This window comes from Erythrolamprus reginae, chromosome 7 (genome assembly GCF_031021105.1).
Source record: "Erythrolamprus reginae isolate rEryReg1 chromosome 7, rEryReg1.hap1, whole genome shotgun sequence".
NCBI classification, from domain to species: domain Eukaryota; kingdom Metazoa; phylum Chordata; class Lepidosauria; order Squamata; family Dipsadidae; genus Erythrolamprus; species Erythrolamprus reginae.
Genome location: NC_091956.1, coordinates 51,945,953 through 52,423,625, shown reverse-complemented (window position 1 = coordinate 52,423,625; position 477,673 = coordinate 51,945,953). Strand labels below are relative to the sequence as shown.

Here is a 477,673-nt window from a genome sequence, read left to right as displayed (position 1 = left end):
ACCTTTTAAGTTGCATTACTAGAATAAATGAACTTTTGCATGATATTCTAATTTTTCAAATTTTACCTGTAGTATGCTGAAAAGTGGAACTGAAAAAAATGCTATATTGTCTGAGAAAAAAACCTGAAAACCTGATTATAATCTTTATAAACAATAATCTTTTGTGATTATTTTTCTGCAGCAATAATTCTCTTGTGTATATATTCATCTCTTATTACAGTCAACAATCCCAGAATTACATGGTCTCTTTCCTCCAATATTTTTGATGGGTCCAGTGTTTGAGGTTAAGTGAAGTAGTTATTGTCTTCAAAAGATAGGCAAGTTAAAATAATTTTAAAAATATGTTTCAGTGATCTTGTTTAGTTTGAGAAAATGTTTTTTAAATTATTAAATAAAAATGTTACATTTTAATTGGATATTGGTAAAAATAAAGTTTTTGTAGCATCATAATGTTTTTCCCATCCAGGTTCATGGACTCTTAAATCACTCCATGCCCCACCCCCCAGTTCAAGGTATCTTCTAATCTTTGTTTTTTCTCATCTTTCCCATCTGTTCATAATTCGTTTGAGCTATTGATGTCTCTAAATTGCAGCTATTTTTTTTTTACATCAGTAGTGGTTGGAATTAAAGCTAAGCCCTTCATTTTCAGTTTTTCTCTTTTTGCATTTGAAAAAAAAAATTTACTTGTCAAGATTTTAGTTTTGCAAGGATCACAGTACAATGCCTATATTTTAATATTTTTTGTTGAAACTAGACTAAATTAATTTAAGAAATGAGGTGGCAAGAACTTTTGAATAAGCATTGAAAGGTAATGGTGGTAATATATATATTTGCTCAAGGCCATTGGAGCTGTGAGTTCCGCCACCTGTTTACTTGATCCGTGTCCCTCCTGGTTGGTTTCGGCCAGCAGGGAGGTGACACGGAGCTGGGCCCAGGAGATTACCAACGCTTCCTTGGGGAGGGGAGTTTTTCCATCACTCTATAAAGAAGCGCTTGTGCGCCCCCTCCTCAAGAAGCCCTCCCTGGACCCAGCCGTACTTAACAACTATCGTCCAGTCTCCAACCTTCCCTTTATGGGGAAGGTTGTCGAGAAGGTGGTGGCACTCCAGCTCCAGCGGTCCTTGGAAGAAGCCGATTATCTAGGTCCCCAGCAGTCGGGTTTCAGGGCCGGTTACAGCACGGAAACCGCTTTGGTCGCGTTGATGGATGATCTCTGGCGGGCCCGGGACAGGGGTTTATCCTCTGTCCTGGTGCTCCTTGACCTCTCAGCGGCTTTCGATACCATCGACCATGGTATCCTTCTGCACCGGCTGGAGGGGTTGGGAGTGGGAGGCACTGTCCTTCAGTGGTTCTCCTCCTACCTCTCTGGCCGGTCGCAGTCGGTGTTAGTGGGGGGCCAGAGGTCGACTCCTAGGTTTCTCCCTTGTGGGGTGCCTCAGGGGTCGGTCCTCTCCCCCCTGCTATTCAACATCTACATGAAACTGCTGGGCGAGATCATCCAAGGACATGGGGTGAGGTATCATCAATATGCGGATGATACCCAGCTTTACATCTCCACCCCATGCCCAGTCAACGAAGCGGTGGAAGTGATGTGCCGGTGCCTGGAGGCTGTTGGGGCCTGGATGGGTGTCAACAGACTCAAGCTCAACCCGGATAAGACGGAGTGGCTGTGGGTTCTGCCTCCCAAGGACAATCCCATCTGTCCGTCCATCACCCTGGGGGGGGAATTATTGACCCCCTCAGAGAGGGTCCGCAACTTGGGCGTCCTCCTCGATCCACAGCTCACATTAGAACAACATCTCTCAGCTGTGGCGAGGGGGGCGTTTGCCCAGGTTCGCCTGGTGCACCAGTTGCGGCCCTATCTGGACCGGGACTCATTGCTCACAGTCACTCATGCCCTCATCACCTCGAGGTTCGACTACTGTAATGCTCTCTACATGGGGCTACCTTTGAAAAGTGTTCGGAAACTTCAGATCGTGCAAAATGCAGCTGCGAGAGCAGTCATGGGCCTACCTAGGTATGCCCATGTTTCACCATCACTCCGCAGTCTGCATTGGTTGCCGATCAATTTCCGGTCACAATTCAAAGTGTTGGTTATGACCTTTAAAGCCCTTCATGGCATCGGACCAGAATATCTCCGAGACCGCCTCCTGCCGCACGAATCCCAGCGACCGATTAGGTCCCACAGAGTGGGCCTTCTCCGGGTCCCGTCAACTAAACAATGTCGGTTGGCGGGCCCCAGGGGAAGAGCCTTCTCTGTGGTGGCCCCGGCCCTCTGGAACCAACTCCCCCCGGAGATTAGAACTGCCCCTACTCTTCCTGCCTTCCGTAAACTCCTTAAAACCCACCTTTGCCGTCAGGCATGGGGGAACTGAAACATCTCCCCCTGGGCACGTTTAATTTATGCATGGTATGTCTGTGTGTGTGACTGTTAGCATATGGGGTTTTTTAAATATTTAAATATTTTAAATTCGCCTGATTGCTTATGATTTGTTTTTACATGTTGTGAGCCGCCCCGAGTCTTCGGAGAGGGGCGGCATACAAATCTAAGTAATAAATAAATAAATAAATAAATAAATAAATATCAAGAATAGTCCTAAAAATGCGAGTTCCAGGTATGTGTGTGAATGATGAGGCAGCAGCCATCTCGATCACCGGAACATAGAAACTTTAATAAAACCACTTAGCTTTCGTTAGCGTGCTGCTAACTTCGTCAGAGTATTAAAATGCCATGGGAGACAATCACCTTTATAAAGCATTATTCAGTCTGCTCATTGCCCGCGTCATAGGGCCACACTCTTCCATCCCCTCTGCGGCAAGCCTAATTGTGGGCTTGCTCATGCTGGCTAAAGGGGGATCTACTGCTTTTACTCGTGTCTGTTGCCTCTTTCCCTCCCCAAGGGAGGAGGTGGAGTTATGAGGCAATACTTCGGAGGTGTTTGGTATTACTTCCCCCCCCCATTATCGTTGTTACTTTCTATAGTGGTACATGTCTGCTCTTGCAATTTTTTTGCCCATGCCCTCGTGTTAGGTCTGCACTGTTCTAATCCCCCCTTGTCCCCTGTGTTGGAACTGCATTGTGCCCCTCCCCCTCTACCTCCATGTTGCTCCAGTATGTTCCCTTGCTTCCCGTTGGGGGTTGCTCTACCCTCATTTAGCTGGTTTCTATGCCCAGCCTGGGGAATTCTGTTAGGGGCTTTATCCAATCCTAATGACCTATCCCCTTTAAGTCGTTGCTGGTGCCTTAAAGCCTGGTATGCCGATGGCATATCAATATGTCTATTTAAAGAATTTTCATTAGAGAACCAGGCTTCTTTTAGGAGGCGACCTCCCTTGGTTTCATCTCGCGCCAGAATCTCAGTTCCCTGGAAATCGAAGCCATGATCCTGCTCCTCCATGTGTATCCAAATCTGGGAACGCTGTTCATGACGTCGGACCGCCAATTTGTGTTCGTGTATACGAGTTCTCAATCTTTTTGCCGTTTCCCCCACATAGTGGTGTGCACAATTATTGCAGTTTATACGGTAAATTACCGAGGAGGACTCCTCCTTCACTAAGGTTTCCTTCGGGCGCATTATTGATTTTCTCAAAGTTTGATCTGGCTTATGCGCTACTTTGACCCCGTGGGGTGCCAGTATGCGTGCGGCTGTTTCGGATACCCCTTGTATGTATGGGAGTACCCTCCACGCTGATGTTTCATTTGCGCTTTCAGTAGGTTGCCGGAGTCTGGGTGTGACGCACCGTTGGATAAAATCTCTCGAGTAGCCATGACGTATACAAATTTGATAAAGATACGCTCGTTCTTTTTGTTTGGCTGCCCGTGTGCTACAGTGAGTTTTTATCCTGTTCAATAATGTCCGTATACAACTGACTTTATGTGCGTTGGGGTGATTGCTTTCGTTGTGTAACATGCGGTCCGTGTTGGCATTTTAATACTCTGACGAAGTTAGCAGCACGCTAACGAAAGCTAAGTGGTTTTATTAAAGTTTCTATGTTCCGGTGATCGAGATGGCTGCTGCCTCATCATTCACATATATATATATATATATATGTCACATGTTTTTTGCTGAATTTGAAAATTAAATTAAAATTATATATACAGTAGAACCTCGACATACGAGCTGCTCCACATGCGAGTATTCCGAGATACGAGCCGCAACGAGAGCCAAATTTCTGTTCGACACCCGAGCTCAAATTCGGGATACGAGCCGAACTTCCGCTCTAGTTGGCTTCCGGTTTTCTCGGTGCGAAAAAAAGTCTCGTCTCGGTCGTGTCGGTGTTTAGAGCGAGTACTGTATAGACTTTTGTGCAGGGCTCCCAAAAAAGTGTCCAGTAGTGCAAAGGCCACTGAGAAGAAGAAGAAGATGATGATATCCATAGAAGCGAAGCAGGAGTCTTCGGAGAGGGGCGGCATACAAATCCAAATAATAAATAAATAAATAAATAAATAAATAAATAAATAAATAAATAATTTGCACGATAAAGGGACTCGTGTTATTGAACTTGTGAGGATGTTCAAACGCAGTACGTCCACCATTTGTACAATCCTGAAGCAGAAGGACATCCTTAAAGGTGTTAAAGCAGCAAAAGGTGCGACAATAGTTTCCCAACTTAGGACGTCTGTTCATGAAGAGATGGAGAGGTTATTGTTAATTTGGATAAAAGAAAAGGAGCTGGCCGGAGATACAATAACAGAGGCGATCATCAGTGAGAACACTCGTGCGATATTCTCCGACGTAAAGAAAAATGAACCATCCTCATCGGGAGATCCAGATGAGTTCAAGGCAAGTCATGGGTGGTTTGACAGGTTCAGAAAAAGAAGTGGCATTCACTCAGTAGTTAGGCATGGGGAGGCAGCGAGTGCAGACATCAAGGCAGCGGAGGAGTTTGTTATGCGTTTTGCTAGCCTGGTTGAAAAAGAAGGCTATGTCTCTCAACAGATATTTAACTGTGATGAGACTGGGCTGTTTTGGAAGAAAATGCCCCGTAGGACTTTCATTACTGCCGAGGAAAAGCGCATGCCAGGACATAAGCCCATGAAGGACCGTGTGCAAACGCGTCAGGTGACTGTAAAGTAAAGCCACTTCTCGTGTACCATTCTGAGAATCCTCGTGCGTTCAAGACGCACAAAATCCTAAAGGAAAAACTCCATGTCATGTGGCGCTCCAATGCAAGGGCATGGGTAACAAGGCAGTTCTTTGTGGACTAGGTAAATCTTGTTTTTGGTCCTACAGTGAAGAAATATCTTTTGACTAATAACCTTCCCCTACATGCCTTACTGCTGCTCGACAATGCTCCAGGCCACCCACCCGCTCTTCAAGAGGACATCCTTCAAGAATTTCAGTTTGTAAAGGTTTTCTTCCTCCCGCCCAACACAACTTCAATCCTGCAACCAATGGATCAGCAGGTCATAGCTAACTTCAAGAGGCTGTACACGAAGCATCTATTCCGCCGATGTTTTGACGTAACAGAGAACACCAACTTGACACTGCGTGAGTTTTGGAAGGATCATTTTAATATCGTTTCTTGCCTTAGCATCATTGACCTTGCCTGGCAAGAAGTGTCAAGGCGAAACTTGAACTCGGCGTGAAAGAAGTTGTGGCCTGCTGCTGTTGCACCAAGGGACTCTGCTGAGCCCGAGGACGAGACCGAGGACGTCACCGAGACTGACACCCCGTTGGAGGAGATTGTGTCACTCGGTAAGTGTATGGGTCTGGAGGTAGACGAGGGTGACATCAATGAGCTTGTCAAAGAGCATGAAGAAACGCTCTCTACAGAGGACCTGAAGGCGCTCCATGAGATGCAACAGACGGAGATGACCCAAGAGATGAGCAGCAGTGAGGAAGAGGTACAGGAACCACAGGAAGTCATTCCTACCAGTGAAATAAAAGCGATGCTAGCGCAGTGGGAGAATGTTGTTAGTTTCATCGAAAAAAATCACCCAGAGAAAGTAGCCACGAGTCGTTCAGCAGCACTTTTCAATGACACCTCATTGACTCACTTTCGCAACATTTTGAAAAGCAGGCAAAAGCAGATGTCATTGGATAAATTTCTTATGAAAAGAGCTGCTCCAAGTGAAAGTGCAGCCAAAAAGGCAAAAACAGATGATTAGGCTACTGTGTACATATGTAAATTTAAAAGTTTAAGAAAGTTTACAAGTTAAGTGTAAGAAACTTTATTATTCATTTATATGTACATGTACATTTCTTCATTAAAAACATGTCTTTCTGCATAATGTAGACTAACTTTGTGAGTTTTTTGAGGGCTGGAACCAATTAAAATTATTTACATTAATTCCTATGGGGAAAAGTCGTTCGAGATACGAGTTGATCGACTTACGAGCCCAGGTCCGGAACGAATTAAACTCGTATGTCGAGGTTCTATTGTATATATATATATTATACAATATATATATATTGTCCAATACACAATACACATTGAAGAGAATAGATATGTAGTAATATATATAAAGAAAAGGATAGAAGAAAAGATATAAAAATATAGGAGAAGATATATGAAAGGAAGAAAAGATAAATGAGATAAGGAGAGACAATTGGACAGGGGAAAATGTTGGGGGTTAGGAGTTGACACTACTGAGTCCGATAATTAGTTCCACGCTTCGACAACTCAATTGCTGAAGTCATATTTTTTACAGTCAAGTTTGGAGCGGTTAATATTAAGTTTGAATCTGTTGCGTGCTCTTGTATTGTTGCGACTGAAGCTGAAGTAAACATTTACAGGTAGAACGTTGCAGCATATGATCTTGTGGGCAATACCTAGGCATCGTAGTTCTAAGCTTTGTAGACCTAGGGTTGTTAGTCTGCTTTCATAGGGTATTCTGTTTCGAGTGCAGGGCTCTTTAGGTGAAGTACAGTAGTACCTCATGATACGAACTTAATTGGTGCAAGGAGGAGGTTCGTAAGACGAAAGGTTCGTAAGACGAAACATTGTTTCCCATAGGAAACAATGTAAAGTCAATTAATCTGTGCAACTAAAAAAACCCCGCAAAAAAAACGGCTTTCGGCGACTGCTGGGAAGCCGCGCGGCTGTTTTAAAAGGTGACAGCCGGCCTGGGGGACTTCCCAGCACCCCCCCAAACCCGGGTTTGGGTTCGGGGGTGCTGGGAAGCCCCCCAGGCCGACTGCGACCTTTTAAAAGAGCCGCGCTGCTTCCCATCTGTCTCCTGAAGCCGAACGGCAAAGCCAAACTTCCGCGTTCAGCTTCAGGAGACAGCTGCAAAGCGGCGCTGGTGTTTTAAAACGTCGCAGCCGGCCTGGGGGGCTTGCCAGCACCCCCCCGAACCCAAACCTGGAAGTTCGGCAAACGTTCGGGGTTCGGGAGGGTGCTGGCAAGCCCCCCAGGCCGGCTGCGACCTTTTAAAACACCCGTGCCGCTTCCCAGCTGTCTCCTGAAGCCGAACGCTAAAGCCGAACTTCTGCGTTCGGCTTTGGGAGACAGCTGCGAAGCAGCGTGGGTGTTTTAAAAGGTCGCAGCCGGCCTGGGGGGCTTCCCAGCAACCTCCCGAACCGAACCCGGGGTTCAGCAAAATTTTGCCTCTTCTTACGAACTTTGTTCAAGTTACGAACCGGCGTTCGGGAGGCTTCTGGGAAGCCCCGCCGCCCGGCTGTTACCTTTTAAAACAGCCGCGCGGCTTCCCAGCAGTCTCCGAACGCCGGTTCGTAACTCGAAAAAAGTTCGTAAGAAGAGGCAAATTTTTTCTGAACCCCGGGTTCGTATCACGAGTTGTTCGTAAGACGAGGGGTTCGTATCTTGAGGTACCACTGTATCTTTGGACATTTTCAAAGGTGTTGATGTCCAAGATGTGGTATGGGTTCCAGACAGATGAACTGTATTCAAGGATAGGTCTGGCAAGTTTTGTAGGCTCTGGTGAGTAGTGTGAGATTGCCGGAGCAGAAGCTGCGTAGGATATATATATATATATATATATGTCACATGTTTAAGCTGAATTTGTGATATATATATATATATATATATATATATATATATATATATATATATATATATATATATATATTTTCGTAGATTCTCAAGGGGACAGGTATGACGGTCTTGGTATATTCGGGTTTCTTCCCGTGTAGGATTTGGAAATTTCTGGCGACGTTGTTATATTGTGTTAACTGTTCCCTTTATTTTTTGAGCAGTATATATATATATATATACAGTATATATATTGCTGAGGACAGTATTTCTTACACTGAGGACAAGTTGACATACTTTGAAGACAGATACTACCTAATTCCAAATCTTTTTGTTATCTGACTCTAAATCATGCCACTTATTTATTGTATTTATATGGCCGCACATCTCACAAGAGTGTGACTATCAACTTTACTCAACAAGATTTATTGTTAAATCAAGTGATATTCATCATTATTTCATTTTATTCTGTTAGGAAATTTCTCCTTATTTCTAGCTTGGTACTCTCCTTCATAAGTTCCATCCATTTGTTCCTCTTCTGCCTTCATTTTCTTCATTTTTAAATTTTCCTTTATTTAGATCAGGGTTTTTTTTAGAGGAATGCAAGACACCCCTGGGGTTACCCCAAGACTCTCTCGGGTCCACAGGATTAAAATATTGCCATACTGAAGATACTGTATTTACAAAAATTTTAAAATAATTTCACTCTTTTCATTATTTTATTTGTTAAAATTATCATTTCAATAACAACCCCATTAGTATCTAATTGGTTTAGTATTGTTAATTTTATGTCATTCAATAAATATTGTACAAATGTGGTTTTAATTTTTAATATGGTAAATATTTATAAATATTTATAAATAAAACCCATACCACAAAAGCACTTAAGATGTTCCGTAAACATTAAAAAGTGGGAAGATGTCCTAAGAACAAGAAATTTAAGAAATACTGATTTAGATTACTGTTGACTCATATGAACATTAGATTGCTCATTTGTACATTTACAAGGATAGTTGGCATCATGCTTGATTCTTGACTGAAGCTATTCCAATGTAGGTTTTTAATATACTGGGTGGCTCCCCAGAATGCAGAAACATTAGCATTATAACATCAGCTAAAATGTCTCACCCCCACGTTACTCAGCTCTTCCAAACAAAGCAAAAAAGCAAATACTGACAAAACCTTTTTATTGGCATCTGGAAATAAATTTATAACTAAAATGTACATACATATCTACTCCAATTTGACAAATCCAAAGAGATTGTAAGCGATAACATGATCCCATGGATTAAAAAAAATTGGTTATTCCATTCAATTAGATTAGATTTAAACTTAAGAGATGAGTTACCAAAATACTTTCAACATGTAAATTGTCCCACCAGAGGCAATAATATCTTAGACCATTGCTACCGACCTTACCAGACCTTACCAAGAGGAGAGGAGCCGGGCTTGATCCGCTGAGCCTGGCTGGCCCGGAAGATCGTAGCGCGCGTTGGCTGCAGCGGCGGCGACATTGCTGCCGGCTTGGCTTCGCTCGCTGGCCGCTGAGGAGCCGAAGATTGGGGGGCGGCGCGGTGAGCGAGCGAGCGAAGCCAAGCTGGCAGCAATGTCGCCGCCGCTGCAGCCAACGCGCGCTACGATCTTCCGGGCCAGCCAGGCTCAGCGGATCAAGCCCGGCTCCTCTCGGCCCAGCATCCCGGGCCAAGCGGCTGCCTTCCGTGACTGAGCCTGGCTGGCCCGGAAGATCGTAGCGCGCGTTGGCTGCAGCGGCGGCGACATTGCTGCCGGCTTGGCTTCGCTCGCTCGCTCGCCGCTGAGGAGCCGAAGATTGGGGGCGGCGCAGCTCTTTTAAAACATCGCCGCCGACATGGGGGGCTTGCTAGCACCCCCCCAAACCCGGGTTGGGGGTTCGGGGGGTGCTAGCGAGCCCCCCATGTCGGCGGCGATGTTTTAAAAGAGCCGCGCCGCCCCCCAATCTTTGGCTCCTCGCTAGCGCTGCGGAAGTTTAAAACACCATCTGCACATGCGCAGATGGTGTTTTTACTTCCGCAGCGCTACTTCGCGAAAACCCGCTCGTTGCGGGGGGTCCTGGAATGGAACCCTCGCAACGAGCGGGGGATCACTGTATTAACAAGGGAGATCAGACAAGCAAAAAGGAACTACTCTAAAAAGCTAAAGAATCAGTTTCTCAACAAATGAAACAGCAAACATGTAGAAAACTCAAAAACATCACCGGTTACAGCAAACCACCTTCCCAAGCTGAAGGAGATCAGCAACTGGCAGATGACCTGAATGTGTTCTACTGCAGGTTTGAAAAGAAACCACAACCACCTATCTGCACAACTTCCATCCCAGACACAACACCAACAGCCAAATCTTCTACAACTGAACCCATTCCATTGGGTTTACAACCCCTAGTGATCATAGAAAAGGAAATGAAAGATCTATTTCACAGACAGAAGCCTGGAAAAGCACAGGCCCAGACAAGATAACTCATTCTTGCTTAAAAGTCTGTGCTGACCAATTGGCCCCCATCTTCACCCAAATCTTCAACAAATCGCTAGAGTTGTGCTATGTTCCTTCCTGCTTCAAACGCTCTACTATCATCCTAGTGCCAAAGAAGCCCTCCATCAAGGAACTGAATGACTACAGACCAGTTGCTCTAACATCTGTAGTTATGAAAACCTTTGAAAGGCTAGTGATGCTCCACTTGAAAACCATCGCGGATCCACTGTTAGACCCTCTGCAATTTGCATACTGAGCAAATAGATCGACAGATGATGCTGTTAATATGGCTCTACACTACATCCTTCAACATCTTGAATCTCCAATGACCTATGCTAGGGTCCTCTTTGTAGACTTCAGTTCAGCATTCAACACCATCGTACCGGATATTCTCTTAACCAAACTAAATCAGCTAGCGGTACCTGAACATACTTGTAAGTGAATCACAAGCTTCCTAACAGACAGGAAGCAGCAGGTGAAGCTAGGAAAAATCACATCAGATACATGTACAATTAGCACAGCCCCCCCCCACAAGGCTGTGTACTCTCACCACTTCTCTTCTCTCTATACACTAATGACTGCATCTCAAATGATCCATCTGTTAAACTACTGAAGTTTGCAGATGATACAACAGTGATCGGACTCATTCGAGACAATGATGAATCCGCATACAGACAAGAGGTTGAACAACTATCCTTGCGGTGTGACCAGAACAACCTAGAACTGAACACACTCAAAACCGTAGAAATGGTTGTAGACTTTAGGAGAAACCCTTCCATCCTTCCACCTCTCACAATACTAGACAACATAGTATCAACAGTAGAGACCTTCAAATTTCTAGGTTCTATCATATCTCAAGACCTAAATGGTCACCTAACAACGTCCAACAAATAATGTTCTTTCTGCGCCAACTCAGGAAGCTCAAACTTCCCGAGGAGCTGCTGATACAGTTCAACAGAGGAATCATTGAGTCTGTCATCTGCACCTCTATAACTGTCTGGTTTGGTGCTGCAATCCAACCAGACTGACACAGACTTCAGAGGATAATCAGAACTGCAGAAAAAACAATTGCTGCCAACCTGCCTTCCATTGACGACCTGTATACTGCACGAGTCAAAAAGAGGGCTGTGAAAATATTTACTGACCCCTTGCATCCTGGACAAACTGTTTCAACTCCTACTCTCAAATCGTCGCTACAGAGCACTGCACACCAAGACTAGACACAAATAATTCCCTCAACACTGTCACTTTTTACTAAATCTGCACTTCTATTTCTACTAGTTTTTTTTCTCATAATTCCTATCATCCTTTTCCTCTCACTTAGGACTGTATGACTGTAACTTGTTGCTTGTATCTTAAGATTTTTATTAATATTGTTTCTTCATTGCTTATTTGACCCCTATGACAATCATTAAGTGTTGTACCACATGATTCTTGACAAATGTATCTTTTTCTTTTATTTATTTATTTATTGGATTTGTATGCCGCCCCTCTCCAGAGACTCGGGGCGGCTAACAGCAACATGAAACAGCATATAACAATAATCCAATACTAAAAACAGTTAAAAACCCATTATTATAAAAAACCAATCATACATACAGACATACCATGCATAAAATTGTAAAGGCCTAGGGGGAAAGAGTATCTCAATTCCCCTATGCCTGGCAGCAGAGGTGGGTTTTAAGCAGCTTACGAAAGGCAAGGAGGGTGGGGGCAGTTCTGATCTCTGGGGCGAGTTGGTTCCAGAGGGCCAGGGCCACCACAGAGAAGGCTCTTCCTCTGGGTCCTGCCAAGTGACATTGTTTAGTTGACGGGACCCGGAGAAGACCCACTCTGTGGGACCTAACTGGTCGCTGGGATTCGTGCAGCAGAAGGCGGTCCCTGAGATAATCTGGTCCGGTGCCATGAAGGGTTTTATAGGTCATAACCAACACTTTGAATTGTGACCGGAAACTGATCGGCAACCAATGCAGACTGCGGAGTGTTGGTGTAATATGGGCATATTTGGGAAAGCCCATGATTGCTCTCGCAACTGCACCAAAACAAATTCCTTGTGTGTCCAATCACACTTGACCAATAAAATTCTATTCTATTCTAGATGTCTGGGAAAAGCTATGATCTAAAAACTATAAACCGACTATATCAGTATCCTATAAAGAGAATTTATACAAAATGTATTATTGTTGGCACCTAGCCCCCACCAGACTCGCAAAAATATACTCCAACGTGAACCCAAGATGCTGGAAATGCAAACAGGGACATGGCACAAATTATCATATATGGTGGCCGTGCCCAGTGGCAAGAGAATGTTGGAATATGATAAAAGTATGGATACAAGAAATAACAGACTCCAAAATTGAATTCAAACCAGAAACATATTTATTAGGGATTATCAGAGGACAATGGACAAAAGAAATGTACATCTCATAATGCACATTTTGACCGCTGCTAGAATAGTCTTCCCACAATAATGGAAAGCTGAATGCCCCCACCCCGGAGAATACGATATGACAAAACTGATATTACAGTTACCAAACCGTGAAGAAAGAAAGTATTATATGGTGTGGGAAAAATTCTACAATTGGTTAGAAATTAGAAAGAATAAGTAAACTTTCAAATTATTGTTAATGTAATTATTGTATAAAATAACATGGAACTACATGATGACTTTAGACAGATATCATATAAATATATACTGTGTATTGTGTGTGTGTGTGTGCATATATATATATACAGTATACAGTATATAAAATTTAAAAAGCAGCATTTCAGAAGAATGTTACATTTAAAATAGTTTTTTTTTAAAAAAGGGAATGCAAAAAAAGGGTAGAGCTAGGTACCCTAATTACCCTTTTTTATATTATAGCCTTTCACTGAAGATAGACAGCTTGATTGTACCTGTGCCTCAGGTCTCGACACATCCTGCAACATCCTGCCATCACTTTGAGAAGATAAATAAAAAAGAGACACAACACAAATAAAATGGAAAAACCCACTAGATCTCAATTCACTTTCTCAATAGCCTTTTAAAAACTAGGCATATACTGTATTTATGCTTACATACAAATCACAAGTTTGCTCATACCTAATAACATTTCTGAAAATCACCATTCTACTATGCCTAATGAAATCTCATCAGCTGTTTAAAAATTAATGACACATTAACTTCAAATATCATTGCTTATTCTTCTTCATTTTCCGATTTCTTAAAACTCTTCCTTTGTATTAGTAAATTCTTCCAAGATCTTTGTTTTCTCCTTTAATGTTAATCTGACATGCCACTGATGTCCGAGTACTGAACAGAGCAAATATTACGAACAGACCTTTTGACCTTACAATTCTTTTTAAATGGCAAGGAAAGGGAGGCAAAACATAGGCAAGGTAAGGAGGTTGTATTTCAATAATGGATAATGCCCAAGGCTTGAACAAAAAGATGATTTTTCTCAGAGAGGATTAGAAGAGTTTTTAAATGGACTTCTTAGTATTAAGGGCCTCAACAGTGGAGTGCTATTTTCTCTAAGACAGCTTTTGTTGCCCTTCTTTTGAACCTTTTAAAAGCAACTGGCTGAATAGTGCTACGGTAGAAGGAAATACCTTGTATGGTATTCAATTGGCTATTTAAATATTAATTTAAACATATTTAACATTTAAAAATTAAAGATGGACCATTTCCATGTTTTTGTCCACATGCATTTTTAATGAAGTCCACCAAACTCAACAAAAAATCCAAGCTGTTTTTTTAGCATAAGGATGATTGCTCATATGAATTATATCATTGTATGTTAGTATTGATAATATATTTATTTACTTATTTATGCAATTGTAAAGCATCATCCAATGATCTCAGTTATAACTGCTTAGTGTAACTAGATTTTTAGGATCTTACTCTTTAATATTTAGATGGCATTTTGGGTATGAAAATGTTTTTCATTTAATGTCCTAGCAGTTGTCTATAGACCTGGAATTTATAGTACAGTGATCCCTCGATTTGCGCGTTCTCGATTAGCGCGAAACGCTGCAACGCGGTTTTTCAAAAAATATTAATTAAAAAATAAGTCCGCGTTTTTTTTTCCTACACCACGGTTTTTCCCGCCCGATGACGTCATACTGATTGCTGATTGGCCAAAATCAGCAAAAGGAGGGAGGGTTGCCATTGCCATTGCCGCCAGCGCTGCCCCAAGAAAGCCGGTGAGAGGAAGGAAGGAGGGAAGGAGGGAGGGAGAGAAGGGAAGGAGGGAAGGAGGGAGGGTTGCCATTGCCATTGCCGCCAGCGCTGCCCTGTGGGTAGCGGCGAGGAGCCCGGAAAAATCACCATTGCATTGCCAGCCTCCGAACTTGCGTCGCTCCACCTTCTGCGCATGTGCGGCCATGGAACAAAGGGCGCGCATGCGCAGATGGTGTTTTTACTTCCGCATCCAGTATAACGCGGAAATCGGTTAGCGCGGGAGGTCTTGGAACGTAACCCCCGCGCTAACCGAGGGATCACTGTATTTCTTATCTGTATATTACAAAAAAAAGGGGGGGGGGCAAATACCATCAATTTATTTAAGATGACACAGAAAATTCATTATTCTGAACTATGAAATATTCCAGTTCACACAGCCATTTGGATATACAGTACTATATCACTTTGGAGAAGGAGAAATGTCATGAGACCAGAAACTAAAGCTTAAATTAATTTATTAAACAATATAAAATCATTCACAAAACAGGTATTTACATTATTTAATATGAATATTAAGAACACCATCTTATATCAACCTTGATAGGATGAATTTCTCTTATCTGATATTGCATGTTGAAAAAACTGATAAAGAAATGAGTACTGATTAGGCAAAAGCTTTAAGATCGAATGCTGTTGGATATTTATGTACCATACAAACCTTTTGCATAAAATGAACTGCAATTCATATTTAGCAGCCCAGGGTTGTACACTTTTTTGAAACATTCCATGGTACACTTGCTATAAATTATTTTTTTAAAATATTGACAACTGCAGCCTACTCCAAAAAATCTGCAATGGCAATGTCTTTATGGGACAGTTCCATAGGGAAGATCAGCATTATATACAACTAAGTGGCTTTGCAACAATATTTAATGACAACATATATAATTTTTTCCTTCCTATGGCAAGCTTTATTGTATCTTTTCTAAAGTACCATAAGCTTCTCAGTATTTTACAGAGTAATTTTTTTATACTAATTCATATAACTGTGTCTTCCTAACTATGGAAGAGAAAATGTGTCAAAAACAGTTTCATATAGAGCCAACCAGAATTAACTGAATCTCTCAAATGTAGAAAATAACCATATGGAATGATTTAACCCAACAACTCATCTTATGAAAATCCAGAACTCACTAAGAAGGAAGAAAGTGTATAAATACTGTTATTTATTTCAAATATATGAAATATATTACCATACCTTTTGGACTATAAGATGCAACAGACTATAAGATACACCTTATACAGGAGGAAAACAGGAAAAAAATAGTTTTGGCCTCATGTCATGTTTTCGCCCTACTCAGCCCCCAGAAGTAATCTGCAGTGTCCCCATGTCCTGTTTTTGCCAAAAATGGGCCCATTTTGGCCTGCAGAGTGCTTCTGGGGGTTGGGGAGGGTGAAAACGCCATGCACAGAGGGTTCGAGCCCCCAAAAACAGGATGTGTGGAGCACTGTAGAGTGCTTTTGGGAGCTGAGGAAGGTAAAAACGGAGGGGTTTGGGAGCCCCAAAATGAGCCCATTTTGGGTGAAAAGAGGCGGTGTGGAGCACTGCAGAGTGTTTCTGGGAAGCCGGGGAGGGCGAAAATGCAATGCATAGAGGGTTCAGGAGGCCAAAACACACCTATATTTGGTCTATGAGACACACTGAAATTTTCACCCACTTTTGGGAGGGGGCAGAGTGCTTCTTATACTCCAAAAAATACAGCAGCATAAAAATGTCAATGCTAAAGTATTTGTGATAGTAGGGCAATCAGTAACTACAACAAAAGCAATCGACTTGTATTTTTTTAGCCAACATTTCAAAAAAAAATTAAAGTAATTTCACCCATGTTGTCTAAATATTGCATTTACTTAATTTCAGGAAAGTCAATCATAAGGAAAACTCTTGTTTTAAATAATATCACAGTATTTTTAATATATTCAATTATTATAGTCAAGTCCACAAGATATTTAGTTCATTCCACATTTTTATCAATCTAAATATAAAGCAATTTTATTTGTAGCTGATGACAAGCAAAAGTTTGGAAAAAAAGCTACTATAAATTCTGCAAAACTGTTTTCTTTGTGCATGAATCTTCAATTACGCAGCAGCAATAGATGCATCATCCAGTTGACGGCCCTGTGGCTTCAGATAAATAAAGAGAGCATTATTTCAGATATATGTTATCCCACATTTACATAGGGCTTTACACAGTTACACAATATCTATACTGTATTAATTTCACATTATTTTGGGATCAATATGCAGTATGACACTTAAAGATTCAGCAGTGATCCCTAATGTTTCATTGAAAGTATTGTAACAGCAAGTGAAGCCTATTAAAATTGTTACACTCAATAATTCTTAATTAGACTAAGATGACAAAGTAATTATGAAATTATAATCTCCTGACAGAAAGGCATAGAAAACGGCAAGTTGTTATACTTAACAAATGGCAAGTTGTTCCACTTAATCTACATCTACCATTTTTGGAAATGAACAACTCTTACAGCAAAAAACATTTACTATGTAATCAGAAAAATTACAATACTGTACAGCACAAGGAAGATTTTAAGCATTTGAATTTTTTTAAACTTAGGAAAAATATACTCATAAACGTATTTCTCTTACATCTTAGCTAGCAGCAAATGTAAATGACTAATTTAAAAGGCATTCTGACTGTCAGAATTCTTGAGAAATACTTGTCCTTTCTGTTTATACCATGATCAAGTAGCCTACAAAGCTATCACAATAAAGGGTGGATTAAGTTGTAATTCACAAAAAGCACATCACATTTTTTCCAAAGATTTCATTTACTTTGCCCAGACAGGTTTCTTCCTACTTATTTTGATAATCCCTGCTACGCAAAAAAAAAGGGGAGGGGAGAAAAAAAAAGCCCTTCACTAATGTCTTGGTAGCTAAATAATTGTATTATCACATGCACAGTTCTTAGTACTATTACTGCTGCAATGTGACATTACAATATTTCCAATACCTATTATTTGCATTTATGACTATGGCCATTCATAATCCAAAGTTTATTTTACACAATAGCTAGTTTATCATAATGCTTTCCTAGAAGTCTAGAAGCATTAAATACAGCTAAAAAGTCTGAGTAATTCGTAGTTAAATTAGAGATTCCATTCTTATACTGTATTTTATTATTTTCAGTAGAAGTTGCACCTATTTCAGAAATCCATTGTAGCATTCCATTGAAAATCATTTTCAAATAAGTTACTATCTTTATGAACAAACCACATGTTGAAAGAATGCTAAATACTGTCACTTTGCTACCACTATTTGTTACCTTGACGAAGATGTGAGTTGGTATAAATTTCCTAAGCAGTTGGTTAGTAAACTGTGGAAATCGTAGCAGATTGATGCTGAGAGATGGCAGCTGGTGATATCCAGCCATAAGAGGATAGAAGTTGTATAATATTTCTTGTTCAGTGCCAGGAAGGATTCTCAGTTTTATCTGAAAGTACATACCACAATAAGTTCCTTAATTACATGTAAACTAACTGATAAAAGTTTTTTTTTTGCTGTATGAAACTTTTTCCAATTTGAAGTTCTCAACCTTTCTACTAATCTGCAGCATTATCTTTGTAATGTCATAGGCCAATATCATTTCAATGTTGTTTCACTTACACCTTGTAATTTGATTCAGCAATAGTACAGATTAATAATAATAATAATAATAATAATAATAATAATAATAATAATAATATATTAGATTTGTATGCCGCCCCTCTCCCTGGACTCCATGATTCAGTGGAAGTCACTTTCACTGCATTCAATTTATGTTTAAAACTTCATTTCCTACCCTACATTTAAAAAGGTAAGCAGAATGCAAGTTTCTTCTGTAACACAATCATGTTAGCTGCATAATTTCTCTTAGGTGACTTATAGTTAATTAACAGAATTAAATGAAGATTTTTTAATCCAGAAGCATCATGATCCATACCTGCTTCAGACCAGAAAACATGAAGGACTCACTAGGTTCCACTGTTACTTCTACATCTTGCACTAAATTAGTTTTATTCTGCAGATGAAATTTTACAGGTAAGGATTCTCTGACTCGACCAAATGATGGCAAATCTTGGAAAGAAAGCACAACGTGAGTTTCAATAAACGTGATTTCTTATTTCTGTTTTAGCTCCACAGGAACAAATGAATACTATTTAGGATTACATATTCATAGACTAAAAGATTACAAGTTTTAAACGTTATGACTAGAAGAGAGACTGAGAAAAACATAATTCTCTTTTCAAACACTCGGTACTGAAAAGTGCTGTGAGGAAAATTCCAGTGTTAATCATGTGTCAATCATCATTATGAGAAAGTGATTAAAACAATGGTACTGAGCTAGCCAATGGAATGTTTTCTTTTTATATACTGAAAAGGCAGTAGCAAATCAATGGAAAAAAGTTGCCTCCTGGACTTAATTCACCACCTGTCAAACCACAAATACTTTAAGCCTTTCCCATATCACAGTAACAGTAGCGATGCTTAAAATATGAGCATAACAACAAAACAGGGACCTGTATGTGAAAAAAGCTCACCAAAAAGAATAACTAAGCCAAACAAAAGCAACTTTATCTTTGGAGATAACAGTAAAGTAGCAGTAAAAAGAGTTTTCTGTTTGTATTATTAAAACCAGTTGCAGATTTTGGGTCACATATTTTTCTTAGACCAATCCATTAAACTAAACTTTTACTCTCTGAAGGACAGTGCAAAAGTACAACATTAAAAACTTATTCAATGGGTAATCTCACCACAGTGATAGTACGGACTGTAAGAAGAATTCAATGAATAAATTGCAAAACTTTCTACTCTGGTACACTGTAGCTACTAGTTTGAGGAAGTAAATAGGGAGAATGTGCTACTTTCTGCTAATTGTTTCTCTTTTCTTATATTTAAAAAAAGGAAATTTTGAGAATTCAAAGCCTTAAACAAAAATTATATGATGATCCTGAGAAATGATTTATTTCCAAATGTTCTTGATTTTCTCCCAAATACCTTACCCTAGCTATAATAAACTTTTCAAAAGTTCTATAAGTCAACCTATGAGGTAATTGTCATGTATCAATAACTCATTAATATTACCTGCATTAACATGGAGCGGGATAGTTTCAGTGATCACATGCGGCAGTGTGATCAAAGTATTAACAACAGGTATGTTCTCCACAGCTGTACTCCTTGAAAAAATATTATTTTTTTAAATTTTTAATTATTGTAATAACTACAAAAATATCAGCAAATAAACAATTTAAAATAGGAAAATTATAAGAAATCCAAATTTGAAATATGAGGATGAAACACAAAAAGACATTCAGTCAAACAACTGAATTCTATAAATTTATTTCTAGTAATCAGAGAAATGGTGAATTAATAAAATATGAACGCATAACAGTACTGGAACAAAACAAAGTGGGGTTCTCTCATTTATCAGTTTATCCAACAGAAGCTTTCTTGATAGGCTAAAGGCACCAGTTCTTGACTTGAACTTAGTAAAATGTACAGAAAGGGCATATAGTTAAATATGGGTGAAATAAAGAACAGATACTTTAAAAATAATTTGTTTTGTGAATGAAACTCTTAATAGAAAATTATCTGTATATTTTTGTGGGATTCTTCAGGCCCATTTATCATCAGCCCAATGAAGCATTTTCACAGAATACAAATTAAGTCTGGTTTATAATATTATAGGCTGCAAAGCCCTATAGCCACTGCAGAGTCCACAGAACAAAGTGTCTGGGGTATTGGAGAAAGTCAGGTCAATTCATACTGAGACAGAAAGATTCATGGTCACATAGTTCTACAATCATGTGTTTGGCACAGAAAGTTTCACAGGAGAGCTAGCAAGCCAGAAAAAAACCAACAAAACAGTCCAATCCATGCTATGCATACCAGTGGCCTTCAGGCATCAATATATCAAGAGGCCATAAAGATGAGGAAATCAGTCAAAATTCTGCTTTGAGTAACTCTACTCTTCAGCATTACTATTATGGAAACTGTTTTTATTTTATTCCTAATGTTTTAGTTCTCCAAAACACATTGCTAGAGAAAGCCCTCATCTTTTGGAAGTGCTTAGTACACTTTGAAAGCATATGCTTGGTGCTATTCCAAAGTGGATGCACAGAGGTTTACTCATTCAAAGAAATGGGTATTATTTGGAACATAACCAGGTGGCAAGAAATAATTTACTGCAACCATCTATCTGTTTTTATTTTCTAAAAAAGCTTATACATTTTAGTTAGAGCACATAGCCATTATTAAAGGTATAAACAGTACTGGTTCTTTGTTTTGTAGCATTCCAGTTTAAAAAGTTAAGTTAGACTGGGAGCTTGGCAAAAGAGGTGGAAATCTCAGGCTAATTCAAAATAAGGGTCAAATATCATGGTCTGCTTGACAGTATGCTTTGAATAACTGGAGACAGAGATATTTACTACCCTGAAGGTAGATTTTGAAGCAAAAGTTGAGTTCAAAAGACTAAAAATTGGGAGTTCTAGGAGACCTCAAATAAATGCTGAGCCGGCAAAAATGACATTTTGTGCCAAATTCCAGAAGCTGTAAATGTAGCAGTTTCAGTAGTATTGGAGATACTTGGAGAACCTGCACACCTTGTAAGGTTTCATAAACTGGCAAAACCCCACATACCTAGTCCTCTTACTTTTTACATGGTTCAGGCTCAAACTTTGCAAAAAAAAAAAAAACCCTGAAAAATGAATTTACAGCAATCTTCAGGCTGCTGTAGTTTCAAAACTACTTGACCTTTCAGGTTGATTTTTCGCAGATGTACTAAGTACACAGCTGCAATGAGGACTTCCAATTTGCAGTACTTTCCTTCAAGTTGTTGAAAAAATATAAGAGTTCAAATTTGGTACTTGCTGCCAAAAATCAACCTGAAAGGCCAAGTAGTTTTGAAACTACAGCAGCCTGAAGATTGCTGTAAATTCATTTTTCAGGTTTTTTTTGCAAAGTTTGAGCCTGAACCATGTAAAAGGTAAGAGGACTGGGTACGTGGAGTTTTTCCAGTTTATAAAGCCTTACAAGGTGTGCAGGTTCTCCAAATATCTCCAACATAATACTAAAACTGCCGCGTTTACAGCTTCTGGAAGTTGGCCCAAAATGTCATTTTTGCCGACTCAGCATTTTGCAACCCTTTATTTGAGGTCTCCCAGAACTCCCAATTTTTAGTCTTTTGAACTAAATTTTTGCACAGCATAGTTTTATATCATAAAGAAACTATATGCCAAATTTCATCAAAATCTGAGATGGTAAGGCGAGGACCACTGGTCCACTTCACACGTTGTTGTTTTTTTAAAAAACAATAATCTTGGCTAAAAAAAGGCCAGGTGCCCACATGTTTTTTGTGTTTTGCCTCTGTGGGACTCATTAGGTCCCACAGAGTTGGCCTTCACCAGGTCCCGTCAACTAGACAATGTCATTTGGCGGAAACTAGGGGAAGAGCCTTCTCTGTGGGGGCCCCAGCTCTCTGGAATCAGCTCTCCCCAGAAATTTATACTGCCCCCACCCTCCTCGCCTTCCGTAAAAGCTTGGGGCCCTTAGACCCTTACCCCCTGGACGACAAGTGTAATATGGTTTGTGATGTGAATGGGAATGAATGATTTTAAATGTTTCTAGAGTTTTAAAGTTTTTCTAGTAAAATTAATTGGATTTTTACATTTGTACATTGTATATTATTTGTTATGTTATGAGCCGCCCCAAGTCCTCAGAGAGGGGCGGCATACAAATCTAATAAATAAATAAATAAATAAATAAATAATGACATACAGGAATGTTTAAATTGTAATGCTAATTCCTTTAAAATACAGTGATCCCCTGCTCGTTGCGAGGGTTCCGTTCCAGGACCCCCCGCAACGAGCGGGATTTCGCGAAGTAGCGCTGCGGAAGTAAAAACACCATCTGCGCATGTGCAGATGGTGTTTTTACTTCCGCAGCGCTAGCGAGGAGCCGAAGATTTGGGGCGGCGCGTGTGTTTTAAAATGTCCCCCGCCGACATGGGGGGCTCGCTAGCACCCCCCCGAACCCCCAACCCGGGTTTGGGGGGGGTGCTAGCGAGCCCCCTATGTCGGCGGGGACGTTTTAAAACACACGCGCCGCTTTCCAATGAGTCCCGAAGACAAACGGGGAAGTTTGACGTTTGTCTTCGGGACTCATTGGAAAGCGGCGCGTGTGTTTTAAAACGTCCCCGCCGACATGGGGGGCTCGCTAGCACCACCCCGAACCCCCAACCCGGGTTTGGGGGTGTGCTAGCGAGCCCCCCATGTCGGCGGGGACGTTTTAAAACACCCGCGCGACTTTCCAATGAGTCCCGAAGACAAACGCGTTGTCTTCGGGACTCATTGGAAAGTCGCACGGGTGTTTTAAAACGTCCCCGCCGACATGGGGGACTCGCTAGCACACCCCCAAACCCCCAACCCGGGTTTGGGGGTGTGCTAGCGAGCCCCCCATGTCGGCGGGGACGTTTTAAAACAGCCGCGCTGCCCCCAATCTTCGGCTCCTCGCTAGCGGGCAGGCAGGCGGCTCCTCGCTAGCGGGCAGGCAGGCGAGAGCTAGCGCCAGCGAGCGGCTTGTCCGTGCTCGCTCTCGCCGCTTTGGAGCTGAGTCCTGAAGCGAATTCGCTTCAGGACTCAGCTCCAAAGCGGCGAGAATGAACGGTGTGGGCGGGCGAAGGGCGGGCGGCAGCGAGGAGTTTGCGTGGGCGGTGGGGAAACTCCTTGCTGATGCCCGCTGCTCGCCCTCCCGCCAGCAAGAGGGGGAAGACCCAGGGAAGCCGCCCAGCAGCTGATCTGCCGGGTGCCATCTACGCATGCGTGCCCATAGAAAAAAGGGCACGCATGCGTAGATGGTGTTTTGACTTCTGGGTTGAAAAATCGCGAATTACCCTGTTCGCAATGGTCGGGGACGCAATAACCGGGGGATCACTGTAGAATGTTAATCCACTAGGAGAACAATGCATAGGTATACTTGTAAAAGTAAGTAAGCAGCAGCTACCTTTTCCAGGAGATTACATAACATCCAGTAGCAACTCCACCTTGGGCAGCTGTAACTGGTGGACAACGAAGGCAAAAGCATTCACTAGCACTTTCACCTGTCTGTAAAACAACTAAAAGAAAAGTCAGGTTAAGTCTAAAAAGTTGAAAAAATAATAAATGTTAGGTAAATCCGAAAGTCTATTAATGGATTATACATTATGTACACACAAAGCAAATATAGCAAGAAGAATGAGAATAAAAACATGCAGACAGAAGCACAATTTTGTTTTGTTTCTTCTCTTGTGGGAAAAATGGAGGAAGCTTTATATAAAAGAATGAAATGATGCAGTTACTAAGTAACACAGGTTACTTAGGCTCTCCAGTTCATCTAATTGAATCTAAACTGTCTCTGATAGAGGAAATGAGAAAAATATTATTGAGAACCTGTTTACTACATGAGCCAAAAAGAATGCTATGAAAATATTTACAGACTCCTCGCATCCTGGACATAAATTGTTTCAACTCCTACCCTCAAAACAACATTATAGATCACTGCACACCACAACTACTAGACACAAGAACAGTTTTCCCCCGAACACCATCCCTCTACTAAAACAGTATTTCTCTCAACACTGTCTGCACTACTGACATGAGTCTTAATTGATTAGCCCTTGGGCCATATCAAAGTGCAAAGTTTCAGAAACAGGTTAATAAAATTTGATTTAAAAAAATTAAAATGGAATTTGATAAAATACAATTTAAAATGAAATTTAATAAAATACAACAATTTAAGATATAGATAAAATATGATAAAATATATTTCTGTGTCACACTGCAATCTACCCCAATCAGTCCTACGTATGAAGATCTCAACCGAATCATTTTGTTTAAATAATGTGTTGTGTTAAATGTTATTTTCAGGTTCTGGCTGCATATAAGGTAAGTTTTGATATGGGGATCCCAATAGGTCATTTATTTGGTATATAGACCAAGGTATCCATATGCAAGCAACAAATAGGATGAGAGCCAGGTTTTGTACCTCTGCCGTCCCACAAATGCAGAGACGCTCATTGTCGGGTATAGAATGGAATCTCCCATATCTGACCATTGTATCAAGCTGTTCGAATCTTGCTCACATAAAATCTCTCTAAGATCTTTTGGCAATTGCAGCTTCAACTAGCTGTCTATTTGAAAAGTATGTTTGTATTTATTCAGCCATTTCAAATTGCCCACCTTACTAAGGATAGCTATATCATTTTGTGCTTCTATCCTTAATTCTTTGGGCAGCTCTTTTTTTTTTAGTTGTTCTCCTGTTACGCAAGAGACAGGAAGGCCACAACTTCTTACAAAATTTGTTAGTTTGGTGATCCAGGAGATTTGTGATTGTAATTTTACTTGCTCTAGTAGACGTAACTTGGTGAGTCTACCAGTCTCCATTTAATTGACTTTGCATCAGAGGTTGTATGCTCTAATTTTGGATAGTACATGAATTGTATAAATTTCCAATTCAGCTCTAACTGCTAAAGCAGATGTTCCTGTATCTACACCCAAAATACATCTCAAATGCTGTGACTGTGTTTGTTCTGGGACTGTGGCTGAGTATAGACACCAAACGTCTGCTCCATACAAAAGCATATGGATAATCTTAGCTTTATAAACTTTAATTAATGGGGCAAGGGATCCTGAGTAAATATGGTTCTTTAGTTTAAGCAGTAAATTCAAACGGGCTTTGCTCTAAATGTACTCCATTGATGACGACAAATCCAAGATTCAGTACTGGAAAAAGTTATGCCTAAATATACAAAGGTGTTAACTGTTCAATTGGCTCACCATCTAATTGCCATCTATATCTCTAATGGGTTTTTCCAAACACCGTTATTTTTTATTTAGATAAAGAATTCTATTCTATTCTACTCTATCCTATATAAACTGTTCAGAAGTTTTTGTACTTAAATTTTGGGCCAGAATTTTTATCTTTGATATATTTTATACCAGGTTGTAGAGAAAGATTCTTAGAATTCCAGAAAAAAACAAAATAGTGACTGTAATCTTAACCTGTTTAAAATGTACCTCATACAAGGTTTATATAACTTAAATGATGAAATGAAAGAAAAGTGATAACTTCACTATACAGTATGTACTTTTCCAACGATCAGTAATTTTTGCCATTCCAGAAGCAGATTATCTAAAAATAAACCATTGTGTCTCACCATTTACTACACAGGACTCTAGTTGGTCCACTGGAACCACTGAAGAAGCAAGCTGCAACTGGCTGGTTACAATGGTAAGGGCCCAGGGTGAAGCACTTAGAATGTCTGTCATCAGTAAAAATGGTATGTCGGTGAAGACTTTATCTAAATTCTCAAACTGTCAAGAGGACAAACAGTGTTATTCTATTGTTCATAGTGCTTATGAGGCTATGCTTTATTTTAGTATTTCTCTACATACCTTAGTTGAGACAAATTTAACAGCTACATCAAAAGGGAATACTGTCTCTATAGTAACAGTCTCATCCTGCATTTTAAAAAAAGACAAAATTATTTTCTTTTTCGGACAGATTGTCATCTGATAACAAATGTTTTTAAAAATGTCTTTAATACTGTTATTACCCTCCCCATAAAAAGACTAGAAGTAGCAATAACATCCAGCGTGCCCCTCCTACAAAGCAAAGCACAATTAGAAGGTTTCAAAATGTTTAATGGGTCCTACTTATGCTGAGCATCATCCCCCAAAAGCACATGAGTATGTAAATATATTATAAATATTATATGCTTTCAATCATACCTTATTTATTTAACTAGAAGCATTTATAAAAGCCCTAGAGTTCACAGACATTTAATAGTGTGTGTGTGTTTGTGTGTGTGTGTGTGAATGAATGAATGAATGAATGAATGAATGAATGAATAAATTATCATTAAAATGCCAATTCAATATTATTGAAACCTTAATTTCCAACGATGTTTATGTGATAATCAACTGCAAACTGGTGGTCTTGAACAACACTTAACTTGGGTTTCCCAACATACCCTGTGACACTTGCAAAGAATTTCTTTTCCTTCAATGACTGCATTCACCAGGTAAGAAACATACACAAGAAACATCCTCGTACCAACTGTTCCACAATGAATATATATAATTTTTTCCAACTGTAAAACAAACAAACAAACAGACTAGTTATAAAATAAAAGGTCAAAATTTTAAAAGACTGCTCTATTTAAAAATATTTACTGCTAATAATTTTTTTTTAAAATCCATGGATTCTGGGTGCAAGTTAATCAACCTTTTTCTTCTAATTTGCTTCTAATGTTACTATGAAAAAGGGCAGATTATTATTTGTTATTTGAATAAATCTTTGAAGCGAACATTCTAAAATAAATTTCTATTTTAATAGCTTGTTTATTCACAGGTTTTCATCCTAAGAACAATATTCAGAATTAACGCTGTTCATTTTAGAAGAATTCTAACACTAAACAATTTTTGTAGTGGAATTACTGTCTCCAAAATAGATCTAAATATGTCATACTGATAACATAGCATACTACCTTTTCACCTGGTTTCAAGTCTCCCAGAGGGATATCAGGAAGCAAGGCAGGATAGGAATCATCACACATTTCTGTTCCATTCAGAGTTACATGTGTTTTTTGAGTCAAATTTGCATCTTGGCCTAGGAGAAAACAATGTGTATTTATTTAAAACAATAAATCAGATTTAGGAATATCTAGAGGTTATAGCATTCTAATATATGATGATATTAATATCATTATTATAACTTTTCCAAAGATTAAACTCCACAATTCCTTTTTCTATTGCAATGGAAAGTATATATGTACCGCATTTTTGGAGTATAAGAGACACCTTTTTCCTCCCTAAAAGAGAGTGAAAATTTGGGTGCATTTTATACTTCAAATGTAGCTTTTTCGAAGCTTTCCCCCCAGCCCTAAATAGGTGCTAACAATCTTCCCGGCTTCCTACTCCCTCCGAAGAAGGTTTTTTCTAGCCCTAAGTCTTTACAGACTTGTTGTCATTCCTACTCTCTGTGAAAAAGGCCTTTTCAGCCCTAATCAGGGGATAAAATAATGTGCTGAAGCTGAACAGACTAAGGACGCTAGCCAGATGAAACCTGGTAGGTAGATTTCCCCATTCACCCCCCCCCCCCAAAGTAAGGTGCATTTTATACTCCAGTGTGTCTTATACTCCAAAAGGTATGGTATATACAGTGGTACCTCTACTTAAGAATGCCTCTACTTAAGAACTTTTCTAGATAAGAACAGATTGTTCAAGGTTTTTTTGCCTCTTCTTAAGAACCATTTTCTAGTTAAGAACCCGAGCCCAGAAAAATTTCCCAGGAAATTTGAGAGCGGCACGAAGGCCAGGCAGGTTTCCTGCCATTCCCCTTTTAATCCCAGCCATCTCGGGCTTTTCTGGGCTGTGAGAGGAGCCTTTCTGTGGCGCTTAAGGAGGCTTTGGCAGTCCAGAGCGAATGGAGTATTTTCCTTTGTCTGGGCGCTTGGAGAGGGAATAAAGCTCTGCCAGCGCCCAGAGAAAAGAAACACTCCCTTCGCTCTAGGCAGTTACTGTCCTCCTACTCTTCTTCACCTCCTCCTCCCACCCAAATTCCGAGCTTTTATTTCTTTCCTAATGCGTTTGCACGTATTATTTGCTTTCACATTGATTCCTATGGGAAAAATTGCTTCTACTTACAAACTTTTCTACTTAAGAACCTGGTCATGGAACGAATTAAGTTCTCAAGTAGAGGTACCACTGTATTTACATGTATTTGTGTCTTTTGCTTGTAAATACTTATTAAAAGAAAGACTAATGCATTTATAAAGATAATGCAGATTTTAAGTTTAGCATAAATGTAATATATTTTAATATTTATTAATTTATTAATATGAATTATAGCCAGTAAACAAATGAAATGTATGCAATTTTTAAGAATTTCAGATGCATATTTGTGCTCCTTTTACACAAAACAAAGTTTTAACCTATTTTAAATGACATATTTTGCAAGATTTCAGGCAATTACCATTATGTTTGAAGCAAGTTCAGTGAAAGAATAGGCAAATCAAAATATAATATAATCTACACAGTTAAATGTTGCAATGTTCTAAAACATGGGGGAATCTGCCACCTGGAATCTCTTTCCTCCACGATCCTAGCTTTTCAGACAAAATGCTTTCATTTAAAAGGTTCTCAAAACAGTTCCCTGTGCTGGTTTGGGAATCAGGTTCTGACCAAGGTAGCAAAGGCACAGGGACTGGCTGGGAAGCCCAATAGCATGTTTATGAAATGGGAGGTCCAAGAGGACTGATTGGGCCTTGCTGTGAGAAAGCCCGGCTTTCAACACACTTTTCTGGGATGCTTTTTGGCGTTTCATAGAGCTCTTAAGACCTACCTCTGCTGGCGGGCATGGGGGCCGTGAGTGATGAGATTGCCTCCAGCCAATACTATCTATGATGGAAGTGGATTAATGCAAATGACTGTATATGGGGTCTTTAATACTTTTTAGAAATTTGTATAATTCTTTTATAGTAATTTAGATTTCTTTATATATTGTTGTATTTATAATGTTGTACGCCGCCCTGAGTCGCCTCCAAAAGGGTAGCATAAAAATCTAATCAACAAACAAACAAATAAATAAATCATGTTCCATGTGGAATGAGGATCCTTGATGCCCGGAACCACCCAAAAATGCAACGCATGGAGTGGGTGGGTGGAGCCACATTCGGAGTATGAGACGCACCCAGATTCTCGCCCTCTTCTGGGGGGGGGGGAGTGCATCTTATACTACAAAAAATATGGTATTGACTTGCCCTATTAATAAAAGAGAAGAGAGGGGTTTAAACTTCTCCACAGTGAAAAGTTCATTGAGAACTGTGACTGAGCCAGTAATATCATGTTACATAATGAATACCTGGTTTTAAGCCTGCTGTGAGCTTTACATCTTTGGCAATTGTCTTCTCATGTGACTCGATTGTCACAGTCAAACAATACATTTCATTCATTAGGGCAGGAGGTTCATGACTAAGCTGGACAGAAATGTTAGGCACTCTAGAAATGATCCTTGAATAAAAACAAGAAACAAGTCATCTGCTTGCTTAGTTTTATCTTCTTCCTTAGCTGAGCTGTTGTTCTACAAGCCTGTGCATGTGTACTAACAGCAATTCTCTAGGCATGGCAAGTAACTTCAAACTATTGCATGTATTTTTCAAATTCTTTCTGTTTTTACTCTCTTCTATGTTTTTACAGTACAAACAAGCTTACATGGTACTCCTGTAACTATTAGAAGCTATTTTAAGGGCCACAAGATGCTTTAATTTAAGCAAAATCATGTCTTAACTATATTGGTAAAAATGGTTGTAAAACCAGATCCAGTCATGTGATAATTCCCCACATCGTTTAGCAACATAAATTCTGGTCCTAAATGTGATAAGTTGAGGACAAGTTGTATTGAAAACATTTCTAGATACCTTTCATCATATAGAAGCATTCCAGAGCTTCTTACAATACAGAGAATAAATTATCTTGAACAACATCATTAAGAGTGCGAAAGCCCTACAGAACATATTAGCAAACTGTTGTCACGGAACCTGGAAATCCTAACTTACAAAGTCATAATCCTCTTAGACAGTGGAATATTTTCTGTCTCCGATATTGCTTTGCAATTTCTGATTAACTTTTTCTTGAAAGGTGGAACAGTGAAAACAACTACTTGTTTTATTCTATTCTCAAACCTCAAACATTCATAGAATTATTTATCTTCATGTAACCCATTCATACTTACATAGTGCTTGCCTGAATTGTAACGCTATCCCAGTGAACCTCATTATCCAGAAGTTTGGGTCGTCTTTTGAAGGAACGCGCTGCCAGCACTGCTTCTCGAGAAGCAGCAGCATCACCCCCTCCTCCATGCCAGTTCAAGACCACACACCTGCCACTTTCACTACCCAGAATTAAGTCCACTGAGGTAATCTGAAAAGAAAAAAAGATTATATTTGGGTTGCCCATCCTTCAGTTCATTTAAAGTGTTATAATACAGAGTAAATTACTGTTTTTAGTATGAGCTGTATGCATTTATAAACGAGTCCTAGCTATGACTTATTTGTTTCTAGCAGAATCCTACCAAAATATATCAATTCTCTGAAATCCTGAGCTCAGGCTGTCCTTTTACAAAGAAGCATTTGTCTATTTTATGCTCTTACTGTAATTTGTGCACACTATTACATGTATATTCAAGAGCCAACTTATTTCAGTTGGATCTTCCTGCTTTTATTTAGATTTTTAAAATAGTTTATTAAAATAAGTAAATAAACTAAAAAAGAAACATTAAAACTTAATAACATACACATGAATAAATTGGATTAAGGAATATCTAGAGGTTATAGCATTCTAATAAATGCTGATATTCATCTCATTATTATAACTTTTCCAAAGATTAAACTCCACAGTTCCTTTTTCCATTGCAATTCCATAAAGTTGTCCTGAACTATATACTGGTGTGTGGTGGTCCTGGCTCCAGTTCTTATCCTCTTTTTTGCAGAAAAGGCACTCTACTGTATTAGCTGATTACTATTAATACATTCCTGAACTACAATCAACATCATTAATATTTTTATAACAAACTGAAGAACACACCTCAATTTTTTTCCCCACGTCTTCTGTTTTTGCCACAAATTTAAAAGTGAACTTTTTTGTTTTACCAGGGATAAGACACAATGTTCCCTGTCTAGATGGTTCCAGGATGTCACATTTTGAATAGTTTTCTTCCAGCACACAATACTGATTATATTCCTATGGTAAGAGAAAAATAGGCAGAAGTAGACAATGCAAAAATAAGTAAGATTTACCTGAATTACTATGATAATCTGCTATACTATTTAGAACTAAAAGATATACCATGTAGTTCAGATAATAGTCTTTCAAACATTTATTTATATACCATTAATATTTTTAAAGAAATTTAAGGGCATATCTTTTGAAGTAATTAAATGTAAACATTTACAATATGTTTAGGGCTGTCCAATTTGGCTTGGAAATTATACACGGAAGATTATTTAGGAAGAACTTCTCTCAAAGAACTCTCAATTAGATTTCTAAATAAAGAAGTACTGCAAATGATATACAGGTTTGCACGAAATACATGTATACCTGTATGCTATACATTTCATTTCATTCATTTCAAATAGATTAAGCATTTTACTTTTATCAATCTACGTAGCTTCAAATATGTTTGAGATAAACTATTTTCCTTATGGCTGTGCTAGGTGGTAACATATGGAGTTTTGGCCTCCTATATTTGAAATTAAGAAGACAGTATAGGACAGACTGAATAAAATGTACATTTTGTTCACTTTACAAGTTATTACTATATATATATATGATAAAATAAAATACATTCTAAGGCTGTGGAACAAAAAAATAGAAAAGTATGAGACTGTTAAAACTACACTGTTAGCACAGACTAAAACTAGACTGTTAGCACTAAGGTGAGAAGAAAATAAAAAGCAGGCTAATTACAACCAGAAAAAATAATCCCAGCTATCTGTGAGACTTTCAGATGAATAGGTGAACCCTTTGGTCTTCCTTTTTAAGTAAGGCTCTTCAATCAATATACAGCGCTCTGGATCAATTCTGAGTTTTTTATTCACTGCAAATGCTTTTTTGAAAGCCCACAGCTACAGAGGGCTTTTCTGAAGGCCTCTGATGGCGAAACAGAGGCCAGGGGAAATGCGTGCAAACATCCACAGAAGTGGGCTGCAGAAGGCGAGGCAGGTGTCGGGGTGTGCAAGGCCTGGTAAGTAGGGCAGCTCTACCCCTACCCTCCTCTTCAGCTTAATTTTTACCTATGTGCCTCGCCCCATCCCCTATACTCCGGGGTGGACAGGGTCTTAATTTTGTGGGTAGGGCTTAATTTGAGCACATGTGTTCAAAAACATGGCAGGGCTTTTGAGAGTAGGTCTTATTTTAGGGGAAACACGGTACATACTGTGACAATTATCCCATCCCATTAAGCACATAGGAGTCATAAATCATATTTCAAAAACATGATTACTGATTACCTGATTACTGAAATTGACACGCAACTTAGAAAATTGGAGAGGATGCAGGCAGTCAGCTTTCAAATATACATCAAACTGAATTGGTATGTCAACATGAAAACTTGGAGCAAGAAATTTAGCTTTACACTGCACTAGATTTTGAAACAAAACAAAATCAGAGGAGAAGCATGTTACCAAAAGCAATGAAATATTTTATATTTAGCAACAATATTTAACAATTTGGGATAATTTTCTATCTTGTACAAATAGTTCCTGACTTACAATCGCAATTGAGACCCAAATTTATTTTGCTCAACAGGGCTGTTATTAGCACCCCATTTCACAAATTTTTCTGCCACAACTTTTAAGGAAATCACTGCAGTTAAGTGAATCATGTGGTCATTAAGCAAATCTGGCTTTCCCCATCAATATTGCTTGTTGAAAGTCAGCTGGGAAGGATGCAAGTGATGATCATGACCTTGTCATAAACACATGCCGTTGGCCAATTGCCTGAATTTTGATCACATGACCATGGAGATGCTGCAAAGGTTTTAAGTGGGAAAACTGGTCACAAGTCTGTTTTTTCAGTGCCTTTTTAAGTTTGAAAGGTTGCTAAATGAATGATTGTATGTTGAAGACTACCTGTATTGGATGAAGGTTGGCGGAACTTTTACATTCAGACATAAAGCAGAAAGAGGTGATTTTAAACCTAGTAGACCCTCTGCTGAAAGCACTTTCTAAATATAAACCATTTTTTCCTCATACTGAGCTTGTTACTACAGCTATCTATTTCCATTACCTCATCTGCATACACCTGCACAGCTAGTCTGCTGCCTAGAATATTGAAGAATATTGTATTTAAATGGTTTAGAAAATTTTAATTTGAACATATTGCTGCATAAAAGGGTCACTAATTATGTGCAAGAATTTTACAAACAATGGTAAGATTATCCACACTGTAATTTAGCAGGAAATTAAAAACAAGTGTGGAAATTTGGGTATAATTTTGTTTCTAGATCAATGCTCCATATCAAAGGAATTCCTTATAAATGTATATGCTTTGGAATAGAAATATTTACAGAGCAATCTAGGATGCACTTTATAAAGCTGTTAAGAGATGCATGAGCGGGCCTTAGTAATGAATGACTACTAGTACACATAAGATATTGTAGCAGAAATTATATTTTGTTTGGATTAAAAGTTATACATCATATTTCATGTTTTTACAATGCAAACTGCTTGGAATTGTTTTTGCTGTATATAAAATATAGTAAATCAGCAATAAAAAATATTTTGACTTTTAATAAATCATTCCTCTATAATATATTAATACAATTCAGGTATTTAAATACATATATACTATTCTTTGAGTTCTCATTTTGTATCTAATATGGACCATTTCCTAAGAAAAGGGAATATGGAAGTATTTATGGATTTAGAATATATCCTGCTGTTTTTCCTTCTACCTTTATACCACTATAAAGGAGCACACAAGTGCTCCTTTTTTGTTATAAAAGGTTTCAATACATACCAAAAGGAACAAAATCTTCTACTTCTATTGTAAATATATTGTTGCCTGCCAGGGATATTCTATCAGCCCACAATTTCTGTGCAGTTTTTACAGAAGCAGCATCGCAGTCAGATTCAGGATCTGGATTCTCATTCTAAATTCAAAACAAGATTATTTAAATTGATCAAATCTATGCATAGAACTGGTAAACTCTGCAGATTATTTCACAGAAATTTGGTTTTTTCTACTGACCATAAGAACTTTGATCAGATTCTTTTCTATTCGAGATTTCTGATCTTCTTTCAAAGTAGATGCTTCAATAAAACACATTAAAATTAATAAATAACATCGATATGTTATCTTTAAAATAGTCCTATAAATGTTTGGAAGAGGAATTATATCCAATATGTTGTCTATGTTGTAAAAAACTAACCAATGGTTATGAGGAAATCACACAATCATATAGTAGATAAAAATACAAACAGTAACTATATTTGGATGAATTCAGAAGCTGTATCGGTAATTAATCATTAGATGGAAATATTCACCAAATTTCTTTTCAGGCTTCAAAACTTTGGAGAGCATTTAAAGAATAAATTGTGTCCCTCGTGGAAAAACATAAAGCACGAAATGGTTTGGTTTTTATTACAGAAGGCATCTTTACATTTGGACAACAAAATTTACAATAAATTTATTGGGAGTTCAAGGAATAAAAGCATAAAGAGAAAGTATGCCTTATTGCTCCTTATTCACATTTTTCTGGGCTCATCCATCCTTTACTATAAAATAATATCTTCTAGTATAACAATTTCAAATACCTGTCAAGCTGCTCACACTTGCTGAAAAAAACTCTCACATTGAAAATAGAATTAAAATACCTTCCTTACCTCTGCCTAGCAGCTCTAATGAGTATTTAATATAATCTTTTATTTGAGCCATTAGATAGGAACATTTAAGAGCAGTAGACAGTATAGAAGTCAGGAGAGTCCACCATCCTTCACTGCGGTAATCACACAAAACATAATCAAGGAGCCTAAAACACAGAATATTTAAATAACTTAATATATGTGATACTTTCTATAAAGTGAAGAGTCAGCCTAAAATAGTAGTTAAAGCATTGGGCTAAAAACTAAGGGACTGTGAGTTCTAGTTGTGCCTTAGGCACAAAAACTGGGGAATCCTGGCCAGTCGTTGCCTCTCAGTCCAGGATGCCACTTCACTATTAGACTACTGCAACATCTCTGTGAAGGACTTCCTTTAAAGGTGTTTCAGAATTGCAGTTAATTGGACATCTTGCTTCAGTCCATGTTTCTGTTAGCAAGGAATTTGGTCAGTTAACAAGGAATTTCAGGATCAATTTCAAAGTGGTGGCTTATAAAGTCCTATGGAGTACAGAGATTTCCTTCAACTATTTAAATTATCAACTAGAATTGGCCCAAACTGTGAGTTGATTTTTGGGAGTGGGAATGTTTAGGGTTCCCAACCCATGTGATATTAAAAGACAATCCTTTTCAGTGGTAGACCCACCATTATGAACATTTTTGTGGCCCGAACTTACCGTATTTTTCGGTGTATAAGACCAGCTTTTTGACACAAAAAAGTGTGTCAAAAACTGGGTGCATCTTATACACCGAACGTTGCATGAGGTGGGGGGAGTTGGGCGGCAGTCAGAAGTGGCGGCAGCAGCCTTTCTCGGCTGAAGGCTGGCGGCTCAGCCCCGGGGATGGGTGGAGCGTTCGGAGGAGAGGGCTCCAGTTTTGGAGTTCACGAGCTTCCCTTTCTGCGAAGCCAAAAAGGGCGGCGGTCAGCAGCTGCCACCTCTCCCAACCCCTGCCACAGCTTGCTCACCCAAGCCGCTTTTTCAGCCTTTCAGAGGAGAGGGTGAAATCTTAGGAATTTGCGAGCTTCCCTCCCCACGAAGCCGAAAAGGGCGTCGGTCAGCAGCGGCAGTCTTTCTCAGGTGGAAATTGCAGGCTACACCGAATGTTGCATTCAATGGGGGGACTTGGGTGGCAGTCAGCAGCGGTGGTGGTCAGCAGCGAGCGGCCGGTCTCCATCTGAGAAAGGTTGCTGTCGCTGCCACTGCTAACCACCACCCAAGTCCCCCCACCCAATGTAACGTTCAGTGTATGTAGCCTGGGATTTCCACCTGAGAAAGGCTGCCGCTGCTGACTGCCGCCCTTTTCGGTTTCATGGGGAGGAAAGCTTGCAAATTCCGAAGCTGGCGCCCTCTCCTCCAAAACTTGCTCGCTCACTCGCTCACGTGCCAGAGCAGCCTCGGCCTCGCGGCTTTCTCAGTCTCCAGCCCCACCGCCCGCCTTTCTGTCTTGCCTCCTCCTCCTGCCCTTTTCACAAAAGCTTTCCACGGAAAGGTAGCCAACAGGAAAAGTCTGGCAGGTCCTGGGTGACTGCCCTTTCCCTTAGCCACCCTAGCAACCAAGTTTCCCACTCAGTCCCCATGGGGAGGGAAAGCTGCTTGGATCCCCCGAAGGAGAAAGTGCAGAGCAGAGGCTCGGACAGTTTATACGCCGGGGACGTGATGTGCGGTACGGGAACTTTTTATCTCTGAGGGAAAGCGAAAGAGAGAGTCTCAAAAGGTGTTGGGGGAGGCAGGCTGTGAAGAGCATTGGATACTGTCAATAATAGCCAAGCGAGCTTTTGGAGGATGGCTGTTTAGGTGGCCCTTAAAGCAATGGAAGTTTTTACACTTCGGTTATATTTTTGGCACCTCACGACTGAGAGAGAGAGAAACAAAGGAAGAGGGGCAAAATGGAATAAAAAAGTCTTGAAAATGAGGTTTTGTTTTTACACTTCAAGCCCACGGGGACACACACACATAGGGAGAAAGAGTTGGAAGGGACTCTGTACTGTAGGTCATCTGGTCCAGAGGTCTCCAACGTTGGCCACTTTATGACTTGTGGACTTCAACTCCCAGCAAAGGTGGCTGAGAAACTCTGGGAGTTGTAGTCCACAACTCTTAAAAGTGGCCAAGGTTGGAGATCCCTGCTCTAGAAACACTCCTTTTAAGGAATATTTCAGGTTTATCATCATTACCATATATTTCCATGCACTTCAATTGTGAAAATTGGAGTAGTCAAGAGAGGGGTCTTTGAAAACCTCATGGTATAGTAGTAATATTAAGGCAACCTCAGCAGGGAACTGTAATTGTAAATGATTCTATCACTAGCCATTTCTGTGACTAAAGGAACAACTAACAAAATGAATTGTCCTCCTTGGTTTATTTTGTTTGTTTGAGTTGAGGTTAGGAGTGCAGGGTCTTCAAACCTGGCATGTTTAAGGCTTGTGGACTTCAATTCTCATTTATGAGCTAGCATGACTGGTGGAGGAATTCTGGGAGTTGAAGTCCACAAGTCTTGAAACTGTCAGGTTTGAAGTTTGTAAAAAGTGTATATGGTTTTAAAAAGTATACATGGTTGTAAAAAGTATTCTGCTACACTGGTATTTTATTAAACAATATAATACTACACCATTTGGTTCAGAATACTTTTTTCCTTGTGTTCCTCCTCTAAAATCTAGGTACGTCTAATACACCGGTGCGTCTTATACACCGAAATATACAATATTTTATAAAAGGCTCTTATGTTGGCCAGCCTGTGAATGCTAGTGGTTATATCAGGCTATCTTCAAGTTTTTGGTTTTTTTAAAGGTTTGTTTTCTCTGAGCTAATTGTTTTTATTATTTTAGAATTTTGTGGACTATCGGAAATGAGGAAATTTTAGAGGTTTATATTATTTTGTTGTAGATTATTTTACAATCTTTGTATTCCAAATAGTTTTCAACAAAACAATTACAAAGTTCAAACATTCTCATAATCCCAAATTCTGTGGCAGTGTAATATATTTGTGTAATAAATAATTACATCTACCCAATGACTTGATGGTGATAAGAGTTAGCTTAATATATATGATGGGTCTACCACTTTATAACAACTATCTGGTATTGTTAGAATTAGGGTCGGTACTGCCATGAATCCTGAAAAAGGAAAGCTGCAAAACAGTTATCCTATATAAATGGTCCTACTTTAGAAAAAGACAAATATTGAGGATCAGGGATACACTATATATACCATGAGAGCTTGCATTTTTAAAAATAATTTGGTTCACAAATTATATACAGTATTTCACCATATTGATGAGGCAGAAAAATGTAATTCTCAAAGATTCTAGGTATATTAAAGTACAATGTTCCCTCAATTTTCACGGGGGATGCGTTCCGAGACCGCCCGCGAAAGTAGAATTTCTGTGAAGTAGAGATGCGGAAGTAAATACACCATTTTTGGCTATGAACAGTATCACAATCCTTCCCTTAACACTTTAAACCCCTAAATTACAATTTCCCATTCCCTTAGCAACCATTTAGATTATTACTCACCATGTTTATTTATTAAAGTTTATTAAAAAAAATATTTATTAAAGGTGGACGAAAGTTTGGCGATGACATATGATGTCATCGGGTGGGAAAAAACGTGGTATAGGGAAAAAAGGTGAAGTATTTTTTAATTAATATTTTTGAAAAACCGTGGTATAGACTTTCCGCGAAGTTTGAACCCGGGAAAATCGAGGGAACACTGTATTCAAAACTATGCCATATTACATTTATAAAGTCTCACTTACTTCAAAGCTTTGGTGTAATCTTTAGCATAATAATATTCTTCACCCATCTGAACCACTGAAAAGAAAATGAGATTATTCCCAGTACTTTAACTCATGTAAACATCTTTTAAAGATGTGTTTGAAAATGAAACTTACTCAAATGACTTTTCATTCTTGGACACTTGTATCTCTTGAATTGTGTAACTGCATTACTCAGCAAGGTGATTATTAGCTCCTAACAAATAAAAAATTCTGGTAGTTATATTTAGACTTACAAAAACTAGAAACTAGAAACAGAAATCTAACTTACAGAATGGAGAACTTTCTCCTCTTTCAGTTGCAGTGCCAAGATTCCCGCTTTCTCCTTTTCAGGATCATTAAGATCAAAACCTGCATATGACAAAGAAAAATCCATTTTAATGGGTTTTGCTCCAAGAGAGGTACATTATTATGACAACTGTAAAGCACATGCTTGGTTCCAAGCCAGGAGTAGATAGATTCTAAACACTTCTGTAACTTAGGAGAAAGAATGTTTGGAATTCTACCATATTCTACCATATTCTTTTGCTAAGACTGATCTAAAAGATCCCTGAACGAATTAAATGTATCTGGGATATATTCAAAGACCTCCTGCAAGAAAACAATATTAATAACACCTCACCCCAAAACATAATTGTTTCTTAGCAACAGATAATTTACTGAGGCAATGTTCACTTGATTTATGCTACTTTGCAGATTGCAAATAGGAATGCAGCTCTTGTGTCACTTGGCATTTATTCCATTTTTAAAAATCTTGACATTCTGTTATAAGTAACATTTAAGACCAGAGGCTGAAACTAATATCTCCAAATCTCTACATATGCAAAAAAGTAAACAAATATTTTTTCCATGGACTTTAATTCATTTCAATATGCAGATCTATTTTCTTTACTAACATCAGTGTAAAGAGTATTAATAATACAAAGTGGGTAGGACAATATATTAAACCAAATTTTTGCAATATTTCCTGGATTGTGGGGAAAAATATTTTAGCTGTTATCCCTATTTTTATTTATTTATTAATTCGACTTCTATGCTGTCCAATCCTGAAAGACTCAGGGCGGCTATTTTAGAACCTACACCACACATTTCCCAGATGTTTCCCATTTCAAAACTATGCAAAACCATGATAGTAATATTTCAGGCATCTCAATCAGAGGGATCAGAAGCAGCCATCAATGGCCTTGGAGTTTTAAATTGCCCATCCCAGATGTAATGAAACTTGAAATTTGCCATGAAGCACGCTTATAGCCTCTAGTAAGTATTTCATCTGACTGTAAAATATTAGTTCAAATTTTAAACAATGTTAAATTATGTCTACTGAGGAAGTAGTGCTTAAAAAAACTACTTCCAGGAAACTGTTTTTAAATAGTGTCTACTGGAAAAGATTAGCTAAGTCCTATAATGCTGTTGCAGTAAGTTGTTAAATATTTAGGAAATAGATATTAGGGGTTTCTGATATATTTATTATGCACGCTGGGTTTCATGCCCAGCCCTACAAAACTAATTCATTCATTCAAAAAAACACGAACAAGAGCTGAGCTGAACAAGGAAGCATAGAATTTGGTTACTATCTCTGATCAGTTTATAAGAGCTACAAATTTCTCTTCAGACTTTCTGGGATAAATGTTTATTAAGTTATTTATTTTTTAATAAAAGTAATAAAAAGTATTTACTTATTTAAGTAATAAAAATATATTTACTTAATATTCCCTGCCTCCATGGTCTTTGTCCATAGAAGTCAAGCGTTCCAGTTGGTGTTTCCAATGGATCCGGATTTGGATATATCACAGAAGACTGTAAATACAGCAATTTTTTTCTTTACATTTGATTTTTAATGTGTGATCAAAGCAATAATGAAATAACAAGTCAAGGAAAAAGAACTCTTAAAATGAATTCATAGATTAGAAGAATAAGCCTGCACCAGCATAGTATTTCATACACAATGCAAAAATATCAATTGAATCATAAGATATTAAACTAAATCCAAGTACTGTATATACACTCTTCAACTAACTAAATTTGAATGATATTGATAATAAATATTTGAACATAGGAACTACAATTGATAAGGAGAAAAGTATGGATTTTGCCTGGCAATCTGAACAGCTATACTAAATTCCTCTTTCTTAGCAAACACTCAGTAAAAATACTGTACTCATTACTGTATAGTCATTCTATTATTTAATGTAGCATGGCTTATAATTAAAATTTACACATGGGTCTGTAGTTCAAATCTTTCATTTAGTAAAACAGTGGATTGGGACATTAAAACATTAAATTTAGTATATCCAAAATTTAATTTTCATTTACTATACTTCAGCTTCCACATTCAAGAATTACATTGAACATGGCAAATGCTTACAACTCAGGTAAGATAGATGATTCCTTTTGCACATACAGATTAGTTATTAGTGTCAACTTGGGAAGGAGAGTCATTTGATATAAATGTGTAAAGTATTCTTTATCTGAAATTCATTCAGGTGACTTAGTGTATTCCCAGCATCAAGTTAGGACCTTATCTAATTAGTGTAATGTGCACATAATCCATGACTAAATTTGATATTTAAATAAGCTGCATAACAAAAGTCATTGCATGAATGCCTTGTACACAAAAAAATGAACATATATCAGTTCTTTACACAATACTGTAATAGAGCACATTTCAATGACTTAAAAAAAAACCTCTTTTGCATACAAATACAAAATACTATCATTCTTTGGTATGTCAATTTGCCAGAATACTAGCTTGCCAGAAAGTAAACAAAGGCTTACTAAAAGACATGATACAGAAAAATGTATCTTACCACAGAGTTTCATGAGCTGTAATATAATCTATGACTCACCTCATGATCGCAAAGAACATTTGCCAATTGCTTCCGTTCTTGTGCATAATATGCTGCCTGCTGATAATAGAAACCTGGGTTTTGTGTTTGAATAGCTGTCAACCCTAGCTTAATAGCTTCATCAAATAGATCTCCAAAAGCCTGAAATCTGTTAAGAAACCACAAACATAAACTTTAATATTTTACCAAAAGTTGAACTGAAAATAAAAGTAGTGGCAACAGGCAATTCATGAACATGTAAGGTCCTAAAAATCTAAATTTAAAGAAGCACCCTAAATTTTCCAACTTTCATGATTATATTTAAAAAAATCAAAACAATGTGTTATATATGTCACCAAATGTAAAAATGAGGATTGATTTACACATTTTTTAATATTGCTTCCCTAGGCTTCTTTGCAAGGTTATAGTCATAATACATCAGCTATTAATGACAATTTTAAAAAGAAAACTTATTAGAATTAATAAGTTTTTATCCAACTCTATGGAAGCAATTGCCTCCAGATATTTGCATTCCTCCCACTTTACTGGCCTTCCATAAAGCAATCAAGACCTGGCTCTTTCAGTAGGCCTGGAATTGTTGAGTCAATGGAATCCTAGATTACTAGGTATGTGACTGAGAGTATGCAAGTTGGCTGGCTTTATTAATGCTTATATGGTTACTATACAGTTTTTATATTGTTTTTATATATTGTCTTATATTGTTTTTATGCACTGTTTTTTATTCCTTGGAAGCTGCTGAGAGTCCTCTGGAAGTTGGGTGGCACACAAAAACGACTAATAAATAAATCATGGTGATTGCTAATTGCACTAGAGATTCACAAGGTTCACTAGGTGACTTTCTCAGCCAAGGTTATTTATATATTTATATTATTTACACACACACACAGTTTCCCCCCAAATAAAACATACCCTGATAATAAGCTCAAGCAGGCTTTTGAGTGCTTGGCAATAAGACCAAGCACTTATTTCAAGGTTCAGAAATAGAAGATAGGATCTTATTTTTGGGAAAATACAGTACCGTATATACATATGCATATATACATAAACACACACACATACATATGTATATACATACACACAATATATGTATGCATGCTTGTGTGTGTGTGTGTGTGTGTGTGTAAATCCCATCTTTATTAAGTTTACAAATAACTCAAAGGATCAAACATATGCAACACATCTTCCTCCTCCTAGACCAAACTGGCTGTCATCTCACAGACTGTCACTGTGAGAATAAAATTATAGGAGACATCTTCCTCCACCCCTGCATACCCTGAGTTCAGAAAAATTAGGATATAAAGTCAACAAATAAGACATTATTTCATTATTTCAAACTTAATTCTGAGTATGACAGTTTTCAGTTGATACTACATTAGTATCAACTGAAAACTATCTGACTCAGAATTAGATCATTTTTCAACTACCAAAGTAATTAATTAGCCAAGCATATTAGTAAAAATAATTTTAAAACATACTGTTTTGACATCCAGGCAGCATGCTCAAAAGTCAACTCCACACTTCCTATTTTTTTCTTGCATAGATCTATATGTTTCCTAAACTGTTCAATTGCATCCAGTGGTGTATTATGCTGAAAACACAGACGACAGATCTAAAAAGATGAGAAATTAGAATACTTTATAAAAGATTAGAAATTCAATCAAAGATTGAGTCCTTCAGGATTGGGCGGCAGAGAAATCAAATGAATGAATGAATGAATGAATGAATGAATGAATGAATGAATGAATGAGTGAGTGAGTGAGTGAGTGAGTGAGTGAGTGAGTGCATGCATACATACATACATGCATAAACAAACAAACAAACAAACAAACAAACAAACAAATAAATTCGGTATAATGAAATTGAATATTCATGTAGCAAAAAGCCATACCACTTTTATGTTTTTACATTAATCTTTCTATATCCAATCCTTAATATCTTCATTTCTTAAGTGTGCTTGGGTTATACAAATAATCAAACTGAAAAGGCTAATAATTAGGAATAGAATGGATTCCAATCATTCCCAAATAATCTAGATGTTTAATCCCAAAATACCAATAACAATGCTCAAAAATCTATCATTCAGAAGAGATCGTCTCAGATTTCTCTTATTTGAGCCACTTTAAGTAAAGTCTCTCCACAAAGCTTTTTATCTTGAAGGCCAATCCTTCTCTTTTTCTACTGCTAGGAAGAACAGAACAGGCATCAAATGTCTTCCAGAATGTTCTGAACCCAAACCACAGCAAAGAATGGTGTATCTATCAGATTGTCTACCCCTTTGATACAGTATATGATAAAAAGCAAGTGTTTAGCAGAATCATGGCTTTTGCCTTGCTTTTCTGCACTTACTCTCTCCTCACCCAGTTTCAATCTAGTCAACAGATTATCCTAAGGTGCACATTGCTCTCAAATAATTACTTAAGGAACTCTATTGCACTACCAAAAAGATAAATGTAAACAAAAAAAACCATGATATATCATTTTTTTAAAAAGTAAGACAGGATGAATTATAAGTGATTTCCCAATAAAACTATTAAAACTTCAGATCTGAAGACAGAAAGGCAATTTAGAACATGTGAGGGCTCCCATACAATTCATGGAAGACACAGATATTCTGAAGAGTTCTCCACATGCTCTGAATCATCTTTGTGATTTTGAATTTTAAAATGCTGCAGAAGAGTTGAACTTATGGCTGAATCTTTGCAGTTTCCACATCAACTAATTATATCAACATTTTGATATTCAACTTTTTCTTAAATCAAAGTAGCAACACTTAAAATTCTCCCTTTTAAAGTTCCATTGGCAGTGAATTTGAAGAAATGCATATTGCAGTTAAAGTGGACAATTTGAATCCTACGTGTGGAACTTGGGAACCTTGACTGGTCATTCTTTATCTACAAGCTCCTGAATTACCCTCTCCGATGTCTATGGAGATTCTCAGTCATCTAGGTAAAAATCCACATTCTGGACAGAGATGATCTCTAGTTTGAAAGAGGAGTAAAAGAGGCCTTCTATGTTAAAATTAAAGAGTATTCTCTCAATAGATGGGGAGGAATATCACCTCTCTCCTGTTTACAACATAGTCATTTCAGCAGTTCCAAGATGATTCCAGATCAATTTGCACTCTGATTTAGATGACCCTCAGGGCACAGATAAACCCCCATGTGGCCTCAATGGCTCTACGCCAGTGATGGCGAACCTATGGCAAGGGTGCCACAGGTGGCATGCAGAGCCATTGCCCTAGCTCAGCTCCAATATGCATGTGTGTGCTGGCCATCTGATTTTTGGTTTGCACAGAAGCTCTGGGAGGGTGTTTTTTGTTTCCAGAGAGCCTTGGGGGTGGGGGTGGCTGTTTTTAACACACACACACCCCGCTCCAGGAAAATCTTTGGAGCCTAGGAAGGGTGAAACACAAGGCTACTGGGCCCAGCAGAAATTGGGAAACAGGCTATTTCTGGCCTCCAGAGGGACTCTGGGGGGCAGGAAAGTTGTTTTCGCCTTCCCCAAGCATTCGTTTATGGGTATGAGCACTTGCGTATGCGCAATAGCATGCACTCACATTCTTTCGGCACCCGAGGAAAAAAAGGTTTGCAATCACTAAAGACCAAATAACAGCAAATGAATCCTTCCACCTTCCACTCCCCATTCAGTCAGAACTGAAGAAACTTCTTGGATAAGAAGCAAAATGTGTTCCTCAAGGAAAAAACAAAGTCTAGCTGATGTTTGAAAAAGCACTTTTGAGATATTCTCTCCAATGTGTACACATTTACCATCCAATTGCTTTATAAACTAAAAGTATCAGGATTGTAACAGACAGTGTAATCCCCTTACTTAGAAATTGCACTGGCACCTTCCTGTCACTCAACTGACTGATTTTCTGAGAATTACTGACACATGGTCAGCAATACATCGCCTATTACCACATTCCAACACCAAGAAGGATAAAAATATTCTTCTCATACACGTTATCATAGATATCATCTACAGTACAGGTAAAAATAATACATAGTTGTTACCTTATAATTTATAAATCCTGCCATAGTCTTGATTTCCAGCATGTTTGTTTCATGAGCTCTCAATTCATGTACAAGATTAAAGGCAGTTTTGTAGTTTCTAAACATAAAATAGTATTCATTTGAATACAAAATTCCATTAAACCAGTGTTTTTCAACCAGTGTGCCGCGGGACATGGTCAAGTGTGCCGCGAAGCTCAGAGAGAGAAAGAGAGAGAGAGAGAAAGAAAGAGAGAGAAAGAGAGAGAGAGAAAGAAAGAAAGAGAAAGAGAGAGAGAGAAAGAGAACAAGAGAGAGAGAAAGAAAGCAAGAGAGAAAGCAAGAGAACAAGAGAAAGAAAGCAAGAGAGAGAAAGAGAGGGAGGGAAGGAAGGAGAGAGAGAGAAAGACATAGAGGGAGGGAGGGAGGGAGAGAGAAAGAGAGCAAAAAAGAGAGGAAGGAAGGAAGAGAAAGAAAGGGGGTGGAGAGAGAAATAAAGAGGAAGGAAGGGAGAGAAAGAAAGAGGGAGAGAGAAATAGAGCGAAAGGGAGGAAGAGAATTTTTTTGTCCAAACTCCCCCCCCCCCCCCGTCCCACTCAATGTGCCCCAGGGTTTCGTAAATGTAAAAAATGTGCCGCGGCTCAAAAAAGGTTGAAAATCACTGCATTAAACAATCCCAAAATTTAAATGACAAACATGGTAACCTTCAGTCAACAATTTTTCCAAAAAAGCACTTCTTCACATCTTTCAAGTACTTCCACCATTTAATTGTTGCCATCAAATTGGTGTCAACTCTTAGGCACATTTTTTCTAGGATGAATCCCACTGCCTTTTGATTTATTTAAGAGATTAATCCAGATGGGTTGCACCAGATCATCATGCTGAAATTAATCAATATTGTTGATATTATACCATAAGGCAGTTACTATCTTTGAGTGAAGTACATGTGGTATGTATTTAATCCTAGAAAATAAGAAGTGATTTAACAACTAGTGATTTAACACATACAAAATCTTTCTACTCTTCTACCACCCATTCTCTGCCTTTCATGAACAGAGACCTTCACTTATTACTTCAATATTTGAATAAACATACTTACTTTAGAGCATTTAATGTGTCTTGCTTCAACTCACTGAAGAATGCTATTTTGAACTGGTGTCTAACAAACAAAAGCTGAAACATAACCAATTGGCAACATTTTAAACTATGTTATTTTTAACTATAAACTTTCTCATCTAGGCAACATTAAGTGTGGCTCAGTATCTCTTCATATTTAGCTAAATAGTAAGCCTGATGCATTTACAATGGATTGCAATTAATTTTGTTCACTGGCTTAAGTTTTATTTTTGCTGCTAGATTGCACTTTGTATTTTGCTTGTATAGGGTTTCTAAAATTTGCATTAGGATGTTTTATCATTATTTTTTACACTCTGTAGGCAATTTTAGTAAAACATCAGGATATAAATATTTTTTCCAAACTGCTTTTCATTTCTTCTTTATCTTTTTCTGATGCACAGATATACATATGCAAACACAAGCCATTCCTTCTTCCATTTTTCAATATAATGAAACATTAATTTTCTAATCAAAGTAACAGTAAAAGTAGTATTACTTATTAACAGAAATTAATAATGTGATGTGCCGGTGCCTGGAGGCTGTTGGGGTCTGGATGGGTGTCAACAGACTCAAACTCAAGCCTGATAAGACGGAGTGGCTGTGGGTTTTGCCTCCCAAGGACAATTCCATCTGTCCGTCCATTACCCTGGGGGGGGGGGACATTGACCCCCTCAGAGAGTGTCCGCAACTTGGGTGTCCTCCTCGATCCACAGCTCACATTGGAGAAACATCTTTCAGCTGTGGCGAGGGGGGCGTTTGCCCAGGTTTGCCTGGTGCACCAGTTGCGGCCCTATTTTGACCGGAAGTCACTGCTCACAGTCACTCATGCCCTCATCACCTCGAGGCTCAACTACTGTAACGCTCTCTACATGGGGCTACCTCTGAAAAGTGTTCGGAAACTTCAGATCGTGCAGAATGCAGCTGTGAGAGCAATCATGGGCTTTCCCAAGTATGCCCATGTTTCACCAACACTCCGCAGTCTGCATTGGTTGCCGATCAGTTTCCGGTCACAATTCAAAGTGTTGGTTATGACCTATAAAGCCCTTCATGGCATCGGACCAGAATATCTCCGGGACCGCCTTCTACCGCACGAATCCCAGCAACCAGTTAGGTCCCACAGAGTCGGTCATCTTCGGGTCCCGTCAACTAAACAATGTCGTCTGGTGGGACCCAGGAGAAAAGCCTTCTCTGTGGTGGCCCCGACCCTCTGGAACCAGCTCCCCCTGGAGATCAGAATTGCCCCCACCCTCCTTGCCTTTCGTAAGCTCCTCATAACCCACCTCTGTCGTCAGGCATGGGGGAACTGAACTACCCTTTTCCCCCTAGGCCTATATAATTTATGCATGGTATGTTTGTGTGTATGTTTGGTTTTAATAAGGTTTTTTTAATTATTTTAAACATTAGATTTGTTACATGCTGTTTATTACTGTTGTTAGCCGCCCCGAGTCTATGGAGAGGGGCGGCATACAAATCTAATAAATAAATAAATTATAAACAACAGCACTGAAACATCACAAGAATGTTGGTGAATAAACTTTATTTTAATTGTGGTTTATCTACTGGAATCTGAATAAAGAAAACATTCTATAGTTAACTGTAATACTAATATTACCTTTTAATAATGTTATACAGTTGTATTCTTTGTGTTCTTACTTCTAATTTTTCATCTATAGTAGTTTACTTTATCAGTAATCTTAATAATACCTGATGTGTTGTTTTGTTCAAATATTCTTTATGAGATTTTACTCTTCGTATTTCTGTGTAGTAATAGGTCTGAGCATGTTCATAGAAAGCATTTTCTAACCTATGAAAAAAATTACATTTTTTTAGAAACAAAAACAAGATACATATTTCAGAATATACATAAAATTATACAGACTGATAATATTTCTAAGAAAGCATTCAAGTTATATTTATATTTTGCACTAAACTCCTAACAATTTAAAGGATTGTAAAAGAATGATATATGTTAACCACCTTTAAACAGTTACTATTTACTTAATGGAAATAATCTCGCCTGTCTTTCTCAACTATTGCATACCTTATTTGGTGAGGATAACTACTTATTCCCACCACTTAATAATTTTCAGAAATATTTAAAACTTCATTAAAAAGTTTTCAGAAGTCCAAAAAGGAAATGATAAAGAGTGGCAAATTACCACAACAAAATATAATAGCAAAATTATATACTTACCTAGGAATTAATTTAGAAAATGACTGTTTTAATCTGATATTTAATAGACTATAAAGCATATACCTAATGAACTTGTCTATGAAGGGAGAGATTACTAAACAATTGCATCACTACCAATTATAGTTCATAAAATCATATACCAAAATGTCCTACCTGTTAAAGACTACTTCACCTTCAACCGCAACAACACACGAGCACGAAATCGATTTAAACTAAATGTCAACCGCTCCAAACTTGACTGCAAAAAATACGACTTCAGCAACAGAGTAATCAACGCCTGGAATGCACTACTTGATTCTGTGGTTTCTACTCCTGTCCTAACCCCAAAAGTTTTAACCTTAGACTATCTACAATTGACCTCTCCCCCTTTCTAAGAGGTCTGTAAGGGGCGTGCATAAGCACACCATTGTGTCTACCGTCCCTGTCCTATTGTCTTCTTTTGTTACTTTTTATCATTGCTTATCTAATGTTTAATTTGTACAAATTATCACCTTATAATTGTTGACAAATAAATAAAATAAAATAAAAAAATAAAAATAAAAAAATCTTGAAACCGCTGGATTGGTGTATTTGTTAGCACTGTAGAACAGTCCAGGGAACTTTAACAGATAGAACTGTTAAATAATTTATATAAATAAATTAAATAATATACACATATATTTTCAAATACTTTATATTTCTGGGGGCCCTAGCAACTATCTACAGACAGCCCAGATCAAAATATTACTGTCTCAATTGTATTTTTAATTTGAAAAATAAATAAATTTGGGGGAAAAGTGATTTTAAATTGTGAAAGGCATTGTTATCCCAATTACATTACAGTAAATCATACCAGTATACTTTTGAGGATATCAACAAAGACTTCTGCTTCTCAAGAAGTAATACAGAAAAGACAATATTTTGCATTATCTGCTTACCTTATAATGTAACCTACAAGATGATCAGTGTGTGGCAAAACAAATAGGGACTTTCCAGAGAGGTCACACGCATTACATAAAGCTGCTGCCCTTTCTGAAGCAATAACATCTTCTCCTAGAGCAAATACAGACAAGAAAGACCACCAAATTGTGACCCATCTTACTTAGGGCAGATCACAAGTCTAGTCACAAGTAAAGCTGGACTTGTCTTGTAATCCACTGGCCTTTAGAATAATAGCCAGCTGTTTGATTTTTATTTTACTCCTCCCCTTTCAAACCCATAACAACTTCCAAACACAAGATTCAGTATGGAGTTGTATAGCCAAATGCTATCAGTACTGATGATACCTTATCATGAGATACTCAGCAAGATCAGGGAGGGATCAGCCATGTGGTAATCCAGACTGGATGCCTAAAACTTGATCTCTCCTCCCACTCTCTGACTGCAATCCCCCACCACCACTAGAATCAAAAATTCTGCTCCTCTGAACACAGCTGTAACCAATAAAGGTGAATATCTGTAGCTCAGGGTTGAAATTTCCTTAATGCTCTCTCAGCTTGGTTAAAAGAACATAAAAGAACAAAAGGTGCAAAATCAGAATGGTTGTTTATGGTTTATTGGATAGATATGTATAGATAGACAGACAGACAGACAGACAGACAGACAGACAGACAGATATATGGTATATGTATGAATGTTTATATGGAAATTATGAAAAACAAAATTCTGGGGGGAAAATCATAAGTGGAAGATGAATACTGGATTCCAACCTAAACTGTTTCCAATTGTTTTGACTACTCATATTTCTGCTCACTAAACAAAAATAACATTCCACAATTTTTTAGATTACCATGTTTCAGTCTCATAACTCTAGTTAAATTGTATTTTACCTGGAGGTAAGGGAGTTTTCTTCTGAATTAAAACTACAGCAACTTTTGTGTTTCGGCCCTGCAAACTCTGCCTGAAAAAAAATAAGATATCAAGCTAACCAAAGATTATAAAGACTTAACAACTAAAATGTATTTGTTCTCTCAGATGGGCAATAACAAATATACAAATATACAAATTTTATAACTTCACACTCAAAAATTTGTGTTTTATTTGCCATTTAGATTCTAAAAAGAAACTGTAGTGTAAGACTTTTTACTTGACTGGTACTTTAAAAAGCTTTTGTTTTAAAGAAGCATTCCAAAAGATAACAGCTTCTATACTAAAACTAGAATAAAAATGTGAATTACATCTCTTCAATATTACTGTAAAACAGTATTTTATAGAATACATAAAATAATACCTGACAATTTCAACTCTAGTAGCACACTCTGATTGTTTTTCTTTCCACTGTGGCTCATCCCAGTCTAGCTCATAAAATACCACAACAAGAGCAGGAACCAAATTCAGATGCTTATTCATCCAACCTGTTTTCAGGATACCCTTTGGAATGTACCATTCATATGACAATCTCTGAAAAGTTGAAAAATGGTATCATCACTACTACAGACAGGTGGAATATTTTTGCTACATTCAAGTAAATGTATTTATTTAATTTATTCGATTTTTATGCCGCCCTTCTCCTTAGACTCAAGGCGGCTTACAACATGTTAGCAATAGCACTTTTTAACAGAGCTAGGCTATTGCCCCCACAATCCAGGTACTCATTTTACCCACCTCGGAAGGATGGAAGGCTGAGTCAACCTTGAGCCGGTGATGAGATTTGAACCGCTGACCTTCAGATCTGCAAGTCAGCTTCAGTGGCTTGCAGTACAGCACTCTACCTGCTGCGCCACCCCGGCTCAGTTAAATGTTGACCCCCTGGTGATTGCCTGGACTAATGTTTATATTTTTCTTGGGAAAATTTCAAAAGTCATTGGCCCTTGCTTTCTTCTTTGAGCTAAGAGACAATGACTGGTGTATAGCTGACTTCATGCTGAAGGCAGGACAAGAACCTATAGTCTCCCAGTTTACACTGAGCTAATTCTCTTTTTCTTCCCTTATGATTTAAATCATAGCGTGCATATATACGGTATGAGCTTTGCTAAATTTATTCCTAATGAAGCCAGTTTAAAATTATGTTACATTATTTCTTCAGCTTGATTTACTATAGCTGCACATCAACAATATGTTTTCTTTAGGTCATAATCAGAGGAAGTTTCTAGCCTCTTTAAGGTGTTTGTTTCACTTTTAACTATACAGTAGTTCTACATTTTCTTTCGAAATAATTATTTTACCAATGTTAATTGTAAAATAATCCTGGAAAAGGATTAATACTTAAAAACAGAGTTTATACACTTGAATCTCAGTAAAATAAATTTACGTTAAGATATAATTTTTAACTCTTACTGTAAGATTTAGAGTAATTAATACCTTTACTCTGCATTTGGGATACTCATGATCACCGGGAAGTACTTTAAAAGAAATTGGTACTCTGTCTGCTCTCCTATTTGCACAAAATGCATCCCAGACAGCTCGGTGAACAGCATTATATACAACATCCAAACCAGTGAGTGTAACAAAGGCCATTGGTCGGCAACATAGTTCCACTGGAAAATCCCACTGTGAAGGGCTCATATTGACGGTACTCTGAAACTTTAAGCAGAGAAATATTCAAAATAATTTGATTTATAAATATTGTAATATGTAGAATATTTAAAGTTCTTATTCTCTAAACTTGTGACAAGCAGATATAAATTCAGATGTTTCTCTATAGCAAGGTATAAAGTTTGAGAGTATGAGACTGAAGAATTCTAGATTATATTAGACATTCCACTGCAGTACTGTGTGCCTTAAAATGGTTTTGTCTGTAGCTAAATTGAACCATATAGGAAAAAATTCAATCTTAGTCTATAGCTTAGTTTATAGGTCATCCTGATGTTATCTGGAGGGCCTTCAAAAAAATTAATCACCTATAAACTTTAAAGACATTCCAATAAATGTATTAATGAGTCCTACTTATTCACATCAAATATAGCTACATTTATAATTTCCATAACATTTCCATAAAAATTGTCAGTAATTTTTCAAGATTTGGAAAACCATGGTCAGAAAATAAAATCAATAAACCTTCTAAGGCAGAAAAAAAGGCAGGCTATTTTCAGTTTGATCACGAAACCCTATTTCTATTCTTTTGATTTATTTGGTTTCATTTTACATGAATACAGTACATTGTTTCGCATTCATTTATTGCACAATAATGGCAGTCATGCAGGATGAAGGCGATTCAATACAGGCTAAAGAGAGGCGGTTTACATATCATATAAAGTAAGAATATATATATTTTTCTACTGCATGAAGGCCTACACTTGTGATTCACAAATTACAATTGACGGTTTAGGATATTTTGCAACCCCGGCAAATAGTGGTTTATTTTATTCCTCAGGAAGAAATAATTTAGGGAATTAAATTAAGCTTGTTACGAGCATGCTCAAAACCAGTCCAATGCATTTAATGTCTTCCGTCATCTCTGATTAAAGTGCCATTTATTTTAATAAGTATCCCACTTTGATATTAAAATATTCTAGTCTCCATTTCACGTTCCGCGTTAAGAGAGGCACCCCTATGAAACCGAAATGCTTTCCGAAAAACAATGACAGGACGCCTTGTGTACAATTTGAATCTATTTCTCAGCCGCCGCCGCCGCGGCCCCTTGTCCGTTTGCCTAAGAGAAACTGCTCCGTTGCGACCCCCTTCTCAGTTCCGCTGCCTCGCACCTGCACTACGACCTCCCCGGGTTATGGAAGGAGCACCTCGCCGTCAGCCTTCGGTGACACTATCCATACGCCAAGCGGGGGCAGATGGAAAAGGGGAAGAACATTTGGAACAGAAACCCGAGGCCTGCCTGAGGAAACACCTAGCAAGCGAATTGAGATTGATAGCCATCAATGACCAATAAGCACTGCGGCTCCTGAGCGCCTGGCGCCAACTATTGGAACGCGCCGGGAGATGGGCAGAGCTAAAGTGCCGCCAAGCGGCAAATGAAAATAAGAAGAAACAAAAGAGGCGGACCCGAATGAGCTTTGCTCCCGCCTAGGGTAAAGAACGTGCGAATCAGAAGGCACGGTGAAAAGAGGCGGCCAATAGTCAACCGGGGTGAATGGAGCGAGGGAGATCACACTGTCCAATCACCGCTAAAGGGTGACTTGACTGACTCCCTCCCCCTGACTCCCTTTCCGCCTTGTCATTTTTGGCGCCTGCGCAATGACGACCATCTTCTGTATTGATCTTGGCGTGCGCGATTCCCTCTCGGACTGACGATTCTGTGGAATTTTTTTTCCCAGGAGGCCGCCGAAAGGGGAAGACAGAGCGAAAGGAGGTCGGGGGCGGGTCTCCTTTCCCGGTGTCGCGCCATGACGGCGAACGAGGACCAGGAGGTGAGGGAGACGAAGGGGTGGAATAGACTGGCAGGGTCCGGGAATGGAAGGAGCAAAAGCGCCCTGGGTTACTTGAAGACCGCCCTTGAAGGGGCGTGGCTAATAAAGGACCGCCTCTTCCTGGGTCTCGGTATGGGAGATGCTGGGGAGGGATACGACAAATGACTCCAACCTTGGCCATTTTAAGACTTGTGGACTTCAACTCCCAGAATCCCTCAAGCAGCTTTGGATAGGATAGGACATACCATGTAGTGGGAAGAAAGTGGAGCATTTGCCTGTGTTGCAAATAAGCGCTAGTACCACGGGGGGGGGGGGGGGGGAGCTTTGAAGACGGCGTAACCGCAATGTTTTGACAGGGTCATGACACCACCCGTTGATTCGAAACCCTGGTGAGCCTCGGTAGAATTCGGATTAAACCAGTGTTTTTCAAATTTGGCAATTTTAATTTTATTTTATTTTATTTATTTATTTTGTCCAATACACAATAATACACAATGAAGGTTATAGAGGATATACAGTAGTAGAGAAGAAATACGAGATATAGGCGAGACTATAGGACAGGGGACGGAAGGCACTCTAGTGCGCTTATGTACGCCCCGACTAACCTCTTAGGAATCTGGAGAGGTCAACTGTGGACAGTCTAAGGGTAAAATGTTGGGGGTTAGGGGATGATACTACAGAGTCCGGTAATGAGTTCCACACTTCGACAACCCGATTACTAAAGTCATATTTTTACAGTTGGAGCGGTTAATATTAAGCTTGAATCTTTTGTGGGCTCTTGTGTTGTTGTGGTTGAAGCTGAAGTAGCCGTTGACAGGCAGGACATTGCAGCATATGATCTTGTGGGCAATACTTAGATCATGTTTAAGGCGTCGTAGTTCTGAGCTTTCAAGACCCAGGAAGTCTAGTTTCGTAAGGTACAGTAATACCTCGTCTTACGAACTTAATTGGTTCCGGGAGGAGGTTCGTAAGGCGAAAAGTTCGTAAGATGAAACAATGTTTCCCATAGGAAACAATGTAAAATCAATTAATACGTGCAAGCAAAAAAAACCACACAAAAATGGCGCTCCATTGGGCGCTGCCGCCCGGCTGTCACCTTTTGAAACAGCTGGGCGCTTCTCAGCGTTCTCCCGAATGCCAAACCCGGAAGTTCAGCAAAAGTTCGGGTTCAGGAGGCCGCCGAGAAGTCCCGCTGCCTGGCTGTCGCCTTTTGAAACAGCTAGGGGGCTTCTCGGTGTTCGGGAGAACGCTGAGAAGCGCCCGGCTGTTTCAAAAGGCGAAGCCGGGCGGCGGGGCTTCTCGGCGCCCTTATGAACCCGAACACCGAATCTGAACTTTTGCCGAACTTCCGGGTTCGGCGTTTGGGCGGTGGGTTTGTAAGGCGAAAAAAGTTTGTAAGAAGAGACAAAAAATTTCTGAACCCCGGGTTCGTATCTTGAAAAGTTTGTATGACGAGGGGTTCGTATCACGAGGTACTACTGTATTATGTTTCGAGTGGAGGAATGAAGGGCTCTTCTTGTGAAGTATCTTTGAACATTTTCAAGGGTGTTAATGTCTGAGATGCAATATGGGTTCCAAATAGATGAGCTGTATTCAAGGATGGGTCTGGCAAAAGTTTTGTAAGTTCTGGTAAGTAGTGTGAGATTTCCAGAGCAGAAGCTACATAGGACTTGGCACTTAGATCTTTAGTTATTAGTATTCCGAGGTCCTTGACCAAGTGGGGATTATCTGTGATAATTTGTTTATTAAGTTTGTATTTGAAGTTCTGACTCTTTTTGCTGATGTGAAGGACAGAGCATTTGCTGGTGGAGATTTGGCGTTGCCATGTGTTGGACCAGTCAGAAACTGAGTCTAGGTCTTTTTGTAGAGTAGTTGTGTTATCAGTGGTGTTGAAGAGTTTTACATCGTCTGCAAAAAGAACAAAGTTGTTTGTAATGATAATCTGGCTGGAGAATCATGGGAGTTGAAGTCTACCCGTCTTAAAAGTTGCCAGGTTTGGAAAAAGAAAACAAAACACTGGTCTAAATGGACCCTTTCTACTCCATTGTTGTACTATAAGGATGGCTCCATAAAAACCTAGATGGTGCATTTGTGATGCGTGAATGTAGCTAAGATAATTTTTCTTTAGGAAATCTAGAGGTTTCTACAGTTCTATACACAATGTTTTTATAGATATACAGTATTTTCTTTTTTCCTTTTTGTACATATAATTTTATTAATTTTTTGACCATTGAAACCAATACAAATTTTGAAAGAGGGAGTTATTTAAAAAAGAGTTTATAAATATATTTTATTTTTATGCATAGAATAGAATAGAATTCTTTATTGGCCAAGTGTGATTTGAGTGATCTCAGTGTACATAAAAGAAAATATACATTTGTCAAGAAATACCGTACAACACTTATTGATTGTCATAGGGGTCAAATAAGCAATGAGAAACTATTAAGCTTAACTATTAAAAATAAGCAATGAGATATATTTTCATGCATCACAAAAAGCAATTTCTGGTTGAATTTCAGACTTTTTAAACCCATGCTACTGATTATGCTTTATGGCTGATGACATCCACCATTGAAAATGTGTATTGGCGGATCAATATCCCTTTAAATTTATATGTAACATATATGTACCTATCTATCTATCTATCTATCTATCTATCATCTATCTATTTATTTATTTATTTATAATTTTTACTAAGCTTATATGCTATTGTGCTCATGCCTGGCTGAGAGGTTTATAGACCTCCCAGCACAGTTTGAGATTAAAATTAAACATAAAAATATAAACTGTTTGCTTGTGTTTTTCCCCTAGATGGAGTTAGAAGCATTACGTTCTATTTATGAAGGTGATGAATGTTTTAGGGAACTCAGTCCTATTTCATTTCAATATAGGGTGAGTTTTTAGAAATCGTATTAATTCACATCAGCCTATATTAATCTCTTAAACTTTAGGTTCTGTCTGTTTTGATCAAAGCAGTCCTCACTAAACAATGGTGATTGGGACTTGAATTTCCATTGCTAAGCAACATGGTCATAAAGCATGAAGCCTCATGAGCACAACATTTAAATTGAAAATTCCAGCATTTCTGGTTGCGAGTAAATGGATTCATCAATGTTGAGTGCAATGCCAGTTTGCAACCTCCTGCCATTTTGACTTTGCTTGTAGGAAGCTGGTAACAAAGGTACAGGTTCTTAAATGGAAAAGTTTGTAAGTAGAAGCAATTTTTCCCATAGGAATCAATGTAAAGGAAAATAATGCGTGCAAACCCATTATGAAAGAAATAAAAGCTTGGAATTTGGGTGGGATGAGGAAGAAGAAGAGGAGGATTCTGGTGAAGTCATATTTTTATTTGTAATGCTCATGTAACATTATTTGAAAATTCCTTCTAAAATTGACATTGAATGTAAAAATGAAATATCTATTTTAGTATTTTTGTTGATTAAAGCTTGAATTGACTGGATTCCTGCATAGACATAACTTACATGTTTTTTTTATAGATAGGTGAAAGTGGAGACCCCAAAGCCTTTCTTATAGAAATATCATGGCCAGAAACATACCCACAAACTGCTCCCGTGATATCAATGGATGCATTCTTCAACAATGCCATGTAAGTGATCCCGAGTTTGCGGAGAGGGGCGGCATATAAATCCAATAAATCTAATCTAATCTTCTTGAGATGTTCAAGAAAGTCTTTCTAGAAGTAACTTTTTAATCTCTTCTTTGTCATCTGCCCTAGATCCTCAGCGATAAAACAAAGTATTTTGGATAAATTAATAGAAGAGGTTGAAGTTAACCTGGGAACCTCAATGACATACACAATATTTGAATATGCTAAAGATAATAAAGAGATTTTCATGGAAAATCAACCAGTTAATACCGTGGTGAGTTTATATTTTCTAATGTTGACCTATTTTAACATATGAAAATGTTTTTCTGTGCAACCTATCAGTTTCTTGATATTGATCTGTTACTATAAGATTGAACTCAATTCCTAGCAATGTTTGACATTCCTATATTAATCCAGTATCCCAGAAGCAGTGGTTTAAGTTATTATGTATTATAGCATACATTTTTTTTAAAACTGACAACAGAAAAGTTTAAGCACAGATGTAATCAGTTTTCATCCCATTTAATGCAAATATTAAGTATAGAATTAATAAATTTCAGAGAATTCTTAATAAATAATACATTTCATTTATTTAGACAGCATTAAATAACTGCATCTCAACTGGACATTCTGATGCAGCACCACCAACTAAGAAAAAGGAGAAAAAAGAACAATTGTCCAAAACGCAAAAGCGGAAGTTAGCTGACAAAACAGGTTTGTATAAATTGCTCCTAATATAGTTTAACTTTCTTTTAATTAAAAAAACAAGTATGGCATAGAACAGTTTTGGTGAACCTTTTCGGCATTGAGTGACGAAACAAGAGCACATGCATGCACTGGAGAAGCACCAGAAACTAGAAGAGCAGTGCCAGGGCGCACATGCACCTGGTCTTCTGGTTTCTGGCGCGCATGCGTGAAAATCAGAAGCTAAGCTTTCTAGCATGTGCATGTGTGTCAGGAAGCTACTCTTTACATTTCTGGTGTTCCAATGAAGAACCCAGAAGAGCAACAGGTGATGGCAGGCGTACCTGGAGAGATGGCTTTGTGTGCCACTTCCAGCACATGTGCCATAGGTTCGCCATCACAGACATAGAATATATGTTTTCTATATAGAATATAACAAATATAGCTTTTCCCTATATTTATGCTGAACGTATATGCAAAATAGGTATTTCTAAGTAATATTTGTTCAGAATAGTAATGAATCCTGTTCTTTTGTGGAATTTATGTTGCTGAACCAGAACTACTAGCATGACCAATAATCAGGAATATTGACAGTTAAAATTCTGAAATATCTGGAGAGTGATATGTTCCGTTTATTTATTTATTAGATTTGTATGCCGCCCCTCTCCGAAGACTCGGAGCGGCTCACAACAATAAAGCATAATACAAATCCAATTATTAAAACAGTTTAAACCCCATAATGTAAAAACAATCAAACATCCCAAACATACCATGCATAAAACGGACCGGCCCAGGGGAATCAATTTCCCAATGCCTGACGGCAGAGGTGGGTTTTAAGAAGTTTGCGAAAGGCAAGGAGGGTGGGGGCAGTCCTGATCTCCGGGGGGGAGTTGATTCCAGAGGGTCGGGGCCGCCACAGAGAAGGCTCTTCCCCTGGGCCCCGCCAGACAACATTGTTTCGTCGATGGGACCCGGAGAAGGCCAACTCTGTGGGACCTAACCGGTTGCTGGGATTTGCGCGGCAGAAGGCGGTCCCGGAGATATTCTGGTCCGATGCCATGAAGGGCTCATCACTGCCAAGCATTGCCCAGTTATTCATAAGAGTTTGCGATGAGCCAGTGCATGCTACTTTAAGATTAACCACAAATTATGATGTAAATTAATACCTTAATTTTAAAACAGATGTTTGAATTCAAATTGCAAAAATACATACATACATATACATATATATATATTTGGTTAGATCACAAAGGAGAACTTCCTCGAGGATGGAATTGGGTTGACGTAATTAAGGTAAGAATGTTGAAAATTAACAGTATTAAAATGGTAATTTGGGGGGCGATTTTAGCAGTATCTAATATTTTTTTCTTTTTTCTTTTTTTAACCATTTTGGATATGAATGATAATGGGATTTTCCTCGTGTTTTTATAAAGCATGTAAGTATTTCAATCTTCTTGAACCATTTTGAACCATATTTTTAATTCTAAGCATTGATACCTGTATGGGTTTTTCCCCCCCTTGATCAGTGTTTCAGGAATTTTGTACTGCATCCTAAAGGACAATGTGTAGATATTTAAGCACTAACAATCTATATCATTCTGTAGAAGAGTGCTACAACTGTTTTCAACTAAATCTGAGGTAAATCTCATACAGTATGCAAGAATGAAATTAAAGTACGGTATTATAACAGCTTTATGATTTTTATAAATGGGTTGTTAAAACCAAATAATTGTAGTACAGTATAAGGAAGGTTGTATGCAAAATAGGCAGCCACAATTTCTTTTTATATTTATATCAGCTACTGGTTCAAATCAGCCAAAAATATTGAGAGCAAAACCAAAGATTTTCAGCAAATTCTCCAACTCCCTAAAAAGCACATAAAGGGGCCCAACTGTAATCAGTTGTTGTCTCTCAGAAGTCACATTGTATCCTTCAAAGTTCAAACACTAATTTAAAAAAGGAGGAAGGGATTAGTTCCAAGCAGCCATGTTGCCTTTGGAATCCATTGAAAAGAGTATCCAGAAGAGTGTCTTAAGCATTTTTTTTAAAAAAATATGTTTGCATGCATTAGGATTTTAAAAGTTTCATACAGATACCATTGTTCAGCAACCTCTCTTTCAAAAAACCTTTTAAAGTTACAATAGAGTTGAATGAGAGAGCTTAACAACTGTTCTTCATAGTTGTGACTATAGTAACTTCCCTATGATCATGTAATGGCAATTTGGGCAGTTGGCAACTAGCTTGCAATTAAAAGAGTCACAACATCCCATGATTATGTGATTGCCATTTGTAAACCTCATTGTTTGCTTTCAACAAGCAAAATAAACAGGTAAGCTGACAGGAAATCGCAAATGGGGCAGTGGTGGGATTCAAAAACTTTTACTACTGGTTCGGTGGGCATGGCTTGGTGGGCGTGGTGTGGCTTGGTGGGCATGGCAGGGGAAAGGATACTGTAAAATCTCAATTCCCTCTGTATTCAAGGGGAAGATTATTGCAAATTCCCTATTTCCTCCCAATCAGCTGGGACTCGAGAGGCAGAGAATAGATGGGGGCCAGTCAGAGGTGGTATTTACCGGTTCTCTGATCCACTCAAAATTTCCGCTACCGGTACTCCAGAACTGCTCAGAACCTGATGAATCCCATCTCTGAAATGGGGGTCATGTGACTAGGGGACACTGCAACCCTGCAGGATTTCGCCTAATGATTTCTGCTGAAATTGGTACAATTGCCATTTAAATCAGAGTAGTCACGTGACATTTTGCTATATGAGAGCATGAAGTTGTAACTCCCAATTACCATTTTTAAGTGAAGACTACCTTACCAATCCAACAAGCATATTCTAATTTATCACATGTTGCCTAGTCTCTTTAAGTCCTTCAATTGAAGCCATATCGCCTCTAGCCAATTATGCCCATTTTGGCAGTAAACACATATTTGGCAGTAAACTCCATCGAGGATTTTTCTGATAAGCTTATTGTTTGCATCTTAAAAGCATTTACCCCAAAAAATGTTAATACCTTTTTATGAATGTATGGTGTTTAGTACAAATAAAAGAAATAAATAGTTTAATAATATATAAAAACTAGTAACACTATTTTTCATCTAAAAAGATCCATCTTGTTCTTTAAGATATATTACAATGTATTACAGTGATCCCCCGATCATTGCGAGGGTTCCGTTCCAGGACCCCTAGCAATGATCGGGTTTTCGCGAAGTAGCGCTGCGGAAGTAAAAACACCATCTGCGCATGCGCAGATGGTGTTTTTACTTCCGCAGCGCTAGCGAGGAGCCGAAGATTGGGGTTCCTGGGAAGGGGACTCAGCTGGGAAGCGGCGCTGGGGTTTCCCCACCGCCCACGCAAACTCCTCGCTGCCGCTTGCCCGCCCTTCGCCCGCCCACGCCGCTCGCTCGCACCGCTTCCCAGCTGAGTCCTGAAGCCAATTCGCTTCAGGACTCAGCTGGGAAGCGGCGCGAGCGAACGGCGTGGGCGGGCGAAGGGCGGGCGAGCCGCGGGCGGGCAGGCAGGCGGCGGACAAGCCGCTCGCTCGCGCCGCTTCCCAGCTGAGTCCTGAAGCCAATTCGCTTCAGGACTCAGCTGGGAAGCGGTGCGAGCGAACGGCGTGGGCGGGCGAAGGGCGGGTGAGCGGCAGCGATGAGTTTGCGTGGGCGGTGGGGAAACTCCTCGCTGATGCCCGCCGCTCGCCCTCCCGCCTGCAAGAGGGGGAAGACCCAGGGAAGCCGCCCAGCAGCTGATCTGCCCGGCGCCATCTACGCATGCGTGCCCATAGAAAAAAAGGGCGCGCATGCGCAGATGGTGTTTTGACTTCTGGGTTGAAAAATCGCGATTTAGCCCGTTCGCAATGATCGGGATCGTGATACTCCAATTCAACTGCTGATCTAGAACATAAAGGTGTTCACTAGGAATAAATGACATTGTTGACACTGTAACTTGTATATTAACAATTTTGCAAACTTATACTATGTAGGACACAATTCAGTAGAATAATACTATGATGAAAATAGCAACAGTTGTGTGTTCTTAGTATAAATGCATCTAAGAACAAAAAAAGAACTGCTACAAAACATATGATATTTTCCCCCCAATACTTATCTAATATATCTTTCTGTTAATATTTTGGCTCTTTTTTTAAACGTCAAGAATGAAAACCTAGTCTGTAAAGAAAAAATATATTTTACAAACTTCAATGCTCTTTATTGTCACATAAAAATGAAAAAAAATTTTTTTGTCTTTTTACAGCTGAGCAAAACGGGCTCCAAGGATGATGAATAGGAGGACTCTGATATAGGAAAACCTTAGCTGAATCCACATTGTAACAAAAATTGATTTTTTTCCACAAGTTTTATAAATAACAGATCTAAACTTTTAAATGTGTTAAAATGTACCCATCAAGAGCAACATTTTTCTGGCTTTATGATTTTTGTCTGAACTCATGTTTTCCTTTATAGGAAATACTGTATGTCAAAGGCAGTGTTGATGTACTTTGTCACAACACTGACTGTAACGATATGTAATTTTAACATATATTGTTACTCATGTACTAAACCACAGAAATCTTTGGGGGGGTAAATGAAATTAAAATAGCTAATTTTAGAACACTTAAAATGGTCTAAAAATTCTAGATCTCTTAATCTTTATATTTGTATTTGAATCCCATGGTTGATTCATATATATTTACTTAAGTATCATTTCAGATACTATTCATAGCATTCAGCCTTTATTAGAAGGCTGAAAATTTTTATTGTAGTTGATGTTATGAAAAATATGCACCAGCTTAAATTACATTTAAAAAAGAATGTATAACCCAATTCAAGTGGGCTTATATGTATTCCAGTGTGAAATATAAAGCAAAACAAGGCCATTAGTTACAAAAAACAATGAGTAACAACAGTGATTTCTATTTTCATGACAATTTTGCTGCTACTACATTGCATAATATTGACGTTCCAACACTGGTGTGTTCATTTTATGGCAATTAGCCCATACCAAAGAGCGACTCCCCATTTTTTAATTGAAAAGTGTATATTTGGTGTTCTCTAGATCAGTGTTTCCCAACCTTGGCAACTTGAAGATATCTGGACTTCAACTCCCAGAATTCCCCAGCCAGCATTTGCTGGCTGGGGAATTCTGGGAGTTGAAGTCCAGATATCTTCAAGTTGCCAAGGTTGGGAAACACTGCTCTAGATAATACCAGTCAGTAAAAAGAGAAATAATATTCCTTTGGCATAGCTGCTAATATATGAAGAAAACAAACCGTTACAAAAGTGGAGCCTACAGATAGGAAAAAAGAAATGATCTGAACGCATAAGACAGCAATACTGTTCCATTTTTCTGCCTGTTGCTGAACTTCCACAGCCAGTTTCCCTTAGCACGTGGGCCATGCTATTTTTGGCTGCTGGTAATTACTTAGAGGTCTTACATTCTCACTATGAAATAAACTCCATTATACACAGTTCAATTTATATCTGTGTAGGATTACACTATATGAAGGATTTCATACAATGCATATGATAAAATAATTACTGGCATTGCTATTGAAAATGCCATTTCTTGTAATTATATTTGTTTTTGCAAAAAATAATGGAATACAGGTTTCAGGTGCTGCCCCACTTTATTTCAGTTTCAATTTTTTCCTTGGAAAAATACATATTGTCATTAATTTTCAGCCCAATTAATAGCTAAGGTGATACTTTAATGGATCAGATATCTTGTATTTGAGGCTTCTCTTTTATTAGGTCAATAGTGATAATGAATAAGATGCCTTAATACATTTTTTTAAAAATTGGGAGGGATTAAATAAATTTCTATTTATCTTTGTTGTGTTTTTATTTATGTTTGGGCTCTTTCTGCAGACATTGGACATGTGCATTAAAATAGTCTAAATGAAGTGTTCAGTTTTTGTTAAATTAAATGGAATTGAAATACATACGTTTGAGTTGGCAGAATTATGTATCTGAGCCATGTTAAATATTGCTACCAAATAAAATATGGTAACTACTTTTAAAACATCTCAATATAAAAAGGGTTATTTATATACTAATAAATGAATACCTCTAAACAGTCTGACTGACTAAAAAACAATATTTTAAGATTTGTTGATGAAAGAGTAACAGAGGGAAGTGTGTAAAAATTCATACAAAGCAAAATACTACTATAGCTACTAAATTCAAGCTTCCTTTAAAAATAAAGGTTTTGAAGGGAAAAAGGAAGATTTTAAAATTTCCAGACATTGGGTGTTAGAAAATACTAATGGAAAAGTAGAGAACAGCAAAAACGTGGCCCGGTATGAAATGCGACAAGAGAGGGAACATCACAAGGATGACTTGATGTCAAGAGAGACCTAAGTTACCCTGTGTTTGAAGCAAAATAAAGTGGCAGGAAAGAGTGATGAAGGAAGAGGGATGTATGCAAGGAAATGCAACATATCACTATTTGTAGAAACACAGATGTCTATAAAACATCAAGGCAAAGAATTATTATTATTATTTATTGGATTGGTATGCCGCCCCTCTCCGCAGACTCGGGGCGACTAACAACAATGATAAAAAACCAACATGTAACAATCCAATTTAATAAAACAACTAAAAACCCTTATTATAAAAAACCAAACATACACACAAACATACCATACATAACTTGTAATGGCCTAGGGGAAGGAATATCCTAACTCCCCCATGCCTGGCGACAAAGGTGGGTCTTGAGTAATTTGCGAAAGACAAGGAGGGTGGAGGCTGTTCTAATCTCTGGGGGGAGTTGATTCCAGAGGGCCGGGGCTGCCACAGAGAAGGCTCTTCCCCTGGGGCCCGCTAAACGACATTGTTTGGTCGATGGGACCGGGAGAAGGCCAACTCTGTGGGACCTTATCGGCCGCTGGGATTCGTGCGGTAGAAGGCGGTTCCGGATGTATTCTGGCCCAATGCCATGAAGGGCTTTAAAGGTCATTATCAACACTTTGAATTGTGACAGGAAACCGATCGGCAGCCAGTGCAGGCCGCGGAGTGTTGCAGAAACGTGGGCGAATCTAAGAAGCCCCACGATGGCTCTCGCGGCCGCATTCTGCACGATCTGAAGTTTCCGAACACTTTTCAGAGGTAGCCCCATGTAGAGAGCATTACAGTAGCCGAGCCTTGAGATGATGAGGGCATGAGTGACTGTGAGCAATGACTCCCTGTCCAAATAGGGCCGCAACTGGTGCACCAGGCGAACCTGGGCAAACGCCCTCCTCGCCACAGCCGAAAGATGATGTTCCAATGTCAGCTGTGGATCGAGGAGGACGCCAAAGTTGCGGACCCTCTCTGAGGGGGTCAATAGTTCTCCTCCCAGGGTAATGGACGGACAGATGGAATTGTCAGGTTTGGTATTTTTCCATAGGGTGTTAAGGTATTTCAGAACAGCTTTTTGTACAGTTTTAACTACTACATATTTATGACACACACTTTTTTTTGGGGGGGGGGAGTTAATCCGTACTTTCAGAAAAGTTTAATTTTGTGGGAAAGCTAGTTATTTACAGTTTTGTTTGTCATACTTAGTAAAGAAGAGCTACACAAATTTTGGCAGAATATATGTATAAAAATGTGGTTTGTATGAAATGAATGCATTGTAGAAAAACTACCGTAATATATTTGCACCTCTGATGAATCAGTATATTTTTCTGAAGAAGGATTTTTTTTCTCATCTCTGAGAGTACACAATTGCAAGGCTTCCCAAAATACTGTCCTTTTATTCAGTCTCTTGTTGCTTGTTTCTATGGGACAGAAATCTAGTTACCTTGACAATTTATTTGAATAGACGAGTTATGAGGGAAAAGCAATTGGAATACAGTACCCCTATCTCTCCGCTGATGTTTAACATGCAAACCAGATCTTCTGGTGAAAAGAGAATATTTAAAAGGTAGGCTATCTGTACTCATACTGTAAACTCTTTTAAACTGTGTATTATGATTAGTACAGTTTAAAATCTGTAAAAGTAAAATGATTTTGTTAAGTCTTAAAGCAATTAAAAAGTTATTAATATCACTTATATATTAAATTATTAAAATTAATTAGTAAAATACCTATCTGTGAACATAATCTAAGTACCTAGAACCATTTTGATTGTCTAAATGGATTAAGTGTATTATTCAATCCAATAAATAACTTACCTACAGTGGTGTTTCTCAACCTTGGCAACTTGAAGATATCTGGACTTCAACTTCCAGAATTCCCCAGCCAGCGAATGCTGGCTGGGGAATTCTGGGAGTTGAAGTCCAAATATCTTCAAGTTGCCAAGGTTGGGAAACACTGACCTACAGTAACCATTTTACTTAAACAGCCACCTAACAAATTTCAGACAAGATAGAAATTTTATTTTTCTTTTCTCATCAAATTTTATGCTAATATTTGTATTTTAAGTTTTAAAGAGGGATTACAACATTGTATCCATTCTAGTTATTAAGGCAGAGAATCATACTGATATGCTAAAGCCATGATCCTGGGTTCCTGAATAATGTTCACATACAAGATTTGATTTGTGATTCTACTTCTAGTTTCTTTTAAACTTGGACTAGGGCTAATGTCAATAGATCTTCAAAAGACTGAAACTTGAATTGCAACTCAAACAAGGTATGCCACTGAACGTTGCTATGAGTCTATGCTGCCTGGGAAACACCCATTTCCATAAACCAAGACCAGAAGGATAAATAGAAGAGGGCATACAGTATTCCCAAGACTTCTGTTTTTTGGAGATTTTATAAAAACAATACTTCTAAAGAAGTAATTTGGAATAAATGAAGCATAGAGACCCGCTGATAAGAAATGTAGCTATTTGACACTAAAGGTAATCCTGGTGATCTGTCTTTGATTGCCAGCTACTTATTTAAGTGATCTTGGAAGAAAATATTTAGATATATATTTATATTATAGGTAACTGATTCTAAGGTCTGGAAAAAGAAAAAATATCTGGAAAAACCAAAGAAACAATAAAATATAACCTTAAATTAGCTCATTCAGCCATGTTGTCAACTACTAGAAAACAAACTTTGCTTCAGAAGTCCTTACATTCAGTAAGTACATTTTCAAAGATGAAAAATTAATTTTAACTTTTCTATTTATGTTAGTTTATGTTTCATATAATTATTTCAAACCAGTAGAAGTAACAATGAAACAAATGTAACAATGATTTCAAATACTGTATATGGTTTAATAGAACATTTATTAGGTGAACCTAGAGCTTCACAATAAAATCAAAGAGTTACTATTGTTATTCTTCATACTTTTTAATACAAATGCTAAATTATACATAGTTTTGAAACACAAATGTAGAATATGACAATAGCAAAGAGCAAGGAGAAATGTACTATTAAGGAGCACATTTTACAACACAAAAAATAAAATAAAAAGGGAGCTCAACATGTATAAAGCCAATATTAAGCATTTCCATAAATCAAGAAATGCTTTATTCAGTCCTGGATAAATGTTAAAAAATATTCCCAAGTAAACCTAATAGATTCACTCCCTTGCACAGTGGGTCTACAAATAATTATAAAGTTTCACATTTATAAATGAAATGTATAGTACCTTACTATTTTACATCACAATTGTTTAAAACAAAATCTCAAATATAGAAGTCTATTGTGTATCAATCAAATTGACTCCATATCTGTATAGCTGTAAAAAAAACCCTGTAACTTTGGTCTTGTAGTTTTAAAAAAAACATTTTACCTTGGAGATAAATAAAAAATATTTTTTAATTTTTTTTTTAAATAACAGTGCTTGCTAGTAATTATACCCTGTTTATCCCAAAATAAGACATCCCCTAACAATAAACCCAATCAGGCTCTTGAGATCATAGCAATAAGCCCAAGTGTTTATTTCAGGATTAAAAAAAATATAAGGCAGGGTCTTATTTTGGGGAAAACACAGTACTAACTATAGAAATGAAGGATAGAAGACACCAATATTTGTCTAGATTTCAGCAATGAACATTTATTTTTTCCTTATTCAAATAAATAGATTGTTGCAGTACTATATTGGAGCCCAGTAAGCTTTATTGATCTTTTCTATAGGATGATAAAGAAATAGTTGCTTTACCTCTAATTCATAAGCAACCAATGGAAAATGTGACAAATGTATGTATATTTCAATACTAATGCATTATTTACTTCAATAAAACGAGGTTTACCCCTTATAAAATAGGCTTAGGGAACAAGACCTAAATGTACATCCTAAAAATCAAATTGAACATGAATTGAAATCAGAAATAAATATATAGTGTTTTTTACTTGAACAGGAACAAAATTTGAATCATCTGGCAATTTTTGCTGAATTAAAGCCAGAAAAGAAACTGGTTGAATGGAGGTTAGGTTATAATTAGGAATAAAATATGGTATCTGACAATTCAAAAAAAGCAAAATTCACCAGGCAAGCTGCAGTGAGCAGCCCCTCCCCTCCATAAATCTGGCTGTGATGTCAACAAAGAGCCAATCACTTGCAGATACAGCCAGACATCTCTACTGCCAAGATCTTAATATGTCCAGGAGGAGGCCTCTGTAGTGCAAAGAGGCAAATATTCTTACCCATAATTGGTACTTTGAAATACTTGTAATATGATGTACTGATCAACGCTGCTCCCTGTTACTCACAAGGTGAGTTCTGCACTTTATCTGAATTACTTGAATGAGCTATGACAGTGATGGCGAAACTTTTTTCCTCGGGGGCCAAAAGCATGTGAGTGTGCACTATCATGCATGCGCGAGTGCCACACTCATAATTCAATGCCCAGGGAGGGTGAAAATGGCCTCCCCTGCCACCCCAGAAGACCTCTAGAGGCCAGAAATGGCCTGTTTCTGGTAGGCCTGTTTTTCGCCCTCTCCAGGCTCCAGAGGCTTCCTTCTTCATTTTCACGCCTTTTAATTTTAAGCCATATTTGCTTATTCACCTTTTTTTACTCTTATCATTCTCTCTCTCCCCCCCCCCCATTTTGTCATAATGAAATGACCTATAAAAAGCAATACTTATTTGTATAATTTTCTTAAACTACCATTATGGTTCTTGTATTAATCTTCATTATTTTATCGACATTATTCCATGTCATTTAATTTTTCAAGTCTCAACATAAATTTTCCAAATATACCTAAATATACCGATTTCATTTATAGCATAGTAAACAATTACAGAAATTTTTCATTTAAACTATTTCCCTTTGTCTCTAATTTTTAGATGTCCATTTTTAAAACTGATGATTAACTGTATTCAATCAAAAAATGAATCTATTACCATTATCAATTTATCCTTCTAATTTATAATATAATTCTATATAAACAAGACAGAAAACTCTTCACTCTTAATAAAATAATTAAATTGATTATATACGGTATATAAAATTCTAAACAGTTAACATTCTTATCACAATTAAGTCAAAGATATTAATTATAATAAAGAGAAGAACAATAGGAATAAAAAAGGAAAATGTATTTCTATAACATTCCAACACCCCACCCATTTCCTTTTAATTTCTCAACCATTTACTTTTTGTATTACTGTATATTGTCTTCATCTCCATTTCCATATTTTCTTCTAGTTCTTTTCAAGCACTTTCTTTTTATATATATATAATATATATATATATATATTATCTCCATCCCCATTTCCATATTCCATTTTTTCTTTTACCTTTAAAACAAAAACTTCTCTTTTCCCATGCTCTTTTTCCTAAATCTCTTTTCTATATAAATCTAGCTTTTCCCAAACTTTTTATAACATTATACTTCTCAAACTCATCATCATCATTAATCTGAACATGATCATTTTTAATATCATTCTTTTATCACTGCAAACCCCAGTGGAAATTATAAGTGTCAATATATTCATCAACATAATCAGTAATCAATATTTCATTATCAATATTCTTTCCTAATTCATCATTATTTTCATTTACATCGGTCTTCTTTTCTTCTACTGTTATCTCCTCCATTTTTTCATTCTTTTCTTTCTCACATACTTTAATTCCAAAAGATCTTCTGAGATTGTTAAGAAGTTCTTTAAAAACATCAATAATCTTTTCATGATCAATTTCCTCCATAACTTTAAAATCACAGTTCTCGGATCAAAAATAGAAAAATCTTTTATTTTGGCAGAATCAGGCCAATTTTAACTTTCATTCAGAGGTGTCACCAGTCCTTGTAATCACTTGTCTCCAAGCCTCAGGTCACCAGTCACTAGGTTTTCCCAATCAGTCCAGCTACTAACAAATTGTATTCCACAGCCTTTTGTAATTTTCTTGTTAATAGTTTAGTCCAAATCCTTCTATCCCTTGTTATTTTTAGTATCTATTCAGATTTATTCTTATCCAGTACAGTACAGTTATTTTCTTCCAAACAATAACAAATTTGAATCTGTTTTTGAAAATCCTCCGCTTTCTAGTTCTCAAATCTTTCAAGGACAGCAGCTGGGCAGGTATCCATAAAAATCTTAAACATAGCAATAATTCCTCCAACTACCAGATGGTATCCTCTTTTTTCCCTCCAGCTCTGCCTTTCCTGTTTAATTTTTCCATATTGTTATTAGTGTGATTATATTACGTCAAATCCAATTTTCAAGTTCCTCCCAAAAAAATTTCATCCAGATTTCTTATGCCACCTCTGATCTTTTAAGGCACAGTTCAAAATATTTAATAACTGGGTTTTAGATGCACATCCCTTTACTCTTGCTACTCTCTTGTATCCACATGCTAGAACATCTGTTCCTTAATTTCCGGTCCTTTTGTTTTCCTTAGACAAGTGCTTCTCAAATTGTGGGCAGGGCCCCCCCTTGGGAGGCACAGAGCAATGCTGGTGGAAGACGTAACCATGGGGAATGTGCTTTTTTGTTGCCATAGGGAGTAGGGGTTTTTTGCACTGAATAATAGCATACAGCACACAGCACAGAGCAAGAGACACAAAGTGCAGATTAAAACCCTTAAGAGATACCATGCAAAACTATTTAACAGGGATGAAAAGAAAGGAGGAGAGAGACGGAGATAATGAGACAAACGTAAGTCTCCCAAAAGCTAAGATCAGGAAACATGATGAAGCATATGTAGCTCTTGGTTCACTGTGATTATGGTATGTTTACTATGTCTAAAAATGTTGACAGCGGAAAGCATGAAGGCAAATAAATTAAGGCGTCACTCTTAAACACATCACAACCACGCTGCTTGAGTTTTTTCAGCGAAAATGTGTAGAATATTGCAAGCAGTCATCCCGGTATGGAGTTGGAAGGATGTGAAATGTTTTATTCTCCTGGAGGGGGGAGGGGGGTGTAACAGAAAATAATTGAGAAGCACTGCCCTAGACTATTACAATGTTTCTTTTAACTTTTCTTTTGGCAAAAACACTTACCCACCTCTGTTTCTTCACATCTCCAGCCTATATCGTTAGTTTTTCCTTCCTAGATGTTTCCAATCTCATAATATAACTCCTTTTGAAAGTGACCGCCGCAGCTAGGGACGACTTGAAAGTCGTCGCCCATCGCCGCCGGCTGAGGAGTTTTTGCCTGCTCCCTGGGGGGTTTTGCTACATCTCCCAGCCCACTGGCAGGTGCTCTTCTTTTTTGTCACCCCTATAGGGTGGTTCCAACCTGGTCTCCAAAAGGTGTGGGTACCGGAATTCCCCTGCAGAGTGAGGGGAATTGCTTCGTGGCGCTGCGGCGTTGGTCACACCCTCACTCAATGTTTGTCTTTCCTGTTGCCGCTGAAATTGCAAAGAGTAGAAACAAATAAGGGTAGGGGGGAATCAAAAAGGAGTCTATGTATAGTTGCTTCTTGATTTATGACTAAACGTGGGACCAGAATTTGGGACCAGAATTTGGGACCAGAATTTCTATTGCTAAGCAAGGCTAAGCACAATCATACCCAATTTTATGACTTTTTTGTTATGATTGTTAAGTGGATAACTGCAGTTGTTAAGTGAATCACATGTAAATCACATGATCCTTAAGTGAATCTGGCTTCTTCCATTGGTTTTGCTTGTCAGAAGCCGGTTGGGTAGGTCACAATTGGTGATCACATGATTTGGGGATGCTGTAACCATCATAAATACATGCCAGTTGCCAAGTGCATGAATTTGGATAATGTAACTATGAGTATACTGCAAAGTTCATAAGTGTGAGGATTGATTGTAAGTCACTTTTTCAGTGCCATTGTAACTTTGAATGGTAGCTAAACTAAGGGTTGTGACTTGGGGAATATCTATATGTTATAAGAAAATCCACAGGTTTCCAGGAGAGGTTGGAAAACTATGTCAGCAATTTTTATTTTGCACCTATTGACATAAATATGAGAACAGCAGAAAGCAGAATAGGTTTCCCCCCCCCCCCTATCTTTTATTCTTATTAGTGGTAGCCCGGCACAGCTTTGAGCTTTTTTGAAGGCTCCCAACATCAAAGTTCCTTAACCATCACAGAATTGAGATAAAAATGATGTGTATGTGCAGTTTAGTTTCCAGGGTATTCAAAATCTAAGGTAATTGAATTATACCAGTTTGCAATATCACAATGATTTATTTCATCAAGAAAATTGCCAGAATTCATATACAGGTTGTCCTCGACTTACAACTGTTCATTTACTGACTATTCAAACTTACAATGGCACTGAAAAAAGTGACTTATGACTGTTTTTCATACTTACCTTACAGCATCCCTATGGTTACTTGATCAACATCCAGACACTTGGCAACTTACTCACATTTATGAGTCTCCATGTCCCAGGGTCATGTGATCCCCTTTTGTGACTTTCTGACAAGTAAAGTCAATGCAATCAGGATTCACTTAACAGCCATGTCGCTAGCTTAACAATTGTAGTGATTCATTTAACAAATGTGGCAAGAAAGGTCATAAAATGGGGCAAAATTAACTTAACAAATATATCACTTGACAACAGAAATTTTGAGCTCAATTCTGGTTGTAAGTTAAGCATTACCTGTATAATAAAGGAGTTGCATAATACAAAAACAATGTATTATAAGAATACAGTGATACCTCTACTTACGAACTTAATTCGTTCCTTGACCAGGTTCGTAAGTAGAAAAGTTCATAAGAAGAAGCAATATTTCCCAAAGGAATCAATGTAAAAGCAAATAATGCATGCAAACCCATTAGGAAAATCCAAAACATTAAGGCTTAAAAAAAAAAAAAGCGGCGGGCGGACAAAGTGGAGGCAAACGGAATGGGGACAAAGATGAGGCGAGGAAGCAGCGGGTTTCAGCTAGGCTGAAACAAGAGGAGAAACAGCCGGGTGGGGGAACTCGAGAGGAGGAGGGGGGGGAAGAGGGAGCGAGAGGGAGATGGGGCAGGTGGGGGTGGGAGTGGGGGTTGAAAGGAAACAAACAAGAACCACGCGCGCGTGCTCCCTACTCACACACATGCACCCTCCGTGCACTTGCACGTTTGCTCTCTCTCGCTCTCTCACACATGCACCCTCTCTCCCTTCCTCCCAAATCGGCGTCTTCTCTCCTGCGCTCGACTTTGCTTTCCTCTTTTGCTGTGGGCTGCAAAAGAGGGAGAAGGTTATTCGCTTTTTAATGTGTCCACTTCCTTCCTTTTTGTGCTCTCCATCCTCCCCTCCTTTTCCAACCCAGCCACTTTCCCCACCCCGCAATTCCTACTTTCACATGCACACCAATCCCGATGAATAGAGAGCTCAAGATACACATACACATTGCCCTTGCTATTTATTATTAAATCCCACTGTTCTTTCCCCTCTCTTTCTCTCTTTCCCCCCTTCCTCCCACTTTCTAGGGCACTTCATCCTCCCTCCCATGTCCACCCCCCTTGCCTCTTCCTCCTGCCGTCTTTTTTTCTTGCTCTCTCTGGCTGGGGGCTTCTAAAGTCTGGAAAGAGAGACTTCATGCTGGTTGCCCCCCCCCCCTTTAGCTGGCTCGCTGGCTCGCTGGCTCGCCCTGATCCTCCCTCCTCCTCCATCTCCCTTTATTGCCCCATGTGTTGTGTGGGGAAGTAGATTTGCTAAAGAGATCCACTTGGGACAGCAGGAGGGAAAGGAGGAGGAGGAGAGCCAGAGTAGCCCACAGCTGCGGAGGAAAAGGAAGAACCCTCACCTCTTTCCTTTCCTCCTCCTCCTTTTTCTCCATGACCGCAACTGACAGGAAAAAAGAAAAGAGGAGAAGGGGAAGCAGCCAACAGCAAAAAATGAGAGCAAAGTCTCCTCTTTTCTTTCCTCTTCCTCTTCTTCCTCCATGGCTGCGGGCTACTTTGGCTCTCCTCCTCCTCCTTACCCTGCTGCCATCTCAAGTGGATCTCTTTAGCAAATCTGCTTCTCTTTCTGGCTGGGGCCTTCTAAAGCCTGGAGAGAGTTCATGCTGGCTGCCCATCCCTTTAGCTGGATGGATGGATGGATGGATGGATTTCCCTCCCACCCCTGATCCTCCCTCCTCCTCTGTCTCCCTTTATTGCCCCATATGTTGTGGGGAGAAGCAGATTTGCTAAAGAGATCCACTTGGGATGGCAGCAGGGAAAGGAGGAGGCTCGTGCGTGCCAGCCGGGCTACTGCTCCTCCCCCCCAAGCTCCCAACACACAGCCGGAGAAGGCTCGTTTCTCTCTCTCGCTCACTCTTTTGCTCGCTACAAAGACACCGTGGGGAGAAACTCCCTGTCCTTGTAGTCCTCAGGAGAGCAAGCGAGAGAGACGAGCCTTCTGTCCTTGTAGCCGGCAGGAGAGTGAGCGAGTGAGAGAGACGAGCTTTCTCCAGCAGTGCCTCAGGAGGACAAGGACACCTCCGCCGGCTGGGAAGCTTGTCTTGTCCAGCACCCAACCCTAGTGGCGGCCACTTCTCCCTGTGGTGTCCGTATCCTCCCGAGGCATGGCAGGAGAAGGCTCGTCTCTCTTGGTCACTCACTTGCTCTCCTGCCGGTTCCAAGGACAGAGAGGTGCAGCATCAAGACTTTCTCCCCGCGGTGCCCAAGTCCTTCAGTGGGAAGAAACTCCTCACACCACACCTCCCTGTCCTTGTAACTGGCAGGAGAGAGACGAGCCTTCTCTGGCTGCACCTCAGGAGGGCAAGGACACTTCCACTGGCTGGGAAGCTTGTCCTGTCCAGCACCCAGCCCTCCTGGCGGCCACGTCTCCCTGAGGTGTCTGTGTCATCCTGAGGAAGAGGAATTGGTCCCGAATCCTCGTACGCGCTGCAGCAGGGCAGCTCTGCCCGGTTAGGCTACTGCTCCTTCCCCCGGAGCTCCCAACCTGCGGCCATAGAAGGTTCGTTTCTCTCTCTCTCTTGCTCTCCTGCCCGCTAAAAGGACACTGCAGCTCGTCTCTCCCTCGCTCACTTGCTCTCCTGCCAGCTACAAGGACAGAGAGGTGCGGCATCAGGACTTTCTCCCCACGGTGTCCTTGTAGTGGGCAGGATAGCGAGTGAGTGAGAGAAATAAGCCTTCTACGGCCCCGTGAAGGAAGAGGAGTTGGTCCAGAATGCTCATGCGCACTGCAGCAGGGCAGCTCTGCCCAGCCAGGCTACTGCTGTTTCTTCCATTCCAGAGCTTGGATCAACTGTGGAGAAGGCTGTTTTCATTGCGAGAGGACAGTCCCATGGGAGGTTCACTGTTTCTTCCCTGCCAGCGCTTGGATCAACTGCGGGGGAAATGTACAGAGTAGAGCCGAGAGGAGGGTAGGGGAAGTGCTGGCATGGAAGAAACAGTGACCCTTCCCTGGGACCGTCCTCTCGCAATGGAAACAGCCTTCCCCGCAGTTGATCCAAGTGCTGGCCGGGAAGAAATGGGTCCTGCCTGCTTCTTAACTGACTGAACGAGGAAAAAGTGGGGTGGAAGGGATGGCGTGAAGGCTGTTTTCATTGTGGGAGGACGGTCCTGTGGAAGGGTTGCTGTTTCTTCTCCGCCAGCACTTGGATCAACTGTGGGGAAAATATACAGAGTCGAGCCAAGAGGAGGGTAGGGAAAGTGCTGGCATGGAAGAAACAGCCCCCCTTCGTTACGTTTTCAGGCCACCCAACTCGCATTTCTTACTCCCCCCACCCTTTCCTTACGTTTCCAGGCATCCTGCTGTCACTTCTTCCTCTACACGCACCCTTTCCCTGCCTCTCCAAGTACTCGCTAGCCTTGCTTTATCTACCCGCCACCCCGGGGCGGCTGCGGAGAACTCCTCAGATACGCCGTTTTCTAGCAGATGGGATGGGGGAAGAGGAGACCCCGCACGGGAAAGCCTAGCTCCAGTTCCCTTTCGATCATCAGAGCCTGCAAATTTAAAAGCACTCGTTTTGGCCACTGCTTGCAGCAGCAGCAGCCGGGAGAGAAGCGAGGGTTCGTAAGATGAAAATAATCCGTGAGAAGAGGCAAAAAAATCCTGAACGCCCGGTTTGTATCTCAAAAAGTTCGTATGTAGAGGCGTTCGTAAGTAGAGGTACTACTCTACTAATATCTGTACCATCAGCTACATCAGGCACCAATTATTTAGCTGATTAGCTTTCAGCCTTGACAATAGCCAGCTGAGATCTCTAATCCTTTGCAATTACCTTCAGATAATGATTGTTTTCATCTCCACAAGTACTTATCTAATGTGCCCGTTTGGGAACTGAGAGAACATAATTCTACATTAAACATATTTGCCTTTATTTTTAGCCTTCCAGCAACTTGAATCTCCAAAAATGCACTAGTGATATGCTCCAGGAAATGTTTTTATCACCACATATTTCAAAGTCACAGAAACATGTATACAAAGATATGTGCTCAAAATGGACTAAGGTGAGTTACTGTCTGACTTTCGTAATAAAGACGTAGGACAATACACACCATCTTAATGAACAGTTAAAGAATAGTCCAAGGCAGACGCATAAAAGTGATAAAAATAGTTAAATAAGAAACATTAACACGCTTCTTTTAAAAATAGAATCAATAATTCTTGCTATGAAATATAGAATGCTATGTGGAGCATAGCAGTAAAATATTGTGTATCTGCTGATTTTATTATTGGGGGGAGAGTGTTAAAGGTGTTAATGGGATGTTGAATTATATACCAATGCTTTGGCATCTGACTCTTATAAGGAGTGATGGCTATATGGAAGGCATCTAAAAGAACTGAGAAACTTGAAAAGTTATGTTATTGATATTAAGGAATGGCTTTTGAAATTTTGTTATTTATTCATCTTGGAAAGCTGTCTCTAATCAAAGAATTAAACAATGTACGCTAATGTTTATAAGACATGGGCAACTTTGGCTCCCCACTCTCATAATTCTTGAGCATTACATAGGATGGATGTGATTGATGTGAATTGTGTTTCAAAACATCCGGCATAGACCACCTGGATCATTGGGTTAATTGTAGTTACTGTTAGTAGAAAGAAAGGAAGTACCCGAATAGGATTACCGTGGAAGTCCTTAATGGCCGTGCCCATGGGCTCAAGTTGAGCTACAGTCATGGAAGGCATATACAGTTTTAATTTATGCCACGGCATAAAGGAATATTTTGATCCAGTGTCCAGTTCAATTTGGCAAGGTCTATGGTTGAGAAGCAAGGGCACCACAAGCTTTGTGGTGGCCGGGCTGGAACTGGCAGCTATGCCAGGGTTCGGTTTACCTCGGTTCCAGTCATGGGAGAAATTTCCTGAGGCGTGGCGGTTCCCTCTGGTCGGCTGGTGCGGTAGGCGGTTGTCTCTCGGCGGTGGTGGCGGTGGCTGTTGTCGCTAGGATGGTGAAGTCATGGGAAGATCGTCAGGGAGGCGAGCTCGACAGGCTTCCGCGATGTGCCCTCTTCAGTTGCAGCGGTGGCAGAAGACATCTTGGAAGGGGCAGCGGGAACGGGGATGATTGCCTCGGCAACCAGCGCAGTAGAAGGCGGCGAATTGCGATCTGGCAGGTCTTGGTGGAGGGGATCTGATCTGGCAACAGTAGTCATCATAGGAGTCAGTTGCGGTGTCGTGGGCATCGGCAGGAACGGAGATCTGAGAAGAGGCTTCTGCAATGTGGAAGACGGTGGCATGCTTGTTGTTGCTCTTTAGCTCCACAGCCACGGCTTGGGCAATTTCAAAAGTTTGTGCGGCTTTAATGACATCCTGTAGCGAGGATTCCTCTTCAGAGAGGAACTTGGTCCGGATCGTAATGTTACGCATGCCAAAGATTAAGGCATCAGTGAGACGAGCCTCTGGATTATCGAATTGGCATTTAGAGAGAACAGTTCTGAGGCGAGTCGCAAACTGATTGATCATTTCCCCCTCTGCTTGTGACATCTGGGAGAATTGATGGCGAAAAACTCTAGCTGGCTTCGTAGGTTTGAAGTGAGCGGCTAGCTTGGACGAGAGAGCGTCCCAGGAAACTGAGTTCGCCGGTTCAGGGTCAGTGAGGGTTTCTGCCAGCTCAAAAATCTGTGTGCCAGTAATTGAGGAAAAGAGCACACTTGCGGCTGCTGTCGGCATCTTTCATGCTGGCCGCTTCCAAAAATATTTCAAACTTCGCCATGTAGGCTGTCCAGGTCATTCTTTCTGGGTCGAAGAATTCAGGTGGCTGGACTACCGACGGAGTAGCCATGATAGCACACGGAAGGTCGGTCTCCTCGTCGCCAATGTAATAACTCTCAAAGCAAGGTTGAATCAAGCAAGGTTTATTTGCTAACAGGACAAGGAAGTCAATTCAGTCAAGAAGCAATGGAGTATTGAGAGCTCTATTCAATGACAGTTCTCCTATTTATACAATCTAGCCCAGCAACAGGCAGTTTTACAAAGATACATTTTAAGCACCAAAAGAAGGAAACCAATCAACATGCAATAAACAAATCTGAACTTTTGACTTTTACCCTGTCTGGGTAGGTCACCCAGGCAAATATCTAACAGGTTCTAACTTACCTCGCCGCCATTTCGCTTTCTCCCACGTGGGTGCATGCATGTACAGTGTCAAAAACCAAGCTGCATTTGTGCAGAAGCAAAATAGTGGTGCCTATAATGCCACTGGGAGACCCATTTCAGGGTCATGGCCAGTCAGCGATTGTTCCCAGTTCAGCGAATGGGGGAAATTCCTGCTACTGGTTCTATAGAACTGGTCCGAACCAGGAGCAACCCACCTCTGCTGTGGCCCCAATATGTCCCTTTGCTGTAATAAGGCTTTAAAAGAGAAAACTATTTCCTAAAAAAATGAAAATAAATTAGTCTTTTAATGGAGCAAAATAACTGATAACCTCTTTTCAGTAGTCACTGAGTTATCACTATGCCCTTGTTATAAGTTAGTTATAAACCAAGTAAAATAGTATTTTTATAAGATAATTAGCAAACAGATTAATAATGCCCTTTTAAAATATTAAATATATTAAATTTCTTCTAGAAACAAAGAAGCCACTGGAACATTTCATATGTAAACATAACTGAAGAAACAGACATGAAAGTGAAGAAGCACTTAAAGGTAGGTAATCATTTTTTTCCTTTAAATATTTGGAAAAACCTGGAAAGCAAGTATTTTTCTAATGTCTGTCTTGGTTCCTTCCAGCATCAAATGTATTTTCGTTTTTCTAAAAGACTGAATCGCCCTTTAAGCAGTAAAAAGCAATTTTACAATACAGAGAAATTCATCATGAAGGTAAGAGAAATTATTCCATAAATCCTATTTCTCTAATATAGTTTTGGGAAGTGTTGTGCCATTAAATAACAGACAGATAAATTGATAAACATATGGCTTAACTGTATATTATCCCACTCTTCAATGAGCATAATTTTAAAATAATTTGTTCATATGGAAGAATAAAGATTTTATAAATTTGCTAACCATGGAACCTGTTGCTGTTGAATTGGTATTTTTCAAAATATTTGATCACAAACTCCAACTTGGTTTCAAAGGAGTGGAATCAATTTCTTTGTTATGAGAGTGCATCTATATATTAGTAAAACTCTGATTGGGTTTATCTGTTTCTCTGTACCTCAAATTAGCCCAAATGATGTGTTATACTGCAGCAACCTTTGAATGAAGGTGCTTAAAATTTGTTAAATTAAAGAATTTGTAAAACAACAATAGCAACAACAAACAGAAAACAGATTTTATTTTGCTAGATATCTTTATTTGTTATCGCAAACTCTGGAAAAAATTAAGTAAAACTGAAGTGAGATTTAACCTTTTTACCTACATTTTTACTTAAGGATAATTTTTATTCAAATTTATACTAATTGCAAAACTATATATTACTAGAATTAAAATCTGTTTTAGTCTTTTTAAGTCTCTAATATCCTACCTCCACTGAAGGAAAGGGTTACTTGAGGAACTGTCCTCATTACAAAAATCTATGCTTATTTGTAGATAATGTAATAATTTATGTACCTAATTACAAAACTCTTATTTCTCTTTAGCGGGAAGGAGACAGTAGAGGTCAGTTCAAAAGTTACCATGCAGCTGCGAATATTTGTTCAGCAGAGTCCCTGGTTAGAGACAAAATCTCTGAACTCACTGAAAATTCCAAATACAAGACAAAAACACAAAAACCAACGCAAAAGTACAAAGAGCTCCCCCAAAGACAAACAAGTGGTGACTATGTTCATTTGGAAGAAAAAGACACAAGCCAGGAAAAGAAATTCAACAGAAAAATAATGTATTTATCCAGAGGCTCAGGGTCTCTGCAGTTCTCAGACATAAACAGATCAGAAGAGAATGAAGCAAAAAAGGCTGTTCACAAGGATTACTCTTTTTCGACTACATCTCATCTGAAAACCCAGACAGAAGAAACAAAACCCCGTAGTATTTTCCTAATGGAAACCCTGGATGCCACAAATGATGTAATCTGTTGTTCGAAGAGCCCAGCAGACACAAAAACAAGCAGGGATGTAGTGAGGGGACAAATCCATTTGCCCTGTTTAACCAGAAAGAAAAAGTTTATGATCTATATCTGCGGTGGTTATCAAGGTACTTTCAGATAACTTGAAGTTTTATAGAAGACCAAAATCTAATCTAAATAAGAAAGAATATTCCTTGAGGTTTAAATAGTTTTTAAAATGATTATTATTCAAAAAATTAGGAAGCCAAGTAATGGCATTCTTGTATTATCTGAAAGATGAATATATCTGTAATTCTATATTTTTGTTCATTTGCTACATTTTTTTTATAAATGAAAAGTTTTACAGCTATACGACCTAGTATTGATAGTTGTAAATTTCCCCACTTTTTAAGATCAGCTTTTATTTGCTGTAATTTCTTGTAATTATTTCCTTTTATTGAGGAACATCTATTTGTTAAATTAATGCCCAGCTTTTATTTTTTTTAACAATTTGTAATCCCAGTTCTCTTACTAAGTAAACTAAAATAATTACAAGAGATTCCCTTTCTAATTCAAGGGCATTCTTTTTTATAAAGAATTCTTGTGACAATTCAAAGTTAAAAGGGCACTTAAGAGATTTATGACTATTTTTCACACTTAATGAGCATTTCAGCAGACTGATCAATATTCCGGTGCTTGACAGCTGGCATGTATTTATGACTGTTGCAGTGTCCCAGGGTCATGTCATCGCCTTTTGCAACCTTTTGACTAGCAAAGTCAACGGAGAGGTCAGATCCATTTAACAACTGTGTTACTAACTTAACTGCAGTGATTAACCTAGCTGTGGCAAGAAAGGTCATAAAATAGAACAAAATACACTTAGAAACTGTGTTGCTCAGTAATGGAAATTTTGGGATCAATTGTGGTCATAACTTGAGGTCCACTTATATTACAATTAGATTGGAGATACTTAATATAAATGCAACTCTGCCAATTCTTTTTTTTAAAGTTTTAGATGTTGCATAAGGTTGCTTTAAATCAAGATAACACTGTATAGCAATTTTGCTTTGTTATTTTAATTAGATTCAGAAGTAGAACGAAATGCATTAATGGAGAAATCCTTCCCATGGCTATACAACTACTGTAAAAAGAGAGGTTACAACTTCCATGTATTTGATCTAAGGTGGGGAGTAAAAGATGGTATTACTAATGATCATCATATGGCTTCTCTACATTCAAGGACATTAAAGAAATGCCAGAAATTGGGATTCCAAACCTTTATTGTAAGTTGAATAGAATTCACAATACATTACTTATCTGATGTTTTTTATTGCACAATCGTATATGTTTTAGTGATGTTTTTTTGCTCTGATTAGTGATGACTTCACTCATCATGCTAATAAATTATCATGGTTTCTTAAATAAGCAACAACTGGCTGAATTTACACTTCAAACCAGGTCCTAGTTTGGACTTAGTGTGACATGTGGATCCAATACATAATAGTATCTTGTAAGCCAGTGGTTTTCAACTTGTGGCATGTGGACCTGTGGAGGAGCGTGATGTTGTCACAGGGGAACTATGAAGAAATGTTATGATTTAAATCTTGAGTAAAGTCTTGGAGGTCCATGGCCACAAAATTTACTTTAAAGAGGGCCTGTGGTGAAAAAAAGGTTGAGAATCACTGTTGTAGGTCACCATGGCTAATCAAGGAGAGAACAACCTAAAACTATGGAGAAATTTCCAGACAATTAGAATTAGTTGACTATTAGTCAATCCAATCAGTGGATTGATTTACCTCCAGAAGTTGTGGGTACTCCAGTACTGGAGATTTTTAAGAAGAGATTTCACAACCATTTGTTTGAAATGGTATAGGGTTTCCTACTTCAGCAAGAGGTTGGACAAGAAGACCTTGACCTCCAAAGTTCTTTCCAACTCTGTTCTTCTGTTAATCTAGCCCCATGACTCGTTTTCAATATTCCATAGTTGAAATCCGCCACATATGAATCCAACTGATGAAATGTTTTGCTCTTAATTTCTGTTATAGATCTGCTAGATGAAAGAAAAAGCAGAATTCATCCATGTACCAAAATTAATTGGATCATCTTCATAACATTTGCTTCCTTAGATTGCTTAATTTCCAATTGCACAACATATGAATTATATTTGAATGCAATCAGTGTCAAGAAGATAATAATTTGTTTGCTAAAAATCATTTTAAAATTATTTTTCATGCTGCATTTCAGGTTTTTATTGGCCAGAAGTATGAGGATCTCTCTCTTCCAGAAATAATAGGCAAGGAAATTTTTGAGTTAATTAAAGCCAAAGTGATGCGTAGGAAGCTGAATATCAAAACATCAAAGTACATACCACCTGCTGATTTGAAAGATGAAATCAAAGTAGAGAGAAATGAAAGTCAAGGTGAAATTGTTCAGGATTTCCTGGGTCCCGATACAACAGAAGAGTTTGAAGCTGAGATAAGAAGCCAAAAAGAACATGAAGTGATTAATTCAAATGAATTGGATCTGCTTAATACTTCTCTACTCACCCAAAAGTCTGTAGCTGAATATGAGAAAGAACTTCAGCTTTTGAATCAATGGTACAAGTTGGATGAAAACTGCATCCCTGCAGTTTACAAGCTTCAACCTATTTGGTAGGTTGGGTTTTGATTTTTTAATTGGCTGATGACATTGGTTATTCCAATAAATTATTTTTGCAGGAACCTCAAGAAGATCGGTTTAATACCACTGACTATGTTATCTTGTGGATTGCCTACAAGATTTATTTTATGATAATTTCCAGTCAGCCATCAAAGGGGAACAGAATTTCAGCCCAGTAACACTTTGAGATACTGCAGGGCATGACACTCTTCCCTATAGTAAGGCTGTGTGTTCCTTTGAAAAGATGTTTCATGTATGTGTTTCATGTTGCTCTGCTTAGACCTCGACTTACTGAAGCAAGCTGCATCAAGGCAAGAACATCAAATGCATATGACAGTGAGGCAGGTAGTTGAAGCAAAGCAGCTCACTCTTTAATTTCAATTGTATAACATGCTAAACTATACGCCATCACTTAGAAACGTATTAAATATAGACGCTAAACCAAAGTTAAGTAAACTAAACTTTCCAACACTGTTATTCTATCTTGAAATATTTAGTGTTTCTTAATCTGAGTTTTATCAACACCAAACTTGCTATTTTTCTTATGTCTTCATTAATAATGTTACTTGATTCAGTGTATCTGGAATATTTGCATGACTTTTTGGTAAATTACATTTGTTTCTAGCCCTATTGTTTCTAAAAGATTAAAGTTAAAACTAGGAGAACTCAAGCCTGTGAGTACAAATTCAAGTAAGAGTTCCCCCATCTTTCTCCAAATTATATCTATTCTATTTCTGAAAAAAGTAAAAAATTAGTGACCTCCCAATGTCCAGATGTATCTGGAGGAGACTTCTGCCTTATTTAGTCAATTTTTCAGCTCTGTAGGACAGTTTTGGTCATTTTGCTGCATGACCAACACTAAATATCAGATAGGAGTGAGGAAAATTTGTCTACCTTTTGTTGTGGTTGGATCACAGCCAGCTCCTTTAATCACAGATTTTGAAGAGGAGAAACTGGGTCCGTCTGAGCATCATGGGCCCGTGGGGCTATCAGAGGAATTGGATAGCGAGGGTGAGGAAGGGATGGAGATTGAGGGTCCTGCAGAGAATATAGAACACCCAGTTGCGTCTGATGAGGAGGGAGATATTGTGAATCTATTCTAGATTATTATTATTACTATTATTTATTAGATTTGTATGCCGCCCCTCTCCGAAGACTCAGGGCAGCTTACAACAGTAATAAAAAACAGTATAGCAATGGAACAAATCTAATAATAAAAATTATATAAAAACCCCAACAATTAAAAACCATACAGCACATACATACCAAACATAAAATATAAGAAAGCCTGGGGGAGATGTCTTAGTTCCCCCATGCCTGGCAATATAGGTGGGTCTTGAGTAACTTGCAAAAGACAAGGAGGGTGGGGGCCGTTCTAATCTCCGGGGGGAGTTGATTCCAGAGGGCCGGGGCTGCCACAGAGAAGGCTCTTCCCCTGGGGCCCGCCAAACGACATTGTTTGGTCAACGGGACCTGGAGAAGACCAACTCTGTGGGACCTTATCGGCCGCTGGGATTCATGCGGTAGAAGGTTGGTTCCGGAGGTATTCTGGTCCAATGCCATGAAGGGCTTTAAAGGTCATTACCAACACTTTGAACCGTGACCGGAAACCGGTCGGCAGCCAGTGCAGGCCACCGAGTGATGTAGAAACGTGGGCGAATGTAGGAAGCCCCACGATGGCTCTCGCAGCCACATTCTGCACAATCTGAAGTTTCCGAACACTTTTCAAAGGTAGCCCCATGTAGAAAGCGTTGCAGTAATCAAACCTCGAGGTGATAAGGGCATGACGACTGTGAGCAATGACTCCCTGTCCAAATAGGGCCGCAACTGATGCACCAGGCGAACCTGGGCAAACGCCCTCCTTGCCACAGCCGAAAGATGGTGTTCCAATGTTAGCTGTGGATTGAGGAGGATGCCCAAGTTGCGAACCCTCTCTGAAGGGGTCAATAATTCCCCCCCCCCAGGGTAATGGACGGACAGATGGAATTGTCCTTCTGTGAGAAGAATGTGTGGGAGACAAGAGCAGTTACACAGACGTAGAGGGAGGCCTTGAATACTGCTGTGCGCAGTGTGTAATCACAGAGTGTTTAAAAGGGGAGGAAACTGGGAGGTTCCCTTTGCAGGAAATCAACATTTATACCTACAAGAGGGAAAGAGCAAGTTCAGAGTTTTCCCCCTCTCAAATATTGCTACAGTCTTGAAAAAATATAGTTTTGAGAAGTCTGGGAATATTTCTGCTTCAGCCAAGCTACAGGTGCTTTAAGTGACAACTCTTGTTTTGGAACATTCCTTATCAGTTTTGCTGCTCGCTTTGAATTTTGGCAGTCCATGATATTCTTTGCTTTAATTTGTGGTTTTCAACAAGTTTGCTTATACAATAGACTATTATACTTCCCATCTCTGTGTCTGAGTATTAATTGGGATTTAATTGCTGACTGGTTGTCGAGTGAGACAGAACACCTTTTAACTTAGTTTTTGAGCTTTTTTGTACCTATAACCACAGTACTGTATCTCTAAGTTTTCTGACTGGGATTAGGTTTTGAGAGTACTGTATTATTTTTTGGTGTCTGATTCTCCCTGTCACCAGAAGATGGTGCTCAGGGATTATTATTTCAGAGTTAGGTCACCCATGGATGGTTTCAAACAGGCTTCTCTTTTGTGCTCTATGTGGTGTGACATAACATGAAACTGCAGGAAGAGGTCAAACACAGTTTTTCGGTGGGATTTTCAATATGCTGATAGCCAGCTAAATGATCACCACCATTTAACCCCAAGAAAGCAAGTGTGCTTTTAAACATTGGCTTAAGTTCAGCAATGTGCTGGGTGGAAAGTATGTTAAAATCAGATACTGACATGACAGAAGATGCAGGATTTTTTCATTTAAAATTTGACTCATGGTTTGTATTTTATCCTATTCTGAGTGGAGCTGCATTCCCTTGAACAGATCTGCAGTTTGGGGGCATAGTTCCCTCTAAGCTGAGCAGTGAGCAATCACTCACTTAAAAATCATCATCAACTCAGAGTTTTCCAAACCTGCCCAGAAGCCGAGAGGGAAAGAGTGAGAGGGAAGGAGAGAGAGAGGAAGAGAGAGAAACAGATAGAAAAAAGAGAGGAAGGAAAAGAGAAAGAAAAAGAATGGGAGTAAGGAAGAGAGAAAGAAAATCAAAATCTAGTTTGAAACTAGCTCAACTATTTAAGTGGCATTTTGATATTGATAGAGTTGCCCTATTATGAGCTCACTGTTATAGCCACACAGTACAGTATTTTATTTTGAAATTTTCTCTGAGGCAAAACAGGGTGTGTTTTTTATTTGTTTGTTTGTTTGTTTGTTTGTTTATTTATTTATTTATTTATTTATTTATTTATTTATTTATTTATTTATTTATTATTTCTGTGCTGCCCAGTCCCAAAGGGACTGCCGCTCAGACACTATACTTTTCCGCCCACCCCCCCAAAAAATTAGAGGGAACACTGTTTGGGGGTGCTCTTCGAGGAACTTCAGGTATAACCAAATCCATAGGTAGCAGCTTGGATAGGAAGTACTTTTAAACATTTATGTGTGCCATTTGGAGCCATTTTTTGTAGGTCAGTTTTTGCAATAATTATCCATATTTGTTATACCTGTTTTTATCAATTTTATGTGATGAAAACTGAAAGGTGTATGAAAGTTGCGACTGATGCAGAATGCAACAGGTAGGTTAGTAACTGATGTCCACATTAAAAGATCTGTACTAATGTTTTCCACGTGCAATGTAAGATGTTACCTGTAAAGTTTTGAAACTCCAAGTGCCATAGACCCTAACTATTTGAAGAATGTCCTCTCCTGTTATGAAACTAACAAAACATTAAGATTTGTAAAGACTCTCACAAGGTTTCTTATGGTTCAGAGTCCTATCTAATGGATTTTCAAAGCTAATGGTTGTATCATTATGATATTTCAAAATGAGCTTTCTTTTATCTTTTAAAATTTATACTAGCTTCTTTTCCTCTATTTCCCACTTTGGGTGTTCAGGCGAAAGCAATCAAGCAAGCATGTATTGCTTTGGGAGGCAATCCTAGATCTAGAATAACACAATTGCCCTATATGATCCCATATTTCTTTTATCCATAACACATTTTAAAGAAAATTCTCTAGTACTTGCTTTCACTTATCACTACAGTGAGTGTATATTATATTAAAATGAAAACAGTGGTTTTTTAACCTAAGCACATGATTAGGGCATCAGGCCCAAAAGGGGCTGCACAAAGTTGAGAAAGGAAAAAAACCCAATGAAGATTTGTTAAAAAAAAAAAAAAGAGATAAAACTAGTAGGGGGCACCAAGATTTGTCAGTGCTTAGGGCACCAGTAAGCCTTAATCCACCACTGGATGAGAAGAATGTTTTACTAATTTGAAAGTGGTTTCTCATACTTCGTACATTTTATGTTGTCTGCCCAGCACAGTGTACAGAGATATCTTCAGTAAAGATCCAAGTCGCAGACAGCAAGCTAAAAGCAAATGGCTGGAGACTTTGCAGAAACTGCATAAGATACTTCAGGAATATGCTACAATTGTTCTTGGTCAAGAAGATGCAGCACTGTTTCTTAGAACAAGTGAGAAGGTTATCCAGTGGTGGGATTCAATTTTTTTTAACAACCGGTTCTGTGGGTATGGAATATTTGGAGGGGGGGTGGCTTGGAGGTCATGTGAACAGGTGGGCATGGTTAGCTGATCATGTGACTGGGTGAGTGTGGCTATGTCCCCAGCATAGGGACTGCTCAGAGGATTGGAAAAAAAAGAATTATGACCAGTTCTTGCACTTACAACTTTCCTCACATTTATACCTGATGCAGCATTAACAACCGTGTCACTTATTTCATAACTGCAGTGCTTCTTTTCACCATGGTGTCAATATAGGATGCAAAATGTAAAATGTGAGGACATTTGTAAATGCAAGGACCGGTCAAAAATCACTTTGTCAGCCCTCTGAGTAGTCCCTATGTGCATGGCCAGGTGGTCATGTGACTGGGTGAGTATGGCCAATTCGACATCGCTCATGTTGAGAGACAGTTCTCCTCACCTGGCCTCTCGTGACCATGGGGATGCTGAAATGGTCATAAGTGTGAAAAATTGTCATAAGTCAATTTTTTCAGTGCCATTGTAACTTTGAATGGTCACTAAATGAACTGTTGTAAGTCAAGGATTACCGCTATAAAAATACATAAAGCTTCTTTGCTTGCAAAATGCTGCCCTAAATACTAATAATTAGATTAGAAATACCTGCAAGCTGAAGTTACAAATTAGGCAAGGTGCCAGAGCACCTTGAGGAATTAAAATAGTTAAATTGCAATGATAACTATCAGCAGCCAACTCTTGCTCAGAAAGTTAAACCCTTTAGCAGAGGGGTCATTTAAGCTCTCCAGAAAGAGCACACCCAAGAGAAGCAATCCTTAGATCCATTTGCACTACTTAAAGATACTGGCCGGTCTCACTCACCTCATAAGAAAATCATCCAGATTTAATGAAAGATCACATGCCCCCCAGAAAGGCTGTAAAAAAATTTAGTGCCAAGCTTCATCCTGCCTCATGGAAGTACACTCCAAAAGGTGCCAAGAACCACTAAATCAGTGAAGGAAGACTCCCTCCCCAGATAAAAAAAGCACTTGAGATAGAATGAAGCAAAGGAGCAATCACAGTAGCTATTGCTTGTTAAATCAGTTACCAGAACAAATAGACACAGGAACTAGCCAGATTTCTGAAGCTGCTTCTTTTTAGGAACAGAGATTAACATTTTTCCTTCCCAAAAAATGAGTAGGGAAAATTATCCCGGATTAAACATCACGAAGCACAGAATTAAATTTCACCAAAAGTCAGACTTTCAGACCAAAAGTCAGAAAGGGTATGTAAACTCATGTTTGAATGTCAATCTTTCTAGCTAGCCAAGAAGCCTTGCTGAATGTCATTAATCATGGTTCCTTGTCATTAAATGTTTCTTTCCGGCAGCTCTGTGCTGGAAGAACTCCAACAGAGGAATATAGTGTAAAATAACCCCCTCTAAAAAGGTCAAGCAAAAAAAGAGAGAAAAAACACATCCAGAGACAGTAAACCTAGGCCAGTGCTACTGCACATGCACAGAGGGCCATTTGTGCAACATGACAGGTGCGTGCGCAAGTGAAGCAATCCCACATGTGCAAAATGCACACTTCTGTCGTGATACGCACAGGTAGGGAAGGTAAGTGGAATGCACCCCTGGTTTAGGTGTACAGTGTTCCCTCAATTTCCGCGGGGGATGCGTTCCGAGACTGCCCGCGAAAGTCGAATTTCCGCGAAGTAGAGATGCGGAAGTAAATACACCATTTTTGCCTATGGACAGTATCACAAGCCATCCCTTAACACTTTAAACCCCTAAATTACCATTTCCCATTCTCTTAACAACCATTGACTCACCATTATTACTGGTACTCACCATTGAATAAGATACTTAATGATCCTGATATTTATAAACATAATTATTTATTAACAATTTTTTTTTGTTATTTATTTGCAAAAATTATTAGTTTGGCAATGACATATGATGTCATCGGGTGGGAAAAAAATGTGGTATAGGAAAAAAACCGCAAAGTATTTTTTAATTAATATTTTTTGAAAAACCGTGGTATAGGCTATTCGCGAAGTTCGAACCCGTGAAAATCGAGGGAACACTGTATTGCCAAGAATGAAATAAGGGTTAATGGAGAGGCAGTTTCTGTAAGCAGGGCAGTAAAGATTAGGCTATAGAAACAGCACCAAAATGTTGTAAATCCTTTCAAGATTAACCTTATAAAGTGTGTGTGTGGGGGGGGAGATTTCTTCTAACAACTGGTTATCTGAACTCCTTGGAAAATTAACAACTGGTTCTAGAGAACCTGTTAGAACTGGTAGAATCCCACATCTGGGCTATCCAAACTTCAATCCATATGGTATTTTGTTATATTTGTTCCAGGAGATATAATATTGAATTGATTTCTTTATGTTTTCCAAGCTCTGCAGCAGGAAGTGGATCAAGGATTCAGAGTTCAAGGAACACGTGAAGATCACTGTCACTGCTTCAAAAGAAATATAACTGACGTACAATGTAATCTGTCAGATCCCCAGGCATCTAAATATATTGACATCCACCCACTAAAACTAGAAGTGAACAAAACTGTTAATGAAGAACATCAAAAATTTGTGAAAAGCGTTTATTCTAGGGTAGGATTATCAAACAGGCATAAATTGTCATGTTCTGTACAAGCAAGGATAAATGTAAAAGTACCCTAATTTTCAGATGGAAATATTTAAAAATCCATTGTTGATGTGTTATGGAATCTGAAAGTTGTAATGCATCTTATTATAGTATTGTAAAGGTTGTTGAGGTCTGTGGCTAGGCAGTGCAGCTGTTTGAGAAAAGGTATTGAATATGCTGAAAATATTGATCTCCTGATCAGCTACAGACCATAATATTAACGGAAATCTGAAGAATTAAATTTATCACTTTATTTGTTTAGCATTTATTCACCATTATATACTATGGCTGCTTTTCAATCAAACAGCATAAGAAGCTTTGGATCTCTCTCTTGCTTGCTCCCTCTCTCTCTCTCTGTGAATCTTCTTGCAAATGCTTTGCTTCATATAGAAGTTAACAGATTTTTCTTTACAGCTTCGTCATACAAATATTTACAAGAAGAATATTAGCTGGGGAAAAGGTGGCATCAATCCCAACAAGAACAGGTCCCATGCCTACTACCTAGAATGCCTTTGCAATGACTTTCAGAAAATTGTTGTTAATAATTTCAACAGGTTAGCTTCATATCTGTTTTTTTAAAAGAATTGTGGACTATGAAAGCATAACTTATTCCTAAAATTAGGGTTCAGTCAACTGGTTATCTATACTTACTCCTAGAAATAGAACAATATTTATTTATTTATTATTTTTTATTAATTTGATTTCTATGCCGTCCAATCCCAATGGGACTCAACAAAATACATTGTTGTTGCCTTTCTATGCTCAGATTCATTGCCTACGACAAATTACAAATTAAATTCCATTGCCTATAATTATAAATGACTTCTAATTAATGGAAAATCCTGACCAACTCATTTTCTGTGAGTCTGTTCTAAGTTTATGTAAGTTTGGATTCAACCCATAAGATATGAAAAGATAAATGGTGATGCACTGAAAGTAACAGTGATATTCAATAAACTGATGTGAAAAAGTAATATTTTTGGGAAAAAATGTGGTTGCTATTATCAATTGAATATTTTGAAGTTTGTGCTGTACATATAAATGTCTCTTTACTTATATTAAACCATCCTTTACCTTTGTGAAAATGGTAATTTCAAATAAATACTGCACAAGGGACCAAATCTTATATCCAATACCAATACTGAAACAGATGGCATACAAATCTAATAAATAAATAAATAAATAAACAAACAAACAAACAAACAAATAAAATGACCTAGGTCCAGAATATATCTGAATTCAAATGGAATTGGGAATCTCTTAAAGCAAAACAAGTTTGGATGCTTTATTCAACATGCCCTTCTGTATAATTTCATGCTTTTACAGACAGTATAACATACAAATTATTTTTCTCTATTTCCATTTGACCAGAATCATCAGTTCAGAAGGAATGCCAGAAAGACTATGTACTAAAAGAAAGCAAGAATTTAACATTCTTAATGATGAAGAGATTCTGGAACACATTCAGCATTATCAGGCCTTGTAAGTTTTGTAGGGTTTTATTGCTTATCAGAAATAAAGGGAATATACTAAATGAGTATGTAATACATGAGTTGTAATATATGAATACATCTTTATTAGCTTCTTGTACTGTGGGTGATTGAAGCAAGCTGGATTCAACGCATTAGTTGAACACCGTACAGCCCATTCTCCCCCCCCCCCCAGTACTGTGTTGCATACATTATATCACAATACAATAATGAAAGATCAGTGTAATCTGGGAATTTTTTTTGTAAGGAGCTGTAAAATCAGACAGGTAAAAAGTGTGTTGTGTTAGTTGCCTATTCGTTTTAGTCTATTCTACTTTTAGACTATTAAAGTCAGTTTTTAGCACATAGCCTATTTTCTTCCTAAAAACTGACTTTAAACATACCACGGCAAACATTTCTTTGAGTATTTACTCTAATTTGCAAACAGTCCTTCCACCTGAATTGCTAAGCATTTTGTTGCTTCAGCACAGACAGGGAGCTGCATGAGTGGGATTGAAAATTATTGTTTTCAGTCACACAAGAAGTGCTAATCAGCATGTAGCCAAGGTCACAACAGCTTTGTTAGTTAGTGCAGATCATATTTAAGTGGACTCTGCTTTACTCAGTCAAATTTTCTGGTGTACATTGCACAATGAACACAGACTGTATTATTAAATGTGGTTAATTCATTTATGGTTCCTTATGTTGTGCCCACAACCCGCACTTGAAAAACCTTGAGGATTTTAAATTAAAAGGAGTAAGAGGTGCAGAGAGTGAAGTACTTGTTACATTATGCCCATAAACCAGACCCATATTAACCATTCTAATATAGATATTGCCTTTAGTTTTTTTAATTATGCAGACTTTAAAAACACTAAGGAAATAACAAATTTTGCTTACACTATTTCTAATTGGAGCATGTCCCAGGGGTTGCAGAGATTGGATGGCTGGTTTCCCATGTTAGCAAGCCACTAAAGGTTTATTGGTGCATTGCAATATTTAGGTTTGGTTTAGTATTAATCTACATTAGCCCCAAATTACATTGTCTTCTCCAAACTACATGCTGGCTTTCTATTTCACTTGGCTGCTCCCTCCTTGGGGCTGCGGTGGCAAGCGGTAGTTTTCTCCAAGCATTTCTTAGCACTTCCTGGGACTTTTTACTTACAGCTTCTCCTAAGAAAGGAGAGCCCTGCAGGTTACCAATTTTAAAAATTACAACTTTCATCTATGCTATGACATTACAAAAATATGCTTTTCCACTGCAAATAGGATTAAACGTATAAAAGGAAGAGAAATCTTCTTGAGCAAACTGAAGAATCAGGTTACATCTTTAAACAGAAAAGTAACTGTTGTTTGTGGTGTGGCAGGATCAGGAAAAAGTGGGATCATTGCAGAAGTAGCTTCTTTGGCTTCAAACTGGATTTCTCGGTAAGAAGAATTATTTGCACTCCTTGCTGGCAGCGATATTAAGAATTGTAAGTCCTTGGAAATATAGGTACTGTAGCTTGAAAATTAATCTTCAAAAAAAGTCAACGTAGAATTTGGAGAAATTCTTAACAGATCTTATTGCTATCAGGCATGCTAATTTCTTATCAACAAGCTTGATTTGGATCCCAAAATCCTCGGAATTATGTAAAATAACTTTATAATGAAAAATGAAAAACATATTTTCTAATAATTTGCATATTTTATGCTTAATTCAGTTCAATAATCACAAGGGGGTTTTTTAGATATTTAAAAATAATCCTATATATACCCTAGTACCGGTATAGCTATTTTATTTATTGAATTGGAAGAGGCCACCATAAGCATAAGATCTTGAAGAAATTCTATTAAATAAATAAAATATAGTTCTTAAAATGTAACAGGGATTAATGAAGCACAAAATATTATTTCTAGAAGATTCTGAAATAAAAGATAATTCAAGCAATAAAAGCTTAGATGTTTTGGGGTTTTTTTTTTTAATGCAAAGTGGTTTTTCATTTTTTTTAAAAATCTGAATGAATTCACTCAGACTGAAAAAAGAGCTCCCACTGGAAAAATAATTTGGAGCAATAACATGATGTTGCCCAGAATTTCCCTATTTTACCTTATTTTGTGGAATGGGTTATATTATAGAAAGGGTCTAGGACTTTTTACATTTTGTTGGAATGAGGGAGAAGGTGGTGGGGTTGTTCATAGTGGAAGGAAACAGAACGGAACAGTTTGGGAAGCAAGAGGAGAAAGTTGGAGATTCATCCTTTAGAAGTTCACACTACCTTAAACACAAAGCAGAAACAAGCGCAAAAGGGATGACTCTCCCATTTTTCCCTCTCACTGGAATGAGGGAGAAGGTGGTGGGGTTGTTCAGAGTGGAGGCAACCAGAACGGAACGGTTTGGCAAGGGTTGGAAAGTAGTGGACACAAAGGGATGAATCTCCAACTTTCCCCCATTGCTGGAATGAAAAAAACTTTCCGTGCAAACTAGTGGACATAGAACACAAAAGGGATGAATCTCCAACTTTTCCCACTCGCTGGAATGAGGGAGAAGGTGGTGGGCTACCCCTTCCCATTTCTTCTCCTAAAAAGCACACACACACACACAGAGCAGGGGGTGAGAGAGGGAGGGAGGGAGGCTACCCCTCCCATTCCTTCTCCTATAAAGCACAAGGAATGAAGAACGGGGTGGGATTCCTAAGGAGGGGATGTAATTTTCTTTTAGAATCACTGAACCAGAAAAGATTATATGAAGTAGGTATTTTTTTGATAAAGACAGGGAAACTGCACTCATTTGTTATTTCAATTTCTGCTTTACTTCTAATCAAATTGAAATATTAAAAACCCCGCTACTTCCAGACAGAATGCAGAGTGGAAGGTAATGAGAAGGAACAAATCTTCTGATTGGCTGAAAGTGTCCCCTGCGTCCAAAAGGCCAGGGTGAAAGTGCTTTTGAGCCCGTTCAGCGAAAGGGCCAGGGAGAAAAGACAGCACCGAATGGCTGGGGGGCGGAAGGCAAACCACGAAAAAGTCCCATTCCATTATCGAAAGCCAATCTTTCAAGTAATCTGACCCAAACCAAAAAGGCTTCAAAGGTTCAAGGTGGCAATTTAAAGAGCCTTTTCCAGTGGGGGAGTTTATTTGTTTATTTCTTCTTTTTTGACCCAGGAATCTCAGAATTGTGCTTCGATTTATTGGTATAACTGGAGAAAGCAAAAATGTCCGATGGCTGCTTCTGAGTCTTTGCTACCAAATAGCTGACATTTATAATGTTTCTGTTACTTTATCTGAGGTATTATTTCATTCTTCCTTGCTTGGATCAAGCACCAATGCATTTTTATTATACCTTCATGTTTTTTTCACATAAAGTAGTAGGAAACAAATACAAACCTTGGGACTGAGATGGATCAGTGCTCCCTGTGAGTTCTATGGCAGATGGATACCTTGAGTAGAACAAAATCCAGAAAAGCTATGCATCCTTTTTGGGGGGCAAAAATTGATGGAAAAGTGCATTTACATCTATTTTTTCTAGGAATGTTTTAAAATTTCCCACCATCATCTGCAGCCATAAGGTTTTCTGATGGTCTCCCATCCACACCTTTGACAGGCCTGACCCTGATGTATTTTCCTAAAAAAAGCTTAATACAGATAATTCTCAAAATTTATAGTACAGTACCATCATCATTCTTAAGATACATTCAACCCCTAACATTTTTCTTTGAAAATGTTTGACTTTTCATCCAAGAAACTTCAGAACTGAAAGAGAATTGAAGAAGCTTCTCAGATGAAAAATGAAACCTTTTTAAAGAAAAAAACCAATAAGGCCCAGTTGCCTTCTAGGGGAAAAAGGGCCCTTTGAATAGCCCTCATGTGTTCCAAAGTATCTCATCTGAGTAATTTTTAAAGCATGCAGACAGAGCCCTACTAAATAGCCACCATAGCCTGACCTACAGCACAGAAGTCATCTAATCATATTTTGTGTTTCTCAAAAAAGGATTTTGAGGGACTGGTAGAAGAATTTTCCTCTCTGCTGGAATTTGCTACACAAGACAAGCCACTCCTAATCTGCCTGGATAGTATAGATGAATTATCAGAGGAATATGGTGCTGACCTTTCTTGGATACCACCTGAATTACCAAAGAATGTGTATTTTATTGTTGCCGCTTGCTCAGAATCAGATACTTCATGTATAAGAAAACTGGAGGTAAAATGAAGTTCCTGAATGAATTGTTTTTCATTCCATATTTTCTCAGATAGTTGGAATTCCAAGAAAGCTTAATAATGCCAGCCACCTTTGAAGCCAAAGCATCTGGCAACATAATAATTTTGATTCCTTATAACGGGTTCCCAACCCCCGGACCGCTGTTATAAGGAATCAAAATTATTACGTTGGTGGTTGCTTTTGCTTCAAAGGTGACCACTACCAGGTTGAGGCCAATTTGGAAGCAGGCTACTTGAGCAGTGGGCTGGCACCTACTGTATGTGCACCTACCAGCCCACCACATGTGTAAATTGAGCTGCATTAGCACTGACCCACCACACATGCAGCAGGTTTCCCCACTCCCACTCCTCCAGCTGTGCCACCAAGCTGCAAAGGTTGAGGACTGTTGCCTTATAATACAGTCATAAATTTTGTGGATCAGAATAGGATTCACAAAAATGTCCACCAATCACCCTATCATCAAGTCAAAATAAGGTACATTTTCAGAACTTAAATTGATTCACTTATTGAAAAGAAAAGTTTAAATTTTGTAAATTGCTATTTAAAAATATCTAAAGAGTGGCAGAATACTATTTTTGTTCTTTCAGGTTTTCAGGAAAAGTTATGTACCAGTCTTATCACCAACATTCTATCAACCAGTGCTGATAGACATTATGGAGATATACTATGGAGATATATAATACTACAACACATTTCCCTACCTATTTGTCATGTTTTAATGTTCCTTAGACAAAATGATAATAGACCAATGATTTTGTTGTGCCTGTTGGCATACAAATCTAATTTTTAATGTAAATTGGAAAAAAACAAAGCATTGTTCATTGTAGTTTTAAGCTGAGACCTCAGTTTTAAGTTTGCATCCATATGCAAAGATGAAAATGAAAATGAAAATGAGCATTTTGTGAATGAAACAGGACTTTTTTCTTTTAAATTAATATTTACAACAAAGTGTGTGTTCAGGGTAAAGAAGGGTCCTACAGGAAAGCTTCTCATGTCTTATCTCCTTTTTGATCTTTTGATATTGCTATTTTGATCTTTGGTCAGTCTCTTAGTACTAGGTAGACTTGTGAAACAGTGTTACAAAATTGACCTCAGGAAGACAAAATAGCTGCTCCTGTTCCTCTATACAGTTTAATGTAAATCTACTTTGCAGCTGTGCATACATGTGTACTAAACATGCACAATTTCAGCTGAGTTTTGCGTTTATATCGTAAACCTAAAAATCAGACCTGTGATTACTGGATTAAGTGACAGAAAAATCTCACTGTAATGTAAAATGTCCTTTGTTCTAATATTTGATTATATTGTCTTGCATTTGATTAGCAAAAGTGATCCTGTTGTTCTTGTGATTGACAATAGTGCAAAAACTCATGTATGTTTATTTTATTTAGAAAATAACCTTGAAAGAACAATTTTTTCAAATACCTCCTTTAACGTTTGAAGAAATCAATGAAATTATCACCTGCTGGCTCGAAAAGGATCATCGAAGACTCACTCAATATCAGTTCAATCACTTAATGGAAGCATGTAAAGCCTGTCCATTGCCACTTTACCTATATTGTGCTTATAAGGAATCCTGTTTATGGACATCTTTCAGCCCAAACACAGAGGTGTATCTCCCTCAAAGTATACCTGACATGTATTCTTGGAGGCTGAGCAGAATGGAAAGATCTCATGGAGAACAAATTATACAAAGAATGGTGGCTTATTTGACACTTTCAAGAAATGGCATCACTCAGGAAGAATTGCTCAATCTCATGTCAATGGATTGTGTGGTCATTCAAGAAATAAATAAATTCCAAAAAGGTTCAGTGTCAGCATTTCCACTAGTGTTATGGCTGAAATTTTTAGATGATTTTGGAGATGATCTGAGAGAGCAAAGAACTGATAACACATATGTTTTTACTTGGGCTCATATATCTTTAAAGCATGTGTGCATACAAAGATACTTGAAATCACAAGATTCCCAAATATCGCTACATGCTATCTTTGCTGACTATTACCTGGGTAGAAGCTCACAAGAGTTCAGGAAGTGCAGTGAACCATCAATATTTCAGCCTCTGGCCTGGACTCTGAAAAAAGGATCCAAGACCAGCTACAACTTCAATGTCCGTAAAATCTTTGGAGCTCCTTATCATCTCATCAGATCAAAAAATATTCCTGTTCTGATTAAAGAATGTCTCTTTAATTATGAATTTCTTTTGTACAAATCCTGGGCCTCATCAATTGTCAGTGTTGAAGAAGATCTAGGAGCAGCTATTAAAGCTGACAGGTCAGTTCACAAAAGTAAAATAGAATTCTGTATTAACCCAATTATAATGAAGTAGCTCATTGTTCCCTACTTACTACATCATCATGAAATGGGTTTGTAACTCCATTAGGCAGTTCTAGAAGGTATTAACTATGGAGTCTGGAATAGTCTGCATTGAAATATGTTTTATAGATTCACTATACATCAAAATGACATTCAGATAAAGCCTAGCTGGAGAACTTGTTGACATTTATTTTATCAGGTTTGTATGCCATCTTCTCAAAGAACTCTAGTCAGTTGTTTTTGAACTCCCCTAAGTTTTGATCAGTCTGCTGGCTAATAACGAAGGGAAAAAATAGTAGAACAACTCACTAAATATCATGTTTCCTACGATTACTAAGAGTATTTGAACATTCTAATATTTGTCACACAACTATCTTGTGTTCCTATTTTGCTCATCATTTTGTCATGCAATGAATGACAAATTCTGTATAACAACCATGTAAGACATTTGCTATGAGGGCAAAGAAATCAAAACTGCATGTTGACCATTTTTTTCTCTTGCTCCCTCAACAGGAGTATACCTGACTTAGCTATATTAAGTGAGACTCTCAAATTGTCCAAGAGGGTTTTAATAAAAGATCCATGCCAGATGGCTTCACAGCTCATAGGACGTCTTCATCAGATTGTTGCAGCTGATATACCAGTAGCACCAGGTAGAGCAAATAATGAGCCTCTGATTTTTATAGAAAAATTCCGATTCTACATTTTTTTATGGTGTTTTGGTTTTTAATCTGTAAATGCCACTACTGGGATATAGACAGCAAAGGCAGAACGAAACTATACTATTAGTACCTGGAGAATTAATTCCATAAAACAAGCTACCAGCAAACATCGAAACGAGTGCACAAGGGAAATTTAATAGAGTAATTCACCAAATAAGCAAGACCTAAATTTAGGTTTATATTAGAAAACATAGTTTAAATATATAACAAACAATTGGATAGGCGGAGTGAAGCCTATCTAGGAATTTGAAAATAACTATTTAGTCATTTCCAAAGGATAGCAAGGATTCGAAGCAATGCAGTTCTTTAGCTTTAATTAAAAGAATTTCTGATTATTGATTTGGATGATTGAAATGTTTTTTGGAGTATCAAAATGGATCCCTACTATGAAAGACCCATTTCTCTTTAGCATTGTGAGCTCTGTTAGTTAATAGTTTCCCAAGGCTATTCGTTTGGGGGGGAATAGTTCATTTGAATTTTTTGGGAAATTAGTCATTAGTTATTTTTAAATAAATGTTTCAACAATGTCCAAGTCAATCTTGTATTACAAAATTGTACTACAAAATTCTGTATGGAGGTTTTTAATTATAGAAAGTAAATGATTAATAATTACACTTTGAAAGTTGTATCTCTTTCTGAAAGAAAAAGTACAGAGGTTCTATATCTGAAAAAGTTATTTTTTAAGAATTAGAAACAGCAATGTATCATGTAATATTTACTGTACAAGATGTATATTACTGTATAATTATTAATACATATTTTTCCATGTTGATTCAGGTGATCCAAAAAGATACCTTTATCTGCCAGTTCTTTTATCCCAGTGTCAGAAATCTTCTATTCCTGTTCTTATACCTTCAACCTCTTGCCTTATAGCTCCTGGTGGACTTCTCTATGATCTTTTGAAAGGTGACAATATTATCTTTTCAGAAATGATTTAATCCCTAATTCATGAAGAATTTTACATAGGCTGATTTCCATAAGATTTGGCCAATACCATATAAATCTATGTGACTTGCAATTTGATTCAGAAAAATCAACTTTACTATTATGTAGGTGTGCTGAACAATCTGCCAATTTCATGATTGGTTGGTTATTAAAATCACAATTTTTTTTTCTTTTAAACTTTAACTTGCTGGCGCTGAAAGCAAATAGTTGGACAAGCAGCAAAATAATTAACCATTTTTTATTTATAAACATAATCACTGTTATCACAAAATGTGTATACCCAAAAGAAAGATAAATCTTTAATTCGTTTTTGGCTTAGCACTGATGCTATTCATTCTACCTCTGACACGTGTTATTGATTTCATGCTTTAACAATACTGCATAATACCATGTTTCACAATGCTGCACTCTCTGATAACACCAGGTGTTACTGTGTAGTAACAGCCCACAGATTATAATTTTATGTATGACAACCAGGCACAAAGAAACAACTCTCACTATTCTTTGTAAGGATATGAATCAATTCTTGCATTGCATTGAACAATGCAGTACAATCAGTAATAGAATTTCAGTTGTGGGGAAAAAAATCTTTCCTCTAGTTATAAAGGAGGCACCAATACAGTATTGTATTTTTATAAGACAAGAGAAGGCCTTATTTTCAGAGCTGTTTAAGGATTTACTGTGGAGTTACTAATTGCTTCTTTCCACTAATTGATTTTAATCAGTTTTATTGCTCTTGGGGTTTGAGCAGAGCACTTCTAAATATAAATCAATTGGCTGCAATCTTTGATGCTGTACAAGAGGGATTCTGAATTTCTTTACTACAGGTTTTGTGGCAAGGAACCCATGCTTGGAGCAGTTTTGGAACTTATTAAGAAGGAGGACAACTCCTCAGCCCCAGCCATGTGTTTTTAACTCCGGTCTGCTTGGAGTGAAAAGTTATTGCAATAGTTCAGGCTTTAAAACACATGGCAGGGGCCGAGGAGCGGTCCTCAACAAACTCCAAAACTGCTCCACGCATCGGTTCTTCATGGGCATTGGCATGCCTTTCCCTCTATCACTAGCCGTGGGAGGAAGATCATGAGCCCAGTGGGAATGGTGGGAGGCCCAGAGGATGGGGCGGAAGGGTAGTGCAACCGTGACTTAGCTGTAGGATAATGCTCTAATCCATCTTGCCATCAAGACAGAAATAAGAATCGAGAGATGTTTGTATTGAGTTTTGTTTGCTGCTGATTGTTGCAATATTTTTGTGTTCAGATCTTTGTTGTCTTCCAGGACTCTTTAAAAAAAATCCTGGAAAGGAAATTGTGTAGATCAAGGAAGCCAAATTTCTCTTTGACTTGGTGACTTGACTTGGAGAGGGGCTGGAACATCTCTTGTTTGCAGGGAAGAGGGCAGAGGGAGGGGGAAGAAACCCAAACCAGAATTTATAATTTCAGGAAATTCTAATCTTGGAAGCTGAAAATAAGTTTTATCCCTATAATCATAGGTTTATTTCTTATATTTGGCCATACTTTGGGAAAGACTGATGTAGGAGATGGTGAGTTGATTACACAGAGCAGTGAAGGGCTAACAAAATGTTTACTACCACACTGTAGGCATGGCTTATGCAGGATGCCCTGCATAAGCTTTCATATTTTAGTGAAAATTGGGTGCTCTGGGTTGGAGCTCCATTTTCGCTACCCCACAGCAGCCCACCCCTGACCCAGAGGCTTTATACACTTTGTTGAGGAATTATATATTCAATTGGTGCCAATATCTGACATTATTATGGCATTTGAAAAATGTAGCATACCAGTATCCTCCAGAAAATAACATCCTGTAGGTCAAGTACATGGATTTATTAATTGATCTAAAAATATTTCTGATTTTTCTGAAGTATTAAATATTTCTATTTTTGATATTCTATAACAGTGATGGTGAACCTTTTTTCCCTTGGGTGCCGAAAGAACATGGGTGTGTGCTATCACAAATGCACAAGTGCCCACACTCATAGTTCAATACCTGGGGAGGATGAAAACAGCTTCTCTGCACACACACACACCGGGAGGCCCTCTGGAGGCTGTTTCCCAACTTCTGATGGGCCCAATAGACTCACGTTTTGCCCTCCCCAGGCCCCAAAGGCTTCCCTGGAGATGGGGGAGGGCAAAAATGTCCCCCTCATCCCCTCCAGAGGTACTCCAAAAATGCCCTCCCAGAGCCTCTGTCTGAGCCAAAAATCAGCCGGCTAGCTCACACATGCACGTTGGATCTGAGCTAGAGCAACAACTCCGCGTGCCATCTGTAGCACCCATGCCATAGGTTTGCCATCGCTGCTCTATAACGCCTGATATTAATGAGCAGAAATATCTGAAGAAGTAGCCTAGTAGTCCTTCACAAGAAAAGTATTAATTTTCACTTTTTCATAATTTTACTATCATACCAGGAAAAGTAAAACTAATTTTAACAATCAAAATTTGATTTTGTTAGCATCACTGTTCAGAAGGAAAAGCCAAAAGGTGTAATTTGGTTGAGAGTTGGGTAAACACATTAAATATGAAAAAGCTCCTCACATATCAAGATGTTAAGATATCTAAAGATAGAATAGAAATTAGTGATTAAATACATGGCATGCAGCTATAATAATGTGGCTTTAAAAAGCTATTAATTTCTCTGCAAAGAATGGTCAATAGGCTGATTTTATTGAAATTAATCTTCTACCTGTGAACAAATTCAAAAATTGTGCTATCATGAATCTCTAGGTCATTTGGACAAAATTACAGCAATAGGAGAAACCCAGAAAGATCTTGTAGCTGCAACAGTTTCCAGGGATGGTATTTTGAAAATGTGGGATTTGACTCTTGGCAAAGCAGTCTTGACTCTACGTGAAATTGGGACAAATATTAGTGCTATCACGGTATGTTTGGACAACAGGCTGGTGGCTGTGCCTGACAAAACCACCATTAAAATTTGGGATCTTTCCTTGCAAAAAGTGGTGTACAGTTCTGATGAGTTTTTGGATACACCAATACTAACATCTTCAATGAACGGACAACTTCTGCTGGCTTTTTTTAGCGGGAACTACAAAATTCAGGTGAGTTACTTGTTTAGAAACTCAAAAGCCTATATGCTCTGGTTAGACTTAGCTGTAAATATTTTTTTGTCCTTTGTTCAGTTGATATGCATAATTGTAAAGGAACCACAAACAGATGATATTGTTAGCATTGCTTCTCAGAGAAAGGAGCCAAAATTTATAATTTAGTTAAGAGAGTTGTGCAAACACATTAAATATCGAAAAAGCTCATATCAATATACTTTGACAGTTTCCCAGGAATATTGGGGAAATAACACAGTAGACAGAAACCAGCTTTATCTGAATGTGTTGTATAAAGAAAATAAAATCAACTAATTTCAATAGGTATTAAGTATTTCTTTTTTGTGGATGTAGATAATTAGATTTAGATAAATTATTTGGTATAGATTCTGAAACAATATGTTTTAAAAAATCATGCTTAACTAAAAAGGTTCTTATGCAGGTGGCCCTGCTTATTTTCAAGGTTGCATTCCAACCAAGCTACTGGGTTAAGACTACTATAAATATATATATTTTTCTGTTCAATTGGTTCTGATTCTTGGAGACTATATGGACAAGTCCTTGCAATTTTTTTAAAATAAGGTTTTTCAAAAGAGGTTTTCCTTTACCGCCTTCTTAGAGCTGAGAGAAAACCACCCAACTGGCATTGTGCCAAGGCAGGACTAGAATTCAGATCTCAGATTCTAGCCTAATGCAATGCAAAATATATCTTATATGTGTGTAAAAGTCTGCAAATGTATAAAATGCATAAAAAACCTCTATAAATACATATTTACCCCTGGTTAGAGGAATTGGTCTATATTTTCAAACTGTAGATAATGAGACCCTAGAATAGATAATAAGGCTTTCCTGCATAACTAAATGTTTCCTTTTAATTTTTCCTGTTATATTCTGCAATGCAGATTTTAAAAAGAAAAGGGAAAATATGGAGATTTAAGTTGATATGAAATAGCTGGCAGCTGGTTGACTATTTACTTTCATTTCCAAATGTTTTAGGTTTTTGATCTTGCTCATTCATGCCAACTGCTCCATGAAGTCTACCTTTACTCTGAAGAAGCTCCTATGCACAAGAGTCATTCTCTACTAGTATCAAAGAACTCAGTAAAAGATTATGTTCTGTGTGCGTATAGGTTAGTGTAACTTAACGTCATGCCAATAAATTATTAAAATTCTCTACATAAAAATAAGCTATGGGTTCAGGAATTCTTGGTTTGCAGAATTTAGTAGATTCCATAAAGAAAGGCCTTATAGTTTTGGCAAATTTAGCTTGACAATTGTTCAGACACTGCTTTGTAATGGAAGATTTTCTCTATTTCTTCCTGTAATAATAAAGGTGGGATAAAAATAAACAAGTAAATATCAGAACTGAATGCTGAATTCTGAATTACAGGATATAGAATACTCTCCTTTATCAGGAATTTCAGTTTAAATAATAAAGGATTGTCATTTAGGGAGGCAGAATTGCATAGCCCTATCAGAAATGGTATAATATGTACTGAAACTGGAAATAATTCAAGGCAAATGAACTTTCCAGACAATCAAGGAAATATAGCTATGAACAAGAGATATATGAAGTGCCAAATATTTGAGGGCGGGGGCATATCAGTTATTTGCTTGGTTTTATGACTTGTGAGACTTCAGTAGGGGATTATATGGCATGAAGGAATTGCAGAAAAGTGCCAAAGTGGCCTGGCTCATTGATTTAGATCTTGTTTTGTATCTTTTCTTATTGGTGGCTTTTTAAAAAGAATTGATTTTGCAATACGATGGCTTCCATCTGTATTTTTCCCTCTTCTTTTTCCAGAAGTGCAAGCGAAGCAATGGTTTTCAGTGGCAAAAAGGGAGAAGTTATTGCTAAACTGAAAAGCCAGGAACCAATGGCTGCAGCTGAGGGGGTGGCTATCACTAAAGATTATTTTCTTGTGATCTTCAGGTAGTAGTGTCTCCTAGCTGGCTCTCTTTTTGTCACTTAGTCACTTTCACACATTCCTCAGTCAGCAGAAAACTATATCAGCTCCAGATCTGCGGTCCACATTAACATCTAGACCCAGACTCTGTTACTTGTTTCAGGGCACTGAAAGCTCCTAGCCTCCCTCCTAGGTGACAAAGCCTAACAAAATTTATACACCTCATGGCTACCATTGAACACTGTCAGAATAATAAAAATACTCTTTATCATTTAAGACAATATAAGGCTACCTCACTCATGGGCGAGGAACAAGATAAAAACAAATTAAGGGGGCATCTATTTGACATACAGGGCATGTGAAGCCAATGCTATTTGCCTAAATCCAAATTTGATTCCCACATTGGACTAAGAGATAAAATAAATTGTTTGGTTGTGACATACGTTTTGTGAATATAGTCAATTATGGCTTATTTAATAAAACAGGACTAAACAAATTGTGCCCAATCACAAGTTGTAGATTATGCCATTACATCATGCCAGAACCATACCAGATTCAATTTTTATGTAATGGAACTAGTTTTAAACACATTTGTTATGTTTTTCATAATAGAATAGAATAGAATAGAATAGAATTTTTATTGGCCAAGTGTGATTGGACACACAAGGAATTTGTCTTGGTGCATATGCTCTCAACGTACATAAAATAAAATATACATTTGTCAAGAATTATGTGGTACAACAATAAAGCTAGATGCTCATATTTTTCCTTGTTAACATGTAGTATTATTTTATTATATAACTCTTCTTAGATATATTCAGGTGTATCTATTAGTATATCTCATCTAAAGACAATTATCTTGTTATAGGTGTCCTTACATACGAAAGCAAGAAATTGTACTTATAGAGCTCTACAATGTCCATACTTTTGCTTATGCTCATAGTCTGAAGGGATGCTGCAATGATTATATTCACACTTTTGCTGTAAATCATTTGGGATCTCATCTTGTGGCATTCAGTCCTATTCCAAATACTGGTACTACTGAGATTGTATCATGGAACTTGGAATCTGAAGATCACAAACACTTGGCTATATTTCCTTCAGTCCTTGGTGGTGGTAAGTATTTTTTCTATGAATTTCAAACATTTTTGTAGAAAAAGTGTGTAATAGTAACCCAGAAGTAAGAGTATTTCCCCATTCATTCAGTAAATAAACAAGAATGTCAAAATATAGGGATGCCTGGCCTTATTTAAACCTGCATTTGTTTTCACAAATTGACTAGCATGGGTGGAGAGAGCTATAAAAAAAATCTACAAATCAGTAAAAATAAAGTATGGCCAGCTTAAAGTCATTATGAACATAAGGAATAAAACACCTGTAATGCTCACAGCTGATAAAACTTGATAATTTTTCAGAATTTATACCTCAAGAGAATCAGAACTAGCTAGTGCTAGTTTTAAATCCAAGTCTAGCACTCATTCAAAAAATACTAAACACATATTTAATAAAAGAGCTAATGCTGTTTGAAAAGAGCATTAACCCTACATGTTTAAGGAGGGAGTGCCCAATACTTGAAGGGTAGAGGGCAAATCCATAGCAGCCTTAAGAAGCCCATAGGAGTTGATCTGACCAAAGGTCCTGACATTAAATATTCAGTGAGCCACGCAGATGATTCATATGGCAAGACTTCTTCTAACAGAAGAACTAATGGCCCAGGGATAATGCAGTGGCATTCATGGGGAAATGTTCTTTAAAATGGTTATCAGGACATCTTTATGCCAAGGTTTCTAGAATGTTAAGACCAACCCTACAGTCCATCTCATCAGATGCCATTTTTAATTAGTAGTATCTTAAAGATTGTTAGGAGAGTTTAAAAAGTGAAAATATCATTAAAACGTGGCATAAGAATAGTCAGTGGGATCATGGGTAACAGTGCTTTATACAAACAAAATCATTTATAATTTAAATTGGAAGTATTGAACTAGAATCAGGGGAGGAAGAATTTTCCTTGCCTTCATAATTGTCCTCTAGACTTTTTCAGTTTTGTCTACTATGATCCACCATGCAGTTACCAATGTTACTGAAAGATCTATAATAGATTACAAATAATCTAGTTTGTTCCATAGCTAGGGAATATATTGCCTAAGTGACAGATGAAATTTGGCATTTAGTTTATTTGTATTGTTTTATACATTTTCACCTTTTTTCTTACTATGCAACTAATTGTAGTAGTTGCGTAGTAACTACTTTTTCTTCCAAATACAGGTGAAACTCAAAAAATTAGAATAACGTGCAAACGTTCATCTCCGAGTCTCCGGAGAGGGGCGGCATACAAACCTAATAAATAATAATAATTTATTTCAGTAATGCAACTTAAAAGGTGAAACAGGAGAGTGACTCAGCAAGGCAAGATTGTTCAATCTGTGATTTGTCATAGTTGTGATGATTATGGGGTACAACTCATGAAAACCGCAAATCCTCCATCTCAGAAAATTAGAATATTACATGCGATCAATAAAGCAAGGATTGTACATAGAACAATATCAGACTTCTGAAAAGTATAAGCAGGCACATGTATTCAGTACTTGGTTTGGGACCCTTTTGCAGCAATTACTGCCTCAATGCAGCGTGGCATGGAAGTTATCAACCTGTGGCACTGCTGAGGTGTTATGGAAGACCAAGATGCTTCAATAGTGGCCTTTAGTTCTTCTGCATTGTCTCTCATTTTTCTCTTGGCTTTTGCACAATATTCTAATTTTCAAGTTTCACCTGTATATATTCATTCTTTTCATAGCCTTGTATTTTTAAAAACTTCAGCAGAATTCTTTAAAATGTCTATGTGCCTACATTACACATGCAAGAATAGCCAACAATCTAAATTTTGCCTAATCATTGCCACATTATGAATTTCATATATAAACACAGAGAGAGGGGGGAGGGAGGGAGGGAGAGGGACAGAGAGAAAGAGAGATTAGATTATTTTCTTCAATAAATAAATGAATAAGTTTATTTAGTTAAGGACTTAGGCAGAGAACAGTTCACATTTTGGATCATATTTATATAGAAATACTGAAAATTAAAAGGGCAGAAGCACTTTTATAACTTCATTAGCCAAAGCACTGCCCTTTCAGACCTTGCCAGATACCCCCAGTTTATGGCTTAGGACAAAGTTATTCTAAATGCCAATGCTTAGCCTTTTTAATGGTATTTTCATAAATGTCTTACTTAGACCAACTCGAGTTTTAACTGATATTTTTAAATGATCACACAAGCATTAATGAATGTTGAGATTTATTGAACAATGGCCAAAATGATCTTTTCTAATTATCATAATTAATGTATTTGTAGGTATATGCTCCGACCTTCGATATTGTTTAGCATTCTGTGATGGCGATAATTACCTTCGATCCTGGAACTTGGCTTCCAAGATCAATGACCCGTCCTTGACTGTCACTGCAAGCAACACAAAGAAAACAAATGGTATTCAGGATATTGTGACAATGAAAAACTACCCCAGGTAACCAAAATAGGCAGAATAGGAGGGAAGTTTATGTTAGAAGTAAATTATGTGTACCACTTTGAGACCTGGAATATATTTTTCACCAATTCTAAAGGCAGGACAGAAAGTTGAAACAGCCTGTTCCCAACGTAGCATTTCTACTTCCTTGTATTTATAAGAAAAGCAAGATTGTGGAAAAACCAAAGGCTACAAAAGTTTCTGTAAGACTGAGAAAAAAATAGAAATTGGACTTCCATAATATTTATGCATTTATACTCATTGCTTCATTTCTCAATATTTATGCATTTCAATTCATTGCTTTATTTATTTATTTTACTTACTTATAAAATTTATAGGGCATCCAATTTACTTCAACGTAATCCTTATTACTGGAGGACTAGTTTTATATTTAATTAGGGTAATTTTATTTTATGCTGTGCTAAACAAGTCTGGAATAACAGCTCAAGGCTCTTAATGGGAACCTGTGAAATAGATAAGCACAGAATTAAAAACATTGGAAGCATTTGACAAAATGCCTTTTCATATCAGAATTGAAGATAAGTATGGCATTACAGGCGAGGCATTGTATTTCAGGATTAGATGCTCATACCTCTGAATACATTCCTGGCAGTTGTCACAAAAAATAGAACCAATCTGAACCAAATTAACCTTCTGCCATTTTTTTTTGTAGAACATACGCCTTAGAGTTTACTGTATTAAATCAACAACTTACATATAGAAATACCTTTTCATTTTAACATTCAGTTTACCTGAACAGAACATCAGGCTTTTTTCAATTCGTGTAACTTTAATCTGCATCATCTTGATTTCAGTAACAGATACATTGGATATTGGAGGGTTGTTGGGTTTTTTTGCTTGATTTGCTTTTCATCAGATGAGTGTTGTTTTGAATTTGTAACTGCCTTCCTTGCTATTCACTATCATATAGATCTTTGGTTGTGAGGCCAAAATGAGGGGAAATCCCCATGTAAGCTCTTGAGCTTTTGGGGGAAAGATGGGACGTAAATACAAGGTGAAGCTCATGATAAGGGAAGCAGTTGGGCATACAATTGATCACTCAATTGTACATATTGCAATTCTTAATCCTAATTCCGTAGCTCAAAACAACCAACTATCCTATTTCCACATAAAATCATGTTTTTAAAAAAATCTTAATGCAGTAAAATATAATGGTAAAGAATAGTATTTTACAAGCAAATATATGGCAAATTACAAGAAACATTTTTCTTGCCATTTTTTCAATAACAGAGAAATAACCATTTTGACATTTTTGCAATATAGTAATAACAACAACAACAGCAATAATAATAATAATAATAATAATAATAATAATAATAATAATAATAATAATACTGTATTTATATTAATCTATCTTTCCAAAGGTATGCTGTGTGCCGAAACACAAGTCCGGGAATCATAGCAGTATGGAATATTGTAAAATCCAAATGTAAACATAACGCTGTGCGGGTGGAAAGAGGGCTGGTAGAGAACACAGATATTGTACTGGCGAGAGACATGAAACTTTATATACTTACAGGCAAGGGAATAGCCTCCTTTGCAGATCCTCCAAGATCAGTTTTCCAGGTACCAAACACATTTTTTTTTCTCTATAAATACTGATTCTTTGCTTTTCAGCTGATTTCATTAATGGTGAATTTATTGTGAAAAAGATGAGTCTGATAAAAAAATGATTTTGTAGTGAATGAGGAGAACCTTATCCAAACTTTTGAGAAATTAAAGGGTTTAAATATCTTTGAAGGAATTAATGGAATTAAGTCTAAAATTTGTCAGTTAAATCTAGAAAATATGGGTAACCATCAATTCATCTACAGTGATCCCTCGATTTTCGCGATCTCGATTATTGCGAAACGCTATACCATGGTTTTTCAAAAAATATTAATTAAAAAATACTCCACGGTTTTTTTGCTATACCGTGGTTTTTCCCACCCGATGACATCACTCTCTTCCTTCCTTTCTCATCTTTCTTTCTCTCTCTCTCTTTCTCTATCTTGCTTCTTCCTCTCTCACACTCTCTTCCTCCCTCTCTCATCTCTTTCTTTCCTTCTCTCTCTTTCTCTATCTCTCCCCCTCTTGCTCTCGAGTGGCGGGCGGTGGGCGGGCGGGCAGCAGCAAGGAGCCGAAGACCGGGGTTTCCCCTTTGCGTGGGCAGCGGGGAAGACCCAGGGAAGGTTTCTTCGGCCGCCCAGCAGCTGATCTGCTCGGCAGCGCTGCTGCAGGAGGACCCGTGTCCGAAAGCCGGTGAGAGGGGTGGATCGGGCGAGCGGGCGAGCGGCGGGCGGGCGGGCGGTAGTGGCGAGGGTGCCGGACGCGCTGGGGGGGCGGGGGCAGCCGACATTCAAAGCAATCTTTGTCGGCTTCCGCACTTTCATCGCTCCCCGGCTCCACCATCTGCGCATGCGCGGCCATGGAAAAAGGGCGCGCATGCGCAGATGGTGTTTTTACTTCCGCACCACTATACTGCGGAAAATCGATTATCGCGAGAGGTCTTGGAACGTAACCCTCGCGATAATCGAGGGATCACTGTATTCCTGAATAGAGTGCCATAAAGTTATTTTACAGGGGAAAATAGTGGATAGAAGTACACTAAAATGGTAGATATATGTGTGAAATTAGGGATTGTCTAATTTTTAAGATGTGTGTAGCGGGAGGGATTGTCAGGGAGGGGCCTAAGACCACCCAGTACAGTATTAGAAAACCAGGAACATTTAGGTTCCTAGATATGCATGTATTACAACTTGGTAACTTTTTCTCTGTACCAAGCAGAAATAATATTTTATGCAATTCCAGACGCTGTTCATTTATGATCTCCTGAAAAAGAAGTACATAAAAAAGCAGAGTGGGCTTTACATAATTCCTTGTCCAAATAACGAATACAAGATGCTTGAAGGAGGCCTTCTACTTGGTCTTTCTGAGAATAGGTACCATTTTACAACTACATATTTGTATTACAAGTAGTCCATATTTAGTGACCCTAAGTGAGGCCAGCAACTGAGTCATTAAGCAAAGCAGTTACTAATTGAAATTGAAATTGTGCTTATGATCTGGAAAGAAATTGCTTAATGTGGAAAAAATTGCTTTATTTACACCATCTATCACTATCAATAGTTTAGAATACAGTAGTTATAAGTTTCAAACCTTAATCAATTAATCTTTTTATAAAATTGTACTTTTTTGTAAATTGTAAAATTAGTGAAGTCAATACAACCTGACAAAATCATAAGGCTCAAGTCTATTAAAATAAAAAATATCAACATGAAGAGGTAATTCTTGTAATAACATTTGGGTTAATTTTAGTAGATAATTTTAGCAGAAATTTGTAAACCTAAGCATTATTTTATTTTTCATTTTTTTATTTTTAGATTAAATTTATCTCCTATGCTTTATTACAAATTAAATGTTTACTGTATATTAATAGAATTGCTAATAAAAAATAATACACTTTTGGTTGTTTTGTCTGATTCTTGTTGTATTTTCAGAGACCATTTTGTTACTTGGAACTTGGAGACAGGACTTATTAAGGATCGATTAAGACCAGAATACAAAGAAAATTTTGCTTTGCAATCTACTGAACCCACTCTCCATTCCTCATCCAAAGAAAACATGAAGAGACCTAAAGGAATTTTGTATAAAGAAAAAACAGGTTTCAAATATTTAATTCTACTTGAAGGCTAAATTGTCAAACTAATTCTATGCAGTAATCAGTAACAATTGAAACATAAAACCATTCCTTGGTAAATTGGAGAAACTACACAGAACCCATGATGTCAGGCTGATTATTTTTGTTTTTGCATTGTGGCCTGCATTTATTTATTTATTTATTTATTTCATTTGATTTATATGCCGCCCCTCTCCGAAGAATCATTACCACAGTATTGTATTATGTCTATTTAACCATGTAATGTGGTCGTAAAATATTATCCTTCTCACCTTTTCTACTGGCACCTTACAATTATATTACAGTACTTTGTTTGTATGTACAGACAGCTTATGTACCAGAGACAAATTTCTTGTGTGTCCAATTTTTTCTGTTCTGTTCTGTTGTTATTCTCTCCTCTCCACTGGTGGCAGTGCAAATCTCTGAGGGGAGCTGATTCCAGAGTGCCAGCGCCCTCACAGAGAAGGCTCTTCCCCTAGGCCCTGCCAAGCGACATTGTCTAGTTGACAGGACCTGGAGAAGGCCGACTCTGTGGGACCTAACCGGTCACTGGGACTCATGTGGCAAAAAGCGGTCCCACAAGTAATCTGGCCCGATGTCATGTAGGGCTTTATAGATCATTACCAACACTTTGAATTGTGTCCGCAAACCAATCGGCAGCCAATGCAGTCCGTGGAGTGTAGGAGAAACATAGGTGTACCTGGGAAGGCCCATGACCACTCACACGTCTGCCTTTTGCACAATTTGTAGTTTCGGAACACTTTTCAAAGGTAGCCCCATGTAGAGAGCACTGCAGTAATCGAACCTTGAAGTGATAAAGGCATGAGTGACTGTGAGTACAGACTCCTTGTCCAAATATTGTTCTTCTCAGTCATCTGAGATGTGTCTCCTTTCAAGATGGTTCCCGTCCGAAGACCTCCTAAAAGTGGTTTGTCAGTCTGAATTTTCATGGAGCTCATCAGAGCCCGCTATTTTCCAGCCAGTCTTGCCGCAGTGCTTCTAGTTTCTCAACTCCATTTCTGCCGGCAATAGAATCCTCCAGATTTATGGGGGGGGGGGGGGGGTTGGGGGGGGGGGACTTCTTTCTCTAGGAAAGGGATGTAAGGGAGCTCAAATGACTTTGGGATGCTGCAAATAGCCATAAATGCAGGTCATTTGCTGAATGTTTGAAATGCAGTCATGTGACCATCAGTGGATTAACCATTAGAAATTTAGTTTTGGGTGTAAGTACATTTTGGGAGGTCCATTGTAATTCTGAATAATTGCTAAGTGACCAAGTGTAAGTCTAGGACTATCTGTATACACTAACTCTGCTTTGGCTGTGTAAATGTTTAGTTTTAATCATCTCTAATGCTGATTTTTCTATTTTTAAATGTGTTTTTACATATGTATTATTTTTCAAACATACATTTTTATGACTATTGTACACCATCCAGAGACACTACTCATGACACAGGTAGCTATATAAAATTGAAAAATAATTAAATATAAATATTACATCTAGAAAAATGCAGTAATGCATTTTACCAACCAAACTCAAATCCAAATCAAGCCCTCATAAATTTATTGAGATGCTAGGTCTACTTCTGATTTAGATGCAGGTGTGCAGCAAAGGAGCATTTACTATATCTGAGTGCTCTTTCATTCGTTTCAAAAAACAGTATGGCAGAAGGATGTCAAATTGCTGTAGTAATTGCCCTGCTTGTAAAAAAAGTTACACCAAAGAATCGTATTTGGAAGGCTAAATGGTATTTAGTAGTAGTAAACAGACACTCTCACACATGTTCAGTAGCAGATTTCAAAAATTAAGGAAATTTTTCAAATAGATATCAGTAGTAGATACAGTTTCATGGAAAAAACCCGAAACTAGCACTATGGATCCTGGCTTAATCATCCATTTATGGAAGGCAACATTAATCTTAAACCCCAACCCTGTTGATTTTTTGCAAAACTTTAAAATCCAGGCCTGGGATTCAGAATGTGTTAAGGGTACCATTACTTGGTTTTCTTATTAATTAATTAATCGTCATAGCTGCTGTTTGTATTTATTTCGTGAATATTTTTATTGCTTTAATTTTTAATTGTTTTACAATTTTAGAATTGTAAGCTGCTCAGTCAGTTGGTTGAGTTGAGAGGCTATAGAAATTAATTATTTATCCATCCAAACCATATTAAGAGTAATTTGTAAGCTATCTTACAACTAGCTTACTGAAGAGTATAACTAGAATTCAATTTTTGTTTTAATGCAGTAGCCCCCAATATTTTGGGCATAAGAGACTGATGGTTTTTCCATGGACTATGAGGCAGCAAGTTTTGCACACTGCCTGAATCCCATACATACACCACGGATGGGGCTTCGTTAATTTCTGCAGTCTGGCAAAGTCAGTCTTAACTGACCGTAGACTGGTCCATAATCCAGGGTATGGGGAGCCTTGATTTAATGGATACAATCATGTCTTTGCAGAAATCTGAAACTACACTGCTCAAAAAAAATAAAAGGTACATTTAAAAAACACAATAATCAAAAGTAAATCCAACTTCTGTGAAATCAAACTGTCCACTTAGGAAGCAACACTGATTGACAATCAATTTCACATGCTGTTGTGCACATTCAACTTTGTACAGAACAAAGTATTCAATTAGAATATTTCATTCATTCAATCTAGGATGTGTTATTTGAGTGTTCCCATTATATTACATGTGGCCAAAAGTACTGGTACCCCACCTTTTCCCAAAGAATCCCAATTTGCTATAAAATAAGTTGAAACTGACATAAATAGCACCCATTATTCTTTATTCCTCTAATATTTCAGAATATACCCGTTTGAGACAATAACGGCAGTCGAGCATTTTCTGTAGCTCTAAATAAGAGTTATACACTTTTCAATTGGCAACTGCTCCAGTTGTCTCAGGTTTGATGGATTTCTTCCTCCAACTTTATGTTTCAGAGAGAACTATAGTATTGGCTCCTTCTATAAGGGAAGGATATTGTTTTGGCAGAGTAATGGTGCAGTGATTAGAATGCAGTATTGCAGGCTAACTCTGCATTCCATTGCCAGGAGTTTGATCCTGACTGGCTCAAGGTTGACTCAGCTCCCATCCTTCCAAGGTCAGTAAAATGAGGACCCAGATTGTGGGGGCAATATGTTGACTGCTTACTGCTTAGATAATGTTGTAAAAACATTATGAAATGGCATATACAGTAAGTCTAAGTGCTATTGCCATTTTTAACTTGATATTGCCTTTTAAAGGGTTTTTAAAAATATTTCCTCAGTCTAACCTACAATATTACTTTTTCCTAGAAGTCTCTAAATATCAACCAAAGCCCAATATTGCTTAATGTTTGACTCTCCTGAGACAAAACAGTTGTTAAAGTCCTTTAACACCACTATTAAAAAATCACAAAAATTACTTGTATTTAATGTGTAATACCATAGTATTTTTTAATATATGCCTTTCTCAGTATTATGGCATCCCTGGGAAAAACGAAATGAAACCCTTACTGGAAAGAAAAGGAAAAAAGAAAAGGCATTAAAATTGGAGGTGGAGATATTACAAAAACTAGCTAAAGAAAAGAGCAATACTATTGATCAGTTCCTCCTGAGTGGAGATGAGAAGGTGAGTTGTACTTACCAAATCACCATTTATACATATTTATACATACTTATTTAAACGTTAACATGCTTAGTATGCTACATGTATTCAATTGTTCTATAAATATGTTAAGAGATAACTCACTTGACATTGTAACTTTTCAAAAGTTAACTAATGCAGACTTTTCAATGCTGGTATCTTCCTGCTGTGTGTGGCACAGATGACAGTATGATGTCTTACACATGATACCAAAGTGCCATTTATCATATATCTCTTTTTTTAAATTTGTACTTTGCCTTTATGCTTAAACAAGCAAGCAAGACAACTAACATTAAAAATAAGAATTAAAAGTATAAAATTAAATTATTAACAGAACAGAAATGAACTACAGTGATCCCTCGATTATCGCGAGGGTTCCGTTCCAAGACCTCTCGCGATAATAGATTTTTCGTGATGTAGTGGTGCGGAAGTAAAAACACCATCTGCGCATGCACACCCTTTTTCCATGGCCGCGCATGCGCAGATGGTGGAGCGACGAAAGTTCGGAGGCTGGCAATGGTTGTTTTCCATGCCGGCCACCCCCCCCAGCGCCTCCGGGCTCCTCGCCGCTACCCCCCACCCACCTGATTCGCCCCTCTCACCGGCTTTCTTGGGGCACGAGTCCTCCTTCAGCAGCGCTTGTGGCAACGGCTTCTCGGCTTTTAGAATGCCCGCCTCCTTCCTTCCCTCCCTCCTTCCTTCCCTCCTTCCTTCCCTTCTCTCCTTCCCTCCCTCCTTCCCTCCCTCCGCACGTATTTTTAATTTATTATTTTTTTAAAAATCGCGATATAGCGTTTCGCGAAGATCGAGATCGCGAAAATCGAGGGATCACTGTATTGCACATTTTATAAATGCAAGTAAAGTGTGACCCAAATATGTTTTAAGAATACAGATAGTCCTTAGATTACAACCATTTGTCCAGGGACCATTTGAAGTTACAGCAGTGCTAAACGGGGGAAGTATGTCCAGTCTTCAAAGTTGCAGTCATTGCAGCATTCCCAGTCATGGTCACATGATCATTATTTGGATGCTTGGCAACCAGCATGAAATTATGAGAGTTGCAGCATCCTGCAGTCATGTGACTGCCATTTGTAAGTTTCTCTGTTGGCTTTCCATAAGCAAAGTTAATGGGATAGTCAGCAGGAGGTTGCAAGTCCCCTAAGACTTTGAGGAGCACCCATGTGGCACGAGAATGCCAGAGCATTCGGCCACTTGCCCAGAGACAATAGAATGCGCCTACCTGTTATTCCTAGTACCCATCCATGGCTCCTGCCCGCTTGTACTGTATAGTCCCAACTTGCCTGCCTGTAGCTTGTGATCACTGGCCTGTTTGCCTATGATTGTTTCAAGGGCATAAACAAGTGCTTGTGGATTATTGCTTCTTCATACATCATGGTCATGTGAGGTTCACATTTGATGGCAATGAGGATTGCTGGGATTGCTGTTGCTAAGCAATGGTCACATAACATCATGCTTTATGACTGCATCGCTTAGTGATTAAAATTCCAGTCCCAATTTCGCAAACAAAGCAGTTGTTTAACATGGGCTACCTGTATACTTAGTATTTAAAGATCCTTTAGCACAGTGGTTCTCAATCTTTTTAATGCCGCGACCCTTAATACAGTTCCTCATGTTGTGGTGACCCCCAGTCATAAGTCTAGCACTAATTCTCCCAACAGAGCTTCAAGCTGATTGGCAGGTAAGTCAGAGGGACACCCCCACTGTAAACGACTGATTGGTCAGATTGTAAACATATTTTCCAGAGTGCCAGAATAGAAGCTTTAGTTCCTAACACCATGGGAGATTTGTCTTTTTCCATGGTCTTAGGCGACCCCTGTGAAATGGTCGTTCGACCCCCAAAGGGGTCCTGACCCCCAGGTTGAGAACCCCTGTTTTAGCATAACAGTCTTAACTGCTACCTTTTGCACCAATTGCTACTTCTGGATGTTTTTCTGTGCAGCCCAACATAGAGCACTTGCAATAATTCTTTGGAGTTTAGTTTAGTTTGTTTTAAAATGGAACAATATAAAAACCACTCATTGTTGTAGCTATATAAATTTACTAAATATAAAAAAATAAATAAAATGTATTTTCATATAGGTCGTGCTGATATATAAAGGAACCCTGTGTGAATAGAATACTGTGCACAAGTGTTAGGCAATTGTGCAAAAATAGTGTAAATTAAGAATGCTTTTAGAAATCAAAGTGTTAATAGTTTATCTTTATCAATTAACAAAATGGAAAGTAGATGAACAGAAGAGAAATCCAATTCAAATCAATATTTGGTGCAGCCACACTCTGCCTTTAAAACAGCATCAATTCTTCTTCTCTGGCAATATTAATCTACTAACCAGAGCATACAAAACATTTGTTAGACCAATTCTTGAATACAGATCACCTGTCTGGAACCCGCACTGCATATCAGATATCAATAGAAATTGAGAGTCCAAAAATATTTCACAAGAAAAGTTCTCCACTCCTCTGCTCACTACAGAATATCTTATTCCACCAGACTTGAAATGATGTGCTTAGATAGTCTAGAACTTCACTGCTTTTGACCAGACCCAAATGTAGTTCGTAAAATCATTTACCACAATGTCCTGTCGATGATTTCTTCAGCTTCAATTGCAAAAATACAAGAATACACAATCGATTCAAACTTAATGTAAACTGCTCCAAAATCGACTGCAGAAAATATGACTTCAGCAACAGAATGATCAATGCCCAAAATGCACTATCTGACCCTGAGGTTTCTTCCTCAAATCCCAAACACTTTAGCCTTAGACTATCTACAATCGACCTCACCCCATTCCTAAGAGGTCTGTAAGGGGCGTGTATAAAAGCATAATTGTGCCTACCATCCCTGTCCTACTGTACTGGTGCCTAATTTATCTGTACCTACTTTGCTAATGTTTATGTTTAAACCAATACGTACTATCTTGTACATGCTTGACAAATAAATAAGTTAAATAAACAAATTCTTACACTTGCACAAAGTGAAGGATTCTGCAGGATTTAAGTTAGGTGTATAATTAACCAATTATATCAAGCAGGTGCTAATGATCATCAATTTCATATGTAGGCTGAAACAGCCATTAACTGAAACAGAAACAGCTGTGTAGGAGGCTCAAAACTGGGTAAGGAATAGCCAAACTCTGCCACTCAGGTTGTGGAAGAAAATTTCATGTCACAGATCATACACCATGAGCACACGAACAAGACAAAAGGCAGTTATACTGCATCTCCCAGGCAAAGATTTCAAACCGGACTGGGTTTTCAGGATGTGTTGTTTAAGCTCTTTTGAAGAAGCACAAAGAAATGGGCAACATTGAGGACTGTAGACACAGTGGTCAGCCAAGTAAACTTAATTAGCAGATGAAATGATATACCATGCTTATTTCCTTTTAATATCTGAAAATGCCCAACAGCGCAATCAGCACAGAACTGGCAGAAAACAGTTGGATGCAGGTACATCCATCTATTGCTCAGAGGTCTGGCCAGAAGTGTTCTTTATGGAAGAATTGCAGCCAAAATTCCATAGCTCCAATGTGGAAACAAGGTTAAGTACTCAACTTAGCCTTAGGGAGGGCCTGGGGTGCAGAAAAATGGCAGTGATCAGGATGAGTCAAAAGTTGAAATAACTGGCTATAGTAGGAAGCAGTTTGTTCATCAGAGGGATGGAGAGCAGTAGATAATGAATGGCTGCTGGTAACAATGAAACATGGTGTTCTTTGTATTTGAGCCTGCATTTCTGCAAATAGAGTTGAAGATTTGGTCAGGATCAATAATGTCCTCAATCCTGAGAAATTCAGGAAGATACTTATCCATGCCATACTATCAGAGAGGTGTGTGTTAGGCCTGAAATGTATTCTGCAACAGGAGAATGACCACAAACATACAGCCAATGTCATTAAGAAATATCTTCAGCATCAAGAAGAGATGGTTTGGCCGTCACAAATCCCTAAACTCAGCACTGAGTCTGTCTGAGATTACATGAAGAAGCAGAAGGATTTGAGGCAGCTTACATCCACAGAAGATCTGTGGTTACTTCTCCATAGATATTAAGAACAATCTTGAAATTTGGTTAAGATTCTTCAAAAACTATGTGCAAATGTACCTAGAACAATTTATGCTGTTTTGTAAAGGATGACCACACTAAATATTGATTTGATTTGGAGTTCTCTTCTGTTCATTTACTTTCCATTTTGTTAACTGATTTTAAAAATTATTAACACCTCTATTAAGAAAAAATAAGAATTCTTAATTTACAGCATTTTTGCACAACTGCCTAATACTTTTGCACAGTACTATATATTGTCAAAGTTTAGTGCTTCTATAATTTATTTCATAAACAAAGCAATCCTATTACACTGTGAAAAATAATTGCTCCCTACTTCTTGTCTTTGCAGTGGAACCATGTTGCTTAATTTATTTTTGCCAGATGTTAAATATGTTTGTTTTTAACATAATTGCCTTTTCCCCCCCAGATAGCTGTGTGTTCCTACTATGCACATCATCTGTCAGTGTTCAGCTTGGAAACCATGTCCTATCGCCACACACTTGAAAGCAAAGAATCAATGCTTTTTTTATATAATGCTACTTTAACATATACTGGGCATTATCTAGTGCTTTCCAATTACAACGAGGAGGAAAAAATCAGCTATGTAACACTATGGAATTTAATCACAGGAAAGGTATAATTTCTGCAATACTGGGCAACAACAAAATTTTGTTGTATCGTGGTTTCCAAATCAAAAGACGATAAACAATCTAACTCTCTGCAAATAGTTTGTGAACTAACATGCTTTATCGCCCCCCCTCACATTTCCATTAGTTGGTTTAACTAATTTTGGAATGTTTGAATTGGGTTATTCTATCACCAAACTATTCCTTCTATAATCCAAATTACCCAGATCTATTATAATACACCATTTTAGCAAAGAGTTGCAAAAACACCTTTTTATATGTTCAAGAACAGGAGCTAAATATTTCAAGACTTTATTTTGCATTCTGAGGCACATGGAAATGGTAAAATAGGTAGCATAGTCTTAATGTCGCAGATGACAGAAATATTTTATTCCTTAAAAATCTCAAACCTTCCCAAGAGGGTCCTGGCCCTGCCCAGTTTTGAAGTGTGGCTCTTGACATTTGGGCATTTTACTTCAGCCATTATTCCTTCATTCCTTGCCTTTCCACAATACAGCCAAGTTCTGGAAGAATAAGGATGAACAGGAAACATTACCTGCAATTATACACTTGCTAACCTATATATCTATAGTTTGTAAGTAAAGTTACCCATAACCAATTTACTCAATTCATTTTTCTCCATTATAAAAATATAGGTTAGAAAAAGATTAAAAAATGAGCCTAATGTCTGCTGTACAGCCATTACTGCAGATGGCAGTAGGATCATTTTTGGAGTGATGGTGGATAACCTGTAAGTAAATACCAAAATTCATAGTTATTACTAGAAAGAATTGTAGTGTGCCCAACAAATTGCTTGATTGCATTCCACAAAGATACAGAAGCAACATAAGAATAGATATTCCTCAATTTGTAGCCACAAAATTTATATTTGTTACGTGAGTTTTGCCCCATTTTATAACTTTCCTTGCCACATTTGTGAAGTGAATCACTCCAGTTCCTAAAGGTCATAAAAAGGGATCACATGACTCTAGGATACTACAACCATCATAAATATGAGTCAGTTGTCAAGCTTCTGAATGTAAATCACATGACCATGGGGATGCTGCAATGGTCATATGTGTGAAAAATGATCATAAAGTCACTTTTGGCAGTACCACTGCAACTTCAAATGGTCACTAAATGATCTGTTCTAAGTCAAGAACTACTTGCACACATATATAGGCAATCTTCAGCTTAGGACAATTCAGCCCAACATTTCTGTTGCCAAGTGAGGCAGTTAAGTGAGTTTTGTCCTATTTTACAATCTTCCCTGCAATAGTTATTAGCAACACAACTGTTAAATCAATCTGACTTTCCCATCAAATTTACTTGTCAGGAGTTCATAAAAGAGGATCACATGCTCTCAAGAGGCTGCAACTGTCATAAATATGAACCAGTTGCCAAGCATCAGACTTGTACTATTTATTGATTGATTGATTAGACTTCTATGCCGTCCTTCTCAACCGACTCAGGACACCACGGGGATCCTGCAAAAATTTTAAGTGTGAAATGTCACAAGTCCCTTTTTCTAGTAAGGTTGAACAATCACTAAATGAATAGTTGTAGGTCAAGGACTATCTGTATCTGGAGGCATTTATGTGGAATATTAATATTATACAATATTTTATAACAATTCAAGAGAAAGTTGGATATTTTTATTACATACAGAAAATAGCAAAGATTTCTTGAATTCATTTTGAAGATTCCTGGCTAGTCTGCAAATACCACAGCTTTAAGCTTTGTAGAAATGAGTTAATAATATTTAGTGAGATATTCTTGCATTTAGGTACACAGGCATTTATTCATAATAATCAGATACAACTTGAGGTAGCTTTGAGAGGTTATATATCCCAAATGGAGCCGGGGTGGTGCAGCAGGTAGAGTGTTGTACTGCAGGCCACTGAAGCTGACTGTAGATCTGTAGGTCAACGGTTCCAATCTCATCACCTGCTCAAGGTTGACTCAGCCTTCCATCCTTCCGAGGTGGGTAAAATGAGGACCTGGATTGTGGGAGCATTATGCTGGCTCTGTTAAAAAGTGCTATTGCTAACATGTTGTAAGCCGCCCTGAGTCTAAGGCATGAAAATCGAATGAATGGATGAATGAATGAATAAATAAATGCAACTTCCCTCCCCGCAAATATAAAAAAACTAATGTATAACAGACTTTTTTTTCAAACTTCCAGGAATGTTAAAAGTTATTAATTATTAAACTTAGTATACCACCAAAAAGAATATAACAGGCATTATTTTTAATGTAAATGTGCAAAATGGATACAATTATATAATTAAGATGTACTGCTTTTACTAAAACCATAAGTTATTTAAATAGCCCAGTATAAATAAATTCAAACAGTGGAGTGATTTGAAGTTTTGCCAAAGTTAATTATAGCAAAAGCACTTAAATTTATATACTGCTTCATAGTGCTTTATTGCACTCTAAGTGGTCAGCATATGGCACCCAATAATCTGGATCCTCTTTTTACCAGCCTTGGGAGGATGAAAGGATGGGTCAATATCTAACAAAATATGATGCTATATACAAAATAATTATTAAACAAGTTGTTTCTCGGATTACAATATGCTATTTTCTGATTTCCTTTTTACAATATAGTAGGTAAAGTTGAACTAAATGCTAAGTTTGTTAATTTTATCTGTATTATCAATTCTAAATAATGTCCAAACTAATACATTTTTCTTGTGGTTTTGTAGGATTAAAATTTGGGATCCATTTAAGCATAAACACAAATTAATGCAAGGTTATGAAGGCCTTGATCTGACTGTGAATAGCAAATTGCACATATTAGATGGAACAAAAGCAATTCTACTTGCAGGTTTGTTCATAATTTCTTTTATAGATTAAAAAACTGGGTTCGAAGACCTTTGTTCTTTTGATTTTTAATATTATAAGATGTTATTTATAATTGATTCCAGTGAAAACACCAAACTTAATATGCTATTGTTATTCTGATCCTAAACATCCACATAATTTACAGAATAAATTTCTGTTTGCCATATACAGTAGCATTTTACAAGTAGTTAGAATGCATACTATTATTTTCTGGTATACCTATACCTGGAATATATAATTAATGCATTATATATTATACAAACTGGAAAAATTGGGCTGATTTGGGGGGACCTTGGTGGGTTTCAAAGAGTGAAATTAATGACATAATGGCATTTTATTCATTTAATGCTGAAAATTCTGGCATCACAAATAAAGATGCATGCAACTCATAGACTGCAAGTTGTATGCCCCTATCCTCAATCATGGATGTGTTTTCCCCTAAAATTTTGTCTTAATAGAATAGGCTTTTATGGTTCAGCTTGCTGTTTAAATACAGCCCAACTGTGCTTTATTAATAAATTCTAAATAAAATACTGTTTAGCACTATGTCTATGGTGTTTAAAGAAACAAAAGATGATTACATGGTGCTACATGTGTCAGCAACTCTTTAATTCAATGGATTTTTCCTGAAAAAATAATTAAAGCTGTGTAAGCCTAGGAAAGGTAATTGCAAATTGTGTGACATAAGCCTTCCCATGTGTTCTGAATTAGCCTCTTCCCCTTGTATACATCACCTCAGTATTCAGATGCAATTCAGACATTATGCAATTTAATATCCATTAATTTTGGCTTTACGATGGCTATACAATGCTATTGTTTTGCAAAGTTTAATCCAAGCCAAACAGATATCACAAGAAGTTTGCATAACATTATATTTGCATAATAAAGAAACACAAACTTCAGTAAAACTGTTAGTGAATGGAATATAAAAACAGATTTAAAAATACTTTTTGATACGTTTATGTACCTATGTATAAATTATAGTTACAAATCTGAACTTACTAACCAGGATACTTCTAAAGAATAAAAGTGGCAGACATAACTATAGCAGTACCAAAAAATAACCAAAACTGTCTTATTCCTTTATTAATTTCAGAATTTTATATTCTATTCTATTTACCATCAATAAATTATACCATTTTTAAAAATCTTCCTGCTATGGATTAACCAACACAAGAAAGTTGTTACTAATATGAAGGAAATTTCCAAGCCAAACTAAAAGTAGTAACCATGCATTTCTCTCTCCCACTTTAGGTGAGGTCAGCTTCTGGGATTTGGAAAGTGGCACAGTTATATCCATCTTTACATTTGATAGCAAAATCTCTTGCATGAAAGTTGCCTGTGACAAAAAGACAGTTCTTTTAGGCTTGAGCAACAGCTCTACTCTTATTACTTTGAAAATGATGAGCATAAACGCTATTGAAAATTCAACAGGACAAGATTTGTTTGGAGAGGACTCATCAAGCAGTGAAGAAGAACAGGAAAATATTTAAAAGAGAATTTGAACAAAATAAAATTGAGCATAAACAAATCGAAATTGACATAGTTTAAAAATCATTTTTGTTTTAAAAGCAATTGCACATATTTTTAAAAAGACAATTAGCGATTTGCACATAACATAAAAAGACAATACTAATTATCCTGTAAATTAATTATCCCTTCTCCCCAATAATTATCCACAAGTTTATGGAGGAGAAAGATACAGCTGAAAATAATGTAGAAAAATAAACTGAAGAAAACGAAACTTTGCTGCACCAGCTTTGCCTTTCTTTTAGCCCCATACAGTATTGTAAAAAATTATGCAAAATGAGAACCTTTCAGTCTCCATTCCCCTGTAAAAAATGAGTCAACAAACTAAAGGAAAATTCCCATGATAGAAGAAGCTCTTCACTGAAAGAAATGCAAGGATTACTTTAATAAATCATAAATATAAGAATTACTGAACTCATTATCATTAAGTGTTGTACCTTATGATTCTTAACTAATGTATCTTTTCTTTTATGTACATTGAGCGCATGTGTACCAAAACAATTGTGTGTCCAATCACACTTGGTCAATAAAAAATCAATTCAATTCAATTCAATGAAATGATTCATGAAATTCTTAGAAATCACAGATGCATCCAAAAGTATTGCTACTCCTTACTTTTTCTCCAAGAATCCCATGAAGTAAATTGAAACTGACTAAAGTAAATGCCATTCACCAAGAGAGTTCAAGCAATGGACACGTTGATGTATGATTTAACAGATTCTTGTAATTACTAAAAACAAGGGTATCAATAGGTTTGGCCAGCAGCAAGCAGAGAGGGTCTAAAGAATCACTGGCTTTATAAGGAAACATAGACATGTATTCTCTCTGCAAGAGGAAAAGGTGCCAGTTATTTTTGATTATACTATTTGATTATACTATTACTATTAGCCCATTTGTAAGGCAACTTCCCTTTTTAGACATGTTAAATATTGCTCATTAATATTCTTTTGGTTATATTGAAACATGCACAGATATGTTTTAAGTATTGTGTGATGCAACAGAATATATGCTACCCTGTTTCCCCGATAGTAAGACACCCCCGATTGTAAGACGTATTGGGGGTTTCAGGGGGGTCAGCTAATATAAGCCGTATGTCTTACTTTCGGGGAAACACGGGGGTATTGCCGGGGGGGGAGCCCGATGACGTCGCTTCCAAGCTCCCCACGCGCCCCTCGCCTTCGCCTCGCCGTGGCGCCACCGCCTCTTCCCCGGCTTGGCAAAGCGAAGGACGGCGCTGGTCCGAAGCAAGCCGAGCAGGCGGCGGCTTGCAGCGAAGGCGCTCGTCCCAGCAACCGAGTCCTGCCGAGGCTCGGCTGCAAGCGGCCAGCGAGGCCGACCGGCTCCGAGGCGAGCGGCCGGAGCTGTGCCCTCCTTCGCCCGCCTCCTTTCCGGCAGGCAGGTGGGGCTGCCCAACTGTGCAGAGCGGCTCCTCCCCTCCAGACACACGCTTCCCCGACACGCGTCTGCGGCTCCACGCGTGCACGCCGCTTGAAGCCCTGAGGTTGAACTTGGAAAAGGGCTCACGAGGCTCCTGTCCCGCGGCTGCCCTTCTGGACTCTGGGGAGATGCCTTCGGGAACGTGACCCTTTCAATTTTTTTCCAATGTAAGACATACCCCAAAAGTAAGACGTAGTGGGGCTTTTGGGGGTAAAAAGAAAGTAAGACACTGTCTTACTTTCGGGGAAACACGGTATGTAGACTGCAATTTCTGATTGTTCTTACCTTTAATGTTTTATAACCTACATGGTTAAATTTGGAGGATTAGAAGGAAATAACACTTCACATCAGCACTCTTTTCATTCTGATGTATAAGACCATTGCAGGCTGTCAATAAGATTTATAAACCTTGAAATGAGTGTACATCTAACGTAATAACAAGGGTATAACGAAAACTTCAATATTCATACAAAATGCTAGTTTCACTAGCGTTTTAACAATATATTGTTGTTCAATATGTCATCTTACACAGAATATAATACCATAATATAATCCATATTACCACATATCCTATCCTATCTAGAATTTTACTTTTCAATCCCATTCCAAGCTAGACACATCCTACAGTATGCTTAATTATATTTTAGATGCCAAAGAGAACTTATGGAAAAATCCTAACAATCTGTTTATACAAATTAGAAATATACCTTCTGTATACAGAGGTTCTTTGGATTCCAGCTTATGAATGCATGATAGGAAAAACTGGGGGGAAATTCAGATACAATTTTACAACCAGTATTTTTTATTCATAAATCATAGCATGCAAAATATTAATCTAAGTTGCTGATACATTCTGGTGGCACATTTCTAATTTCCATGTGCCTATGCTTGTAAATTTTGAACCAAGGAGATTGTCATATTATATCAAGCCACATTTTAAAAAATCAAAACATAGCAATAATACAGTTTTCAAAATAGGACGCTTTATAATTTTTACTAATTGTAATTGACTAAGAATCAGTTTTTCTCAAAAGTAGAGACACAAGTATTGTGGCTGCTCTTATCAGAAATTAATGCACATCATTCTCTGGGTACATAAGACTGTAAATACTCTTTTTTATGGTAAGTATGTTGTAGTGCACATATTAGTCAATTAAAGTTAACATTCTTCCAAATTTTACACACAATCATAAAATTACTGTGTGATTTCTTTCCTTGGATCATCCAGAAAAGCAAGAAGTAGCAACTACAGAAGCATTTATTAATTTAGAATTTCCTTTTATCTGCCCATTACAGAACTATGTTGGGGAGGGCAAATATTGAAATTAAAAATATTATAGCTATATTATGAATGTGCAATTAGTGTCCCCCTAACAAGGTAAGACATGATATTTATAGAAGAAGGTAATGCCATTTATCCATGACATACCTTGTCAATTTAGTGATACAATTCATTCATGAGACACAATTTTAGATTCAGCATGTATATGACGGTCATATGAAATAACCCAATCCTTATATAGTACAACAATTTCTAGTTAAATGGCTGAATATTTATGGTCCACATGATGCAGCTGTGCTGCTATGCTGTTAAAATAACCATTTTTGAATATTTAAATTTAAATTTTTTGAAGTATCCAAGTTTTTCTTTTCAAACTTCATTCAAATGTTATATCACACCATAGGAACAATAATTCAATACTGGAACTTTTTGTTGGCCTGCTTATCTTTTTACTTTACTTTATGTGGAGTTTGTAATGTCTAATAAATAAAACGAAGTACTCTATAATCTTCTAGAGAAAAATAAAATTAGTATCTGGGAAAATCTATGGCATTAAGTTAGGCAGTCAGATGACTACAGCTGTACATCATCAATTTCATAAGTGTTCCATTAAAGAAATAGTTAGTTTGGAGATACTTTGTTATTGATTGTGTCAAATACATGCCATAGTTCTTAATGTAAAATATTTCATTAAGAGTTGCTATATTTCAGATGTTTGTTTTCACTATGCCTATAGGAATACTCTTCTAGAGAATAACAATTTTTTCTATGAATTCTCTTTGCTCAGCCCTTAGAGCCTGTAAAGCAAAATAAAATAAGATCAGTCATACTTACTTCACAAACTGATCTTATAGTGTTTATGTATTCTTTGTATATCTAAATTTTGAAACATGATTGCATACTTTTTTTTTTAACATTGAAGGAATTATGGACAAGATGCCACAAAACTGAAGAGCATAGTGAAAAGAATAAATAGTTCAGTTTAGGACAGCAATTAATGCTGATTGCAACTCTTTCAGTATTAGTTTAATATACATTCTTTAAACAGATTTATAAACTCACCACAAAATTAATATAAAATAAGTTAATGACATATAGAAAGATCACATGGAAGACACGAAGAAAAATTGGCTTTATATTTTTAAAGGCTTAAAATTTAAAGTTTGGCAATAGGTTCAAATATTATCTTTAGAATTCTGAAGACTGAAAGCATCATAGAACTAACATGTTCTCAGCAAAATGTGCTATACTCAACTAAATTTACAACCACAACAATTGTAACAAATCAGTTTTAACATGATTATCTTCTAAGTCTTTCTTCTTCACACATCACCATAATTCCACAATTAAAAAGAGCGAGGAATCTGGAATTCCTAAATTCCTTCTGTGCTACTCCCATGTGACCCTGTTTGAAAATTTTGGTAATTTAGTGCAGAATATTCAAAAGCAGAAAGAAGTATTAACATTTGTGAACATTTGAATAGTATTTGTACATCTTAAAAATTATTGCATAGTTTTATGCATTATTCTAAAATACTAATTTGCTTATTAAATAGTTTTATAGAAACTACACAGCTGCCTGTGCACTAGAGCATTTACTACCTTGATCTTCTATCCTTTTTTGATTTGTCTGTACATTTATCCATAGTCTTCTCATTGTCTCCTCTGCACTTTGGGCAATACCATTTTCCCTTTGGTTTATAAGTGAGTCCGACACATGAAAAATGAAACCACTCAATGGGACACAGATCATTGTCACAGCCTATCATTTCTCCATAAGACACTTGGTCACAGAGACAGTAAGTTGGCTCATTAGGGTCCACTGCAAATTCTACTGGTGAAGCTTCCCTTTCTTGTTTAGCTTTAGAGCGTTTTTTCTTTTTAGCAGATTTGGATCTTTTTTCTTTAGGTGGCTGGTCATCATACTCATCAATTCCATTGGCTATATGGCATATATCCCGGCTTTCACTAGTACGTTGTCGACGGGGTCTTCGTGAAGATCTTTCTGGTTGACATGGATCCTGTTTTGACTTTTCAATAGGTTTTTCAGTATCTGACAGATCTTGAAAGCACTGAGAGTGGGATTCTATCTGCCGGGCTCTGTTCTCCACTAATTCAAGCATCTGAGTAACTATTTGGATTTTTTCGTCTCCAAGTTCTTGACTGTTGATCAAAGCCCGCTGAAGATACTGCTGCAAACGCTTTTTCTGTGCAGGATCATCTTCTGCTTTGTATTTTTCATACACCTCATCAATTTCCTTCAAAGCTTCTGTTGAAAAGCATCACAAGAGTATCATAAGTTCAAAGTCCCTAAATCATTGTTTTCTATTTTCTGAATATTATGTATAAAATGCAAATTGTAGTAATAAGCCAGGGGTAGCTCCATAGTGCCTGACAAGATCAGCAAACTGCTATTCTACTTCTGGCAGCTGATGTCTCTCTATGGAGTGGTGAGGCACTTTAAATTGCTTTTGAGCCAATGAACCCGTATGCTCCTTTATTACTAACTCAGTCTACTTTGCTCATTTCACTTGTTAACTGAACTGAATATGGGCAAGGAGTCATGTCACGTTCTTTTGGGACACCCCTCTTCAGATGCAAGATTATGCTTCATAAGGCTTAATGTTTCTAGCTACTGCTTTGCATTGCAGAAAATTACTCAAGGGGCCACATGCTGTCCATAGACTGCACGTTTGAGACCATAATTTTACAAAATAATAAGCCTTCAGGATTTAAAAAAAGTCATGACAGTGCATTTTTAACATATAGCACCAAAACCAAAATTAAAGAATATAAACATTCCATGCTGGAATATCAATGGCTGCAGATCTTAAAACCATTTCATTTAAAATTGTTTCAGTCAATTAATGTATTCATTAAAAGATCCTATTTTGAATTTACTGGACACCCTAAAGAACATATCAAATAAGATTTCTCTTCTGGCAATATTTTAAAAAAATCATTCATAAAATTAGATCCTGTCAATTACTATGCTATTAAAGTATGTCCTGAAATTTTCGAATTAGACTATTTTTTGAGAAATAATGATTATCATGGGTTTGAACTATTCCTAAAAGAATTACTTAGCGCAATTGTAGTTATTTTTGGACACGACTTCGCAACTAACAAAAAAAAAAAGATTTAAGATATATGTGACTTACTAATTTTTGAAAAGGCAATTTTACCAACTAATAAAAATGATGAATTAAATTTTTTGTGGCAGAGATTTTATGACTTTTTTTTATGTTAGTCAATCTTATTTTCCCTAATAGATTTAGAAATATTTTACATTTAATCAATAGGTGAAGTATATCACCACTTTCTGTCCTTTTTTTTTGTTTTTGCAGTTTTCCATATTTTTCCTGCAATTTTGTATTTTGAAATTCTATTTATTTCTTTTCAAAGAAACAAAAGAAAAAATCTCATATATATTTATTGAATGTATTTGCTAGCAAAGCAGAACCTAATCTATATAATATTTGAGCAATTATTCTATTATCTCCAATATAAAGTGAATTGCAGCATCTCTTAGAAGGAAAATAGGAACAAAAGCTTTCACATGGTAGTTATATGCCAAAAATTACCTTATTCAAGATCAAAAAAGTAAAATAATATTTAATACATTAAGCAAAACCAAAATGCCATTTATATGTTTATTTATTTTATTTATATCTAACTTTTTTTTAAGGAACTGAAGATGCATGACACCACACCTTCAATTTCCCACAATAGCAACCCTGTAGGCTGAGTGTAGGCTAGTGCCAATTCAAAACCATCGGAAAATTATATCCAACTCTACAAAAAAGTTTATAATGACAATCCTCAATATTCAATAAACAAATAATTCTCTCAACACTGTCAAACTATGTACAGTGGTACCTCTACTTAAGAACTTAATTTGTTCCGTGACCAGGTTCTTAAGTAGAAACATTCTTAAGTAGAAGCAATTTTTCCCATAGGAATCAATGTAAAAGCAAATAATGCATGCAAACCCATTAGGAAAAAAATAAAAGCTCAGAATTTGGGTGGGAGGAGGAGGAGGAAGAAGAGGGGAAGGAGAGTCGCTGCCGAAGGAAGAAGGTGAGGGGAGGGGAAACAAAAAAATCCAAAACTTTAAGAGTTTTTTTAGAAAAAGAGGGACTCTGAGGTAGCGAGGAAGAGCACGCACCTCCAATAGACCCGGCGTGAGGCTACCTCCCATACACTGGCTGCTGCTGCTGCTACCTGCTGCCTCTTCCTTCTCATGCTGAAGGGATCCCCTCTCTACTAGTTTTTTTTCATCATTGCTATCACCCATCTCTTCCTACTTATGACTGTAACTTGTTGATTGTACCCTTAAGATTTTTATTAATATTGATTGTTTCCTGATTGCTTATTTGACCCCTATGACAAACGTTAAGCATTGTACCTCATGATTCTTGACAAATGTATATTTTGTTTTATGTACACAGAGAACATATGTACCTAAGACTAATTCCTTGTGTGTCCAATCACACTTGGACAATAAATAATTCTTTCTATTCTTCTAGTCTAAATGCTGCTGAACACAGTAAGACTCTTCCATAAATTGACCTGTTGTGTGCTTTTCTCCCAAAGAAATTCTCTCTTCAAAAAAAAAGATCAATACCTTCCTTTCACTAGACCAGTGGTGGCAAACCTATGGCACGGCCGTTACCTAGCTCAGCTCCAATGTGCATGTGCATGCTGGCCAGATGATTTTCGGCTTGCCCGGAGGTTCTGGGAGGGCATTTTTGGACTCCAGAGAGTCTTTGGGGGGGGGGGGCATTTTTGCCCTCTCCAGGCTCCAAAGAAGCCTCTGGAGCCTGGGGAGAGCGAAAAACGGGCCTATCAGGCTCACCAGAGGTTGGGAAATGAGCTATTTCAGACCTCCAGAGGGCGGCAGGGGAGGCCATTTTTGCATTCTCCAGACATTGAATTATGGATGTAGGCTTTCGCACATGCGCGGTAGCACAATCACACACATTTTGGGCACCTGAGGAAAAAAAGATTTGCCATCACTGCACTATATTGACCCGCACTTCCGGTTATCAGGGCGAAATGTCCCATAATCAATAAGTTTAAATGTGGAGGAGTCCCCTTTCCCAATAGAAAAAAAAATGTACTAGCTTTTCTGTCACTAATGATGGACTAATGAAGAGCATTATATTATATTAAAAATGTGTACTTGGGTCTATTTATACAATCGGGCATTATATTTGAATCATTCCCCTTTAAACATTATTTAAGTAACATTATTTTTCATGCATTCTAGGGCGGTCTTAAAGCAGGGGTCTGCAACCTTGGTGGCTTTAAGACTTGTGGACTTCAATTCCCAGAATCCTTCAGCCAGCAAAGCTGGCTGAGGGATTCTGGGAGTTGAAGTCCGCAAGTCTTAAAGCCACCAAGGTTGGAGACCCCTGGTCTGAAGGACTGGATAGACTTGTACTACTCTGAGGCAAGTTAAAAAAACAACAGAAAACCACATAGCAGCAAGTGACTTGAGAAACGTCTCTCAAGATTGGCACACAAACGATTAGCCAAAAAGGGGTGGGGTGGGGGGAGAGTCGCCTCTCTTACTCTCGTACAATTGCCGAAACAGCGTTTAGCTTTTTCCCTAGTTCCGAAACACAACAGCCCACGGAGGGAAAACCTTACCGAAACGAGGCATATTTATCACGCATTTGTCACATCCGGAGCATCCTCCTCCTCCTCCTCCCAAACAAGGCGACATGCCTACCTTCGTCGCCGCCTCATTTCGCGGAGGACCGTGACAGGGGCGAGCGCGGCAAAGCAAGGCGGCTGTCAGCGCCCAGACGCCGGAGAGGGAGCGACAGACCCCGGCCCACCACCCAACCTCGCGCTCTCTCGGGGCCTAAAAACGGCACCTCTTCGGGACGGCTTCTCTCCCAAGCGCCCGCCCGCCTTGCCCTCTCATAGGATGGGGCGTGAGGGCAAAAGAAGGGTGGCCATTTTCTCTGCCCCCGGCCCGGAGTCGGGGATGGGGATCGCCCCTCCTCTTCAGGAGGACTGAGCTGAGGGGAGGAGGGAGAGAGAGACTCCATAATCAGTTGCCAGCGCCCGTCATCGGCGCAACCCCCGCTCCGCGCCCCCCCCCCCGCTGCTCTCGCGCCTCTCTTTGCTCACCGCGGCAGCGCGTGTCCATCTCGCGCAGCAGCGAGGCCAACCTCTGCATGTCCATCGGCAACGACTCGATGCACTCCAGGTAGTCCTGCACGTAGCGCGTCAATAGCTTCTCCGACGCCCCTCCTCCGCACGGGAAGCTGGCGATGCCCATGGCCCCGCCGGCGGCGGCAGGGGCAGCAGACCCAGCAGCTCCCCCGGCCATCGGCCCAGACCCCGCCCCCCCGGGCTGTTGCCCCGGCGACCCCAACATCGTTACCGCCGGACCTGACACCCCCTTCCCTCTTCGTTCAGCCCGCTCGGGTCGCTCCAGGGCAAGGGAGGGAGGAAAGGGGGGGCAGCGAGGGAGACTCTCAGGTGGCTGCGTCTTTAATCGGCCGAAGGGGAGGGGGGCGGGCTGAGAGAAATGCTCTCCTGCCTCACTTGGAACTCCCCGCCTCTTTTTTCCTTCCTCGCACCCCCTTCGATCCGCAGAGTACGCATGCGCAAGGCCCTGTCCTTATAAGGCTCGGCCGGTTCACATTCTCCCGCCTTCTCCTTACGGCCTATGCCATTGGCCCAGCAGAGCGGGACGTCAGAAGACAAACGGGGGCGGGAGGGAAAGGCGGGATTTCATTTAAAGAGACCGTGTCAGGGAAGGGAAAGAAGGCTCAGAATAGTACAGTACAGTATAAGATATGGGGAAAATTTTATAATTGGCTAAAGCAGGGGTAGGCAAAGTTGGTTCTTCTATGACATGTAGACTTCAACTCCCAGAGTTCCTGAGCTAGCATGATTGGCTCAGGAATTCTGGGAGTTGAAGTACACGAGTCAGAGAAGAGCCAACTAAAGAGCCAATAAAAGAAATTACATAGAAAAATAATCCAAGAAATTAAATAAAATTCAAATATAAATATGCAAATATGTAAAAATGCAAAAGATAAGGCAAAAATGCAAAATTCTCCAATTGAAATTCTGAATGAGCAGGGAATGTAAATTCCCCAAATTTATGTTTTATGTTTTCCCCCCTTTGTTTGTCATTGTTTGTGTATGTATAAAATAATAAAAATAAACAAAATAAAGAGACCGTGTCAGAATTAGATTCCGCCGGCTCGCAAAAGGAAACATGCTATCTCTCCGCTTTAGACCGCTCCCACTCTTTCCTCCAGTTTCCTCCACTCGGGGGAGATGAGGCGTGATAAAACCGTAAGAACGAAGCATATTGTCGAGCACGTGCTGATCTTTTTCACCCCTCCCCCCCTTTTTTTAATAACCGGGCATGGAAACAGGAAGAGGCGGGGGAAGAGTGGCGGGTGACCGAATTCAAGAAAAGCAAATGTTAACTTCCAGGCGGGGTTTTCACGACACGCCAGCCGCATCGAGTCCCAGCGTCACTCTGGGATCTGCGGTGAACGTCTGAAACGAACGAGAGTGTACAAACGAGCATAAAGTCGCGTCATCTACTTCAGAAAGAACCTCAAACTCCTCCTCTGAGGGCAAAGAGTTAGGCCCTCTCGTCCTGTGCCCCTCACAGATCCCGGCTTTAGTTTTAGGTGGCGCGAAGTCATTAATTCGAAAAATGACACACACACACCAAAAAAAAAAGGTCGAGCGACGCTGCTTTTAGGGCTCGGAAAGAGAAAACTAGCGAATTGCCGGTTTTTCTGTGGGGTTTTTCTCTATAATTAGCTTCCCAGGAAGAGTAAAGTAAGCAGTTTGGTCGCGAGGTCCCTCCCTGCATTGTTACATTTAACAATGTTTTTTTTCTGGCCTGACTGGAGAAGGTAGCCGGGAGGAAAAAAAACAGGAATTCCATGTTACACAGTAAACTTTCTAGAGCAATATTCAGAAGCCTGCCAAAGACTCCTTCGGACTCTGGAGGAAAGCGTGACAGAGATATTATTTGCGCTAAATTCTTGTAACTTTATATCCCTTGTCAGCGCGTTTGGGAGATGAGACATAGGTGAACCTGCTCTTACAGACTTATGTTTTAATACTCCGTCATTCGGAGAAACATCTCCCAAACGCGCTGACAAGGAAATATTGTTCATCATGTAAACATGCAACAGCCTTGTCAAAAGCTCCCAAAACAAGGACAAAACTCTTGCGTCGACTAATCGTAGAAAATTGCAACCGTAACGGTTCTACAATGATTCTACACAAATCTGCGTGGTTGCAATGCAAAAGTCGCCATTAAGGCTTCTTAAATGCAGCGGCCAATTTTAAAAAGAAAGCGTCCTAAGAATGAGCCCCGTTTTGTTAGTGCGACCGCCCCTCCATGAGAAAGGAGCACATGCGCACTACCTGCGTAACTATGGAGCTGACGAGAGCCCCTCCCGCACTCACCCGCTCGGCCCTGAGGGCTTCTTAGCGGAAGAAGCGTGAGCTTGCGAGAGGGTATATAGCGGGCGAAAGCACGCGGCACTCTCTGCCCGGAGTCCGGGGACTTTCCCCTAGGCGGCGAGAAAGCCGAGAGGAACAAGTCCTCCGCAAGTAGCCTAGAGAGCAGGTCTTCAGAACGCTGATGTGAGGGTGTTCCTCTTTTCCGCCTTATAAAACTCTTTAGACCGTTTATCTTGTTGGTTAGAGTGAACAAAATGAAAATGCGAAATTAAAATATATTTTCTGCTTATTTGATTTCTTGAAATACAGGCTATTTCTTAAATGATAATCTTTTGTGAGGGAGAACACAGTGGAACAATTCTTACTAGAAAACCTCAGAATCTCGTCTTTACATTTGCCTGCATATATTATGCAAATATTCATGTCTCCTCTTCCCATAGCTTGAGTCGAACCATGACGTGCATGGGATTGGTTGTAGAATGTGATTTCTGAGTAATTAACCAGCTAGAAGGGTTGTTTGAAGGTTTGTGGGTAGAAAAGAATAAATGTGAAAAGTAAATCAGTGTTTCCCAACCTTGGCAACTTGAAGATATTTGGACTTCAACTCCCAGAATTCCCCAGCCAGCGAATGCTGGCTGGGGAATTCTGGGAGTTGAAGTCTAAATATCTTCAAGTTGCCAAGGTTGGGAAACACTGAAGTATATGATGTTAAAACAAATTTAAACAAATGAAAAAGGTAAAAAAAACAAAATAGCAGGAAAACACAAATAGGGTGCCTTCCATTAACATCCATATCATCATCAAACAGGATCACGGGTTCCCCAAAGCTAGATGACAAAGCCTTATTTTGAAGGCCTCCCTGAACCCCCACAGGGTTGGGGCCAGTCTCATCTCAGGCAGAGTTAGTACACCAAGATTAATGAGAAACAAGCATTTCTCCTTGATCAATACATATTTTAATTCCTCCGCTCCTCTGTTCGCACCTGTGCTTCCACCGCACTTGAAATTTTGGGCTTAGATAGCCTAGAACAGTGATGGCGAACCTATGGCATGGGTGCCAGAGGTGGCACGCGGAGCCATATCTGCTGGCATGCGAGCCGTTGCCCTAGCTCAGCTCCAACATGTATGTGTGTGCCAGCCAGCTGATATTTAGCTCACCCGGAAGTTCTAGGTGGGCATTTTTTGCTTCCAGAGAGCCTCCAGGGGAATGGGGAAGAGTGTTTTTCCCTTCCCCCAGCTCCAGGGAAGCCTTTGGAGCCTGGGGAGGGTGAAATATAAGCCTACTGGGCCCACCAGAAGTTGGGAAACAGGCTGTTTCTGGCCTCCAGAGGGCCTCGGGGGAAGGGGAGCAGGGAAAGTTTTTTTTTGCCTTTCCCAGGCATTGAATTATGGGTGTGGGCACTCGCGCATGTGCAATAGCACATGTGCACGCTCTTTCAGCACCCGAGGAAAAAAGGTTTGCCATCACTGGCCTAGAACCATGATGGCAAACCTATGGCACACAAAACTATATCGGAGGGCACGTGAGAGGTTGGGAAAGGCCGTTTCACCCTCCGGACACTTCAAGAAAGCTTCCCTGAAGCCCCGGAGTGCAAAAAACCCACCAAAGGGGAAAACTGGATGTTCAGAAAATGCACTTCTGGTTTGCCCTTTGTGTTGTTTTTTGCACTATGGAGGGCTCCGGGAAGCTTCCTGAAGCCCCGGAGTGCAGAAAACAGCCCAATGAACAAACTGGAAGTGTGTTTTCCAAACTTTTGTTTTCCGAACTTCCATTTTTCTGAACTTCCGGTTTGCCCATTGAGCTGTTTTTTCATGTTCAAACTTCAGTCTGTGCACATGCCTGGGAATGTAAGGGAATTGTGCACATGTGCTGGGACAGCACGGGGGTTGCGCATGCATGGGGGTACAGAAGGGATGTGGGCATATGCATGCATGCTAACACACCCCCACACACCCTTTTGGCACACAAACCAAAAAAGGTTCGCCATCACTGGCCTAGAACTTTGTTGCCTTCAATCTGACCTAAATGTAGTTCATAAAATCATCTACCACAATGTCCTACCTGTCAATGATTTCTTCAGCTTCAACCACAACAATACATGAGCAGACAATCGATTCAAACTTAGTATAAACTGCTCCAAACTCGACTGCAGAGCATAGAACTGCAGCAACAGTGATCAATGCCTGGAATCCACTACCTGACTCTGTGGTTTCCTCCCAAAACCTGAAACACTTTAACCTTAGATCAGCAACGGGTTCCTTTTTGTCCTTACCAGGGAGCTGCATGCGCATTGCAATGTTTCATGCATTCGTCCACTTACTACGCTCGCGTACACGAGTCCTCTCATGAGATTTTGCTTCTGTATATGCCATTGTGACTACTGTCCCTGTCCTACTGTCCTATTGCCTAATTTACCTGTACCTACTTTGCTAATATTTATGTTTATACCAATACCTGACAAATAAATAAACAAACAAACAAATAAAATTAGAAATGGGAATTTTATTCAGATAATAAGATAGATTGTTACATTTTATCTTCATAAATGTTTTAATTCACTAGATTTTTAAACTAAAAGTGGGCACTTATCATCTATATGTGGAATGTCAATTTAATTATCAAATCATTATACACCATTGAAAAGTTATGATATCTCTTTAGCGTAGCCTTAGAACCAGAAAACCCAATATAATTGTAATATCTACAGGTAGTCCTCTACTTAAAATTAATTTAGTTCCTACCTGAGCGGGCTATTGCTTTTCCCTACTTTAAGCCTAAATTTTGCAACAAGAAGCTCATGATCTGAGCCATAGTCAGCTCCTGGTCCTGTTTTTACTGATTGTATAGCACTTCCCAATCTTTGGCTGCAGAGCAAATAGACAATCTGAGTTCTGTGTTGACAATCTGGTGATATCTATGTGTAGAGTTGTCTCTTGCATTGTTGGAGGAGTATTTGCTATGGCCTTTGTATTCTCTTGACAAAATTGCCCTGCTTCATTTTATACTCCAAGCTTAAACTTGTCTGTTATTCTGGTTATCCTTTGGCTTCCTACTTTAGCATTCCAATACCTCATATTATAAGGACATCATTTTTTTGGGAATGGGGGTATTAATTCTAAGTGGTGTAGGGCTTCATAGAACTGGTCAACGTCAGCGTCTTCAGAATTAGTGGTTGGGGCATAGATTTGGACTACTGTGATGTTGAATGGATTTCCTTGGATTTGAACTGAGATCATTCTATCATTTTGGGAATAGTATCCCAATACTGCTTTTCCTATTCTTTTATTGACTATGAAGGCTATTCCATTTCTTCTGAGGAATTCTTGCCTGCGGTAGTATACCTGATGGTCATCTGAATTAAATTCACCCATTCCTGTCCATTTTAGTTCGCTGATTCACCAAGGCAAGTTCTGCATTTGGCAGACTAATGACCAATGTGTGGAACCGACGTGGAATAAGCCTTGCTACAAAGCTCAAAGTCTCCCAAGCAGTAGTGCTAACTACCTATTGTATGCCAGTGACACATGGACTGTATACAGGAGACATGCTAGGCAATTGAACCATTTCCACATTGTTTATTTGTTTGTTTGTTTTATTTGACTTCTATGCTGCCCAATCCCTGTTCTGCCGGCGTGTCCCAACAGCCCGCAATTACAGGGTAATTAGTCCAGGAAGACACACATCACACGATAGAAGGAAAACCCAAAAGTCTTTATCAACAGAAAAACAGAAACAGCTCCCTTTTTAAATGTCAAAGGGATTTTCTGGTACACACAAGGCACAGGTTAAATGCAATCCAATTTCTCACCCAATAACTGGGAAATTAAGTCCAATTCTAAAGTCCAGAAAGTCCACACAGAATCTTGAACAGCAAAAACCACGATCTTGATGAAACTATGAATCAGATAAACTGCCATGAGGCTAAACCAGCACTAATTACAGCAGTCCCACCCAACCACAGGTGGCCTCACTCATCTCCTGTAATAATCCTTCAGTTGTTCTCTCCTATGCATCACTCTACACATGTGTGGATGTGTCATAAATTCTTGTTCAGAATCCAGGGATGATAAGGATGATTGATCTCCTCCTGGGCTGTCTGCCAAACTCCCTTCTTCCAAGACACCCCCACCTTCTTCTTCTTCCGAGGAAACTTCACTCCCTGACTCTGTCGGCAATAAAACAGGCCTATGACCAATGTTCCCTCTAATTTTTTTCCGGTGTGGGCGGAAAAGTATAGTGTCTGAGCGACAGTCCCTTTGGGACTGGGCGGCATAGAAAAATAAATAAATAAATAAGAAAAAAGTTCCCTTTTTTAATTAAAAGAAATTAATAATAAAACAAAACCAAAATCTATTACAGTGGAACCCCGACATAAGAGCTGCTCTACTTAAGAGCAACTCGAGATAAGAGCTGGGAGGGGAGAGATATTTTTGTTCTACTTACAAGCCCAAATTCGAGATACAAGCGCCAAGGAGCTGTCTCCTGAAGCCAAACGCTAACTTCCGCGTTCGGCTTCAGGAGACAGCTGCGAAGCGGCGCGCGTGTTTTAAAAGGTTGCAGCCGGCCTGGGGGGCTCGGGGGGGTGCTTGCAGCTTTCTTTCTTGCTCTTTTTCTTTCTCTCTTTTACCTTCCCTTCCTCTATTTCTTCTTTTCTTTCTCCTTCCCACCTTCTTCCCTCCCTCCCTCCCTTCACTCATTCCTCTCTTACTCTCCCCTTTCATAAGTTTCCTTGCTTCCTTCCTCTGTTCCTGTCCCTTCCCCCTTTCTTGCTTCCTTCCTCTGTTCCTGTCCCTTCCCCCTTTCTTTCTTTCTTTCTTTCTTGCTTTTTCTTTCTCTCTTTTACCTTCCCTTCCTCTATTTCTTCTTTTCTTTCTCCTTCCCACCTTCTTCCCTCCCTCCCTCCCTTCACTCATTCCTCTCTTACTCTCCCCTTTCATAAGTTTCCTTGCTTCCTTCCTCTGTTCCTGTCCCTTCCCTCTTTCCTTCCTTCCTTCCCACCCTCCGTCCATTCATTCACCCATTCCTCTCTTGATCGCTTAAAGCCGGTCCCTGGTGCAAAAAGGGTTGGGGACCTCTGTCCTACAGGATTGGGTGGCAGAGAAGTTGAACATATGTAAATTTAAAAGTTTAAGAAAGTTTACAAGTTAAGTGAAAGAAACTTCATTATTCATTTATATGTACATGTACATTTCTTCATTAAAAACATGTCTTTCTGCATAATTTAGACTAACTTTGTGAGTTTTTTGAGGGCTGGAACCAATTAAAATTATTTACATTAATTCCTATGGGGAAAAGTCGTTCGAGATAAGAGCTGCTCGACTTAAGAGCCCAGGTCCGGAACGAATTAAACTCGTATCTCGAGGTACCACTGTACTATTATTATCTTCTCTTTTTCCATCCCTGTCTTCTCCCCCCTTGTGTGTGTGTGTGTGTGTGTGTGTGTGTGTGAACTCTTGAACCATTTCCAATTAGAGGTGAGCTATTGGAAATGGTTCAAGAGTTCACACACTCTCTCTCTCTCACACACACACACACACACACACACAAACGGCTGGGGTTTGTTTTCTGTTATTTTTTGGGTGCTTTTTACCATATGCTTTAAATCAAGAGTAATTTCTCTCTCTTTCTCTCTCCCCCTCTTGCTCTCTCTCTCTCTCTCTTTCTCTCTTGCTTTCTTTCTCTCACACTTTCTTTCTATCTCTCTTGCTTGCTTTCTCTTCTCTCTCTTGCTAGCTCTCTCCCCCCTTTCATCTCTCTCTTTCTCTCTCACTCTTTCTTTCTATCTCTCTTGCTTTCTTTCTCTTCTCTCTCTTGCTAGCTCTCTCCCCCCTTTCATCTCTCTCTTTCTCTCTCACTCTTTCTTTCTATCTCTCTTGCTGGAAGTCTGGGATGAAAGCGCTCCCAGCGAAGGGGCTGCGAGAGGGGCGGGGTGGGCATTCCCGAAGCCCATGGAGAAAGTACTCTCTCGCAGACCCCTGGCTGGCAGCGCTTTCGTCTTGCAGCCGCCGCCACCACGGGAGAAGTCACGTGCCAAGGCAGGAGGCAGCAGAGGAGGAGAGGGGGTGGATCGGGTGAGCGGGGGGCAGGACCGAGAAGCCAGGGGCGCGAGGGGGCCGGAGGCACGGTGGGGAGGCAGGGGCGGCCGCGGCTCCCTTTCATTTTACTGCCGGCGCCTCCCCGCCCTCCCTGCGGGCTGGCAGGGGGATGGGGAGTGCGCGCCCGTGGAAAAGGGCACGCGCGGGAGTATTTGGGGGGGTGCGCCTGCTCACGGGCGCAGCTTACGGGGAATGGTGCCTATGACATGTTGATGTTTCCCCTGCATCCACCTCCACATTCCTTGAGGCAGGAGCTCGGCCAGAGCCAACCACAACAATCCCAAAGGACTCAGGGCAGCTTACAACAACATAAAAATACAATTTACAATAAAAAAGTCAAATATAAATATTAAAACGATAACCCCAGTTTAAAAACCCACGAATCAAACAATCCATTCAACACATGCATATCATTCAATACAATTTGGCCATGAAAGATGTAAAATTCATGACCCTCAGGCCTGCCAGCAAAGCTAGATCTTCATAGCCTTTTGGAAGGGCAGCAGGACGGGAGCAGTATGAACATCGGGGGGGGGGAGGAGCTAGTTCCATAGACCCGGGGCGGCCACATGACCTGCCTCCATAGAATTCTGAGGATTGGGTGGCAGCATCTGGTACCAGACACAGAAGTCCTCTCCAGAGCAGGCCTGCCATCAATTCCCACCTTGCTGATGAAAGCCCAGACATGCTGGGCAGGGCATGTAGCTAGCATGCCAGACCATCACACCTCTAAACAGGTCGTCTATGATGAGCTGTCTAAAGGAAAGTGATTGCACAGGGGACAAAGGAAGCGATACAAAGACATGTTGAAAGCCTCCTTCAAGTCCCTGGGAAACCCTGGCGCTAGATCAATCAACATGGTGCATGCTGATTCATCAAGGCTACCAGACATCTGAAGACAGAAGAACAACCATAGCAGAAGAGAAGCGAGCACTCCACAAAGCCAGAGCTGCAAATGCTGCAACAAGGGTGCCCACATGTCTGCCCAACATGCGGCAGACCATTTTGTGCCCATCTAGGCCTTACCAACCACCTTGCGGACACATTGTGGACAGCCTACAACCTGTTAGATGTCAGGGTCCTCTTCAAACATGATAGACGAACATAATCAGTTCGCTGATTCCTAAGATGTCGATGATCAGTCTTGTCATCTCGTTTGAGCACGTCCAGCTTGTCTTGATTGATGGATCTTATCATTCTGAGAATAGATCTTTACAGCATGAAACTTTCCTTTCACTACCAGATACATCCACAGCTGAGTGTCCTTTCAGCTTTGGCCCAGTTGCTTCACTCTTTCTGGTGCTACTAGTATTAGCCCTCTGCTATTTCCTAGTAGCATATTGGACACCTTCTGACCTGAGAGGCTACTCATCCAGCATCATCTAGTGTTGCCTTTTGGTACCATCCAGGTGGTTTTCATGGCAGATACTTGAGTGGGTTGCCATTTCCTTCTCCAGTGGATCACGTTTCATCAGAGCTTTCTGCTATGACCGTCTTGGGTGGCCCTGCACAGCATAGCTTATAGCTTCACTGGGCTATGCAAACCTCCTCGCCATAAGGCATGAATCATGAAGGGGATATATTGATTATATGGATAGCCTGGTTGGAAGTCTTTTTTAAAAAAAATTTCTTTCCATAAAAAAAGAGAAAAATATACAAAAGCACACCCATCCACTATAATTATACAGTGATCCCTCGATTTTCGCGGTCTCGATCTTCGCAAAACGGCTATACCACGGTTTTTCAAAAAATAATAAGTTAAAAATAGTCCGCGGTTTTTTTTCTACACCACGGTTTTTCCCGCCCGATGACGTCATACGTCATCACCAAAACTAACGTCTGCCATTGCTGATTGGCCGAAATCTCGGCCAATCAGCTTTGCCATCGCAAAAAGTTTGCCCGGCAACGCTGATGCACCAAAATCTCAGCCAATCAGCATTGTCATTGCAAAAATTTCGTCCGACTGCTGATGGACAGAAATCTCGGCCAATCAGTGTTGTTTGGCCAGCGTGCTTTGGAACTTTTGGAACTTGTTAAGACTTGTTGGAAGATGGCTCCTAAACGTTGCACGCGGAGCGCAGGCGGCGACGCTAAAAAGAGCAGGAAGATGCTGACAATTAAGGAGAAAATTGAACTTTTGGACATGCTGAAAGAGGGACGCTCTTATGCAGATGTTGGTCGGCATTATGGGATCAACGAATCGAGTATGCGATATTTTCTGAAGGACGAAAAGAAGATAAGGCAAACTTCTCTGATAACATTCAACAAGGCTGCAAAAAGAATGGTGACGCCTAGAAACAAACGCCTTATGAAGATGGAAGCTGCTTTGTCCGTGTGGGTACAAGACTGCCGTAAAAAGAGCATTGCTTTAGATACCAACACCATACGGACAAAGGCACAGCAACTCTACACCCGTCTTGCAAACACAGAAGGAGGCGATGCAGATGAGGGAAACGCAGGTGAGGGCTGGGTTTTTTTATTCTGTCATTATTTAAGTGCTTTTACCATACAGTACTGTATGCTTTCATTCAAGAGTCACTTCTCTCTCCCTTTCCTGTCATTCTCTGCAGATGAAGGTGCTGGTGAAGGTGCTGATGACTCTGAAGACCCCCAGCCATCAACATCTTCTGCTTCTTCGGCCCCATACACATTCAAAGCAAGCAAAGGGTGGTTCGAGAAATTTCAACGGCGCTATGGCCTGAAGAGTGTGTCATTGCACGGAGAAGCTGCCTCAGCAGATGCAGGTGCAGCCAAAAAGTACGTCCAGGGCATGTTTAAAGATCTAATTGCAGAAGGGGGCTACCTTCCAGAACAGGTGTTCAACATGGACGAAACAGGCCTGTTCTGGAAGAGGATGCCTTCACGGACTTTCTTGATGCAAGATGAAGCCAAAGCCCCTGGCTTTAAGGCCCAGAAAGATCGGGTAACTTTGATCATGTGTGGGAATGCAGCAGGCTTTTTGATGAAGCCAGGGCTAATTTATAAGTCACGAAATCCAAGAGCCCTCAAGAACAGAAATAAGAATGCATTGCCAGTGTACTGGATGCATAATCCTAAAGCATGGATTACAAAACCCCTCACGCGGGACTGGTTTCATCAGTGCTTCATCCCACAGGTGAAGGATTATTTGGCTGGCAAAGGACTCAATTTCAAAGTGCTTCTCCTAATGGACAATGCTGGAGGCCATGATGACCTGGCACATGAGCATGCTGGGGTCCAAGTCGAATTCTTGCCACCAAACACCACATCGCTTATCCAGCCGATGGATCAAGGTGTTATCCGCGCATTTAAGGCACTGTACACGCGCAATTCCCTTGCAAGCCTCGTGGAAGCAATGGACACTGATGAAAGCTTCACATTGAAGGGCTACTGGCGTCAGTACACGATCGCATCGTGTCTGAAGAACATTCAGAATGCCTTAATGGATATGAAGTCACAGACAATGAATGCCTGCTGGAAGAAATTGTGGCCAGAAGTGGTGCATGATTACAAGGGATTTGCTCCCGAAGAAATTCAACATGCTGCAGTCCAGAAATCTGTGAAGCTGACACAGGCACTGGGTGGAGAAGGCTTCATTGACATGACACCAGATGAAGTCCATGGGTTGCTTGATGAGCATGGCCTACCACTGACAGACAAAGATCTGGACGAGCTGACCAGGTCAGCGAGTGAAGAAGAGGAGGAAGAGGAAGCTGAACAAGCTGAGGAAGAAGATGTTGGCCTAACGCTTGAACGGCTTGCAGAACTGAACAGAGCTGCTGCACATCTCCAACGCATGGTGGAACTTTGGGATCCCAACATGACTCGCTCTATACACTTTAAGGCCTCCCTTGACAACACCTTTGCACCATACAGAGCCATGTTAGCCCAGAAAAAGAAACTTCACCAACAACTGCGCATAACTATGTTTGTCACGAAAACCAAGAGGTCTGTCACACCATCACCTGCAGCGTCCATTGTAGAAATGGTGATAGAAGAAGATCCCGAGTTATCCTAGTTATGCTAACCCCCCCCAAAAAATGTAAATAAATATTGTTATCATTTATTATCAGGATGACTAAGTGTCTTATTCAATGTGTACAGGTACAGGTAGAGGTACTGTAATGGGAAGGGGAAATGGTAATTAAGGGGATGGGAAATGGTACTTTATGGGTTAAAAGTGTTGGGACTGAGTGGCATACAGAAGAATGAATGAATGACTGAGTGAATGAAATTCAAACACAGGTGGGAGGGAAGGAAGAAAGGATGGAAGGAAGGAGGGAGGGAAGGAAGAAAGGATGGAAGGAAGGAGGGAGGGAAGGAAGGAGGGAAGGAAGGAGGGAAGGAGGGAGGGAAGGAAGGAGGGAAGGAGGGAGGGAAGGAAGGAGGGAAGGAAGGAGGGAGGGAAGGAGGGAAGGAAGGAGGGAGGGAAGGAAGGAGGGAGGGAAGGAGGGAAGGAAGGAAGGAAGGAAGGAGGGAAGAAAGGAGGGAGGGAGGGAAGGAAGGAGGCGGGCATTCTAAAAGCCGAGAAGCCGTTGCCGCCAGCGCTGCTGCAGGAGGACTCGTGCCCCAAGAAAGCTGGTGAGAGGGGCAAATCGGGTGGGCGGGGGGTAGCGGTGAGGAGGCCGGAGGCGCTGGGTGGGTGGCCGACATTAAAAGCAATCATTGCCAGCCTTTCGTCGCTCCCCGCCTCCCCGCCTCCAACTTCAAGCCCTTGCGCGGCCATGGAAAAAGGGCGCGCATGCGCAGATGGTGTTTTTACTTCCGCGCCGCTACATCGCGGAAAATCGATTTTCGCGGGAGGTCTTGGAACGTAACCCCCGCGAAAATCGAGGGATCACTGTAATAGCAAAAAATAAAATAAAACATCCTAAGCCGGTGTAATTCATTTAAATAAACCATGTTTACATACATACAGTTTTTTTAAAAAATGGCAAGAAAATGATAAAAAAACCCACTTCCAACCAAACTTAGCATTATTGATAATGGCTGAAATATGTAAAGTGCTGCCACCTACCTTTAGGATATTGTAAAAACAATGGATTTTTTTAGGAATCAATGGAAATTAAGGTCATTTGGCTCTCTTGGAGGCAATGACAGCTACAAGCTACAAAGTGACTCCATAGACACAATGGAAAAGAGCATATAGCAAAAATAGAAATAGGATTTATTCTTTAAAATCATGTTGATATTCATTTAAATTCAACATTAGTATAACTTTTAGTAAAGGGAATTGAATTACACGTTTAAATCCAAAATTTCATTTTCCTTATTTGTGCTTTCAGATCATATAAGATAAATGCCAATACTTTCCTGCCATTATAATTTCAATTATGCAATACAGTGGTACCTCGAGATACGAGTTTAATTTGTTCCGGACCTGGGCTCTTAAGTCGAGCAGCTCTTATCTCGAACGACTTTTCCCCATAGGAATTAATGTAAATAATTTTAATTGGTTCCAGCCCTCAAAAAACTCACAAAGTTAGTCTAAATTATGCAGAAAGACATGTTTTTAATGAAGAAATGTACATGTACATATAAATGAATAATGAAGTTTCTTTCACTTAACTTGTAAACTTTCTTAAACTTTTAAATTTACATATGTTCAACTTCTCTGCCACCCAATCCTGTAGGACAGAGGTCCCCAACCCTTTTTGCACCAGGGACCGGCTTTAAGCGATCAAGAGAGGAATGGGTGAATGAATGGACGGAGGGTGGGAAGGAAGGAAGGAAAGAGGGAAGGGACAGGAACAGAGGAAGGAAGCAAGGAAACTTATGAAAGGGGAGAGTAAGAGAGGAATGAGTGAAGGGAGGGAGGGAGGGAAGAAGGTGGGAAGGAGAAAGAAAAGAAGAAATAGAGGAAGGGAAGGTAAAAGAGAGAAAGAAAAAGAGCAAGCAAGCAAGCAAGCAAGCAAGCAAGAAAGAAAGAAAGAAAGAAAGAAAGAAAGAAAGAAAGAAAGGGGGAACGGACAGGAACAGAGGAAGGAAGCAAGGAAACTTATGAAAGGGGAGAGTAAGAGAGGAATGAGTGAAGGGAGGGAGGGAGGGAAGAAGGTGGGAAGGAGAAAGAAAAGAAGAAATAGAGGAAGGGAAGGTAAAAGAGAGAAAGAAAAAGAGCAAGAAAGAAAGCTGCAAGCACCCCCCCCGAGCCCCCCAGGCTGGCTGCAACCTTTTAAAACACGCGCGCCGCTTCGCAGCTGTCTCCTGAAGCCGAACGCGGAAGTTAGCGTTTGGCTTCAGGAGACAGCTCCTTGGCGCTTGTATCTCGAATTTGGGCTTGTAAGTAGAACAAAAATATCTCTCCCCTCCCAGCTCTTATCTCGAGTTGCTCTTAAGTAGAGCAGCTCTTATGTCGGGGTTCCACTGTACATTTAAAAAAAAAGCCCCAACATACAAGCTTCAACCGAAAAACAAAAATCAAAAATAAATGCAGAGGCCCATGCAGCTCCTTTGAGTTTTCACTGAGCACCACCAAGTTCTACATATGAAGAGTTTTGGAAAGAATGCCTAGCTCATAAAAGCGTTTCTGGACGAGGATCTTCTCAATTTAGAAATTAGGCAAGGCAAGGCAAGAAAAGTATTTCCAACTTGTTTGAGAACAAATGGTTTTCAATTTGGTTTTCAGTTTCATCTGATCTCATTACTAAAAGAATTCCTTACCCAATCATAGATGCTATGCCTGTAAGCCACTAGAAGATTACCTCTATTCCATTGAAGAAACCCAAATTGCTCTGATCCATACATGTCCATCCTTCTTTACAAACCACAATTGCTCAATTTGCACAACACATAAAGCCAAAAGGAAGCAAATAATGTTAAGATTTAACTCAATATATGAAGCCAGGCATAGGGGTCTTAAAATATAATGTACTATCATCTACTACTTTTACCCATTTATTTATTTATTTGATGAGTTTTCAGCTAGCATACTTGTCAAAAAATCTCTTAACATAAGGAAACATTTCATTAAAAATTACAGTTCCAGGACTATTCCTTGCATTCATTAACAACCTATTTTTATATTTTTTGTAAACAATTGGAACAAAATATACATTTGCAGCAAAACATAGGTACAATCTGAAGTGCTTTTCACTAAATGAACTATTTTCTTTTCTTTCTACTCCGATTCAATGTTATATCTGATTTCTGGGTAATGCACCTACATAAGCACTTCATGCAGACACCAAAGGCAGTATTATAGCAGAGATCTTCAAACTTGGCAAGTACTAGTTTCTTGTCATCATTCCTATCACCCATTTCCTCCCAGGTATGACTGTATGACTGTAACTTGTTGCTTGTATCCTTAAGATTTTTATTGATTGTTTCTTCATTGCTTATTCATTGCCTATGATAACCATTAAGTATTGTACCTCATGATTCTTGACAAATGTATATATTTTAATGTACATTGGGAGCACATGCACCAACGACAAATTCCTTGTGTGTCCAATCACACTTGGCCAATAAAGAATTCTATTCTATTAAGACTTATGGACTTCAACTCCCAGAATTCTTCAGCCAACATAGCTGTCTGGAGAATTCTGGAGGTTGAAGTCCACAAGTCTTAAAGTTGCCAAGTTTGGGGACCCCTGATTTGTAGCATAACATTCTCCAATGTTTGTCTATGTCATTAAATTGGTTAGCTTGAACAGAGAAATAGGTACTGATCTGATGTGAAGCACTAGGCTTCCTGGACTGAAATCATCCCCATCTTAGTTGAACACATGTCAGATTGATATACAGGTTTTTTAGCAGAAAAAAACCAACACAATTTGGAGCAAATATTATCTCTACCTAGTTTATGAGCCCATAAATATTAAAATTCCTTAGATTTTTGTTTAAATCTGAACAGGAGCCAAACAATAGCAAATGTCTTTATTTAAAATAGTTTACAATGGATGCAACTTTTTTTAAATAATCACAATCTCTTTTCTAGTATTCCTACACAATACTCATTTTAATTTGATTTGAAGAGACTGTTAAACACTGCTTTGGATTATGAAGTTAAGCAAAGTTCATGGAAGGATTTTCCTATCCTTCTCTAAACCTTTCCAAAGGATCACGAATCCTTCTCAACAATGTGGATGTCCAGAAAGTTTACTGACAACAAGAAATTGCCAAAATGGAATCTTAACATTAAATCTTAATAGAGAAGAATATTCCAGCCCCCCCCCCTTGTTTTGGCACATAACTACCATCCTCTGCTCATTTTTACTGCTTCTGAAACACCCACCCAAATTCTCTGGAAAGGTTTCCAGGGCCACATGAAAGGACAAGCCAAATTTGCTCCTAGAGGTCAGATGAATTGCATTATATTAGCAGTTCAAGCAATATTTTGCTGTAATTTCTACTTGTGTTTCATTTAAAACATAAAATGATAATGTACTATTTTTGTCAACATTTACTTTATAGCCTGGCCCCACTAATGGCCAACTTATACCTTAGATTACTTTAAGAAAAATCTCAATGTTAGGGAAAACTACTGGTTGAAGTCTTATTTGTTTTTGTCAAAAGATATTTGCTAAGATTTGGGAGTTGGTTCACAACTGAGAAACTCTGTTACTTAAATCAAATATCTGAAAATCAGCAAATCAATGACTAAAACTCAGAGAAGCCATAATTCAATTCATAATTTTAATATTTAAAGTATTAAACTTTAAACTGAATTAAAAGAATGGTAGCACAGGTCATACAGAGGATCCCTAGTCATTGCAAAAATACATTCCTAAAACCAATTCTTAGTGCTAACTACTTTTACAACATGTCAAATTATATCAACAGCTTCTAACTGGATGAGGAGACAAAAATAAGCTCTGATAAATGCTTGTGAATTACTGAATCACAGCCTGGGTTAGTAAGATTGCTCTATTTCTTCAGTAGCTGTTGAACAATGAAAGTGGTATTTTATTTTAATTTATAAGATATGCTTGAAATATAATGACCCTATTATAAGCCAACATTGCAGAAAGAGCACAATATAGAGCTCTCTTTAGAAAAAAAGCCCTGCCAGACATGTGTAACTATGAAAAAATAGCACTGCAAATTTTTCACTCTTGCACTATTAATTAGTGCAACAAGTTTTATCTGTTAAATCCTAGAAAACATATTTGAAAATACACACTGATATAAGATTAGAATGCAGGTGTTTTAATAAAACTAGCACCGCATTATTTGTTAAACTTGTTAATTTACAGCACAAGATTTAAGTTTTTAAAAGCAAATATCAAAGTTATAAAAAAAGGGTTGAGATCATTAAAAGTGCTCAGTCAAAACAGTACATTACATAAAATGCAAGAATCCCCCCTAAATTATTAGACATAAAAATTGGCTTAGTATAGAAAGTTATGTTTATTTGGAAAAGTGAATTAGATTTTTCACAAATTTGGATATTAATTCGCTTTGAGGAACCTTAGTAAAATAAGAAAATTGAAGATTTAATGACAATTTGTAACTTTGATATTAAAGGACCAGCATATATTTCTTTGAATTAAAATTTAAATACCACTAATTAAAATCCAAATCAATAGTTTGCTTTTTAAATAGGCATGTGAACAGTATGAACAACACATAAAGCAGGTGATTAAGTATTCCTATTTTAAAATAATATTTTACCATCTAGGTACAATGGTTGTTGTTTGCGTATTTTGTTAACGGGTTATAAAGAATCAGGGTTCAAAAATGAGCATTACTGTTACCAAATTGTAAGTGTTACAAAATGAGACTGCATTGACCAGCAAACTGTACCTTGATTAATTAAAAAATATAAGAGTTCAATAGACTATTTAGCAAATAAAACAGCACAGTAGTGTGCTAAATTTTAAGGCATATCTCTGCACACTTTACATCTTTAAAGAATTATTTACATTTGCTACTGAGTGAAAAGAACAATAATGGTATTTATTCTGCAAAACAGAACCAAGAAATAAAAAATATCTGGGACTCTACTGTACAAAGGTAACTCAGTTAATTGTGATAAAACATCATTTGCTAGTATAGGCTGTAACAGATTCACTGTTATGCAGTATTTCTTGAGGATTTCGTAGAGCAGGAGGTAAAGTTAATGGTTTGGATTCTTCATCAAGAAGCACCAAATCTTCAATTTCTCTTCCTTTGTATTTCCTTTTACATAATTTCACAATCACTTTCTTCTTGAGAAATAGTTTCAGTGCTTCCCTTGAAGCAACTGCTTTGGCATTTTCCTTACTTTTCCCGCAGCCAGTACCCAAATATACAGATTTGCATCTCAGTTCACAAACTATATTTTCCTGAGAGCTTTTATTTTGAGGTAAATCTGTAAGCTCTTTCAGTGGAACAAATTCAATGTCTAATGTTGCCTTTACAGACTGAATGGATGAGTTTAAGAGTTCTACATGGTTGACACTTAAACTAAATCCTCCAGCAGCAACTAACTTCCAAGCAACAGCTTTGTAGAGTCTATTGAAAAATGGTTGCCTTTCTTTTGCATCTTCATGCGTCAACAATTTGCAGGGCACTTTGACAGGAGCTACACTTGTCTGTGAACTACTTTTTGAAGCAGCTAATACTGTATTATTTTCCAAGCCAACTTTCTTTTCAGCTTCTAATACTTTTTCAGATTTGTGCTTATTAGCTGGTGTAGATTCATAATTAGCAGGTTTGCTTTCTATTCTTTCTCCAGTTAAAGAGGCTGCAGGAGCAATCTTCTGAGCCACAGTTGAAGCTGCTGCAGGCTCTACATTGGGGGTCAATTTTGAAGCTGAAGCAGATGTTGTCTTCTGAGGTATGGTTGAAGATGTTGTAGGCTCTACCTTTTCGGTCAAGGCTGGAGTTGCTGTAGGCAAGGACTGAGTCTTCTCTGGGGGTTTTGATATATCTTTTTCTAAGTTTTTTAGAGATTCCTTATCTGTTTCCACTTTCAGCTCTGCCTTTGTGGACTTTTCATTATTAACTGGAATCGGTTTGTCAGCACCAACAGCTTGCTTCTTGCAAGGACCTTCTGGAAAGCATAAACAAATTATGTATGTAATTCTGAGTAAATACAAGTATCCTTATTTCCATAAAACACTACTACAAGAACAAACCCAAAGTATCTACTTACTTTTACCTTAACCGTAAGTCTAATGAATTAAATTTAGCAAAAGTTTATATTAATACAAAAGATAAACAACCTCTCCCATAAATTTATAATTTGGATCAAAAAAGCTGGAGCATTTTCATTTTAGGTTTTTTTTTGGGGGGGGGGGTATAAAAAGGCAAACTGAACTATGAATTGTAACTATTTAATGTTAGTTAACACCATTAACTTACAAAAAAAAACCACTTTACAAACTTTAAAAGTTTTAATTATCACAACAGTAATTAAATAATTTATGAAGTATTAACAATTTTAACAAATAAAGTAACATGTATTAGGTTAAATATATTCCTATGATTATTTGCCAGCTATGATCTGCTAACCATTGCTACTGGATATGCCTCGTTTCACCTTGGCAACCAGTTCATCTCTCAGAGTGTGGGTTGGAGCATTGGTCACTGTAATGCCTACAGCCATATCCATCACCTTTTCCATCACTTGCGGAGAATATCTAAGCAGGAAAAGATAGAAATTAGCACTTTGAGGATTCTATATTCATGACATTTAGAGCATCAATGGCTTCTAAAGCATAAGCATTGGGTCGGTGCATGTTAAACTATTTAGTTAAGCTATTTAAAACATCATTCTGTTTAGAATTTTGAGGTGATGTACAATTATTAAATTTAATATAAAGCACAATAAATGAAAGCTCAAAGCCTTGATTTAAAAAAAAACATCAAGTCTAAATACTTGTAATAAAGTATTACTAGTAATAAAGCATTCTGGTAGCCCTCAATTTACCTCCACAATTGAGCCCAATAATCCATTTTATAATTTTTGTTGTCACAGTTTAATGAATCCCTGCAGCTGATAAGTTAGTAACCCAGTTGTTAAGTGAATGTGGCTTCCCCATTGACTTTGACTGTTCGCAAAAGGAGATCACATAACCTTGGGACACAGCAACAGTCATAAATATGAGCCAGTTGCCAGCATCTGAATTTTGATCACATAATCATGAGGATACTGCATAGGTTGTAACTGTGAAATAAGGTCATAAGTCACATTTTTCAATTTTGAAGTCACTAAATTAACTGTTGGATGTCATTAGGCTCACCCCAAGAGATTACATTGGAGGTATTAGACAAGCTACTACAAGGATTTCTATTCGAATGTTGATACATCTATTATGTGAACAGAAAACATGTATGATGATTTATGAAAAGTAACACCAACAGACTGAAAGCAAGAACCAAGATATTTAAGTGAAAAGAAAAATGCAATCCTCAAGTCAGTGGGGATAAAGTTTAACTGTAATAAGTATAACAGCAATATTTTTCCTTCAATCCTCTAAATCTGGGTATAGAAGAAAAATAGTAAACAGCAAATTTATTTGGGAAAATTATCCAAGAATTACAATGTATTATAACCATATTCTGCAGAGATCAGTTATACCAAATAAAGACACTGTGCTTTATCATAGCACCAGCTGCAAAAATTAAAAGATAGAAGACCACTTAGGATTTCCACACTTGCCACTGTGACCTTTTTAGGTAAGAAAAAGCAGAATAAAAAGTGTCCATTTTGCAATTTTTCAAATCTTGCAAATGTGGGAGACTTCAAAGCAACCTTCCAATCCCACCCGTGTCCTCCCTAAAGAACAAATCTCATACGGTGACATCATCTCTGCAAGTATTTATTTATTTTATTTATTTATTGGATTTGTATGCCGCCCCTCTCTGCAGACTCGGGGCGGCTAACAACAGCAATAAAACATCATATAATAATAATCCAATACTAAAACAGTTAAAAACCCTTATTATAAAACCAAACATACTTACAGACATACCATGCATAAAATTGTAAAGGCCTAGGGGGAAAGCATATCTCAATTCCCCCATGCCTGGCAGCAGAGGTGGGTTTTAAGCAGTTTACGAAAGGCAAGGAGGGTGGGGGCAATTCTAATCTCTGGGATAAGTTGGTTCCAGAGGGCCGGGGTCGCCACAGAGAAGGCTCTTCCCCTGTTTAGTTGATGGGACCCGGAGAAGACCCACTCTGTGGGACCTTACTGGTCGCTGGGATTCGTGCAGCAGAAGGCGGTCCCTGAGATAATTTGGTCTGGTGCCATGAAGGGCTTTATAGGTCATAACCAACACTTTGAATTGCGACCAGAAACTGATCAGCAACCAATGCAGACTGCGGAGTGTTGGTGTAACATGGGCATATTTGGAAAAGCCCATGATAGCTCTCGCAGCTGCATTCTGCACGATCTGAAGTTTCCGAACGCTTTTCAAAGGTAGCCCCATGTAGAGAGCGTAAAGTAAAGATAGCTATGGAAGCAGAGATGGGCTGCTAAGGTGGAACAGTGATGTGTGCTCGTCCTCGTGGCTTTGAGAGCTAGCGGAGTCCAGTGCAATTCTGCTACTGCACCTGGGCAGGTAGTGAAATCACACGCAGACACGCAGGTGTGTCAGAGGCAAACCTACATCTCTGTGTGTGGTGTTGTTACCTGCCCAGGTGCAGTAGCAGAATTGCGTTGGACTCCGCTAGCACGCAGAGCCACAGGGGTGAACACATGTCACTGTTCCACCTTAGCAGCCCACCTCTGTATGGAAGCATTTGTATTTGGCTAGAAAAGACAGAACTACATTTAAAGCAGAGAGCCAGTTCTATCAGTTATGACAACAGGCTAGAAATTAGAGGAGACTGTGAGCTCTAGTTCCGCCTTCCCCGTGAAAGCTGGCTGGGTGACCTTGGGCCGCTCTCTCTCTCTCTCTCCCCAGTCAAACCTTATATATATTTGCCAGCCTATAGCTGACACATCTCCCCACTTTCATTATCTTCCTATTCTCCTATTTTCAACCCCCTCTTTCTCCCCTCATCTTTTTCTTTTTTTCTTTCTATACCTGATATCATTGTTTTGTTTCCCTTTTTAATGTAAATACGCTGCTCAAAAAATAAAGGGAACACTCAAATAACACATCTTAGATCTGAATGAATGAAATACTCTCATTAAATACTTTGTTCCAAACAAAGTTGAATGTGCTGACAAAATGAAATTGATTGTCAATCAGTTTTGCTTCCTAAGTGGACAGTTTGATTTCACAGAGGTTGGATTTACTTGGAATTATATTCTGTTGTTTAAGTGTCCCCTTTATTTTTTTGAGCAGTATATTTAATAAAGATTTTTTAAAATAAAAATAAAAAAAGATTGTGGCGAAAATAAAAGGAGGAGCATTTCGTATGTTCACCACCTTGAGTTCACTGAAGATGGGACTACAATATTTTTTTTAAAAATCCTTAAAAATACTGTATATCAATCTTCTTCCCGCCCTACTTTTAACTGTACTAGAATACTGTACACCATTTCTTGAAAGCGCCTAAAATGTGTAATTCTTCCATCAAAAATACTGCCGCCAACCAACTTACCGACAACCCAGGAAGACGTGGTTGGCCCACACCCTGGAGAACGAGACCAGGCGGCGGACCTCCTCGCGGTCATCGTCGCCGCCGCCGTCCTTCGGGCTCACAGACAGAGCCTCCGCATTGCGAATCAAGAAGTCCCGCCGGTACTGCCAGTGCTGCTCGGGCTCACACTCGTCGCGCAACTTTTCCACCCAGTCCACGCCGGCGTCGCTGGCCTCCCCCGCTTTCTCCTCCCCTTGGCTAGAGGCCGCGGCGGGCCCCGCGACCGGGGCGGCTTCCCCCTCGGCCATGGGCCGCAGGGAAGTCTCGGCTCTTTAACAACCGGCAGCTGGCCGCCCGCTCTCCGACGCAGGAGTGCTTATTCCCGGCCTAAGGTCACTGCGACGCGAAGGATCTCGCTTCCCGTTGAAACCGGCGATAGCGAAAGATCACTCAACACCTCCCCCCCGCCTCCGGAGGTGATCAAATCAGAAGCTGCCTAATTATCATAGTCCAGTTCCGGCTACCTATTTATGACTTGACTTCCGCGCGACTCGCCGCTTCCTGTTTATTAAACTTCCTGCCCTTCCTTCCCGTCGTTCCTCCCGACTCGATGTTCCTTTTCGAGGGACCCGAGAGTAGGAAGTGGTTACTTCTTTGGCGGCTTTCCTCTACGGCAGGGGTCCTCAAACTTGGCAACTTTAAGACTTGTGGACTTCAACTCCCAGAATTCTCCAGCCAGCTATGGCTAAAGCTATGCTAGCTGGAGAATTCTGGGAGTTGAAGTCCACAAGTCTTAAAGTTGCCAAGTCTGAAGACCTCTGCTCTACGGATTGACTGTGGCTCTCTTGAGCTGTAAGGCGGGAGGATCAATTAAATAATTGAAGTCTCTTCGGGTCCGCGAGTCGTTTGGGTTCCTCTTCAGTGCCCTTTGCTGGAAGTCTGTTTGATTAAAAGGGTTTCTTTGTGATCCCGCGTCGTCTTGGTGCCAAGAGTGACCCTTTACTGAAATAACAAGAATGCTTTTTCTTTCTTTACAGACATGAGCGAAGAAAACCTAAGAAAATTTTTGAGATACTTACACACAATAATGGGCTGCTGCCCCCGCGGAGTGAGGGGAGACGCAGTGGGGGTAATAAGTTTATGCACTACTTATTGAATGCTTAATAGTTTTTTTTAATGTCCTTCTCTAGTAACTTAGTATGATCCTTAATTACTTTTAAAATAGGAAATAATTAAATAGTATTTTAAACCTATAAACGCTTTAATAATTTTAATCATTATCTAGAACTGAACTTTTATACCAATTAAAGAAAATTGAGCTACTTGCCTAATCTGTTATCATACTGAACCTTGTGGGTTTAGTACAAAACCTTAAAATGTTATTGAGCTGCTCAACAAATAATGCTGTCTATCCTTTGTCCTTTTTGTGGCTGTTCAAATACGTAATGTGACTTAATCAACTGAAAAAGAGTCCAAGCACCTATTTGAAAATTTATCTAGGTGGTAAGCCACTTCCAACCAGTCATATGACTTTTAAGCCACCCTGGTCACATGATTGTCAAGCCACTTTTACCTGGTCACATGGCCGGTAATCCACTCCCACCCAATCACATGACCAGGCCGCACCCCCAAAACAAGCCGCACCCACAGTGTGGCAGTAAAAATGTTGGCAGCCCATCACTGCTTACACAGGAGCAGCTAAAGATAAGGGTGATTTGGGAGGGGAAACTATGAAAATAGTTATCTCTTCTGAATTCAAGTAGAGACTGGGAAGATCCTTTAATATAAATAACACATTTGGAAGGAAATGCAGTTGTTGTTCTAAATATACTTTTCCAACTTTCCCACTCAAGCTACAACACAATGACTATTTCCAAGATAATCTTATTTATAATTCAAGCATTTCTGACATTTTTTTTTAAGGTTTCTATGCCAGACTATTCACAAGATTCTGAGCAATTTATGTTTCTACATTCAGTAATCGGGTTAAAATAATTCAAACAATAAACTGCTTCAGTTCCACTAGCTTCTTGAACCTGCTCCTAATTCAGCTTATCAACTAACACCAACATTTCCTGACAGAGCCAGATCCTCAACCCTAAGAAACATTGTAGTGACAATACAGTCTTTAAATTCAGGGAAAGACTTTAACAGAGGGCTTAGAAAAATCAGTATTTGTATTTGTGTTGATAACCTTGCTTTGGCAATGGAAAACTTAATATTAACCCTTAATTATCTTTCTGATCTCACCAGGTATTGATTGATTGATTTCATTTCTATGCTGCCCAATCCCAAAGGACTCAGAGCAAGTGTACTTGGGGACAGTCAGATTCTGAGCTACATAGGGCTTTAAAAGAATAGTGCCTTAAATTATACCTTGAAGTTAATCAGCAATGGGTTGCAGTAATCCTAATCTAAAATGACAGTGTGGCAATCAAGCAGTATCTCCTGATTCAGAAATGGTTACACCTGACAAAATTGTGCAAAAGCCTTCTTTGCCATGGCCTCCAATTGCTGTTCTGGACAGACCTCTGAGTCCAAGAAATATCCCAGATTGCAAGCCAGCTGCATCTTGCAGACACAATTCCACTTAGAGTTACAGATAAATCAATCAGTCATTCTATCTTGCTGACATTAAGCCTAGGTTTGTTTGAAACAAGTTAAGTATTCAGAATAATGATGTCATAAATTGGAAATGCATCACCATCTCCTTTTTGCCCAAAGATGCATCAATCACTGCTTGTATATTGCCACTGATATCCCTTTAAGGGTTTCACCAACCAAGGACAACAATGATATAATCAATAGATCTCAGACTTTATCACACAGAATACAGTTAATTTTTTTCAAGATTCAAAGGTTTAAATCAGTTGCACATCACCTCAAAAGTTGTTGCCTATATCATCTCAACTAGACGTGCCTGACCAGCCATCAATTTCAAGCAGATACAAATTATTTTAAGATCCAGGTGTTTTGCAAACTTAATTTTTATTTGATTTTATTTATATAGCTATTCATTTCAGATACATCTCTGGGTGGTTCACAACATTCAAACAAATGAAATATGCAGAATATTAAAATGAAACACACAGCAGCCAAACAATCATAAAAAGCCCTTGACATAGCCAAGAAACCAGAGTCTGGCACAGAACAGTCTTCAAAGCCATACAAAAGGCCAATCTCAGGGAAAGGATGCAACAAATAGTGCATGGCCATGGCAGGAAAGGCTCTTCTACAAGATATGCCAGTCTATGCTCCTTGGCTGATCATATCTGCAGTCATAGTTCCCTCTAAGCTGAGCAGTGAGCAATCGCTCACTTAAAAATCATCATCAACTCAGAGTTTTCCAAACCTGCCCAGAAGCCGAGAGGGAAAGAGTGAGAGGGAAGGAGAGAGAGAGGAAGAGAGGAAGAGAGAGAAACAAATAGAAAAAAGAGAGGAAAGAAAAGAGAAAGAAAAAGAATGGGAGTAAGGAAGAGAGAAAGAAAATCAAAATCTAGTTTGAAACTAGCTCAACTATTTAAGTGGCATTTTGATATTGATAGAGTTGCCCTATTATGAGCTCACTGTTATAGACACACAGTACAGTATTTTATTTAGAAATTCTCTGAGGCAAAACAGGGTGGGTTTTTTATTTGTTTGTTTGTTTGTTTGTTTATTATTTCTGTGCCTCCCAGTCCTGAAGGGACTGCCGCTCAGACACTATACTTTTTCGCCCACCCCAAAAAAAATTAGAGGGAACACTGTCTGCAGTATGCCCCTCCTGCCTTATTTAGTTATTTATTTAGTTATTTGTTTGTTTATTTATATTTGTTTGTTTATTTTGTCAAGTACGTGTTGGTGGTATACAGAGATATAATCCTATTTATATACATGAAAGTAGTAAAAGAAACATTAGGATGGGGGTGGAAGGCACTCTGGTGCACTTATGCATGCACACCTTATCAGACAGGATGAGTAAGAACTGAGAAGATGGACTATGAGTAACTAGGCTTTAAAGGTAGGTTGGCAAATCCAGAAAAAGAAACTCCGGGACATTATTTTACCAAAAGTATAAAGCTTTACTAAATAAATTTGAAACCAGTTCTGCGTTTCTCTGTGCAAAAGCAATCATAGGTAATTCCTCTTTTCCCGTTTAGGCCACCCACAATCCTAATTCGTCCATCAATTACTGCTTTTCGTTTTGTTATGGAACCAGCCAGCCTTGCCAGGACATCTGCTTGGTGTATCCTTGGGATGCCAGCGATGTCTCACGGGAGCCAACAAATGCTTGAATACCATTCCCCCACCCTTGCATTTCATCCACCTCCTCCCTGTTATTGTCAAACCGAGGGGAGCATAAGGCAGGTGAAAGTGCAAGTCAGTCTTGACAAGCACCTTGAATTGCATCTGAAAGCAATCTGGTAGCCATTGTAGCTCATGAAGCAACAATGTCACTTGTGCCAAACAATTGGCACTTTTAACTGCCCATGCCACTGCAATTTGCATCAACTAAAGCTTCAAATACTTTTAAGTGGTAGCTCCATGTAGAGCATGTCACAGTAGTTCAAATAGGAGGTCATGAGGATATTAAATTTATATGCTGCCTGGCTCCCAGTGACAAAAGTTACAATTGCTCATAAACTAATCTAACTTGGCATTCGCCATGTTACCCAAATAAAATGCTGCAGGGTGGCTATTTACAGATGCAATAAAAGCAGCAGACTTAACTATTCAGTAGCACAAATCAGAGTCTCTGGCTTGACCTAGCCATGAGATAATGTCAGGGGCTAGTTGTGGGAACTGATCTCAACCTTTCCCCTTTCCAAAGCGATCTTGTGTCTTTGTTTTCTATCATATCTTTCAGCTACCTTAATCTTTTTCACTTCTTTTCTTCTTCGAGGCAACCTATAGAGATGCCTGTTTCACCCCAGTCCTTTCAATTCCCAAGCCATTCAATCCAAAACATCCATTCTTTTGGGGTCTGCTGTTGATAAAGTCACTCAGCAACCACCTCATATCTCCAACTATACCACTTTATACCTAGAAGTAGCACCTTTCGTTTCAACTTGTCCAGATCACGATCTTACCAAAGTCATGCTGAGGTGGGCATCCCAAACTCTCACTCTGGGTGGAGAGCATTTCATTTCCACTCTTTACCTTTCATCTTGAGTTTTGCTTGTCCCCAGCAACTCCCCAACATCTTCCTTGTGTCCTGTGACTTCCGGAGATCACTTCCAGGATTTCAAACACAGCTCCTACTACTTTCCAGTCTTTGCCTACTTGTAATGGTATATTTTTCCCGATAAGCAAACTAGTACTATAGAACAATGTTTATAGAGTATTTGGCGAATTTATATAATAATAATAATAATAATAATAATAATAATAATAATAATAATTTAGATTTGTATGCCGCCCCTCTCCAAGACAGTATGTATATACAGTATATATATACTATGTGCTGTATCTGAAAAATCATGCAAATCAAGCAATCAAAAATACAAGAATGCCACTTTAAATTTTCAAAATCAAGGGATCATGAATAGAGAAAGATCTATGATACAAATTCTTTTAGTCTCATAGAAATATTGGAAATTGGATGCTTGCTTGCTCACATGCAATAAATGCATAAATAAACAATGTTCTCTAATCATGGTGCTTTATATTTCTGCTTTCTGAAAATGTAAATAGGTGCAGCTGTTTGTTTTTAGCGAACTTCAGGAGAAATAAATTTGTTCCATTCCATGGAACTGTTTTGTATCAGAACAACAAGCTGCAATAATATAACTTGTGTTGGTTGTAAGAGCAGTTGGGTGGGGTAGGAGGAGTTAATGCTCTAAAAGTTTCTCTTAAATTCTCCTCTCCTCTGTGTACAATACAGCTTCAAAAGATGTGCCAATTAAAATTAGATGTGGGCTATCAACTCTGCAGATAAACAAGTGTAAGCAGTTTTGCTATTTATCTTACAGTTTAGAAAGACATTCTTTATGTTTAAATAATCAGAAGTGGTTGGTGATGTCCAATTCTTCATGGTATAGCTATGCACTTGACGAGGCATTACAGCTTTGTGGAAGAGTGGCCATATTTTCACTATACAGTGGTACCTCCACTTAAGAACGCCTCTACTCAAGAACTTTTCTAGATAAGAACCGGGTGTTCAAGATTTTTTTTGCCTCTTCTTAAGAACCATTTTCTACTTAAGAACCCGAGCCTGGAAAAAATTTCCAGGAAATATGAGAGCGGCACGAAGGCCCGGCCAGTTTCCTGCCATTCTTCCTTTAATCACGGCCATCTCGGGCTTTTCTGGGCTGCCAGACGAGCCTTTCAGTGGCGTTTAAGGGGGTTTTGGCAGTCCAGAGGGAACGAAGCATTTTCCTTTCTCTGGGCTCTTGGAGAGGGAATATACCCCTGCCAGCACCCAGAGAAAAGAAACGCTCCCTTCGCTCTGGGCAGCCCAGAGTGAACGGAGCGTGTTCCTTTCTCTGAGCGCTTGGAGGGGGAATAAACCACTTTGGTGTGATGATTCCTTCGCACTGCCTCCCACACACCCAGTGTGAGGTTGCCTCCCGGAGCATCTGGGTGCAGAAAGGCAAAAGCGGACACTTCACCATGGCTGAATCAATTCGGCTTCAGTCAAATCGAGAAGTCACCACAGGGAAGGAAAGGCGCCGGCTACAAAGCGAGCGAGAGAAGAGGGAAGCCCTTCAGCATGGGAAAGAAGACGATGCAGATAACAGCAGCAGCAGCCTTTCGGTTAAAGGAGTGGGTGCATGGGAGGTGCGTACTCCTCGCCGCCTCAGAGTCCCTCTTTTTTTTTTAAAGTTTGGGATTTTTTTGATTCCCCTCACCTCACACTTCTTCCTTTAGCACCAACTGTCCTCCACCTCTTCTTCCTCCTCCCACCCAAATTCCCAGCTTTTATTTCTTTCCTAATGGGTTTGCACGCATTATTTGCTTTTATATTATTATTATTATTATTATTATTATTATTATTATTATTATTATTATTATTATTATTATTAATTAGATTTGTATGCCGCCCCTCTCCGTATACTCGGGGCGGCTAACAACAATGATACAATATATAACAAATCTACCCCTTATTAAAAAGAAAACATACACACAAGCATACCATGCATAAACTCTATAGGCCCAGGAGAGATGTCTCAGTTGATTCCTATGGGAAAAATTGCTTCTACTTACAAACCTTTCTACTTAAGAACTTGGTCATGGAACTAATTATGTTCTTAAGTAAAGGTACCACTGTATAACTAACAATCCAATTGTTTTGTGAATTGTTTTGCATAGGGCTTGTCTTAATAATTCTGATATTTTCTTCTTTCCTTTAAACATCAATTCATATCATTCATATAAACAGAATTGCTTACATGTTTAATATCAGTATCAGTTGAGCTGAGATTGTGCCCCTGTGGAAAAGGGGCTATTGAAACTACAGCTCACACCTCAATATACTATACCTTCTATAAGGAGTCATGGACCTACTTCATAAGACCTCACCTGATAAAATACTGGTCTTTTTATGTACAATTGGTGTTATTAGTTCAGTATGATGTAATTTCTTTAAATGTGGCTAAATTTTGTTATACTGTCTGCAAAATTAATCAGACTTTGATTGCCCACTGACAACCATCACTAATTGTAATACAGTGATCCCTCTATTATCGCGAGGGTTCCGTTCCAAGACCCCTCGCGATAATCGATTTTTCGGGATGTAGTGGTGCGGAAGTAAAAACACCATCTGCGCATGCGCGCCCCATTTTCCATGGCCGCGCATGCGCAGATGGTGTTTTTACTTCCGCACCTGGGAAGAACCAGCAGCTGAGGTGCCGCCTGCCTGCCCGCTTGTCCGCCGCTTGTCCGCTTGTCCGGCCGCCGCTTTTCCGCCGCTTGTCCGCTTGTCCGGCCGCCGCTTGTCCGGCGCTTTTCCGCTTGTCCGGCCGCCGCTTTTCTGCCGCTTGTCCGCTTGTCCGGCCGCCGCTTTTCCGCCGCTTGTCCGCTTGTCCCGCCGCCGCTTGTCCGCCGCTTTTCCGCTTGTCCGGCCGCCGCTTTTCCACCACTTTTCCGCTTGTCCGGCCGCCGCTTTTCCGCTTGTCCGGCCGCCGCTTTTCCGCCGCTTTTCCGCCGCTTGTCCGCTTGTCCGGCCGCCGCTTGTCCGCCGCTTTTCTGCTTGTCCGGCCGCCGCTTTTCCGCCGCTTTTCCGCTTGTCCGCCCGCCGCTTTTCCGCCGCTTGTGCGCTTGTCCGCCCGCCGCTTTTCCGCCGCTTTTCCGCTTGTCCGCCCGCCGCTTTTCCGCCCGCCGCTTTTCCGCCGCTTGTCCGCTTGTCCGCCCGCCGTAGCTGATCTGCTCGGCAGCGCAGTAGCAGCGAGGAGCCGAAGATGGGGTTTCCCCGTTGCCCACGCAAAGGGGAAACCCCATCTTCGGCTCCTCGCTGCTACTGCGCTGCCGAGCAGATCAGCTGCTGGGCAGCCGAAGGAACCTTCCCTGGGTGCCGCCCGCCGCTCGAGAGCAAGAGAGGGAGAGATAGAGAAAGAGAGAGAAGGAAAGAAAGAGATGAGAGAGGGAGGAAGAGAGTGTGAGAGAGGAAGAAGCAAGAGAGAGAAAGAGAGAGAGAAAGAAAGATGAGAAAGGAAGGGAGTGACATCATCGGGTGGAAAAATCGCGATATAGCGTTTCGCAAAGATCGAGATCGCGAAACTCGAGGGATCACTGTACACTGATACCTTGTCTTACAAACTTAATTGGTTCCGGGATGAGGTTCTTAAGGTGAAAAGTTTGTAAGACGAAACAATGTTTCCCATAGGAATCAATGGAAAAGCGATTAATGCGTGCAAGCCCAAAATTCACCCCTTTTGCCAGCCGAAGCGCCCATTTTTGCACTGCTGAGATTTCCCTGAGGTTCCCCTCCATGGGAAACCCCACCTCCGGACTTCTGTGTTTTTGCGATGCTGCAGGGAATCCCAGCAGGATAATCCCAGCATCGTAAAAACAAGTGCTTCGCTGGCATCACAAGTCTGGAGGTGGGGTTTCCCAGTGAAGGGAGCATCAGTGAAATCGCAGCATCGCAAAAACACCAAAGTCCTCGAAACCCCACCTCCAGACCTCTGTGTTTTTGCGATGCTGCGATTTCACTGAGGCTCCCCTCACTGGGAAACCCCACCTCCGGACTTCCATTGCCAGCGAAGTGCCTGTTTTTGCGCTGCTGGGATTCCCCTACTGAGATTCCCCTGTAGCATCACAAAAATACGGAAGTCCGGAGGTGGGGTTTCCCATGGAGGGGAGCCTCAGGGGAATCCCAGCAGCGCAAAAACGGGTGCTTCACTGGCAACGGAAGTCCGGAGGCGGGGCATCCCAGTGGCGGCAGTGGGTTTGTAAGGTGAAAATAGTTTGTAAGAAGAGGCAAAAAAATCTTAAACCCCGGGTTTGTATCTCGAAAAGTTTGTATGATGAGGTGTTTGTAAGATGAGGTTTCGCTGTATCTTCTTTTTTCATTTTTAATGCTGGTCTGTGACCATAAAAATTATATCAGTATTAATAATGTTTCTATTTACAGAGAAACCTCTTCTACATTTCCTCTCATATGGTAATAATCGTATGCAATGCTAAACACTAGATGTTTGTGGTAATCTAGTAGTTTTTTCAAAAAGTGGGTTTTGTTTTGGCTCAGAATGCATTTTAATGGAAGTGTATCTTCTGAATGTGTGTATTCAAAACTTTGGGGAAAAGGAATCCTCAATCTGAGTATTGTATTGGCAGTTCAGTGTTGGCAAATACTTCAAAAGAAAAGGATTTAGGGGTAGTGATTTCTGACAGTCTCAAAATGGGTGAACAGTGCAGTCAGGCGGTAGGGAAAGCAAGTAGGATGCTTGGCTGCATAGCTAGAGGTATAACAAGCAGGAAGAGGGAGATTATGATCCCACTATATAGAATGCTGGTGAGACTACATTTGGAATACTGTGTTCAGTTCTGGAGAACTCACCTACAAAAAGATATTGACAAAATTGAACGGGTCCAAAGACGGGCTACAAGAATGGTGGAAGGTCTTAAGTATAAAACGTATCAGGAAAGACTTAATGAACTCAATCTGTATAGTCTGGAGGACAGAAGGAAAAGGGGGGACATGATCGAAACATTTAAATATATTAAAGGGTTAAATAAGGTCCAGGAGGGAAGTGTTTTTAATAGGAAAGTGAACACAAGAACAAGGGGACACAATCTGAAGTTAGTTGGGGGAAAGATCAAAAGCAACATGAGAAAATATTATTTTACTGAAAGAGTAGTAGATCCTTGGAACAAACTTCCAGCAGATGTGGTAGATAAATCCACAGTAACTGAATTTAAACATGCCTGGGATAAACATATATCCATCCTAAGATAAAATACAGAAAATAGTATAAGGGCAGACTAGATGGACCATGAGGTCTTTTTCTGCCGTCAGACTTCTATGTTTCTATGTTTCTATGTTTGGGAAATGGGACAGGTAATGCACTAAGCCTCAAGGTGATTTATTTAGCTTAGTGAAATACATAAACCTAAGTACAAATTATTCCTGAATGTGTTGTTTGAATTCAGCCAATAATATTTATTTAATACAGTAAATCATTAAGCCATGGCTGGTAGATTACATGAACCTAGTCGTTAAGTCCTCTAATTCTACATTCTTACTTTTCTTTCTTTGGGCATTTGCCAACAAGCGTTATTTATTCTTTAGGATTTCAAGATAGCTCAAGGTAACATAAAACTTTCCCTTATTCTTTTTGAGGCTAGTAGAATAAAATTTAGTCAACTAAATAATTTCAGGAAAATGAATTACCATTGATTGTTAATCATTTTAAAAACAATACTTTGGCATCCTTATAATATGAACTCTGTGAATTATATATATCTTACAGACATTTGTATACATGATTTGCAAAGTTTGACTGGCAATCCATTAATGTGAGGACACATAGCTATAGTAAATAATTGTTTTTCAGTATTATTACATTTAGCATCCTGATTACTTCTGTTTAATTTTCCATTCTGAAGATAACTTATTTTGTTGCACATTTTATCTCTTAGCCTTGTACAACTGTGATATACATTTATTCCACTGGATGGCACTGAAAGAAACTGAATCACATATATACATCACAATGTTGAAACTGGAAAAGGAATTCAGGGTTTATACTTCATTTACAGTGCTGCTCAACTAGAGGCAAATATGACCAGATGTGCTAGATTTGTAATAATAAATATTGACATCATCTTCAATAAACTTGATTTCTGGTGACTTAATGGATGTACCCATGCAATTTTCCTGTCATCAGGATAGGCATGGCTTGCTATTGTCTTCTTCTGAGAGGTTCTTAGGTCTTTCCAGTCTTCCCTACAGGCTGGTATCCCCTGACAGTCTCCCATTCACCTATTAAACCAGGATGTCTCTATTTATCTTTCAGTCCCAGAAAGGTCAGCTGGGGCTGTCCCCTGCTTCTAAAAAATAGGAGTATGAATTATGGTTTTTATAGCATATATGTAATATGGTATAATCATTGTGGGCTACATTGTAAGCTCTTGTGTCTTTCAAAACTGGCATTCATTCTAGAATACATATTATATTTGTAATGGGATGCTGTATAAAATAACAGCAACATAATGAATTCTTTTCCTGTCGAAGTAACAAGGAATTCTTTTCTGCCACGATAGGAGAAGGCATGCAAAGTTTTTTTCCCTTAGCTTTGCCACTGTAATCCAGAAAACCCTTCACTGAGACTGAGAAAATACCTAAAGTTCAGAAAATAACACAAATTGCTAACGCTATTCTTTTCCCAAGATTATCAGAGATGCTTCTAAACACCAGCTCTATTAACTGACTGAGCTTTTTCAATACAAGAAGCAGATACTTAGCACCTAGTACAGTGGTTCTCAACCTTTCTAATGCTACGATCCCTTAGTACAGTTCTTCATGTTGTGGTGACCCCCAACCATACGTCTAGTGCCAATTCTCCCAACGGAGTTTTAAGCTGATTGGCAGGAAGGTCAGAGGGACACCTCCACTGTAAATGCCTGATTGGTCGGATTATAAAAATATGTTCCAAGGCACCAGAATAGAAGCTTTAGTTCCTAACACAATGGGAAATTTGTCTTTTCCAATAGTCTTAGGTGACCCCTGTGAAACCGTCCATTTGACCCCCCCCAAAAGGGTCCTGATCTCCAGGTTGAGGACCACTGACCTAATATGACTCACCTGATGAGAGAAACAACATCCTGTTCCAAAAGGAATTGACTAGGGAGAGAAATCAACTCTGCACTAACTCACACATCCCTTAAAACCCTATAAAAATATAGGCCCCCTACGCCAGCTGGCAAATTTGAGACATTAAGAACTGTAGTGGTGAAGAGCCATGGTGGCACCGTGGTTACAATGCAGTATTACAGACTAATTACAGACACAGCAATGGTGGGTTTTATCCAGGACAACAATGAAGATGCACATAGGGAAGAGATGAAAGCTTTGGTGGACTGGTGCAATCAAAGTAGCCTGGTCCTAAATGTTAATAAAACAAAGGAGATCATTGTACATTTTAGAAAAAGGCAGCATGGTTGTACTCTACTCAGTATCAAGGATGCAGCTGTAGAATTGGTCAACAGTATTAGCAATCTGAACTGGTGTCTCCACGCATCATCCTTGCTGAAGTGTGCAAACCAACATATGTATTTCCTGTGTCGGATGAGGAGAGCGCATGTTTCTCCTATCCTGGCCACTTTTTTTTACAGAGGCACAATTGAGAGTGTTTTAAGAAATTGCATAACTGCTTGGTTTGATGGCTGCAGTGCCTCAGAGAGAAAATCCATTCAGAGAGTATGGGGACAGCTGAGATGATTATAGGAAACTTACTTCTTGTCATTCAGTATACCACTTATAAGCACCATGTGCTGAGAGTTTAAAGCATTGCTAAAGACCCCACACACCTAGGGGGTGGGTTCCTCCCAGTTTAGACCAGTTCGCCCAAACCAGTAGCAACCCATTGGTGATGTCATGATGACATCACAGAACAGGATCGGTAAGTGCCGGTCCATGAGTGCCATTTTTTAAAAAAATTTCCTTCTGAGCATGTACAGAAGCCAGGTCCCAGCACTGTGCATGCGGTCGCCATTTTGTTTTCGACTTCTTTTAAAAAAAAAAAAAAAATTGGATTAAAAAATCTTCTGAACATGTTCAGAAGCCAAGTTTCTGCCATTTATCATCTTTTTTTCGCCCTTTTTTCAGGTTTTTGGTTACTGCACATGGGAGAGAGCAAACTGGCAGCGAGGTAAGTTGGAACCCACCCCTGACTGTTCTGTCTGGGTGCCCCCAGACTTCAACACCAACTGGAAAAAGCAGCCAGACATGCTGGTAAAAGCAAAAGCACTTTATAGTTTGAAAAATAAACACAGAGAAAAACCTGTTCTTCCCAACAGGCAGGCTATGAGGCTTCACAGCAAAGTCCTGACGGCCAGACAATACAGTAGACTTCTTGCTGGCACACACACCACTGTAGAGAATAAGCCCCCACGCCTTTTTCCCCAAGGTTTCAGCCTTCAAGGCCACAAGTCAGAATCAGAGACGCCAAAGATCACAGCCAGGTCCCAGGACTCCCAAAGATACTACTCCACAAGACAGGAAGGGTGGGTCTGCCTTTTCAGCCTTTCTGGGGAGAACCACACCCAAACCCAGCTGTTACCTATTTAGGACTGGAAGTACCTGGCTAATTGTCCCCTTCGTTGTTCTGCTCTTCTCTGCCTGTGATCGATGATGGCTTGAGCATTTTCATCTAAGGACTCCAGGCTGCTTGCTGGGGAGAGCTCCACCCCGGGGGACTCTGGCTGTTCTCCCTCTCCCTCGGCCTGATATTCCTCCTCCCCTTCTGCCTGGGCCTCCTCCTCCTGTTCCTCCTCCTCCCCCTCTGAGCAGGGAGCCGGCAGAGGTTCAGCCGTTCCCTGAGGAGCCTCAGACGGAATCACAACACCTGACCCACCCATTTCACAGTCTGTTTCTGTTGCTCTCTTCTTGGAGGAGGTTTCAAAGTATTTCTAGCAGGACTGCCAGATTCTGTTACAGCATTGTGCCCTATGCCATCCATCTGGAAAACTCTCAAGATTTGTTTCTCTCTCCATGTACTATATATACATCCAAATGGTGTTATTTCTCCATGTCATATAATATATATGGGTATATTCATAACTTTATTTATTTATTTATTTAATCATGTTTATGTAATGTATAAACATGACTAAGTCTATGAGTCTAAGCCCCGAGTCTACGGAGAGGGGCGGCATACAAATCTAATAAATAATAATAATAATATTAGAGGTGGAGACCCGTTGATAGCTGCATGCAATGAAATTTCATTTTGATGTATGTTGATTAGTGTACATTCAAAGTGAAAATAAAGTTATTCTAAGTGTAAGTTTAATTCTGCTGACTGCTACCTGCTTGCAATTTGGCAGTTTGAATGCCAGCAGGATCAAGGTTGACTCAGCCTTCTATCCTTCCAAGGTCGATAAAATGAGGATCAAGATTGTTGGACAATATGCTGATTCTGTAAACCACTTAGGGCTGTAGAACGCTGTGAAGCTGTGTATAAAAGTCTAAGTGCTAAGTGCTGTTAAGGGATCATGTCCTTGCCCTTGCTGTTTTCAAAAATACTTTCAAATGCCTTTTTGGGGAAGCATGAAGAAAATTTATTGCCATTCTTCCAACAGGAACAACACCCTTACCCCCATTTCTATTGTAAACTAACACAACAAATGAAAAATTAATAACAACTATTTCTTTTCCTTTATTGAGTCTTAGCATGTTTTAAAAAGAATCTATTTTCCCCCCAAGGGAAATGGTTAATATGTCAAAAGGAATATTTCAGCAATTTTAAAGTAATTTTCTTTGAAGTGAGGATTTTGTTCCAATGAGCTGCAATTTTTAAAAAGGGACCACATGAAAGCAGCTTTTCCAAAATTGTACATTTTTCCACTTTATTCTAGTATCTGGCCCACGGATGTTCCATGTTTATTTTTCTAGAAAATTATCTAACTCTGGAGCAAATTTTGGAAAGAGGTTTGACGAGAGTATTTTCTTTCCTTTTTTGAATATTTGGAAGTGGAAACATCCTTTTTATGAATAGAAATCACAGGAGACTATCTGGAGTCTGATGCTACAATAGGATGAGAGACATACTATAATAGTGAGAGGAGCAAAAACAACACAGACCTCTTTCTGATTAACCAAGAAGAAATTAATGCTTATAACCTCAACATCAAATTTGACAAGTCCTGACTTATAGCTGCATGGACTGTTAAAATTACTTATAAAAGTTCATTTGTAAATAAGATCCAGTCTTCAAAATTTGGATTTCTGCACAGTAATACTTTTGACATTTCAAAAAGGGAGTGTTTTCATAGAATGGGTAGATATCATATGATCATGAGCCATTTTCTCTATACTTTCATAGTGGTCGGTCTGGTTCATACCTTGTAATAAGCCTGGTTATTTTTAATCATGATTTGAATTAGGACAAATCCATACATTACATTAGGCGTACTGGTGGACTCAATACTCTAAGACAGGGGTGTCAAGCCTGCTAGGCCCAAAACCTGGTGTTGGAGGGGTGTGGTGCCCCCCTATGGCCCATTTTGGGTCCCAGAACACTGCAGGGAGGCCTACGAGGCCCAAAACAGGCCATGGGGGTGTGGTGCCCCTCTGGCAGCTCATTTTTGGTCCCAGGAGGCTTCAGGGAAACTGGCCAGGCCCAAAATGGGGCAGGGAGAATGCACATGCATTCATGGGGGAAGTGCAGGGGATCGCACATGCATCTTGGGGGGAGGGGCGCACGGCGTGTGTGTGTTACATACACATTGCATTATTATGGGTACCAGCACGTGCATGTCCACTATCACGCCCACACCCTTTCGGCATGTGACAAGAAAAAGGTTAGCCATCACTGTTTTAGGCCAGTGTTTCCCAACCTTGGCAACTTGAAGATATCTGGACTTCAACTCCCAGAATTCCCCAGCCAGCATTTGCTGGCTGGGGAATTCTGGGAGTTGAAGTCCAGATATCTTTAAGTTGCCAAGGTTGGGAAACACTGTTTTAGGCTATCAGAGATTAGAATAAGCCTAGCATGTAGTTTTGTTCTAAAACTGTGTTGCACCAACTGAGAATCATGGAAAATATAAAGCATTAATAAATTGTTAACACTTTGCTGCAAATCATCATACCGTTGCTTTGGGAATAAGATTATGTCAATATCACAGACAAAAATGTCAGTAATTAAATCTTGGTAAATATTTAAAAATAGTTGCTAGCTTTAAAATTCATCACTTAGGACTTTTCTCATCTTTCAAAGCAAACACAGTGGTATTTTTAGGAAACAAGCTTGCATTTTTGAGCAACACTTTTTGATATTTCAAGGGGCTCTGCTTTTTTATTTATTTTAAAGCCTAACTACAATTGATACATACCATGTGTAATTATGTTTTACAATCAAAGCCACAATTATCTACCTTGTAAAGTAGGATCATGTCAGTGATTGAAATAGTTCTGTTTTGCATTTAATTTCTCACAGGAGCTGTTTTTTGTCCCTTTTTCCCCTTCTCAGTAAGACATGGCCTATGACTAAATTATGGAAACGTTCAGTACTGCAAATTACTGCTAAAGCAGCATGAAGCTGAAACTACAGAAGAAATCAGAAGCTTAATGCTTTGATAATGCTGTTCTATTGTTTTAGAAAAGCCACTGTCGTCCAATCCTGTGTCTGTTACACAGTGCTGCTGTTGTGTATATTATATACTGTATAGTTGTTAGTTGAAGTTCTCATTCTGGTCCTCTGTTGGAAAATACTCTCTCTGGATTGGTTGCTTGGCCGATCAGTTTCATATAAAAAGAGCTGTGACAGTTCAATTGCCTCTCAGACAGTATTGAATATAGAACTGTTAGAAGTCACTCTAGCCTCCATTCTTCGCCCAGAAGGGCGACAGGGATGGGGTTGAATGACAACTGAGGCTGCAAAGAGCTGATCATTGTTAGCTGACCCCTTTAGAGCTGAATCATCCAGAGTTGCTGCCACTTCATTGACCACAGACCAGTGATGGCGAATCTATGGCACAGGTGCTACAGGTGGCACGCAGAGCCATATCTGCTGGCATGTGAGACATTGCCCTAGCTCAGCTCCAACGTGCATGTTTGTGCTGGCCAGCTGATTTTTGGCTTGCACAGAGGCTCTGGGAGGGCGTTTTTGGCTTCAAAAGAGCTGCCGGGGGGATGGGGGACGGTGTTTTTACCCTCCCCCTGGCTCCAGGGAAGCCTTTGGAGTCTGCGGAGGGCAAAACACAAGTCTACTGGGCCCACCAGAAGTTTGGAAATAGGGCATTTCTGGCCTCCAGGAGTCCTCCAGGGGGCCAAGTAAGGTGTTTTTGCCCTTCCTGGGCATTGAATTTTGGATGTGGGCACTTGTGCATGTGTGATAGCACGCGCACATGCTCTTTCGGCACCCAAAGAAAAAAGGTTCGCCATCACTGCCATAGACGCTTCTGCCTAAATTGCCTGGGGCTCACACCTGTCTCTTGAAAAATGGCTTTTGCCCCATAAGATGTTGTTCTATGTACAATCCTTGTTTTACTGATTACATGTAATATTCTAATTTTCTGAGATGGTGGATTAGGTGGGGGTTGCCGCTATTGCCAGTACTGGTGAGCTGCGCGCGCAGCTTCAGGTCTCTGGCATGTACAGGAAGCAAAATCTCTGAGGGGACACACATTTGCAAGAGATTTCGGGTATTTATTTATTTTTGCTTCTGTGCATGCGCAGAAGCAAAACAAAATAGCTGAAATCTTGCATATGTGAAGCAAAATCTCGTTGGGACGTGTACGAGTGCATGCCAGAGGCCCAAAGTTGCACGCCCAGCTCCAGTTTTACTCGTGCAGCATCCTCAAATGTACCGGTAGGAACCCGGCTGGCTATACCCCATAATCATCACAATTATGACAAATCACAGCTGGAACTATCTTGCTTTGCATGTAATGAGTCTCTCTCATATATTAGTGTCGCCTTTTAAGTTGCATTACTGAAATAAAAGAACTTTATTTTATTTTTCATTTAATTTTAACTGTACTTATTTGTTTTTAAGTTATTTTAATTTTACAAGTTGCACCTGTATTAACTCCCTCATGCACTGCTATTCTGCAGTCTTCCTCAAAAGGTAGATTGGGAAGTGCATGGAATACAAAGGGAATACTTTGCATATTGGTGAAATGGTGAAACAGATTATCCAGGGGTACTCCTCCCCAGACCCTGTCCTGAAATTGATGAATCTAGGAGCTGTCATGTGTTGCTAGCATAAAGAAAGAAAACAAATCCTAAAGAAAGTGCTTAGTTTTATAACTCGGCTCCCTTTGTGCTGAGGAGTTTAAATTGGGGGTCATGTAAACTAAGATAATTGAAACTATTGGGGATTCAATCTCTTCCTTACTATATTTTATTACTGTAAACATTATCTTATAAAGGCCATGGACCTGCCATGATTTCAACTGACCTGATCTATATTGATTGTAAAATCTTCAGTATATTAAGGGTGCTAGGGAAGATATATTCTCTATCAAAGCTGTGCTGTAAATCATTTTCTCCACCTTGGAAGCTTAGCTTTTATAAATCTGGGGTTTATATCACCTATTTTTATAAAATCCTTAGGGAACAAAAATCAGTATACTTGTTTTTATAAATGTGAAAGGAATCAAACCTCCTACGGAAATGTTATTATTTCTCAATTAGGTTATAGATCTGGAGCTTTCCAGATTGAAATTGGGGATCAACCAGGAAGACAATTTGGTTAGTTTCAGGCAGGGGTGGGCTACTGCCTGGATGTGGGGGAACGCAGTGGGGTAGCGAAAATGGAGCTCCACCACAGAGCACCCAATTTGCACTGAAAGATGTTGAAAGAAAATGCATAAGCCACATCCCCAGTGCGGTAGTAAAAATTTTGGTAGCCCTTCACTGGTTTCAGGGGACCTGTCTTGTGGGAGGCAGCCCCAAAATTACTAAAATGCTTGACCCATTTCACTGGTGGGATTATAATTTGCCTCCTGGGATTGGTTTGTGTTGACAACCACGTTGCCCCAAAATAGGTGGGACTATTCTCTTTGATTGCTTGCACCAATTTTCCCCACATCTTCATTTTAAATCTCTTGCCTCTTAATTTCAGTAAGGTCTTTCCTTTTCCAGGGGAATTTGGTAGGAGGTGACATTCCTACCTATCTGAATCAGTCCAAGAAGGTCATTACAAGGTCTGCTTAAAAGCCCTGCTTGGGTGATAAACTTTCAAATGGGATGGGCTATGGTTGAATTGGGGTGGGGTATGATGTGCGGAGGAAGGAAACACTACTAAAAACTGGGCATTTCTGTGAATGAGAAAGGAAAAAGTTTTATTTTAATGATTTAAATATGAATACACTATTTCTGAACATTTTTAAGTTACTGGAGACTTTTCAAGACATATTACCAAAATGTATTTCAATCAATGATTAATCAATTTTATTAGATTAATAACTATTTTTACCAAATCTTTAGAAAACTGTATTAAATAGTTGAACAGACAATGCTTTTTCCTGTTCCTCTTTCAATAATTTTGACTGTTAGGAGGTTGAGAGAGATTTTATAAATCAAAATTAGCTCATGGCAAATCAATAGAGAGGTATACTAAAGAAAAGCTAGATCAAACTTTGACACCTGCAGTATTCTAAGAAAAAGTGAACATTAATAGCTTACTGATAGTGAAATGGTGGTATCTTTTGTTCCATTCATTTTCTTCCTTGTGTTTGTTAGAAAAAGCAACAGAAGAGGTAAAGTAACAACTGAAAGACAAAAAAAATGAAGCTTGATATATTTTCATCTATTTTCGACAAACCTTCCAGATTATATCTTCAGCTAATTATTTTCCACTGTTTCTGCCAGGAAAAAATATGCAAGCACGAGCTGCTGACTATTGAAAAGGAGGTTGAAAGGAGAAAGTATGTTTGTGTTACCTTTATTTATCACAATTTTTAAAGAGACATAGTTACAACTTACAACTGAGTGAAAGGGAACACAGGTTATCTATGGAGTAGGAACTGGTTGTTTGGCATGTTGAAATTGAGTTGGAGAGTCATATCAGAATCAATAATGTCTTTAAAAACTACTTCAGACAACTTGACAGATGCCTCTTTTTTTCTTTGTAAAAGCTCCAGCAGGTGACAGGCTGTGATTCATACGTCTTGATTCAACATATTATGTTGAATCTTAGAGGCCTGACACTTGAAGCTGTTTCTTTCATCAGTAATCCACTCTCGCTCTGCTCTTCCTGACTACAATGCTCTGGATTGAATATATGGAGGGAGTGGTTAAAGTTATTATTTCCATTTTTAAAAATCCTGATACTGTATTTCATTAATTTCATGTCAGTGCAGACAGGAAAAAAGAACTTTAAATAAAATGATACACGCAGACCATAAACTATCAGATATCCTATGAACAAAGCCATCTTGAAAAATGCGAAAATACTGCATTTTGAACCTTATCTCTAACAGAGGTTTCTTTTTTGGAACAAAACATTTCAATGAGTAATTTAAAGTAAATACTGCAGGTACTTGCAAGATCACATCTTTATTCTAGCAGCATGAAAACCAGTTCTGCAGAATCTGTGCTTCCACAATAAATAGGAAATGGATCTTACAGTCAATCCTGGTTTAGCTACCACAGTTGGGATCAGCAACTAAGTCATTGTGAAGCAGTCGTAAACAGTGACTATTCTTATGATCTTACTTTAGCTTTCCTTTGCTCTATAGGCATAAAAAGTTGTAAATGTGAGAATGGACATCAATTACTTTTTCATTGCAGTCATAACTACAAATGGTCTCTAAACAAGGCAGTCAATAAATGAATCTATAGGTAGTCCTTAATTTATGACCATTTGTTTAGTGACCATTTGCTTACAACAGCACTGAAAAAGAGACTTACAGCCAATTGCCACATCATTTATGACCATCACATTTATGACCATCCCATGAAGTAGTCGGCGACTACTTCAGCTTCAACCACAACAACACAAGAGCACACAACAGATTTAAACTTAATATTAACCGCTCCAAACTTGACTGTAAAAAATATGACTTCAGTAACTGAGTTGTCGAAGCATGGAACTCATTTTATCTATCTATCTATCTATCTATCTATCTATCTATCTATCTATCTATCTATCTATCTATCTATCTGATTAGATTTGTATGCTGGACTCCATAGTGTCATCCCCAAACCCCCAACACTTTACCCTTAGATTATCTACGATTGACCTATCCAGATTCCTAACAGGTCAGTAAGGGGCAAGTACAAGTGCACTAGAGTGCCTTCCGTCCCCTGTCCTATTGCTCTCCTATATCCCCTATACCTTTCTTCTATTTCTATATCTCTTCTTCTATTCTTTCATTGATATGTTCTATTACTATACCTTCTTTTCTACTATTTTTTAGATATATTTTACTATGAGTATCTCCTCTATAACCTTCATCACGTATTTTACTATGTGTATATAGATATATACCCACTAAAACCCTCATTGTATATTGGACTAAATGAGTGAGTGAGTGAGTGAGTGAATGAATGAATGAATGAATGATCGTGGTCAGGTTCCTGACAATTGATATGTATTTATGATGGCTATAACATCCCAGAGTCATGTTATCATCATTTGCAACCTTCCCAGCTAGCTTCTGACAAATAAAGTCAATGCTGATTATGATTTGCTTTAATGACCATGGCAAAACTCATTAAAATTAGGCACAGTTACAGGATGACTCACTTCAGGACTGCATTGCTTAATGATAGAAATTCCAGTTCCAATTATAGTTATAAGTCAAAGACTATCTTTACCGGCATTCAGAGTCAGCCATGCTCTTTGACTGAATCATCTGTGATGTCATATCCACAGTGCAAAGGTTGCTACATATATTCATATTTTGGTGACAATTCCATGAGGTTTGGGCACCCTAGCACCTCAATTTCTTAAAGATTTACTGAATTTTGAAAATACTGTAATATCTTTTTGTTTGAACTGGCTTTTAGCAGCTATAAGTATGTATCCACTCATTAACAGTACATTAAGCAGTGCCTAAGTTTATTTGTTCAGTTGGTCTATTGCTTTGAGAAAGATTGACTAGGCCAGGGGTAGGCAAAGTTGGCTCTTCTATGGCTTGTGGACTTCAACTCCCAGAATTCCTCAGCCAAGCATGCTAGCTCAGGAATTCTGGGAGTTGAAGTTCACATGTCATAGAAGAGCCAACTTTGCCTACCCCGGGACTAGGCTAAGAAAATGGAGCTGCATATGATTGTGCCAGTCAATGTGGTATTGTGATTAAATATTGGATTAAATTGGGAAAACCCAGGTATAAGTTACTGGGTTACTGGGAGAAAAGAATTTTAATATTAAAATAGCTAGATTCATTTTTAAGCATTTAAAAGTAATACATTTCAACATTGTGCACCTTGTAATGTCTTCCAGGCAACATTCATCACTACCTGTTAATCTTTTTGCCACCCCCCCAAAATAAATAAATATTAGTTTGAAACAAAATGGCTCACATGACTGCTACTTTCTTGAGCGCTGAACAACTTCCTAACCGAAACAATCAGGGCAAAGCTTCCTCTTTATCCACGGCTACCGACTTAAAAAATAATAATAACTGGAAGTATATAAAACATTTTGAATTGAGATGTTTTCAAGATCAGAGCAAATCAGGTAAGATTGAAACAGCTTCAAAACATTTCTGAAGAGATCAGAGCAGTTTGAAAAGTTTTGAATTTGAAATATTTTGCATACCTCATTTAATAAGCTATTTGATATTTGATCAGATTTGGATTGTCTGGGATTTACAGTAATGATATCAGCTCTTTGAGGTAGACCATATTAGGAAACCAATAATCCAATCTAATGCTACTGTTATTATTAGGTTATAATAAAAGAATCTTTTAAGTCTCAGTGTGCTTTTCCCTTTGCCCTTTATCGCTGTGAGAACTAGAATGGTCAAATATAAGAATTGCAAACAAAGGTTTTTTATATCTGTCTCCTGTCTGTCTGTCTGTCTGTCTGTCTGTCTCTCTCTCTCTCTCTCTCTCTCTATCTATCTATCTATCTATCTATCTATCTATCTATCTATCTATCTATCTGTCTATCATCTATCTATCTATCATCTATCTATCTATCATCTATCTATCTATCATCTATCTATCTATCATCTATCTATCTATCTATCTATCATCTATCTATCTATCTACCATCCATCCATCCATCCATCCATCTATATCTATCTATCTATCTATCATCTATCTATCTATCTATCTATCTATCTATCTATCTATCTATCTATCTATCTACCATCCATCCATCCATCCATCCATCCATATCTATCTATCTATCTATCTATCTATATCTATCTATCTATCTATCTATCTATCTATCTATCTATCTATCATCTATCTATCTATCTACCATCCATCCATCCATCCATCTATATCTATCTATCTATCTATCTATCTATCTATCTATCTATCTATCATCTATCTATCTATCTATCTATCTATCTATCTATCTATCTACCATCCATCCATCCATCCATCTATATCTATCTATCTATCTACCATCCATCCATCCATCCATCCATCCATATCTATCTATCTATCTATCTATCTATCTATCTATCTATCTATCTATCTATCTATCTCTATCTATCTATCTATCTATCATCTATCTATCTACCATCCATCCATCCATCCATCCATATCTATCTATCTATCTATCTATCTATCTATCTATCTATCTATCTATCATCTATCTATCTATCTATCTATCTATCTATCTTCCATCCATCCATCCATCCATCCATCCATCCATATCTATCTATCTATCTATCTATCTATCTCTATCTATCTATCTATCTATCTATCTATCATCTATCTATCTATCATCTATCTATCTATCTATCTATCACCCGTCCATCCATCCATCCATCTATCTATCTATCTATCTATCTATCTATCTATCTATCTATCACCCGTCCATCCATCCATCCATCCATCTATCTATCTATCTATCTATCTATCTATCTATCTATCTATCTATCTATCTATCTATCTATCTATCATCTATCTATCTATCATCTATCTATCTATCTATCTATCACCCGTCCATCCATCCATCCATCCATCCATCCATCTATCTATCTATCTATCTATCATCTATCTATCTATCATCTATCTATCTATCTATCTATCACCCGTCCATCCATCCATCCATCCATCCATCCATCCATCTATCTATCTATCTATCTATCTATCTATCTATCTATCTATCTATTATATGAGGTGTGCGGCAGAGTGTAGAACTAAGGGGAGAAAACTGCTTGTTGGCGAGAATGAACTAAATTAACTATGCTGACCATGGCAACAAAAAGTATTTAATCTTTGTTGTTATAAAAAATAAAACTGATCCAAGAACTGTTAGTAGTTGACAATTTGGAATACAAATTATATATTTTTAAAACTTCATCCTCTAACAATTTTCAGAGAATAAAGTACACGTCATTATGATAATGGACAGGTTCCAGGAAACCATGTGAGGGAGATGGAAAGATATGTGTGTGTGATCATTACGGGCGATGGCAAAATCAGGTGGAATTGACCTTCTGAGGGTTGGGCAGGGGGGAGGGTTTAAGCAAAAGTCTGATCAGTTGTTAGCTTTCCTCCCAGTAATGTATCCCGAAAGCAACACAGTTCCATGTAACATTTTATTTGATCTTAAGAATAATTACTACGAACAAAAGTTGAGTGAGATGGGTGGAAGTAAATGAAATAAGATCTAATATAGATAAACATAAGGCAGCACAACTAGGAAAAATAGTCATCATTGATACAAAAATGGGACATTGTTTAGAAAACAGGGATATAGGGAAACCCTGTGATTAATTAATTGTTACCATTTTGAACAGTAGCCTAATTTCAGAGTAGGTTTGATTTGTGTGCATTTGTTTCAGAAAGCATATAATAGGTATACTTGAATAATACTGCTATACTAGCAGCAGAAATAGAAAAATCGTTATAAGAAATATGTTTTACTACAAAAGGTTTTCCCTCCCTCCCTCTCTGTGTGTATGCGTGTGTGTGTTTGATTTATTAATTCACAATTGCTGTTGTGAGCCTAGTTGCTTATTCAATACATTCAATACATTCAAGAAATTAGAAATATTTCAATACGATGGTACAAATTGTACCTGAAAACTGACATTTAGTATTAACATCAGCTCTAAGACATTTCTTCTCTTGCATTTTTATATATTTAAACATATATGTGCACACACATTCATAACGTGTAATGAGGAAACACTAACACAGAATTGAAGTATTTATTGTATCTCCATCATCATTTCTCAGAATCTGTCTATATATAAAAATTAATCAGAAGTCTAGACATGAATTTTCTACATCTTGTGAGATAATGATAATGTACTGATGAGCACTTTTAGTCTGATACGGAGATCCCCCCCCCCCATAACTTATCAATTGAAGGTTAGGACTAGCATGAGATATATTGCTCTTGAGTGAGTATTCTCTACTAGTTGCCTAAAGTATTCCTTACAAAAAGGGAAATAATGGAGACAGATCAAACTCCCCGCTTGATTGATGGCGTTTTCCTTTAGAGGGCTATGTCAACTTTGTCCAATCCAATAGTTTTCTGATATATTGGATTCCAACTTCGTTGATTTTCAGCATATCCAGAAATCAAGAGTTTGGGAGAGCTACGTTGCTCTTTGTTTAGACCTGAAGCTCACTGGCATCCCCAGTTAGCTCGCATCCTGGTAACTGAGTTCCAGCCTCTTGTTTGTAGTGTCTATCTGGACCTATTGTTTTAAATATATTTTCCCCTCTTCTCCTCTTAGGTTCCCATAGTGGCTGCTAAAAAAATTTCAAGGATGCCTTTGTTTCCTCTTTATAGCTTACAAGAGACTTTTAAATGCAGAAGAAACTCAAATTTGAAAGTTTTCCTCATTGTAATTACTGAAGGATATGTTTTCCAAGCAACTCAAAAAACATACATAGAAACGAGGAGGGGCATGCTAGAAATGTGTTTTCTTCTTTTTGTTTAATGAGGGGTGAGAAGAAGGATCAGCAGTAGCTCAGATGGTAGTATATCACTTGGATTATACTTTTTTTAGTGCTGTACATTGCAATAAGAGGTGAATGCTGAATAGCTCTTAAGTGCTGCATATTCTTGGTATTTTGAAGCTATAAAAAAGGTTCAATTTGAGCTACTTTTGAGGGATTGAGGAATGGTCCCAGTGATTGTGTAGAAGTGCCCAAAATCAACTAAGGATTTAGTTGATTTTTAACTTGATGGGACCTCCCGTAGAAGTTTTTTAGATGAGTTATATATAGCTGCCTGGAAGTTGAGTCATAGTAACTGGACTTTTCCTGTTACTTTGAAATATTTTGGTGCTTATCTAAACAGCTTCTTCAGTCTGGACAAGTAGATTAGGGGGACCCTATACAATAGATTGATTAGTGAGTGGAGAGGGGTTGTTGGGATATAGATGTTCCAAATGCTAAGCTCCTTTATGCCTAGGTCATTCACCATCATTCCTTGGTGAAATGGTCTTGATCTTCTAGTTCTTTCCTATTTTTAGTATTCTTTATTTGGAAGATGATAAACACATTTAAAATTATGACATATTAATTATATCTGAGCATTATAGTGTTGTTCTAAGTATCTGTTCTAAGAGACCTTGCAGGTCATCTAGTCCAACCCCCTGCCCAAGTGGGAGCCCCTACATCTGCCTCTACCTAGAATCAAACTCCTGATTATTAAGCAAAAGCTCCACCTCTAGATCAGATGTAGGAAGTACAGTAAAACCTCTGGTCATGACCATAATTTGTTCCATAACTTTGGTTGCAACCTGATTTGGTTGTGACCCAAACTTAATTTTGGAAACTTGGCACACTTACCAAAAAAAAAAAAAGGCACAGAAGGGAAATCAGCTGTGGGGAAAAAAATGTGAATTTTCTGGTTGGAACCCAATTTGTTCATGGTCAAAAGCATTCGTGACCAGAGGTCCTATTGTAGCCAGTAAGTCTGTCCTGCACCACAGGTATTCTAAAGAGAGAAACAAATTGAGGGTTGTGGGCAGTAATGGACAGCCAAAATTTTTACTGCCACACTATGGGTGTGGCTTAATGGTCATATGACTGGGTAAGAGTGGCTTGCCGGCCATGTGACCAGGTGGGAGTGGCTTGAATGATCATCACCGTTCAAGTGAACTGTTCTCGGCTGACAACCTTACCAGGGTTGCTCGCTAGGGTGACAATTTGCTTCGTGTTTCCCACGCTCTCCTTCCTGGGTTGCCCCCTGCCTCAGTCTGGGTAACTAGGTGAACGGGTGCTGCCAGTGCCACTTTCACCCACACATTCTGCTTACACCTCATGCAGGAGGTGGTCGCGTGAGGCCGGAGGGGAGCCGGGCAAGAGAGAGGGAAGCTCATCCGAGGCCAGAAAAAAGGAAAGATGAAAAAAGCAAGGAGCGCAGATGCAGCAGCAGCAGGGAAAAAAAGGGAGAGCCGAGCTGAGACCAGTAATCCAGGAAGTGACAGCCACCAATCAGCTGGAGCTGCGCACACATCTTCATTTCCGCCGGTGGAACTGTGTTCCACCCCGTCCTGCCTGCTGCCCACCGCTGGGTGTAGGCCTCTGAAAAGTTGATGGTGGAAATAGAGCAAAATACTTTTCAGTTTTTCAGAGATGCTTCAGAAAGAAACGCTATCAGAGAATATATAAGCACAGTGCAGATAATGGAACTAGTATTTTTAAAAGTTCTCATAATCCTAATTAAATAATTACAATCTAAAATACTGCAGACAACAGTAATTGAAACATGTCAAAAAAATCTTGTCCACTACATTTTCATTATTAATAAAACACAATGGCAACTGTTTTCTTTGTTAATTATGGTCACTTGATTATAAGAAAGTAAACTTAAAAGTTAAATTCATTTACTTTTTGTATAGAAGTCAACAGGGCTACTTAATTTATGGTTGTCAACCCCAAATCTCAGTTTAATAAAGTCAGAAGAAAGAGGGATTTTATCCCAAGCCTGCTTATTTTCTGTGAAAGCAAAAATCAGACTTTCAAGAAAATGTTCTAATTGAAGAGGTTTTATGCCTTATTGTAGGTCTCCTGCTCTGTATAAAAAGTACCTAGAGCCATCTTCAAATGCAGTTTCAGACTTATAAATTGTAATCACTATAATGCTGAAATTAAGGGCAAACATAGTTGTTGGTATTTCAGTCTGAAAAATGCTGTTTTGTAATTCAGTTCAATTATTCTGCATGTGATCTTTGGGAATATACCGTAAATACCTTACACAATGCTTCTTTTACATAGAGTTAAAAGAGATACAATTAAAAATTATAGAATTGATGATCTGATACATTTATAGAAAAGATATTTCAAAACTTGAAAAAAATAATAATGGCAGTTATTATTACAAACGATGATACGGTAGTACCAATACTTTCGACCTCTTGAGTATAATCCTAAAATGCCATAATATGAGATTTATTTTCTTCCATTCAATTGCCGAAATGAAGTAGGGACATTTCAATGAATTTTTATGTAAACCTGGAAACTTTGCATAAATGACCAGAGCTTATAAACAATATGAAAAGGAAAGGTTGTGGGACAGTGACCTCATTAATCATCTTTTGGCATGGCTACCATTTATTTTATTAGTACAGTGGTACCTCGGTTCTCAAACGCCTGGGTTTTCATACATTTCGGATTTCAAACAAAATTTTCTGCAAAAATTTGCTTCGGTATCCAAACAAAAATTCGGATACTGAACAGAAAATTTTGTTTACTATCCGAAATGTGAGATCTGAGGGGACGAGGTCAGAGGGAATGGGAGTTGGAATCCCGACACGCCCCTCCTGGCCGCCCTCTTAACAGCCTCCCAGTCTCTACCTTGTAACTGCTCCAAGCTGTAGGAAGGGTAGGGCTGGCTGCAATACCGGCAGCTTCGGGGGGCTCCTTTCCTCAGCGGTTCAGTTCGGTACCTCCAGGCAGCTGCACCAACTTTTTCCTTCCTGGCGGCGGCGGCTCCGGCGCTTCCCTACGAGGAGGAGCAGCGTCAGGAACGTCATGTGATGAAGGTAAGCAGCCGGAGCCATCACTGCCGGGAAGGAAAAAGTTGGTGCAGCTGCCTGGAGGTGCCGAACTGAGCCGCTGAGGAAAGGAGCCCCCCAAAACTGCCGGTATTGCAGCCAGCCCTACCCTTCCTGCAGCTTGGAGCAGTTAGATGGGAGAGACTGGGAGGCTGTTAAGAGGGCGGCCAGGAGGGGCGTGTCGGGATTCCGACTCCCCTTCCCTCTCACCCTGTCCCCTCAGATCCTTATCCCATAGGAAATAGAGGAAATACTGTAGATTTAATTGGTTCCCAGCAAGTCAATGGGCTGGGAACCAATGAAATCCATTTCCATTATTTCCTATGGGATAAATTAATTCGGTTCTCAACCAAATCGGTTCTCAACCACACTTCTGGAACGGATTGTGGTCGAGAACCGAGGTACCACTGTATTTCCATAAAGAAACCAGGCTGACTGACTGTTCTGGAATTCCAACAAGATATGAACTGTATCAGTGAGATTTAGATGATAAAGACATTATTTTGTCTTGAAGGATTTTGTTAGTGAATAAACCTGCCATATACATAGAAACAGAATTCACACAATCTTTCAACCATGACATTATATTTTTAGCCACATGCAGTATCATATCTGTAATGCTCATGTTGGTTGTTAAAACTAAGTTTATGTCTTCCTCCATTTCCATAAGAACAGATGACATTCTATTTTCTTACCATGAAAATGGTGGCCAGACAATACTTTGTTGAGGTGTTTCCTCTGTTTTCATGTCTCTCTCTCTGATTTCAAGCTAATAATAAAAGTAAGGCGTAGTAAGTCTGCTACTTGCCTGTTCCTTTCAGTCCTGTTGCACTACTAAAAAAAACCAAACACTAGTGCCCCATAACAGACAATAATTAGTAATCAGTGAAGGGCTGCAAAATTTTTTACTACTGCACTGTGGGGCGTGGCTTATTTTGTGGCTGTGGCTTGCCGACGATATGATCAGGTGGGAGTGGCTTGACAATCATGTGACCGGGGTGGCTTAAAGGTCATGTGACTGGCTTAAAGGTGGCCAATTTCATGTTACTCACATCAAGGGTTTGGGTTAGGGTTAGGATGCCTGGCCTCAAAGAGATACAATTTCCCTATCTATCCAAAATATAATTCTGTGTATATATACCATATGTATACGCACATATTACATGCAGGCATACAAAAATATACATTATCTATTATATAAACTGTATGTATATATAGACACACACACACAGAGCTCTTCTAAAATTATACACATTCAACATCATTTACTGCAATAGGATAACCATATCCAGAGCCCAGAAGGAAAAAAAAAGAAAAAAATTCAATTTTTTTCTACTGGTTCTGTGTACCTGACTGTACCTGTAGGAGCCCATCACTGTTAGTAATCAACAAAAAATGCAGTAGTGGTGTCATAACTTGTACCATTAAGGTTAATGTTAATGCTTAAAAGTAACAATAATCCTAAGCATGCAGCTATATGAATATACATGGATCATCACCAAAACAACAACCCAGTTCTGTAGCTTAGATTTGACATTCTTATTTCATTATTTCTGCCATATCTTATTTTTTCACTACACTTACCTGAGATGTGTGAAGCATTATGCTGTTATGCCGGTAGGAGATCTATTATGACATTACATTTATTCAGTTTCAATCCCTTCTAGGGTGCTTCCCAGATGAAGGTGCTACCCTAATACTTCTGTGAGATGAATTTCTGTTCATCTGGAGAGGGGCGGCATACAAATCCAATAAATAAATAACCAGAGGTTTGCAAATACAGTATAAACTATTTTTATTATATTCCTGCCCCAGCGGGATTATATCCATGGACAAGAAAATGTTGTTTCAAGGATGTAAATGTCACTTTGGGAATGGTATGCTGTGGTATTTTTAAAGTGTTAGTGTTCTTACTGGACATTTATTTATTTTATTTATTCGATTTTTATGCCGCCTTATTCTTAGACTCAGGGCGGCTTACAACATGTTAGCAATAGCACTTTTTAACAGAGCCAGCATATTGCCCCCACAATCTGGGTCCTCATTTTACCCACCTCGGAAGGATAGAAGGCTGAGTCAACCTTGAGCCGGTGATGAGATTTGAACCGCTGACCTGCAGATCTACAGTCAGCTTCAGTGGCCTGCAGTACAGCACTCTACCTGCTGCGCCACCCCGGCTTATAATATGTCTGTCTTGCCTCCTATTACAGACTTACCATTTTGAGGAGACAGAAGACCAATTGTCTAGAAGTATCCTGTGTATAAACTAGCCAACCTATTTATTTGCACTTATTTATTTGAAGATAGTATTTTTCTGTCAAGACAAGGACAGTTCTTGCCATCTTAGACAGGAAAAGAGGAGTGTGTTATTGCTATTTCTGGACTAGATTGCAAATCATATTAAGCCTTTCATCAGTTAACAAGAAAAATTGGACTGAATGTATTTATGACTCATCTTTTTTTTAATCTTTAGAGCACTTGGATTAATCCTTTGAAAGCCTTTGATATTTATTTTTCAACCATCAAGAAGAAGAAGAACAGATCTGGATCTTTACAGAGCATGTGTCAGTGGAAAGCCAACATTGTAAGAAGTGTTGTAAGAAGACGGGACCATATTGCAAAAAAACCCATATTCATTCATCTTGCTGTCTTAAGCAGATGGGGTATTCTTCCTTCCCATTCAGAAAAAAGCTGGACTCTTGTGAATGCAACTAATGAAGGCTGTTATTCTGAAAAGGAAGGGATTACATTTCCTATAGATAGGCAGTATGTATCAGTTTACTTTTTCAGTCACAGGCTTTGGAATTTATACAAGTTGATGCCTGGCACTTTTATTTCGCTTTAAATTCTACTACAATAATAACAAAGTTGTGTTTATAAAATGGGTTCTCCCCCCCCCCTATGGGTTATCTCTTAGCATGTGCATTATCATGCGTTCCAGTTCATTCAGTTTCAAGGAAGTGCTTTTCTTCCTTTGATAAGGTTTCTTGCAATGCAGACATTTTCAAACAAGAGTTAATTAAATGCTTTCCACCCAAATTAGCAGTCATGAAAAATAATTATTTTCTGAAGCAAGGTGTAGATAGATACTATAGGTCTCCAAAAAGCCAAACAGTACAATTTTGAAGAACCCAGAATGTTTTTAAAATATCATTGTTTTGAAGTATAACATTCATACAATGATAGCATTCAAGAATATAAAGCAAAGATAATGTTTGCCTTTAGAGTGGCATGAAAAAATAAGTTGTAATTTTTTGTAGCATTCATTATAGAACAATAAGAACAACAATAAGATATATTTTTTCTTATTTCAGGTATATTAAATAACATAGGTTATTTGCAACCTTACTTCTTTAAAGGTGGTTTAGGTTAATGTCCTTTATCAGGGCTGTGGGCCAGATGTGTTACATACTGGCCACACCTGTTTTAGCAAAGGGGGGTAAAGTCCTTTTATGTCATGTGATGCCGCTGTGAGGACATGACTTTGACACCCCTGTCCTATATCTTTTTTTAAATGCAGTTTAATAGGATTGATTGGATTGATCAAAATATGGGAGTTTTATTTCCAATTCCATAGCATTGGATCTTGTGAATTAGATCATTGATTCATACAACATTGTATTGATTATCTCAGCTTTCCCTAACTTTCTACCCCAGAGGCAAGGGCAATTGTAGGACAGATCAAATCAGTCAAGATGGTATCCTCCTCATCATCCAACAGATTGATTCCAGAATAATTCTAAATGGCTCACAGTTGAAATCCATAAAAACAATAGAGAAAATCTAAAGTATTCAGACAGACTCATCCCATATAACCAGAGGTGGGCTGCTAAGGTGGAACGGTGATGTGTGCTCGCTCCCGTGGCTCTGAGTGCTAGCGGAGTCCAGCACAATTAGGGTACTGCACGGTGGCAGGTAGCAAAATCACACGCGGACCCGCAGGGGTGCCCCTGCAATTTTGTGGGTCCGCGTGCAATTTTTGCAGATCTACGCGCAATTTTGCTACCTGCCCAGGTGCAGTACCCTAATTGCGCTGGACTCTGCTAGTACTCAGAGCCACAGGGGCAAGCACTGTTGTGGTTAGCTCTGGCCCAGCTCCTGCCCCAAGGAGTGTGGAGGTGGATGTGGAAGAGACATACACATGCCGCAGGCCTGTTTTGCTCCCAGTAGAATCTGCCGACGAAGTCTCCTCTGACCAAGGAAGCGTGAGTGACAGGGAAGAGGGGAGTTTGGCAGACAGCCCATGAGGAGATCAGTCATCTGTATCATCCCTGGATTCTGAACAAGAATTAATGACACATCCATGCATGCGTAGAGTGATGCATAGGAGACAACAACTGAAGGATTATTACAAGAGAAAATGAGGCCACCTGTGGTTGGGTGGGGCTGCTGTAATTAGTGCTACAGATAAAAGTGCAGCCTGGTGTTTTAGCCTCATGGCAGTTTATCTGATTCATTGTTTCGTCAAGATTGTGTTTTTTGCTGTTCAGGATTGTGTGTGTGGACTCTCTGGACTTTAGAATTGGACTCAATTTCCCAGTTATTGGGTGAGCAATTGGACTGCATTTAACCTGTGCCTCTTGTGTACCAGAAAATCCCTTTGACATTTAAAAAGGGAGTTGTTTCTGTTTTTCTGTTTATAAAAACTTTTGGGTTTTCCTTTTATCATGTGGTGTGTGTCTTCCTGGACTAATTACCCTGTAATTACGGGCAGTTGAGACACACCGGCAGAACAGAGCACATGTCACGGTTCCATCTTAACAGCCCACCTCTGCATATAACAAAAAACCACAGTTGACATGGACCATCAAGCATATCCCAAGGCCAAAGAAAAAAGGCAATTTTAAAAAAGACTTCTGGAATATCAGGGTAGAAACTGCATAGACCTGTACCGACATTTATATGTGATTGACGCCCCTTTCTTTCATGTTCAGAGCTTAGATTGTACAGTTGCATCTATGTCACCATGGTGTTTTTTAACCTCTTGTGGATTCCACTTCCCAAATATGTTAAGACAACTGGTCCTTGAGTTGGCCATATTAATTGAAAAAATGTGGCATGTAATACGGTACATCCAGAGAGAATCATATTAACAAAAAATGTCCTCATTAATTAACAAATCTCTAGCAGAGATCTTTTTCAGCTGTGTGATTAACCATAACTTAAAGAAAGATTAATTAAATATTAAACAAAGATGTCTGGTAGTTTTCCAAACATATGATCCCTATAAAAAATTTGATTCTCCACATTCATTACAACTTAACCATTGTGTATAACTAAATCATAATACGTCTATATATATATAAACTTTTCCTAACTGAAAAGTCATCGCAGTTTAGATGTCAACAGGCTTTTCCAAGATAACCCAGTTGAATTATTACAAATGAAGCAGAAACAGCTTTGCATAAATTAATAAAGCATGTAGTGTGTCTCTAAAGTAAGAAAAGAAGTAAACATCATAATCACTCCAGAAGGAAAGATTCTATTTGTGTAACTAAATTTGATTTGTTTCAATTCCTTGATTCTTCAGTTCCTATAAGTAGCAGACATGCTGTCTTTCTTGAAAATTGTAGCATTTTCTAGGCTCAGAAACTGAAAATTTGAGGCTATGATATGTGATAAATGTCACACCTGGAAGCTAAACTTGCTACCTTTGTCAGATATATCTTGGACTGATAACCTATTTAATCAGTGAAGGACTACCAAAATTTTTACTACCACACTGTGGGCATGGCTTATGCAGGACACCCTACATTTTCTTTCAACATCTTTCAGTGCAGATTTGGTGCTCTGGGGTGGAGCTCCATTTTTGCTTTAGACCAGTGGTTCTCAACCTTGGGGTCGGAACCCCTTTGGGGGTCGAACGACCATTTCACAGGGGTCACCTAAGACCATGGGAAAAGACAAATTTCCAATGGTGTTAGCAACTAAAGCTTCTATTCTGGCATCTTGGAACATATTTTTACAATCCAACCAATCAGGCGTTTACAGGGGGGGTGTCCCTCTGACCTCTTGCCAATCAGCTTAAAGATCTGTTGGAAGAATTGGCGCTAAACGTATAGTTGGGGGTCGCCACAAGATGAGGAACTGTATTAAGGGGTCGCGGCATTAGAAAGGTTGAGAACCACTGCTTTAGACCTTCCTTTACTCTTTTTTTAAAGACAAATATTAACTTATAAAAGTTTAAAAGTCAAATGACATTAATAGAAATTGCTAATGCCAGTGTTTCCTCCCCACCCCCAATAAAACAAGGGGAAATTTGTGAGAACAAGAGGCCTTGTTTCCACCAAACGTGTCAGGGCAATAGGTTTTTTTTTTACACTACTACTTTCCCATTTTTTTCCTTAACATTAACTCTGGAAACAGGGGTGGTCTCAATTCACGCCATTGAACCAATTGCTCTGCTGGAACACAGATTACAAAAGGTAATTGTGTACAGTTTTCAAATCCCATTCATTGCCAATGTTTCTTTTCTGTAAGAAATGACTTTTTAATATAACAGGAGTGATTCCTCACAGCTCTGGTAGGATAATAATGAAATAAGAGGCTTCTTATTCTGCACCTGAAAGCATAAATTTCCCAGTGACCCATCCACCCACTGGCACTTGACTTCAGATCTGGCAGGTACAACAGCAGGAGATTAATTAAAGCAAGATCCTCTTTTCATATAAATGGCCCCAGTGTAATGCCCAGCTGTGCTTTCTAATGACTTAATATTGCTCCTTTCGAAGCAGCAGCTGTGGAGTCATATGATGAGAGTTTGGGCAGGAAAGAAAAGGAATCCTATTTCTAAAAAAGGGGTTGCAGTGGGAAGTGGAGTGAAGAATGTGGATAGTATCAACATTTTAGAAAACTCACAGAACTTCCTTACCCCTTCCACAAATCTTAAACTGAAAACCAATAGGACATTTCATTTTGAAAGACAATGACAACCATTGGATCACCCCAAATTTGGGGCATGTAATTTCCCTGTATGTCACTTAATTTATTTATTTATTTATTTATTTATTTATTAGATTTGTATGCCGCCCCTCTCCATAGACTCGGGGCGGCTCACAACACAATAAAAACAGTTCCTGACAAATCTAATAATTTAAAATTTAAAATTTAAAATAGTTAAAAAAAACAATTTTTAAGCAGACATACCTACAAACATACCATACATAAATTATATAGGCCCGGGAGAGATATCTCAGTTCCCCCATGCCTGAAGACAAAGGTGGGTTTTAAGGAGTTTGCGAAAGGCAAGGGGGGGGGGCAACCCTAATCTCCAGGGAGAGCTGGTTCCAGAGGGTCGGGGCCGCCATAGAGAAGGCTCTTCCCCTGGGGCCCGCCAACCGACATTGTTTAGTTGACGGGACCCGGAGAAGGCCCACTCTGTGGGACCTAATCGGTCACTGGGATTCGTGCAGCAGAAGGCGGTCTCGGAGATATTCTGGTCCGATGCCATGAAGGGCTTTATAGATCATAACCAACACTTTGAATTGTGACCGGAAATTGATCGGCAACCAATGCAGACTGCAGAGTGTTGGTGTAACATGGGCATACCTGGGGAAGCCCATGACTGCTCTCGCAGCTGCATTCTGCACGATCTGAAATTTCTGAACACTTTTGAAAGGTAGCCCCATGTAGAGAGCGTTACAGTAGTCGAACCTCGAGGTGATGAGGGCATGAGTGACTGTGAGCAGTGAGTCCCGGTCCAAATTAATCCAGGAAAAGGCATGCCAAATCTGTGTGGATACAAATTATGCTTTTGTAGAGTTGTATTGAAGTAAATCAAGATTAGTTAAACCAAATCTAACCTAACTTTCAGGATGCATTCAGGAAAAGAACCAATACATTATGAATTATTCCCTGCAACCTCTATTAGTTAATCATCTCAAACTTGCAGCCTCACTTTACCGTGACATGATCTTTCACAACATTTTTTGTTTGTTTTGGGAGTTGGGGTGGGTGTGGCCTGCACATGTTGCATCCAGCCTGCGGGCCGCCAGTTTCACACCCCTGATCTACTTTATAGTGGGAATACAATACACAACCCTCTTCATTAAACCAATCTCCCCATGAGGTAAGAACAGGCCCACTATGTCTTTCAAATTGATATAATTCAATTCAATTCAATTTATTAGATTTGTATGCCGCCCCTCTCCGAAGACTCGGGGCGGCTCACAACAATAATAAAAACAGTACAATAATGGAACAAATCTAATAATAAAATTATATTAAAAACCCCCAACAATTTAAAAACCATACCACACATACATACCAAACATAAAATATAAGAAAGCCTGGGGGAGATGTCTTAATTTCCCCATGCCTGGCGATATAGGTGGGTTTTGAGTAACTTGCGAAAGACAAGGAGGGTGGGGGCCGTTCTAATCTCTGGGGGGAGTTGATTCCAGAGGGCCAGGGCCACCACAGAGAAGGCTCTTCCCCTGGGGCCCGCCAAATGACATTGTTTGGTCAACAGGACCCGGAGAAGGCCAACTCTGTGGAACCTTATCGGCCGCTGGGATTCGTGCGGTAATTGCAACATAAATAAAAATAATGGGTGAAATACAGATTGACGTATGCTTATAGTAAACTGAAGCCAGTTTAGTATACTGGTAAGGCAGCAGGATGGAAACAGGGAGACACAAGGTCAGCTGGGTGGCCATGGGCCATTTCTTCTTTGTAAGTCCTGAGAAGCAATCAATGGCAAACCACTTCTGAAGTCTTGCTAGTAAAGTTTTGCCAGATGTTTCCCAGGAGTTAATAGTGACTCAAAGGCATAAGAACATGGTAAGCTCACTATATTTGCAGAATATTAATATTTATAATATATTAGCTCTATATAGTACTTCATACTTGAACAAGCACAAGAGTTTTTGGATAATGCAGAAGTGCTCTCTTAATGCCTTTGGGCGACTTAAAGCAAATACAGTTTTTTGCCAAGATCACATTGCCCTGCAGTTGTTGAAGGTAGCAATCAGAAATTGTCAGCCACCTGAGAAACTACTAAATTAAATGCTAAACATAAACAACTAATAGGTAGTAAGGGAGTCTGCTGGTCTTTTATCTCTTAAAAGTAACTCCAAGCAAGACACCTGGGGAGAATATTTAATACTCTCTAAGGGATTCCACATTGATGAATAAATGGGAGGTAAAGGTTTCTCTTCCCCCTTTCCCCAAACAAATAATCTTGGAGCAGGAAGAACACCCTCCCCTAAATGGTTTAACCAGTTGTACTCACCTTTGTAAGTTACTCAATTGATTCTTGGAGAGTAATGGATTTTCTTTCTATGTTGTGTCTGCTTTTTCCTAAAGTCTCTATTCTGCAGTCTGGCATCCTCCAGCTATATTGGTATAGGAAGGTTGCTTTGGGCACATTCATTTAGCAATGCCTTTATTCATTCAACAACCAGACAGCACTGCTATAATGTTAAGAGCAATTAATATTTACTTGTTTGGCTGCTTATCACCTGTTTGTTTACTCGTTTAAAATTATATTATATTATTGACTTTATAAATAATCTAGAGGGTGCCTCATATTGGAAAGGTCAAGTAGGCGGTAAATAAAAGGTTGCTCAAATCACAGAACCTTCTTGCTCCTCTGTTGAGAAAGCTGCTTTCTAAAAGCAGCAAAGAGTGAAAACCCAGCAGACTTGGGAGGGCAAGGAGAGATATGAAGACTTCGTTCTAAGGTTCCAATTACATCCCCCTTATTTATACTGAGAGGTGGGCTGCTAAGATGGAACTGTGACGTGTGCTCGCCCCTGTGGCTCTGAGTGCTAGCAGAGTACAGCTCAATTATGCTACTGCACCTGGGCCACAGGAGCACCTGCATGTCCGTGCACGATTTTGCTACCTGCCCAGGTGCAGTAGCATAATTGTGCTGGACTCCGCTAGCACTCAGAGCCACGGGGCAAGTACACTTCACCATTCCACCTTAGCAGCCCACCCCTGTTCATACTCTTGCTATAATGTGGGGAAAGAGGATAAGATGTTCTCATGTGGCTTATCCAGTCCTAAAGTCAACATGGATGTAAGTCACAGGTACTGAATGCTCTTGTGCCACTACCAATGCCTCATTTTATTAGAACATCTTGATTGATAAGATGGATAAGATGGATTAGGCTTTTGCTTTCAGGTGTAGCAAGCTGGCTGGCAAAAAAAATGTTCAAGAGCTAAACAAGTTGTGACACTGTTTGATTGAAATAGGATGTATTTTTGTCTCAACAACTAATTGCTAGATTTGATACTAAATCTGACTATCAGGAAAAATAACTGAGTTTTCTGCTATATTTTAGCCATTTTTTGTTTTTTTGTTTTTGCAGAGATGATGCCTGTAAAGCCCACCTCTATAAACTCAGTTAATTGGAAGCACAAGTGATCTTGCTATACTGTTATCTCTGCCCAAACTCATTTGCACCAATGGGTATGGCAAGAATGTGATATATTGTATCATATAACAGCCAATCAATTCTCTACAAAATTAGATTCTAACTCTAGGTTTGTTCAATTCTGCCATCCTTTTTCTTGTTCTTTTGATGTGTTGCCTGAATTAATCTGGGCAAGATGCACTTTTTGAAATGCAAATGTAATACTATGTACTTCAGATAAGAGAAAAATAACATGCAATAATGTTATACCCTTTTATAAATGCAAATAAATGCTAAGGGTTGGTACTTTCTGTCAGTTGGTTTGAATAAACATTCTAATGTACTATATTTTGTATATATTTTGAAGAAATATAAGGTATCTTATTACCACAAATTCATGAAAACATTAATGTTCACGTGAAAGAATGCAAAATTTGCTAAAAACAATTTAGAATGTGAGAACATTTTTAAACAATTCACAAAATTTGGATGAATCAAGTGGACTTGTTTTGTGTTAACCAACATTGAAATCTGATAGTTGTGATATATTTTAAGTAGTTAAAGGCAATGTATTCTGAGTTGCCTCTTTTGAACAAGGGAAAAAAATAGTTGAGTGACTTGTTCTTAAAAACTGATGTTGTATTTGAAGAGCACAAAGACCAGAGATTTTAAAAAATCTAAGCAGGTCCTCATGTAAGCTGTTTGCTTCTTTCACTATAGTCAGAGATATTTCAAGTTGAATCATTCATCTTTTATCTCTACGCTTAAAAAAATTCTACTCAGGCTGCCTTGGCATTCACAGACAATAGTACTTTATAGGTAGGCCTCAACTTATGACCATAATCAAGCCCAACATTTATGTTGCTGAGAGACACGTGTTAAATGAGTTTTGCCCCCAGTTTACAACCTTCCTTGCCCCAGTTGTTAAGTGAATTGCTGCAGTTGTTCAGTTGGTAACATGGCACCAGGCCAGATTATCTCCGGGATCGCCTTCTGCCGCACGAATCCCAGCGACCAGTTAGGTCTTACAGAGTGGGCCTTCTCCAGGTCCCGTCAACTAAATAATGTTGTTTGGCGGGACCCAGGGGAAGAGCCTTCTTTGTGGCGGCCCCGGCCCTCTGGAACCAACTCCCCCCAGAGATTAGAATAGCCCCCACCCTTCTTGCCTTTCGTAAGCTTCTTAAAACCCACCTCTGTCGTCAGGCATGGGGGAACTGAGATATTCTTTCCCCCTAGGCTTTTACAATTTATGTATGGTATGTTTGTATGTATGATTGGTTTTAAAATAAGGGTTTTTAGCTGTTGTAGTATTGGATTGTCGCATGTTGTTTTTACCACTGTTGTTAGCCACCCCGTGTCTACGGAGAGGGGTGGCATACAAATCCAATAAATAAATAAATAAATGGCTGTTAAGTGAATCTGGTTTCCCTGTGGACTTTGCTTGTCAGAAGGTCACAAATGACCCTGGCCATGGCAACAGTCAAAAATGTGAGTCAGTTGCCAAGCATTTGAATTTTGATCACGTGACCATGCTACAACAATTGTAGCTATGAAAAATGGTAATATGTCACTTATCAGTGCTATCATAACTTAAGATGGTCACTAACAAACTGTTGTAAGACAAGGACTGTCTGTATTTTTCAATCAGCACTGTGGCACTTTTACCTTCTTCCCTTCACTTTTACCTTCTAAATCACATCAGAAAAACACTCTTTAATTTCCTGCAGAAGTCCTCAGCGAGGTTGATCATATTTATAGATATTTGTAAGGAGGGAAACCAAGCAAAGATTGAAGTATTTGTGGTATCACAGCCAAAGAATAAATTAATGACATAGTATTAATGTATATTAACTCCAGTAGTACCTCTGAAACTCTTAGTCTCTAACCAAAACATTACCAGAAATTATAGATTACATTTAACTCTATGCTCTAACCAAATCAATATATTATTCTTTTCTGGTTCATTTATGTCATAAATTTTGTTTGTCTACATCAGAATGGAATCTGTTGGAATCATTCAACCTATGAATGATGGCCACTGTACCTACTATTTAAAATTCTACATCCTAGCTTCCTATAGAATGGCAATGCACTCACTATCATATCATATCATATCATATCATATCATATCATATCATATCAGCTTACTTTTGGGACCGCCTCCTGCTGCATGAATCCCAGTGACTGATTAAGTCCCACAGAATCGGCCTTCTCCAGGTCCCATCAACTAGGCAATGTCACTTCTCTATGGGAGTCCCGGACCTCTGGAATCAACTCGCCCCACAGATTCATGTTGCCCCCACCCTCCCCGCCTTCTGTAATAGTCTAAAGACTCATTTATGCCGCCAAGCTTGGGATCATTAGATTCTACCCCCTGGCCAATGAATGTATAGTGGACTTGTTTGAATGGATATGTGTGTATGCTAATAGTTTTTTTTAGTTTTTTAAATGTAACAATTTTAATTTTAATTAATCATATCTCGATTTATACTGTTTTTATATGTTATAAGTCACCCTGAGTCTTCAGAGAGGGCTGGCATATAAATAATAATAATAATAATAATAATAATAATAATAATAATAATAATAATAGCTCAATGTCGTATGGACAGTTGGCGGAACAAAGCATTGCATGGACAGTTTTTGGAGAAGATTGAAGGCAAAGTGGATAAAGAAAAGACCTGCTTATGGCTTATAAGTGGAACACTCAAAAAGGAGACAGAAGGACTAATACTGGCGGCACAAGAACAGGCCATTAGAACAAATGCTGTCAAAGCCAGAATTGAAAAATCATCAGACGATCCAAAGTGCAGACTCTGTAAAGAAACAGATGAAACAATCGATCACATACTCAGCTGCTGCAAAAAGATCGCACAGACTGACTACAAGCATAGACATGATGCTGTGGCACAGATGATCCACTGGAACCTGTGCCAGAACTATCATTTACCAGTGGCAAAGAACTGGTGGGATCATAAGCCCGAAAAAGTGGTCGAAAATGAGCAAGCAAAACTGACTGACCGAATTCTGAAGCATAACACACCAGACATTGTGATCGTGGAGAAAAAGAAAGTATGGATCATCGACATCGCAATCCCAGGGGACAGCAGAATTGAGAAGCAGCTAAAGAATTAGTGAAATACGAAGATCTAAAAATCGAGCTGCAACGACTCTGGCATAAGCCAGTGAAAGTGGTCCAAGTGGTACTTGGCACACTGGGCTCAGTACCAAAGGATCTCAGCGGACATTTGAAAACCATCGGAATTGACAAAATCTCCATCTGTCAATTGCAAAAAGCCGCTTTACTGGGATTGGCAAACATAATTCGCCGCTACATCACACAGTCCTAGGTGGTTGGGAAGCGCCCGACTGGTGATGAAATACGAAATCCAGCATAGTGATCTCGTTTGCTGTGTTGTACTGACATAATAATAATAATAATAATAATAATAATAATAATAATAATAAGCTATAAATACATGGGCCATACCTGTCATTATATACACAGCTGGCATAGTGAACTGGACTCAAGCAGAGCTGGACAACCTGAAAACCAGAAAATTAATGACGATCCACCATGCACTACACCCCCGCAGTGACATTGACAGGCTGTATTTACCAAGGAAAATAGGCGACAGAGGACTTTTGCAAGTGAAGCAGACAGTGGAAGAAGAGAACCCTGCATTAGCTGACTATGTGAAGGAGAGCAAAGAGTCAACGTTGATGGAGGTCAACAATAGGAAGCTTCTCAAGGTGAAGCAAACTAAGGACCAGTACATAAAAACTATAACTCAATGTCGTATGGAAAGTTGGCGGAACAAAGCATTGCATGGCCGGTTCTTGGAGAAGATTGAAGGCAAAGTGGATAAAGAAAAGACCTGGTAATGGCTTACAAGTGGAACACTCAAAAAGGAGACAGAAGGACTAATACTGGCGGCACAAGAACAGGCCATTAGAACAAATGCTGTTAAAGCCGGAATTGAAAAATCAACAGACGATCCAAAGTGCAGACTCTGTAAAGAAACAGATGAAACAATCGATCACATATTCACCTGCTGCAAAAAGATTGCACAGACTGACTACAAGCATAGACATGATGCTGTGGCACAGATGATCCACTGGAACTTGTGCCAGAACTACCATTTACCAGTGGCAAAGAACTGGTGGGATCATAAGCCCGAAAAAGTGGTTGAAAATGAGCAAGCAAAACTACTGTGGGACTTCCGACTTCCGACTGACCGAATTCTGAAACATAACACACCAGACATCCTGATTGTGGAGAAAAAGAAAGTATGGATCATCGACATCGCAATCCCAGGGGACAGCAGAATTGAGGAGAAGCAGCTAGAGAAATTAGTGAAATATGAGTGAAGTGACTCGAGACAGCTAGTAACAAGACGGTTCCTTTATTTTCAGCTCTTTTGTAAGTGACAATCAGCTGGAATGCGTCTCAGCTGGGCAGGGAGAAAGCGCTCCTTTTATACAGTTTTGGTTCCCGCCTAAACCGAGCTGTCAGCGCCTCAACCAATCAGGCGCAACCTGTAATTTACATAATTTCCCTGGTTACAACTATTTACAGAGGATTCAACACCCCTCCCTCTCTAGAAAAAAAAATACATAGTTAGTCAGAAAGCCATGTGATGTAGTCATCCAATCGGTGCGGTCTCTGTATAGTCCTTGCTGACCTGCGCAGTTCAGTTGAGGTTTCGCCGTCGGCAGAAGAGGAGGTCGGTTCGTCGGTACCTCCTCTGGTTTCTAAGGGCCGAGGCTGAGCTCCGGCCCCCAGAGTCGAGCTGGCTGGCACATCACCGACCTCTGCTGACGAAGATGGTCCTGCGGTGCTGGTTGAACAGCTTCTTTGTGGTAAGTCCAAATTTAAATCTATTACAGTTGGTAGTGCGTCGTTTCCACGCGGGGTAAAACAACGGTCTTAGGATTTTGAGTATACTCAGTTTCTGGGCACCTTCTTAAATGATCGATGTGCCTAGTCCATAGTCGGCCATCATTTAACCTTATTACATAAGTTTTAGGTGCTTTTTGTTGCACCACGGTTCCCCTTAGCCAATTTAGGCCTCCACTAAAATTTCTTGCAAAGATACATTGCCCCAAAAACATATGTCTTTCAGCGTTTTCAGACGTAAAACTGTTTGTACAATACCTAGGGTGTAACCTATCTAGGGTTGACCTGAGTTTTCTCCCCATGAGGATTTCTGCAGGACTTCTGTGGGTTGTTGCATTTGGAGTTATATGCTGGGCCAATAGGAATTTGTCTAAATGAGCTTGCACCTCTCCAGGGCCAGCCCTACGTAAGGCCTCCTTGGCTACACGAACGTACCTCTCTGCCAATCCGTTAGCCCATGGCGAAAATGGTGATATGAGGGCGTGCCTGACCCCTAACTGGTCTAGAAATAGCTCAAATTGCCTGGCTGTCAATTGGGGCCCATTATCAGATACCAATACGTCTGGATAGCCATGGGTGGTAAAAAGATGGCGCAACGCTTTTATAGTAGCACATGTGGTGATATTATGCATTTCAATTATTTCGACCCACTTAGAATAAGCATCTACTACAATTAAGAAATACTGTGAGCCAATAGGGCCTGCAAAATCAATGTGTATTCTGGACCAAGGCCCCTTGGGTTGCTCCCAATCCATGGGTGTAGTTTTGGGGGGTTTCGACCTTGACTCTTGACAAGGGTCACACTTGGCCACCCACCCTTCAATTTCAGCATCCAGTCCCGGCCACCAGAAATGGCCCCTTGCTAACCCTTTCATTCTTACAATGCCTGGATGTCCCACATGCAACATATTCAAAACCTTAGTCTTCAGACTGTCAGGGATTATGACCCTGTCACCCCATAATAGACAACCTTTAACATAAGACAGTTCAAATCTCTTACTCTTAAATTCAGACAGGTCTTTTTCATCAGGTTCATTACTCCACCCTCTTAAAACACAATTAATTACTTTTATTAGTATTGGGTCTTGTTTAGTATGTTCAGCTACTTCCTTGGCAGTTGTCAGGGGGTTATCTTCTAACTCTATAAGTAATACTTCAGCGGAAGGGGCAGGGTCCTCCACTATTTCGGGGATGGGGCACCTGCTAAGGCCATCCGCATGGTTTATGGTTGTACCTCCCCTATGCGTTAATTCATATTGGTAACCTGATAAGAATATAGTCCACCTAATTAATCTTGGTGACATAAAGGGCGGAGTTGGTTTGTCTGGGGCAAGAAGGCCTAACAAGGGTTTGTGATCGGTAACCAGCTCGAACTTCCTCCTAAAAAGGTAATTGTGGAACTTTTTAACTCCAGCTACTAATGCTAAAGCCTCTTTGTCCAGCTGACTGTAATTTCGTTCTGTGCTGGACAAGGTTCTTGAAAAAAATGCTATAGGGGCCTCTGTGTTGTTAGGCAGCACATGAGCCAAGACACTACCCACCCCATAGGGGGAAGCATCGCACGTAAGACGTAGGGGAAGCAATGTACTATACTGTACCACTACACTTGTGGAAGTTAATAGATTCTTTATTCGTGAGAAGGCTTCTCTTTCAATTCTCCCCCATGTCCAAGGGACTCCTTTCTGAAGCAGCCGGTGTAGAGGTTCTGCTGCTGTGGCCTTCTGTCTCAAAAAAACAGAGTAAAAATTTAGAAGGCCTAAAAACGCCTGCAAATCAGCCTTGCTCTTGGGCTCGGGGGCTTCCTTGATAGCCTTGACCTTTTCTTTAGTGGGATGGATGCCTTCGCCATCTATTCTATATCCCAGAAACTCAACACTACTGGTTCCCCAAACGCATTTCTTTGGTTTAATCCTGAGTCCTTTGTCCTGCAGTCTAGTTAATACCTCCCTTATCCTTAGGTTTAACTGGGCCTGATCCTTCCCCGAAATTAAAATGTCATCAAAGTATGGTATTGTTCCCCCAATTCCTGTCAATAACATCTCCATCAGACTTTGAAAAATTCCCGGGGCTACACTTACGCCAAATTGTAACCGGGTGCATCTAAAGGCCCCTCTATGGGTAACGATGGTTTGCGCCAGGGAGGTAGGACCATCGACGGGCAATTGCTGGTAAGCCTGAGCCAGGTCGATCTTTGCAAACACTTTCCCTTCCCCCAGGGAGTGAAGTAGCTGTTGTACGACTGGTATGGGGTATGGATGATGTTGTAATGCTTTATTTAGGGTGGATTTATAGTCGGCGCAGACTCGTAAGGAGCCATCTGGTTTGAGAGGAGTTACTATGGGCGTTTCCCAAGGAGCCTGGTCTACTGGGACTAGAATGCCCTGATGTATAAGTTTATCTAATTGAATATCTAATTTAGGAAGTAGTGGCAGGGGAACTCTCCTTGGTTTGAGGCGGACAAGGGGCACTTTAGGATCAAGAGAAAATGAGATAGGTGGGCCTTTATAGGACCCCAAAGTTGAGCTGAAAACCTCTGGAAATTCCTTTAAGAAGTTAGGAATAAGGTTGTTTGTTATTTTGCAAATGCCAGAGATTTCTATTCCTAGGGGAGCCATCCACTCTAATCCCAAAAGGGAGTGCCTAGGTCCTGATACCACTATTAATGGAAGATTAATTTTAACATGTTTAAAAACAATTGGCACGCTTAGCTTTCCCATTACTGGAATTAACCCCCCTTGAAAATCCTTAATAATTAAATCTGTACCTATTAAATCAGTTTTGACAATATGTGGCATATACAGTTTGACCTTTTCCCAAGTCATTATACTATACCGAGAACCAGTGTCCAGTTCCATCTGGCACGGGTGCGAATTTAGGAGTAATGAAATAGTAATTTTGGCTTTGTTGGCCATTACCGTGTTATTGATAGAAATGTCCCGGTTACCTCTTGAGTAGTCGCGGTTAAAGTTGGAGTGATTCTTCCGGACGAAAGATCTAAATCCTCTGTTGTCGCGCTGTTGGGGCTGCTGGTTTTGAAATCTTGGTGGCCGTTGTGTGGAGAATGTTTCTTCCGGCATGGGGGCTCTGAAGGCTTCGGCAATGTGGCCACGGCGGCCGCAGCAGTGGCAATTGGCATCCCGAAAAGGGCAGCGTTGGTGCGGATGGTTTCCCCGGCAGCCTGAGCACGGAAGTGTTGAGCGAGGTTGCCTCAGGGAGCGTGAGTGGTCTTGCTGGAGCAAGAAGCAGTCGTCTTCGGAGGGTGTAGATGGACTTAAGTTGCTTGGAGACTCAGCTCGGCGAGTAGGCGAATTGATGTGAGCAATGACTTCGTGCTTGTCGTTTTGTTTAAGCTCCTTTGCAGCGACTTCGGCGACTTCAGCAGTCTGGGCTAATTTGATGACTGTTTGCAGTGAAGGTTCCTCTTCGGTGAGGAGTTTGTTTCTGACAGTAGAATTCTTCATCCCGAAGATGAGGGCATCTATTAGGCGAGCTTCCGGGTTGTCAAAACGGCATTTCGACAGCACCGTTCGTAGGCGCGTAGCATATTGATTAATGCTCTCCGAGTCTAGTTGTCCCATTCGCGAAAACTGGTGTCTGAAGACGATCGCCGGCTTCGTGGGTTTGAAATGGGCAGACAGCTTTGCTTTCAATGAGTCCCAGGCGATGGAGTTGGCCGGTGCCGGGTCTGTCAATGTCTGGGCGAGATCGAACATCTCCGAGCCGCAGTAGTTCAAGAAGATCGCTCTTTTCCGATCATTGTCGGCTTCCCTCATTCCAGCAGCCTCGAGGAATATTTCAAATTTCGCGAGGTAGGCGTCCCATGTAGATTTCTCCGGGTCGAAGAATTCCGGAGCTCTCCCGACAGGCAGGGAATCCATAGCGGCAAGCGAAGGCTCTTTCTTCCGTCGTCGCCAGGTGAAGTGACTCGAGACAGCTAGTAACAAGACGGTTCCTTTATTTTCAGCTCTTTCGTAAGTGACAATCAGCTGGAACGCATCTCAGCTGGGCAGGGAGAAAGCGCTCCTTTTATACAGTTTTGGTTCCCGCCTAAACCGAGCTGTCAGCGCCTCAACCAATCAGGCGCGATCTGTTATTTACATAATTTCCCTGGTTACAACTATTTACAGAGGATTCAACAATGAGGATCTAAAAATCGAGCTGCAACAACTCTGGCATAAGCCAGTGAAAGTGGTCCCAGTGGTACTTGGCACGCAGGGCACAGTGCCAAAGGATCTCAGCGGACATTTGAAAACCATCAGAATTGACAAAATCTCCATCTGTCAATTGCAAAAGGCCACTTTACTGGGATCGTCAAACATAATTCGCCGCTACATCACGTAGTCCTAGGTGCTTGGGAAGTGCCCGACTGGTGATGAAATAAGAAATCCAGCATAGTGATCTCGTTTGCTGTGTTGTATTATAATAATAATAATAATAATAATAATAATAATAATAATAATAATAATATACCATGAGCATTAGCATGTATTCAACATGAAGCACATTCAATATTTTGAATATTTGTACAGACTTAAAATAGGATTCTTCCACAGAAAAATGCCAATAAGGAAACTCACATACATGGAAGACTTCTGCCTAAGTAGATCTTTACATTGTTTCCCTCTTCGACAATGGCAGCAAAACAAACCTGATTAGAGCATAGGACCAATTGGGACGTTTCTATACTGTCTCTTATGAATGGTTACACATAGAAGAGTTGCCTAAAGATTTTTGCAATGATTGAAACAAAAGCTAGCTTTAAGCAACAAGACTTCTTAATATGGGTGAATAACTTTTTAATGTCTAAAGCAATGCATTTAATGGCCTAGCTCAGAGGTTTGGGGATGGCCATCAGCTGCAGAGAATGGACTGATGATGCTAAACTTGCACGTATACATTACTGGAGCCAGGATTTGATGCAGGCTGGGGGAGGGGGGGGTCTATGTTAAGTCTATTTTAGGTTTATATTAAAATACATTTTCTTCTATTTCCCATTTTAAGATGGCAAAGACATTTAACTTGTTCCCCACCCACCCACCCCCAAAAAACCACAGCTACAAATAATCCTTACTCATTTTAAAAACAATTTATAATAATAAATATTTGAAATGTGTATATAGAGTTCAAGTTATTCATTTTTTTTTCATTTAAAGCTCCCTCAATCCTTTTTTATCTCACAATATAAGCAATTTGGTAGTGGGAACTATCATTTTCTAAACCTCCAGTCCAAAGATTTCTTGGATGCCTGTAAAAAGTATCTTTATGGTATTCCTTGTTAATTTTATGTTATTATCATTTAATATCAGTGTATTTTTGAACAGAAGAAACTGAATTGATGGCCATCTATCTGGTCTGAAACAAAAATGTACTTTTAACACCAAGCTTGTTCAAACACACATTTTAGAAGCATTGATTGTAGTTTTTTGCTATTGTAGCTTTCCACTTACTTCCTCTGAAGGAGGCAAAGGCAAGAAAATGACCTGGTAAAAACATTACATTCAGAAGATCAAGATGCTCTAGGAAGTCACACTTTTGTTCTTGCAATGTCCTGTGGTGCCACTTATATAAAGTTTTAAGACCATAGCATTTTCTTTCTCTTCTGATAACGAAATTCTTTTACTTTTTGGTTAAAAGACTTTCACAGTGTCTCTTTGAATGGAAGATCTATTTCTGATGCCCCGGGCTATAGAGAGTCACAAGGGTACAATATTAATTATTGAATACATACTGTTGCTAGTCTTTCAAATAATCTTTAGTATGTTTCAATCTGCTGTATTTTTGTAAGACACTTCAATAAAGTCACACTTGGATTTTTTTCATTTCACCATCCTGAAGTGAGATTGATGGATGGGTAGATGGATAGAAGGACTGCTGCTGTTGGACCTTGAACAGATTGTTTTTGGCATTATCTTTTAAATCTAACATTCTTTGATTGACCTTGGCAGACGTATCAAAAGTATTGTCGTGATCTCACTGAACATAGCTGTCTTTCCCCTTTTTAGCGAGCATTTCGGTTGGTTTTGGTGGTTTGAGTTTTTCAAATATTTCCAGTTACAATGAAGTACTTAACAATGTCAGCCCTGTCTCTGATCCTCTCATGACTTCCTTTCATCAAGTTTCAAAGAATATTAAGTCCACCCTTTTTTCTGCCCCTGGAAAAATTTCTTGGCCCTTTTCCATGAACTTTATTATTTCCATTCACATTGTTTTTATGCTGCCATCAAACGAATGGACTGTTCATCATATGTAAACAGTGAGTTACCAATGGGATTTTGACTATACTAACCTTTGTAGTACAGTGTTCCCTTGATTTTCGTGGGTTTGAACTTCACGAAGTCTATGCCACGGTTTTTCAAAAATATTAATTAAAAAAATACTTCGTGTTTTTTTTCCCTTTACCACGGGTTTTCCCGCCCGATGACGTCATATGTCATCGCCAAACTTTTGTCCGCCTTTAATAAATTTAATTTTTTTAATTTAATTTATTTTTTTTAATAAACTTTAATAAATAACCCTGGTGAGTAGTAATCTAAATGGTTGCTAAGGGAACGGGAAATTGCAATTTAGGGGTTTAAAGTGTTAAGGGATGGCTTGTGATACTGTTCATAGCCAAAAATACAGGTAGTCCCCGGGTTACGTCATCCCCGACGTACGATGTTTCGTTGTTACGACGACCCGGGGACAGGTTCGAAGCCACCGGTGCCGCCGCTGCCTCTGTTCGGGCGAGGGGATCTCCGCGGTGGGCAGCCTCGGAGGCTACAGCAACGCAGTGCTGAGAAGGCCCTGCTTCAAGGGACCAACAGCCAGGCCTTCTCGACGCTGCGTTACTGTAGAAGTCGTTGAAGAATCGAGGGAACACTGTATAACCTAGTAGAGCAAAGAATACTGCTTCTGTATGAAAGGGAGAACTTACATATGCATGATGGTGCCTTCAAGTGTTCCTTTGAATGCATGCAATATCTACCGATCAAATGGAACAAACCAAGCATCATCTTACATAACAACTCAAACGCCAAATACATCTGACTGAAAAAGTCAAAGTAATGCTGGTCTCACACAATAAAGCCATGACTCAGGGCTTCTCCAACCTCATAATCAGGATATCAAGACAATCTGGAGAAAATTCCTCAAAGATTCTATCTAGCTGACTTTTGGAGAACAAACACTGAAAACCTATTTGATAACACACTTACAACTTAGAAACATAGAAACACAGAAGATTGACGGCAGAAAAAGACCTCATGATCCATCTAGTCTGCCCTTATACTATTTCCTGTATTTATCTTAGGATGGATATATGTTTATTCCAGGCATGTTTAAATTCAGTTACTGTCAGTGATGGGCTACCAAAAATTTTACTACCACACTCTGGGCGTGGCTTATGCATTTTGTTTCAACATCTTTCAGTGCAAATTGGGTGCTCTGGGGTGGAGCTCCAAATTTTGCTACCGGAACTGCGTTCCTGACTGTTCCTTAGGAGCCCATCACTGGTTACTGTGGATTTACCAACCACGTCTGCTGGAAGTTTGTTCCAAGCATCTACTACTCTTTCAGTAAAACAATATTTTCTCACGTTGCTTCTGATCTTTCCTCCAACTAACCTCAGATTGTAGTCCCTTGTTCTTGTGTTCACTTTCCTATTAAAAACACTTCTCTCCTGAACCTTATTAAAAAACCCTTTAACATATTTAACTGTTTTGATCCTGTCCCCCCCTTTCCCTTCTGTCCTCCAGACTATACAGATTGAGTTCATTAAGTCTTTCCTGATAAGTTTTATGCTTAAGACCTTCCACGTTTTTGTAGCCCGTCTTTGGACCCGTTCAATTTCAACTTAGTTATATTAATTGGATCTAATGCTTAAGACTGTGAGGCCCAGGGGGCAATGATAACTCAAGGTAGTTTGACTCAGCCTCCTCCCAATACAATTTGTTTCTTTTTTCAGAGCTCTACAAACCAAGAGCTGGATTACACTGAAAAAGTAACAGGGCCAACAGTATATCTGTTGCAATATCAATGTCCTTGGTGGTGAAGGTATCTACAAAAGATTTGTTTAATATTTAATGAATATAACTAGATCACCTTACATCAGGTGATAGTTAATTTTCTGCAGTTTTGTTAACCTGCTGGGAGCAGAGTTGTGCCTTGACATCTAGAGTGTCAATCAGCTCTTCCTCATTTAGCAATGCTGAATGGCAGCAGCAATGGAACGAGCGAAGCTGATTTTTGAACATTTAGCAGCACACCACTGAGTATAACTAAACCCACATAAAATATGTAGAACAGTTATTTGGAATATCAGGGCAACATTTCATCTATAATTTTTCATATAATAACAGCAGCCACACCAGCAGAAGTAGCAGCCATATCACCAGCAATATTATTTAACATAATTACTAGCATTCAATATTGGTAAAGATGAGCATATGTTACATGTATGCAGTTCACATTTATTCACGTGTAATGATAAATATGGGAATACCCAGACATGTGATCAGCATATTATTATTATTATTATTATTATTATTATTATTATTATTATTATTTAGATTTGTATGCCACCTCTCTCCGCAGACTCGGGGCGGCTCACAGCAATAATAAAAACAATGTACAATGACAAATCTAATATATTTAAAAAATATCTAAAACCCCTTATTTAAAAACGAAACATACACACAAACATACCGTACATAAATTATATAGGCCTGGGGAAGATGTCTCAATTCTCCCATGCCTGACGGCAGAGGTGAGTTTTAAGAAGTTTACGAAAGGCAAGGAGGATGGGGGCAACCCTAATCTCCAGGGGGAGCTGGTTCCAGAGGGTCAGGGCTGCCAAAGAGAAGGCTCTTCTCCTGGGTCCCGCCAGACGACATTGTTTAGTCGACGGGAGCCGGAGAAGGCCAACTCTGTGGTACCTAACTGGTCGCTGGGATTCGTGCGGCAGAAGGCATATTGTCCATTGTCCATTGCATTTCTGAAAAATGAATATATAACTATTTCAGCTAGAGAAAATTAACTTGTGATTACTCAGAGCAATCATTGTATAACAGATTTCATAACTGATACCTTAGAGAACAAAGCAGAGTTGAATATTCTTTAGAATATGAACTTGTGAACTGGATAATACTGACAATGTCAGGGGGGGAAAAGCAGGCAAATTAACATTTTTTAAAAACTGTGGAAATATTAAAGAAATAACATTGACGTTTTGGAGGAGCTCCATGAGGACCCAAGTGTTGGCAGTGATAAGAAGCCATGTAGAATAGAAGCTTTAAATTTAGAGCAAGGAGAAAGATAAGGAAACAGACACAAAGCAGTTTTATTCTCAAGGAAAGATCTCATGGTTATTTGGGAGCACACAACAGCCACAAGCTATTTTCTGGGCTCCACCTTTTGATTACAAATTTAACACTAGGTATCAGCTTCAATACATGCCAGTTTTTATGCAGGTACAGGTAATGAGAGGATGATGGGAGGAACAGGTGCTAGGCATGCAATTCTCGGGACCAGGGTAATGTGCAGAAACACATAAAAGAAGAATGGGGCTTGGTTTGTGCAGTTTCATCTATCATCTTGTCTTTTTTCTTTTACTCCAGGTTGCCACTGCTGCAGACATACTAAATGGTTTCAAAACATGTAATTTAGAGTGGAGAATCTAAAAATGAGACCTGATACGTTCTAAATATTCTAGAAAGAATAACAACAAATTGGAGAGAGATGAGGAATGGAAGCAAAGAAGAAAACACTTCACATACCTGTTAATTTGTAAGAAGTTGAACTCAACTTGAAGAAGACTTTCATGTGACTTCCATGCTAACCACAACAATGTGCAGTCAACTCTCATTATAGAAGTGTATAGAATTTCCAAGAGATCAATCACAACACAAATTATTCTTAGGCTAGTAGTCACCTTAAAGAGAATTGTGTCATATTATATACAATGGAATCTTTTTTAGAATAATAATGTCTAATGGCTAGTCTAGATATAAGGACAAAAACAAATAAATGTGTGCCAAAATTAATGCAAGCACAACCAATATTTCTAATATTATTAGAGGTGTAATTTTAGCTGCATTTCATATGTCCATCAATTTTTTTTGAGACTTTAGTTCCTTACTACAAACTACAGGATTTTATACAGAATTTCAGAAGTTCACAACACAGCATACAGCATTATTGGTGGAGGGTTTTTTATTTGCTTTGCCTCCTGTTAGATAGATTTATTTATTTACTTACTTACAATATTTTTATATTTCTGTGTGGTTCCCAGTAGTTCACATATTAGGTTATAAAAAAAAGAACAAAATAAAACTGTTAAAACAATTGCATCAGTTAAGAATAATCTATATCTCTGCAGGGGCTGATCGGTGACCATAACAAATAATTCTTGAATTACACTGTCTTTACATCCTTTCCAAAGGACATCAGCATGGGCACTAACCAGATCTCAGAAAAGAGGCACTTCCAGCACTGCAGTGCAAAAGCATTGAGTTTAACATCTCTCTACAAGATGATAGCATAAGATGTCTATTTGCAGGAGACAAACTGGACTGCGTTTGATAGTCATGCTGTAAAGGGCCTTATAGCTAGAGCCAGCATTATAAGTTGCACTCCAAAGCCTACTGGTATTTTAAAGCTGTTGTAGCTCTTATTCTCTAGAAATGCCGGCCATAATATTTTGCTCCAATTGCAGTTTACAAATAGTTTTCAAAGACAGCACCAGATAAAGTAGATTCAGAGATAGGTTCCTGCCAGTTCGGACCAGTTCTAGAGAACCAGTAGTGGGAATTTCCCCTTGCTCACCAAACTGGCAGTGACCCAGGGCTACCACACCCCCAAACCGGCTCTCCTGGTAGCGCTATAGGCGCCCCCCATCTTGTTTTTTGCTTCTGGGTTTTTGGCACTGTGCATGTGCCCTCGTGTGCATGGCGCGTCAGGAAGTGAACCGGCAGAGAGGTAAGTCAAAACCCACCCCTGAGTAGATTGCAGTAATCTATCCTGGAAGTGATGAGGATGTGTTTCATTTTGATCAAACAGGATCTCTACCTTACAAGGCTTCAATTTCCTTAAAGAAAATTCAATTCTAAAACTTCATTATACTGAAACCTAGTTGTAATCCTACGCACAGTAACAGGGTAATACTATTTCTGACAGTCTCAAAATGGGTGAACAGTGCGGTCAGGCGGTAGGATAAGCGAGTAGAATGCTTGGCTGCATAGCTAGAGGTATAACAAGCAGGAAGAGGGAGATTGTGATCCTACTGTATAGAGTGCTGGTGATACTACATTTGGAATACTGTGTTCAGTTCTGGAGACCTCACCTAGAAATAGAGATCGATTAAATTGAACGAGTCCAAAGACAGGCTGCAAAAATGGTGGAAGGTCTTAAGCATAAAACTTATCAGGAAAGACTTAATGAACTCAATCTGTATAGTCTGGAGGACAGAAGGGAAAGGGGGGACAGGATCAAAACAGTTAAATATGTTAAAAGGTTAAATAAGGTTTAGCAGAGAAGTGTTTTTATTAGGAAAGTGAACACAAGAACAAGGGGCTACAATCTGAGGTTAGTTGGGGGAAAGATCAGAAGCAACGTGAGAAAATATTATTTTACTGAGAGTAGTAAATGCTTGGAAAAAACATCCAGCAGACATGGTTGGTAAATCCATAGTAACTGAATTTAAACATGCCTGGGATAAACATATATCCATCCTAAGATAAAATACAGAAAATAGTACAAGGGCGGACTAAATGGACCATGAGGTCTTTTTCTGCCGTCAGTCTTCTATGTTTCTATGAACTCTACAAAAAAAACCCAGTACTGTTTCTGTGAGATCTACCACAACCCTGCAAGATAGATTGGGCACAAAACAGGGCAAAATATACTATCACTGCCAGTATTAAGAAGAAATAATCTTCAGTCGGTCGCAGTCAGTGTTAGTGGGGGTCAGAGGTCGGCCTCTAGGCTGCTTCCTTGTGGGGTACCTCAGGGGTCAGTCCTCTCCCCCCTACTATTTAATATTTACATGAAACCGCTGGGTGAGATCATCCAAGGGCATGGGGTGAGGTATCATCAGTATGCAGATGATACCCAGCTTTACATCTCCGCCCCTTGTCCAGTCAGTGAAGCAGTGGAAGTGATGTGCCGGTGCCTGGAGGCTGTTGGGGTCTGGATGGGTGTCAACAGACTCAAACTCAACCCTGATAAGACGGAGTGGCTGTGGGTTTTGCCTCCCAAGGACAATCCCATCTGTACGTCCATTACCCTGGGGGGGGGGGATCACTAACCCCCTCAGAGAGGGTCCGCAACTTGGGCGTCCTCCTCGATCCACAGCTCACATTAGGGAAACATCTTTCAGCTGTGGCGAGGGGGGGCGTTTGCCCAGATTTGCCTGGTGCACCAGTTGCGGCCCTATTTGGACCGGGAGTCACTGCTCACAGTCACTCATGCCCTCATCACCTTGAGGCTCGACTACTGTAACGCTCTTTACATGGGGCTACCTTTGAAAAGTGTTCAGAAACTTCAGATCATGCAGAATGCAGCTGTGAGAGCTATCATGGGCTTTCCTAAATATGCCCATGTCACACCAACACTCTGCAGTCTGCATTGGTTGCTCATCGGTTTGCGGTCACAATTCAAAGTGTTGGTTATGACCTATAAAGCCCTTCATGGCATCGGACCAGAATATCTCCGGAACTGCCTTCTGCCGCATGAATCCCAGCGACCAGTTAGGTTCCACAGAGTTGGCCTATTCCGGGTCCCGTCGACTAAACAATGCTGTCTGGTGGGACCCAGGGGAAGAGCCTTCTCTGTGGTGGCCCCAACCCTCTGGAACCAACTCCCCCCAGAGATCAGAGTTGCCCCCATCCTCCTTGCCTTTCATAAGCTCCTTAAAACTCACCTCTGTCATCAGGCATGGGGGAATTGAGATATTCCCTTCCCCCTAGGCTTATAAAATGTATGGTTGGTATGTCTGTATGTATGATTGGTTTCTTAAATTAGGGTTTTTAAATTTAACTTAAACTTAAATGTTAGATTTGTTTATATTGTCTTATTATTGTTGTTAGCCGCCCTGAGTCTACGGAGAGGGGCAGCATACAAATCAAATCAAATCAAATCAATTGATCGATAGATAGATAGATAAATAAATAAATAGTGGAAATTGTGAAATTTTATTTATTTATTTGGATTTGTATGCCACCTAAATTCTTCCTCTCTTATTTTAAATGTAAAGGGTGTTTGTTTTTTTTAATGAAGAATTTAAAGCTATTTAAGCCATTTTTGGCCATTGCAGAACAAAATAAAGCAATGACACAATTCTTAATCCAAAGTACATTCTCTGTATTGAATTAACATTCTTGATGGTGAAGAGGCTGCTTTTCCTATGTGTTAGCAGCAAGTATAAGCACACTACTAAAATAAGAAAGTAAGTTGAACATGCATGTCCTTATTTGCAAACTCATCCTTTATTCTCCTAGTAGAAAAGGTTTAAGGTGTTTTTGTGAAAGTAATATAAACAAATGAGACCTCAGTTATACCTGTAAAGGAAATGGGTTACCAAAGAGTCACAAATGCTATCTCAATTTCCAAGATTTATATTAAAAACCTGTTAATCAATAATCTTTGTCAATTATAGATTCTTGAGTACTTCAGGACATCAGGTTTTAGCTCAAACTTCTATTTTTGAAAAAGATTTTTATCTTGCATATTATTTCACATACAATTCAAAACAGCAAACATACCAATACTCCTTTCTATCTTCCCCACAACAGTAACCTGTGATATGAGTTAGATTGGCTCAAAGTCAGCCTCCTGGATTTTCATGCCTAAGGTGGGACTGAAACGTATAGTTTACTGCTTTCTAGGTCGACATCTTAACCACTACACCAAACCTTTTGTTCTTGAAAAACTCAGCTGTAAAGAAAGCCCATTTAAAAGTAACTTCAGACAGGACAGAAAATCAATATATCTCAAAGCTTTCTTTGCAGAAAAATGATGAGAATGAAAGATAAGTCTTAATGTATACATTTAACTAAGGAAGTACAGAAGATAGAAAAACAGGATGCCTTTCTTTACAAGGCCTTAATTTGAAGCCCTGAAATCTCAAATTTAGCTATTACAATGAAGTCCTGTTGCAGACAGACCTGTTTTTTTATCACCACTTAAAATCTAATTAATCCGTATTGAAGCACAAAGATTTCTGTTGTTTTTTTTTAGGTGAGGGGTCATAGAGCTTTCTTTGTTCATCCTCAGACTTGCAATCATCAGGCATTGGGATATAATTTTACCAAGCAAATTGAAAGGTAACATATCAAATCCTTATCACAAAACCCAACTCATGGTTAAGCAGAGTCCTTCGTCCTTTGCAAGAAACCTTATATTCAGGAAGAACAAAAACATGTTTCAGAGTTCTCAAAGGGTTAATAATTGAAGCTTATATTGAGGAGAGCAAAGAGCAACCATCATTGGAGCTGCAGCCACTATATAAAGTCAAAGTTCCAAAAAACCTGGCCAAAAGATTTTCCAGACAGTCGATTGCATCCTTTACAATGGCTTTAGTGAACCGAACCATAATGCAGTTAGCAGGGATTTTATTTTGCCTGTTAGGATGGGTCTTATCCTGCCTCACTACTTATTTACCTCAGTGGAAAAATCTCAATTTAGAATTGAATGAATTGGAGATCTGGACAATGGGACTCTGGCAAGCTTGTGTGGTCCATGAAGAAGGGGGAATGCAGTGCAAAGAATTTGATTCTTTTTTAGCTTTACCTCCTGAGCTCCAAATTTCTAGGATTCTGATGTTCATATCCAATGGATTAGGACTTTCTGGTCTCTTACTCTCAAGTTTTGGATTGGATTGTTTAAAGATTGGAGAACAGCAACAGGATCTAAAGAAGAGGTTATTGTTGCTGGGAGGAATATTCTGCTGGATATCAGGAGCTGCAGCCTTAGTCCCAGTGTCTTGGGTGGCTCATACCACTGTGCAGGAATTTTGGGATGAAACTATTCCAGACATCGTTCCGAGGTGGGACTTTGGGGAAGCACTTTTTATAGGCTGGTTTGCTGGATTTTGTCTCATTTTTGGAGGCTCACTGCTAAATTGCAGCGTCTGTTCTGTTGTTACTCAATCGTCTTCGGTCCATTATACAGTGGCAGGTGTGCTAGATGCTTGTCAACACTTGGAAAGTAACAACAGACCCCAAAGTCTAAGAGTCTGAGAGACAGGAGAGCCTATTTTTCCTTTCATGCACTTAAACACAGTGTGCAGAACTTATTCCAATTAAGATTAAAGGACGCTTTGTTCCTCACTCAATTAATTACACTTGAGTTTCTAATATTTTTCCTGGACTTTTTATTTCCAGAGTACTGTTATCCTTCTTATTACAAGGCTGAAAATGCGGGCTTCATAACAAGAGTAGATTAAAATGACTATTGAAAACATCATCATATATTTTTGCCTACTTCAACTTAAAATGTACTGTTAAAACAAAATATCCAAAGCTCAAATAAGTCATACAAATATGAATAATCATATTACACAATCATACCCTGTATTTGATTTTCAGAAATCATTGTTTCTGTTTCTCTACTGTCTTAAAATTTAAATACTATTCTCATTTAAACTTTCTGCTACAAATTCAAATATGCAGCAAAATCTTTAAATAAATCTTCAATTCAGCAATACTGGTTAATAGATTCCAGTTGTACCTACAGACTAGGATTCATCTTAAAGCATGGAAAACACCAAGATTTCCTCTCCTTATTTGCATGCTATTGCCACTACATATTTTTAAGATATAAGGAAGTAGCTAACAAAATATTTTAATTAGATGTCAAATACTGGTATTGTAAAGAATTGGTTCTGTTGTGTTATGTGTTGATATTTGAGTGTAAGTATATATGTTCCCAATATACTTTCTAAAGTCTGAGAAAGACTGTATTAATTTTACTGTGTGATGACAGCATTATTTTTTTGTTTACATCTTTTAAAAACTGGATTGCTTCTGTGCCATCCATTTATAATGCATAATGTCTTTTATTAAGCAGCTCCAAGTTACATAATTGAATTTGCAAACTTAAGAGTGTTAGGTTAATTATATTTGTACTTATCTGGAGGAAAACATTATTGAACTCTGTGGATTTGCTTCTGAATGAATATGAATTCAATTATGTAGTTAAATCTATCCAAGTAAGGATTGATTATTATTTCCTAAAAAGAAGTAAAATGTTAATATTTGAACTGTATTTTCAGTGTAAAATGGATCTTATGAGTCTAATACTTTTGAAATCACGTTACCATTTTTCTATATTTAAATATTATTGGAAAGAACAAATAATCTAAATATGAGAACATTTACAGTACCTATTTACCGATAGTAATAACACAACATTTCTTCGCTGATCCTCAACTCAAACTCTATCAGTACATTCACAAATGCTAAAACTTGCATATTTCTTATTACATTGCTTAACGGAAAAGTTAATGGTTTTTTATAAGAAAATGTTGTTAAACCTATTAAGTAGCTTATAAGGCTATAATAGACTTATTTTTTAATAAAATGAAGAAGGATGCTCTGGAAAGCTACATAGGTAGTGCAAAAAGGAAAGAAAGGATATAATGTAAAAAAAAAATTCTTTTAGCTTTGCCTAAAGAAGTCAAGGTTTACAGAATGTTAAAACATTTCACAAATGGACAGTTGTCTGATGACAGAACACCAAGAGTAAAAGCTACAAAAAGTGCTAGTTGTATAAGCATTGATGTGCTCTGTTGCTCTGAAGTATGCCCGCTGTTGTTGAAATTTGATAGGAGGCTATTCAAAAGGTAGCTGCCAGATGGGAATGTGAGAACACACTGTTCATTGGTTACTGGTGGAGTTCTACTTCTATGCACAGAACTGATCATATTTTTTTTTGTTAGACCACAGAAGAGTCAGACTTTTTGACATTAGCTAAATAATTTTAAACTAAAAAACATAATCTGCCAAGTATATTAAAATTAAATTTAGAATGAAAATTACATCTATTTCTTTTTAGCATAATTTACACTTATGTAGTTTGATTTGTATTATTAGTTAAATAGACATGTTTCAATGTATTATATAAACAAATTTAAGATATTATTACCTTATCTATCATATACATATCTGTTAATATTGGAAGTATCCAGATTTCCAATGTCATAAAATGTATTTATAAAAATGGCTTCTCTGTATTACAAAGTCTATTTCCCATTCTGAAAATAGAGATGGACCTCAGTTTCCATGAAAAACTGCATTTAGTAAAATAAAATGAAAATAGAGCACGGACTTGCTGCATTTATGAGTTTCAGATCCAGTCAGTTTTATATTATATCTTAGTGTGTAAAATGTTATCAGGGAAAAAAATCATGTACTGTCATGGATTGTGGTTTGTGTAGGAACTCACTTACATAAGTACAGCTTACATAATCATTGTTACTCAAGAAATCACCATAATCCTGATTAATGGCCCACCATTATAATATGGTCTTATTGGTGAATGTTTTATATGAATATTTGCACAAATCACATAAACTTGATTTAACTGGTATTGGTAAAGAAAAGAAGCATGCAAAAGTTACTGTTAAAAAAACTGTATTTTTCCAAATCATTGAAACAATTGAAAAGTGCAGAGACAAAGGTTAATCTAAGTGATGTGTACATATACAGACAATATTAGGATAGAAGACATTTGTGATACAACCTGATTAAATATTGAGTTCAGTTCTGATCATTTAATATTTAATATTTAACATAACTATAAAAATTGAAGTTTAGTGTCATCCAATAAAATATTTTCTAACACTTTGTTCATTTGGCTAAACAATATTGTATACTACTTGTAATACTTGTAATGTGATGTGCAGGATTGTACTGAAGTAATGATAATCAAGATATGATTACATTTGTTCTATTTTCTGATAGGTAACTTTTATGATAAAAATGATATTAGTATAGTATGAAACTTGACTGGTATTTGTCCATAATCAAGATTTTCAAAATTGTTACAAAAAATTGGCTAAGACTTCCAGGACTTCAAAATGTTTTCTTAAGTATTAGTTGAGGTTGCTGCAATTTTAGCATGTGAAAGAAAGCATGGATGGAAGATCCTTTTTATAAACAGCCAACAAAATTTATCTTGCCAATATATTATTATTCTTATTTTTCTCTAAATATTGTGGTATATTTGTATATGTCCTTAAAATAATTTGGACAGTAGCTTTCTTTAACCCGCAAATTTAAATGTTCAGAACTGAACTATATTAAACTGTACTGTACATAAATAAGACTGGAAATAAATAAATCACAAGATACAATTCTATACATCATTCTAAAACATTATTATACTGTATTGTCAGACTAAGAAGCTGAAAATATCAGCCTTCATTTCTATATTAAATAACTTTGCAACTTCAGCTTTTAGACCTTGACCTTGACAGAGTAAATGGCATGTACATGTTTAGTTCACTTCTAAAAGATGTTTTAAAAAAAGAGGGGCACCCAGGAAATATTAAGCAGTTTCCTACTTTTAAGTAGAAGCAATATTGAAAAGATCTGAATAATTATACAAAGTTGTTCATAATAATAGGACTCTTCGGGAGATTTACAAAAATAAATTAAGACACAATAATCTATTTCCTTCTGTAATTCTAAGGATGGTAATGAACATACTGTAATGTTCTCCTATTTTTTTCAACAATACTATTATATCCTTGAAAAATAAAATACAGCATGTCTACATACAATTATGTTGCAAAATTGACAAGTACACAATTAACAGAAGTCTTTGTTTTTTTCAGTGGCTTTTTTATGTGTATGTGAATATGTATCACATATAGAATTATGTGTCACTTTCATCAATGGCTTTAAAATGCCTAAATAACTGTAATGCTCTCATTACCTTATGTTCCATAGCTTGGAAGCAATAGTTACATTGTTTAAATAGCCTGATCTTATAAAATGAGAAGTTCTACTTTAGTCAGTGGGGAGTATGGCATGCAGATTTAATTTAGAAAAGACATTTATCACTACTAGCTCTTCAATACCTTCTTAAGCAATTAGAGGCCTTACTTTGGTCTGATCTACAAAACAGTGACATCACTGCTGAAACAAAGCATCAATCACTGTGTGTTCCATGATAATGACATCAAAACTAATCAGTACTTGGTTATCAGATGAGAATTACCAAAGGGAGTGAGGATGCCAAGAAAATCTGTGGCTGTACTACTGGTATGTAAAACCTCTTGATGGACTGAATGAAGCAAAAGTCCTTGAAGAGATCCTTCCAAAGTTTTGGCACAGATTTTCTAGACTTGAAATATGTCCCCAGACTTTGCACATGTATATACATGCACGACAACTGAAGGCCAGCTAGAAAAGTACCCCTACATAGAAGGATGATTGATAAAGCAGCCACTTCCAACTTGAGCCTCCTGGAAGATGAGCAATAGTTTCTTCAGTGTTTTGAGAAACAGGAGTGGGGTGGGACTTCAGATGCACCCACATGTGCTTTGTGAAGCATCTATTCAAATTAGAATGGGGCATCTCATCACAGCCAACTCACCAGACCAACTTGCCTATGACCAACTAGCCACAGCCAACTCATCACAGGATAACTTGCTATAGGGCAATTTAATAATTTAATTTAACTATTTAAAATAAATAAAAATATTTTAATTTTTGCCATTCACATTTTATTCTGTCTGTCCTTTTTCAGCCTTTCTTTAATTACTCTGTTCCACAATTTCTTTGCTATTAGTGCAACTCTTGTCTCACAGAGAGTTGATTGCACCAAGTTGTCCATGGTGAGTTGTCCATGATGAGTTGTCCATGGCAAATTCCCTCAACTTGCCTTGGCAAATTGTCACAGACTCTTTTCAAATACCTTGCCTAGTATCTATTGTAAACTTGCAGCCAGAAGCTGATTTTGGAGAATAACTGTTTTTTTTTAAATAAAAAAGCACTTTGTATTAAACCTAGTTGCTGGTTAAACAAGCTAAGGTTATTGATCATGTTTAAACCTTATTGTGCCATAATTAACTTAGGAACCAACTTACATGGACTATTTAATCTTAACCCAACTAATATTACATATTTTAAGTGCTCATTACCAAGGTTTCCAATGGGTGCTTCGATCAATAGTTCTCAACTTCGGCAATTTTAAGATGTGTAGGATTTATTTCCAAGATTTCCCTAGCATTCTGGGAGTTGAACTCCAAACATCTTAATGTTGATAGGGTTGAGAAACTTTGCCTTAGAGAATTAAATTTTGTTAAGAACAATTCTTGTGAAAATGGATCTGTTTGGGCTCCATGAATGTAACTATTTGAATAAACTCTTACTAGATACATTTACATATTACTTTTCATTCTTTGAATACTCAGGTCTAAAAATTGAATTTGGGTCCATTTTTCTGAAACAGCTGCCATTTGGGTATTATCAATTTTAACACATGGAGGGTTATGTATGTACTTCCCTGATGTTCTCTCCAAGCTCCTAGATACAGTGAGACTTGAAATACAGCCCCAAATTCAGTACATTCAAAAAGGATACTCTTCCAGCTTAGTATTCTAGGCCCCTTCCTTCATTAAGAAAAAGTAGAAAAGGAAAAAGATTTTTTGTCAGAGTTGAAAGTTCTCAGGTAGACAGCAGAAATCTAAACAGAACCTGTATGCACTAGACAGACCTGCTGGCATGGAAAAGGGCTCACATTTCCTGAAACCTATGTACACACTATTACTACTACTACTCTTTTTTTCAAAACCTATTAGATGGCTCAACAGCCATTTTCACAGTCTGACCTTGTGAAAAAAAATAAGCATGGAAATGAAACATATGGGACACATTGCATGATACAGAGCAGCAGTGCAGTTCATACATACTACGATTTCCTTTGTTTTTACATATACAAACTGTACAAAGTTAGCTTCATTGGTGTATCAATGTATATTTTGCTTTATATTTCTAGAGAAAAGACAAAGGGAACAGTTTGCACATCTGAAATGTTACATTATAGCATAGTGTATGTATTTTATAAACAATATCTACAATTGAATCCAAAAATATGTCTTTAAAAGACTGTAGAACAATAATATAAAAGCATTCACTTAAAAAATGAACAACACCTTTTATGCAAAATATTGTTAGACATCATCAGCTGGTAGAGCTGGTATGCTTATTTTTGCTCTTGTGAAGTATGCCATCTTCTCCCTTGAAAATAAATATAAGGGAAACAAAAATGTGTCAAATGTAGAACAATATATAATAGACTCCAATAGTAGAAGATAATAAAGAAGCAAATGACAATTTGCATCAAAGCACTATATAACAAATCCTTAGGCTTTTAACATACAGTGATTAGAAATACAATTTAATTGAGTTCAAGTAGGACAGTGCTCAAATGATATTTCTGTAAAAAAAAATAATTTTGTGATAGCCAATTTAACTAGTTTAGAAAGTTATAGGAGACACAATGTGTCCTTCTTCTACCAAGGACTTCAATAGTTTTTCTCTCTACCTAGAAGCATCATGGTGAATAAGAACATACTATAAATGTTGATTACAAACCAAGAGTTGGGATTTGTTTGGGGAGCTTTAAGTCTGCTTTGTAGATTGGATGGATGAAAAGAATGAGATTACAAGTGTGTTGAATTTCAAGGAAACAGAAGAGACGGAGATAGGAGGCACTTAGTAATCAAGGAAGTCAATATAGAGGAGGGTGCAATGAGATATGCAATCCAGCAGAGTCAGCTTCATTACTTACCCCATTGGATTCTGTTAAGTACTTGGGCAGCATTTGGAATGCAACGGTGGTGGTGGAGGTTCTTGTCTACATTAACTGGCACCAGCTTTCTGTTTGTGCTAGCTGGTAATGATGGCAAGGTTTGAATAAAGCTGGGGTGTCAAACTCACATTGTTATGGTGACGTAATATGATGTATCGGGACTTTTTCGCCCTTCACTAAATTGGTTTTTCATGGCCAGCACGTGATGCATCTGGCCCATGGGCCAGGAGTTTGACAGCCCTGGACTAGAGTGTCTATTTTTATGCATAAGGACAGGAGTAGACCCAGTGCAGCAATGCCACTAAGCACCTTGTCACTTTGCTCCACTTTTGCTGCAAGAAGCAGTATAGAGTGGAAACCTGAGGTATGGCTGGGGCAATTGCATGATTTTATACACTTCGATCAAGTCACCTCTTAAATGTCGTCTTTCAAAGCTGAAGAGACCAAGGCATTACAACCTGGTTTCATAAGGGAGGTGCTCTATTTCCTTGATCGTTCTTGTTGCCCTTTTTTGCACCTTTTCCAGTTCCATTATATCCTTCTTGAGGTGTGGTGACCAGAAGGACCATTGACCTTACTTGAATGGTCTTCTCGATGCACTGCAAGGAGAGTCCAATGTGGGTTGTTCTTTAGCATCATTGGCAGAGACTGAGTTAGAAATTAACATAATTATTGTGTCCCGCCCACTAGGTGCCCCATTGGGTCAGTCAATAAAAATGAAGGACTAGTGTAGTACAACACAATTTTATTAACTCTAAACCAATCAACCATAAGGAAAAACTTGAAAGGGGAGACCCTGGACCAAATAGGCAGGTTTGGACTCTCCTCGCAGTGCATCGAGAAGACCGTTCAGGTAAGGTCAACGGTCCTTCTCCACTGCACTGCTTGGAGAGTCCAATGTGGGATGTACCCAAGCAACAGGATCAGGGTGGGAGAGGCTGGACCAGGGTCACTGGAACACAAACCCTCTGCAGCACTCTGCGTTCAAATGCTGCCTCCACCGAGGCAAAGGAATTATAAACGTTGTGGGGGCTGACCAAGTTGGCGCCCTACAAATGTCTTCAATTGTGGCTTGTGTAGTCCAAGCAGCTGTAGTAGCCGCACTTCTGGTGGAGTGGGCCGTGACTCGGGATGGTAAAGGGGTAGAACTCACTTTATATGCCTCTATGATGCAGGGATGGATCCATCTGCTGATTGTTTTGGCAGAAACTTTGGTACCTATAGATGATGGGAGGAAGGAGACAAACAAACAATGCCTCTGACTTCCTAAGGGTTTCGGTGCAGCGTACATAGATCTTTAGTGCCCTACGAACGTCTACCTTGTGCCACCTCAATTTTGATGGGTGGGATCCATGTGTGCAGAAGTCCAGGAGAATGATGTCTTGAGATCGGTGAAATTTAGTGTTGACCTTGGTCAAGAAACAGGGGTTTAATCGTAAGGTCACTCTGTCCGGATGGAAGACGCAAAGGTCCGGACGGACGGAAAGCGCCGACAGGTGTGAAACCCTACGTGCAGAAGTAATGGCAACTAGAAATGCCACCTTAATTGAAATAATATGTAGTGAAACCTCCCTTAATGGCTCGAATGGAGGTCCTGTCAGTGCTTGGAGGACCAAGGGTAGATCCCAAGATGGGAAATGATGAATGACTGGTGGCGATAAATTTGCTGCTCCTTGGAGAAAGTCCTTTATCCACGGATGATGAGAGACTGGACTTAGGGGGTCAGTCCGTAGGACCGTGGCTATGGCTGCCATTTGCCTACATAGTGTATTGGGTGCCAACCCTTCATCGAGACCTTTTTGCAAGAGGTCTAGGAGGTGGAGCACCAAAGATGCTTGGAGTTGTACACCTTGAGCTTTACAAAAGTGGCAGTAAGCGGCCCAAGTAGCTTGATATATACGTGTTGTCGATGAACGACGAGCAGCTTGGATGGTGTGAATGACTTTCTCAGTGTGATATTCTTTCCTCATGAGGTCCCTTTCAATTGCCACACAGCAAGTCTCCACCACTGAGGGTCTGGGTGGACTACTAACCCCTGAATCAGGGAGAGTCGGTGGTGTGGGATGGTCCATGATGGGGAGGTTGATAGGTCCATCAGGTCTGCAAACCATGCACATCTGGGCCAGTACAGTGCAATAAGTAGCATCTCTGCATGTTCCAGGAGAATCTTGGAGACTTCCCTGGGAATCAAACTGATCAGAGGGAACGCATACAGTAATCCTTTCGGCCAAGGAGAGATGAGAGCATTGACCTGCTCGTCTCCTGGGGATAGAAAGCGGGAGAAAAATCATGGAACCTGGTTGCTGTAATGCGTTGTGAATAAGTCCACTTGTGGAGTGCCGTAGTGATGGACAATGTCCTGGAATGTTTCTGGACTCAAGGACCATTCTCAGGGGTCGAGAGTCTTCCAACTCAGCCAATCTGCTTGATTGTTTGATGTTCTTGAGAATGAATTGCATGGATTGAGGCTAGATGTAATTCTGCTCACGAGAAAAGATTGTGTGCTTCTTGCATTAAACATCCCGACCTTGTGTCCCCTTGATGGTTTACATGGGCTCGTGTTGCTACATTGTCCGTCAAGATGAGGACATGTTGACCCTCGACCAAATTTGTGAAACTCAGTAGTGCCCGAAACACTGCTCGAAGATCAAGAAGATTGATGTTGTAGTCCATCAGGTTGTCTGTTGTCCACAGATCTTGGGCGACTTGTGACCTGGTGTGTGCTCCCCAGCCAAAGAGGCTGGTAACCATGGTGATTGTCACCTCTTGATAGTAGAGGAAGGGTGAACCCTTGCTTAGGGCCCTGGAGGTCCACCAAGAGAGAGAACATCGTACCTCTGCTGTTATCGACACCCGTTGTCTGGAGTGACTGATCCTTGCCCTTTGAAAGGGGAGCAAGAACCACTGTAGTGGTCGGGCGTGAAGGTGGGCCCAAGGTACAATGTTTATACAGGAGATAAGTATTCCTAGTAATTGAGATAGGAATGCTAAGGGAACTCTGCTCCTCCGCTTTCGGGATGCCACCGCCGATTTTGCTGCTGCCGATTTCGCTGCCACCATGCCTCTAAGGTGTCTGGCGGCCCACATGTCTTCTGTCGGCTGCCGCTGCGCCGTCACCCATCAGAAGACACGTGGGCCGCCAGACAGCTGAGAGGCCCGGCGGCAGCGAAATCGGCTGCAGCGAAATCGGCGGTGGCATCCCAAAAGTGGAGGAGCAGCTCCCGACGCTGACCAGCCCAAACCGTTGGCTCCCTTTGCTGCTGCAGGTGGGTAGCCGCCCATCCATCGGGCTGTCTTCTGCCTCCGAATCCGGAGGCACGCCCATGGCCACCGAGGGCTCCTCCCCAAGTGGTGCCGGCGCCGAAAAAAGACTGGTCTGGTGAGGGGACTGAGCCTTGGCCGCCATTGCCCAGATTGCACCTCCTGCCGGCGTGGCGGCCAACAGAAGAAACGTGGACCGCCAAACAGCTGAGGGGCCCAGCGGCGGCAAAATTGGCAGCAGCAAAATCGGCGGCAGCAAAATTGGTGGTAGCGGGGGCAGTAAGACTCTTCAAGTGGAGCGTACTAACGCTCCAAGAATTAAAGGGGAAGGATTGGAATACAAGGCACCCCCTGAAAATAAGACGTAGCACAACTTTTGGAGCAAAAAATAATATAAGACAGTGTCTTATTTTCGGGGAAACACAGTAGTAGATATATTTCTTTAAGCCCCTGGTGACAAATCTATAACTCGTGTGCCAGAGGTGACACACAGAGCCCTCTCTGTGGGCACGCGCTGTCGCTCCACTCCAGCTCCGTCACGTTTTTCAATCATGTTTCTTACCGTCGTTTGAAGGGAAACAAAAGAGTAAAAAGAATGCCAAAACAGCATTCCACCTTTGTTGTGGCACATTTGCTGTTGCTGCCCCCATGGCCTCCCTCTCACAGTGCCTTGCGCAGCAGGGTCAAATTTAATCCGGAGCCATATTGTGACCTGGGTCATTTCGGATTGGCAAAAAAAAGCAACTGGCACCCTGTCAATTGCTTCTCCTGCAGAGCTCCCTGTGTTGGGATGTGCCGCCTCCCCGCTGGCCAGTTGGTCTTTGATGCGCTGCTCCTGGGTTTGTTGGCCTCTGGGTGTCAGATTTTCACCACTTAGCACCAGTTCAGGGATTCCTCCCCTCCCCCGGAGGAAGAGAGACAGAGACAGAGAGACTTATGATGAGGATGTGTTGCGTGTATATAGAGAGAAATAGTCAAAAGTATTGCGAGCAGGCAGAAATGAGGAAATGTTGCAGAACTGGATAGTAAAACTGCAGAAATATTAAAGAGTTGGCTTAGGACATGGGACTCCAAAAGCTAAATCTTGGATCTTTGGTTATTTAATTCAAAACATTTGAATTAATTTATCTTATAAATGATTGAAATTGCGGTGAAACTGTCCGTAGTTCTAACCGTAGAACTGTCTAATTCTGGAACCATATGCTGCATAGTGAAACTGAAGATTTCAATGTAGAAATTGCTGAACAGTTTTACAAAGCTCATAGAGATAGAAAGTCTCCTCACCTGAAAGATTGCACCTGTAATGGCACTTTCTGGCTTTGCTCTCGTAATCGGCACACATCTTTTGAAGCTTTCCTCATCAATTTTTCTGCATTTAATCCCTGTTTCTTTTTGTCCTTTGACTGTTCAGCCTAATGTAAAAAATTACAAGCCACATATGATAACTCATAATATTATATAGGATTTAAGTAAGTACCTTGCAAACTATCTTCAGCATAAATAAAAAGAAAGGCATCTTGGTGCTGCAATTCAAATGACTTTGGTCTGATTTCATTAAGATGTGAAATGAATGAAAAAGGTCTACCTAATTCTTGACAGTTTCTTTAATGGCACTGTAATCCATGGGCAAATGTTTGTACACCAGAAAGTGATGTCTCAAATAGAAACTCTATTAGCATGCCATTGCCAACGCTTCCTATTAACACCTGTAAATGGATTAACAGCATCTAAAAAAGGGCAACAGGTCACAAAAAATATTGCTTGGCAAAGGGGCTTTGCATACCCAATAAGCGGTCTAATTATCCTTTGTATGAGCTAAGAAACAAATACAACTGGAATTTTATAATCCATTTTTAGCCAAGGGTTTAATTTTATGCTTGCTGGAGAATTCTGGGAGTTGAAGTCCACAAGTCTTAAAGTTGCCAAGTTTGAAGATCTCTAGTCTAAATTATATTTGTTATCTGCTTCCTATTATGTTGATTAGTTTTGTTAAATGCCCTCCTTTTGTGTTAATAGAGTACAGTACTCCACTGCTTTAATGCCTCTATTAACTTTTTATATTAGTATATTAAAAAGCTTTAAAGTGTTTACTGACATTGGCATTGTAATAGGTACCGTATTTTTGTGGTAGGACTGCTTCTGTAAACACATTGCAACTGAAGAGGGCACCCTATGAATGCTTTTGAACTATTCAAAGCAGTACGCGACCATGAAAATATTTAAAACAGATCTTGCTCTGCTATCATGTGCATTTCCAATCTGGTCTGGCCATTTACAAAGAGAGAGACTCCTCATAACATAAATGGGCTGTGGCTGAAAATAGGAATTTTCTATCGTAGCCCCCATTTTATGGAATTTGCTTCTGCCATAAGATCTTGAAGCTCCACTTTCCTGTTTTTTACCACACAGGAAAACAATCTTATTTCACTGGGCGTTTGAGCTAAGATGACTGTGGGCATCATCAGCGCAGTCTAAGAATAATCTCATATTGATGAAGTCATATCAGTGAATTGTTTTTTCTTTATTTGTTTCTGTCCAAACAAGCCAGACTACATGGGACAGGATAAAATTTTTGCTAAACGAACAAACTAACAAACAAAAATCCAATCTAGGTTTCAAGAGATGAGGATATGAGGGGGGGGGGGGATATACTTTTACAAATATTGAGTATGGAATATAGAGTAGTACACAGGTAGTCCTCAATTTATATCTATTTCTTTAGTGATCATTCAATGGCTGTGAAAAAAGTGACCTACAACCAATTCTCACAGTTGAAGAATCCACTGCAGAATCCCCACAGTAATGTGATCAAAATCTGGTTGCTTTGGCAACTAGCATGTATTTATGATTCCACATCATATGTTCACTAATTGTGACCTTTTTAGCTGGCTTCCAACAAGCCTAGTAAAATGAAAATAGATTCACTTAACAACTGCTTGGTTCACTTAACAACTGCAGTGATTTAAGCCCCATGGCAAAAAAAGGTCATCAAATTAGGCACAATTCATTTAACAACTGCCTTGCATAGTAGTAGAAATTCTAGCCCCAATTACAGTTGTAAATTGAGGATTACCTGTGTTCTGGATCACCTATATGTCAAACACACTTTAATTATATCAGCAAAAATGTATTACCGGTATTTCTTTTCCTGCCAGAAAGGCAAATCTCTTATTAAGCAAGATTTTGCCGGGGTAGGATGATGTACAGCAGCGTTTCTCAGTGTGCCGCGAGACACAGCCAGGTGTGCCGCAAAGCTAGGGAAGCTCCAGCTGGGTGGGGCACTGCCGGTGCCTCCCCGACCTCCCGGCTCCTGCCCGATGCCGCGGTTTCTGGCGCTCTCCTGCTGGGCCCCAAAGAAGGAAGGCAGGAAGAAGGAGAGCTTCATTCTTCGCGCCTTTTCCCCGCCTTTCTTCTTTGGGGCCCAGCAGGAGAGCGCCAGAAACCGCAGCATCGAGCAGGAACCGGGAGGTCGGAGGCACCGGCAGTGCCCCGCCCAGCTGGAGCTTTCCTGGCGTCGGCGGCAAGTGTCCTTTGGGGCTCGGCGGGAGGGCACTGGCGGTGGGGGTGGGGTGGGTGGCTGCTGCAGCGGCGCAGGCAGTCGCGGGGAGATGGCGGTGGGAGCGGGGGGCGGGGGGGCGGCTGCAGGCAGTCGCGTGGAGATGGTGGGGAGATGGCAGCGGCCGCAGGCAGTTGCGGGGAGAGCTCCAGGGTGGAGGCACCGACGGTGGCAATTGGACGTGCTGCTGGACGCCGTAATTGCTGGCGCTGCGGGCCTGGCATATACGGCGTCCAGCAGCACGTCCAGCTGCCGCTGTCAGGGCTCCCGCTTGCAGTCAGCTGAGAGAGAGAGAGAGAAAGAAAGAAAGAGAGACATATAAGAGAGGCAGAGAGAGAGAGAGAGAGAGAGAGAGAGAAAGAGAGACATAGCAAGAGAGGCAGAGAGAGAGAGAGAAAGAAAGAGAGACATAGCAAGAGAGGCAGAGAGAGAGAGAAAGAAAGAGAGAGAAAGAGAGAGAAAGAAAGAGAAAGAAAGAAAGAAAGAAAGAGAGATAGCAAGAGAGGCAAAGAGAAAGAAAAAGACATATAGCAAGAGACAGTGAAAGAGAGAGAGAGAGCAAGAAAGAGAGAAAAAAGCAAGAAAGAGATAGCAAGAGAGACAGAGAGAGAGAGAGCAAGGGAGAGAGAAAGACATAGAGGAAGGGAAGGAGGGAGAGAGAAAGAGAGCAAAAAAGAGAGGAAGAAAGAAAGAAAGAGGGATGGAGAGAGAGAAAGAAGGGAAGGAAGGAAAAGAGAGAAAGAGGGAGAAATAGAGCGAAAGGGAGGAAGAGAGAGGGTTTTTTTGTCCAAACTTTTCTTTAGCCTGCCCCCCCGCCCCCCTCCTTCAATGTTCCCCAGGATTTTGAAAATATGAATAATGTGCCGCGACTCAAAAAAGGTTGGGAAACACTGATGTACAGTATTGCCATGGCAGGCTTGCTTCTGCAAACATATTACAACTGAAGGTGGCACTACGTGAATGCTTTTTCAGTATTCAGAGCTATACACAACCATGAAAATAATAAAACAGAAGTTGCACTGTAAGTGTGTATATTTCCAATCTGATCCAGCCATTTTAAAACCAGAGATCCTCTTCGCATAAAGTAAATGAGGTGTGGACAAGGCAACAGGCTATCATAGGGCTGATGATACCCCACTGTCTAGGGAACAACATTTGTTGGGCCCTTGGCAATGGACCATTTCTGCTGTGGTAGCCACATTGTGGAATCTTCATCCCTGAGGTGAGATTGGACTTATGCTTCTGAGCCTCTGAAAGTCCCTTAAGTTACACCAGCAGGCCTGGGGACCGCACAGAGATGGATGAACTAGTGAGGTATCTCCATTACTATTAACATCCCTTTGTCTATTATTTTTTAGTTTTACCTCTGTTTTTATAGTTTTTAGTATTTTAAATAATCAATATTGACTATTGTTTTAGATATTCATTGTTTTACCTTCATGGTACACCACTGCATATTGTTTTGTGATATGAGCAACCATGTAAACTAGATAAATAAATAAGATGATGTGAGTTTTGTTATAACAAAATTCCTTAAGAATCTAAAATGTCTTATGAATTTTGTAGATATTTAGTCATTTATAGAAGTAGAAAGTTGTTTAATAAAAACCCAGATTTAATTATCTGATTTTCCTAAATTTGAGGCAACATGATCTTAGAAGGCAGTTTTACAACTAGCTCTGCCATATTCTTAATGCTTTTAAAAACTAGAAAGCAGTTTCTTAAAGGCAGAATGAAAATAACTCCTCCCACAAAAGTAGTTATCCTTTTGGTTAAATATAGAAACCCTCGGAGACCATGTAACATTTAAAATTAATCATCCTAAGGCAATTCTGTGATTATTGATATCCAAATGCATTTAATTACTAAATTAGATCACATTACTATCATGAATATTGGACTCAATAATTTGAACTATACTAATAAGTTCTGAAGTGTTAGAAAAAACAGGAAAATTCTCAGCAAATTCTCAGCAAAATCCCCCACTATTGGCTGCATGAAAGGGAGAAAAAATGCTTCACCATGAATGTATCAATTTTTCTGAACAATTTGTTTAAATGCCTGCACTCTTCTAAGACAATAAACCACTGACTTCTGAACATTTAAAACCACTGAAACTGCATACAATCATTACTTGGCAGTAGGAAAAAATAATACAATAATATAGAGGCAGTATAAATTCTGAGCATTTCGATTTTATATGAACACTTGGTCAAAACTGTATGTGCAGACACTAAAACATCATACGTTTGCTTCTTTATTAGTTAGTTCATATTCATACCTCTTTTTCAGCTTGCTTCAAAAGCTTTTGGAATCTTTCATCTTCCAAAATACATAGAGGAAGATCCGTCTGCCCTGTTGCTTTCATCTCTTCTAACTTCTGCCTAAGACCACGAAGTGTCTGTAGTTCATCATTCAGGCGACTCTGACGGGTCCGGGATGCTTGAAGATCCAACTCCAAGTCGAGAGAAGTACGCACCAGGCGCTCTCGCATTGCTCTTTGCAAGATGGACTGGCAAGTAGGCTATAGTTGTCAGGAATTCCAGAAAATAAGAATATAATATAATACAGGCATTGCATTGAGAACAGCCCAATACTCATGTGAAACACAATAGATTTGCTATGGGCACTAAGATACTATTTTTGTACAAATGAAGTTGCAGCAGAGGGACAGCTATTCTGCAGTTGTTTTTATGGAACTGGAATATTTTTCAGCCCCTGTAAGATAAGAACCTGTCATACAATTTTCCTTAGCGGACATAAATGAGATAATGTAACATCATTAAATTTTATTTCAATATCAAAACACAATATTTTTAGTACAACTATGACGAGGGGTATTCCTCGGGGGTGGGGGGAAATAGGACCTTGTAATATTTCTAACTGAGATTTTAAAGAAGGCTTTAAAAAAAGATTGTGAACATCTTGCTAATGCATGCAAGAAAAATACATTACTATAGCAAGTGGTGTGGCAAAAGCTCAGAGATTCTGAGTTTTACCCGCCCTCAAAGTAAGGTCCCTAGTGTTACCTCCATTTGGGGGAGAGGGGAAAAAGCTATATAATGTTACAGAGAAGATTCAGGACCAACAGGAGGAAAATATTTTATAATAGTTATTTCTGACATTCACTGCTAGCATTATTGGAGATTGTCAAGTTGTAAGATTTTTTAAAAGGGATTAGACAGGTTCATGGAGGATTATGCAATCAACGACCATGAATAGGCATAGTTTTTTATTACTCCCTGAATCCTTAAGCAGCATGCCTTAACTGCATTTGGTTGGACAACATCAGAAAAAGGGAGTTATAGCCTTGCAGTCCAAGCTTGGAAGCTTTCCGTGGGCCATTCCATGACAGAATGCTGGAGTAAATAAAACAATGGCCAAAGGACTTTTCTTATTAATTCTATGTCTGCTACTCAATCTCCTAGAACAGTTTTTGCTTGGGGAAATATTAGTGGGAACATGGCAATTTAGCAGTGCAACTCTAGCAGCAATTTATTAAAGATTGAGGGAAGGTTCTGGTGTATGCATATATAGTGTTAAGTAAGAGGGAAAATTTTGTTTTTTCAGGACTGCTTCTCTCTCTCTTAATGCTGGCTGTATAATACGTGGCTGCTCTGAAATTCATGTACTATAAATAATTCTGTTATAAAGTTATGAAACTTTATTGTAGAAAGCAAGCCTATGGGAAAATTTGTGCTAAATACATCATTACATGGTTTTAAAAAAAGCCAAGGTATGTATTTATTTTTGGGTTAAACTTTCCTTCCCAAATGGTGCTCAAAGTGATTAGCTTGTTCTGCCTTTTAACTAATCAGGAGGGGTTCCATGTAGCGCAATTGAAATTAAGCATAAATCTATATCAATAAAACATTGTTTGAGGACATATCAGTTTCCTTGGAATATATTTGGAACTAAATTGTGTTGGATGCAGAATAATCACACAGACACGAGAGCTGGGTAATAAGGGTCACTTTATTAAATATAACTATAGAAGACCTGCAGAGGTCACTAAATGGGGCAGAAATTCCTATGTGTAACATACTTGGGCAACTAAATGGGCGTAACTGCAGCCTGGGCAGTGTGAGGCTAACTTTAGCTTATGCCCAGCCCTGAAAACAACGCCTCGAGGGTGTGGGAGGGCTCACCCCTCATGACCCAGAACTGGAAATGACGTAAGCCCCAAAGGCACCCTCTCTCCACCACCCCGATCGTGTAGGCAGCATGAGTTGTGGCAAGGGGCAGCCGGTCATCTCCCAAAAGATGCCCAATGGAGAACACAAAATTGCTACTGATACCCTTTTCCACCCTGTTACTGCCAAACAGTGACTGAGAAGAAATTAGTCAATTGATACATGCCAACCTAATTAACCCCCAGACACGACACATAACCAAAATACACTTCTCCTTCTTCTAGGGTGGAGTAGGTGAAAAAACAATCTAGACTCAAATGTGCTGCGATTGCAAAAAAGTCCTACTCAGCCCCCAGGTAGGTGACCTTTAAGCACCCTAGATTGAGCGGTGGGTGGGTGTCTGCACTTGCTAGCAGCCAGGCCGAGGAAAGGAAGATCTGGGTGGCTTGCAGGCCTTTTAAAAAGGCTGCTCGCTAAGCCCAGTCACTTCTGGCCACGTGACCGGCGCTGAGCATTCTGGGAGCATTCTCCCAGCAGCCTGGAAGTCAGTGCCGTATTGATCCGGCACCAACGCAAATGTCGGTCCTGTGCTGAGGGCGCATGGCCTCTCAATTGCCTGGATGTTAGCTTTACAACCTGAAAAAAAAAGAATATATCTTATTTGAGATGGATCTATTAATCTTAGTAGCGCTATCTCCAGTCTGCTATGTCACTAGAACTGGAAATGACAAGCCTGTTCTCTGACACTATCTGAGACAATCTCTCCCTTTTTTAATTAAATGTGTAAGAGGATGTAACATTCACAGTTCCAGGAACAAAACACAATTCTAAGAATAGCTACGGGTATAAATTTGTTAGTTGATGAAAAAAAGTGTCTGATGAACAATGTGTAAGTTAAAATTCTGGTCAAGTACATTTCTCTCCACCTCAATTTTTTTGATACATGTAGTTGTCTTTGTGCTTCTTTTTAATTATAAATGGTCCAGACTTGCGGTGAAATCAGGTGGCCTCAAAGCTGAAATATAAAGTTAAATTAAACTAAAAAGAATTTGCCACTGACTGCTGTGATAAATGTCTAATTTGAAGGAAAGATTACCATTCCTTTGCATGCTTAGATTTAATCCCTAATCTCTTTGAGTAAAGCTGGGAAAGATTCCAATCTATATCTTTGTGGAGAAAGGATAAACAATAGTGAACTTGGACAAAGATTTGACCCAGCATGTAGCAGTTTTTCTGTGTCCAAGACCCACATTTTTCTTGACAAATTGAGTGACATTATCAAATTTATGAAAAAAGATTGCCAGAAAAATGTCCACATACAAAAACAACTGGAAAGTATATTGTGTCAAAGTAACTAATAAATTATGATCATCCCCTATATTGCAGCTTCACTCCTACTCTGGAAAAATCCTTTAGATGTCCACAGTTTTACTATGAAAGTTCTGAGAAAAGCAGAAATGCAATGTCAAGAAACTTTTTTTGCTACTTCTTGTTCTCAAAGAAATAAATCTTTGTTTTTTGTTTACCAGAATACAACCTTTAAATATGAGAAAAGCAAGATAATAATCTACATCTTCAATAAGAGATTGTACATGCGTGCATACCAGTATGTGCAACATGCAAAGCAATGTGTTATAAATAAACCTTTATTATATGTTTGAATATATTTGATAGAAATGCGCAATAAATGGTCAGACAAAACTTACCCTTTTGACTCTCAAGCTCCGTCGTTCTGTGGAATTTCTCACAAAGAGAGTTCTTTTGGCCAATGTTGAGCTATCGCTATCGCTTCTATTCAGCTGTCAAAATATAACAAACAGTAATTGAAACAGGGTGGGTAGCGCTAAAGTTAAAAAAAGTTTACTGATATTAAAAATAGAAAAAATTACCACTGCATATTCTGTTGGATTTGACTACAGTTTTGCGTAAGAGATCATTAATGCAATACTGATGAAATGTCACAATTCAAACACCAATAATTGAATATACATAAAAATATTCACTTCTTGATTCTTAATGAGGCAGATGCTGTTAACAGTACTGGTTTTATTTGTTTGTTACTAATGCAACAATGTGACATCCTACTTGGAAAGATATGATCTAGTATTGACATGACCCAAGGGGATGATATATGCAGTGAGTATTGTCATTAGTAATTTTATTTTTTAACTGGACTGATTGCTATGAACTCATACCAGATAAATCCCACATTGCTTCCAGTATGGAATAAAATGTGTGACAAAAGAGGTTTTGTCCAACAAGGAATCCCATAATTAAATAAACAAAAGCACAAATAAAAGGAGGCAGGAGGCTGATATAAAAAATCTGGACCATACAAAGTGATTGTCCTTGATTGTCTATTTCTTCTTACATTTGACTTTTTGATTTTTACAGATCTTGGTTGAGACTGATTGATCATCCTGGTACTGGAGGGAGTTTGGATGGAAGAATTCATTCCACTATGAAGCCCTACCAGGAAATGATCAATTCCTCCTATTCTGTTTTGTAACAGCCTGAGGAGGAGAGTCAAGTCTCAATCACGTGGTTTCCTTTAAGTAGATGTGGGTATCAGGGGAAAAAAATTGCTGTTACAGTGTCAGAGAACTCCTGGAGGGGTACTACTACTGCAGTCAAAGATAAACTGCAAGGACAATGGAAGACAAATACACAAGTCTCTTTCAGCTTTAGGAAATTCTCAAAAGAGCATTGTGCAAGGGCAGATACCTATAGAAATGATTCACAGAGACTACAATGAAGAACCGTCTTTTGCATTGGGCGGCAAATGTTGAAAATACTGAAAAGCAGATTACTTAATGACTCATCTGCAGCACACAGTTTTTGATATTTTGTTCCTGTCATGTGAACATAGTGTTTTAGGTTACACATGCACACAGCAACTTTATTTGAAGTATTTCATTTTTGTCATAAAAAGCAGATAGATCCTAATTTGTTGAACCTCCTTCCTACTTTCTTTGGGAAAGTATTCTTACAGTAAGTGCTTTTTACATTTTGCAAATCATATTTCAAAAATTACATGCTGCTAGACATGTCATAAAACAGCAAAATGAATATAAATATTTGCACTGAAATGGGTATCAACAGTAAAAAAAAACCCACCATGAAAAAATAATTTTTGGCATCTGCAAGGCAATTCTACGCATGACTATTGAGAAAGAATGACTGGATTCATATATTCCACTAAATGTAGCATATGGTGCAAACACAGTCAATTGCGATTGTCTTCAGTAAATCATGGTTAAACAATTCATGCCTTAGCATCCTGTTCAAACCATGTGTTTGCATGTCAGTAAGTGGAAGAGGGGAAGAGTGAAGGAATGTTAATTGTGACAACTTTATTCTAGCTTAATACAAAGAGATAAAATGCTAACAAATAGCTGAGAAGTTGCACATTATTTTATAGGTGAAAGCAATAATTTTCATAGCCTCACAGCTGACAGATGGACACTATGTTCTCTAGAGGTGGCCCATTGCCAGCAATGAGCCACTGCCAAAGAAATTAAATGAGTCTTTAGTTAGCAAGAGTTCATTGAGAACACTCTTTATCTTACCCTACAGATGTACTGGTTTCGCTCGCCTGGAGAGAACGTCTGTGAACGTACTATCATGCTGTTTCTGACAAAAGGATGCTGTTGAGACTTCAGGCTGGCTTTGTCCTTGGGTTGTATAGCTACACACTCTATCTTATCTTCTGTATTTGTTTCTCTATCAACCTGTGGATATATTATACATCATTTCTAATACTGAAAACCAAAACCTGCTCACCAAATTTTATCAATCGATGCCATTAGGACACTAGTAAGTTAAATTAAAACCAAAAAACCCAAGGCTCAAAATACATTAATTTCTTAAGAAATAAAAAGTAGACAGGCATTTAGTGCTTCACAAAAATCTTTCTTTTATCTGGACACATCATATATTTCACTAGATAAAGTACCATATGCTAGAAAAAAAAATCTTTTCAGGATTCTTAAAATAACTTCATTCTAAACCAACACATCCCTTCTCCATTTAAAACTAAAACTAGGCTTTCTTTTAATGGTAATTAGGAATGTCATTGTCTTATTCAGAAGTGATGAAATTATTCTGGCAAAATAGCGATTAACAAATAAACATAAAAACATAGAAAGCAACAAAGCTGTCTCGTTCAACATCATAGTATGGCATTTGTAGACTTCCTGATGTTGAACTATAATTTCCAACATTTCTTGTCATTGACATGATGGCTGGAATTTTGTGGTTTCCATCTAGATCGGGGTCCCCAAACTTGGCAACTTTAAGATTTGTGGACTTCAACTTCCAGATTTCTGGGAATTGAAATCCACAAGTCTTAAATTGCCAAGTTTGAAGACCTGTGATCTAGAGTAACTGGCAATGGTTGTCCAGGTTTTCGTTTCAAAAATAATATTTATTAAGTTTTTTTAATTAAAAGCAACATAAAAACAAGACATACAAAAACAAAAAACATAAAATACAAACAAATATGGTAAAAGCTAACCACTTTTACAGCTATATCATTTTCAAATATATTTACAATTCTCAATATTACTATTTTAAGTTAAACAATCACTATTATTTATCCAGTTCTATGTTCAATGGACTCTCCATATCTATTTTTTTCTGTTGTAGCTATATGAACTTCTAATTGTATAAATAGGACGTGAGATTGAGAACATTTGCTATTTGTTTATAGTTTACCTTTTATAATCAAATATGACATTTTTTGTTGTGATTTAACCACTTATACCAAGTATTCCAAGAGTCATAGAATTCTGTATCTTCTTTTTTCACGAATCTCCATTGTTAATTTACACATCTTGGAGCATTCCAAATTTTGTCTAATAATTATTGATGATGTGGGGATAGTATCATTTTTCCAGCTCAGGCCCTAGGCAATCCTCGTAGTGGTGGTTGTGTGGTATATTAAGTAATGGTCCTCTTTTTAAAACTTTTCTCTAAAAATTTCCAATAAAAACAGTTCCGGCTTCAAATTGTTCTCCTATTGTATTATTTCTTCCAGCCAATTTCTTATTTTATTCCAAAATATTTTAATTTTTGGACAAGTCCACCGCAGATGGCAATATGTCCCTTATTATTTCTTGCACTTACAACATTTCAGTGACATCGTCGGAAACATCTTTGCCAATTGTGCCAGAGGGAGGTGCCAGCAGTAGAACATTTGTATATATTTTTCTTATAAGATGCCATCAAAGTCAATTTATAATTTATCTCCCCAATTTTTCCCCATTCTGCTAGATGTATTGCATTCCCAAAATTTTGTGCCCATGCTACCATTGTTCCCTTAATCACTTCTTCCTCTAATTTAAATTGTTATTGAAAGTTATATAATTTCAAAATCATTTTTTCTTCTGGGCCAAATAAAATTTTATCTAATCCTGGTCATTTTGGAATCCAAATTTTGGAATCCAGTTCATATAAATATACAAGATGAGTCAATTCAGTAAATATAAATAAGTCTATAAATAGCTTTTAGATTATTAATTTATGTTAATTGATTTAATCACCCAGATGGTTACTTGCTCAATTGTCTTGCCATTTTCCATTCTCTCTCCAATCTTTCTCTTTACCTTTCTCCTACTTTCACTGACTTTCTTCACTTACTTCACTTTCTCTTAGTCCACCTCATACTTGGTCTTATTCAAATCATCTTTTAGTTCACCAAATAGACCAATGCGCTGTTCTGAGATCTTCACACATTTTTTTTTTACTCCAAAACTTATCTCCAAATCACACTTATATTATTTGCCTGTCAGCTTATCATTATATCACCAAAAATCATTTGTTCTCTTTCTCCACCAAATTTAGAAGCTACTTCACACTTTTTTCTTCCCTTCATAAATCAGGTCACAGCATCTCTAGCCCTGGACATGAAAGCCGGTTTCTTCTGTGTTGGAATTGAGGGGTTCTTCCTGTTACAGCAGGGATCACTCTTCTCCCGACCATCTCTGGTGTATTCCCTCTATGTAGGCTGCCCCTCCAGGGCTTTGCCTTGCCTCACGCAGCTTCCAAGAAACAGAAAATTGGGCAGTTTGAACAGAGCTTTGTTCTCCTGCTTGGCACCTTTGCGCTGACCCAGAAGTTCCGGCTGTCCAGGATTTCATGAAGAATCTTCACTAGCTACACATGGACTGAATATAGGACTTTTGTATCAATACTTGAACTCTATTTTTGACTACATCCTTTCCTAAAGAAAAAAAAATTGACTAACCTAATTTCATGTGATCCTCATTTGTGACTTTCCAAGCCAGTTCCTGACAAGCAAAGTTAATGGAAGAAACCATATTCTCTTCCCTGATTTATTTAACTGCAGTGATTCACTTAACAACTGTAGCAAAAAAATAGTTGTAAAATCGGCACCACTTACTTAACCAGTGCCTTCCTTAGCAACAGAAATTCTGGTCCCAATTATGATCCAAGTCAAAGTCTACCTATAGTTATTTATTTATTAAATTTGTATACCGCCCTTCTCCGAGGATTTGGGGTGGCTAACAGCATATAATATAACAATATAGTACAATGGCCGTCAGGCATGGGGGAATTGAGATACTCTTTCCCCCTAGGCCTTTACAATTTTATGCATGGTATGTCTGTATGTATGTTTGGTTTTTATATTAATGGGTTTTTAATCGTTTTTAGTATTGGATTATTATTGTACACTGTCTTATTATTGCTGTTAGCCGCCCCGAGTCTCCGGAGAGGGGCGGCATACAAATCCAATAAATAAATAAATAAACAAAATAAATAAATAATTAAATTTAAAATTACAATCTAAAAATCCAATATTTAAAAACAATCATAACAGTTCAATCATACAACACAATTTGAAGTTCCTGAACACTAATGTAGAGAGCATTGCAGTAGTCGAACCTCGAGGTGATAAGGGCATGAGCAAATGTGAGCAGAGATTCCCTGGCCAAATAGGACCACAACTGGTGCACTAGGCAAACCTGGGCAAACGTCCCCCTTGACACAGCCGAAAGATGATGGTCTAAAGTTAGCTGTGGATCAAGGAAGATGGCCAAATTGTGTACACTCTTTGAGGTGGTCAGAACTCCCCCTTCCCAGAGTAATGTACGGACAGATGGACATGTCCTTGGGAGGCAGAACCCACAGCCACTCCGTCTTGTCAGGATTGAGTCTGAGTCTCTTAAAACCCATCCAGACCCTAAAGCCTCCAGACACTGGCACATCACTTCCACTGCTTCAATGAGTGGACACGGGGTGAAAGTGTATAGCTGAGTATCATCAACATACTGATGGTAACTCGCCCTGTGCCCTTAGATGGTCTCACCCAGCGGTTTCATGTAGATATTAAACAGCAGGGAGGAGAGGACTGACCCCTGAGGAACCCCACAAGGGAGGGACCTAGGAGTCGACCTATATTTCTTGGATTAAATATTAGCATTTAGGCTTCTAGCATATGGGATGCCTGAACAATGTGTATTTGAAGAGAAACAAATTGGCTCACACTTTCTAGTGAATTTCAATTTCCATAATTTTCTAAATGTTGTTTTGCAGTTCTAAATTCCAGGCTTAAAAAAATCACAGATCATATAAAATATGTTGTTTATTTTGAGAAAAAATATAGTCAAATGTAAATATTTAAATACAGATTTTTATATAAAAATTTAGTTTAAAAAGGGATTAAGGCATAACAGATTTACAAATGAACATTTGCAAAATTTATAGTTTATGAACTGAAAATGAACTGATTCATCCATCCATCACATATATAACATCCCCCACCTCCCTCTCCCCACTTTCTAGCACTGTTTTTAAGAGCTTGGTCCTTGTTATTAAAACTTCAAAACAGTTGCAAAAATAAAAATATTAAGTGTGTATGCTAGTATAATTTAAACATTAAATAACTTATTAAATATTTAAAACATCCATTATTAAACATGAATTATCGAACAAATAAGCATTAAATGTTAACTAGCAAGCTAAATATTTTTCTGTGGCTGCTCTAACGAGTTTTTTTCCTTGCTGCTTCTCTTTTTTGTACTATGCAAAAAAACCCAAACATTTCCAAGTCTGTAAAGCACCAGTTCAAAAACACTACATATATTAAATGCTACACTAAGTTTGTACATTTAACTGAAAACATTTTGAGAAGTTTGCGATGACAAATATGGCTCAGCGATAAAAGGCTTTCTGAGCCATATAGGAAATGTAATTTAAAATACTCACCAGTATTGGGAATTCTATTGTTTCTTTGTTGAGATCCACTTCTGTAGGGCTGTTGTCTTTTTCATGTTCAGTACCACCTGCCTGTTCCAAATTAAAGCTCATTCTCTTGCTATCTGTGCATTTTTCTTCTCTGGTCTCTTTGATTTTATTCTCCTCTTCTCTGGATACTTCTGCCAGTATTCCGACCCTGTGAGAACAAATCTACCCTTAACTTACTAAAGTAGTTGGAAAAATAAAATACCAGCATATTTAGATCTTAATATTCATACAATGAATGTGACATTATCAATAACTTATTTTGGCAAGAAGTAAACTTCTGGAACATTTCAGTATTCTCTTCTTTGGAAAAAGCAGAAGGATTTGTTATAAATTTACTGTGTTAGAACATCATAAAATTAAATGTAAATTTGATATTCAAAGATATTTCGGAAGATAGATATAGCATCCTCTGCATAATCACTTAGTGGAGCCAATGGATATTGCAAATAGATAAAATAACAATAATATCCTGAGTGGATAGAAAGTTAGAGCATCCATTCATCTATGGAAATATCTCACCCAGCTAATTATAGCCCAACAAGTCAATCACCTTTCAAACAACTTTGCAGTAAAAGGAAGGTCCAAAAATTCAATCAACTATAATGAAATGTCTGAACCTGTCACATACCCTTTTTTACTTTCTCTGAATACGCAGCACACAAATTTGAAGAATGATATGTTGAGATCATGTCAGCTTTTGTTTACTTAGGGATTCATTGAAACATACATTTTGACTAAAGTCGCTTAAAGTTTGTATTTTTATATACTCTGCACCTGTATTTTTTTAATACAGTTACAGTATTTTTCGGAGTATAAGACACATTTCTCCCCTCCCTAAATGAGAAAATTTGAGTGTGTATTAAATTCCGAATTTAGCTTTTCAAAACCCTTTTTTCCAGCCCAAATGAGACCCTAATGATCTTCCCAGCTAGCAGGATTTTTTCATTCCTACTCCCTATAAAGAAGTTTTTTCCAGCCCTAAATCTTTGCAGGTTTGTTTTCTTCGTTACTCCCTTTGAAGAAGATTTTTTTTAGCCCTAACCAGGTGATAAAATAATGTGCTGAAACTGACCACATTAAGGAGGCTGGCCAGATGAATACCTGTTAAGTAGATTCCTTCCCCCCCCCCCCATTTTCCTCCCACAAAACTAATAATTACATGCATTTTAGTTTGGGCAGGGGGAAGCTAGGATATTTCTGTATAAAAACTTGTTAATCCAAGTAAATTGACACATATTGGATATTAAACCCACCTCTGTCGTCAGGCATGGGGTAACTGAGATATTCTCTTCCCCCTAGGCCTATACAATTTATGCATGGCATGTTTGTGTGTATGTTTGGTTGGTTTTTAAATTAGGGTCTTTTAAATTATTTTAAATATTAGATTTGTTATATGTTGTTTCACTATTGTTGTTAGCCGCCCCGAGTCTACGGAGAGGGGCGGGATAGATAGATAGATAGATAGATAGATAGATAGATAGATAGATAGATAGATAGATAAATAAATGTTTCATGAAAGATCCACATTCCAAATTGTGGTTAACAAAAGGCTTCTTTGAAATAAGTGATTCATATTTTCAGAGACAAATGCTACCAATAAGCTTTTCTTAAAAGAGAAGAGGCAAGAAAAGTCTACTGCCTTCATGCCCAGCTTAAATTTACCAGAAGTAAGATGTTATATGGATCTTTGTTCTGATCAAAAATAGGGGAAGCTCATGATAACAAAAGCAAAATACAGACAGGATACATCCTCAGTTCATACTTTTTGCATTTAGTCTATATTTTGCTAGCTAGATGCATGCTCTCTTTAAAGGAATAATAGGTTTTCTTCCTATCTTTCTTACCTACCTACTGCTTTCTGTATGTTTCAAATTTTTAAATGCTATTTTGTGAATAACCAATACATAAAAAGAGTTCAGCTTACCAGTCTTCCTCAGAACTTTGTGTTTCCTGGGTATCCTGTGCTTCCTCATCTTCTTCCTCCTCCTCCCCTTCCTCTTCTTTCTCTGCCAATTCTTGTTCTACAGATTGCAGCTCCGCTGATGTCCTTTCCAACAATGCTGAGACCGCATCCTAACAAAGACACAGAAAGCAGCTTTATTTATACTAAAATATGTAAGAAGTAATACCAATAATACATCTGGGTCTCTAATGATTGTGTACATGGACTGAGCTCAGAAAAATCACAAAGCTGCTGAAACTTTTCAGATTAAATTTAACAAGCACACAAGTATTTGCAGAGAGTAGGATTATATCCAGGGATGGGCTGCTGTCTGGACCGGGGGGGGGGGGGCACAGTGGGGTAGCAAAAATGGAGCTCCACCCCAGAGTACCCAATTTGCACTGAAAGAAAATGCAGGGTGTCCTGTATAAGCCACGGCCACAGTGTGGTAGTAAAAAAATTGGTAGCCCTTCACTGATTACATCATGATTTAAACCTTGAATTGCTACATGACATCATCTTAGAATGCATTACTTATATTGTGAAAATCATATCCTACAACAAAACTTTATATTTAAGTATAATAAATAAATTTATTTTCAAAAATGGCGTAGACAAGACAAAAATACTGACATACAGATCATTAAAGACTAAGTTCTAATTCACAAATTGTAGGCAAAAGTAACAAGTTATATTGGTTTCTGACAATTACAAATCATTAATCCAGATTTTACAATTGATTTTCCAGTTTAAAGCTGGGAATTGTCTAGAGTATGAGATTCATATGAACTAGATTTTGCGTATACATTCTTTCAAAATATTTTGTTTTCACTCCCTATCATTCAAAGGAAACAAAAACAAAATATGCACTGATTTGAGGTTTAGTGTAAATGAAGTACTGTATTAACCTACATTCAGTTGTTTGGAATAGATGCTCAAATACAATGAAATTAAAATAGGGAAAATAGAGTAGACCATAAACCCTAAAGTTACATTCTGTGAAAAAAAAAATCAGCTGCTTGCTAGCAGAAAGGACTTAGGAATAACATCTTTCCTCTAGGTGTAGGAACTCACAGTGGCACACATAGCATTCCTTCCTCTAATGCTTCCCCACAATAGAATAACAGAGTTGGAAGAGACTTTGGAAGTCTTCTAACCCAACTCCCTGCTTGAGTAGGAGACCTCAAAAGTCTCCAGTGATGGAGAACCCACAATTTCTGAGGAAAGCTATTCCATTGGTTGATTGCTTTCACCGTTAAGAAATTTCTCCTTAGTTCTAGGTTGCTTCTCTTCTTTGTTAGTTTCCATCCACTATTTCTCGTCTTGCCTTTTAGTGCTTTGGAAAATAGTTTGAACCCCTCATCTTTGAAGGAGCCCCTCAAATATTGGAACATTGCTATAATGTCTCCCCTTCTTTTTATTAGATTAAACATACCCAATTCCTGTAGTCCAGGGGTCCCCAAACTTTTTACACAGGGGGCCAGTTCACTGTCCCTCAGACTGTTGGAGGGCCGGACTATTAAAAAAACGTGTGAACAAATCCCTATGCACACTGCACATACATTATTTAAAGTAAAAAACAAAATGGGAACAAATACAATATTTAATATTTATTCTTCCTTTCTCTCTCTCTCCCTTTCTCTCTGTCCTTCTGTCTTTCTAGTTCTCTCTTTCTCTCTGTCCTCTCTCTCTCTCTCTTTCTTTCTCTCTCTTTTCTCTCTTTCTCTCACTCACTCTTTATATCTCTCCCTCTTTCTCTCTCCCTCTCTCTCTCTCCCTTTCTCTCTCTCTCCCTTTCTATCTCTCCTCTTCCTTTCTCTCTCCCTCTCTATCTTTCCCTCTTTCTCTCCCCCCTCTTTCTTTCTCTCTCTCTTCTCTTTCTCTCACTCTTTCTCTCTACCTTTCTTTCTCTTTCTCTCTCTCCCTTTCTCTGTCCCTCTTTCTTTCTCTCTGTCCCTCTCTTTCTTTTTCTCTGTCCCTCTCTTTCTTTTTCTCTGTCCCTCTCTTTCTTTCTCTCTGTCCCTCTCTATCTTTCTCTCTGTCCCTCTCTCTTTCTCTCTGTCCCTCTCTTTCTTACTCTCTGTCCCTCTTTCTTTCTCTCTGTCTCTTTCTTTCTCTCTGTCCCTCTCTTTCTTTCTCTCTGTCCCTCTTTCTTTCTCTCTGTCCCTCTCTTTCTTACTCTCTGTCCCTCTCTTTCTTACTCTCTGTCCCTCTTTCTTTCTCTCTGTCCCTCTCTTTCTTTCTCTCTGTCCCTCTCTTTCTTTCTCTCTGTCCCTCTCTTTCTTTCTCTCTCTTATCTCTGTGTGGGGGGGGGAGGCGGCTGCTTGAAAACCCCTGACCTCCATCGCCTCCCCCCCACGGCACAAGGCGAGCACACCTCGCCGCTGACACAGGCGGCGGGGACTGCCCTGTCCCCGTCCCCCTTGCGCAAAACTACGCAGCCCCAGATCGCTCGCTTCTCCAGCCAGCAAAGCCGACTGCCCGGCTTTGCTGGCTGATGCAGGAAAGGAAAGCCTCACATTTAAAAAGCACGCCACTTTCTGGGACTGCGGCGCCGTGGTGGCCTTCAAGCGCGGCCCTTCGCGGCGCCCCCCACCCGTTCCTGCAGGAAGAGATCGGGCACTTTACCGGGAGGTGGAGGCGGCGTGGGGCCGGACGCTGGGTGCCGGGGAGGGCGAAGGCGTGGACGCGCCTCTCAGCTGCAGAGCGGAACGGGGATGGAGATCCGCGGCGGAGTCCGGCGCTGGGGCCATGCGGGACCGCTCATCCAGGCGCGCGTGGACCGGCAAGCCTGGATGAACGGTCCCGCATGGCCCCAGGCTCCCAACGCCGGACTCCGCCGCGGATCTCCATCCCCGTTCCGCTCTGCAGCTGAGAGGCGCGTCCACTCCTTCGCCCTCCCCGGCACCCAGCGTCCGGCCCCACGCCGCCTCCACCTCCCGGTAAAGTGCCCGATCTCTTCCTGCAGGAACGGGTGGGGGGCGCCGCGAAGGGCCGCGCTTGAAGGCCACCACGGCGCCGTAGTCCCAGAAAGTGGCGTGCTTTTTAAATGTGAGGCTTTCCTTTCCTGCATCAGCCAGCAAAGCCGGGCAATCGGCTTTGCTGGCTGGAGAAGCGAGCGATCTGGGGCTGCGTAGTTTTGCGCAGGGGGGACAGGGGGACAGGGCAGTCCCCGCCGCCTGTGTCAGCGGCGAGGTGTGCTCGCCTTGTGCCGTGGGGGGGAGGCGATGGAGGTCAGGGGTTTTCAAGCAGCCGCCTCCCCCCCACACACAAACTTAGCCATGGTGCACTTAGCTGTGACTTTCAGTGGACAGTTTTTCACTCACCGCGGAGGAGGAGGGGAGGAGGAGGTGGAGAGGCAAGGGGGCGGGGAGGAAAGCGGCCCTGCAATTGGCCAATTTCTTTCTCGCCTTTAGGGAGAGGAACTGTTGCTGCTCTGCCATAGGGCAGCAACAGTTTCTCTCCCTAAAGGCGACAAAGGAAGGGGCCAATTGCAGGTCCGCTTTCCTCCCCGCCCCCTTGCCTCTCCACCTTCTCCTCGCTGAGCAGCCGACCGCGGTGAGTTGACAGGAGATTCGGGAGCTTATTTTATCGACCAGTAAAATCTCGTGAGCTTGCCACGGGCCGGTTAAAAGACCTCGTTGGGCCGCATCCGGCCCGCGGGCCGTAGTTTGGGGACCGCTGCTGTAGTCATTCTTCGTATGTCCTCTAATCATTTTTGTTGCTCTTCTCTACATTTTTTCCAGAGTTGGAAAGGATTGAGAGTAGGATTGCATTTGCTTTTTTGGGTGCTGTACAACAACTCATATTTAAGTGATTGTCCAAAATTCCTCTCACAATTTTTGGAACTAAACCAAGTTTCACCTAATCTTTATCTATACAGTTGGTTTTTCTTGCCTAAGTGTAGAACCTTACTTTTATCTACGCATATTTTTTTTAAAATTAGGGCCCAGTGTTCAAGTCTGTCAAGATCTATTTGTTCTTGAGCTTGTCTTCTGGTGTGTTGGCTATTACTGCCAGCTTGGTGTCATCTCCAAATTTTAAATGTTCCCCTTCTAGTCCCACATCTGGAACATTTATGAAGATATTTAACAGTATTAGACCAAAAATATAATATTGGAGTACCCCACTGCTTATTTCTCATGTAGATGTACATAGTTCTGTTGAGAACTACATATTGAGTATGATTTGTCACACAGTTACAGACCCATCTAGTGGTGGTGCTATCTTTACTACATTTTTCTAGCTTGCCAAGAAGCAGGTTGTGTTCCACTTAATCAAATGCTTTCCTGAAATCTAAGTATACAATGTCCACAGCTTTTAGTCACTTTGTCAAAGAATGAAATAAGATTTGTTTAGCATGATATATTTTTGACGAACTCATGTTGGCTACTGGTTATACCTTTATTTGTTTGTAGGTGTTCAATATACAATGAACAATATAGGCTGGACTAAAGGAGAAAAAGTGGTCCAAAATTAGTCAGTGACTTGCCTAACGATGGACTAGAACTTGAGTCTCTGCAGTCCTCTCAAACCCCTTAACCATTATATTACACAAGTGAGCAAACTACTGACAAAAAAAGTTAATGCAACAATATCAATTTTACAAGTGATTCCCTTGTACTCCAACAAATAATGTTTGGATGTTAGGATAAGCACCCTGTTTCTTACAATGAAGAAGTTGTACATAAGCTTGACTGCATTTGCTTCTGTTTTTTAGCAATACATTCTGACAAGGAACTCTGGCTTACTGCTTTCCTCATAATCAAGATTTAGCAATTCATTTATAATGTTCATTGTTTGTTTAGCCATTGCTGCAAGCAGAAAAAGACAACCGGAAGCCTAATTATACTTCTATTTATGATAATGAGACATATAGCAACTGGAGGCTACACATAATAATGTAGCACAACTATTTAACTGGTGCCACTGTTTTTTCTAGCAATCAACTTACCAAGGAACCAGGTGATGGATTGGCTGCTACAAAGACTGAATACTTCTTTGGCTTCACATTCTTTTTTCCAGCAGTGTGCTTAGAAGATAGCAAATTATACCACAGAGTAGCTATCTCATTTGAAAAGGACACATCTCCCAGACGTATCTGGATTCCACCCTACAACACAATGTATACTTGTTACAGAATTTTAATTTATGCACAGACAAATATCATTGAAATGTTTTCTTTCTTTAAGCAGTCAAAAATTATTCCCCAAAGCCTTTTTATATTATAATTATTAAAAACTTCATTTATATATTTATGTTTTTTGGATTAAAATACAACACTTAAGATTAATATTACAATTGAAGTCAAATGACAATGCAACTAAGTTTTATAAGTATTAGGTAAGGAAGACTTTCCACATCATACACAGTGATCCTTTCTATTACGGTTATAATGCAATGTGTGAGGTAGCCATTCTATAAAAGCCTGATGAATAGGATTCATCTATTTCTCAAGAGGGAAATTGCAGAAACGTGTTAAAGATAAAGAAAGAGGGAAGATGAATGGGATTTACTTGGAGCAGTTGGCACAAATGCTAAAGTAATTCTGGTTCATGATAAATCTTGAGGGATTAAGGGCACAGGGGTCCATTGGCTTGTAAGCTAAAAGGATGTAAAACATTAAAGTGCCAAGAGACTAGTCAAGAATTGCAGGTGAAAACAGAAAGGATTATGATATTGATATTCATCTGGTGATTTTATTTGGTAAAAGGGGTATATATAAAGAAAAAATAAACAAACCAATTCATTAATTATAGATCAGACATACAATACATACACAAAAAGAAAACAAAGTTATACACTATAAATTTGATCACTGCAATAGATTGAGTGCAGGAGAAAGCGCTGCCTAGGTTAATGCCTGAGGCAAAATATAGTTGGCCTTAGTCCAATTTATTTGTGAGAAAAAAATGGCCTTATATGCAAGAAAATAAAATTTCATATCTTGATAGCTTTATTGTACAAAAATGCTTTTGGCACCATCAATGTATAATCTATCAGAGTCTGAAATTGTTTATCATTACACTTCCATTTTACAATCAACTACAGATAGGAATCATAACTTGAAGAATATTAAGAAAAATAAAAAGTCTGCTTCTAAGCACAATAATGTTATATACAAGAAATGGAACATTTTTGCTGTATGGCACTTTTGCCACTAAAGTCAGATACAAGTTTTGCATGAATGATGTCCTAGGTTGCAGAATTGGGTTGTTACTGGTGTAGTAGGCAACTGCGCAACGATAGGGGTTGCCAGATCATGTACTTTGCACGTGACCACTCTGGTGCTAGTCCTTTGGCCGCCGCCATCTTTTTTCTTTAATTTTTGGTTTTTTTCATTCCTGCGCATACACAGAAGCAAAATCTTGCGAGGGGACGTTTGCGCGTGTGCGATTTCAGCTATTTTTTTCTTCCACACATGCGCGGAAGCAAAAAAAAATCAGTGGAAACTCACGCGCATGTCAGCTCACAAGGTTTTGGTGAATATTTGCTTCCTGCGCATGCGTGGAAGCAAAAACACACTGGGGCCACACGTACACGCACACAAGACTCCCCATGCGCACTGGTAGCAACAAGTAAGAGGAATCCGCTTCTGCTAGGTTGCTCTCTCATCGGAAAGGCCAAGTATGGGATTGTTAAATTTCCTGGCTTATATTTGGGTGAAATAACACTTCTCAAAAATAGTAACCATAGTTTCTACGGACCAAAGTCACCGCCAGACACTTTCAAATAAATTAAGTACAGTTATGGATGGATGGAATGTATAGACATTCAATTGGCCAAATTGTATGTCCTGACTGCTCTTTGAAAAGGTTTACCACAATAAATATTAACCCAGGAAATTGCATCATCATAAAACCCACAGAGAAAATATTTATCTTCTTCCTTTCCTCATTTAAATGAAGGCTATAACAAGCAAAGCCTTGCAGTTTTTCTCTGTAGTGGCATCAGAAGTGCTTCCTTCATTATCTTGAGTGTGAAAAACTATTCAAGCATTTAGCCTCTCAAGTAAATGGGGTAAGGAAAGTAAATTCAATTATTTCTATTTATTTAAATATTTGCATACCATTTCCGATTTGCATTAATACCAGAAATAGTTAATGTTTTAAAACAGTGCTAGATAGTTATTAACAGGATTAAAAATATTAATAAAAATGAGGTGGTTGATGAAAAGCACCCCCCCCCCCTGAAAAGAATGGATTTTTAAAGGAGTAAATGGCTGCACTGGAGTGATGTTCTGCAGAGGACTGCTGAGACTATTTACTTATGCTGCGTGCGGTACGGAATGCAAGACCTCACCTTGAGAACATTAAGTACCTTACATACATGAGAATGCTAAGATAAGCATTTTCTTGTATTTCATAATGTATCTGTTCTGATTCATAATGTATCTGGAATATTAGGAATATTACATACAAGAGAATGCTAAGATTCTCTTACAACAACACAACAACAAAGAGCACACAACAGATTTAAACTTAATATTAACTGCTCCAAACTTGACTATAAAAAATATGACTTCAGTAACCGAGTTGTCGAAGCGTGGAACTCATTACTGGACTCCATAGTGTCATCCCCAAACCCCCAACACTTTACCCTTAGATTATCCACGGTTGACCTATCCAGATTCCTAAGAGATCAGTAAGGGGCGAGTACAAGTGCACTAGAGTGCCTTCCGTCCCCTGTCCTATTACTCTCCTATATCTCCTATACCTTTCTTCTACTCCTATATCTCTTCTTCTATTCTTTCATTGATATGTTCTATTACTATATCTTCTTTTCTATTCTTTCATAGATATATTTTACTATGAGTATCTCCTCTATAACCTTCATCATGTATTTTACTATGTGTATATAGATATATACCCACTAAAACCCTCATTGTGTATTGGACAAAATAAATAAATAAATAAAAAAAAGATAACATGCTCCCTTTTTAGGACTAATACCAATACTAAATAGAAACTAATACTAATTTCCTACTAATCTTGAATCTGTTTAGAAGCAGAAGGACAGATAATGTAGATGTTTTGGTATAGGTATGATCAGGGGTGGGCTACTGGCCGGACCGGGGGGGGGGGATGCAGTGGGGTAGTGAAAATGGAGAGTATCCCAGAGTACCCAATTTGCACTGAAAATGCAGGGTGTCCTGCATACGCTACGCCCACAGCGTGGTACTAAAAAGTTTGGTAGCCCTTCACTGGGTGTGATGTATCTACAGTGTTCCAATCAGCAGTTGAGCTGCTAGGTATTACTTTAGTTGTAGCTTCTAGAACAGCCCACCGTGCAGGCCTAGGAGCAATGCAAAACATAACATAGGAAATAAAACATGAAGTACAATTGGGGGAAATCACATTTAAACCACCCTCCTGAAATATTTACACTAGATTCATGCTATTTAAATCTTTAGGAAGTATAGCTCCCATGAAAGTGGTACTATGCCCAGACCTACATAGATTGTTAACACATTGTGCAAAAGACATCCTAAAAAGGGAGAAAAAGATCAAAATAAAACCAATTATCATATTAAGTAAGGATACTTACTAGACATTCTTCTTGGTGACTTTTACTGACAGAGCAGATATCTACTCTCAAGGTTTTTTCCTGCAAGGCTCCTTGGGAAAGAACTGTTCTGAACATTTCACTAAATAAAAGAGGTTCAGTAGCAGGATGGAGCTTTGTACGGAATAAACAGCTGATATCAGTTGAAGGTGGAAGAAGTGCAAGTCTAATATATCTAAAGGCAAGAAGAAAAATAACAGAAAGATAGCTTAAATTCACCGTAGTGTCTTTCCATATTATGTTATGCAATTTACTTATTTAGAAATGACAAACATATTTTTCCCATTTAAGGATGAGAAAACAATGGGAGACATCAAGCAGGGAATATAAACTTCTTTCTTCCTCCATAGATACACTAGGTTTCTATTTATTTCACATTCACAAATGCCGACTGCAAGGGTCCTGTGAGATACAAGTGGCTTCCTACAGAACAAGCAGAATCTGTAAGATGACTATAAAGCAGCTTGATTTAAGGAGGCGAGCAAATAGGAGACTTAGCATGCTGGGGAGTTTAGAAATTTAGTCCCTAATAAATTCTCCCACTAAATTAGAAGGGAAGGAAATGTTCCTGCCTCATTTCCACAATGTTCTAGTCTTTGACAGGTTGAGAGTATTGCTGCTATATTCAACAGCAATAGGAACAATGCTTGTGTGAGGGTAGCAACTCTACCAGCATTGTTCCAGAGTCACAATAACAGATGCATTATGAATCAGTTTTCAAAACATACTTTTCTCCTTTCTTGAAAACAGCAGGAAAGCACATTCTCTGGTGGTTTATGGATAAATCTCCAGAAGAATCACAGTACTTAATGATTCACCACTACAGGGAATTAAAATAAATGTATGGCAAATCAACCAGTTGGCTTGTAAAGTCTTCTCTCTGTCAGATGTCAGGGTTAGGAACATGACAGAACAATTTCCAAGACTTATCAAGTCTACTAACAACGATCTTTCCCTGCCACTACTGCTCAAGATAAACAATACTGCAAAGAATTGCTACAACAATATTCTGTGTCACTTGAACATCTCTGCAGGAAGCACAAGACACTGCATCCTGTAAATACTGAGGGAAATGAAGGAACTTTGTTTTCTCCTCTTAGCACTCCTGCAGGGCAGATGTGATAAAACCCCAATAGTACATGTGACAATGGAAAAGTTGAAGATATCTCAAATGTCTTACTGTGCAGTGAGCTCTATAGGGACATCAGATCAATGTACATACCCCTTCTATTAGAGAGATTTCTCAGAATAGTAGATAATTCCTATGCACATCTTCTTTTCTAAGACCCAAATCCAAACACCACTCGCACAGTAGCCAAATTCTAAATAATTTTAAATTATATATATTTTAATGTATACTTTTATTAGATTAGATTTATTAGTGTTATGTAAATATGGATGTTCAGATATACCATACTTGATTTATTCTATAGTTGCTGATATATACAGCAATTACATCCAATTCTTGTAATTGTTGTCTTTTACTTCCTTTTTTAGGTTGCTGATCAGTGAATGAATTAGTGAATGAATGAACAAAGGAACGAACGAACAAACAAACAAACAAACAAAGTTTTAATTGGAGTTAGAAAGCAAAAATTAAATGCTGAGTTAATAGGATAGTAGCAGGACTTCTTAAAATGGTTACTGAAGACGATCCAGCAGTGTTGTATAGTTATAAAAAATCAAAAATACAATTTTAAACTGCATCAGTGGAAATGTAACCACTCCCTTTTTACAACCCTTTAATCCCTTAATCTGGAGTTGAGTCAGAATGACTAGATGGAGCAGAGCATTTTGTTCTTCCCAGTTAGGGACCACAAAGAAAGCAGCACACACATAGTCTGTACAAATCTTAGTTTATTAATTAAGGACTACTAATGAGCTTTCTTAGTAGTCATAAAACACAAATCCAGTTTAAAGCACCGTTCCCCGTAAGCTGCGCGCGTGAACACACGCGCGCCCCAAAATACCCCCCCGTGCACCCTTTTCCACGGGCGCGCAATCCCCATCCCCCTGCCAGCCTGCGGGGGGGGGCGGCGGAAGTAGAAGGCGCTGCCCCTCGCCCTCCTGATCCGCCCCCTCTCCTCTTCTTCCGCCGAACTGCCTGCTTGAGCCTCCTGTAGCTCCACCCCGCTTCGCCCTGCCTGTCATCCTCCGTTGTGTTTTTTGGGGGGAGTGGCGGGAAAGCCCTGTGCTGGCCAGGAAAGCCAGCTTTCCAAGAAAGCACCGCGCCTTTTAAACACGCTGCTTTCCTGCATCTCTTTCCTGGGGGGGGGGAATGGCCTCCCCCCTGCCCAGGAAAGAGTTGCAAGAAAGCAGCACATTTGAAAAGCGCGCTGCTTTCTCGGAAAGCCAGCTTTCCTGGCCGGCACAGGGCTTTCCCGCTGCTCCCCCCCGAAAACACAACGGAGGTCCAGGATGACAGGCGAAACCGAGTGGAGCAACGGGAGGCTCAAGCTGGTGGTGGCAGACCTCCGTTGTGTTTTCGGCTGGGGGGGGGGCAGGAGGACCTTCCTGGCTTTCCAGGGCAGCTGGCTTGAGCCTTGTGCCAGTCAGCAAAGCCAGCTGCACGCCGGAGATGTGGACAGAAAGAAGGGAAAGAGAGGGAGGGAAAGAGGAGAGGACAGAAGGAGGGAGGGATGGAAGGAAGGAAGGGAGAGAAAAGTGAACGAGAGGGAGAGAGAAAGGGAGGAAGAGAGGAAGGTAGAGATAAATATAAAGGGAGAGAGGGAGAAAGAGAGGGAGGGGAAGAGGGGAAGGAAGGAAAAGAGAGAGACAAAGAGAAAAAAGTAGAAGGAAGAGAGAAGGAAAGAAAGGAAGGGAGAGAGAGAGAAAGAGAGAGAGAGAGAAGATAGGAAGGAAGAGAGAGTGAGAGAGAGCAAGAAAGAGGGAAAGAGGGAGAAATGCAGGGAGAAACGCAGCGTGTGTGGGGTGTGTGCGCGTGTGTGTGTGCCGCCGATGGTCCGGGAGCTGCAGCATGTGCGTGGAGAGATGAAGGGAAAGGGGGAGAAAGGCAGGGAGAAACGCAGTGTGTGGGGTGTGTGTACGTGTGTGTGTGTGCCGCCGATGGTCCGGGAGCTGCAGCATGTGCGTGGAGAGATGAAGGGAAAGAGGGAGAAACGCAGGGAGAAACGCAGCGTGTGTGGGGTGTGTGTGTGCGTGTGCCACCGATGGTCCGGGAGCTGCAGCGTGTGTGGGAGGGGGGCGCCAATGCTAAGGCAGTCCATCCGTGGTGGGGCTGCAGGGCAGGCACAGCAGCCCAGGGAGAAAGAGGGAATTGAGATAAAGAGAGAGGGAGAGATGAAGGGAAAGAGGGAGAAAGGTAGGGAGAGAAAGATAGAAAGGAAAGAGGGAGAGAAAGGGAGAAAGGGAAGACGGAGGATGAGATAGACAGGAGGGACAGGGGGAAGTAGGATAGAGAGAGGGAAAAGGAAAGGAGAGAAAGAGGGAGAAAGGCAGGGAGAGAAAGATAGAAAGTCTGGATGTACCAATAGGTATGGTTAATTTATTATATTTGATTTGTTCTAGCACCCACTTAAGCACTGCAAACTACCTAAGATTAGCCTCTTACAACAGCTATTGCAAATTATAAATCTTTCCATCTAGAAATACAAGATGTATTTGAGAATGGACAAAGACAAAGATGGAATGGTCATCATCAATGTGAGAGACAGATGTGAGAAACTGTAAGGCGAGCCAGACTTTTTTGACTTATTAAATACATTTATGAACATATTGGATATTGATAATGTTTTTAATCTGAGACTGACAGACTAAACCTAAAGTTCTCAAATACATCTTGGTATTTCTAGAGGGAAAAATTTATAATTTGCAATGGCTGTTGTGAGAGGCTAATCTTAGTTAGTTTGAAGTGTTGAATGATTACCGTGTATTTGAAAATAAACTATTGAAAATATAGAATTATGGCTGCAAGAACTCGCTCATGTGTGATAGCGCACGCCCACACTTACTTTATTTATTTATTTATTTATTTATACTTTTATGCCGCCCAGTCCCAAAGGGACTGCCGCTCAGACACTATACTTTTCCGCCCACCCTGAAAAAAAATTAGAGGGAACACTGGTTTAAAGTAGTCTTTTCTGAATACCGGCTCTTAATTCAACTTCATTAACAGCCAGCACGAGCCCATGAAATCATAACTCAATTCTGAGTAAACAGACTTGTAGATAACAGTGATCTTATGGTTGTTGGCAAAATGCCCAGAAGCAATTTGCAGGAAAAATGTCAAGAAAGAGAACAAGAGCTGATTAGACCTTTCTGGAGTCAAGACATGAAGGAATATGAATGAACATTGTTTCCTTCAAATTGTTTCTTTCATTGTCATCACTTAAATAGGTTAAGGGAGTGGCCAATTAGCCCCAAGCCTTACTCCTGAAGAGACCTCCTCCTGAGGAACTATTTATGCTTTTTAGCAGCTGTGTGTGACTGTGCATTGAGAATAGGTTCCTCCTCTTCTTCCTCATCACTAAGGGGAGCTTCTGGAGGTTCTGAAGGGCTTGGCTGAATTATGAAGGCCTCTGGCATTGAGTGTTTCCCAACCTCCTCACTGTCCAACACGGGTGCCAGCTGCACAGGCTGCTGGCACATCACCACATCAGCCTCTGCGCTGTTGGAATCAGCTACCAGCTACACAGGCTGCTGGTGGGCCACAACACATTTACTGGGCCGATGCTCTTCCTGATGCCACACAGTTTGCAGCAGATATTTTTTTGTTGCGCCTTATGAGAGAAAAAATTGCTGCTACTGAAAGGATGCAAGATGCTGCAACCCAACAGGACCGACACAGACTTCAGAGGATAATCAGAATTGCAGAAAAAACAATTGCTGCCAATCTGCCTTCCATTGAGGACCTGTATACTGCACGAGTCAAAAAGAGGGCGGGTAAAATATTTACTGACCCCTCGCATCCTGGACACAAATTGTTTCAACTCCTACCCTCAAAACGTCGCTACAGAGTACTGCACACCAAGACAACTAGACACAAGAACAGTTTTTTCCCGAACGCCATCACTCTACTAAACAAATAATTCCCTCAAAACTGTCAGACTTTCTACTAAATCTGCACTTCTATTCTACTAGTTTTTCTCATCATTCCTATCACCCATTTCCTCCCATGTTGACTGTATGACTGTAACTTGTTGCATATATCCTAAGATTTTTATTAATATTGCTTCTTCATTGCTTATTTGACCCCTATGACAATCATTAAGTGTTGTATCACATGATTCTTGACAAATGTATATTTTATTTTATGTACGTTGAGAGCATATGCACCAAGACAAATTCCTTGTGTGTCCAATCACACTTGGCCAATAAAAATTCTATTCTATTCTATACAGAATAATGAAATGATTATTACATGAAGGCACATCCTGACTAATGTCAGAAAAACTTTCCAACAAATAAGAGAAATGTCTCTAATATTGATTATTCATAGAATTGGTCAGCTTTCCTTTGTTGCATGTTCTTAGATAGAAATTAGGGAGCTAGTTAACTGTCTGGACTGGAAAGTCCAAGAGGACACCAGTATGGCTTATGAATGAGGTAAAGGCGGTTATTGGAAAGAAGAAAAACTCATTTAAGAAATGGAAGGCTCTTCTTACTGAGAAGAACAGGAAGGATCACAAATCTGGCAGACTAAATGCAAGGCGATAGATAGGAAAGCGATTTTGAGGAGCATATAGCAAAGAATATTAAAAATAATAACAAAAACTTTTTAAAGTACATCAGAAGGAGGAACCCAACCAGAAAAACAGTTGGGCCACTTAATGACAATGGTCAGAAGGGGATAATCAGAGATGATAAGGAGATTGCTGAGAGGCTAAATGACGTTTTGCCTCCGTTTTCACTGAGAAGGACAGAGAGCAGTTGCCTGCAGCTGAATTAGTTTTCTCAGGGAGGGAATTAGAAGAATTAAACCAGATAGAGATAAACAAGGAATATGTTCTTGCATGCCTTACTAAACTAAATGTCAACAAATCGTCAGGTCCATATGGCATTCTCAAGGAACTCAAGTGTGAAATTGCTGAACTTCTAGCTAAAATATATACAGTGATCCCCCGGGTATTGCGACCCCGATCATTGCGAAATGGCTATATGGCGATTTTGCAACCCGGAAGTAAAAACACCATCTGCGCATGCGCGCCCTTTTTTCTATGGGCACGCATGTGTAGATGGCGCCGGGCAGATCAGCTGCTGGGCGGCTTCCCTAGGTCTTCCCCCTCTTGCTGGCAGGAGGGCGAGCGGCGGGCATCAGCGAGGAGTTTCCCCACCGCCCACGCAAACTCCTCGCTGCCGCCCGCCCTTCGCCCGCCCACGCCGTTCATTCTCGCCGCTTCCCAGCTGAGTCCTGAAGCGAATTCGCTTCAGGACTCAGCTGGGAAGCGGCGAGAATGAACGACGTGGGCGGGCGATGCACGAGCGGGCGGCGAACAAGCTGAGTCCCCTTCCCAGGAACCCCAATCTTCGGCTCCTCGCTAGCGCTGCGGAAGTAAAAACACCATCTGCGCATGCGCAGATGGTGTTTTTACTTCCGCAGCGCTACTTCGCGAAAACCCGATCATTGCTAGGGGTCCTGGAACGGAACCCTCGCAATGATCGGGGGATCACTGTAATATTTTTCTAAGATCAGGCACTGTACCTGAGGATTGGAGGGAGGCAAATGTAACTCCGATCTTCAAGAAAGGGTCCAGAGGCGATCCAGGAAATTATAGATCAGTCAGTTTAACCTCAGTTCCAGGCAAAGTGATGGAAACCATTATTAAAGATAAAATTACTGGGCACATAGAAAAACAGGCATTACTGAAAGAAAACCAACATGGTTTCTGCAAAGGCAAATCATGTCTTACTAACTTGTTAGAATTCTTTGAAGGTGTAAATAAACATATAGATAAAGGGGCCCCAGTTGATATTGTATATCTTGACTTTCGAAAGGCTTTTGACAAAGCCCCTCACCAAAGGCTCCTAAAAAAGCTCTTTAGCCATGGAATTAGAGGTCAGGTCTTGTCCTGGATTGGTAACTGGCTAACTTGTAGGAAGCAAAGGGTGCAATAAATGGACAATTCTCTGGATGGAAAGAAGTGAGAAGGGATGTACCCCAAGGTTTAGTTTTGGGTCCTTTACTTTTTAATTTATTTATTTATTAATGATCTGGATGTAGAAGTAAATAGTGAGGTAGCAAAGTTTGCTGATTACACTAAATTGTTCCAGGTAGTGAAAAGTTAAACTGATTATCGGGAGCTCCAGAAAGATCTCTCGAAAATGAGTGAGTGGGCAACAAAGTGGCAAATGTATTTTAACCTAAACAAGTGCAAAGTTATGCATATCGGGGCAAAGAAACCCAGTCATATCTACCAACTGATGAGGACCAAGCTTTCTGAGACAACCCAAGAAAAGGATCTTGGGGCTTTGGTGGACAGCTCAATGAAGATGTCAACCCAGTGCACAGCAGCAGTAAAAAAAGCAAATTCCATGCTTGGCATGATTAGGAAGGGAATCAAAAATAGGTCGGCAAGAGTTGTATTGTCTCTGTACAAATCAATAGTGAGACCACACTTGGAGTAATGTGTACAGTTCTGGTCACCACACTTTAAGAAGGATATAATGGAACTAGAAAAGGTGCAAAAAGGGCAACAAGAATGATCAAGGATATGAAGCACCTCCCTTATGAAACCAGGTTGCAACACCTTGGTCTCTTCAGCTTTGAAAGATGGCATTTAAGAGGTGACTTGATCAAAGTGTATAAAATCATGCATGGGATAGAAAAGGTGGATGGAGAAAAATTCTTTTCTCTATCACACGATACTAGGACGAAGGGGCACTCCCTCAAGCTCATTGGTAAGAAAGTGAGGACAAATAAAGAGAAATATTTCTTCACCCAGAGGGTCATTGGTTTATGGAATTCACTTCCAGAAGAGGTCGTGACAGCTGTCTGTCTTGATAGCTTCAAGGTAGATTTAGACAGATTCATGGATGCTAAGTGTATCAATGGTTATTGAAACAGATATCCAAGTGCCGCCTCTATGTTGGTTGAGGCAGACAGGATTCCCTTGGGTACCATTTGTTGGGGGTCAAAGGAAAGGGAGGGTTTGCCTTCTCTTTCTGCTCAAGATCCCCATGGACAATTGGTGGGCCACTGTGTGACATAGAATGCTGGACTCGATGGGCTTTGGCCTGATTCAGCATGGCTCTTCTTAGGTTCTTAGGTCTGGAGTAACTGAATTTGATTCGTGTCTATTTTATGAGAGACAACATGCGGTTTTACTTCCAACTATTGTCAAAATGACAGAGGTGTGCTGTGTCAACATCGCATCATGGTATGGCTACTTGTTTCCACGTTACAATTTAGCAAGTACTTGTAAGGACTTGTGGGAGTACTTTTCATGTATTGTTGAAAATAAAAGAGGGAATGTGAAAACAAAATCAGACACATGCCAATGAAGATCTGTGGCTTTCTTAGCATTTTTCAAATTCATGCAACATTTTCCAACATGAAATGAAGTTGGGGAGCAGACTTGTATTATACTGCTGTGTAAATAGTAGCCCTCACAATATATCAATATTTGTAGAAATTAACCTATCTAGGCTGAAATAAGTGCTCCCAGTAAAAACATAATTTCATGCTTTGCTCTTCAAATGAGAAAATGAAACTGTTTTCTTTGAAATGCAAATACAACTCAGACATTCAGACAATGAATGCTTAAAAAGTCTCCAGGTAGCATACAAATCTCAAACCCAACGCAAAGGTTTGTTCACTTTAAGAACAGCTCCTTCTAGAGAAGTTCTGTTTCTCAGTTTCTGCTCCAATAAGGAAATGGAACTGGTAGTTTTCAACTGGTGACTGCAACTGGGAGTGGAAATCTGATCATGTCATTATTTATTTATTTATTTATTGGATTTATATGCCTTTTGACACTTGTTGTGAAGACCTCTGCCGTCAGGCATGGGGGAACTGAAATATCTTTCCCAGGCCTATACTGTTTATGTATGGTATGTTGTGTGCATGTTTTTTTTTTAAAAAATATGGGTTTTTAGCTTTCTAATCATTGAATTTGTATTATATATTGTTTTCTGTTGCTGTTGTGAGACGCCCCGAGTCTGCGGAGAGGGGCGGCATACAAATTTAATAAACAAACAAACAAATAAATAAATAAGTATCTCCACAAGTATAAGTATCTCTTCTGGAGATATTTATAGGTCGAGGCATCCAACTGACCAGAAGTATTTTAATGATATTTTCCCCATAGTGGGTAAGTGAACATGGTCGTCTTTAAGTGAATCCATTTGTTCAAATGATGGAAGTGACAGAAATCTGCAAAAACCATAGCAAATTATAGTCATGTGACCACAAGATAACACACCAGGTCTTTGCCAAGCATCTAATATGTGATCACGGGGAGGAGTGAGTGCAATTATTTATAATGTCTGGAAGGTGCCTTAGAGCAATAAAATACTTGTTCTGTGATGATCTTAAATGTGAATAATCAATAAGCAATCAGTCATAAGTCAAGGATTATCTGTATATTTCTTGCCTGAAGAGAAAGAATGTTAATTCTTGAGAAAAGAAAGGAAGAAATAAGAAAGAGATTTTTCAGGAAAACAGAAAACATAATCTTAAATTGATGGGAGGGGGGGTTTCCATTCAGAAACTGCATACATTTTCATGTGGTTCAGTAATATGCAGTCATTCTTTAGAGCAGTGTTTCCCAACCTTGGCAACTTGAAGATATTTGTACTTCAACTCCCAGAATTCCCCAGCCAGCAAATGCTGGCTGGAGAATTCTGGGAGTTGAAGTACAAATATCTTCAAGTTGCCAAGGTTGGGAAACACTGCTTTAGAACAGCGGTTCCCCGACTTTTCTGGCAGAGACAGCAATTTTGTGAAAGAGGTTTTTTTTCACAGATTGAGGGGAGGATGTGGTTTCAAATGCAACCTAGATCCTGCACATGCTCAGATAAAGCTTTGCTTGGTTGGCCACTGCCTGTATGGCTCAGTTCCTTACAGACCATGGACTGATGTTGATCTGTGGCCTGGGGGTTGGAAACACCTGCTTTACAGAATAAACCACAAAAGCAAAGGAAGGCTAAAAGAAAACTGTTGTGGATAAACTCCAGAAATATAAAAAGAAAACAATACGTTTAATGTGGCAAATTTCCATCCTTTTCATTCCTGTCAAGAATTATTCAACAATGGGTATTGCAGAGATATTTATAACACGGACTTAGGAACTTTGGAAATGTAATGCAATTGTTGGGAAAATTCCCAATTAAAAAGTTAAGGAAAGGTTTCATTGTTAAGAACCAAACAAGGGTATTTGATCCTGGACTGATCAGAGATAATAATCAGATTATCTGTGGTAAATAAGAAACCGTGCAAACATTCTATGAATAAATACAATAGCAGACTGCTAACAGAAAGCACCATTAATAGAGTGCTTTGAACTTTAATTGCACTGCTGTTTAACCTGTTAACTATTTTTTCTTTCATATACGTATGCTAGGTCAGTTGGGTTGCAAATAGATGTAGAAAGTTATAAATTTTGGACCTGTTTTGCACGGTTAGCGGGGAGCTATTATTGTAGTAATAGATTTGTCAATGTTCAATTAGGGGGGAAATACATGTTTTTGTCTTTTTTTAAAGCCACATTTTTGAAAATCCGGTTTTGTTTTGTCTCTGTTTAATTATTTTTCTTTTGTATTTTAATTTCTGAATGAAATAAAAATGAAGACATTCCTGTCCTAGTTAAGAAAGAATCATATCCTGTGCTCCAATTAGCCAGCAGATGTCTAATAGGCTCATGAAAACACTAGTAAGCCAGATGAAGGTGGTTGGTTGTATGCACATTCTAGCAGCCAACACTTGCAACACTTAAAAGATGGAAGAAGATTCAAGCTGACATATCTATGCTCCCTGCACCCTGCCTGTTATAAATGCACTTTGATATCCTGAAAAGGTAAATGCTTAATAATGAATTACTAGACTTCAAAAAGTACCATTGTCAAAAAAGCATTTTACTTACATTTTGTTACCAGGGGATATTGAAAGAGCCTGAAGATTTTGTAACTGCATTATTACGATCATAAAACTTGAGCTCTTTGTATCGTATCTTTTAAGAAGATGAGAGGAAAAACCCTGCATTAGACATCACATATTTACAATGGTCAGTAGAAACTTAATATCTTAATATATGTAGTGACTCACCGAAGCCCTATTTGTACTTGAGCAGTTTCCAGCATTGTGGTATCATTTTCACTACATGTGACTTCTTCATTGCTATTGGGTCTAAAGAACAGAGTTTAAGACAGATCAATGGCAATGACAGAAATACTTTTGCTGACTGCGAATTGAGGGCAAACACACTTGAGCACATAATTGATAACTGCTGGTGAACATTTTATTTTTTGAACGCTAATATATTTCATTTTTATTAGAAATAAATTTGTGTAGGAAATTTTCTTCAAGAATACTGAAGCTGTTGAAGTGTGATATATTTAGGAAACAGTGCTAAAGATTATTTCACTAACAGCAATTTATTTGAAGGTCCCATCCTTATAGATCATAAAAATTTACATGATCTTCATATTGTTTGGCTATATAAAATGGAACTAGTTTACATACTTTGATTACTTTGAAAAAGAAGACATAATAAATGTAATTGTTTGTACAGACATGATCTCATATATTTGAAATTACTACACTGGGATATAAGATTACTGCGCTGGGATATAATTACTACACTAGGATATAACATTACATTGAAAGTTTTAGGTCAATATTGGAACAACTTTTCTGTTATCTATCTATCTATCTATCTATCTATCTATCTATCTATCTATCTATCTATCTATCTATCTATCTATCTATCGGACTTATATGCCGCCCCGCTCCGTGGACTTGGGGCGGCTTACAACATTTCAGTAAAAATACAATAAATAAAACATTTCTAGGCCAATTAATAGAGTAATTAATTTAAAATTTTCTTTAAAACTAGACATTTAAAATCAAAGAAACACATACACACTATCACACCAAAAACATTCATCGGGCAGAGGCTGGGGTCTAATGACCCCAGGCCTGGCGACATAAATGTGCTTTCAAATTCTTACAGAAGGCAAATTAATTTAATGAATTAATTTTGCTTTGTCCATTAACCTTACTTGAGGTACTGTCTCATCCTGATGGGAGTGGCCCGTACCACCTGCACTGGCAGAGGAAGCATGCTGTAGATCCTGTCAGTCAAGGGATTTCAGCTGATGGGCTCCAGGAGCAGACCCTTTTCTGTCATGGCTCCTGCCCTTTGAAACATCCCACCCTCTTTTAATTTTGAAAGAGCAACAAGACCTGGCTCTGCCAAGTGGCTTGGGACCCAATAGGAAAGCTTCATACTGGAGATGGTTGATTAATTAATATCTAATCCCATCTCCCCACCTCTTGTGTGTCATGCTCCCACCTTTCCCATCTGGTTTTAACAGTACACAATTGTGAATGTATAAAATTATAACGTGTTATTTAAATGTTATTGTCTTTCAATAAATTAAAGCATGTGTTTGCCATGCCTGCACAATTAAGTCTTGTTAAAAATTTATCTGAATACTTAATTATTTTCTAAACATATTAGAATGTTCCATAAGGAGGACTGATTAGTTCTCAAACTCTTCAGTTGTACTATTTTAAATTGTAAAATTTAAATTACATCTATGGAGAATGTGTTCCAGTGTTGATATTAATACTTATTTACACAGATTTTAAGGTGTCATTTTTACCTAGGAGAATGTATATTCTGTTCCATTAATTCTTTATTTTCCTGATTGTTGATTTTTGTAAATCTTTTTAAAATTATTCTTTGCCCTATCTGTTTGACTTGTTCTGAAATTGCTGGAGGGTACAAAGCCAAATGTTTGAATGTATTGTTAATTCTGTTTTCTGACAAATAGGAATATTCCTGGCTTTAAACCTACTGTTTTACAGAAGCTTCATAAACTCCACTGTCTCCAGCCACAGACTCATCAGATACAGCAGCAGATACACAGCCTGTCTTCTCCTCAAGCAAATGAGTCCTTGTTCTTCTTGAAAAGTCAATACCTAGGTAAAGGAAAGAACCTTTATTTTAGGCTGTAAATAAGAAAAGCATTCTCAACTCCTGGTCAAACTGACATGGAAGATTCTGGGTTCCAAAAGTGTAATTAAATTTCATCACAAGCATTACTTGAATTGAAATAGCAATCAAATTTTTCAAATTTAGAATGAGGCTTCTTTACCACTATGTGCATTTTATAAGGCCAAAAAAGAAACCTATTACTTTTCTACAAGTCTTAAAAGTAAAGATCCCTATCATTTACCCCTCAATTTTTCCTCGTCTCAAAATCAAAAAAGCAAAAGAAGAATGTGTCAACTGAGACAGGTCCTAGCATTAGATAGAATAAGTTGGCAATTTCAGAGTAAGGGACTATTTTCAGAACCAACAGTACTGACCTCAATGGATTTTTTGGCAACAGGACTATCTTTGTGTACTCTGTCTTGTCTTCCAACTGTTACCTGCTACGCAGACATATACTTGCAATTTTGCCCTATAGCTACTATTGAAATCTCTTGAGTTTTTGCACACACAATATAAGAACATGCCCTTTTTATCTCAAGCAACAAATGTTTTAATCTGTAATGCACCCCAAGTCCCAATCGGCTGTTTAATAGGAAACAGGAACATATGATTTCATCACAACATCTATATAAAATTGTTGAACTTCTGAGATTTAAACAGTAATGATTTAAAGTGGCTACCAAAATTAAGTTCACCTTTACTTAGAAATCTTTTTCAGTTTAATTATTGCCATTTCAATCATATTGGAGAAACACTGCAAGGCACACTGTTTGAGAGTACTTTCAGATCGAATGCCAGTGTCATAATAAACTAAAGACTTTTGACAGGAAGCAAATTAGATTCTAAATACGTTAATTAAGGTATTTTTTAATCCTTTCTGAAAATTCTATATGGTAAGATACAAATCCCAATTCTGTTTTGGATTCACCAGTGACAGAATCTAGGATTCTGCCACAAAATTTAAGAGAAAATTCAAGTTGCTTTCTCCTGATTTCAAAATTCAATTCCTGCTAAGTTTTCCTGCAGAAACCATAGTACAATCAATGCAAGCATCACATTGTAATGTAATAACTTGCAAGTGCATGGAGTCCTTTTATCTATCAAGGAACCAAATGTATTGGTATGCATTACACCCCCCTCCTGAGTCATGACTTTACATCTTGTTAAGATGTTTAAATTTTAAGGCTTCAGATTAGAGGATTGATTAATGCATTTTTCCTTTCATTTGTAGCAGTAGGGATGCTTTTTCCTTGATGATGAAGTGCTTTTTCTTTCACCACTTTGAGAGAGGTGAAGGTGATGACATGATTTATTGATTACTCTCAGGAATAAGCACAGCAGTCTGGAATCGACTTTGACAATGACAGAGTCTATCTATGAAAGAACTTTACAGTTATTCTAAATCTGTTATTTCAAAAGATACTCCACACAGAAAAAAGCTGTGTGTAGGAGACAGTTTCCTCTGCCTGAAATAAAGATGCAGATAAAAATGCAAGCTTGTGCAGCCTTATCAAAGCTCTCTTCAAACCAAGGCTAAAACTGATTGATTTCAATGTGAGCAAAACTAAAGATCAGGTTTCATTGATTTATCAAAATCAGTAGAATTACAAGATATAAATGTGAAACTGGATATACCGGTAATCCAAATATTTACATAATTTTTGGAAGCTTTTCATTGCATTTGATTGATTATGAGACAAGGACTATAATAATATTTCCTAATCTGGTGCCCTTTACCTGCATTGACATATTCAGACCATCAGTAATAATGCCTGGTGTACAAATAATCACGCAAGGTGATGTCTCAAATTTGAGAGCAGATGGCTGTTCAGAACTTAAGTAAATTGTATTGGCATATTCAGTCCATCAATAGGCCTTTAATTGAGTGAGAACCTTGCAGGTTCAGGAATTTTAAATTTGGAGGAGATGGTAAAATGAACAACTTTTTCCAATGAAAGTTAAAGAACTTTTATTGAATTCAGGACATTAGAATTTGTATAATTATTATTATTATTATTTATTGGATTTGTATGCTGGAGAATGTACATTATAAATACACAAATAAAATACTGAAAGTAATTTTTAATGATCATCAACATTAATATTGACATAAAAATAATGTTTAATATCCCAAAATATATTATCTGACATGAGGACTTTATACTTTTAAAAATTAGATAAAGCTTATTTAGGCAATTATATCCCCTTAAATTAAATGTAATATGTAATTTTGAATGAATATACATGCAATTGTACTATGTTCCAAATTGTTCTCTGACATTTCACTTTCTTCTCCCTTTCTGGTTAAGCTGCCATTAAAACTCAAACTAAAGACAATCAATATCCCATTTTGGAGTTTTCATGAACGATCATGTGTTGTTGTTTTACAATCTAGGCCAGTGATGGCCAACCTTCTTTGGTTTGCGTGCCAAAAGAAGTGTGTATCGGTGTGCTAGCATGTGTGCACATACCCATACCCCTTTCCTCTCCCCCTCGCATGTGCACCATCCCATGCTGCCCCCCTGCGCATGCGCACAGGCCTTTCTAAAGCCTGGTACATGAAAAAAAATGCCCAAATGGGCAAACTGGAAATTCGGGAAAATGCATTTCCGGTTTGCCGTTGTACTGTTTTTTGCACTCTGGAGGGTTCAGGAAAGTCATAGGTTCACTATCACGGATCTAGGCTAACCTACAGTAAAATTCCCTGGTGGTCTATGTTCAAGAATTGGCCACCGCTGGTCCTGCTTAGCTTAAGGTACCAGGCTAAAGACCGAGAGACCAAATTCTAACCCACCGACAGGAAACCAGGTGGGCTGACTTTGAGGGTCTCTCCCTCTTAGTCTAGAAAGAAGATGACAATGGCAAACCAAGCCTGGGATGTTGTGGCCTAGAGGTGGAGCTTTTGTCTCATAATCAGGAAGTTGTGAGTTCAATCCTAGGTAGAGGCAGATATAAGGGTCTCCTGCTTGGGCAGGGAATTAGACTAGATGATCTGCAAGGTCCCTCCCAACTCTGTTAATCTGTTAAAAATCTAAAATCATTGTCAAGAAAACAGCAGACTCCTTCAGGCAGCTGGTAGGAGCCAACAGGGTATCAAAGCCCCTTGACCCTAAAAGTTGACCACTATAGCTGCTGCCATCTGATGTGATAATTAACTAATCTAATAATTGTTATCAATGACAAATCCTTTATATTTGTGAATGTATGTTTTATATTTTTGAATGAATGTTCACTAGTAGGATAACGCCTCAAAACTTCAGAATGGGACCACATTTTGTGTATCAGGGGAAGAATTGGCAAAACATAATTAAACATTAAGCTTGACCTGGCCAAGGGTGATGGGAAATAATTATTTATTGTGCCTTCATGTCTGTATTGATTGACTCTTGTTGACTACCTGGACAAATTTCTGCAGTTTTCTTTGCAAGATTTCATGGGTTTTCTTTCTGCCTGCTTCCTATGGCTGAAAAAGAAGGACGGGCTCTTCATTTTACTCAGGGAACTGAGCAAATGGCAGAGTGTCAATACTGGGAGCCAAGTTTGGACAAGTTGGCAAGGGACACAGTGTCAGAAATGTAAACCAGCCTCTTTCATTACAGATATTTGCTTGCTAAACAATGTTCTTTAATCCCAAAGTTCCCAACATCAACCTATATAATTCAGCAACAATGTTAATGACACTTCCATCCTTTACTCTAGCCACAAAGAGCAGAGTTCAAGATATTGGTGCTTACTTTCAAAGTACAATGGCTTGAGCTGAAATACTTGAGGGAACACCTGCTCCTACAATCTGCTTCTTTTGGTTTTGAGTTCATTGCTGCTCTGGGTATTATTGCCATTTGAACTGAGGCAGGTTACTGCTGGACTAGGGTTTCTAGAATTGCTTCTCATGGCATCCATTATACTATCTTTATGGCAAACAATCCTTTTTAAAAAAATTTCCCCAAGCTTTTAAATTTACATATTTTAATTATTTAACTGACACAGCAAGTGACAATAACTAGCCACTCTCGGCTGACTTTGGAAAAGCTAAGAAGAATCCCAACTGGTTTGTATGTAAAGGGAACCATCAGGAAACCACAGAGTGGCAAACTTTATTAGGAAATTTAAAAAGACATCCTATATTTTACCAAGCAAATAGTATGGCATGTTCATGGAATCACCAGGATTTCAGGCTTCGTTCAAGAGAGACTTTGAGCAATACCGTAAGTTACATGTTATTACTCATTCATTAGTATTGTTATTACTCATTCTTATTATTATTTTGGAAACACTATTTGGTTGAAGGACACTATAAAATGTAGCTTCACCACTATATAATGTTTTTATTTCTACCCATGTAACTAAATAACAATGATTTCTAATTAAAAGAATTGTATGTGAAAAGGTGTATACAGTAGTACCTCATCTTACTAATTTAATTCGTTCCATAACCAGGTTCGTAAGTAGAAAAGTTAGTAAGATGAAACAATGTTTCCCATAGGAATCAATGTAAAAGCGAATAATGCGTGCAAGCAAGGGGCATACGTTCTGTGCCCGAACTCTCTTCAATATGCCCCTGGCTTGCTGCTACATTCTGTGCCCGAACTCTCTTCAATATGCCCCTGGCTTGCTGCTACGTTCTGTGCCCGAACTCTCTTCCAAAATGCCCTGCACCCGCTGCTACCTTCGCCACCCATTCTCTCTCTTCTCCAATGCCTTAGCACTTTGCCTTGACGGTAGCAGAAAGGATCGGGGGAGAATGGAGACCCTGCATGGCAAAGCCTGGCTCCAGTTCCCTTGCAATCAAACTTAAAAGCGCTTGTTTTAGCCGCTGCTCGCAGCAGCAGCAGCTGGAAGAGAAGCGAGGGTTCATAAGACAAAAATGGTTCGTGAAAAGAGGCAAGAAAATCCTGAACGCCCAGTTCATATCTCAAAAAGTTCGTATGAAGAGGTGTTCGTAAGACGAGGTACCACTGTATTTGGTATTCAACCAAAATATGGCAATCCACTATTCAAAACCTTGGGGCAAAGGAGCAAAAAGATTTTGAACATGCATCTTCAATCTGCTTAAATCAATATACTGATAAATCAAATTCTTAATAAACAACACAGGTGAAAAATGCAAAACAATGATTCACAGCTATCAAAAAGCTTACTGGACACAGCAGCTCGTACAAGAAGAAAATAGTCCTTTCTGACAGCCATGGGAATCATTTACCACTGTTGAAACTAATCTAGTATTATTTAGAATATTTCTGTCATGGATTTCATTATGTTATATACTTCTGCTGCCTGCTGGCTGCCTGCAATTTGGCAGTTCAAATCTCATCAGGCTAAAGGTTGACTCAGCCTTTCATGTTTCCGAGTTGGGTAAAATGAGGACCCAGATTTTGGGGGGCAACATGCTGAGTCTGTAAACCGCTTAGAGAGGGTTGTAAGGCACTTTAAAGTGGTATGTAATTCTAAGTGCTATTTTATTTTATTTATTTATTATTTGGATTTGTATGCCGCCCATCTCCGAAGACTTGGGGCGGCTCACAACAAGTGAAAAAACAATCCAATACATAATCCAATTAATTAAAATATTAAAAGTTTTTAAAAAACCCTATACTAACATACACACACACAAGCATACCATGTATAAATTCAGCGGGCCCAGGGGGAGATGTTTAGTTTCCCCATGCCTGACGGCAAAGGTGGGTTTTGAGAAGTTTACGGAAGGCAGGAAGAGTAGGGGCAGTTCTGATCTCCGGGGGGAGTTGGTTCCAGAGAGTCGGTGCCGCCACAGAGAAGGCTCTCCCCCTGGGGCCCGCCAACCGACATTGTTTAGTTGACGGGACCCGGAGGAGGCCCACTCTGTGGGACCTAATCGGTCGCTGGGATTCGTGCGGCAGAAGGCGGTCTCGGAGATATTCTGGTCCGATGCCATGAAGGGCTTTAAAGGTCATAACCAACACTTTGAATTGTGACCGGAAACTGATCGGCAGCCAATGCAGACTGCGGAGTGATGGTGAAACATGGGCATACCTGGGTAAGCCCATGACTGCTCTCGCAGCTGCATTCTGCACGATCTGAAGTTTCCGAACACTTTTCAAAGGTAGCCCCATGTAGAGAGCATTACAGTAGTCGAACCTCGAGGTGATGAGGGCATGAGTGACTGTGAGCAATGAGTCCTGGTCCAGATAGGGCCGCAACTGGTGCACCAGGCAAACCTGGGCAAACGCCCCCCTCGCCACAGCTGAGAGATGGTTTTCTAATGTGAGCTGTGGATCGAGGAGGACGCCCAAGTTGCGGACCCTCTCTGAGGGGGTCAATAATTCCCCCCCCCAGGGTAATGGACGGACAGATGGAATTGTCCTTGGGAGGCAAAACCCACAACCACTCCGTCTTATCCGGGTTGAGCTTGAGTCTGTTGACACCCATCCAGGCCCCAACAGGCTCCAGGCACCGGCACATCACTTCCACCGCTTCGTTGACTGGGCATGGGGTGGAGATGTAAAGCTGGGTATCATCCGCATATTGATGATACCTCACCCCATGTCCTTGGATGATCTCGCCCAGCGGTTTCATGTAGATGTTGAATAGCAGGGGGGAGAGGACCGACCCCTGAGGCACCCCACAAGGGAGAAACCTAGGAGCCGACCTCTGACCCCCCACTAACACCGACTGCGACCGGCCAGAGAGGTAGGAGGAGAACCACTGGAGAACAGTGCCTCCCATCCCCAACCCCTCCAGCCTGTGCAGAAAGATACCATGGTCTATTGCTGAAATATTAATCTCAACCATAAGAATAACAAGCACACTCTAAGAAAGTACTATACTTTCATTTCTAGAATGGTTTATACTTTAAAATATATTCATTTTTGGACATATTTTACAGTGGGGAAAATGTCTATTGGTTTTCTGTTTCCTATTTCCATTCCTGCAGCAGCCTCACTGGCTGCCCTGCCTTCCTGATTTTACAATAGGCCAATGGGATAAATTCCTTCTCAATGGCTTCCTTTGAGATACCAAGATGCAACAATTGTCTCTTTCTTACTATACCCTTTTGGTACAAGATTGGAAGGCGGGGGAGCAAATCACATCTTTATACATTTAAAAGACTAATTGTTTGGATCTTGTAAAAATAAATAAAAATAAAGATCTTGTAACACCAAGTAACAAATGCAAATTCACTTACAACAAATCCATGCAGTTTACGTGAGACATCACCTTCTGTGATTTCTACACCAGGTATCATTACAGTTTTCAAAGAACTGTCTGTTAAACTACTGTAAAAACAACAAAGAATCTTGCAGCATTTATTTATTGTGATATAATTTGTTGTAGAGGATGTAATGCTTAATCAGATCTATTAATATATATAAGAGAGAAATACATACAACCCACCAGAATTGAGGGGACATTAAATTTGAACTACGTTAGTTTTTTGAAGTCTAAAAAAAATATTTTAATACTTGGATTCTATGGCTGTTTTTAATACATTGTTGTAGGTTGCCTAAAATTACTTTAAGGAGCAGCAGTATACAAATAATTAACACAAACCAATAACCCTGGCTAGAAATAAATAATAAAGTCAGAGAGAAATGAAATGCAGAAATTACAGGCAGAAATGCAAACTCCTTGGTCAGTCACAAAATTGGAAGGCTGAGATGCATACATACTGTGTGATAAAACAAATACCCTGGAAAGTGAAGGAATATTTGGAACTCCACAGAACGCTGTGACTGCTTTAAAAGTGGGTATTTTTCAGCAGAATTACTAAAGTCATTAAAATAGTTTTAATTAAAAATATTGTTTTTGTTAATCCACTAAAGCAGTGGTCCCCAACCTTTTTTCCACCAGGAACCAGTTTCAGCAAGACAATTTTTCTATGGCCTGGTGGGGGCAGAAAAGTATAGTGTCTGAGCGGCAGTCTCTTCGGGACTGGGCAGCACAGAAGTTAAAAAAAAGATAAATAAATAAATAAATAAATAACAAACAAACAAACAAACAAACAAATATTTCTCATTTCTCTTTTTTCTCCCCTTTTTGCTTTCATTTCTTTCTCTCTCTCCCTTCATCTCCTTCTCTCTCTCTCTCTCTCTTGTTTTCTTTCTCTCTCTCACTCTCTTTCTCTCTCTTTCATTCTCTCTCTCTTGCTATCTCGCTCTTTCTCTCTCTCCTCCCTCTTGCTCTCTCTCCCTCACTCTTTCTCTCTCCCTCTCTCTTTCTCTCTTGATCTGTCTCTTGCTCTCTGTCTCTCTTGCTTTCTCTCTCTCTCTTGTTCTCTCTTTCTCTCTCCTTCTTTCTTCTCTCTCTCTCTTGCTCTCCTTTTCTCTCTCTCTCTTGTTTTCTTTCTCTCACACTCTCTCTCTCTCCTGCTTTCTTTCTCTCTCCCCTCCTTTCTTATCTCTCTCTCTTTCTCTCTCGTACACAATGCCAGCAACAGAGAGAGAAAGAGAGAGAGAGCGGAGAGAGAGCGGAGAGTGGAGGGTGGCTTGCCGGTCCGCAGCTCCCTGGATGAGCGGCCCCGCATGGTCCCAACGCCAGACTCCGTCATCACCTCCGCCCCATCTGGCTCTCCAGCTAGGAGGCAGCAACCACGTCCACCCCTTTGCCCTCCCTGGTGTCCACGGTGCCCAGCGCCCGGCCCCACACCGGCTTCGCCTCCTGGTAGCGTGCTCAACCTCTACCTGCAGGAACGGGTGGTGGGGTGCTGCGAAGGGCCGTGCCTGAAAGCCACCACGGCACCATTGTTGTTGTCATCACGGCGCAAAGCCACACAGTCTCGGATCACTCACTTCTCTGGCCAGCAAAGCCAGCTGCCCGGGAAAGCGGCACACTTTTTAAATGCGCCCTTTTCAAATGCGCTGCTTTCCTGGGCAGCCGGCTTTGCTGGCCGGCACAGGGCACTGCTCATCTTAGCGATCTTAGGCAAGAAGAAGCAAGAGATCTGGGACTGCGTGGCTGTGCGCCACTTCAAAAGTTTCTGCATGGGGGGTTCCTTGGGTGAGGGGAAAAAAGGGAGGGGGCAGATGTGGAAGTGCTGACTCTGCGGACCGGTGCAACATGCCCCGCGGCCCAGTATTAGTCCGCGGCCCGGCGGTTGGGGACCCCTGCACTAAACCAGTGATGGTGACCCTTTGTTTCTTCGGGTGCCGAAAGAGCATGTGCACATGATATCATGCATGTACGAGTCCCCATGCCCATAATTCAATGCCTGGGGAGGGCGAAAACAGCTTCCCCCACCCCTTGGAGGCCCTCTGGAGGACTGGAAATGGCCTGTTTCCCAACTTCTGGTGGGCCCAATAGGCTCCTGTTTCACCCTTGCCCAAGCTCCAAAGGCTTCCCTGGAGCTGAAGAGAGGGTAAAAACGTCCTCCCCTATCCCTCCAGAGGCTCTCTGGAAGCCAAAAATGCCCTCCCAGGGCCTCTGTATGAGCCAAAAATCAGTTGGCTGGCCCACACATGCACGTTGGAGCTGAGCTAGGACAGTGGCTTGCGTGCCAGCAGATATGGCTCCGCGTGCCACCTGTGGCACCTGTGCCATAGGTTCGCCATCATTGCACTAAACAATATTTAGCATATTAATGAGTTTATAAGATTTCTAGAATGATTGTGTCACATTCACACTTTTTTTTGGATGACTGCTTTCAATATATACTTATATCTTTCTCTGCAACATACCAATTCATCCTTCTGCCTTTGGCCAGTCCTTGAAAGAACCGTTGTACCTACCTGAACGGTCTTCTCGATGCCCTGGAAGGAGAGTCCAGCATGGGTTTAGCTCAAGTCTTATTGGTAGGACTGAGTTTTAAATTAACATAAATACATAATAATTAGGTACCGCCCCCTTGCTGCCCCAAGTATCCAGTTTTAAAAAATGAAAAGATGTAAGAATAATCAACTTTATTAACAACCATAATGAAAAACACTAATATCAACCAAACAAAGCTCCCATGGTTCTTCGGGAGGGTATGGACTCTCCTTCCAGGGCATCGAGAAGACCGTTCAGGTAGGTACAACGGTTCTTCTCCCATGCCTCCTGGAAGGAGAGTCCAGCATGGGATATACCCAAGGTTTAAAGTTTCAGGGAGGGAGATTGTGAACCATGGGTGGTACCTCCCCGCACACCTTCTGGAGTACACGCCTGCCAAAGGCAGCTTCAGCCGAAGCGAAGGTATCTAACTTGTAGTGACGAATAAAAGTTGTGGGTGAACTCCACGCCGCGGCTCTGCAGATATCCTCAAGGGGTGCTTGCGACGCCCAAGCCGCCGAGGAAGCCACACTCCTTGTCGAATGAGCCTGTATACCACTCGGCGGAGTCCTTGAACTCGCCTTGTACGCCTCAACTATGCACAGTCTCACCCACTGGCTGATGGTATTGGGAGACACCTTGAGGCCCAGTTTACTAGAACTAAATGACACAAACAAAGCCTCAGTCTTGCGTAAACTGCTGGTACGCCGGATGTATAGTTTCAACGCTCTGCGTACGTCTATCTTGTGCCACTTAAGTTCTAAGGGGTGATTACCACGAATACAGAAATCCGGTAACACCAACTCCAGAGCTCTGTGAAAGTGTGTGTTGATCTTTGGGAGAAAGGTGGGGTCCAAGCGCAAACAAACTCTGTCCGGATAAAAATGACACAAGTCTGATCTTACAGACAGCGCGGACAGTTCGGACACCCGCCTTGCTGAGGTGACTGCCACCAAGAAGGCCGTCTTGAATGAGAGGTAACGCAATGAAACAGTCCTTAACGGTTCAAAAGGTGGCCCCGTAAGGGCCTGAAGTACCAAAGTTAAGTCCCATGTGGGAAAACGACGAACAGGAGGGGGGTGCGTGTTGGTAGCCCCTCTGAGAAAATCCTTAATCCAAGGGTGACAAGTTAAGGGACCCCCATCGTCCCGCTTTATAATAGTGGCAAGCGCTGCGACCTGGCGTTTTAGCGTGTTTGGCGCCAGACCTTTCTCCAAACCTTTCTGCAAGAATTCCAAGACAGGGATAACTGAGGAATCCTCTGGTCGAAGGTTCCTATCATTGCAGAAGGAATGGAAGGCTGCCCATGTTGCCTGATAAATTCGGACTGTGGAAGGACGTCGAGCCACTTGAATAGTTGCGATGACATTCTCGGGAAGGAGACAGCTCCTCAACCTGTCCCCTTCAAATGCCATGCGGTTAGGTGGAACCATTGGGGTTCCGGGTGGTACACGAACCCCTGGCTGAGGGATATTTGGTCGTCCGGTATCCTCCACGGTGGGGAGATGGACAGTTCTCTGAGGTCCGCAAACCAAGGTCTCCGAGGCCAATGAGGCGCTAGCAAGAGCACCTCCGCCTTCTCCATCAGGATCTTCCTTATCACCGATGGAATAAGCGGAATGGGAGGAAAGGCATAGAGCAGAGCCTTTGGCCACTGTAGATGTAATGCATTGGTTCCTTCGGCTCCCGGAGATGGAAAACGGGAGTAAAACCTCGGGAGCTGGGTATTCTGGGGGGTGGCGAATAAGTCCACCACCGGTACTCCGAACCGACGCGAGACCTCTTGAAAGAGACCCGGATCGAGTCTCCACTCCGTCGGGTCCAGTTCCTGGCGGCTGAGCCAATCCGCCTGTTTGTTGTCCTCCCCCGCAATGTGTTCTGCATGCAGAGAGGAGAGATGAGTCTCCGCCCAGTCGAAGAGAAGGACCGTCTCTTCCATCAGCCTGAGAGAGCGCGTTCCACCTTGGTGATTTAAATGTGCCCTGGTCGCTACGTTGTCCGTGCGTACGAGGACGTGCTGACCTTCCAGCAAGGTGGAGAAGGCCAGCAAGGCCAAGCGGACCGCTCTCAGTTCCAGGAAATTGATATTGATTGGGCGTAGTTCCTGGGGGCTCCAGAATCCCTGAGCCACCTGGGAGTGGACGTGGGCGCCCCACCCCAACAGACTGGCGTCCGTGGTGAGGATAGTATGACGGTATGGTCCGAAGGGAGTGCCCTGCCGCAGCGCTGGAGATCTCCACCATCTCAGGGAAAGTTGCAACTCGCGTCCCACGAAGGTTAGACGGTGTGTATGGCTTAATCTCCGACACTGGAATGGGAGCAAAGTCCACTGAAGCAGTCGATAATGGTAACAGGCCCAAGGGACAATGTCCATGCAGGAGACCAGGGTCCCCAGCACCTTTGACAGAAAAGACAATGGGACCCTCCGTTCTTGTTGAAGGCCGTTCACCAGAGAGCAGATGCGCTGTTGTCGCTCTGGAGATAGATATACTTCCTGAGAGGCCGTGTCTATCACCGCACCCAGATGAATGAGTCTGGTGGCCGGGATCAAGTGGCTCTTTGGCATATTGATGGTAAATTCGTGATGTTGTAGACAAAGCATCGTGGTTTGCAAGTCCTCGTGCGCCCTCTGGCGGGTTGGAGACAGAAGTAAGATGTCGTCCAAATATGCTAGAATTCGGATTGGCTGGGACCGTAGATCGGCCAGCAACGCTTCCAGTATCTTCGTAAAGGTACGTGGGGCCGATGACAGGCCAAAGGGCATTGCCCTGTACTGGTAATGGACGTTGTGTAGACAGAATCGGAGAAACTGTCGATGGGTCGGGTGTATGGGAACATGCAGGTAGGCCTCCTTTAAATCCACTGAAGTAAGAAGATCCCCTGCTCGAACAGAGGTCAGGATGGAGCGGAGGGAGGCCATCTTGAACCGTCGATAAAGAACATACTGGTTCAAACGTTTGAGGTTCAAGATGAGTCTGCAACCTCCGGAGGCCTTGGGTACAAGGAACACCTTCGAATAGAATCCCGTACCTTTGGAACCGTCCTGAACGGGTTCGATCGCTTGGATCTGTAAAAGGTGGAGAATTTACTGATCCAAGAGAGACCTCCTTTCGGAATCCCTGGGTACGGGGCATGTGGTAAAATGGTGCGGAGGGTTGTACATAAATTCGATCTTTAGCCCTCGTGAAATAGTGGCTAGGACCCAGGGGTCTGAAGTAGTAGTTCGCCACCTCTCGCTGAACTTTTGTAGCTTGCCCCCCAAAGGAATGCCGTCCAGGCAGTCACTTGGAACGTCTAGCGTTCCGTTGTTGGTATCCCCGGAATGGTCGTCTGGTTTGGGAAAAGCCTCTGCCCCGTTCCTGGGAATACGGTCTGTCATTCCTATAGGATGTGGTGAAGGCCCCTTGTGAGTAAGGCCTGGCCTGCTGTGAAGTGGCGGACCACGAGTCCCACCGAAAGGACTGCCTACGGGAGTACGGACCAGTCCTTCGGTCCTGGCGACGAAAAGACCTTGGGAGGAATTTCCTCTTATCCTTATCCTCCACCAGGACAGGATCCAGGGCCTCCCCAAACAATTTTGTGCCCTCAAAGGGGGCCGAAGACAAAGTCCACTTCGACTTGGCATCCACCTGCCAGTTTCTTAGCCAAAGCAGACGCCTTGACGAAATGGTGGAAGCCATAGCCCTGGAGGCAAATTTGGCGGCATGCAGGGTGGCATCGGTGGAGAATTCCGCCGTCGCAAGGAGCTTATTCAAGTCCTGTCGCAATCGAGTCTCGTCAGGACCCAGCCTCGCCTGAACCTCCTGGATCCACATGATGGATGCCCGACTGAAGAACGAGGCAGTGGATGCTGCTCGAAGAGCCCAAGCGGCCATCTGGTGGGTCTTCTTGAGAAGTGTCTCTGCCCTCCTTTCATCTGGTTTTAAATTGTCAGCCGTCTCTGAAGGTATGACAGCGCGGGAGACCAATGTGGCCACTGGCTTGTCCACAGGGGGAAACTGTAGCAGGTTCTCCATGCTGTCATCAAAAGGTATAAAACCTGCGTTCCAGGTTGGAAGGCCCTTGCGCCGCCGCCGGATGCTGCCACGGGCGCTTAACATTGTCGAGGAAAATCTCCAGTGCAGGAACCTTGTCCGATTCCTTAGCGGGCTCCTTGCATAAAGCCGCCGAGGTACGTGGCCCATCTGCTGGTTCCACTAGCGGTGTTGCTCCTGGCACATCTAAGGCTTGCTTTGCCTTGTGCAATAAAACCCTAAATAAGGAGGGTTTAAAGAGGCCGGCCACTGCTGGCTGCTCCGGAACGGTGAATTCGTCATCCGACAGGCCATTTCCGTGATCACTGTCGTCCTCAAAATTGGAGTGGTCAATTGACATAGAACCCAACCCAGTAGGGGGCGGTGGTGCTGACCAGATATCCCTGGGTTGGGTAGGCTGGGATGGAAAGGCATTGGCTCGTTGGGTTGCTGCAGCTATGCCCTGCGTATATGCATTGGCCACAATGTCCTGTAAGGTAGGTGCAAAGGCCTGCCAAGCATCAGTATGGTCTCTAAGGCCCGCTGCCGTTGGAGTGAAGGTAGATGAGGGAACATAGTTTGGTGTCTGTAACCCCACCTGAGGCAGTGCCTGGCTATGAGAAGAAGAAGGCCTCTCGGGCCTTGCTGCAGTTGATGGCAATGGAGGAATCTGCCTGTCAGGGGACCAGTCTCTCTCGGTTGCGGTGCCCTGGAGCCCCATGGAAGCAGCAGGTGAAAGAGCAGATGGAGGAAGAGGCTGGAAAGGGCCTATAGTCAGTCCTCCTACGATGGGGGGGGACAAGGCCGCCTCTAAACGCTGCTCTAGGGCCTTGATCTTGCGCTTAGCCTCACGAAGAGAGGAGCTCGATTGAGAAGACTTATTTCTAGGCTTGCTGGCCTTATCCTTCCCTTTGACAGGAGTTTTGACTGCCTGGGCCTGCTCCTCCCCAGTGACAAGCTGATCTGCCATATTTATTTTGATATGGGGCAGCGTACTCACAATCCAATCCACAAAACAATGCACAGCCACAGTCGTTTGCCAGAAATTAGAAGGCTCTCACACACAAGTGATGGCAAGCAGGCAGAGCTGACAGTGAAAAACAGCCTTTTCATAGGCTGTCAGCCGGTCACGTGACTCCCTCGGCTGTCTCTGGGCAGACCTTACAGAACTGATAACCTGGCCAGCTGCCCAGTTCGCGCCTAATTAAAACGGCAAGCGATGCCGTTCGCGCTCCTGGCTTGTTGCCAGCAACAACAACATGGCGGCGTGAGGATTTAGCGCCTCATAGGGCGAGCGCACCCCTGGCAAGCCGGGAAACATCTCTGCCGCCGCCATCCAACTCTCTGCAAGCTGCTCGGCGATTCCGAAGCCTCCGCTTGCCGCTCGCTATTGCGAGCGCTCGAACAGCTGTTCGGTGGCTTCTAATGGCCGCCGCGGCTTTCCCCCCCCCCCCCGGCGTCCTTTGTCTCTCGCCGCCCCCGACAATGGGGAGGGGCGGACCCCCCCCATCTGGGGTGATATGGGCTTATTAGACCACCAGGTCATGTTAATAATCGTAATTATAGCCCCGTTGCTCCTCGGTGGGCAGTACCCGCTGAGAGAAGAGGCCCCAAAAGGAGAAAAGGTGGGGGTGGTGCCCGCGGAGGGCAGAGACCCCATCAGAAACAGGAACCTATTAAAGGAGAAAAAGGGAAAAAAATTACAAGGTTCACATACATTTATTAACATTAAAATACATTACATACTCAACCTAAAGGGAGAGAAAAAACTCATGTCCTTAACCTCGACTGAGTTTTTTAAAACTGGATACTTGGGGCAGCAAGGGGGCGGTACCTAATTATTATGTATTTATGTTAATTTAAAACTCAGTCCTACCAATAAGACTTGAGCTAAACCCATGCTGGACTCTCCTTCCAGGAGGCATGGGAGAACCATGGATAGTCTCATCTGTCGACATCATACTTTATTCATTTAATGAAGTGATCAGTAGTGAAGTAAAATCAAGCTAGAATAAAAGTGTTATTTGTCTTTTAAAATGTCTTCCTTATTTTTAATTCCCTTTTGGAAATAGGTCAACAGATATCTGAATAGGTTGCCAGACTGGAAGAATTTATCTTTTTCTTGAAGTTTCAATGCAGCAGGGATGGACTATTAAACCCACATAGATACCTGATTATTTTAACTTCAATAATTAATAGGTAGAAACAGATTGCAAAAAATGTGGGGAAAATGATTTGCAGCTTAAGATCAGATCTTTATACAGATTTGGGGCACAAGCTTCCCTACCTGTGCTGTTAAATGAGCTGTTTGAAACTACAGAATAGGGAAGATATTATCAGCAGCATTGGTCCTCAAGGGATTCTATTCTGCCAATGGCAGCTCACTGGTTTTATGAACATCTTCGTATTATAAAGTTATCCAGTGTCTCTGTCTCAGTGCCCCTATTGTCAGTATATCTTCCTATGAGAGTGAAGATTCATTCTCTGAGGCTTCACTTTCATCCTATACCCGAGTTACAGATATTCACCACTATTTCATATCTCTATATACCAATGACTGCATCTCTAACAATCCATCTGTTAAACTACTGAAGTATGAAAATGATACAACAGTGATCAGACTCATTCGAGACAATGATGAATCCACATATAGACGGGAGATTGAACAACTAACCTTATGGTACGACCGGAACAATCTGGAACTGGATACATTCAAAACCGTAAAAATAGTGGTAGACCTTAGGAGAAAATCGCCCATACTTCCACCTCTTATAATACTAGACAACACATACAGAGACCTTCAAATTCCTAAGTTCAACCATATCTCAAGACCAAAATGATCACCTAACATCAAAAAAGTCATCAAAAAGGCACAACAAAGAATGTTCTTTTTGCACCAACTCAGAAAGCTCTATAATTATCTGGTTCGGTTTTGCAACAAAAACAATTGCTATTAATCTGCCTTTCATTGAGGACCTGTATACTGCATGAGTCAAAAAAGGGCTGTGAAAATATTTACAGACACCACATATCCTGAACACAAACGGCTGCAACTCCTACCCTCAAAATGACACTATAGAGCACTGCACATCAGAACAAGTATGCAAAATGGACACAAGAACAGTTTTCCCCCGAACGCCATCACTCTGCTAAACAAATAATTCCCTCAATACAGTGACACTATTCCCAAGTCTGAACTATTATTAATCTTCTCATCGTTCCCATCACCCATCTCCTCCCACAAATGACTGTATGCAGGCCGTATTGGAACACTCCAGTGAGGGGGGGGAGTGTGCGCATGCATGCGTGCACCCCCTTTGTCTTCCTGCGCATGTGCAGAATGAATCAGCTGCTGCTCAGAGGGTGAGGGGAACAGACAGAATGCCCCTCCGCTGAGCAAAATCCTCCCTCCTCCTTGCGCACTTCTGCACAGGTAAGATGTCGCAGTCCGGAACAAAACGAGGGAGGGGGGCAGGCGGAGCAGCAGCCAATTCGTTTGGGGAGAGCGGTGCCGGACTGGGTAGATTCGGCTGCTGCACATGCACAGAAGCCGAATCTTGCGTGCACGGCGTGTGCATGACGCATGCACAGCCAGCGGTAATGGAGCTGAATGTGCAGCTCCATTTCCGCCCAGTGGAAAGGTGTTCCATGCCATCCCGCCTCTTGCCTACCCTTGACTGTAACTTTGACTGGTTCCTAATATGATTTGATTGGTTATATGTACCCAGGCTATCATTAAGTGTTATACTTTATGATTCTTGTTGAATTTATCTTTTCTTTTATGTGCCTGGAGAATATGTGCATCAGAACAATTCCTTGTGTGTTCAATCACACTTGACCAATAAAGTTCTATTCTATTCTATTCTATTCTTCCTATTGCTGTGATATCCTTTCTAGTACCACCTGTTTTTTTTTTGTTTGCTTGTTTGCTGTTTCACCACAATTTTTAGAATTTCACCCACTTCAAGTACTTTCTCAAGTTTAAACTTCCTGGATCTTTCTTATCTAATCCTACTCCTTAAAGTTTCATATAGAAGTAATGTGCTGAGTTGCTAATAATTTTATTTGTTGACAGTGACCTATCAGCTTATCAGGAAAAATTGCACATGTTCTGAGAAAAATATTGACTGCTAAGGTTCAGAAACTCAGTTCAATCTAGAGAGGAAGAATTGGCTGAGTTTGAATAGCAAGACATATTTACCTGTATTTCTTGAATGTGATATGCTCTGTGAAACACTTTCATTGCGATATTTATCATTAAGTGATTGAGAAGACATTCTAGTTTCAGAATCCAGCAAAGTTTGTTTCTCACAGGTAGCAATGCCTGTAAAGTCACTGGATAAATCGCAGTCCTCAAAGTCTGTGGTGAAAAGATGTACTGGAGAATCTTGAGTAGGGATTGAAAAGCCACCTTCTAAAACCAAAGGTGATTCAGGAGGAGATAATGATGAAAGGGAAGATCTTGAAGAGAATGATGTGACAGATTTAGGAGGTTCAGTTATTTTGGGTGCATGATTTGCTGCCAAAGAACTGGAAGAGTCACTGTATCCCATTTTCTCATGGGAGCTGACCACTTCATTTTCATGAATGGTGGTAATAGGGCCAGAAGGAATATAACCACATTTCTCTTGTAATATGAAATCCAATTTATATTGATAGTCTAAATCTACAGGTTGATCACCTTGGTTGTAGTAGAGGTCTGTAGAGTTTAGAGAATTCAGTGATCCCCTACTGGATGTATTCAGGGACCCTCGACTAGATGCTAAGGATCCCAAGCTGCTCCCTGAAGACACAGATAACGTACTGGCAGAGAGGCTGCAACAAAGAAGCAAAGAGCTGTCATTCTATTCTATCAGCAGTATATTCAGATGATCTCAAATCACAGGCAAAACTCAAAATTTAATCCATGTTAGTCATGAAATTGACAAGTATAATGATATATTTTAAAAGAAACACTTTTCAGGATGTCTGAATGCTACCAAAAAGAAATTTCAAATGACAGAGCATACATGACTTCCTTAGATGGCTCTTAAAAAAAAAAAAAAAAGCAAGCATAAAAAAATAAGTCATATACTGTTTTTTTAATCCCTGATTTTTAAATATATAAATTTTTATATATTTCACAAAATTGTGTGATAATCTCTACTACTTAAAAATATTGCTGTTTACTGTAACAGTTTCATAAGGAAACATTAGAAAGTACAATTAGAACAATAAGAAGTTTTGTTTTTAGCAATACACAACTCCTATCTAAATTTAGATCGTTTTAGATCACTGTGTGAGATACTTTATTTTCCCATTCTGGTATTTTCTACTATGTTTGTGGGTAAAATGTATGAACATTTATTTATTTAGTATATGGCAAATACATGGACGTATAGTGGTTCAAATGTTAATGTCCAGTCCACCATTCAAGAACCATTCAAGTATATGAACAAATAATACATGATACCTAAAGAGAAAGGAATTTTTTTTTTCATATAACATAAATATTTCTGAATTTAAGGAAATACTGCTTTTTTCACTGGTTATTAATCACAGTAAACACTCTCTCAATAAATGGAATCGCATTAGTGTAGTGCTGCCCTTAAAGAAAGATGGCACCATGAAATCAATAAAAAGAACATTAATACAAGCTATTCCTTAGTGATTGTAATTTGCATCTGTGCACAGATTTGCTGAGAATATGAGCATTTGAAGTAAGATTTCTGTTGCTAAGCAGATAATTGTTAAATGAATTTTGCCTCATTTTATTACCTTTCTTTGTGACAGTGTTTCCATGTGCAAAACTAATTGTTACTCATACGAGAAATAGCCATTCACAATTTTCCACCGATGTAGCTTGAATAATAGGGAAAGGGCTACAATAGATCAGTTATATATATTTTTTGCTGGGTAAACAATTTGCAGTTCAGGACTTAGACAATAGATAACCAAGCTTTTAGTAGGAAGACATTTTTGTAAGACAGGCTTCCAAGTTAATATTCCACCTAAATCAAACTATAAAATTCAGAAATACAGTATGCCAACAGTAGTTTTGCACAAACTGTTATTGTTTGTCAAAAATCTGCTGTAAATAAAGTTTCTCACCTTTTAAGCTGGGAATGTAAATGCAGAGTTAGATGACTAGTTTCTTCAAGTTTTTTAACCAATTTATTCTTTCTATCTTCTAATTTTAACCTATAAAATAAAATAATTTGTCTGTAAATATATAAATGCATGTACATTGCAAAGAGAATCTTGCCTTAAAAGCACAATGACAAACAGCTGAAGGCAATTTATTTAAGTCCAACCACATCACAAGTCAAATGGAAATTTTCAGGGCAGCTGAAAGATTATGGTACAGAAGTACACTTGTATTATACCACTAATATGTTTAACTGATTAGTGTTTGTGAATGGCCAATATGTATTCTCTCTTTTGAGGGGTCTAACAATACAGTATTTCAAAATATTTTCATTTTGTTTTCTTTCCCAGATTCGGACCATGAAATGATTCTGGAAATATATTAGCCCTGGCTAATGGGTAAGGATATAATAATTCTCAATTTGCTAAAATTTAACTGATCAAATAACAATTATAGGTGAAAAACAATCTATTTAATCAATGTTGGATTGTGCAAGCCCATTAGCTAATAATCATTTGAAGGTACCCTACATCTATTATGCCTGTGTTTTAGGAAAAATCTCTCTAAGCTTGTTTGTAATTATATTCTTATTTATTCTGGAGGAGCTGGTGAGCTATTAAATTAATTTGCAATGTTTTTAAAGACATGGGCTGATACTGCCAATTCTTGAGAACCATATTTTCAAAGGTACTGTCCTTGTACTCCTATGTGTTAGTTTTTGTTTCACTATCTATCTAGTTCAGTTATATCTATCCTAACAGATAGAAAACTCCCATTTGGATATACAGTGATCCCTCGATTAGCGCGGGGGTTACGTTCCAAGACCTCCCGCGCTAATCGATTTCCGTGTTATAGTGGTGCGGAAGTAAAAAACACCATCTGTGCATGCGCGCCATTTTTTCATGGCCGCACATGCGCAGATGGTGGAGTTTGCGTGTGGGCGGCGGGGAAGACCAAGGGAAGGTTCCTTCGGCCGCCCAACAGCTGATCTGCTCCGCAGCGCGGAAGCAGCAAGGAGCCGAAGATGGGGTTTCCCCGTTGCCCAGGCAAAGGGGAAACCACATCTTCGGCTCCTCGCTGCTGCCGCGCTGCGGAGCGGATCAGGTGTTGGGCGGCTGAAGGAACCTTCCCTTCGTCTTCCCGCCGCCCAGGCAAAGGGGAAATCCCAAGATCGCTTGCCGCTTGCCGCTTGCCATATTGCAGCTTGGAGCCTTGCTTCGCCTCCTTCGCTGCAATACGGCAAGCGGCAAGCGATCTTGGGGTTTCCCCTTTGCCTGGGCGGCGCTGGGGCCATGCGGAACCGCTCATCTAGGGGGGCGTGGACCCGCAAGGTGCCCTCCGCTCTCTCTCTTTCTCTCCCTGTTACCGGTGTGGTATAAGAGAGAGAAAGAGAGAGAAAGGAGGGCGACTTGCCAGTCCACGCCCCCCTGGATGAGCGGCCCCGCATGGCCCCAGCACCGGACTCCGCCGTTGCCTCCGCCCTTGTTCGGCTCTGCAGCTGAGAGGCCACGTCCACCCCCTCCTCGGTGTCCCCGGCACCCAGCGTCCCCACGCCGCCTCCACCTCCCGGTAATGCGCCCAACCTCTGCCTCTCTCTTTCTCTCTCATATACGACGCCGGCAACAGGGAGAGAAAGAGAGAGAGAAATGATAGAAAAAAGTGGAAAAAAAAAGAGAAATAAGAAAATGATTGAAGCAGAGAATGACAGGAAAGAAAGAGAAAGAGACAGAGAAGTGACTCTTGGTGATGACGTATGATGTCATCGGGTGGGAAAAACCGTGGTATAGCAAAAAAAACCGTGGAGTATTTTTTAATTAATATTTTTTGAAAAACCGTGTTGTAGCGTTTCGCACTAATCGAGACCATGCTAATCGAGGGATCACTGTACTGTATATATATATTCAAATCCCAGTAAGGGTGTGACTACCTGATGAAGGCAAAATAAGCTCAAAGTAGATCTATAGTAGTCTCCCTTCCTTTTCATTATCAGCAAAAATATGTTACTTATGGATTATAGTTGTCGGCTATAAAAAAAAAACTTATCTGCCTTGGAATATGACCCCTGGTGGGGCGGGGGGGGGGGGAAGGAGCTGTGATGTTCCTTCAACATAACAGGGTGTCTTGACAAAAAAAATCACACATAACCCTTCCCTGGTGCAGGAAATGAGCCTGTAGCCTAAAGGCTAAGACCTCTGCCTTACAAAGCAAAGGCCCCAGGTTCAAATCCCAGTAGAGGTGTGGCTATATGATGAAGGTAAATAAGCCCAAAATAGATCTATAGTAGTCTCTCTTCCTTTTCATTATCAGCAAAAATATGTTACACACACACAAACACACACACACACACACACAGAGAATATTTATATTTATTTATTTATTTATTTGATTTCTATGCTGCCCTATTTCTTGGACTTAGGGTGGCTCACAACAAAGTAATACATAATATGTAGAAATCTAAAATTTAAAAACATATTCAAAAACAATATCTTAAAAAAACAGTCACTCGTATTCAGACAAACAGACGTAAATTTATTCATCGGCTGGGGCTAGATGTTAGTCTTAGCAGCCCCAAGCTTGTCAGCAAAGATGAGTCTTTACACTCTTACAAAAGGCAGGGAGGGTGTGGGCATTGAGAATCTCTGGAGGGAGTTGATTCCAGAGAACCGGGGTTGCCACAGAGAAGGCTTTTCTGCTAGGCCCCACCAGGTGACATTGTCTAGCTGACGGGACCTGGAGAGGGCCAACTCTGTGGGACTTGACTGGCCACTGGGACACCATGAGGCAGAAAATGGTCCCGTGACTAATTTGGTCCGGTGTCATATAGGGCTTTATAGGTCATAACCAACACTCTGAATTGTGTTCATAAACCAATCAGCAGCCAATGCAGCTCTGGAGTGCTGGAGAGACGTGAGTGTATCTTAGGAGTCCCATAACTGCTCATGCAGTTGCATTTTGCACCATCTGAAGTTTCTGAACATTCTTCAAATGTAGCCCCATGTAGAGAGCATTGCAGTAGTCGAATCTCGAGGTGATAAGGACATGAATGACTGTAAGAAGAGACTCCCAGTCCAAATATGGCCACAACTGATGTACCAGGTAAATCTGGGTGAACGTCCCCCTTGCCACAGCCAAGAGATGATATTCTAAGCTCAGCTGTGGATTGAGGAGGATGCCCAAGTTGCGGACCCTCTCTGAGTGGGGCAAAAACTTCCCCCCCCCCAGGATAATGGATGGACAGATGGGATTGTCCTTGGGAGGCAGAAACCATAGCCACTCCTTCTTGTCGGGGTTGAGTCTGAGCCTATTAATGCTCATCCAAACCCTCACAGCTTCCAGACACCAGCACATTACTTCCACTGCTTCACTGAGTTGACATGAGGTGAAGATGTAAAGCTGAGTATCATCAGCATACTGATGATAACACATCCTGTGCTGTCGGAGGATCTCACCCAGTGGTTTCATGTAGATATTAAACAGCAGGGGTGAGAGGATCAACCCCTGAGGAACCCCACAAGGGAAGGATCTAGGAGTCGACCTCTGGCCTCTTGCCAACACCGACTGCCACCGACCATAGAAGTAGGAGGTGAACTCCCATAAAACGGTACCTCACACTCCCCTCCACTCCCTCCAGCAGAAGGATACCATGGACGATGGTATCGAAACCCTCAGAGAGGTCAAAAAGCATCAGGATAGTGACCCCTATCCCAGGCCCGCCAGAAATCATCTCTCAGCATGACCAAAGCAGTTTCAGTTCTGTAGCTGGGCTTGAAACCAGATATCGTCCAACCTGCCGCTCTCATGGCCAGAATATAGCAACATTAAGTGAGACTATACCATGTGGTGGGAAATTCAGTTTTCTACGAAACGTATGATATATTATTGCATCCAGGTCTTTTTTTCAAACTTTATTAGGCCAGTTCTTTAATTGCAATGATATATTGAGACACATCACCCACTTGATATATTTTTGTTTTGTTCAGAAACCTGGACCAAAATATTTTCAAATATAGGTGTCTTATTTCCTAATGCAGCTGCACTGAATGAAGAAGTTATGCTACACGTAGGACTATAAAAAGCTTAATGGCAGCTCTTGAATGAAAAAAAGGAAGAAAAAACTTTCCACCTTCTGCCTATAAAGAAATGAGCTTTCCAATTTCCATTTGAAGAGAACATAATTGCCAAATAATTAAAATATGGCACTTGCTCAAGTCTCTTCCTATTAATAATCCACTTTAAGCTTTGGAGTCTTTTTCCAAATACCAACATCTTTGTTTTAATAGTTCATCTCAGCTGCACATTCTAGTATTTCCTGTAGAAGTGCATGGGTTGAAATGTCCTAGTTAATCTTATATGTAATAATAATACAATCACAGCATCATCTACATATAAAACTACATACATCCAGTGAAGGGCCACACTTGCCTTTTCCTACTAGATCAGTCCTGGAGGTCAGATATGGCATCAACCGCGACCCCAGGGGAGGGGGGGAGGAGTGGCTATTGTAGCCAGGGAGAGCCTTTGCCTGCGTAGACTCATTGCTCTGGAAATAGCGGGTTGCGAGTCTCTCTTGATGAAATTGGACTTAGGAGTTCAGGTGGGCTTATTTCTCACGTACCTGCCTCCCAGCTGCGTGTCAAAAGCCCTGCCTGTGCTACTCGAGGAGGTAGCCGGGTTGGCGGTAGAGTTCCCCAGACTCATTGTCTTGGGGGACTTCAATCTGCCATCACTCGGCGAAACCTCTGGGTTGGCACAGGAGTTCATGGCCACCATGACAGCCGTGGACCTGACTCAAGTAGTTCAGGGTCCGACTCACGAGGGAGGGCACGCACCTGACATGGTATTCCTTTCCGAGCAATTGAGTAATGGTCTGAGACTAAGGGGCTTAGAAGTGTTGCCTTTGTCATGGTCAGACCATTTTCTACTACGGCTTGACTTCCTGGCTCCAATCCTCCCCCGCAGGGAGGCGGAACCAATGAAGATGTTCCGCCCCAGGCGCCTGATGGACCCAGAGGGCTTTCAGACGGCGCTTGGGGTTATTCCAGAGGCACTCGTCCACAGTTCGGCGGAGTCTCTCGCGGAGGCCTGGAACAGGGCTGCAGCGGGGGCTCTTGACCGGATTGCGCCTTTGCGAACTCTCCGTGGCGCTAGACCCCGTAGAGCCCCATGGTTCAACGAGGAGCTCCGGGAGTTGAAACGCCAAAAGAGACGTCTAGAGAAGCGATGGAGGAAGAGTAGGTCTGAATCCGATCGAACACTTGTAAGAGCTTTTATTAAGACTTACAAAGTGGCGCTCAAGGCGGCAAGATGCGCGTACCATGCCGCCTTGATTGCATCAGCGGAATCCCGCCCGGCCGCTCTGTTTAGGGTGACCCGCTCCCTTCTCAATCAGGGGGGAGTTGGGGAGCCCTTACAGAGTAGTGCCGAGGATTTTAACACATTTTTCGCTGATAAAGTCGCTCGGATCCGGGCCGATCTCGACTCCAATTGTATAACAGTCGACTGACAATGAGTCAGTCGAGGTGACTGGGGCACGTACTTGTCCACCTGTCTGGGAAGAGTTTGATCTGGTGACACCTGATGAAGTGGACAAGGCCATTGGAGCTGTGAGTTCCGCCACCTGTTTACTGGATCCGTGTCCCTCCTGGTTGGTTTCGGCCAGCAGGGAGGTGACACGGAGCTGGGCCCAGGAGATTACCAACACCTCCTTGGGGAGGGGAGTTTTTCCATCTCTCTATAAAGAAGCGCTCGTGCGCCCCCTCCTCAAGAAGCCCTCCCTGGACCCAGCTGTGCTTAACAACTATCGTCCAGTCTCCAACCTTCCCTTTATGGGGAAGGTTGTCGAGAAGGTGGTGGCGCTCCAGCTCCAGCGGTCCTTGGAAGAAGCCGATTATCTAGGTCCCCGGCAGTCGGGTTTCAGGCCCGGTTACAGCACGGAAACCGCTTTGGTCGCGTTGATGGATGATCTCTGGCGGGCCCGGGACAGGGGTTTATCCTCTGTCCTGGTGCTCCTTGACCTCTCAGCGGCTTTCGATACCATCGACCATGGTATCCTTCTGCACCGGTTGGAGGGGTTGGGGGTGGGAGGCACTGTGCTTCAGTGGTTCTCCTCCTACCTCTCTGGCCGGTCGCAGTCGGTGTTAGTGGGGGGCCAGAGGTCGACTCCTAGGTTTCTCCCTTGTGGGGTGCCTCAGGGGTCGGTCCTCTCCCCCCTGCTATTCAACATCTACATGAAACCGCTGGGCGAGATCATCCAAGGACATGGGGTGAGGTATCATCAATATGCGGATGATACCCAGCTCTACATCTCCACCCCATGCCCAGTCAACGAAGCGGTGGAAGTGATGTGCCGGTGCCTGGAGGCTGTTGGGGCCTGGATGGGTGTCAACAGACTCAAGCTCAACCCGGATAAGACGGAGTGGCTGTGGGTTTTGCCTCCCAAGGACAATTCCATCTGTCCGTCCATTACCCTGGGGGGGGAATTATTGACCCCCTCAGAGAGGGTCCGCAACTTGGGCGTCCTCCTCGATCCACAGCTCACATTAGAAAAACATCTCTCAGCTGTGGCGAGGGGGGCGTTTGCCCAGGTTCGCCTGGTGCACCAGTTGCGGCCCTATCTGGACCGGGACTCACTGCTCACAGTCACTCATGCCCTCATCACCTCGAGGTTCGACTACTGTAATGCTCTCTACATGGGGCTACCTTTGAAAAGTGTTCGGAAACTTCAGATCATGCAGAATGCAGCTGCGAGAGCAGTCATGGGCTTACCTAGGTATGCCCATGTTTCTCCATCACTCCGCAGTCTGCATTGGCTGCCGATCAATTTCCGGTCACAATTCAAAGTGTTGGTTATGACCTTTAAAGACCTTCATGGCACTGGACCAGAATATCTCCGAGACCGCCTACTGCCGCACGAATCCCAGCGACCAATTAGGTCCCACAGAGTGGGCCTTCTCCGGGTCCCGTCAACTAAACAATGTCGGTTGGCGGGCCCCAGGGGAAGAGCCTTCTCTGTGGCGGCACCGGCCCTATGGAACCAACTCCCCCCGGAGATTAGGATTGCCCCTACTCTTCCTGCCTTCCGTAAACTCCTTAAAACCCACCTTTGTCGTCAGGCATGGGGGAATTGAAACATCTCCCCCTGGGCATGTTTAATTTATATATGGTATGCGTGTGTGTATGTCTGTTAGTATATGGGGTCTTTTAAACCTTTAAACATTTTAAAAACTGTTGGATTATTTATGATTTGTTGTTACATGTTGTGAGCCGCCCCGAGTCTTCGGAGAGGGGCGGCATACAAATCGAATAAATAAATAAATAAATAAATAAATAAATAAAGGTCGGCGCAGCATGCACAACCCCGCATGAGATTTTGCTTCTGCGCATGTGCAGAAGCAAAGAAATCACTGAAATCTCACATGTGAGCAAAATCTTACACAAGGGTGCATGGGGGTGCACGTGCGCATGGCGGAGATGCACAGATGTGCATGCATCGCCGTTTCCACTACTGTTTCCCAGGTAAACCAAGGGCAGCCCAATACTGCATACACCTATCTAAAATACTTAGAATATTAAATTCTGCTTTTGATAAATAGTTGACCATGGAATTTATGTAATAATTAAATAGAGTTGGATGGTATTAATAATTGTAATAACTGAAAAAAGGGCTGTACCAAGGTTCCAAATAGCATCCAAGAATTAAACCAGAGTCTGATGCATGGCCTTCCTCAAAGTTCCGATTTATTAACAGGGCCATGTTAGTAACATCTTGGTGAAATCTGAATTTGAAGTCCCATGGGTTTCTGCACCCAGTTTCAAGTTCATCCCCAGTTCCCACAGCCACAAGTTCATCACATGGTCCACTCTGGTTTTGCCAACATGTCCGAGCCTCCCATCAACTTCCAGGCAAGTGCTGAACAAAGGATGACCTTGAATATCTGGAAATAATTTGTTATGGCTAGTACTCATGCAACCGCCCCCCCAAATTCCCACAGTCCTATTATATTATACTCTACATTCTATTATGAGGCAGGCCAAAGTCTCCCACTCAAACAATGGCTTTGGCCGGACAGGCTGAAGATAAAATTGAATGGTAGAAACACCATCAAAATCACCAATGACTGGGCCATACATGTAATATGATACACAAAGTAGAACAGGTAGTTAGACTGCAAAAAAGAAAGAAAGAAAGAAAGAAAATTCATGACTATTCAATATGTACTACATCCCTGCAATGATATACTGTAGATAGATTATACCTGCCCACAGAAATGAAGCAGAAGTTTACATCAAGCCAAACAAACTGTCAAAGAAGAAAAAAATGCACAGGCTGACTATGTCAACTACAACCAAGAACAAGCACTGATGCAATTAGAAATTATTGAATGTGCAGGAAATGAAATATGAACCTCTAAATAATGTTTATAAAGCCGACAAGGAAAAGCATTACATGGTCAATTTCTACAAGCGACTGAGAGGAAAGTAGATAAAGATAAAACCTGGCAATGGCTTTCAATTGGAACAATTAAAAAACAAACAAACCCCTTGAAGGCTGGATTTTGGCTGCTCAAGAGTAAGCTATTCAAACTGATGTAATTAAGGCCAGAACTGAAGAACCATGAAAATCAAAGAACAAATAGTGCCAAGAAGCAGGACAAATAGTAGACCATATAATCCAGCTCTTGCAAAAGATTACACAAACTGATTATAAACAATACATAACATATTCACCAAAATGATTCATTAGAACACCTGTAAAGATCATCATGCACTAGGAGTAAAAAACTGGAATAATATAATCGGAAAAGTAATTTGAAAATGAGAAGGTCAAACTATTGTGGGATTTCTGAATTCAGTCTTGACTCATAATACTCAGATCTAATCGTGACTGAAGAGAAGAACGCATTGAAAATTGATGTGGCAACCAGGGAATAGTATGAGCCATGGAGGCAGAATGATTAGAATACAGTATTGCAGGAAAATACTGCCCAGTGTCTAGAGTTTGATTCTGATGTCTTCAAGGTTCACTCGGCCTTTCATCCTTCCAAGGTCGGTAAAATGAGGATCCAGATTGTTGAGCACAATATACTGATGTTAAAAACAGCTCAGCAAGCGTTATAAAGCTCTATGGAATTGTATACAAATCTAAATGCTATTGCTATTAAAAAGGAAAACAAAGAATTTAAAAAAACATCACAAAACATCAAGTTCTGAAAACTGAAATTGAAACAATATGGCCTAAATTGGCCATGGTTGTCCCATACTGACACAAAGAGTGCCAATACCAAAAATTCTTGGATAGTACTTAGAAAATATACACATTGACAAAATGTCCATCTGTTAATTGTAAAAGCCGTATTGCTTGGATCTGCACATATACTATGCTAATACATTATGACATTCTAGGTTCTTGGGACAAACTCAATGCGTATGAACGCCAACACCAGCTAAGAACTGGCAGCTATGACTTCACATATTTGTAAACAGATAATAATACTAGCAGCACTTTCCCATCTTCTTTCAGCAAAGCCCCAGAAGGAGTTTGGAAGCTGTTGTTTTCATTTTATTTCTAACTTCCTCTTTTGCTGCCACAAACGAACAAACCAGAGATTAACCTAAACAAAATAATTAGTAAAATCTGAAGTTAGATTTTCTCATATAAAATATTTTAGTAGTATTTCTGGATTTCAGAGAAGCCAATGTTGCACAGGTCTGACGCTTTCTTCCGAACAGGAATAGATTTCATTGTTAACTTAAATTTAACAAGCATTTTTACCTTTCCATTCTAATGTCTATATATCATAAAAAGCAGTCTGTAACACTTGAGAGGCTGGGTCGACAATAGTTGCCAAATGAAGGTATATTCAAGACTGAACTGAACATGATTGAAGGGTACAATTTGTCTGAAAGGGACTGAAGAAGTAGAAAGGGAGGATATATCTACATCTATAGAGAATATTTAGATTACAAGATATTATAAAGATCTATTGTTGCTCATTCAATCAAGAGAAGATGAAGCTGCTACTTTTCAAAATAAGTAGATCTTGAATCAAGATAAAATGAAGATGCTACTTTTAAAAATAAGCAAATCTTCAAAGAGACATGGAATTGTAAAGATAGATAACTTTAATTATATTAACATCTATTTGGAAAGAAAGTCTCTCATACATCCCAGCGACCAGTTAGGTCCCACAGAGGTGGCCTTCTCCGGGTCCCGTCGACTAAGCAATGTCGTCTGGCGGGACCCAAGGGAAAAGCCTTCTCTGTGGCGACCCCGACCCTCTGGAACCAGCTCCCTCCAGAGATTAGGATTGCCTCCACGCTCCTTGCCTTTTGCAAACTTCTTAAAACCCACCTCTGCCATCAGGCATGGGGGAATTGAGATATCTCCCCCTGGCCTATATAATTTGTGCATGGTATGTTGTGTTTTTTTAAAAATAAGGGGTTTTTAGAGACTTTTTAATATTAGATTTGTGATACATTGTTTTTATTGTTGTTATGAGCTGCCCCGAGTCTATGGAGAGGGACGGCATATAAATCTAATAAATGAATGAATGAATGAATGAATGAATGTCCTTTTTGGAAAATTCCTACCTATTTTTCTGATAATTTCTTTCTTGAAAAAGTAGAGAAGGTATAAAACAATCAGCAACCCTTTATCTTATATTAAATAACACGCAAGACTTAATCAAGGAAGTCACAGTAGCACTGACACTGAGGGCAAATGAAAATTTAATTCACAAATTCTGATCATTAGAAAAACTAGAGCTAAATATAGTCAAAAATATATCTTGGATATCAAAACACAGATTTTGATACACTTGAGCAATGAAAATTGTATACTATATGTAATGTTAACAGAAAAAGAACCTGAAGGTAAATGAGAACTCTTGAGCAAGGTCACACTACAGTAGACATATATACAGTAAAAAAATAATTCCAATGAGGGGAGAAAACAAAACAAGAAAAAACAACAAGGCAGTTGCTTGTGTTGTTTTCTTTTCAAGGTTTGGTGAATACATGGCAAATTAATCAATGCTAGGACAGCCTTGTCTTGGTGTCTGGAGGTGTTGAGATCTGGATGGGGAGCAACAGGTTAAAACTGAGCCTGGCAGAAGGAATTTTTGCTACAGGGCTGCTTGGCTCTTGGGAATTATCAACTTTGGCCATGGAGGGGATTGCACTGCTCCAGGCAGACAAAGTGCATAATTTGAGGATTCTCTTGGACTTATGACACTTGCTCGATGAATCAGTGACATTTGTGGCAAGGTGGATCTTTGCACAACTCTGTGTGAGCCAGTTTTGCCCATTCTTGCACTTCTCACTTTCATCCATGCCCTGCTCACTTCTCATTTGGACTATTGTAATGTGTTCTACATGGAACCTGCTAATTTGTGTATGTGTCACTTCTTTTGCAAGAGCTGCATTGATTGCCAATTTGCTTTTGGGTGCAGTTCAAGATGCTGGCTATCATCTTTAAACCCTATATGGCTTAGGCCAGGTTATTTGAAGGACTACCTGTCCCCCATTACATCTACTTGGCCCGTTAGAGCAGGCAAGTAGGTTGTTGTGGTTCCATCTAGTAAGGAAATACATAAAATGGAACCAAGAAAAAGGGCCTTTTCTGTAATGGTTCATCCTTGTGGAACATCATTCTTTCAAGACTGGCCCCTACCTTGTTATTCTTTATGAAAGGCATAAAGACACGTTTTTGTTAGCAGGCTTGTAGATCGCAAATTCCTATAGAACTAATCAAGTGGCTTATTTGTACTTGTTACTATCCTAGGGGAAAGGGTGGAGTTTGGGGGAGGATTCAAATTGTGGCCTTTTATGCCATCAGGAATCACTGTGCATGAGTTGGGCAGCTGTAAAAATCTGACCAATAAACAAAAGAATGCCATATAGCAGAGGTGGAAAGAAAGAAAGATGAAATCATGCTTTTTTTTAAAAAAATCATAAATGATATTCTAAGTGTATTGTAAGGGCAACAATTAAAAAACTACAAAAGCAAAGGTGAATGCCCCTGCCACCCACCATGTTTATTTTCATCTATGCTTGGAAAGCCAAATTTAATAAGGCTGAAATAACACAAAAGCAACTGCCATAGAATCAGCTGTATGAGAATAGGCTAAGCTAAGCTAATACTTAGTTTCAATTGTTCTTTTTCTCAAATATTTGCTTTTTTCACCCAAAAATGAACTCTATTTAATTATTAGCCACTGAGTGAAAAACCTATGTCAATAGATTTAAAGCCATCAAGTTCTGTATGCATTATGTGCAAATAAGAGTTCGGGAAGACATATGTTCCTTTTTCAAGACTAATTCTTACCTGCCATAAATTATTTGTGACACTTTTGTTAAAACATTTAACTTGTTAACTTTAAGATTTATTCATTTTTGTAACAATTTTACATATACATAAACACCCCCACATCCACCCACCAGATTATCCTTTTGCTGCTGAAAAAAATCTAAATAAAATAGATGTTATCTTGAGGTTGGTGTTTTGGTGTTGTTTTTTTCTTGTTGGTGTCTTCAGGTCAGCTTTGACTCCTGTTGACTGCCAGGACATGTCTCTGCAGTTGTTTTGGCAAGATTTCAGAAGAAATTTGTTGTTTCCTTTGTCACTAAGAGAAAGTAACTAACACAAAGTCATCCAGATGTCTTTGTGTCTTAAGTGAGACTACAACTCATGGTTTCATGATTTCTAGCCTGGTGCCTTAATCACTACACCAAATTGGCTCTCATCTTAGTTGTAATCTTATCTCAATAGTTGCATTTGGTCAGGGCTAATCTGCTAAGAGCTGAAGATAGAATGTATATGAAGCAGAACAGGTATCTTATTTTGAAAGTTAAAGAAATAAAGTGCAATCTGGATGTTCTATGAAATTCTTCTAGATCAGCTGCAGGTTGGACAAAGTAAATGCTTGGAACAATTTTGTTGCTCCTAGTTTCAATCAAAATAAACCTCTAAAGATTCCAAAAATATTTCATGGTGAGTCGGCACTGCTGAAATACATCACCCCTTCTTTATATACTTACTTATATATACAGCTTCACAGTGCTTTACAGCCTTCTCTAAGCTCTTTACAGAGTCAGCATATTGTCCCCAACAATCTGGATCCTCATTTTATCAAACGTGGAAAGCTGGAAGGCTGAGTCAATCTTGGAACTGCCAAACTACTGATTAGCAGTCAGCAAAAGTAGCCTGCAGTACTGCATTGTAACCACTGTGCCACCACATCTCATAAAGAAGGAAATCCTTCAGAAAGAAAGATACATGAAACTAATATAGTTTATTTTATACAATTTGTTCTTTAGTGGTCTGAAGAATTCTCATTGTGGCATATTCTACTAGACCAATACTTTTGTCCCTCCTTTACCTAAGAGCAGAGCTATTAATACACTGTCCTTGAATGCATCTCACCAACACTTCTACTTCCTGATCATTTTCCTGTACAGTCATACCTCGTCTTACGAACCTAATTGGTTCCAGGGGGAGGTTCGTAAGACAAAAGGTTCGTAAGACGAAACATTGTTTCCCATAGGAAACAATGTAAAGTCAATTAATCTGTGCAACCAAAAAAAAAAACCCGCAAAAAAACCGCTGCCGCCCGGCTGTCACCTTTTAAAACAGCCTGGGGGCTTCTCAGCGACCTCCCGAACGCCGAACGCCAAACCCAAACTTCCGGGTTCGGCGTTCGGGAGGCCGCCGAGAAGCCCCCAGGCTGTTTTAAAAGGTGACAGCCGGGCGGCGGGGCTTCCCAGCAGCCTCCGAACGCCGAACTTTTGCCGAACTTCCGGGTTCGGGGTTCAGGAGGTTGCTGGGAAGCCCCCCAGCCCGGCTGTCACCTTTTAAAACAGCCGCGCGGCTTCCCAGCAGCCTCCCGAACGCCGAACGCGGAAGTTCGGCAAAAGTTCGGGGTTCGGGAGGTTGCTGGGAAGCCCCCCAGCCTGGCTGTAACCTTTTAAAACAGCCGGGCGGCTTCCCAGATGTCTCCCGAAGCCGAACGCCAAACCCGAACTTCCGCGTTCGGCGTTTGGAGACAGCTGGGAAGCCGCGCGGCTGTTTTAAAAGGTCACAGCCGGGCTGGGGGGCTTCCCAGCACCCCCCCAAACCCCGAACCCGGAGGTTCGGCAAAAGTTCGGGGTTCAGAGGGGTGCTGGGAAGCCCCCCAGCCCGGCTGTGACCTTTTAAAACAGCCGCGCGGCTTCCCAGCTGTCTCCCGAAGCCGAACGCCAAACCCGAACTTCCGCGTTCGGCATTTGGAGACAGCTGGGAAACCACGCGGCTGTTTTAAAAGGTCACAGTTGGGCTGGGGGGCTTCCCAGCACCCCCCAAACCCGGAAGTTCGGCAAAAGTTTGGGGTTCGGGGGGGTGCTGGGAAGCCCCCCAGCCCGGCTGTGACCTTTTAAAACAGCCGCGCGGCTTCCCAGCTGTCTCCCGAAGCCGAATGCCAAACCCGAACTTCCGCGTTCGGCGTTCGGAGACAGCTGGGAAGCCGCGCGGCTGTTTTAAAAGGTCACAGCCGGGCTGGGGGGCTTCCCAACACCCCCCCGAACCCCGAACCCGGAAGTTTGGCAAAAGTTCGGGGTTCGGGAGGTTGCTGGGAAGCCCCCCAGCCTGGCTGTGACCTTTTAAAACAGCCGCGCGGCTTCCCAGCTGTCTCCCGAAGCCGAACGCCAAACCCGAACTTCTTCGTTCGGCGTTCGGAGACAGCTGGGAAGCCGCGCGGCTGTTTTAAAAGGTCACAGCCGGGCTGGGGGGCTTCCCAGCAACCTCCCGAACCGAACCCGGGGTTCAGAAAAATTTTGCCTGTTCTTACGAACTTTTTTTGAGTTACGAACCGGCGTTCGGGAGGCTGCTGGGAAGCCCCGCCGCCCGGCTGTCACCTTTTAAAACAGCCGGGGGGCTTCCCAGCAGCCTCCCGAACGCCGGTTCGTAACTCAAAAAAAGTTCGTAAGAAGAGGCAAAATTTTTCTGAACCCCGGGTTCGTATCACGAGTTGTTCGTAAGACAAGGGGTTCGTATCTTGAGGTACCACTGTATCTTTCTTCCTCTGTTTCCCTTCAAACACTGCAATCTGTGACTATGTGATGAAAAGGGTTCATGCTATACAAAAGCAATGTGAATGGTTAGAACCTTCCCAATTTCATATTCCACTCCTTTTCCTTATTATCAATGGCATCAAAAATATTAGATTCTGCTAGCTCTTACCCACTGTTTCGGTTCATATCCAGACTAAGCATGGTTGCTTCATTTTATGCACAAACCACATGAAACCAGTTCTACTAATGAAAGTGTTTATGTACAAACTGCTTTGAATCTAATTAGCTGAAAGTTAAGCAAAGCTGAAAGGAGCAGAGGATTTAGACTGAGTCAAAAGTGAGTGGTAAACCGTTCTCTCTCAACCATTCTGTCCTTTTTTTCCAAAAGACTTATTGCAAAAAAAATATGAATTTCCTTTTTTTCTTCTTCAGATCTTAATACGTTTCTCTCAAATGGCATTCCATGATCACAGTCAGCATCCTACTCTGGCTCAAATTACCTTCATATCCTGTTTTCTCAATTGTTTGTTCTTTTTAATAATATATTTTAAAAATCCACACATTTCCAAAGGTCTGATCTGTTTGTATGTTTCAATTCCAATTTGTTCAAAAGCATTTTCATCAAAAAGTAACCTTTTTTATAATAATAAAAATCAGTAACTTTTTCCATTTTAAACTTTTTTTACATCCAATCCTTGTTAAGCTTTTTGCCAAAATTTTTAAATCTTTGAAACCAATTTTTCCTTTCCAGAAAAAATATTGACTCAACAAGTAAATTTCCCTTGCCATACAAATTTTGTTGTCATTTTATTTAACTCATTAAAAAAGTCTTTTCAAGTTTAATTGGAATAGTGGAAAATAGGAACAATAATCTTGGTAAAATATTCATCTTAATTAGAGCAATTCTGCCCCATAATGATATCTGAAAAGAAAGAGGATTGGGAGCTCTATTACCAAGCTGCGGCAATGACATGCGTAAAGGACTGGATTTTACTTAGTAACAAAAGACTATTGGTGTTAGAAGGACATGATTTGCAAATAGGTTGGCACGCATTTATTTGGTATGAGAAGAAGAACATACATAGTTACTTTCAGATACATATTATAAGGACTTTGTTGATGGCAGTTTGGGAAAAATAAAAGTGAAACACTACTCAAAAGTACCATTTTGGATATCAATAATAGAAGTATTTATGCACCCCAATAGATTAAACTGGACTAATATTTTAAGATACAAGGATATAATGACACAGTCATTTAAGTTAAAACCACTTCAAGAATTAGAAAAACAAGGCATAAAATTGGATTGGTTTACAGTTTACAGTTTACAGTTACAATCAAGATTGGAGAAAGACGTTAAAACAGAAGGTATTAACTTACAAAAAACAGAATTAGATCAAATATTATTGGGTCAGGATGTTAATTTGATCAAAAAAATTTACAAATACTTCTTATCGATTGAATTAGAATTTGAGCATGTTAAGGATACAATAATAAAATGGATGAGAAATATAGGCTATACAATAGATATAGATTGTTGGCAGCAATTATGGGAGATAAATTATAAAATGACAATGTCAACTGCGTTTAAGGAAAATATGAATAAGATGTTTGATAGATGGCATATATCACCACAAAAGCTAGCTAAAATATTTCCGAATTTGTCAATGAACTGTTGGAAAAGCAGCGAGTTACCTGGCTCATTCTATCACATGTGGTGGACTTGTCCAGAAGCACATAAATTTTGGATGTGAATTCAACATTGGATTCAGAAGATTTTAAGAAAGTCTATTGATCTTAGACCCGAGATATACCTTCCGGGTATTTTAACAGATAATTTTGATAAAGAAGAGACATATTTAATTATACATATAATTACAGCAGCTAGGATTGTATATGCACAATGTTGGAAATTGAATAGGATACCAACAGAAAGGGAAGTTTTGAGGAAAATTATGGATTGTGAAGAGATGAATAGATTGACTTTGAAACTTAAAGATAAACAAGACTCGGATTATTATAAAATTTGGGGAAGTTTTATGATTGGATAGAAAACTAAGAGATATGTATGTACAGTGATACCTCATCTTACGAACACCTCTTCATATGAACTTTTCGAGATACAAACCCAGTGTTTAAGATTTGTTTGCCTCTTCTTAAGAACCATTTTCACCTTACGAAACTGAGCACGGGTGTGTGGGCTCTCTTACTGCGTGTGCGCTCTCTTACTGCCGCAGGGATTCTCCTGCCTTGTGACTGCCACCGCCGGGATTTCCCATTTGCTTGCTGCCCCCGCTGGGATTTCCTGCCTCCTTTTGCTTGCATCTGCAGTCCTGAGGCAGGGAATGCTGGAGCTGCCCCATTTCCCTGCCACTTTCCCCTCTAGCCCTTGGCTTCCTCTGCTCCCCATAGCCACCCCATCCCACTGCCAAAATCCCCCCTAGCCTACCGCTTCCTTTGCCCCAAATCGCTCCCAAAATCACCTCTCCAAAAGCTTCCTATGCTGCCCCAAATCACTCCCCAAATCACCTCTCCGAAAGCTTCCTATGCCACCCCAAATCTCCCAAAATCACCTCTCCACAAGCTTCCTACGCCGCCCCAAATCGCTCCCAAAATCACCCCTCCAAAAGCTTCCTATGCCACCCCAAATTGCTCCCAAAATCACCTCTCCAAAAGCTTCCTATGCTGCCCCAAATCACTCCCAAAATCACCCCTCCAAAAGCTTCCTATGCCACCCCAAATCGCTCCCAAAATCACCTCTCCAAAAGCTTCCTATGCTGCCCCAAATCACTCCCAAAATCACCCCTCCAAAAGCTTCCTACACCAGCCCAAATCAATCCCAAAATCACCCCTCCAAAAGCTTCCTATGCCACCCCAAATCGCTCCCCAAATCACCCCTCCAAAAGCTTCCTATGCCACACCAAATCGCTTCCAAAGTCTTCTTCACCTCTCCTTTCAAAATGCCTCGTTTCTCTTTGCTGCCTTTCTTCACTCCATTTGCCTTCGTTAGGACCTCGATTTGGGTGGCATAGTAAGTGTTTGCCTCATTTCTCCCTGCTGCCTTTCTTCACTTCATTTGCCTTCGTTAGGACCTCGATTTGCGTGGCATAATAAGTGTTTGCCTCATTTCTCTTTCCTGCCTTTCTTCAATCCATTTGCCTTCGTTAGGACCTCGATTTGAGGTGGCATCGGAAGCAGCTGGTGGGGTGATTTTAGGAGCCATTTTTTTGGCAACGTAGGAAGCTTCTGGAGGGGTAATTTTTGGAGTGATTTGGGGTGGCATAGGAAGCATTTGAAGGGGTATTTTTGGAACAATTTGGGGCAATGTAGGAAGCTTTTGGAGGGGTGATTTGGGGAGTGATTTGGGGTGGCATAGGAAGCCTGGCGGGGTAATTTTGGCAGCAATTTGGGGTGGCATAAGAAGCTTTTGGAGGGGTGATTTTGGGAGAGATTTGGGGTGGCGTAGGAAGCGTCTGGAGGGATGATTTTGGGAGCAATTTGGGGTGGTGTTAGCCTTCGTTAGGAACTCCATTCCTCACTTCTCCTTGCTGTCTGTCTCCACTCCGTTAGCCTTTACTTTGTCCGCCCGATGCTTTTTTTAAGCTTTAAAGTTTGGATTTTCCTAATGGGTTTGCACGCATTATTTGCTTTTACATTGATTCCTATGGGAAACATTGTTTCATCTTACAAACTTTTCTACTTACGAACCTCATCACGAAATGAATTAAGTTCGTAAGACGAGGTATCACTGTATTAGTAATTGGTTAATTTTGGAAAAATTGAAACATGAGAATTTGATTTAAACTTTGCAAGCCATATGGCAAAGATGAGAAATGGTTGTAGCACTATATAATGATATAACACAAAATTTACTTATTGTTTAGATTTTAAACATATAGAACTTTGTTTTACGACATAGGTGATATATTATGAATAGTTTTTTTTATTAAAGATATATATATAGAGAGATATTTTTAATTAGCTATATGATACAATATTAAAATTTACATAAAAGAGATTTTATTATTCTTTGCATTGATGTAATGTAACCTTTTGTAGTAAGATGGTGAGGGAGAATTTTTATTTTAGATTTTTAAGAATTGATAATGTTGTATAAAATTAATAGAACATTTTAGATGAGGAGAGATAAGAACATCCATTGAGGGAGTAATAAGAAAAGAAAAGTTTATATATGATTGATTTTAAGCATTGTTGTTATGCATATAACTATATATTGTTTTACTTTATGGTGGAGAAAAAAAAAATCTTATACCGCAAAAAACAAGTAAATTTCTCTTAGCCTACTGCTTAGAAAATCTGATTAGCTGTAAATTGCTTACAGCTGAAACTGTTTAATAAAGTGAGGATTCTGCTAACCTTGTGCCCATAAAAATGTATTAGAGAAGGGGCATGGCCAATGTCACAGTATAGGGTGTCCCCTGTACATTGCGGGCAACCCCAAATCCCAGCTGTTCAGAGACCTGAAATCGATTGGAACAAGGTCAGATACACCCTGAATTGGTGGTGGAGAAGAGAGGGACCAGTTGGTGGTCTGAGAGGGCTTGCAACCCCCCCACCAGGAGCCAGCACCACCCTCTCGGCCAGCAGCTGAGGAAAACGACACCATTAGCTGGAATGGCCATGATCAGACTGATTGAAAGGAAAGATTATAGATTACCTGGGTGACAAGATCTAAGCATTTATACTGGAGAGAAGTGCTGAAACTGTTGAGTGTTTGGCCTATTTAATGATTAAAAGAAGAAATTTAAAACTTAAAAGGAAACAAAAGTGAGTGGCTATCTAGTAATTAGAAATACCATAGAGAGAGTTAAAGGAGCAGGACTAAAAGCCCAAATTTGAGGATGTTTTTATAACTGACTTGGTGAAAGTTAAAGTGACTGAAAAAACAAAGAATCTGAAGAAAATATTTTATAAGTGCTAAATGGATTTAAAATACGGACTTTTTTTTTAAAAAAAGAGTTGTTTTGTTATATTGGGAACTGACAACACCATCTGCTAGTTAAAAGAAAATACTGCAACAGATTGTAGAAACATGAATTTGCTGACAGCTGGAGACTGATCTTGACTAGAAGAAGATATCTAGGACTTTGAAAGAACTGAAAACCAGAGTGTATTCTGCTATTGTGTTTGATGGCACAATGTTTTGGTGATAGAAGATAAGAGGATTTTGACTTGAATTGGACTGAAACACAAAGAGACTATATGAACTTGAGCTTCAAATAAAAAATGTGTAAACTTTGTGAATTGTGAACTTGACAATATGGAAGCGTGCATTTATCAAGAATTGACTGGGATGTTAAAATAAATTTATGAAGACATAAAAAAATATATTTTGGAAATAAGAGGTGGGAAGAAAACAGAAATGAAGGTGGATTATAAAGAACATTAGAATTAACAATGGTAGGAAATGAAAATGAAGAACAAGAAGACTACAAAGATGAAAATGGAATTGAAAATTTAAAAAAATTGATGATTACACTGGGATTTACAATTATAAGAAAAAAGCAAGAGGGGAGCATTGGTATCAGAGGAAGCAATTTAAAGATGATAGGGAGAAGACATGAAGAGAAATTGAGAATAGACTTACACAAATAATATATTCAAAAAAAAGAAAAGGAATTTGGAAAAAAAGAAATTATTGGTACAAAAATAAAAAAGACAAAGAAAAAAATTAAGAGGAGTTGGAAGAGAAATTTTATAAGAAATTGAATTTTTGAGAGATTAGAAGAAAATGGATGATTGACAGTAAAATGTCATAATTGTTTTTAGAAATTATTGTTTTATATTTAATTATGTTAACAATATTAGTTGCGTATAAGTTTGTATAATTGATCAGCATAATTATTTAGTTTTAAAAAAAATTATAGGTCAATAATTAGATTGGTACATGATGTATTGAATTAAATTAAAATTTGAATTAATTGAATTAAATTTTGATGTTGAAAGGGAAAAAAGAATAAAGAAAAGAAGGAAAATAAATTAGACTACAGTAGCTCAATTTCTGGAAAGATATATACTTTTAATAATCACTGAATAAAAATATAAATTGAGGAACGGGAGGAATATGGCCTAAAATTAAGATGTATAAGAGATAATGAATATGTTTGGAAGATAAGCCATAGCGATTAATTTGGAAGAAAGTTGAAAAGTAAAGGTGATAGACCCAGGTTACAAAAATAGGAGGAAGGCAGCATTAGAATAATAGTAGATATAACTAGAAGATTATACTGTATATAAAACTATTGATAAATGGAAATATCTAAGTTTAAGAATAACTCCAATGCTGGAATGAAGTCAGGTTTTCTGAATTGCTTGTCTGCTAATCATAAAATGGATTATGATTAGATGTACTCAGGGAAGGATAAGAGGGAGGAAAAGGAAGTAGAAAGGAAGGGGAGAGAGAGGAGAGAGAAGTAGAAAAGAGGGAGAGAGGGAGAAAGAAGGTAGAGGGAAAAGAGGAGATAGAGGGACAGGAGTAGTATGAAATATAGAAAGAAAGCAGATGGGAGATAAAAGTATAAAAGGAGCAAATTACGAATATATGTTTATGGCATTTTGGCCATAAATGTATAATTATGTTTATGGCATTTTGGCCATATATGTATAATTATGGATGTTTTGATATTATGGTATATGTATGAATGCTTATGTAAGTTTGGTGGAAAAAAAAAATAAGGAATCAGATAAGATATTATTATTAAATCTCTGAATGATTGATGAATTGTTCCCCAATCCAAATGGTAGTACCATACATTTAATTAAAATAAATAAAAATAATTAAAATAAAAAGATGCATTAAAGCTGTGATCTGTTCAATTTATGAGTTCACCACAAAACCCCAATACAGAGTGCAAGTGGAAGATCTCACTTTCTTTCCTTATATGGTAAAAGAAATTCACTGCTTGGTCACTGTTATCCACCACAACGCTATTCACACTCTTTCAGGAATGTCTAGTCTGCCATACATCTTCAATCAGAAGCAGAATTACCTGTTTTGCTTGCAGACCACCTTGCCTCTGAAGATCCCAGTCACAGTTGCTAGTGACATGTCAGTAAGGTCAATACTACCATGTTTCCCCAAAAATAAGTGCTATCACAAAAATAAGCCCATGCCTTGTTTTTAAGCATGCACCTAATATAAGCCCTACCCCCAAAATAAACCCTAATGAAGATCATCATCAGCCTGGGGGATGCGAAAGATTATGGTGTCTGGCGGCAGCATCAGCAGCCTGTGCAGCGCAGGTGAGTTGATTACCTGTCCAAGAAGCAGGCAGAGACAGAGGCGGAGGGGAAGGCAGACAACCCGGCCGTGCCACAGGAAAGCCAAGGGCAAGAGCAGGCGGCCGGCTGTGGAAGGCTCGCCTACACATAATGGCACCGGCAACAGATAGAGGCAGAGGCACAGTAGGGGGAAGATAGGTGAGACCGACACTCGATGGCAGCCATGGGCAAGCCAAGAGATATGAAAGATAAGGCTCCCATGGCCAGCCGGCCACTCCATTCCTCTATCTCTCAGCTTGTCTGCAGCCCATCCAGATTGCATGCCTCCCTCCTGTGCCTCTTACTCCATCTGCTGCCGGCGCTGCCAAGTGATGATGAGCCTCCCATGGCCACCTGTCCATTCTGCCCTACCATCTCTCAGGTTGCCTGCTCCATTGCAGCTATGAGCAATCAGAAGAAGTGGACCTTCCGTACATGGATAAAATAATAAGACATGCCCCCCCCCCCAAAAAAAAATATAAAACCGGGCCTTATTTTCAGGGGAAACACAGGGTAACAGATACCAATCATGGAAGCCTACACCAGTATATTTCACCACAGATTTTAAAATTTCATGACGATTTTAAATTATAATTATTTACTTTAATTATAATTACCATGGTAAGCTTTAACTCATGATAATACAGTAAGCCAAGGATAATGTAACATACCAACAACTCAAAGAAATCAAATTGCACGCTGCTTCTCTTTACAAACAAACCAGACAGCTTGATATAATATCTAAGTCCAGGATTATTGTGTCCAAACAAGCAAAAAATGTGTTTAAATCAAGGTTTAAAATATCTATCTTATTTGTGCCCAGCAACTTTACAAAAATCACACTAACCTCTCCTTGTCTTTTCTTCACTAACAGAATAAAAGGAAATAGGCTGCATTTACAAACAGAATGCAAAAACTCATTCTGTATCCTGTAAGAGCATGATCAGTGTGCACTCTTCCTTTATCAAAAGTTAAACATTATTATTATTATTATTATTATTATTATTATTATTATTATTATTATTATTTCTATGTAATACTTAAGGTTTTATTAACATGTTCTTAATTAATAAAAACCTAATCTGCAATTCTTAACATTCTATGGTTTGCCAATCCATTTTATTTTTTAAAAAATATACTGAATCCAAAAGGCTAAATCATCTTGGTATAAATGAATAGAGTCCAGCTGCCACAGTATACACCTTCCAAATTTAGTTAACTCCTCTGCACGTGTGTGGAAAAAACATCTCTATCAACTATAAGTGGCTCCAGTGCAGAAGCAATGAGAATAATATTTGCAGTAAGAAGTTCATAAGGTCTCAGCTATTATCCCAAAACTTGCCAATGATATATTGCACTCTGCTGACTTCCTTCAGCTATTTAACATCAGGACTGGCTATTTTCATGCTGGTCGCAAATGAAGAACAACAGAGAGCTTGAAATAATATGAACTCTGTGAATTCTGTCACAGTGTGAAGGTCTTTCAGTATAACTGCCCACTAGACTAATTTTAAATTTAATTAAAATGTACGTAGAACAGCTACTGAAAGAAAATGGCCCATCAGGGCACAACTCAGGCTCGCCAGTAAGTATAAAGGTTAAGATGAAGAAATAAATAAATGATAGAGGGAAAGGATTTTTTCTATACCTCTCTGTAAGTTCATCACTAGGTGTGCTTTTCATAGATAGTTCCTCTTCCAGTCTCTTCCTTTCTGCTTCTAAATGCTTCAATTCATCTTGTGTGCGTTTACATGAGGTGACAAATTGAAGTTCTTTCAGAAGCTCTTCCTTTTCATTTATCAGCATCAACTTTTCTTTCTCAATTTCCAGCGCCCCAGGCCAAGCTTCACTTTTTAACTTAGAAAGTTCTATTTTTAAATTTGCCATTCTAAAAGAGACAGACAGACACAAAGAACAAATGAACAAAGACTTCAATAGAAAAAAACAAAACAAAGGAAAAGCCAGAAGGTCTCTTATCTCCTTGCCTCCTCCGTTTTCAGGAGCTATATAGTAGGACCTATATTATATGAAGCCTAACAAATGCAGGGCATTTTTAATTATTTTTCTGGTTACTGTATTTTTCGAAGTATAAGACACACCGGAGTATAAGATGCACCTTAGTTTTGGGGAAGTAAACAAGGAAAAAAGGCCTCTGTCTCTCGGCAATTTGCCAAACAGCAAACAGCACAGAAGATACACACTGTTTGCTGTGTATTTCTGTGCATGTGTGCCTAAGAAATAGCAAAGATTGGAGAAATGTACATTTTGGCCATATATTAATCCCAGAAAGTTTTCTTAAATGTAATCACACTAACTCCTCCCAATTATTTAAACAGAATTACTCCAAACATGACTGTGAGGGTTTAACTCAGCTCCTTATCTTAATTCTAAAACAAGACACAGTTACATTTCAGATTATACTTTTATAGATGTTTAAAATTGATGTGCCTTTCTTGAAGTATTCTATGCTTTTTAAAAGAAGATACAATAGCACTGGGCCTCTTCAGATCAAGCATTTATTTTAAAAAGTTTCTTTGTTTTGTTAAGTTAATAATAAAACACTTTAAAAATAAGTTTAATTTGAAAATTCTATAGGCATTTATACTTATTGACTTACCTCCTTGCAGCAAAAAATAATCAGTTTCAGCATAGTCTGATCCCTTCAGCAATTTGCCTCTGTGCAGCTTTAGCTTCACTTTCATTTTAACACAGTGGGTTTGCTAGGAACTTCAATCAATCAGCTGAGTGTTGGGAGGCAAATAATCAGTGGCTTGTGCTAAGCAGGCTCTGTCGCTGTTTGCTGTGAAGAGGTAAATTGCTGGCAGGCAGAGACCAACGAGTGGGGGTGGATGGGTGGGGCTACGTTCAGTGTATAAAACACACCCAAGTTTTCATTCTCTTTTGGGGGGTAAAAGGTACATCTTATACTCTGAAAAATATAGTATTTATTTATTTAGCATATGGCATTTTCTGCCAACCTAGCAGTTTGAAAGCATGTAAAAATGCAAGTAGAAAAATGGGGACCACCTTAGGTAACAGTGTTCCATATGCCTTCGGTGTTTAGTCATGCCTACCACATGACCATGGAATCATCATCAGACAGCACTGCCTCTTCAGCTTAGAAACAGAGATGAGCACCATCAACTAGAGTCGAGAATGACTAGCATGTATATGCGAAGGGAACTTTTACCTTTACCTTTTTATTTTTACAATACTGATGCAGAGTAGCAGTTTGGCTGCTTGTTTATCAGCTCTGTTAGGTACACACTTGTGTGCTTCTCAAGGCGCACTACCGGAGAGTGAGCTATCTTTGCACCGGAAAGAAAGACAAGTGGCTTTTCCTGCAGCACCCTCCAAGGTCCCTTCCCTCCACCTCGTGAATGGTTGTCGCAACCTGGAAGATTTGGTGCCAGCAGAATTTTAACTGTTCCATGAAGTGCCAGCTTGTCTCCCCACCGAAATGGTACCTATTTATCTATTTGCATAGAAGATGCTTTTGAACTGCTAGGTGGGCAGAAGCTGAGGTGAGTGATGGGAGCTGACCTCAACATGCATGCTAAGACTTGAACTGCCAGAGCAGAGACCATATCCAGTTTCATTAAGCCACTGAGCCATCGCACCTCATTTTTCTAGCAGGTCAATATATATTAAAATATTTTAAATAAACACATCATGTAGCATCCTCAATTCTGATAAAACCTTTTCATTGTAGTATAGACAATTGGGGGAGTTAAAAGGCCAGAGGATGAGATAGTGTTCAACTCTTTTCACATGAAGTGAATGAATCAAATTCATATCATTTACTATTTATTTGATTGTATATCACATTTATTATTTTTATACATAAAAATGCACAATACAACAATGCTATAAGGTGGGTTGGTTGAGGGAGTGTGTCTGGCTCAAAGTCATCCAATGAGTTTTCATGTCTAAAGTGGGACTAGAACTAGACTGGAACTCCCAGCACCTTAACCTTTACACCAAACTAGATCTACAATCTGATCTGTGCAGGGCTATCTTAGTTAATGATTAAGGACAGGAAAAATAAGAACTCTTCATAAGTTCCTGAGAGTCGAGTGAAGTGCATTATTCACATGATGGTTGGTTTTATTACAAAGTGATTTACCAATTGATAAGGTTTTTAACTGCAAGACAATGAAAACTTTTAATGAACAAAGGATTTCATTTTATAATTACTACTACATGAAAATAGCAGCTGTCAGCCTTCTCTGACATTCATTTTACGGAATGTTCTCCTAAAGAGATAATGTTTCAAATTCTTTCCAGCATAAAAATACAAAATGTGCTGTTGACATAGATCAAACCAAAAATCTGATCCACTATTCAAATTACATAGAGCCCCCATCCGCCACCCCGGTGAAATTTAACAAAAGGTCATGAGTGCACCAATATTCTTACTCATGTATTATGATATTACAGTAAATAGATGGAGTTCTAATGTAACCATTAGAGCATTTATAATCCATTGATTATCCAATCACTTTTAAAGACATTTAAGTTGGTGTCTACTGTGTAGTAGTGACATCTACAGCTTAGCCTTCTTATTTTGATTTGTTAAAGAGCTAAGCAGCAGTTCTAAAAGCTATATACAATTAATATGGAAAGAAATAAAATTGTTCTGACTTACTAAATAATGGCCCATACTGATTTTCATTTTATCAGTGGTACATATTTAGCCAAGCTTGGCTAGAAATAACCCTAATTACTATTCAGTGACATGCAGGGTGGGATGGTATCTCAAAGAGGTTTTTTTCCTTCTTTAAAATGTTACTTAACAATAATTGTTACTGACTGATTATCTCTCCAGCTACCAGAGCATGCTTCTTAGCTTATATTGCATGACTTGACTTTAATATTGTACTTGATTACTGAATTAGGTTTTCAGGTCTTCTTCATTGACACTGCTTGTCAATTCCAAATTTTATTTTAATGGCAGATTTCTATGTATATTTGAACCATTTATATGTTTTGAATAGGATGCTGGAGGCTTCCTGAAGCATTTTAGAAACAATATTCTCAATTTATTAACTGTTGTGGTTAGCTCTGGCCCAGTTCCTGCCCCAAGGAATGTGCAGGTGGATATGGGGGAGACATCCACATGCTGCAGGCCTGTTTTGCTCCCAGTGGAATCTGCCGACGAAGTCTCCTCTGACCAAGGAGGCCTGAGTGACAGGGAGGAGGAGAGTTTGGCAGACAGCCCAGGAGGAGATCAATCATCTGTATCATCTCTGGATTCTGAACAAGAATTAATGACACATCCATGATGCATAGGAAGTAACAACTAAAGGATTATTACAAAAGTAAATGAGGCCACCTGTGGTTGGGTGGGGCTGCTGTAATTAGTGTTGCTGCTATAAATAGCAGCATGTGGGTTTGGCCGTTGTGGAGAATTATCTGATCGTTGTGTTTTCGTGCCTGTCTTGCTGACTTCGACATTTGTGTGTTGATTTTTCCCCACTTTGAAACTAAAGCAGAGCAAAGTGTGTTTCACTTTGTGGAAGAAGAAGGACTGTGAATTGCCTCACAGCTGCAAGCTAAGTATCTAAGAACTGATAAGTGACTTGTACAAATTACCAGGTTGTTTGGAGACGAGTGCTCTTTGCTATACAAAAAGAGTGCTTAGTTTATTTGAATTTCCGTTATAAAGAACATTGTTTTGAATTTTCAAACGTGTGTGTGTCTGAAATTTGTACCTTTGAATTTTTGGGAGGATTCTACCAGAGAGCCCGACAGAACATTAACGAGATGAGAAAAAAGATGAACTGAAAGTATCATTTATGCTGAATCATTTACATTGTTGTAGACATATCGCTTTGTGTAGTGACTGTTCAAAGTTAAGACAGTACTGAAAAAGCAATTTTACAACCAATCTTTGGATTGAAAAGTCGTGTGACACACTTGCTGTCATGATTAATATTCATGATATTTTGCAACTCACAGGCATTTATACATTCACATGATCACATTTACATAATCACAATTTGAGGCTTTGCAATTGGTTTGGGACTCAATAGAATCAATAGAGAAGTTGGCAGTAGACAGTCAATTTGGTATTGTGGTTGAGGTGCTAGCCTAAATCCTAGGAGACTGTAAGATGACTCAGTGACTCTGGGCCGGTCATTTTCTCTCAGTCCAACCCACTTCACAGGATCATTGTGTGTGGGAAATAGAAGGGAAATAATTATGCTTGTTCATCACTTTCAGTTATTTATAAAAGTGAGTGGGGGAGACTGAGCAAGAGTGGACTGGAAAGGCTGTATGAGGAAGCTGTGGGAATTAGGGAGGGCACAGAAGGGTATAGCATGAACACAGAGGTGGCTAGAGCAGAGCAGGGGATATTTATCCTAGTGATTTGCAACCTTCCCTGTCAGCTCCCCAATTAACTTTCTCAGAAGATTGCAAATAGCAATCATGTGTTTATGGAGTGTGTCAATTGGTTATAAGTGTGAACTGGTTGCCAGATGCCCAGATTGTGATCACATAATTGCAGGGGTGCAGGGATGGCCAGAACTCCAAGAGATGTAACCACATTTGTCCAGTGTTATTGCAATTTCAAACAGTCACTGAAAGTATGATTAAAAATCTAGGACTACTTATTCAATTATGAGTTCTAGTAACATTTTTGTTGCTTTTTAACATTTCAAGTAGCAATTTTTTCATCATTTCCAAATCCTTTGAGCTTAAAGGATTCCCATATCATTTGATAAACAATTACAATTCCTTTTTAGGTTGAAAAGCTTACTTTATTCAGATCTGACGTTGCCTTTGAATAAACTGTGGTATGTATAACTGCTCAAAAAAAAATAAAGGGAACACTTAAACAACAGAATATAACTCCAAGTAAATCAAACCTCCGTGAAATCAAACTGTCCACTCAGGAAGCAACACTGATTGACAATCAATTTCATTTTGTTGTCAGCACATCCAACTTTGTCCAGAACAAAGTATTCAATTTCATTCATTCAGATCTAGGATGTGTTATTTGAGTGTTCCCTTTATTTTTTTGAGCAGTGTATTTTGCACCTTTGTTCTAGTACTGAATTTAAGATTGCTGTGTTACATTTTATGTCATTACAATTAAGATTATGTTCTTAAAGCCACTAGTTTATATATTCTAATTTTCTTATTATCACCTAAACATGCAGGCAGTTCTGAAGTGTAAAGTGTTTGTTTTGCAAATAAGGAAACTGCTAGTAATAACCTGTTTCCCTGAATTTGCTGTTTAATTTGGTTCACATTCTTTTGCTTACAATTCTTTTGTTAGTGGAAACAAAATAGCTCCAAGTATTCACTAATAGTCCAATATACAAAAATAAATGATCCAATATACACAAATAAATGATCCTGATAAGAATATTAAACTATGTTTTCAAGAGATGCATCCAGTAGATGTCACTGCAAGCATTATATTGGGTACATGGCTTTATAGACTGAGATACAAAATGTATATTGTAACAAAGAAATAAACTCTTTCTTTACCTTCTTTTAGCTTCTTCATACTGAAGACTCAATCTGACTTTTTCAGCTAAATTGGCCATGTTCTTTACACTGACCTGTTGAAAGAACAACCATCTCACAGCATACATCATTAAAGATACATGAAATAATTATTTAGCTAAATAAGCTAAATAAATAGAAACACATTTCAAAACACTAATTGCTGTTTTGTCAGTTCAATGGCTAATTCAAATGTTTTCTAATAGAATATATGTTTATTATTACTAAATAACCTTAGGATATATTTTGATAGACAGTACAATTCTATTAAGACCAACTTTGAACCTCCATTTAATCCCAAGTTGTTGCTTAACACTTTGAACTCAGAACTTAAGAGATCGATGAAGCTCAAAGGAGGACTTCAATGAGACTGAAATTGTTAAAAACCACATTTAAGTATGGGCTGCTTCTAAGAAAATCCTTGTACAATCATTCACAGAGCCCTTTATGATTCCAACTTAAGAAATAGACCAAAGTTTGGAAAACATTTGTGAATATAAACCTATGGCAATCATTCCATTCACTGAGAAATATTTTAAAGTGACTAAATTGGACTTTTTAAAATTAGACTTGGGGGTTTGATCATTGTTTTTTGGATAAAAAAATAAGGCTCCCTTATATACATATATACATCAATATTCAATGAATGCATGTCATTTTGGATAAGACCTATTTGACATAATGTATTAGATTACTTCAAAATGATATCAGATTAAATTAAAATGGTTTTGGAATGTGATACCAATAAACTCTAACAAAACTTGGAGGGGAGAGGGAGATGTAGTTAGATTGAATCTCACATTGTTAATCTAAATTCAGGATGTCAGGAAGCCAAGAAGGGGATGGGAGGGAAGCCACCCGGAGTCATTTGGAAGTTGGGCAGCATATAAATTTAGGTAGGTAGGTAGGTAGGTAGGTAGGTAGGTAGGTAGATAGATAGATAGATAGATAGATAGATAGATAGATAGATAGATAGATATGTCCAATTAAATTCTTGACTTAAAATAAATAATAGAAGATGATGATGTATTCCAAAGTATAGTAAAGGTTTAGGGTTTTTTGTGAATAAGAAAAAAATACTAGTTTTACAAATGACTATTGTAACTACTTTGCCAAATTAAATCCAACTTGAATTACAATTAATATTCTAGAATAAAATTTATATCTGAGAAAACACAAGGAACAAATTGCAAACCAGAATATTTTATTCCAGTCTGCTTATTAATGATAATGACATAGATACTATTTCTAGATAAACCACATTCCAAATATCCCATGTAGAAAATCTGATAGAAAATCACTATCACTTGGTAGAATTTCTGCAGCACAAAGAAAGGAGTGCCTTTTGAGAGTGAAACATGAGAGGCTTTCTCTAGAATGCTCTTGATATATTGACTAACATTTGACTCAGATCTCTTCAAGAGTGTTCCATAGTTATTTTTTTTATTCCCACCCTTAATTAATAGGAAAAACATACATCACCAGAAATGTCGGTCTGAGATCCTGCATCCAAAGTTTGTTTGGATAGAGACTGTTGGGAATGTGCCAGGTTGAATCTCAAGTCTGATTCTGATTGGGCAATAGTTTGACCAAGAAGGAATCTTTCTCTCAACTCTGCAAGGCTCTGGGAACAGCAACACATCATTGCAGCTTTGTTATTACAAAAAAACAAGAACATTCAGCAAGAAATGCATAGGCAAGAGAGAGAGAGAGAGAATAATTTAGAAAGGAATATCCTATAATAGTTCATCAACATTTACCACATCTATTTTGAAAGACAACTTGGTGCATGCATTCTCTTCTCTGCCCCTCAAACAAGATATTTAAAAAGGCATGGTGAGAAATTTTAGTTATCTGTGTCAATACTATCTTGCAATTATTTCCAAATCCTGGAAATGAAAATGGCAATCAGCAAACATTTTACAAGGCCAAAAGATCTGCTCATAATTCTGTAATAAATAAAGCAATGCAGTCAAAATATCCCTACCCTACCAAGTGTATGAGAGATACTAAAATACATATATCCAGTTTCCAAGATACAATTCTGTAACTTAATCTCTTTTTCCTTTTCTACAAATTTAGTAAGACCTTAGAAATTACCTCTCTTACTTATTGTGATGGCTGTTAGGGCCTAATGTACCCTTATTCCCCAAAGACCACCACTACAAATGCTGAACAAAAATGATATCAAAATACCTTCATTAAATCTTGCTTTTCTTTTTCACCAGAGCTTATAGCTTTTTGGATAGACTTCAATTCATTCATAATAGCTTTGGCTTCACTTAACTCATATCCATTCTGGCCTCCAGACATTTTTTGGTCAATTCTGTAAAACAGTACATTGATAAAAGTTCAAAAAAAAAGTGTTGTTCCTGATATTTATTTATTTATTTATTATTTATTACTTAGATTTGTATGCCGCCCCTCTCCGAAGACTCCGGGCGGCTCACAACACGTGGAAACAAATCATAAATAATCTGACAATTTAAAATATTAAAGATTTTAAAAAGACCCCATATACTAACAGACATACACACAAGCATACCATACATAAATTAGACATGCCCAGGGGAAGATGTTTCAGTTCCCCCATGCCTGACGGCAAAGGTGGGTTTTAAGGAGTTTACGGAAGGCAGGAAGAGTAGGGGCAGTTCTAATCTCCGGGGGGAGTTGGTTCCAGAGCGCCGGTGCCGCCACAGAGAAGGCTCTTCCCCTGGGGCCCGCCAACCGACATTGTTTAGTTGACGGGACCCGGAGAAGGCCCACTCTGTGGGACCTAATCGGTCGCTGGGATTCGTGCGGCAGGAGGCGGTCTCGGAGATATTCTGGTCCAATGCCATGAAGGGCTTTAAAGGTCATAACCAACACTTTGAATTGTGACCGGAAACTGATCGGCAGCCAATGCAGACTGCGGAGTGATGGTGAAACATGGGCATACCTAGGTAAGCCCATGACTGCTCTCGCAGCTGCATTCTGCACGATCTGAAGTTTCCGAACACTTTTCAAAAGTGTTCAAAAGAATATCCTATTGAGCGAAAGAGAAACGGGCAATTCTAATAATATTACCTTCCATACAGAGCGAGTATTTTCAATCACAATATAGGAGCATCAGAGAGTACTTTAATCTTAGTAATACCATATTTCTAAATTCTGTCTTTACTAATAGATAGGTGGGAATAGAGATCTTTGAGAAACTGACAGCACAAAGCTTCAAATCACCCTTAAATTATAGCTACATTTTTATATATACCTCCCTAGGAATAATAATAATAATAATAATAATAATAATAATAACAACAACAACAACAACAACAATACAGTAATAATATTTATTAGATTTGTATGCCGCCCCACTCGGAGGAACTCGGAGGACTCGGAGGACTCGGATTAAAAAAGCATTTTTAATACCAGTGAATTTTGCTTCTGAGGAAATAACATAGTATTGCACAAGTTTAATAAAGTGGCACAATGGGTAGAATGCAGTACTGCAGGCCACTAAAGCTGACTGCTAGATCTGCAGGTCAGCGGTTCAAATCTAATCACCATCTCAAGGTTGACTCATCCTTCCATCTTTCTGAGGTGGGTAAAATGAGGGCCCAGATTGTGGGGACAATATGCTGGCTCTGTTAAAAAATGCTATTGTTAACATGTTGTAAGCCGCCGTGAGTCTAAGGAGAAGGGCGGCATTAAAACATTGAATAAGTAAGTAAGTAAGTAAGTAAGTAAGTAAGTAAGTAAGTAAGTAAGTAAGTAAGTAAGTTGGTCAAATGCCTACGCTGCAATATAGATACAGTATCAACTTTCTTTCCTTAAAGGAAGAAAATATTTATCATTATTCATAGATTTGTTTTCTTAGGGTTCATTTGTATTAAATTATCTGATATTTTATAATTAAAACAATATAATGAAGTCAACATTTACCAAGAAACTATGAACAAATGTAAATGTCCAATATCCTTTTTCTACTTTTACTTTTCTGTAGATTAAAATATTTTGTCATATATCTGAATCAGATTCCATTTTCATCCAAATATTACAGGTTAACAGGAAGCAATGTACATACACACACACACACACACCCCTACATCCACATCTCCCTAAAATACATTCTATATTGTAAGATAGATAAATGGAGGTTAGTGAAATTAGAAATGATTATAACCTCAGCAACATGATTTTTGATTTGTTAGACCAATTTATAACACATATAGTAATCTAGTATTTTAAAAACTTATTTCTTGGCCTGCTTCCCACAAAATACTAAATCATACTAAGTACTTTGAACTACAGTACTCCCAAAATTAAATGCTAGTATTACTGCATAGATTAGACTTTAGTATCTCTAGTATCTCTAATGTCAATTATTTATCTGCATCTATAACATTTCCTAGAGACACAATTTCAAAAGCATAAGGAGCATAAGGTGCTAGGGCATTTATCTTTGACCAACAAAAATCAACGAAAAACTGGATGCACTTTCATTTTCATATCTGGAAATTAAATGCTTCAGGGTTGATCTGCTGGATGACCTTGAAGTGTCCCAGAAATTTAGCATCCAGTTTCTTAGATGACCTTGTTCAAACAAAAAAAAACTTGATAGAGAGCCATACTTGGCTTCTTCAGCTCTCAGTGGCCCTTCCTGTCAATGGACGTCTATAGGCTTCTTGTACAACTACAATACCTCAACTTGTTCTAGCTGCAGTTTCAACAGTGTTTGTGCAACCAGCTGCTCTTGCAAAAATCCATCACTCTGGGATGGACTCTTTCTACTTTGGGTTCTTTGGTAGAACTCTAGGATGTGGGCCATACAAGTCTTGAAAGGAGGTCATAGCTTTCCATACGTGGAGACAGTTATTATATGAAAAGTCTGGCAACAGCAATAATGAGGACCAGTTATCTTGACTATAGCTGCAGTAACACCTTAAATATTGCTGCAAGAGTTGGTTTGTGTTCTTTACTTTGCCATTCATTCCAGAATGGTGAGCTGAACATTCAAAAGTGGAAACAGTGCCTTCCAAAATCTGAAAGCAAGCCTCTATATTAATAGATGTGATTCAAAAAGAGCTGAGCTGTTTCCTTGGCAGTAAGCAACCCTTTACAAGAGATGAAGTGAGCCATTTTTGTGAAAAGATCAACTATGACTAGTATGACTGTTTAGCTGTGGACTGAGGGTAAATCTGCAGTCAAAGAGATTTGGATGTAGTTCATTTGTGGCTACGTAGTGATTTTAGGATGATCCCTCTTTTCACTTTACCCTCAGGCTCTGCTAGTCCTTATTATTCTATAAGAAGGAATGCCGTGGTTTTCTTTTTTCCAATATAATCTATCATTCTTAATTACCAAGTTATACTTTCCAAAGAAAAGATTCACAAATAAGGTAGTTTAAAACTCGAAAGGGTTTACATATATACTTAAAGAGGATTTTTGCACTGAAAATAAAATCTTTTCTTGACTTTATTATGGGCTTCCAATTAAAAAAATATTACTCAAGAATTAACTTAGAGCAAAATTATCCACATAATTTGAGATTTGAAATTTCATTAAAGAAACAAGCCTTTGCACTGTAATGTGGGAAACAGAGATGACTATTTGTTGTATAAATAGGAGATTAAAATAGTATCAGTTAAATGACATATATGGTGGAGATTAGTTTACCTATCCCGAACCAGAGAAAAGAAGGGAAAACATACTAGTCCAAAGCTTCTATCACTAAATCAGAATTTAACATTATGTTAAGCATGATTTACACCTGGATTCTATTTAAATATGCTATTGACAGCAGAGTATTTACTTCCTAATCATGTTTGATTTTTGCTGCATTATCATCCAACCTGGATTAACTGCACATAAAAACAAGTGATATGAATCAGAGCTTTTCCAGCATGCTGACGTTTTTGCTTGCTATTGCTTCAGAGTATTATATTTTAATTACATATCTTTTCTAACAGATATGGCAGAAATGAATAAAGGATCTTTCCAATATAAAATGTATTCTGACTTCCTGCTTTCAATAAATAGAATTAGTGCTAGTCAGAAACTGACAGCTATGATTTTCATAACAAATGTTCATTGTTTATTTGTTGCATGCTGCTGAATGTTTCCCAAACTTGCTTTGGTTTCCTAATGAAATTACTTGCAAGCAAGTTGGTTTTCAAACAACATTTTATTTTACATTAATGTAACACAAGCAGTGTGTTGGACTAATTTTAATTTTAATAGAAGCAGAAATTCTAAAGCTTTAGGTATATTTATGCTTTAAAAGAAAAAGCAAACTGGGAACAAAATAATACCAGCATTTTTTATTATCTATTTATTATATTTATTCATTTAACTTTTAAAAGTTTGTGGTCGTGAATTCTTTAAACTTTAATTATATTTAATTTCATATTTTTAATATCATTTGATATAGTAACGGGGATTACAGGGAGTCTGAAATTCTTATCCATTGAAAAATAAATAAAAAAGGAACACTTGCAAGAAATCTGCTCAACTTTCTTTTAGGTACATTTATTTAGCACTGGATATTCTGTAATATACAATCGGAGATATTATAGCTGCTATTCATTTGCCACCCAGCCAATTTAGATGATTGGCTTTTCCTTTTGGGCAGGGCGGTCTTCAAATAGATATTCATAATATGCTTGTCTAAACTTTGCCAAATACAAGTAGAGTGAGCAGGCACTTAGGGAATGCAAAGATCAGTGGAGCAAAAAGAACATGGGATTTCTCCAATTTCTGATTTATTTCAGCTCCATCTTTCCTCTGTTTCAACCTTCTCACTGAAGCTTGTCCTTTTCCATGACAGTTAAATATTCAGTAAAGGTCTAATTATACTTAAAGGGCGCATAGTGCCAAATAACCAGCCTGCAATACTGCTTCTCTTGTCTTTTTTGGCAGCTTTTTTGCTTTTCTCCATCACACAAGTGGCAGACAGGGACCTATTCAATTCTTTCACTTTTTACACCTTTTGAACAGCTTTCTGCTTTTCTTTCTTAATAACAGGGCATTCTAAAGATGGTTAGTTTTTCCATAGGCAATTGGTTGTAGATATTTCTCACCTATTTCAATCAAAAAATTATTCTATTTGATTTAGTTCTAACCAATGGGATGAATTATTTAAGTCAGTTTCAATTATTTTCTTGTACTCACTGTTGCAATGTTTCATAGCCTTGCTCCTTATATAATAATTCTTGCTTCATCTGCAAAAGTTCCCTCTTCAGTTTTTTAACCTTGTATGTAAAAATAAAAGTTGCTTTTAAGATAATGTAATAAGAGATTGCTTTTGTATTAAGACAAATAAGACATTGCTTTTAAGATATTGTAACAATTTAGAATAATCAACACCTTTAAACATGAACAATAAATAAGACCCGGTATCTGGAATTGTCCTTGTTCCTGTTTTTAAATACTACGACCATACATGAAAGACCACATGAAATTGACTTTATCACATGATATTCTGTGGAAAAAATGTTTTTTTTCCAAGTTCTGGCTGACTTGATTCAACATCATCTGATTTATGGTTAAAATGGTTCACAGCTGTAGATGGTATCATAGGACAGGAAAGCTTTTCCCTTTAACTCAGGGATGTCTAATCTTAGCAACCTGAGAACTTCAAATCCTAGAATTCTGGAATTTGAAGTCCACAAGTCTTAAAGTTGCCAAGGTTGGATACCCCTGTTTTAACTCCTTGTCTATAACTATACCTGCCCTGTGGAACAGCATCCTCCTTTCCAGGATATGGATGCTCCAATTCTGGACTTCTTTTGTAAGACCTATTTCTCCAGGTGTTTGGGCCAAGAGGCTAGGTGAATGTCCCTGGTGATGTCAATTTTGTTCCTGTTGTTGTTTTGAGGGTTGTTGTTTTAAAAAGGAAATGAAGGGTTGTATTTGTAATGGTGGCTTTAATCTTTGTATATTGCACAGATTCATTGCTCTGAGATGGTTAGCTTTATAAATAATACAAATTAATAAATAAAGCTTCTTTACTAAATCTTCGGGACTCTTCTTCTCTCTGCAGATTTTATTTTTTACACAAGAGAAGATTGACAGAAACTACTGGCTCTAAATAGAAAAAGGAGGAAATCCTTTAAATGGGGGGGGGGGAAGGAGTATTTTGTATTTTAGTATGGAGAAAAAAAACAAGAGGTCCAAGAAGAACAACAATTACATATCAGGTGATTGGATATATGTACTAAATATATGAGGGAACTATTTTGAATCCTGCTCTACATACTGTATATGTACATTATAGTTTAGACATTCTACTAAACATATTGTATCTTAAAACACTAGTTATCTCAAATATTTAAATATTTAGTCAATCAGTAGTCCAAAATTTTTATTCTTTCTGGATTGCTATTTTCAATCACATTCAAATTCATTTACCCCAGGTGATAGTAGTAAGAAATCCAAACCAGATACATATTAGTGTTCAGAATTCATTTCTATAGGGAAAAAATAGATATTACCACTGTGGATATGCTAATGCTTATGAGTTTATTTACCTCATGTAAATAAAGCATTGTTAGCATTTGCTGAGCACCAAGGAATTCTATTGTCCTAATGTTTGTGACAAGCATCTGGTATGAGAGATATGCTGGATTAAAAGATGTACCTTTATTTGGATAACATCATTTACCATGAAATTCATATTTGCTTCCTAAGTTAACTTGTCAATGCCCATGTGTCTAAGGAAGCTATTCTTATTCAAAACAGGACTTATCAATATAGCCACAGGGAGATAGCTTAAGAGAAAAAGAGCACAAATAAGATCAGGGGAGGATTCCTGACAGGCATCAATGTGTGGGCAGAAGAAAGGAGTTTGCAGGGAAACACAATCTATAAAAAGAATAAAAATTTCCAATGGGCACACTAGACAATGTTCATTTCAAAACATATATCCTTAAACCAAATCCTTTGGTTTAATAATTATCTCCATATGTTGATCATGAACAACTCCTAAAGCAAATATTACTTTTAAAATTATTAGCATTACAAATGTCCACAAAATATAGGCTTGTATATGTAGAGTATTAAGAAAACAATTTAGTTGAGTTATTGGGAGATTTCAAAGCATCCTTACCCTTAATCTTATAGTGGAGATTTCTGCTTTCAGAATATCAGGATCATACTTTGTGCTGGAAGAGGAGCTTGAGAAAACTTATTAGGGGAATAAGAGGGAAAAGACAATGAACCATTTGGGAGATCATTTTATGTTTCAATTCCCTAAAATATTTAAACAGCAGTTCAACAGATTTATAAAAAGCAAAATAAAAGATTGGTTACTATATTACAATGAAAACTTAAAGCATTTTCGCTTTCATCATTTGGACAGCATTATTTGTTTATTACATTTATTTACTCATTTTGTCTAAGAGCTATTAGTGGTGTATGCACCTACTTTTATTCCCATAAAGCAAGCCTTGAAGTAGGATGAAGTTATGTGCCATCTTGCTTTACAACTGCATCACTTTGTGAAAGAAACTTCAGTCCCAACTGTGGTTGCAACTGTATAATGGTTCCTGTTAATTCACTATTACCCTGAATCTGGCTTGCACTGGATATCTGCTTCTCCATTCTCCAATCAAACATTAATACCGTGTTTCCCCGAAAGTAAGACAGTGTCTTACTTTCTTTTTATCCCCAAAAGCCCCACTATGTCTTACTTTCGGGGTATGTCTTATATTGGAAAACTCCCCACTGGCGACCTCCCTACCTCCCTTTTATTTTAAACATGTTTCTGACCTGCGGGATGGCTCCAGCTGCGGCTTCTGCTGCCACTTCCATGGATTACAATGGAGATTTCCAAGCTGGTTATCAGGAAATCGACGGCATCAATTTGGGTTACTTGCAGATTAACGGCACGAAGATTAGCAGCGCGCAGATTAGCGGCGCGCAGCTAGATGAGAGGGAGGCGGCAATACCAGTGTTTCCCCGAAAGTAAGACATATGTCTTACTTTCGGGGTGCGGCTTATATTAGCCGACCCCCCTGAAACCCCCGATACGTCTTACAATCGGGGGTGTCTTACTATCGGGGAAACAGGGTAACACTGTAAACTTCTACATTACATTAGTTTGCAATCTCAGGATTGGTTGCTGGAGGTCTGTTTTCCAAAGCTGGTCAAGGCCTCTTTTTTTAAAACAACAACATTAGCTTACTTCTGCCCCAATATCTGATCTCAGATCTGGAGGCTTCCAAACTTTCACCAAATGGCAAAATAATTGTTTGTACAGATAATTCTCAATTTACAACTAGTGGTTTAATAATAATCCCCACTCATGATAGTCTTGGAAGATGCGCTTTATAATCTATAAATCCATAGCTATGGTAAAACCTTGTGCCAGGCACCCTCCCATCAAATGACCACATTTTGCACGCTTGGCAATCTGCTTACATTTACAACTGGTTACCAAGCCCTCTTGCAATTATGTGATCACCATTTGCAATCTTCTCTTCTGCTTTTCCCTGAAAATAAATAGGGAAGTGGAGGAAATGTTGGATTTGAGATCAATTCCCCCAACAAGTCAAGGGATTTCCCCTCCCCTCCATGCAGGGAAAAATGCTAGCAAATGATGACATTTTGCCCATCCAAAGGAAAACTCAAATAACTACCACATTTCTGTAAAGACCGATTGCAGTTTTTCCTGGATCAGGATTTCCTGCCCTTAGTCATTGTTCTTCCCAATGGAGCAGAGACCATTGGAAAGAGACAGAAGGCTTCCTGGGTGTGGTGGGAGGCCCAGATACTCCACTTAACAAATGCAACTAGGAAAGCAGAGAATGCAGTCATTGAGTAAAACACACAGGTAGCATCTCATTTAATGACCATTTTGCTCAATGAGTAATATTATGGGTTCAGTTGTGGTTATAATTGGAGGAATACCTGTAAGTATTTGATACAGATAAATAAATGTTCAAATTCTCTATAAAATTGAACTAGTTAATAAAGTAGAATCCCCTGATTTACCCTTCCCGAATCAGTTGCTTCAGCTCCCAGGACTGGGATAGTTTAACTAGGGCTGCCCACAATTGTTTCTTGAAGATCACCCAGATCTTTTGAATTGATAAATGCAAGTTAAAAAACATGAAAAGAGAAGGTTAGCATATTTCACATATCATACATATGTCTTTGATACATACGACTTGTATAAGAGCTTGATTTTTCCTTGTAAACATCATTCAGCCGTACATATTCACCCAAGGCAAGAGCCAGCCTCTGCTCTTTCACATGGAAGAGTTCTTTCTTAGTGCTAAGTGCATCTTGAGCTACAGTAAGATAATCTTTTAACATTTTTTCTTGTTCTTGTCGCCACTGCTTTCTTGGATCTTCTATCTGTGTAGTTTCTGTACAGGTACAAGAAGAAAAGCTTCCATTCAGTTAAGACCCCTTAAATCTAAAAACAACAAGAAAGCAACAAGAAACCCACCACCCACTTTTATTTTGGTACATGCATAAGAAACAAATTGTTATTAAGTGCTGACGTGTTAAACTAGGTTATTTATCAAATAGCTTAGGAAAAGATTTGTATATGTCTTAGAGAAAAGAATCATTTTTACTTTTATGTTTTGACACACATTTTAAGTTAATTCAAATAGTATAATATCAACTTAGACCAGGCAATAACTACTGGTAATGCTTTTTTGAATTTTATTGTTTCTGATTATTTGTAATTAGCTTTATTTCTTCCTCCCTGTTCTGGATTCTGGTTAGAACTTTGATTAAATTGGAAAAATCCACATCTTTATTTCTCCTCTCCTCTGTATTCAAAATGCATTACAGGCAGTCAAATTCTTTTCTCTCTTATCTTAATGCTTAGGGCACACAAAAGCATTCCTCCAGACCTCCTCCCTTTTCTTAAGATTTATGTCTAGGCAGCGTAGTTCAAAGCAATAAAACAACTGTTAAATAGCAGAGAATAAACTAGCTTACTTCGTAGCCCTTATTGGCACACGTTCATGATAGATTTACAACATAAAACTCCGCCCTTCTTCCCCGCTGGCGCCCGGACGTGACGAATAAATCACTTCAGTAATTAACCCGTTCCTCCCCTTAATATCTCTTCCCTAACACTTGTTCCTTGCACCTGTGCACCCTCCTGAAATGCAGATTTAACCATCTATTATCTGTCTCTTCTTCACTGGAGTCTGGACTCATAGCAATGTCCTGTGGCTGACCTCCCACCTGTTCTGACACCTGTAACTCTTCGCCATCATCCAACTGACCAGAAGTATATACAACACCCCCTATTTTTTTTCTTTGTTTCATTTATTAGAATCCTATTTAGGAAAATAAAAGCTGACTTTCATAGAGAAAATAAAAGTGCTGTCATTCAACTGTACAGGAGAATGGGTGAATGTATGTAGATTAATTGTCTGTTTACCTTTTGCAAAACTATTTCTTGAAAATCCATTCAAACTGGAGTCTATATAAGTCACATCTATATCAATTCAAAATGCAGGGGTGGGTTCAAAAATTTTAGCAAGGGGTTCTTGCTAAGGTTGCTGAGTGGGTGTGACCATGGTGGCCACGTTGGCCTCTTGCACCACAGAGGGAGCTGTTTGCCCTTCCCGGGCTCCTGAGATCTTCTGAAGGCAGGAAACAGGTCTGTTTCCTGCCTTTCCGGACTTCCGGTAGGCCCTTTCTTGCTCTCTCTGAGTCTCCATGCACCCTGAACTTACTGCATCCAAAATTGGCCGAGTGGGGACTCTTGGGAGGGCTGGGCTGGGGGGGGCGGTTGTCAGCCAGGAGTGGGACTTGGGGATTCTTCAAATGACACATAATCTTAGCTAGAAGTTCTCCCAAACCCCTGCGAACCCCAGCAGCCCACCCCGGATTTTAAGCACTGGCATAAGCTTGTTTATAATAACTGTTTGCCCCAGCAGTTTGAAAGGATCATAAAAGAGAGGCAACTCCATAATCAAACCAGCCACTTTTATTTTTTAGTAAGATCAAAGTTGCAGGAAATCTAGTGTGTGCCTGTACCTCATTTGCTTCCTATCTCTACTATTGGAAATGAAAATAAATGGAAATCAAAATGTTGCCCCCCCTTACTGTTGAATAAAACAACAACAGAGGAAAGAATTCTGAAACAGCACTGAAAATTTAAGATTAAAATACCATGTACAGTATTTAGATATTCAGCACTGAAGAAAATGTTTAGTAAACCTTAAACACTGCACTATAAACATTGCTTCCTTAATGCCAACTTGTTCAGTGTAACCTTAGATCCCCAAGGAATACACAAAAACCTATACAATACAGATTTTGTCTTCATTAGTAAATTATAAGAAATACACTACAGAGTTTCAGTGGGCTACCCTTAACTCTTGCTAATTTTTTAAAAAAAGCTTTAACACCTGGGGAATTTCAGAGAAAGATTCAGATTTCTAAGAGATTTCAGTCAATGAGTGAAATTTCAGCTGATGAAAAGCATTACAGCATATAGCTCTTAGGAGATATTTTACATCTTCACAACTCTCAAGAAGGCATTAATCTAAGCTACTGATTTAAGTTCCCACTCCAAGAACATTAGTTACACATCCCACATTAAGACACTTTTCTCTACTTTTGACTACTTAAATTATCCAGAGCAAACAGTAATTCAAATATGCTACAATAGTCTTTAAACATATGTTTGGTTAGCTTCTGCTATAGCAGAGAAAAGTCCCTGGTGGTAAAAACTGTCGATAATGCTTGATAGTTCCACACACTTAATCTTTCTAATGCTATATTTTGATGTGAATTCAAGAGGCAAATGAAAATAAGATGTAGTTCTAAAGAGAGTGAGAGTAATAATCAGAATGTCTTTTCTTTGTCAATGCTTAATAAAATATATTCTGGACATTTCTGTGGAAAGGTTCATTCAAAATTCAAAGAAATAGAAAAAAAAGCACTTGCATTTTCACAGACTTATAAAAGTAAGCCAACTCAACTTTTAGATGTTGACTCCTAAGTGAAATCAAGTGTTCTTCTCTATTTTTCTATTTTATGGCATAGGACCAGACTATCTCCAAGACCGCCTTCTGCCGCACAAATCCCAGCGACCAGTGAGGTCCCACAGAGTTGGTCTCCTTAGGGTCCCGTCGACCAAACAATGTTGGCCGGCGGGACCTAGGGGAAGAGCCTTCTCTGTGGGGGGCCCGGCCCTCTGGGATCAGCTCCCCCCGGAGATTTGTACTGCCCCCACCCTCCTTGCCTGCGGAAAGAGTTTAAAAACTCATCTTTGCTGCCAGGCCTGGGGTTCCTTAGATCTCCCCAATCAATGAATGCTTTAGCTTGATTGTTGAATGAATGATATTGATAGTTTTTTAATTAGAATTTTAAAGATTGTTTTTTAATGTGTTAATTGGATTGTTATTATTGTTTCTTGTTTTTCTGTACATGCTGTGAGCCGCCCCAAGTCCTCGGAAAGAGGCGGCCTACAAATCCAATTAAATCTAAATCTAAATCTAATTTAAATTGTGTGTGTATGTGTGTGCTATACAATCATGTGAAAATGAAAGTACTTCCTCTTTCAGTTCTGTTTTACGTGTAAAACCATATGATTTTTACGTCACGTAATGAAGGGAAGCTGCTGGAGCGGCGGCAACTGCTGAGACAGCTCCAGCGGCTTCCCTTCATCACGTGACGTTCCTGACACTGATGCTACTCAAAGGGAATCCGCCACCGTTGCTGCCGCCGGGAAGGAAAAAGTTGGTGTAGCTGCTTACAGGTAATAAGACAAAGCACTGAGGAAAGGAGCCCCCCGAAGCTGCCGGGATTGCAGCCGCCCCCACCCTTCCTGCTTATAGAGCTCCTCAGCCTCCTGAAGCTGCCGGGATTGCAGCCACCCCCGGCGGTAACATTTCGGATAATAAACAAAATTTTCTGTGGCTGTTTGGTATCCGAATTTTTGTTCAGATACTGAAGCAAATTTTTGCCGAAAATTTTGTTCGGTATCTGAAATGTACGAGAACCAAAGCGTTCGAGAACCGAGGTACCACTGTATTTCTAATATTTTAGGAGCAGGGAATAAGTTTGTTTGGTGCCAGTTGCTAATTAGAGCCCAAAACAGAAACCAAAGCTCACAGATATTGTCTTTGATCACACAGCTCTCATTAACTGACTCACTCTGAATTGGCAGAAAGCCCAGAGATAATTAACCCCACTTCTCAGTTTGTAATTCATCATTGATATAATAATATCCCAAGAAATAAATCTGAGCAGACATCTGGAACAAAACGAAAGTTGACTTCTGCACTGAAGCGTCACATAGCTCAACCTTAAATAGCCTAAGGGTGTGGCCAATTGTTCTAGAGATCTATTCACGCAGACACCTCTTGCTTAGCCACTCATGCCTTCTGGCAACTTTGCATACCCTAGCATCAAGAAGAGGCTTCTTCTCTTTTCCTGAATAACTCATGTGCACCTTGAGAGGTGCAGAAGGCCCTGGTTGGCTTTCAGCTTCTGACATCACATCCTCTCTGACCTCCTCGCTATCAGACTCAGGTGCCAGATACACGGGCCTAGGGTACCAGGCCACAACCGTCTCTTGATCCTCGGGATCCATGACCAGCTGTGCAGGACGCAGACGGGCCACAACATGTTGCCATGTTCTCTTTATAGAGAAGAGGCTTTCTCCTGGCAACTCTTCCAAACAAACCATACTTATTCAGGCTTTTTCTAATTGTACTGTCATGAACTTTAATGTTTAACAAGCTAACTGAGGCATATAGAGTCTGAGATGTAACTCTTAGATTTTTTGCAATTTTTCTGAGCATTGCATGATCCGACCTTGGGGTGAATTTGCTGGGACATCCATTCCTGGGAAAATTGGCAACAGTATTGAATGTTTTGCACTTGCGAATAATCATTTTCAGAGCAGAACAATCTTGGTAGAGTTGTAAGCCCATTTACAACTTATTTAAAGTCATTGTTCTACATCAGGGGTGTCAAACTCATATCGTCATGACATTGTCACGTGACGTATCGGGACTTTGGGCCACGAGTTTGACACCCCTGCTGTAGATAGGCAATTTATAATTTAATCAATCAGAAGGGAAAAAAGAGAGAAAAGAACAAAAAGGAAAAGAGAAAAAAGAACACCATCCAAAAATAATCATAATCATTATCAAATATCTCATCTATATTACGCACAATAATCAGAGCTATTTTCAATTTTCTCATTTATAAGCCATTATATTTTCTCCTCTTGTACAATTCTTCCATTTTACAATTTATATCACTTGCTTATATATTTGTATATATGTATAGAGTATATATATTTTCATTAGTAAATTCCCATAAGATTAAAATATTAATAAATCCAATTCATTATGCATACTCAATTCTTTTTATAATTTATAACTTTGTGAGAGAAGAGAAAAGAGAAAAAGAAAGTGCTGATAGCTTTTAGTATCTTCTGGATTTTCCTAAAAGTATTTTAATTTTCTTAAAAGTATTTAATTCTTAAGAATATTTAATTTCAAATTATATTGTTCAATGTAATTTCAGTCAAATTATGCAGTCCAAATGTAATTTCAGTCAAATTGAACAGTCCAATCAGATCAAATCAGTTCAGTTCAGCCAAAATATAAAAGTCTTTAGACATATAGCAAACTGCTATATTTCCTCCGGCCACACGATGTCGCTAGATAATAATTTTTCAAGTCTGTTCTGGATAGCTCTTTTATAGCTTCTTCTGTTTTTTTAGTGACTTGTTGTTCCGGTATTGCGTTCCTCTTTGTTTATAAAGGAAAAGAAAGATAAAGCTTCCACAGCAGAAATTTAAGGTTCCAAATTCCAAAAGGCAAATTTCAAAGAAGACCAATTAAATAGCTAGAAAGAATTGCATGATAGGCAATTTGCTACTTTTCAAGGCTTCCGCTGAAATGCCACATCGCACAGATAGCTGTCTTCTTCAATCTCAGGCCATTTTAGCTCCGTCCAGCAACCAAGCACAAAAACAAAAATCTAAAATCCCATTCAGGCACTTTTTGCTTACCACCATAGACAGGAAATCCCTTCTTTCCCTCTGTAAGTAACTACTCCAACTCTCTTTCCAGATGTAATTGTTCGGCTACCATCCTGGCATCGCATTGTCTCCGCAGCTGTGTCGGCATAGGCACGGCTGCCTGTCTGGCTTCACCACAGCCGGTTGCAACCCTTTACTTGAGGTCTCCTAGAACTCCCAACTTTTAGTCTTTTGAACTAAAATTTTGCACAGCACAGTTTTATATCATAAAGAAACCAGGGGCCAAATTTCATCAAAATCTGAGATGGTAAGGTGGGGACAACTAGTCCACTTGACACGGAATGACTCTTAAGAGAAATATTATTATTCTTCCACTGCAATTTATTCCTCTCTGAGTCTTAGTAGAATTATTATGATATTGTAAAAAGAAATGATGGCAGTTAAAAGATAAGTTCTATGGAAAATAGGGTCTCCGTCTCTAGTATTTTGTTATATATTCTTGAGGTTTTTAATGGCTCCCCTAGAATCTTCTGATTAAGCAGTTAAATGTGAAATGTCAAGTTAGAGCTTGGGTTACTAGGTCAATCTGTCAATTCTTTATTTCAGCATAAAAACAAAGCAAAACAAAACAATCTAAGAGCCACATCATACAGACAGAATCAATTTTGATTCCTTTCTGTTTGAGGGTATGATATACAGTGAGTTTGGTGAGATAGTTTAGAACAGACCTGGGCAAGATGTGGCCCAAAGGCCGGATGCGGCCCACCCACTGTCTGTGACCAGCCCGCAGGGGTCAGTCCAACTTTTCTAGATAGGAACTGGGTGTTCAAGATAAAATATATAATTATATATATAATATATAATATAGTTTAATATATAATTATAATTTTAAATTTTTAATTATAATATAATTAACTCAGTTCTACCCAATAATATACAGTATTGGGTAGAGCTGAGTTAATTATATTAGTCCGTCCCTCTAAAACCATCCCAATTTCTCCTGCGGCCCTATGTCAAAATTAATTGCCCACCCCTGGTTCCTAAAGTGGGGGGCTTTGAGTTCTAGTCCTGCCTGAGGCACAAAGCCATCTGAGTAACCTAGAGAGAGTGACCAGAGTCACTCTCACAAATCCCTAGGAAGCAAGTAATGGTGAAGCACTTCTGAAAAATCTTACTCTGAAAACTGAAGTGATTTATCCTGGCACTCACTGGGAATCAACACTGATTTGATTAGTGTTGATTCTGTATAATATACTGTATAATATACTGCTAAAAAAAAAATAAAGGGAACACTCAAATAACACATCCTAGATCTGACTGAATGAAATATTCTCACTGAATACTTTTTTCTCTACAAAGTTGAATGTGCACAACAGCATGTAAATTGATTGTCAATCAGGCTTGCTTCCTAAGTGGACAATTTGATTTCACAGAAGTTTGATTTACCTGGAATTATATTGTGTTGTTTAAGTGTTCCCTTTATTTTTTTTGAGCAGTGTATATAGATATAACATACTATTGTTAAACAAAAGGGACCTAGAAATGTTGCTTACAGTAACCTAAAAGATGAAAGTAAAATTACGGTGGTGTTTAAAACAGTGATCTTGTCAGTAACCAAAGTTACATGGCAAAAGTCTGGAAAATATACTCAGATGAGGCCAGCTCAGTGGTGAAGTCCAATTTGCCAGTTCTCCATATTCTACTAGATTTCATCCATATATATATGACGGTCTTGGTATAATCGGGTTTCTTCCCGTGTAGGATTTGGAAATTTCTGGCGACGTTTCAACGAGGTGCCACTCGTCATCTTCAGGCTGGTGTTTCTGTCCTTGTTCTAGGGTGAACACAGCGAGACCTGAGCTGCCTTCCTTCTATAAATACTGGGGGCTGGGTGTAGTTGATTACCACACCCAGCCACCAGTATTTATAGAAGGAAGGCAGCTCAGGTCTCGCTCTGTTCACCCTAGAACAAGGACAGAAACACCAGCCTGAAGATGACGAGTGGGACCTCGTCGAAACGTCGCCAGAAATTTCCAAATCCTACATGGGAAGAAACCCGAATATACCAAGACCATCATACCTATACCCGTGAAAATCTACGAAAACAAATTTTGTATGTATGTATGTATGTATGTATGTATGTATGTATGTATGTACATACATACATACATATATATATATATATGTGTGTGTGTGTGTGTTTTCGTAGATTTTCACAGGTATATGTATGTAGATTGTTCTGAATTCAGGTTTTGCCCTGTGTAATATTTTGAGTGTCTATGCGACATTTCGGTGAAATCACATTCACCATCATCAGGCTGAAGTTGTAAGCTTCGTGCTGCTGTAAATATAGTTTGTTTGCAACTGCCATTTGTTCCTTATAAATTGTGGTGGGGGTGGAGATTTGGTTTGAATGTAGCAAATAGATTGGGTGGCTATGTTTTAATGATTTGATTGGTTGGTGGAATCACATTTAGTTGAAGGATTGACATGGTGGTGATGATGATGATGATATGTTTTTTTGTTTAAGGCTGGTTTCCAAATCTCTGGTAGGCGGGACGTGTCATCTCGTTTGTTCATGCTGAGGGGGTGTTTTTCTATCTCTATGGCCTCCATGATTATTCTTTTATATACATGTTCTGTTTTGGAAAGTAATTTAGTTTTTTTTAAAGTTAATCTATTTGCTATATTCAAACCAAATCTCCACCCCCAGCACTATTTATAAAGAACAAATGGCAGTTGCAAACAAACTATATTTACATCAGCACGAAGCTTACAACTTCAGCCTGATGATGGTGAATGTGCTTTCACCGAAATGTCGCATAGACACTCAAAATATTACACGGGGCAAAACCCGAACTCAGAACAATCTACATATATAAATGCGCGCGCGTGTGTGTGTGTGTGTGTGTCACATGTTTTTACTGAATTTGAAAATTAAGGGAGACTAGGATAGATCTATTTCGGCCTTATTTTGGCCTCATCAGCTAGCCATACCCACTGGGACTTGAACCTGCAACCTTTGCCTTGTAAGGCAGAGAATTAACCTCTAGGCTACAGTATCCAATCCTTTCAGCTCTGTACCAGACATACATACATATATACATACATACATAAATATATGGATGAAATATATCTGAAGCTGAAGGGATCAGATCCTGTGGCCTAGAGGTTAATTCTCTGCCTTACAAGGCAGAAGCCCCAGGATCAAATCCCAGTAAGGGTATGGCTAGCTGATGAGGCCAGAACAAGGCCAAAATAGCACTATCAGTCTCCCTTAATTTTAAAAATTCAGCAAAAACATACATACATACATACATACATACATACATACATACATACATACATACATACATACATACATGCAATGCCCAGACGGGGAGAAATGCAGTGGGGTAACGAAAGTGGAGTTCTACACCAGAGCACCCAATTTGAATGAAAAATGTTGAAAGAAAATGCATACGTCACACCCACAATGTGATAGTAAAAATTTTGGTAGCCCTTCAACTATATATTTATACACATATACACACAAACAAACACATGCACATACACATTGATCCATAGATGGCACACGAAGCCATATCTGCTGGCATGCGAGTCGTTGCTCTAGTTCAGCTCCAGCACATACCAGCTGATTTTTGGCTGACATGGGGTGCACAGAGGCTCTGGGAGGGCATTTTCGGCCTCCAGAGAGCCTCCAGGGGGGGGCTGGGGAGGACATTTTCGCTCTCCCCAAGTTCCAAGAAAGCCTCTGGAGCCTGGGGAGGGCAAAAAATGAGCCTACTGGGCCCACTGGAAGTCAGGAAATGGAGGCACATGGTTGTATGTGTATTGAATATGGATGTGAGCATGTGCACACATACGATAGTGAGCATGTGCACTAATTTGGCACCAGAGGGAAAAAAATGTTCACTATTATTGGTATAGAATATTTTTATACATTATATTATTTCTAGGATAGTAGATGGCACAGCATTAAATTAGAGCCTTTCTTAGCCTGGACACTGATAAAATTTAAATAATGCACAGGTCTGAGTGAATAACAATAACAACAATAACAAATAGCAACAATAATGACAATAAATAACAATAACAATAACTATAGAGTTGGAAGGGACTTTGTAGGTCTTCTAGTCCAACCTCCTGAAAAAAGATCAACTACTTCAGAAAATGTTTTTGAGTACTGTAGTTGAGAAAGTTCTAGTTGTTTTTCTGTGTCTAACACACTGTATGTATATGTATCTTTTAAACTTGTTTGTGCCCTAGGAAAAGAAGAGTTTCTCTGGAGGATCCACAGAAGTATCATTTCTCAACGAGATATCTCCTCCATTTAGTACCGAAATTATTTGCTATTGTCAAAGCTGTCAAGTCTAATTCAGAGTAGTTACTATGGAGCTCAGCTGAGCTACAGAAACTGGCAGCACAGTTTGGTAAAGAATAAATTTAAAGCACCAGGAATGGATAAGGAACTTCTTAAACATAGTAGGAAATTTTGCTTTTGGGACATTATAGATTACATAGTTTGAGCAAGCACTTCTCTCACCAAAGGCTTGAAAAGCAATTCTATTATATTTAAAAATCTTTGTTTGCTAATTTTTGTGACTCTGAGATGATTCTGAGATGTATAGCAAAAATTAAGACTTCTGTTTTTCATAATGATTAATTTTCTGCCCTTGTAATATATGGTAAGGGATCTCAAAATGCATTTTAGCCCAACTGAGGTCTGATACAGAAGAATGACATCACTGGTACACATACGCCCTTGAGCTAATATTGGGGGAAAGGTCATGGCTGTTCTATTGGTCAACCAAATAATTTATATAAACATCGAATAATAAAGATGTCAGAATGTAATCCTGGCTCTCTTGCCTTGTTGTAAAAACCTGTTTTAGTTAAATGCCCATGGAATAACATTAATTTTCCTGATGTACCAAACATTAATATTCACGATATAACATTAATTTTCCATAGAATGTTTAGTAGATCAGGAATAGTAGGGAAATATCTATCATGAATTGATCAATTTGTCCCATAGCCTAATTCTCAATATTGAATCAAAGGCAAATCTAAACTTAATAAAAGCAGCATATAAAGCAGATCCCGCTTGAGCTGTATACTCCTCTACCAGATGTTATAGGATAACACCAGGATATACAGGAAATGATGAGCTCTAAAGTCAATCTGTTCCTCTGCGAGGATTTGTTGTTTTCAACCATCAATGTTTCATTTACATTTACTACAGTTTGCTGATGATTCTTAATAAATTGATAATTATCTGATTAGTCTCCTTTCCCCTCTTTATAAATAGGGATCATAAGAGCTGTGCCCCCAACTTTTTGGAACCATTGTAGTTTAATCAATAAAACAGAAAAGGAAGATTAGTACCATACTAGAGTCTATCAATCTAAGTTACAGATATTTTCAGCTGTTAGGTAATCATTACCAGGCACCTTTCCTGGTTTAAGTTGATTAACTAAATTTTTGATTGATTTAATTTAATTTCTCCTTATTTATTAAAGTTACTAAATTAAAGTGCCTCTCCAATTTCAGCTGGAATGGTAAAAGTGGGGCAACCTTGTGTCTATCCACTGAACATTATGAGAAGGAAACTCAAACCCAGAATTTTAGAAGAATTCTAAACAAAACAGAATATATCTTGTTCCTATATTTTTTTCAAGCTTTGTGCCTATATATGCAAAATACGATAAATTTTGTTTAATAGAAGCAAACAAAAAGTAGCAAATGAGGTTTGTAATAAATCAATTGTCAAAGAGACTAAAGTCACAGTATTTGCTGTGATTCTGCTTTAAGAGCAGCACTAACAGTAATGGAAAATAATCTTACAAGAGAAAACCATATCTGAACACATTTCAGGTAATTGCCCAGTAGGTTTAAGTTGAGATTGCTCAATATGTGGCCCAAACTGCAAGAATAGCCCGCAGAGTCCTAAAACATGGCCCACAGCAACACTGTCCTTGTGACTGCTGGACAAGGACAAAGCATTTTCAAGGCAACTGTTGGGGATGGGGATTCAGTACTAACTGACTCAAAATCAAGCATTATATTTATTTCCACCTCTCTGTGAGAGCTCAAACAGCCACAGCACTTGTCTCCGAATGTGAAGAAAACAAAATCAGATATGGCCATCCAAAATTTGAAAACCTGTCAAGGAACTCTTTGAAATAAATACATACTAGGTTAGGAAAAAAATAAGGATCTTTACAAGAACTATTTCTAAAGCATGTTTGCTAAAGATGATTTTCATTCTGCAGCTGTTCAGAGAAACAGCATGGCCAACAGGTATATGAATTAAGGCTATATGGAAGAATTTCAGCCTCGTGGAGATTTTGCAGGCCATCCATTCCTAACAGCAGGCTAATGTACTTCTATATCCATGAAGCAGCAGGATGAATGCCAGTTCTGCCCGCATTAGAGAAAAAGGTTTCACTTCCACTTCAAGATAGCTAACTCAAAGCTGAATATGACACACTGTGAGCATCTGAAGAACATTTCCCACAACCTTGCTTTCCTTCAGATAAAAGCAATTGAGATGGGTCAGACATAATTCAGGTTTCCTTAGGTAGCAGGGCAGTTAGCACTCTAGTTATGCGACAGCAGAACTCCTATTAATAGGAACACTTTAAGGCTAACAGTGATAACAGAAATATCTTATTCTGTGGCATTTGTAACAATTGCTAACAATTGATACTTATGCTTCTTTAGGGGAAAAAAACACATTTTCTTTTAAAAATTGGGCAAATACAAAAAAATGATCAATGCAATCTACCCCTGTAAAGCAAGGGGCTTCAACCTCTGAGCCATGGCCAACTACCGGGCTACATGCTATTTGCAACCGGACTGCGTGAGTGGCAGCTTGGTGTGTGCACATGTATGCACGGTCCCACTTGCACATAGTGGCCACTCAAAGCCCCACTTGTACAAGTGTCGTGGGTGATCGGGGCCCCACTTGTGAGTGCTTGAGGTTCCACTCACACGAGAGCTGGTGGTCCCACTCGTGTGAGCACTGCAGATGATCTTGGCCCCACTCAGATGGGGCTGAGAGTGGGGCCAAGTGCCTGCCCCTCCCACTCTTTACCCCCTCCCCACAAACTCTGGACCACCAACTCAGAAGATTGGGCAACTCTGCTGTAAGGTACAGCGATCAATCTGTAGAAAATTCAAGGCAAAAATCATTCTGTAATGAAGAGTATGGTATTTTTCGGACTATATGACACACTGGAGTACAAGACGCACCAGGATTTCAAAGAGATAAAGAAGAAAAAAATGTTTTTGCCCTCACTGGCCCCCAGGAGCACTCTGCAGGCCTCCAAAACCCTCTGTGCATCCTGTTTTTGTGAAAAATGGGCCTGTTTTTCACAAAACCAGGATGTGCAGAAGGTTTGGAAGACATGAAGAGTGCTCCTGGGGCTGGGAAGAGCAAAACACAATTTTTATTTAATATTTACCTGTTTTTCACCCCTCAAACCCTCCACCCATCACCTTTTTGCCCTCCCCAGCCCCCAGGAACATTGTGCAGGCTTCCCAAAACCTCTGTGGAGCCCGTTTTTGTGAAAAATGGGCCTGTTTTGGGCAAAAATTGGATGAATGGAACAGTTTCGGGAAACTAAAATACTCTAAAAAGTACAGTATTTCTCTTTACTGTTTCTGTTTAAGCTAAACAGAAATGCTATAATATGGAATTGATAACAATTCTTAGAGCTAACAGCTTTGAATAAAATATATAGTTTTCCTGGGGATCATTAACAATATTCTTATTCTTGAAGATACGTAGTTCTAAACTGTTGGATCCATTTTCTTTCCTAAGCTTCTGATTCTAATAAAATTCTTATGTGCTTAATGCAAACAATGAGGGATGAGCTTTTCTTTCCTGTAAATAAAAGAAATACAAGACTTATTTTAAACAAAAATAATAGTGCTTAGGTAAAAGACTAACTCTGAAAGTAGCAATGAAATTAAGCCTTTTAAAATTAGGATGTGTACTTTATAGATCCAGAGACAACAAAGAAAACACACAAATGTTATTGATTAACATATCTAAGTGATGGCAGAATGAATGATTTAATGGCACTTGATGAAACAGATTGTGTTTCTGATGCAGTAGATTGTATTCAACTAAAATTAAATTTACTAATTTCAAGGTATTACAAGATTCTTTGGGGATTCTACTGCAAAGGACTAATAAGACTATTCCATTGGAAATTGTTAATATTGCCTAATCTTTGTTACTTCAACTGCATAAAAAGAATATCTGCTGCAGATCTTTCACTCTGATTGGCATCCTATGCAAAGATACAAATTATTCTTTCTGCAATCTCATATACTGGGAAGCAAATATTTAGTCTAAAAATGGTTCTGAAGTCACAACAGCTGACTTTGGTTAACATTATGCTGGATTAAATCTGGTTAATATTTAGAATATTATACCATAAGTGGTATAACTATACCACTTGGAAATCCATGGCTATAAAGTCATATTGGTGAAAAAACATCCTAAAAGATAGCAGTAGCAAACAAGTTCATGTTCCTAGAGCATGTGTCCTCAAACTACGGCCCGCGGGCTGCATGTGGCCTGCCGAAGCTATTAATCTGGCCCACACAGGATGAGGCTGCCCCGCCACATCACCCCACCCACCCTTCAGCAGAGCCAGGACTTTATCTTTGTCATACTCAGTAATACTTTTAATATCTACATAAAACCGCTGGGTGAGATCATCCAAGGGCATGGGGTGAGGTATCATCAATACGCCGATGATACCCAGCTGTACATCTCCACCCCATGTCCAGTCAATGAAGCAGTGGAAGTGATGTGCCAGTGTCTGGAGGATGTTGGTGTCTGGATGGGTGTCAACAGACTCAAACTCAACCCTGATAAGATGGAGTGGCTGTGGGTTTTGCCTCCCAAGGACAATTCTATCTGTCCTTCCATCACCCGGGGGGGGGGAATTATTGACCCCCTCAGAGAGGGTCCACAACTTGGGCGTCCTCCTCGATCCACAGCTCACATTAGAGAACTATCTTTCAGCTGTGGCGAGGGGGGGTGTTTGCCCAGGTTCGCCTGGTGCACCAGTTGCGGCCCTACTTGGACCGGGAGTCACTTCTCACAGTTACTCATGCCCTCATCACCTCAAGGTTCGACTACTGTAATACTCTCTACATGGGGCTATCTTTGAAGTGTGTTCGGAAACTTCAGATCGTGCAGAATGCAGCTGCGAGAGCAATCATGGGCTTCCCAAGGCATGCCCATGTTACACCAACACTCTGCAGTCTGCATTGGTTGCTGATCAGTTTCCGGTCACAATTCAAAGTGTTGGTTATGACCTATAAAGCCCTTCATGGCACCAGACCAGAATACCTGTGAGACCGCCTTCTGCTGCACGAATCCCAGCAGCCGGTTAAGTCCCACCGAGTTGGCCTTCTCTGGGTCCCGTCGACTAAACAATGTCGGCTGGCGGGACCCAGGAGAAGAGCCTTCTCTGTGGCGGCCCCGACCCTCTGAAACCAGCTCCCCCCAGAGATTAGGATTGCCCCCACCCTCTTTGCCTTTCATAAACTTCTTAAAACCCACCTCTGCCATCAGGCATGGGGGAACTGAGACATCTCCCCTTGCCTATATAGTTTTATGTATGGTATGTTTGTGTGTATGCTTTTAGACTTTTTAATGTTAAATTGTTATTTTAGACTTTTAATATTAGATTTGTTATTGTATATTGTTTTATCACTGCTGTAAGCCATCCCGAGTCTGCGGAGAGGGGCAACATACAAATCTAATAAATAATAATAAATAATAATACTTGCCCTTGAGAGCTGGAACTGAAAGGTAATTTTGGCCAAAAATGAGTGAAAACGGACTGTTTTTGGTTAAAAAAAACACAAACCGATTTTGCCTGTTTTTGAACTGTAGAATGCTCCTGGAGGTGGGAGGGTGAAAAATGAGGCACATAGACACTGCAGAAGGCAAAAATGGCTGATTTTTCACCTCCCTCTACCTCCAGAAGATAGATAGAGGGATAGAGAGAGACAGAGAGAGAGGGGGGAGAAAGAGAAAAAAAGAGAGGGACAGAAAGCGAAAAAGAGAGGGAGGGGGACAGGGAAAGATTTCTGAAGCTCCTTGGGGCCGAAAAGAATTGGTACAAAACTGAGTTTCTTGAACTGGATCACTAGACTCCTAAACAATTGAAAAAATGATCTAGTAAGAAGAAAAGGCAACCAAAAGAACAATATGCAAACAAAAGAAAATAAGACACCGCCAGGAGCAGAACAAATTAAAATTTAATTTGTGTGCATTGTTCAATGGACTGTTAAATTGGCTACATGACCACCTAGCCACACCAACCCAGCCAATCCAATAGTCTTAGGGACTTTAAATTGACCATCTGTTTAAAAACTTTGAAGACCCTTGTCCTAGAGAATAGGTCCAAATTTTACATCGTCTCCAATCCCACCCTGCTACCTTTTCCCAGCATTTATTGACTGTGGCCATTTTGTCTTTCTTCACAAAAGATAAATGTAAGATATAGTAAGGGCTACAAAGTTTTACTCCCTATGGTTTGGAGGGGCACATAACATGGATTTTGTAAATTGCTAACATAGTTTGTATTTTAATTTGATTTATTTTCTCTCTTTTAAAATGATGTTCGGGTTTATTAGCTTGTCACGTTTCAGTGTTTAACAGACAAGAATTGCAGACAATAAAGTTAATTGGGTACTTTTTATCTGGCAATCTGAAACCTTGCACAGAGTGACAAACAATAAGGAAAACCAAGTCAGTGCTACTGTGGTTTAATCCTCCACCCCTTAAATGCTCTCTACCCTACCACTGTGGTTCCACCTCTGGGCCCCATCCCATATAATTCCCATCCCTCATGTGCTGCAACTTTGCCAGTGTCTTTACAGCTGCAGAGCTTTCTATCTGGCATGCCATGCTTCTTTCTGGCATGCTAGGCTCTCTGGGCCTGCGCATGTTCTGCCGCCCATCTGTTCTGCCACACATCAGCTGTGTACCTGTGGCCAAACTGGCCTTCTGCAGGTTCCATAGACGCAGGCTTTTCGGGGACATGCCTGTCCTCCCCACAGCTCAGCTGGGGCTCCACGGCATGTGTGACTTTTGTGCAGCTCAGCTGTGTGGCTTGAGGGCTGCTGGCAGGCATTCGGGGGGCATGGTCTTTGGTATGTGTGGATGGGCATCCCAGCTGGTGGCTCTCCTTCCCTTCCTGAATGGTAGCCCTAGCGGGCTGGCAACCCAGGACCGACATGTGGCTGCCCACTATGGAGACAACACATGGAAGGCAAAGGACATCATGAGATCTCTCCTGGGCGTCATCCCCCTGTCCATCTGGGTTTTATTGATGAAACCGTTTCACCAACCAGAATGCTCTTACAACCTTGCTTCTCACCCATGAGGCTTCTGACAGGGGTTACTTCTTCCAATGCACCAAATACTGTAGTAGGCTCCTGTGCCTAACGGAGTCCAACATCTGCTCCATCTTGTAGTGAATATCCCCATTTATCTGTATTGGCTGCTGCGCCTGGGTTGAGGAACCCCATATGATTGTTTTTACTGAGTGTGGGAGACTCCTATGGAATACTGGGCGGGTTTTACCCAGGGATGGGCTCCTACAGGTACGGTCAGGTACACAGAATTTGTAGAAAATTTTTTGTCAGGTACGCAGAACTGGTAGAAAAATTCTGATTTTGTTTTTCTTTTTCCCCTTCTGGGCTCTGGGTATGTTTTTCCTATCGCAGTAAATGAGGTTGAATGTGTATAATTTTAGAAGAGCTGTGCGTGTGTGTATGTGTGTGTGTGTGTTGTGTGTATTGTGTGTGTATGCACGCGCACGGGCGCATACACATACACATTCACTTTATATAGTAGATAATGTATACTTTTGTGTACATGTGTGTAATATGTAGGGAACACATATGGCATATATACATAGAATTAAATAGTATATTTTGGATGTTCAGTAATAGTAAGGGAAAATGTATCTCTTTGAGGCGATGAGAGGCCAGGCACTCTAACCCTAACCAAAACCCTTGACGTGAGTGACCTCAAGTTGGCTACCTTTAAGCCAGTCACATGACTTTTAAGCCATTTCCCGGTTACATGATTGTCAAGCCACCCCCATCTGGTCACATGATCAGCAAGCCAAACCCACAAAATAAGCCACACCCACAGTGTGGCAGTAAAAAGTTTTTGCAGCCCTTCACTGGTTTTACCTAATAGTCAGGGGAGTTTGAGTTTCACCATGACTGGATTGAGGTATAGGGAATGGCCCTAGGAACTTTGGGGTTAGTTTTTAGCAAGGTACCTTGAGCTTGAGGTACTTTGTGGAGTGATACTCTTGTCTCCCAATGTGAAAAGGGGCTATGCTATGCTTTTTATACCCTTGCACTTTATAGGCTTCTGCCGCTGTCTGTAAGGCCATCCTGACATTTCCCCACACTTGTTTAATGCTAGCAAGCCACTTGTTCAAGCTCACTTCAATGGGGGACCTCTCACAGGCACTCTGGTATTGGGACAAACTCAATTCCATTCACTATCCAGAAGTGGGTGATCCCATGCTGCTGTGCACTGCATTGTTATAGGCCACCTCGGCAAATGGTAGTAACTTGGCCCAGTGAAGTCTGTTGGTACCACACATAGCAGCAGAGGTACTGTTCCACCATTGTATTGGTTCTCTCAACTGCTCCATTGGGGGCCGGGTGAAAAGTGGAACTGAGGCCTTGGAAGGACCCCACCATTTTCAAGAATTGTTGCCAAAACATGGCAGTAAACTAACCTCCTTCTCCCAGTTGGAAACAATCTTTCTTGGTATTCCATGCAGGTGATAAATGTGGGCAATGAACAGCTTTGCTAGTTTTCCGGCTGATGGGAGGCTGGGACAGGCTATGAAATGGGCTTGCTTTGAAAAAAGTTTGATTACTGTCCAGTTCACAGTGTTGCCCTGGCTTTCTGGAAGTTCCACAATGAAGTCCATGACCAGTTCCTCCCATGGTTGGGTGGGGTTTGCCACAGGCTGTAGAAGGCTGGGAGGCTTCTCCAGCTGCTTCTTCATGGTGGCACAGATGGTGCAGATCTGAATGTAGTCCTCCAAGTCCCGTTTCATCCAAGGCCACCAAAATTGCCAGTTCATCAAGTGGAGAGTTTTCAGGAATCCAAAGTGTCCAGTGGAGTGGCATCATGTCATCATTGAAGTACAGCAGTGTGCTGGATGCCGGAAACATATACTGTATTTTGGATCCTTTCCAAACCAGGCCATTTCACTGTGGGAATAGCTGCCGGTTTGCTTAGAACCAGGGGTCGGTGAGCAGGACTATTTGTATGGACCGAGTTATATTGGCCACCCGTTCCCCACATTGGGATCATGCCCGGATCTGAGAGGCTGGGACCCCTTGTAAACTGAAGGGCATTACCCTGAATTGGTAGATATCCAATGGACAATTGAATGCTGTCTTCCATTCATCCCCTTCTTTGAACCAAACCCAATAGTAGGTCTCCCTTAGGTACAGCTTGATGAAGATATGTCCTTCAACCAAGCAGGCCAACATGTCCTTCATAAGGGGTAGAGGGTACATGTGCTCCACATACAACCCGTTAATTCCCCAGAAGTCTATGCACAAGTGCAGGCCCCCATCCTTCTTTTCCCTGAAAAGGACTGGGGCTGCGATACGGGATCTAGGCAGTTGTATGAATCCCCTTTCTATGTTCTTTTCTATATATCATCTTAATTCCTCCAATTCCTTTGGGAGAGGTCATAGAATACATTTTTGATGCAAACAGGCTCCACCTATTTGTACCTCTCAGGTGACCCTGCTGACCCAGATAAATCTTCAGGTGGCCTTAAAGACTCACTAAAAGAATGCAAATGATCAGCTGTTTGCAAGGAATATAAATCCTTCCCCACAATCCAATCAGAAATGAATAAATTTCTTGGATGAGAAATGAAATGTGCTCAAAGAAAAAACAGAAAGTCCAGTTGCCTCTTGAAAAAGCACTTGGAGGGAAAAGGCCACCTGGAGGGAAAATCTGGACTTAAAATGACAGAACTCGTGTTGCAGAAAACATCTACATCTTCTCAGTCCATAAAATCATGCAATCCCAGAAAAATTCATAATACATAGCCTAAATAATCTCATCCAATGTTGCCCATGTGGAATGTGAACTAATATGAGCAATTTTATCCAGCAAAATAACTTGCAAACATTTTAGAGTAGTTTAAAGAACAATTGTACTCATTCAGCAAGTGGGCTATTTCAATACCATTTAACTGCATCCTGCAGATCAATAAGAGTGAAGAGGTACTGATACTTCAACAAAACTCATAGAATTGTCCAACTATTTGGTAATGATGAAACACATACTGACAAGGAAATAGGCATTGCCACAATAAGAGACTAACAATATCCTCTATATTCAGATGATAAGTTATCTGTTCTGAATCAGATCAGACTAGATCCAATATGTGGTCACCTCTACGCATACAGCTTGTTTTCAATTGGGACATGTTAAACCTAGTCATGGAATCCATGAATTACAGAGCTAACCCCGATTACTATCGCCAGGACACAAAAACTGAAATTCTCCAGGGTTTCCAGGTACTTTTGTATCCACATTCTGAACAACAAAGGCTCTGATCACAAGCAAAGCATTATGCAGGATTACCACCACTCTGCCTCCCCAGAGCTGTGACTGCTAAAACATCAAAAACCATTGTGTACAAATTTTAGACAGGACTTTATTTTTATTTATACCATTTAAATAAACATTTCTCTCCCCATATGAAGTTATTGTTTACACATGTCAGGTCAGCTCATTCCTCCCAAACCAAATAGTCAAAGAACAAGATCTTATTACACACTGTATCGTAGTATTTTATAACAATAGCCTATTTGTGAAAAATGGTCTATTTGATTTATTATTTTGGATAATCTTCAATGGAGCCTGTGAAGGGTCAGTGAATAACAATGGACACAAATAATCAATTTGATGAAGAGAAATAAAATGTGTGTTTACAGTTTGCTACCAGTGTTTTCATTTGGATGAAAAGACATTTTAAACAAAACATCATTTATATACCAAGATCATAAGCTATGATTTGCCTACTTCCTGTATAATCTTATGAGCTGTGGTGGCACAGTGGTTAAAATGCAGTACAGTCTAACACTGTCCACAGCCTGGTATTTGATCCTGATGGTGCTCAAGGTGGACTCAGCCTTACATCCTTCTGAGGTTGATAAATTGGGGACCCAGATTGTTGAAGGCAATATGTTGACTCTGTAAACTACTTAGACCAGACCTGGGCAAGGGGCAGGCCGTGGGCCGCATTTGGCCCTCCCACTGTCTGTGACCGGTCCACAGAGATCGGGGTCCGCTCCAGTGCGAGGATGAAAGAGCTCACTGTGTCTGCCGGGATTCCTCTGGTTCCTGCTTTCCTGATGAATCATGAGGAAAGCAGGAACCGGAGGTGTCCCGGCAGACGCGGTGAGCTCTTTCATCCTCGCATTGGAGCGGACCCCGACCTCCTACTGAGAGCGGCCGAGCACAGAAACCACGCAAACACTCCAGCGCATTGATTGTGGTGCACCATGTTGCCATAAAGCAAACAATTAGGGGTCTGTAGAGTGGGTCTGGGTGTTTAGGTCAGGCCAGGGTCTGGGTTTCTACAGTATTGGGTAGAACTGAGTTAATTATATTAGTCCAGCCCTCTAAAACCATCCCAATTTCTCATGTGGCCCATGGCAAAATTAATTGTCCACCCCTGGCTTAGATAGTGCTGTAAAGACTATGGGGTGGTATATAAGCGCTAGTGCTATTTATATTTTTCAGATGTACAATATGTGAACATGTGGAACAAGACAGCTGTTTTTCAAGAAACTTCAAGAAGCAATACATGCTAAGCCTGTGTTAACATAACGTTAAAAGTGGTTTATTTGTCTATATATCATATTATATAATAATTCTAGTCTATTTTTGGTGAGTCTGGAGCATTAATAATTGCATGTAAAAGTTTAAGCACTAACAAATGATATTTTCCAATGAATTCTTAGACAAACAGAAACTAATTCAACTTTGCATTTTTCCAACATTAACATTTTGAACAAATTCATTAATTGCTGTATGGTTTATTTAGTAAATAGTGGTTAAACAAAGTGAAATTGTAATTTACATATCATAACTGAAACAACATTCCATAACTTTTAATCTTAGCCATGATATTATAGGTCATAAGCTGCCACAAAACAATGTAGGCTACAGAAAAGTTTGACACGAATTATTTTCTTAGGGAAGATTAAGAGGTTTCTTTTAAAAAGCAAGTCATTCATAAATTTTAAAAAAGCAAGATGGAAATATTTCTGGAGTTGAAACAGTACAATTCTGAACAGTTGTAGCAGTAACTGCCAATGAAAACATATATTACACAGGTAAAAACATAGCTTCCCTTAAGTCACTATTTCTACAGTTAAACTTTAATGAAACATTTTGTAAACTCTTGAGCAGTACAGTTCATAATTATCAAACTATTGCATTCCAGTCAGGTGAATTAAAAGCTACAATCTCAATTTTAGCATGTAAGACATGTGACCTGCCTCTGACCCTTATCACTGGCCGCTTTCCTTCCACTAACTCAAACAAAAGGTATTCTCTTCAGAGCACCACTCCTATAGCCAACATACCAATAGCGACTGCAAAATTCACTCAAATTGCAACATCAAATGGATTAATGTATCACTGAAAATGCTTTAAGTATCTGATTCTTCAGTTTGAGGGGATGAGGAAAAACAGTTTAACGGCAGGGGGGGAAACCACCAATCTACCATCCTCCACAAAATACATTTACTAAAAGCTCAAGTCCCTCTTTTCCCAAAAGCCCACAGCAGTGGGGAGATACTTCTCCACAAATATTTGCATTCTGTTCTAGTGGTTATGTCCTATGAAAACAAAAGCAAAGAAAAATTCAAAGTGTAATCAAATTCCAATCTAGCTATTTTATTTACCTACCATATGTGTAATCCATATTATTACTTCTTGCTCATCTTATAAGCCTTAAGAATGTGGTGTAAGATCTCTAAAACATTTGATTTTACTTTTAATGTTTTATATTTAGGGTTAATCTAATATTCTGGAAAAAGATCTCCCAGCTGTCCTTTCTAATCTGTAACCCTAAGTATGTAATTATTTTTTCTAAACTTTTGAATATTTATTCGAATCAATTCCATTAAAATATTTTAACAACTCACATTCTTATACTGGTGTTTTCTTTAAATAATAAAATTGCTGTTATTCACTATAGAAGGAGTTATGTTAATTCTTTCATCTATTCATTCAAATGATTCCCTGTATTTTTATTCTGATGAGTATATAAAGTAGTTAAAAATAATATATTTTGCCTGCCAGTTAGGTCCTAGGGAGCAATGTTCCGTAGCTGAGTTTCTTAGCTGAGGGGGTCAGTATTGGCCCAAGACACTTTTGTAGTAATGTGGCTAGCGTGGCTACACACTGAGGTGCATGGAATACTGTTACCTTCCCATCAAAGTGGTATCTATTTATCTACTTGCATTTTCATTTCATTTCCATTTATTCTTTCGATCTGCTAGGTTGGCAGGAGCTGGGCCAAGCAACGGGAGATTATTATTATTATTATTATTATTATTATTATTATTAATAATAATAATCCAGCAGACGTGGTTGGTAAATCCACAGTAACCGAATTTAAACATGCCTGGGATAAACATATATCCATTGTAAGATAAAATACAGGAAATAGTATAAGGGCAGACTAGATGGACCATGAGGTCTTTTTCTGCCGTCAGTCTTCTATGTTTCTATGTTTCTATAATAATAATAATAATAATAATAATAATAATAATAATAATAATAATACTTGTATGCCACCCCTCTCCGAAGACCTGGGGCAGCTCACAACAGGGTGGCTCATCCCGTCACAGGGAACTTGGATCTCGAACCTGGGCTATAACAAGCTCAGACTCTTTAACACTTGAATCATCCTATCGTCTAAAAATAATATAATTATTTATTTATTTATTTATTTATTTATTTATTTATTCTATTTTTATGCCGCCCTTCTCCTTAGACTCAGGGCGGCTTACAATATGTTAGCAAAACCACTTTTTAACAGAGCCCGCATATTGCTCCCACAATCCGGGTCCTCATTTTACCCACCTCGGAAGAATGGAAGGCTGAGTCAACCTTGAGCCAGTGATGAGATTTGAACCGCTGACCTACAGATCTACAATCAGCTTCGGTGGCCTGCAGTACCTCACTTGACCTGCTGAGCTACCCTGGCTCTAAATTAAATTTTAATTTAATTAAAATTAAAAATATCAATTAACTAAATGCTTCTATGGGTCTTTACAAATGACTTTGCCATTTATTTTTTTATTACATTTAGATCTCATTTTTTGTAACAGGAGTTCAAGATGCATAGGAACCACTTCCTTACTCTAATTTAACTCTAACAGTCAATCTGATAGTTGAGCTAAATGAAAGTAATTGGAGCAATGTAACACAGTAAGCTTCCATAGCTGACATTAGACTAGGTCCTGGATTCCCTACCAGTGTAACACTTTAATCTTTTAGATCTCTCATGAAATCTATTGGAACTTATCCAAGAATAACACTGTATTGCACCACTATAGGACCTCTCACATTTATAGTAAATATGCAAATGAGGATGAGGAAAGTTATCTCATTAGTCATATTAACGCGAGTGGAACCTTCAGTGGATTGCTAGTTCATTGAAGGCTACTGCTTGGGTTTCTGACCACTTTGGTCCTCTTCTACACTCCTCCCTCCTGCCCTACAATTTAATGACTTGATTTAGATTTAATCCTTACTGTACAAACAGGCCTTGCTGAATGACAAATAGTTTAAATAATTCACGATACTGAATGAAAAAGACTTATGACCATACCTCATACATATGGATGTTGCAGCATCCCTGCAGTCAGGTGATCATAATTCAATTGCTTGGCAACAGGCTTGCAATTGTCACAATGTCTCATTGTCACATGATCGCTATTTGCAATTTTCACTGCTAACTTCCAACAAGCAAAGTTAATAGGGAAGCTGGTAGAAAGTCACAAACAGTGATCATGTGGGACGATGCAATTATGCAGGATTTGCCTTACAGCAGTAACTGTTACTACAGCAAGTGCTGTCATGAGCTGTCATGACCATGTGACACCATGCTTTACAACTGTGTAATTTAGCAATGGAGCTGTTGGTCCCAGTTATCATAATAAAGTGAGGACTACCTATACTGATTTTGGATATAGTTGACCAGTTATATAGTTTTGGATATAGTTGACCAATAACTATATTGGATTTTGGTTATAGTTGACCAATAACCCCTTTTCCACCTAAAAATGTTTTAAATTATTATTTATTACTGTTCTGAAAAGTTTTGAGATTTGCATCAGATTGCTCTTACAACTTTTTTGTGCGTTTGGTGCCACTTTGACCAGCTTTACAATGACACTAAAAGCATAAAGAACATGAACATAGGAAATTCAATATAATTGTAATACAATTTTGTATAAATATATTTCTTAGAAGATTCTTCAACATCTCCTAGTTTTGTCTTTGAGAAAAAGAGCAGATTTGCAGGATTAATTAGAATGTTTTGTCAAAACCAAAACAGAAAATAATGTTTTAATTGGTAACATGAAAATTTAAGGTTAATAGACAATTCTAAGTAATTCTGAAATCCACTTGATAGGATATAACAGTACTAACAAAATGAAGTAGGAGGAAAAGCAGCAGCAGTAGAAGCAGTAGAAGCTATAATGTTTTTCCTAAGAAAATAAACCAAGTGAATTGCTGTGGGGAGTTTCAACTGTCTCATAAGAAATCTTCTGTTTTCAAGTCCTTGTTAAGAGTCTAACAGCAGAGTCTAATCTGGATAAGCCTTCTTATATAATCAATACAGCACTTACAGAAAACACTTACGGTTTATGTGGTCGATATAGTAGACACCAATCTGACGATCGTATGCAGCTTCCCATCCCCATGGTAGCTCATCTCCGACACAGTCTGCAAAGGATAATGGCTTTGTTAACCTAAAAACAAAATAACAAAATAATTGAATTAAGATTATGGAATTTTTTCCTCAATACAGACATAAAGAAAATTAAGCAATTTAATTCAGAAGTGCCTCTTCAGGCACTACCCTGTTCAATATCTCCACTTTAAAGAATAAGTGAGAAAAGGTTGATTAAGAAACATTGACAAAGGCTAAATGCTTTTTTAAAAAATAGATCAGTATGCAGAAAGGATATCCTATGCTCTTTCCTGCATATTATTTTTAGATGACCATGACTGTTTTATTTTTTTATATATTTTTTCTTAATAATTCTCAACACTGAATTCTTTTTCATTATAGTTCTCTTGGGCTGTGCTATAACTCTAAAAATACTGAAACCAATGCACAATTGGAAAATTTAGACTGTTTTTCAATTCCTTCAAGGTGGAGCCATTGTCTCTAACTCACCTTGTCTCTGATTTAAAATTCTTCATGGTCTTTTATAAATAAATTGGCTTTGATATATAAATAGGAGCTTAGTATTTCGGGGAAAAGAAGGCATCACATGCCATCATGGCTGAGATATATTTTTTTAATGCTACCTTTTGACCTTTAATGGAAAATAGAGAACAAAAGTGGATTCAATGAGTGGTAAGTTTGTCCCTATAATCATACAATATATAGTTATCTATTGTTTTCCCTAATCACAGCATCTTGGTAAATGTACAGGGAGAACAAATGCAAGATGGTAGTAGACATCAATAGGAAAACATTTTTCCTTTTATTCTCCTAATTATTCTCCTATTCTGAATAACATGCATTAGAATGATGCTTGTGACCTGCAAAGGATATGTCATAAACCAGTGTTTTTCAACCAGTGTGCCATGGCACACTAGTGTGCTGCAAGACATGGTCAGGTGTGCTGCGAAGAAGGAAGCTCAGTTTCCGGTCTCGCAACTTTTTACGAGACCGGAAGCTGAGCTTCCTTCTTCGCGCCTTCCAGGTTTTCTGACAGCTGCAGCGCCCCACCCGGCTGGAGCTTCCCTGGCGGTTGTGGCAGGCGAGCTTTGGGGCCCGGCGGGAGGGCGCCAGCAGCAGGAGGGTGCTGGCAGCAGCGGCACCGGGCAGTAGCCAAAGGGTGTCAGCAGGGCGGTTGGCTGCGAGCGGGAGCTCCAGGGTGGAGGAACCGGTGGCGGCGGCTGGACGTGTTGCTGGAGGCCGTACATGCTGGCGCTGTGGGGCTGGCACTGGCCCCCTGGCTGGGCCGGGACAGAGGTGCCAGCCCTGTGCCCATGCCCAGCGCAGCGCCAGCATGTACGGTGTCCAGCAACACGTCCAGCCACCACCATCGGTGCCTCCACCCTGGAGCTCCCGCTCGCAGCCGACTGCCCTGCCGCCACCCTGCCGCTACTGCCCGGTGCCGCTGTTGCCGTCATGGTGTACGACAGAGAAAGAGAGAGAGAAAAAAAGAGAAATAGCAAGAGAGAGAGAGCAAGAGAGCGGGAGAGAGAAAAAGAGAGAAAGAGAAAGAAAGAAAGAAAGAAAGAAAGAAAGAAAGAAAGAGAGAGAGAGAAAGAAAGAGAGAGAGTGAGAAAGAAAGCAAGAGAGAAAGAAAGAGAAAAAGTAAGAGAGTGAAAGAGAGAGAGAAAGAAAGAGTGAGAGAGAAAGAAAGAAAGAGAGAGAGAGAAAGAAAGAAAACAAGAGTGAGAGAGAAAGAAAGAAAGAGTGAGAGAGAAAGAAAGCAAGAGAAAGAGAGAGAAAAGGAGAGGAAGGGAGAGAGAGAGAAATGAGAGAAAAAGGGGGAGAAAAAAGAGAAATGAGAAAATGATTGAGGCAGAGAATGAGAAGAAAGAGAGAGAAACAAGAGAGAGAGAGAGAAGTGACTCTTGATTTAAAGCATATGATAAAAAGCATCCAAAGAATGAGAAACCGCCCCAGCCCTCACCTGTTTTTGGAAATGGTTCAAGAGTGTATATATATACACACATATACACACAAGGGGGGGAGGAGACAGGGATGGAAAAAGAGAGGAGAGTGTCTTAGAGTGTCATTTTGGTTGGTGGTGTGCCCCAGGATTTTGTAAATGTAAAAAATATGCTGCGGCTCAAAAAAGGTTGAAAATCACTGTCATAAACAAATGGTGCAAATATAGGCTAACTGGAACAGAAATGGCTAGAGACAAATCTCTAGTTTATTTACACTGGAGGGAAGTAAGCAGTAGAGTATCCCAAATTTCCATATTAGGGCCAGCACTCTTCATAAACGATTTAAATCAGGGAACAAAAAGGGAACTCATCAAATTTGTAGATGATACTAAACTGGCAGGAATAGTCAACATCCCAGAATATAGTCCCAAAATCCAGACGGATCTCGACGTACTTGAACACTGGGCCCTATCTAAGAAAATGAAATTCAATGGTGAGAAGGGGTGTTGGTCTTATCTGATATGCCTCTTCTCATAGGGTGGAGCTAACCTCCAAAATGGGATGACACTGTTCCTTCAGCCAATGAGGACTGAGTCCGACAAATTGATATCTTCATCCTCTTGCCACAATTCCTCCTCTTTTGACAAAGGATGATGGCCAGACTTGGTGTGTAGCTCCCAAAGTCAACAAACCAGAAGATAACAATTTGATGTCCTAAAGGCCAGACTAGACTAACTTTGGGCGGGATTGGATGTTAGCTCCACCCTACAAGAAGAAATGTATCAGGTAAGATCAATGCCCCTTTTCCATAGTGGGTGGAGGAAACCTCCAAGAATGGGACATACCAAAGCAGTCTTTCCATTGGGAGGGCTAAGTTTGTCTGGCTTGCCCAGTCTGTGGTACCATGCATTGCAGGACCCTGCAACCAAATGCCGTTTCCGACGATGCAAAAATGTCAATATTGTAATAGCGGATAAAGGGAGTTGGTGAGGCCCAAGTGGGATATTGGGGGAGGCTTGAGTAGGCCAAGCAGTCCCCCTGGTAGGTCGTGGCAAGGACTGGAGGTCATAACCCTTCGCAATCATGCTTGAAGCCAATATCCCACAGTAGATGCCTTCTGTCCCAAAGAAGTCAGTTGAAAAGAGACAAACAGCACCTTCGTTCTGCGCAGTGATGATGTGCAATTGAGGTAGATCTTTAGTGCCTTTCTAACATCAAGTTTGTGCCACTGTCTCTCTAAAGAATGCGAGGGATTGGGGGCAAATTGGGCAGGACAATTTCCTGGGCCCAGGGAAAATAAGAGTTTATTTCTGGGATAAATGTGAGGTCAGTCTGAGGACCACTTGATCAGAATTTAATATATAGAGATTGCCCCTAACTGACAAGGTGGCAAGCTCCAAGATCCTCCAAGTAGAGGTAATCACCACGGGGAATGCCACCTTACAGGTAAGGTGGTGAAGCGAAGTGGTCCCCAAGGGCTCTTAGGGGGTACCCTTCAGTGACAGGATAACTTTTGAGAGGTCCCAGGTTGGGTACTAATGGATGACAGGGGAATACAAGCACTGTTCCCTCTAACCTGCGTTATTATTATTATTATTATTATTATTATTATTATTATTATTATTATTTATTAGATTTGTATGCCGCCCCTCTTTGAAGACTTTTTGCTGAGGGCGCAAAGAGCAAAAAGTTCCGAGACCGGAAGTTGAGCTTCCTTCGTCATGCCTTCCAAATTTTTCCAGCCACCTTGTTCCTCCTAGGTGCGCTGCCAGAGTTAGCCAGTTCTGGCGGCTCTCTTGCTGAGCTCCACCCCATGGCTCCGGTTTCAGCCGCTGCTACATGGATCCCCAAGAACATGGCACTGGTGGGCGACAGCTCTGCCCCTTCAGGCTCCCGCTCCTTCCCCACCACCTGTGTCTACCGCCGGCACCTCCCACCAAGCCAGCGGCCATCGCCACGGGTTCTTCGGGCAGGAGCTGCTGCTTCCCTCTGGGCAGTCCAGACACGTGGCCGTAGAAGGTGTCCTGGAAAAAGCGGCGGTCAGCCTCCCTCCCACCCTCAGAGGCGCATGGCTGGGTGCAGAAGTTCGCCCTGAGGGAGGAGGCGGGGATTGCGCGGAATGAAAGCAGCGAGGAGAACGCCCCCTCGATCTCACCCAAGGTAACAAAAGGCCTGCCGAAAGTCGAGCCAGGCAAAACACATGCACGTACACACACACACACTCCTCCTCTTTGAGTTGCCGGCTCCCGTTTTCAGAATGGAGAGTGAATGGGAGTCCAGGGTCAGAGGGTGTAGGCTTGTCAGGCAAGTCCTGACTGTGGGGAGAGAAGAGGGAGGGTGAAAGAGGGAAAAGAGAGAGAGAAGTGGAGAGAAAGAAAGAAAGGGAAAAAGAAGGAAAAGAGAGGGAGGGAAAAAGAAGTGGAGAGGAAGGAAGGAGGGAGGGGAGGGGAGGAGGGAAGGAAGGAAGAGAGAGAAAAGGGGGAGAAAGAGAGGGAGGGAAAGAGGGAAGAGAGAGGGAGAAAGATTGAGAGGAAGGAAGACAGAGAAAGAGAGAAAAAGGTGGAAGGAAGAGAGAAGGAAAGAAAGAAAGGAAGAGAGAGAGAGAGAAAGAAAATCTAAATCTAGTTTGAAACTAACTCAACTATTTAAGTGGCATTTTGATACTTAGCAGAGTTGCCCCATTCCAAGGTCACTGTTATAGACACACAGTATTTTATTTCGAAATTCTCTGAGGCAAAATATGGTGTGTTTTTTAAAAACCAAAATATCTTTACTGCAGATTAAGATCAGCAAAACAATATCAATCATCCAATTTCTTAATATACTTTAATTTTCATACCTCTCAGCTGCGTAAAAACCTTTGGTAGCTTATAATTAAAAAGAAAAATAACAAATATCAAAAGAAAAACACAGGCTACTGAAAAACAACATGGTTTCTTCCCTTTGGCAAGCGTGATGGAAATTTGAGGAGGGATGATTGATTATTAAATATGGATTGACTATGGAATGTGGTAAAAGATATATTTAGATGTTGTTTAAATATTAGGATGTATTAATTCGTAAAATTGGATTAGAATTTTAGAACTACAGTACTGTATATAGAATTACATAGGTAAAATTAATGGAAGATACAGTACATAGGATAAATAAGGGGTTGTACTGTATGATTTTATGACTTTGCATTATGAATTTAAAATATACGATTGATGAAAGTTAATAATAGTAAATGCTAAGTGCCTGAAAATTAATTGAGTTTGGAAATACAGAGGTACCTCGACATACGAGTTTAATTCGTTCCAGACCCGAGCTTGTAAGTCGATCAACTCGTATCTCGAACGAATGCCTTTAGACTTTGTTTTTCGCGCTTAAATAACCGGAAGCAAGGAGATTCTTGTGCCAACTAGCGGAACCTCGGCTCGTATCCCGAATTTGAGCTTGGGTGTCGAACAGAAATTTTGCTCGCATCACGGCTCGTAACTTGGAATACTGGCATGTGGAGCAGCTCGTATCTAGAGGTACCACTGTATTGAATGAGATTATAGAAAAGTGAATATGGAAATATATTAATTGATGCATTGGTGTTCATATAGATTTTCATAATATTATTAGATTACTATAATACTATGATAAACATTTAAGAAATGAATATTTTAAAGCACGGATTTTGGTTTTGGTTTTGCTGGTTTTAGTCTTAATAGTAATAGATTTTGTTTTTCTTTTTTTATTATTAATTTCTTTTAATAAAAAAGAAGAGAATTTTTTTCCTAATTAGGAAAAAGTTGTATAGGGTTTTTTGTTTCTTTTAAAAAGAATGTATAAGAAGGAGGAGTAGGCATGACGGTCTATCTGGATTTATAAGACAATAATGATATTAATTGAAATATAAAATAACAGAATAACATAGTGGGAAGGGACCTTATTCTGCCCCAGCACCGAGCCCCAAATAATTATTCAATAAGTTGTCTTGGGTGACATCTGTGAAAAAAATCAAGCATGAAAATTTATTTATTTGTTTATTTATTTATTTATTCATCCATCCATTCATTTATTTAGACTTCTATGCCGCCCAGTCCCAAAGGGACTGCCGCTCAGACACTATACTTTTCCGCCCACACTGAAAAAAAATTAGAGGGAACACTGGACACAAGTTTACAGTCCTTTTCAAGAACCTGCACAATGGGGAATGCTGAGATAAGTAGAAGACTTCTAAGATTTCTTCCAACTCTATTATTCTGTTATTAAGGAAAATGAAGAATCATGGAATAGGCTAAGACATTTGCACAAAGAACAATAATAGCACAAAACATTTCAGAAGACAGAGGATACAAAATGGAAGCAAAAGAAAGATGAAGAAATGTGATATAAAGGACCATGCTTGTTAAGAACAGTTCTTTTTTCCTGGAGTTTCAGAACAGATTCCAGAGCTTCCCCCATATACTGTATGCTTTGGCATGAAAAACTATTGCTGGATACCTCAAAAGCTAAATAAGATGGCTGTACAGGCTTTTCAAGTGAAAGAATACCAGCATTTCCTCAGCTGTGAGGAGAAATAGATGGCGATGATAGGAGAGAATGAGACTTGAGTCTGTTGAGAGAAATGTGCTGAGTTTTTGCTGCTTGCATTGAGGACATAATGGAATTCCGAGATCCTTAAAGTCATTGACAAATTTATCTCTTATGATGGCCAAGCCAAGAAAAGAGAGATGGGGGGAAGGGAGGGAGAGGTGGGGGGGGGGAGAGATCTCAAATACTTGGGAAATTTATTCTTTACAATTATACAGGTATACAATAGAAAGTATACAATTATACCTGCTCCTACTATGCAATCTATTATTTTCTAAATGCCTCCAAACTGATGGCTAAAAACGTTGTTGCAGAATTTTCTCAACAACAAGCTCCCCAGTTTGTTGTTATCTGGATCTTCTTTTTACTCCTCTTTGAAGACAAGACTATTCTCTGCTCCTCAATTCAAACTTTTTCCTTGTCCAAGCTCATATTAAAAGTGCTGTGAAAATAGTTTATTGCAACGATGTTTTGGCATGAAAGAGCCTTTCAGAAAGCAAGGGTTTTTTTTGGAATAAATGAAGTTATAAATGAAATGAAAGAGAGAGCAAATGTGCAGGTACTGAATAGAGGGGGAAAATGTACCAGTGAGGAGAAACAAAATTGGAAAAGAGTGGAGAACATAAAAGAGAAAAAGAAGAAAAGAGGGTCTTCTTTTAACAATGGAGAGAATCAACTCAGGAGATATAAAATACCAAAAAAAAGCATATTGAATAAAGACAGAAGTGGAAATAGAATAAAAAGATGAATTGGAGAAGTGGAAATAATGTGGAGTCTACAAAAATGAGGCAGCAGTGGAAACAAAGAACAGTGGATAAATGAGACAAAGAGCTGAGTAAGGAGAACCAGAAGAGGCTTCAAAATGATTTGAATGTGAGTTTACAATTTATGGGTGTGAAGTAAAAATAATAATAAAGGGTTTGTCCCAAATAGCCAGCCAGGAGAGAAATTCTGGCCAAAGAGAATTTTATTTTGTACAGTTGCCTACCTAAAGTCTGTCATCATCTCCAAACTATGGCAGTACTTCACAGAAGGCTGTTGTGACTTACTAACCAACTAGGAGACTTGGTAGTGATGCTTAATAATCTGATGCCTTGACAACTTACCATTTTATATATGGGAAAGATTCTCATAAGATAATTGCATTTCAGTATGTTCACTTTAAGTAATCCTCTCAATTCCTATTCTCCAAGATGAACAGAAAAGGGAGAAAGTTCAAGAACGATACTGGCTCAACAGCATACTTTAAAGTCCTTAGCAGAAAAAAAATATTTTAAAGAAAGGGAAAGAAAACTTTTTAAAAGCAGAGCATTTTTTTTTACTAGTAATCCTGAACAGACAATTGATCATAAAGAAGCATTACTAATCACATGCACTGACTGAAATAGTAGATTGACACTTTGCCCCCTGCTTTATCCAAGAAAAAATTAAAATGGTGGAGGAAAGTGTCCTTGTAGCTTTGGTACACAGCACTCATATCATTAGGAACTGAGTTACAGAGGCTGAAAAAAGTTTTCTAGAGAAGAGTCATGGCCCTGAAACATAGAGCTGTGAACAAATGATCTCAAAAAAATGTAGAATCGGTGTTTAGAAAATTTATTTTATTTTATTTTATTTTACTTTTTAGTTTGTTTGTTTATCTTCTGTGCCACCCTTCTCAACCGACTCAGGTGTAACAGATGACTTGATGTATCACTGATCTTGTCTGCTCCTGGACTCTGGACCAGGGTGAGGTTGGATTCTCTGGCAATACATTGAGAAGGAGTGTGTCAGGTAAGACCAACACTCTTTCTCTGTTGTACTACCCTGAGTATCCAAAGTATGGGACATACCAAAGACAGGCTGTCCTAAGAGTGGACCACATTCTGGTCCTGAGTCCCCAGGTTTGTATGCACTTTCTGGAGGACCCTTCTGCCACTTCAGCTGAGGCAAATATATCCAAATATAGTGTCTAGTGAATGGGGACAGTGAGGATCAAGTTGCTGCCCTACAGACTTCCATTACAAAGGCCTGAGTTGCCCATGCAGCCATTGTGGCCTCGCTTCTGGTAGAATGGGCAGTCATTCACTGAGTAGAGCTTGAAGTTCGTAGGCCTTGGCGATACATGCTCGTATTCACTGTCCCACTGTTGATGCAGTAACCTTGTTATCTAATGTAGAAGGTTGGAACAACACAAATGGTGACTCATTTTTCCTCAGGGGAGCTGTACTCTTTATACAGATGTGAGTGGTCTCGGGCAGAAGTCCCGCAGAAGTCCAGCAATATGATTTTGTATGCACTGTAGAACCAGGAATTAATCTTAGGTAAAAAGGAGAGGTCTAGGTGCAATACCGGAGAGGGGCGGCATATAAATCTAATAAATAATAACAACAACAATAATAATAATAATACCACCCTGTCTAGGTGGAATACACACAAATCCTCCCTTACGGAAAGGGCTGCTAGTTCCAAAATGCATCTGGTTGAAGTAATAGCCACAATGATTGCTACCCTGTGTTGTGGTTGGCTCTGGCCCAGCTCCTGCCCCAAGGAATGTGGAGGTGGATGCAGGGGAAACATCAACATGTCATAGGCCTGTTTTGTTGCCGACAGAGTCAGGTAGTGCAGTTTCCTCGGATGAAGAAGAAGGTGGGAGTGACTTGGAAGAGGGGGGCTTGGCACACAGCCCAGGAAGTCAATCTCCATTATCTTCGGTTGATTCGGATGCGGAAGTCTTGGACCCACGCAGGCGCAGAGTTATGCGTAGAAGAGACCAATTGAGGACATATTACAGGAGATAAGAGAGGCCACCTCTGTTTGGGTGGGGCTCCAGTAATTAGAGCTGCTGATACAAATAGCAGCGTGTGGGCTTGGCCGTTGTGGAAGATTATCTGATCGCAGTTCTTCAGGATCGTGCCTTGCTGTTTTCCGGACTTTGTTTGTTGGTTTTTCATGCCTTTGAAACCAAAGTAGAGCAAAGTGTGTGTGTCTCACTTCGTTGGAAGAAGAAGGGCTGTGACGATTCTTCACAGCTGCTAGCTAAGTACTTAAGAACTGATTGAGGGACTGTCTTCTAATGCATAGCTTCCTGTTTGTATGGAGTGTAGAGGCTAGCCTCTATTTGGACTTGACATCCGTTGCCACCACAGAGAAGGCCCTTCCCCATGGTCCCCCCAACCGACACTGTCAAGTTGACAGAACCCGGAGAAAGCCAACTTTGGGGGTCTTTATTGGTTGCTGGGAGCTATGCATTAGAAGACAGTCCCTCAGATACTCTGGTCTTAAGTCATGTAGGGCTCTATAGATGATAACCAACACCTTGAATTGCATCCGGAGACTGATTGGAAGCCAGTGCAACTCACAGAGGGTTGGTGTGATGTGGGTGTACCTAGGCACACCCACAACCGCTCGTGCGGCTGGATTCTGTACTAATTGACGCCTCCAAACACTGAATTAAATTGTCTACATAACGCTGATAACTTTTTCCCCTGATCTGAGAATCCAAAGAAATTACAATCCTTCATTCTGAATCTCTTTCCTACAAACATCTTTCTCAGATGTAAGACTGAACAAAACTGGGGATTAGCCAGGAGAGGCGTGGCAGAAAAGTGTAAATGGATTCAGTCTCTAAAAGGAAGAAGACAGAGTCAATCCCATACTTTGATTCTCAGGGCAGTACATTGGACAATATTATGAATTTCAAATAACATGTATACAAGATCTAAATTTTTGAGCAGATGCTTTCATGTACAATTTTAAATTGTATGAAGCGAGGTTCAGAGTGAAAAAACAGCACTGAATCAATTAGGGACCAAAAAAATGGGGGTAATAGCAAATGGGACTAATGGATAATGTTCCATTGCTATTTGGGGGGGGGAGGAATTAAGCACTTCCAATTGAGTAGAGGAAACTTTAACCAGAGATTAAATACACACATCTAAAAGGAGGGCTTGATTAGAGTTTAATATATAACCTATTCTTGACATGGGAACTGTAAAGGCATTCATGTGTTGACAGACTCTGAACAGAATTCAACTTCCAAGTTCTATTTTTATGCATGTTATCAGATCTTGCAGAAAAGAATTAATTTACGGTAAATCGCAATTAATATGTAATGTACTAGTTTTCAATCATACTTTAAAGTATATGATAAAGATAGAAGACGGATTGCTATATTTAAAATTCATTAGTATGCTGAAGCCAGATCCTGAGAGACTGCTACAAAGATTATTGAGAAAATATTTCATTGTACTGTATGCAAACAAAAGCTAATCTGATTTCTTAAAATTCCTTACCAATACAATCAACTGTAAGCACATAGAGGGAAACTCTTAACTTACACCCACACACTTAAAGAATATTCAGTGTTTAAAATGTACACCTTACGATCCATTTTAGCAGTTATTAGGTAGGAAGATCTGCTGTCATCAATTGATCTCTCAGAGGCATACCACCATAGTCCCAGGCCTGCGACTGGTCAGAGTACACCCCCACACCTCTGACAGCCAGTATAGTGGCGAGCTAAGATAACAGTTTCGGGCCTTGGGCAGGAGGCGTGAGCAACAGCTGGGCTAACACCCAAGGCTGCCTTCAACCCAACAATGGTGACAGGTAGCAGTTGGGGAGCTTGTAAGGGGAAGGGCACTCACATGAATTTGGCAGTTGGATAATGTTGAATGATGAAAAACTATTTTACTGGAATTCCGTTGTAAGCAAAGGCACGCGTCCTATACTAAGAACTGAGTCTAAAGAGGGGGAACCTAAGATGGAGGGAGATATTTATACTTGTTTCAGACTCAGTCCTAATTGGCTAGAGGATCCTTGGAGGTTAGGTCCATTCAGTATGGAGAATCTTTGTTCTCATCTTCCAGGACATGGAATACCAAAAGATTTGAGGCATTTCAGGTTGGGAGATGTAAATTAAGAGGAGAGCTAGACTGAGCCATTTTACATTATTACCATAAATTTACTATAAACTTTCAAAGGGTTATAGCTGTTTACAAATTACGACCCACCACTGGTCGTAATTTGTAATCAGCCTGCATGATTTTCTTGCAGCAGCTGAGCACATGGCCTTCAGTTTTATCAGCTTCCTTGCACAATTTGCATTTAGCATCATTTGAGGATTTATCATCATCATCATCATTATCATTTTATTTTATTATTATTAAATTAATAATAATTAATTATTAAATTATGAATTAAATAGAACTTCTTTCCAATACTGTAGGTTATGTTAACACTATAGGAATAACGCTCAGATTTATATACTTCCCCATAGTCCTTTACAGCACTCTCTGGCTAGTTTAAATGTGAGCATATTGCCACCAACAGACCTCAAAAGGATGGTAGGCTGAGTCAACTTTGAGCCTGTCAGGATCAAACTCCAGGTTGTGGGTAGAATTTCACTACAATATAGCATTCTAAGCCATACCACACCACCCACAGCTTCTGTGTTACCAGGATTCCTGCACAATATTCACTCATTGTGCTAAACAATGGCGTGGTTAAACTAAAAGGGAGGTGTTTTGTGAGCCAATCTTTACCTGCAAGCTCAACTACTGACATTGCCACCTTTGTAAAGGATGCCATGGAGCACGAACAAAAGCGACAGAATGCCATCCTTTTTGACCTTGAGGAAAATGGGGAATCTGGTTTAACAAATATACGCAACATCATCCACCGTCTACATCACAAACTTTTGCCCCTGATGACATCCTAGAGGTTACTAGAACGGCTCTGCGCTTAGGTACAGTGATGGATCAAAACCCCCTCATTTCTGTAGGATAGTCTGCAAAAATGAAATTGCCAAGCAACTGTTTATCAAAACCATGAACTCCATCGCCAGAAATAATGACAACTACAACAAACTCAGATCCAGACCAGATCTAACTCCACTTCAACGCATCTGCTCTCGCGAACTACGGGCCGAACTCAAGAGACGTCTTGAGCTTGGTGAAACTAACCTATACATAGACTACCGCACTGAATGCATTAAAACCAAGACCTATAACCCTCCCTTCAAAAATCCCATCCCTCCTCAACCATCCCACACTTCCCAACCCACCACCCCTCATCAACAAACTGTCATCCCTAGTACTTCCAACCAATAGGAAAACGCACCCCTTACTTCCTCAGTTCAATCCAACCTCAATTCATTCCAATTTAAATTCAACTCAACTCAGCCCAACTTCAACCCAGAACCCAAACTCAATCTCAAATGTAAACTAATCAATGCAAGAAGTATAATTAACAAGTTGTCTGAATTCCTCCTCCTTCTTGACACCAACTTATTTGATTTGATCTTTGTCTGTAAAACATGGCTAAATACATCCTATCCTGACTCCATCATCACATCAAGTAACTACCTTGTCCTTAGGTCTGACCGTGAATCCCGCAGAGGAGGCGGTATAGCTATATTCTATAAAAAAATCACTCAATATAAAAAACATCCAAGTTGCACATGACCTTATCCTCCCAGAAACCATTATATGTTATCTTTCCCTCAATACAACACTTTGCTTCCTACTATACTAAAGAGTTCCTGACTCCGACAGCACTCACGCAACCAAATTAACCTCACTGCTAACATGGGCAACCTCCTGCCCTTACCCCATTATCTTCCTTGGTGACTTCAACCTACCTCACATTAACTGGACCTGAAATCAATGCAGCCTGGAACCAATCCACACTACCTTATACAATGCCGTCACCAGCCTGGGACTTGACCAATTAGTATTAAACAATACTAGACTTAACAGCTGTCTTGACATCATATTCTGCAATAGCAAATCTATGGTCTGCATGTAAAAGAACCTTTTTCCAACAGTGATTATAGTATGATTAACTTCAACCTCAATCTACACCAGGATAACTTTCACCTGTATAATGTGTCACCTAAGTACAATTTTAGGAAAGCCAACTACGAACTCATAGATGCCAATCTCTCAATTCTCGACTGGTGAACTATATTTTCTAACTGCAACACTATTGATGATTTCTACAACTCATTCTTACTACAAGTTAAAAGACTTATCAGACTACATGTACCACTAACTTCAACCAGAAGTAAAACAAAAAATAACTTACCTGTCTCAATAAGGAAACTACAAACCAAAAAAAGATCTCGCTGGCGTAAAAATAAAAAAGGCCAAGTAACCAACTTCAAAAGACGCTGCAAAAGCATTTGCCAACAAATAAAAGCAGAATGTCTCAACTACCACAGCAAACAAGAGGAAAATCTCCTTCGCGCCAAATCTAACCGAGCCTGCTACAACTTTGTCAACAATAAACTTAAAGACTCTAGACCTATTCCACCTCTCGTTGGACTCAACAACAAAGAATATCATGATGATCCATCCAAAGCTAACCTCTACAACTCTTTCTTTGGCTCTGTCTTCGTTAACAGTAATGGCTCATCCCCCATCTTCACAAATTGCACCTCAAACTCTCTCAACGACCTAACCCAAGTAGACTTCACTATAGACCGTGTTCAAACCTTCTCTATCAGTCGGACTAGATGGTCTTTGCACATACTTCCTAAAAAACTTTCTTCTGCTATAGCCGAACCACTAATCATCATCTTTCAAAATTCCTACAGGACCAGCACACTCCCCAACTTATGGTCAAAAGCAGTAGTCATCCCCATCTTCAAAAAAGGAGACCCTTCTCTCGTTGACAACTACAGAGCAATTTCGCTATGCTGCTTCTCATGTAAAGTCATGGAATCAGTTATAAATCAATCAATCACCCTTTACTTAGAATCTAATAACCTACTCTCTAACAAACAATTTGGATTCAGAAAGAAACTATCCTGCAACCTTCAACTACTTCACTGCAAAAACATATGAACTACCCACCTAGATCAAGGAAACTCCATTGATACAATTTATATTGACTTTTGCAAAGCCTTCGATTCAGTGGTCCATGACAAACTACTCCTAAAACTCAAATCCTATGGCAGCTCAGGATTCCTCCACAGCTGGATTACTGCATTCCTGTCAAACGGGCAACAAGTTGTCAAAATTGGAAGTGCCATTTCCATCCCTGTCCCGGTTAAAAGTGGCGTTCCCCAAGGCAGCGTACTAGGACCTACTCTATTCATTCTCTACATCAACGACCTCTGCAATCATATCACAAGCAACTGTGTTCTTTTCGCCAACGATGTAAAACTTTTCAACACCACGGACAACACATTTACTCTCCAAAAAGACCTCGACTTTGTCTCAGATTGGTCTAACACCTGGCAACTTCAAATATCAACCAGCAAATGTTCTACCCTCCACATCGACAAAAAGAATCCCGAACCTCATATATAAACTGAATAAACAAAATCTCACAGCCAACCCCCACTCAGTAAAAGACCTTGGAATACTAATATCAAATGATCTACCGTATTTTTCGCTCCGTAAGACGCAGTTTTTTTCCTCCCAAAGTAGGAAGAAAAATCAGCCCCGTCTTATGGAGCGAAGATGCAGGCAGGGAGGGGGGGGAGGCTGCGAACTCGGAAGCGCCATCTCGCCGGCTGGCTGGCTAGCTGCTGCCTGGCCCCCTCCCTCCCGGAGGAGGGTCTCCCTCCGCACCACCAGCGGCGCTCCCCCCGCCAGCCAGCCAGCCAAGCCCCGCGCCCGCCAGAACCGGCTCCTCGCTCTCCCCCCGCCGCCCACCACATTTGCAGGAGGTGGGGAGGGTTGGGCGGCCCGCCAAGGCCAGGAGGAATGCCGCTGCCCCCCCTTCCCTCTCTCCGCCCGCCGCTGCGCCTCCTTGACGCCGAGAGGAAATGCCGGCAAAGGTTTTTCTCAGCGGAGGTCTTCAATGTCGGGGGCGCACGGGCGGTTGCGCGCGCTCCCTATCTCCCTGCTAGCCCACTCGGAATATTCAAAATAAGAAAAGCCTTTGCCGGCGAAGGTTTTTCTTATTTTGAATATTCCGAGTGGGCTAGCAGGGAGATAGGGAGCGCGCGCAACCGCCCGAGCGCCCCCGACATTGAATATCACCTTCGCCGGCCCCGCCTCTCCTGCAACCCCCTTGCTGAGAGCCCGGGACAGAAAGAGACAGAAAGAAAACAAGAGAGAGAAAGTGAGAAGAAGAGAGAGAAAGAGGAGGAGAGAGAGAGAAAGAGAGAGGGGGAGAGAGAGAAAGAGAGGGGGAGGGAGAAAGAGAGTGGGAGAGGGGGAGAGATAGCAAGAGAGGGAGAGAGAGAAAGAGAGAGGGAAAGGGGGAGAGGGGGGAGAGAAAGAGAGAGGGAGAGGGGGGAGAGATAGCAAGAGAGGGAGAGAAAGAGAGAGGGAAAGGGGGAGAGAGGGGGGAGAGAAAGAGAGAGGGAGGGAGAGAGAGGAAATAAAGGAAGAGGAGAGAGAGAAAGGAAGAGAAAGAAAGAAAGAAAGAGGGATAGAAAGAGAGAGAGAGTGAGAGATGCTCAGTGAGCCTTTCTTTGAAGTTGCCTTTCTTTCTTTCTTTCTTTCTTTCTCTCTTTCTTTCTTTTTCTCTCTTGCTCTCTTGCTCTTTCATTCTTTTTTCTTTCTCTTGCTTTCTTTCTTTCTCTTGCTTTCTCTCCTTCCTTCCCTCCTTCCATTTCTTTCATTCCCCCTCTCTATTTTTATTTCTCTTTCATTTTCTTTCTTTCTTTCTTTCTTTCTTGCTCTTTTTCTTTCTCTCTTTTACCTTCCCTTCCTCTATTTCTTCTTTTCTTTCTCCTTCCTACCTTCTTCCCTCCCTCCCTCCCTCCCTTCAGTCCTTCCTCTCTTACTCTCCCCTTTCATAAGTTTCCTTGCTTCCTTCCTCTGTTCCTGTCCCTTCCCCCTTTCTTTCTTTCTTTCTTTCTTTCTTTCCTTCCTTCCTTTCCTCCCTCCATTTCTTGCTTTCCTTTTCCTTCCTCCCTTCTTTCCTCCCTCACTCCCTTCTTTCACTCCTTCCTCTCTTCCTCTCCCCTTTTTGGCTCAAAATATTTTTTTTCTATTTTCCTCCTCTAAAATCTAGGTGCGTCTTATCAGCAGGTGCGTCTTATAGAGCGAAAAATACGGTAAGTGCCAAAGCCCACTGCAACAATATCACCAAAAAGGCTTCTAGAGTTGTTAACCTGATCCTACGCAGCTTCTGCTCCGGCAATCTCCCACTACTCACCAGAGCCTACAAAACTTTGCCAGACCCATTCTTGAATACAGTTCATCTGTCTGGAACCCATACCACATCTCGGACATCAACACCCTTGAAAGTGTCCAAAGACACTTCACCAGAAGAGCCCTTCACTCCTCCACTTGAAACAGAATACCCTACGAAAGCAGACTATCAATCCTAGGTCTAGAAAGCTTAGAACTATGACGCGTAAAACACAATCTAAGTATTGCCCACAAGATCATATGCTGCAACGTTCTACCTGTCAATGACTACTTCAGCTTCAACCGCAACAACACAAGAGCATGCAACAGATTCAAACTTAATACTAACCGCTCCAAACTTGACTGTAAAAAATATGACTTCAGCAACCAAGTTGTCGAAGCGTGGAACTCATTACCTGACTCAGTAGTGTCAACCCCTAGCCCCCAACATTTTTTCCTTAGACTATCCATGATTGACCTCTCCAGGTTCCTAGGAGGTCAGTAAGGGGCGTGCATAAGTGCACCAGTGTGCCTTCCGTCCCCTGTCCAATTGTCTCTCCTTATCTCATTTATCTTTTCTTCCTTTCATATATGATCTCCTATACTTTTATATCTTTTCTTCTATCCTTTTTTAATTTATATTACTACATATCTATTCTCTTCAATGTGTATTATGTATTGGACAAAATAAATAAATAAATAAATATTCTTTTGATACTCATTGAAGAGTTAATTCAACTTTATGTTGCTTCTAATTCACATTAGAATTCATCTAGTTCTTTTGAAGAAAGGAAACACCAGGTTTTGCTAAAAGTATTTTTAATTGCCAACAAAATAGCACAAGTGACTTAAAATACAGAAATTAATTCTGATGGTCTGTCTCATCGTAATAAAGATCAACTGAAAGAAGTTAAAACATATTATAAGATTATATTATAAACATAATAAATAAATCTTAGACATTAATTTGCCTCTGTTCGATATAGAATCCACTACAATCTCTGACAGATGACCACTCAGACTTTTAGCAAAGGAGGACTTACCATCTTGGGCAACCTGCTTTACTAACTATAAAAATTGATAGATTCAGGAAGTTCCTCCAGAAGCCCACCTGTTACTTAGTAGTTTAAATCCACACTCTCTCTTGCTTGTAGACCACTTAGTAACGAAGGGAAGGGCCCTTCCATCTAAAAGGATTCTCATGTTTAACATCTTGTTCTGATCATGATGTTAGTGCACAATCATTTGTATATTAAAAATGAGGGGCATACAGATGCTGCTCCACCATCTCTAATTAAAAGAATATATTGAATCTTAACCTAAAATGTCAGCATATGTTTTCCTATCTTCTCCCATAAATCTTTTTCCCATTTCATAATCTAGTCTAGAATCTGTGTAATGCACCTGGAAATCTTTTATCCAAATACTGATCAGGTTTGACCTTACTTAGCTTCAAAGCTCAGACAATGTAATCCATTTATTGGAATTACCCTTGGTGGGTGGGATGGGTGTTGGGCTGCTTTTTTGTTTGATGTATAATACACAATATTAATTATAGTTTTTAAAGAAAAAAAATAAAATAGTGATATGGAAAAATATATTCAGCAATAGACTAATTATCAGGGCATAACCAAAAGTAAAGTATGAATACAAGACCACTTAATTAAAACTTGACACATTTGATTATGTTCTTCAATATGAAAAAGCAACATGTATACTATAAACATGTCAGAAAGGGTTCTCTAATATTCAGAATCCTTCTGAATGAAAGGAAGCAATAGTAATTTTGTTTATCTCCTAGGATTCCATATAACAGTGTGAAGTAACTTTAATTAGGATGAACACTGAGAAAAGGCATATGATCAGTTTCAGCCATTTTCTCATCTTGTTTTGCACAAAGAAGCTATAAAACATTAAATCCTTCCTTTGTTTCCAATTATCGCTGCAGTTAGGATGTCAAGAAACAGCATGTCTCATCATCCAAACAGGTCAGGGAACAGTATGTCTAATAGCCCAACTAGGATAAAAGTCTATTTGACTGAGATTTGGCCTCATTAATTGGAAGAAAAAATGAATTAAAAACATGGTTATTGTCATCCTCCAATCACAAAACACACTGGATTCGAACAGGCTGAAATGAAAGATTTGCTGACATTTTAGGCAAGGATGCAGTGTATTCTTTTAATGACAAAATTTAGACCCATTTACATGACAGGCTTTTCTGATGCAGTCATTGAGTGATAACACTACAAACACAGCAAGATACAATAGAACAGGTACTATCAAATACCAGTTCTGCTTATATATAAGATTAAGCCAGGATTTTAAAAATCTTGTTTCATTGAACAAGTAATGTCTACTTGTCGGTGTTTTTATTTATTTGCTAGCAGCACCCATGGCAATTAAAACTAAACAACAAATCATAGGCAATTAGAATGTCACAGAAACAATTAAAACTGCTGTTAAAACTAACTTAATTGAAAAACCCTGGCTGAAGAAGATCTTGATTCCTTCCCTAAAAGCATAAAGAGTGGCAATTGAATACAACTCTGGAGGGAATGCAATCCATATAACACTAAGTTGTAATATAATGCTAAGTTGTAATGGATCTGATCACGTATCACACTAATCCAAAACCAAACAAACCACATTAGAGGTTGAAGTTATGTGCTGATGAGACTAATGTATTTCATCAGGGAAGATAGTACCCGTCATATTTACTGATGAGAAATTTCAAAGACTGCATTCTCTCATCTGATTTTTATCTACAAATTGTACTTTGACTGGACAGCTCTTAAATCACAACAGAAGTGGGCAAACTATAACCCTCGGCTCAAAAACCTGCAAGCAATCACTTCTGTTATCCATACACTGCTGCATGGGAATAGAGAGTAAAACAGATAAAGAAGAGAAACTAGGAAACCAAACTGGATTGCTAGTAAAAATCTTTCTAGGCAGTTCACAAAAAAATGGACATAATTTAGATCTTGCTAAATGAAAAACTCATGCTTATGGGGAAAAAGATCCACATCAAACTATTTTGCAGAACTTCTAAGAACCGTAAGCACATGAAGGATTATAAGGATGTCTTCTTTCCCCTTCTCCACTACTGTTTTATTCCCCCCCCCCTCTCTCTCACCCGCTCTTCATTTAACAAAGAATGTTGGAAAGAAATTATGTAATGGTGTTGGGAGTTTTTCTATCAGGAGGATAATTTCATGCAGTGAAACAAAAATTGGGTTAAAAATGGCATAGAATGTAAATCAGGCTGGAGGCTTAGAGGGAAAATTCTAAAATTCTTCTAATGTTGAGTGCGCCTTTCTAACCCCCACCACCTCCCTGTTTATGTGACCCAGAACAATATAGATAGAGCCTATCTTGTGTTTTCCACTGCACACATACAAAAACTAAGACATCACTGAGGGGATAACTGAAACATTCATACATGCACAGAGGCAATACATACAGTCCCTATGATTAGACCCTCTCTCACGCCTACATAGAGGCAACACAAATTCACATACCTAATCAATCTTTGAGAGCAAATATACAACTACTCATATATGTATGTACTGTACTGTATATGTATATGTCAGGGGTGGGTTCCCCTTTTTGTCTCTGCCAGTTTGCTGAATGCACGCTTCGCTGCACACTTTGGGCGCGCATGTGCGTGAGCATTTCAAAGGGAATAGAACTTCCGTGTTGCAAACCAGACAAGGAGCACAGAAAACAGCTGCAGGGCAGCAAATCCATCTGCAGGCCCTAATCAACTGAGCTTCAGGAAGCAGAGATAAAGGTCAATATAACCCAGGGGCAACCAATCACTGGTATATGCATATGCATATGGAGAGAGAGGAGGGAGGGAGAGAGGGGCAAAACACAAGCAGGGGAGTTTCACTTTCAGTTTCAGAGCAGCAAGCAGCTTTACTACAGAGCACTTGAGCTAAGCCAATGCCCAGCCTCCTTCCTGTCTGCTTCTTCACACAGCAAATACTGTTTGAGTTTCCAAACACCCCTCAACTCTCTCACACACTGACAAGATGCTAGCCACATGAATACCAATAGATGCTGGTAGGCAGAGGCAGATTCCCCCCACCCCTTATTTTGCTCCTCACTTCAGATGAATCCTTTCCTTCTACTGTAACACCAGTTAAAGGGAAAAGAGGTGAAAAATACAGAAAAATATTTACAGATGTGATTAGGAAAACCCAAGTAAGGGAAGCTGTACACAATTTTAATCAAATTCAGCCCCGTCAGTACACAGTGCAGCACACAGGTTGTAAAAAAGTGTACATCTAATAACCCCTACTTTAATCAGTCAGAAATTACATCAATGCCTTGGACTAATAAGTATTTGTTTGGTTTTAAATATAAACTCAGATTGATTATGTCAGGGACAACGTTGTTGATCTCGGACCCTGGTTATCTGTGCCTGGTGCCATGCTCTAAAGTGGCAGGATGAGAGTCCCGGCATGTGCTCCAACAGCGGTAAAGTTCACCTCCCTCTCCTTCAGCCCTACCCTGAACCTTTATACAACATTCCCACACACCAGCATCCAATAGCAAAGCACTTTCTTTCTGTGGTCTAGAAGTACAATGGATGCTTCCAAATAACGTCTTTTGGAGCCAGAGAGGCGAAGGAGGGAAATATTATTGCAACAATCAAAGAGCAGAGGCAGGTCTACCGCAGGATGGAATCATGGCAGGGCCTCAGCCGGAGCCTTCATTTCTCCAGGTATACTTTGTTGGTGATAATGACAATGAGAGGGACATCCGTTGTGGAATCTACCCAGGTATTAATCCACAACTGGTTAGCCAACTGCCGAAGTTGCTGCGTTAACACAAGTATATTCTGGAGAGAGGCATGGCCAAGCACCACAACGACACGGAGTTCCCCATGCTCCACAGGGTAACCCCGAATCCCTGTTGCCTGGGGACCTGGTTCAGTATGAATCAAGTCAGAACTGCCCTGGAGACATTATCAGCAAACTGTTTAGGGTCGGCAAACCCCACAGAGAACCAACCTAGGGCCCTTGACCAGTGGCAATAGAAAACGGTTTCTAAAAGCCGCCCAAGCTATGGCAGCTGCAAACAGAAAGATCAATTTGTTGTTGAAGATCAGAAAACACCTGGAAAAGGAACAAAGAAAAGTAAAGAAGATTAAAAGTTGTGCCGGTGAGTTATTTAGCTGAATTGACCTTCTTTTTGCTGATTTCAAATGGGAACAAAAAGATTGGGAAAAAATAAAGACAAAACAGGTACTTCGCACCAAATGTTACAGTTAGAAAAGGAGTTTGCAAGGGCAGAGGAGGCCTCAGAGTAGCACTCCTCAGCAGGGCATCGAAGGGTGCTTGAGGAGGCTTCTAGTCAGCCATCTTTGGCTTATCCTCAGCCCCCCCCTTCCCCAGGGTCTTCTGGCCACTCAATCTGAGCAGGTCGTGGATGAAGGCATAGCTTCCCAGGAGGCACAGCCCACTTCTGATCTGGAGGTCTTGGATTCTTGGCCTGTCCAGAACATGTCAGATTCTGGTGGTGGTCTGGTCACAAGGCCTTACCCTGAGCCACCTTTACTCCTACCACAGCAGGGCTCCACCAGGGAGCGGGGTTGGACCAGGACATATCTCCTTCTGTTAAAACTTGGCTTACTGCAGCCTTCAAGGAAGGTATTACTGCTGAACTGCATCAGAGACCTGTTGCCATTACAGTTTTGCCAGCGGTATATGAAGTCCCATTAGGACAAACAGAGGGGGAAGGGCTCTATTTGGCTGGTCAATCGGATGCCAGCCAGATTTCTCTTTCTGAGAGGGAACTGCAGGGGGAGGAGGGTTTTTCAGAACTGGATTTGGAACCTCCTTCCACACCATCCTTCAGGAGACTGTTTGATCCAGACCTATTTAGGCAGCTCCTTACCAAGGCTTGGGCTATGGCCTGCCTGCGTTCTGATTCTAATGATCTTCTGAAACCCCAGGGCCCTGGATGGCAGGAGGACTTTCTTTTTTCAGAAAAAGAGGTGGCAACTGATGCCATCCTGATTCCTGACATGTTCCTGGATGTGATAAGATGCCAGTGAAGATCCTCTGCAAGTACCCAGCAGTCCAGCAGTACAGAGAACACCTGTTTCTTGGTGGAACCCATCTCGGAACTAGAGACATTATTGAAGTGCAAGGATTTTTGCATCTTCTATGCAGATAGGAAGATGGTTATGAAGATGCAGATAAGTTATGTGGCTGGATTTTGTGTTCCTGCCCAAGGTCAACTCCATATTCCATCGTGCTCAGGAGATGATTTTACCTAATTCTGTCTGGATCCATGCCACGAGTTGGAGGTCCAGTGGCATACCTTGAACATATGGAGGGCTCTTCACAGCTACATATCCAAAGAACCACCTCTCTCAGGAAGATAGAGGCCTTGTTGTCTTTTGGGCCTTCGTCTCTTGGCCTCAAGATTCCGCCTTCCACGGTTGGTAAGTGGCTTCAGTCCTGCATCATTCAAGCATATCAGTTGCATTCTCTTCCCATGCCTCAAGGTGTGATGGCGTGCTTGATCAGGAGTGCTGCTACCATAGTTGCCTGGGCTACACAGGCTACAGTTAAGGAGATTTGCCAAGCGGCAACATGAATATTTGTTTCTTCCTTCATCCCTCACTACCGCATAGACTCGTTTGCATCTGCTGATACAGGGTTCAGTCGGCGCGTGCTGCAGCAGGTGCATGAGGAGCCAGCATTAAATATTTACCTATTCCTTACCTTTGGTATGTTCCATCTTGGATTCTTCCTTCAATGTGAGGGAAAAGGGGTGTTGGACTTACCTGATATGCCCTTTTTCCAAGGATCAAAGGAAGAGTCCAGAGCCACCCTGAAGTCTGGTTTTGGCCATCCACTGCAGGGCTTTGATGTTTGTGCTTCTGCAAGATTCTCAGGATTTGTATGGCCACAGTTCATGGTTTCTGCTGGGAGCTTGCACCATTCACTATGGACTTGTTGTCGATTGAGGATGATGTCATCAAGGAGGCGGATCCTCAGAAAATTCAAGTCCATAGAGCTATTGGGCTAGAGTAATCCATCCTGGACCCCTTGATCCTTGGAAAAAGGGTGTATTAGGTAAGACCAACGCCCCTTCACAACAGAAATACATGTAATTGTCACATTATGTAAAAGCACTCCTCCTTCCACAACCTTGTCTACTGTTTTCCAAGGCACAGTTGACATGTATATATTTGCAACACAAACACTTAAAACAAAATGAAAAATTAAGTATGATGTTTGATACTGCATGCAATAATTCAAGAGTTTTGCTCCATTATTTGAAGATAAACAGTGTTCTATGTATGTAGAAACTCACACATTAATGTACAAGGCAGAAGTTCTATTACAACAGGAGATACCTTGTTCTTTCCTCCCTGGATCTACCTCAATTGGCTTCTGGGAAAAACAAATTTTACTTAGCATGAAAATGAGATTAAAAGAGGTGGTTGAAATGATGAAGAATGGAAAATCTGGTTATATATTTCTCTGAAATGTATAAAATATATAATGTATAAAATATACATTAGTCCACAACTTTATTTCCCTGCATCACAATGCTTTGAAACATACCACGTTAAGTCTCTCTCTCTTAATCGGCAATGCCTATAATACAGTCATCCCTCTACTGGTCAAATATAATATCAGAACCTGAAGTATAATAACATCTAATCTTCCTTATTAATGGGGATTTAAAGTGTCTAGTGGCTGTTTTAGTAAAATATGTGATTGCAGCTCTTATCCACTCCAGTAAAGCTGGGTTAATTTGTTAGCATCAGACTGCAAACAATTTAGCTGCCAACAAATTTCATAGCTCTAAATGATCAAAGCAAAACAACAAGATCCAATCGTGGGTTAGAATATAGAGAATTGAATATATTATTGCACACATGATTTTATACGAGGATTGCCCAGAAAGTAATGCACCAGATTGTTTTTCTTCAACAATTATTTATTGAACACAAAGAAACTTACACACAAGAAAGAATGATATTTCTTCTACACCCCCTATTTTTCCACGTAATCTCCATCCCATTCCATGGCTTCCTCCAGCGAGACACAAGGGTGTGTATGCCCTATCGGTATAACTCCTTGTTCTGGACATGAAGCCATTTCTGCACTGTGCGAATCACTTCTTTGTCATCCTCAAAATGTCTTCTGCGACTAACCAAAATTTTGTCGACTGAAGATTCTCCATAAACTGTACACAAACATTTGTGAATGTTGTCAACAGTTTCTTTCTCTGCAGTGAGAAATTCGTTGATGAGACACTGCTTGTAACGTATATCACTTACAGATGACATTTCAAAACACTGCTGCAGCTACGCTACCTGTCTGAAAAAACACAAAATTTACACATGCACTCCTGACAATTCAAATAATGTATATCTAAAGTTTCGGATTCATAACATTACTGTAGGCTGAGAAAAAAAAACCTGGTGCATTGCTTTCTGGGTGACCCTCATATATACAGTGATACCTTGTCTTACAAACTTGATTGGTTCCGGGAGGAGGTTCGTAAGGTTAAAAGTTCGTAAGATGAAACATTGTTTCCCATAGGAATCAATTGAAAAGCGATTAATACATGCAAGCCCAAAACTCAGAAACCCTGAAGCCGGGCCGCCACTGCCGAAGGAGGCTTGAGCCTCCCAGTCCTCCCCGCCCCTTTGCCGTATGTGTCATCCTGGGTGAAGCGCTGGGTGAAGCCCCCTCCAGCTGAAAACACAATGGAGGTCTGCGGCCGCCGCTGGCTTCAGCCTCCCTTTACTCCACGCTGCTTTGCCCTGCCTTTCATCCTGGCCAAAGCACTGGGAGGAGGAAGTCAGGAAGGTCCTCCTGCTTCCCCCCAGCCGAAAACACAAAGGCGGTCCGCCGCCACCCGCTTGAGCCAGGGTGACAGGCAGGGCGAAGCAGCATGGGACAATGGGAAGCTCAAGCCACTGGTGGCTTGAGCCTCCCTTTGCTCCACGCCGCTTCATCCTGCCTTTCATCCTGGGCGAAGCGCTGAGGGGAGGGAGTTAGGAAGGTCCTCCTGCTCCCCGCCCAGCCGAAAACACAAAGGTGGTCTGCCGCTGTCCGCTTGAGCCAGGATGACAGGCAGGGCGAAGCGGCATGGAGCAATGGAAGGCTCAAGCCACCGCCGTCTTGAGCCTCCCTTTGCTCCACGCCGCTTTGCCATGCCTTTCATCCTGGGTGAAGCGCTGGGAGGAGGGAGTTAGGAAGGTCCTCCTGCTCCCCCCCAGCCAAAAACACAACGGAGGTCCGCCACCGGCACCGGCTTGAGCCTCCCATTGCTCCACGCTGCTTCGCCATACCTGTCATCCTGGCTCAAGTGGGTGGCGGCGGACCGCCTTTGTGTTTTCAGCTGGGCGAGGAGCAGGAGGACCTTCCTAACTTCGCAGGATGACAGGCAGGGCGAAGCGGTGTGGAGGAATGGGAGGCTCAAGCTGGTGGTGGCATCGGCCCGCCAACGTGTTTTTGGCTGGGGGGAGACAGGAGGGCCGGCCTGACACCCCACTCCCCAGCGCTTTGCCTTCCGCCAGCCAGAAGGAGGAGGAAGGGGGCATCTTGGCCAGCCGCTGGAAAGCCAGGGGAAAATCCCAGGCGCTTCAGCTGGCAGTCGGGAGGCAGAGAAGTTTGGCAGGGGCAGGAAACGAATGGGAAATCCCATCGGGTGTAGTCACAAGGCATGGGAATCCCTGCATCAGTAAGTGAGTGCACGCGCAGTAAGAGAGCCCAGGGACCCAGGCTCGTGTTCGTAAGACGGAAAGGGTTTTTAAGACAAGGCAAAGAAATCTTAACCCCCGGGTTTGTATCTCGAAAAGTTCATATGACAAGGGGTTTGTAAGACAATGTATCACTGTACTTTTATTTACTTGTTTTACCCATACACTGCTAAAATGTATACAAATAGCCATTAAAAGAGTGAAATAATTTGAGACCGGGGTGTCAAGAAATTATTATACATTTATTTGGAAGACAGGAACGTATACAATCTGAAACCAATCCTTCCTCTGATTAAATAGAAATTAGAAAAGATGAAACATTCAAAGTAAAGTTTCAGAAAAAAGGATCTCATACATCTCATAGGGAGCAGCTCGTAGGAATAAGCAGCTAGTATAATGGAGCTTTAATGACAAAGTGGATGTATAACACAACCATAAGAAGCTATAGAAAGTAAGCCCCTATCCCCCTAGAAGAATGAAATATTTTGGGAAATATTTAAAATATTTCAAAAAGTAGAATATAAATTTCCAGATGTCAGTTATTGAAAGAGGAAAACATATATCTAAATAACAAATACTCAGGCAGAAATCTATTCTGGACAGGGTATTCTGAAACTTCTGCAGCAAAGTCTGAACAAAGGCAGAATGATAGGATTAGAAGTAACCCTCTTACTCAAGATCCCAAATGGAGCAAAAGCCATTAAGCCATAATAGAAATTGCCCAACATCCTTTCAGAACACAGAGCCCCTTCATTGCACCATCCCAGAGTAGTGCAAACTTCACCTGGGAGCTCAAATAAACAATAAATCAGAGGCTGACCAGATTAGCTGAGACAAACACCTAGGATTTGCATTTCTTCTTTTGCCTATAGAGCCAGCTATGACCCCTACATAACCCCATAGGAATCTGACAACAGCAAATAAAATACATGTTCTTACACAGGAACAGGAAGCTGAAGTACAAAGCCCAAATAAGGTATAACCTCACACACACTCAACCCCCATTTTGTCAGCTACCCACAACCACAAACCCATGTGGTTCCGTTTCATCAATAAACCATCTGTCCAATCAGCCTCCACGTTTCCAGTGTCTTTCCCCAGCTTGAAAATGAATCAGGTGGATATTTCTTCCCACAAAGCCAAATTAAACAGAATTATAAAATGGTTTGCAACCATTACAGGAAGGCAATAGTGCAACAAGGCTTCATCTTAACACAGATGTACACATGTAATTTAGGTTCTTTTTCTAAACAAATTGCTGAAGGTAACTCACCTCTGCATTTATTCAGATTGTAACTAATGGAAAACAGAAAACACCTGTTTTGTAAAATTCACAGTCCTTCTGGATTGGGCAGCATAGAAGTCAAATAAATAAATAAAATAAATAAATAAATATTTTTTGTCATCTCTCACATGCTAGGCACTTTCTAATTCTGATCCCCTCCCAGGCACATTTTTTCAATTGTCAATAAATAAATGTATAGTAATACAATGTTATATGCTCATAAATATATATTTGTTCTTGTATGTGTTCATAAATATATATTTGTTTTATATTGGTACAGCCTTATTTTGAACAATCATAAATTAATTTATAAAAGCTATGAAGGACCTGGATAAAATGTGGCACTTTTCTCCTTTTAATGCTACTTTTTCCACCTATGAAAACTCTGTCACACATCCAGGTATAAATAAAATGATAAATAAACTGTAGTTGAGCAGCAAAACCAAAAGCGGGACAATGAATCAGTTTCTGGGTGGAGCAGCAGGAGTCAGAACAAGGCCTTAGTTCCCTACCCAGAGTTTATAAACCAGGGCAGTTGTGATTAACAGCAGAACGTTGTTTTAGACTTAGTAAGAAAAATGTGCACCAATTGATCAAAACATTTTGCAGCAAATTAGCCCCAATAGACCAATTTATAAAGAGGACACTCAGGCAAGATAAACTATTTCAAGCTCATTAATAAACATTCTTTTTGCTATCATTCTCACATAAATTCAGAAATCATCCACTAGTGGAATGGGGAAGAAATATTGTGACTTGCATTTTTAAAAGGTTAACTATGTATTAGAGCATGCTATTATCATTAATGTTCTTATCCTAACATGGAATTGGCAATTAATCTCATCATTCATTACAGAGTAATATTTTCAATTTATGACTTTATGATGTAGATGAAGATGTTATTAAAAGCAACAATAGTTTAAGGGTTATTTAGTTCTTTCCCATCCTCAGTTGTTTCAACTGGCAAATATACACAAAATAAGAGCTTTTATATCTCTGGTAGATATGAAAGCAATTTAATACAGTCAATCAATCAATCAATCCATCAATCCAACATTTCCGCTGCTAAGCAAGACATTTGTTAACTGAGTTTTGTCCCAGTCTATTATCTTTTTTGGTACAGTTGTTAAGCAAATCACTGCAGTTGCTAAGTAAATCATGTGGTCATTGAGTGAATCTGGCTTTCTCCATTGACTTTGTCGGAAGCTGGGAAGGTTATAAATGGTGATCACATGACTCCAGGGCAGGGCAGCTGCCATAATTAGATGCCAATTGCCAAGTACCTGAATTTTGATCAGGCGACCATGCTAAGAAATTTTTAAAAACTTGGATAAATTAAAAAAAATCAGAGTATTTATTGGAAAGAAATAATAATAGCAGTTTGCAAAGTGCAGTGGATCTTTCAGCCTGACTTTAATTTGAGGTTTGAGCCAAAAATCACACTTAAAATTTCAAGAGCATTACATTTTATAGTCTCTATCTTGACGACACCCCATGCCCCTCCTATAGAATACAGTCACCGATCACAGCTACTCCGTAACGTCTCAGAAACAACAGCATCTCTGACATGTTCATCAACACCTCTCCATTATTGCTCATAAAATATTTTGTAAGCACAGCACTTTCTTATCTCTGTTGCCTTGGCATTAAGGAATGTCCCATTTAGTTGGGCCACTTTCTTACTAACAAAAGAATATCTGTTCAGTATATATTTTCTCCAAGTATCTTAAAGCAACTAACATTTAACAAGTTCAGGCTGGAAGGGAGCTGTAGGTCATCCAGTCCAACCCCCTGCCCAAGCAAAATTAAATCTCCTACATTTATATACATTTCTACACACTATTTTATTTTTGAATGTTCATATATTGTGCAACCATGGGGATACTACTGTTGGAAGAAATATACAAGTCTAGTTCTAAGCCAGGAAGAGAGATGCTGGAAACAAAATGGAGGCTGGAGGCTGATTAGAAAGAAAGTCCATTTATTGATGAACAGAACCATCAGGGTTTGTGGTTCTGGGGAAGCTGACAAAACGGAGTTGAGAGTGAGTGGGTTTTTATACCTTCTGGATCCCTATAGACTCATGGCTGACTCTAAGGGCAAAAGGGGAATGGAAATCGTGTTTGTTTGAGCTAATTTTGTCAATTCTTTCTTTGTTGCTTATCTTGAGTTTCTTTCTTGACCCAGTCTTTCTGAATAGATTACCAAATCTGCATTTCTAAAAACTGGATTCTTAAGTTTCTGCTTGGGGCAGGAAAACTGGGACTGATTTCTGCCTCCCCTTAAGGTTTTTTCCATTTCTCATTTAGGGGAAATATTATATCCTGCCTTTTTAAATATTTCCCAAAATATTTCATTTTGGGGGCAGGGGTGTTTTCTTCCCACACTACAATAGTTTTAAGTGTGGAAACTGGTAAGAAGTCACTTTTTTTTCACTGCTATTATATCTTCAAATGGTCACTACCAGATTTAACAGATTAACAGAGTTGGAAGGGACCAACCCCCTGCTCAAGCAGGAGACCCTTACATCTGCCTCTACCTAGGATCGAACTCCCAACCTCCTGATTGTGAGGCAAAATCTTTACCTCTAGGCCACAGCAACTTGGCATGTGCTGGGCAAGTGGTTGCAAATCAAGGACTACCATATAAAAGGCTAAAAAATAATGTTCAGCACACTGCATTAAGACAATGCCTATTGGCACTATGATCTTCCCATAATGAGTGCATCCACAGTCCAGCACATCTAGAATTCCAACTGGAGGCTATAGGTCAAATGTCAAATGAACCCTTCACTAAGAAACCTTCCAATTTGTTTATTCTATGAGGCAGCTCAAGAAGAGTTAAAATATTTAATAACTGGTCTGCACAAACCAAAATGATCTAGCTAGGCAACAGTCACACAATGTACTATGTTGTTTATACTTCAGATGAACTGCAGAATTGCCCATTTTACAGCAAAGGTTTTTCATGTGAAAAGAATGTAAAAATTGTTTCATTTTTCATCATGTATCAGTGACAGCACATATATATTCGTCATATTTGCACAACAAAAAATGTAAAAACATATTTTATTCTGATGACCCAGAACAAAAAGCAATAGATGGAAACTAATCAAGGGGAGGGTCAACCTAGAAATAAGGAGAAATTTTCTGACAGTTACAATTAATCAGTGCAATGGCTTGCTTTCAGAAGTTGTGGGTGATGCATCACTGGATGTTTTTGAAAAGAGACTGTCTAAAATGGTATAAGGTCTCCTGCTTGAGCAGGGGGCCATTCCAACTCTATTATTCTGTAATTTTCTGGAGTTGATCCTATCTTTAGGCAAAGTTGAGGAGCCAGCCTCAAAATGAGACATTGAGGACACAATACTGGCAGCTTCTATATGTTTTCTTCTTTGGAAGAAGAAATAAAGTATGTATGTCTTATTCAACTTGTTTTCTATCCTCTAAACTATATTCCCATTTATAAATATGGTTGAGGATACCTCCTGTTTTGTCAGTACTGTATTGATGTAAAATTCAATCAGCAGTTCTATACAAGAAACTGAAGCAAGGTACAACACAATCTTGTTCTTTCTCTTAGCAGGCTATATCAATTTTGAGATGGCCTTGAGCCTTTCTTTCCACAAAAATGCTTTATGTGCAAAGAATGCAGTGCAGGAAGCAATCTGGAATTCACCACCCAGTCATATTTAAGGTTAATTCCTGGTAGAAGCTATTGGATACAGAGGTTAGCAGGTCAGACTAAAGCTATGGAACCATAGAAGGTACCTCCAGATGGCAACTCCTAATGCTATCAAATCATTGTTCTTTAACTGACAGCTACATATGGCTAGGATTTACTGCATTTTCACAAGGGGTAGATGGGGGGGGGGGAGAATCTTCTGTTTACAAGCTTCTGTGTTGCAATTACACAAGTGGGAGTGGGAACTAGATTCAGATTATTAATGATTTTTTTATCTTAAATCTGTTTTAATATATATCTTTTTTTGCAAATGGTATTTTAAAATATTTTTGAAGTTTTTACAGCAAAGCAACACATTTAAAGGACTCCTTCCAACATTTATTACATACATACATACATACATACATACATACATACATACATACATACATACATATACTATATGACGGTCTTGGTATATTCGGGTTTCTTCCAGTGTAGGATTTAGACATTTCTAGCGACGTTTCGACAAGGTTCCACTAGTCATCTTCAGGCTGGTGTTTCTGTCCTTGTGCTAGGGCGAACACAGAGAGACCTGAGCTGCCTTCCTTCTATATCAAATACCATGTAAAATCTGCCCAGCCACATATATTGGACAAACTAACAGGAGAGTAAATGCACGTGTTGCAGAACATAAGAATGCATTAAGAAAAAAAGAAAAAACCTCCTCCCTTTTCCAACACTTCAAAACTACAGGACATGAAATTGATTTTGACAGTACTAAATTAATTTCCAAAACAGAACACTACAGCGACCCCAGGTGTTACCCCACTGACTCACCAGGACGTTTCTACACAGCAGCAATTGCTGAGCCATCAAACCACACCCAGCCACCAGTATTTATAGAAGGAAGGTAGCTCAGGTCTCGCTGTGTTCGCCCTAGAACAAGGACAGAAGCACCAGCCTGAAGATGACAAGTGGGACCTCATCGTAACGTCGCCAGCAATTTCTAAATCCTACACGGGAAGAAACCCAAATATACCAAGACCGTCATACCTGTACCCGTGAAAATTTACGAAAACAAATATATATATATTACATACCGGTATATATACTGGATACTGTAACCTAGTGGTTAATTCTCTGCTTTACAAGGCAAAGGTTGCAAGTTCAAGTCCCAGTGAGGGCATGGCTAGCTGATGAGGCCAAAATAAGGCCGAAATAGATCTATCCTAGTCTCCTTTAATTTTCAAATTCAGCAGAAACATGTGACACATACAGAATATAGTTTGTCGGCTATGAATAAATTAACTGCCTTGGAAATGGCCCTGGGTTGGGCCGAGAGGCAAAAAAGGAGCTGTGGTGTCCATAGTTCCCTCTAAGCTGAGCAGTGAGCAATCGCTCACTTAAAAATCATAATCAACTCAGAGTTTTCCAAACCTGCCCAGAAGCCGAGAGGGAAAGAGTGAGAGGGAAGGAGAGAGAGAGAGGAAGAGAGGAAGAGAGAGAAACAGATAGAAAAAAGAGAGGAAGGAAAAGAGAAAGAAAAAGAATGGGAGTAAGGAAGAGAGAAAGAAAATCAAAATCTAGTTTGAAACTAGCTCAACTATTTAAGTGGCATTTTGATATTGATAGAGTTGCCCTATTATGAGCTCACTGTTATAGACACACAGTACAGTATTTTATTTTGAAATTCTCTGAGGCAAAATAGGGTGGGTTTTTTGTTTGTTTGTTTGTTTGTTTGTTTGTTTGTTCGTTCGTTCATTTATTTATTTAATATTTCTGTGCCGCCCAGTCCCAAAGGGACTGCCGCTCAGACACTATACTTTTCTGCCCACCCCCCCAAAAAAATTAGAGGGAACACTGGTGGTGTCCCTTCAGTATACCAGGGTGATTCGACACAAAAAACATGTAATCCTTCCCTGGTACAGAGCTGAAGGGATTGGATACTGTAACCTAGAGGTTAATTCTCTGCCTTACAAGACAAAGATTGCACGTTCAAGTCCCAGTGAGGGTATGGCTGTATGGCTAGCTGATGAGGCCAAAATAAGGCCAAAATAGATCTATCCTAGTCTCCCTTAATTTTCAAATTCAGCAAAAACATCACACACACACACACACACATACACAGACAGACAGACAGACAGACAGACAAACAAACAAACAGACAGAGCTGCAAATAATGTGAGTTTTTCTCACTGAGGCATCAAACTACTTTGGATACACTTGAGCAGAAATTTCAAATACATATCATCACAAGTTCCTAAGGCTACCACATTAAAACATTTTATTGCACTGATAAAAGATTTTATATACCTTAATGATCAGCCCCACCTCCATGATGGCTTGCTGAATGGACAGAGATTCTTTTTCTTCCACTGACAAATATCTGATTTTGCCACCAAAGCTGCTTATTTGATGGCTTTGCTCCCCATTCTTTGAAGGGGACTAGTAAGGACCGAAGACAACCTTCAGATGATCATGTACTGACGAAGAAAAGGGGGTCTAGATGCCAACAATATTAAGTTAGGAGCAATCAGAAAGTTTGGCCTCTTGCCACTATTTCCCTTTAGCTGCTCGTTTTTCTTAAGCACGCATGGGCATTAACTACACTTTTTGAAGCTTTACAATCTTTTGATTTAAGACTAGTTGACTTCTGACTATTTTATAAGCCCTTGCTGGATTTTTACAACTATTTTTTCTGGGGTTTTTTATTGTTTTGGGATCAAATTTTAAATTATTTTTAGCTGTAATGAGATTGCAATGGGACTTACATTTACACAGGATTATACTATAAGTTTGCTCTTAATAGCTTTCTCTTTTTTAAAAAAAAGAAGAGCATTGATATTGATCTCTTAAAGTTTTGTATTTTAACTTTTTGAATAAAATAAAATTGTTGCAGGGGAAAAAACACTATGGTTGGAAATTCATATAGGTAACCCCCTATTATGACCATTAATTTACAGACCATTCAAATTTATGATTGTTGAGAACATTCCCAACTAAAAACTTAAAGATTTTACTATTAAGAACCAAACAAGGGTATTTGATCCTGGACTGATCAGATAATAATCAGGTTATTTGTGGTCAATAAGAAACTGTGTAGACTTTCTACAAGTAAATTACAATAACACACAGTTAACTATTTTTTTCTTTCATATGACAGGTCAACTGGGTTGCAAATAGATGTAGATGCTTATAAATTTTGGACCCATTTTGCAAGGGAGAAAGCTATTATTATTGCAATAGATTTATCAGAGTCCAACTAGAAGGGGTGATAAATATGTCTTTTTGTCCTTTTGTTTAGCTTTGTTTTGTCTCTGCATAATTTTTTTTCTTTGGAGTTTTCTATTTTAACTTTTTGAATAAAATAAAATTGTTGCAGGGAAAAAAACTCTATGGTTGGAAATCCATACAGGTAATCCTCATAATATGACCATTCATTTACAGAGCACTCAAATTTATGATGACTTAACAAGGACTTAGGTACTTAGGTACAATTCAGTCAATGACTGAATAATATTATTTGGAGTAATAAAGAATCTGACAAGTTTTTGATCAGGTTTAATCTGAAATCAACAGAACATGCAAGTAAAATGGGCAACATGTTGTTGGAAATTGGAATGCCAAAAATGAGGAAAGATTTAAAATGCAAATGGATTGTATAGTTTAGGAAATTAAAATGAAGCAAGAGATGACATCAATTTTTCTAATCAACTACTTTCTTAACTGCCAACATAATCTTCCAACAATGAAAATGGTATGTGTGTATGTGTGCATGTGCATACACACACATATCATTGGATGGAATACACAGAAATCTGTGGCTGTAAATGTATTGGTACAAGAAAGTAGAAAAATTCAGATAGAAAAGACATTGCCAGGGGCTGGCTATGTAACAGATCACCAACTGCATCTTTTTTGCAAGTTTCATTCTAGCAAAAGTGAAAGAAGAAAGCAATCCATTTCTATGACGTGATCTTGAGAAATACATATCATTTTCAAGAACAACTTCAAGAAGTGTTTTGAAATCCTGAACCTTTTTAATAGAGAACCAGAGGAACTATGGGATGAAATAAAAAGTAGCTAAAGATGAATATGAATAGAAACAGCCAAAGATCAAGAGACTTCAGAAAGCATGGTCAGAACAAAACACAGAAATTGCTGTGAAGAGAAGCCAAAGACAAGAAAGACAAGAATATCAGGAAAGAATTTAGGAGAATTATGAAAAGAAATAAGTACAGTAGTACTATTATAAGAACATCTGTAAATAGAAAAACAAGAAAAATCCTCCAAAAGATCTCCAAACTCAGAAGGAGGTCTCAAACCATTTATCAGTACAGGTAGCTTTCATTTAGCAACTACAATTGGGACTAGCAACATGGTCATTTGATGGGATGTTGCTAAGTGAAACTGAAATCGTGGTTTTAATCTTACTTTAGTTTTCTCCTTTGTTTCACAAGGCTGCAAAGAACATAAATGTAAGGATTGTTTTCAAAGTTGCTTTGAATGATGGTGATGCTCATCAGCATTGTAATCAACAATCTTTGTATAAGTTAGTCACTAAATAAAGACTACCGATAAGCTAAAGAACATCAATGGCAGATTGTGATTCAAAGATGATCTATAGAATGTTAATGTCAATATCCAAGATATTTAGAAAATATTTACTCTAGTACTAGAACTCCAGTCACCATCGACTTAGAAGGCTACAGGAATTGATGCAGTACCTACAGAATATGACAAGCAACACAAGTAGCATCCCTAAATGTTCCATCCAAGCTATGCCAGGAAATCCAGAGAATGATAGTGTCCAATAGATTGAAAGAAGTCAGTCTAGAACACTGCATTAATATCAAAGAAATAGACTTATCAGAATGTACAAATGATAATACATTATTCTTAATTTCATATGCCAGCAAAATAATGTTTAAAATCATCCAATGCAGATATTTAAAGGAGATGTCAGATCTTCACACTGATTTTATAAAAGGCATTATTGCTCACGCGTGCGACATAACTGAGAATTAAAATTAAAATTTATTGGTCAGAGAAAGCCTTTCAATTACGTCAACCATATCAAGCTGTGGGTTGTGATTAGAGAAAATAGGAACACCAGAGTATCTTATTGTCAAAATTAAGAAAGCAATGGTTTTTCTGTGACATTCAATGGAAGCAAAAGTTGGACTGTTCAAGAAGCAGGTTTAAAAAAATTAAAGCATTTGAACTTTGGGGTTGGAGAAGACTCTTGAGGATTCTATAACTAACTAAGAAAACAAACAAAATGGATAACTAAACAAATACAGTTCAGAATTCTCATTCCAGGCACAAATGACCAGGCTTAAATTATCATATTTTGAATATATTATGCAAAGACCTAGTACTCTTGAGAAATCTTTAATGCTGGGAAAGGTGGAAGGAAAGAAAAGAACAGGAAGACCAGCAGCAAGATTGATAGACTAATTAAACAGTGTCAACGGGTACACTGAAGGACCAGAATGGGACAGATATTCCTGGAAAAAAATCTACCTACCTGGTTGCTAGGAGTTGATACCTATCTCATGGCACATAATCAATAAATTATTTAGAAAAATACCAAAACTTGCAGAGAATTTTAAAAGCAAAAATCCCACACTGGCTGACACATTTTGAAAAGTGTTGCTGAAGAAAGAAAAATAGGAAAAGTGCAAAATACATTTGTTCTCTGGCTGCAGTTATGCTTGTGATGGCAATAAATCAATGCTTAGTTCTTAAATATGAATTTAAACAGTGTGTGAAATGTTACCACTTACTGAAACTTCTTTTCTACATTTAAAGGATGAAAGATGTTGCCATTATTAAACAGTGAGGAAATTTATTCCTGCATCTATTGATATTTTTATTTTAAAATATTTTGTTTAATAATTATGTGCTATATTTTTAATATTATAAAAGTTTGAATAATTAGAATTCCAAAATTCTAAAAATTGTCTAAATATTTATTGTTTTCTATTGATATGTTTTGCAGCTATAAAACAGGACCAATTGTGCTTATGAGAGCAGGTTTGTCAATTTTGGAATATAAAACCTCTCTCGGACTTTGAATAGCATTCTGCAAGAAGCATAATCTCAAAAGTGAGCGGACTAAGCAAAACTAACTAGCCCACTACTGACCTGCTCTCTGCTGAAAGAGTAGCCAATGACCACACCAGATTGGAAAGTCCACGAGTAGTCCAAAACTTTACGATTCCTCTCTAGACAACCAGAGGACTGGGATTGCCCACAAGTGCTCCAGACAGCTTCTCCTTTTGAGGATACCACAAAATAGCAGCATTTGGCATATTTGGAGCACTAGGAAATGAGATAATGCTATCGTAGCCCAAGCCTCAATTCAAAATCTTTAAAAAGGACACAAGTTTGCAGGCCTCTCTTCTTAATCACTTTTTGAAATTGTTAATTGTACTGCACTGTAGAAAATGAAAATCTATAGAGGATGTTTCTATTTAAGATGGAGAGATCAAAATCTTCAGTTGGTAGAAAATATCAGTAGATGGGAAAAGTCTCTACTTTACATAAAAGGGCTGAAAGTAGCCTGTGAATGATTCCTGTTTATATTTTCTGGAATAAGAACCACTGAACTCAACGGAAGTTAAAACAGAATAAGCATACATTGCTTTCTTCTGCTTCTTAGCCCAGCACAAAGGTCTCTATCAAGACATTTCCTTGTTGCAGGCAGAAGAATCTATTATTCGGCCTTTCCCAGTTTAAATAGAGTAAACTGAGCTAAACAGATCAATTGTGCAAACACCAATGAATATTTCCCTGGAAACTAGAAAGCCCTACTAAATTTGGCAGTTCTAACAGTAGGCATTTATTGATTTTTATTTTCTGGCCTCTGATTTCCAATCTTTCCAAGTATCTATTCTGCACTTGTGTATACATGCAGATAAGAGACCAAGTAATTTTGCAAATGTGATGCCCATTTTACAGGCAATTAACTTCAATACTCAATGTTTTTATAATAGCTTTATTTCTTTTCAGGTGCATTTACATACTCACACACAATTGTTTGAGGAAAAATCTTCAAGATTAATTTAATAGAAGTTGGCAACCCTAATTTATAAAATAGGGAAGATGATCTTCATAAAGATTTTAAGTTTTTTTTAAGGAATAACTTTAATTTAGGGTCCCCTACTTTTTGGATACCTGTGACAAAATTGTTTTAAAAGTTATTTTTACATTTACATTTATAGTTACATTTAATAGTTTTAATGTATTTATATATCACCATAAATATGAGTTTCAGTCATTCACTTACCGGATAAGGCGCACCGGTATATAAGACGCAACTAGATTTTAGAGGAGGAAAACAAGGGAAAAAGCATTCTGAACCAAATGGTGTAGTATTATATTGTTTAATAAAATACCAGTGTAGCAGAATACTTTTTACAACCATGTATATTTTTTAAAACCATGTACACTTTTTACAAACTTCAAACTTGACAGCTTCAAGACTTGTGTACTTCAACTCCCAGAATTCCTCTACAAGTCATGCTAGCTCAGAAATGGGAGTTGAAGTCCACAAGCCTTAAACTTGCCAGGTTTGAAGATCCTTGCACCCCTAAACCCTAACCCAGGGGTCTTCAAACTTGACAGCTTCAAGACCTGTGAACTCTAACTCCCAGAATCCCTCCACCAGTCATGCTAGCTTAGAAATGGGAGTTGAAATCCACAAGCCTTAAACTTGCCAAGTTTGAAAACCCTTGCACCCCTAACCCCTAGTCTTCAAACTTGACAGCTTTAAGACTTCAACTCCCAGAATTCCTACGCTGCCGGGATTCACCTCCGAGACTGACTCACTGCATTGCCAGATTATAAAGGCCTGGCTCCGCATCTCTGAAGGGCCAAGGCAGCTCCTCCGCATCCCCTTCTCCTGAAAACCTGACTGGGGCGCTTCTCTGTTGCCTGCCACTTCACGCAACTTTCATCCTAAACGACCCTCAATTTCCCCCCCTCCCCCCCTGCACCACCTCTGTTGCCTTTTCTTCTTCCAGGCCGGCCTCTGCCCCTATAATGATAACAGCCCGGTTCAATTGTAAGCTCCAGACTTGCCTGCCACAGGTACCCTGTTTTCCCCTTTCCGTTTGTAGATTAGTCTTGCACGGAGACACTGAGAGCGTCCACCTTTCCTTCCCCCTCCCTGCCACTGAAGAGAGCAGCGCAGCGCTTACAACTCTTTTCCCCAGCCTTGAAGCAACAGTGGCTGTAGCTGCTGCTGCCACTTCCTCCTCGGCCTTGATGTTGTTTCCTTTCAACATAGTGAGGATTGATGCTGCTTCTAATGGAGGCTGAGGCAAACTGGCCTCTCCTGCAAAGTTGCCTCAGTTTGGGAATTCTGCAGCTGGCGCCCTCTGCTTTGAGTGCCTTCACTGACCACTGCACCCTCCCAAAGGCACCCCCGAAGGTGGGAGATTGGGTAGGGGCTGATGGAGCAGAGCCCCATCCCGCCGGATGATCGAAGCTGTCCCGTGAACTCCTCCGCTGGCTGGATGTGTTGAGGGGAAGCTGCGAAGCTACTGCCATGCGCTCCATTAGTCCCCAGAGCCAAGCCACCAGCCTCCAACTGCCGGGCGGCTCGGGGACAGCCGACGCCACTGCTCAGAAGCTGCTACCACATGCCCCATTCGTCCCTGGGTCCGAGCCGCCCGCTCCAGCCGCTGGACTGCCGGGTGGCCTTGGGGACAGCTGCCCCCACTGCTGACCCCGCCCAACATTCAATGTATAAGACGCACCCGTTTTTGACGCAACTTTTTGGGGTAAAAATGTGCGTCTTATACACCGAAAAATACGGTAAATAATGTTTACGATCATATTTCTTTATTCCTATTTTTTCAAATTTGTTTAATGTATTTATTTTTTTGAAGTTGTATCATTAATGCTTTAATAAATAAAAACAATGATTGGGTGAAATAATAAAGAAAATCATAAATATTTTTAAATAAATTTATTTTTCTATCTTAGGCAGTTGCTAAGCAGGGTTAAACATTAGCTGCTGGAACTTGGCAAATCGTTAAAATCATTTTTTTAAAAGTATGACAAATGTTGGATTTTTTTCTCTCTTGAGTTAGTAATTTTTTTCCATAACATAATATATTTCTGAAGACTGCAATAAGTAAATTAGGCATGTATTGACGTTTGAAATTTACATTTTCAGACCAAAAAAGAGATTTATGTCAAATGCTTGGTTCAAAGTGGAGAAAATATTTTGCTGAGCTTTAATTTGTTTTAGCTCTTGCAAAATTTACTGCATGCCTGAAAAAAAACCAATACTCTATATGAGCTGAATACTATAAGGTCTAAATGTTAGACAAATGGAATGCTAAGAATTTCCATATGTAGGCATCAGTTCATAGCTATAAACCAAATGATGTGACCTTTGAGCTTTCCAGATGAAACTTCTGAAAAACAGGAATTATATAAGCCATTATGTGGAGAAATATTCCAATTAATTGAATATGGAGTGCCATGCTATTTGTAATGTAAACAATAGATGTATTAAAATAATTATATGAAACAACTGACTCTTGAGCATTTGCAAAACTATAAAATTAACAATGCCACAGATTTTAATAAAATATCACTGTATATCCAATGTGCTGGTTTTTGAGGGTTTTTTGAAAATTCAGTTATTGTTAATGTTTGTTTTTAGTATGATTTCTGAAATAAAATTTATTTTTAGAATCACTATCATTTACAATGTTCTGGTGCAATAAATCATAGAAAAACAATGCTATATCTGAGAGTTAGACAAATCCATTAAGCATCTTCCAGTTGTGTGAAGTATTATTTCTTCTTTGGATAGGAGAAAGAATATTGGATATAGGATTGTTTGAATTTTGATAAAACTTTATTGTGAATGTTATCAGAACTTCATGTTAGTCGTTGTGATGTAGAAAGAGCATGAATAATCAACTGATAACAAAGTCTGTTTCATTTGTCTAATTTTTTAAAAGTGTGCAATACACAACGTAAACATAGGGAATGATTATTTGTTTGTTTGTTTGTTTGTTTGTTTGTTTGTTTATTTGTTTGTTTTTATAGATCGCCCATCTGACAGACTCAGGATGGCAATAATCACTCCTCTCTCCCTACTTCCGAAAATATCCTTCAATCAATTCATTCAAAGAGGAATCTAAGGCCAGTGGTGCATATTCTTAAACAATCAGGGATGATTTAGGCCAGTCCCACCATACAGGTGTGGCATAGGATTTGAACAAAGGGAACATTTGCCTCCAATACTTTCTAGCCATCCAGTATGTGTTGGCAGAGTGGATATGCTCAGAGGTAGGCTGCTAAGGTGGAAGGGTAATGTGTGCTCACCTCTGCGGCTCTGAGTGCTAGCGGAGTCCAGTGCAATTATGCTACTGCATCTGGGCAGATAGCAAAATCGCACACGGACACACAGGTGTGATAAACTACCCGTACTATTTATGTGCAGTTTTTTACAGGTTTAAAATAAGAAAATTTGTACCTGTCATATTCATTGCTGTCTTATTTTGAATGTATGTGCACTTGAATGTATGTATGCATTGAAATTTACAGAAAAATGTCATGTTTAACTATGTAACTATGTACAGGTTGGGTCAGTTTTGGTTCACTTAGGATTTCACTCTAGCAAACAACTGAGCAGTGATGCCTGAACTTTTATACGTAGCTATATAAATTTCACATTCTCTCTTATTCCTGTTATCATAGTAAAGTTCCTACCACACAAATTCCAGGCACATCATGTTTCACTCAAAATAAATTTCTGGATAGCTCAATAAAGAAGTCATTGCTGTCTATCAATTTGGAAAAGGTTACAAAATTGTTTCTACAGATCTGAATCCCCTATGATCCACAATCATATGTATACTTTAAAATTAAGATTTTAGATAATTGTTAATCTTCCCGTGCTGTCAAAATTATTCCAAGTGTTAGGTTTACATGGAAATCAAGATTGTTTCTCCTTCCTATGCTGTGAAGATTTTCACATATAAAAAATATTTCAACCCACCGAAAGGAAATGACATGGAAAATGTTTCTGAAAGAATCTTCAGTCTTGCAAGAGTCTGTGAACATAATGACATATAATAATATAATGACTGACATATACCAAAAATCTAGCACAGGGGACCCAAACTCTAGTTGCCCTGAGGGATATAGGAGGAATCACATATAGGACCAAATGCCCCAGTACATTGTTAATGCAAAAATCTCTGGCAAGTAAAAAATAAAGAAAATGAAGAATATCACTCTATGTCATCAAACATAAATAACTAGTTAGCATTATCTTGCTTGTTATCTGAGTCAAACAAACACATCACGGAACCTATGCTTTATTTATAAATAGCTGAAAATCAGACATTTGTAAGGATATTATCTTTCTTTTGTTTATCATTTGGAGTTAGGCTGCAGATACATAGCTTTTTAGGTCTGTAAGACTGCCATGACTATAATATATTAAAAAGTAAAGGCACTTGGAAATAATGATATTATTGCCATTCTCAAACTCTGTTGCCACACTACTAGACAGATGCCATAAAAGCTTGATTGGTCCCAAATTTACAAGTCATTATTTATTGGATTTGTATGCCGCCCCTCTCCTTATTTCTCCTATTCCCTGAACTACCTCCTCTGTTATCTGAGGGTAATGGAAATATATACTTGACAGCTAACCATTGGCAAAGTAAATCTTCTACATTAAGAGAATAAAAACTCATTTGTTTAATGGTGACACACTGCTGAAACTGAGGTGTTGTAGATATGGTAGGTCACTATGAAGAATATAACTAGGATAATTGATAGTTACAGATAATTTGAACAATTTAAAATGAACCAATAAAGAAGAATTATTAGCTAAAAAGATGAGTTCTCAAAAGAAAAGGAAAAAAGATGGTTAGAAATATACAAATGTATCACTTTTAAAAATATGTATAATCTCCGAATTCGTGCTAAAAATGAACAGGTTTAATGTGATACAATTAACCAGTAGTATTATTTCTGCTTCTTAAAAAGCTCATATATACCAAAAGTAGATCTCCCAAGGATATCAAAACCTCAGCTTGTATGCACTGAAAATAAAATTATTATTAACCAAAGCATATACATGAAAAATATTCATTTCAGATTTTATGTGAAGAAACAGAGAAGTGGCCAAAACAAGCTATTTCAAAAAGTAAAGTTCTTCTCAAGATTTTTTTTTAAGTAGTTGAGAATGCTCAAAAAGTTGGGTTTGCTGGGGTCACAGTGATCCCGAGCTCCTGCTTCAAGACTGAGGCAGTCCTCAGGCAAGATACTCTCATTAGGCTCATAGGAAGAAATTAGACATACAGCTTGTGAACCTTCTTATATTGCCTCTGACCTTTTCTCTTCTCTGTGCAAAGTAAGACTGGAGGCATCCTTGGGGCAGATGAGCTTTTTCAGCTTTGTTTTGCATAAAGAAACGAACATTTTACACTGTTTACAGGTTTCCAGTTTCTACTTTACATGTGTTTATCTTATTTTGCCTATTTCTCCAAATATTTTGTGAACACAAAATGATTCCTTAATAATCATCAACACAGAGAATTATAACAGATTGTCACTCCTTTAAGAGCAGCTTACTGACATTTTGGCAGCATTGAGCTTCAGGGTTTACTGAATGTGATCTAGAGCAGTGTTTCCCAACCTTGTCAACTTGAAGGTATTTGAACTTCAACTCCCAGAATTCCCCAGAATTCTGGGAGTTGAAGTACAGATATCTTCAAGTTGCCAAGGTTGGGAAACACTGATCTAGAGCAGTGGCCCCCAATCTTTTGGGCACCAGGGACCTCTTCCTATTTCTGCAGACTGGAGGAGGTGTGGTTTTGCATGCTGCCTGCATCCTGGGGATGGGGCTTTGCTTGTTTGCGCAGTTTGGTTGCTGGCATGCCCCGGCCTGGCACCGGTCCACAGATCAGGATTAGAGACCCTGATCTAAGCAGTTTGTGTTCACCAGTAATGAGGAGCTGGCATCTTCAATGAAACATCAATGCATTCAATAATTATCAAAAGGTACTGACTGTGAAAGTTCACATCAATATATTGCTCCAATATATTTAACCAGGGCTCAAACCTACAAGTGTGTGTGGGGGAGGGGGAGCTCTACTTACCTTTGCTACTCTGTTTGGGGTCGTGCTGGAAGTCGCATTTTGTGTGCACACACTCACTATATTCACATGCGCACATAGCTCCCAGGTTAAAGTCATCTGTGCACGCGCAGGAGGCTTTGTGCATGTACAAAGGGTTATTTTCATGTAAATTTGGCTCTGGTGGACAGATTTCAAGCCAAAGGACCAGTTTAGGGACATGTCCAACTGGCCATTACTGCTGGTTCGACAAGCGGGGGAGGTGGGGGGAATTCCCGCTACTGGTTCTAGAGAACCAGTCCAAACCAGCAATGATTCACCTCGTGTGTGTGGGTGGGTGGGTGTGTACACATATAAAGCCTCTGCTTGTTGAATCTTGTCAACAAGGAAAGGAAGTGTTTTTTAATTTTCCCTGCCATCCTGTTTCATTTAAAAAATTAAAATATAATATAGCTAAGGGAAGTTTTATTTGATTGAGCAGAAGTAGTAGTAATCCCAAGTGCTTTTTCTATAGTCTTCAGGAACAAGTTTCAAACATAATTCAAACAGGGAAGAAAAATATAACTCTTCCAAACAGACTATAAAGCAGTCCTTGCTCAATGCTGATCTTCAGACAGGCAAATTAATTGAACCTTATAAGAGTACAAAACACTTTGGATGGTGTTCTTGGTAAAGTTTGGAGCCCCTTTAGTCTGGTGGTTAAGGCATCAGGCTAGAAAACAGAAGACTGTGTGTTCTAATCCTGCCTTAGTCATTAATATCAGGTGGATGACCATGGGCTATTCACTTGACTCAGCCCAAATCATTTCACAGGGTTGTTGTGGGTAAAATAGGAAGAGGGGGTGTGTTGGATATGTTCACTGCCTTGAATTGTTTGTAAAAACAATAAAACTGGGATATTAATAAATAAAAATTAATCAATCAATTTTTGCCTGCCAGTACAGGTTAAACTTGGTTAAACTTGGAAATGGTGGGAATGGCAATGGATGAGGTCTTTCTCTTGTTCACAAGACAATTCTCCCAACCTATGTTTCTCAATTTCTCAAACATTTTAGGTGTATTTGCTTTACAGATAGCCCATTTTAGGAAAATTTCATGTCAAAGTTAATAATCTGGCTACGATCCACTGATTTTTCCTTTTATACCAAAGGCCTATTTTCATATGATTTATAAAGCAATTTATTTATTTTATTTAAATAAAGCAATTTATTTGTGGAATTATCATCTTTAGAGTGAGGAGCAGGAGTGTTGCAAGTAGATTATACCTGTGCTAGTAAAATATTAAATTAGCCAGTATATTGTTGCTTTTCGTGTTGGCTATAGAGATAAGATTTATAGTACAGTACTGTGTGTTTACCCCATTTTAAATACCTAACACATACACCATTTTATAATTTATTTATCTATCTATCTATCTATCTATCTATCTATCTATCTATCTATCTATCTATCTATCTATCTATTTATTTAGATTTGTATTCCGCCCCTCTCCGCAGACTACATCTCATTTTCATTCTATTTTAAAGATAGCATGAGCACAGAATAAATGTTAAACTAGCAACTATTAACATATATGTATAGGGTGTAATTCACTATGATTTTTTAACTATTGCAATTTGCTACTATCATATATTGTTCTCTATTCTTTTGAAAACAGGTAGGAAAGATCAAGCATTCATAATGTGTACATCATTAATACCAATGCTTGAGTTTTTAAAGGGAGAACACACATTTTGTTGAATTTAAATTTACTGGTCACTGGCTACTAGCAGTTTGGCAGATCAAATTTCAGTAGGGTCAAGGTTATTCAGCCTTCTATCCTTCTAAGATCAGTAAAATGAGGACCCAGATTATTGGGGGCAATATGCTTACACTCTGTAAACCGCTTAGAGAGGGCTGTGTGATGCGGTATATAAGTCTAAATGCTATTGCTATTAAAAGTTAAGCAAATCCCCCCCCCCCCTAAGAATCCTAGGATTTTAACTTGAAATGTAAAGTGGTACTTTGAAGAACTGTATCCATTTTTTGTGGTGATCATTCAATACTCAGCTTAATAAATAAATATCAGATATTCTATTCTGACCCAAGTCATGCTGGTAAAGCAGAGGTAAAACACAGTCCATTTATTGCACAATTAACACAGTATCAAACAGCTCACCAATGGTGCCAATGAAACTTCACCCTAGCCTGAAGTTTTCCCTCAGTCCTGCTTCCAGGAACTATATCCTAGTGACCCACAAGTCAAAGAGAGAAGTCCCTATAGCCATAATTACCAAATCCACAACACAAAGTCCAGGATTTTTTTTAAAAAGGCACAGTCCCAGAGTATGAAGTCACAGAGCCCAGTCCAAAGTACACAATTGAAGTCCAAGGTTCAGACTCAAGAAACACAAACCAATATTCATGAAGCGGCATCCAGAAAAGCTGGGAAGGGTTTCCCATAAAAATACCTTTCCACAGCCTCTGGCTAAATTGTCCCTTCCAGGTGTTCCTTGTGAGTGAGACATGGCTGTTTCCTCATGAGCAACCTCTTTGATCTTCTCTGTGTGTCCCTCAGCTACCTCCCCTGGATCAGACAGGGGAGGTAGCTATTCCTCATCAGAGGTGATCTGCAGCCTGTCATCCCTGCTAATCCTCCACATCTGATTCTCTCCAGTAGGCAGCTCCCTGTCCAGTCAGCTTCCCTTCCTATGGGCCCAGAACTGCAGTGTCTTCAGCCATGGGATTCTCCAGACATTCTGGGAAGGGTGTGCCATCCCCATCACATGGTTACTCCTCCTCCTCTTTCTTCTCCAAACCAGAGTCCAACGGAGTCATCACATACTTGTTTATCAGAGATTTAGCTATCTGGAACTATTTGATATTATAATTCCACATTTTCTCTCTTTTTAATTGAAATTGACTTTACATAATATTGGAAGTATTTTTCATATATATATAAGCTGTCTGAACACTATTAGATATATTGATACACTGTTGATACACTCTTCCTTGCACCTTTTCTTAATCTTTCTGTTTTGCTGCTTTTATTGATTTTTAACATTAATATTAATTTTATAATAACAATATTAAAGACTGAGTGACTATTAAATTGATGCCATTTTGGAAAAGATTAAAACTCACAGATTTCAGAAGACCTAGAAAAGTGCCTAAGATGTCCACCACCTTGACCATCATAAAAACTTCAAAGAAACAAACTCCAACTCCAACTGCTACACTACAAAGCTCCCCTTCTCCATCACCATCTTCTTTGCCACAAAGAACAATAACAAGTATGTTGGCCAAGGAAAAAGAAAAAGAAAAAAACCCAGCACAACCAACTTTACAGACTATTCAAGACACACTGGTCTTGCTTCAAGTTTCTATGCAAGCTAACAGAGATGATGCACGGGAAGAGGCCCAAAAACACTATGAAGGCATAAAAGCAGAAATGAGCAACTTGAAGTCTGAGATGGAAAATACTTAAATACTTATAATAGGGTGAGGTATCATCAGTACGCTGATGATACCCAGCTTTACATCTCCACCCCATGTCCAATCAACGAAGCAGTGGAAGTGATGTGCTGGTGTCTGGAGGCTGTTGGGGCCTGGATGGGTGTCAACAGACTCAAACTCAACCCTGATAAGACGGAGTGGCTGTGGGTTTTGCCTCCCAAGGACAATTCCATCTGTCCGTCCATCACCCGGGGGGGAACTATTGACCCCCTCAGAGAGGGTCTGCAACTTGGGCGTCCTCCTCGATCCACAGCTCACATTAGAGAACCATCTTTCAGCTGTGGCGAGGGGGGCGTTTGCCCAGGTTCGCCTTGTGCACCAATTGCGGCCCTATTTGGACCGGGACTCACTGCTCACAGTCAGTCATGCCCTCATCACCTCGAGGTTCGACTACTGTAACGCTCTCTACATGGGGCTACCTTTGAAAAGTGTTCGGAAACTTCAGATCGTGCAGAATGCAGCTGCGAGAGCAGTCATGGGCTTCCCCAGGTATGCCCATGTTACACCAACACTCCGCAGTCTGCATTGGTTGCCGATCAATTTCCGGTCACAATTCAAAGTGTTGGTTATGACCTATAAAGCCCTTCATGGCATCGGACCAGAATATCTCTGAGACCGCCTTTTGCTGCACGAATCCCAGCGACTGATTAAGTCCCACAGAGTGGGCCTTCTCCGGGTCCCGTCAACTAAACAATGTCGGTTGGCGGGCCCCAGGGGAAGAGCCTTCTCTGTGGTGGCCCCAACACTCTGGAACCAGCTCCCCCCAGAGATTAGAACTGCCCCTACCCTCCTTGCCTTTCGTAAACTCCTCAAAACCCACCTTTGTCGTCAGGCATGGGGGAACTGAGATATCTCCCCCAGGCCTATATAATTTATGTATGGTATGTTTATATGTATGTCTGTTTAATAATGGGTTTTTTAAAATATTTTAAATTGTAAATTATTAGATTTGTCATGAACTGTTTTATTGTGTTGTGAGCCGCCCCGAGTCTACGGAGAGGGGCGGCATACAAATCTAATAAATAAATAAATATAATAAATATAATAAATAAATATAATAATAAATATTTAATTTAATTTGTCTCAATTTAATTTTATTTATTTATTTGAACAATAATTTATTTAAATAATAAATTAAAAATGGAGGAATTTAAAAGCATTAAATACTTAAATCATCATTTTTTGTGTTTTTTAAATAATTTGTAAGTAGAGTTGTGACTTAAGCCAAACATTCAAACCCCAAATCATATTAGTATTTAAAATATAAAATTATATTCTGAACAAAAATATTGTTTTCAAGTATTATCTCAATACACCAATGATTGCATCTCAAACGATCCATGTGTTAAACTACTGATGTTTGCAGACAATACAACAGTGATCGGACTCATTCGAGACAATGATGAATCCGCATACAGATGGGAGGTTGAACAACTAACCTTGTGGTGTGACCGGAACAATCTAGAACTGAACACATTCAAAACTGTAGAAATGGTGGTAGAGTTTAGGAGAAACCCTTCCATCCTTCCACCTTTCACAATACTAGACAACACAGTATCAACAGTAGAGACCTTCAAATTTCTAGGTTCTATCATATCTCAAGACCTAAAATGGTCACCTAACATCAAAAACGTCATCAAAAAAGCACAACAAAGAATGTTCTTTCTGCGCCAACTCAGGAAGCTCAAACTGCCCAAGGAGCTGCTGATACAGTTCTACAGAGGAATCATTGAGTCTGTCATCTGTACCTCTATAACTGTCTGGTTTGGTGCTGCAACCCAACAGGATCGACACAGATTTCAGAGGATAATTAGAACTGCAGAAAAAACAATTGCTGCCAACCTGCCTGTCATTGAGGACCTGCATACTGCACAAGTCAAAAAGAGGGCGGTGAAAATATTTACTGACCCCTCACATCCTGGACACAAACTGTTTCAACTCCTACCCTCAAAACGTCGCTACAGAGCACTGCATACCAAGACAACTAGACACAAGAACAGTTTTTCCCTGAACATCATCACTCTACTAAACAAATAATTCCCTCAACACTGTCAAACTTTTTATTAAGTCTGCACTACTATTTCTACTAGTTTTTTCTCATCATTCCGACCATCCCTTTCCCCCCACTTAGGATTATATGATTGTAACTTGTTGCTTGTATCCTTAAGACCCCTATGACAAACATTAATTGTTGTACCACATGATTCTTGACAAATATATATTTTTCTTTTATGTACACTGAGAGCATATGCACCAAGACAAATTCCTTGTGTGTCCAATCACACTTGGCCAATAAAGAATTCTTTCTATCTCTCCCTCTATCTATCTATCTATCTATCTATCTATCTATCTATCTATCTATCTATCTATCTAAATATATTTTTTCACCAAAAATGTAATGAACTACATAAAAAATGAATAGGTTTATGAACAACAACAATAAAAATAATACAACAAAATATTTAATGATGAGAAACCACAGTGAGGCAAAGAGAACGGGAAAGCTGAAGACAGCTTTCTGAGAAGAGGAAGGAAAGGTGAAGATGTAATGGCTGCCAAACCAAAATGAACCTTAAATAGCATTGTCTTTTGAATATGGGGCAGAAAACTCTAAGAAAATTTCTGAAGAAAATAGGTGAGCATTGTGGGGGAAATTTAAACAAAAGAGGGGGAAATCACATCTTAATAGCTAAAAAAAATGCCAGCCATTGTATTTGACTTATTTTTGAATTTAGGAATAGCAATACTTATGTTTAAACCACATAAGGCTTCATCCATAGTCAGAAGATAAGAGCTCACTTGAAAATGCCTATGAATACCTTAAACCAAGCCTCTTTTTATTGTTTTATTGCTACTTATCAGCTGCAGATGGCTGGGAGAAGCCACTAAACTATAACAAATTAGTGCCTGAAAACAAAATCAGTTGCTTGTTTGGTTTTTTGCTGGTAGTTAAGAAACAAAACAAAAAACAAAAAGGGGGGAGGTGGAAGAGATATGATATGTACTCTAAATTGGATCAGGTCCCATAAAGTTTTTCAAATAAGAATTTTTACCCTGGTTTTTCACTCTGCTTTTGCCAATTTAAACATGTACGTTTGCAGCAATGATAACCTCTCACTCTCACATGCCAAATGGGTCTGTTTCTTATATTTTTGTAGTTGATCTTGGGTCGACAAGTTTTAGAGCTATAATCTTCATATACTTCATAAGTAGTACTACAAAAGTACCACTTATAGGATGTGAAAGGTTTGCCTTATTATTGTCATGAAACAATATGTATACAAAGATCAATATACTATAGATGGGAATGCAATATGAATTACCCGAGTCTGCGGAGAGGGGCGGCATACAAATCCAATAAATAATAATAATAATAATAATAATAATTACATATGTAGTAAAAATGTAGATCTTATCAATACATAAAGAGTTATTGGAATGGGGAATATGGGAATTACTTTTCAGTGTTGTAAAATGGAGAAAGCTAGATTTACAGTCTTGGAATTACATTTATATAGTTTTTGCTTAAGAGTTGGATTTTAGCAATATGATTTTTTCCTTCTTCAACATAGACCTGGGTTCATATTTTTGCTTTTTAATCACATCAATTGCGACTACTTTCTGGCTTTATTTCAACAAAACATACTATCACTTTTGTTTGGAAATATGGATTTCTGAGGCAATATATAATTCTAGAGTTCATTATGTAAAGGTCTATCAAAACGATACTTTTTTTCTGTTGTCCATAATGAAGTTTCTAATCATCTGAATAATATTTTAGAAATGTTTGATAAAAATGAATAATATTATTATTAATGTTCTCAATATTCCTTTGTTCATTCTAAAATCTTTACCATTTTGTGTGCATCACTGATCTTAATATAGAGGATGGGATATCTTTGTTAGCAATACAGTTGACTCTAAGAAAAGAACTACCATATTTTTTGGACTTTAAGACACACTCCCCCCTCACAAAAGAAAGTGGGTAGAAATGTCTATGCGTCGTATAGAGCTAATATTGCAGTGAGGGAGAGGAAGGGTTCATCCAGCGCCAATCAGTTGTCCTAGGTGGCAGGGATTGCCACTGTCGCTGCCCATTCGCTGCCAATCACAATGATCAGCTGTGAATGGGCGATGAACAACGGTGGTGAACGGGCTGTGGTGGCATTCCACACCATCTAGAACACCTGATCAACCCTATTCCAGGGAAATGATCCGACTGCCAATCAGCTGCTCAGCAGTGAAGGCTACAGCGTTCCCCTGTGGCTTCAGCAGCTCAGCCCAGTTGACTGGTGGTAAGCACAACAGAGCAGAGTCCTGATGAGCCAAGTGCTGGGGCTGTGATAACATGCTGAAGCTGATCAGGCTGTTTGCTTCTGCTGCAAGGATGCTAGCCAGATGAATACTGGATGGATGCTGGGAGGCAGAGGCAGATTTTTCTTTTTGTTCTCCTACTATAAAGCTAATGTGCATCTTAGAGTCTGGAGCATTTTATAATCTGAAAAATACGGTAATAATTAAAACCAGTTATAGAGAACCCATCCTTTTTTATATAGTCTTAGATTCACTGGAAGGACTGAGACTACCCATTTAACATTTATCAGCCATTAACTCCTTCCATGACTTAAGAACATCAAAAGTTAATTCATTATTCTTATATCAAGAGTTTAATCTCGGGCTTGTTTACAATGGAACTAAAATCAAGCTCTATTAGCCATATGTTTTTGTACAACCTACTGAATCTTCTCAAGTAACCATGTGGCACTACTACTTCTGAATTGTCATATTTTCCAATCCCACCGTTAAATGTCTTCAACTGCCATCAGATATAACAATAACTATTTTTTACAAATGTAACAGAGGACTGAACAAATTCATAAAAGGCAGCCTATCAATGATTATTAGTCTTAATATCTGTTCTATGAATTATATTGCTTAATGAATCACAAAGTGTATTTTTCAAATATTAACCGTTGGAGAGCAATAACTGATACACATCCATTTGTGTTCTAAATATCCAGAAGGTGTCTCGCTAGCTTTAATGTATGTGGCACAAAATACCACTGTACACATCAGTAGTGGGTTCTAAAACCTGTTACTACTGGTTCGCATGAGCAGAAACATACCGGGCAGGTGGATGGAGCCTCCCACTGCCAGTGCTACGGGTTCACAGAACTGGGCCAAACTGGGGAAAAACCCCACTGGTACACATGCCTTTTGTATATCTAATCACTTCTGAAGCTCTTATTTTTGAAAAGTTAAAGCAGCTGTTCATTTACAAAGTACATATAATGGTTTAGAAATTATTTCAAGGCAGATTGCTGCATTACATAGTTGAATGAATCAAAATAATATGTATAGTTAATTCAGTCTTTCCTTTCAAAATGACACCCTCAGCTCTTAACACATTATCTCAAGTGACTGGGAAAAACAAAATAGTATACTGCTGGTGGGTTTTTTAAAGAGATTTAGGGAAATTAGCTAGGAGAAAGTGAGAAAGCAAGAAAGCAAGATCTTTCTTTTTAAAAAATTAATTAAATTGTTTTTTGAATAGATACACTCAGAACACCAACAAATATTTGGGGTATTTGTAACCCCATTTCAGTCATAAGCCATAATTGGATGTATATACATTTTACATTACTTTGTTAATGCTATGATTGCACGTTCTTTATTTATACTGTGAATTAAGTTACTTCTATAATTAAACTACTAAACTATGTATACAGTATATGTATATATATATAGTTCATTTGTTATTTCTTTCTTTTAATCAATTTAGTAATAATTAGAATCCTCTTTCCCTTTTAATTTTCTTGTGAGCATATTCATTTCTGCGCAGTCCATAATTTTTTTAGTAATCATTGCCTCTTTCAGTATCTCTTCATTTTTCCATTGCTTTGCGTAAATAATCCTCACTACTGTCAGAATATGAATAATGAGGTACTGAGGTGGTTTTTTTAAACCTTATTGAAAATACCTAACAAAAATAGTTCTGGTTCTTTCTCAATTTCTTCTTTTGTAATTTTTTTAACCATATAACTACCATATTCCAATACATTTTTGCCTCCGGGCTTGTCCACCAAAGATGATAAAATGTTCTGATTTCGGTTTTACATTTCTAGCACCTGGGTGAGATATTTGGAAATATCTTTGATAATCTTGACGGGAACAAATGCCAGCGGTAGAACATTTTGCACTGGTTTTCCTTGAACGTGATGGATCTCGTAATTTGCCAATTGAATGTCCATAGCCTTTCTTATTTATACAAATCAACTGATCATCCAAATTTTTTTGCCCAACTAATCATGGTGTCCTTCATTATCTCAAGAAAGCGAGATCTTTCTACAGGGTTTCAAAAGTCATTAGAAACCAATTGACTCAATTAATGTGTGTTCCTACCCCTGCAAAGTAGCCCATGAAGTGCAGAGGTCAAGCCTGTAACAAAAAAAACACTAGCCAAGCAAATAGGAGCACTCAGGACAACATACAGGTAATCAGTGACTTACAATGAGTGAGTTAACAACTGTTTGAAATTACAATAGACTTTATTTTTTTTATTTATTTTTTTTCAAATCTTTTTATTAATTTTCTTTAAAATGACAAACAAACTTACAAACATTTAACATACATTGTAGGGATGTATCATCCCTGCTCTTCTCAAAAGTATAATTGCAGATACAGAAAAAGGAATGCACAATTGAATATCTAATTCAATGCTACTAATACAAAAAATATCTAGTAAAAAAATTAACTGTCATATAAAAGTTTCTAATTAATTTCAAGTCAAAAAAATCTTTAGAAAAAACAAATTTCTATTCTATCTATGTAAACTAAATCTAAGATAAATCTTAATAAGAAAAGATCATCTAAAATATCTATACTTGTTACTACTCTTCTTTCTTTATTTTTTTATTCTTATCTATCCATTCATAAACATTGTTCCATGTTGCGTAAAATTTGGTTTCTTCCTGTTCATTCAAGCGTCTTGTCATCATGTCCATTTCCGCGCAGTCTAATATTTTTGCAATAACTCCCTCTTCTTTGGGGATATCTTCCCCTTTCCAATTTTGCGCGTATATAATCCTTGCCGCTGTAAAAATATGTATAATCAAGTACAAAATTTCTTTTTTATAATTTTGGTTAGTAATTCCTAGCAAACAAAACTCCGGGGTGAAATCTATTTTCTGCTTTGTAATTTCTTTTGTCATTTTTTCTATCATTTTCCAATACATTTTAGCTTTATTACATGTCCACCATTGATGGTAATAGGATCCTATTTCTTTCTTACATTTCCAACACAAAGGTGATGTCTTTGGGAACATTTTTGCTAATCTACTTGGTGGGAGATGCCATCTATAAAACATTTTAATTTGGTTCTCTTTCAAAGAAACTGATTTAGTCATTCTCCAATTGCACATCCAAACTTTCTCCCATGTATCTAAATCAATTTCTTTACCTATGTTTCTACACCAATGTATCATACTATCTTTTAATGTTAATTCAATATTCTTGTGGGTAATCAAATATTTATATATTTTTCCAATTACTCTGTTGTGATTTTTAGTGATTAACTCACTTAACAGGTTTTTACTTTTGTTAAATATATAGAGTGTACTATCTTTCTGGTATCTGGATCTAATCTGTGCGTAATGCCACCAATCAATTTGTATCCCTTCATCTTGTAGTTTAATTCTAGATTTTAATTTCATTTGATTGTCTAACAAGTCTTTATATCTTATATTTCTTGAGTCATTAATGGAATTTGGATGTATTATTGCGTCCAAGGGGGTAACCCAATCTGGAATTGTTAAAAAGTGGTTTTTCTTTATATCTTTCCAGACATCAAATAAATATTTTCTCAGCGTGTGTCTTTTAAAGTAAGAATGGTTTTTATCTTTATCGTACCACACAAAAGCATGCCAACCAAGCATGAGGTCATGTCCTTCTAATATTGATGTTCTCATGTCCTCTAAAGTTATCCAGTTTTTAATCCATGTTAAGGCGGCTGCCTGATAATATAGTTTCCAATTTGGGAGCGCAAAACCCCCCCTCTCTTTTATGTCTTCTAACATATTTATCTTAATTCTTGCCTTTTTCCCTTGCCATAGAAATTTTTTAACCACATTTGTTAAGTTTTTAAAAAAGTTAGCCCCTGGATTGATTGGGATCACTTGAAATAAAATAATACCTTAGGTAAAATATTCATCTTAATCGTAGCAATTCTTCCCAAAAATGATATTTTTAGATTGTTCCATATTTCTAGATCCTTTTTAATTTCATTAATTAATTTTATATAATTATCATTTTTTAATGTTATTGTTTTGGCTGTTAGCCATATTCCCAAATATTTTACTTTTTTAACTATTTGCATTCCAGTAATACATTCTAAATTGCTTTCTTGTATTTTACTCATGTTTTTAGTTATAATTTTTGTTTTATTTTTATTTATTTTCAAACCTGCCACCTTGCCATATTGTTCTATTGTTTGGATTAATCTTGGTGCTGTGACTAACGGATCTTCCATTATAAAAGTCAAATCATCTGCAAAGGCCTGGACTTTGTATATCTCTTTTCTAACTGTTAAACCTTTTATCTTTGGATCTGATCTTATTTTTATTAAGAGTGCTTCTAAAGTCATAATGAAAAGAAGAGGTGATATGGGACATCCTTGCCGCACTCCTTTATTTATTTTAAACGCTTCTAATTGTTCATTGTTTAATATAATTTTTGTCGTTTGTTCTGAATAAATAGCGTCTATTAAATTAACAAATTTGGGGCCGAATCTCATTTTATTTAATTGCATCTTTATAAATGTCCAATTCACATTATCAAAAGCTTTTTGCGCGTCTAAGAACATTAAAGATAATGTTTTATCTGAATGTTGCTCATAATACTCTAATACATTAATAATTGTTCTAAGATTATTTTTAATTTGTCTACCTGGAAGGAAACCATTTTGGTCTGAGTGAATTTTGCTGTTTATCACATTTTTCAATCTATCTGCGTATATTGCTATAAAAATTTTATAATCTACATTCAATAAAGATATTGGTCTATAGTTTTTAATTTTTTCTTTTAGTGTATCTGGTTTATAAATTAAAGTTATCAAAGATTCCGACCATGATTTAGGAATTTTACCATCTACTCTACATTCATTAAAAATTTGGAGCATATTATTTCTTAATACTTCATTTTCTATTTTATACCACTCTGCCGGGATAGCGTCCGGTCCCGTGGCTTTGTTATTTTTCTGCTTTTTAATAACTATAAGGAGTTCTTCCATCGTTATTGGACTCTCCATCTTTTCTTGTTGCTCTTCTGTTATTTGTGGTAACTCTGCACTCTCTAGGTATTTAAATACGGCTTCTTCTTCAATATTATCATCTTTATACAATTCTTTAAAAAAGTTTTGAACTATATTTGCTTTTCCCTCTGGGTCATATTTTATTATTCCATCTTTATCTTCTAATTTTCTAATTAATTTAGATTGTCTCTGTTTTCTCAGTTTGTATGCTAACCATCTACCTGATTTATTGGCATGCTCAAAATATTGTTGCTTAGCTTTCTTTATTTTTTCCAATAGCTGATTTTGTTCTTGTAATCTAATTTTGTGTTTAATTAAATTTATTTTTTTCCCCAAATCTTTATTTTTCACATTTTGTTGTGATAGAAACTCTAGTTGTTTTAATTCATTTATTAATTGTTCATATTTTCTTTTTCTTTCTTTATTATATTTTGCAGTATAGGATATTGTTAATCCTCTTATGTATGCTTTGGTTGCATCCCACAAGTTCTGAGGGGTGGTGTCTGTATTTTTATTAATTTCGAAAAATATTTTTAATTCCTTTTCCATCCATTCTTTATATTCTTTCTCTTTCAAAATATTTCTATTCATTTGCCAATTGCGATGTTTTTTAATATTTCTCATATAGACTATAACTGGATTATGATCTGCCCAAGTATTAACATCTATTTCTACGTCTTGTATGTACTCTGCTGTTGTTTTGGGAGCCCACACCATATCTATTCTAGTCCAAATTTTGTGGGGGTTTGAGTAAAAAGTATATTGCCTGCTATGAGGATGCCTTTCCCTCCATATATCATTCAATAGCAATTCTGCTTTCATTTTTTGGAAAGTTGAGGGCAGTAAATTCTTTTTTTTCTTTTTACAACTTTTCTTCACCCCCGAATGGTCTAATTGTCTATTTGTTATGGCATTAAAATCTCCAATAATTAACATATTTTCCAAATTTAATTCTAAAATTTTTTGATGTAATTTTTCATAAAATGCAATTTGGTCATCATTTGGGGCATATATAGAAACAATAGCAAGCGATTTGGGTTCAATATCAATCTGGACAATCAAAATTCTACCTTCATCATCACTATATAGTTGTTTGGAATTTATAGAACTCTCAACATACATTGCCACTCCTCTTTTCTTTTGGTCTGCTAACGCAGCATACATCTTTCCAATTTTATTATTTAACAATAAATTCCGATTACTTTTTTTTATATGCACTTCTTGGAGTATCACAATTTGAGCTTTTTGATTCTTAATTTTGGAAAACATTTGTTTTCTTTTTTTTGGTTCATTAAGTCCATTGACATTTACTGAAAAGATTTTTAAATCTCTCAATGTAGTCATTTGTTGTATTTCTTGGTTTCGCGTTGAGGTTGCTTTCTTCTGGCCCCATGGTCCTGGTCCTCCACTTGTGCAAGTGCCCCCATGGCTTCGGCCTGCATTGCTTCCAGTTCTTTTGTTATCTGTTCCATTTCGCATATTCCACTGTTTTCATAAAAGTCTCTTGCTTGGTCTAGATTCTCCAATTTATATCTCGTTGATTTCCATGTCAATGATAGACCTTGTGGAATAAGCCAGCGAAAAGTTATGTTTTCTTTGATCAGAAGTTTGGTCAAGAAATGATAGTCTCTTCTAGTCTCTCAAACACGTCTTGGGACTTGTTTTAATATTTTTATTTCTTTGCCTTGGTGTTGTAGTTGTCCCGCTCTTGACCAATGCAATATATCATCTCTCATGCTTTTTCTTACAAATTTGATGTGAATCTCGCGTGGAAGATTAAAACGGCGAATATAGCTGTTAGAAATTCTGAAGACTTCATCGATTTCTCTTTTTATGTCATCTGGGTCCATCTGGAGGATTTTCCCAATAATGTCAGCCATAATGGCCTTTAAATCTTCATCTTTTTCTTCTATTACGTTTTGAAATCGAAGTCCATATGACGCACGTTGCATTTCCAGATGTGTAATTGATTCATCATACCCTCTGTAACGTGAAGCAGCTTTGTCCTCCAAGTGACCAATTCTTTTCTCCACCTTTTCCGCCTTTTCTTCCACTGCCTTCATTCGTACTTCATTATCTTGCAAGGCTTGCTTAATCTCCTTCATCTGGTCTTTCATTTCACCTGTGTCAACTTTCATTTCCGCCATCTCTGCTTTAATTTCATCTCTCTGTTGTGTTGCGTCTTGTTGAGATTTTAGCATAAAGTCATTTAATGTTGTTAATGTCTCTTGGATTGAAGCCAGAGATGGTTGTTTCTCCCTGTCCTTCTCCTTGGTGAACATAGTTGCAGATAAAGTCTGCTGTGCGGGAGATGGATGTGGTGAACTTTGCGGGGAAGAAATAACAGTTGTTTGCTTCTTGATTGTTTTAGTATGGGTGGAAGAACTTGACATTTTCAAATTTAAATTTAGTGTTATTTTATGTTAGCAGAATGTAAAGAGATTCTATAAATTCCAAACCCACAGTAACAGTTATACTAAATCAATAGCAATTAATTAATAGCAATAAAAGTTCTAATTCAAATAAAAGGCTAAATTTCAAATACACTTAAAATTTAAAATATATCTAATTAATGCTCAACTTATTTATTCTTATTACTCTAGTCAAAGTTTATATCAAGAAGATGTGAAGAAGAAGAGGGGGAAAAGGGGAAAAGGTTAGTTTAGCACAGCTGCAAAGATAAGGAGGAAAAGTCAGCGAAGTGAGAAGGAGGGTAAAAGCATGTGAAGAAAGGGGACAATCGGAGTTAAAGACTATTATTCAATTAGGAGGAACAGGGGACCAAAGACCAAAAGAAAATTTAGCAATGCATAAACAGAACCAATTGTAATATAATGTAATATAGAATTAAAATTCAAAAATTGAAATTATCAAAGGGAAAATGCAAGAAAAAAAACAATTGATTGAAGATCTAATTTGTTGTCAGAAACACCTTAATGAGTACTGCAAAGGTATTCCGTTTTTTGAAGAAGGGTATAGTCTTTAGAAAATTTATAAAGCTTTTTCCAAGCAAATGCAGTTTAATCTCACGAAGTTAAAATGAAGTCGGTCCGTCTCTCACAGCCCAGGAAGAAATCTCTCCGCAGTAAATCCAACGAAAATGCTGTTAATCCACAAACCGCTATTAATCCAAACGAAATCCAATGGAAATAGTCCAACAGAATAATCCAAAGAAAACGTCGATTAAATAATCCAAATTTTAAAGTTCTCAAATGTAGGAAAAGAGTTTTTTTTCCCTTTATAAATGTTTATTCAGAATTTGTAGGTAAATAGTGAGCAGTCTGGTCCTTCCACTAGAAAAATCCCAGCCCGGACTTCATTTTTCAACTTTCGGTAACCAAATGTTTCAAAAATGTTTCAAAAGAGGAAAAAAAAATTTTTTCAACCAAATAATGTCATTTTGTGAATAATAAATCCTTTAATGTCTCATTCTAAAATCTTCTAGATCTCCTTGTTTGCAAAAATTTAACACTGGGGCGACCTCTGGGAGGGTTGGGGGGGTCTCGAGGCAGAGCCCTGCCAAGAGACTCCGCTGCGATCCTCAGCGAAACCGGAAGTCCGAAATTACAATAGACTTTAAAGGATTACTTGTATCCTGACCTTAAAGTTTCTACTGTGCTGCACCATCTCCTAGGATAAATAATCACATTTTGAGTCCTTGGTAAGTGGCTTGCATTTACAACATGTTGTCCTGCGGCCACATGATCAAATTTTGCTGTTTTTTGCCATTTTCTAGCAAAAATTGGCCAAAAAAATCCATTGGATAAAATGGATTCTCACTTAAAACAATGTAGTTCACTTAATAACCATGAAGACTTAGTTAATGACTGTCATATAAATGATCATAAAATCAAGTCTGGTTATCTGGTGCCGTGACTTACAACTGCAATGGCTTACAACCAAATTCTGATCATAACTGTGGTCGTAAGTCAAGGATTACCTATGTAAGGAAAAGAATAGTTCAAAGCCACAGCAAGAATTTGCAAGATTACATTTTTACAACAGGAAGAATGAGCATAAAGAAAAATCATTGTCCATTCTTACCCTCCAAAAATCATTGCTGATTCTTTTAGGAAATGGAAAAATTGGAAAATACGGTTAACCCATAGAATTGAAACTTTTGTATGTTGCCTGTTCCTGCCAGATTAGACAGCTTACATTATATAAAAATATGAGAACTATTAACAATAAAATTATATATCTGTTCATTAAAAGCTGTTGCTACCAGTGGGTTGCTGCCGGTTTGGACCAGGTCTCACGTACAGATGGTGGAAATTTCCACTCGCTCACCAAAACGGCAGCAATGGCCAGCAGTTCATGCCCCCGAACCGGTTCTCCAGTCACCATGGCCAGCAAAGAACCCTCGGTGCATGCATAGAGGTCTTTGTGCATGCACAGAGGTTCATTTGTGCGATGTGATGGGTCATGTGCATGAGCGAACCACTTCCATGGCAGGGAACCCACCCAATAGGAATGCATGAATCTACTCTGAAAGAAGACTAAATTTATTGCTTTTTCTAAAGAAAAAATGACTCTCAGGAGAAGGGCGGCATAGAAATCGAATAAATAAATAAATAATCTATGAGAGGGAACTTCTTTTAATTTTTATTTCCTGTAAAAAAAAATCAAAATAAATTTTATATAATGTGCTAAGACAGAATCCTCGGTCCCTAGGATACACCTCTCAGATAGAATCACCTATCCCAACACTATCATGAAGTAAGGACCTAGTAGCTACATTGAATGAATAGACCATTTCATTTGCTGAGGGATTTCCACGCAAATTGCTCCTGAGAAGAAACTACAGCAGAAGCAGCTCAGAGATAAAGAAGCACCAGTAAGTTGCATCAGTATTAGAATTACCAGATCTGGGCTGCAAGAAATCCAGATAAATGTTAGATGTCAGCAAGTTTTCAGTATCCCTTCAATGCAATTTACTCTATACTAAGTATGCACCGAGGCTGGCTGTTGCTTCTTACCACTCGTTGTGCATTCTATGGATGCATGCCAACCATGCAACAGACCATGACTAGGTTTAGTTTGATTTTTAGGATTGGAAACTTTTTTTTTACATTTACAAGATCTTTGCCCTCAATCACAAGACATTTGCAACAGTACAGTTGTAATGTTTCAATACAACTATTCTTTTTAATATTATTTATTATATTTATAATTCTGCCTCTTTACAAATTTTTTTTCACACAAATAATTAGATGTACATAGTATTGATCAATGTATTTTGTTCTCAAAATAAGTAAACAAAGAAATTGTCTAAATTACTGAACAGATAATTACCAAAAGTGTTCTTATAGCTCCATGATTCTAGAAAAAATTTCCACTGTGGAAAAGACAGTGGATGAAATAACTAGCTGTAGAATTGAAATTTCTTGCATTCTACACACATTTCCTTACCCATTTCACATATATCTCCTGGCTTACACATTTTGCACCTCTTCTCAGAACTCCTTTACATCTCTTATTTTATTACCTAAATCTATTCTGACCAGCTAGTTTTCTTTAGTTTTGTCATGCAGGAAAAAGTGTCATATTATCTGCCCAATAAATAACTACTTTGGCTTATGTGTAAATCAAAAGAACTATGCTGCACTTAGCTTCAACTCTTGTAAAATTATTAAATTAAGTATGACCAACACTTACACCTACTACAGGGTGCGTTCCAAAAGTAATGCAAGGCGTCTTCAGGGACCTCTTGCAAGGTCTTCGTCACGGGTGATTGGATCTCTTCTTTGGATAAAAAACAGGTTCCTTTCAGGGCTACCTTAATACGAGGGAACAAAAAGAAGTCTGCTGGGGCGACATCAGGACTATGGGGGGGGGGGTGCAGCAGCGTTGGCACCTGGTGTTTGGTCAGAAACTCGCAGACTCGTAGCACGTTGTGGCAAGGCGCGTTGTCATGATGGAGTTGCCAGGTAGTGGAGATGTCTTTTCTCGTCCTGATGACCCTTTTTCAGAGTCTTTCCAGCACATCCACGTAGTAGGCAGCGTTAACTGTCTGTCCTTGAGGAACAAACTCCTTATGGACCACTCCTTTACTGTCGAAAAAGACAATGAGCATTGTTTTCACTTTTGATTTGCTCATTCTTGCCTTTTGGGGCTTGAGGGACCGGTTGGTGTGCCACTCAGAGCTTTGGCATTTTCTTTTTGGGTTGTATTCAAAAACCTAGGTTTCATCACCAGTGATGACGTTGTCCAAATAATCAGGTTCAATTTCCATACGTTGCAAAAGTTCACTTGAAATTTCTGCTCGGTTGGTCCTTTGGTCGTCTGACAACGCCTTGGGTACAAGCTTGGTGCACACTTTCCTCATCACTATATCTTCAGTAACAATGCAAAACACAACAGTAGATGACAAGTTCAGTTCATTGGCAACCATCTTAATACTCAATTGATGGTCAGAGTCCAACAATTGTCGAACACGAGCCACATTGTTATCGGGTTTGCTGGTTGATGTACGTCCAGAGCGTTGTTCGTCGTGAACCTCTTCCCGACCCTCCTTAAAGGCCTTTAACCACCTCGAAACTTTTGAGTAGGACAGAGCAGAGTCCCCATAAGCCACATGAATCATTTTGTTAGTCTCCTCAAGAAATTTTAGCACAAAACTTAAGCACGTAACATTGCTCGGTCATCAATTCCATTTTTTTCGTGACACGGTCGGCACGCAGAGGTTTACAATAACTGACATCCTGTCACTTCCACAGCTTGGAGAGCACTGAGACCAGTTTCACAGCAAAGCTTAGCATCCCGTCCCCCACACTTACTCCAAGTGCTTCGGTACCACTCCGACCAATAGGAGCGGTGCAGGAAATTCAAATGCATTACTTTTGGAACACACTCTGTATGTTAAAGACTAAAAATATCAAGAAAACATGTTTTTCTTGAAGCTAAAGTAGCTGAATTACATAGTGGTATTACAGGAGGGTTTTAAACAAATAGTTAATCATGTCATTCACAAAGCTTTAATGGGAGCTATCCTAATCCTAATGAATAATGTACACCCTGCAACAGAATTATGGATTTCCCTTTTAAGAAAAGTGCATGACCATAAATCACGATACTAAATTGCACATTTGCTTTAGAACTGAAGTTTTATACTATAAGTAACTCAAGTGAAAAGGAGCAGCACACCATCTTTTTAGAATTCCATTTCATTGTTACAGTGAATTATTAAACTATTTCTCTTTTTTCTCAACACTGATAAAATCTATTTCATATATCACTCTGGACTCTTACAAGTTATTCTTCCTGAACACTAACAGACTGCTGCTTTGAGAAAAACAAAAAACCTTGAACACTGCATGAAAGAAACCAAATTGACAATCCCCAAAGCAAAGGAGATGCTATTTACAGATAACAGTATGCCCAATTATGTTAGATGGTTTTTGTACAGGTTATCAGAATGTATTGCATTCAGTTTGTAGTTCCCAAGATTACAGGCAAAAGCTATAAAAATTGCTTATGCCCAGTTACTTAGACTATATTACCCAAAAGTATAGATCAATGTTTCTCAAACTCAGCAACTTAGAAGAGGGAGAAATTTCAATTTCCAGAGAATGGAAGCTGGGGAGTTGAAGTCCACCCCTTTTAAAGTTGCCAAATTTGAGAAACATTGGTATAAATCAATAATTTTAACCTTAAAATCAGCCATTAAATTAAGATGTGCAAAGCATGCTTTTTGCAATCTCATGTTTCCTATACCCAAGTATAAAGTATCAGTTTATGATTTATGTCTTTCTAGTTGAAGAACAGATTTTCACAAAAGAGTTTGGAATGTCTATTATTGATACTACTTCATTTGCATGTTTAATTGATCTTATAGTTCATTTTTTAATATAACCTTACTAATGTTTCTGAAAACAATTATTTAAAAAAACCTAAGCAAAAGCTAGCAGTCAAGAGACTAGAAAGAGTCAGAATACACAGAGAAATAGCAGATAGAAATATAAAAAATAAAAATATAGAAAAAAAAATCAGAGATACCCCACACACAAAAAATGACTTTTTTAGCAGATATAATAAATCATGAGTTCAACCCTTGCACTAAAACAGTGATGGCGAATCTTTTTTCCGTCAGGTAACGAAAGCACATGAGCACATAATATTGCACCTGCGCGAGTGCCCACAACCATAATTAAATGCCTGGGGAGGGTGAAAATTGCCCCCCTGACGCTCCAGAGGCCCTCTGGAAGCCAGAAACAGCTCGCTTCCCCATTTTCTGGTGAGCCCAGTAGGCCCCTTTTTCACCCTCCACAGCCTCCAGAGGTTTCCCTGAAGCAGGGGAGAGCAAAAACGCCCTCCCCCATCCCCCCAGAAGCCGAAAATGCCCTCCTAGAGCCTCTGTGAGAGCCAAAAATCAGCTGGCCAGTGCGCACATGCATGCTGTAGCTGAGCTAGGGCAACGGCTCGCGTGCCGGCAGATATGGCTTCGCGTGCCATAGGTTTGCCATCGCTGCTCTAGAATATTCAGAATGCTTTACAAACTACAACTATTTTGACTGTTTATTCAAAGAATGGCAGAAAGAGATGAACCCATTTGTTTGGCAAGATTAAAAATAATAAACGAGAGCTAAGTATATATGGTAGTTCCATGTTATGCTAAGAAAGAAGTTTAGCCTTGTCAGATTTAAGTATATTTTCTGATTTGCTGCTTAATTTGGTCAAAAGATACTGAGAGATAGAAGATGTTGTATTTGGAAGAGCATGACTAGAAATTTGGATGGCATGCCTATTTATGATATAGAAATAACAATGGAATAACAGAGTTGGAAGGGATCTTGGAGGTCTTCTAGTCCAACCCCCTGCTTAGGCAAGAAACTCTACCCACTTCAGATAAATGGTTATCCAACATTTAAAAACTTCTAGTGTTGGAGCATTCACAACTTCTGGAGGCAAGCTGTTCCACTGATTATTGTAGTTCTGTCAGTAAATTTCTCCTTAGTTCTAAGTTACTTCTCCCCTTGTTTAGTTTCCATCCATTGCTTCTTCTTCTACCCTCAGGTGCTTTGGAGAATAGGTTGACTCCCTCTTCTTTGTGGCAGTCCCTGAGATATTGGAACACTGCTATCATGTCTCCCCTGGTCCTTCTTTTCATTAAACTAAATACAGTATAGCCATTTCCTGCAACCGTTTTCATATCTTTTAGCCTCCAGTCCCCTAATCATCTTTGTTGCTCTTCTCTGTACTTTTTCTAGAGTCTTCACATCCTTTTTGCAACCAAAACTGAAAGCAGTATTCCAAGTGTGGCCTTACCAGAGCATTATAAAGTGGTATTAACACTTTGTGTCTTCTTGATTCTATCCCTCTGTTAATGCAGCCTAGAACTGTGTTGACTTTTTTGGCAGGTGCAGCATGCTGCTGTCTCATATTTAAATAATTGTCCACTAGGACTCCAAGATCCCTCTCACAGTTACTACTATTGATCAAGGTACCACATAATTTGACTAATTCAGTTCTGCAGGGTTGATGTACTCTGGGTTTCTTTAGTTAGACATGCCATCTATCCAGACTCTATAAATCTGTCTTGCCTATAAAAGCACTTGCCCTCTGAACCAAGTTGTTTAGAACAGCCATGAGAACCTGGCGTGTCACCCTGGCCTTCGGAAAGACTTCATTGGGCGTGCCATATTTTTTCTTTTATCTCTTACATTTCAGTGATTTGATTGTAATTTTTTATTGTTGTGAGCCACCAAGGGACACTGCGTCAAATGGCATACTAGTTTTAATACTGCACATATAGGGGTCAAAAATTAATCATAGATGGACTGCCTGTCTTGATGTCTGGAGCTACTATAATAAAGACCAGATCCATCCCAAATCTTCTGTTTTTGTTGCTAGAACTGTTTTTATGATGGGGTTGATGAATATTGCCATATAATATTTCACATGAATCTGAGCCATTTCTAATAGAAAGTTAAAATATTCTTCCTATAATGGAAATGTAATCATTTGCAATGCAACATTCATAGTGGTCTTAATAATATCAACTTTTTTGGAAATACAGTATGTATCTATGATTAATTTTTGACCCCTATATGTGCAGTATTAAAACTAGTATGCCATTATGTATTGTCATAATTGGGACTGGGATTATGTATTGTCATAATTGGGACTGGGATTTTCATCATAAATAACTAGAATCATTAATCAAGTTGGAGCTGATTTTCTGATAATTTTTATGGTGATCATTAAATGAATCGTGTTGTTAAATGAATCACATAGTCATTAACTGAATCCAAAAAATGAATTGCTGAAAGCTGGCAAATAAAGTTGCAAACTGTGATCAGTAGCCACAGGATGCTATAATCTGTCATAAATGTGAGTCAATTTGCCAAGCACCATAATTACAAAAATGTGATTCTGGGGCTGGCTTGACTGTTTGAAGTGCAAGTACAGATGATTAGTCACATTTTCCAAGGCTATCATAACTTTGAACCATCATTAAACGCATGGCTGTATACATTCCAGTTGCAGGTTCTGTACCTAATATAATCAATTCTGAGTGGCTTCGATGCCTATTCTCATCATGTCGAACCTATCACCCAGGCCACAAGTGGCATGGAACCCTCACTGCAGGCATAGAAACATAGAAACATAGAAGACTGACGGCAGAAAAAGACCTCATGGTCCAGCTAGTCTGCCCTTATACTATTTTTTGTATTTTATCTTAGGATGGATCTATGTTTATCCCAGGCATGTTTAAATTCAGTTACTGTGAATTTACCAACCACGTCTGCTGGAAGTTTGTTCCAAGGATCTACTACTCTTTCAGTAAAATAATATTTTCTCATGTTGCTTTTGATCTTTCCCACAACTAACATCAGATTGTGTCCCCTTGTTCTTGTGTTCACTTTCCTATTAAAAACACTTCCCTCCTGAACCTTATTTAACCCTTTGACATATTTAAATGTTTCAATCATGTCGCCCCTTTTCCTTCTGTCCTCCACACTATACAGATTGAGTTCATTAAGTCTTTCCTGATACGTTTTATGCTTAAGACCTTCCATCATTCTTGTAGCCCGTCTTTGGACCCGTTCAATTTTGTCAATATCTTTTTGTAGGTGAGGTCTCCAGAACTGAACACAGTATTCTAAATGTGGTCTCACCAGTGCTCTATATAGCGGGATCACTCACGCATAAGAGCCGTTGACCAATTCCACTGGCAAGCTAATTTTCAGGTCAGACAAGCTCATGCTTTCTCCTTACTTTCTGCAGCCCGTGTCTTCCCAGATCTCTGGAGATTCCACCTAGTGCTATTTGGGCACGCAAGGCTCCCCCCTTCCCTGACAGCTCCAACTGGGGAAAGAGGCTTTCTCCTCCCTCCCAGCTCCATTTCAGGAAAGAGGCTTTTCCCCTCTCCCACCGCTGTTTTGGGATGTGAGACCAAAACAGGGGAGGGGTCCCCACGTGCATGCATGGTGGGTCATGCGCCCATGTGCAGGGATAGTACATGGGATGGACATTATATTATGTGTCTGGGCACATGTGACAATTCGTATGCGCACACTTTTGGCACCCGAGGGAAAAAAGGTTCACCATCACTGCCCTATTCTATACAATAAGGCTCAAAGTATACATACAAATAAAATAAGTAAGAGATACTGTAATTCATAATTCCAATAAACAAACGCAATTAAACCAAAGATACAATCAACTCAACTACCCCAAAGTAGAATTCTTAGGAGGAATGTTGTTTCAAAGAACAGGAGCAACACCTGAAATGTCCCACCTTCAAGCCCCTGAAAGTTACTTTATCCAAGTGAAGGGATACTAGAGAAGCCTTTTTTACCATTTTCTATGGGTATAAATAATTGAAACAAAGCAATTCCAAAGATATATATGTCATAAACTACAATAGCCATGGTTTTAAAAGTGAAATAAGCATCTTGAATTTATTTCAAAGCAAACAGGTAATCAATGCAGTTCTAGCATCAGTATAGTTTATAAGCAAATCACAATTGGTCCATAATAATACAAACTGCAGCAAGGGTATTGTTTCCACGTGGTTTACAAAGCAGCCTCAGATAGAAAGGATTATAATAATCTAAGTGCCACTAGTATGGATAAATCTGCATATAAAAATATGCCAACTATGATCCAATATACCTGGCTATAAGGATTGAAAGTAGATTCTTTGCTTTTGGGTAACCATACAAAACAAATCTGCACGATATATACATTCATATATATTTTCTTGAGAGTAAGTGCATGATAATCGCAATAAGCTTTAATTTCAAATTTAATCACATACTGTAGAATTCAAATAGGAAGTTCACCTGTTAGACTGTATTATAAAAGAGTGAGAATCAAACTATGTATATATATATTAATTCCAATAAAAGGAAATTAATTACCTACTTTTCCTTCTTTTTGTACATAATTTTGTCTGAAGTCAAGACCTATACATTAGTTATTGATTATCTCAAGTACCAAGTACAACCTCTTTCTGTTTGTTTTGTAACAGTGAGTAAAGAGATTGACAGGCATTAATAGAGTTACTCCAAACACTGTCTCCTACACTATTTAAACAAGGACTTCACTTCATTAGCTTTTCTGAAAGAAAATACAGTCAAGCTAAGAGCTGAAAATGTCTCAAGCCTTCTGAAATAAGTAATAAAATAGTAGTTATTTCAAGCCCCATTATCACAAAATATAAGTTATATGTCTTTCCCTTATTGAAAAAAGACATGATTATAGAGTTGTATTTGTAGTTTAGGTGAAAAAAAACCCAAAAGTAGGATTAGTTGTAGTCACATGTTTAGACAACACAACTACTATTTAGTTTGAATATCAAGAAATCTGAATGTGCACCATATACTGTATTTGTTTTCAGAAAAAAATGCTTAGTCTATAAAAAGTTGTAAGATCAGCTAAAATAAAACAATTGAAAATGCCGAATAAGTTAAAATACTAAGTATGTATATACTTGAATACCCAATCATGTCAAGGATTGCTTCTATTTTGTTCAAGAAGTTTTTCTACGTTTTACAGAAATTGTAATGCAAATTGTCATGTCAATATTTCTAAATATAATCCATTTTATTAACCCATTTATAAGGGAAGAAGTTCTGACACTGCAGAATAACAACTTTCATATAGAAGTACAACGAATCTGATACTATCAGAAATGTCACAGCTACCCTTTCTTATTTCAACCAGGAAATTTAAAACAAGTCCTTCATTAATCATTCAGCATGGTTTGTGACATAAATTTCTAATGGCTTTTATTAGTTAAGCAATACTAGATTTTATTAGTTTCATAAAGATAAGCAACACATAAGTCTGAAAAGTGAGTGAAGAATTATGTATGTTAATGAATATTATAGTGTAAACTAGAGCAACATTTTTGTTAATTTAAGTAATCTCTTAGATTTCAGTATCACTTAATTGTGATGGTGGCAATTAAAAGATTATTACTTTCTTCATAAAAAGTATTAAGTATGAGGCATTCTATTATAAAATTAATACAGACTTTCCCCTCTATTTTTATAGAAATGCTTCAACTTCCTCTCTTATTTTAATAAATCTCTTTTTATAATCTGGGGAGACCAGGAGAGAGAAAAGGATTCAGTTGAGGCCTACTTCTAAAAACTCAAATGCCAGGCCTGATTAGACTTCTCTCAATTTCATTACAAGGGCTTCACCTTGAAGAGGATGAGATGGTACAAATCTGAGGCTCAGAACAAGGCAACATGCTTTTGTCTGGACTAAGCCAGGTTTTCAGAAAAATTAAAAACCCATTACAGTTGAAATCAGTTCCAAAAATAGATGAGCAAATGCCCTAACTAATTTCACCCTTTTAATTGTGTACCTAGAGGATTTGTTAAATATATTTTACCTTTTCATCAGGGAGATGGTTTATATTCTAACCAAACTTTCAAAACCCAGAATACCAATATCTCTGGAGATCCAGCATCTTTTTTTCTTTGTGCTGTAGTATGTAAAGAGAAAACTATGTTTAAAAATCCTCTAACTTGACCCAATTCTTTTAATAGCCACAAGAGAGACATTGCAAGGGCTTCTATGAAAATTAAATATTTTTTATTTTTTTTAAAAAACACCCTGGAACCTGTTTTTTAAAATCCCATAACTTCACTTAGGTGTTTTATAAAAAGAGGAAACCTCAGTTTCACTTCTTAAAGACAAATCATAGTCTGGTGGGAAACATTTCAACACCTACTCATTAAATAAAATCTGGATTGACAAATGGATCCGTGTTTGGTTCTGGTCACAAGAAAGAAAATGTTCGCCCGTGTTCTTACGACACTCTTTCTCACTTTTCAGCCTACAGAACTACTTTCCCTCTCTGTCTCCAATACACACCCTTGCCAGACAACGGCATGCCAGAAATACACAAACTCGCACGCTACCAGGATTATGTTGGGGCGGAAGGGAACACTTCCCCTTTCTTCCTTGCAGGTTGTGGTTGTTGTTGTTGTTGTTATCACTATCTTTATTATGTAACTATGCGACACGCTCCCTTACACAAGGGAGGGGGAGTAGTGAAGGGAGGGGGGACAAACTCAACTCCTCCTAAACTTAGGAGGACAAATGCGCCTGACGCCCATTCTCCCCACCACCACCTCGGGTTCAACCCCCCTCCTCTTCGCGCACTGGGATTTGGAGAGGCGATCTACACCCACCTGTCTCTAGGGTCGATCCAGCTGGTCTGCTTGGTATTGTGGTCGATGTAGAAGACTTTCCCATCGTAATCCCTCGCCTCCTCCCAGCCGTCGGGTAAGGGCAATTGCCCGTTCCCCATTTTCCTAGGCATGGTCGAAGTCGGGGTCTAGCTGCTCCATAGGGACAGCAAACAAGAAAGAAAAAAAGGAGGGAAGCGGGAAAAGACGCCCCCTCCTTCCCCTGGAGCCTCTGGGCGGGTGGAGGAAGGCAGAACCGTGCAATGGGCCAGGAAACTCTCCTGAGTTTCAGTCCACCATGTCTGGACGGAGCCGCCGCCTTCGGGCCTTATTCCGTATTGGCAGCAGGGGGTCCGGGGGGGGGGGGCTCCAGGCGCTGCTTATGTTCCGGGGGGGAGGGGGAGAACCGGCTCAGTCCCGAGCGGCGGCGGCGGCAGCCACTCATTAGCATGAGATTAGCATCCATCTCATCTGCATGCACATTCCTGGCGGGCGCATTCCTGAGCGTTAACCCTCGCCGCGCCACCCCGCTAACTCGAAGGAAAGGCTGAAAGAGCCCCAACCCGGCAAGAATGCGTTGCGCGGGGAGAGGGAGAGGCACGCGCGAGCACGCACATCCCCGGGGGCGAAGGGGGGGGAGGACCGGGAGTGGGACAGATTGGGAGAGCCGGAAGAGGGGCAGAGCTGAGCAGCGCCAAGTTCTCCCGGTGACTTTTTCAAGTGACTTTTCAAGTGACTAGATCAGTGTTTCCCAACCTTGGCAACTTGGAGATATCTGGACTTCAACTCCCAGAATTCCCCAGCCAGCATTCGCTGGCTGGGGAATTCTGGGAGTTGAAGTCCAAATGTCTTCAAGTTGCCAAGGTTGGGAAACACTGGACTAGATGACTTTGGAAAAGAAAAAAGACCCCCAAAAAGAGGGAGCGGGGTGGGGGAGAGAACCGTAAATTCCAAAAGGAGAGGCGGAGGTGAGACGCGCGCAACTTTTTTCAAAATAAACAGTTTCTCCCACTCTACAAGTTTTTCCGTAGATTTGATGGTGAAAATCTAATACTGTAGTTCTCGACTGAGATGATTTTTTTTTCTGCCACAAACCTCTGTGATTGTAGTCAGAAGACGTCATGTTTTTCCAAGTTACTGCGAGAATACTGAGATACCCACAGATCACACGGAAACAAGACAACTAGACACAAGAACAGTTTTTTTTCCCGAACTCCATCACTCTGCTAAACAAATAATCCCTCAACACTGTCAAACTATTTACTAAGTCTGCACCACTATTAGTACTAGTTTTCTCTCATCATTCCTATCACCCATTTCCTCCCACTTATGACTGTATGACTGTAACTTGTTGCTTGTATCCTTAAGATTTTTATTAATATTGTTTCCTGATTGCTTATTTGACTCCTATGACGATAATTAAGTGTTGTACCTCATGATTCTTGACAAATATAAATTTTCTTTTATGTACACTGAGAGCACATAAGAAAAAAGAGCACCAAAGAAAATTCCTTCCATGTCCAATCACACTTGGCCATTAAAGAATTCTAAACTATTCTAAGCCAGAACTGCAAAAACTTTTTCTTCACCGTAATGTCTTAACTTTATATTATTTTTGTTTACAGACTGGGCAATGAATTATAGACGTGCTCTTAGCAAAGAAACATATTTCAACATAAAGCTTAGCTTTAATAGCAAAACAAAGTTAGTAGTCCTGTAACAAACAAAGTTTTTGCAGTTCTGGCTTAGAATAGTTTAGAATTCTTTAATGGCCAAGTGTGATTGGACATGGAAGGAATTTTCTTTGGTGCTCTTTTTTCTTATGTGCTCTCAGTGTGGAATTCAGGTGGAATTCAGTGCTTGAGACTAATAGAGGTGCAATTTTCAGAACTTTAATCTGGGAATTCATTCTGGGAGTTGTGACCTCAATCCCTCTGCTGAAGTTTTGGTAGAAGGAGAACAATAGACATATTTTGGGATAAGCCATAATGAATTAACATTGGCATACTTCCAATATGCCTAGTCTTAATTCTACTAGATCAGAAGATGTAACTCAGTGGTGGATATGAAGCTGTAGCTCAGTGGTGGATATGAAGATGTAGCTCAGTGGTGGATATGAATAATGGAAAGCACAAAAAAAATTATTACCCTCAGTTCTGGGAAATCCTGTCTGTGAACAAATAGAAATCCCATAGTATTTCATTTCAAAAATCAGAGCCCAATTAAGGAGAACAAACACTCAAAATTTCTTCAAGCTTGTGTGCTTGTTCACTATTATGATTCTTCTATCTAGCCACTTCTTAGGAAATTTGTGGTATGTTCTACAATAGCTCTCTGTAATTTTCCATACAATTTACTTATTCAATTTATTTTTAAACCCCTTTACAAGCTATACATTTTAATATACAAATACCACACTTATGTATATCCCAGAAGTTAATCAAATATACAAAAACTAATCGGTTTATTATACTTTATAACAATACAGTATCTATGCATTCTCCATATAATAATCTCTAGGCTACAATTCTTTCCAACATCTGTATTCACAAATGATAAAAACTGATTTGGCATATAAATGATATTATTGTGTGCCAGATTGGAATAGTTAAACTTCTGCTACCCCAAAGCTCCACTTTCTATAATAAGAAAAAAGTGAAAGTAGCTGCCTAGTTTGGATTTACAAATCTTAGTACTGCAAAGATAGGTTTGTGGCAACATAGTTATTTTAACGATAACAATATACAGTGGTACCTCGGTACTCGAACGCTTCGTTTCTCGTACATTTCGGATAACGAACAAAATTTTCGGCAAAAATTTGCTTCAGTATCTGAACAAAAATTCAGATACCGAACAGCCAGAGAAAATTTTGTTCATTATCCGAAATGTAATCCCGGCAGCTTCAGGGGGCTGAGGAGCTCTCTAAGAGCTCCAAGCTGCAGGAAGGGTGGGGGCTGCTGTAATCCCGGCAGCTTCAGGGGGCTGAGGAGCTTTTAGAGAGCTCCAAGCTGCAGGAAGGGTGGGGGCTGCTGCAATCTTGGCAGCTTCTGGGGGCTCCTTTCCTCATTGCTTCCTCTTATTACCTGTAAGCAGCTTCAAAAACTTTCTCCTTCCCTGTGGCTGCAACAGCGGCGGCTTCCCTTCGAGTAGCAACAGCGCCGGGAACATCACTTGATGAAGGGAAGCCGCCGGAGCCATCTCAGCAGTTGCTGCCGCTCCAGCAGCTTCCCTTCATTACGTGACTTCCCGGCGCTGTTGCTACTGGAAGGGAAGCCGCCACTGTTGCAGCCACAGGGAAGGAGAAAGTTTTTGAAGCTGCTTACAGGTAATAAAAGGAAGCAATGAGGAAAAGAGCCCCCAAAAGCTGCCGGGATTGCAGCAGCCCCCACCTTTCCTGCAGCTTGGAGTACCGAATTTATTTATCCCATTGGAAATAAAGAAAATAGATTTAATTGGTTCCCAGCGAGTTAACAGGGGCTGGGAACCAATTAAATCCATTTCCATTATTTCCTATGGGATAAATAAATTTGGTACTCGACCAAATCGGTTCTCGACCACACTTCTGGAACGAATTGTGGTCGAGTACTGAGGTACCACTCTATATGGTTGTTTTCTTTACATTATGCAAATTCAAATTTTATTTCTGCTCAGGACTATTATATCTGGACTGCAAGAAAGCCAAATGCAGGAAAAAATGTTGTTGCCATACACATTGCAGGTCAACACAGACCATTCTATTCCTGCGTTATCTATTACAGTAGTATCTCTACTTAAGAACTTAATCCGTTCTGTGACCAGGTTCTTAAGTAGAAACTGAAGATGGCGTCCCGGAAAGGGCAGCATTGGCGCGGATGGTTCCCTCGGCAGCCGGAGCAGGGGGCGACAGGGCGAGGGTATCTGGGTTGTCTCGACTGGTCCTGTTGCAGCAGGAAACAGCTGTCCTCGGTGAAGGCAGGTGGGCTGAGGTCATCTGGGGCCTCGGCGCGGGAAGCTTTGGAGTCTATCTGGGCGACGACTTCCTGCTTGTCATGTTTCTTTAACTCCTTGGCAGCCGCGTCGGCGACCTCTGCGGTTTGTGCCAGCTTGATTACTGCTTGGAGAGAAGGCTCGTCTTCTGTGAGGAGCTTGTTGCGGACTGTAGCATTTTTCATGCCGAAAATGAGGGCATCGGTGAGGCGAGCTTCTGGGTTGTCAAATTTACATTTTGACAGCACTGTACGAAGACGCGTAGCGTACTGGTTTATTGACTCGGATTCGAGCTGGCCCGTTCTTGAAAACTGGTGCCGGAACACGAAGGCTGGCTTCGTGGGCTTGAAGTGGGTGGCGAGCTTGGTTTTCAGGACGTCCCAAGCGACGGAGTTGGCCGGTAGCGGATCGGTTAGGGTCTGGGCGAGATCGAATATCTCTGAGCCGCAGTAGTTCAGGAAGATTGCCCGCTTCCGTTCGGTGTCGGCGTCCCTCATCCCGGCAGCTTCGAGGAAGATCTCGAACTTGGCCATGTAGGCGTCCCAGGAGGATTTCTCCGGATCGAAGAACTCAGGAGCCCGGCCGACTGGCAGGTTGTTCATGGTGAGAGCGTGGTTCTTCCACCCGACGTCGCCAGTGAAGAATCCAGAGACAAGAGGCTAACAAGACGGTTCCTTTATTTCAGCTCTTTAAGACAAGTGACATTCAGCTGGAACGCGTCTGGCTTTAACAGAGAATGGGCGCTCCTTTTATACTTTTGCGGCTCCCACCAAAAGAGAACTGTCAGCGTCTGAGCCAATCAGGCGCGACTTCTATTTTTACACAGCTTGCATAGAGACAGCATTTTTTACATAGGAGCAACTATTTACATAGGATTCAACAGAAACGTTCTTAAGTAGAAGCAATTTTTCCCATAGGAATCAATGTAAAAGCAAATAATGCGTGCAAACCCATTGGGAAAGAAATAAAAGCTCGGAATTTGGGTGGGAGGAGGAGGAGGAAGAAGAGGAGGAAGACAGTCGCTGCTGAAGGAAGAAAGTGAGGTGAGGGGAATTTTAAAAATCCAAACTTTAAGGCTTAAAAAAAAAAAGGACTCTGAGGCAGTGAGGAGGAGCAATACCAATACCCCCGGCACGAGGTTGCCTCCCATACACTGGCTTCTGCTGCTGCTACCTGCTGCCTTTTCCTTCCCATGCTGAAGGTCTGCCCTCTCCTCTCACTCATTCGCTTTGTAAGTGGCACCTTTCCTTCGCTCTAGTGGCTCCTCGGCTGCCCAGAGTGAAGGGAGTGTTTCTTTTCTCTGGGCGCTAGCAGAGGTTTATTCCCTGTCCAAGCGCCCAGAGAAAGGAAAATGCTTCGTTCGCTCTGGATTGCCAAAGCTTCCTTAAGTGCCACCAAAAGGCTCCTCTGGCAGCCCAGATGGCCAGGATTAAAGGGGGAATGGCAGGAAACTGGCCGGGCCTTTGTGCCACTCTCAAATTTCCTGGGAAATTTTTCCAAGCTCGAGTTCTTAAGTAGAAAATGGTTCTTAAGTAGAGGCAAAAAAATCTTGAACACCCAGTTCTTACCTAGAAAAGTTATTAAGTAGAGACGTTCTTAAGTAGATTTACCACTGTACTTGCCTTTACTCCCTTTCCTTTTATTAACACATAGTACTGAAATTAACATTTACAAAGCAAATGTAGTTATATTTTAAACATAAATGCTGCAGACCCCGTCAGTTAAAGAATTCTGACTGGTGGGGTTCAGGAAAAGAATCTTCTCCACCGTTGCCCTGTCCCTTGGAACATTTTCCCGCAGATATGAAGAGGACCCCCAGTCTCACGGTGGCTTGGAAATGCATCCCAACGGCCGGTAAGATCCCACAGAGTCAGCCTTCTCCAGGTCCCATCAGCCAAACAATGTCGCCTGGTGGGGCTTAGGAGAAGGTCCTTCTCTGTGGCAGCTCTGGTCCTTTGGAACCAATTCCCCCCAGAGATTCTATTTTAAAAATACACCTTTGCCGGCATGCCTGGGGGTGTTGAGAGCTGATACCTTGCTCCGGCCAAATACTATGACTTTGATGAGATGAATGTTGCTTTAATGGTTTTAAATGCTTTGGGTTTTTAAGGAGAGGTTTTAATTACTTGGATTTTCAAATATAGCTTTTAGAGTAGGATTTTATACTGTCGATTTTGTATTTTTTTAATGCTGTAAGCTGCCCCGAGTCCCCTGGAGAAGAGCAGCCTAGAAATCCAAATAATAAATAATAATAAATTAATATCTGAAGACTGTCTACTCACCTATGGCCTGCAGAGCAGCAGGCTAGTGCCCTGAAGCCACTCCCTAGCTTTTTATTTTTTATTATTGTTTTCAACTGCATTCTCCTATAATATTTATATATAGATTTTTACACCTATTTGCTCATTGGCCAAATTTGTGAGTGAGATTAGTGGTTTCTAAGTGCAATATATAAAAATAAATAAGAAATACTAGGGATGAAGGTAAGCAAAGGATGGCAAAGAAAAACAATATAATATTGATCTTTCACATATTTATCGATCATTTAACATACTGTTATAGCATTATACTGTTACAGATATACATAAATGCATAACTAGAGTTATCAGAAGTGAAGGCAAATACTGGGAAATAGTGAGCTAAAGAAATTATAGGCAGGATATTTTTTTTTAAAGGAAAATCTAGCTAAACATAGTCTATACCAGTGGTTCCCAATGTGGGGCCCACACCCCACAGGGAGGCTATTTGCTTTATAGTGGGGGCAATTGGAACCTTCTTCAAACTGAATTAATGGCCGTTTAGATTTCCTCTGCGTGAGTAGGAGTTCACTTTTTGAATAGTAAAAATTATATATCACTGGGAAGGGGGCATGAGGATTTTAGAGATGCTTAGGTGGGGCATGGCCCAAAAAAGGTTGGGAACCATTGGTCTATACCCAACCATTGGCGAATCTATGGCATGTGAGCCATTGCCTCCGTTCAGTTCCACACACATGAATGTGTGCCTTCCATCAGCCACTGGTAATTGGGTCTTTGCCATGCATGCGCATGCAAGAAGTATGCCTGGTGTGCACATACATGGGACCGCATGCACAGGAGCCGCGCATGCATTGCATTTTGTGGGGCAGGCACACTTTGGGCACTTCATCTGGAAAAGGTTACCCATCCCTGATCTATACTGATTCTGTTCAGTATATTCTCCATAACATGTAAACCGTTGTTGTGATCTGCAAGCAGCCTGTGCAGCTGGTAGTGAATCAAGTCTGAGACGAGACTAATGAGGTGATGCACAAGCCACCTGTGCAGTTGGCACCCGAGTCGGACTGTGAGGAGGCTGGCGAAGACTCGGTGCCAGAGGCAGAGGTTCGGCCAGGGCCTTTGGAACCTCTAGCACCTCACAACAATGATGAGGCAGAAGATGAGGACCCTCTTCTTGATGCATGAACATGGAGAGCTGCCAAAAGGCAAGAATGGCTACTCAGGAAGAGGTCTCCTCAGGAGTAGGCTTGGGGATAATTGGCTACTCCCCAAGCCTAGTTAAGGAATGGTGAAACCGGAAAAAACTCTGCAGGAAACAACTTGTTTGATAGTTTGTTCAATTGTATGCCTCTTGTTTGGAAAACCTCTGCTCAGTTTATCTGTTTTGGCTTCTGTTTTGTGGACTGATTCCAGGCACCTTCCCAACCTCAGTAAACTTCCTGCAATATCCAGGACTAATTACTTATCTTTGCTTTATGACTTTATGGACATGCCAGCTGTTAATGCCATATAATTAACAGCTGGGGGTTTTTTTCAAGAAAAGACTGATTTAAAATTTATGTGTGTGTGAACACTACTAAGCCAGTTTATTAGTAGTGGTTAATCAATTAAATATAAGTTTGAACAAACTGTGTGTATGCTACGTTTTCGCTGGTCTGTAGCTGGGGCAGAACTTCCTTGCAGGGATGCCCATAGGGAGAGATTTAAAAAATCAAGGAGGTAACACCCGTTTTATATACGTATTTCATAATGCAAGTAGAAAATATATGTGAACTTCAGTCATGTAGTTATGGTCACTCTTGACATTAATAGCACTTGTTTGCTTTCATCTTGCCCATACAACCATTTTGTACATTTCGCTTTCTTTCTTTTCTTTCATTCTATGCTCCATCTGAGTATGACTTTCTGCTAGATTGCCCTTCTGTCCTCTTTCTTTATGAATTACTTCTTTGTACATTTTTTGTAATTTAGTCCTCATTCATACTCTGTGACTTTTGACTTCACATTTGAATTAAATCTACCTTTGTGCCTCAATAATTCCCTACCCTATCTCTTTAATAATACACTTCTTAACTTCTTTATTTTACTACATATACCCCATTCTACTGTGTTCAGGGTTTTTTTTGTTTATACTATTATACATAACTTCCACTTCCATATAACAAAGTGGGCAGAATCAATCAAAAGACATTTCACTTATTTTACCTTGTCAATAAATCATTTGGCACATTTTCCTAACCAATATGGTGTCAACTAATTACAGCACAAGTTTTTAATCTTTCATACTTGCGTCATAATATGTTTTGTGACATCACAATCCATATTTCATCATTTGCCAGTCCCCCAAAGCCTATGCACATTAGAATACAGGCTATGCACTGTCTTTCTATCAATATCTGATAATTTGTCCATCTGTTTTTTAATGTCTATTAATCAACATCTTATTTATTTTTATCACCACATTAAACAGAGGAAAACATAAAAAAGAACAATGGAAAATAATAGATATATTAAATAATGATATACTAAAGCTTTTATCAAAAGTAAGTTCCCAATTTCTACTTTTTGCCCTTTGCACCTGTGTCAGAAGCACAGAGGCACTCCTGGGTTGAAAAGATTACGTGGTGACATCACCATTGCCCGGGGGATGTCCAGTTGGAGGCTATTTAATGTCCCCAGCAGGAGCTGGAGCAAAGAATGAGAACTCGCCCTTCCCCATGACAGCCGTAGGGTCTCAAATGCGGTATTGCTAACCTGAAATCCAACGTTTTAATGAGGAGAACCTCCTTGCTTTTTACTGTTTGTCTTAATAAAGCACAAATTAGGTAGAACTCAAAAACATGGGAAGAGCTATGTTCTTTAGATAGGATATTTTATCATTTTTTCATCAAATAGTGCAATGAAGTAATTTCCCCCTTTTTTTAGAAATAAAGATATTGCTTAGGAGTGAAGATTTTTATGATCAACCTTTTTATGATAATTTCCCCTGAATCTTATGATACACACTGCTGTTGCTAGGGTTCCACTAATTTCCCAGTCAGAGCTGAAGTGATTGAAATGGACCTGATGGATGAACAAATGGGGCTCTACACTTAGTTCAGTGCAACAAATAACTTAATTAGTGCAAAAAGATTACATGAATCTGCTCATTAATATGCAGTGGAAGAACGAAAAGTAAAGAATAATAGAAAGTGAAGGAAGTTAAGGGACATTGCCCAGAGAATGTGAAACAATCTTCATCTAAATGGTACAAAATATATGCTTTTCATACAAATGTTACACAATAACATACCAGTTTAACTCAATAAACCACATTTTAATTATCATTGTTTTCATGGTTACCTACTATATATGATAGAAAAAGCAGATGGGAAATTCCTGTTAGCTGATTCTAACAAATACTGAATTTGCCCCACTATATAAAAAGAGATAAATTTATTATAGCATGGAAAAGTAATCTTTCTCCAAGTAATACTTATTGTAATCCAAAGAATCTTTGTAATTGTATGTATGATCTATAAAGTAAATAATGCAGGCTCAATGCAGATATCTCATTAACTATTTTCTTTTCTTGCAATTAATTATATGATGTACAATTTACACATTTGAATAAGAAAAAACTTTACATTAATTCCTCTACCAGCTTCCAAAACTCAGGATAGAGTCTGGCATACATGTTCTATGAATCAATTCAATACCTAAAATGTATTTTTTCTATAAAAGAATCTTCTGTATCAGAGTTCAATCGAATTTATTTATTAGATTTGTATGCTGCCCCTCTCTGAAGACTCAGAGCGGCTAAGAGTTAAGATTATAATTTTCAAGTATTGGGGAAGAATTAATAGGTAAAAATTTAAGTAATTACAGGGACATACATATAGTTCAGGGGTGGGTCCTACTTAACCTTCGCCACTGGTTCACATCACGATGTTTTGTGTACGCACTCTCGCTCCGCTCTCGCACACATGCACATCCTCTCATGGAATTCTGCTTCTGTGCATCCTTAGTAGCTATAATCAGCCCGAAACAGAACTGAGGAGCTGATCAGCTGTGTTTCAGGGAAAGGAATAAAGGTAAGTATAAACCCAGGGGCGGGCAGGAGGGCCCCTTTTCAAGCATTAGCAAAGGAAAAAACTTCAAAACAATAAAAAATTCAAAAAAAATTCTTGGAAAAAAGATGGCGGCACCCACAGAGCGGCACCGACTGAACTGGATCTATGTTGCCACTGTGACCCTTACCAGCAGGTCGCTACCACTTTGGGTGATCTGGTCTGAAGTGGCAGGAACCCCACTCCAGATAGTTTCCTTGGAATCATTGCTGAAGTTTTGCAGACTATAACTTTTTTTCAGGTTTATTTTGTTTATATTAGCTCAGCTATTTATTTTACAGCATTTGTAGTTAATCAAGGATCAATCAAAACCATACAAACTATAATTTCAGTTATGAACTTTTAATGACATTATTTATCATATTACCTGTCCTCTTACTTTCAAGAGAAAATGATAAGAAACCCATCCTTTGCATCATATAGATGCATGATATCACTATTTGATGGATTTTACTCAGTTCAGAAGCTAAGCAGAATCAGTTAATACTTGAAAGGGAAATCTCCAGGTAATATCATGGCTTTAGGCTAGAATAATTTCTCTGTCTCCAGGAACAATGTCAAGCTCCTTCCATACTATTAGCCAGATAGCTAAATGAAAATGTCCATGAAACTGGCCAAAAGTTAAGCTCTTTCTTCTTCAAGAAAGAAAACTCCTCGAAGAAGAGAGTATCAGTTTTCCAAAAAAATCAGAAACTTAAAGTTAGGGACTGAAGGTTAATAAAATCTATGGCTTCTCTCTTCAATTGTCCCCATTTCAATCATATAAGCAGTGCTATGGGAGCTTCAGCAAAAGCACTGAGTTGGGAGACTAAGTCCATTGCCCTCTCCCATTTTTCCCCTCAATGCAAGGAACTCATTTTCTGAGTCAAAGCAAGTTGAAGATAATGGGGATGTAAGGCTTCCTGTTCATTCAAGAGAACCTTAGGCATGTCTGTGTTTATAGCCAAGAAAAGGAATTATGTCAAGTATACTGGAATGTCTCATATGTAAAGCTGCAACCATAAGAGGCTGGTTTAAATCCTCTGCTGTTCCCTTTTATTTTCACTGTAGCATTAAGAATTCAGCATTACTATGCACTGCACAGCCAGAATAATATATGTTAAAAGTGTCTTTGCAGCAGTGCCTTAAGATACATTAGACTTTTTTTCAATAGGAATGGTTCTTTAATCTACTGCTTTTGAACATTGTTTAAAATTATAGCACTTATATTGCACACAGTTTTTGCTTTTTACCATTTATGCAATAAATATAATTATTTTCAGGGAAAACTTGTCCAATACACTAAATATTTCCACTGAATAAACCCTTAGGTAATAGATCCCAGAATAGCAGTTATATCTTGAGAGTTTATATTTTGTATTGTTTTCTTCAGGGAAAACCTTAATAATATTTAGTAGTATTTTTTCTCTTGAAAAGCACTTTCCAGAACTGTTGCTAATTAAAACCTTTATATCTTTTAGACAGTAAGAGTGGCTTTTCAAACCTGAAACTATTATGTAACTTACTTTATTAGGGGTTCAGTTGCAAAGCTAGATAAACCTGTGATTTAATAATTGACATTAACTGACTAAATTTCCCCCATTTCAAGCAGTTTGCAAACATTAATTAACTAATTAATCCTTAAAGGACTCCTATAATTTAGATAAGTACATCCCCACACATTTCCCTGTAATTTAGGTAAATAAGTATTGTCTCATGCATTTTATAGAGAAAACAATTAAATAGGCACAAGGAGTAAAAGGGATACCAGGACCAAGTCATTATTCTAATAAGTGGCTTATATTTTGATTATCTAATTAGAATGCAGGATCTTTATCTTGTGTTCTTTAAAAAATAGAATCTAACAAATTCTCTAGTGGCTTGATAGCAGTTTCTAATTTAGTAAAATTGGGCTTATGAAATTAAAAGATATGGTTTGGTATTTCCTAACAAATTTAAAATGAAAAAACAGAACCATTATTAATTATCTTTCCTAATTATTTTTTCCTTTAATACTAGGTGTGTGTGTGGATTGGATGGATACACACACACACACACACACACAATTCATAGTTTACTGGTTAGCTCATCATAAATAATAACTGCAATAGTTTTTTTATGCACGGAATATGAACAATTCATCCAAAATGCACAAATATTCACCAATGCAGGCTAGTGCAAGTTGTCTGGTGTGAACAAAGCGATTACTTTCTTAAAATTCAGGACTGAATGTCTGTCCCATAATACAACTTATAGAGACCCTGTGAGAAATTACTTGAACAGGAATCAGCTGTGATCCATCCTATCAGGTAGCCTGCTTATTGCCATGGACTTCCTAGTGGGCAGAGTGATGTAACTTTTTGGAATTAGTTCTCTTTCTGGAAGAATAGCTATTTACTGTATATATTAAACATAGATTGAGACAGTTTAATATTCTGCTGTCATAGATTTACTGTTCTCATTATGGTTTTTTAGCAGACAGTACTTTAAAATGTCTGTATAGTCTTAAAATGTAGCATACCTCCAAAATTGCTATTCTGTCTTTCATAACCACAGCTAAGCAAATTTGCAAACCATTCTAGCCACAAAATGTGATGGCAAACTTCTAAATTGAAGTGGTTCCTCCTCCTTTTTAAAATAACCAATAAAATAGAGGTGTTTAACCTTTGTAGACCTTTTATACCAACAAAGTAACACCAAATTGAAAAAGACTCTCCCTATTCCCAGGCCTACTCTCCCTGTAATGTTACCACCTCACTACCAAGATCTGTGCAATTGGTATCAACTAAAAGAGAAGAAAAATAATGCAATTTCCAGACACAAAAGGATGTCTGTCTTTGTTTGGAGTACAGGATGGACACATAAACAGAAATGGCATAATCCCCTAACAATAAAAGATAAAAGAGAAGCTATAGTTCTTACCTTCTAAAATCATCATAGCAATTGGTCGCTCTTAAAGTCATCAGCTGTACTCTATAAATAAAATAGAGCAGCTTTGTAAAAACTACCAACAAATTCAAGGCTTTGAATAGAAATGCCCAAACAAATTACTGAAAAGAGAAACTTGCTTACAGGAAGAGGGTAAAATCACCAACTTGGAAAAGATCACACAATCTGTTCTGAATTCCATAATTGTACTTTATGGGTTTTTTTCAGAATGCAAGGCTTCTACCATTTTTCAGTTAGTATATGAATCATTGATTCCTTCAGTTCGCCGGCAGTCAAAATGCAAATTTACATCTGTAGTCTTACAGAATATCTCCTGAGGAATCTTTGTATCATGACTCTCATGATTTAAAAACACTTTAATAAGAGAATATATTTTTTAAATCATTGAGAAATGATTCAGTTTAATCCCTATGGGGAAGTTGCATGACTTTTTTTTTTTGACTGAAGATTTGATTACAGAGGGCTCTTGAAACAGATCAACTGATCAAAAACCTAATTGTTTCTATATTTTTCTACATTACGTATTGGCTTACTTTTAGCTTTAAATTCAGTCTTAAAATTTTCAGTTTGAATAATACGCCATAACACAACAAAGGAGGGTTCCACTTACCTTCCCTACCAGTTCGTATCACGATGGGGCCTCTGTGCATGAACAGACTTCCAGAAGCAGTGACTGCAGGACCGGTTCAGGAACATGGACAGCCTGCCGCTTGTTTATTTGTTCATTTGTTTGTTTTGTTCATTTTGTTTGTTTTGTTCGCTCATTTGTTTATTCGTTCGTTTGTTCATTTGTTTTGTTTGTTTGTTTGTTTTGTTTGTTTGTTTTATTTGTTTGTTCATTCATTTGTTTGTTTATGCTGCTCCTCTCCGAGGACTCAGGGCCATTGTTCGGTGAGCAGGAACAAATTTCCACCACCGGTTTGAGCAAACCCATCCAAACCGGAAGCAACCCACTACTGCCATAATAGCATTAGTTTAGATTTACACTTCATCTTTCTTTCAATTAATATCTTCCAGTTGATTTTCACTATTCGAGTCACCTTATCAGTGAGATAGGCACCATATAAAATAAGTAAGTAAAGAAGTAAATTGGACTGAGAATGATTAGAACAAAATCATCTTGTGAGTTTCTATGGTTGAGTAAGATGTTCCTAGACCAACATCTTAATCACTATTCTGTATTGTATCTTAAAATATTTAAGTAATATATATTTTGAAAAGCTAAATTGGGTCACCGCAGCTTAGTACTTAGATCTGGAAATCAGGGCTGCAGACAAAACTGAGAAGTTGAAAAATATCCTGGAAGAAAATATTGATACATCACATTGACAAAACTACTTATATATTGTTGCTAAAAAAAACCCTTATAAAATATTCACAAGTTCAACTTAACTTGAAGAAGGCTTTACTTCTATTTTCTGTCTAAATAGGGTCTGGAAGATGCAGGTTTAAGTCCATTCTCAAACACAAAAGCTCATTTAGGGATAGTCACTCTATCAGTTCAACTTACCTCACCACAGAAAAACTTGAGAGAAATACCATGTAAACCACTTTTGGCTCTTACATGTACATGTTAAACTTAAAAAAATTATTTTTATTATTTATTTATTTTATTCAAAACACAATGATACACATGAAGGTTGTAGAGGATACACTTGAAGTAAAATATATCTAGGAAAGAATAGAAGAGAAAATATTGGCATAAGATATATCAATGAGAGAAAAGAAGAAAAGATGTAGGGATAGAAGAGAAGATATATGAGATATAAGAGAGACAGTAGGACGGGATAGAAGGCATGCTGGTGCGCTTATACACGCCCCTTACTGACCTCTTAGGAATCTGGAGAGGTCAACCGTGGATAGTCTAAGGGTAAAATGTTGGGGGTTAGGGGATGACACGATAGAGTCCAGTAATGAGTTCCACACTTCAACAACTCGATTATTAAAGTCATATTTTTTACAGTCAAGTTTGGAGCGGTTAATATTAAGTTTGAATCTGTTGTGAGCTCTTGTGTTGTTTTGCTTGAAGCTGAAGTAGTCATTGACAGGCAGGACATTGCAGCATATGATCTTGTGGGCAATACTTAGATCATGTTTGCGACGTCGTAGTTCTAAGCTTTCAAGACCCAGGATTGTAAGTCTAGTTTCATAGGGTATTCTGTTTTGAGTGGAGGAGTGAAGGGCTCTTCTGGTGAAGTATTTTTGGACATTTTCGAGGGTGTTAATGTCCGAGATGCAGTATGGGTTCCAAACAGATGAGCTGTATTCTAGAATGGGTTTAGCAAAAGTTTTGTAGGCTCTGGTAAGTAGTGTGAGATTTCCAGAGCAGAAGCTATGTAGGATGAGATTAACAACTCTTGAGGCTAGGTCTTTTTGGAGAATAGTTGTGTTATCGGTGGTGTTAAAGAGTTTTATATCATCTGCAAAGAGAACACAGTTGCTTGTGATGTGATCATAAAGGTCATTGATGTAGAAAATGAAGAGCGTAAGTCCCAGTATGCTACCTTGGGGGACAATGCTTTTAACAGGGACAGGGGTGGATATGGTGCTTCCAATTTTAACCACTTGTTGTCTGTTTGACAGGAATGCAGTGATCCAGCCGTGGAGGGATCCTGAGATGCCATAGGATTTGAGTTTTAAGAGTAGTTTGTCATGGACCAATGAATCAAAGACTTTGCAGAAGTCGATATAAATTGCATCTTGATAAATTGCATTTTCCTTGATCAAGATGAGTTGTCCATATGTTTTTGCAGTGGAGGAGCTGCAGGTTGCAGGATAGTTTTTTTCTGAATCCAAATTGTTTGTTAGAGAGAAGTTTATTAGTTTCGAGGTGGAGAGTAATTGATTGGTTTATAATTGATTCCATGACTTTGCATGGGACACAGCATAGTGATATTGGTCGAAAAGAGAGGGGTCTCCTTTTTTGAAGATGGGGATGACCAATGCTTTTGACCATAGTTTGGTAAGTGTGCTGGTTCTGAAGGATTTTTTGAAAATTATGCTTAATGGTTCAGCTATAACAGAAGACCGTCTGGTCCGACTGATAGAGAAGGTTTAAAGTCACGTAATGCTTGGTCTTCAGGTCATGTAATGCTCGGTCTTCAAGTCATAATGCTTGGTTTAAGGTCACGTGATCCTTGGTCTTCAGTGAAGTCTACTTGTGTTAAGTCGTTGAGAGAGTTTGAGGTGTGATTGATGAAATTGGGGGATGAGCCATTACTGTTAACAAAGACAGATCCAAAGAATGAGGAGGTTAGCTTTGGATGAATCATTGTGGTATTGTTGGGTCCTTTGAGAGGTGAGATAGGTCTAGAGTCCCTGACTTTGTTGTTGACAAAGTTGTAGAAAGCTCTATTAGATTTGGTGCATTGCCTTCCGAAAGAGCCTAAAGACTCATCTTTGTCGCCAGGCCTGGGGTTACTAGATCTTCCCCCTGACCAATGAATGTTGTTAGTACGATTGTTGAATGAATGGTAATGGAAGTTTTTAAAGTAGATTTTTATGGATTGTTTTTATATATTAATTGGATTGATTTTACTATTGTCTCTTTATATATGTTGTGAGCCGCCCCGAGTCCTCCGAGAGGGGCAGCATACAAATCCAAATAAATAAATAAATGAACAAACAAACAAACAAATAAATAGGAGGTTTTCCTCTTGTATGCTGTGGTAGTTGAGACATTCTGCTTTCATTTGGTTGCATATACTTTTATAATGGCTTTTGAAGTTTGCTACTTGTCCTTTTTTGTTTTTTCTCCAGAAATATTTTTTTTCTTGTTTGTAGTTTCCTTTTTGAAATGGGAAGGTTATTTTTTTAAATTGAGGTCGATGTTAGTGGTACGTAAAGTCTGATAATAATATTCATCTCGAGCAAGAATGTGCTGTAGATATCATCAGTAAAGTTACAGTTAGAGAATAGAGTTTGACAGTTTAATATTGAGAGATGAGCCTTACAAAAAAAAATCTAGATTCAAAACACTATGCAAAAAACAGAGTCTGTGGAAAAGGGTGGCATAGAAATCCAAACAAACAAACAAACAAAAACATGGAACGTCTAAGGTTTAAAAGAAAATAATCCTTGCAGATTATGGAAAGAAAAAAAAGCATGTTTTAGTTTGTGTCATCAGAATTTAGGACCAATGAAAAACAACAGTCTTCATGATTTTTTATCTTGCCTTCCAAATTCAATTTCTCTATAGACTTGAGCAGATTTTGGGAAGAATATTTTGTTCCTTTATTGTATTTATAATTAGCCTTCTGCAAGGATAAATACTCTTTTTCTTTCAGCAGTGATGCACTGACTCTTTCATTATAGCAAAAATCCATGACCCCCAGTGTTTGACTGTAAACAATGGTAGTTACTGGCCTCATTAGGCAACTAGCAGATGGCTTATGAAGTTCTCATTGGAGCTTTTATCCATTTGTGATTTGCCATGTGCAAATGTTTGCCTTTTCTACAGAATGAAGCCATGCCAAATGGGACTCTTGTTTTCCCTTTTTATTAGTGTTAATATTTTCAGTTCATAAATGTGAAAGGTTTTTTTTCCTTTTGAATTATGTATTCAATCTGTTCCTATTCCATCAGGTGAACTGCTAGTTAAGGCTTTTAGGGTGTCACTTTGAAAGATATGAATAGAATACTGGCCAGAATGTTCCCAAACTGCAGACATTCAATTCAGAGGGATTTGATTACAAATTCCAGTCCCCATAAGCTCCGGGCTTGTTTAGATCCTTCCCAAACTTTGCATACTTGCCAGTACTTTTTCCTCTATGTGGCTATTATGTCAATCTTACAGCACTGGGGCCATTATTTTTGCAGAGATAAATGCAATTACTTGTTATTGATACTCTCAGATCTTTCTACTGCCGATAATTAGGTGTTAATAGCACCATTCCATTAAAATCACATTTAGTTTGTTACTTATTGGTTAAGACCGCTGTAGTTTTCTACTTGAAATCCATTTCCTGCTCCCCCCCTCCCACCCCAGCTATTTCTTCATTTTCATTTTTTTTTTGTCATGGCCAGTAGCAATATCCACCATCTGGCAGCCATCATTTTTATTTTCTCTGGAATGTTTCTGTACTCAAAAGAATAATGGTCCCTCCATTATTTGTTTTAATTCCACTCCAACCCCATCTCCTTTACACATGCAGCATGCATCTTTACATGGTAGAATCTGAACCAGCTGCCTTGCCACAGCTTTTCTACATATCAGTATTAAAGTGCTGTTGATCAATGTAGGAACAGGGAGTTTGCATTTTTAAACCCCTATTCTGTCTTAACAATGAAGTAGATGTTCTGTCCAAAACACAAATAAGGAAAGAACACACCTAGGGTAGGGAATACTCCATTTGTGGCATTAGTAGAACTGGCAATAAACGAGACATGTTCACTTTGGGTCAGGTTGGATGAATGGAGAAGCTCTTATTACTGCTTTTGAGTTTTAAGATGCTAGCAATCTAATAGGCGCTTTCATTTAAGCTTCTCCAATTCTTTGGTTTATGACTATGATAAAATGGGATAATTATTCTCCCTAGACAGCATTCAGAGGTTTAATAATTTCAGTGCCCAAAGAGTCAAGACTTGGTTTCTTTCCCTGTTATTATTTTCCTGTTTGTAAATGAAACACAAGTGGCCAATAGTAGCTATTATTAATTCAGAATAATGTATAAACACAGACACGCATAATGCAATCATCTTTGCAGATATAATAACTTGCCCGTGGGGAGTTTAGGAGAGAGGGGAAAGTTTTTCAGAAAAGAAAATGACTCTATTAGGACTTTCGTAGGGAAAATGGAGAGGACTCATGAGTCACAAGCAGTCTGCTATATGCAACTCACCATGGAGTTGTAGGTTTAATTTCCTCCAGTACCCTGTGTGATACTACAATATGGTTATTGCAGAGAACAAATAACTACCATGGATCCCTACATGTTTCTAGTATTCAAACTTTTCTGTTACTATTACTTTGACCAAGGTTTTCATAAACGGGTTCCAAACATTTGGATGACAATGAGGAGCAAAAAAATATGATAACCTAATTTTGACTAACAGAAAAGGTTGCCAAATAGATAAGATCTATCTGGTACCCACTAATAGCTTGCTAATAATTTAGAATATGCTTGAGTGTATTTTGCCCCAAAAAGATAAACCAGTGTATGTATCTGTTTGTAAGCTTAATAGAATTCTTGGGTTCTGGTTTTTTTAAAAAAAGGAATATTTTCACCAGTGGGACTGAGGCCAATAAAAGTCATAATCCTTCCTACTTCATTCCTCTCCAGAGTCTCATATGCCTTTGATATTATACTGTGCTTTTATGTTTTATTCTCTGTTTTAAATTTTAACACTCCGCACTGAGATTGCTCTTGTGAGACACCATTGTCTCTTTTAAAAATGCCATTACTTTCTGTGGAATGTATTTTCTGTTTTTATCTTCACCTGCTTTTATTAGAACTAAATTTGCATTCAAAAAGATCTTTGTTTCTTAAGAGCACATCTGTTCCTTCTCCTTATTGCTCACCTGAAAATATACCATTCTGCTTGTGACAAGTTCAGAAGCAGATGAGCTCCTAAGAAACAAAGATTCCACTTTCATGTAAATGTCCAATTAAGTAAAAGCCAAGGGGAGGGGAGAAAAAAAATCATAAAATGTGATGTCAGCAAAATTTTAATCATGCAGTGCAACCATATCTGTATCTTAGCACCTATCCAAGGGAGACAGGATTTCCGTAGCCCTAAATTCTCTTCTCCTGGCAATCCTACACGAACAGAAAAATTATGCTTGTGTTGCAGTTCCTTTCTGCTGATATGAAATGCTCATCAGTGTTTAAAACAGGTGGCTTAACTTTTAAGTACTCCCACTGAAGTTACTGCGGTATCTCAGATCATTTTTCCAGATGCTTATATCCCAATACAGCCCAGACCCACAGGATTCCACTGACCCCAAAGCCAATCATGGCTCAGCACCAAGAATACTTTTAAAACCAAATAAGAGACCTTTAGTCGCGTGGGGCAACATCATTCTGCTCCTGTGCGTTAGCACTAACATGGAAGTAGAGAGTGATGGGATAAATGTTAAAACACTCGATAAGCAAAGAATAAATGCCATATGTATGTATATAACACTAAAAGTCTTTAGCAGTGTTTATATGTGGACAGTTATGATGGCACTAGTAATAATTGGTCCCTCACAACTTGATTGTGCTAACGGGCTCCAAAATTTCAAGGAAATTGTGATTTAATCAGGTGGTTACACCGAATGTAATATCTAATGCTCCCTTATTCTTTTAATAATAATATTGATTTAATTGTGGAGGTTTTTAAGATTGTAATTTTATAGTTTTTTATTGTATGCTGCCTAGTCCATGTTGTGTAAGATGAATGAAGACACACACACATATGTGATAGACTCAGGGGTGGGTTCTAACTTACCTCGCCCCCAGTTTGCTTCCTCCTGTGCTGCATGTGTGTGTGCACACTTCATGCACATGCACAAGAGTAGTGACAAAAAAATCCGCCCCCCCAAAAACCAAAAACAATGCATGTGCAGTGCCATAAACTTGGCTTCCACACTTTCACAGAAGAAAAAAAAATAGAAAACAAAACCAAAAAAAGATGGTGGTGTCCACCGACTGGCACTGACAAAACTGGTTCCATTATGTCACTGTGATGTTACCAACAGTTTGCCAGCTGCTCTATAGAACCAGTGCGAACCCACTTCTGGATAGACTATTTGGAGAAGAAGGAAGACTTTAAACTGAATGTAATTCTAGACATGGGAATTATTTAACTATACATTCATTTTTTCCAAATGTATAGAATCATATTTAAGACCTATGTATGTTTCATTTGTTTAAGGCCCAATTGGAGAACAAGATAAGAATTCTTTTTCACTGAGATTTGTGATGCAGCGATTTTATGAAACTAAATTTGAAATGATTATTAGCAGAACTGAAAATGTCATAAAAACATTACGTTTGCAGGATAAGCCCAATCTTTATCTGTGAAAATAGCCAAAATGGAACTATAGGAGAAAGAACAGAAAATAAGAAAATCAACAGCCTTATAGTAACTGGGTCTCATTTGGCAGTCAAATTATTCGAAAGGACTGCTTTTGAATAGAAGCCAAAAAGAGGAAATGACACTGGTATCATTCTTAGGTACCGACTGATATGTAGAGACCCACTACCGTGTTTCCCCGATAGTAAGACACCCCCGATTGTAAGACGTATCGGGGGTTTCAGGGGGGTCGGCTAATATAAGCCGTACCCCGAAAGTAAGACATATGTCTTACTTTCGGGGAAACACGGGGGTATGCTTCAGCTCGTTAGAGGGAGCTGTCGGCCGGAGACGGTGGGGCTTGCTGCAGCGAGTGACCTGCTCCTGCCTTCGCTTTCGCCTCCTCGAGAGCCAGTGAAACTTGCCGGGGGAGCTGAGTTAGCCACAGGGAAAGCACCCGAGTTAGCCGCTTCCACGGGGCTTTTGAGGGAAATAACAGTCCCTCCTGGGGGAAGCGCTTCCTTCCCATTGGCGCTCTCTTCAGATCCTCCTCCCTTCGCTCTGGGTGAGCAGCGCGGCGTGGCGGTGGTGATGGAGGAGGAGGAAGAGGAGGAGAACGAGGGCTAAAAAAGAGAAGTGCCAGAAGCTCAAACGTGGCCGGGGGGGCTCGCGGCCCCCCTTTTCTTCAGAAACGGGAGTCTCTCGTCCACCCCCCGCCCACCTCCCTCCGATATTTTCAGGCTCACAGCAGCGGGAGAAGCTCGGACCGAGGAGAAGCCCCCGGTTCCCATGCCCCATTTGGCCACACCGAACTGTAAAAATAATAATAATAATGGAGCGGGGAGCAAAATCCCGGCCGGAGCGTTGCAGCAGCTTCCTTTCATTCAGCGATGGTCTCGGCCGCAGCTTCGGCGCCTCTGCAAAGATCCTGCACCCGCCGGGGGGGAGGTGGGGAAAAAAGCGCCGCAGCGATAGCGCTTGGGGGGGGAGATGCTTCGAAGCGGGGGGTTGGTGTCAGTCTGGGGAGGCGACCGGCAGCGAACGGGAGAAGCCGGCGCTGCTGCTGCTTCGGAGCCGCTCGTGGGCAAAGAGCGAACGAGAAATTTTCCCCGGATCTTTTTTCCCAGCGACGCGATCTGGAGGAGGAGAGATCCTGCACCCACCTCCCCCCCCACCCGGCGGGTGCAGGATCTCCCCTCCTCCTCGTTCGCGCCGAGCTGCAAACCAGACCCTCAAGCCCGGCGGGAGGAAGCGAAAGCCAGTCAGCCAAGAAACTCATGAAGCCCTAGGTAGGGTGGGGCCTAAAGCGCTCCTCCGCGCTCCCCATTGGCCCGAGATCCCATTCCTCAAAAAAAGGCGAAGCTTTGGAGCTTGCCCGGATCCGCCTCCAGCTCTTCTTCGTGTGAGATGAAAACTTTCTGGCAGCCTCGGTGGGTGGAGGGAAATTAAAAAAAATGTTCAAGATGGCGGAAAATTTAAAAGGTGAGCGAAACCAAGCAAGAGCGCGCGCCGGGCGAGCGTTGCGGCAGGAGGCTCGAATTGAGCGGGAAGCGGGAGGCTCGAATCGAGCGGGAAGCGGGAGGTTGCCGCGCGAGGGGAGCAAGCCCATAGCCGCTTTCATCGCCGCTAGTTAAGGTGAGCTGAGGAAAAAAGAAATGGATCGCGCGCGCGAGATGCGTGGATCCCCCCCCCCCCGGACTCGCACTGCGAAAGTCACCTCAGCACGTTGACTTCCTAGAGTGATTGTATCCGCTTGTGTCCCGGGCAATTTTGCCTCACTTCGTTTTCAAAAAGACAAAACAAAACACCCATAATCCTTTTTGCCTGGTTTGTCTCCTAAATTTTCCTTCACCTTTTGTATACTTTCATCCTTGAGCTTCCCGTCCCTTAAGAACAACCTTGTGGCCCGTCGAAGCATGCTGCACCTCGCTTTGAGGGAGGAAAACCTTATTCTGGAATCAGTTTTCTCTCAGAAAACGAAGTGACTGAAGGCACTCGTGCAGGATCTCTCCTCCTCCAGATCGCGTCGCTGGGAAAAAAGATCCGGGGAAAGTTTCTAATTCGCTCTTTGCCCGCGAGCGGCTCCGAAGCAGCAGCAGCGCCGGCTTCTCCTGTTCGCCGCCGGTCGCCTCCCCAGACTGACACCAACCCCCCGCTTTGAAGCGTCTCCCCCCCCAAGCGCTATCGCTGCGGCGCTTTTTTTCCCACCTGCCCCCCCCACCCGGCAGGTGCAGGATCTCTCCTCCTCCAGATCGCGTCGCTGGGAAAAAAGATCCGGGGAAAGTTTCTCGTTCGCTCTTTGCCCGCGAGCGGCTCCGAAGCAGCAGCAGCGCCGGCTTCTCCCGTTCGCCGCCGGTCGCCTCCCCGGTCGCCTCCAATATAAGACATATCCCGAAAGTAAGACATAGTGGGGCTTTTGGGGATAAAAAGAAAGTAAGACACTGTCTTACTTTCGGGGAGACACGGTAGGATATTGAAAGAAAGCATAAGGCATACCAATTAATATCTACATTTAAGGTATCTAATATCTGTACCACTTTAGCTTAGAAAAGAGATGCACAAGAATAAAAATTGACATTCTTGTGGCCAATATAATAATTATTTAGTATTATCTTATATAATACTAAAATATGAAATCATTCAGTTAAAAACAAGAAAAATTCTGAAGACAAAAAGAAAGTTAGGTATCATACCAAAGATTTAGAAATGGCCAACAAGATTGAATATGTTCATGGCACATAAAACTACCAATAATTTTGATGGACATCACATTATGTCTATGGATACAAATTACATCTGAGCATGAATGGGCCATTTACTGTGCTCATTTATGCCATATGGCATTTAGTTGCGTTGGGAACAAATAGCTTGATTAGATTAAGTCTATGTTCTCATCAGGAACATTGTGATGTTCTCTGAATGAATTCTGAAAAAATGTGATTGGATTTCCAGGAACTATAGTGAAATAATTTGAATAAATCTGCCTCTAACTTGAGAACCTATCAAAAATATTATGAATTCTTAGGCCTGAAGGAAGTCAAACTAAGCAAGATAATCTAGAGACTCTGTTTGCATAGCCATGGACCAAATTAACAGAAACTTCCTGGTGAGTCAGTGGAGTAACATCTGGGGTCGTTGATGTAGCTGACCCCAGATGTTACCTCACTGACTCACCAGGAAGTTTCTACACAGCAGGCAATTGCTGAGCCATCAAACCACACCCAGCCACCAGTATTTATCGAAGGAAGGCAGCTCAGGTCTCGCAGTGTTCACCTTAGAACAAGGACAGAAACACCAGCCTGAAGATGACGAGTGAGACCTCGTCGAAACATCGCCAGAAATTTCCAAATCCTACACGGGAAGAAACCCGAATATACCAAGACCGCCATACCTGTACCCGTGAAAATCTACGAAAACATATATATATGTATATATGAACAAGCGGGATGATACCTCCCGCTTACCAGACATCTGGAAACCAGCCCTCAAATGTATCCCAGCCATAGAAACCAGACTCAGAACACACATTATAAAACAATCAAGTAGCCTGCTAGTTCCAACTATTCAGGATATCACGCCTAATCTACAACCATTAACTAATCAGCATACCTCAGCTACATCAACGACCCCAGATGTTACCCCACTGACTCACCAGGAAGTTTCTACACAGCAGGCAATTGCTGAGCCATCAAATCACACCCAGCCACCAGTATTTATAGAAGGAAGGCAGCTCAGGTCTCGCAGTGTTCGCCTTAGAACAAGGACAGAAACACCAGCCTGAAGATGACGAGTGAGACCTCGTCGAAACGTCACCAGAAATTTCCAAATCCTACACGGGAAGAAACCCGAATATACCAAAACCGTCACACACACACACACATATATTATATATATATATATATATATATGTTAAATGTTTATAGCTAGAATTTTAAAATTAAGGGAGACCAGGATAGATCTATTTCGGCCTTATTAGGCCTCATCAGCTGGCCACACCCACTCTTTTACTGGGATTCGATCTGGGAAGCTTCTGCATTGTAAAGCAGAGAGCTAGCAATTAGACCCATCCGATCTGAATCCTCTCAGCTCTGTACCAGGGAGGGGTATATGTTTTTTCTTATGTCGGATCACCCTGGTATATTTTTAAGGAACGTCACAGCTCCTTTTTTTTTTGCCTATAGGCCCAACCTAGGGCCACTGCAAGGCAGTAATATATTTATAGCCGACAAACTATATTTTGTATGTGTTAAATGTTTATAGCTAGAATTTTAAAATTAAGGGAGACCAGGATAGATCTATTTCGGCCTTATTAGGCCTCATCAGCTGGCCACACCCACTCTTTTACTGGGATTCGATCTGGGAAGCTTCTGCATTGTAAAGCAGAGAGCTAGCAATTAGACCCATCCGATCTGAATCCTCTCAGCTCTGTACCAGGGAGGGGTATATGTTTTTTCTTATGTCGGATCACCCTGGTATATTTTTAAGCAACGTCACAGCTCCTTTTTTTTGCCTATAGGCCCAACCTAGGGCCACTGCAAGGCAGTAATATATTTATAGCCGACAAACTATATTTTGTATGTGTTAAATGTTTATAGCTAGAATTTTAAAATTAAGGGAGACCAGGATAGATCTATTTCGGCCTTATTAGGCCTCATCAGCTGGCCACACCCACTCTTTTACTGGGATTCGATCTGGGAAGCTTCTGCATTGTAAAGCAGAGAGCTAGCAATTAGACCCATCCGATCTGAATCCTCTCAGCTGAGCCAGCGCATGGCAGAACATATGAATGCAGTCAAGAAACAGGAGAAGACCTCCTCCCTTGTCCAGCACATTAAAAGAACAGGGCACGAAATTGACTTTGAAAAAACTAAATTACTCCACAAAACAGAGAATTTATATAAAAGAATCTCTCTAGAAGCTATTGAAATTGAAAAAAGATCTTTTTGTTTAAATAAACGGGATGATACCTCACGTCTGCCAGAGATTTGGAAACCAGCCTTAAACAAAATAAAAACTTCATTATAATCAATATGTCAATCCTTTAATTATTATGATTTTAGAATTTTATATTTGGAAATCAGACTTAAACAAAACACTTCATAATCTTCATACCATTCCTTCTATAACCATGATTACACCAACCAATCAGATCACGGAAGCATAGTCACCCAATCTATTTGCTACATTCAAAGCAAATCTCCACCCCCACACTACATGCTAAGAAGGAATGTCAGTTGCTAATATTCATTTGCAAAAACACAGAGATTGGAACTCCAGCCTGATGATGGTAAATGTGATTTTACCGAAACGTCGCATAGACATGCAAAACATTACACAGGGCAAAACCCGAACTCAGAACAATCTACATATATATATATATATATATATATATATACAGTAGAACCTCGACATACGAGCTGTTCTACATACGAGTATTTCGAGAAATGAGCTGGGAGGGCAGAGACATTTTTGTTCGACTCCCGAGCTCAAATTCGGGATACGAGCCTGTCTTCCTGCATGCCTGTCAACCTTGTGTGCGCCGCAGAACGGGTCAAGCCGGCGATGCGCGCCCCGCCTCCCCCACCATGGCTGCTGGCCATCCGTGCCGCTGCTCCGCTTGGTCGTCGGCTCTGGAGAGGCAGAAGCCAAGGACCCCCAGAGTGGGGCGGCAGGCGAGGCGACCGCCTCTCCGCTTGCCAAGTGCCGCGGGGAAGGAGGGAGAGAGAAGCAGGCGGGCAGCAGCCGCTTTCCTGCTTTCCTTCCTTCCCAACAGGCCTCTCGAGGGCGGCGGGGGCGGGTTCCTGGCCTCGGAGCTAGCAGGGGGGCGGCGGCCGGGTCCGGCTCCTGCCGCTGATGCAGTTGCAGAGCCACGTGAGGTGGCTGCAGGAACAAAGCGTTGCGCCCCCCTGACGGCGATCGGCGGCTTCCAAAGCGGCGTTGGGCGAAAGAGGGCGGGCGTGCAGCGGCGGAAGGTGAGAGGTGCCTCTTCGCACGCTTGATCTGCCAGAGAGCCAGAGAAGGGGGCGTCCAGACCCCCCCCACCCCCAGCAGAAGCCAAGGACACCCCCCAGCCGAGCCTGGTGCAGTGGCCACCCGGTCCCTCTTGGCAAAGCTCGGTCCCAACCCCCGAGGTCCTTGGGCCGAGGATGCCCCCGCTGCAGATCGAGCGTGCGAAGAGGCACCTCTCGCCTTCTGCTGCTGCCCGCCTGCCCTCTTTCGCCCAGCGCCGCTTTAGAAGCCGCCGAACGCCATCAGGGGGGCGCGACGCTTTGTTCCTGCAGCCAACTGCATCAGCGGCGGGAGCCGGACCCGGCCGCCGCCCCCCCTGCCAGCTGATTTTGATTTTTGGGCTTGCACGCATTAATCGCTTTTCCATTGATTCCTATGGGAAATAATGTTTTGACTTACGAGCTTTTCGACTTACGAGCCTCCTCCCAGCACCAATTAAATTCGTAAGTCGAGGTATTACTGTATAAGATTTGTATGCCACCTCTCTCCGAAGACTCGGGGTGGCTCACAACATAACAGTGATACAATGCATTACAAATCCAATAGTAGAAAAATAAAATCAATTTAAAAAACATTAATAAGATAGTAAAATCCCTAGCTATACAACCATACACATTCAACCTAATCCGTCATACAGTAAGGCCGAAAACGTAACAAAAAAGGGGGAGAGGGTGATAATTATCCCCACGCCTGGCGACAAAGGTGGGTCTTTAACATTTTACGGAAGGCAAGGAGGGTGGGGGCTGTTCGAATCTCTGGAGGGAGTTGATTCCAGAGGGCCGGGGCCGCCACATAGAAGGCTCTTCCGCTGGGTCCTGCCAGCCAACATTGTTTAGTCGATGGGACCCGGAGAAGGCCAACTCTGTGGGACCTAATCGGCCACTGGGATTCATGCGGCAGAAGGCGGTCCCGGAAATATTCTGGTCCAATGCCATGTAGGGCTTTATAGGTCATAACCAACATTTTGAATTGTGACCGGAAACTGATTGGCAGCCAGTGCAGGCCGCGGAGTGTTGATGAGACATGGGCATACCTAGGGAAGCCCATGATTGCTCTCTTATTGCATTACTCTATTGTAATCTGTTTCAATCTTAGCAGCTTATGTGGCTGCTAAATAAACACTTTAAAACAGCCACAATGGGCATAAAAATAAACCCAAATCAATCTTAATAATTGTAAAATAGCAGTGCAAGAAAGATAAAACAGAAGATGTCCCAATCTGGTTAGAATGCTCTTTGGAACAACTCAATCTTCAGCATCTTCCTGAATGCAAGCAGATCATGAAGCACAAATCTGTTCTAAGGGGAAAAAAACGAATTATGCCACTATGAATACTAGAAGGTTATCCTTCCACTGACAGAGGGAAACCAGCTCTTTAACATAAGGTCATTGTAGCTTGCAATAATGATTCTATGCCCTGTGAAGAGTATGAAACATTTCTATCAAACCTAGTTAGGCCAAATAGCCAAGTGTCTGATTTACAGACAAATTCTGATTTGGAATGATTGTAACGTATGTGGCAGTAATTGTATTTCAAAGTTAAATAGTATTCTTTGCTTACTGATTTCTCTTCAGCACCAACCCGTAATCTAAGACAGCAGCAATGAGCACTGCTAGAGAAAGCCTACAGAAAAGCTGATATAATGCTTTACAATCAGGCCAGAAATGTATTAACAAGGCTTGGTCAGGTGACTGGGTGGGCATGGCCAATTTGTAAAATGTGGTGAAACTCTCTTAACGATGCTCTTGCTTAGCAACCAAAATGTTGAGCTCAATTGTGGTCATAGGTCTTTCTTTCTTTCTTTCTTTCTTTCTTTCTTTCTTTCTTTCTTTCTTTTTGTCTCTTTCTCTCTTCTCGGCAGTGGAAGAAGAAAGAAGATGCTCTGGCCAACACTAGCTTACTTTCCTGGCAAGCTTGGAGATCACCAGCACACCCATCTGCCAACTCTTTAGGCAATGCCACTTTCTCCCTGTCCCGCTAAGGCCCCTGCCAACCCAGAAACTGGTGGACCCCCAAGGCTGGCAGAACTCCACAGGTGCGTGCCCTGATGTTTACCAGTCTGCGAAGGTCCCAGAGCCAAAGCTGGGAAGGTGAGAGGGGTGATGGCAGTGGCAACCGCTCTCTGGCCCAGCAGCAGCATATCTCCTGTGATGTGACATCCCGGAGCGCAGTCACTGGCAGGGCAGGGAGAAAGTAACACTGCCTGGAGAGCCAGCGGATGGGTGTGCTGGGTGGTCTCTCACCAGGAAGGTAAGCCAAGTGCTGGCTGGGACCACATGCTCCCACCCACCTTTTGCTCTGGCTGTCTCCCAGGAAATTTGCAGGAAGTAGCAGCGGACAGAGCTGGGCAGGGCAGAGCCGCCAGTGCAGCAACACCTTGCGAACAAGGCCGGGTGAGGAGGCGCAGCCAGTAATGGGCAGCCAAATTTTTTACTGCCACACTATGGGTGTGGCTTATTTTGTGGGTGTGGCTTAATGGTCATATGACTGGGTAAGTGTGGCTTGCCAGCCATGTGATCAGGTGGAAGTGGCTTGAACGATCATCATCGTTCGAGTGAACTGTTTTAGTCCTCGATTTACAACCTTATCAGTGTCTCTCACTGGGGTGATAATTTGCTTTACATTTCTTGCGCTCTCCTTCCTGGGTCGCCCCCCGCCTCAGGCTGGGTAGCTAGGCGAACGGGTGTTGCCAGAAGCATAAATGCTGTCAGTGCCACTTCCACCCACGCCTTCTGCTTGCACTTCAGGTGGGAGGTGGCTGCATGAGGCTGGAAGGGAGCCAGGCAGGAGAGAGGGAAGCTCGTCCAAGGCCAGGAAGGAGGAAAGAGGAAAAAAGTGAGGAGCACAGATACAGCAGCGGCAGCAGGGAAAAAAAGGCGAGCCAAGCGGAGACCAGTAATCCAGTAAGTGACAGTCACCAATCAACTGGAGCTGTGCACACATCTTCATTTCCACCAGTGGAACTGCGTTCCACCCTGTCCTGCCTGCTGCCCACCCCTCGGCACATCCTATTGTCTTGTAGCGCAGCCTGTCGTGTCTTTTCTTGCCCAGCTCTCCATCCTGGAGAGCATTGCAATCCCCCCTGGTCAATCCTCTGTACAAACTGCCTGCCCTGTTTCTGCAAAGGCAGAACCCTGCAGGCTGATCTAAAGAAGGGAGAGGGATGTTGTAGAAAAAGTCATCTTCCACTTATTCCTCCCATGCTGGCTCTGTGGGACTTGGACTCTGAAGCAGCCCATGGGCTTCCAACCCAGCACCGTGGGCCGAGTTCCCAGAGTGATGCCAGTGGTCGGCCAGACCGATCCACAAACAGAGCAGGCAGGTGGCCAGGGGAGAAGCCAGTGGGTTGCTTTGGAGCCCCAAGACCGCAGAGCCGGCACAGGTGGAAGGCGGCCTTTTCTGCAGCATCCTCCTCCCCTCTTTGGATTGGCCAGCCAGGGTAGGCTCTGCCTTTGCAGAAACTAGGTGTGTGCATGTGCAGCAGCTGGGGAACATCTACTTGTCCTTCCACCACCCCTCTCAGCATCTGCATTTCCACCAAGGGCTGCCCGCCCATCCACTGGCCCAACTGGGCACTGACCTCTGAATGCAAGCGGGCATAGAGGACCACTGATAAGGCTGCATGGAAGGCCGCCAAGCATGGCAGGACTGCAGAGAAGGGAGTAGGCTGCTACCTCCCTCTTCCACCACCCCAACATGCTTTCCTGCCTTCCACATGGCCTTTTAGAACCCCCTTGCCACCTCCTTGCCTCTTAGCACTCCCTTAAAGTCATCTGACCACCCCCAGGGGGTAGTACTTCCCACTTTGGGAACCACTGTGTTAGATAGAAATCCCCATGTTTTGTCTACAGGACTGAATAAACAGCAATTCAGAACATATCCCCATATATCATTTAAATTGTTTTTGCCCTGTATTCATGTCCGCTTGACTCTAAGCTAGTTTAAGAAAATTCTGTTGAGATTTCAGACACTTTAGCAACATCTTGCCAGGTACACAGTCTGGATTACAGATTAGCATGTTTTTACATTTGCAATTTTTCTAAAATCTTTTAGAGTTACCATTCTCAAGAATATTGTTGATAGTACAATGGCTATAACTTTTGCCTTATAAACAGAAAGCTGCTGGTTCAAAACTCACAGGAATGCTTTTCAGGAGACTGGAAAAACTGATATGCTGCACTACTTGACTTTTTAAAAAAGAATCACAAGAAAAATCAGGAAGCTCATAGAAAATACAATAGTAATTCAATAGTTTTCAAACCATCAATGCTCTATTCATATTGAAAACATTTTGATCCATGAATGAACAATAAAATATAGCTTTAAGAGATATCAGAGCATTGACAGCTGTGTCCCTTCCTCTGCAGAGTAGCTGTGTTAGGCTGCAATAAATTGAAATCCAGTATGTCAAATGAACAGGAGCATTCATGTGACTTAACATGGAAACCTGTACTTTGAATGGAGCAAAACAAAGAATACATTTTGATGGTGAGGGGAGGCTTAACAGAGGTAAATTATCTGCTTTTATTCTTTAGGCATAGCCATGTGGCTGTTCTGGTGACTAGACAACCTGCAATGACAATAAACTGTCCGTTACAATTGCTGCCTAAATAGAGATTGATGGGGGAAGGGAGAGATTTTAAATAGAGACTGAACAGCTGTCTCTTAGAGATACTGTTGATATATTCTGAACTCAAGATTATGATGATTTGTAGGCTGAATTAAACTTCCAAAGTATCTTCCTTTTTCTTTTTCTATTATTTCATGCAATTATATTTAGCAATAATATGAGTAACAATATATGGGAAAACATTAAAAATGTAAGCGATCACCAGCAATCAGAAAATGAGAAAGCTGGAATATCGGATTGTAAGAAAAAAAATTATGAATATACCCAGAATTATAGCACATTTTAACAACAAAAAATCACATTTCCCTGCTAAATCTTAATTTTTCAGTTGTCTTAATCTGTCTTCATGTTTACCATTCTACAACAAGAATGATACTACAGTAGCCCCTCACCTATCGCTGGTGTTATGTTCCAGACCCGGCCGCGATAGGTGAAATCCGCGATGGGGAATTTCTCCTCCTTCCCAGCTCTTTCTACAACCCCAAGCACGACGACGACGACGCCAACCACTAAACGTGTCTCCAAAGACTGCCTTCTCGGCACTGGCGAGGCGGGTTGAATGAGGGGACGGGCCTCCGCCGGAGCTCAGTCCCCGCCCCGCTCATCATTCGCCCAGCCACAGGCTGGTTGGCTTGTCCTGCCCTTCCAAACTTCTAAGCACTGTATCTGTGCCAACGCTGACTTCAAAACCCGTGATGAAGTGAAGCCATGGTGGGTGAAGCGCGATATAGCGAGGGATTACTGTATTTAGCAATCTTCTCACTTTGCTTTTATACCTGGTCTTACTGTGTAGCCTGCAGTTACCAATATAAATTACTGGTTTTGTAAAATTCTTACAATGTTGCACTGAAACAACAATCTGTGAATAACATAGATGAACTGAATGATAATCAGAATCTTCTGCATCCAATCTAGTTTTCATATTTTCCTAACTGATCACAATTGACCAACAAGATTGGATTTGCTGATTCATCTCCAACTCCACTCTGATCTCATAGTAAATTGTTGCTGTTGTTAGTGGTTAAAGTAGTTTTAATGTAATTAGCTATGATGACATTAACAAGTAACCCTGCTACTTTACATCTATTACAAGGAATATAAATTTGCATACAGTACAAATATAGAGAAAACATTAAAAATTCTGTTTCACCATTTCGCTACATTCAAGATGCTTTATTAAATGTAAACTTTTATAGATAATAGAAATAAAGATGCAATACATTTTGCATTACTGTTTGTATTATCCTGCAAATTAGATTTTAAAAGCAAACTAAGCTGAATAATATACTGAATAAAAGCAGCAGGACTTTAATCAAATACCTATCTATTCTATTCATTTATGTTGTTAGCAGCTCATCAACATTTTTCTTTTCCAAAAGAAAAGTGAGAAAAAAAACTTAAAGGGATAATGGTTAATGCCAGCTGGCAATAGAACATGACATTCATCAAAAATTGTCTTACATTAACAGATTTTTTAAAAATTGCATAATTAGCAAAAAGACACATGGCTTTATTAATATTTTTTTCAGGTTTATGGCTAAAAGCCTGAATTTGCAGGAGCCCACATTATGCTCATATGATCTATATCACATTTCTAGATATACAACATTTTGTCCCATTAGAAACAGCCTGCAAAAATTCTTTTGAGGAGCATATGCTCCATTTATACATTGCTCAAAAAAATAAAGGGAACACTTAAACAATAAAATATAACTCCAAGTAAATCAAACTTCTGTGAAATCAAACTGTCCACGTAGGAAGCAACACTGACTGACCATCAATTTTACATGCTGTTGTGCACATTTAACTTTGAATGCACCCAAAACCCATGCTACCTCTAGTGCATGTGCACAATCCACTGTGCTGCCTCCCCCATGCATGCACACAGGCCTCACTGAAGCTTCCAGTGTTCTGGTAGGCTTGTTGGGCTATTTTTTGCCATCCCCAGGATTCATGAAGGCCCCTGATGTCTGGGGATGGCAAAAATGGCCAAACGGGCCAACCAGAAGTTGGGAAGCAAACTTCCAGTTGGCCTGTTGGTCCGTTTTTCACCATGCTCAGGGTTCAGGAGGCTTTCCTGAAACTTAGCTGGCCAGTATGCACACTGGAGCTGACATAAGGCAACATCTTGTCTGCCCTCAGATATGGTGCCATAGATTTGCCATCACTGGATTAGGGAAAGTTAACCAGGAGATTTTGTCATGCAAACTTGAGTTCTGGCTTTGCTAATCCACCTGACTTTTAGTAAAGTAAACCTTTCACACAGAATGGAGTCAAGGGGGCAGGACTGACAAAAGGTTTGCCCAACAATTTCAAAGTTTGTATAGTTGTGACATAATAATCTGTCTTGGTGTTAGCTTGCTGCAAAAATGTTACAGCCTGGGATCTATTGACTTAAAAATTAACATCATGTATTTAGTCATGTTTTCTACATTTCCCCTTACTTTCCAACTATAGTATAACTTTTAATGACATCTCCCCTCCAAAGTTTATGATATTACGTTATATTCAAACAAAATTCGTTATTGTTTTCCATTATCAATTTGCATCTAGCTCACTCATAGATAATCATCATATCATTATAAAATGAATTATGCACATTAATATACAAAACTGGTAACAGCTTGGAAGTTTTGATTTTGCTTGATTTTCTTTTAATTGTGCTTGACATCCTTGTTCTACAGAATTTTCTAGTAGGACTAAGCATACTTTGAAGAAAATAATTAAGAAGTGCTCAAGGCCCCATACAGTATAAGCACAGCACCTCTCCACTATAAATTAAAGCAACTCCTTTTTGTTTTTTTCAAGCTTGCACAGGTGGTAGAAAAAAGGCATAGCTAATTTAAGATATCAGCTAATTAAAGAAAACACAACTCTTAAAGCAGCAGCACTTTCCCCCCTCTCATATAGGGACAGGGGGATATTTTTTTGCCCAAAGAAGAAATTGCAGGAAGGTTCACTGTGACAATAATACCAAACAAATGATATATTGAACTTCTTGTCTTGCTATTATTGATAACTCTTAAAAAACCATTCTGGTTTTGGATTAGTAAAATCAACATTTTACTGCTGGTAACTTGCTGAATAAGTTTTGACAATCAGAGAATCATTACCAAGTGATATTACTACATGATCACTTTAATTAGCAGGGCATGTATTTCTTCTTAACTTAAATCAGGAGAGGAAGGCATATGTGCAGTGATAATATAGAAAAAATGGGGTTTATTTCTATTTAGATATTCCTGTTTCTGTCTTAGTTTTTGTATCACTGTCCACTAGAGAGCAGGCTGAGATAAGCAATCCTATTTCGTTTATGTCCTAAACCGTGTTTGAACCCGGGTGTCTCTGTAAACAGCTAGTACATTAAAGTACCGTACTCCCTTGTTACCATTGTTAGCTTATAAATTGCTATCAAAATTGTTGGATATGGCTTATGAAGTTTAGTGACCTGCAACACTGGTAATAAAGTATTAGAGTACCTAGATAAAATTTTACTTTGTCACTATATACAGCTCTTTAGTTATGGTTTCACTTTCCTAATATTGCTCCTACTCCTTTCTGTCAGACTGAATTTTTTTCAGAGAGAAATACTGCCTGATATTGATTCCAGTACACTAGACAAACTCTAATTTCCACAATGCTGTTCTGTTATTGTTTGATTGTGTGGGTACATTTTAGAGGCTCCAGGTTTTAGACCTTAGACCTTTAAACATTTCAGAGTACCACATTAAAAAAAACACTTTAAAAATCCAGCTGTCCAGTATATAAGGAGATTGCAAATATTTTCAATCAAAGAATAGTTTCTTGGTATTATAATTGTGGTATATTTTATGGAGTTATAGATATAATATCTAATCAGGAACATTTTCAAAACAACTATAATGTCTTGGTCAATATTAGATTAGACAAAGTTATATGTCCACCTGCAGACTCATACAATATGAGTTTTTCTTATACTTGGCCCAATTTTCAAGATCCAACAACAACCCAACAAAACAGACACAGATCTCCGAGGATAATTAGAAATGCAGAAAAAACAATTACTACCAACCCGCCTTTCATTGAGGACCTGTATACTGCATGAGTCAAAAAGAAGGCTGTCAAAATATTTGCAAACTCCTCATATACTGGACATAAATTGTTTCAACTTCTACCCTCAAAATGACATTATAGAGCACTGCACACCAGCACAACTAGACACAAGAACAGTTTTTTCCCGAATGCCATCATTCTGCTAAATAAATAAATCCCTCACCACTGTCAAACTATTCACTAAGTCTGCCCTACCATTACTATTAATCTTCTCATCGGCTTCTACTTATGACTGTAAATGGTGGCTTGTATCCTTATGTTTTATATTGATTTTTTCCTTCATATATTTAATGATATAATTATCATTAAGTGTTGTATCTTATGATTCTTCACAAATGTATCTTTTCTTTTTATGTACACTGAGAGAATATGCACCAGACAAATCCCTTGTGTGTCAAATCACACTTGACCAATAAAGAATAAAAGAAGAAAAAGAAGGATTTAATAAATCAAGAGAAAAAAATCCAAACATTTATTCACTATTAACATAAAATACTTTAAAATAATATGTTAGGTGGCTTTTTATGGTTGCAGAAAACTCATATAATTAATGTGTAAAGAGAACATGTCATGCAGTAAATGAGAACTTTATTACTTTTTATTTTTAGTTTAAAACAGGCTATTAGCAAATAATTGAAAATAGAGATGGAAATATATTCTAGTCTAAGTTGCATAAAAGATGCCCTAGCACAGCCTGTTGCCAACTCATTGTAATCCTGAAATTTGCTTAGGAAATAGTAGGGAGCAACATGGAACACAAGCAGCTTAGGCTGCAACGCAAAATTGCTCTCAGAAAGACAGATGTATCGGTAAAAGTGTCCTTGAGATTAAATACCGTTGAGTCAATGCCTGAAGAGAGATACTTTGTAAAGAAGAATAGGAGGCCATGAGCATAAGATTACTTTCAGATCTTGATATAGATCTTAAGAATTAGAATATCAGATTGTGGTAAGTAGCTGGATAAGGCAGCTCCGGGTTCCTTGGGCTTTGAGATGGCTTGCCAGCAGAGAAGAACATGAGCAGGAGGACCGAGAGAGATTGGAAGAAAGAACGGGCAGTGGAGCTGAGGAGTGACGAAGCTCTGGTGATGAGTAAGGACCATCCCCTCTTGATCCCCGAGCATGGAGAGTGGCGAGGAGGTGGGAACAACGCAGGCTGATCCAATGACTCAGGAGGAGGGCATTTTACCCCTCTTCACAAGGCACACCTGGGGACTGAAACTTAAGGAGATGCTGTGGAGAGGAGCGTTGTCAGGAACAAACACTCCACTTGTGGAGTTTTGTTTGTCATTGTCTGGAATTAGCTGGACTTCTTGCCAATTTCCTTTGCTTCGTGGAACTCATTGCCCTGTTCCCTTGCCTCACTGGATTTTTTGCCTGGAAGCCATTGTGCTAATAGCATTTTTCTAGCTTACTTGAAGCCAAAGGCTGCTGGAGGTGTATGTGTGAGCATTTCCCTCTGAGACTTGCTATAAATGTCGGAGTGTTTGGGATAATAAAGGCAATTTGAACTATCAGCTGATTGTGTTACCTCTGAGCATTGCCTCGGTAATCACAATATTGTTGTACAGGAGGACGAATGTGTTGAATATGTACACTACTTTTGAGTTTTTTAAAAAAATAATAAAGGTGGGAAATTTAAAAAATAATAAAATAAAATAATCTTGATTACTTGCAGGATTATCTGTCTTCCAGCCAAACAACATGGATAATGAAATTGTGAATAATAAAGCTTTATTACATGCATAAATACAATCCAGAAACCATGTGTGTGTGAGATCATTTACCAAAGACATCATGCTCTGGATTTTACTTTGTAATTGTATCCCTAAAACCTTACACTGCATGTAATGATGGCCTTCCTACATTGATGTACCTCAAGTATTTTTAAAGCTCCACCTATAAAAAGATACTGTATTACAGGGCTGTCAAAATCACGGCCCATAGGCCAGATTCTGGCTATGCCCATGCCTGGTTTAGCAAAGTAGGGGAATCACAAACTGACATATAACACTGCCCTGAGTTTGACACCCCTGCTATATTGGATAATATACTGTATCTGTCTTCTGTATTCAAAAGCTTTATTTTGCTTAGAAAAAAATTGTGTCTGTACCTTTTAAGAAGAAATAAGCAAAGTCTTCCAAAAGCACTGCCTTTCCCAACATTTTACCAGTCCCAGCTGGAGGATAAAATGGTAGCAGGAGAGCATTTTATTTTAGAGAAAAATAAAAATAAAAACAACCCAGAAGTCCTATTGCATCTAAAAGACTAACATATATATTGTTGCATAAGCTTTCCTTAATACTTGCATGAAATATGCAATTTTTTGATATTGCTGTATATGTATATGGTTCTCAATAATATACTATGCACATCACAGATGATGTGACATTTATAGAAATCCTTCATATGGGGGAGGGGCTACAGCCACATGATTTTGGTAATCTTAATTTGGGGCAAATGGAAAGCAAACCCAATCGATTTCTTTTGCTTTAATCCCTAACATGATACATGATATGAAAATTAGGAAAGGGAAATTAAAAGGTGACTGATGCTTTGGAAAAAAGTCTTTGATGGCTTTTGGAATAAACAGTTAAAATGATATCAGTCTATTCATTGTATATTCTTTGTATATTCTTCTTAAATGAAATGCATGCATCCTTGTACTCTTACAATGGAATAACTAGATTATTAACTTGTACAAAAAGATTATAAATAAAGCAACTCTAAAAACGAGAAACTAACTCTTGATGTATTCAGAACTATTTTTTGACAGAGCTTGAACAAGATATTTATTTCTAAAATATAACAAGGCATGTCTATTCTCTCTCTCCCCCTCCATCCCTTCCTCCCTCCCCTTGCTTATTTGCCGATGATTCTAAAGTGTGCAATATTTTTGGAGGCATCTGTAATATGGCAAATGATTTAGCTTTACTAGATAAGTGTGGTCAAAGCAAGGGAAACTGCAGTTTAATGTTTCCAAATGTAAAATAATGCACTTGGGCAAAAGGAATCCTCAATCTGAGTATTGTATTGGCAGTTCTGTGCTAGCAAAAACTTCAGAAGAGAAGGATTTAGGGGTAGTGATTTCTGACAGTCTCAAAATGGATGAACAGTGCAATCAGGCGGTAGGAAAAGCAAGTAGAATGCTTGGCTGTATAGCTAGAAGTATAACAAGCAGGAAGAGGGAGATTGTGATCCCACTGTATAGAGCACTGGTGAGACCACATTTGGAATACTGTGTTCAGTTCTGAAGACCTCACCTACAAAAAGACATTGATAAAATTGAACAGGTGCAAAGACAGGCTACAAAAATGGTGGAAGGTCTTATGCATAAAACTTATCAGGAAAGACTTAATGAACTCAATCTGTATAGTCTGGAGGATAGAAGGTAAAGGGGGGACATGATCAAAACATTTAAACATGTTAAAGGGTTAAATAAGGTTCAGGAGAGAAGTGTTTTTAATAGGAAAGTGAACACAAGAACAAGGGGGCACAATCTGAGGTTAGTTAGGGGAAAGATTAGAAGTAACATGAGAAAATATTAGTAGATGTTTGAAACAAACTTCCAGCAGACATGGTTGGTAAATCCACAGTAACGGAATGTAAACATGCCTGAGATAAACATATATCCACTCTAAGATAAAATACAGAAAATAGTATAAGGGCAGACTAGATGAACTATGAGGTCTTTTTCTGCCATCAATCTTCTGTTTCTTCTATGTTTCCCTTTTGAAGTTTTATTCAAATTTATTATAACATAAAATACAATGAAAATAAAGATTAATAAAAACATCAGTGTTTCTTAATCTTGGCAACTTTAAGAAACATTGACTCCAGTTCCCAGAATTTCCCAGGCAGCATACATTTGATGCTATTCATATCTTTCTCTAGTCATGTGTACCAAGGCTCCTAGATATCAATTTCCTAATATAATTTCTTTACTTGTGGCTCAATAAATTCTTAAGTCCTGGATGAATGGAAGCTAGATATTTTTTTCATAATATATTCCAAATCCACTCTACTTTTCTAAACATCACAAGTGGATAGTCTGAGGCCATAAGCACATATTGTAGTTCTGTTTTGAAGTTACAGGAGTTATTCTGAATTATGGTACCAATAATTAATGGCAATAATTTCTTGCCATGATAGGATGAAGACTGATAAACAAATGAAGCATGGCTTTAAAGAGCTTAAGTTAATGTGTATAATACAAACAACTCCAAACTCTATGTAAATATATCCCTGAAATGCTGACATCACCTGTTTTGCATAATCAACTGCAGCCTTTAGTCATGCCTTCAACAAGATTCCTAGATTCAAAAAGTTGATCTATCCCTGTGTTTAGGTGTCTTTTCTTCCAATACTACTCCAATACTACTAACTCTGGGACAACCATGACATGGATTATTGAGAATCTCCATGGATCAAAAATATAGCAACTACAATGAGTCAATAGGAGTTCTGTATGTTTATGTGTGTTGCATAAAACAACTGGATGCAACTTCAATTATATCATTATTACTATTATTTAGACTTTCTTAATCATAGCCTGCAGACATTCCTGATGACATAGAATGTATCTCTGGTTTGAAAGGGAAATAAATATTTATTTTAATTTCCTGCACATTCAGTATAACAGATTAAGATATTCTTAATATGAACCTATTGAGTAGAGGTAATGCTTTAATAATACAGTATCTGTATTTTTGAAATTAGGAACTGATATAAGAGCCCTTATTCTTCAGAATTACTCTTTTGCAAGTAGAGGTCATTCTCCAAAGGCAGCATTTCATCTACTGTATTTTGTCTTCTATCTATCCCTGTAAATTAGCATGCAACATCCAGTGCTGTATGCTATATTTTTTCTTATTGTAATGCTGAAAGTTTTATTGATTGATCATGTTTCTGTGGCTCTTCCTCTGACTTTATGGTAGCAAATATTGGCTATCCTTTTTCATCTTCTCAGATTTGCCAGAAATAGTGACTTGATCCTGAGAACACCTGGTGTGCTACACAGCTGACTGAGATTTGCAAACCAAAACAGTCTCTGTGCACAAGATGATGACTTTTGTTTGAAGATTCATTCTGTCTCCTATTAGAAAGAAGAATCAGGCATCTCCCTTGCCTCCAAAAAGGGGGGCATACCAAAGAAGAAAGATTTCCAGAAACAAGCACTTCAAATTATTTTTCAACCTATTATCAAGCCCTTAAATTGCACCACAAAAAGGTACCGCAGGATGCCATATGATATCCTGTTGCTTAAAAGTGACTCATTTTGAGTTGCTTCAGTTTATTAGATTGATTTGAAAAACTGTTCATACGTTCTGTTCACTCATGTACATATGAGACATACTGCAATGCTCAAAAGATAAGGGATGAATAAAAAGCAGATCATGGAATAAATAGAAAGACTATAACTGAGAGATATGGGGTCTCTTATTCCTCCTGTAGTCATTACAGCTCATCCCAATGACTGTACATCATCATTGAAAGATAACAGTGGCAACTCCCTACTCTGAGGTCTTAATGGGAAGGAAAATATTCTTATGTGGCAGCTAAATTAATGGGGCATTCAATGAATAGGAATAAAGTACTTATTTAGACATTCTGCTGAGGGAAATGTCAGTCTGGCATGAATGCTTTGTTTTGTATTCTTTGTTTTGCATTCCCTGTTCTAAGATGGAAGACATGAACAAACGTTCATCTTATAAGATCTGAGAAAGAAATTATTACAAAAGGGTCTGGAATTAGGTAATACTGATCCATATTAAGAATGCACCTTGATTTTCATACACAACTGAGAAGATTGCATCAGAACCAGAACCCACAGCCCTCCCTTCATCCCCAAACCCACTACCCCTCCTGCCCCTCCCCAACCTTCCCACACTTCTCTGCCCACCATCCCTCATCAACAATCTGACCTCCCCAGCACCTCCAGCAATGAATAGGAAAATGCGCCCCTTACTACCTTGCCTCAATCTCACCCCAACTCAACCCAATTAAATCTCATCCCTGAACACAAATTCAATCTCAAATGCAAACTCATCAATGCAAGAAGCTTAATCAATAAGTTATCAGAATTCCTCCTTCTACTCGACACCAACTTATTTGACCTAATCTTTGTCTGCGAAACATGGTTGAATTGTTTCTTTCCTGACTCCATCATCACGCATAATAACTACCTGGTTTTCCGGTCTGACCGCGAATCCCGCAGAGGAGGTGGTGTAGCCATATTCTATAAAAGCTCACTCAATCTAAAAAACATTCAAGTAGCACATGATTTATCCCTTCCTGAAACCTTAATCTGCAATCTCTCCCTCAACACTACTCTCCGCTTTTTACTGTGCTATAGAGCTCCAAACTATGACACTACCCATGCATCAAAATTAACCTCCCTACTAACATGGGCATCCTCCTGCCCCTATCCCACCATCTTCCTAGGTGACCTTAACCTACCACACATCAACTGGACACCAAATAAATGCTCCACCGAACCCATACATACCACCATTTATAACACCGTCACCAGCCTGGGACCATAGTTCCCTCTAAGCTGAGCAGTGAGCAATCGCTCACTTAAAAATCATCATCAACTCAGAGTTTTCCAAACCTGCCCAGAAGCCGAGAGGGAAAGAGTGAGAGGGAAGGAGAGAGAGAGGAAGAGAGGAAGAGAGAGAAACAGATAGAAAAAAGAGAGGAAGGAAAAGAGAAAGAAAAAGAATGGGAGTAAGGAAGAGAGAAAGAAAATCAAAATCTAGTTTGAAACTAGCTCAGCTATTTAAGTGGCATTTTGATATTGATAGAGTTGCCCTATTATGAGCTCACTGTTATAGACAGTACAGTATTTTATTTTGAAATTCTCTGAGGCAAAACAGGGTGGGTTTTTTATTTGTTTGTTTGTTTGTTTATTCATTTATTTATTATTTCTGTGCCGCCCAGTCCCAAAGGGACTGCCGCTCAGACACTATACTTTTCCGCCCACCCTCAAAAAAAATTAGAGGGAACACTGCCTGGGACTGGAACAATTAGTATCCAACAATACCAGACTCAACAACTGTCTCGACCTCATCTTCTGTAATAGCAAAAGTGCTATTTATGGACTGCATATCATAGAATCCTTCTCCAACAGCGACCATAGTATGATCAACTTCAACCTCAACCTACGCCATCATAACACTCAACAGAACAACACGACACCTAAGTACAATTTCAGGAAAGCCAACTACGAACTCATAGACGCCAATCTCTCACTAATCAACTGGCATTCCTTGTTCTCCAGCTGCATCACCATTGATGAACTTTACAACACGTTCTTACACCAAATTAATAATCTCATAAATCTACATGTCCCTATTACCTCTCCTAGAAGGAAACAAAAAAATAACATTCCTGTCTCAATAAAGAAACTTCAAACCAAAAAAAGATCCCTCTGGCGTAGAAACAAAAAAGGTCCAGTAACCAACTTTAAAAGCCGCTACAGAAGCATATGCCAACAAATAAAAGCAGAATGTCTCAACTACCACAGTGAACAAGAGGAAAACCTCCTACGCTCCAAATCTAACCGTGCCTTCTACAACTTCGTCAACAACAAACTTAACGACTCCAGACCTATTCCACCTCTCGTAGGACCACACAACATAGAATACCATGATGACCCATCCAAAGCTAACCTTTTCAACTCCTTTTTTGGCTCTGTTTTTGTTAACAGTAATGGCTCATCCCCCCTCTTCGCAAACCGCACTTCTAACTCATTAAGAAACCTAACCCAAATCATCTTCACTACAGACTACGTTGAAAAAGCAATCTGTGATCTCAAACCTTCCCTATCTGTTGGACCAGATGGTCTTTGTGCATACTTCTTAAGAAAACTTTCTTCTGCCATAGCTGAGCCCTTAAGCATTATCTTCCAAAAATCCTTCAGGACCAGTACTCTCCCCAAGCTGTGGTCTAAAGCAGTAGTCATCCCCATCTTCAAAAAAGGAGACCCATCACTAGTTGACAACTACAGACCAATATCACTATGCTGCGTCCCTTGTAAAATCATGGAATCAATCATAAATCGATCCATCACCCTTTACCTAGAATCTAATAACCTACTATCAAAAAACAATTTGGATTCAGAAAGAAACTATCCTGCAACCTACAACTACTTCACTGCAAAAACATCTGGACTACCCACCTTGATCAAGGAAAATCCATAGATGCAATTTATATCGACTTCTGCAAAGCCTTTGACTCAGTGGTTCATGACAAACTTCTCCTAAAACTCAAATCCTATGGCATCTCAGGACTTCTCCACAACTGGATTACTGCATTCCTGTCAAACAGGCAACAAGTTGTCAAAATCGGAAGCGCCATTTCCTCCCCTGTCCCTGTCAAAAGCGGCGTTCCCCAAGGCAGCGTACTAGGTCCTACTCTTTTCATCCTATACATCAACGACCTCTGCGATAATATCGCAAGCAACTGTGTGCTCTTTGCCGATGATGTAAAACTTTTCAACACCACTGACAACACACTCACTCTCCAAAAAGACCTTGACTATGTTTCAGATTGGTCTAACATCTGACAACTTCGAATCTCATCCAACAAATGCTCTACCCTCCACATCGGCAAAAAGAACCCAAACCTCATATATGAACTGAACAAACAAATTCTCACAGCAAACCCACACTCAGTAAAAGACCTCGGAATACTAATTTCAAATGACCTAAGTGCTAAAGCCCACTGCAACAATATTGCCAAAAAGGCTTCCAGAGTTGTAAACCTGATTCTACGTAGCTTCTGCTCTGGCAATCTCACACTACTGACCAGAGCCTACAAAACCTATGCCAGGCCCATCCTCGAATATAGCTCATCTATCTGGAACCCTCACCACATCTCAGACATCAACACTCTCGAAAACGTCCAAAGATACTTCACCAGAAGAGCCCTCCACTCCTCCACCCGAAACAGAATACCCTACGAAAACAGACTAACTATCCTGGATCTTGAAAGCTTAGAACTGCGGCACCTAAAACAAGATTTAAGTATTGCCCACAAAATCATTCGCTGTAATGTCCTTCCGGTCAACGACTACTTCAGCTTCAACCGCAACAACACAAGAGCATGCAACAGCTTCAAACTCAATGTTAATCGCTCCAAACTTGACTGTAAAAAATATGACTTTAACAATCGAGTCGTCGAAGCGTGGAACTCATTACCTGACTCAATAGTGTCAACCCCCAACCCCCAACATTTCTCCCTCAGACTCTCCTTGATTGACCTCTCCAGGTTCCTAAGAGGCCAGTAAGGGGCGTACATAAGTGCACTGATGTGCCTTTCGTCCCCTGTCCAATTGTCTTTCCTTTCCATTTTATCATATATATTCTTTCCTTCCCACCTACTTCTCTTCCTCTTCACTTCCTATCTTTTATATATCACTTAATGTCTATTCCCTTTCATATGTATTGTATATTGGACAAAGAATAAATAAAATAAAATAAATAAAATTAGTGTAGCTATCTAATTGTTCTACCTAATGTAAAGCAACTTTTCCTAGCACGAAAGTCTTTAAGTATGTCAGACTTTAACCATGATGATTCCACTATCCGTGTATGTAGCTATTTGATAACCAAGCTTTCCTTCCAGAACTGGGAGAGATATTTATAGTTCTAAATCTTGGAGGGGCTTGTTGCACTTTCTGACTGTACTTCCAGATTAGATCTTGCTCTGCTATCAGCATGTAACCACGCAACTTACCAACTAAGTAGTAGTAGAGAATTTGTCTCCCTTGACTATAACATGGAAATCTCCCTAATTTCTGCTATTGAGATACAGCTGCTCTTAATCGCTAGGAAGTTCTTTCCCCCAGGAAAATATTTCAGTGTGAAGCTGAATTGGTTGAAATACTGCATCCATTTCCTCTATTTGGATGACAGGGGTTTTTTTCAGGGGGGGGGGGGTTGTTGGGTATTTTAGTACCTGTAAGTTCTTATGGTCGGTCCATACCTTACCCCCTTCTAGGAAATGTTTCTATGTAAGTAATGCCCATCTTACTGCATAAGCCTTTTTTCCCCAAACCATCCATCTGTGTTCAGTCTTGTATAGTTTTTTACAGGTGTAAGTGCATGGTTGCAAATGGCCCTGGTGTTCTTTTGGGGGAAGGACTGCCCCTACCATTACATTATTTAAATCTGTTTGGATGATGGATTTTTTTCCTAGGATCTTGATACTTAAGAATAGGTTCGGTGGCGAACAGTCTTTTGAGTTTCTCAAAAGCCCTTTGGCATTCTATAGACCAGTGAGGGTGAACCTTTTTTTTCCTTGGGTGCCGAAAGAATGTGGGTGTGCACTATTGCACATGTGTGAGTGCCCACACCCATAATTAAATGCCTGGGGAGTGTGAAACAGCTTCCCCTGCCCCCTGGAGGCCCTCTGGAGGCTGGAAATAGCCTGTTTCCCAATTTCTGGTGGGCCCAGCAAGCTCATGTTTTGCCCTCCCCAGCCTCCAAAGGCTTTCCTGGAGCTATGGTTTTGAGTTTCACTTGGCTAGAGAAGTGAAATCTCAAGATACATTTGAGGGAAAAATCTTTAAAACTCTCTCAGAAATGCTTAAGTAAGAAACCAGTAGTGAAAGTGGAAATTTTCAAGGTCACTCCTCTCATTAAAGGAAAAGGAGTTGGTACTCTATCATACCATGAAAAAGGAAAGGGGAAACCCTGCATTCCAAAAGAATACTGTCATCTAAGGGAAGTGTTTAATGTGTGGGAATCAGATGTACTGCCCCTTCATCACCCCATAAACTGCACCATCAAAATCTTGCACAGGTTCAAGTTAGCCAAACTTAAAATGTATTCAATGACACCAAGGGAATTAGAGCTACTTGGTTTCCACTGGAGAAAGACATGGTTGCACAATCCCCACAGTAGGTTATCCCTTTGTGTCTCAGCTTGAACCTCTAAGAACAATGCTTAACTTAATTTATTTATTTATTGTTAGAGTTGAAAGGGACCATGCAGGTCATCAAGTCCAACCCCCTGCCTGAACAGGAAATCCTATAGTACCCCAGCCAAATGGCAGTCCAATCTCCCCTTGAAAGTGTCCAGAGTTGGGGAGTTCACAACCTCCGCAGGCAGGCTGTTCCACTGGCTGAATTTTTTGAGAAAGATACAGTTTACTAGAAAACAAGTGTGTGTCAAAATGCCCAGGTCTGACTTCTCCCTCCCTTAGTTGCATTTCATCATTGAGTCGCCATGTCCAATCAAATTCAAATAAGGTATTTTTAGAATGATCACTTCAGGCATAGGTTTGGTGTGCATCTGCATTCCATTCCTAGCTGGTTATCCTTGAAGTCCACCTCAGAGAAATACAATGAAGTTTCATTTCCTTGAAGCCTCCTGCTCCCATCCAGCCCCCCTAGAATTTATGGCAGTTGTTACTGATTGAGGTGGCAGCTGATATTGGGACAGCTTGCCTTGTAGTAATGATAATAATACTTGCCCACATTCTAAGCCAATCTGCACAGAAAGCTTCTCTGGACCATTCCTCAGCAGGCGACATATGGAATGATCATTTAAGAAAAGAAATTGTATCTTTGTAGTATCCTTAAATTGAGTGGTTTTGTTGCACCGTCAATTTATTTATTAGGAAAGAAAAAAGTAAACTGCAAAGAAAGTGGCTATGAAACCTAGGATTCCCTTCCAACCCAAACATTGCTACAGAACTGAAGCAGAGCCCAATGAGTGGAGCAAAGAGATCTCATCCCAAAACGTCAGGATCAATAGGATAAAAACTGATTGCTAATCCTGACTATTCATCTAAAGCCTAGATTGTCCACATGGAATGTCTTGCACTGGCATGAAATAGAAACATCACCTTTACATAAAATACTTTGAATTGTCTTATCTGTGGAAAATGAGATGAATGTGATTAGTGGACATGCATGATAAATGGAACATCTTCCTTCTAAAAAAAGAGGAAACAGTATGTGGATGGGTCCTTAATTGAGCATGCTTTACTCATATCAATTTTATGTCATCCAGTACATATCAAAACCTTCTTACTTCACTTGTCTTAACATTTTTTTTAAAATTGTTTAAAATCAGAATCTATTTTGCATCATTATCATTACCAGCATAATCACTTTTGCATTCAATAGGAGACTCACCAAAATATTCACAATCAATGTACTTAATAAGAGCTTCTACCTCTCTATTATGGTGCATAAATGTTTTCTAGAAAGTGACTTCTTCTTATTGAAAGCTAATCACTATGAAGCTAATCACTAGGTAATCATCTTTTCTAAGTAGAACAATTAAAACCTAATCTGTGAGCATGAAATTAATAATTGTGAAGTCTCAAACAGATTGGGGAGAAACACCAATAATTTCCAGATTCTCCATAATCACTTGTTATAAAAAGAAGCAAATCAATAGAACACAGTTTTAATTATGACCTCTTTTGGGGTAGGCTATTGCCTTTCTATTTATGGTTGTGAGTTACTTTAAAGCCATTATGGCGAACCTATGGCATGTGTGCCTGAAGTGGCATGTGGAGCCATGTTACCTGGCATGCATGGCATCGCTCTTTCCTCTTCTGGGTTTCTGGTGCACATGTGCGCGATATGATCAGATGGCCTTCATACATGAAGCAGTGCTGGAAACTGAAAATCTGGTCTTCCATTTTCGATCATGAACATGCATGCTGACCAGCTTATTGTGCATGCATGCATGCCAATAACCTGGAAGACATTCACACTGGAAACCAGAAGTTCATTTTAAGGCATGCAATGCCCCCTCGGCAACTCCTCTCCTGGGTTGCGGCCAGTGGCGGGGCAATATTTCCGTGGCTACTGGAATGGGCCAGGAACACACATGCACAAGGATGCATGTGCATGAGATTTCTGTGTTGTTTTTCTTCCAAACATGCGCAGAAGCAAAAGGGCCCAAAAATCTGCCAAAATAAAGTAAGTGACAGCCGCCGCTTGTCCGCAGCCCACTCTGCTGTGTGCAGCCCGTCCACTCCCCTGCCCCACTGCGCTGCTGTGCGGCGAACGGCAGCTTCTGCTTTTTAGAATGTGCCATCTTCAGTAAAAATATTGTGTAGTAGGCTGCAATAGGCAAGAACAGACCAGCATAGATACACCAGCATTTATTGACTCAAACTGAACTGAACTCAAACTGAATTGAGGAACAACAGGCAAATCCCTGTAACTTATACTCTGGGCCCACAGGGCCTTAACCAATCATAACACTAAAAAGTCCACCCAAATATAAATGTTCTAAGTTTCCGTCCAAAGCAGTTGAAGTTAACAGTTAGGGTCTTCTAAAGGTTAGTTTCACTTTAGCTGGGCTATATATATTCTATATGTATATATATTCAATACATAACAAAAAGAGCCCACAATCAAGAAATAAGTTGCAGATTAATAGTAGTGTAGCAACAGACACTTTGTTAAAAGAAATTCAAATGCTGTGGTTTGTCTATATCTTTAAAGATCAGAATCACACAGGAAATTATTTTTTTTCCCTGTGGCACTTTATAGGAGTAGAATTTGGACTTTGAAGAAGATAGAAGAAGATGGAAATAATATTGATGCTTTTGAACTTTGGCATTGGAGAAAACTCCTGAGGATATCAAGAATAGCCGAGAAAAGCAACAAACTAGATCACAGAACAAATCAATCCAGAGTTCTCACTTGAAGTGCAAATGTTTATAATATTTTTCACGCATTATAAAAAGATCTCTTAAAACCCTATAATGCTAGAAAAGGTAGAAGAAAAATGACCAGCAGCAAGGCCAATAGACTTTCTTATATGGCAAGGGGTATATAAGACTTGTTGGAAGACTTGAGGGTCTTCCAGGTTGGTAGCAGATAATTCTGGAGAAGGCTTACCTGTGTGGCTGCTAATGCTAAGGGATGAAACTAACTTGGTGGCATATTATAACTAAATAGATTAGATCATTATTCTCTTTACCTAAAGCAACTTTCATTGCAAATGGCTGCTGCTCAAACTTTTTACACTTATAGAAATCACCACTGCACAGATATGAAGTATTTCTTTTTCTTTCAAGTACCTTTTATTTCTAGAGCAAAGAATAAATCAAACAATGAAAGAGCTTTTTTTAAAAAAGGAAAGAAAAGGGCAAAGAAATTATCTGAGATTTATGTTGCCTTCACCTATACTTCAAAACACAGCCTGAGTGTAAAGGTGGCTTTAAAGAGCCATGTTTTAGTAATGTTGTCACAGTCCCAGTTAGAGATTAACATCCTCCTTTTCTAACTCTCTAAAGGTTATGGCAGAGGTTCTTAAACATTGTGATGCTGTGACCCCTTAAAATGATAAATGGATTTGTGTGATTTTTTTTATAAAGAATGAGCTTATCTTTGATAGTAGAGAGTGGGCAAGCTTCCAATTTATCATGGAGTGAGGCCTTCATCCCATTTTTAATCTCCTTGACACAGGCAGAACGAAATTGCTGTCAAAATGTGGTTGCTCTGTCACCTCATCTAGGCAGCATGGGACCGAGTTCTCACAAGGCTACAAGGGTGCTAGTGCTACATGGAGTTTTAGGATGCCATGTTCTTAAGAATGCAACCCAGATTGCCCATGCCCTGATTTATGAAGTGTGTGCCTTCAGGGAGGAAGGAAAACTTCTAGAATGATAGCAATGCGTGGCTGCAGCCATTTTGAAATCTTGAAAAATATCTTGAAGAAGCTGCTATCTTGGATGAAATGTTTGCTTTTAGCATTATTGTGTATTAGAATCAGTCCAGGAAAAGATATTGTAATTTTTCCCTATGGAATGTTTGGCATACCTTATTCTGGGATTGTGGGAATGCCTTGTGTTGTATCCTTGTAAATAGTTTGTTCCATGTGAAACGCTGTCTGAGCGGGAAACAGGAAGTCGCGCCTGATTGGCTCAGATGCGGGCTGCTCTCTTTTGGCGGGAGCCGCAAATGTATAAAAGAAGCGGTTTCTCCCCAGGTAGAGCAGACGTGTTCCGCTGATTGTCACTTCCCCTTTTAAGAGCTGAATAAAGGAACCGTCTTTACTTAGCCTATCTCCGGACTCTTCACTGGCGACGACGGACGGAAGAACCACGCGTGCAAAATGAACAACCTTCAAATTCGCCGGGCTCCTGAGTTCTTCGATCCGGAGAAATCCTCCTGGGACGCCTACATAGCCAAGTTCGAGATCTTCCTCGAAGCCGTGGGAATAAGGGACGCCGACGCCGAACGAAAGCGGGCAATCTTCCTGAACTACTGCGGCCCAGAAATATTCGATCTCGCCCAGACTCTCACCGATCCGCTCCCAGCCAAATCCGTCGCTTGGGATGTCCTGCAAACCAAGCTCGCGAGCCATTTCAAGCCTACGAAACCAGCCGTCGTTTTCCGGCATCAGTTTTCAAGAATGGCCCAGCTCGAATCCGAATCCATTAATCAGTTCGCTACACGTCTTCGAACGGTGCTTTCAAAATGCAAGTTTGATAGCCCGGAAGCTCGCCTCACTGATGCCTTAATTTTCGGCATGAGAAATGCCATGGTCCGGAACAAACTCCTCACCGAAGACGAGCCGTCTCTCCAAGCAGTAATCAAGCTGGCACAAACCGCAGAGGTCGCCGACGCTGCTGCCAAAGAGCTGAAGGAGCACGACAAGCGAGAAGTCATTGCCAAGATCGACTCCACGTTTTCCCGCGCTGAGGCCCCAGACGACCTCAGCCCACCAGCCCTCAATGAGGACAGCTTTTCCTGCTGCAACAGGACCAACCGAGACAACCCAGATACCCTCGCCCCGTCGCCCCCTGCGCCGGCTGCCGAGGAAACCATCCGCGCCAACGCTGCCCCTTCCGGGACGCCATTTGCCGCCGCTGCAACTGACGCGGCCATATCGCCGAAGCCTGCAGACCACCTTTGCCTGAGGAATCTTTCTCCACTCCTTGTCCTCGTTTCCAGAATCAAACACCTCAACCGCGCGAAAACCGGTTTCCCCGGTTTTCCGGCCGCAAGAACAACTCAACCGCTAACCGCGACTACTCAAGAGGTAACAATCAATTTTCCGTGAATAGCACCGCAACAAAAAATGGGGGCAAGATTGTAATCTCACTGCTCCTAAACAACAAGCCATGCTCTATGGAACTTGATACGGGGTCTAAATACACCATTATGCCGTGGGAAAAGCATATAATGTACATGCCTAGCCTCTCAAAGTCTGACCTTTTACAAACCTCATTGGTAATTAGAGATTTTCAAGGGGGAATAATACCTGTTCTAGGCCAAGTGAATGTACCTATTATGTTTAAGACTGTTAAATGTACCCTTCCTATGATTGTTGTTACAGGGGCTAGACACTCTCTCCTGGGTTTGGCTTGGATGGAACCATTGGGAATTGAAATTTCTGGTATCTGTACTGTTAACTCTGATAGCATGCCTAACTTCTTACAGGAATTCCCAGAAGTGTTTAGCCCCACCTTGGGATCGTATAAAGGGCCCCCTATCTCCTTTTCTATTGACCCCAAGGTCCCTCCTGTCCGGCTCAAACCTCGCAGGGTACCCCTCCCGCTC

General features: G+C 39.5%; 7 protein-coding genes and 1 long non-coding RNA gene across 23 annotated transcripts; 4 read left to right on the top strand and 4 right to left on the bottom strand.

Moving 5' to 3' along the window:
- Window positions 1-15,106: 15,106 nt before the first annotated feature.
- Window positions 15,107-53,742, bottom strand: TRAPPC11 (trafficking protein particle complex subunit 11). Of its 2 annotated transcripts, none has more exons than XM_070757502.1 (30): window positions 53,618-53,742; window positions 52,275-52,496; window positions 51,205-51,374; window positions 50,804-50,874; window positions 49,913-50,027; window positions 48,506-48,605; window positions 46,785-46,858; window positions 45,710-45,806; window positions 43,172-43,305; window positions 41,697-41,844; window positions 40,554-40,647; window positions 39,122-39,201; window positions 38,968-39,046; window positions 38,833-38,887; window positions 35,086-35,231; window positions 34,451-34,512; window positions 34,220-34,352; window positions 32,710-32,840; window positions 31,286-31,441; window positions 30,435-30,622; window positions 29,565-29,713; window positions 27,190-27,311; window positions 26,674-26,793; window positions 26,096-26,161; window positions 25,858-26,014; window positions 23,667-23,778; window positions 19,752-19,843; window positions 18,610-18,743; window positions 17,953-18,120; window positions 15,107-16,790 (listed from the first exon to the last, which is right to left on the bottom strand). In XM_070757502.1, the coding sequence occupies exons 2-30, from the start codon at window positions 52,476-52,478 to the stop codon at window positions 16,746-16,748; spliced, it is 3,402 nt and encodes a 1,133-aa protein (XP_070613603.1). In that variant the 5' UTR covers window positions 52,479-52,496; window positions 53,618-53,742; the 3' UTR covers window positions 15,107-16,745. The 2 variants fall into 2 exon arrangements, with proteins under 2 accessions (XP_070613603.1, XP_070613604.1); XM_070757503.1 differs by having other exon boundaries at window positions 52,275-52,490; window positions 53,618-53,707.
- Window positions 53,743-54,093: 351 nt separating this feature from the next.
- RWDD4 (RWD domain containing 4) lies at window positions 54,094-66,454 on the top strand. Of its 2 annotated transcripts, none has more exons than XM_070757500.1 (7): window positions 54,094-54,277; window positions 57,089-57,169; window positions 57,775-57,884; window positions 58,014-58,158; window positions 58,481-58,598; window positions 59,812-59,861; window positions 66,376-66,454. In XM_070757500.1, exons 1-7 carry the CDS (start codon window positions 54,254-54,256, stop codon window positions 66,433-66,435), a joined length of 588 nt encoding a protein of 195 aa, XP_070613601.1. In that variant the 5' UTR covers window positions 54,094-54,253; the 3' UTR covers window positions 66,436-66,454. The 2 variants fall into 2 exon arrangements, with proteins under 2 accessions (XP_070613601.1, XP_070613602.1); XM_070757501.1 differs by lacking the exon at window positions 66,376-66,454 and adding an exon at window positions 62,827-63,653.
- A 782-nt stretch (window positions 66,455-67,236) lies between these two features.
- Window positions 67,237-126,260, top strand: LOC139170371 (NACHT and WD repeat domain-containing protein 2-like). 5 transcript variants are annotated; one of them, XM_070757493.1, is made up of 31 exons: window positions 67,237-67,401; window positions 67,488-67,627; window positions 77,187-77,309; window positions 79,875-79,952; window positions 80,037-80,126; window positions 80,888-81,437; window positions 82,372-82,571; window positions 83,533-83,939; window positions 88,384-88,538; window positions 90,947-91,155; window positions 91,604-91,743; window positions 92,561-92,671; window positions 93,928-94,086; window positions 95,803-95,926; window positions 96,629-96,838; window positions 98,248-99,128; window positions 99,684-99,823; window positions 100,670-100,798; window positions 103,579-103,910; window positions 104,907-105,040; window positions 105,715-105,843; window positions 106,686-106,933; window positions 109,166-109,334; window positions 110,720-110,921; window positions 112,146-112,276; window positions 112,835-112,998; window positions 116,477-116,631; window positions 121,134-121,340; window positions 121,989-122,083; window positions 124,044-124,165; window positions 125,437-126,260. In XM_070757493.1, exons 2-31 carry the CDS (start codon window positions 67,577-67,579, stop codon window positions 125,673-125,675), a joined length of 6,084 nt encoding a protein of 2,027 aa, XP_070613594.1. In that variant the 5' UTR covers window positions 67,237-67,401; window positions 67,488-67,576; the 3' UTR covers window positions 125,676-126,260. The 5 variants fall into 5 exon arrangements, 4 of the variants coding, with proteins under 4 accessions (XP_070613594.1, XP_070613597.1, XP_070613595.1 ...); XM_070757496.1 differs by lacking the exon at window positions 96,629-96,838; XM_070757494.1 differs by lacking the exon at window positions 105,715-105,843.
- Window positions 121,604-134,987, bottom strand: ING2 (inhibitor of growth family member 2). 2 transcript variants are annotated; one of them, XM_070757498.1, is made up of 3 exons: window positions 134,576-134,958; window positions 130,034-130,700; window positions 121,604-121,856 (listed from the first exon to the last, which is right to left on the bottom strand). In XM_070757498.1, exons 1-3 carry the CDS (start codon window positions 134,823-134,825, stop codon window positions 121,721-121,723), a joined length of 1,053 nt encoding a protein of 350 aa, XP_070613599.1. In that variant the 5' UTR covers window positions 134,826-134,958; the 3' UTR covers window positions 121,604-121,720. The 2 variants fall into 2 exon arrangements, with proteins under 2 accessions (XP_070613599.1, XP_070613600.1); XM_070757499.1 differs by lacking the exon at window positions 121,604-121,856 and having other exon boundaries at window positions 127,923-130,700; window positions 134,576-134,987.
- Window positions 134,988-151,589: 16,602 nt separating this feature from the next.
- Window positions 151,590-157,971, bottom strand: CDKN2AIP (CDKN2A interacting protein). Its single transcript, XM_070757492.1, has 3 exons — window positions 157,449-157,971; window positions 154,406-154,533; window positions 151,590-153,944 (listed from the first exon to the last, which is right to left on the bottom strand). Exons 1-3 carry the CDS (start codon window positions 157,733-157,735, stop codon window positions 152,950-152,952), a joined length of 1,410 nt encoding a protein of 469 aa, XP_070613593.1. The 5' UTR covers window positions 157,736-157,971; the 3' UTR covers window positions 151,590-152,949.
- Window positions 157,972-158,332: 361 nt separating this feature from the next.
- On the top strand, window positions 158,333-189,272 carry LOC139169932 (uncharacterized). Its single transcript, XR_011559551.1, has 3 exons — window positions 158,333-158,556; window positions 170,677-170,719; window positions 189,142-189,272. It is a non-coding gene; the product is annotated as an uncharacterized lncRNA (long non-coding RNA).
- A 27,200-nt stretch (window positions 189,273-216,472) lies between these two features.
- Window positions 216,473-217,141, top strand: LOC139169931 (claudin-22-like). The gene has a single exon (XM_070756619.1). The coding sequence runs from the start codon at window positions 216,473-216,475 to the stop codon at window positions 217,139-217,141; it is 669 nt and encodes a 222-aa protein (XP_070612720.1).
- A 5,323-nt stretch (window positions 217,142-222,464) lies between these two features.
- WWC2 (WW and C2 domain containing 2) lies at window positions 222,465-425,674 on the bottom strand. 9 transcript variants are annotated; one of them, XM_070757484.1, is made up of 24 exons: window positions 425,141-425,588; window positions 353,222-353,331; window positions 327,416-327,619; window positions 325,357-325,433; window positions 323,421-323,500; window positions 318,468-318,597; window positions 317,749-317,895; window positions 316,254-316,327; window positions 310,402-310,641; window positions 286,391-286,480; window positions 284,502-285,115; window positions 266,428-266,551; window positions 264,671-264,751; window positions 264,489-264,575; window positions 253,432-253,624; window positions 249,839-249,997; window positions 244,867-245,015; window positions 242,904-243,090; window positions 238,244-238,405; window positions 236,381-236,473; window positions 232,823-233,065; window positions 228,270-228,397; window positions 223,066-223,150; window positions 222,465-222,522 (listed from the first exon to the last, which is right to left on the bottom strand). In XM_070757484.1, the coding sequence occupies exons 1-23, from the start codon at window positions 425,269-425,271 to the stop codon at window positions 223,084-223,086; spliced, it is 3,570 nt and encodes a 1,189-aa protein (XP_070613585.1). In that variant the 5' UTR covers window positions 425,272-425,588; the 3' UTR covers window positions 222,465-222,522; window positions 223,066-223,083. The 9 variants fall into 9 exon arrangements, with proteins under 9 accessions (XP_070613585.1, XP_070613586.1, XP_070613590.1 ...); XM_070757485.1 differs by lacking the exon at window positions 222,465-222,522 and adding an exon at window positions 222,872-222,904; XM_070757489.1 differs by lacking the exon at window positions 222,465-222,522 and adding an exon at window positions 424,336-424,428 and having other exon boundaries at window positions 222,872-223,150; window positions 284,982-285,115; window positions 425,141-425,208.
- Between the last annotated feature and the right edge of the window lie 51,999 nt (window positions 425,675-477,673).

What these genes read in the sequence shown, in the direction of transcription:
- TRAPPC11 (XM_070757502.1), bottom strand. Translation starts at nt 52,478, where the DNA reads ATGAGCCCTTCACAGTGGGATTTTCCAGTGGAACTATGTTGCCGACCA. An exon ending in ACTAGAGTTGAAATTGTCAG is followed by an intron (nt 50,875 to 51,204) that starts GTATTATTTTAT and finishes ATTTTTTTTCAG; the next exon opens with GCAGAGTTTGCAGGGCCGAA. An exon ending in AAGAATGAAAAGTCATTTGA is followed by an intron (nt 38,888 to 38,967) that starts GTAAGTTTCATT and finishes TTTTCTTTTCAG; the next exon opens with TGGTTCAGATGGGTGAAGAA.
- RWDD4 (XM_070757500.1), top strand. Translation starts at nt 54,254, where the DNA reads ATGACGGCGAACGAGGACCAGGAG. An exon ending in GCATTCTTCAACAATGCCAT is followed by an intron (nt 57,885 to 58,013) that starts GTAAGTGATCCC and finishes CATCTGCCCTAG; the next exon opens with ATCCTCAGCGATAAAACAAA. An exon ending in ATCAACCAGTTAATACCGTG is followed by an intron (nt 58,159 to 58,480) that starts GTGAGTTTATAT and finishes TCATTTATTTAG; the next exon opens with ACAGCATTAAATAACTGCAT.
- LOC139170371 (XM_070757493.1), top strand. Translation starts at nt 67,577, where the DNA reads ATGTTGTCAACTACTAGAAAACAAACTTTGCTTCAGAAGTCCTTACAT. An exon ending in TGGGATTCCAAACCTTTATT is followed by an intron (nt 82,572 to 83,532) that starts GTAAGTTGAATA and finishes GCTGCATTTCAG; the next exon opens with GTTTTTATTGGCCAGAAGTA. An exon ending in ATTCAGCATTATCAGGCCTT is followed by an intron (nt 92,672 to 93,927) that starts GTAAGTTTTGTA and finishes CACTGCAAATAG; the next exon opens with GATTAAACGTATAAAAGGAA.
- ING2 (XM_070757498.1), bottom strand. Translation starts at nt 134,825, where the DNA reads ATGTTGGGGTCGCCGGGGCAACAGCCCGGGGGGGCGGGGTCTGGGCCG. An exon ending in GATGGACACGCGCTGCCGCG is followed by an intron (nt 130,701 to 134,575) that starts GTGAGCAAAGAG and finishes GCTTTTCAACAG; the next exon opens with AAGCTTTGAAGGAAATTGAT. An exon ending in AAAAAGGATAGAAGATCAAG is followed by an intron (nt 121,857 to 130,033) that starts GTAGTAAATGCT and finishes TTATTCTTCCAG; the next exon opens with AACTTGGCTGTATTGTGGAA.
- CDKN2AIP (XM_070757492.1), bottom strand. Translation starts at nt 157,735, where the DNA reads ATGGCCGAGGGGGAAGCCGCCCCGGTCGCGGGGCCCGCCGCGGCCTCT. An exon ending in CACGTCTTCCTGGGTTGTCG is followed by an intron (nt 154,534 to 157,448) that starts GTAAGTTGGTTG and finishes TTTCCTGCTTAG; the next exon opens with ATATTCTCCGCAAGTGATGG. An exon ending in AGGCATATCCAGTAGCAATG is followed by an intron (nt 153,945 to 154,405) that starts GTTAGCAGATCA and finishes TATGCTTTCCAG; the next exon opens with AAGGTCCTTGCAAGAAGCAA.
- LOC139169931 (XM_070756619.1), top strand. Translation starts at nt 216,473, where the DNA reads ATGGCTTTAGTGAACCGAACCATAATGCAGTTAGCAGGGATTTTATTT.
- WWC2 (XM_070757482.1), bottom strand. Translation starts at nt 425,271, where the DNA reads ATGCCTAGGAAAATGGGGAACGGGCAATTGCCCTTACCCGACGGCTGG. An exon ending in AGACCGACATTTCTGGTGAT is followed by an intron (nt 316,328 to 317,748) that starts GTATGTTTTTCC and finishes TTCTTTCAACAG; the next exon opens with GTCAGTGTAAAGAACATGGC. An exon ending in ATATCCCCTGGTAACAAAAT is followed by an intron (nt 253,625 to 264,488) that starts GTAAGTAAAATG and finishes TCTTGCCTTTAG; the next exon opens with ATATATTAGACTTGCACTTC.